The sequence below is a fragment of the Loxodonta africana genome, chromosome 10, assembly GCF_030014295.1.
Source record: "Loxodonta africana isolate mLoxAfr1 chromosome 10, mLoxAfr1.hap2, whole genome shotgun sequence".
NCBI lineage: Eukaryota > Metazoa > Chordata > Mammalia > Proboscidea > Elephantidae > Loxodonta > Loxodonta africana.
Genome location: NC_087351.1, coordinates 74,635,662 through 75,046,811, shown reverse-complemented (window position 1 = coordinate 75,046,811; position 411,150 = coordinate 74,635,662). Strand labels below are relative to the sequence as shown.

The 411,150-nt window shown below is 38.2% G+C and overlaps 1 protein-coding gene across 1 annotated transcript; it reads left to right on the top strand.

Annotated features, from left to right (window-relative positions):
* The first annotated feature begins 8,098 nt into the window (after positions 1–8,098).
* Positions 8,099–344,425, top strand: KCNH5 (potassium voltage-gated channel subfamily H member 5). Its single transcript, XM_003408696.4, has 11 exons — positions 8,099–8,382; positions 27,331–27,454; positions 40,686–40,792; positions 48,492–48,620; positions 72,307–72,422; positions 78,419–78,811; positions 106,161–106,587; positions 214,266–214,465; positions 256,576–256,828; positions 271,262–271,458; positions 341,504–344,425. The coding sequence occupies exons 1-11, from the start codon at positions 8,310–8,312 to the stop codon at positions 342,449–342,451; spliced, it is 2,967 nt and encodes a 988-aa protein (XP_003408744.1). The 5' UTR covers positions 8,099–8,309; the 3' UTR covers positions 342,452–344,425.
* Positions 344,426–411,150: the final 66,725 nt, after the last annotated feature.

Genomic DNA, 411,150 nt, shown 5'->3' with positions numbered 1-411,150 from the left:
CTTTCTCTGCTTCCTGGATATATCTTCTGGGAATGAAAGAATCATTCGGTTATGCTCGTGCCCACCAAAAAACAAAAACCAAACCAGTTGCTATCGAGGGGATTCCAACTCATGGTGACCTCATGTGTGTCAGAATAGAACTGTACTATAGAGTTTTCAATGGCTGAGTTTTTGGAAGTAGATCGCCAGGCCTTTCCTTCGAGGTGGACTTGAACCTCCAACCTTTTGGTTAGCAGAGGAGCACACTAACCGTTTGTACCACCCAGGGACTCCCATCAAAGCTTGGGGAATTTCTGTATGCTAATTAAGTTTCCCTCTGTCTGACTAACTGACTCAACCATTTCTTCTCTATGGTCTTGTTGCCTTCTTGAGGTTCTACCCAGAAGATGGGGAAGATCTCTGTTGTCTTCGCTTCCAAACCTATATGGGGTTTCTGTCATTTTTCATGGAGATCCAGTGCTCTTCCTGCATTAGGGCAGGGTATAACACTCTTTGTTGCTTCTCCAACTTATCTCTTGTCACTTAGCACATGGAATTGTTTTTCTGGTCTAGGGTGGAGGTGAGAATATATATATATACGAATATTCACACCAAAGTGGGATAAAGAAAGAATACAAATATCTTCATGTCAATTCAGGTCAGATGTTTCTGGAAAGTGAGTTTTTGACAAATTTATGAAAAAGAAACTTTAGGATTTCAGAGTTTTGTATTTTAGAAGTGTGGATATAAGATTGTGCACCTGTGTTATTTAAGCCTTACATAAACCATATGAGGTAGGCACTATTACTATGCCTTTTTTTTTTTTTTATAGGTAAAGAAAGGCACAGATATGTTAATTAAAATGCCTGAGGTTGTAACCACAGCCAGGATTCAAAACCAGGCAGTCTAAGGTGGAGAATATTTCAAGACTAATGGAGTGGAAACAGGGTCAAATGCCATTGGCAGATAAAATAAAATTAGGAATAAGATTGCCTCACTGGATTTGGCAATTTAAAAATAAATGACCTTTGGGAAGGCAATCGCAGGGAAGTTGTGCGGGTGGCAGCTGATCTGTGGTGGGTTAATTAAGGAGTGAACTGAAGCAAGGAAGTGGAAACACCTACTACAGATCACTCTTCTGAGAAGGTGGATTATGACGGGATGGGAGAGCATTTTTAAAGCATCTTTAAATATTGAAGAGGGGAATTGGGACAGTCAGTAGAGTTTCCTCTAGAGGCACAAGTGAATATGATCCATAGTACTATGAAGAGAGCATGAGGGACATTTCTTCCTTGTCACCTAGAATAAAAATGAAAGGAGGAAAAAGACAGGAAATGTCTAAAGAGTGAAGACATTGCTGGATCTCTGTTCTCCATGAAATCTTCTTCTAAAGGTGAGTGGTTTATATCCAAGGTATGAAGAGAGTGGATGTTATGGATTGAATTGTGTCCCCCCAAAATGTGTGTGGGAGTCTGGAATTTTGGTACATGCTAGTCAGAGGGTGCCTACATGACCAGCCCCCAATGATAACCGCGGGCATACTGAGTCCCTAGTGGGCTTTCCTGAGCAGAAAGGACACACCCACGTTGCTGCATTTTTGTTGCTGGCCTAAGAGTCCCCTGTGTGGCTAGGCTGTCATTCCCAATATTGTGTGATTGACTCCCATTTTGTCATCTGATATGATTTTCTTATGTGTTGTAAATCCTACATCTATGATATTAATGAGGTGGGATTAGCAGTAATGTTAATGGATAGGACTCAATCTACAAGATTAAGTTGTATTTTAAATCAGTCTTTTTTAAGAGAAGTGAGCAGGGAGACAGGGGGTACTTCATCCCACCAAGAAACAAGAGCCTGGAGAATAGCGTGTCCTTTGGACCTGGGGTCCCTGTGTTGAGAAGCTCCTCGACTGGGGAAGATTGATGTCAAGGACCTTCCCCCAGAGCTGACAGAGAGAGAAAGCGTTCTGCTGGAGCTGGCACCCTGAATTCAGACTTCTAGCCTCCTAAATTGTGAGAGAATAAATTTCTCTTTGTGAAAACCATCCGCTTGTGGTATTGCTGTTAAATAAGACAGTGGACAAGCTTTGAAAAAGCTACTGTAGAGAATAAAAGAAACAGCAGGCAGGGGATATATAGGATTGGTGGGCTACATTAAGAGGGTCCAGTGAGTTCGGAGTCCTTGAATTTATGGTGCACCAGTCTTGGAGGTTTTGTGGCTTTCTCCTGAGATGCTCAGCAGGAACAAATATGGAGCAACTCACTTGGGTGGATAAGGGTTGGGTCTTTGTTGGACAGGTATAACCAAAGATCTGATCCTTGGGAGTTGAAGATCTTGGCACACTAAATCCCAGAAGTTTCCACAGAGTGAACATTGCTCTAAAGAAGTGATTCTCAACCTTTTTGCACATTGAAATCACCTGGAGACCTTTAAAAACTACTGATACTTGGATCCCACCCTCAGAGATTTTGATTTGCTTGGTCTGGGCTGTGGTCTGGTCTTTGAGATTTTTATAAACAGGTGATTCTAATGTACAGCTAACGTTGAGAAGTATTGTTCCCCTAATTTCCTATACTTAATGCAAGTTCATAACCTGTACTAGGTTATGTTATGGTTGCAAACCACACCAAAATTTCAGTGTCTTACCATTAGTAAAAACTACTACCTTGTTGTTAGCAGCCGTTGAGTCAATTCTAACTCACAGCAACCCTATGTACAACAGAACGAGACACTGCTTCGTCCTGCGCCATCCTCACTATGCTTGAGGCTGTCGTTGCAGCACTGTGTCAGTCCATCTCGTTGAGGGTCTTCCTCTTCTTCGCTGACCCTTTACCAAGCATGATGTCCTTCTCCATGGACCTATCACTCATGATACCATGTCCAAAGTATGTGAGACAAAGTCTCGCCATCCTTGATTCGAAGGAACACTCCACCTGTCCTTCTGCCAAGACAGATTTGTTTGTTCTTTTGGCAGTTACAACAAATGAAAGTAGAAGGGGATGAAAAGGCTTATATATTCACTTTAAACATATTACATGTACAGTATTATTATAAGGGACTTCAAATAGGAACTCATTTAGTCCTCATAACATCCCTATGAGAGGTATTTTTATATTCCCATTTCATAGAAGGGGAAACTGAGGTTATATAACATGACCTAGTTTTTTTTTTAGGTTATACATAGGAAATAAGTGAGAGAGGTGGGATAAAATCTCAGGCAGCCTGGGTCCAGAGTCCAAGCATTGAACCTGTGGTTTCAAACCCAGTTTGCTTGGGTCTGAACCCCTGCTGAGAATTTGCATTTCTAACAAGCTCCCAGGAGATGCTAATGCTGCTGGTTAGGGACCAATTCTGAGAACCACTCCTAGAGCAGCGGTTCTCAAAATATATATAAGAATCACCCGGGGATCTTGTTAAAATGTAGATTTGATTCAGTATATCTGGGGTCAAAATGCAAACTGGAATGAACTGGTTGGGAGCTCTGGTTGAACCTCTACACTATGCCGTTTTCCTCATCAGCTTTCTCTCAATTTAGATTCTGTGTGTGTGTGTGTGTGTATAGGGGGATAGGTGTGTGTGTAAGTGTGAGACTTTGTGCATGCAAAAGAATGAAGTAATGTTTGGATATTTCACTGCTGGGCTAGAGCTCTAGGGAAGGCACAGAGTGAGGCTTGGTAAGTGGGTTGGGGAGGAGGAAGTGGAATGGACTGATGCTGTTGCTAATGAGTCTAATCCCGAGGCCAGGGTGGAGAGTAACTTCCTGCCCTGCCCTGTCTTCCTTCCTTCTCCCCATTCCTTCACCAGAGCCACTCATTTAACATCCAAATACCGCACCTTGGACCTGGTGAACAGGGATGGGGAGAAAAATCAGTCTCCTACAGAGTATTGGGTGGGCCATTTGCACCTACGGGATTAAACAGTAAGTCAGACAGGACCTATTTCTAAGGCATTTCTGAGAACTTACACACAATTCCAGCTACCATAAAACTATACTTTTTAAAATCTTCGAAGGAGAGGTTCTTGATAAAACAATCCTTCTGTGAGCCAGCAACAATTACAAATCATTACTTTCTAATACATCAGTTTCTAGGTCTTGGCTTTTATGTTGGTTGCTGTTAGTGTGTAATGCACCCGCAATTCAGCTAGATTTCATTCCGCTGTGACTCGGGTCAGCACCGCTGGGGGTTGGAACTCTTGGTTCCAGCAGACTACAGCACTCTAATTACTTTACCACAAGTGACAGAAGAAAAGGACAAATGATTGTGCTTTAAAATGGCATCTCTGCAATAAAACAAGCAAACGTGAAAAACCCTTTTCATGACATTGGGGCTTTTTGATTGCTGTCTCACCGGCTAAATCATCTGGTTTGGTCACAACATATGGACCTGTCTGCAAAACGCTTTTAAAATGCTGTATTGGCACCTTGCTGCAATCTGCCAGCACATTCCTTAGGGCCAGTTAGTCCATACGGTGCTGCTCTATTTTCCTTAACCCTATTTTCAATGGGAGCTGTTTCAAGTTGTGGCTGGAGTCTCTGTTCCCTTCAATGCTGCAAAATCACTGGCAATGGAGATCCCTGGATGTGGCCGTTTGTTACCACATTAACTGAAGATCAGCTTATTTTCTATGATTTACAAGAAGCCCTGATTACAGGGTCAGGAGACCTGATTCTAGTCTCAGTACAGCCTCCAACGCATGATGTCGTCTTGAACAAGTCACTTCATCTTTCTAGGTCTTTTCTTCTTCTGTAAAACGGAAAATCTAGACTAGAAGATTAAGACAAGTGTATAATCCAATGACTTGGCACTTTATAACCACCAAGTTTTTTTTTTTTACAGTAATTTATTATAATCCAAAAGTTAGACTGCTGCATCATTATTAAGGACAAAGAATAAATGTGATTTTAATTGATCTGCAGTTGGAAATAAACAGGGAAGTTTTACCAGTAATTGTGTGACTGTGTCTTAATGGAGACCAAAAGAGTTTCCTCTTTGAGAAGTGTGAGCTAATACACCCACAGAGGAATGACTAGGAAGAGGGACGTGCTGGGAAGCCGAGATTTTGTATCAATACCCAGAGGCGAGATGTGGGCAGCTGATGATGTGCCAAAGAACATATAGATTTGAACTATTCCCTGTTAATGATGATGATGGAATTATATCACATTAGAAGTCTAGGATAGCAATCTATCAATTTTATATATTAAAAAAAAAATTAGCCAGCCTGTTCGCCACGCAGCCAGTGAATGGCTGATTAGGATCATTGTCGGCGTAGTAACCCGGTCTTAATAAACATACATCATACAAAACCGATTAGAGGGGGGAAATTCAATCATATGTTTAAGGCTGGGGTGGGGTGGGGTTTCAAGTTCCACTTCCTGCATACTCCCCGGCCACCACAGGGAGGGAGCTGGAACCTCAGTCACTGACTCCGGCTGGTGATGGGCAAACCGCAGGATCCAGTCTGCGCCTGATACCCTTGTTATTTAACGAAAGACACCCTAATGCAGTTTGAAAGACGTTCTAGCTGTAGGGGGATAAACCAACAGTGTTCAGAAGAGATTAGCCAAGTGTTATTGGATCGAGTCTTAATTTTTTGTAGGAAAAATCTTAGCAGAACGGCTCTTTGCCTTGCCTCAACCTTCTCGGTTTGCTCAGCCGCCTAAACTCTGGGCGGGTGGGTGGAAATTCCAGGGAAGAGAGCAGAGTAATGACCCTAAGCTAAAGCTTGGATCCTAGTTGTGCGTTTAACTCTCTTAGCCACAAGCAACAGCGCTTAATCCAGGTGCTCTGGGGAGACCGTGGTCTAGGGTACTCCAAACAAGGTCAGATGTGGGTCTCCAAGAGCAGATGTTCACTCCAATGGAGTCTGGTGAATCCCTCTGCTTCTGATAGCCTGAAGCCTGACCGTGATCACTTCTAAAAAGCCCTTAGGATACACTGACAGCAGCAAAAGGGGACGTTCCTATGCAACTCTCCTGTCGCCTTCCCCACTCAACGCTTTGCCACGAACCACGGACCCTGCCACAGCGCACTTTTTGTCCCCCCTACCCCTGGCACTTTTCACACCCCTGCCTTTCCGGACTTGCCCAGGTGGAGTCTCTGGAGGAGCACCGTTCGAACAGTGCTTCTCAAACTTGAACGTCTATCCTATTCACCTGGAGGGCTTATTAAAACACCTGTTGGGCCCATGTCCAGAGTTTGATTCAGTAGTAGATCTGGAGTTGTTGGGTGCTATTGCGTGGATTCCGACTCATAGCGACCCTATAGGACATAGTAGAACTGCCTCATAGGGTTTCCAAGGCTGTAAGCTGCATGGAGGAAGCCCTGGTGGTGTAGTGGTTAAGTGCTATGGCTGCTAACCAAAACGTTGGCGGTTCAAATCCACCAGGTGCTCCTTAGAAACTCTATGGGGGCAGTTCTACCCTGTGCTGAGTCGGAATCCACTCGACGGCAACAGGTTTGGTTATCGGTTTTTTAATCTTTGTGGAAGGAGTCCTGGCGGTGCAGGGGTTAAGCCTGGGCTGCTAACCAAAAGCTCGGAATGTCTACGGTTGGGGCCCACCAGCCGCTCCGAGGGAGAAAGACGTGGCAGTCTGTTTCCTTAAAGATTTAGTCTTGGAAACAGCGTGGGGCGGTTCTACTCTGTCCTATAGAGTCGCTCTGAGTTCACATTTGACGGAACGGGCAATGGTTTTGGTTTTGGGTAATCTTTTTGGAAGCGGATTGCCACATTCTTCTCCCCCAGAATGGCTGGTGGGTTCCAACCACCGACCTTTCCATTGGTAGCCGAGCGCTTAATCGCTGTGCCACCAGGGCTTCTTGGTCTGGAGTTTTAAAAAAAAAAAAACCCTTTACCGTGCAATCGATTCTGACTCATCCCGCAGAGCCTGATAATTTGCATTGCTAACAAATTCCCAGGTGATGCTGATGCTGCCAGTTTGGGTCCCTCTGAGAACCACTGCCTTAGACAAAAGAAGGTGCCACGGCTGGCTGGGCGCCTGTTTATTTCCATCTCTCTCCTCACTTAAGCCATTTTCCCCTCTTTGTGGCAGATCCCGACTTGTATACCCTGTTTCTAGCGGTTCCTCTCCGGTCCAGGGTTCCGAGCAGATATAAGGGGTTTAGAGACTATTCCTGCCCCGCCCCAGCCCTGGGCAGCTTCGCCTTCACCACCTTCAATGTTTTTCCATCTCTGTTTTCCACGCGGCTGTTTTTCCTACCGCCGCACTCCCCGTCTCTTGGTTGTGAATTGTTCACCCGCCCTCCCTACTCCTTGCGTCAGGTGCAACCTTCTCCGCAACTTTGCCGCGCTGGCCCGCCCCTCCGCACGCCCACGGCGCTCGGCAGCCTCCGGCTGAGCTCGCTCCTCTGTGCAGCCCGCACGCACCCGGGCGCGCCGGAGCCAGTCCTGGGCGCAGGGGCCCTTCTGGGCGCCCGCTGGGCGCTGCGTCCCTGTGTCGGGTGTTGGGTGGGGCGGGGGTGCTGAGAGCTCATCTGTCCAGGCTCCGGGTGCCGAAGCCCGGAGGGGGGCGGTCGCAGCGTCAGGTGGCTGCTCTGCGTCCCCGGGCGCCGCTCAGTAAGTCCCGGCTCAGCACCTTCGCCCGGGTAGCCGCGTCCGCGGAGCCGCCGGGGCTCGGGACCTCCCTGGCCGCTCATTGCTCTCCCTGCGCCCCTGCCTGCGACTCCGCTGCCTCTCCCGCTCCCCAGCCCCACTGGACAGCGAGCGCTTGCCTCCATCTCTGGAGAAAGAGGAGCGGCCACCGGGCGCACAGCCGGGCCGAAGTTGGGCTTCCCTGGGCAGCTGCGATCCAGCTGCGCGACCGGGGTGGGGTAGGGGCAGGGGGAGAGGAAGGCGCAGTAAAGTGGTCTGCTCTGGACCTAGGGGCGCTGGAAGAAGGCGGGCCTGAGTCCGCTCTTCCCGCTCCCCCGGCCCCGGGGCGCGGGCCAGGGGGAGAAATGCTGAGCCCGCGCCCGGGCGACCGCCGCCGCGGCAGCAGCCTCAGCAGCACCGGCGGGACAGCGACAGCGGGGGCGGCGCAGGCGCACTGTGCCCCGAGGAGCCTGCAGTTCCCGAGCTCCGTGTGCGGCACCGCCACAGTCTGGGCAGCGGCGGCCGGGGGAGCGCTACTACCATGAACTGCCTGGTCCTCTTCCCCAGAGCTGCGCATCCGGGTCGGGCTCGAGACACAGTCAGGGGACGCCGCCGCCGCACCCCCTCTTCTTTCGGCTCGATCTTCTCCTCCACCTCTTCCTCCTTTGCCTCCACCTTCTCTTCGTGCATCCCCCCTCCCCCGCCGCGGAACCTGGCCGCCGCTCTCCAGACCCAGGATGCCGGGGGGCAAGAGAGGGCTGGTGGCACCGCAGAACACATTTCTGGAGAACATCGTCAGGCGCTCCAGCGGTAAGAAGAGTTGCGGCTCGGAGCACCCTCACTTCCATCCCGCCCATGCGTGCCCCCCACCCTCTCCATCCCATCCCAAGGGGGGAGGAAGGCGCAGGCAGCCTTACCTGGTGGCATCAGTTACTAGTCGGACCTGATTTGGGGTGTCGGGTTGGGAAAGAGGTGGTGGTGCGGCAAAGTTAGTTGCATCTCCTCCCCAGAGGTACCCGCCCCCCTCCCACCTGTCTAAAGCTCCAAGGCAAGGAAGCCAAGGGGGTGGGTAGGGTGTAGGTACAGAAGTTTAGCTTTGGTGAGCCCTGTCTTTCTTGTGAATCATTCTCCCACATTTTCGCCCCAAGTGGGCAACGGGGACTACCAAATGATCAGTTAGACTCAGTGGAAGGGTTGCCTTCAAGCTGGGAACGGCTAGGAAAGTGGCTACTTAAAATTTCAGTCTCCAAAAAGGCTTTTGCTCCCCAGTGGGCACTGCTGAAGGGAACCTTGTGCTGGGAGGGTAGTTGGAGCTGAGTTGCTGAATTTGAGAGTCGGTGCTTGATAACAGCAACTACAATGGTCAAATTAAAGTTTCTTTCTTTCGTGTGCGTTAGTCTATATTGGTTTACACGATATATTTGATTTGACTTACACAGGAGAAATGTAGGCATGAAACAGTAGCTACTGCGATATTAAAGCAACCCATTTCCGAGTCCATTCCGAAAGAATTCCAAGAATGTCGTTCTACCTGTGCCACCGATGTTAAGGTTTTCCTGCCTGAAAAGTGTCTTTAAAATAGCATTCAGTTATGTATTTATTTCCTCCAAGATATTTTGGATGGGAATGGTTATTTATTTCACATTTTAAGACCTTATAAACTCTGAATTTTCGGAAATCTACACCTTCCATTTGTTTTAAATTCTTTTATGTAAGTTTCCATTTCATAAGCAAGATATGTTGAAAATTTCAAGGTTTTTCCTTCAGAGGCTGGCTGTTTTATTTTGAGATCTCTTGCTTGGAGAATTATGACAACCATTTCTGCATATTAATTACAGTAGTGCCTGGGACAAAGCAATGAGAATACTGTATACAGTTCCATCATTCAATGTTTGTTTATTCATTCATTGAAACCAGTGCTTACTTGGTGCATGTACACCAGGTACACTGTGGGACTCTTTAGATAAAAAAGTGATTAAGACACTTCCGCTGTCCTCGAGAAGCTCCCTGCCTCTGGGAGATACAGAGGCACAATCAAATGATAAATAATTAAATACGCTATGATTTCTCTGAGTTATTAGATTATACAACTGCTTAGATTAAGATCTCTTCCAAAACCAGGCTTGCAAATATTTTCCCTGACTTTGGGGCTGTGTATTTATCTAAGTGTCCCAAAGTGTTTTGCCTAAATCTCTTACTTGGTATTTGGCTTTAATTTGCAGCTTGACTTTATTTCCTCCACTTTGGCCATGTGTGACACCATACAACTCTAGAGCAGCCCAGTGTTATATTTGGGTGGAAGAAGATAACAAATAGACCTGGTCTAGTATATTTCTTAATATTCATACTTTCAATCTCTACAATTTTTTTTAGTCACTCCAGTGTGACATCATATGTGTTTTCTCTTCTTTAGATAATATAAGATATAAATTCACAATTTATATAGGCAATTTCTATATTTATACAGTAACTTCCTGTATTCATATTCTACATAGACCTGAAATGCAAAGGGAAATTACTGTTAAAACAGTAATTTGGGAGAATTTAAGGTTTATTGGAATCAGCTATTTAAGACATAGGAATCTTATTTGAGTTTTCTCATTCCCTTGGGTTATTTCATCTCCATGCAATTTGGTTTGTGAGAAGACTTTTCAGAGAGGGCCTTAAAAAATAAAACCCGCGGGCTCTTATTGCTCTGCTTGGTGAAGAGGAAGAAAACGAGGATCCTTGGACTGGAGTTTACTAATATAGCATGTTTGGTTGAAACTTCTTGTGCAGACTGGAACTATGGGCCAGCTTTTTGAAAAAAAAGATTATTTTATTTTCGATACTTTGAAAAAAATTTACATAGCTTAGAAATATTTCCTTCTCTTGCCTCTATTTAACATCTACTGTCTTTAAGATCTATTTGGCATCTAAGTTAATGCATATTTGATCATTTTTACACTTCATGCCCATAATTGCTTCATTGGTTGAATGTTTCTTTCCATGGATGACACTAACTGCAAATGAAAATGTATCTGTTTTGGCATAATTAAATGCCACCTCTAACTGCCCGTGGCTAACTTTTAAAACCACTACTCAAGCAGCCGAGATTTGTTTGAAGTATGTTACCTATTTGCCTTGAGTATTTGCACATGTGTATGCAATAAACACTGGACCATTTCGGGCTTCTTAGAGGAAGAACCTAGGAAATTGTGAATTACAATATTAAGTTGGACTATACATTCATGTGGAAGTGCCCAACGGTTGTTGCCGTTTCTATATGATTTGGCATAGAAACAGAAAAATTCATCCTGAGAAATGGCTTAACTGAAGGTAAGAGAGAAAATTCCCTTGAGGATTCTCAAAGATGGACCCGTTTTGTCACAGTGGGGATTTCACTATTCACTAACTTCACAACGTTGACAGTGAAGTGTTGGCAGAGCTTTAGTAGTAAGAGAAAGAAGAGGAGCTGGTGCTCACAACGTATTTAAGAATTGAGGAAACAGAGGCTGGAATTGTCTATTTAGCTTTACCCCACGGAATGCTTCTCTTTCGAATGTTCACAACATCACTTTCTTCTTACGAAAATATCGGATCTTATAGTGAGTTAAGAGACAGACAGATATTGAAACATGTATGAAGAGAAGCACAGGAGCACACAGATAAACACACAGACAGGTGTCCAGCCAGACCAAAGACAGATACAGAGGAAGATACAATGGCTCTCTCTCCCTTTCTCTGTGTTTCTTTCTCTTTCTTTCTGTCTCTCAATACACACACAAGGAGCAAGAGAGGTAGAGACAGAAATACACTCCTTCCCCAGCCCCCTTCAGACAATAGATATTCCACATAAAAGGGAGATGGACATAAAGAGAAAACATCAGGCATTTATTTGTCCACTCATGTCACTAATGAGCTGAAATCTCAGCCAATTCGAAATCCATCAAAGAGCCGCTCGATGATGTAGAGCAAAAGGGCAAGAAGTGTGGCATGTTTGAGTATAGTTTCTAAACCTGAGGCTTTCATAATAAAGTTTGAAACTCCCCCAGTTGCGATTTTGCCGAACAACGCTGGTGTATTCTGTGCCCTAGAGTGGGAAGTATAGTCTGCATGCTGTTATTTCACACCTCTTGAGATTGGATTTTTATTTTTCCTTATTCAGTTGACTCAGTCTGTTATGGGAAAGCATTGTGAGTTCTTACTGGTGATTCAAGTCTATAAAATAAAAAAATGAGGGCCATTGAGTAGGATGGAGACACACATACTTCATAGCCAAATCCCAAGATAATAAAAAACCAAAAAACCTATTGCCGGCAAGTCGATTCGGACTCATAGCGACCCAAAAAAAAATAGTTGTGGATAATTCCTCTTTAGTTTTAAGATAAAATACAAGATCATTTTTTCGACCTAGAAAGGAATTATTATAATTCTTAACATGTGGTTCCAATATATTTAGAGAGCACAGTGTTACTCCAAGAAGTTGTAAAGGTCAAGAGTATAAATAAAATAGGAAAGTTTGGATAAATTCTTGGTTTGTTAGGAAAGGAGAAATTGGGAAGATGAGTTCATTATATCTGATTGATGTCAACTAGAAGGCTCCTGCCCCAAGTATTTGCTGAATGGGTCTGTGTCTGGAACATTCTCAGAGTATCTTGCCTTATTTAAATTTCATTTATTTATGCATGCTGTTCATCAGCATAAATTAGGCTGTAAGCAGCAGTAAACTTGTGGGTCCCTGAAAGAAAGCAATAGCTTTTAGAACTTTTAGGTGGAATTTTAGGTTAAAATTGGATGACACATTTTATTCATTATTTTGTCTTCCATTCTTTAATGAGTAAGCAGAAATGATGATTACTTTGGGTGACAACAAATTAAGGTGTCACTTTGAAAAAATATATGTATGAAGTGTTTTTTTATTAGAAATTATAATTGTTCTTTAATATTTTAAACTCTATTATCAGTTGTTTATAAAAAATTAGAAGTGTTTTTCTCTTTGAAGAAAAAAATGACTCTGAAAGAAGAAATACAGAGAAGGTAGTATTTTAGGAATCACTTAACTTTCAAGAGAAGCTCAATATATTCAATTTTCCATCTTGCATACGACACTGAGGTTGAAGAAGGGCTTTCTTTGCCAATCAGCTTTTATTATTGGAAAATCTAAAGTTATTTTTGTGCTATAATTAAAAACCCATTGCTGTTGTGTGATTCCGACTCGTAGTGACCCTGTAGGACAGAGTAGAACTGCCCCATAGGGTTTCCAAGGCTGTAATCTTTACAGAAGCAGGCTGCCACATCTTTCTTCTGCAGAGTGGCTGGTGGGTTTGAAACGCGGCCTTTTTGGTTAGCAGCTGATGCTTAACCACTGTGTCACCAGGGCTTCTTGTGGTATAACTAGTATGCATAAAGCTGAAATCTTAAAAGAGAACCCATAGGAAAGGAAATAGAGAGCTAGTGATTTAAAATCAAAACAAAAAGGAAATAATAAAGTATTATCCAATTTAATAAAATTTAAACGAAATGGTGGGAGACATTTTTTTCCCCTGTATAAAGGTGTTATTTTTTCTTGAAAGAGTTTCTTCAGCACCTGAGTCACTCTTGAGGAAATATCATGATAAAACCACACAGTATTTTTTAAGCATTGGTTTACTCAGGTCTTGTGATGTACTGCTTTTACTTTTAAAATATCATGGAGGTTGAAATTGTACTGACCACTCCCTGGTTTATATTTACAAATAAACCATAGGATGGCCTCTTGCATTTAAGCCTGCGCAGCATTATAGAAGGACGGCAGTAGACTGCTGACTACAGAACTGCTGATTCCGGGACGCTCCTGCTGCACTAGAAATTGTCCTCCTTGTGTATGTTCTGGTTGGTTCCAGAAATAGGGTGTGTAAGAAATCCATGTAACTAGCCATCTTTTAACTGCCCTACTAAAGTAAAAATAGTTTTTTTACTAAACGAATGCCATTTTTTAAAAATAGAAGGCAGTAGTTATGGTTATTCTAATTGATAGTTGACTGAGTAGATTTCCATAAAGAAATCCTTTGGTTTAGTCAATGTTTATCTTTTACTTTCATTGTTAATAACAGCTGTTTGCTAGCTTGGAGGAACAGTGCTTCCATTCACCAGAGTCTAGCCTAGGAAAAGATTGTATTGTCCACCAAAGCTTTGTAGTTAATATTTACCACAAGAGGTCACTATAGGTTCTGTCGCAGGTGAAATAAGTAGTTAATTTCTCTTTTTCTTTTTTTTTTCCTCCAAACTTGACGGAGGACATAAGAGTCAATGGAGTTAGTTGTTGCTCTTGAAAGAAAATTTCTAAAGTGTGAGACATCCAGGAAAGTGAAATGAAGAAAAGTCTTACTTTTAATTATTAAAATCTTATTTTAGCTTATGGCAACTAAAAATTTATGACCAAATGAATGTGATGTTAATAGAGATGGTTGATGTAAAGAAATATATTTAAATTTATTTTAGATTAATAAAACCTTTACTTTTTGAGATAAACAAGATCATAATTGTAATACTCAATTCCAGTGTGATGTAATGTATGTGAAATATAAAGTTTTGCATAAAACATCATATAGTGTTTCATATTAGAAAGATGACCACGTATTTTCAATTTCAACAAATGGTTTCTTCTATCAGATGGCTCAATACAATTTAGATTAAATTGGTGAAGTAGACGCAGTCCATGGCAGCACTTTTAAATTCATTGAAAGATAGTTCACTGATTTATAGTTACTTTCTTAGGAGGTTATGTGATTCTCATGTTTTGAATTTATCTAAATCTCTTTATAAATAAAATGCAAGGCTAAAACAAATTATCTTCAAAGTTCTCCCAACTTCTTGTTGTTAGTGCTGTGGAGTCAATTCTGACTCACGATGACCCCATGTGTGCAGAATAGAACAGTATTCTGTAGGGTTTTCAAGGTTGTGACCTTTCAGAAGCAGATCACCAGGGCTTTTGGCTAGTAGATGAGCACTTCCTCCAAAAAGCGTATGACTAAGAATATATTACATGAAGAGGTATTGCTTTTTTTCCGTCAGCAAATCTCAATATTGGTTTTAGGGATTTTTTTTCCCCCCTTTTTGGTAGGGTTAGAGACAATATACTGAGAGATGCTTTGAAATGTGCAAAACAGAATTAGTTTTAATGGGAAAAATTAAAATATTACATACAGCACTATCTTAGTTATCTAGTGCTGCCATAACAGAAATACCATAAGGGGGTGGTTTTAACAAACAGAAATTTATTTTTTTCACATTTTAGGAGGGTAGAATTCAGGATGCTGGCTGACTCTAGGGGAAGGCTTTCTCTCTTCATGGGCTCTGGAGGAAGGTCCTTGTCTCTTTTGAGCTTCTGCACCTGGGCAGTCTTCATGAGGCTTGGCATCTCTCTTTCCCTATCTCTCCTTCCTGGCTTGCTTGTTTAATCTCCTTTATATCTCAAAAGAGATTGACTAAAGACACTCTGCATTAATCCTGACTCATTAACATAACAAGGACAACCCATTCCCAAATGGGATTTTAACCACAGGTATATTTTTTTTATAGAGGTTAGGATTTACAATGCGTATTTTTGGGGGACACAATTCAATCCATAACATTCTACTCTTTGGCCTTCCAAAATTCATATCCTTGCTACATGCAAAACATTCACCCCATCATGTCACCCCAAAAGTCTTAAATCAACTCCAAGTCTAAAATTTCATCTTGTGAAGCATCCACATCAAATATGGTTGAGACTTTAGGTGTACTTCATCCTGGGGCAAAATTCCTCTTCATCTGTGAACCTGTGAAATCTATAATACAATTATCTGTTTCCAAAGTACAATGGTGGAACATGCACATGGTAGACATTTCCATTACAAATGGGAGAAATTAGAGGGAAAGAAGCGATGACAGGCACCAAGCAAGTCTAAAACCCAGCAGAACAATTTACATTAGCTCTGAAGACTTGAAAATAATCATCTGTTCTTTGGGGCCATTTGGGCAATGGCCCTGCCCTGCAAATTCTGGGTGGAGGCTCTTGATCCTGGGCTTCAGCTCCACCTTCCAGGCCCTCTGGGACAGCAATTTTGCTCCCTTGGCTTTGGGTGGCCCCATTCTCCTAGTCTATCTGAGTGGCGACCCCACTTCTTCGGCCATGGTTGGCCCCGTTCTTCTGCCCCTTGGGCATGGCAGCCTTTCCCCCTCAGCTTTGGGGGCTGGCCCCATTCCCTGGCTCACCTGAATGCAGCTCCACACTCTGGAACTGAATTGGCAAGGATCTGACTCTTTGAAACCTAGTAGGCTGTGGCCCTACCCTTTGAAACTGAGAAGGCCGTGCTTCCAGTGCTTCTTTCAACAGTTCTGCTGATCTCTAAGCTGCTTCAGGGATGGTCCTTTTATTTTACTGGAGGCTACATGGAGGACAACCTGTAGCTTCTTTGGCCTTATTTCCTGCCTGTAGAATTCCAAGAAGCAGAAAGCGTTCTTTCCTTTCATTCTTTCTCTTTCCCCTTCAGTCTAAGCTGATGGGTTTTCTGCTGCAGTAGTTGGTTAGATCCATCAGTCGCAGGCTTCATCTCTTTAACAAATGATTGTGTAGCCATGTTTTGGTGAACATTCTATGACGTGTGTCCTTAGTTTGTACAACAGAGTTTTCCAAATCTTTGTTTTCATTTTGCACAGTTCATTTTTAAGTCCATCTCTTTCCTCTTGCATTTTACTACGAGCAGCAAGGAGAAACCACGTGGACCCTTTAAGATCTTACTTAGAAATCTCCTCAGCCAGATATCCAAGTTAATCACTTACAAGTTCTACCTTCCACCAAACATTTGAACATAATTCAGACAAGTTCTTTGCCCCTGCATAAAAAGCATCACCCTCCATTGTCCAATAACATGTTCATCATTTTCTTTTAAAGTCTCACCGGCAGCACATTTAATGTCCACATTTCTAGCAATATTCTGGTGCTTGCACCATATGTATTCTCTAATACTAGAGACTGTCTCTGTGGCTCTCCTCACTTTCTTCTGAGCCCTCATCAGAATTGCCTTTGACATCCATAATTCTACCAATAGTCTCTTCAAGACAGTCTAGTCTGTCTATTATGCACCTTAAAACTCTTCCAGCCTCTATCCATTATCCAATTTCAAAACCACTTCCACAATTTAGGTATCCGTTACAGCAGCACTCCCATGTCTTGATACCAAATTGTCTTAGTTATCTAGTGCTGCTATAACAGAAATACCAGAAGTGGGCGGCTTTTACAAACAGCATTTTCTTACAGTTAGGAGGCTAAAAGTTCAAATTCAGGGTGCTGGCTCTAGGGGAATGCTTTCTGTCTCTGTTGGCTCTGGAGGAAGTTCCTTGTCTCTTTTGAGCTTCTGCTCCTGGGTGATCTTCATGTGGCTCAGCATTTCTCTTCCCCTTTCTCTGCTTCCTAACTTGCTTGTTTAATCTCTTTTATATCTCAAAAGAGATTGACTCAAGACATACCCTACACTAATCCTGCCTCATTAACATAACAAAGACAACCCACTCCTAAATGAGATTAAAACCACAGTTATAGAGGTTAGGATTTACAACACTTACTTTTTGGGAATAAAATTCAATCCATAACAAGCACTCTTATAAATAAAAGAGATGTGTCGTGAAATCAAATAAGCATCAATAACAGTCACAATTCAAAACTAGTGACAATGATTATTGTGAAAATTGGGGTCAAAGAAAATAGTCTTGATGTGTTCTAAGAAATGGGCATTTATAAAACATTTGCTTTACCAATAGCAGAGCAGAATTAAAAAAAAAAAAAAAATCCTTAGCATTTTCCGGTAAATATTTTAGCTTAAAAATATATTGCCTGGTGTTTTATCACCTAAGAATAACTAAAAATGATCATTTAAGTATTGCCATTTTATGTAATGTAGAAGTTAATACTGGAAAGGCTGAATCTTGAAAGATATTGGACCAAATGAGGGCAGTGATAATTATTGTCACATAAATCAATGTGTATTTTAAATTAAAATTTTTTTTTTTTAAATCAAAGTGTATTTTACACATGATTTTAGTATTTGGTTATATGTGGATCATATTACCAAATAAGGAGACATACTTTGTGCTGTATTAGATTTTCACATGGAAAAGATAGCATTAATTAAATATAGAGCAAAATCCCTTACATAGGAAGAGTGGTTGAAGAGTTATTTGAATTTTATTGAAAAGGGATTCATTCCCTCTTGTGGTCTGATCCCGTCAGATAAATATAAGTACAAAGTCCTACTGACTTTGAGATATATGCGATTTGAGATCTGAGCTTAGGTACATAATCATAGCAGTTTCTAGGAGTAATGACATGTAACTAGGAAGTAGTGAATATACTGGTGTATGAATTAAGCCCCTTGAGGATATGGCCCATGTCTTAAACATCCTTTTATATCCTTCACTATGCAGACCATATAGGACTAAGTATTAGTTGAATCAATGCTTTTTGATTTTGTCTCTAAATTATCCAAGCCCATAATTGATTTTTTCCAAGACAGTGTTGATTAAATCTATTAAGTACACCTGTATAAGTAATTGCATATCTTACAATATTTAGTTAATCAATGGAAATATCTGAAAAAGAAATCATATTGTGTAGAGCAAGTCAGATGGGGCTCATGAGGGTGAGTGTGTCTTTTAGGTGAACATGTAAGTGACCCCAGTGTTCATCTCCAATTCCAATTTGAGGTGCAGCTGAAATATTTTCTTTCTTTTCTGTTCTAATTTCCCAGGGCTTAAATGATGAACTATTTTATAGAAGAAAGAACTGTTTAAAAAGTTGTAGATTCTAATTAAATGATAAAGAAAAAACTTTGCAGTTAGGGGATATTAATGGTGAGATTTCTCCTTGGGAATGGATTCTTACGGCCTGAGGATCTTCTGGGTGAGCTTTGCCTTGGGGAGCAGCTTACAGTCCTGGGCAGTACCCAGCAGAAAAGGGCAAATGGATTTCGGTTTTTTAGAAACTGCTGGTCCGGCCTCAGATTGCCCAATGTAACTGAAAATTGAACAACTCGCTTGGATCGAGGGGAAACATTCACCTTTGTTCTGACCTTTTTGGTAAGACTTTTCTGCAGCATCAGTTTCATTTGGAGAAAGTTAAAGCACAATGAGTTTATTTTCATATATTTACAGCATTGAGAGAATAGAGGAATTCTAGAGCGGGAGTTAAATAGTCCAAGAATGTCGTTGTTGTTAGTTGCCGTTGAGTCCATTCTGACTCATGGTGACCCCACGTGTGTCAGAATAGAACTGTGATCCCTATGGTTTTCAAGGCTGTGATATTTGAGAAGAAGATTGCCAGGCCTGTCTGCTGAGGTATCTCTGAGTAGGTTCAAACTGCCAGCCTTTCTTCTAGTAGCTAAGTGCTTAACTATTTGCTCCACTCATGGACCCCTAGCCCTAGAATAAAGTCCCCTGAAAGCAGCTCCCCTCATTTTGTTTGATCTTCATGCCCTTTCTCGTAAATTTTTCATTAATGCAATAAAAATTTATTGAGCACCTACTATGTGTTAGGCAGTCTTCTAGCATTGCAGATGTAAAATGGACAAAATGACAAGAATAATTTCTCCTTTGTTTCTGTGATAGGTAATGTGTATATTGGTTAGGAGCTACAGGTTCTTGAGTTCTGCATTTGAGTCTTGTCTCTGATGCATACTAGCTCTGTGACTTACTTAACTTACCTGTAAATTTCCTCATCTGTAAAAGGCAAGTAATCATGGAAACTCTGGTGGCATAGTGGTTAAGTGCTACGGCTGCTAACCAAAAGGCCAGCCAGCAGTTTGAATCCACTAGGTGCTCCTCGGAAACTCTATGGGGCAGTCCTACTCTGCCCTATTTTAAAAAACAAAAAACCCAAACCCATTGCTGTCAAGTCAATTCTGACTCACAGTGACCCTATAGGACAGAGTAGAACTGCCCCATAGGGTTTTCAAGGAGTGCCTGGTGGATTCAAACGGCTGACCCTTTGGTTTGCAGCCATAGCTCTTAACCACTATACCACTATAGTTTCCTATGGAGTTGTAGTGAGGAGTAAATGAGGTAATTTTTGTAAAGTGCTGAGAACAATGCCTTGCATATGATAAGCCTCACATCTTGGCTGTTAGTTATTATTATCATTTAGTTGTTTAAATCTTTGAACGCACATTTTGTAGTTCAAGTCTTTATTCTCAGTCACCATTTCTTTCTGTATCTCCTTTCATCGAGTTCTGTACACACCATAATATTGAAGCTTCCTAGAAGATTACAAGTGAGCATTCCTGTAAATACAAAGGTCTTTTCTTTGTCTATATATTTTTTGGCTTTGCATGATTTGAGACTATGCTCTCCCTACCTTCTCCAGACACATGTTTATCTTTTGGCTTCAGGACTTTGCACTTATCCCTGTGCCTTTTACTAGATTCTCTTTCTATTTTCTCTCTCTTTTTTCCTCTTACCCTGTTTCCCTCCTGAAGAATGCATAGTCCCCTAGGTTCTCGCCTTAGCTCTTTGTCTTACACCATCACCTTCCCTTTCAGAGCAAGCTTGTCTTCTTGTATCATAATTTTGATTGTATTCTCTGGGCTCCAGTCCTGTGTTTCCAGTGGTCTATAGAATTTCTTGCTTGCAGTTGTCATACGTCATCTAAAACTCCATGTGGCCAGAATTTGAACTTATCATTGCTTTTGTCCTCAAATTGACTTCCTTTCTTTGGTATTTCCCCATTTTTGTCACAGGTGTCATTAGTATTCTAGTCTAGAAATATTAGGGTCATCTTTGACTTGCTACTCAGTAAAATTACAGCCTTACTTCTTGACTAGATTGTCAATCCTTGGGGGTAAGCGTTTTGTCATCTACTTCTTTTGTACCTCCTGTAAGTGCTGTGTGCAGAGGGAGTAAATTCATTTCTATTCACTGTGCTTACTCAGCTCAGGGAAGATTTCTGTAACTAACTTTGTATGCAGTTAATGTGTATAAATATAATGAACCCAAGGAAAGAACTAGAGTTTGAAATAAAAGATTTCAGAAGAGTAGCTCAGAAAAAAAAAAAAAATCTCTGAGTGAAGAATGGAACGTGTGATGTGTATCCCTTATTCATTCCTAGAGAATCTCTACTAGAGTAGCCATAGTGATTTACGAGGTAGCTGGTAATCTTTCTGGAATGCTGTGGGGGCATTTCCAAGGCTCAGAGAATAGTATTATCAAAAAAGAGCAAAAGCATCGTGGGCTTGATGACACAGACTCCTGTGTCTGTGCTCTACACCCAATCAGCGATGAAACACTGAGGATCACTATGATAATAGCACCTACCTTGCAGAGGTGCTGGAAAAATTGTGGGAAGCCCCAAATATAGTCTATCTCACACAGTGCCTCATCATGCCAAACCCATTGCTGTTGAGTCAATTCTGACTCATAGCAACCCTATAGGATGGAGTAGAACTGCCCCATAGGATTTCCAAGGACCAGCTGGTGAATTTGAACTGCTGATCTTTTGATTAGCAGCCAAGCTCTTAACCACTACACTGCCTGGGCTCTGCGCCTCATCATAGTAATGGCTTAATAAATATTCACCTTTTCATATTTTCTCTAGATAACACAACAAAGGAAAGACTATTTTATTATAGCCCGGAGAGAACAAAGCTGTAAGTAGTCGATACTTTCCTAACCCATCAGCTGGTGGATCTGAGCATAAAATCATTTGGATTCACTTTCTATCAAGGGCTTAAGACCACACAAACAAAAACAGATCCCGTAACATAAAAAACCTACTACCTAGGGCAAAAGAATCATCAGTTCTCTTTACCTCAGTACCTGGCAGAGAAGCTGGGGAAGAATGTAGAAATGAAAGCCTCTTTTTGTAAGTTGCTTAGTAAATTCTGGCCAAGGCAGAGAAAAGAATTAAATATTAGATCTATATCTTTCTTGTGAACAATTAGGTCCTGTTCCATGGATAGTAGAAATAAAAAAAAAAAAAAATGGGACAGAGCTTTATAAAATTAATTGGATGGTAAATGCGTTCAAAAGAGTTTCCTTTCTGGCTTTTTACCCTGTGTGCAGGTTAGACTAGCCTTTTAATTGAAATTTTTCATTCATTATCTTGCCATTAGTTTGATTGCTTTAAAAGGTTAACTTCAAAGAAAACTGATAATCCCTTCAGAAAAGATGCAGCTTATCTGCAAAAACAAGGCTAGTTTATTTGCAGAATTTAAAAATGATGCTTAAACATTAAATATGTAATACTTTTTTTTCCCCTGATAAACATATCTTGACTAATTTGGCTTTATTCCCCAAGATGATAAAACTAGTGTATGTCTTATGACTACGTATTTTAAGAAAGTTCATTGTAATAAAATTTAGTAAAATTTCATCATTATCTATATATATCAGGGTGAAGGTTTTCTGTTGTGTTATAAACGCTATTAACTACATAGGCCATTATTGCAGTTATATTTTACTTCAAATGGTTCTGACCAGTATGTTTTTTAGAAATCCATCTTCTCATGAACAAAAACACCAACTATTAAAAGTAGAAACTTTGAATTACTGAATATTCTTTGTGTGTCTGTGTCAAAATATCTTCTGTAACAAAATTGCTATTGTTTCTACCATTAGAATTTTAGAAGTATAAGGGTACCTCATGCATTCCAAATCACTTTGGCTAGATGGAAAAGTGATGAAGTTAATGCCATCAAAGAAACACAGAAATTTAAAAATTTACCTTTGATCTTTAAAGAGATGAAAAGTGGAGGCATATTTTTTATTTTTGATGACAGCTGAACAAGTTTGAATAAATTAACAGATAATTTTTGTATATATTTCAAACTCCCACAGTAATGGTCTGTTTAATGTTTCCAATATTACCATATAATAATTAGTCTCATTGTGGAAGGTACAAAGTGTATGTGTCTATGCACATTGATACATATGCTTTCTTGCTATATAGTTTTAGGATAAAGATGTATTTTGTAAGGACATAAAAGAGACCAATCTTACATTCTGTTATTGATATAGAAGAAATGGACACTGTGCCTACCAGAAAGCAACATTATGGACTTGGCATGACCTACAACTTATTTATGCTTTTGTTTGACCATTGGTGCCACAATTTTATTTAACCCCAATAAAATACGCTATACATGCTGAAGGTGTCACCTTGAGGACTAAGGTGTGCCTAACCCAAGTCATGGTATTTTCAATTGCTTCAAATTTATGCTGGACAATGAGTAAGGAAGACAAATGAAGAATTGATGCCTCTGAGTTATGGTGTTGGTGAAGAATATTGAATATACCATGGACTGCCAGAAGAATGAACAAGTCTGTCTTAGAAGAAGTACAGCCAGAATGCTCCTTAGAAGCAAGGATGGCAAGCCTTTGTCTCATGTACTTTGGACATGTTGTCAGGAGGGACCAGTCGCTGGAGAAGGACACTATGCTTGGTAAGGTAGAGGGTCAGTGAAAAAGAGGAAGACCCTCAACGAGATGGATTGACTCAGTGGCTGCGACAATGGGATCAAACATAGCAGTGATTGTGAGGATGGTACAAGACCAGGCAGTGTTGTGTTGCATGTAGGGTCGCTCTAAGTCAGAACTGACTTGATGGCACCTAACAACACAAAAACAACATATATGCTACAGGGAGTGTTCTGCTGATACTGTTCTATGGAATTGAAATATAGAGATATCAGTCACCCAGAAGGCATGGTTAAAAATAATATTTGCTCTGTGATTTTTAAATTCATAAGTTTTCAGATACTATTCAAAGTGAAGGAGCCATGGTGGTGCAATGGTTAAGCACTTGGCTACAAACTACAAGGATGGTGGTTCAAATCCACCCAGCAGCTCCATGGGAGAAAAACCTGGCAATCTGCTCCTGTAAGATAATAGCCAAGAAAACCCTATGGGGCAGTTCTACTCTACTGTCTAGGGTACCTGTAAATTGGAATTAACTTGACTGCAACAGGCTTTTTGGTCAGTGAGCTTTAGGACTGCATTTCAAGACTACCTACTTCTCCATCTAAAGTAAGAAAGAGACAACTCTTTCCCTAGAAGGAGTTTGAGTTTGCAGTATGTCAGCCAAGAATTAGAATTTAGGGAACCTGTGTTCTAATTGCTGCTTCTGACCCCCTGGGGAATCTGGGCTGGATGAGTCCATTCCCTGATGAGTCATCAGTAAAACGGTGATCAGTAAATACTTTACAAGGTTATTTTCTGAGTTAGAAATAATATGTATAACGTCTAGCCTAATGCTTAGCACAGAGTAGGAGCTCTGTTAATGATTGCTTTTTTTTATTAATTGTGTTATTACATAAAGTTCCTGAAGTTCAGGTGAAACAATATATCAACAACAAATGAATAGCGATAGCTGTACCATACTTCACTTTAGTCTTAATTTTCCCATTGTAGAGCTATTGAAAATGGTATGGTGAGGTAGGGTAATATTTTTAATGGCAGATTAACTGGGAACAGTTAGAGCTCCTGATTCAGATTCCAACACATGTCTTGAAAACAAGTCTGTTTATGAGGGAAGAAAGATTGCAAGGCCTTTGGTGGTAGCTTACAGAGTGCTTTCAAAACCCATGAGATGAAACGCTTTAGTGCGCTGTTAGTCTTAATGAGTCTTGACCAGTGCACTAAATGCCGCAATATGGTAGAAAACAGTAGAGTACATCTCACGTAGTGTTGTTCTGTGAACGTTTTCCAGTAGAATGTGTGTGCACATGCATGCACTTGTATATATACTATTGACAAATACGGGTTTCAAGAAAAAAAAAGTGAAAAACACTGGTTTGCTGAATAGTTCCTCTCTCAGCAGGCATTGTAATATTTATGGTCTTCTTTTTTTTTTTTAAGCCTGTAGGATTCTTTCCTGGAATACTGACAATTCCTTCAATCAATAAGCATTATTTTGTAACTCTTATATATAGAATAGACATATAATTTATGATCCTTAGGAATGTATTATCCATTTGAGAAGATAAAAATAGATGAAGTATTGAGAGAGGCCCAAAAAACCCAAACCCACTGCCATAGAGTCTATTCCAACTCATAGCGACCCTATAGGACACAGTGAAATTGCCCTATAGAGTTTCCAAGGAGAACCTGGTGAATTTGAACTGCCAACCTCCTAGTTAGCAGCGGTAGCACTTAACCACTACACCGCTGGGGTTTCCTTTAGAGAGGCATAACATGCTGAATTTTGTGATACCAATTATATAAAGAGATGTCCCTTCAAGAATATATTAATTCATTAATTTATTCATATGGTCAACCAACAAGTAAGTACTGTATACCAGGCACTGTGCTAGGCATCTGGGGATCAAATGCAAGCACCGCTGTTGAGCGGCTGAGCTCTTAACCACTGTAGTGGCATGATATACCTTATAGAGATCTTATCAGAGCTGCAATTTTATAAGATCTTGGAAACCCTATGGGGAAGTTCTGCTCTGTCCTATAGGGTCACTTATGAGTCGAGATCAACTTGGTGGCAATGAGTTTTGGTTTGGTTGGACTTGGGGATGTGACCTAATCATGGCGTGAGGGAAAGCATCTCTTAGATTATGAAAATTGAGTTAAGATCTAAAATAAGGGTAGGTGTCAACCAGGTGAGGAGGGGAAGAATGGTGTCCAGGTAGAAAGAATGGCAAGTGCAAAGGCTCTATGGTGAGAACATAAGAAAAGTCAGTGTGGCTCTAGTGCTCAGAGAAAAGGGCAGAGTGGTGAGAGATGAGGTTGGACAGATGGGCAGGGCCAGACTTTGAGGTTGTGGAATGGGTATGGGGAATCTGAGTGCCATGGTAACTACCGAAGGATGTTGAGTCCCAGCCCTGTAAAACTGATTGAGCTCTATCAGCCCATGCACTCTGAAAACTAGAAAGTGCTCTCAGGAGAATGGATAGTTATGTGAGTATCCCACCTAATATGTTTCCCTCTTTTCAAGAGTTCTTAACTGTCTACTTTCTGGCTGATTTCTGGTGCCTTAAAACACATTATTTTTCAGATTTTGTCCAGCATTTATATTGTGGTAACAGGAGGATTCATCTGATGCACGCTATTCCATTATTATAAGTACCAGCACACTCTCCTAGTGTTTCTTGAACTTCAAATTAGCATTTGTTTTATTGTGCCTTGTAATGGTTGTTAGAATTTTTTTTTCTCAAAAGATGTAAGTTTTTTTTTTTTTTATTGGACTTCAGATGTTTACAGAACAAACTATTTTCTTATCAGTTAGTATACGCACCGTTGCATGACATCGTAACAATGCCACAACATGTCAATACTCTCCCTTCTCAACCCTGGGTTCCCTATTACCAGCTTTCCTGTTCCCTCCTGCCTTCCAGTCCCTGCCCCAGGGCTGGTATGCCCCTTTAGTCTTGTTTTGTTCTGTGGGCCTGTTCAATCTTTGGCTGAAGGGTGAACCTCAGGAGTGACCTCATTACTGAGCTGAAAGGGAGTCCGGGGGCTATACTCTCAGGATTTTTCCAGTCTCTGTCACACCAGCAACTCTGATCTTTCTTTTTGAGTAAGAATTTTATTCTACATTTTTCTCCAGCCCTGTCCAGGACCCTGTATTGTGATCCCTGTCAGAGCAGTCAGTGGTGGTAGCCGGGCACCATCTCCTGTACTGGACTCAGTCTGGTGGAGGCCATGGTAGATGTGGTCCATCAGATCTTTGGACTAATCTTTCCCTTATGAAAAGATATAACTTTTTGAGAGCAAAGTTGTGTTTTGTTAATCTATATTCTATCCCTTTGACCCAGAGCAGTGCTTTTTTTACATTGTAGCTACCTAGTACATGTTGAATAGAATAGTTACTCAATGAAGACCGGCAGTGACTCAGGGCTTAAGTTTTTTTATCCATAAATTCATTTCTCGTTTTAGTACATTACCCTTAATGTGAATTCAAGGAGTTATTTTTAAGATAGATTTTTGAATGTTTTAAAATATAATATTCCTTAAAAAAACTCATTTTTTATTGTTTTGCTCTTTATTTTACTATTTAATATATTTATCATGTGATCTACAAATATGGTAAAGTGTTGCTTAAATCAATTGGATTTTCAGTCAAGTCTGATACCCCAAAATATAATTTTTTATATTAACTTTTAGGCATAAAAGAATCTATTTTTCCATGCGAAATAAAGCAGCGATGTCTCTTTTATTTAGAGTGCTGGTAGTTTCCAAATTCTGTATGTATGTGGTTGGAAATAACAATTTTGGATCATTTTATTGGAAAAAGAAAAGACTCTTTAATACTATTTAAAATCAGACTTCTCAAGATCAGTCTAATGGCAAAAAAATTGTCCCATCATATCAAATTTATATTAATAGACTTTTTCAAGGGGTTATCCAATTTGCCTCTTATCAAGTTCAACATTCTTTTTTTTTTGTGAAGTGACTATAGCCCTACTCTTAATAAATTAATCTGTTTTAAATGTAATTATTTTAGTAGTTAGCTTTTATTCAGTAATAACCATGTTTTGTTTTGATAGCTTAGAGAATACTTGAATGCAAAGGGCTGTCGTAAATTGGCTTCTTCTAAGTGAAGTTTTTAGTTTGTATACAAATCTTGTATTTGTTGCAGGCTTCGTTTGATGATCATACTAAACTGATTATGTCAGTTTCAAAGTAGGCTATGTTATTTGTACCACAACAAACCATAGTTGCATTTGTCCATCTTTATGAATCTGCATTTTTGATTATTTGAAAGAAGTACCTGGTTAAATGAAGCGAAGTAACTTCCTTTCCCCTCCTTTTTTTCCTTAGAATCAAGTTTCTTACTGGGAAACGCCCAGATTGTGGACTGGCCTGTAGTTTATAGTAATGACGGTTTTTGTAAACTCTCTGGCTATCATCGAGCTGACGTCATGCAGAAAAGCAGCACTTGCAGGTAGGTAACAGAAGAGCCCAGAAATCTTTTCTGAAATTTAATTAAATGTTGAATGTGGTTAAAGGGCTAAACATACATAAACTCACACCTAAAAACTGTAGGGTAAAATCATGTTAGAATATTAAGACGATTAAATTGCCAATGGAAATACATAGCTAAGAGTCGTTGATGAGAACCTCTACAAACAAAAAGATTTCTGTGTATCTGTGAGTGCATTCATTCATTCAAAACTTTTTTTTTTTTTTTTTTGAGTGCCTACTATAAGACAGAAACTATTCTTGATGCTAAGTGGTCAGAGAAGTACCCTACATCATGAACCACTGATGGCATCAATACACCTGGAGCAACTAAAATTCTCTTGAATGAAGTACAGGAAACAACCCCCCAACCAAGTGTAACGTGTGGTTCATGTGCATTTAAAGAACAGCAGATGAACTGCTTCCATCCTGTGTGAATTATTCATACTTTGTAATGGTATTGTACCATCACCATTTCCTTTGGTTTGTGTAAAACAGAATCTGACATTTATTTATAACGATTCTTTTAAAAAGATGTCATTTCTGTGAGATTAAAGAGAGTACTAAGAAAAAGGGACCAGAAAAAAGAAACAGAAGTGTATATATATATATATATATATATATATGGAAATAATTTAGAACCTAAAGCTTTTTCACGATATTTTTGTTAGACCAGATGAAAATATTTTCCCCTTATGAGTTAATTTTTCTTTAAACTCTTACATCAGCACTAAAGTCATGCTATTTTAGAACTACAAGCGATCTGATTTTCTTTATTCTAGTCCAAATCCTTTGTGTTACAGAGGAGAAAACTGAGGTAGAGCTATGTTAAGGAACTCGATCAAGGCCATACTGCAATTTATCTTTTTCTACATATTTATTCCAGGAGCATTATATACGTATACACATAGGCTGTTCATAAAAAGCATTTTAAAAGCAATATATGTATGATGATTCTGATTTTTTTTAACTGGTGTATCTGTAGCTTTTCTCTCTTCCTGTGTAAATATATAAAGACTTTTGAATGTGAAAGACACGGAAAGAAAGAGGAAAGAAGAAAATTGTATATATGCATTTATTAATACAGAGCTAGCATCTAAAAGCTATCGTAGTATTTTGGAATCACCGAATTCCAGTTGAATGCGGAGATAAATCATATGACAGAATAGCCTTGTAAAGAATTCAAAGACTGTTACCGATCTTAAAAATGATGAGTTTTAAACAAATGTAAAAGGATAAGCTACAAACCAACAAACTTCAGTTTATATGAAAGAATGCTGTTTATGACACTGTACATGTCCGAAAAAAGAATCATCTTTATTTACGGATGAATTTAAGTCAATAGGTTTTATGTGGCAACTGGGTAAATGATTACATGTCCTAATTTTTAACATATTCAAATGTGAACTGTTTTACAAGAAAATAAGAAAAAAAATCACTAGATTTTTTTTTTTTTTTAATAGCATCAAGGGGCTAAGATTTATTTCCGCTCTTCTCTTTTTCCTTCTTTGTCCCTCTCACCCCTGCCCAGTTTGGTCTAAGTGCACGGAATGAAATTAAACATATTCCTTAGTTTGTCACAGTATTACTGTTGCTCTGGGCAGAGTCTCTTTTTATTTTATATTATTTCTTCTCCCTTTAATCCCATCCCTATACCCCCTACCATAGTTACTCATTCTGGTGTGTTTGTTGTATGTCTTCCTAATCCATCTTCCATTTGTTTATTAAATATGTATATTCTTAAAAACTGTGTAATATTTTTATATGCGTGTTTTCAAAACTAAAAAAAAATTTTTTTTTTTTTTTTTTAGTGTTTTCAAGCCCTATATAATTCGTATTGTTCAGTGAAATTTATGATTTCTTACTCTTTCCACTCAGTGTTTTGATTTTGAGGCATCTACATGAAAATCCATCTCATTACGCCTGACCGTTGCATAGCATTCCCGTGTGGACGCACCCTGCGTTTTATTTATCCATTCTGCTGGTTGTGGAATCCAGGTTCCCATACCTTGAGACCACAAATGATTTGGAGAGAATCATCATCACCCAGAACTTCTTGTGTGAGATGTTTTCTTTGCTCTGTGCCCAGAAGTGGGCTTGCTGGAGAGTAGGATGTGCACCGAGTTTGTAAATAAACTGCTGTCAGATGGTTTCCAAGCTCATCAGCTGTGTGTGAGGCTCTCTGTTTCCCACTTCCTTGCTAAATTATAATGGTATCTAAATTTCTGTTTTTTTAAAAATCAGTTGTGTACTTTGTGGCGTCTCATTTTTGTTTAAGCTAAGATTTCAGAAGGTGTTCTTGTGATACTTCAGGATTCTTAGCAATTTCAAATCTAGTCCATCTTATTGCCTAATAACTGCAATTTCAAGCCTTTGGACTCTTTTGCTATTTATTGGAGGAAACTAAAAATTGTGCATGTTTAGAGGAGCTTATAGGTTTTGGGAGAATGGTATTCAAAACATATGATCTTATTTGATGATGCTAGGCTGCCCTGATAGTCAAGACATATGTTATGTAGGAATCACTTTAGAATTTTACCTTTGTTAACCTGAAGCTTTTAAAAGCCTATCCTGCTAGAATTTTTTTAGGATAGAGGGGTGAGAAGAGCAATCGCGTAGGTAGAGAGAACCGAGGAGTAAATGATGTTCTGAAATTTCATTTTTTTTTTTTTATTCTGGAAAGCCCGTTAATGATCCTTTACATAAGCTATCAAATTAGACAATGAAGCAGAGATACTAAAAGACGCTTTATTGGATGTATTTCACAAGCAGTTTTATTAACGCAGGATTATCTCAGCAGCCATCGAGAGCACATTACTTATGATGGATGTCAATCCGTCTGGTTTCCTTTGGCTGAGGGATCTGCTTCTGTCAGTGGCACTGAGCATCAGTGTGGCAGGGCACAGGTGCCTCAGGGATGTCTGTCTTCAGATGTTAGAGATGTCCAGCGCACTTCTTTGTTTCTCTAAATTGTGTGTCATGGGTCTACCACTTATAACTCTATCTAAATCCTTTTAAGCCCATATAAATTAGTGGATTGTGAAACCTTTTGGTTACTATCCACAGGATAAAGTAATGCTTTTGATTTATTCCAAAATTACCCCTTTCAGATTTTGGAAGCTGTGCTCTTGTTTGTTTGTAATATCTCCTGTTCACACTTTTGAAGGCTTTCTTTTGTTTGATCCCTTGACAGATCTCAGCTCACCCTTGCGTTAACTGTTATAATGATTCTATTGTGCTGATCCTGAGCTGGAGACCACATTTATCAACTACATTAAGTCAGTGTGTGTTGTTGCTTTGATGAGCATTTGCTAGTGTGGAAACTACAGCTTGTACATAATATTGTTCTTTACTAGTAATGATTGAATGTTTGTGGTGTTTTAATCCAGGAACATTGTTGACATTTGGAGATTAAAACAGGTTGGTGGTACTGATGATTTAGGTTTTTTGTTTTTTTCAAAATTTGTAAGATGCCTTTCCCCCTTGGAAGTCAAACAACATTAGAGTCATCCTTACTGTTGGGGATCATCAAGAGACTTGTTTGTGAGATTTTGATGGCAGAACAATCAATCCAAGAATAAATAAATCCTGCTATAAACCAAAACCACCTGGCTTCTAAGGTTTTCTAGGGCTGAAGACACATGAGAAATATACTGCCAAATCTCAGGGAAGCTGGATATGGCCTGGGCCAGCCCCATGGAGGACTTCTCCCTTACTACCAAGACCACAACAGTCAGTTGTGTGAGAAGTGGCTAGATTATCCAGGAGCAGGCTTATGCATCAACCTTATGAACTATGGAGGAAGAAGGAGCACAAAGACATGTATATTTCCTTCTAATACACAGTGATCCTGCCCATTAGCAAGCATAGCCAGTCTGTGTCCTAGAATTGGGGAGAAGCAAGCAATCAAGTCATCTACATCTGTGGAAAGAGATGATGGAAAAGCTCAATATCATCAGTCATGACAAGGCCAGGGGCTGACTGTGGACCAGACCTTCCCATACTCCTGTACAAGTTCGGGTTGAAACTGAAGAAAATTAGAACAAGCCCATGAGAGCCAAAGTGCAACTGTGAGTATATCCCATCTGAATTTAGAGACCATCTCAAGAATAGATTTGACACATTGAACACTAATGACTGAAGAACAGACGAGTTGTGGAATGACATCAAGGACATCATACATGAAGAAAGCAAGAGGTCAGTAAAAAGACAGGAGAGAATGAAAAGACCTAAATGGGTGTCAGAAGAGATTCTGAAACTTGTTCTTGAACACAGACTAGCTAAAGCAAAAGGAAAGAATGATGAAATAAAAGAGCCGAATAGAAGATTTCAAAGGGTGGCTTGAGGAGACACAGTAAAGTACTATGATGACATGCGCAAAGAGCTGGAGATAGAAAACCAAAAGGGAAGAACACCTTCAGAATTTCTCAAGCTAAAAGAACTGAAGAAAAAACTCAAGCTTCGAGTTGCAATACTGAAAGATTCTATGGGGAAAATAGTAAACGATCCAGGAAGCACCAAAAGAAGATGGAAAGAATATACAGAGTCATTATACCAAAAAGAATTAGTTGATGTTCAGCCATTTCAGGAGGTAACATATGATCAGGAACCAACGGTACTGAAGGAAGAAGTCCAAGCTGCTCTGAAGGCACTGGCAAAAAACAAGGCTTCAGGAATTGATGGAATCTCAATTGAGATGTTTCAACAAACAGATGCAGCGCTGGAGGTGCTCACTAATGTATGCCAAGAAATTAGGAAGACAGCTACCTTGCTAACCCACTAGAAGAAATCCATATTTATGCTTACTCCCAAGAAAGGTGATCCAACCGAATGTGGAAATTATCAAACATTATTAATATCACATGCAAGCAAAATTTTGCTGAAGATCGTTCAAAAGCGGCTGCAGCAGTATGTCAACAGGGAATTGCCAGAAATTCAAGCCAGATTTAGAAGAGGATGTGGAACCTGATGTCAGATGAATCCTGGCTGAAAGCAGAGAATACCAGAAAGATTTTTACCTGTGTTTTATTGATTATGCTAAGGCATTCGACTGACTGGATCATATGAAATTATAGATAACATTGTGGAGAATGGGAATTCTGGAACACTTAATTGTGCTCATGAGGAATCTGTACATGGATCAAGAGGCAGTCATTCGAACAGAACAAGGGGATACTGCATGGTTTAAAGTCACAAAAGGTGTGCATCAGAGCATCCTTTCCCCATACCTATTTAATCTGTATGCTGAGCAAATAATCTGAGACTCTGGACTATATGAAGAAGAACGGGGCATCAGGATTGGAGGAAGACTCATTAACAACCTGCATTATGAACATGACATGACATTGCTTGCTGAAAGTGAAGAGGACTTGAAGCACTTACTGGTGAAGATCAAAGACCACAGCCTTCAGTATGGATTACACCTTAATACAAAGAAAACCCAAATCCTCACAACTGGGCCAATAAGCAACATCATGATAAATGGAGAAAAGATTGATGTTGTCAAGGATTTCATTTTACTTGGATCCGCAACCAATACCCATAGAAGCAGCTGTCAAGAAATCAAAAGATGCATTGAATTGGGCAAATCAGCTACAAGAGATCTATTTAAAATGTTCAAAAGCAAAGTTGTCACCTTGAGGACTAAGGTGTGCCTAACCCAAGCCAGGTGTTTTGAATCACGTCATATGCATGCAAAAGCTGGACAGAGAATAAGGAAGACTGAAGAAGAATGGACACCTTTGAATTGTGGTAATGGCGAAGAATATTGAATATACCATGGATTGCCAAAAGAATGAACAAATCTGTCTTGGAAGAAGTACAGCCAGAATGCTCCTTAGAAGCAAAGACGACGAGACTGCGTCTCACATACTTTGGACGTGCTGTCAGGAGGGATAAGTCCCTGGAGAGGGACGTCATGCTTGGTAAAGTAGAGGGTCAGCAAAAAACAGGAAGTCCCTCAAGGAGATGAATTGAAACAGTGGCTGCAGCAATGTGCTCAAGCATAGCAACAATTGTGAGGATGGTGCAGGAATAGGCAGTGTTTGGTTCTGTTGTGCATAGGGTCACTATGAGTCGAAACTGACTGGACAGCACCAAACAACAACAACAAAGGAGTGAAACTGGGGTTGGGGGTCCTTCTTCTAACATCCTTAAGAAGTATTCCAGCAATAATTCAGCAGTTGTACAGCGTGTTATAATTTGCAACTTCCATGTGCATTATCTGTTTAATCTTCCTCATCTTTTGAGGTATGATTAGCATCGTTTTGCTGGGAGGAGACTAAGGCTTAGAGAAGTTATGTGACTTATTTATGAATTATACAGTTTGTGAGTGATCCACCAAGTTCAGTAGTCCTTGATTACGTCATGACTGCCCAATATTATACCAGAATCGGGTCACTTTTGTGAATCCAATTTTATTTGCCTTCAAATAAAATAACAGTGCAGTTGTAGAAGTTATTTACGGAAGGGAGCTTGGTGTTCTGTCTAGGATAACAATATGAAGTTCTATAATATTTATATTGCCATTATATATTCCTTGAGAATATTCAATAAGAGGCACAAACTCTGTAAAATTATTATATTTACAGTTTCCAAACCTGATGATTACTGTTTTTAAAACTTGGCTCCCCTCAAATTCCATTAACTACTCAAAGATTGCATTGACCATCAGCCATCCTGAGTCAGTCTTCAGGAAACCGTGGTAAAGACTTTTGACATTCACATGTAACAAAGCCAAGCAAATAAACAAATTTGCCATACCCATAGAGAGCATGGGGCGATCGATTTAATCAGTGGTTTGGACAACTTGGGATAGAAATATTTCATAGGTAGTTAACCTCCCGAATGCTTGCCTTGTAAGGTACATTTCAGACATTCTTTGTAGTCCATGGATTTGAAATATATTTTATTATTTAACTGCTGCATTTCACCACTTCAGATATATATTCTGTCACTGGAAATATGTGGTATAATAAACTTAAAAGTATGAGTAGGGCATTGTAAGAAATGAAAGACTACTTTTTGAAAGTATTCAGATTGTAATAATCTGGTATTTGTTTTTAAAAATGCCTTATTTTCCTCAGACAGATGATTTTAGCATGGGGAAGGCTAAGCTAACTGGAAATATAGCCTTTTCATAGTTTATTTGAGAAATTACCTGATAGTTTTCATCTTTTCCGTAGAATTTTAGCTGCGTCAGATTTGTATTTCTTTCAATAATATTTTATTGTGTTTTTGGTGAAAGTTTACAGAGCAGCTTAGGTTCCTATTCAACAATTTCTGCACAAAGTATTCAGTGACATTGGTTACATTCTTCACAACGCGTGAACATTCTCATTTCCGTCCTGACTGTCCTGTTTCCATTAATCTAGTTTTCCTTTATTCTTACCTTCTCGTCTTCATTCTAAAATAATTGTTGACCATTTGGCCTCATATAGATAATTTCTTAAAGGAGCACAGTACTCAAGGGTAATATTCTTCATTTTGTGAGACAATCTATTGTTTAGCTAAAGGTGACCTCAGTTTCGATTAAAGGTTTAAAGAGCATCTCAGGGCAATAGTCTCGGGGAGTCCTCTACTTTCAACTGATCCACTAAATGTGGTTTTTTTTTTTTTTTTTTGAGAGTTGGAGGTTTTGTTCCACATTTTTCTTCCATCTATGGTGGCCCTGATCAGAATGGTAGTCAGGCACCATCTAGTTCTTCCAGTCTCAGGGTAGACAAGGCCATGGTTTGTGGAGATTATTAGTCCTGTAAACCACCATATTTTTACACAAGTAACATGCATGTTGTATGATTTTTTTTTTTTTTTACCAGCCACGACCTTCTCCCCTCAGGTATTTTTGTAAGTTCCCTATGCTAATTTTTTACAGGAACGTGTAAAAAAAATTAGTGTAGCTTGCTTAGGAAAATACCTTGCTGAGGGATGGTTCATTTGACAAAAACAAATTCTATGTATATTATATATCTATAACAGGTGTGTTATTAGCATAAAAATATGATAGTTTCTTCTTTGAGTCTTTGGTTTGCTTTTTTTCTCTTTTGCTCCAGATGAGTAGAGACCAATAGTTGTATCTTAGATACCCTCTTGCCAGCTTTTAATACCCTAGACAGTACTCACCAAACTAGGATGTAGAACATAAACTTTGTGAACTATGTTATGCCAATTGATTGAATTGTCCCAGGAGAATATGGTCCTAAGCCTTCAAACTCAGAAAATCAATTCTACAAGGTGTTTGTTTATACAAAAGAAGTATCTGTAACTGTGCCCCCATGTGCTTTAGTATATATATGAATATATGTGCATTTACATACATGTATATGTATCCCTTACAGTATACATACATATGTAGTCACATACACATGCATATATACACGTCTGCCTTGTTGTTCTTGTTAGGTGCTGTTGAGTTGGTTCCAACTCATAGCAACCCTATGTACAACAGAACAAAATACTACCTGGTTCTGTGCCATTCTCATGATTGCTGTTATGCTTGAGCCCATTGTTGCAGCCACTATGCCAGTCCATTTCATTGAGGGTCTTCCTCTTTTTTGCTGACCCTGTACTTTACCAAGCATGATGTCCTTCTCCAGGGACTGATCCCTCCTGATAACATGTTCAATATGTAAGATGAAGTCTTGCCATCCTCGCTTCTAAGGTGCGTTCTGGCTGTACTTCTTCCAAGACAGATTTGTTCTTTCTTTTGGCAGTCCACGGCATATTCAATATTCTTCACCAACACTGTAGTTCAAAGGTGTCACTTCTTCTTTGGTCTTTCTTATACATTGTCCAGCTTTTGCATACATAGGAGGTGATTGAAAACACCGTGGCTTGGGTCAGGAACACTTTAGTCCTCAAGGTGATATCTTTGCCTTTTAACACTTTACAGAGGTCTTTTGCAGCGGATTTGCCCAGTGCAATGTGTCTTTTGATTTCTGGACTGTTGCTTCTATGGGAGTTGATTGTGGATCCAAGTAAAATGAAATCCTTGACAACTTCAATCTTTTCTCCATTTTTATGATGTTGCTTATTGACCCAGTTGTGAGGATTTTTGTTTTCTTTATCTTGAGGTGTAATCCATACTGAAGGCTGTGGTCTTTGATCTTCACCAGTAAGTGCTTCCAGTCCTCTTCACTTTCAGCAAGCAAGTTTGTGTCATCTGCATATCGTGGGTTGTTAATGAGTCTTCCTCCAATCCTGATGCCCCCTTCTTCTTCATATAGTCTAGCTTCTCAGATATTTGCTCAACATACATATTGAATAAGTATGGTGAAAGCATACAACCCTGATGCACACCTTTCCTGATTTTAAGCCATGCAATATCCCCTTGTTCTCTTTGAACGACTGCCTCTTAATCTGTGTACAGGTTCCTCATGAGCACAATTAATTGTTGTAGAATTCCCATTATGTTACCCATAATTTTGTATGATCCACAGAGTCGAATGCCTTTGCATAGTCAATAAAACACAGGTAAACATTGTTCTGGTATTCTCTGCTTTCAGCCAAGATCCATCTGACATTGGCAATGATATTCCTGGTTCCGTGTCCTTTTCTGAATTCTGGGAGTTCCCTGTCGATGTATTGCTGCAACTACTTTTGAATGATCTTCATCAAAATTTTACTTGCATGTGATATTAATGGTATTGTTTGATAATTTCTGCATTCTGTTGGATCACCTTTCTTTGGAATAGGCAGAAGTAATGCATGTCTTCCAGTTGATTGGCCAGGTATCTATCTGTCTTCCAAATTTATTGGCATAGATGAGTGAGCACTTTTAGCCCTGCACTGGTTTGTTGAAATACCTCAACTGGTCTTCCGTCAATTCCTGGAGCCTTGTTTTTCACTAATCTCTTCAGTGCAGCCTGGACTTCTACCTTCAGTACCATTGGTTCTTGATTATATGCTACCGCCTGAAATGATTACTGTCAACCAATTCTTTTTTGTACAGTGACTCTGTATTCCTTGTATCTCCTTTTGATGCTTCCTGTATCCTTCGGTATTTTGCCTATAGAATTCTTCACTTTTGCAATTTGAGGCTTGAATTTCTTCTTCAGTTCTTTCAGCGTGAGAAATGCCAAATGTGTTCTTCCCTTTTGGTTTTCTAACTCTAGATATTTATGCACATCATTATAATACTTTACATTGTCTTCTTGAGCCACCCTTTGAAATCTTTTGTTCAGCTATTTTACTTCATCATTTCTTCTGTTTGCTTTAGCTACCTGATGTTCAAAAGCAAGTTTCAGAGTCTCTTCTGATATCCATTCTGGTCTTTTCTTTCTTTCCTGTCTTTTTAATGATTTTTTGCTGTCTTCATGTATGGTGTCATTCCATAACTTATCTGGTCTTCGGTCATTAGTGTTCAATGCATCAAATCTGTACTTGAAATGGCCTCTAAATTTAGGTGGAATATACTCAAGGTTGTACTTGTCTCTTATGCACTTGTTCTAATTTTCTTCAGCTTCAACTTGAACTCGCATATGAGCAATTGAAGATCTGTTCTGCAGTCAGTCCCTGGCCTTGTTCTGACTGATGATATTGAGCTTTTCCATTATCTCTTTCCACAGATGTAGTCAATTTGATTCATGTCTATTCCATTGGGCGAGGTCCACGTATACGGTTGCTGTTTATGTTGTTGAAATAAGGTATTTGCGATGAAGAAGGCATTGGTCTTGCCAAATTCTATTATATGATCTCTGGCACCGTTTCCATCACCAAGGCTGTATTTTCCAACCACTGATCCTTCTTTGTTTCCAACTTTTGAATTCCAATTTCCAGTAATTCCAGTAATTATCAATGCATTTTATTGCATGTTCCATCAATTTCAGACTGCAGAAGTTGGTATAAATCTTCAATTTCTTCATCTTTGGCCTTAGTTGATGCATAAATTTGAACAATAGTCATATTAACTGGTCTCCCTTGTAGGTGTATGGATATTATCCCACCACTGACAGTGTTGTGCTTTATAATAGACCTTGAAATGTTTTTTTGAAGATGAATGCAACACCATTCCTCTTTAATTTTTCACTCCTAGCATAGTAGACCATGTGATTGTTATATTCAGAATGACCAATACCAGTCCATTTCAGCTCACTAATGCCTAGGATGTCTATGTTTGTGCATTCCATTTCATTTTTGATGATTTTCAATTTTCCTAGATTCATACTTTGTATGTTCCATATTCCTATTATTAACAGATGTTTGTAACTGCCTTTTCTCGGTTTGGGTCATACTGCATCAGCAAATGAAGGTCTCGAAAACCTGACTCCACTCATGTCATTAAGGTCTACTCTACTTTGAGGAGGCAGCTCTTCCTCAGTCATCTTTGGAGTGCCTTCAAACCTGAGGGACTCCTCTTCCAGCACTATATCAGACAATTTTCCACTGCTATTCATAAGGTTTTCACTGCCTAATTTTTTTTCAGAAGTAGACTGCCAGGTTCTTCTTTCTAGTGTGTCTTCATCTGGAGGCTCAGCTGAAACCTGCCTACCATCTGTAACCCTGCCAATATTTGAATATTGATGGCACAGCTTCCAGCATAACAGCAACACACAAGGCCTCACAGTACGACAAACTGACAGATTCATGTGGCACATGTATGCCTACATACATACAAATATATTTGCACATATATTTTTTGGTGGTTGTTGCAAAATTTTATGTGCTATAAGAGTTATTACCAAAAGATTCTTTGTGTGTGTGTGTCTTAGTGACATCATTTATCTTGGTCAAGCTGTGCACACTTCACCCTTGTTCAGTGTTATCTTTCCTATCAACAAATACGACAAGTGTCTACTATCTAGACAGTGAAACCATCTCTCCCCCACCACCCATCTTTGGTAACCACTAATAAACATTTGTTTATGTATATTTACCTATTCATGTCATTTCATAAAAGTGAAAACATACAATGTTTGTTCTTTTGTGATTGACTTGTTTCACTCAACATAATAGCCTCTGGGTTCATCCACATTGTAAGATGTTTCAGGAACTTGTTTTCTTTATTGTTGAGTAGTATTCCGGAGCCCTGGTGGCACAGTGGTTAAGAGCCCCACTGCTTACCAAAATCCACCAGGAGACCCTATGAGGCAGTTGTACTGTGTCCTTGTAGCATTGCTCTGAGTTGGAATTGACTTGATGGCACTGGGTTTGGGTTTGGAGTCGTATTCCATTGTATGCATGTACCACATTTTACTTATCCAGTCATCCGTTGATGGACACTTCAGTTGTTTCCATCCTTTTGCTAATGTGAATAGTGCTGTGATGAACATAGTTATACATATATCTGTTCTTGTCACTTCTATTAGATCCCTAGAGTATATACCTAGGAATGGAATTGCTGGGTCACGTTTTTCACCTGTGACACCATCTCTGGGATATCTTCATCCTCTTCATCACAATCATTTTTCTTATTTATGTTGATAAGCTCACCTTCACTAAGTCCCTTTGGCTGCATATTTAGAGTCTTCCAAATGGCAATAATGCCAACATTTCCATAGTCATCTCTTTCTTATATAACTTCATTTATGTTTGATTTGAATTTCACTTCCAGCATTGTCATTTTTAATTTCTTTGCTGCACTTTCATCTTTGTTGGCTAGTTCTTGCTTTCAGTGATCAGTTTTCATAAAATATCACATGAGTTTGTCACTGTGAGATATGGAAGCAACACAGCTGCCTGCTTTGCTGTCTGTGTATGAACGGAATAACAGATATGCAATGATCAATCACCAACAGACTTGAAAAAAGTGGCGTTACTGGTCAGGATCATGATGAGCATGTTATTGGCTAATGATTTGTGAATAGAAGATTAACCATGAAATTTATATTCTGTGGAATTACTCACAGTTAATATACTGTGGAACTGAAATTTGGACTATGTTGTTGGGAAAGTGGTGTTATTTAAATGAACCACGCTAACTGAAATCCATGCATGTCACAACTGCGTAAAGGGAAGATTGCCTGTCCTTGTGTGTGTATATGTGTATGTATGTATGAAGTAACTATTAATGCAAGTTTTTTGCAAACAGTTCAACAATCATGTGGTACCATGATTAAAATGTGGTTTAAATATTTCAGTTCATTTTGTGGGGACAATATTAATTTTTCTAACCAGATTTGAATACTAAATAAAACAAAGACTACTATGTAATTTTATGTAGCATTTAAAAAGCAACACAAAACTGAAATGGATTGTTTTGGTTTTTTTTCTTCCAGTTTTATGTATGGGGAATTGACTGACAAGAAGACCATTGAGAAAGTCAGGCAGACTTTTGACAATTATGAGTCAAACTGCTTTGAAGTTCTTCTATACAAGAAAAACAGTAGGTATCTAAATTACTAGTAAGATGTGCCAGCTCTTTGTTAATATTATGGTTTAATAAGTGGTAGTTGAACTATAATATAGAGAGAATATGAAACTCTTATTGTTTCTTCTCTTGGCAGAGGTGGGGGATGCTAGCGAAATTAGATAACAAAATTAATAAATAATTCCATCTATAAAAAGCAATCTTTTGAGGAATGGAAGAAAAATATGGTATATTTTAAATGTAACTATCTTTTTGTGTCAGACAGCAAAATATTTTGTAAGTAATACTTATAATAATGTTTCCATTATATGACATCAACTAAAATCATAGAGAAATATTTTTTTCCTACTTGTGATTACAGGAAAAGGTGTTTGCTGTCAGTGGGTATGTGTGGTCATGTTTCTACACGGTAGTAGGTAACATGTGAACATATGGTATCTACTTGAGAGGAATCTTTACCAGTATTGCCTTTTGCTAGATCTCAGACTGTCTCGTGTGGAAGGCTAGTGGAAGTAGTCATTACTTTCAGAATGGGCCGTTACGTCTGGTAACTTTTTATTTATTGCTATGAGCTGTTCTTCAGGATGGGGTTTATGAGTGCATTATATACTCAAATAAGATCTCATGATGTAGACTCTCCATCAAGGTTTGGGGGGTAGGGAAACAAACGACGAAGCTAGTACAGTCATCAGCTAAGTCCACCTTCCTAATTCACTTTCTTCAGTCATCTACTCTTGTCTCTCTTTTCTGCTTCCCCAAATTTTCCTTTCTTTCTTTATTTAAATCAACAGTCGCTTCATAAGATGGATCAATTTATTTGGTATTAATAGTAAATGATACCAGAGCTCACTATTGACTTCAGTGGAAATCGATGGGTACTAAACTCTCCCCAGTTTGCATTCTGACTTCAACAAGAAACATTTACTCCATGATCAATGGCTGCTGGATCTTGTGGAGCAAAATAGCTTCTCCATTTCACTGCAAACATTTGTTTTCTACGGAATGTTAGGAATTGATACTAGGTTTCTCTTTTTACGAATAACCTATCGAAGGGCTAACAGTAACCACAGGCATTGCTCTGGAGTAGTGCACTTGGTAATGAGAACATTTGTCTTTAGTGGTTTTACCTAGGAATGTCTTATTATCTTTCATTTTAGAATCAAGGCCAAAGTGGCATCTCTGTCTGAATTCAGAGCCAAATGTTGGGTTGGCGTGTCACCCAGAAGGCAATTTATTCTAAGTGATCAGCTCTGCCCTCTGCAAGAGAAAAGGCAGGATGTAGGCTCTCTGGGTCTTTTCCATCAGGTCCAAATACACACTGAATACTCATAGTAGACCTATATGCCAAAACCTTTTCATTTTCAGATAAATTTGTTATTCCTTAAAGGATTAGGTATGAACCCCAGACTTAGCAAGCAATTTAAGGATATTCCATATTACCGAATATTACTGAGGCCATTCACCCTGACATTTAGACAGAATAAACAAATCTTTGCCTGATTTTAAAACATCAAACTAAGTCCTTAGTGTCTGAATTTCTTGGAAATACCTTAGAGAAATTTCAGTTTTGTTTATTTCTTTAAACCATGTTAGCAGTAACCTGAATTTTACATTTCCAAAAATCTCCTTGCAGGGTACACATGGGTGGTCAGGTACTTTGCTTAATTTAGTGGCTTGAAATAATTATATTACCTTTGTTTAGGCCTCTCTGGTATTTTCAGGCCCTGGTGACACAGTGGTTAAGTGCTAGGTGGCTAACCTAGTCAATAGGAAATACACCCCATAGCACTATAGATTGAAACTCATATCTCCTTTCTATGTAATATCTACTTTATTTTTTTGCTTTAATGTGAAGCATAGGTATTGTCCATGTACTATAATGGAATTTTATGTTTAAATAAACAAGGAAAACAAACAAACAAACAAAGCCATTGCTATCCAGTCAATTCCGACTCATAGCGACCCTATAGGACAGAGTAGAACTGCCCCATAGAGTTTCCAAGGAGTGTCTGATGGATTCACACTGCTGACCTTTTGGTTAGCAGCTGAGCTCTTAACCACTGTGTCACCAGGGCTCGATTTAAAAATTAGTTCCTTAAAAATTTTGTAAATATTTAGGTGAAAAACTTTTGAACATTAACCGAACCTCCAAAAGTGTATTTTTGTGAATTTTCCCCCCCTGGGAAATTTTATGTATGTATTTTTTTATACACTTAATTTTTTAGAGCAGTTTTAGGTTTACAGAAAAATTATACAGAAAGTTCCCATATAGTTCTCCTCTCTGCACAGATTCTCATATTATTAAATCTTAAATTGGTGTGGTATGTTTGTTATAAGGGTGAACCAATATTGATACAATATTATTAACTAAAGTCCACAGTTTACATTAGGGTTCACTCTTTATGTTGTATAGTTATCGGTTTTGACAAATGCATAATGTCATGTGTGCATCATTACAGTATCATGCTGAATATTGTCACTGCCCTTAAAATGTCCTGTGCTCCACTTATTCATCCCTTCTTCCCTCCCACTAAACCCCTGGCGACCACTGTTATCTTTACTATTTCTATAATTTTGCCTTTTCTAAATGTCATTAAGTTGAAATCCTACAGTATATAAAAAAAAAAAAAAAATTTTTTTTTTTTTTTTTAGCTTTTACATAATATAAAATCCTACAGTATATAGCTTTTACATACTCTGTCCTATAGGGTCGCTGGTTTTTTTTTTTTTTTCTTTCACTCAGCAATATGCATTTAATTTTCCTCCATGTCTTTCTTAACTTGAGAGCTTATTTCTTTTTACCGCTGAATAATGCTCCATTGTATGGATGTATCACAGTTTATCTGTTCACCTATTGAGGGGCACCTTGGTTGTATCTAAGTTTTGGCAATTATGAATAAAGTTGCTATAAATACGTATGGTCAGGCTTTTATGTGGACATAACTTTTCTCATTTGGGTAAATACCCAGGGGAGATATTGTTGGATCAGGTGGTAAACCTATGTTTAGCTTTGCAAGCAACTGCCAGACTGTCTTCCAAAGTGGTTGTACCATTTTGCGTTCATACCAGTAATGAACTAAAGTTTCTTCTGTTCCACATCTTTGTCAGCATTTGGTGGTGTCAATGTTTTGAATTTTAGCCATTCTAGTAGCTCCCTAGTGGTATCTCATTGTTGTTTTAATTTGCAGTTTCCACATAACATAAAATGTTGAGCATCTTTTTATATGCCATTTGGTTATTTTTTTGGTGAGATGCAGATCTTTTGTAACTGGGTTGTTTTCTTACTGTTGAACTTGAACAGTTCTCTACCAGATAAGTGTTTGGTAAATATTTTCTTCCAGTCTGTGATTTGTCTTTTTGCAGAGAAGTTTTTAATTTAATAAAGTCCAACATCAGTTTTTTTCTTTCATGAGTTATGCTTTTGGTGTTGTACCTAAAAAGGCAGTGCTAAGTTCAAGGCTACCTAGATTTTCTCCTATGTTTTCTTCTAGAAGTTGTATAGCTTTGCATCTTACATTTAGGTCTGTGATCCATTTTGAGTAAATTTTTATGAAAGATGTAAGTTCTATGTCTAGATTCAGTTTTTTGCATGTGTTATGTCCAATTGTCCAGTCCCATTTGTTGAAAAGACTATCCTTTCTCCATTGAATTGCCTTTGCTCCTTTGTCAAAGGTCAGTTGACTGTATTTGTGTGGGCACAGTGGTTAAGCGCTCAGCTGCTAGCAAAAAAGATTGGCAGCTTGAATCCTCCAGCCACTCCTTGGAAACCCTGTGGGGGCACTTCTACTCTGTCCTGTAGGGTCGCTATGAGTCGGAATTGACTTGACAGCAACGGGTTTCATTTTGATTTGGTTTATTTCTTTGCTTCCTATTCTGTTCTCGGTCTTTTGCCTTTCCCTATAAACTTTAGGGTCAGGTTGCAATATCCACATAATAATTTGCTGGGATTTTGATTGGGATTATGTTGACGCTGTAGATTGGGTTGTAACTTTTTTTTATGTTACAAAGAAGAAATCATGCCTGTAGAATACAGCCTGGAAATGCCTGAATGCCAAGTCCTCCCAACACTTCCATTAAGTAATTAGGTTAAACACCATTTTACAAATGGGGAAATTGAAGTTCTTATTTCACATGTGCCATGATTGGCATTTCAGTTTGCAGTCTCTATTCTTTAGGTCCAGTGCTCTGACTAGCAGGGGCCTGTTTCTACTGTAGGGAAAGAAATTGTAGCTCTGGGTGATGATTTAAAGTGGCTCATTCTGTCTACACACAGGAAGATCTGTGACTGAGGGAACCACTCGAAGTAATCAATGTCATGGCGCTGCTCTAAGTTTCCAGCAACAGGCCTCTCTGCCTAACCCTCTCAGACTCACTGCCCCCCAAACCTCAAATCCAGAATGGAAAGGATTTTTTTTTTTAAAACCAACCATCTGGTAAATATTCAGCTTACTAGTGGAAGTCTGACCCTGTGCCCCAGCTTGGGAAAAAATCTACCATGGTATCTGAAAGCAATTTTGAAGACAGTGCTCTGGCTGTATGCCAGAATTTTAAAACTTGCTGTTTTCATAGAGAGTCACGAAGTCTAACATCATCTCTTTCTGTGCAGGTTTCTAAAAGACCTTGGAAAACTACTTATTTTTAATGCCCTTTTCTCTTTGTTTGTGACCCTTCTGCCTTCATTGACAAGCTCACTGTGTTGGAACAGCCGTAGGTCATGTATCTGCTAGCGGCTGCATCTGTTGATGTGTAAAATTGTGCCCATCACTCACAGTTCCTGGACACACTGTTTAAAATAAGAAAAAGAAAACCAAGAACAAACCTCTTTGGGAGATGGTACAATTGTTTTCACAGTACCTGTCTCATCCTGCACTCATTATGCAAAGGGCCATATCCTTGGGGTTGCAAAGGACCTGGGTGTCAGAGCTGGATATTCTCACAGAAAATTCTTCTCTCTAATGCTCTGACCTCTTGAGTCCAGCGGTCAAGTATAAATGGCAAATTCTCCTTTGTGGTAGCATTAAACCAGACCAAACCCACTGCCGTCGAGTCAATTCTGACTCGTAACGACTCTGTAACATTAGGTGATTTTTTTTTTTCTTGGTCACAGGTAGGAAGGTGCTGCTTCTTTGGTTTTTAAGAAGCCAGTAAAAGTCTGTTCACTCTCACCTAGAGACTGTTTAATAGCTGCACATTTCACTCCCCAAATCCCAAACCTAGCAAAAACATTTATGTTTTTCAGGTAGAATATTTGAAGGGGCTTCATTGCAGTGTGGCTTGGAGAAAATATGATATTTTACAATGTGGAACTCAAAGTCAGCTTTCTTACATTTCTTTTACAGCCAATAATTCCTCAAAAAAAAAAAAAAAAAATCTGCTTACAACTTCCTTGCTGCCATCTTCATCTAATTCTGAGAAAGGGAGCTTATTTGACATGTCAGTTTCTGACTATCCAAATCTTAAGCCTTGAATTCTTTGAAACCCTGTGTCCTCTGGTGTCTGCAGGAGCCATTATTTGAAGGACGAGATGACAGAGTCCAGCCTCATGCTTTGAGTGAGAGAGATAGGAAGCAGTGGTTTGTGAAAATGCCTGAGACTCTCAAGGACTAGGGACATCTTTTTTTTTTTTTCCTTTAAAGTTGTTTCAGAAGTTTTAGGTAGGGCTCTGTGTACATCAGGCATCAAGTGTTGATGACCTTCTCTTTTCCGTGATGTAGGGGAATGCAGTTGAAGCCATAGAGCCTGCCATCTTACCAGTGATAGAGCCTTGTGATTGAGACAGCATTTCAGATGTTACTCCAAGAGGAATATTTATCAGGGTGTCAGGCAGGCTGTTGCAGTTAATTGGAAACAACTACGTACTCTCAAAATGGTAAGATGAGTGTAGCAGATAAGAGAGGTCATACTTGGGAAGCCTGTCAAAGAGAAAGCTGGTGAGAGCAGCATTTGTCTAGGGACCCAGACCTAAAAGTGATGCTGGAGTTATTCAAGTAGCAAGATTGCCTTTGAGCTCCTGAGTCTCTGCTAGTATTAGCAGCATCCCACTGTGACAGGGCTATTAAGACAACAATAAAAATACTGCTCATAGCTGCCAGTTAGTAAATACTCCCAGTAAGCTGGTTATTATGCTAATTCATTTTAACTAATCCTTATAATGGACTTGTGAGATATGGTACTATTATTATCCCCATTATACAGATGACAAAACTGAGGCTCAGAAAGGTTAAGTAATTTGCCCAGTGTCAGGTCATTAATAAGTAGCAGAGTCAGGATTAGAATCCGTATCTGTCTCATTCCTAAACCTCCTCTATTAACTATTTACTTCTTGAACTGAGAAATATCTATTCAGTCATTGATGAATACGGTATGTAATCAAGAGGTACAATATGTGTCTTAAATGGAATCTTGTTTTGTTCTGTGGTCTCTTTGGTGCTGAAATAAGACCTAAAGCTGCTCTTTCTGTCACCCTTTGGAACTGCTGTCTCTTCACGGCTGTGCCAACTTCTGTTACCCTGAGAACTTTCACTTATCTTGTTGATCCAAGACCTTCTTATATTTCTACATTCAATGCCTTCCCACCTACACAAGTGAGATGTGATGAAAGAAAAAATTCACTCCCTTCCTTACGTGTCTACTTCTATCTTTCCTGCGTCCTTAAGCAAATAACGTGGGCAGCTCTTGGCTCATTTACACAGGAAAGTTTTTCCAAACTTCGCTGTTCTTTTCCCACCATGACACTCCTTCCTTCTCAACATTCAAACTCTTTGGCCTGTCCTCAGTCATTTCCAGCTGAGCTGTTGGAACCTACTTATGACTCTTTATATCTTTCAACCTAATGCCATCAACAATGTGGAAAACAAAGTCAACTTTCCTGCATTTCTTTTATGCCAATAATTCCTTTAAAAGTATCTGCTTACAACCTCCTTGCTGTTCTTCAATTACTTCTGAGAAAGGAAACTTTTTTGCAAGTACCCCTCCCCGACTATGTCTATCATTTCCACCATGTATTTTACCAGGTTCTGTAGAGCTCTTAGGCAAGGCTTATAATTCCCTTGGTGATCTCCCACCTCACTCCTAGCATTTTGTTTAAATGCTGTATCCTGGAGAAAACTTCTGTTCACTTACCAAGACAATGTTTTTCTTCGCCTATGCCTACTTCCAAACTTGCTCCCATGAAACCTAGCATAGCATGGAAGTCAAACTAAATGAAGGATGACAGAAAGTCAAAATAAATCAAGGCATAAGGAGTAAAAAAAAAAAAAAAAAAAGGAAATCCAGAGAAAACCAGATCTTGCTTAATTTTGGATGAGGTGCGGTTTTTTTTTTAAAAAGAAATACTATTTCAACTTAATAACAATGACAACAAATTGGTTATCATTGAATGCAGTAAGTATAAAAAAAAAAAAATTTTTTTTTTTTTTTAACCTTGTTTGCCAGGTACTAGAATAGATTCTGAGTATATAACGCTGAAATGACACCCTGTGCTTTACATTAGAATTTTGATATTTTGACTTGAAATTTATGTTTATCAATTTTTGAACAACCAATAGTTGATACAAAATTAGAGGTTTAAAAATTTTTTGCAGCAATTAAAATACTGTTGTTTTGGTACTAATTATCTGGCATAGCACTTGGCAGCTGAAAGAAAAGACAGAGGCCAAACTATTTCTGAGGCTGTATCACATTCTATTGTCCTTTTTCTTTTTGTCTGTTACAGGAACCCCTGTTTGGTTTTATATGCAAATTGCACCAATAAGAAATGAACATGAAAAGGTGGTCTTGTTCCTGTGCACTTTCAAGGATATTACATTGTTTAAACAGCCAATAGAGGATGATTCAACAAAAGGTAATTTTCAATGGAATTACTCTTAAGCTGGGCCTGCCACATAAAGACGTCGTCATCATTATCATCTTCGTTTTTTAACAAAATTCACCGGTTGAACTGAAAAACATGATTTTACTTTGTGGCCCTTTATTTGCTTCAGATTCATACTAGTAATCACCCAGATCCATTTTATTTCATCACGTTGTTTGAATGAAAGTAGCAAAGATGGAATAAACCAAACCAAACACCAAACCCAATGCCCTGGAGTATATTCCGACTCACAGCGACCCACCCTGTAGGACAGAGCAGATTTGTTTCCAAGGAGTGGCTGCTGGATTCAAACTGCTGACCTTTTGGTTAGCAGCCAGGCTTTTAACCACTGCACCACCAGAGCTCCAAAGATGGAAGAGTAGTTAGGTAATAATATAAGGAGCCCTGGTGGCTCAGTGGTTAAGTGCTTGCTGCTAACAGAGAGGCTGGCAGTTCAAACTCACCAGCCACTCCTCAGCAGAAAGCTGGGATGGTCTGCTTCCATAAAGATTTACAAGCTTGGAAACCCTATGGGGCAGTTCTACTCACAGGGTACCATAGGAATTGACTCCATGACAACAAAAACAATTTAAATATAATAGGGGGAATTAAGATAGGAGAATGAAATTTCATAGAGTGTTGTTAACTTAGAACCAATATAAAGGGAGGTTTCAACACTTTTTGCTGTTTTTGTTAGAAACAAAAAGTATAACAACTTATGGGATAATTTGGGTGAGGTCAGCAGTTGGAACACACCAGCTGCTCCTTGGAAACTCCATGGGGCAGTTCTACTCTGTCCTTTAGGGTCGCTATAAGTAGGAATCGACTTGACAGCAATGGGTTTTGGTCTCTAAGAGAAGAGTTGATTAGAGTTTGATTAGTTGACATTTTCAAGTTACTTTTTGCCCTTTATTTCTTTGACTGTTGTAGGTAGGAAATTATCTTGGGTAGATGATCCTGGATTATGTAAAGGATAATTTTGTTGCTGAGATAGCAGCTGGCAAAATTCAAACATCTTGACTCCAATTTTCTTGACTGTAGTGTACAGGGAGACTGCTACAGAAACCAATAATCAGTGGCACGTACTTTTACCCTTTTTAAAATCTAATTTATTCTTATTTCATTCTCTCCAGTTATGTTTAGATTAGAAACTGATGTCATATTAATAGAGGCTTTCAAATACCCATAGAACTAGTCTTTATGAAATATTTTTAATAATCTCTTAGGAGACTAAAAATGAAATGCCTTCCTCTTTGCATTTGGCAAATGTTGCCTTTTCTTACTTCACAAAAAACCTGGCATAGAAGTTGTAGTCTTTCCAACTGTAATCATAACTATATAAAACATTTCATTAGATTTATTCTTTGCATATGAATTCACATATATAATATGTACTTGCTCAGTTTCTGGTAGCATCAAATTGCAAGAGGAGAAATCTTACAATGTGAAAACCATTTAAAGTATGATGTGGAATAATTTGCTTGCGAATGTTGCTAAAAATGTGATGTGTATTCAGTTATCTTCTGGAAGATAGAATATAGTGTTCACTTTTGGACCCATACTACTTGTCCCTTTGCCTTTTCACAATGAGCATGAAAACGTAGACCCAGTGCTTGGGAAATTTAGGATAAATTTAAAAGCTATTTTTGTTAGTAATATAGTCTTCTGATAGTATTTAGGTTCAATGTTCTTTTGTTTGTTTTAAAATTCATGGTGCTCCATCCAAAGACAGTGAAATACACATTCTCTCAAGTTCATATGACACACTTACCAAGATAAATCGCAACCTAGCCATAAAATATACCTTAACAAATTTTAGAGACTTGAAATCAAACGAAGTATGGTCTCAGACCACAGTGAAATTAAACTAGAAATCACCGACAAAGAGAATACTAGAAGATCCCCCAAATATATGAAAAATTTGTTGGAAATTAAACAACATATTTCTAAATAACTCCTGAGTCAAAGAAGAAGCCTTAATGGAAATTAAATAATGTTGTGAACTAAGTGAAAATGAACATATGACTTATCAAAGTTTGTGAGGTGCCACAAAAACATTTCTTAGAAGGAAATTTATAACATGACATGCATTTATTAGAAAGAAAGAATGTTACAAAATGATACAAGGCAATAATTGAAGCTTCTGCCTTAGGAAAGTAAAAAAGAAGAGCAATCTAAAGCAAGAAGAAGAAAAGAAATAACGATTAGCGCAGAAATCAATGAAATTGAAAACAGGAAAATAGTAGAGAAAATCAGTGAAGCCAAAGGCTAGCTCTTTAAAAGATCAATAAAATTGATAAACCTCTAGCTAGGCTAAGCTAAGCAAGAAGAAAGAGAGAAGATACAAATTACCAATATTAGAAATTAAGGAGAGTTACCGTTATTGATAACCATGAATATTAAAAGTATAAAAAAGGAATATCATAATCAGATAACTTAGATAAAATGGACCAATTCCTTGAAAGATATGCTTTATCAAAACTCACACAAGGAGAAATAGATAATTTGCCTAACCTGAAAAACCATTTATCTATTTAAAAAAATTAAATCAATAATTAATAAACTTCCAAAAAAAGAAAGCACTGGGTCCAGGTGATTTCACCAGTGAATTCTACCAAACATTTATGTAAGAAATAGTACCAATTCTCTACATTCTCTTCAGAATACAGAAGCAAAGGGAACTCATCTAACTCATTCTAAGAGGCCAGCATTATCCTGATACCAAAACCAGGTAAAGATACTATAAGAAATAGAAATAATAATATGTCTCATGAATATAGACACAATAATTCTTAATAAAATCATATCCAGCAATATATAAGGTGAATTCACACCATGACCAAGAAGGATTTATTGCACATATACAAGGCTGGTTCGACACTCAAAACTCATTCATTATAATCCATCATATTAACAGGCTAAGGAAGAAAAATCATATGATCATATTAATTGATGTAGAGAAAGCATTTGACAAAATCCAACTCCCAATCATGATTAACAACAACAAAAAAAAAACTGTCACAGAACTAGAACTGGAGTGGAACTTCCTCAACATGATAAGGAACGTCTAAAAAATCAACAGTTAACATTATACTTAATAGTAGGAGATTGGATGCTTTCCCTCTAAGATCAGGAATAACACAGGAATGTGCTAACCACTCCTATTCGACATCATACTGAAAGTCCTAACTCATGCAATAAGAAAAAGAAAGAAAATATATACAGACTGGAAAGGAAGAAATGAAACTATCTTTATTTGCAGATGACATGATTCTCTATAAAGGAAATCCCAAATAATCTACAAAAATAAAAATCTTAACACTAATAAGTGAGTATAGTAAGGTCATAGAATAGGTCAATAGTTTTCCTATATACCAGCAATGAATGGGAATTTGAAATGAGAAAAATAGTATCATTTATAATAACACCAAGAAAATCATATACTTCGGTATAACTTTAAAATATACACAGGATTCACATATGGAAAATTATAAAACACTAATGAAATAAATCAAAGTTTTAAGTAACTGGAGAAATATACTGAGTTCATGGATTCCAAAAACCAAAACCAAACCCGTTGCCCTTGTTGAGTCGATTCCTAGTCATAGCGACCCTATAGGACAGAGTAGAATTGTCCCATAGGGTTTCCAAGGAGCTCCTGGTGGATTTGAACTGCTGACCTTTTCATTAGCAGCCGTAGCTCTTAAATACTACACCACTAGGGTTTTAGATGACTCAATATTGTTAAAATGTCAATTGTTTGTAACTTGACCAATAGATTCAATAGAATCTCAACCACAGTCTTAAATAGCTATTCTTGAGATATGGACAAACTAATTCTAAAAATTACGTAGAAAGGCAAAAGACCTAGAATAGTCAACACTGCTGAAGAAGAAGAACAAAGTTAGGCTCACATTCCCTGAGTTTAAGATACTACAAAGCTATGTAGTTAAGATGACATGGCATTAGTGAAAGAATAGACACATAGACCAGTGGAACACTACACTGAGCCCAGAAATAGACCGATACAAATATAGTCAGCTATTTTTTTTTTTTAGAGGTACAAATGCAATTTAATGGAGAAAGGATAGTCTTTTCAACGGATAGCACTAGAATAATTGGGTGTCTTTTGCATAGTGTTTAAGAGCTATGGCTGCTAACCAAAAGGTCAGCAGTTCGAATCCACCAGGTGCTCCTTGGAAACCCTATGGGGCAGGTCTACTCTGTCCTTTAGGGTTGCTATGAGTCAGAATTGACTCAACGGCAATGTCTTTTTTTTTTTTTTTTAATTGCAAAAAATTGTACTAGATACATAAAAATTTTTTTATAACACTTTTCACAAAAATGAACTCAAAATGGATCATAGATTTAAATAAAAAATGCAAAACTATAAAACTTAAAAGAAAACATAGGAGAAAATTTGTGTAACCTTAGATTTGGTGTTCTGTTTCTAGATACCTCACAAAAAGCATGATACATGAAAGAAAAGTAGGTAAACTGGACTCTATTAAAATTAAAAACTTCTGAACCCCTGCTCCACAAAAGAGCCTGTTAAGAGAATGGAAATGCAAGCCACAGACTGAGAAAATATTTGCAAAACATGTATCTGATAATGGACTTACATCCAAAATACGCGAAGGATTCTTAAAACTTAACAATGAGAAAACAAACAACTTAATTAAAATTGGACAAAAAATTGGAGGTGTTTCTGAACAGACACTTCACCTCACAGAAGATGTACAAGGCAATTAAGCATATAAAAGGGTGCTCAACATCATTTATTATTTGGGAAATGCAAATTAAGACAACAGTGAGATTATACACCTGTTGGAATGGCTAAAATGATAAAAAACAAAAAACCTGACAATACCAATTGCTGATGGTGATGCAGAACAACAGTAACTGTCATTCACTGGTGGGTGCTGTTACTTTGTTAGGTGCCCTTAAGTCAGTTCCAACTCATAGCAACCCTATGTATAACAGAATGAAACACTGCGCAGTCCTGTGCCATCCTCATAATCGTTGATATGTTTGAACCCATTCTTGCAGCCACTGTGTCAATCCATCTCATTGAAGGTCTTCCTCTTTGGTGTTAAAAAAAGACAAAATTGTATACCTAGTTACTTTGGAATATATTTTGGCAGCTTCTTACAAAGCTAAACATAGGTTTATCATACAATCTAGGACTCATACCCCTAGATAGTTACCAAGCTAACCTGAAAAGTTAGGTCAACACAAAAACCCTTGCACACATGTTTATAGCAACTTTATTCATAATTGCCAAAAATTGGAAGCAACTAATATGTGCTTCAGTAGGTGAATGAATGGATAAACCAGCTGTGGTACTAATAACTATTTAGTGGTAAAAAGGAAGGAGTTATCAAGTCACACAAAGACTGAGGAATCTTAAATGCATATTGCAAAGTGAAAGAAACTAGAGTGAAAGGACTGTATGATTCCATTTGTATGACGTTCTGGACAAGGCAAAACAATAGAGACAATAAACAGATCAATGGTTGCCAGAAATTTGGGGTGGGATAGGGAGGGTTGAGTAGGTGAAGCACAGAGGTATTATTTAAGGCAGAGAAACAGTTCTTTATGATTCAGGAATGGTGCATTTGTTTAAACCCACACAACTTTATAGCACAAAGAGTGAACCTTAACGTATGCAAAAAAAAAAAAGTATATATTTCGGAGGCCAGGGGAATGCAGAGTGTGGCAAAATAACTGTAGTACGAGTATATGAAACAGCTTACTGAAGAGGGTGGGGTTATAAGGTGCTGACCTAAATAACTTTGCAGATGAGTGAAATCTGTAAGACTAAAGGCAAAAGGAAATGTGTATAGCACTGTACTCTAGTTGGAAAAGTTTTTCCCCACTGAGATATGAGTTAACAGTTTTGAATCCACTATACATGTATACTGTAATGGAGCAATTAAGTAAATGGATAGCTGTTGCTGGGAGCCAGGATTCTCACTGATGAAGTGGGAGGTTAGAGATAAATAAGGAGAAGGGGCTAGAATGATCCATATGGTAAAAGATTAGAGTTGGAAACATCAGTATGAATTCATGTTTGGCTTAATATAGATAAAGATGGTTACATACAGAAATATTTATAGAACTGTATATATACATGGGTTAGTACACATACAGTTACTTCCTTGCTTATTCAACAGAGCCAAAGATCAATGGCACCCCTGTAGCAATAAGCACACCTAGCTAGATTTTGGTTTCTTATAATACTGTCTAATTATAAGAACACACATACACAGACAAGATAGGGTATGCCAAAGGGACCATGAGCTGACCGCAAGGGCTCCCAGTGGCCACCAGGGCTCCTCTAAGGGTCTAGGCTGGAAAAATTTGAGCAACAAAGTAAATAAAATAGTATTGTAACTCAAAGTAGAGTGAAACCTGTGAGAGCTGGAACCTGATGAGACTGCCTTGTTTTTCCAGGCCTCACAAGTTTTCCGCCTTTGACAGGGTCCAGTCTTACCACTTCTCTATCATGCTATTAGTAGAAAATATTTGAGTTTTCTTTCTCTGACAGGTTTCTGCCTTACACAGGTTCAGCTTTTGCAGGGGGTTTTACTGTGTAAAATAAATATCCATAAGTCGATAGTGATATAAATAAATGTTGACTAAATAAGCAAATGAGGGAGAATAGACAAATCTCATATGTAGAAGTATTCTAAATAATTTATGTAAACACTCTCCCCTTAAAGAGGTGGAGCATATGCCCCACCCAACTCAAGTGTGGATTGTGCATGGTGACTTCCTTCCTAAGAGTACAGAAGGAAAAGAGGGAAAAAAGAGTAGCTTTGGAGACAAAGAAACCTGGAGAAACCTGATAGATACAACCTCAGTCAGATGATCAAGGTTAACAGCATCCATGAATGATAAGTCATATTAAGAATATATACCCTTGATATAATGAGATAAGAATGGCACTTTACCTCTGTGGTCTTCTTCCCCCCAAACCGATAACTCTAGTCTAATCATGAGAAAAGGTTGAACAAATCCCAAATGAAGAACATTGTATAAAATACCTGACTGATACTCCTCAAAATGGTCAAGGTCATTAAAAACAAGGAAAGTTTGAGAAACTGCCTAAGGAGACCTGACAACTGAATGTGATATAGTATTTTAGATGGGAGCCTAGACTAGAGAAAGGACACTAGGTTAAAAACTAAGGTGATCTGAATAGAGTGTGGACTTTAGTTAATAATAGTGTATCAGTATTGGGTCATTCATTGTGACAAATTTCCCATACTAATGTAAAATGTTAATAATAGGGCCAACTGAGTATTGGGTATGTGGGAACTCTCTACAATCTGAATAATTTTTCTGTAAATCTAAAATTATTCTAATATTTATTTATGACAAATTACTGTTTTTTTCATGCTTAGGAGCATTTTGAGCCTGTTTAGCAAATATTTAGTGCTTATCGTGTGCAAGGCACTGATTAGTATGTTATACTGTATTCTTTATTTATGAATGTCAATGTTTAACCTTGGCAATTTATATATTTATTTTTATCAAAAGGAGGACTATTTTGAGAGTGTTTTTCACTGGAGTCTTGGCACGGTTAAGAATTCCGTTTAAGTCAAGTTCATTTTGGATTTATCTGAAGGGTTTTCTAATTAAGTTTTTGAGAAGAATTTCACCAAAATAACATTATTTCTTAGTAGTGTAACTAACAACCTAGAGTTTTGAGTTTTGGTTCAAAATGGCATATGTCCTGCAGTCTGTCATGCAATCTTTTCTTAATTCTCATTCTTAATATCCAGTTGTTTACAGACAACCATGAAAACTCTTAAGCACGTTAATATGAAAACTAATAGACAAACTAATGCGAAAATCAAGGAGAAATTTATTCCAGTTACAAAGCAGAAGGAGAGAATTGAGGGAAACCTACCGAAGCAACAACATATACATAATATTCTCTCCATGCTCCCAACATACTACTGACGTCCTTCTAGCCACCCGAAACACAAGGCTTGTTCCAAAAATAACCCAGGTAGCCACATACTCTGCAATTTGGGAAGGATCTCTAAGCCATAGTACTATTTCTCTACTTCTGATCCTCGTTCTCTGTTAGGCAGATATTCCTCTGATCATGTAGATACTGAAAATCCCAGAAACACGAGGGAAGAGAGTAGAGGAAGACTAGTGTAATACAATTTTTTTTTGTTTTGTTTTTAAGTGAAATTCCTTGGATTAATGTGCTAAGGAAGTAGGAAAGGGAAAAGGGAAGAAGGAAGGAGTGGATGGAAAGGAAAAACCCAGCTGGCAGTGCATGCTGTGTATTATAATTTTCCATCTATTCCATCAGTCGAACAACTTCGGTTGCTATGCAGTGTTGGTAATAGAAAGCTATAGCTGCGGCAGAGCAGGAATGTACTAGGGAAAACCTCCTAAAAACGGAGAATCTGAAAGGGCGTGGTACCTTTCAATCTTCTATCTATAGATCTGTGAGGAGTATTTATCTACCATTCTCAATGGACAGAGTGGGACCAAAACAGAACCTTCACTTTGCCTTCAACAAACATGGAGTCTGATGAGATTTTGTATTATTGAAGGGTGAGGAGGGAGAACGAGATCCAACATGGGGCCTGTGATGAGCTATTATAGATGCAGAATAAGTGTAAATTCTGGAACACTTAAGGAGAAAACATATCTCTGAAAATCAGTTACTGCAGGATAAAAATTAATGGCAAATTTGGCACACTCAAACGTGCAAGAAGCTGTAGCTTTTAGGAAGCAGGAGCAAATTCTAAGGAGAGAATAGTTTGAAATTAAAAAATAACAACAAGACAAGATGAGATAAAGGAATAATTGAAACTAAGACAAGAGCAATTGAAGAATTAAAATTCTTAACTTTTATTCTTTTAATTAGAGAAAAAATGGAATTTTGCTGATAGTGTGGAAGATTAAGTCAGTTGTGTTAAGGATGTTAAGAACTCAAATCTATCCCCAAAATAGAAGACCAGGTTAAAAGGCTTAAAATGATGAGATAAATTTTGAAGGCAGGGAATGGAGAACCAACATGTAAAGACTAGGACAAGGAGCTACGTGGTAGGAGAAAATTTTTCTATACTGAAGAAAGGCCTGTAAATGAAGATCTATAAGGTTTCCTGTGTTTTAGAGAAAAGCCAATAAAAAGAAACATATGTAGACATATTTTGGCAAAAGTTTTGAACTATATAAGGGTAATTGAAAGCTGTATCTCTGCAAGAAAAACAAGTTGCCTACAAATAATTAGAATTCAGACTGGATTTAGATTTCTGTGCTGCCACACAAAATATCAGGAGATTGTGTGTGTGTGCATATGTGTGTATAAAATTTTGAGGGAAAAACACTGTGACATGAAAGTTTTACCCGCACTGTCTGGTTTTCATTCATCTATGAAGGCCGCAGAAATGCACCTGAAGATATGTTAGCTCATAAAACAAACCAATCATTTATCTTTTCTTTTAAAAGATATAGTCTGCTGAGCTAAGTGATGAAGCAAAATAAATAGCACAAGAGTGGGAAGGTCATGAAATCTCTCATGGCCATTTTCAAAAGACTGGTTGTGAGTGTCAGGGATTGAATTGGGACCCCCAGAGAGAGATGGGAATGCGATGTGATCTTGTTTAGAAATAAGGTCTTTGAAGATGTTATCAGTTAACACGAGGTCATCCTGGAGTAGGGTGGTTCTAAGCCAATGTGAGTGGTACCCTTACAAAAGAGGAGTAGAGTCACCAAGACAGGGACACAGAAAGGATGGCCATGTGACAATGGAGGTGGGTGCTGCTACAAGCCAAGGTTTGTCAGGAGCCGCTAGAAGATAGGAGAGAGGGAGGGAATAGTTTCTCCCTCAGAGCCCTCAGAAGGAATCAACGTAGCTGATACCTGATTTGGACTTCTAGCCTTCAGAATGTGAGACAATAAATTTCTGTTCTTATAAGCCACCCAATTTGTGATATTTTGTTATAGCAGCCCTAGGAGTCTAAGACGGTGAGCAATGATGAGCACTTGAACTAGATTCCTAATTACAGATATCGAAATAATTGTTATAAATCTGGTTATAAAACTGAGTTCAAGAGATAGAACATTCTTTCTTCAACCATAATAATATATTAATTAGAAGTAATTTCATAATAACCATACTTTGGATCAAATCATTTAGATTATGTTAACAAAGATTGAGAAGTGAGGTATTTTGTAAAAAATTTAAATGAGGGCCACTTGAAAGATAAAAATGCCTACTGAATGATTACTGTGTGCCTGGCATGTTCTCAGTACGTTGCATGTATTATGCCATTTACCTCTCCAACCCTATGGGGTAAGTACTATAATCTTTATTTTTCAGTTGAGGAAATTGTTGCTTAGAGAATTTAATCATTCTCCCAAGGTTATATAGTTAGTAGGTGTCGGAACTTGAGCGCGAGCAGTCTTGAGTCTACAGTGTATGAACAGAAAGCAAATGTATTCAAACCATAAAGTAAATGAATAAATAAATAAGCATATGCGTTTGGATTCTGTGATGTCTAATGTTTTTATGATTTTAGAAGAAAGAAGGGAATAAATTACTGTCCAACTCAAGAAATAGAAAAACAAATCAATACACCCAGTACTGCCTCCAGAGATGACACTCTTTTTCTTGACTATATTTGAGCTTAAGAAAGCTTTTGGAAAATTTAAAGGTACTTAATTTTAAAATTTAAAATCGGATAGATATAGCTTCCAGATCACTAAAGCAAGCAGTCTCTGAGGAAAAGCACAAACGTACAAATTTATGGACACACTCAAGTCGTCAAGTAAGCATGATAAGAAGAAAGGCGTAGGACAGCCAGATGCATTATAATGGTACGTATGAAAGCCAAAGTGGCATATTAAAAGACAAAGACTCTGAAGCAATTAAATAACAATTTTAACTATGTGCTTAAAACAAATTCTATACTTCGTCATTTTCCAGAACTCATGAGAATTTTCAAAACTTATCCATATATTAGACCACTAAGAAAATCTCAATATATTAAAAAAAAAAAGAAGGCAGAAATTATAAAGGCCATATTTCTTACTATAATACAGTAAGCTTCGAAATGTATAACAAACAGGCAAAATGAACAGGCAAAAAATTACTAACCGCTTAAAAATTGTAAAGCAGTCCCCGCAGCAGAATGTTACCTAAGTCACTCTTCCCTCAAAGAGAAAATCAACTGCAAATACACACTAATGTAGACGCTTGCGTAGTGTGGAAGCTTTACATGCCGCAGCTCTACTCTGAGGACAGTTTATGCTTTTACGGTGAAAATAAATGTCTACCTTTCATAGAGAAAAGAATATGAGGTGAGGAAATTAAGATGAAATCAAAAGAACATAAGAACAAGCCCATTAGGATTTACTCCAAGAGCTCATTCTTTGAAACGACCAGAAAAGCAGGCAACCTTTGGGAAAGCTACTTAATAAAAAGAGAGAAAAGAAGACGTACACAGTCTTAGAATGACATAACCAACTCAAACTCGCTGTTGAGTTGGTTCCAACTCATAGCGACCCTAGAGGACGGGGTACAGCTGCCCCATAGGGTTTCCAAGGTACAGCTGATGGCTTTGAGCGGGTAACCTTTGGGTTAGCAGCCTGGGCTCTTAACCACTGCGCAACCAGGCCTCCAAGAATGACATAAAGGAAATTAAAATAATAAAGGAATATCCTGTGAAACTTTAGGTAGCAAGTTATAAAATTGAAGAAATGGATGATTTTTTTTTTTGTTAAGTATGAGATACCAAAATTAAACTAAGAAGTTCCACTGAACTAAGAAAAAGTCTATACAGATTAATAAGCATGGATAGAGTGGTGCTTAAATAAAATTACTTCCTGTAAAGCCCTGAGCCCAGGTGAATGTTGTATCTTTAAAGTAACTGCTAATTGCTATGTTATTTAAATTGTTTACAAATATAAAACAAGATGAAAGGTTTCTTAATTATTCCAGCTAACATAGCGTTTGTATCAAAACTTGGCAAAGGTAACACAACAGAATAACAACAATTAGCATTTTAATTAGGCACTTTCAATATATTAATTCTTTTAAGACCCATCTCACTTAGGGATTTAGATTTTAAAATCCTAAGTAAAATATCTGTGTATCAAATCTAGCTCCACATGGCAATACCCATCACCAAATAAATGTTATTTTAAGAAAACAGGACATTTCAAAATTAGGAAATCTTTAAATATAAGCCTGTAGATACTGCAGCTGTATGGGTGTGCAACCTGAGAAGTGAGAAGGTGCCTGCACTTCATGCTCTCATGTTGTTTTCTTGAAATTCTTAATAACTTTTGGACAAGGGGCCCACATTTTCATTTTGCACTGGACCCTGCAAATTATGTAGCTGGTCCCACCTGAGGACGAGAACGGGAGAGCTTTTTTTCCAGAAATTGTAGCAGCTGTCTCCTTGTATCTCATTTCTCTGCTTGGTTCTAGGCTGACATAAGCATGAAACCGCTACCCCTGAGACATGAGGAAAATCAAATGGCTTAATTCAGTCAGAATCTACCCAAACCACAGGGTGAGAAGGAAGGAGAGAGTATTTCTAGTGGAAAATCATGGTGCTGTTCCCAGAGGGGTGGGGTATTAGATGTGTATTAATTTCTTTTGTTTAAGTGATTTCATGGCACAGTTGAAGCAGGAAAAGTACCAGTACCAGTTGCCGTCAAGTCAGTCCTGACTCACGGTGACCCCGTGTGTGTCAGAGTAGAACTGTGTTCCATGGGGGTTTCAGTGGCTGATTTCTGGGAAGTAGATCACCGGGCCTTTCTTCTGAGGTGCCTCTGGGTGGACTCAACCCTCCAACCTTTTGGTTAGCAGCTGAGCAGGGTGTGGTAACCATTTGCACCACCCAGGGACTTCTTTGTTTACAGTTTTGACTTGGTGAACGTTAAAGGTAGTGTTATGAATTACGTATCCTATTTACGAAAATGAAAGTTGGCAGCATTTTACCATGAGGTTGGGTAAAGGGTGCAATTGCTGAAGGGCTGACTTTTATTTCTCAAATTAATGACTCTCCATTTATCTGCCTCTACTTCCGTTTTTCTGCATCCTCAAATCAGAGTCACAGGCTCTTTGTCAGGTACAGGCTCTTTTGAATGCATAATTCATTCTCACAAATAATGATATTTCAATAAGCTGCAGACAACTCAGACCACTTGATTTTTGAATTATGGGTTTGATAGACATGTAAATTAGAATTTATAAGGAAAATCAGACCCCATTGTGAAAAACAGTAGAGTAAAATATCTCTTTCTAGTGCTAGAATTTATAGAGGAAGAGCTTATTTGACATAGATTTGTATTTTGAGAGTATTCTACACCTTCCAAATACATAATAGATTACAGAAAAAGTGTTGTGCAGTGTATCAATGGCGTATATGAGCTATTTTCTATTATTCATGAGAGCTATAAATTTAATATGAAAAATTCAATAGAAATAAAATATTTATGCTGTTAAGTAATCATCCTACTATGCCTACTGTAAGAAAGTATGTTTTGGAACCTTAGTACAATAATATATATTTTGTAACTTTTTAAGTAAAGGGGACAGTGGAGCTCTTGGGAAATAGCTGATGAGATTTCATGATAACACCATGATGTCAAAATGGTTAGTGTCTAGGGCATTGAACCTGGATACAGTAGACTTGCTTTTTATTCAGCCTTCTTTTAGTACCAGAGTTACTTAACATGAGGCTTTTCATGACTCTTATGGAAATATTTTATTCTCCTTGTCTGACATTTATTTATTCTTTTTTTCCATCACAAAGTGCTGATGAGTACACAGGATGGTACAGGCACTGTTCTAGGTCCTGGAGATACAAAGTCCCTTTCCTCACACCCAGTGAATGTGCCTCACTCATAGGATATAAGGAAAGGGACTTAAGTGATTTATAAATATATATATGTATATCTAAATATATAATATATAAAGTATATATGTAAATATATGTGTGTGTACACACACACACCCACACCAACCCATATTTTTGTTTATTTTATTGTACTTTAGATGAAGGTTTATAGAACAAACTAGTTTCTCATTAAACAGTTAGTCCACATATTGTTTTATGACATTGGTTAACAACCCCACAACATGTCAGCACTCTCCCTTCTCAACCTTGAGTTCCCTATTACCAGCTTTCCTGCCTTCTAGTCCCTGCCCAAGGGCTGGTGTGCCCCTTTAGGCTCATTTTATTTTATGGGCCTTTCCAATCCTTGGCTGAAGGGTAGACCTCAGATACCCATATTTTAAAACAAATAATGAGCGCTTTCTACATTTGTTTGCCAACCGCACCCTCTCCCCGTGAAGTATTAAGCATAGCTATGCCAATTTTTTTTTTTTACATGTTGCTGTAAAAAATTAGCATGGCATGCTTACAAACTTGGGGGGAGAGCACAGTTGGCAAAGAAACATAGGAAAAAATATTTGTAGAAGGCGTACGTTATTTGTGTAACATACGGTGTATATGTATATATAATTTTTTTCTGATTGCTTCCATTTTCTCAGTAAAAGAGAAAACATGGTTATACACTGAGAGTGAGCGTGGTGAAGGCCTTGAGGAGGTGCGGAATGTGTGAGCAAGGAGAAGTAGGCATGAAATGCTTATTTAACCCTTTTAAGGCCAAATTATTTTCTCCTTTGAATTACTTGTTGATACTACGCATTTTCACTAATGAAGGCATGTTGGTTAAGGACCACTTCAGAATTTTTGTTATGAGTTATGGATTTTGATACCCATTATCTGGGATCATGTATGTCCCAGTGGCCCCTGGACAACATAAACCATGCTGATATAAGTCAATGATAAAATTTTTTTTTTTTTAATTAAAAAAATTTTATTTCTTGAATGAACAAATCTATCTTGGAAGAAGTACAACCAGACTGCTCCTTAGAAGCAAGGATGGTGAGACTACGTCTTACATACTTTGGACGTGTTGTCAGAAGGGGTCAGTCCCTGGAAAAGGACATCATGCTTGGCAAAGTACAGGGCCAACAGAAAAGAGGAAAACCCTCAATGAGGTGGATTGACATAGTGACTGCAACAGTGAGCTCGAGCATAGTAATGATTGTAAGGATGGCGCAGGACCAGGCAGTGTTTTGTTCTGTTGTGCAAAGGGTCCCTATGAGTCAGAACTGACTCGATAGCACCTAACAACAACAACAACGTTTCCTGAAAATTTGTAAAACATGAGGTAAAACACAAAGGCATCTGGCAATGACTGCATATATTTTTTATTCTAGTCTCCTTCTTCTTGGCCTCTTCATTATTTTTCATGAAACTTTGAAAACATGATACAATATATTCTCCCTTACTGCAAAAACAGTATTTACAGCCCAAATAAATAAAGCCAAGAGATTTTTTTTTTTTTTAATCCCAGGAAAATTACCACTACAATGCATTCTTCATTACTGCAAAAGTAGTACTTAGAAGCCAAATAAATGAAACTGAAGGAATTTGAATCTCAGGAAAATTAACACTACTACTGTATTCTTCATTATAACAAAAGCAGTACTAACAGCTAAGAAGCAGAAACAACTGCCCTCTGGAATCCTGCAGAACTGCTCACAGTGGCGTATTCTACTTGCTACAGTGAAAGCAATGATTGGGCCCCAGGATTGAATGCAGGGTAAGAATAATTTACAGGAGTTCCAGTCTCTTGAAAAGTACCACTGCAATGCATTGCTCCCTATTGAAAAGGCATTTTTTACTGTTCAGAAGCTGGGAAAGAAGGGAGCCAGTAACACCTGGAAACAATTAATGGCATAAAGGAGAAAATGGCCACTGTGTCTGAATGAAGACTGACAATAGCTTATTCTCACAATAATTACATTCTCACAAGAACAGAGTAATTGGGAAACATAGTCAGGAGACTTATCTCACAGAAATAAAGACAAACCTGTCAAAAGTTTAGAAAATTCATACATCTGGGAGGCATCACCTAAGACAGTGCTCAGGCTTAACAAAAATCAGGCTCCCATTCAGGAATTTTGAGTTTCACACATTTCAAAAAGCTTCCACCTTGAGGCCAAACGTGTTAAAATTGGGCTGCTCCTTTCCAAAGAACTCTAGAGGCATAAAAAGGATCTTGAAAACGCTAAGAATGGAGCACTGAGTGGATATGGGAAATAGGAGAAGATTGCTGGGCAGCACTAATGCCTACTTGTGGCTAGTGGTCGTGAGTTTCACTAAGATCTCTGAGTGTGGTTATGTTTGACTCCACTCCAACCGAAGGGGTATAGATGTAAAGGTAGGTAGAGAGTTGGATTTAGCCAGAGTTGGGATTTGATCAGTTGAGTAAGTGAGAAGAATCCAGAAGCTGTAGGTTTTAGAAGATCAGGGAGTATAAGGTGTTTGCAAGTAAGTTGAGGGTGTTTGCCAAATTTTAAAGATATACTTAGAGAATAAAATTTCTGCACAGGATATAAAAAAGTGTCTTAGAATTTCAGAACAGACAAGTGATTTCACACACTGGAAAAACCAGTATGTAATTTAAAAGCAAGGGCTTTTTACTTTCTTAATCTGAGAAGGGGCCAGTGATAGGAGCAAGGATTGAAGACTTCCGAGAATTGGCCAAGATGGGTTAGAAATGACACCAACCGCCTTCTACTTGGGTAGCTATTTTACCAGGAAACTCGGATATAAAGTTGAAAGACTTGAACAAACTGACTAACTCTGTTTTATTTCACAATCCTACTTGGTACAGTGACTTTAACTTATGATGGGAATCAACTAACTTGAGTGCAATTCTTCCACTCAGTGAATTCTATGATCACCAAAATTTTTGCCTTTTAGCTAAATAATACTGGGTGATGTCAACAATACCTTTGAATTATACCATGATGGGTGGTTGCAAAAGACATTGAAGGGGGAGGAAATCAGCTTTGATAGAGTAATTAATATGTGGCAGGAACTTTATATTCATTATTACTCTCTTCCTATAATTCTGAAAATTGGTATTATTACCTCCATTTTACTGTTGAAGATGTTGACACTCAGTCTGACTGATTTCAAATCCCATGTTTTCTTCATTGCCCCATGCTGCCTCATCTTTTCCTATGAAAACTTATTATTGAGGCTTCTGGCCACCTTAATCCCCTGCTCTCCTTTCTCTCTACAAAAACTAAGCACAAGTTGAGAGCCACTCTGATTCTAATAGAATTGAGCTGTTTTGAACCAAAGAAATTTACTGATAATAATTTAAGGGGGTAAGGTGTTCTTGTTATCTTTTGCTCCTAGTATTGACATATTGGAACAGTTGTTCAGATAAACCAGTCAACACTACCTGATACATCATTGGGGAAAAATTACAGCCAAGAAAGCCATTCTGTTGATTATCCACATGTGTCCTGAAAGAGATAGCCCAAATTTGTGCCCATTTATACTGTATAGTATTTTCAAAAGGCTCCAAAACTGCCAAGATATTTACAGTGTGAAATATCCTATACCAAATAGATATGGCGCCTTCATGCCAATAATCGAGGCAAAACAAAAGACAAAAAACCCACAAACCTAGAATGAAAATAACAGCAAAAGTAGCAGCCTTTTCCCTTGTGGGAAGCCCATGGTTTTTCTTTAGAGAAGAAACAGATGAAATATGAGTAATTATACTCTTTAGTCTCTCTAGCCAAGAGTATAATTGTTTATCTAAGCTTTTTTCTTATAGATTAGAATCTTGTATTACAGTCTAGTAGATTGATTTAACTGCCTCTGTGACCTCCTTTTATTCTTAAGATTGGGCAGTCCATGACAAAGAGGCTAATTGCAACCCAATAGAGCTAAACTAATGTTTTATTAAGAAGGAGTTGGTATCCTGAGCTTTTAGGAGAACAAATGTTTTCATAATGCCACAAATAACTTATAGAGCAAGTACGAGGCTCTTCATATTCAGCTGTCTGTTCACGTTACCTTATATCGACCATGTCTAAGTAGCATCAGCGAACTGTGCTGAATAATCAGTCACACCACTCAGGTCTCTGTAAAGGTGAGATCAGTAAATGTATCTCTAGGAAAAATTAGAACTGCTGATGTGTCGTTTTTCTCTGACTGTACAGTGGGGGTTGGCAAGAAAGCAAATGAACTAATTTAGCTAATAAGGTCAATGATTTCAAAGGGATGGGCATAAGGAAATTCATTGTGGCGTTGTTATGATAGTGAAATTCCAGAAACCACTAGGTATTTATCAAAAGAATGTATGTGTGGTCAGGAAGGAGCAAATGCCTATTTCTCTGAGATGATTGAGTTTGAGATAGGAACCAGAGGCCATTGTAGATGGGTCTAGAGGTGGAGGAGAGATAAAGGAAGTTGAAGGTTATGTTCCTGATGACTTTTGTTTTTTCAGTGAAGTGCAAGGCAAGGTAATCTGCTGAAAGTGAGGAGAAGGGTAGTACAGTGGTCTTGAGAAAAATGCTTAGTGTTAGAACCAGGGACTACCAGAAGGCCCTGACAGAGACAAATAAGATTCCTGAGAAGCTCTGAGAGCTCATCTTTGAGTGCTCCAGTTGATTTGAATATGAAATTAAAATTCCTTGGCTTTGCATTGACTCTTCAGCTTCCAGGACATTTTGATATCAAAACTCCTTAATGGTTACTCAACTGGACAATTGCTTTTAGCTTTGCTTTCTCTAGGAAGAAAAAATTCCTTTCCAAATCTTTCTTCCTAAATGTCCCCTCTTCAGGTATTTCTGAGTAAGTTCAATATTTGCCACCACCACTTTTTTTCCTGCTAGCAGTTTTCAAATTTTCCTTCAGTGGACAGAAACACGTCCAACGTTCCCTCCCCAATCTCTGTTATCACACCTCTTCCACCTAAAGCCATTCTTGCATGAAACAGATAAGTTATGCTGCCACTTGCTAACAGCTGAGTGTATTTCTCTCTTTATATTTAAATTTTATCTACATATAATATGAATTCCTGGTCAACATTTTTACTCATTTTATTCATTCATTAAACAAAAACGTATGTAGTGGACACTATGTGCCGGTTGTGGTACTAGACAACCAGGGATAAAAAGAATATGACCTGTCCTCGAATTGTGTAATAAATCCCATTTTCACTTATGTTTAAGGATAGTCTCACTCAGAATATGCTGTGTGAAAATACTTTAAAATTAAGAATTGATATTGCATTTTCTTTCAGTTTCAGTATTTAATGAATGATAATCCTGTATCTTCTCATGGAGAAAAATGCATGTGTTTTATTTTCATTGTTTTTAATTTTTTTCTTCTTTTAGTTACCTAAAATAAGTTAGAGAAAAACAAACAAACAAAAAACCCATTGCCATCAAGTCAATTCTGACTCATAGCAACCCCTTAGGACAGAGTAGAACTGCCCCATAGTTTCCAAGGAGCGCCTGGTGGATTTGAACTGCTGACCTTTTGGTTAACAGCCATAGCGCTTAGCCACTACACCACCAGGGTTTCCAAGTTACAGAAAAGGGAAGAAATATTCCTTGATTAGGCTGACTTTGTGTGTGCAATAAGATACACAAGACATACAGTTGAACAAGCTTTGTTTTTATATGTAAGTCAGGAACTATTGCTTCCTCATTAAGAAACCCAGCAGTGTATTCACAATGCTTCAGATAGAAAATCACAGGCTGACAGGCTTTTGTTGTCATATTTCTAGTTCCTCACATGTGATCCTAGGAAATGAGAGAACACGTGCCATTCGATGATTTGTACTCTTCCAGGTGTCATTCATTGCGTTTATTTCTTCAATATCTCTTGTTACATTTTTCAAAATATTGTCTAGATGAACCTTATTGCACACAGAGGATTAAAATGGGTTTCCCTTTTAATCCAATGCTCAGAATAAATTCAACATTACCGAATTTATAAACATAAGCCTCAGTAAATATAAGACATTTCTAGTAATATTCAATGCAATTAAAATACTCAGTTGATGTAACAAAGGGAAATGACCACCAGGTAACATTCTCAGATACCAGTTGTCAACATAGTTACTGTCATATAAAGATGCCCTCACCACTTTTACCCCAATAAACCAGAACCAAACCCAAACCTAATGATAATGAAACAAAATGGGCTTTATTTTTACTTCTAGTTTTTAAAATTAGAAATTAGTTTTATTTATTTATAGCCTCCTTTGTACCTTTCTTTTTTGTACCAGGCCCTGGGCCAGGTGCTGGATAAGGAGAGTGTCGTGGATTGAATTGTGTCCCTCAAAAATGTGTGCATCGGTTTGGCTGGGCCATGATTTCCAGTATGGTGTGGTTGTCCTCCATTTTGTGATTGTAATTTTATGTTAAAGAGGATTAGGGTGGGATTGTAACACCTTTACCCAGGTCACATTCCTGATCTGATGTAAAGGTAGTTTCCTTGGGGTGTGGCCTCCGCCACTTTTTATCTCTCAAGAGATAAAAAGGAAAGGGAAGCAGAGAGTTAGGGACCTCAAACCACTAAGAAAGAAGCACATGGAGCAGAGCACATCTTTTAGACCCAGGGTTCCTGTATAGAGAAGCTCCTAGTCCAGGAAAAGATTGATGAGAAAGACCTTTCTCCAGAGCCAACAGAGAGAGAAAGCCTTCCCCTGGAGCTGACGCCCTGAATTTGGACTTCTAGCCTACTATACTGTGAGAAAATAAATTTCTTTTTGTTGAAGCTACCTACTTGTGGTATTTCTGCTATAGCAGCACTAGATCACTAAGACAGAGAATTATACAACAGTGAGGGTGATGACATGCTAATCAACTACTGCATCACAGTGGTGTTAATGCCTTGTGAGGTATGTGTCCTATGCTGTGAACGTGCAGAGGAGGATACCTCTCTCTTATAGTTCAATCAGAGAAGCCTCCAGAAGGACTTAATCCTTGAACTGACTCTAAAGGGACCAGTAGGTGTTAGCCAGCCAGACAGGGTAGGAAAATGGCATTGCAGGCAGACAGGATTATATCATGTGAAAACACAGAGGGCATGAAACATCATTGGGTACTCAGAAATTACTAGTAGATTTAATTTTAGTATTGAATTTATTCTTTTAGTTTGCTATTGGTTTTAGTAGGACTGGAATACAAAGAAGTAACAGGAGATGAATATGGTACAAAACCTTGGGGCCAGATATACCAAACTTTGGAGGTTAAGTTAACCTGATTACCTCTGGGAGCTGTTAAAGAGTTTGAAAAGGGAGAAAAGCATGATCAGATTTGTGCTTTCCAAAGAACTTGAGAAGTAATGTGAATTGTTGCTTGGGAATATTTGGTCAGGAAGCAGACAGAGAATGTGGTCTTTAGGAAGCTGCCGCCTAACTCAGGTGAAAGATGTGTTGTCTAACATAGTATGAATGGAGTTAAGAGTTTCAATTTGAGAGCTATTGGTGTTATAATCTATAAGGCTTGGATATGATTAGGTGTGTGTATATATGTGTGTGTGAAGTTAATAGTGAAGAGGGTCAACTTCAATTTTATGTCTTGGACAACTGGAAAAATCATGAGGCCATTCACCAAGATGAGGAATACATGAAAGATATGGGGGCGGGGGGGGGAGAGGGAGGAAGGGGCAGAGGGGAGGAGAAGGGATGGTGATATGATCAATTTTGGGCATGTTGAGTTTCAGATACCTGTGGGACATCTTAGTAAAGATGATCAATAGCCAACTAGATGCATAGGTCTAGCACCGAGAAGAAAAGTCTTGGATGACAATATAGATTGCCTGTTGGTCTTTTATTTTTTTGTCTTTTAAGTGCTTCTAGGGCTGCTGCCATGTCTGGTGCTTGTTTTTTTTTTTTTTTTTCTTTAGCACGTTATACAGGGTTAGGTTCAGGGTTGGACACAATTTTGAAAGCGTAATTTTTTATATTTGTTTTAGTTACTCGGATGGCATTTGTTAATGAATATGAAATAAGGACCTTCTATCAATTGATGCAGTTTGTCTCTTCTCCAGTTCAGTTATTGGGTACAGTAGATGGTGCTGAATCGGTGGGGCAATACAAAGCTCAAATGAAACCAGAATTAGTATTAGTAATAGTCGTAAAGTATGACATCACTTACCTACATGGCATGGTTTGAAAGACCTTAGGCTATTGTCTTCCCAGGATTTCTTCCTTTACCTTCTTTCACACTGTCTGAAATTTCATCATTACCATGAGTGTTATTCTTTTGGACCATCAGGAGTTTTTCATTTTTAAGGGTTGCTGGCAAATACCTTCGTGAAGGGTATTACCATAGAAGTTATCAAATGCTGTTTCTTAATGGAATCTTTAATGGTTTCCGAGTTTTCTAATATGCCTGGAGAAAGGGAAATTGAGACAGGAGAAGAATATGGTAATATTGTTCTACATGTTCACATCTCCTTGACATTTCCTTGAGATAAATGATTTTAATAATGGCAATTTGAAGCCTCAGAAGAGATTTCTTTCCATTAAATTCACATTCTTTTCCCCAGCAAGTTACTGCTATTTCAAAAACTTTATTAAGGATTCTAGATATTCCAAAAAAAATAATTTTTAGATATCACACCAGTTGTTAATATGAGAAAGATAACGTTTTGCTATGTTACTAGGAAGTTGGAGTTGTGTGCTAAGACCCATAATATGTGAGCGGATATAACACACCCAATTTATTAAAATTGGGATTTATTCTTTTAGATATGTGTACATGCATACAAATATATAGTATAACTGTATTTAATTAGGGTTATACTAGATGCTATAACAAATAAACCCCCAGCTTTTAGCAGTTTACTACAATAGAAGCATATTCTTTGCTCAGATAACTGTCTGAAGTACTTGCTCCTGGCTGGCATATGGCATTCTTCCATGCAGTGATTCAGGGATTTTCCCGTCTTCTAGGACCTTGTTGTCATTTGCAACCAGCTGATAGACTGGGAAAAAAAGTTTGGAGAAGTTACACTTGCTTCTTAGGTCTTGGCATGGAAATGATGCGTGTCACTTCCGCTTACATTCTGTCGGTGAGAATTAGTGACATGGGCACACGTAGATGCAAGGAAAGCCAGGAAATGTATTCCCTGGCTGGGCAGCTATTTCCCTGTGACAGACTTATATAATGCAAAGTGGAGCACAGAATTTTGAGACAACTAGCTCTGTTGGGAAACCCTGGTGGCGTAATGGTTAAGTGCTACAGCTGCTAACCAAAAGGTCAGCAGTTCGTATCCACCAGACGCTCCCTGCAAACTCTATGGGGCAGTTCTCTGTCTTACAGCATTGCTATGAGTCGGAATTGACTTGATGGGAGGGGGTTTGGTTTTTGTTATCTGCCTAGGCCAAACCCCGTTGCCGTCGAGTCGATTCTGGCTCATAACGACCCTACAGGGCAGAGTAGAAATGCCCCATAGAGTTTCCAAGGAACACCTGGGGATTCGAACTGCTGACCTTTTGGTTAGCAGCCATAGCACGTAACCACTACGCCACCAGGGTTTCTGCCTTGGCCAAAGGGACTATGTAATAGACATGAGCAAAATACAAAGGTTGTGCATAAAAGTTACTTGTTATTTTGTAGCTACACCTCAAATAGATGATGCTGTTTATGTAGATATCAAATGCTTTAGAATGATGCTTTTCGTTAGTTCTTTGTGTTCTGAAGTTGCTAAGATCCTGTGAACATTAGCAAGAATGTTGAATTCCATATTCATTATATGTGAAAAAACAAGACTTTCTTATTTTTAAGGTTGGACAAAATTTGCCCGATTGACGCGAGCTTTGACAAATAGCCGAAGTGTTTTGCAGCAGCTCACGCCAATGAATAAAACAGAGGTGGTCCACAAACATTCAAGATTAGCCGAAGTAAGTGAGACTAACTTTGCTTCCCAAGATGATGGTGGTACTTTTTTTTTGAAAAAACGATTCAATATAGATATTTCTGACTGTTATTTTATAAATATTTATTTGCTAACTTATTTTTCCCTTGTACAAATTCCAAATATTTCCTTTTATTCTCTCCTACTTTTAAATGAGCAAGTGGTTGATGATATCGTAAGTGATGCCTGTAGAGTGTGAGGTTTCCTTTGAGCAAGTGAGATAGAGAATTCACTAATTTATTCATTTTATGTATGCAGCAATTATTAAGGGTTTACTCTGTGCCTGGCACTCTGCAAAGGATATAAAGTTAAATGAGAAATGGTCTTTGTCATCAAGAATCTACAAATCCAGCAGAGAAAACTGACAATAGAATGTGACAAATTTTATGATGGGTACCATGGGAGCCCATACGGAAGCACTTAGCCACACTTAGAACTCCAGAGACAGCTACCTGCATGATGTGATACCTGAGCTGAGTGAATCTTAAAAGAACCTTTAAGAGTTAGCCAGACAAAGAAGGAATGAAGGTCATTTCTACTAGCGAAGCCAGCATGTGCAAAGGCTTAGAGATGAGAAAGTATGATGACTTTGAGTATGACTTCGGTGTGCCACGAGTCAGGTGAGGAAGGAAAGGCTTAGAATGACATATAGTAAAATGGTAGTGGTTGGTAGGAGCCACATAGGAGCCACATGATAAAGAGTCTCATGTGCTTGGGAAATGACATGATCAATTTGTGATTTAGAAAAAACTCTCACAGAGCTTGGTCCCAGTTAAGGTCCTGGTTGGTTTCCTTTGTTGTCCAATGTTTCTATTGTGTTTATTTAAGAGTATTATTCTGTAAAGGAGTCCACAGATTTCACTAGTACTGCTGAAGGGATTGCTTATACAAAAATGGTTAAGATTTCCTACTTGACCTGGTGGCTGTGGAGGATGAGTAGGTAGGGAACCCAGTTAGGAAGTCCTCACAGCTAGGATGACCATAGCAGAAGTAGGCAGGTACAGAGACACCAAGATGAGAGTCAACACATTTGTTGACAGATTAGAATTGAGTGTGAAACAGGGAGAATGAGTCAAGGACAACTCCTATGTTTTTGGCTTGGACAATTGGGTAGATGGTGATATTGGTTAATAAAATGGTAAATATAAGTAGAAGGAAGAGAAGGTTTGGAGGCAAATGATAATGAGTTCAGTTTTGGACACATTAAGTGTGAAGTTCCTTATGGAAGATTTGAGTGGAGATGCCCAAAAGATAGTGGGATTTAAGGACCTGGCATTCTGGAGAGATATTTGAGTTATAGGCTTGGGTGTCATCCTCACAGATTGATTAATATAGCCATAGGACTAGGTGATGTTACCCAGGGAGTGTATAGAGAGAAAAGAGAAAAGAAATTGATGAACCGTGAGACAGCTAAAAGCTTTATTGTTCACATGTCTTCTGTAATCATCATTTATCTCACCGCTGTGAAAGATGCCAAAAATCCAATTAAACATAAAACCTCTGCTGAGCACTTGGTGGATACTCACAAAATATTCTGAAGGAATTTACCAAAGATAAGAAAAATAAAATTAAATGCATATGTTCATTAATTTGTTCTGCCCAAGAAAAGTGGGTTGAAGCACTCCTGAGTAACTGTGTTAACTGGTTGCAAATATTAAGTCTGGTTTGGAGAGGACTGGGAAGTAAAATATATTCCCTGAATCTTGACAACCCTGGAGTTCTTCTTAGACCACAGCGAACAGAGGGGCTTGTTATGGCTTTGTGCTCCAAATAACATTGTTATCTTGGGGAGAGATTAACACTCTGATGTACAGATGTGTTTTTAAAAACAAAAATAAGACATTAAAATAATTAAATATTAACCATAATGATAATCACTGTACTTTAAAAACTGATGTGCAATCAGCACAAGATCTAAAGCAAATAGTCACAATCTTTTTTCTCAATAATGCTTGTTATCAAGTACTGCATGATTTTAAGTTAGTTTCTCTTCTGCCTTGAGTTGTCTACTTCTTTCTGTAACTCAGGCTGAAGCATTGTGACTCAAGCTGTGATTGATGACTTTTGTAGTCATGAGTCCTTTTGGGTTACATCTATTCAGAGTTTTTCTTTTCTCTGTTACACAGCTAGGCAAGAACGAGAGAAAGGGGGCCATAGAGAAGAAAATCTCTACCTTACCACTCTGAACCCCTCATGATTGCTTTTTCTCCATACCAGGTGGAAAGATTTTTTTTTCTTTACCTTTGACAGCTCTTCATTTTTACTTTTATTGATTTATTTTGAGGATCTTCTATTGTTGTTTCACCTGATTTTTTTTTGCTTTGTCTTTTGATTATTGGTAGTTTCTTCATCAGTCATCCCTTATTCACAAACCCGATTCAGATCAAAACTGCTTCCTCTCAGATCTTTGGCGTGGTTTTAGAGGACCTGTAGAAATAGCAAGGTTTCAACAGAGATTTAGTCTGCACTTATACAGAGTGTGTCCCTAGCACTCCAAAGACTGACCTAAAAGAAATACCACGTTAGCTCAAGAATATTGTTCTTCCTATTAAGTCTTATTATTTGCTCAACTGGGGTGTCTGGTTTTGCTGTGAAATTTTAGGCTGTGTTATTTTTCTCCAAGATACATAGATTTTATCTCAATTCCATCTGGACCTCCAAATTTGAAGCCATTCCCAGTATCAAAGGTTCCAGTTGTTCTGTAAGCATTTCATCAAGTCTCTACATACATTAACATCCTGCTCATTGCCTTCAGGTTTTCACTTTTATACCAGATGAAGATGACTGTACACACCACTGCCACGTCAGTGGTCCTGACTCAGAGTCAATGCTCTTAGATCTTCAGAGAGCAAGAGTATGTCTGTGTCAGTGCAAAAATACATCAGAAAATGTGATTTGGCCCCCCATCCACCTAAGAGTTACGCTTATAAAAGTGCAAATAAAATAACAATGAAAGTGATGAGTTGTTGCTCACTGATTTATGAAAGAGAGCCTCAGAGACAGCTAAAATTAAAATAGTGCCCTGCTAAGTAGAAAGATCAAAGCCTAAATACTTGTATATATGTATTTTGTGGTGGTGGTTGTTTCCATTCTCTTATTCTTGCTCCTCCTGCTCTTCCTCTTCCTTCTCATTGAGGCGTTTTATATAAGCAAGTCATCATCTAAAGAATTAGACCCTGAGTGTCTAAAGAAATATAGAATAAGGAAACGGATCTCCCATTGGGTGGCACGTGATAATCACCTGGGAAGGTTTTAAAAATATAGATTCCCTGAGAACCCACACAAGGCCAATTTAATCAGATTTAGTGGGGTGGGGTTTGGGTATGAGTATAAAAAAAAAAAAAATTTTTTTTTTTTTAAAAACTTTCTCAGTTGATTATAAAGGATAGCCTGATTTAAGAAATGTCGAACTCAAGGGTGATCTTATTACATCTCTAGGGTAAGCGTCTTCCAGTATTCCAGGGTACTGAGCAGGGCACAGGAAAATGTTTTACTTTCTTTCAAGAAGAGAAGGAAAACTTTTAGGTAAAAAATGACTTTAATATATAATAGTAACATATTCATTTTTTACTGATGTAGTCATAAAGTATAACCTTTATTTTTATTATTACTTTTTTAGTGGAGGAAGAGGCCTACAATGGCAAAAATGTCCAGAGACCACAAAAGACATAATGCAGTGTTATGGATTGAATTTTGTCCCCTCAAAATGTGTGTCAACTTGGCTAGATCATGGTTCCCAGTGTTGTGTGACTGTCCACCATTTTGTCATATGATATGATTTTCCTATACGTCATAAATCCTGTCTCTATGATGTTAATGAGGCAGGATTAGAGGCAGTTATGTTAATGAGGCAGGACTCAATCTACAAGATTAGGCTGTGTCTTGAGTCAGTATCTTTTGAGATACAGAAGAGAGAAGTAAGCAGAGAAACAGAAGGACTTCATACCGCCAAGAAAGTAGTGCCAGGAGCAGAGCGTATCCTTTGGACCCGAGATCTCTATGCTGAGAAGCTCCTAGACCAGGGGAGATTGATGACAAGGACCTGCCCTTAATTCAGACTTCTAACCTGCTAGACTGTGAGAGAATAAACTTCTGTTTGTTGAAGCCATCTACTTGTGGTATTTCTGTTATAGCAGCACTAGGTAATTAAGACATTGGTGAGGACTTTATTCTTATTTTCCAAGTCTGAATTCTCTATGCTCAAACAGTATGTAGACATAGATGGTAAAACACTAACGCTGGAAATGAAATTTTCATGTCTAACACAGTGACATTGGAACTGATAGCCAGTGGTTGAGATGTGAGAAGCCATGGTTATATGTATGATTCTGTATACTCAATACTCCTGTACCAACATGAAGCTTACATTCCTGGTAGGGCAATTTGCTGCTAAGCAATTTAAGACCAAGTGGGAAAAATATAGCTAGGGCACTGATATTATGTGTAAATGCATAAAAATCTTCATAAATATTTCTAACAATTATTGAACTAAAAACAATAACTATAATACAGCTAAAGAGAATACCAGTAACATATTAAAAATTTAGTTTTAATTTACTTAGGTTCTTTTTTGAGAGAGTTTTCAGAATAATCCCTTCCCAAGTTTCAAAAGATGCTAATATAATTGCTTTGCTTTGTGATATATGAGACTTATGCTAGAGGCTATTTTTGTTTATATCTATTCCTCCATTCAATTGTTCAATGTATATCTGATTTTATGATTTAGATGTTTTGACTTCTACCTCCTTGATCCCAGTAATCCCTAAGACAATGAGTAATTGGATGCATAAGATGGGCAAAGCTATTGGATAACATTGTTTAATGAATTCTCACTCATTTACCAAACTCCTTAGCCCATAGGTTTACTCAGTCTTAGCTTCACTGATGCCGTAGAATGGTCCTGACACTAGGACTCTGATCTGGGCCTTCGATTCATTTTCACTATTTCTAGTTCCTTCCCTAGGACAGCCTAAGGCTGTCCAAACCTCTACTCTTGTTATGTCACTTGCTTTTTATCTTTGTCTCTGAATTAGACCTAATAAGAATAAATCAAGTTCATATAACGTTGCGCTGAAATTCTTGAATTTGTCAAAAAGGTATAGAGAAGTGAACTGAGTCTTTAGAACTTTTTTTTTCCTAAAGGGGATTCGTAGGAATCTGTGCAGGAAATGCAATATTATTTCAGTTCTGATTTAAGGGAGAAAAGGAAAAGGCAGTGTATAACATTTACAACTTGTTATATCTGTGTGCCAGTCATTAGGCCCCTTGCTGAGTTCCACTCAGCAACCAGATCACCAACAGTGGGGTCCTGTTATTCAGCGAAACTGTCAGAATCAAAGTTATGCTTCCTGAGGTGCTAAGTATGTGTGAGGAATGGGTAAGGGTGAGTGACCCAAATAACTGTTGGACACTCAATGAGAAATATGTGACTGCAGGCAGGCTTGCAATGTGAGTGTGCAGAAGATATTCCAAGCAGTGGATGTCCAGCAGTGCTGTGAATCAATGTTGGCTGCTGGAAGGCAAGCCAGATGGACCACCAGACAGATCAACATGGTAGAACAATTGGACATGGAGAGACTTCCTTTGAAAAAAATTTGGTATAACACAGGAGAAGAGCAAGACAAAGCCATGGAGCAGGACTGGCCTTGAGGCCAAGAGTCACAATAAATGGGCTGTGGTTTGACTGCCAGTAAGTTTGATCTAGGAGTCCCTGGCTGGTGCAGATGGTTAAGTGCTTGACTACTAGCCAAAAGATTGGTGATTTGAATCTACCCAGAGGCACCTCAGAAGATAGGCCTGGTGATCTGCTTCTGAAGGGTCTCAGCCTTGAAAATCCTATGGAGCAGCTCAGTTCAGCACAAATGGGGTCACCATGAGTTGGAATGGGCTAGACTAGCAACTAACAGCAACAACAAGTTTGATCTCATTACTAACTCTGCAGAGATATCCGAGTCATTTGTATATGTATTTTCTCTCTTTTAGGTTCTTCAGCTGGGATCAGATATCCTTCCTCAGTATAAGCAAGAAGCGCCAAAGACACCACCACACATTATTTTACATTATTGTGCTTTTAAAACGACTTGGGATTGGGTGATTTTAATTCTTACCTTCTACACCGCCATTATGGTTCCTTATAATGTTTCTTTCAAGACGAAACAGAATAACATAGCCTGGCTGGTGCTGGACAGTGTGGTGGACGTTATTTTTCTGGTTGACATCGTTTTAAATTTTCATACGACCTTTGTGGGGCCCGGTGGTGAGGTCATTTCTGACCCCAAACTCATAAGGATGAACTATCTGAAAACTTGGTTTGTGATCGACCTGCTGTCTTGTTTACCTTATGACATCATCAATGCCTTTGAAAATGTGGATGAGGTAAGCATTTTTTTTTTTTTGGACTACTGTGGATTGTAAGTTTTGAGAACATTAGGATAAGCGGAGTCTATGGATAAACCAAACTTCTTTTTAGCCACCACTTTCAACCCTCATCCTACTAAACACTTGCCATATATTATTCTCATATTTGATTAATTTATGTCTAGCTCTTCTTGATTTCTGGTGAAAAATGCTAATAACTTGAAAAATGGCCAAAAGAGAAGTGGTGGTTAGAGGAAAAAAAGCAGAAGCAGTCAGATACAGTTCACAAACTAGATAATTGACTAAAGATGATGAAATGAGGCATATTTATTTGAACAACTGCAGAATTTTAAAACTCATTGTGTCCGTGGGCCTTTCAACTTTTCCCCTCCAGATTGATATGGAAGCAGTGCTTGGTTCACATAAAGATAAAGCTTTTGTAGAAGAGCAGTTCTTGAGTTCTTGAATTTTCATTATTTTGGTTTCTTCCTTGTAGTTTTTGTTTTAAATTTTGTCTGAGTACATTTTTGGGCAGAGCTGTATTGGGTGACCTCTGATGTCTGGACTAATTAAAAGTTCTGCTCATTTAAAGATATCTGTGCAACTAGGAATACTTAAAGTATGTATATGCCTTAAAAGACCACTTCATCCAGAACTTCTTAGGCTCTAACTTAATAGTGAATAGTCTTCAGGTTGTTAGACCAAGATAATAACGTGCAACAAATAATCTCAACTAATAATACATAAATGAGCCAATGTAGAAAGAATCTATTATTAAAATGTATTCATAATGATAATATTACAAACTTAATTTCCCTAAAGACTCTACTGTGTTCTTGTAGACTGGCCAGATGGAAAATTCTCCATTACACTGATATTGTTGTTACTCTGTGTATTGAGAGGTAGGTTGAAACTTCCCTTCAGTGTTTTTTTCCCCCATAAAATTTCTACATTCAATCAATTTCAATGATTTTTTTTCTTGCCTTAGTTCTCAAAAAGTGAAGTGTAGACGTTGTGTTTTGATACTGGTTATGTAATTGTTACTTAAAAAATTATGGACAAAAGGAATTACAATAATTTGTTTTCTAATTTTGGATTTCACCTGTATCAAGCTTGTCAAGGCACATTTATTTCTTTCCTATTTACCCTCTGGAGAGGATTGAAAGGAGTTAATATTGAAAATGTTAATCGTATGATAAGTGGACAATAAGCAGTATATTTTACTTATGAGGACAGTGGCCAATCAGCGGTAGAATTCTCATCTTCCACATGAGAGACCTAGATATGATTCCCTGGCAGTGCACCTCATATGCAGCCACCGCTCTCTGTGAGTGGAGACTTGTGTGTTGCTATGATGCTGAACAGGCTTTAGCAGTTTCCTGACTGTCATGGACTAGGAAGAAAGGCCTAGTGGCCTACTTCCAAAAATCAGCCAGTGAAAGCCCATGGATCACAGCAGTCTGATCTGCAACTTGATGACAGTTAATAGCGACATATGTTACTTACTAAACGGACTAATATATTCAGATTTCAGTTATTTAGACTATAGGCATAAAAACTATAATAAAATTAAACAAAAGATTTGCTTAAATCCCAGAAAAGAAAATATATTATGTAATAATAAATACATTAAAAATAATACATAAATATATTAAGAGTCTTACCCTCACTTAAAGTAAATGCAAAATAAAATTATACTGAAATATCATTTTTCAGTTATCACATTTTGATAATAAACCAGGTTGGTGGCTGTGGTGACCAAAGAGGTGCCCTATTGAGATCTCCTTTCAAGAAACCTGCTGTGTGGAGGAGTCAGTGGCACGTGGGAGGCAACTACTAGCTTGAGAAAGCATCTCTTTCAAATTTGGTGCTCAGCATCATCACACCCATAGCTTAAAACTGGCCACAGTGGGAATGTTTATACCATCCAAACCCAAAAACCAAACCCAGTGCCGCTGAGTGGATTCTGACTTATAGTGACCCTATAGGACAGGGTAGAACTGCCCCATAGAGTTCTAAGGAGCGCCTGGTGGATTCGCACTGATGACCCTTTGGTTAGCAGCCATAGCACTTAACCACTGCGCCACCAGGGTTTCCCTATAAATTAAGGATTTTTTTAAAAAACATTTCTGGACAGCCAGTCATCAAACATTTACCAACACAGTTGATCACAGTTGACTAACAACTACTATACCTTCTGATCCATTGCAGTGTGCACCACGAGGCCACACTTCCTCCAGGTTTCTCCACGCCCACGACTGAGAATGGTGGGGATACTATAATTAGTCTACTCCTGCCCAATGCAAGACTCCTCTAGTGAGCAGCGTTTGGTTTAAGATTCCTCATTTACCTGGTCTGGACTTTCTCAGAACTTTGCTGTGGTCTGAGGCCCTCCCTACCCAATTCTTCCTTCCCTTTTGAATTGGGAGTCAGGCCTGCACTCTGGTGTGAAAGCTCTCCCTGTTCCTCTCCTCCCCTTCGTCCTTCTGGGCATTTTATCTCAGTAAAACTCTTGTACATCTAATTCTGACTTGGCATCTGTACCTTAAAGGACCTGAACTGACAAAGTAGAGGTTTGGGGAAAGGCACTCGCATACATGGCTGGGGAAGTATGAATTGGTATCAGCTCTAAACCCCAAACCCAACCTAACCCATTGCAATAGAGTTGATTCCGACTCATTGAGACCCTGTAGAGTAGAACTGCCCCATAGGGTTTCCAAGGATCGGCTGGTGGATTCGAACCACTGATCTTTTGGTTAGCAGCCGAGCTCTTAACCAGTCTGCAAAGAACAATTTGGCAACATCTTATTTTATAAACTCATGGCAGCCCTCTGTGTGCAGAGTAGAACTGCTCTGCGTGGTTTTTAAGGCTGTTTTCTGCCTTTAATAAACTTATCGCCAGGACTTTCTTCCAAAGGCACCTCTGGGTGGTTTCAAACTATGAATTTTTTGGTTAGTAGTCAAGTGCTTAACTGTTTGTGTCACCCAGGGCTGCTCTGAGTTGAATCTACGTGACTGGCAACTGGTATTTTTTTCTGGTTGTTAAAAAGAGGACAAGAACTTTCAAATTGTTTAGATTATTCTGTTATTTGCTTCCATGCCACTAAATAACATGATTCTATATCTACTTCTTGGTTTTACAGTTTTAGGCCTTTGATTTCCCATCACTTTTCCTCTCTAGCCTCACCATTTGTGTGCACCATTCCGATTCTGTCATTCTCACAATACAGTTATATGGTCCTTTTGGTTTGATCAATATTAAGTGTTTACATTATTATGATTACAAATATTCTATTAGCATCCCTTCAGCATGCTAGGATTATTTTTCCTTTCCTGTACTTTATGTTTTTCCAAGAGTTGATAACTGTTTTGTTTTATCATTTGCTTGGTTTTCTGTGTTGTTGTGAGGTGTCGTTGAGTAGGTTCTGACTCATAGCGACCCTGTGTACAACAGAATCAAACACTGCCCTGTCCTGCGCCATCCTCAGAATTGTTGCTGTGCTTGAGCCCACTGTTGCAGCCACTGTGTCAGTCCATCTCCTTGAGGTTCTTCCTCCTCTTCACTGACCCTCTACTTAACAGAGGATGATGTCTTCTCCAGGGACTGGTCCCTCCTGATAACATGTCCAAAGTAAGTGAGATGAAGTCTCGCCATCCTCGCTTCTAAGGAGAATTCTGGCTGTACCTCCTCCAAGACAGATTTGGTCATTCTTCTGGCAGTCCATGATATATTCAGTATTCTTCACCAACACCATAATTCAAAGCCATCAATTCTTCTTTGGTCTTCCTTGTTCATTGTCCAGCTTTCACATGCATATGGGGTGATTGAAAATGGCTTGGGTTAGGTGCACCTTAGTCCTCAATAACTATGGTGAAAAGATACAACCTTGACACACACCTTTCCTGATTTTAAACCACTCAGCATTCCCTTGTTCTGTTCGAATGACAGCCTCTTGGTCTATGAGCACAATTAAGTGTTCTGGAATTTCCATTCTTTGCAATGTTATCCATTAATTTGTTATGATCCACACAGTTGGATGCCTTTATGTAGTCAATAAATTATGGTTTTCTATGTACTTATCACTAATTCAACCACCAAGCTCTCTGCCAGCTGTCTAAATCCCCCTTCATTACATTGACGCAGGCAATATTCTATCAACATAATTTTATTAAATGAATCTCTCTTCACTCTACCCTCATACCTGATTGATGGCTTGACTGACTATAATATTCTAGGTTAGAGACAGTTTTCTTTTAGGAGTTTGGAAGATATAGTGTCATTGTATTCTGCCTTCCAATAATCATGTCAAGAAAATTGAAACCACGTGATTTCTGATCATTTAGTTGTAACCTGTTTTGTCTTTCTAGACATTTGATGTATCTTCTCTGTCCCAGGGTTCAGAAACTTTCTGATGATATGCCTTATGTGGGTCTTCTGTCTTGAATTTTTTCTGGGATGAGTTTCTCCACCCCTCCCCCCTTTTCTTTGTTCTTTCTTTTCTGGAACTCCTTTTATTCAGGCATTATACCTACTAGACTAGATCTCTATTTTCCTTGCCTTTTTCCTCTCTCCTATTTTCCAATTTTTTACTTTTTTTGCTGTACTTTCTGGGAGATTTCTTTAACATTATTTTCTAACTTTTGTCCCTAGTAATGCTTTTGTTTGTTTTGCCTTATATTAACATGGCTGAAGTAGCTATCGTGTGTTTGATATATATATATATATATGTGAAATTTGCTGTCATTCTGGTTTGCTATACCTTAGCTCTATCTTTTATAAATAGTATATATAGATTCTGAAAGTCTCTTTAACTGGTGAGTTTAATCTGTTTACATCTATTGTGCTTAGTTATATTTTCATTTGCTAAGAGCATCTTGTTTTCCATTTTTAATATTTTTTCTTTGCTCTTCTTTTTTGCCATCTTCTCTATAGATTAAATTTTCTTTAATCTCATGGATTCCCTCCACTGGTTTGGAAATTTTTCTTCTAAGTGATTACTCTCATATTTTTAGCATCATTATTTGACTTGATAATTTCTAAAGCTTATTAATATATCAGAGCCCTGGTGGTGCAGTGGTTAAGAATTTGGCTGCTAACCAAAAGGTCAATAGTTTGAATCCACCTTGAAAACCCTGTAGGGCAGTTCTACTCTGTTCTCTAGGGTCACTGTGAGTTGGAATTGACTCGATGGCGACAAGTTTGGTTTATTGATATCTCTACCCTTCTAAATCATTTAAGGACCTCTGATCACCTTCTCATCTTCCAAATTATTATTGTCTTGTATTTTGATTCCTCATTGTTTTTAACTTTTCCTTTTAGTTGTTGTTATTATTGTACTTAATTGTCAATACTTATGTAGACTTATCCACATGTTTACCAGTTTCTTTGCTCACACTATTTTGTGCATTCCTGACCATCTTTCTGGTTTAGTTCTTCTACTTTGGCTCTTTTTCACCTATTACATAACATCAACTTTCTGGAACGAACCTCTTTCCGGAAAGCTTCCTGTATTATTCCCAGGCAGCTCTAATCAATACCTTTACCTTAGTTATCTTCACTTGTATACATACATGCATATTTAAAATGATTTTTCTTTTCTTGCTTTTATCCAAGAGCACTATATCTGTTGTTGGGTGGTCTGGGGTCTTATGCCTTCTATAGAACATGTTTGCTGTGGTACTTTGGTATGGTTATTCTGGTCTCAGTCTCCATACCTGTAAATAAAGGAAAGGAATGCCTGCTTTACCTATATTACAAGGTGGTTATAAGGAATAAATGGGAGAAGAGACATGAATGGATTTTGCTTGCAGAATTCTGCGAGTCTGAGGAGGTATTATTATTTCCTCTGTATGTGTTTGTTTCCTTAACTTGATTATAAGCTCTGTGATGGTGAAGGATGTGTCTTCCATCTTCTTGGTACTCCATCATTGCTCTTCATGCATATTGGTGACTGACTGACCTGAAACAGTGAAGTTTTAACTAGATTTTAATAAATTGTACAATGGCATAAAACAAAAATAAAACTTAGAAATGAGGATGTGAACTAGTGGATATCTTGAGAATGGGAGAGAGTATGAGCCTGAAAATTACGGTTTAATCCTTTAATATGACGTGTGTGCAGAATGACTTAGAGGACTTATTAACACTTTATTTTCAAGATTGTCTCAACAAAAATGCTCTCTGAAGGTGATTTGATCTATGAAAAATTCAGGAACTGGTTATGTGATTCTTTAAGAGAACTATAAGTCCATTAAAGGAAAGCATCCTGTTTGAAAAAAGGAATGCAAATTTCCTAGAAACCATAAACAGTAAAACACGTTCTCAAATAGAGTCTAAGAAATAGGATCAAACTCCTTTGTTGTGTTCATTTGGATACAGTGCTGGGAGGTATAGCGAGCTCGATTTCTGGGAGGTTAGGCGGAGCTGAAAGGAGCCATGGTGGCATAATGGTTAAGCACTCAGCTGCTAACCAAAAGGTTGGTGGTTCAAAGCCACCCAGAGGCTCTGTGAGAGAAAGACCTGGATATCTGCTTCTGTAATGACTGCAACCAAAAAAAAAAAAACCCGATGGGGCAGTTCTACCCTGTCACATGGGTCTGCCGTGAGTCGGAACTGACTTGAGACAGCACCTAACAACAATAGTAGCTGGAGCTGTTGGTCCCTGGGTGGTGCAAATGCTTTGTACTTGACCACTAAACAAAAGGTTGGTGGGTAGAACTCACCCAGTGGTGCTGTGGAAGAAAAGCCTGGCAATCTGCTTCCATAAAGATTGTTGCTGTTGTTGTTAGGTTTGTTTGTTTTTCTGGCAGTCCATGGTATATTCAGTATTCTTCACCAATGCCATAATTCAAAGTCATCAGTTCTTCCTCAGTCTTCATTATTCACTGTCCAGCTTTCACATGCTTATGATACGATTGAAGACACTATGGCCTGGATCAGGTACACCTTAGTTGTCAAAGTGACATCTTTGCTTTTTAACACTTTAAAGAGGTCTTTTGCTGCAGATTTACCCACTGTGATGCATCCTTTGATTTCTTTTTAATTTAACTGTATTTGTTATAAACTTTTGAAGCAGTAGGTGATCTGGGCACTACATTTCCATTCACAAATTTAGCAGAGTTACTTTTTAAACTGCCTTCACAATAGCCTAGGTAGGCATAGAATTTTGCTACTCTAATCAGTACTTGTTCTTTGGAAGACAAGCCCTGTGGATACTTAGGTCCCATTGAGTTGGTTCAGTGTAACAGACTAACTTCTGGAGACCTAGTACATGCAGAGTTGGTAATTACAGGGGATGGAAAGCTGCAAAAGAAGATTCTAGAAGATGAAACTGAAGTTATTTTAACAAAGGGTTTTCTTTTAAACATCAAGGTATATCTGAATACTTCAATGACAAAAAATTTGGCTTACTAAGGAATCCACTTAATAGCTAAACACTTTAGACCGCTGAGTTAACATCGGGTTACGTACACCTTACAGCAGACATTACTTTGATCTGTTAAATAAGCCAGTGTGAAACTAGAAAAAAATTACTAGTTCGCTTTAGTGCCTAAAGTATCACAGGATCACACTTTGATGTAGAAGGAAATCTTATCTTCCCCTTAGTTATTGTCATGCCATACAGATTTTTAAAATGTTAACAAAAATAAAGAAAAAAATCCTTGAAAATATACACATCATTTGATTTCTTAACTGGTGCTTCCATGGGTGTTGATGGTGGATCCAAGTAAAATGAAATCCTTTTAATTCATAAGGATTACAGCCAAGAAAACCATACGGAGCTTGGTTCTACTCTTTAACACAGGGGGTCAGAATTGACTCAATGGCAGTGTGTTTGATTTCTGGTGTTTTATTTGAAGCTAAATTGTATGACATCAGGGAGAGATAAGGCAGCTGCAGAAAACGCACTATTTAGTAGCATAGGAGGCATGATACACAGGAAATTAAGATGACAAGTATATTAGTGAGACGGTAAATGTGATCAACTAGGTCAGAACAGAATGAAATGGGAAAAAAGCTCACATACATAGTTTTCTAGAAGGCAGAATGAATAGACCAGTGACTAAGTGGGAGTATATAAATATTTTAAAGTTTTAGTTAAGCTTATGGAAAGTAATTTTCTAAATTATTTTTTCATGAATTAGGCTTATCAGGCCACCACATGTATTTGATTTTAACATTGCAAATTTTTACATCTGGTCTAGTCATCAAAACAAGAATTGGAAATCAAGTAGATTGATCATGCTTATGGCCTTTAGGGACCTTTATCACCCTTGAATCTCTCTTTGTCTCTTTGTTACAATTTCAGACCCCTAACAATGGACAGAATGTTTGAAATTGCTGTTTAATACAATTAAAAAAAAAAAAACCTGTTGCCATCGAGTTAATTCCGACTCATAGCAACCCTAGAGGACAAAGTAGAACTTCCCCATAGAGTTTCTAAGGAGCGCCTGGTGGATTCAAACTGCCCACCTTTTTGGTTAGCAGCCATAGCTCTTAACCACTACACCACCAGGGTTTCCAATTAGGTTGCCATTATTTTATCACTAAAACTTATAGATAACTTAAAATAATGTTTTTGAGTAGTGTAAGTAGGAATTACATAATTTCTCAGTTTTAGTTTTCCTAGTTTTAATTTTATTAAATTGCAACAACACTACCCAGTCCTTGCATTTCTATTTCTTTTCTGTGTGTTTTCCCAGGTGGTGACAGCATTCTAACATTGAGTCCTAAGCAATTTGCTTTTAATTTAATTCTGCAAAGGTCATGCGACTTATATATGTGATCAAATCTTTGTATGTTATATCTGGGCAATTCTACCTTTATTCAGGACTTGTTAGGTTTCTTAATGGCCTGCTTTAAAGAAATTTACTAGCGATTTTGTTAGTCCAGTATACCTTCCAGTTCTTGTCTGCTTAGAAAAGCATCTAAGCAACTAGAGTGACTCTAATAATAACTCATACATATATTTAATTTTATCGTGCTTTAGGTGAAAAGAGTATAGCACAAGTTAGGTTCTCATTCAAAAATTTATACACAAATTATTTTGTGACATTGGTTGCAATCCCTGCAATGTGTCAGCACTCTCCCTCTTTCCCTTTACACCCTGGGTTCCCCTTGTCCATTAGTGCAGTTTTCCTATCCCGCCCTGCTTTCACGTCTTTGCTTCTGGGCAGGTGCTGCCCATTGGGTCTCATGTACTTGATTGAATTAAGAAACACATTCCTCACCTGTGTTATTGTTTGTTTTATAGGTCTGCCTAATCTTTGACTGAAAAGTGGACTTCAGGAGTGGCTTCAGTTCTGAGTTAGCAAGGGGTCCAGAGGTCATAGTCTCAGGGGTTCTTCCAGTCTCTGTCAGACCAGTAAGTCTGGTCTTTTTTGTAAATTTGAATTTCGTTCTACATTTTTCTCCCATTCTGTCTGAAACCCTCTATTGTGATCCCTGTCAGAGCGGTAGGTGGTAGTAGCCAGGCACCATCTATTTCTTCTGGGCTCAGGCTGGTGGAGGCTCTGGTTCATGTGGTCCGTTAGTCCTTTGGACTCACATTTTCCTTGTGTCTTTAGTTTTCTTCATTCTCCTTTGTTACAGATGGGATGGGACCAGTATATGTATCTTAGATGGCTGTTTGCAAGCTTTTAAGACCCCAGATGCTACTCACCAAATTAGGATGTAAAACGGTTTCTTTATGAACTATGTTATGCTAGTTGACCTAGATGTCCTCTGAGACCATGGTCCCCAGCCCTCAGCCGTAGTAGCTTGGTCCCTCAAGGTGTTTGGATGTGTCTAGGAAGCCTCTATGACTTTACCTTGGTCAAGTTGTGCTGACTTCCCCTATGTTGTGTGTTGTCCTTCCTTTCACCAAGTTAATACTAGTCTACTATCTAGTTAGTGATTTCCCCTCCCCACCCTTTCTCTCACTTGTAACCATCAAAGATTATTTTTTTCTGTGTTTAAATCTTTTCTTGGGTTTTTAGAATAGTGGCCTCATACAGTATTTGTCCTTTTGTGTTTGACATTTCACTCAGCATAATGCCCTTCAAATTCATCCATGTTGTGAGATGTTTCACAGATTCATCATTGCTCTTTTTCGTTGTGTAGTATTCCATTGTGTGTATGTACCACAGTTTGTTTATCCATTCATCTGTTTATGGTCACTTAGTTGTTTTCATCTTTTTGCTATTGTGAATAATGCTGCAATGAACATGGGTGTGCATATGTCTATTCGTGTGATGGCTCTTATTTCTCTAGGATATATTCCTAGGAATGGGATTGCTGGATCGTACGGTATTTCTATTTACAGCTTTTTAAGGAAACACCATTATCATTTTCCATGGTGATTGTACCATTTTGCATTCCCACCAGCAGTGCATAAGAGTTCCAATCTTTCTTGCAACCTCTGCAACATTTGTTATTTAATTCATCTATATTTTTTTATTGAGGATCAGATTAATGGTGTACCTGCACTTGTAGTGTCTCAGGAGAAGGTGTTTGGGAGACTTTAGTTGATATTCTTTACTTATACTTCAAGTTAAGAATTAAAATCCAACAGAGTTCTTTAGCAAATTGACCAAAGGCTGAGCACTGTGTTTGTTTCTGGAAAAATCAAAGGTAGACTGTGTGCTTCCCCAGAGACCCTGGCTTTTTACTGCCTTTTCAAATCATTAGGGATTTGTAGTACGCACCACGATGCTGGACACGTAATTGCAATGCTGTAAATATTTCTGTTGAGTGAGTGAGGCAGTGAGGCTTGTCATGTTTCCCTAATATACTTGCTACTTCTTAATAATGGGAAAGACAGGACCAGAGGGCGATGTTTGTGGTACAACTTTAGCTGCGTTTCTGAACTTCTAATCCTTGTAGCCAATAGGGCATTGTCCTTTGGCACTAGATATATCTCTCCTCTCATAAGTTCCTTTCCACAAATGTTCTTATTCTCTCATACAAACAACCTTCCGGTCAAATCATCCGCCCTGCCAGCTTTCCAGACGTGCTTAGGGATTGCCTTAAGCATTAGGTCTCCAAGCTCAAACCTCCCACTTTGTGTACAAAACATTGTGGAGAAATGGTTATAATGATGAACAAGACAGAGTCACTGAACTGAAAGGCACTTACCTTCTAGTTGAGAAAAAAAATTGCTCAAATTATACAAGGATGTGAATAAAGGAGGGATAAGGGTAAGGAGGAGACTCTGTGTGATGCAAACGGTAAACATGCTGAGCTGCTAACTGAAAGATTAGCAGTTTAAGACCACTGAGAGGTATCTCAGAAGAAAGGCCTGGCAATCTAGTACAACCTTATGCAGCACAGTTGTACTCTGATGCACATGGAGTCGTCATGGGTCAGAATTGACTCAACAACAACTGGGCAACTGGTTAAGGGTGACGGAAGGGGTATGGAAAGGGCTTGGATAATGGGGGCTGGGTAAGACTTGGCCTCAGGTTCCAAATTGAAACTTGCCTCTGCGGTCTGAGCTTTTAAGTTCTGTTCTAGGTGGGGATTGGTGTAGAGAATGTTATCAAGGCTTGGTAATACCCAGATTTAAATATAAACATACCTCTTATATTTAAAAAAAAAATGCTGATGTTCCAGGGATATAGCCTTTTGCATGGATTTTTCACCAAGACAATGCAGTCTTGTCTACCTGAGGGAAGTAGCTCTGGAAAGATAGGAGGTAAGAAGCAATGAGGACAAGCCATGAGGTTCCTCGATTTGATTTTATTGCTTACTTAGAGAGGAATTTTGATCTGTGCTGATCTTCCCTTAAGATGAATCTTCCTATTGTTAAGAATTAGGGAATGATTGTGATATAGAGGCAAAGAAGGTTTAAGTATATCATAATCTGTTTAAAAATTTTTTTAAATTAAAAAAATTTTTTTTTAACCTAAACTAACTATAAATACTTGCATGGAAGCATTTTATTCTGTCATACAAACAATCTTGCAGTCAGATGAGCTGCCCTGTCAACTTTCCAGACATGCTTAGTGTGAATAACAGGGGGATATGGGGTTATGGGTGAGGGGGAGTCTTTGGGCGGTGCAAATGGTTAACGTGCTCCGCTGCCAGCTGAAAGATTGGAGGTAAGCATGTGGCAGTTATCCCCATGCTTGAAAAGACATGATTTCATCACTGTTCTTTGGAGGAAGTTCTCAACTTCCAACCCTGCCCTGTCTGGCCTTTTTATTACTTGATTTTATTCCATAGTTTCATCTCTGCTTTCCCAGAGCATGCACTAACTCATGAGGAACGTGTTTGTCTGTATATTGGAATTTATCATCCTTAGGGTGGTTTGTTTATAAGACACAATGGATAAAGGGTGTACAAAATCCTTTCCCCTCCTGCATGAAAATTTGACCTTTGGTTAACTCTCTTGTGCTGCTCTCCTGGAAGCTAATGAAGGCCATAAAGCAACTATGTTTCTCAGCCACATAACTTATGTTGAAAAAAGAACCCTAAACTCTGAGGAAGTTTTAATGAATTATAAATATCTGATGAGGATAGTTCCTGTAATGAGGCAGTTCCTGATCGTACTCCTTGTGGGACTCTGGGTGTTCTGCCTGTGATGTTGGTACTCAGGTATTGGCTTCTGTGGAGCGTGGGGCTGTCAAAAGCTGGCTCCTCAAGTGAGCTACTTGCATCAGGTGGACACTTGAGACTATGTTGGTATCTCCTGTCTGGAGGGGAGTTGGGAGGGTAGAGGGGTTTAGAAACTGGCAAAACAGTCATGAAAGGAGAGACTGGAAGGAGGGAGCGGGCTGACTCATTAGGGGGAGAGAAAGGGGGAGTATGTAGTAAGGTATATATAAGTTTATATGTGAGAGACTGACTTGGTTTGTAAACTTTCACTTAAAGCACAATAAAAATTATTTTAAAAAAAAAAAAAGCTGGCTCCTCAGACGTTACCAGCACAACCTGTTGATAAAATAAGGCTGAGTTGATTTTAGTACTTGTTACGGGAAGGGAGAATGCTGACTTGCAGAACTCTGCAGTGTCTCAGAAGAGGGAAGGAAAAGTCAGAATTTATTGAGAATTGCAATTTAATTGCAGAAGTCTCTCAGAGTGGGGGGCACAGACAGATTGATTAGGACTGGGTAAGGATCAAGAATCATGATACAAGAGTCGAGGATTGGTGGAAACAGCAAAGTGAAGATTTTGAGGCAAGAGATTCAAAGAATTTAGAGCATAAACTGTCTATTGATGCTTTTCAATGAGTTGATGGGTCCTTGAGAAGTTCCTATAATGAACAATGAAACCATTTGCCTAGGCAGGACACTCCTAGAAAAATAGTCATGCTGATGAAGACAGGAACAGCATAAAGTCATGCTAATGTAGACTGTATGATGTGGTTTTGGTTTACAGTGTCCAGGCCAACTGTGAGGTTAGATGATTTCAATTCTTAAAGCTTTTAAGTCAACATGGCCTTAGTACCTGACAGCTCTTTCATTTTCTCACTTCTGAGTTGTCCCCTGGTGTGGCAAAGAGAATAGCTCCTGTGGGCTGTAACATGGCTACACAGATTGCTATGAGGGCTACTCCCGTGGAAAAGGATGCTTGATGTTGCTCTGTTGGGTATGGTGGTTCTGGCCCTGTATCTTTCTAGATGGAGTGGTGCCAAGTGAGGCCTCTGGTAGTCTTGTGAGTCTGAATGTTCGTAGTCGTTGGTTGGCATTGCAGATGGAAACACGAACTTTTAGGTCAAATGCCTGATGTGTATTCTTCCAGAAGATACTGGTTTTCATTGTGATTTGTTTGTTTCTAAGTTATTCTGTCAGTCAAAATCAGCCATTTTCAATTACACTCACACACGCAGGATTGCACTGAGTTATGAATGATCATGCCCACCAAATTTTTGTTTGAGTTTTTACAAATGTTGCAATTGTCTTTGCTGTAGTAAGTGAAGAGGCCTGGATCACAAGAGCCTGTGCAACATTTATTTTATCATAATTGCAAATTCCTAGGTTAGCCAAATTTTTAATTCAAATATCATCCTGCTATAATTTTAGAACCAATTCTACTTCTTGTGTTCAGTATTGATATCTAACTATAAATTTAATAATGGCACATCTATTTAATGACAATTTCACCTATATTGGCAAAGAAAGCAATCGTTTTTAGGAAATACTATCTCCATGTGCAAAAGCCTGTCAGTGTATGTGACCACTAGCTTATTTGTAGTTCTACTCTTTCAGGTGATTAATATGCTATATATTTAAATTGACTTTGAGATGTGGTGGTACATGCAGTAATATACAGGATGGCACAAGAAGGATTCACTTTTCTCCCAAAGTCATCCTTTAAATGTAAAAATGACTTTGTTGATTTCGTGAATCTACTCACTCAACAAATATTTATTCAGTTACTTTTTTATTCTAAGTATTGAAGTATTAAGGATCTAGCAGTGAGCAAGCATACAGATCTTCCCTTACTTTCACGGAGTTTGTATTCCAGTGGGGGCATACAGATAATAAACATGCATTATTATTATTTTTTTATTTGTATATGTGTATGTATATGTATATACACACACACTCTACATACAGGACAATAGGATAATGAAATAATAACTGGGTTAATCAGAAGTTGAGCTGTGTAGGAAAGCATGTGATTGTTAGGGGGTAGAATTTTTATTTTTTTATTTCAAGGAAAAGAGACTCAACTTACCTCAAGTGATGAGATTTTAATATAAGGATGGATACTTTTAGGAACATAGGAAAAGTAATAATGGAAACTTAGGGCTTAGAATACGGGCCATACATTATGTGGTCCTGGATGAAGGTAGCTCTGGGGACAGTGGCCCAAAGCACAGGTATGTTCTAATATTAGGGAGGTGAGCCTGCCTGTAAGTGGGTGTTGGGCTGAAGAGTGGGGAAAGAGAGGGAAAAGCACATGAAAAAGAGGCCACTCTTTTACAAGTCTCACACTCTTGCTTTCACATTGCTTCCTCCAACATCTTTTTATTATAGTCTTAACAACTATAATGTCACAGATTATCTTTAAAATTGTTGGAAATGTGACATTTTTAGAAAATAATTTTGGAAGACATGGCTGTTCACACTGCTTTTCTAGCTATTTTTCCGGAGTTTATAGATCTTTACTTGAGGGTTCCATCATTAATATGACTGAATTAGTTGTATCTATGGAATTTTCTCTCTTCCTTCCACTGAATCCCTGACTGAATTATGAATTCCTGACTGAATTCTTACTCTCTTCCTTTTCTTTATCTCTTGGCTTCCATTCCTATATTTTCATAACTGCTACTAGTAATGGTCCATCATGGCCACTTCAGCCTTTCTGTGCTTCAATTCTCATTGCCTACTACTCCCTTCCCCCAGCATTTCTTGGGCCAGTTCTTAATACTGTAAAACAAGTGGCCTTAACCTGCTTGAGGGTGGGGATAGTTGGGGAAGGTCTCTTGGAAGTGATGACATTGAAACCGAGACCTGGAAACAGAGTAGGGATTTACCAGGCAAAAAGAGTGGTTGGTGGGTTGAGGAGAATGTTTTAAATAACATGTTCAGAGACCTCCAGGTGAGATGGACTATGGCATTTTTGAGGAATGGAAAGAAGTCCTCTATAGGCGGAGTACAGGGAACAGATGAAAGAGACACACAGGTGGCATTGGAGAAGTAGGCAAGGGCAGGTTGTGTTAAGGAGTTTAAACTACATTCTAGATGCACCAGGAAGTTATTGAAAGATTTAAATGATTCTGAGAATTGGTTTGATATGTATATATAATGGAAACCCTGGTGACGTAGTGGTTAAGAGGTATGGCTGCTAACCAAAAGATTGACAGTTTAAAGCCATCAGGCACTCCTTGGAAACTCTATGGGACAGTTCTACTCTGTCCTATAGGGTTGCTATGAGTCAGAATCGACTTGATGGCAATGGATTTTGGTACATATATCATTATGTTTGAAAAAAAAAAATCAGGACTTTAGGCAATACACCTCTTTTTGGGGTGCTTATTTTTGTCAGGGAGCCTTGCTGGTGCAGTGATTAAGAGCTCAGCTGCTAACCAAAAGGTTGATTGTTTAAATCCACCAGCTACTCCATAGAAGCCCTATGGGCAGTTCTACTCTCTCCTATAGGGTTGCTATGAGTCAGAATCGACTCTATGGTAATGGGTTTTTCCACAACAAGGAGTTACTAATCACCAATCTGACACAAACAGTCCTTGTCTTTTCCCAAGTAAGAATACATGCAAAGGACAAACTTTTTCTTCAGCAAGCTTTATTTTGCTTGAGTCAAGCAAAAGGAGCCAGGAGGGGATTAAGCCTCTCCAAAAGGCTGACTCGAAAAGGGAGGCAAGGCTAGGGCTTATATGGGTTGGGTGGCGACAAGAGAGTAATGAATATTTAGTGGGCTTCTTTCAAGGGGCAGGTACTTCTCAGAATGGCAGTGCATGTTAATTAGGTTGCTTGTGCATCTGGAATCCAAGATGGAACCCGCTGATATTCAAGATGGAGTTCTCTCTGCAGTCCTTGCCATCACTTATTATAGGACATAGCATAAGTTTTTAGTATAAGTGCACTGATCTTTGGCACTACATCGCCATCTTCAGACGGCTAAGGAAGGTTAAACAGCGGTCACACTTTGTTCTGTGCGTGTGGGAGCCTGTAAAGGGGGAAGGGACTAGAAAAACACTAAGAAGGAGATAGTAATTCACAGGTTGTTTCAACCTTATCTCAAGTATCAGGATGTGGTTCCTGTTTACCCAACTTCTAGATGGTAATCTTTTAACAGCTCTTTTCGAGGGCAGTGGGTTTTTTTGGTTGGTGGGTTTGCTCCGCCAGCACAGTTAACCCTATCTGTCTCAAAGGAACATTAAAAAAGTTAGTATGTTATAGATATTCCTGAAAATAGATGCCTAATCTCTATCTACCTACCTACCTGCCTACCTACCTGTCTGTATCTCACTATCTACCATCATCCATCCATCCGTCTGTCAGTTTCACTGTGTTTTAAGGAGGATATAAATTGGCCAAAGTAGGTGTTATGTACAAGTTATTTAAATTCAAACTCTTTGCTGAAGCATGCTAATTAATGCATGGAATAATTGAGATTGTATCCCCGTGGAATTCTGGTAGCATGAGTTGGAAAAATGAGTTCTGAGTAGGAAGGATGCAATAAAATTTGTTATCTGGGTTAGAGGTTCAGATAACAAAGTTAGTTGGCAATTTACTTTAAGTTTTTAAATTATGTTCTACAAAAGGAAATGGAAATGGACTACATAGTCATTCATGTATAAAGTCTATTTAGAATAAAGACCCAATGTTTATGAAACAGCTTATTATTGTTTTGTGGTTTTTATCAAGTCGCCTGATGTGGTGCTTCTTGAGAAACCACACCAGACCCCTTGCCCTCAAGTTGATTCTGACTCATAGTGACCCTATCTGACAGAGTAGAACTTTCCCACAGGATTTCCAAGGAGCAAACTGGTGGATTCGAACTGCTGATCTTTTGGTTAGAAGCCAAGTTCTTAACCACCATGAAGATTAAATAACTATAAGTTATCGATTATGGTATTAGTGGTAGAGGGGTTAGAAATTATCATGAGAGATTTATGTATTGATTAGCTTATTTCTTATCTAATTTACTCATTCTTTTAGTAAATATGTAAGTGCCCACTACATGCCAAGGAGTACTATAGAGTGAGCTAAGCATAAATGAATGAGAAAAAACATGAGTGTCCAATCACAGGGAGACAAATGTCATGAAGGGCCCTTTGAGATTATACAATGAAAGAGCCTGATTTAGACTGAAGAGGGAAGGTTCCCTGAGAAAGTGATGACTGAGTGAGATATGAAGTATAAATAGAGCCAACTAGGGGGAAGTATTGTAGAACTTTTATTTAGAAAGAATAGCAGATGCATAGGCCTTGTGTTCCAGAGAACATGGCATATTCAAAGGAAGTTGGCTGGAGAGTGAGCAGGAGAGTGGCGAAGGAGGAGGCTAAAGTGGAAAGCAGGGACCAGACTATGCAAGTCCGTGTAAGCCAAAGCAGATTTTAGAACCATGGATTCTATCCTATGATTTCAAACTAGGAGTGATCTTGAAAAGATAATTCTTACATAGTGTTGAGATCAGATTGGGTAGGGTCAAATTAATGCTTTGAAATTTATAACTCTTGGAAGTCCAGGAGGGAGATGCCAGGAGCATAGTCTAAGGTAGTGGGAGTGTAGATGGAGAGAAATGGACACAATTGAAAGATATTTGGGAGTTAAAATTAATAGGGTATTAAGATAAATTGTATATTGGGGACGTTAGAAAGAGGTGCAACAAGATATTTCTTGGTTTCCGATTTGCTTAATCAGATGGTTTATGCTTACATTTGCTTAGATGTTAGAAGAGAATGAGGGCAACATTTGGAGTGGGGGGTGAAGATGATTTTGTTATTATTTTTAATGGCAGGGATATGAGATGTTTAAATGTCTTTTGGAAGGCTGCAGTTGAGGAGGGGTGGTTGGAATTTTGAGCAGAGAAAATTTGGAATATAGTGAGTTGTTAAGTTCATAAGAAAAATAGTAAAATTGCTAGGTAGTTGAGCACTGATTTGAGAGGGTAGTTGAGCACTCATTTCATTGGTAATCATGAATTTATGTAGATCTAGTCTGCTGTGTTGGAACCCTGGTGGCGCAGTGGTTAAAAGCAATGAATTGGCAACCAAAAGTTTGGTGGTTTGAAGCCACCGGTGACTCCGTGGGAGAAAGAGGTGGCAGTCTGGTTCCATAGACATTTACAGCCTTGGAAACCCTATAGGGTCACTATGCATTAGAATCAACTCAATGGCAGTGGAGTTAGAGTTTTAATCTGCTCCATGGTGTGGCTTTGTTGAGCAGTTTGTACTCTATGAAGATAGCTGATGATTTAGCCAGGATTTGTTAGAGGGTATGATAAAGAGACAGAGACAGCTAAGGAATGCAGAGTGTTGGTGTTACTTCAAAGCATGGGGCTCAGAACCTACACTGGACATGGAAGGAAGTGGAGAGGGTAATATATTGGGAGAAAGTAGTTTCATCAGTGACTGGAGGTATCAATAAGGTTGAAGTACTATTGCAGTGGATATAATTGGGCCATTGCACTGGATAGAAAAGAGGATATGATCAGATAGCAGAATGGTTCAATTTGAGATTTCAGAACTGGCGAAATTTTCGCATATGACCATGGGAGTGGGTGTCTGAGAAGAAATGGAAAAGATCATTGCAGCTGAAGAGGTTATTGGATGGGTCATCCACGTGGATATTGCAGTTACCTAGGGTGATGGAAAGATTTTAGATAAGGTTGGATTTGAAAAATATTTAGGAGAGATATGAAGTAATCACTTTGAATTCTCTATTCTCATGGAAAATACATTGACATGAATCCATGCAAAGCAAAATAGCAGCACATTTCCCAATTCAAAGGTTGATAACACTTAACAATTGTATATTAAATTTTATTTTATGTAGCCATCTCTTACCTATTTGGGATAATCTATCTTGTTTAAATGAGACTTCTGTATAATCTGCTTACTATCATTAGTGATAATCAACTGAGAGGATTTGTGTTTTAAATGACTCTATCGTTGCAAGATAATATTTTTATGCAGATAACATCCCACATCTCTTTAAAGTAGGGATCCATGCAAATAACTTGAAGAGCTAATAACACAGAGATGTCTCAGGGATATTGTTTCTTAGGCTATTGTGGCCCCAGGGGCTTGTCAATAAGAAAATTGGCTAGAAGGATGGAAGGCTGATTGAAAGCTCTCCATTAACCCTGCTGTGTTCCGTTATGCATTAGATGTGTTTGGTATTCTCTTCCACCTATGGAACCCCAGCTCTTTGTGTACTGAGAGCTCAGAGGTTGGGATAGAGGCAGAAAGCCACTGGAGTACAGAGTAGGGCACAGAAGGATAGAAAGTGAAGATGAAATGAAGCAGAAAATGAATGAACAGGTAAGACTGGTGGAAGGTAAAATTAAGAAACTGTTAAAAAAAAAAGTGAGGAACTACAGAAGAAGGGCATTTTTTGGAGATCAGTGTTATATCAAAGGATCCAGTACTATCATATGGGTGAAATTAAAATGTCCAGCAGTACAATTTTTGGTCCAATCTAAAGGTTATAAGAGTGAGTCATAAGATCTCGGAAAATTTCTCATTTTAGATAGTGTTGAATCTGACATTTTTCCTCCAAAAGTTATATGATGAAGAAAAATTCATTAATATGAAGCATGCACTGTGGTGAAGTGTTCATCTAACAGCACAGCTGTGTTTTCCGTATATTTTTTTGATGTTTAAGTATAACATACTTAAGGATACAGCAGTGTGAATTTTCACAAAGTAAACGTGCCTAGTAATAAGTAGCCAGATCAGGAAACAATATTACCAGAACCCCAAAAGTTCCCTCATGCCCCTCACAGTCACCACGCCTCCCCAACAAAGGCGGCTACTATTCTGACTTTTAACCCCATAGAGTAAAAAAAAAAAAAAAAATTTTTTTTTTTTTTCATAGAGTAGTCCCACTTATTTTTGAACTTCTATTAAATGGAACCATGCAGTGCATACCCTCTTGTATGTGGCTTCCTTTGCTCAACAAGATGTTTTTTAGAGTAATTCTTGTTACTGTGTATAGTTCTAGTCTGTTCATTTTTATATAGTGGTCCACTGACTAAATAAGCTATAATTTGTCCATTGTATTAGAGGTGGACACTTAGGTTGTTTCAAGTTTTAGATAGTCCATAACATTTTAAATTCAAGACATTTTTTTCATGAGTTTTGATTTTAATGATTGCATTAAATTCTCTTTGATACAAAATAATGGAGAATGAGTTAGTTCAAAAACTTTTAAAATAAAGCAAACTTACTAAAATTTGTGTGTAAATCATTTTGATAACAGTTTCTGATTGGGTGAGCACTGAAGGGAAGACCATGGCCAAATTAAAAGCAAAACTTAGGTTATGTTTGGAAGCAAAAAGTTTGGTTTGGCGAGAGTACTGTTGCTATGCAGAAGTATAGTGGGAAATGACCAGGCAGTGTAGATAGTAGATGGGATTGTGAACTTTGAAGACCTGGGAAGAGAAAGTGTTTAAATTAACATTCACCAGAAGCCCCTGGAGGACGTGCTCAGTGTTGTCTTTTGGGATGATTAGTATTTCAGTATTAACAGATATTAATATTGGAGTAATTATATAGAATGGATTGCACAGCAGTTGGTTGTCATGGGAAATGTACTAAGAATCTGAAGGACTAGTTCTGAGTGACACTTCCACTGCTTGCCAGTTGTGGGAATTTGGCTAAGTAGTTTAACGTGCCTGAGAGTCAATGTCCTCATCTGAACAAGGGACATAGCAATCCTGCTATTGTGAGACTGAAATGAGTTGGTCCATGTCTTAGTCACCTAGTGCTGCTATAAAAGAAATACCTTCTCTTCAATGTTCCTCCCTACGAGGAGCTTCTTTACGCAGGGCCCCCGGATCTAAAGGATGCACTCCGCTCCTAGTGCTTCTTTCTTGGTGGTATGAGATCCCCAACTCTCTACTTGCTTTCCTTTCCTTTTATCTCTTCAGAGAGAAAAGGTGGTGTAGGCCACACCCCAGGGAAACCCCTTTTACCTTGGACTGAAGAGGTGACCTGAGTAAGGGTGGTGTTACAATCCCATCCTAATCCTATCAACGTAAAATTACAATCACAAAATGGAGGACAACCACTCAATACTGGGAATCATGGCCTAACCAAGTTGATACACACATTTTTGGGGAACATAATTCAATCCATGATTGTCCGTGTTAGACAATTTCAGACTATATAGAATTCTAGGTGCTCCACATACCCCTATTGTGGATCACTGCCGTGACTGGGCAAAATAAGGGCTCTCATCCTACCCCTGCCCCACCAGAACAGCCAGACTTCCATCTGTTTTATGCAATGGACGTCAAAGAGAGACTTTATGTTAATAAAGAATTTTATAGCTAAAATGAGTTGGGAAAAAGCAATGATCTATGTGATGCTGCCTTATAATCCGTAAACCTCTACCTTGGGTAGCAAAACAATCCATTTTTCATGCCTGATTCTGTTGATTGCTAGTGGTTTCCTTGAAGCATGTCTTGTGGAGGATTTGAGCTCACATTTGGCCTGGCTGCAGAGAGTGCCATACTAATTAAGATGCATGCCATGAGTGAGGGTGTAGGGTTGTGATTCACATAAAACAACAAAAAAAAGCAAACCCAGTGCCGTCGAGTTGATTCCGACTCATAGCGACCCTATAGGACAGAGTAGAACTGCCCCATAGAATTTCCAAGGAGCGCCTGGCGGATTTAAACTGCCGACCTTTTGGTTAGCAGCTGTAGCACTTAACGACTACGGCACCAGGGTTTACATTCCCTGCTCTAGACAAATGTGAGTCCTTGTTATTATTACTTTTGTTATTTTTACAACTATTACCATAGGGATGCAAATAAGTATTCAGAGCTGGAACTAGGCAAGGCAGGTAGAAGGGAGAGGGATAGGTGGTTGGGAGACAGAGTATTGTGAGACTTGACTCAATCTGGAATCTGATTGGGTACTGAATAAAGAGTTCCCTTTGAGGCACTTCACATTTCATATTCAGGAGGATGCCCAAATGAAGATGTCAAGCATACACATAAAAAGGTGTGACTGGTACTAATTTGGGATCCATTCATTGGCATTGAACCAATAGTTAAAGCTATGGTTGTGGTGGAAATCTAGAAGGGGAGAGTACGTATAGGAAGAAGAGCTCTGAAGATGGACTCTTACAGACCACCTAAAAAAAAAACAAAAAAACTAGGGACTGGAAATCCAGAAAGGAGCCAGTGGAAGTAAAGAAGGAGCTGGTCATATGTGCAAAGGCAAACCCAGTGGTGGATTTCTATTGTTATAGAAAAAAAAAATTGTTATAGAAGCTAGTGGAGATATTTTTAAAGTGGGTTGGGCTAGAGTGTCAAAGGCAGGGAGTGGCAAGCTGAGAAGTACTAACTGCTATTTAGGAAGGCTTCATTTTATCACAAGTTGGTGATAGCTACTTTATTATAGACAAGACCCTTATATGTAATTGAGTCTATCTCTAGACTTTGTTTTGTGTGCTAATACCAGACTGTTTTAATTATTATTATTTTATCACATATTTTTATATTTGGTAAAGTTAGTTCCCCTTCTTGGTCTTCTCTTTCAAAGTACTTCAGTATTTTTGCCCATTTGCTGTTGAAGATTGGTGTTTGTTATTATTTTGTCAATTTCCAAGAATAATACCTATGATATTTCTGGGCTATAAATGATGGTGGAACTTCATTCTGTGTTTACCTTTATGTAATTTGAACTTTTTCATACAGTTATCCTTTTATCTGTACCCTGTTTAATTACCAAAGCAGACATATTATCCCCTTTTTGAAAGTAACTTTGCCATTTCTTTTCATAACTGAAATATGAAATAAGGATTCTTCTGCTTAAAATGGTGGCTTAATTATTCTGCATTAGGAGAATCATAGCAAGACAGAACCAGAATGTGAAAACTCATCGTTCTAGAAGAGAAAATTTTTAATTGGCTTTTACCCTTTGAGAGAATGAATTTCCTGTTACAGATGTTTAATCTCTTTTATTCAGTCATGTAGAGAGTGCCAATATTTAAACCAATATTGCAGATACTAATGGGTTTATTTAAATTGCAGAGTATAAAATATAGTAAGTTTTGGATTGAGGCCAGGCTGTGAAGTGGTTAGATGCAAGAGGTCTAGAGCCAAAGTACCTATATTTGAATCTTGGCTCCTCCTTTTACTGTGTAACCTTGGTCAAATTACTTAACTTCTCTGGGCCACATTTTAGTAATGATATCTGCCTGATAGGATTGTTGTGGAGATCAAATTAGTTAATACACATAAAACATACAAAATAGTACTTGGATGTAGTAAGTTTTCAAAATTATTATTACCTTGTCTGTCTTTTCTAAGCAATGATAAATGATCTAGTTTTCTGGTAGACTTATTTTGTGGAAATGTATGAAACTGTCCTGATGAACTCTTTCTTGCATCATTCTACCCCTGTATCTCCAACCATTGATCCGGGTTACCCACATTAGGATGATACAGAATGAACCCAACCCTCATCCATGCACTGTGTATTTGCAGACAGCTTTCATGCCCTGCCCCAATCTACTTTTTTTTCTAGTTCAGTGTTTCCTAATTTGGTATGGTTTTCAGTTATTTATTTATTTTGGTGTTCCTCTTGGGAACTGCAAATAGCTTAGCATGGCAGGAACGTAAAGAGATTGATAGAGATGCTGGCAAGGTAGGAAGGTTCTAGGTTCTAGAGTGCTTTGCATGTCATAGATAATAAGGAGTTAATATTTAATCCTATAGCTAATGAGCAAACATTAAGGGGTTTTCAATAAGATCATGACATGACTGGATAAATGGGCATTTAAAAAATACCACGGTCACCTGTACAGTACCATTTGTGAATCAGAAGTAGGGAGAATAAAGTGGCTAATGGAGAGGCAATTCCTGTAATTCAAATGAGAAAAACAAAAACTGAGATTCTAAGACATGGCCATGGAAATAGAAAAGAAGGGAATTAAGTGAGAGATTTATTAGGTAGATGTATTTTGAGCACTTATGAAGGCATTTTGGGTGGTGGAGTGCTTGGGACTTGGTAACAGGCTAGATGTGGCAGGAAAAGGGAGGGGATGAGCCTCAGCCCCAGGTCTGAGTGACTGGATGGATGGTAGTGCCATTCACTAGAGTAGGAGATGGAGAACTGATACGGGGGAAGTGAAGAATTTCCTTTAGAACCTATTAACTTTTGGATACCTATGGGACATTCAAATGGAAATGTCCAGCAGGCATTTGGATTACATATTGGGAACTCAAGAGGGAGTTTTGTGTTGAGAAGTAGGCTGTGAATCATCCATATGTGGAAGATGGTTGAAGCATGGATATGTATCAGATCAACCAGTCGTCATGAGAATTCTAACCCATAATGGAGGTATGGAGGAAGAGTAACCCTACTAAATGATTTTGAAAGAAATGTCAATTGGGGAGTTGACTAACAACTGGGAGAAACTGGTGTTATAAAACCCATGGCAGGGAGAGTTTATACTACTTTGTAACAATTTGTAATATTTAATTAGTGTTAGATATGGGATAAAATGGGATAGCTATGGAAAATATGTTGCGTGAATAGATGGACTCGCGAGCAGATGCTCCTCAGGGTAGCCTACCTCCGTTAGGTGCCTATGCTGGATTTTGCTCAAAATTCTAGGAGGCCCCAGTTCTTTACGTTCTAGTTTGGAGTTGAGGCTGTTTTTTAGTTTGAATGGGAATGAAGATTTCCTTTCTTTGTTTTTAGTAGAAATGATTTTTCTCAGCAGTATTTAACCAGAAGTCTCACAATTCCTTTAGAAATTTGAGCTAACTAGAGAACTATATGTACAGCAACGCTTTTTATTTTTAAATTTACGTGTTTGAGTTTCTTATGCATTTTGATTATGGGCTTCTTTAGAGCAGAAACAAGGCATATGTAACTTAATGTCCCCAGGGCCCAACTCAGAGCCTGGCATGTAGAGGTGCTCAATAAATACTTGTCTTTGTTTTTCTTGTTCATGATTGCACAGCTCCATTTTTGAAGGCTTCTAAACTTCTTGGATCTTTTTACCTTATAGCATCTCATGTCCCTGAATTATGCCAATTCTTCTGAATTTTACTAATTCTACCCTTTTAGTCCATCCTAGAGTTTAATATATGCTTTTTTCATGTGCTCAAGTGAAATAGGGATTTATCTTAAGGCTACATATATGCCACAGAACTTGAGAGTTGAATTGAAATAGAGCCAGGCCTCAAGGAAACCAAAGTCCAGACAGAAAACTGCCAGGATGGATCCGGCTACTCTCTCACTTCCTTTGGGACCACAGGGTCTTTTGTTTTGATTTCTCTTTGTTCTCTCTTTTAAATTTTTATTATGAAAAAAATTCAAGCATATATAAAAATATAAAGGATAGTAAAACAAACCAAATGGATTATTAGCCTTCTTCACCTTAACAATAGAGAACTTTATGATGCCATAATTAGATTCTTATAAATGGCACATCCTTTCCACTTCACCTACTAATTCTTCTGTGTGGGTCAGAATTGGGCTCAAAGTAAGTTATGCTGGACTCCTTGTCTACCCTCTGGGAGGTAAAGCTAATAGTAATGAAGTCATAGACTCAATAGAATCCTCTGCTTTCACCCAAATGAGACTTGCAGGTGATGACCAGATGAGAGGCTTCCTCAATCACTGCTCTGTCTCTCCTCCCTGATGATTTTGTGCCTATCTCTGTGTCACAAATGTGTTTATGCTGCTCTGCCCCATAGCCTACTGTATGCTTGCAAAAAAGTAACTATTGGTCCTTCTTTGATTGAAGAAAGTCTATGTTTTCATTTAGATAATACTTTATTTGGTATTTTAAACTTCTCAACAAAATATAAATTTTGTTGCTGCTGGTTCCTTTTGATATTCTTTTCTATAACTATCGCCAAAGGATGATAGGCTTTAGTAGGTTATGTACCCATTTTAGGTTCAACTCATTTTACTTTTTCAGTATTCTACAAATTTATTAGTGGTGCGAATGTTTAACAGGCTTGGCTACTAACCAGAAGGTTGGAGGTTTGAATCCACCCAGAGGCACCTTGGAAGTAAGACCTGGTGATCTACTTCCAACAAATGAGACACTGAAAACCCTGTGGAGCACAGTTCTACTCTGATGCACATGGGGTCACCATGAATTGGAATTGACTTGACAGCAACTGGTTGCTTGGTTGGACAAATTTAGTGCTTACCGTGGCATCTGGGACCAACAAAGATATTTGCTCATTCTCTCCACATGCACAGAGGTATTTCCTGTCTGCTTACCAGTGAAATTAAGCTCTCTTTTTCAGAAGTCTTGCTGTTTATAGCTATTATAAAATAAGATATAAAGAGAAAGCCTCTAGAGTAGAGACATTTTATAGGAAGAAGAAATAAAAAGTCTGAATTCACTGCTATTTTTATACTCTGTGTATTGTATCTTAGCAATTTTCTTATTTGGTTTTATTCAGTTTTTCTCTGTGCTATTTGTATTCTATTTAGGAAAATAAATTGTCTTCCTTAGCTAGTAGAACATAGTTTTATATAATAATTCACAAATATCTTACTTCTGAATGAGAAAGAATCTGCATTGAAAAAAGTTTATCATTTTGGCTCTTTTGTTTACTTAAAGTCAGAGATATGTTATGAGTACGCTCTTAGTATGTTAATAGATGGTCAAATTCTTGAAGGTGAGCCATTGCATTGTTGCCCCCGTTTCTTTTCTGAAAGTGTCATGTTGGTTTTTTTTTGTTTTTTTCTTTTCTTTTATTCAGGGAATCAGCAGTCTCTTTAGTTCTTTGAAAGTGGTACGTCTCTTACGACTGGGCCGTGTTGCTAGGAAACTGGACCATTACTTAGAGTACGGAGCAGCAGTCCTCGTGCTCCTGGTATGTGTGTTTGGACTGGTTGCCCACTGGCTGGCCTGCATATGGTACAGCATTGGAGACTACGAGGTCATTGATGAAGTCACGAACACCATCCAAATAGACAGTTGGCTCTACCAGCTGGCATTGAGCATTGGGACTCCATATCGATACAATACCAGTGCAGGGATATGGGAAGGAGGACCCAGCAAGGACTCACTCTACGTGTCTTCTCTCTACTTTACCATGACAAGCCTTACAACCATAGGATTTGGAAACATAGCTCCTACCACTGATGTGGAGAAGATGTTTTCAGTGGCCATGATGATGGTTGGCTGTAAGTATTTTGTTTTTGTTATTCTTATTGCTGTTCGCAGTTTTTCTGGATCAAATCTGTGATAGGATTGAAATGAAACTACTCTGTCAACAGAAAGGTGTTTAATCTGCCTGATGTGCATTGGTTTGATTTTCATTCGGCCTTAAAAAATGAAAATATGGGTTAATATTTTATTTCCTTTAACTGTTTAGAACGTATTAACACAAGAAAACCAGAGTGGATAGAGTGATTAAAAAAATCAGAGTGGGAACTCTGTGGTTTACTTCTGTTCACAGCTTTGTATCTAGCAGAGCTCTCTGGAAGGAACCAGCATCTAGATAGAGGGCATGTGGAACATTCTGTAGGTTTTGTTGGTGATATGTTAAATGTCAAAAAAGCAGACTGAATCTGAAGTGAAATATATAGTTTAGAAAATGTATTAGTTAATAATTGAATTCCTGAATTAAATTTGATATCAGGATACAGTTTTTCTGTAGATTTTTATAATTCAGACTAGAAAAAAGGTGTGTAAATCTAATCTCCATTACAGACACTCTAGGTCAAATATATACTTGTATCACAGAATGAAAAGATAAATAAATATAAGCCCATTCAGCAATTACAGGAGTGTCTAAGATTTAGCATGGATATCTGAGTACTAAGTTTCTGGATAATCTCCTTGGGAATAGAATGCCTTCTAAAGTGAGTCAAAAACTGCATGCTATACTCAGGAAGATTGGATGGTATCAGAGAACCAGAACACTTAGGAAATACCTACCAATGAAGCTGCTTTAAAAGAAGATCTTGAGAAAAATTTCCACCATCCCCACCTTCAAGATGACCGAGGTGATTTGGTTCTGATATCTAGAGTAACCTTAAGATAGTTATACTGGAGTGAGAGGCATGGTTACCATGACTGTGTTAGCACCTCATAAACGTTTGGGCTATGGTCATTGTGTTTGGTCTATGCCTTCCTTTTTGAGATTCTGCATTACAGAAGTCCAGATCTTGAAACTGATAGGAAAGATGTTCGAGTCCAGGGGTTGGCTGATGCATTAAAGGTCAATATCATAAGTCTAAATCAAGTAGTTTTCAGCACCACAGTTAGCAGTTTTCTCTCCTGGCCCTCTAATGCTCCTGTGTGCAGGTACAGAAACAAGAAAACACCGGTTCTGTTTGCCAGTTAAAAGTTATAATCAGAGGGAGAGTGAGAATTCCAAGTGCTGTCCAGAAACTTATAGCAGAAAAATGTTCTCATTCACAGAGATCCTGGTCATCAATTAAACTGATACCTACTTACCAAAAGTGGTAAGATGTATTGGGAAAAAGGTGCTTATAAATTTAGAAGACAATATTTTGCCAGGTGTAGTATTTAGTACTATATTACTTTTGATATTTATATCTTACTTTTTTTGGCTTACACTTGAACATGGTCAGATTTTTAAAAACTTTTTATTTTTGAAATGATTATAGATTCACAGCAAGTTGTAAAGATAGTACAAAGAGGGGCTGTTTACGCTTTACTCAGTTTCCTTTAATGGCTACGTCTTAAGTAACTATAGTACAATATCAAAATTAACATTGGTGTAATATGTGTGTATAGTTCTGTGCTATGGTTTTTATTACAGCTGTAGATTTCTGTAATTCTTCTGCGATCAAGATACAGAACTTTTCCATCACCATAAGGATTGCCTTCATACTCCCCCTTTGTAGTTATACCCATTGCCTCCTCCCAACCATCCCTCACCTTGGCAACCACTGAATCTGTTCTCTAGCTCTATAATTTTGTGATTTTGAGAATTTTATGTAAATATCATCATACATAGCATGATCTTTTGAATTTGGCTTTTTATCTCTAAGCATAATGCCTTTCAGATCCCTGCAAGTCTTTGCATGTCTCAGTAATTTGTTCCTTTGTATTGCTAAGTAATATTCCATGATATAGATATACCACACTTTGTTTAACCACTCACCTATTGCAGGACATTTTGGCTGTTTCCAGTTTTTGAGTATTACACATAAAGCTGCTATGAACGTTCATGTACATGTTTTTGTATGGGGAAGTTTTAATTTTTCTGGAAAAAATGCTGAGGAGTGTGATTGCTGGGTCATATGGTAAGTGTAGGCTTAGTTTTTTAAAGAAACTGCCAATCTATTTTTCAGAGTGGCTATACCAGCACAGTTAGATTTTCATGAGTGTTAATAGAATAAAATTTATGTAGAGTTGAATGATACTATGTTTCATCAGTTCTCAGGCCACCAAATCTGGGAATCACCCTGGAGTCCTCTGTTTTTCTCATATATCACTTCTATCCATAACAAGTCCTTTACCTTTGCCTTCAAAATACCTTTACCTTCAAAACACATTTAATTATTTTTTCCTACTTCCATTGCTTACCACCTGTCTTAGTTACCTAGTGCTGCTATAACAGAAATCCCACAAGTGGATGGCTTTAACAAAGAGAAACTTATTTCTTCACGGTAAAGTAGGCTAAAAGTCCAAATTAGGGGCGTTGGCTCCAGAGGAAGGCTTTCTCTCTGCTGGCCTTCTCATCTATCTTCCCCCAGACTAGAGGCTTCTCTGCACAGGGACCCCGGGTCCAAAGGATGCGCTCTGCTCCTGGTACTGCTTTCTTGGTGGTATGAGGTCCCCCTGTCTCTCTGCTCGTTTCTTTCTTTTATGTCTTGAGAGATTGCCTCAAAACACAATCCAGCCTTGTAGGCTGAGTCCTGTCTCACACAACTGCTGCCAGTCCTCCCTCATTAACATCATAAAGGCAAGATTTACAACATATAGGAAAATCACACAATACCAGGAATCATGGCCCAGCCAAATTGATACAGACATTTTTTGGGGGACAGAAACCCTGGAGGCATAGTGGTTAAGTACTATGGCTGCTAACCAAAGGGTCGGCAGTTCAGATCTGCCAGGTGCTCCTTGGAAACTCTATGGGGCAGTTCTACTTTGTTCCATAGGGTCGCTATGAGTCAGAATCGACTCGATGGCAATAGGTTTGGTGTTTTGTTTGAATTCAAACCATGGCATCACCCAAAACCAAGGTACCACCATCACTGGCATGGATTTTTGCAAAATCTCTTATATGTTCCTTCTGTTTTTACTCTTACCCTGCAATCTCTACCCAGGAGCCAGAGTGGTCCTTTTAAAGTAAATAAGATTATGGCATTTCTCTACTCAAAGCCCTCCAGTAATTTATCTTTTCACAAAAAATAAAATCTGAATTACGTTTCCCATCTTTCAAAGCCTTACTGATGTGGCCCTTGCATGCCTCACCCACTTCATTGTTTACAGTACTACTCTTGCTTAGTCTACTCCATCCATTCTAGCTATCTTGCTTGCCTTGAACAACGTGTTAAGCTTAGTCCTGTCTCATAGTATTCACACTTACTTCTTTCACTGTCTATGACAGTCCTCCCTGACTTATGCCCTGAATTCAGTACGGTCTGTACTCAAATCACGCTCTTCAGAAATTCCTCCCAATGTTACCCTACTAAAAAAATAAAAATCACTCCAATGCCAATCATCCTGGTTTTTAATTTTTTTTCCCTCATTATACCTACCAAGACCTAAAATCCTGTGTACTCTATCTTTATCCTCCTTTAGAATGTAAGCTCCAGAAGGGCAGGGACTTTGGTTGCTTTTACCCTGGTAGTGTAGTGGTTAAGTGCTACAGCTGCTAACCAAAAGGTCGGCAGTTCGAAATCACCAGGCACTCCTTGGAAACTCTGTGGGGCAGTTCTACTCTGTCCTATAGCAGGGACTTGGTTGCTATGAGTCAGAATCGACTTGACGGCAGTGGGTTTTTGGGTTATATCCTGACAAGCTAGAATAATTCTTAAGAGTTCCATGCTCAATCCAAATTTGTTGTATCAATGAATGAAGTTGAGAATGTCTCTGATGGTCATGATTAGGATCTTCTTCCTTGAATCCATCTTAGTTAGGTCTCTGGTGGTGATACGTGCCAGGAAAATGCACACATTTAGAGTTTTGACCCTAATTCCTTTGGGAAACCCTGGTGAGCTCACCTATATTGTCTTTCTTTGGGACTGTTGTAGCTTTTTTAGTTGGATTGCCCTGGTTCTAAGTCTCTCACTAGCATTGTTGATAAATGTTCTTAGAAACTACTCAATGAAAGTACCATTCTCCCATCACTTTTTACCATCTAACTTCTGAATCTACCTACATTGGAAATTTTCACATAGATTCAGTTGGATTCTTTTTTAAATTGTACTTTAGATGAAGATTTACGGAACAAACTAGTTTCTCATTAAACGGTCGGTATACATATTGTTTTATGACATCGGTTAACAATCCCACAACATGTAACCACTCCCCCTTCTCAAACTTGGGTCCCCTATTTACCAGGTTTCCTGTCCCCTCCTGCCTTCTAGTCCTTGCCCCAGGGCTGGTGTGCCCCTCTAGTCTCGTTTTGTTTTATGGGCCTGTCTAATCTTTGGCTGAGGGGTGAGCCTTGGGAGTGACTTCATTACTGAGTTAAAAGGGTTTCTGGGGGCCATACTGTCAGGATTTCTCCAGTCTCTGTCAGGCCAGTAAGTCTGGCCTTTTTTTGTCAGTTAGAATTCTGTTCTGTATTTTTCTCCAGCTCTGTCCGGGACCTTCTATTATGATCCCTGTCAGAGCTGTTGGTGGTGGTAGCCAGGTACCATCTGGCCGTACTGGACTCAGTCTGGTGGAGGCTATGGTAGATGTGATCCATTAGTGCTTTGGACTAATCTTTCCCTTGTATGTTTAGTTTTCTTCATTCTTCCTTGCTCCCGAAGGGGTGAGACCAGTGGAGTACCTTAGATGGTTGCTCACAAGCTTTTAAGACCCTGGACACCACTCACCAAAGTAGAATATAGAACATTTTCTTTATAAATGATGTTATGCCAGTTAAGCAAGCTGTTCCCTGAGACCATGGTCCCCACAGCCCTCAGCTCAGCAATTCAGTCCCTCAGGGAGTTTGAGTGTGTCTGTGGAGCTTCCATGACCTTGTCTTGTACAAGTTGTGCTGGTTTCCCCAGTATTGTGTACTGTCTTATCCCTCACCAAAGTTACCACTTATCTATTGTCTATTTAGTTTTTTTCCATCCCCACTTCTCCCTTCCCTGGTAACCATCAAGGATTGTTTCTTTTTGTGTGTAAACCTTTTCATGACTTTTTACAGTAGTGATCTCATACAATATTTGTCCTTTTGTGACTGAGTTATTTCACTCAGCATAATGCCCTCCAGATTCATCCATGTTATGAGATGCTTCACAGATTCATCATTGTTCTTTATTGTTGCATAATACTCCATTGTGTGTATGTACCATAGTTTTTTTATCCGTTCATCTGTTGATGAGCATCTAGGTTGTTTCTATCTTTTTGCTATTGTGAGCAATGCTGCAATGAATGTGGATGTGCACTTGTCTACTGGTGTGACAATTCTTATTTTTCTAGGATATATTCCTAGGAGTGGGACTGTTGGATCATATGGTATTTCTGTTTCTAGCTTTCTAAGGAAGCACCCTATCGTTTTCCAAAATGGTTGTATCATTTTGCATTCCAGCCAGCAGGGCATAAGAATTCTGATTTCCCTGCAGCCTCTTCAACATTTGTTATTTCCTGCTTTTTGATTCATGCCAGTAATGCCAGGGTAAGATGGTATCTCATGGTTTTGATTTGCGTTTCTCTAATGGCTAGTGATTGCAAACATTTCGTCATGTGTCTGTTGGCCACTTGAATGTCTTCTGTGGTGAAGTGTCTGTTGCTTTCCTTTGCCCATTTTTAAATTGGATTATTTGTCTTTTTGTTGTAGAGGTGTTGGATTTTCCTGTAGATTTTCGAGATTAGAGCTTTGTCTGGTTTGTAGTAGCCAATTTTTTTTCCCCAGTCTAGAGGTTCTCTTTTTACTCTTTTGGTGAAGTCTTTTGATGAGCACAAGTATTTAATTTTTAGAAGATCCCAGTTATCTAGCTTATCCTCTGGAGTTTGTGTGTTGTTGGTTATGGCTTGTATTCTGTTAATGCCATGTATTAGGGCCTATAGCATTGATCCTATTTTTTCTTCTATGAACTTCATAGATTTTGGCTTTATATTTAGGTCTTTGATCCATTTCAAGTTAGTTTTTGTATATGGTGTGAGGTATGGGCCCTGTTTCATTTTTTTGCAGATGGACATCCAGTTTTGCCAGCACCATTTGTTAAAAAGACTGCCTTTTCTCCATTTGATGGACTTTGGGCCCTTGTCAAATATCAGGTGACTGTAGGTGGATGGTTTACATCTGGGTTCTCAATTCTGTTCCATTGGTCAATATATCTGTCATTGTACCGGTACCAGGCTGTTTTGACTACCGTAGCTGTGTAGTAGGTTCTGAGGTCAGGTCATGCGAGTCCTCATACTTTAATTCTTCTTCAATAGTGCTTTTCTTATCCGGGGCTTCTTCCCTTTCTATATAAAGTTAATAATTAGTTTTTTCATCTCTTTAAAGAATGTTGTTGGTATTTGGATCGGGATTGCATTGTATTTGGAAATTGCTTTGGGTAGAATTGTTATTTTCACTGTGTTGAAGCTACCTATCCATTAGGATGGTATGTTTTTCCATTTATGTAAATCTCTTTTGGTTTCTTGCAGTAGCATTTTGTGGTTTTCTTTGTATAGGTCTTTTACATCCCTGGTTAGATTTATTCCTAAGTATTTTTTTTTTTTAGGGGCTATTATAAATGGTATTGTTTTCCTGATTTCCCTTTTCATCATTCTCTTTAGTGGGGTATAGGAATCCAACTGATTTTTGTGTATTTATCTTGTCTTGCTACTCTGCCGAATCTTTCTATTAGTTCCAGTAATTTTCTTGTGGAGTCTTTTGGGTTTTCTATGTATAGTATCATATCATCCGCAAATAGGGACAGTTTTACTTCTTCATTGCCAATTTGAATGCCCTTTATTTCTTTTTTCTTGCCTTATTGCTCTAGTGCTCTAGCTAGAACTTCTAGCAAAATGTTAAGTAGGAGTGGTGATAAAGGGCATCCTTGTCTTGTTCCTGTTCTCAAGGAGAATGTTTCTAGCCTCTCCCCATTAAGAATGATGTTGGCTGTTGATTTTGCATAGATGCCCTTTATTATGTTGAGAAATTTCCCTTCTGTACATATTTTATTGAGAGTTTTTATCAGGAATGGGTGTTGGACCTTGTCAAATGCTTTTTCTGCATTGATTAGATGATCGTGTGATTCTTTTCTTTCATTTTATTTATGTGGTGGATTACGTTGATTAATTTTCTAATGTTGAGCCATCATTGCATACCTGGTATGAATCCTACTTGGTCGTGGTATATTATTTCTTTGATATGATGCTGAATTCTATTGGCTAGAATTTTGTGGAGAATTTTTGCACCTATATTCATGAGAGATACTGGTCTATGATTTTCGTCTTTTTTGTGGTGTCTTTGCCTGGTTTTGGTATCAGGGTTATGCTGGCTTCATAGAACAAATTTGGAAGTATCACTTCCTTTCCTATATTCTGAAATAGCTTGAGCAGTACTGGTGTAAGCTCTTCCGTGAATGTTTGGTAGAATTCTCCAGTGAAGCCACCTGGGCCAGAGCTTTTTTTGTTGGGAATTTTTAAAAATTATCTTTTCAATCTCTTCTCTTGTTACAGGTCTGTTCAGATTTTCAACAGCATTTTGTGTTAGTTTGGGTAGGTAGTGTGTTTCTAGAAATTTGTCCATTACCTCTAGGTTTTCAAATTGGGCAGAGTATAGTTTTTCATAATACTCTGTTATGATCCTTTTTATTTCAGCTGGGTCTGATGTAATGTTCCCTATTTCATTTTTTATTTCAGTTATTTGTGTCCTCTCCTGTTTTTCTTTTGTCAGTTTGGCCAGTGGTTTGTCAATTTCATTGATCCTTTCAAAGAATCAACTTTGGTTTTGTTGATTCTTTCTATGGTTTTTCTATTCTCGATTTCATTTATTTCTGCTCTGATCTTTATTGTGGCTGTGGGCTTTTTTTCACTGTTTTCTTTCTGTTTGTTCAAGTTGTATAGCTAATCCTTTGATTTTGTCCCATCTTTTTCAGTGTGTGCATCTACTGCTGTAAATTGACCTCTGAGCACTGCCTTTGCTGTGTCCCAAAAAGTTTTCGTATGATGTGTTTTCATTCTCGTTTGATTCTAGAAATTTTTTTTATTTCATCTCTGATTTCTTCTATTACCCAGTGGTTTTTAAGCAGGGTGTTATTCAGTTTCCATGTAGTTGATTTTTTTTTTCCTTGCCCTAAACCAAACCCAGTGCCGTTGAGTCGATTCCGACTCATAGCGACCCTATAGGACAGAGTAGAACTGCCCCATAGAGTTTCCAAGGAGCACCTGGTGGATTTGAACTGCTGATCCTTCAGTTAGCAGCCATAGCACTTAACCACTATGCCACCAGGGTTTCCTTCCTTGCTCTACTTGTCATTAATTTCTATCTTGAGGGCATTGTCATCTGAGGAGATAGTTTGTATTATCTCAGTGTTCTGGATTTTGCTGAGAGTTGCTATGTGGCCTATAATGTGGTCTATTCTGGAGAATGTTCTATGTGTGTTGGAGAAGAATGTGTACTTTGCAGCTGTTGGGTGCAGTATTCTATATATGTTTATGAGGCCAAGTTGGCTGATTGTGCTCTTTAGCTCTTCTGTATCTTTGTTGAGTTCCTTTCTGGATGTTCTGTCCTTTACCAAGAATGGTGTGTTGAAGTCTCCTACTGTTATTGTGGAACTGTCGGTTTCTCTTTTCAGTGCTGTTAGAGTTTGATTTATGTATTTTGGAGCCCTGTCATTGGGTACATAGATGTTTATTATGGTTGTGTCTTCATGATGGATTTTCCCTTTAATCTTTATGTAGTGCCCTTCTTTGCCTTTTGTAGTGAATTTTGTTTTAAAGTGTATTTTATCTGAGATTAATATTGCCACTCCTGCTCTTTTTCAGTGGCTGTTTGCTACCAAAAAAGAGCAGGAGTGACAATGTTAATCTTTTTTTTTTTCCATCCCTTGATTTTTAATAAATTTATGTCTTTGTTTCTAAGGTGTGTCTCTTGTAGACAGCATATGGATGAATCCTATTTTTTTTAATACATTCTGTCACTCTCGGTCTCTTTATGGCTGCATTTAGGCCATTTACATTCAGTCTAATTGTTGATAAAAAAATAGGTGTGTTTTTATTGCTGTCATTTTGTAATGCTTTTTTTTTTTTCTGCCGTGCTGACATTTTCTTTGTTCCTCTTACTCTCCTGTGCTGAATTCCTTGTATTTCTGGATTTTTTTTTTTTAATTTCTTTTGTTTTTGTAGATTTTGTTTTTACTGAGACTTTATGTTTTTCTTCTGTATTTTGATAAGTAGGTTTGTTAACTTTTGTTGTGGTTACCTTGAAGTTTACCCTTATCTTTCAGAGTTTGAACCAGTCTGTTATTACTTGGTATCACCTTGCCTTCCTCTCCATTAGAAAGCTCTATACCTACATCATCTATTCCCTTGTTTATTGTTCTTATGTTGTTGTCATTTACAGATTAATTTCTGTTTTAATTCTTTTGGTTTTGGATAGTCCTCGAGAGTTTATTTCCTAGGTTGGTATCTGGCTGGTACGATTGTGCGTCATAGATTCAGGCTATGGTCTGATGTTTTTTGTTTTCAAACCAAAGAACTCCCTTTAATAATTCTTGTAAGTTTGGTTTGGTTTTTACATGTTTCCTTAATTTTTGCTTATCTGGAAATGTCCTAATTTCACCATCATATTTGAACAGGAGCTTTGCAGGATATATTATTCTTGGCTGTCAATTTTTTTCTTTCAAGGTTTTATATGTCATCCCATTGCCTTGTTTCCTACGTGGTTTCTGCCAAATAATCAGAGCTTAGTCTTATTGTTTCCCCTGTGTATGTGACTTTTCGTTTTTCTTGAGCTGCCCTCAGGGTTCTTTCCTTGTCTTTGGTTTTAGCGAGTGTGATTATGATACGACTTGGTGATTTTCTTTTGGGGTGTATCTTATATAGGGTTCATTGAACTTCTTGGATGGTCAGCTTTTCATCTTTCATGATATTAGGGAAGCTTTCTGTCAGCAATTCTTCAGTGATCTTCTCTGTGTTTTCTGTTTTCTCCCCCATTCTGGATCTTCAATCATTTGCAGATTTTTGCTTTAGATTGTATCCTACATAATCCTCAGAGTTTCTTAATTTTTCTTCGTTCTTTTTTTCTGATTTTTCCTCAAAGTTGTATCCAAGTGTTTGTCTTCAATTTTGCTGATCCCCGCTTCCATTGTTTCAAACTTGCTCCTTAGCCCTTCTATAACACTCTCCGTTTCTGAAATCTTGTTGTTTATCTTTTGGATTTCTAATTGTTGGTTTTGTGTGATTTCTAGTTGTGAATTTATTTTTGCATTTTGTTCTTGTGTTATTTTCCTGAATTATTCCATTTTTTTGGTCTGAATTTTCCATGAATTTGTCCATTTTTTCCTCATTTTTGTCTGCTTTTTGCTTCATCTCTTGGACAGCTCTGAATAGGAGATTTGACTTCCCTATCAGGTAGTTCTATTGCCTTTTCTTCTACTAGAAAGTCATCTGATGTTTTATTTTGGATGACTACTGGAACCATCCTGTCCTTTTTTTTTTTTTTTTTTTTTAGCATTGTCTGCTGTCTTTGGGACATTCAGTAGTTATTTTCTTTGTTTGTTGATTGTAGATTTGTTGTTTCATCTTGCTTTTTTGTTTTATTTGGTTATGTCTGAGCAGGGAGGCTGTGTGTTCTTTGTTGTTTGCTAATCTGTGGGCATGATACTTTTCACCTAGTTGTCCAATGGGCAGGAGCACTTACTCAGCTATGCTGCAGCAGGGCAGATCCAGCTGAAATAGTGGGGCTGGGATGGGTTGTTTGTGACACGTACTAGGGCTGACAGGGTGAGCCAGGAATCAGTGCAGGGCAGATTCTGGTAGGCTGTGCCTGTGCTGCTCAGGGGTGTGATGTTCAGTGCATGGTGCAGGTAGGCAGGAAGGAGGGGGCAGGTTTTGATGTGTGGAGGTAAGATGGATATGGCAAAGAAGAGAGAGAGGAGAGAGAAACAGGAACCAGAAACAGACAAAAAAGAACCCAGTCAACAACAACAACAAATAGGGTGCTAAGGGAGCTTGCCCTTGGAGTGGAGAAGCAAGAAGCCAAGAAATGGAGAAAAACAAATAGAAAAAAAAAAATAATAATAAAATAAACAAAAATTAGGAATAAGGAAAAGAAAAGCCACCAGGGAACACACTGGTGTGGCTGCAAGGAGTGGGGAAGTGGCTCCCAGGCTGCACAGTACAGCCTGGCTAGAAGGGGCTCCCAAGCCACAAAAAGAGAAAAGAAACAAACAAAATATAACAAAACAGAAAAGGCCCCGGGGATCCCATCAATGTGGCAGCGCAGTCCGGGGAAGTAGTTCCCCAGCCAAGTGGCGCTTCACAGCCTTTTAAGAAGAAGCGAAGCTGGCACAAGGAGCTACATGAGAAAGGAGGGGGAGGTGGTGAGAGGCAGTGAGGAAATCAAAAAGGCAGAAAAAAGCAACACTAGCAACAAACAAATGGCACTGATGGCACCAGCCAGCATGGGCAGGGCAAATCCAAGTGTCATGGTACCTCCTGGCCAAGAGACTGTGGCTGGCAGGAAGCGGCAGAGGCCCAGTGGAGGAAGAAGTGTAGAGGGTGGGAAGGTGTATGTCGCTGGTTACTGGGTGTTCTGTCTCCTGCTGGGAGCTCTGTGAAGCTGCTTTCCTGTACTCTCTGTCTACTGATCTCTGATGTAGGTGAGGCAAATCCAGGTGGCATGGGCACTGCTCTTCCTGGCCAGCCAAGTGACCGCAGTCAGCTAGGGAGTGGCAGAGGCCAAACAAACAGCAGAGGGGAGAAGCATGGGGGGTAGGAAAACGTGTATCACTGGTTACTTGCTGTTCTGTCTGCTGCTCCCTGTACTCCCTGTCCACCAATCTCCAACAGCAGTCCAAGATGGTGAATCCGTGCTGTGTTAGTTGACAGGGGACCTCTGCACATATCTCTCCTTGCTGTTTTCTGTTAGGCTCTTATTCCATTTGGTGCTTGGCTGAGCTCTTTATCTCTTCGTTTGATGCTTAGGATTACAGGATTGACGTTTGTCTCTGTCAATAGCATGTCTTCATCTTGCTATTAAAGCTGATCCTTTTCTTCCATGAGCTTCTGATTATCTCCTTTCAACACTCAAACAGTAGTTTTCTATTCATGTACTAATTTCTTATGTCTTCTTTGTCTGTTGACTTTGGTCTTTCATTTATGCCTCCAAACAAGTCCAGATTATATAGCTAGATTGTTTCAAAGAGATACCTTTTAATTGCCTTCTTAGTCCTGGATTTTGGTAGTTTCATGGTGTATTTCATCTATAACAATCCAAAAAGATGATAGAAAAATGTCAGCACTCGTGAAGTATTGTGGCAACTTCCCACACTTTCAAAATTTATTACACACACACACACACACGTACACACATATCAACTAAATGTAGACATTGCAGCTATTTGTAATCTTAGCATTCCCCCTGCCCCGAATAATGCCAAGGAAAACAAAACAAACCACCAGTGTTCCTAGAATGTATTCGCAATATGTGTTACCAGCTGGAGATGTAGAGTTAGTGGTGTAGTGGTGGTTGTGGTGGTGGTATGTGTGTGTAGTGGGGAAGGAGGGAAGAAGGCAGAAAACAGAAAGGTTCATGGTTTCAGCTGTGCCAGAATTTTAGTCAGTCTGTGCTGGCTGTCTAAGAAACACTAGCTGTAACCTTATAACTCAACAGCTGAGAAAAATGTTTTATTAAGAAGTTAATGGAGACAGCAGCTGCCTATATTTTGCTTACAAGAATAATCACTACTTATAAATAATAACCTCTTTTTCTAGAAAAAATCATCTGAGATTTTCTTGCCATCCAGCAAAATTTAGATATTTTAAGGGCAGCAATTCCAGTTCCTAGGTCTTTTCTGATCTCTCTGCTTTCCTTAATGGCCTTTCCTCTCTGATTCCTGGGTTCTTGCCACCCTAATGCTGAATTACATGTGGACTCTGTCCAGGGACACACTCTCAAGGCTCTTCTTGTTAATATAGTAGGCAAATCTTCAAACAAAATTCATGACTGTGTACCCTCCCTCCCCCAATCCCAGCACATGATGTTCCCTCCAGATCCCTTCTATGTCAGCAGATCCCAGGGTATTTCCCTTACTTGCTACTCAGGAATTTCTTAGACTGGAAAACATTTGTTCCTACATTTGCCCAAGGTGGAGATCTTTCTGTTTAGATTCCTGAACTGGAAGAATTGTTTGGCTCTTCTCAACATATGTCTTCCCCTCAAATTTGCCTTCTCTCAGTTTTGGCATATTCCATGCCCTGAGTGACCTCTGGTAGCAGCCTTAACTTCCCTAGGATATTTAGGTCCTTCATTCTTGTATATCTGCCCATTCATGAATGAACCTGGTGACTCTGCTGATGTTCATGAAATTCACTACCAAAGGGCTTTTGTGAAAGAGGATATATTTGCAGTTTAATTCTGCACCAATTGTGGAAAATAACAAATTTTTTTTTAGATCAAGATGTGGGTAATCCTTTTGATAATTTGCTCAGTAAATACTTAATGATACCTTCCTGAAATGTTTTCTAATTATTTTCATTTACATAATCATATTATTGAGCCTTTAATAATTTCCATTTTCCAAAGACTACTAGGCTGACTAATTTCGCTGCTATTCAGAAGGTACCTTAATACACTAATGATTTGTTTTGATGTGTATAAAACAAAGGGATAAAGCATGGAATTTGGCTGATATGATCAGCCTTTTGTCTTCTTAATGCATTTGTATAAATTCTCTCCTAAAGATATATCAAAAAAAGCAATTACTTATTTGGGGTTCTTTATTACTAAATTATCACATAAATTGTATTTTAGTTTAATTCATCCATTAAAAACACTTATACACTTGCATCTTTTCATTATAATTTTATAAAAGAAATAAACATATGAAAATATGTGATGGATAACTTTTTGCCATCAATAGTTTATATTCAACCATAAATTTCCCTCTCCATGTAGTATAACATTTTATGTGTACATATTTATAATATTTTAATACATTTTTAAATACATTATTACACATAAAGATCTCCTATTTCTCGTCATTGAGTCGATTCTGACTCATGGTGACCATATGTGTTAGAGAGTAGAACTGAGTTCCATAGGGTTTTCTTGGCTGTAATCTTTATGGAAGCAGATTGGTAGGCCTTTTTTCCATGGTGCTGCTGAGTATGCTTGAACTGCCAACTTTTCAGTTACTAGGTGAGTGCAAACCATTTGTGCCATCCAGGGACAACATGTAGATAGTATATGTCAAAGGGCTGAAAAGTTGGACTTTGGGTATTAATTTTATTTAAAGGCACTATTTGCTCGTTCCATTGTTGTATGTATAGTTGCTAAATTGAGGCAGCCTGACTCACATGGTATATGACAATCAGATCCTGTTCAGCTGGGACGCCATGTAAACTAAATCTTAAAAAACTAAACTAAATGCTACAAATATAAAAATTGCAGAGGTTTATTTGGTAGAGAGGAATCCCAGTCTCATGATGGGAATGGGGAGTTTTCAAATAGGATGTATTTGATGATAGGTCAAACAGTCAATTCTTTCTGTAGCTGAATGATAAGGTTTCTAATGCAGCAGGCAAATGGGTTAGCACATTTAGAAGTACACTGGGACCATCTGCCAGCATGAAGTGTATGAAGGGAAGTTTGAATCTCTATGTGAGTGGTTAAGTGCCACCGGGGAGCATTTAGTTACACACTGGTCACTCAGCATCATGCAGATGAGACTAATGCCACGCGTCATATACTCAGGGTGATGAGCTCATTTAACACCCTCTGTGGGATTCAGGGAACCCTGGTGGCACAGTGGCTAAGCACTTGGCTACTAACTGAATGGCTAGTGGTTCAAACCCACCAGCTGCTCTGTGGGAGAAAGATGTGATAGTTTCCATAAAGACTAACTTGAAAAAAACCTGTTGCCATCGGGTCGATTCCGATTCATAGTGACCCTATAGGACAGAGCAGAACTGCCCCATAGGGTTTCCAATGAGCGGCTGGTGAACTTGAACTGCCGACCTATTCGTTAGCAGCCAAATGCTTAACCACTGTGCTACCACAGCCTGGGAAACCCTATGGGGCAGTTCTACTCTGTTCTATAGAGTTGCTATGAGTCAGAATCGACTCCATGGCAATAGGTTATGTTAGGCAGGTTATGAGTCAGGAGCAATTCAACGGCAATGGGTTTTTTGGGTTTGGGTGGGGTTCAGATAAAAGCCAAGTGGAGATGATAGGCATTGACCTAACTAACCCCTCCGCATAGGAAAAGGAAATAAGTAGAAGATGGTGAGGCCCCAAAACTGGGAATATATAGAAGTTGGGAACAAGGGCCTGTGTGGCCTTGGAGAGTCTTTGGATCTCTCTGCATTTTGGGTTTTTCAATTGTGAAGTACAGGAGCTGAAAGAAATGACATTTAAGGTCTCTTTCTGTGCTAATGTTCTATACACCTAAGAGCCTGTGAGTGCAGCCATGCCACTGCCCATGGAATGGGGCTGGTTATTGGAGATGCACTTAAAATGGAAAAGGAAGAGATGTCCTTTAAAGGTATTTAGGGCTTTTCATGTACACTGCATGCCTTGTTTTAGGGAGAGCAAGGTTTACCTTATACGAAACATACTCAGTGAAGAGTTGAGAGGGCAAACTGTCAGGGAATGTTGTGGAGAAAAGAAAATATGCCTTTGGAAAGAGAAGTGTTTTTCCATATAGAAGCTGGGCAGCAAGGAAGATGGAAAGGCATTTATCTCAGGACATAGGAACCAAACTCAAGGAGAGGTCTGTATCCCATACTGAATAGGGACCCCAAAGGAGCCTGGCCTAGATGGATGACCAGGCAGGTTTAAAAGTAAGTTGTTGCTTTTTTCAGATATTAAGGAAAAAAAAAAAAAAAAAAAAACTTCTAAATATCTTAATTGGAGACTTCAGGTGACTCAGGTATAGTAATATGAAGTTATATGTTAGATTTTTTCTTGCCCTTGCTATTGTGGTGTAGGTAGGAAATGGAGTGTGAACATGCTGATTTTCAGTTCTGGTTTTAGTTCTAGCCAGATGGAGAGAGCTTTAAGCTTAATGTTTATTTTGGAAACTGGGTCAAATCTTTGTGTCTGCTTTACCCCAGCTTGTAAAAATGACTTTTTCTTTTCTGTTTAATGAGCTGAGTATCCCATGAGGAAAAACATTTCATGGAGCCCAAAGTTCAGGGTTATAGGTACCTTTTTTCACGGGTTAGTGGTTTGAGAGGTCTAGTTCAAAAATAGTTCAGGAGTTAGAAAAAAGGCTGTGTGATTTGTGCTTTATTCCCTGATTCTTATGCAAATTAGAACTTGTTTCTTTTGCAGGAATGTCTTCTTATACCCATGATTCTTTTTTTGCCTAATCACATTTTTATAAAGCCTTCCTGATTCTGTAAAGGTTGAGTTTTTACAGAAAACAAGGCAATTTCTCACTGGCCTATTAACTATCTGAATTATTTGCAAGGATCGTGATCTCTGAAACTACCTTGTGTCCTTGTATCACTCAACGTTTATTCAGTATTGTGCTAGATGATCTGCTAGGCATCGGTATTAGGTTGATAAGATACCTCCCTGTCTTCAACAAGCTAGTGGTATGGTAAGTTTATCAAATAAGAAAATCACCCAATTATATCTTGGTATCTCTATCTCTGTCTCTGTCTCTAGCCCTAGCTCGTTGTTGTTAGTTGCCATCGAGCCAATTATGACTCAGGGCAAGCCCGTATGTGCAGAGTAGAACTAGTCCCTAGGGTTTGCAAGGATGTGGCCTTTCAGAAGCAGATCACCGGCCATACTTTTGAGATGTCTCTGGGTGGGTTTGAACTACCAAACTTTTGGTTAGTAGTCCAGTGCTTCTAACCATTTGTGCCACCCAGGAACTATCTACCTTTATACTGTTAGCTAAGACCTAAGACTAGAATAGGGGAATAAAGATATGGGACTGATTTGTAAGGCTTACAAGAACAGGGTCTGAGTCCTGTTCATCATTATATCTAGCACAAGGCATTGTGCATACTTGATAGATGGAATCATTAAATATATGTTAAATGAATGAGTGAATGAATGGAAAAGGCTCACCTAGGCACAGTCTGAGGGATTCCAAGAAGATTTCTAGGAGAAAGGGACTCTTGGGCTTAGAAATAAAAAAACAAGTAGGTCAGTAAGGCAGAGGTTAGGTGCTTTTTAGCATAGAGAACATATGTGAAAAAACAGACATGAAATGTCTTGGCCTTTTTGGGAAACTCCATGTATTTCACTTTTGCTTGAGTGGAAGGTGAATGTGATGAGAGGTAGGAAGGGACTGAGGTGTCAAAGGGCCTTACGTAGCTTGACAAGGAGTTTGTCTTCTATCCCAAAGATTGTGGGATAAATAACAAAGATTTGGGGGAAAATAAAAAGAGAGAGAGAAGAATTTGATTCTAAGGAAGTGACAGCAGTGTGGAAGATGGATTGAAAGAGAAGAAGGCTGCAAGCAGAGAAATTGGTTAGGAGGCTGTTGTAATCCAGGAAGATATAAGTAAGATGGAAGGGATATATGGAGGATTAGAGTTTGCACATTTTTTTTCATGAAAGGTCAGATAGTAACTGTCTTGGACTTTGGAGGACGTATGTTCTCTGTTGAACCTACACAACTCTACTGTTGTAGCACTAAAGCAGTCATGGATGATACATGATCAAATGGGCATGGCTGTGTTCCAACAGAACTTTAAACAAGTGGCAGGCCAGCTTTGGGCCATAGGTTATATTTTTCTTAATAATCCTTACATTGCAGGTTATTTGGGATAGAGAAAAAGAGATTGTATGTAGAAGTCCTGAAACTTATTTTTAAATTGTTATTGGTAAATAAATGAATATGTGAGATAAGGTAGAAGGAAGAGTTAAAACAAGATTTCTGGCTAATTCAACTGAGTGAATGATGAAGCTTTTTTCTAAGACAGAAAAGAAGGAGCAGGTATTACTGAGGGAAAAATAGTAGTTCCTTTATGGGCATGTTTGATATAAGAGGCCTGTAGGTCTCTAAGTTGAGAAGCCCATTAGGCAGTTAGAAGTGTGGTTTTGGGCTCCATAGATGTGAGGTGTTGAGAGATCACTTTGGAAATCACGGTGTATAGAAGTATCAGATGTCAAGGGAGCTCAGGGTAGAATCAGAATGAACTGGCCAAAGGTGGGCACTTAGGGAAGAACCATCAAGGGGACTAAGAAGAGAGGTTAGAGGTGAAGAAAGGAAGCCTGGTTCCAGAAGGAGACTCTGTTGCTAAGAGAGAATTTTGAGGAAGCCAAATGGGACAGCAAGTCAAGAGAGATCTGGCTGGAGTTAGGAGGTCGTTGGTGACCTTCCAGGAGTAGTTTCATTGGGCAGTTGAAGAGAGGGAGACACATCAGAAATTTGTCTTTATGGGACCCAAACCTATTTTTTGTTTCTCAGTATTAAACGAAAATAAATTTATTAGTAGACATTAACTTAATGCAGGCATGTTATGTCTATGCAGTGTCTATCACTGCCCGTGTTTTTCCTTTTTCTGGATCAATTTTAAAATTCAATATAATCTATCGAAATTAGATTATTAGATGCACAAAATACACTTGGAGTTTTCCTTTTGTGTTACAAAATAAAAACATATTGACTTGAAAAGACGTTTTATGACGTCCCACTTTCCAAGAAAATATATTTTAGAGTGGATTTTTATTTACTGGTGACTACAAAATTATTTGGTGACCTTCCAATAAATTTAGTTCTGATTCCTATGGAAGCAGGTTGCCCAGGACAGAACATTACCTGATAGGTTAGATGGTACTCTGTTAGAGAAAAAACAGTGGGGACTTAACATGATTCTAACATACATGACATCAAAGATCAATTGATATGATTTTAATTTTGTTGGAAATAAAATACTTAGAATTTTTTTTTTCATAGGTTGAAAGACTCACAAATCCATAGATGGGTATATTTAGAATTTATTAACATAAATGTCATACCCCAAGGCCTTTATGCTTGGATTTTAGAAGAATTGCTTTGGTATGCTCAGAGGAGGGGTTTCTCTGGGGCATTTTCTAAGCCAGTCCCTAAGTCATTGCTTCTTAGCTACTTATATAATATTTACATATATCGTAATTACCAAGTTAGGTCTCCCTGGGAGGTCAGGTGCCAGGCTTTGGGCTGTGTGTATTAAGATCTTTATGGGAGGAGAACGATATCCAGCTGGCTCTCAGGAAATATTGGAGGTTTCTAAAAATCCTTTCTGAAGCTAGTCTTTTAGATCATATCTTCGTTAAAGTTGAGTTTACATTTTAAAAAAAAACCCCAAAAGTCTTAATCTGTGAAGGGCTACTTTGGGAGTTTCACTGATTTAAAGTGAATGCAAAAGGGAAGACGGTTTAAACTCATGCCTCTGATTAAGCTTTGGCAAGAAAGGCTGGTCTAATATTGACTCCTCTGATGAGACTTTGGGGTGAGAGGCACAGGCCTCTGGAAATTTTCTTATACGGGGCAGCCCTTGAGTCTGTGTTTGACTCACTTCTCCTTAGGAAAAGTCCTCAAAAACCTTTTTAGTGGGCATGTTTCCCCAAATCCCTTTTTCTTATGAAGGCCTGGAGTTTCTGGGTGGTGCAAAGGTGAATGCACTTGGCTGCTAAGTGAAAGGACGGCAGTTCAAGCCCACCCCAAGTTGCCTTGGAAGAAAGGCCTGGTGATTAAAAAAAAATTTTTTTTGAAAATGGTATGGAGCACAGTTCTACTCTGATACTCATGGGTTCACCATGAGTTGGAATTCACTCCATGACAACTGGTATGAGGGCCTAGCCAGAGAACAACAACCCCTGGTCTCCCAGCACACACATCAGTACTCTAGATTCCTTCATCCCTTGTCCTTTTGCTGTACTGTGCCCTAACAACTCCTTATCTGGATCCACCTGCCTCCTTTGTCCCTTTCTGGGATCACCAAACACTAGCTGGAGTAAACTATGCAGTCGTGTGAACAGGTGCTATAAAAATGCAGGATTTACAATCTTAACAGTCTTATTTTAGCTCATCTCTCTCTCATGTTTTGCTGAGCAGTTATTCTAGTGTAGCCCTTACACATTCTCCCCCAACCTGTCCCTAAACTTTATCTCAGCAGGTGGCCTTCTTTTTAATTCTCTGAAAAAGAAGAGGGATCAGCTGATACATCCCTTTTAAGTTCCTGAGCCTCTTCTTACAAAGGCTGGGCTAGGGAAGGGGTGGGGCAAACCATAACAGGGCCTCATAGGCCAAAGTAATGATTTTTATTCTGAGTTGAATGGGAAGACTTTTGAGGGCTTAGAGCCAAAGAATGGCGTGATCTGTCTTGTGTTTTCTGAAGATCACCCTGGCTGCCGTGTGGAAAATAAATCGGGAGGGGTCAGGAAGGGGAGAATGGGGATAGGTTAACACTCAAAGTGAGACATGATTGTGGTGCTGATTAGACTTGGTAGAATTCTGGATATATTTCAGGTTAGGACCAACAAGATATGAGAGAATGAGAGAAAAAGAGGATCAGGAATTACTTTAGGGTTTTTGGCGCAAGCATATTCTAGGCTAAGTTAGGGATGCTCATTTGTCATGTCGAGTGGGCGGTTACACACATATATATGGAGTTCATTGGAGTGGTCCAGGGCGTGGACATAGGTTTGCCTTGTTACTTGAGATTTTCTTCTTCCAATTGTTTCCCCTTCTGTCATCTGTTATCTCTCTCTCTACCTTTCCACTGGCTCTTTCACATCAGCCTGTAACCATGCTCATGTCTCTTCAATACTAAAAAAATACACATATGTGAATGAAACACTTGACCTTGCATTCTCTTCACCTATTATCTCTCTCTCGATTCTTCCCTTTTTAAGCAAGCATGTGTCTTCACTTCCTTGTCTCTGTTTATGCCCTATTGAAAATGGATTTCTTCCCCAGTACCACCTGTCAAAGTACATTTGCTAAATGTCATGGACAATTTTTTGCCCAGATGGAAACATGTCCCTCAGATTCTTTGATATTTCACTTTCCCTGGCTCGCCTTCCACCTTTCTGGTGATTTCTTCTCTGTTTGATTTGCTGAATCATTTTATTCTGTCTCCACTTAAAATGGTGAAAACTGTGGTTTTGGGAACAAATTATCGTAAGATCAAGAGCAACTCTTCTGATAGGCTGAGCAGTGTTTCCTGAGGAGTGATTTAAGGGGTGTCAGCTAACTCTCAGATACAGATACCTCTGTGACCACTTTGCCTGATAATCCCACCATCAAAAATCCTGCTTTCTGTGTCTTTGACTTCAGAAGGCCCTTGTGAAACTTTCGTTTTATTCCCTGAAAGGTGTAAGTCTCTAGTGCCTATTAACATGGATTGTATTTCAAACTAGCTCACCATCACAATGAAGAGAAAAGAGGTGCTGAGAGTTCAGAGAAAGAGGAGAAAATCTTTGAAGCATAGGGTGCTCCAGGCAGGGAAAGGACTCAAGTGATGGTACCAGGAGGATATGAGAATCTTCAAGGAGGCCTCTTTTTTCCATCTAGCCTTATGGTGGAAAATTAATCAGGGATTATTCATGCCATCTTTTCCCTCTGCCATAAGACCTTTCTTCCCCACCCTGTCTAAAGTGTTCCTGTTACTCTATCTCTCATCCCTTGATTGTGGTCTGTAATTATATTCTTTAGTTCTTGTTGCTTATATTGGTTATATTTCTTATATTGTTTCTCCAATGAAAATGGGAGCCATGAAGGCAGGGATCTTGTGTATATCTGGTTCAACTCTATCCTTGTTGTAACAGGAATATGAACCTCATACTATTGCTGGCAAGTCGATTCTGACTCGTAGTGACTGTCTTAGTCATCTAGTGCTGGTGTAACAGAAATACCACAAGTGGATGGCTTTAACAAAGAGAAACTTATTTTCTCACAGCCTAGGAGCCTAGAGATTCAAATTCAGGGTGCCAGCTCCAGGGGAAGCCTTTCTCTCAGTCAGCTCTAGGGAAATGCTCCTGTTATGAATCTTTCCTGGTCAAGGAGCTTCTCAGCACAGGGACCCCGGGTCCAAAGGACATGCTGTTCTCCTGGCTGTTGTTTCTCAGTGGTATGAGGTCCCCATGTCTCTCTGCTCGCTTCTCTTTTTTATATCTCAGAGGAGATTGGTTTAGGGTACAACCTAATCTTGTAGATTGAGTCCTGCCTCATTAACATAACTGCCTCTAATCCTGCCTCATTAACATCATAGAGGTAGGAAAGTCACATCTGATGACAAAATGGTGGACAGTAGCACAATACTGGGAATTATGGACTAGCCAAGTTGACACATATTTTTGGGGGGACACAATTCAATCTGTAACAGTGACCCTATAGGGTTTTCAAGGCTGTAAATCTTTGTAGCAGCAGACTGCCACACCTTTGTTTCAGTGACTGGTGGGTTCAAACTGCCCACCTTTTGGTTAGCAGTGGAGCGCTTAACCACTGTGCTAACAGGACTCCTAACAAGAATATAATGGGTGCTCAAGAAATTCTTTTTGAACACATGAATGGAGTTTAATACTCTTTACTTGAAAAGCTATAAATTCAGAGCAAAGCCACACTACTTCTCCAGACCTAACTATTTTAGTAGTGAGTTTAATTTTTACGCAGAAAAAATAGATGTATGAGCATGTTGCTGACTTCATTTTTCTATAATCGAGCTAACTTAGTTTGTGACCCGCTCCCGTCCCCCAACTCTCTGCTCACTTTGTTCTACCTTTCGAAATGCGCTTTGGCCACTGTGTCTGTTCTATGGTTGTACAGGTCACCTGAGTCTGTCACGTCTCAGAGCTCTGAATGGGAAGCAGAATATACTTCTCTGCTGTTTCTGGATTTACCATCCGCTAGTGGAAACCCGGAAACCCTGGTGGCGTAGTGGTTAAATGCTATGGCTGCTAACCAAGAGGTCGGCAGTTCAAATCCTCCAGGCGCTCCTTGGAAACTCTATGGGGCAGTTCTACTCTGTCCTCTACGGTCGCTATGAGTTGGAATCGACTCGGCAGTGGGTTTCATTTTTGGTTTGGTTAGTGGAAACTCTGGTGGCATAGTGGTTAAGTGCTATGGCTGCTAACCAAGAAGTCAGCAGCAGTTTGGATTGACTCGACGGCAGTGAGTTTGGTTTTTTTTTTTTTTTTATTTGCAGTGGATAAAGTGCTCGTCTGCTAACCAAAAGATTGGTGGTTTGAACCCCCCAGCTGCTCTGCAGGAGAAAAATGTGGCAGTCTGCTTCTGTAAAGACTTACAGCCTTGGAAACCCTATAAAGCTGTTCTACTCCGTCCCGTAGGGTCGCTGAGTCGGTATCTACTCAATGGCAATGGATTAGGGTTTCTAGATATTTTCTTCTATTCTGCCCAACTGTGTTTCACTACCCCTGTCCCCCTAACAATGTTTTCTGGGAAGAGAGCTAAGATATTAACAGTAAAAACAAAACACAAGAAGAAGAACAAAAAAGCCACTTGCTGTCTCAGGGGCCTGGCTCTGGCAAAAGAAATCTGTGCTTTCAAGATTATTGTTTTGGCTATGGGCTTAAAAAAAGTCTAATTTGAAACTCAAAGCTGAGCTGCTTTCTTTGTTCTCAGCTGTATGCATATTCCTCTTGAAAAGTCAGTGCCTCTGTTTCAACGGGAGGACAGCAGAGGGGCCATTAGGAGGAACTAGGAATTACAGGGTCCAAAAATAGTCCTCTGTGTGTGTGTGTGTGTGTGTGTGTGTGTGTGTGAGAGAGAGAGAGAGAGTGAGATCCTCAATCATGACTAAATCTTGGCACAAACGAGTCTGCCATACTTCTGACTTCTTGTCGCTCATTGGCCATAGAAGGGAACCACTTGGGAATTTAAATGGTTCGGCCATAACTCTACCATAGACAGAATTTGATAATTAAATTTGGATATTCTGGTCTATAGAGGGCAAAATAAAGCTAGGACTGTTTCAACTTGGATCAGAAGCACCAATCTTTGTATTTTTATTTATTTATTTTTTGTTGCTTGCTAAATAAACCAAATCATGTGAGTATATTTTGGAGAAATCCACGTATTATAGAAATTGTGACCATTTACCCAAAGGGAAATTTCTGTGGCTTCTGATGTTTGACCAGAGCCTTCCTATGTCTGTGTGGCTCTAATAGCTAATTTAATTCTTAGAGAGGAGTCCTGAAAGAAAAAAGGTGATTGTAATGAGATTTGATTATTATGACAGTACCAGACAAGACAGAGCTGAGATAAACAGGGAAGGACCAAGGGCCCGCAGGGAAATGGAAGGACATACCAAATGTTTTCCAAACCCCTTGTTTTCCTGGCTTCTTTTCATTTAATAAGCATGATAATGCAGATTATCTGCCTATATATGTATTTTTTAATTTAACTTTTATATCAAAATAATACATGCATATAGTTTATAGAGGCAAAAAATGCTAGATAGGTTGTTATGAAAAATAGTGGTTCCCTCTCTCCCATGCCTTTTCACCATTTCCCAAAGGTTATTTTAGGATATTTTCACTTTTTTTTTTTAATGTATTTTTATTTCTAAATAACATGCTTATTGAAGAGAATTTTCAGTTTTAATCATTATCTATTGATTTTCATCTTTGTAAAATAAAAATATAACTCTTTCCTGCTCGCTCTTCCTTAACTTCTACTATATGTGCATATATACATTTTCTGATTATCTTCTAAATATAATTAGATCATAATTTTGATTGAATCAAGTCTGTTTTCATTATCATGACTATGCAAACACTATTCACAACTCAGTCATATGATATGCCCTGATCTTACTTCAATGTTTGGTTTTCCCTAGAGTAATTATTGTCATTAAACTCCCCCCCCTTGGTTTTCTATGTGTTTCTCATTAATCCATTCCAAAATTCCCCACTATGTAACTCTTATCTCAACATGCTCATATCAGGCATTGTCTTAGTTATCTCGTGCTGCTATAACAGAAATACCACAAGTGGATGACTTTAACAAACAAGTTTATTCTCTCACAGTCTAGGAGGCTAGACGTCCAAATTCAGGGCATCAGCTCCAGGAGAAGGCTTTCTCTGTCTCTTTTGGCTCTGGATGAAGGCCCATATCATCAGTCTTCCCCGGCTGAGGAACTCCTCGGTGCAGGGACTCTGGGTCCAAAGAACGCGCTGTTCTCCTGGCTCTTGTTTCTTGGTGGTATGAGGTTCCCATGTCTGTCTGTTCACTTCTTTCTTATATTTCAAAAAAGAGTGGCTTTAAACACAATCTAATCTTGTAGAGTGAGTCCGGCCTCATTAACATAACTGCCAGTAATCCCATCTCATTAACATCATAGAGATAGAATTTACAACACTCAGGAAAATCACATCAGATGACCAAATGGTAGACAATCACACAATACTGGGAATCATGGCCTAGCCAAGTTGACAGATATTTTTTGGGGACACAATTCAATCCATGACACGCAGTTATCAATTTCTTCTATTCTTTGGAGGCATCTCGCTTGGACTTTCTGATGTATTCCAGTCTGGACTAGCTTCTGTGTACATGACCCACAGCTCATGGCCTGATATCTCCTTATATCCATGATCTCCAGGTGTTCCTTTGTCTTTTTCTTTTCTCTACCCTTTATTTCCTAAAAATTCAAAAAAACCAAACCCAGTGCCGTCCAGTCGATTCCGACTCATAGCAACTGTATAGGATAGAGTAGAACTGCCCCATAGAGTTTCCAAGGATCGCCTGGCGGATTCGAACTGCCGACACTTTGGTTAGCAGCCATAGCACTTAACCACTACGCCACCAGGGTTTCCCCTTTATTTCCTACATCTGTATTAAAGAAGCACTATTCATAATAGCTGCTAGAGGAAGGATGTATGAAAAGTGATTTTTTTTTTTCTTTTTAGAATGTGCATGTCTGAATATGTTTTTCAGTTATCTTCACCCTTAATTGTTCATCTGGGTAGTGATTTAAGGGTTAGAAATAATTTCTGAATCAATTTTGAAAGCATTGCTCCTTTTCTGCATTTTCAGTGGAATTCTTCAGAAGACTAATTCCACTTGGATCTTGTTTCTTATAAATAATGTGTTTTTTACCCCCTCCTCTCCCAAACCTTTAGAATCTTCTAATAATATCTGGTATTAGGATATACCATGATGATGTGTTTTGCTGTGGGCCTATTTCCATCCACTTTTCAAAGCTCTTAATGGGCATGTTTTATCATTTGGACATATCTTTTCTTCACTCCTGGGAAATTCTCTTGAGTTATCTTATTGATGAGTTCCTCCTTCTGTATTTTCTTTTTTGGAACTCCTATTATTTGAATGTTGGATCTCCTGGACTGGTTCTCTAATTTTCTTATCGTCTTTCTACAATTTTCTGTCATTTTGTCTTTTTTTTACCGTGTGTCCTAGAAGTTTTCTTCAAGTTTATCTTCTAATCCTCCTGTTGAGTTTTCATTACTGCCAATCTGTTAATTACCAAGATGTCTTGAGTTTTTGCTATGTTCTTTTCTTTTTTTTTAGCATCCTGTTTATGAGTACAAAATCTCTCTCCTAGGATATAAGATAGTTTATGTACAGTTTTCATATCCCCATCTAGTCTCTGTTTCCTTTAAGTTGAATGTTGGTATGTTGGTTTTGGTTTCTGTGCCTCACGTTGCAGGCTTTATTCACATATTTGATAATCCTGACTCTCTATAGCTGTACTGTAGGGGGAAATGATTGAGTTATTTTGTAGAAGATCTGCAACGTTAGCGTTTTTCAGGTCATTTCTGTTAGGCAGACCAAATTCCTCAGATAAAAATCTTCCAATATCCAGCTTGAGGAATATAGCCTTGCTGTAAGCTTTCTGGAAGCAGAATGTAGAATAGGGCTGAAGGTTTGACAGTGTGTAAACTTTCACGTAATATCCCTGATTTTAGTATGGTGCTACTACTCTCTGCTGTTCTTTCAGTATGGAAACCCCCCAGAAAATAAACCTCTAGTCTTCTGTTGGGGTGTGAGAGGTGCAATTGCCTGGCTCTTGGAATTAGGAATAGCATCTGGGGAGGGGAGAGGGGAATGTCCATCTCCTTCTTAGATTTTCAACAAATCCTCCAGTTTCAGCTCCATATTTGTTCCCTCATGTCCAGATACCTGGTAGTAGCAGTTCCTGAGATATTTGGAAGTTCTTTAGTGCAAATTGTGTTGCTTTTTGTTTTTCCCTTCTGCTGGTTTAAGATTCAGCTTTCTAACTCAGTTACTATGTGTCATATTCTTTCTAGCTTCCAAAATTTTGTTGTTGTGTCTTCTCCTGTTCTCTTTTAAGGCCTTATGCCTTAAAAACAAACAAACAAAAAACACTTACTGTTGTTTTACGGGGTTTTGCAAGGGAGCAGAAGTACATAAATTTGTTTAATCTTTCGTCTTTGGCTAGAGCTCTTTGACTTTGCAAGATTCAGTTCTCCCTCTTCCTACTTCTTTTTCATTTGTTTATTATCCAGATTTATACACCTGTCCATCTAAAAGTTCTCATTGCTATTTAACTTTTGTCTCAATCTTCTTGGTCAGTGTGGAATATCCCAACCTTGCTAAACCTATCAGTGTTTGTCTTGGTCATCTAGTGCTGCTGTAACAGAAACACCATAAGCGGATGGCTTAACAAAGAGAAATTTATTCTCTCATAGTCTAAATCTTGGTCATCTAGTGCTGCTGTAACAGAAACACCATAAGCAGATGGCTTAACAAAGAGAAATTTATTCTCTCATAGTCTAGTAGGCTAGAATTCCAAATACAGGGCATCAGTTCCAGGGGAAGGTTTTCTCTCTTTGTCAGCTCTGGAGGAAGGTCATTCTCATCAATCTTCCACTGGACTAGGAGCTTCTCCACATGGGAACCCTGGGTCCAAAGGACATGCTCTGCTCCTAGCACTGTTTTCTTGGTGGTATGAGGTCCTCTGTCTCTCTGCTCACTTCTGTCTTTTATATCTCAACAGAGATTGTCTTAAGACACTATCTAATTGTGTAGATTGAGTCCTGCCTCATCAACACAACTGCCACTAATCCCATCTCATTAACATCATAGAGATAGGATTTACAACACATAGGAAAATCACATCAGATGACAAAATGGTGGACAATCACATAACACCGGGAATCATGGCCAAGCCAAATTGACATGTTTTGGGGGGAAACAATTCAATCCATGACAGCGTTCATTGCTTTATCGTTTATCTACTTAACTTGTAAGTCTACTCCATTGTTTGCATGGCTTCTCAGCTTCTCACCTCTTCTGCACAGTTCTTACTTTTTGAAATTCCTGTTGTTTGCAAGACCTCTGCTCCATCATTCTCCCTGCCATTCTTCCCCTTTGCCTGACACTATATCATTCCTTAAGCCCATCTTCAGCAGAGTGTCATTTCATAAATCTCTCATGGACTAGTACTGTATTTTTATGGAAATAATACACTTGTTCTACGTTTTTTTTTTTTTTTTGGCCAACCTCTCCTCACCCAGGTATTTTTGTAAGTGTGCTGTGCTAATTTTTTTTAACAGCAATTTGTAAAAAATTGACATAGTGCACTTATGAAAATACCTCGTGGGGGAGGGCATGGTTGGGAAACGAATGTAGATCATGTGTGTTATTTGTGTAAAATGTGATATTTTAAAAATAATCAAACAATTGGTATTATTAGCTAGATTGAGTTGGGGATCTAACTTTTTTTAAATAGGTCTATATATATTTATAGTTTAAGGAAGGCATGAAATTTACTAGCAGCATGTGTAACGTGGGATCTAAATACTTTCAACTTCTTAAAGTCAGGATTTTGTTTACACTTTGAAAACTAGAAGTGGTAGGCAATAAAGGAAAAAAGAAAAAAAACACTCTCCGTAGTAAATTTAAAGGGCTAAATTTAAAGCAATCAACCTTTAATAAATAATATTCTGTAGTCCACAGTGAATTCTTTATAGTGATGTTTGGATTTTGTTGGTAAACCTGTTATAGGTGTTTTTGTCAGTTTGTGTTTGGGCCGAAATACTGTTAGCTGGAACACTCTGCTGATGAGCCAGTGTAGGATGGGAACATATGTGCCTTTGATGAAAGCTGCTTTGCAGTTTAAAATCACTGGGATTCCTGTGAAGCTGTATCTTGTGAACATTGTTATGTAAGCACTGCCTTTAAAATCTTTGGCTTGACTCTCAAGCAGATAAGTTGGCAGATTATGGGTCTACTGGCTGAGCAGGGGTGAAAGCAAAATGTATCACCATTGTGGTTCCTGGAATTTTTCTGTTATCAAATAGAACTTTCACTACAGAAATTCAAAGCAAGGGAAGGAAGGCTGATTAATAAAAACCATCACGATTAGTGGTAAAAAGAAAGCTTTAAAAGGATTATGACTGAAGGTTGTGTTCCATTATAAAGTAGACTCGAGCAACCAGGACATCTGAAATAGAGTGAGGGAAGGAGAGAGTGGTATGGAATAAAGTCAGAATGGTAATGGGGGCCCGGTCATTCAGGGCTCTGGAGACTATTTTATTCTATGGATGGGCACTTATGGGGGGTTGGACAGGAAATGACATCTGACATCTGAACAAGGTCACTCTGGTCACTGTGTCAAAAGTAGGCTGAAGGGGACAGGGGAGGAGAACACAATTCAGGGAGACTATTGCAATAATCTAAACGAGAGATATTTATGGGCTAGACCAGGGTTGTAGCAGCAGAGATGGCAGAAAATGGTTAGACTCTAGTTACATTTTGAAGATAAAGCCAACAAGATGTGCCAACAGATTGAATGTGAGTGTTAAATAAATTAAGAGAGATGTCAAGGACTCAGGATTTTTGGTCTATGCATCCTTAGGGATGGAAGAGATTATAGGGGAAGCAGATTTTTTTTTTCAAATTTTGTTTTGAGGGGGGAGATGTGGAGTTAAGGGTTAAATCTTGAAAAATGATGTTAAGTTTGATACGCTTGTTAGACATACAAGTGCAGATGCTGAGTAGGCAATTGGATAGACAAGTTGAAATTTCAGGGGCAAGATCCTGGCTGGAAGCATTTATTTGGGAATTGTTGGTATCGAGCCGATTATTTTGAAGTCATGAGACTGGTTGAACTCTCCACAGGACTGAGTGTGGATAGAAAAGAGGTCTAATAACTAAGCGTTCCATTATTAGTGATCAGTAAAATAAGGAGAAACCAGTAAAGAGTCTGAGAAGGAGCCCTCAATGAGGCAGGAGGAAAACTAGGATGGAGGTATCCTGCAGACTAGGTAAAGAAAATATTTCAAGAAGAAATGAGGCAGCAACCATGGTAAAGCCCTTTTGCTGGGCAAGTAGGACCAGGCCTGGGAATTGACATTGAATTTTTCAGTCTGGAGATCACTGATGACCTTGAGCAGATTTGATGAAGTGGTGGGGACAAAAAATCTCAGTAACCTATTTGTGCCTCTGTTTCCTCATCTATAAAATCATATTACCCACATCATGAGGTTGTTGTGAGAACTAAACAGATTGATTCATATAAAGTACTCAGAACAGTGCCTGGCACATTGAAATGCTAAATAAATCTTTATTTTCCAGAAACCTTTTTCAGGTGGACATTACTTGTCCTTTGGTGAAGTATGCAACCAATGAAGAATTCATCTAACTGAATGAGTATCCAATTCGTATACCTCCCTGACAGGCTATCGGTGAAGACCTTGCCCAGTGCCTCACGGACGTAGAGGCAAGCAATAAATGACATTATCACAATACGACTTCTTCCTCAGGATCACATCCTCCATCTTAGAGATCAAGCTTCTCGTTTCTAGGTGCTCATCCATTCTAAATCTTGACTGGGGACAATGCCTAGCCCACCAGTTTGTTGTTAGAATTCATTGTGTTCTCTTATTCTTATTTGAAACTTACAATTGGGTTCACCTTATTTGTAGTCTTTTGCCAACTTTGTCTTTTTTAGTCATACTTAGCAGTGGCACAGTTATCTCTGCCAGATTCTCTGCAGTATCTTGGGATGAAATCTGATGGGTTCAGAACACATGAACTCATTTAGAGCTATTAATGTTTTACTTTCTTTTTTAGTCAGTTCCTCTCCTGAAGGGTTTATGTCCCTCTCTCAGCAGTGCTCATTTTAATCTATTTTCTAGTCCAGATATCATTCTGCTTGAAATAGAAGACACAGCAGGAATTGACAATGTGTATATCCTCTGTGTCATCCACCAGCATTGACCTGTAGCCCAAAATGAGGGGTGGTTCTTTCTTTCTACTATTTATTGTCTTTAGCATTTTTGTGTATGTGTGTGTTTGTTGGCAAACTTTTGGGACTTAAGATTTCCAAACAGCCTAGCTAACTATCTGCATAGAAAAATCCCCACTTAGGCTCTAAGATATTGGCAGCATCCTTAACTGCATCTAACATAGTGTTTTGGTCTGAAGATTCTCGGAAAGTTTTATGAATTCATCAGAGCAACTATAAAGATGCTCACCTACTTTATCGGGCTCCTTAATGACGAATTACTTCAATTCACCCTAGAGCTGGCGTAAGCCTACTTTTCTTGCCTTCCTTGTATCCTTTCCTTTCCTCCTTCCCCCTTATTTTCCTTCATGTTTTTTACCATCCACTTGCAATGTTTCCTGCCTGAAACATTTTAGAATGTTTACTATATCGTATTTTAGGATGGAGTCCTCGGGTGATGCAAATGGTTAACATGCTTGGCTGCTAACTGAAAGGTCAGCAGTTCAAGTCCACCTAGAGGCACCTCAGAAGAAAGAACTGGCAATCTACTTCCAAAAAATCAGCATTAAAAACCTTTGGAGCACAGTTCTACTCTGACACACATGGAGTCACCCTGAGTCGGAATGGACTCAACGGCAACTGATTTTTTATTTTATGCTACATGAAGCATTCATCCAGTATTGATCAGTATGTAGCCTTTGTCATTCTCAAACTTGTGAAACTCTATTGTGGCAAGAAAAAAAAAAAACTTATCTATTCCTCTGGCCTTTGCATTGCCAAAAAAAAAAATCTAATACCTGCAGGGCCTTTTCTCTGATTGTTTCAGATCTTATTTTTCTGAATGTGAAAATTTCTTCTTTGCTGTTGTGACAGAAAGCACTCAGACATTAAGCCATTATTTGTAGTCTGTTGAAATTCATAACTGGGAGTATGACTTCAGATTCTAGAATTATGTCTACAAGAATTGATCAGAGGTTGCATTGTGGCTACATGATCTAGACTGTGTGTGCCATACCTGTCATACAGGCATTAAAGAGAAGGGCTACTCATTGAGAATTTAAGGGTTTAAAGAAACCAGGAGTATGTGCCAAGAGCAGTGGGAGGGTGTTGGTTAATAATTTAGTTTTTCTGTCTTCTACATGTGAAATGGAAGATGGAAAAATACATATCTATTTGTGTGTGTATGTATATAAGATTATACATTTATATTATATATAAGCATATATTTTAGACTGACAAAAATGATGTTGAAAAATATTTATTATGGTACTCTAGGGGAAAAATAAAACTGTACTTTTGGAGAATTTTCAAAGAGGTCGAGGAAACATTTAAATGAACAATTAAATATGCAGCCTACAGTTACACAAAATAAAGCTCATATGGTTTAATGCCATACATTAGTTTGTTTTAAATTTTTTGTGGTTTATTTTCAATTTAAAATGAATGTGTGTTTTAATTAGCCTTGAAGTGGGTTAAGGAGGCATACGTCTTTTAGTTAAACACGGAGCAATTTACGTGGTGCTCTCTCCCTTCTTCTTGGCAATAGATGTAACTTCTGGTTAACCAGGACGATGGGGTCCACAGAGACCCAGGCTGGCCGGTCCTTAATGCGTCGATAATGTGTTTTAGCTTGTTTCTTACTAATTTTGCTTAACTGAAAGGAAAGAATTTCCAGGTTTTCATTCATCTATTAATTGAACATTTATTTGGCATACTTTATATATGTATGTCTACTATTTAATTTAAATTTATGTGTGTGGATATAAATTTGATGAGTCCCTGGGTGGTGTAAGTGGTTAATGTGCTCGGCTGCTAACCAAAGGTTGGAGGTTCGAGTCCATCCAGAGACTCCTCAAGAGAAAGGCCCGGTGTTCTACTTCTGAATATTCAGCCATCGAAAACCTTGCTGAATGCAGTTCTACTCCGACACATACGGGGTTGCCGTGAATCAAAACTGACTGGACGGCAACTAGAAAAAATATGTAGGCATCGGTGTCCTCAGTGCCTTGATTTATTTCTACCCATCTAGATGTATATAGAAAAGATGTAGCTGTAGAAATAGACACCTAGGTCTAAAGATGCAAAATCAGCTAAAACACTTTTCTCACCCTCAAAAGCTCGGAGACATCAAAGGAAGACTACCTTACACAGTTGAATCTGGAAGTAAAATTTAGATACCAGAATGCACTTACATACGGTGGAACTCAGAATGTCAGGTATGTCTTCTGTAGCATTATATCCTGGAATAAGTCAGAAAAAAAAAGCCCCGGTTATAGAGAGAATCACACTGTCCCACCTATGTCGCAGAGTTGCTGTGGGATCACATGGAAGAGCACATGACAAGGATGTTTAAAGCTTTTAGGCACAAAAGATTATTGCTGGTACTTTCAGAATAGTAAAAATCCAGCCTCTAAGTATCCCTGCCAAAATATGGCAAAATAAAATGTATTTTGTTCATTTTATCTTAGTCCAGCAGACAGGCAGGCGGAACGACCTGCCCTCTTGTATTCTGAAATCGGGTCATATCCAGGCTGGGAGATGAGAGACAGGTCAGTCCTAACTCTCTCAAGGGCTTGAGAACAGCCAGAGGGATGGGTGGAGTGTTTCCATGTGGTTCCCTCACATTGTGCTCCGCCAGCTATTGAATTCTGTGCAGTCATCAGCTCTCCATGTATCCAGAGATGTGGGGCTCTAGAGGGTCATTTATGGTTATGAGAAATCAAGTGGCTTAGTCAAGATTTCCCAGAATGCTGATGACTCAGAACTGATCAGACCAGACTAGTCTCCAAGCCCTTCTCCATCACACTTAATCTTTAGGTGAGAGTGCCAAGTATTTTCTTCCCTTCACTTAATGGTCTATCAGACACTACACATTCAATTAGGGTATTGAGATTCTAGTCACAAAGATGTGAGAAAAACTAATCACGCTTTCCTGCTTTTTAAAGAACAAGCTGAATTTATCTTCCATTCATTTACAGCAGTTGTCAGTTTTTACCATATTTTGGCTTTGGATTAATGACTAGGTTTTTGGTAGCAAGAGAGTGAAAATCAAGCCTTGAGTTCCTGCAACCGTGTTTAATTACTGAAAACACTGAGCCGTGTTTGACCATTTTTTGTTTCTGAACTAATGCTGGCTTCTCCAGTCTGCCACAGAACGTGGTTTGCAGCTCTGCAACAAAGGATAAAAATAAAATAAATGTTGGGGAATGTGTTCGGAGGCAGCTAAAGATAGAGAGCCACACAAAAGCACACAGGCATTGGGAGCAAAGACAAATTAATTGTGCTGCCTTTAAGTGATAAGACAGAGCTATTAATGCATTTAATTGCTTTATTGAAACAAAAAGCTCTTTTGCAGTTTGCATAATTTCTTTATGTAATGAGAAGGATTCCATAAATTTATAAACGGATGCGTGACCTCTGAGTTAGGAAGTTTGGGTAACTTCTTTCTCTCTGTGTGTTTTTTATATATTTTTTCTCAGACAGTGTTTTCTTTCTTAGTCATAAATCCAGATCTGAGTTCCTAAGGAGATAACTTATTGTAAGTAGTTAGGGGAGGAAAGGTAGGTGAATTTCTTCTTTAAAAGTTTAACCACTTTGAATAATTTGTTGGTACTTCAGATGTCATGATTCACTGAATCTTGTTTTCAAAATTGTGATTTTTTTTATTTCTTGGTGGGAACACACCCTAATATAATAGGCTTATTTTGAGGACTTTCTTTTTTCCCCGCCATCTCAGCACAGTATAGAAGTTAGTCCTGTGTCCAGTGGTTTTTAAGTTGTGCTGAAGTGTGTCTTTTGAGGTTCCTCAGAGATGTCTGAGGGTTCACCTTGGAACTGGGGAAGATAAAGAGGGAAGTGAGCAGATAGGGCACCACACTGTAAACTTCAGGAGGGATTTTGCATCTCACTGTGTGGTTAGCGCTAAACACACTCAGTGCGTTGGAAGAAATGAATGAGTAAGCTCATTCCCCTACCCCTTCATTCTTGCTTTACTGTAAGAGGTTCTGCTTTTCCCATTTTGTCTTTTACACTCAGAGTAAGTTTTCCAAAGTTCACCAGAAGAGATCCAGAGATGATGTAACGTTGTCTCTGAGGCCACTGACCTGGGGCTGCTCCTTACACAAATCAGTATCCTGGCTCCTCTCTCCCCATCATTGGCTTTCTCGTCTCCATTTCTCTCCATCTTTCTTCCTAGGCCTCTGGCTCCCCTGTACCGTTTGCCCCATTGGGAATTAGTGTCCTAAAGTGCTGGCCAAGCAGCACTCCCCATTCCCTATTGGAATGGCACAGTGATCCAAAGGATTGCCGATCCATCACAGACATGGGCACGTGCCCTGGAAACCGTTGCTCACTTTATAAATGCAAGACATTAGTAGTAGTTTTATTATAGGAGTTTATTGATTTGTCAAAGTAATTGATATCACCTTGCCAGCATTGGACACCCTTTGATAGTCTGAGATTTGGCTGTCTGGTTTGCTTTCCTAAGGCTTCATTGACCGCTTTTTCTCCCCTTGGTTTCGAGATGCTATATTTAAATGTGACCATGTTCAATAGACCATTTGACCCTCCATACACTGAGGCAGAGAAAATGATTTGTCCTCTCACTGTGTCCTTAGGTGACACAAGATGACTAGGTAGATAAGAACAATAGGAATCCTTTATTCTACTTCCATGCTGTGCCAGGCTGATAAAATACACTATCTCGTTTTATAATGAACAGCTGACTCTCTTTAGGGGGTGTCAGGTATGAATCTAAGGGTTTTACATGCACTGACGCTCTTAATCCTGGTAATAACTCTATGAGGTAAGTGATGTTATTAGCCATATTTTACAGAGGAGAGAAACTTGAGCACAGAGAGGTTAAGTAACTTGCTGAAGGCCACCCAGCTAGTAAGACTGGGAAATGGTTAGGTAGTCTTGCTCCAATCTGGAATGTGAAATGCTCACCATTTAATGATCTCAGCAATGTTGTAATTTCCTTCTATGTTTTTCTTTCATCTCTATTAATCCCAGAATGCTTTTTGAACTTTATAAAACATATAGGAAAAAATCTGGAGCAGTTTTATCATTAGTAAAATATAATCTCTAGGGAAGTAGCTATAATATTTGTTTTCTAATAAAATGAAAATATTTTCATTTTTTTCTGATTATGAAAATAATACACACTTGTAAAGAAAAGTAAAACAGTACAGAAAATATAAAACAGAAATCATGATTAGCAGAAGCCCTACCACCTAGAGGCCTTTGGGTAAATGAACTTCCAGACATTTCTCTATGTGCATGTACATATATGCATATAGCATTTTTATACAGGAGACTATACTATAAATGGTATTTTGTAACCTATTCCTATGCTTACATTGTGCAGGGGGATGTCTTTCAAGGGCAATGAATACAAATATATAACATGTTTATTTTATATTTTCAAATAGACAGTTTACTTTCTTGGATTTTTTTTTTTTAATTGTGCTTTAGGTGAAAGTTGACAGAATAAATTAGCTTCTGTTTAAACAGTTAATACACAAGTTGTTTTGTGACATTGGTTGCCAACCCCTCCAAGTGTCAACAGCCTCCCCTTCTCCACCCCAAGTTCTCTGTTTCCATTCATCTAGTTTTCCCGTCCCTTCCTGCCTTCCCGTCTTTGCTTTTGGGCTGGTGTGCCCATTGGTCTGTATACATGTTTGAACTACGAAGCACATTTCTCGCTTGTGTTATTGTTGGCCTATCTAGTCTTTGGCTGAACGGTGAACCTCAGGAGTGACTTTAGTACAGAGTTAAAAGTGTATCCGGGGGCCATACTCTCGGGGTTTCTCCAGTCTCTGTCAGACCAGCAAGCCTAGTCTTTGTGCGTGTGTGTGAATTTGAATTTTGTTCTACATTTATATCCTGCTCCATTTGGGACCTCTATTGTGATCCCTGCCAGAGCAGCTGGTGGTGATAACCTGGCACTATCTAGTTCTTCTGGGCTCAGTCTGGTGGAGGTTGTGGTAAGTTTTGGCCCATTAGCCCTTTGGACTAATCTTTCCCTTGTGTGTTTGGTTTTCTTCATTCTGCTTTGCTCTAGCTGGGATGGGACCAGTGAATGTATCTTAGATGACCACTCACAGGCTTTTAAGACCCCAGATGCTACTCACCACTGTCGGATGTAGAACATTTTCTTTATGGAATATGCTATGCCAATTGAGCTAGATGTGCCCTGAGAATGTGACCCCCAGCCCAGTACCTTGGTCCCTCAGGGTGTTTGGATGTGTCCGTGAAGCTTCTATGACTTTGCCCTACTCAAGTTGTTCTGACTGCCCCAGTATTGTGTGCTGTCTTACCCTTCACAAAGTTACCACTTATCTCTTGTCTAGTTAGTGTTTTTTCCTCCCCATCTCTCTCCTCCCTCACAACCATCAAAGATTGTTTCTTTCTGTGTGGAAATATTTTCATGTGTTTTTATAATAGTAGTCTCATACAGTATTAGTCTTTTTGTGATTGACTTGTTTCACTCAGCATAATCCCCTCCAGATTCATCCGTGTTGTGAGATGTTTCACAGATTTATCATCGTTCCTTATCTTTTCCTAGTATTCCATTATGTGTATGTACCAGAGTTTGTTTATCTGTTCATTCTTTGATGGGTATTTAGGTTGTTTCCATCTTTTTGCTTTTGCGAGCACTGCTGCCGTGAACATAGGTATACATATGTCTATTTGTGTGATGGCTTGTATTTCTCTAGAATATATTCCTAGGAGTGGGATTATGACTTTTTGAATGACTATATAGTACTTCTTTGTATGACTGTACCATATTTTAATTAAACAATCCTATAAACCAAAACCAAACCCACTGCTGTCAAGTGTATTACGACTCATAGCATCCCTATAGGACAGAGTAGAACTGCCCTGTAGGATTTTCAAGGCTGTGAATCTTTACGGAAGCAGACTGCCACATCTTTCTCCTACTGAGCAGATGGTGGTTCGAACTGCCGACTTTTTGGTTAGCAGCTGAGTGCTTTAACCACTGTTCCACCGGGACTCCTTAAGCAATCCCATATTGAGAAGCATTTAAATTGCCCTCAATAATTCACGCTATAACCAATGTTATAATAAACATGATTTCTACATACCTTTCCATACATTCCCCTATTTGGGGGCAAACTCCTAGAAGTCACGCATATTTTTTATTTGGGTTCAGAGTGCCAAACCTGAAAGGCTGTAACATCTTAACATGCCACCAACTTTTTTTTTTATTATGGTAAAAATATATATAACAAAGCATTTGCCAGTGTGACATTTTTTACACACACAATTCAGTAGCATTGATTATGTTCATTATGTTGTGCAAATATCACTGCTCTCTGCTTCCAAAGTTTTTCGTCACCATTAACAGAAACTCAGTGACCCCTCAGCAAGACCTTCTCTCCCCCTTCTGCGAGCCCACTGTTGTTGCTAGCTGCTGTTGAGTTGGCTTTAATTCAAGGTGACCTTATGGACAACATAACAATGCCCAGTCCTTAAATGTCTTTGTCATCATTGACGTGTTTCATTTCACTGTTGCAGCCATTGAGCCTTCTAACTTAGGCGACCCCTGGTAACCACTTACAAACTTTGGTCTCTATACATTTGCCTGTTCTAGATATGTAAGTAGGAGCATGCAATATTTGGCCTTTTTTAATTGACTTCACTCAGCATAATGTTTTCAGAGTTCATCCATACCATAGCATGTGTCAGGACTTCATTTCTCTTTATGGCCAAGTACCCCAAAGTAACACATTGTATATGTGTATACATTGTATATGTGTACCACATTTTGTTTATCCATTCGTCTGTCCACCAACTTTTTTTGAGTGTGCCCATTTTCTCATTGTTCTCCAATTTTGATTTTGTTAATTTTAAAATACCTTTTTCTGATGTGGAATTTTTTTTTATTTATAATACTTCAGTGATTAGTGATGTTGAATATTTATTATGTCTATTGACCATTTGTATATTTTCAAATTGCCTATTAATGGCCGGTGTCCATTATTTTTATTATGTGCTGTTTCTTTTTAATAGATTATTTACTTATTTATTTAATATATCAGGGATATAAGCCTTTTGTTTATCTTATATGTTGCAAATAGTTTTTCCAGATAGTGGCTACTTCTTCAGCCTTTAAAAAAAAACTATAATTAATTAATTGCCATACAAGAGTTTTACATTTTTGTCTGATCAAATAAATCTTTTCCTTTATGGTTTCTGACTTTTGAGTCATTCTTAATAAAGCCCCCTTTACCCCAACATTATAGAAATGACTTCTTAATAGGACTCAGAACCAGGGCACATAACATCACGTATGTGTCAATGACTTTATGGTTCAATAAGAGCTGTCAGAAGCACTGTCTTATTTAATTCAATCAATAATTTAACATTATTATATTAACATTCCTTGGATGAGGAAACCAAAGCTAACAGGATAAATAAGCTACCCCAAATCATAGATCTAATGAGGATTAGAATGTAGGTTAGTTTGATGCCAAAGCAATGTTTTTGGCTATGACACTACACTGTAGCCCTGATACAGCAGAGGAATAGGGAGGTTAAATGGCAAGCCCAATGCTGAAGAGTAGTCCCCTCTTTTGATAGAAAGATTAGAAATGAGTCCTTCACTGTGAATATGATGTTTCTTAGAGTGATCGGATTTCAATTCAGTCTTGTGAGAGGAATTTTGGTGGAAAATCAATTAGACATTAAAAGAAAAGAGCCATAGAAATGTTAAGGTATTAAGAGTAATGTGGGTTATGCTTTGGATTTTAAGAATTAAGAGGATGATGTCCAAGTAGGTAAATGAATTTGTGCAAATGGGTCAATGAAAAAGCACCAAATCAGAATGCTTGCTCCATTTTCAGGCGGGATAGCGAGCAAATTCTTCTCTCTTCTCATTTCCAATGAATACTCACAGCCAGTATTAAGCAGGATTTTACATGTACAATTAGAAAGGATTTTATGCTTGGTATTATACTGGATTTTGGTGCTGATAAATTTCTCATTCACAGAACATTTTCAGTCTTCAGGTCAGATTTCACTTTTGGAATAAAGAGGTCTACAGATTTCCGCTGCTAGCCCATCATTAATTATCACCACTTTGTGTGGATATGCTGATATTTTCAGCAAGCACTGTGTTTAAGAAATGCAAAAACTAAGATATTTTCTGCCCTCTTTTGTCCCTAGGGATAAATTTGAGTAGGGAGCAGTCAGCACATGCTTCTTGGTCTTGGAATGAGAGGAACAGAGCTCAGTCTTATCAAAAGAATGAGAAAATTAAACGCAGAACAAAAGATGTTATATTACAATATAAAGTTACAAAACAAGAGTAAAGCAAATCTTACACTGACTATGGCAAAACAGAGTGTCATTGTTTTTTTCATAGATGCTCTTTCATGACAGTTATACATTTTTTTTAAACTGTAAAATAAGCTACAATTTTTATATATTTAGTTTGTATTCCTATTTCACCAGTGTGGTTCTGCAAACCTTAACCTAATTTCTGGCATTTCTAGAAAATGAACCTCTTTATCTCCCACATGAATTGCTTCTGGAGCTTTGAGGACTCTTCTCAGTAATCAAGCTGATGGAAAATTGCCTAGCTACGCAATGTACGGTTCGCTAATTTTAACTCCGTCTGGACCTCTCCCTTATAGTTGAATTAGATCAGTCACTGTTGGGATTGAGAGCAATAAAGGATGAGAGGACTGTTTTTGGAGTCTCAGTGTTTATTTGCACCTGGGCCACACTGAAAGCATACTGACATGACCCTCTATTGAGTTATGCTTCTCTCCTCTTGCCTTCCACTCAAATCAAACCTTTCAATCCTAGAACTTCCCGTATTCTGAATTCACATTAGTACTGTTTTCAGGCTAAGGGGGATTTCAGAATGGAATTCAGGGTTCATATGGCAGTGGGGAAAGGTTTTTTTCTCATCAGAAAAGTGCCTCAGTGGTACAGCAAACTAATTGTTTTACTGTTCTAATAAAAAAGCTTCTCAGGACCGTGGGCTTTCCTCTGGAGTTAATTGCTTCTCACAGCAGGTTTGTTTTTTTTCTGATAAAATAAAGCAGTGACCCCGTAGAAGAAGCTGATTGTTTGACAGGGTTATGAAGAATGATAGTAAGGAATTTGGGTGCCCAAGAAATTTATTGTCCTTTTTGGCTGAGTCTTCCTGTTTGGTAGTCTTCCTCTACGCAGCCACTTATACTGGGTATGGCTGTGGTTAAGAACATGCATATAAGCCACGCTTGGCTTCAGAGCCTGACTTTGCCGCTTACTACGTGGGCGAAGAACTGTCCCATAGGGTTTCCAAGGCTGTAAATCTTTTCAGAAGCAGGCTGCCACATCTTTCTCCCAAGGAGCAGTTGGTGGGTTCAAACTGCCGACCATTTGGTTAGCGGCCAAGTGCTTTAACCATCGCACCACCAGGCCTGTGAGTCGGAATTGATTCAATGGCAGGGAGTTTGTTTTTTTTTTGGTATGTGAGTGACAAGTTGCTTATTTCTAAACCACACTTTTCTCATTTATCAAGTGTAAGTAATACCTATCTCATATTAAAGTTGTAATAAAGATTAAATGAGATAGCATACTTTCATAGTACCTGGCATCAAATAAGTATTCAATAAAAATAAGTCATTACTGGCACAGTTTGTTGCCAAACTGTTTATGCTTCCACAAACAACTTGTCATTATAAATGCTCTTTGGAATAACATTTTTTTCTAGTGAGGATCTGTCACATGTTGAACATTGCGATCCAAAGATGAATAATGTATGAGTTTTCTTTTAAAGGAGCCCAGGAGATAAACCCCTTTACTTCTACTGCCTTTGCCTATTTAAATACAGTGGCATCTGGGAGAGCTGGAACTCCACGGGACTGCCTTGTTTTTCCAGGTCTCTCAAGTTTTCTGCCTTGGCAGGCTGCATGCAGTCTTACCATTTTTCTATTGCTCATTTTAGTGGAAAATACTTAAGTTTCCCTTCTCTGACAGGTTTCTGCCTTACACAGGTTCTGGCTTTTACAGATTTTACTGTATTACACATGCATTTTCAAGGTACTTGTAATTTTAAGAAACCCTGGTGGTGCAGTGGTTAAGAGCTCAGCTGCTAACCAAAAGGTGGGCAGTTGGAATCCACCAGCCACTCCTTGGAAACCCTATGGGGCAGTTCTATTCTATCCTATAGGGTTGCTATGATTTGGAATTGATTTGATGGCAACAAGTTTACTGTAATCTTAAAACAAATTTGCTGTGAAAGAATGTAAGTATATTACCCACGAGATTCGTATTTCTTGCTCAGGTATTTAGTCATCAGATTTCTGCTAAAATGACAGTTCTTTTGGAAGTTTTTTTTTTTTTTTTTTCTGCCACAGGGTCAATTCCAGCTCCTAACCCTACAGGACAGAGTAGAACTGCCCCATGGCGTTTCCAAGGAGCGGCTGGTAGATCCGAACTGCAAACCTTTTTGATTAGCAGCCAAACTCTTAATCACTACACTACAAACCTTAGGAATCTTAAATATTCTTTTCAATGTGTACTCCAAAATGCTCTCAGAAAATAGAGAGGGAAGGTCTTAAAAGATGATCCAAATATATATAATGATATTCAAAGGAGAGAAAATCCACAATTAGATCTATACAAATAATTGTTAGGAACCTCACATGATTTTTGGGTATTTATAAAGTTTGCTGAGTCAATCAGGCACAAAGATTGTTAAGTGTCACACATTGCTTAATTAAAATGAGGGTAGTCTTTGCTTGAGACCTGTGGTGCAGTGCTCTGATTCCGTAAACATTTATTTTCTGACCTGTGTGGGGTGCTAGCTCAGCTCAGGAAACACAAAGGTGAATAAGGCAAAGGCTCTGTACTGAAAAAACATGAAATCCAATGAGAATTCTCTTAATAATTTACGTTTTAGAATTCACTTCCAACCTATTCTCACTGCTCTTAGTGGCAAGGTATACACATCTGAAATGTGAATATTCTCAGGAGTATCTTATCACACGTGCTCTGTCTTTGTAACTTCTTGCATGGCAGTGTTGTGTAGAGCCAGTTGCCGGGTTATCAGTGACCTGATATGTTTCTACATATATACATGACTATGATTAGCAATAGTGTATTTAATAAAGTAGCTGAATGTTCAAATATAACTTTAAATTATTCTTAATTTTTTTTTTAAAGTAGAAGGAAGCAGGAAAAAAAAATCAAAGAAACTGGCTTCGTGATAATTTCTAATAAATATTTTAGTGCTCCCTTAGGAAATCTACATCAAGAATATCTTCAAGCTCAAGCTGAAAAATGATACAAATAATGCATGGTTGCGTAAAAATATAGCACTGATATCTGGACTACCAAACTTGAAAACTGTTATTTTATGTCAGTTTCTAGACGAGTACCCACAGGCTGAAATAAGAATATAAGGGATTATTCTTCTAAAGAAGAATTAAGGTAACTGGGTATGTGTAGAAGCCTACAATTCTTCCACTTCACCTTCTTAAAAGTGCTGGTGCTGGTAGATGAACTATTGTTCTTTTCCTTCATAGCTTATTTTATGAAAATTAGAACTGTTGGTAATAAGTAATGGTTACAATCTGCTCTTTCTCCTTCATCTCTCCCCTGTGTTTGTTGAGCACCTGCTGAATGAATACAAGGTACTGTGCTAGTGGAGAAAATGAAGCATGCATAGAATTTTGGGTCTATAGTAATAAGTGTTTAATAGTGTAGGTGACCTAGTAATATGCAGTACTAATTTTGCTTCTGCAGTTCCCAGTTGAGTCACTTTGGACCAGTTCTTGAACTTGCTAAGGTATCATTTTCTTGTCTTAAATGACAGCACCTGTCTTATAGGAGGTTGTGAGGGTTAGAGACACGCATTCACTCATTCATTCATTCATTTGATTTTTATCGAGCATCTACTATGTGTCAGATGCTGCTGTGCACTCTTGGAATATAATAGTGAACTAAACAAAGATTCGTGCAGTTGTGGAGCTTACACTCTAGAAAGGGAAGATGGGCAATGAGAAATAAGCCAACAAAACAAAACAAATCCATTGCCCTTGAGTCAATTCTGACTCATAGTGACCCTATAGGATGGAGTTGGAACTTCCTCCATAACATTTCCAAGGCTGTAAATCTTTGCAGGTGCAGAGTGCCACATCTTTCTCCTGTGGAGCGGCTGGTGGGTTTGAACCACCAGCCTGTCGGTTAGTAGCCAAGCACTTAACCACTGTAGTAAATAAGAGGATTATATAATATATTAGCCATAATAATAAGTGCTCTTGAAAAAGGTTAAGTAGAGCCAGATATAGATATTTCAGTGAGCAGGGGTTGGGAGTGAGTGGGGTATGCTCATGGAGAAGTTGATGTTTGAGGAAGGGCTTGAAGGTGGTGAGAGAGTTACCCTGTGGCTATCTGGTGGAAGAGCCTTCCAGACCGAGGGATGAACTAGTGCAAAGCCCTTTGGTGGGAGTGTGCTTGTTGTGTTTATACCTGAGGAATAGTGAGGAGGAGGCCATGTGGTTACAGCAATGTAAGGAGAATGAGGGAAAAGTATATATATGTAACGTACCCCATGCAGGTCTTACCCATAGATAGATAACTGCCGTCAAGATGACTCCAACACATTATAACCTTATGTACAACAGGACGAAACCTCGCCCTTGCTGGCTCTCTGCTTCACCAAACACGGTGTCCTTTTCAAGCAATTGATCCAGCTTGATGAGCTGTCCAAAGCAACTGAGTCTTAGAGTGTCCTACCAAGAGTACCCACTATTCAATTATATTATTATTAAGATCATCCAGAAAAGGGGCTGAATGGGGTGAGGTAGGCATAAAACTGTCTTGAGATGTACCTTAAGGGACACATATAATGTGAACAGAGGCTGCTAGTTACACTAAATCTTGTTATTTAGTCCTTGAACTAAAAAATGGCTAGGACTTCACCCCAAACTGTTTAGTCATCACAGCAACGTGATCCAGCCAAGCCTATTGTTTCCTTGCCAAAGGTCTGCCATTGTAGGGTCCTTCTCCTGTTGGTATGCTGCATGTTCCTTATGGATCTTCAAAGAACGTGTATTTAATAGATGTAAATGTGAGAAGAACAAGAGAAATGAAGAGATTCCTTTCTCTTCCAGTGGAAAATTCCTAGGATATGAGCAGTGCTGGTCCCTTATAGAGTCACATTGTACCCTGACTTTTTTTGTGAATTTTTATTTGAGATCATGATTTTAATTATCTGCTTTCAACTTTTTTTTTTTATAGGCCCATTTTAATTAATTTATTCAGCCACCAGAGTTCTGTGGTGATACAGAATCTCTGCAATATTCTCTACTTCTTTCCCCTTATTGGATTTCATTCAATTTAAAGGAATAGCTTGGGGTTCTCCAGAAAATATAAACATGAGCAAGACTATCTCAGACCACATTAGGTCAACATAAATGATGACTCACTATGAGTAACTCAATTGCAATGGTTATTAATGATTTCTATTTTTGTAGAAGGAATATGGTTAACATCTGAGAGCAGTTTATATATCATTAGCAAATTACATTTTTTATAATAACATTTGATATATTTTTCAATTTCAAGAAAACACATTACTCTGGTATTCATCTATGACTGACATTCAGCCTTTAATTTACTCTGCTTACATCTATTACCAGGATTTCTGTGAATGTGTTTCCTTATTGATACTCTCAGGCTTGAAGATAAAGTGAGAATTAATTCTTGATTGTATACAAGCTGTGAGAGGTTTTAGTCGAGGAGGTTCGAGGCTAAAACTGTTGTTCCTCTCTTTAAGAGCATATTATGGGAAGAAAGCCGTTTTTTCCCCCTTTATCTCAGGATATATTACTGCTCTATAGTTGCAACGGAAGATGAATAAAATTCTTTGACAAACTGTTATTTTAGGTAATGATTGTGAGCCATTAAGAAGCCAAAGCTTTTTCAGTTTATACTAAAAAAGCATTTTACCTTGGATTCGTTGTGTTCTCACTCTTTAGTGTCTCCTGAGCACTGTGATTATTTTCGGTGGGTATATAAGTTGAATTTAGAAAAAGTTCCTACTAATTAGACAAACCATTGTTATATTACCTAAAATTCTGAATCGGTTGCCTACTCTTGCTATGCTAATATGCTGCTGTTGTGTGCTGTCAAGCTGATTGTGACTCCTAGCGACCCTATATGACAGAGTAGAACTGCCCCATAGGATTTCCCAGGCTGTGATCGTTATGGGAACAGATCTCCAGGTCTTTCTTCCCAAGGAGGTGCTGGTGGGTTTGAACCACAGACCTTTCGATTAGCCACTGAGTGCAAATTTATTTGAAAATAAAATCTGTTCTTGATTTATGTCACTATTGATTATTCATGGCTTATTTCATAACCCAGACCAAGAAAATACATTAGATTTCTCTTGTGGCTTCATTCATCTTAGCAAATCACTGCCTTACTCTCCAGTTTGAAAAGCACGAGGGATAATCGAAAGTTGATCGTAGTGCTGCCTTCAGATATATTTTTACTCCTTGGGAAGAAAATTTTAACTAGCACCAATTTAGAAGTAATTCTCAGATAGATGTTAGTAGAAAATATAGATAGACTTGTTAGGCAATTCCACACAGTTTAAGGAAAGAAAAACTTATCAGTTTATGTTCTCTGTAGCAATTTATATTCCCAGCAGGGGTTTAGTCTTAAGTAGACAGATATACCAACCTGTGAAAATTGAAGGAAAACAGTTGAAACTTTCTATTCCCTCTTGTTTTCACACACAAAATGTTTTATAACAACTTTTAATCTTATATTTAGCTATGTTGTATGTGTGTGGAAAATTGCCTTTAGAGCCAATTATTCAAACAAATCAAACTACTCTAAGAGAAACTAAAAGATAATAAAGGTAAGGGAAAGTAGAAGTCAAAATTTTGACTTAATTCAACAAACATTCTAAGGACTAAGAAATAAAGAAGAATATGGTTTGATTGCTTTCTCAATTTAGTGTTATATATTGTGAACTAATTATGAATATTAAATATAATGAGCATTTATGATGGGAGGGGCATTTTAACACATTTCAAAGTACTTTTTTTTACATGAACCATCTCATCTAGTCCTCACGTCAATCCTGCAGCAGATAGGCTTAGGTAAAAATTATCTTTAGTCATATTTGTAAGTAGTGTAACAGAACTGTGTTTAATGCTCTTTACAGTTTTTTTTTTTTTAATTACGCTTTTCTCCACTAATCTTAAATGCTGATTTTTCTCATATAAAAACTTTTTACATGTAATGGGTCTACTTCTATTCTATTGATCAAGTTGTTTATTTCTGCACCAGTGCCATTCTTTAATAATTTATACATCTTTTGATGTGTTTGATATCTTTTCCCAGTGCCAGATATCTAGTAGAGTACAATTGCAGGCTTTGGATATTCATGAGCACTCCCTCTTCATGTGAATTTTAGAAGTATCTGGTCAAGTTCCATGAAAACCTTCTATTGGATTCTTGAATGAGATTGCATTGAATTTATAGATTAGCTCGAGTTCATTGGTATAGTTATACTATCAATATTCCCCCTCCATGCACATGGTATATCCCCATATGGTCAGGTATTGTTGTATATGCTTCACTCAACAAATACACTAGGAGCACATACTATTTTTTGTGTGTCATCATTTTTTTTTATTGTGCTTTAAAGCTTACAAATCAAGTCAGTCTCTCATACAAAAATTTATATACACCTTGTTATGTACTCCTAGTCGCTCTCCCCCTAATGAGACAGCACATTCCTCTTCTCCACCCTATATTCCCCATGTTCATTCAACCAGCTCCTGTCCCCTTCTGCCTTCTCATCTCACCTCTAGACAGGAGCTGCCCACGTAGTCTCATGTGAGCACATACTATTTGTAGCACATTGTTACAGGTGTTGGGGATACAGCATTGATTAAAATACCCCTACTCCTAAGGAACTTATATTCTAGCTGAGAAAGAGAAAAAAATGAGCAAATATGATACAAATACATATGTTAGGTTGTAATAAGTTCCCAGAAGAAAAATAAATCAGGGTATAGGGACAAAGAACAATAGGTGTGCATATATGTGTGAGTATGTAAATCTCTGTGGAAGCAGACTGCCACATCTTTCGCCCGCAGGGCTGCTGGGAGTTTCGAACCACAGATCCTTCTGTTAGCAGTAGATCACTTTAACTGCTGCATCACCAGGGCTGCTGCTTTTTTTTTTTAAAATGTATACTTGCACATGCATACTCTCGTTTGGTTAGGGAAGTCTTCTTTAATAAAATAACATTTCAACTGACTTGAATTGGGGGAGGAAGTGAGCCATGTGTGTATCTTGAGGAAAAGCTGTTTTCCAGAGGAAACAGCAGATGCAAAACTCTGAGGTGGGAGACCGCCTGCTGTGTTCAGAAAACAGCACAGTGGTAAGTGTAGTTGGAGTTGTGTGAGAAAGAGAGGAAAGAATTTTTCTTGTTAGATCTATTCCTAGGTATTTTAAATATCTTTAAATTTTTCCTTTCCGTAATTAGACTTTCCTCATTGATTTTTGCTGGTCTATTGGAGAATTAATGATTTTGGTATATTGACATTATATCCTGTACATTACTGAATTTAGTCCTAGTGTTTTAACCACTGATTCTTTTTGGTTTTCTATTAAGTGACAGTGCTAATAACTGTTGTCACCTCCATTCTATTCTATATCTTTTATTTCTTTTTTTTCCTTGACTTATTACATCTTTAGGATGCTCAGCAAAATGTGTAGTAGTAGTAGCTCTGAAAGTGAGCGTCGTTTTTTCTTATCTCAAATTTCATCAAATGTGCTTCTAATTTCACAGTAGATAGATGGGTAGCTGCCATTGAGTTGCCTCAGACTCATGGCAGCCTTATGTACAGTAGGACAAAACTGTCCCAGTCCTGTGTCATCCTCATGATCACCAGCATGTTCGAACCTACTGTTGTGGTTATTGTGCCACGTAGTCCATCTCACCTAGGGCCTCCCTCACCTTTGCTGGCCCCCTACTTCACCAAACATGATGTTCTGCTCTAGTGATTTGCTTTGGACATGCCACCTGATGACATGTCCAAAGCAAATGAGTTGGGCAGTGTTCTGTTGTGATCCGTAAGATTTTTATTGGTGAATTTTTGGAAGTAGTTTGCTGGGCCTTTCTTCCTAGCCTGTCTTAGTCTGAAAGCTTTGCTGAAACCTCTCCACCCTGAGTGACCCTCCTGGTATTTGAAATATCAGTGACATAGCTTTCAGCATTACAGCAACACACAAGCCACCGCAGTACAACAAACTGACAGATGGATGATAGAATTTCACCATAAGTCGTGATGTTTGCTGTCTTTTTATTTAGTGAAAAAAAGGGTTTTTTCTTCTCTTTCTGATTGATAAAAAAAAAAAAATTTAAATAACTTTTCATATCTGTTAAAGGAGATTGTGTGGTTTTGTGTGTATGTGTGTGTGTTGGTGTAATTTGTTAATATAATGAATTGCATTGATAGCTTTCCTAATTTAGAACTATTTTTCAATTCCTGATTATTTATTGATTAAAAATATTAAGTATTTACAGGTTAAGGAACTGTTTTAGGCACTTGAGTTATATCAATGAACAAAACACCCACAGATTCCTGAGATCATGGAGCTTACATGCTAATGATGGAAGGAAGAAAAAGAAATATAACAAATGAGAAAATTGTATTTTACTTTAGGAGGTATATATACAATGGAAAACAGAGAAAGTAGAGGTGGTAAGGCATTGTGGAGGGGGTTGTACTCTGAGTGAAGTGGGCGTTGCATGGTTCTGAGTAGAGGAGTAACAATGCCTTGTGTCTTCATGGGCTCACTCTCCTCTAACAGACCGGATGTGGGTGATGAGCAAGGCAAGAAGAAGGAGACATGTTAAGAGCTTATTATAGTAATACAAGAGGGAGATGATGGAGACAGTCCTCATGAATGCAGTGGAGGTGATGAGAATCTACCTCTCTTTTGAAGTAGAACTAGTGGGTCTTCTGACCAATTGCATATAAACCCGACTCGTTGCCGTCAGGTCATTTCCAACTCATAGTGACCCTATAGGACAGAGTAGAACTGCCACATGGGGTTTCCAAGGAGCGCCTGGTGGATTCGAACTGCTGGCCTTTTGGTTAGCAGCTGTAGCTCTTAACCGCTATGCCACCAGGGTTTCCAATTGCATACACAGTGTGAGAAAAAGAGAGGGGTTAAGGTTTTTGGTCTGAAAAACCAGATCATGATATTTCTTTCTTTATAAACTACTAGATTTCATTTCCTCATAATTTATTTAGGACTTTTGTAATGATATTCATGATTAAAATTGTACTAGAATTTATTTTTAACCATAAGCTATGGCTAGTTATTTTAGCCTTTTAAAACACATAATGTAGCTTTTTCTGTTTTGGGTAGCAGCTTATATAAAATGAATTTTCTTTTACTTAAAAGCTTGGTCAAGTTTGTACAAAAAATTATTTGGACTTGTTCCTTTTGGTTAGCTGGGGGAAGTGTTAGGAGTCACCAGGACTACCCCAGGCACGGCGATTCACTGGGAGGATTCACAGGACTCAGCGTGTGGTCATACTCATAGCTAGGATGTATCAGAGCAAAAGGATACAAAGAAAAGTCGGCAAAGGGCAATGGTACATAGACCAAAGTCTAAAGGAAACCAGGTGCAGGCTTCCAAGAATCACACAGAACGTGCTTCAATCCTCCAGCAATAAGTTGAGCACATGCAAAATGTTGTCTACCAGGGATGCTAGTAGGGACTCAGAACTCAGATTGTATTTTGGGGGGTTTGTTCACATAGGCACCTTCTGCCTACCATGCACCAAAATTCCAGACTCCCAGAAAAAAAGCAGGTGTTTAGCATAAACCATGTTGTTTATACAAACAGTTAAGGCAGAGCAAGTTATGTATTTAGAGAAGGTTTATATTAGAGACATTTAAGTATAGCAGTGTAGGGAACTGTTTACCAGTCAAATTCCCAGACTCTAACCAACAGCCAACCTTGTAAGCAGGTGTTTCTAAGGATAAGAGTCTCAGGGCTGCTGTGTTAACTCTTTCTTGTACAGAGGCGTCGGGCCATACAGAGATGGGAGGTAGACCATATTGATTACTCTTTCAGTTTCTTTTGTATTACTGGCCTATTCAGGGTTTTAACTTCTTCGTGAGTTAATTTGGGCAATTTTTTTTTTTTCTGGAAAATTGTTCATTTGGGCTAGGTTTTCAAATTTATTGATAATAGCTCATAACATCATTTTATAAATTTAATATTATTTTCCAGGCTTTGTTTTCTTTTTTATTTCTAAAATTTGTGTCTTTTCTCATTTTAAAATTATACATGCCAAAAGTTTGTCCCTTTCATTTTTTTTTTAAATTGAGATAATTATTGATTCACATGAAGTTATGAGAAATAATACAAAGAGATTCCATTTCCTCCTTACTCAGTTTCCTCTATGGTAATATTTTGCAAAACAATGGTATAATATCACAACCAACATATTGACATTGATGCAAGCAGTCTTACTGAGGTTTCCCCAGTTTTACTTGTGCTCATTTGTATGTGTGTGTGCCCGCGCACACTTGCGTACTTAGTTCTTTACAATTTTGTCACGTGTTATGGTTTGTGTATCCACCACCACAGTCGATACTGAACAGTTCTGTCACCAAAAAATTCTGTCCTGTTGCGTTTTTATAACCACATCCACCTCCCCCGACACACCCCTTCCCCACCCCTGACCCCTGGCAACCACTCTTCTCCATTTCTAAAATTCTCTCATTTAAAAAAAAAAAAAAAGTTATATAAATGGCATCATCTGCCATATAGACTTTTGGCATTGGCATTTTTTTTACTCAGCGTAATTCCCTGGATATTCATCCAAGCCGTTGTATGGATCAGTAATCTGTCCCTTTTAATTGCTGAGCAGTACCCACAGAATATATGTCAGTAGACTTCTGGGCTGTTTTTAGTTTGGGGCCATTCTGAATAAAGCTGCTATGAAATTAAAAGTGTTCAGGTTTTTGCGTGACTATTGCGTTACTCTGGGGTAAATGCCCGAGAGTGCTGTTGCTGGGTCAAATGGTAACTGCATAGTTAGCTTTATAAGAAATGGCTTTGATTTTTTTTTTTTCTTTGTTTCCCTTCTTGCAGGAGTTTCTCGTACTTTCCTGACTCTGAGGTTTGCTGAGAGCTCCTCTTCTAATTTTTAACAAGCTATTTTGTAATGTCTAGGAATTTGTGGTGGGAAAGAGACACCACAGCATGTGCTAAAACCACAATCTTGACCAAGAACTCAAGAGGCACTTTTCATGTTTTTCAAGTCTGTGTGTGAACAGGAGGCTGCAGGTGTTTGGAGGCCAGTTTTCCTGTCACATCTCTGCTCACCTGACTTTGAGCTTTGGTTCGCTAATTTGAAAAAAACGAAGATTGTAACAACCTTGTAAGGATGTAATTAAAGAATGAATTAACAATAATAAGAAGAATATTTAAAAAATTAATGCCTCTTATCTACTACATTTTTTTTATTGTACTTTAGATGTAGGTTTACAGAGCAAATTAGTTTCTCAATAAACAATTAATACACATATTGTTTTGTGACATTGGTTGCCAACCCCACAACATGTCAACACTCTCCCCTTCTCAACCTTGGGTTCCCCATTACCAGCTCTCCTGTCCCCTCCTGCCTTCTCATCCTTGGCCCTGGGCTGGTGTGCCCATTTAGGCTTATTTTGTTTTATGGGCCTGTCTAATCTTTGGCTGAAGGGTGAAGCCCAGGAGTGACTTCAGTACTGAGTTAAAAGGGTGTTGGGAGCCATACTCTCAGGGTTTCTCCAGTCTCTGTCAGAATAATAAGTCTGGTCTTTTTTCGAGTTAGAATTTTGTTCTACTTTTTTCTTCAGCTCTGTGTGGGACTCTCTATTGCCATCCCTGTCAGAGCAGTTGTTGGTGGTAGCCGGGCACCATCTACTTTTGCTGGACTCAGTCTGGTAAAGGCTGTGTTACCTGTAATCCATTGGACTAATCTTTCCCTTGTGTCTGTGGTTTTCTTCATTCTCCCTTGCTCCCTGGGGTGGGACCTGTGTAGTATCTTACATGGCTGCTCATAAGCTTTTAAGACCCCAGATGCTACTCACCAAAGTAGGATGTAGAACATTTTCCTTATAAATTATGTTATGCCAGTTGAGCTAGATGTCCTCCAAGACCATGGTCCCCAGCCCTCAGCTCAGTAATTTGGTCCCTCAGGGAACTTGGATGTGTCTATGACGCTTCCATGACTTTTCCTTGGTCGAGTTGTGCTGGCTTCCTCAGTATTGTATGCTGTCTTACGCTTCATCACAGTTACCACTTACCTATTCTCTAGTTGGTGTTTTTCCCTCCCTGCCCTTCCCCTCCCTCGTAACCATCAAAGATTGTTTCTTTTTGTGTGTAAACCTTTTCATAAGTTTCATAATAGAGGCCTGATACAATATTTGTCCTTTTGTGATTGACTTACCTCACTCAGCATAATGCCCTACAGATTCATCCATGCTGTGAGCTGTTTCACAGATTCATCACTGTTCTTTATTGTTACATAGTATTCCATTGTATGTATGTACCATAGTTTGTTTATCCATTTATCTGTTGATGGGTACTTAGATTGTTTCCATCTTTTTTCCATTGTGAACAATGCTGCAGTGAACATGGGTGTGCATATGTCTATTTGTGTGATGGCTCTCATTTCTTTAACATATATTTCTAGGAGTGGGATTGCTGGATTATAGGGTATTTCTATCTCTAGCTTTTTAAGGAAGTGCCATATTGTTTTCCAAAATGGTTGTGCATTTTGCATTCCCACCAGCAGTGCATATGAGTTCCAGTCTCCCTGCAGCCTCTCCAACATTCATTATTTTCTGTTTTTTTTGTTTTTTGTACCAGTAATGTTGGAGTGAGATAGTATCTCGTTGTGGTTTTGATTAGCATTTCGCTAATGACTAGTGATCTAGAGCATTTCCTCATGTGTCTGTTAGCTGCCTCATTACCTACCACGTATTTGATGCTTAATATATATATTGGTTTCTTTTCTTTTCAAGGAGTTCTGGTAGCACAGTGATTAAGAGCTAACCAAAAAGTTAGTGGATTGAACCCACCGGTTGCTTCTCAGGAGAAGGATGTGGCACTCTGCTTCTGTAAAGATTACAGCCTTGGAAACCCTATGAGGCAGTTCTTCTCTGTCCTGTAGGGTTGCTTATGATTTGGATGTGGCTTGATGGCAAGTTTTTTCTCTTTTCAGGTCAAAAAAATGAAATAAGGAACCTTTATAGAAACTGAGTCATAAACATATTGAATCCATTACCCCCAAGAGTTTGTTTAGTCTTATACATAAATATATTTGAAAATAGTTTAATTAATAAGGTTTTGGGTGCTAGATTCATAATGGAGTATTGAGGAGACTCTTGGCATGTCTGGGAATATGTCCCTAATCTTTTGAGGACAACATTGTGGCGGAAGATGGCCTTCATTTTGCACGGTACGATCGTGTGAGCCTCAACAGCAGGAAGCAATAACTATTAGTTGATACGCTGAGGTTTTTACTATGTTGTTATGTAGAACAGGGGTCCAGAGCAAGTGTTGAATGCTGGTCTACTTTGTGCCTGTCACTTGCCACTCCAGCCGAGGGTCAAGCTTGAGAACTGCTTCCTGCTTGATAGAAAGTATATGAATGAACAGGGAATGACAAAAAAAAAAAAAAAAAGTATGACTTAAAGATTCTACTTGCTCTTAGTTTCTAATACTTGTTGCTCAGATCCCATCCCTGGGTAATCAACACTCAGTTTCTAAACCCTTCAGGCATTTCTGGATTGTAGCTACTTGATTTCCTGTCCTGGATACTGATCTCCCTGAATTTAAAGCCCCTTGTTATACACTAAGGAGCCCTTGTGGCACAGTGATTAAAGTGCTTGACTGCTAACCAAAAGGTCAGCGGTTCCAACCCACCAGCCACTTCACAGGAGAAAGATGTGGCTGGCTGTTTCCATAAAGATTTACAGCCTCGGAAACCTGTGGGACAGCTCTACTCTGTCCTATAGGGTCACTATGAGTCGGAACCCACTGGATGGCTGTGGTTTGACTTCATTGTATACTAGAGTTCAGGGGTGATGCAAATGTTTAAGTGCTTGACTACTAACTGAAAGGTTGGCAGTTGAAACCCACTTAGGCACCTCCTAAGAAAGTCCTCGTGATCTTCTGAAAGATCACAGTCTTGCGACCTTTGGAGTACAGTTCTCTACATACATGAGGTCTCCATGAGTTGGAATCAACTGGACAGCAGCTTGTTTAGTTTTAGTTTTTTGTTTGTTTATTATATATTAAGCTTGGTGGTTGCCCTTTCCTTCAAAACTTGTATGAAGTTGTCAGTGAGACCATCATCTGTGAGAGAATAAAAATGCACAATAAAGCAAGAAAGAGCGTGGCACTGTGAAGGCAAATCATGGCAGATTTATTGCGTTTTCTTCTCTGATAGAGTGACAGGCCTCATAAATTAGGGGGAGTAATGGACAAAATCTGTCTTGCTTGCCTGTAATCACTCCTGTAACACTCCAGGTATGACTGGGCCATATTTTATGTTTCTATATAGATGAGAAACACAGGATCTTTGTCTCTGAGCCTGATTATTCTGTCTAGTTTCCCTGTGATTCTACACCTGAGCCAACATCTGGATAAGTTGTGCTAAGAAAAATAAGGGCAACAGAATTAAATCAAGAATTAGGGAATTTTTTTTTTTTTTTATGCTAGGAAAGGAGCCCTGGTAGTGCAGTGGTTAAGCGCTTGGCTGCTAACTGAAAAGCTGGCCATTTGAACGCACCAGTTGCTCCAAGGAAGAAAGATGTGGGAATCTACTTCCATGATAATTTACAGCCTTGGAAACCCTGTGGGATGGTTCTCTGTCGTATAGGGTCGTTATGAGTTGGAATTGACTCAACGGCATCTGTTTATTTTTATTTTTGTTAATCTGTGTTAGAAGACCAGGAGAGGCTACTTATATGTGGGAAACTATAGTCAGAATTACAGGAAGAGGTTGGGATGGTAAGGCTAAGGAAAAACACTAAAGGGGCGTGAAGATACAAGCTGTAGCGTAACTAACAATCCAGAAATAGTTGAAATGGTATTTTAAGTTGTTCAGCGCAGGACAAAATTTTCTTTCTCTCTTTTTCTTTTTTTGTAACACCTTAGGTAAGGTACTTGGGGTTGCTTTGAGTGGTTTGGGTTCTGACTTCCTTTTGAAACCCAGTGTACCATCTTTACAAATATATAACCTTTCATGAGGAAAGTGGAATGAGAAGAAATATAGATGTCACTATAAAATGAGATGGGGGGACCCTCTTGTTACTCCAAAAATGCCAAAACAAAACAAAAAAAATCTACCCAAAACTCTCCAAATTTGTATTCTACTCAGGATGAGTCAGTGGTATTACTTTTATATATGAAGGGCAGTCAGTTAATTTAATCTTTATGAATTTAACAGTTTCGATTGGAAAGTAAATATAAAAAATCCCAGCTGAGTCCTGTTTGTTATTCAACAGAGATATGAATGGATTTTATATTTTCTGTATCCGACCCCCCCCTTTTTTAAGATGCACTGGGTTTTTCTCATTCTTAATGGAAACTGTGAACAGTGTTGACAAAAGTGAAATACAGATTTGTGTAAAAGAGAAGAAAGGGATTTTGTTAGAAAATGAACTTCTGTGTTTCCTTTACATCTCATCTCAGCCACTGTTTATTAGGGAAGTCATCTCTGACCACTCGGACCGAGTTGGCTGGGCCTTTTATGAACTCTACGGCATCAAATGTGTGTTTACACATATATTTGTGACTCTTTTGTTTAATCTTCCCAACTAGATAGTCTGTACGCTCTACTAAACACAGAATGTGCAGACTTCGGCTTACTGTTTTCTAACCAGAGCCTAGCACAACATCTGACACCTATTAGACTCTCAGTAAATGAATTAGTTGGTGAACGAATGAATACAGTCAAGTATTAGAATATTGGAAAACATACTGGTGGGTGGAGGGGGGGAGACAAGAGACAAACAACTATGAGGTTGAATAAAATTATAGTCACTACCCACAAAAGGAGTTTTCATTTAAAAGCTTTGAATTAGGTGTGTTTCCTTTCTGATTAAGGGAGGCAGCTTTCCAAACATACGGAAGAGGCAGTGTGGTGGGAAGGAGGTGGTGCTCTGAGGTTCTGGGTGGGTGATGGATGGATGTGACTTGGGCTGTGGGCCTGGTTCCAGCCTCAGTCTCAGCTCAATTGCAGTACCTGTTCCTGGGCACGTTGCCCTTTTATTGTACCATTGGAAGCTTATTTAAAGCACTCTGTGGGTTCTTTTGATATAGCAAGTGAGAGTGCTCAAAGCCCAGAGAGAAGTAGACATCAGTGGCTCACTCTGGAAGGCTAGCTTTGGTAAGGCATCTCCCCTCCATTGACAGTTGGTTCACTGAGCAGGGAGCTGGGGTTCATTTACTGGAGAGCCGAGAAGGCAGCAGGAATTTCCACAGCAATTGAACAGATTTATCACAGTCATTTTATATTCTTTGGGGACTTGATTATTTCATGATTTCCTCTTTGATGGGAAAGTTTAGGACTCTTACCCATCCTCCTGTCATTTTTTTTCCCCCTCAAAGTGAAGGAGAACAAAAAAGGAGACCTTTGCAAGGAAGGAGGAAAAAAAAAAAAAAAAAGGGTGAAAAGAATCCAAACTTGCATCTCGTAGTCACTATGGAATTAAGTCCAGGATGACGTTGATGTTCACGGCAGCTATGCATAGTTGTCATCTTCTATACCCCTATTCTCTGGGCTACACTGTTTTCTGCATTCATTAATAATTATCAGTACTAGGGCTATTATGAAAATGATTACCAGGTGTTCTCCCTTTATTTTGAAGCCAAAACAATACAGAACTATCTTAACTGTGTACAAAGGATCTGTTGAGCTGCTGTGCTCTTGAGATTTGGAGAAAGCCAAAGAAGGGAAGTTTTGGCTACTTTTTTGGACCTTATTAGAAAGGAGACGAATTTCCTTTTTTTAGCCTAGTATGGATTAAAAAAAAAAAAAAAAAAAATTTTTTTTTTTTTTTATGGATACAGTCTCACCTGAACTCAGAGTAACTGGCTTGATGACCTTTCAGCAACCCCTTCAGCCCTTTGATTCTGCGGACAATGCTAAAGAAATAAAAAAACAACAACAAAAACCCTGATACTTGGAAATGCATCTAGATCAGTGAATGGAAAAAATCTGAATTTTATAAATGATCTTTACTTTGTAATCTGTTCAGTTAGCTCCATTTATTTTTGAATTTCCTTTTTATCTTCAAAGCTAATCTTGAACATGTGAGCTAATAATTACTATTGGTGGTAGGGTTTGTGGAAGTTGAACCTAATCAAGTTTTAGATGCAAGACCTACATTTGACTTGTGCTGGGAAAAAGGAGTTGAGAAGTATGTCCTAAATTGGAATTCAGCACTTTTTATTTTATTGGTTAAATCCAGACTAGTCATCGTTGTTAGCTGCCACATAAACTCTGTAAAAAATATGAAAAACAATAAACATATCTAATATAAAAATGTTCTTTCTACCATTGATGATAGCTTAATTGCTGGTGTGTGTGTGTTGGGGTGTGGGGATGACCCAAAGCAGTTTCCCCATATCAGAGAAACACCAAACTTGTACCCTGTTGCCATCAAGTCAATTCCATCTTGTAGCAACCCTATATGATACAGTAAAACTGCCCCATATGGTTTCCAGGGAGTGCCTGGTGGATTTGAACTGTCGACCTTTTTGGTTAACAGCCAGAGCTCTTAACCACTACGCCACCAGGGTTTCCTATCAGAGAAAGGTGTGGCTTCATTGTTTGAAGACCACTGGGGAATGGCAAGAGAACTGGGTGGGAGTAGGTAGGCTAGAGGAGACTGCTGAATTTGAGAGGATCCTTTTTGGTTTGATGAGAAAAATCAAACACAATACCTCTTCTAGTGTAATTCTCTAGTCTGATTCTTACTAAGTTTCATCAGCTTTTGCTTCTGTGGTAGTAACAAACAAGTGAGATAATATGGCTGAATTCAGTGTAGAGTTTGCTTATGTAAAATTACAGATTTATGCCAAATTTCAGATTTATGCTTGTAAATCAGAAACATGTATAATGATTAAGAGAAAATATTCTGGTTATTTCTTTGTCTTCATATATCAAAAATTTAAACTAAAAAGATTTATATACCAGTATGGGAACAATTACTTTTTTTATTTTTTGCATTCTTAATAAAGATGTGATTTTTTTCTTTTTTTTTGAGGGTTTGCTTTTGTGAAAAGTTTATCGGAGGGTACTCTTGGAATATTTTTAGAGGAATGCCATGACTTCTGACTTGTTGCAAAACCATACTCCCTTAATTGCACATAAATGCTACAGGTCATTAAGAAATTCATGTAAGAATGATATTTTTAAGTTAAGGACATAGTCTTTTATCTCACAATCAATATTTTCTGAAAATTAAAAATATGATTTATAATATAATGAAATTACATATGACATTAGATCAAATTTTTAGTATTAAAATGATTTATAATAGCATCAGTGATTGTCAGGATTCTCCAGGGAAACAGGACCCGTGCTCTCTCTCTCTGTATATATATAGGGGCTGGCAAGTTCAAAATCCATAGGTCAGGTAACAGGCTGGAGACTCCTGCAGGCTTGAATCCCCAAATTCCGTAGGTCAGGTGACGGCGACAGTGGGGTCAGTGGTCTGTCAAAATATCTATTTATAGTCTGGAGGCAGAATACATGCTAAGAAAACTCCCTTTGTGCTCTTAAGGCCTTCAGCTGATCAATTGATTACATTACATTAGATTACTTTATGGAAGATAATTATATTACATGACATTACATTAACCAAAAAAACCCAAACGAGTTGCCATCCAGTTGATTCCCGCTCATGGTGATCCCATGTGTTGCAGAGTAGAACTGTGCTTGATAGTGTTTTTCAAGGCTGTGGACTTTCAGGAGCAGATTGCCAGGCATTTCTTCTGAGGTGCCTCTTGGTGGGTTCAAGCCACCAAAGCTTCAGTTAGTAGTTGAGCACTTAACAATTTGTCCACCCAGGGACTCCTTTACATCACATTAGTTGTAAGGTAACCTTACATTGAGATTAAATTATGTAATCTGCTTTACTTAAGGTCAACTGATTTAATCATATATAACAGCTTCATAACAGCAACTAGACTAGTGTTTGACCAAACAGCTGGGAACCAGAGCCTAACCAAGTTGACACATAAAATTAGCCAACACAGTAATCATACATTCTGTATGTATGATTGATATATACATATCAACATTGATAGCCCCTAGAATTGAGCCAACTACCCATTCATTATTTCTCCTTATAGCTACCTCTTTGGACTGTACAGAAGTTATGCAATACAGTTTCATCTTTGTCATTGTAGAGCAGTGTTCTTATTTACTTACCGTTGACCCCATGGCACACTCTCTGTTCCTTGTAGATTATTTTTCCTGTACTCCCCATCACTGTCATCATTTGACTGGGGCTAATAGAATTCTAGAACTAAAAATCATCTTCCACGTTATCTGGCAGACTCTTTTAATAAATAAAGTAATATTAGTGACACTGAGACTCCTACTTCTATTGTTGTTAGGTGCCATCCACTCGGTTCTGACTCATAATGACTCTATGTACAACAGAATGAAACACTGCACAGTCCTACGCCATCCTCACAATCATTGTTATGCTTGAGCCCATTGTTGAAGGCACTGTGTCAATCCATCTCGCTGAGGGTCTTCCTCTTTTTCACTGACCCTCTACTTTACCAAGCCTGATGTCGTTCTCCAGTGACTGATCCCTGCTGATAACATACCCAAAGTATGTGAGACATAGTCTTGCCATCCTTGCTTCTAAGGAACATTCTGGCTGTATTTCTTCCAAGACCCACTTCTATATTCACTTTAATCTTTCCAGCTATCATTTTTCACTCCAATACCAGAAAAGGCCTGTCCCTCTTCCTTCCTAAAGTGACATTCCTCCCTTCTTCCCAAGGGACCTAATTTACATAACGGAAGCAATGAGTTTTCATTCTGAGATTTTTGGCACAATGGAAACCAGGAACGGACTGAGTGAGTACAAGAGTGAGTGTACGTGTGTTGGAGAGCTGGTTGTGGTTTGAGGATGACGTCTTTTGACTGGAAAATGAGTTATGAGTGAAAAAAGCCTTTTCTTTCATTTGGTAACAATTATCAAAGAGCTAAGGAGCCTTGGTGGCACAATGGTTAAGCGGTTGGCTGCTAATTGAAAGGTTGGCGGTTCAAATCCACCCAGCAACTCCGCAGGTCAAAGACCTGGTAATCTACATCTGTAAAGATTACAGCCAAGAAAACACTGTTCTACTCTCACATGGGTTCTCTTTAAGTTGGAATGGACTCAAAGCATCCAACTACATCAAAAGGCCTCTGTCCTCTGCTCTTACATGCAACTGTTTATTATGCCCTAATGATGGGCTTGGCACTATTTCAGTATTTACAACAGTCTTATGAAATAGATATTATTGTCCATATTTTTCAGATGAAAAAAACTGAGGCAAAAAAAAAAAAAATTAAGTACTTTGTCCAAAGTTATACAGCTAACTACTGGCAGAGCCAAAATTTAAGCCAGGTATTTTTGCCTACAAAATTAGGCTGTTAAGAAGCATACCATACTGGTTCTGTCAGGCCCAAGGCATGCTGGTATTAGAAAGGTGATTAAGTCATAGTGCCCAGAGGTATCTAGTAGGGGAGATAAATATGCAAGTAAAAAAAGTGTAATGCATTTTGATAAAGGCAGGAATTCTAAGTCTTCTTTACATTTGTTAAAATTGTGTTTATTGTGAAATATCATTCATCTAAAAAGAGGGTTAAAAATATATATACAGTATAAAAGTAGTAAAATGTGCCTACCACTCAGCTTAAGAAACAAAACAATACCAATGCTTTAGATGTCTCTATGGCCCCTTTCTAAGGTGCCATGGTAGCACAGTGGTTAAGTGCTCAGCTGCTAGCTAAAAGGTTAGGGCTTCACTCTGCAAAAGAAAGGTGTGGCAGTCTGCTTCCATAAAGATTTATAGCCTTGGAAACCCTATAGGGCAGTTCTACTCTGTCCTATAGGTTCGCTATGAGTCGAATTCAACTCGATGGCGATGGATTTGGCTTTGGTTTATGGCTCCTTTCTAATCACAATGTTCTTTGCTCCATCTTAGAGGAAACCACTATGGCTTTGTTTCCATACTGATGAATGTATCTCCAGGCAATACATTGTTTATTCAGTTTTGCCTGTTTTTGTAATTTTTATGAATATATTGTATGTATTCTTCTGTGACTTGCTTTTTGGCTCAATATTACATTTTTTAGATTCATTTATGTTGAGACATAAGGCTGTGATTTGTTCTTTTTTTCAGCTGAATAGTGTTTATTTATTTATTTATTGTTGTTGGGTACCGTTGAGTTGGTTCTGCCCCATAAATATATATATATATAGTAAGCATCAGAAGAGCAGAAAATTATTTTATTTATTATGTTTTTTAGCATATATTCCCAGCACACAGATAAGTATTTGGTACATAACAGAAACTTAAATATTTGTTAAATTAATGATTTATAATATTATACTTTAAAAATGCTTAACTATTTATGACTGTTGATAGGAAAGCAATTGACGTTTATTTATTAAACTTACAGCTAATCATAATGATAAACTTATCATTTATAATAATTTATATTTTATATGTAGTTGATCACCATATATGCGTGTTTTTTTTTTTAATTTCCTTCTTTGTACTTTTAATTAATTTTCCTATCTTTTTGGAACTGGCTGTAGTCCATAGTACAGTGATAAGCAGAAAATAATGAAAGTGAACATTCTTATTTCCGATTTCAAAAGAATTTTTCTGTTTTACCATCAAATGAGTTGTTTGCTGTAGTTTTTTTTTCTATGCCCTTTATCATGTTAAGGAAATTTCCTTCTATTGTCTCTTGCTAATTTTGTAATAAACAGTATCAAATTTTATTTAACACTTTCATTCATCTATTAAGAAGATCATATATATATTTTTCTCTTTTAATTTATTAACGTGGCAAATTAAAAAACAATAACAACAAACTGTTGCTATAGAGTTGGTTCCAACTCATAATAAGGTATTTTCTAATGCTGAATTGTTGTTTGGTCATCATGTATAATTTTTTAGAGATTGTTGGATTAATTTTGCTAATATCTTGTTGAGAATTTTGCTTCTATATTCCTGAGTGGGATTGTCAGTATTTTTTTTTGTTTTCATATTGACTTTGTATAGTTTAGGAGCCCGGGGTCCCACTGCATGTGTTAGTTTGTCGTATTGTGGTGGCTTGTGTGTTGCTGTTATGCTGGAAGCTATGCCACTGGTATTTCAAATACCAGCAGGGTCACACATGGTGGACAGGTTTCAGTGGAGCTTTCAGACTAAGACAGACTAGGAAGAAGGACCTGGCAGCCTACTTCTAAAAATATGGCCAGTGAAAACCTTATGAATAACAGCAGAACATTGTCTGGTATAATGCCAGAAGATGTGCCTCTCAGGTTGGAAAGCAATCAAAATATAACTGGGGAAGAGCTTCCTCCTCAAAGTAAAGTAGACCTTAATGATGTGGTTGGAGCAAAGGCTTCAGGACCTTCCTTCGCTGAGGTGGTACAACTCCAAATGAGAAGAAACAGCTGAAAATATCCACCAACAATCAGAATAAGGCATGTATGAAGTATGAATCTAGGAAAACTGAAATTCTTCAAAAATGAAATGGACCACATGAAGATTGATGCCTTAGGCATTAATGAGCTGAAATGAATTGGCCATTTTGAATCAGACAATCCTGTGATCTACTATGCTGATAAATTGAAGAGGAATGGTGTTGCTTTCCTGGTCAAAAAAGAACATTTCAGGATGTATCCTGAAGTGCAACGCTGTCCTTGAAAAGACAGGAAAGGAAGAAAAGACCAAAATGGACGTCAGAAGAGACTCTGAAACTTGCTCTTGAATGTAGGGTACTTAAAACGAATGGAAGAAATGATGATGTAAAAGAGCCGAATGGAAGATTTCAAAGGGTGGCTCGAGAAGACAAAGTGAAGTATTATGATGACATGTGTAAAGATCTGGAGTTAGAAAACCAAAAGGGAAGAACACACGTGATGTTTGTCAAGCTGAAACAACTGAAAAGAAAATTCAAGCCTTGAGTTGTAATATGGAAGGATTCTATGGGGAAAACTATTGAATGATGCAGGAAGCAACAAAAGAAGATTGAAGTGATACACAGGGTCACTGTACCAAAAAAAATTGGTCGACATCAACTCTTTCAGGAGGTAGCATATAATCAAGAACCGTTGGTACTGAAGTCCAAGCTGTATTGAAGGCATTGGTGCAAAACAAGGCTTCAGGAATTGGTGGAATACCAACTGAGATGTTTCAACAAATGGATGCAGTGCTGGAGGTGCTCACTCATCTATGCCAAGAAATTTGGAAGATAGCTTCCTGGCCAACTGACTGGAAGAGGTCCATATTTGTGCCCATTCCAAAGAAAGGTGATCCAACAGAGTGCAGAAATTATCCAACCATATTGTTAACATCACACACGAGTAAAATCATTCAAAAGTGGTTGCAGTAGTACATCTACAGGGAGATATTTGAAGTTCAAGCTGGATTCAGAAGAGGACATGGAATGTGGGATATCATTGATGATGTCAGACTAATGTTAGCTAAAAGGAGAGAATACCAGAAAGATGTTTGCATGTGTTTAATTGGCTGTGCAAAGGCATTCGACTGTGTGGATCATAACAAATTATGAATAACATTACAAAGAATGGGAATTCCAGAGCACTTAATTTTGCTCATGTGGAATCTGTACATAGGTCAGGAGGCAGTCATTTGAAAAGAACAAGGGGATACCCACATGGTTTAAAGTCAGAAAAGGCATGCATCAGGGCTATATCCTTTCACCATGCATATTTAGTCTGTATGCTGAGCAAATAATCAGAGAAGCTGGACTATATTTAGAAGAACATGGCATCAGGATTGAAGGAAAATGCATTAACAACCTGTGATATGCAGACGATACAACCTTGCTTGCTGAAATTGAAGAGGACTTGAAGCACTTACTGATGAAGATCAAAGACTACAGCGTTCAGTATGGATCGCACCTCAATATAAAGAAAACAAAAATTCTCACAATTGGATCAATAAGCAACATTATGATAAATGGAGAAAAGATTGAAGTTGTCGAGAATTTTTTTTTTAACTTGGGTTCACAATAAACGTCTATGGTAACAGCAGTCAAGAAATCAGACGATGTATTGCATTGGGAAAATCTGCTGCAAAAGACCTCTTTAAAGCGGTGAAAAGCAAGTATGTCACTTTCAGGACTAAGATGTGCCTGACCCAAGTCATGGTATTTTCAGTGGCCTCATAGGCATGTAAAAACCGGACAGTGAGTAAGGAAGGTGGAAGAAGAATTGATGCCTTTGAATTATGGTGTTGGTAAAAAAAAAAATATTGAATATACCGTGGACTGCCAGAAGAACAAACAAATCTACCTTGGAAGAAGTGCAGCCAGAATGCTTCTTAGAAGCAAGGATGGCAAGACTTTGTCATGTACTTTGGATGTGTTATCAAGAGGGACCAGTCCCTGAGAATGACATCAAGCTTGGTGAAGTGGGGGATCAGTGAAAAAGAGGAAGACCCTCAAGGAGATGGTTTGACACACTGGCTGCAACAATGAGCTCAAGCGTAGCAAAGATTGTGAGGATGGTGCAGGATCAGGTAGTGTTTCATTTTGTTGTACATAGGGTCGCTATGAGTCAGAAGTGACTTAACGGCACCTAACAACATGTGGCACCACAGTTCCCTGACTCTAAGGTACCGTCTAGTATAAGATATACCATTATTTTATACATTGCTCAGAAAGAAAAATGATGTAATTATAAGATAATGCTTTCTTGTAAGTTACAATTTAATTTTATACTTATCAAATGATACTTTAAACTCTTTAAAACATAGTATTTTGTCATATATTACTTTTGTGGATACAGATGAAGAAAATACAAAATAAGCTTGTTGAGATATTTCTTGAAATTCCTCACATACAGATTCTGACTCTTCTGAATCATTTATTGATTCACAGTCAGACTTTTGTATTTTTTCCATATTATACCATCATCTGTGCTATCAAGAGCACTTCTTAAAGACTGCTTCGCTATTTTCCCTAGTTTTTCTTCCAAACTACTGACAGCCATTCTGTGAGTTGCTGCTTCTGCTTTCTTGATCTTAACCCAAAATATGTCACCAAATATCAACAAACATGATTTGTATTTCTTCTTCAAATAGTCCTTAAATGTTTTGCATTCTGAAACATGGAGGCGATACAATTTTCTTGTCAAGCCACCATTTTGTTCAGGTAATGGCAGTTATGTCACCTGACCAACAATAATTGAAAGTCACCATTGATTATAAAACACAGTATCCAAATGAAGAAGTAAGAAGCACATTGACTATAAAATGTTTCAGAAGTGTTAAAATGTGAAAAAAAAATGTGTGCTTTAGATTAGATAAAATATAGTGTTTAGTTCTAAGTATTTTCTAATTTGATTTCTTCTTTGAACCATAGGCTATTTAAAAGCTTATTGTAACATTCCTAAAGGCATGAGTTTTTTTGTTTTATTTTTATTATCAGTTCTAACAATTGTGTCTTTAATTAGAAAATGTGTTCTGTATTTTACCAGTGTTTTTGAAATGTGTCAAGACTTTCTTTATAACCTTGACTGTGGTCAGTTATTTTTTGTGAATATTTTATGCATGCTTGAAAGGATTGAATTCTCCAATTTATGTAACTTGTGGATAATGTTGTTCAGTATTCTTAATAAATATTTTGTCTGCCTGATAAATCAGTTTTTAAAGAGAGGTATGTTAAAATCTGCAGTTACCTTTGAATTTAACTCTCTATCACATGTTACTTTATATTCTCTAGTCCCTAAATTCTTGTAATATATTCATGATCCCTAAATTCTTGTAAGCTCCAAACCACCAGGTATCCAGTCTTATTTATTTTTCATCAATCTGTGTTTCCTGGAGCAATGCCATATACTTAGCAGGTGCTTAATAAATATTTGCGGGGTTATCGACTCAGCATCCAAGTACATTTATGAGTTTTCATTAAATGGCAATTTTAACATCCAAATTAAAACACTTAAGAGTTTTGTGGGTGTTTTTCCTCTGTGGTTTATATTGGGTGGCTATGCTCCATTTCCATGGTATTGATTCAACTGGAAGTTTCAATTGCCAGTTTGGTGTGGGAAATCGTGAGTGGGAAGAGATACAGAGAAACAATGGGGAACTAAAAAAAAAAAAAGCACTAATGTATTTTGAAACTACTTGAAAAACAGTAAACCTCATATGGTTCCATTTTTCCTTTGCTGATCTGTTTACCTCTTCTCTATTTTACTTATTGACATCTATGAGTTCTCATGATATTTCCACTAGGAAGAGGTAGTCATAGATCTTATTCTTTTGGTCTTGTTCTAGGTCAAACAAGGCCACTGTATATCCAAAATAAAGTTTGTGTCTCTTTTCTTTTTATTCATGCTGCTCTATTCCAGTGTTTCAGGATCTTCCAGATAAAAAACCTCTTTCTTCAGTATGTGTTGAACACCCTTCTTAATTTTTCATTCTTATCTTTTCCACTTGGTTCATCTAGAGAAATGTTTCTTTCTCACTAACGAAAACACTTTTCTTGCTTACAGTATCTGACCCAAAAGTAGCTTAAAAATAAATCGAACCTTCACTTAAGATAATGTAATAAAAGGACCCCAGATGAAACATCTGTTACTCATTATTTATAACCTATGGCTAAATGTAAGGAGTTATTACTATTTATTTGTTCGGACTCCTTGACTCAAAAGACTTGTGCATTGTCTTTGATAATTTTCAATTTGCTTTCGATGCCAGTAAAGCATAAGTAAAATCCGAAACACTAGTTGTTAATGGGGGAGAGGGGGCAGCGCCATAAAGCGTGTTGGTGATCAAAATTTGGCGGTTATAACCGCTGCCTCACAGTAACCATTTGTTACCTTACTCGGTTGTTGAAGAATAATTTGAAATTCTTAACCTTCAATACATGTTTTCCTCTAGAGAGAGGCAGGGTGCTTATTATGCATATTCGTCATATCCTGTGCGATACTATTTACACAATATTTTACAATTAAAAAAAACTCTTCCAAGGAGATTTTCTATTTTGTTAAGTTACATATAGTTGCTAGGCCCCAAAAGACTCAAAAGGGAGATTCCTATGACCTCATGAAGATCTTTGTTTCTGAAATCTTTAAATTCTGACCAGAATGCCTGTGGAGAGGAAGGGAATTCAGTTCTTTGTAAGTGAATTAACAGTTTATTGTGCAAGTTGTATTGATGGATGTGGAACATATGCTATATTAGTCATAAAATTGAACTCTGAATCTACCTCAAAAGACCTTTGCAAACATATGGATCCATCTCCTTTTTACCTTTCCATATTAATGATACTCCTTATCAGGTAGAAGGATGAGGAGGTGGTTCCTTCACAATTCCAAATCTTCATTAGCAATGTGGAACAATTCAACCTTCCATCCTCCAAAGCACTTTTTTTCTCAGTTATTTGGAATTTGCTGACAAGAGTGAATCAAATTGTTCCACAGGGTTCATATAGAAGTCTTCATGCTGTCAAAAAGAAAGTAAATCTGGTTGATTCATAGCTTATAGCAGCAGGGGACCCACTGACATTTCATATAAAGAAGGATTTGCTTGGGGCAACTGACACCCATTCATCGGGGGTTCAGTGGTAGAATTCTTGACTTTCACCTGGGAGACCTGGGTTAGATTCCTGGTCAACGCACCGCATTTGCAGTTACCACCCATCTATCAATGGAAGTTTGAATGTTGCTATGGTGCTAAACAGATTTCGGTGGAGCTTCCAGACTAAGGTGAACTTGGAAGAAAGACCTGGAGATCTACTTTGGAAAATCAGCCAATGAAATCATATGATCACAACTGTTCATTGTTCATGGGTTCACCATAGTCTGGAGCTGGCAGCTAACAACAACAAAAACAGCTGATACTCATTACTTCTGCCCTTCTCTTCCTAGTCTAAGAATATTGCCATCAGAGAAAGCAATATGCTTGGGACTATTGCTGTAGGTTCCCTGCGTCTGGGCATACTTATGGACTATTGGATTGAAGACACAACAGAGATTTCCATTATTGTTTTTGCCTCTTTGTGAAAATTATTGTTTAAAAACAATTTCTTCTATTCTCCCACCCTTTATCATTAGTATCCCAGATCAAGGGATAAATTCTTTACCTGAGTAGATTTAGGATTATACCTGCTACAGGGGTTTAGAGAAGGGAGGGTTCAATGTAGGCTATCCATGCCTACACTGGATAAGATATATCCTTGCAGTATAAGTTCTACCATTGTATTATTACGAGAAAAAGGCATAACTATTCTAGTTGTCTTTGTTTTAAATGTTTTCTTGTCATACTGCTGAACTAAGAAGACTATGGGTATAGATAGTGCCTATGGGATGCATTTCCTCGGAAACCCTATGGGGCAGCTCTACTCTGTTCTATAGGGTCGCTATGAGTCAGAATTGACCTGACAGCAATGAGTTTGGGTTTGGTTTTTATGATGCATTTAGATTGGTTCTTTGTGCCCATACTGACCCAGAAAATAATTTACTTAAAGTTACGATGATGGCCAATGGGTTTCTAAATATGTTATTGATATCACAGAGATTAAATTTTAGGGGTAATAAGTTATAAGAATCTTCAAAGTTTTCCACGAGTCTGAATAAAATAAAATTAAAAGTATGTTTATAATTAATAGTAACATGCTAACATGAAATTGATGTAGAAAGTAGCCCTCGCATCTTACATATCTAAAGCTTTAAGGCTTAAGAGTTACTTAAGCATATGGGACTTATATATTATTTGCAATTTTATTAACCAAGTCTAAAACCAAAGAAGGGCTGAATGTCAAGTTCTATTTCATTATTAGCTTCAGTATTGTGAGTTTAAGGTCTTTTTCTCTGTTTCTGAATTATCATTAGAGCAGATTATAGGGTTGGTTATCTGTAGATTCCCAGCTGTAGAAGAGAGAGGAGTATATTCAGGGGAATACATTCATTCAGAGTTTTAGAAATTAAGAGAATTTTCTTTTTGAAATAGCTGAGGAGTTTATTAAGCCTTAGTGAGCATTTATTAAGCCTTTCAGAGCATTTAGTGGAAATCAAAGGTGGATTCATTTAGTTAAGGCCATCAGATGGAGGCAGTGTTCTTATGTGAAGTTACCTAAAGAGTGGAGAATGACTTACAATTAACGTCCTGTTTCTAATTTAGCAAATGGTCAGACAAAAGCTATCTAGAATTGGTTAATACAGTGGAAATCATTGGCAGCCTTGACTTCCAGGTATTCTAGGTGGTGGAGTTTGAATATTCAATTTGAATAGGTTAATAAAAATGAGTATACAGTAATTTGCTGGGAATAAGAAACTTGGGTTAATCCAGTGGTGCTGCTACTCAGGATAGAGAAATTCTACGTAACAGATTCAAAACACACACACACACACACAGACACACAACAGGATCTTGAAAGGAATCTTTTGATTGATGGCAACTTTTATTACTTGTCTATCTGAACTCTTCCCTTCTGACTCCCACAGGTTGTGGACACCTCCTTTCTAATGCTTAGATTACATGTGTATGTTTTGGTGTGTGTGTGCGTGTGTTGAGGAGTATGGGGTAATAAGATCAGGGGCATGATGTTTAGTTTCAAGTCTTGGGGACTTACCCTGATTTGATAACTGGCTGATCCATGACATTTTTTATGACCTTCAACTTGTAATTTTTTCTGCTTAGCCATTGAATGCCTTTCTATGCAACCAACTTAGCTCCCATAGATAACTATCTTATCTCCTATGTAGTTCTACCAAAAACCAAACCCAACCCAGTGCTGTCCAGTCAATTCCGACTCAGAGCAACAGTCAGGTGTAGTGCTATAGCCAACTGAAATACATTGGTAATATACACGATGATTTATTGCCTTACAGAATTGTTATTGTGAAGAAGTTGGTACTTTGAGAGTCCGTTTATCCTCATATGCAAAATGTATTGAAATTATCTGAGTATCAGACCTACACTGGCCCCTTGCCTTGGGAAGCATTTATTCTCTTAAGAATGAGAGAGATAGAGTAAGGGGAACTGAGCCAGCATCTAAAATTCCGGCCCTGTCCTATCAGTTAATGTTCTCATTGGCTGCTCTGTAGACTACTGCATCATCTGCACCTCTGTTTCTGTGTATCTATCTCTTAATTCTTAGCTTTGTCCTTGCTTCCTGTCAGCTGGGTGTGATAGTCCTGATATTCTTCTCCCCTGCAATTGAGCTACTTGCATTTCAGTCTTCCTCTTTCCTAGCTGGTTACCTGCATACGCTCTACCACAGTATAAGCTCCATGAGAGGAGGGCTTTTCTTTGTTTTGTTCAGTGCTATGCTTTATACGACTAGAGCTATACCTGGCATGTGGCAGGCACTCAATAAATATTTGTTGGATGGAATTCTCTGACTTTAGTCTCATTTTATTTTCCTCTCTCATTACGTGTATGTATAGCTTGCTGAGATTGAGTTACCTTGAGGGTGATACAGGAACTCTAGACAAAGTCTCCTATTTCTCAGAGCTCACACACACCCACCACTTTTAGCCCATGACTGCCCCCTGTATGATATGCCCCAAAGGACTTTAATATCATAAGGTGCTCTTACCTATTAGAGTACATAGCCGCTGGCACCTAAAGACAAACTAGCGTCTCCAAGTGACTTCAGACTCTCCCGAACTAGATATTTTCATGACTAAGAGGCTGCTGGGTTTTATCTGAGAGTGATTTCAGGAAGTTAGTAGATAAATGGAATTATTTCTATATACTCTGTAATCAACTTGTGGTCAGTGACCTTTTGTGTGGCATAAAAAATAATTTTGGGGGACAGGAACAAGATCCAAATGGGTGATAGGTACTCTGAGATCTTAGAAATGCTACAAGTAAGAATGATATTATATGAGTCAATATGTACACAGACACCTGCTTCTAATATCTAATGAAACTACTTCTGCCACTGAGAATTAATTTGATAATGTTCTCTGAGGAGAATCTTAAAATTTGTTAAGACTGAGTCTATAGAAATATAGATGAAATTGTTTTCCAACTTAAAAAACACTGAAATATTCAGATGCCTGCCTACAGGCAGGTAAGGTGTGATTTGAATTTTATACAAGGCATTCATGTAAGACCCAAACAGTTGAATGACTTTCCTGTCAAGCAAAGCTAAATTTATTTCTTATAATTTCTATTTAAATTTTCCTTTTGTAGTAGGCTTAAGCATAACAACGATTGTGAGGATGGCGCAGGATCGGACAGTGTTTCATTCTGTTGTACGTAGGGTTGCTAGGAGTCAGAACCAACTCAACAGCACTTAACAACAATAGTAGGCTTGCATAATAATCTGTGAATTCATAAGTACGTCTTCTTATAGTATAAGCAGGACTTTCAATCTTTGTAGTTTAGCTTAAAGGGATTTGAAGATAAAAGCAAAGTTTGTTCCCCTTCTACAGGGCAGAGTATTTGTGTTCTTGGTAAGGAAAGCACGATGAACCTAATAAAATACAGTAGGCTCCAAAAGTCATCTGCAGAGCCTTAGACTCTTGGTTGAGAATCAGCCTTCCAATGTTTTTCTTTCTTCGTAGGTAAAGAAAATTTAAAATGCTATTAGAAACACATTCATTTGTATTAGTAGAAAGATTTATAAATTTTGAGAGATAGCTGAGACTGAAAAATCAGCTCATCCACCCTTCTGAACCAGGCCCTAAGAAGTGATGAGGTTCCAGGAGTTTCATGCTAGACTGCTCAATGGCAAAGCTGATATAGAAACTTTTGTTTTGATCCCGAGGCCAAAGCATTTCTCATTCTAATAAAGTGAGTCCCCTTCTCTAAATGCTATATTTTATATCAGGGTCAGCATTCTTTTATCAAATGTGTTCAGCACTATGGTTTAAGTTGAGACTTTATTCCCACACGACTTTTTTTGAATACCCAAATGATTGCAGCGTTGATGAGCCAGACTTTGTCTTGCTCATTTCTTATACTTCTGTATTTTATCTTTCTACTTCTGGAAATATAAATATTCACAATATAGTCTGAAATGGAATCGCAAGTGCCACACTACTTCTGATCTTAAATCTTGGGCAATTCTGATTTGTCATGATCGTCTGTTACACCACCAGGATATCTAATGCTGGCCTGCTGCCGTCTCAGCAAAGGTAGTTGCCAAAAAGATTTCCTACCATTGCCAAAAAGGTCACACAGCTGAGTTGTGTAATTCTGAAGTCTATCTGAAGTCCAGGCTAGCACATGATAAAAAAAAAAAAAAAAATTTTTTTTTTGTTTTTTCAGTCAGTGTAGTGATAATAGTAAAACATGTATTTTATTTAAATAAGATAGCAAATAATAGTTTATTTAAGAGAAATTAGGGGCAAGGGGAGTAACTAGGTATTCTTCCTTGAAATTCGTTGTCAAAGATAGAGGATTAGGTAAATCAATGTGGCATTGCATTTAGAATTTTCTTATGTCTTATATTATTTTAATGTTACTGACAAGTACGTCTTCACTTACCGTTACCCCCACTACCAGTTTTACTTGCATCTGCATATTACATTATCCAACTGCATCATCTAACAGTCTTCACTGTTATGATATCAGTTCCTCTTTTTTTTAGTACAGAGATGCAGTAATTTAATATTTTGTGCCTTCATAAATGCAAAACCATTTTGCAGCAGAGCCAAGTTCAGAACGAAATGTGCATCCAAGCATATATATATGTTAGTATGATGCTTGTGTCGACAGGAACCATATTTTCCCTGAAAAGCGTGATTGATGAAGCCAGTTTTGCAGACAAAGAGCTCATGACCAGTTTTTTTCAAGCTCCAATTCAAGTTTGACAACATGAAGAATTTCATGTAATAAATGGGAAATACATGTGTGTGTGTATGTATGTATATTCAACTGGTATTACAATCAGTGTGAGCATCCAACCACACATACACTCCAATCCTTGTTAAAGCCATAGAAATCCCTGCTGTGGCAGAGCGTTGGGCCAACACAGCCATTAAAGAGAGCATGTGCTGCTTGTGTTCTTGAAACATGCACTTCACAGGATTCTGTTTTCTGTTTGTTTTAAGTGCAGACCACATGGTACAATACAGAAATCAAAGCGCAGATTTTTATGTGCTACAAGCTATTGCAGTGGCTGGCCCGACTGCATTATGACTGACCGTTACCTTTTGGACTTACGGGTTCCAGAAGAAGCCAGTCGTGCAATTAGAGCACATCAGTACCAACGTTGTAGCTTGAACAGTTATATTCTTACGTGTTGCGTCTGCAGGTGCTCAATTTTCAAGGAGAGAAGTGTTCAGCATGAGTAAACATGACTAATAATGATGAGGTGTTTAAGTGCAAACAGACAAATGTTGGCGACACAGACTCCAAAACAGAAATTATTGCATTAGAGAAGTGTTATGGGATGTGGGGCTTCGTATTTTCCTTATAGACCGACCTCTTTCTCCTCACATTCTTTCTTTGGAATGCCAACATTTTATTTATTTATAAAACAATGAATACTATAGCATACAATTTCTCTAAATTTGTATTTTAGTAGTGTTTCTCCCATCTACTATCTGATGATGAGTAATGACACTGAGGCACAGGATGCTTAGGCAATGATCTTCACCATCTGCTCAACAAACTTCTCTCCTTAAGCCCATACGAATTTAAAGTATTCTTCAACTGTCTGCTACCTCTACTGGAACGTAATCTCCTTAAGGCATCGACCCTGCCATCTTGTCTTTGTTTCTCCACTGTCTGACACGGTGCTCAGCAAATAGGTGCTTGGTAAATATCTAAAATAAAATAAAATCTAATCAATGGATTATTATATTATTTTCAGTATTTGTTAAATATATTTTTGTATGTTAAATATTTAAAGCTTTGCTCTTTATGTGTGGTATGTAGGATAGTTTTCCATTAGCCAATTCTCACTTGGTCCAATCATGTCAAAAACAGGTTTTTTTTTTAATAAGCTGTAGTATGTTGCACTCTGAGTTCTTTAATGATTATTTATGAGCTGGATCAATAGTGAAAATAGATCATCTTAATTACAAGCCTTTATTTTTTCATCATAGTTCTAGAAAATGTATAAGCTTTTTCCTTTTACATTTTTCTATAATATCCACCACCTGTCTGTCAGTTAGTCGTACTGTGGTGGCTTGCATTTTGCTATGATGCTGGAAGCTGTTGTTATTGTTGTTAGGTGCTATAGAGCATTGCTGACTCCTAGCAACTCTGTGTACAACAGAATGAAACACTGCCCAGTCCTGCGCCATCCTCACAATCGTTGTTATGCTTAAGCCCATTGTTGCAGCCACCGTGTCAATCCATCTCCTTGAGGGTCTTCCTCTTTTTTGCTGACTCTCTACCTTAGCAAGCATGATGTCCTCCTTTTCCAGGGACTGGTCCCCCATAATAACATGTCCAAAGTACTTGAGACAAAGTCCTGCCATCCTTGCTTCCAAGGAGCACTCTGGTTGAATTTCTTCCAAGACAGATTTGTTTCTTCTTCTGGCAGTTCATAGTATATTCGTTATTCTTCATAAATACCATAATTCAAAGTCATCAATTCTCTTCTGTTTTCTTTATTTGTTGTCCAGCCTTCTCATGACTGTGAGGCTTGGGTCAGGCGCATCTTAATCCTCAAAGTGACATCTTTGATTTTTAACACTTGAAAGCGGTCTTTTGCTGCAAATTTGCCCAATGCAATAAGTAATTTCCTGACTGCTGCTTCCATGGGTGTTGATTGTGGATCCAAGTAAAATGAAATCCTTAACAACTTCAGTCTTTCTCTGTTGATCATGATGTTGCTTATTTGTCCAGTTTTGAGGATTTTTGTTTTCTTTATGTTGAGGTATAATCCATGTGGAAGGGTTTGGTCATTGATCTTCATCAGTAATTGCTTCAAATCGTCTTCACTTTCCACTAGTAAGGTTGTGTTATCTTCACACAGCAGATTGTTAATGAATCTTCCACCAATCCTGATGCCACATTCTTCTTCATATAGCCCAGCTTCTTGGATTATTTGCTCAGCATACAGCTTAAATAAGTATGGTGAAAGAATACAACCCTGACGACCACCTTTCTTGATTTTAAACCATGCAGTATCCCCTTGTTGTGTTCAAATGACTGTCTCTTTGTCTGTGTACAGGCTCTCCATGAGCACAATTAGGTGTTCTGGAATTCCCATTCTTTACTATATTACCCATAGTTTGTTATGATCCACACAGTTGAATGCCTTTGCATAGTCAATAAAATAGGCAAGCATCTTTCTGATATTCTCTGCTTTCATCCAAGATCCATCTGACATCAGCAATGTTATCCCTTGTTCCAAGTCTTTTTCTGAATCTGGCTTGAATTTCTGATAGTTCCCTGTCAATGTACTACTGCAACCATTTTTGAATGATCTTCAGCAAAATATTACTTGTGTGATATTAATGATATTGCTCAATAGTTTCCACATTCTGTTGGATCACCTTTCTTTGGAATGGGTACTAATATGGGTCTCTTCCAGTCAGTTGGCCAGGTAACTGTCTTCCAATTTTCTTGACATAGATGGGTGAGCACCTCCAGTGCTATATTTCTTTGTTGAAAGCTATGCCAATGGTATTTCAAATACCTCAGGGTCACCTATAGTGGACAGGTTTCAGCAGAGCCTGCACAATAAGACAGAGTAGGAAGAAATGCCTGACAATCTATGTCTGAAAATTAGCCAGTGAAAACCTTATGGATCACAATAGAATATTGTCCAACTTGCTTGCTTTGGACAAGTCATTGGGAAAGGCCAATCACTGTAGAAGGACACTGTGTTAGGTGAAGAAGAGGGCCACCTAGGGCAAGGAGACCCTTTGGTGGGATGGATTGGCACAACAGCCACTATGATGGACTCGAACATGCTGGCAATTGTGAGGATAATGCAGGCCCGAGCAGCATTTTGTTCTGTAAATTCTTTGTAAATTAGACTCAACTCGATGTCAACTAACAACAACAACATAACATAAGGTAAGGTACTTATTATATTTTCAGAATATGGGATATAATAACAGTAATTACTAATATAATTGTCTTAAAGTGAAAAGAACTTTAAATTTCAAATAATAATCCAAAGGGCAAGTATTTGAATTAAGGTTCAGAGATGTGATGACTTTTATATTGTTGTATTGGTAGGTTTTAGTTTTCAGTTGTGGTTTGTTTGGTTATATTAAAAAAATTGGCATATATTAAGAATTTTTCCTGTGTACTAAGATCAAGCATGGAAATACTATAATCATCATCATTATCCAATTCTTCCTTCAAGAACTGGGTTTTACTTTCATTCAATAAAGTAAATACTTCCTTTTTAGATCCCTGGAATTTGAGGTCATATATATATATATATATTATATCATGGCACCCTAGAACATTATATAAATAATTCACAAATTGATTATGTGTTTTTTTTCAATGCTTTATTTAAAGCATTTGGTTTGTGTCCAAATTTAGTTGCTTCATGCTAGAAGTGATATAATTTAGTGTTCTACAATTCAAATAAAAATCTTCTGGGACTTGAATTGGTACTAACTCAAAAGTTAAGATTTTTAATGTTTTAATCATCAATATTTTCCAGTCATAGTAACTTATCATTTAGACTTCTATTTCTTTGTGCTTGTCATTTGCCTTTTTTCTTTTGTTTTTTGACAGCTGGCGTATTTATGATATCCCCCACATACATATACTTCAAAGCTGTGAAAATAACAAGCCTAGCATTGTAATTTATATTTGTTGGAATGCAGATCACACAAACTCAGAGAAATCATATTTTAACTTCTGGCTAGATGAATATTGTTAGTTGTATTCTATTATGGGTATGTTAAGGGTTAAATGGATTTTGTGATTTATTGCCCAGTTTTATTATAATTCAAATAAGAAAATGTATTTCTAATTCCAACTTAGCACTCAAAGAAAACTTTTCCTTTCCGCAGTACTGGTGGTTCCTTAAGCAAGAAAAGGGGGTGTGGCTCTCAGGCTTAGATACTTCTGGCACTAGACTTGTTAGAGCTCTGTGTCAGAATGTGAGAAGGCAGCTGGCTCTGTTTCTATATCCAGATGCTCTAAATTGGGAGTGATGGGCATTTGCCTCCATGGCTTAAAGATTCTTAACTCACACTCCTTCAGCTTTACTCTTCTCACCATTGTTGCTGTTGTTGTTGTTGTGTGCCATCGAGCTGATTAAGACTCATAGCAAGCTCATGTGACAGAGTAGAACTTCCCCATAGGGCTTTCTGGGCTGTAGATCTCCAGGTTTTTCTCCCTCAGAGCCACTGGGTGGGTTTGAACCGCCAGCCTTTCGGTTAGCAGCTGAGCACTTAATCATTAGGGACTATTTATCACTATTATTGTTGTTGTTAATACATTTCATGGTGTAAAAAAGGACAACAGAGTATAAAGTGAAAGTTAAAGTTTCCTTCCATTCTGACTATGCCCTCATTCCACACCACAGAGATAACTTGTATTAATAGCTTTTTAAATAGCTTTTGGTGTATTCTAGCAGAAATTTTACGTAGCTACAAACACATAGTTCGTTTAGTCTATCTCGATCCCAGTTGTTTTCTCTGTATATGACATTTACAAATCTAGTGTTAATGACACCTGCATTGCCGGCCTCCCAGTTCTGTAGTGTTCTGGTATTTTGAAATTCTTAATTTACATTCCAACAGCAGCAGTGGCAGAAGCAGCAGATTTATCATTGTCCTGAACCTAGAAAGTAGTCTCTAATTGATCATAATTACCTCACACAGAGAAAAGACTTTTTTAATTTTTTTAAATCAAGTGAAATCATCATATTTCCTGGTTACCTAAGGGACTAACTCATTTACTAAGTTTCCAAACTGTGCAGCTAATTTTTCTTAGACACATCCTAGGTAATCGAAATCTCCTGAATTTGGAATTATATCTAAATCTTACTCAAAGAAATTTTCCTGATTGGATCAAATACTTAAACGGATAATAAGGTTATAGGAAAAGAGCCATACTTCAGACAGCAGAGAGAAAGCACATGCTGTTTATCTCCCAGGTGGATGAGTAAGCCCTATTGGAAGAATGAGTACTAATTAACTAGTAGTTCCCAGTGTGATCCCTCAATGTAATTTTAGGCTAAACTGAAGTTTGAGAGACTTAAAACCTAATTGCAGAAGCTTGTCACTTTAAGCTATTATGAAAATACTGAGTGGCATTAGAAAACTTTATTAGGCATTAGAAAACTTTATTAGGCCATATAATAGAAAGGAAGTGATGTAAAACTAAAGGCTCTTATTGTATAGAAGGTACTTCAAAAAATTAGCTTTGTTTCGTGAATGCTAATTAAATTGATAAATTGACCAATACGAGCTACAATTGCATGTTTTCTTAATAAGAGCATTGATCGCTTGTGAGTATGTGTTGTGTCTAATTTTGAAAAGTTATACTGCTCAATTAAAATATCTACTCAGGATGTATGTTCAGCATGTATTCTAATGGTAAAACAAATTTAGTAAACTGCGTTAAACAAGAAAATGAGCTGTCCAAGCTCTGCTGCATAAAGTAAGTAGTGTGTGGATCAGTGTGCTGATGCTGTTACTTCAGGGCACATATTACACTATAGATTAGAACCACAAAGGCATGCAGACTGTAGAGTCCGCTGTAGAAACCTCAGCATTGTGTACACTGTTCAGCCGTAAGTGCCACCGATTAGGCATGAGCCTAATTATCTAAGGAGCCCTGGTGGCACAGTGGTTAAGAGCTTGGCTGCTCACCTAAAGGTCAGCAGTTCAAATCCACCAGCTGCTCCTTGGAAACCCTGTGCGGGCAGTTCTACTCTGCCCCATAGGTTCGCTATGAGTCAGCATTGACTTAGCGGCAATGTGTTTGGTTTTTTTGGAATTGTCTAAAGATCCATGATTGTGCATGTAAAAGAACATAGAAATTATTCGTGTAGCTCAATACCAATTCTGTAATTCACATTCCCTCTACTTAGAGGGAATTATTATTTTTCTGCAAAAGATTTTTAACCTTTGGTTCTTCCCAGATGACCAGGAAGAGAATAACATTGAAGAACTTCCAGTGGATTACAGGAAGTCCCCTAAAAGATGATTAAATATTTTAAAATAAAAGATTTCTGAGGGTGATAGAAATATAGTGGACTATCAAAGTTATTGTACGAGACAGGATATCAGTCTAATAAAGTAGTCTGAGATTTAAACCCAGGTTTCCCACATAGCAGTGTGACCTTGGGAAATTATTTAGTCCGCTGAATATTTTTCACCTGGATCTGCAAACTATGGACACTTACATCAGCTCACAGGGTATTCTAAATGAAAAAAACCAAGCCTGGTGCCCCTGAGTCAATTCCGACTCATAGTGACTCTACAGGACACAGTAGATCTGTACCATAGAGTTTCCAAGGAGAGGCTTGTGGATTCGAACTGTTGATCACTTGGTTAGTAGCTGAGCTCTTAACCACTATGTTACAAGGGCTCCCACAGAGTATTATCATGATATAAGATGCTCATTAGCAAATCACACCTATTACTAATAAAATGAATAATGCTAATATTTTCCATTTCTTACAGCATGGGGGATTTCAGTGAGAAGTGAGACTTTCTTGTCATGAGGAGTTATAAATGTTGGAACTAATGGAATCTTCCAGGAAAATCTTTAAACAAGTGTTGTGCGTTCAATTTCGTTTTTTCCTTACATACATCGATGTTGCTTATTTTTGAATCTAAGCTTCTGGAGGCTAGGTACAATGTCAGGGTATCACTGACTAACTCCAATGCCAGATATGTGTAGGAATATGTGGTCTGTAGTGTGGGCTAAGCAGCTCCTATTGCATAATCAATTTATTGAAGACTTAAGGTGTTTCTTCACAATGCCACGTTTACAACTGATTAAAAAGTGACAAATTCACGTAAATTCACCTCTTAGAAAATGGCTGCAGTTTTGCAGCATTTTTCCCCTACGACGTCAATGAAAGGAATAACTGAGCCATATATCAGTGGCTGGCTGACACTGTATGTGGAACCTTTGTTATTTCCAAGTTCAGCTTGGCAACAAATACATCTAGGATTTATTTTATTTGTTTTTCATCTTCCCCTACTACGCTGTGAAAGGATTTTTAAGCTCAGTTTTGAGTTTTCTTCTTTGAAAAATACTCTCATATTTTCTTTTGAGATTTCTCTTTCCTTTAGTTTTGGGGATTTGGAGTGGTACGTGTGAATGTGTGAGTACGCATGCATGCAGAAGTGTGCATGTTTTTAAAAGGATGGGATTTATAGCTCAGATATATACTTGTACTACTAACGAATTATTTTTTACATGCAACAGCCTGTTGTTCCATATAAAATACAATTACATGTAGAATGATGTCCTAACAAAACAACTGTAGCAATGCCCTTGATGGTGAAAGCATCATTAGGAATTGAGATAAAGTATTTATTGCAATACTTTTCACATATTAAGCACCAGCAGGAACTTTACTGAATATTACCAGAGATATCATTAAGGTCGACTCTGAAGAGGCAGCTCTTCCCCACTCATCTTGTGAGTACCTTCCAACGTGAGAGACTCATCTTCTGGCACTATATCAGACAGTGTTCTACTGCTATTCATAAGGTTTTCACAGGCTAATTCTTTTCAGAAGTAGACTGCTGGGTCCTTCTTCCTAGTCTGTCTTAGTCTGGAAGCTCCGCTGAAACCTGTGTGCCATGAGTGACCCTGCTGGTATTTGAATACCAGCAGCTCAAGAAGACAAAATAAAGTATTATAATGACATGTGCAAAGACCTGGAGATAGAAAACCAAAAGGGAGGAATATGCTCCACATTTCTCAGGCTGAAAGAACTGAAGAGAAAATTCAAGCCTCAAGCTGCAATATCAAAGGATTCTATGGGGGAAGTATTAAACACACACAGAAAGCATCAAAAGAAGATGGAAGTAATACACAGAGTCACTGTACCAAAAAGAATTGGTTGACATTCAAACATTTCAGGAGGCAGCATATGATCAAGAACCCATGGTACTGAAGGAAGAAGTCCAAGCTGCCCTGAAGGCATTGGCAAAAAACAAGGCTTCAGAAATTGATGGAATATCAATTGAGATGTTTCAACAGATAGATGCCGTGCTGGAAGTGCTCACTCATCTGTGCCAAGAAATTTAGAAGACAGCTACATGGCCAACCAACTGCAAGAGACATGTTTATGCCTATTCCCAAGAACGGTGATCCAACCAAATGTGGAAATTATCAAACAACATCATTAATATCACACACAAGTAAAATTTTGCTGAAGATCTTTCAAAAGCAGCTGTAGCAGTATATCGACAGGGAACTGCTGGAAATTCAAGCCAGATTCAGAAGAGGATGTGGAACCAGGGATATCATTGCTGATGTCAGATGGACCCTGACTGAAAACAGAGAATACCAGAAGGATGTTTACCTATGTTTTATTGGCTATGCAAAAGCATTCGACTGTGTGGATCATAGCAAATTATGGATAACACTGAGAAAAATGGGAATTCTGGAGCACTTAATTGTGCTTATGAGGAATCTGCACATGGATCAAGAGGCAGTAATTCAAACAGAACAAGGGGATACTGTGTGGTTTAAAGTCAGGAAAGGTGTGACATCAGGATTAAAGGAAGACTCATTAACAATTTGAGTTATGCAGATGACACAACCTTGCTATCTGAAACTTAAGAGGACTTAAAGCACTTACTAATGAAGATCAAAGACCACAGCCTTCAGTATGGATTACACAACATGAAGAAAACAAAAATCCTCACAACTGGGCCAATAAGCAACATCATGATAAATGGAGAATAGATTGAAGTTGTCAAAGATTTCATTTACTTGGATTCACAACACCCATGGAAGCAGCAGTCAAGAAATCAAAAGATGCATTGCATTGGGAAAATCTGCTGCAAAGGACCTCTTTGCAGTGTTAAAAAGCAAATATGTCACAGGTTAAGGTGTGCCTCACCCAAGCCATTGTGTTTTCAATTGCTTTGTATGCCTGTGAAAGCTGGACAGTGAATAAGAAAGACTGAAGAATTGACACCTTTGAATTGCGGTGTTGGGGAAGAATAGTGAATTACCATGGACTGCCAAAAGAGCGAAGAAATCTGTCTTGGAAGTATGGCCAGAATGCTCCTTAGAAGCAAAGATGGCGAGACTAAGTCTCATACTTTGGACATGTTATCAGGAGGGACTATTCCCTGGAGGACATCATGCTTGGTAAACTGGAGGATCAGTGAAAAATAGGAAGAGCCTCAATGAGATGGATTGACACAGTAGCTGCCACAATGGGCTCAAGCATAAAAATAATTGTGAGGATGGTGCAGGACTGGGCAGTGTTTTGTTCTGTTGTACGTGGAGAAGTTATGAGTGGGAACTGACTTGATGGCACCCAACAACAACAAACCAGAGATATGGTTGAAGATTTACCTTTAAGTTCGGAATAAACTAAATGTTTAGTAATAATGGACTGTTTAGAGAAATTAATTCAATCAATAAAAAGATTCTTGTGTACTTATTAGATGCCAGACATTTGGATGACATGTACATGATTTATTACTTACTACAGATTGTAATTAGAGTGTGATTCTGAAGATGGCATATGAATGGAAGAGACAGTTATAGTAAGTAAGTAGTATACTTTCACGTGGCGATCAATATGTGCTGAGAGAAAAATAAAGCAGATGGAGGAAGATTCATCTTCAGTGTGATGATCCTGTTGTTCCACCTTCGTATATTGAAGACTGTCTTTTCTCCATTTTATTATCTTAGTAACTTCCTGGGAAATGAATTGTGGAATTCTGTTTCTGGACTCTTCATTCTTGAATCAACTGTCATAGCCCATGGAAGCATCAGGGAAGAAATCTAAAGATGTATTGGGCAAAAGGCCTCTTTAAAGTGTTAAAAACAAAGATGTCGTTTTGATGACTAAGGTGTGCCTGCCCAAAGCCATGGTATTTTCAGTCTCCTCATATGCATGCGAAAGCTGGACAATGAAAAAGCAAGACGGAAGAAGAATTGATACCATCAAATTGTGGTCTTGGTGGAGAATATTGAATATACCGTGGACCTCCAGAAAAGGGAACAAATCTGTCTTTCAGGAAGTACAACCAGAATTCTCCTTAGAAGCAAGGGTGGCAAAACTTTGTCTTACTTTGGACACGTCATCAGGAGGGACCAATCACTGACGAAAGACGTCATGCTTGGTAAACCAGAGGGTCAGCGAAATAGAGGGAGACCCTCAATGAGATGGACCAACACAGTGGCTATAACAATGGGCTCAAACACAGCAACGATTGTGAGAATAGCACAGGACCAGGCAACAATTTGTTCTGTTATACATAAGGTCACTGTGAGTTGGAGCCAACACGAGGGCACCTAGCAACAACTCTAATTCTGTTCCATTAATCTGCATACCTACACTATGGCAAAGCCATACTCTTGTACTAGCTTAACCCCACTTCTAAGACATGATTCTTCTGTGTTTTCTAGTAAATGTCCCACATATTCAGTGAGGCCTCTTCACTCTGGCTTTTTGGAAGGCAAGTCTTTATTAGATCTTTATGAGATCTAGGTTCAATTATCAGGTTTACAAGCTACTTCTTGCTTGGTCTCTTGGAATTTCACTCTGTTCATGCCCAGCTTAATATTCCAACCGATTCAATGGGCCCCTTTGCAGATTTCTGGAATTTTTTTCTCTGTCTAACATATTAATTTCTGATACTGTGCCACTAGTATTTTAGCTTCCTCAGCCTTTCTGAGTTCTGATCTCAGTATCATAACTCAGCCAGGTCACCTTGCTCAACTTGTAATCTCCCTCTCTATTCCGCTGTCTCTAGGCAGATATCCACCACAATCGTTGGGCTTATGTTGTTTATTTCCTTTCCCTCAGGGAATTTCAGCCCCGTCTGCTGTTGCCCAGTTTGTGAAAATGGTTGCTTCATTTATTTTATTAAGTTTTCTAGATGTTTATAAGTAGAGGGGATGTCTGTTACCAGTTACTACATCATGGATGGAAGAAGTCCAAATTTCATATTGAAGAAGACACTTCATGTTCCCTTAAACCTATGTACCATAATTTTAAGTTGTTCAGAGATGAACTGAATGGAAACCAGAATAATAATAAAAAAAAATAAACCTTTGTGGTCTAAATTATCCATCTTGATCTTTCATCTAGTGATGATTTAGAAAGTACATTTGATACTTGGTCATTTTATGATTATTTGCTAAATAACAATATTTTTAAAAATAGCCTGCTATTTTAATAACAGTGTATAAGAAAACCAAAATACATCCAAGATAGCAAAGAATGATATGTTGTTAATATCTTGGAATTTGAGATTTGGCTGATCACCTGCAATCATGTTCTTTTCATGAAAATGCTTAGGAAATACAGTTCTGACTTTCAAAACCTTTATGTAAGGCAATATGAGATAGAAGTCAAATTTTTCCCATATAACAATATATGGCCAGCAGACAAAATTTCACTGTTTTTTATCTTAGAACTATAACATTTATTGACTGCTTCGCACATGCCAGCCAATGTGCTTACCATTTTATATTCATCCTCTCATTCAATTCTCCCCAAAATTCATATGAGCGAAGTAGTAGTATTATTGCAGTGACAGCCGGAACTTGATGGGACTGCCTTATTTTTCTGGGTTTTGCAAGTTTTCCACCTTTGACAGGGTGCAGCCTTACCACATTTTTTTTTTTTTTCTCGTTTTAGTGGAAATTAGTTTTCCTTCTCTGACAGGTTCCCACCTTACACAGTTTCCGGCTTTCACAGATTTTACTGTATTACTATTATTATTGACATTTTTAGATGAGGAAACAGAAACTCAGAAAAGTTAAAAAAAAAAAAAAACTTTTCCAAAATTATATCTATGAGTGTATGTGAAGCTTCTGGGATTTGAATTCAGATTCACCAGTTCCAGAAAGCCTATGTGCTTCATTTTACCAGTTATTTAAAGAAAGAAACATACCTTTATAGATAAGGTGTTTGGTTGCTTTTACTATGAGTTTCTTTGTAAAGATTTAAATGTATTGTGGTAACAAACATACAAGGTCTACAGCAGAAACCTAACTTCAAAAATCAAATTCCGGGAGGCAAGCTGTATCACAGTGACCCATGATGCAGGTTTTTCTTACCTAATACTGGGGCGTTCTATTTATTTCCTCTCCATTCCCCAAAATCATTATTAATACAGCTAATTTGTGATGGAGTCAGGTCTAAAACCTAAAATTGCAGCCCAACTCTATTAGACAAATCTTTAAATGAAGCCCTAAATGGGAACTATCCTTATTTTCAAGGAGAGTTTTATCATCTCATATCATTGGAGTAGCAGTTGAGCTGTCGGTCAGTTGACATAGTTTGGTTCAAGTTTTTATGTTTTGTCATATTAGAGCTACACAATATCAAAAAACTTTAGAAAATGCTTAAAAATTGTCCCTCTGGGAAGTTTTTTTTTGAGTTTCCAAGACTAGGTTAGGTGCTACTCCAGTGGGTTCTTGTAGCACTGTGTAGTAGTTGTGGCACTGAACAGAAATGGTTTATCTGGCTGTATTAGACTATATGTTCTTGGGGATGGTCGCAGTATTATACCCCATGATATCTCAACATCTAAAAATAAGTCTGATACATAGAAGATGATTTATATTGAATAATATCTAATGAAGTCAAAGAGTCTGAGGACAAGGACTTGAAATAGTTTAACTGTTCATATTTATCACCAATGAATGTTCAATTGCAGTAGATTTACTGATATGTTATTTAAAGATTTAGAGCCTATTTTAAGATCTTATATGTAATGCAAAAAAATTTATTTTTTATTTATTGAGAGGCAGTTTTAGACAATGGTTCAAGACACAAGCTCTGAGGTCAAACTACCTGGATTTGGATTTGAATCCTGACTTACTAACTGAGTGGCTTTGGGCAAGCAACTTAACTTCTCTGTCTTTAATTTCATCATTTCAAAGAGGGAAATTATAAAAAGGAGGTGATAAAAGTGAACAGTACATAATAATGACTATATGTTTGTTATTATCATTATTATTTAATTGTGAGCATAATAAGTTTACTAAGTCATTTTTTGGAATACTTTGTATTCAGCTGTGCTATATAATTTCCAAGTAAATAAATGTTTGCATGTTATGTAAAAAAAATTCTTCCCTTTATCTTATATCTGAGATCTAGAAAAAGAACTAGACTTACAAAGTAAGGTCAAGTATTGAAACTAAAAAAATATTCTTATATGTGGGACCTATCATAGGCCAGAGGTCTTGACTTTGTCTCTGTCCCACACCACTGGGTGACTATTCTGGACACATGAACTAACAATTTAATGATTTATAACTGTACACTCTTAAATGTGAAGGGCTTGACCCTTCAGATGGAGAAGTTGAGTACATTTATATTGAAGTTAAAATAGTGGTTTTTGGAAGGAATTATTTATGTGCAATTTTCCTAAGGAGTCAAATACAAAATCACTCTTTGAAACACATGAGAGTATTTGCTGAAGTGTTCCCATGTAGATATTTCAAAGATGTCTATGAAAGCTAATTTTTAGATGACTTGCTCTAAGCAAATGTGTCACTTGGTATTTGTTTAATTTGACCAAAATGCTAAGTATGCTGAAAATATTATAAGAAAAATAAATGTACTCTAAGTCCTGAATTTCTACGACAAAAGGTTTATTTCATGGCAGCTATGTCATAAAGTTCTGTGGTAGATTCTCGCCTTGCATGCAGGAGACTCTGCTTCGATTTCTAGCCAATGCAGTCACTGCTCCTCTGTCAGCGGTGGTTTGCGTGTTGCTATGAAGCTGACAGGTTACAGTGGAGCCCCTAGACTAAGATGGTCTAGGAAGAAAAGCCTCGCGGTCTTCTTCCAAAAACTGGCCAATGAAAACTCTATGGATCACAATGGCATAATCTGCAACTGATCATGGAGATGACGCAGGACTGGGCAGCTTTTCATTCCACTGTGTATGGGGTCGGTGTGAGTCAGGGGCAGCTTTTCATTCCATTGTGTATGGGGTCAGTGTGAGTCAGGGGCAGTTTTTCATTCCATTGTGTATGGTGTCAGTGTGAGTTAGGGGCCAGGTCAACATCAGCTAACAACAACATGGTATAAAATAGAAGTAGTCAAAGACCTAAAAACCGGAAATGCTGGGTTTCATTCTTTACCTTGTTACTTACTAGCCATTTGGCATTTATTGTCTTTGAGGATTTATGCATTAATGTGAACTTGTTGAATGCCTACTACATGTGAGGCTCTGTTCTAAAGATTCGGGTAACAGTGGAGGAATCACAGTGGGCCTGGGGGGACCTTATTGGATAGAATGTGGAGGGCGTTAGCAAATTCTCAGCTAAAGCTTGAAGATAGAGCATCCACCAAGTAACTTTGGAGAAAGTGCCTTGTAGGCAGAGAGGATCAGGATTCAGTCACTCACCCACTCATTCATTTACTCACACTCACTCAAGCTTGAGTAGCAGGCACCGTTTTAAGCTCTGGGGATATTACAGTGAACCTGAGAGCTAAAATGCTGGATCTCATGAAGCTTACGTTCTAGAGAGGGTGTCAGATAATAGATAAGAAACAGATTCCCAATACAGCGTCAGGTAGATAAGGATGTTGTAAAGAAAAGTAAAGCAGATTAAGGCTATGGAGGTGTGGGATCCCTATTTTAGATTGGGAACCCTCTCTGGTCAGGTGATATTTAAGAGATCTGAATGAAGTCAGGGTAGGAACCATCCAAGTGTGTACAGCCCCTAAGGCAGAGGGATGCTGAGTAGGTGTGGGCATCAGTAGGGCCAGTGCGCTGTAAGGTAGGGGAGAGAAGTAGGAGATGAATTTGGAGTGGAAGAAAGGGCCTGGATTGTGCAGTCTTTGGGTTTTATTCTACATGTAATGGGAACTCCCAGAAGCTTTTTAGCAGGACAGTGATATGATCTGATCTTATTTTAAAGAAAAACACTGGCTGCTATGTGGAAGATATACTGTAAGAGGCAAGGAGGGATATAAGATCAATTAGGAGGCCATTACAGAAGTTCAGGCAAAAGATATGGGGCTCGGCCAAGGATGGTAATTGTGGATCTGATTGGAGATGGCCATAGGTGTTATGTTTTTGAAAATGTGAACAAATATTTTAAAAATGGCATAGTATTCAGGGAGCCAGCAGTTCAGAGTTGGAGGCTCTTGAATTTTGAAGTGTGGAGTATCAGGAGACGAAGCTGAAGGTCAGACAGGGGCCAGCTTATGCTGAGTCATATGTAATCTTCTGTAGAGTTTGTGTTTCTCCTGTAACCACTAGGGAGCCATTGTAGGCAATAAATCCGGGGAGTGGCATGAGCAGATTTGTATTATTCTGGCTCCAGCGAATGTTGGTGTGACGGAGGATGTTTTCACTTACCAAATATCTAGGTGTCCCTCTCCATTTCCCAGCCTCCTTTGTGGTTGGGCTAGGGCCATGTGTCTGGGCTCTGCCAATGGAAGGTGGAAGGGAGTGGTAGGAGCTACTTATAGGTCTGCTGTTTATAGGTCCTCTACTCCTCTTTTCTTTGGTGGTGACCATGAGAGCACGTATTGCGATGACAGAGTCAAAGGTAGAAGCAAGCTGGAGCTCAGTGTCTCCACTTGGAACATTACTGCTCTCGAGGGTGGTGTGGTTCACATCCACCCTGGGATGTGAACTTCAAGTAAAAATTGGCTGTTTTACACTGATTTTCTAGGCTGTGTGTTTTTTTTTTTTTTTTTTTTTTTAATTTGCTTCCCTAGCATAGCCTAATGTTTCTCAACTCTTACAGTCAGAACATGACCAGTGGCAAGGATACGGATTAGGAGGCAGTTACAGTAATCAGGCTAAGAGATGATGGGTGCCTACAGCAGGGTAATGGTAGTTTGGGTAGGGAGGGGAGGGATTTCTCACCTATAAATGAGGAATAATGCACAGTCCCCAAGTTTATCAGAAGGATTACATGGGGATGAGAAAGCATGTATAAATTGTGAATGCTGTTAACTCTTAGGTGGCATATTTCTGCTTCTTCACAGTATTAATGACAGCTGTCAGCCGCAGTCACCCAACCTCTTCATGTAAATGTTCAGGCTTAACCTACTGTCAGGTTCTATACTACCTGACAGGAGCCCTAAAGATCTTTTTCATGACATGCTTATTACAGTTGACATTCTGTCACAGTGATGTGCTCAGTAGAATGAATTCGACATGACTTTATTCCATATGTGTCAGACCTTAGCAGTAATAATTTATTGAAAAGGTGAGCATTTAGTATCTAGTATTACTAGAGAAGAATGAGACCTAGTAATATGGTAGATGGTGGAATAATACAAGTGATACTAATTTTTTAAGAGAAGAATTTCAGTAATAAATCATGCAGTGTTTCATGGGAAACAGTCTGGCAAATTGGAAAGGTGGGGGTAGTTTTATCAAATCAGGACTCACAACCTTCAAAACTTATTACACTAATGTTATTCCTGTTGACCTAATAGGTTTGTATTGGCTCTATTCATCATAAACTATTAATTAAAAACCAGAAAAACCAAACCCAGTGCCATTGAGTTGATTCCGACTCATAATGACCCTATAGGACAGAGTAGAACTGCCCCATAGAATTTCCAAGGAGTGCCTGGTGGATTTGAACTGCTGACCCTTTGGTTAGCAGCCGTAGCACTTAACCACTATGCACCAGGTTTTCCTAAACTATTAATTAAGCTTCACTTTTTGGCCTGCTTATGATGAATAGGCTAAGGGTGAAAAGCTTTCTGTAGTCAGAATAGTCAGAATTTCTCCAAATTATAAGTCCTGGGAAATAGGACAGAGCAGAACTGTCCCATAGGGTTTCCAAGGAATAGCTGGTGGATTTGAACTGCTGACATTTTGGTTAGCAGCCGTAGCTCTTAACCAGCACGCCACCAGGGCTCAGTAGAGACAATATGCAGAGTGCCAAGAGTGGCAGACCCTTCCCAGGCCCTTCAAGTCTACAAGAATAAAACTATGCTAGAGTTATCTGACTTAAATTTAGGCAATCGGTCCAATAACTCTGCATGTATTTTGATTTGTTGCTTTCTCTTTACATCAGCCAATCTGTTGTATTCCAGGTCTTCATGGTCTTAGTCTTCATAGAGCTTTTAACCAATCTGGTAGCTTGTTTGCCTGTCTCTAGTTTCTTTCCTACTCCAGGCCAACTTGTTTAAAACCATAAGAAGAAGCTTTTCAAATAGTATTTTATCCTTCAGCTACTAATTTAAGGAATTAAAAAAAAAAAAAGCTGTTGTGTTGATTCCAACTCACAGCAACCCATAGGACAGAGTAGAGTTTCCAAGGCTGTAATCTTTAGGAAAGCAGACTGCCACATCTTTCTCCCACGGAGCGGCTGGTGGGTTCAAACCGCCAACCTTTTGGTTAGCAGCCAAGCACTTAACCATTGCACCATCAGGGATCCATAATTTAAGGAATTAGGAAATGATGTTTTAAGACCCACAGGCCACAGAGCCTGGGTAAGGCAGAGAGCCTGTGCCTAGAAACCCAACAAGCTATAGCCAGAGAAAACAACAAGCCCTGCTGCCTTACCTAAAATGTCCGTTACCTTGCTTTCTGCCACTGCCTATGTTATTTTAGGGTCAAATTCAACTTTAGCCTCACTGCTTAGCACTCCTACTCTTGCTCTCCCTGCAGGTATGAATTACCTTTCATGAATAGTTCCTTTTCTACATAAGTCTGCTGCATTGTTTGATGTAGCAACCACCAGTTTTTTAAACTTATTAAAAGGGGTTCCTCATTGGCTACGCCAGCATCCAGGATTGTGGCAACAGTCTCTTATGTGCCCCAGTACCTGCATCTGCTCCCTACCTCCTGCTACAGTGATTGCAGAATGGTTTTCCATGGAGATCACCGAAATGTTCGTAGGTTTCCTATGAGCAAAAAGGACTCCAAGAAGAAACAAGTATGAAAAATGGTGTCTTTACTGCAAGGCTTCTCAGAGCTTTAGATATGCTTATGTACATTGTGAGACGCTAATATGAACTGGGACTCTTCAAGAGAGAGAACTAATGTGCAACATTAATGAAACTTATTTGATCCAGAAACTTTTTTTAATAGAAACATCTGTTAATGTCACAGAAAATTACAGTGTTCCAACAGAATACCAAAAAACAAAAACAAACAAACAAAAAACCCCATTGCTGTTGACTCTGACTCATAGTGACACAATAGGACAGAGTAGAACTACTCCATAGGGTTTCCAAGGAGCGCCTGGTAGATTCGAACTGCTGACCTCTTGGTTAGCAGCTGTGGCTCTTAACCACTACACCACCAGGGTTTCCGAGTACAGTTTGCAAATTTTGGGCTGCTCTGTTAAAACAGATTCCTATGCCTTTACCAACTCATTTTGCCTTTTCCAGACATAACTCTTCTGATCTCTCTCATGTATGTTTCAAAATTCACTGCCCATTTTAAACGCTCAGGTTCAGCTAAATTAGTCTGCATACAGTCTCAGGCATAAAGAACATAGTAGTTTTAGCTTCCAGAGCTTTGGTTTTGTAATTATTCTTACTCAGATGAATGTAAAAGGGAATTTGGGGAAGGGTGATATTCTGGGCTATGAGAAAAGGGCATGACTCCTTTTAGGCAATTCAGCAGGCAGTTTGGGAAATACGTTCATCCAGGTCAAGTGATTCTGTAGCACTGTGTACATGCGATGGTAGGGCATGAACTCCAGAGAGTGATCTGACTCCCTTAGAGTAAACTCTGATGTAAGTGATTGATCAGAAGCCCATAGACCTCATCTCTTGAGATGGGGCACAGGGCCCGGGATTGCCAGAGAAAGAGGAATTGGGATAAGGGTAGAGTGACCCAAAGTGTCCTTGGTTTGCCTGGGACAGCCCTGTTTACTCCTGTTGTCCCAGCATAACTATCAAGAGTGCCCTATTTTACGCTCAAAATGGCCCCAGTTTGGATGATTAATTATAAGGGAACTTAGATAAGAGAGGATAAGAGCCTGTTGAGGTGCAGTTGTTCTAGAAGTAAAGGAGAAAACACTTTTTAAAAGGAAAAGAGTAATGAAAGTTGTCAATGGCAACATTAAATTAGCAATGATGAGGCTACCCCAAGATTTCAGCGTGAAACAGTTTCTGTAGGAAAGTAAGGTTGGCCTGTTTACCTTTCACTTTATTGACCCTTTTAGAGCATTTTTTTCAAATGTATTATTATTTTATGATCATGTTTCTTATCGTGTTGATAATTTGTCCAGTTTTGGATATAATTGGTTTATGACATTTTTAGAGTATGGGAAAATTCATAATCATTCCGGAGTGTAGAATTTTACAGCAACCCAATTGCTTCAAGTGAAAGTTAAAAATAAAAATATCTGTACGAAACTGTATAGCTATATATCTCTCATAGTGCTTAGCACTGTGTTTGCACGCAGCAAGCACTCAATAAATGTGTGTTCAACACACTAATGAATATTCTGTGTATTGTCCGGTCTAAAATGGCCTAATTATAGTTATAAAACCACTAAAATACCACGCTTAAACATCTTTCAAATGTGAACACAATTTAATACATCTTCTATGTCCACACAAGCTAGTCTTATCATTTCATCAAACAACAGACAGAATCCAGTGCAGTGGTTTTAGCTTTTTCATGCTAGTTGACAACTTTGTGAATATTCCACTTGGTTGACGAACATTCTAGTTGTTCATGGGGATTACTAGGGAAATAGACGATATTGCTCCTGCCTTAAAGAGCTTAAAGTAAACATTTATTCAAGGATCACGTTGCCTTTTGTTTGATGAATTGGTTGCTATGTATTACATGAGCTTATAATAGGTAGTCAGATAATTCATACACCGCATCAGGCAGCTGGAGACATACAGTCATGTTAATACTCTGAAAAATCTCTACTCTCCTTTATTTATAGACAGGCTAAATTAACATTCATTTATCTGTTCATGGGGCAAAACCCTGACTTCGTAGGAAAAGACATAGTTAAGTACATAGTTTCTTCCTTTCAGGGGCTTACAGTCTAGGTAGGGAGGTGATAAATTAACTTATTTAAAAAATATTTACATAATACTGTAGCTGGCACTTGGTTGAAATTCAGGGCTTCCTCCTTTGTCCCATTTTATTGATCCTGTATGTGAACCACAGTCAACACCCATGGAAACAGCAGTCAAGAAATCAAGAGATATTGCATTAGGCATATCTGCTGCAAAAGACCTCTTTAAATTGTTAAAAAGCAAAGAGTCACTTTGAAGACTCAGGGACACCTGAGTCAAGCCATGGTGTCTTTAGTTGCCTCATATGCTTGCTAAAGTTGAACGATGAATAAGGAAGACCAAAGAAGAATTGACACCTTTGAATTGTGGTGCTGGTGAAGAATATTGAGTATACCATGGACTGCCAAAAGAACAAACAAATCTGTCTTGGAAGAAATATAACCAGAATGCTCCTTAGAAGCAGGGATGGTGAGACTGTGTCTCGCATACTTTGGACATGTAATCAGGAGGCACCAGTCCCTGGAGAAGGAGATCATGCTTGTTAAAGTAGAGGGCCAGCGAAAAAGAGGAAAACCCTCAGCAAGATGGATTGACACAGTGACTTCAACCATGGGCTGAAACATGACAATGATTATGAGGATGGCACAAGATTGGGCAGTGTTTTGTTCTGTTGTATGTAGGGTCGCTATGAGTCGAAACTGACTCGACGGTACCTAACAACAACAATATATGTTTGCTTAGAGTGCTTTTGTCTTAGGGTCTATGAGGAGACACTAAACATTTTTAAGAGGAGAAATTAAATACCAAAAATCAATATTTTAGGAAATTTTTCCTGGGGGCCACGTGCACACAAAAAGAGACTGAAGATAGGGAGACCTGTTGGAGAACAGTTGTGATAAACTAGTCTGGGATGTTAACAGAAAGGAGGCCATAAGAGGTATGCTAAAAGAAGAATTAAAAAAAAAAAATCTTAGTAGATGATTTCATAAAGAGGATCTTAGAGAAAGATATGCCAACAATGGTCCATGATGGTCAGTAGTGCTCTTGACCAAAAAGTTTGCCTGAAAAGATTATTTAGTTTCACCTCTGAAAATCTGCAACTTTGTCCGCATCTCCACCATTTAAAGGGTCTATAGATTGTATACCCCATGGGTCAGTTTATCGTACTGTGGAGGCTTGCGTGTTGCTGTGTTTCCTTTCTAGTCAGTAACATTAAGTGGCAATTTTTGTGATGGGACAACCGTATCAGGTGTAAGGGCTCCTTGTGTGTATCCAGTTAGGCATATCCCAGCCTAGTGGTAGGTACAGAACATCTCTCGTTACATACTATTTAAGGAGTGCATACTGTTTCCACTTGAATTATATTTTGGATCTTGGGAATACCTAATTATTTGAGATCTTCTCTTCATATTTAACTACTTTGTTCAGATCAGTAATCACTGAGCCACTGACATTGGCAACAAGAGGCCTGCAGAATGACTTTATTTGCAGTATCAATCTTAAAGCTGTTAAGAGTGTTAGGTTGTGTAGTTGTTGAGATCAAGTTGTCTGGTCTGACTTTGGGCAAATTCATTTCCTGAATTTGTTTCCTTGTATTTACGATGAGGATAAAATAGTAATTTAGGATGATTGTATGGTCTTGATGAGGTAATGTATATATGGTTCATAATGAGCACTAAGGAAAGGTTTGCTGTAATTTATTAGTACCTCAGGTCTCTTAATGACCTTCCTTGATATATCATCTGGGAATTTACTTTATTGCCCTTTGACTTCTGCCTGTCTAAAAGATACAAATATCTTATTATTTTTATAAAAATGATGTTTGTTTACTGTAAAAATTCAAGTAATACAGAAAAGTTTAAAGAAAAACATAAAAATTACCATGGATCTCATTGCCCAAAGAAAACAATTGTTAACATTTTGTAAACATCCTTCTCGACATGTGACAATGTATACCCATAATTCACTCTCACATACCCATTCACAGATTTAAAAAAAAGTTACAAATACAAAAAAAAAATAGAATTAAGTAACTTTATTTTCCAAACAAAAATATGAAATTAATCATTTTAGATCTGTGACCACACATCCTCATCATCATTTTAATGGATGCCTAGTTTAAATTGTATTGTGCCATAATTTGTATCACAAAATCTTTATTTTCAAACATTTTCCCCATATGATAAATGATACTTCAGTGGGCATTTTTGTGTATTCCTTTTTTATAATGACCATACAATGAATTCTGAGAAATGGAATATTTGGGCTCAATGATAGACCCATTTACATTTTTAATGCATACTTGGAACAATTATCTCTTATTGATTAATTTGTGATAAAATATTTTTTTTATGATTTTTGTTGTGCTTTAAGTGAAAGTTTACAAATCAAGTCAGTCTCTCACACAAAAACTTATATACACCTTGCTACATACTCCCAATAACTCTCCCCCTAATAAGACAGCCCACTCTCTCTCTCCTTTCTCTCTTTTCGAGTCCATTTCACCAGCTTCTAACCCCCTCTACCCTCTCATCTCTCCTCCAGGCAGAGATGCCAACATAGTCTCAAGTGTCCACCTGATCCAAGAAGCTCACTCCTCACCAGCATCCCTCTTCAACCCATTGTCCAGTCCAATCCCTGTCTGAAGAGTTGGCTTTGGGAATGGTTCCTGTCCTGGGCCAACAGAAGGTCTGGGGGCCATGACCACCGGGGTCGTTCTAGTCTCAGTCGGGCCATTAAGTCTGGTCTTTTTATGAGAATTTGGGGTCTGCATCCCACTGCTCTCCTGCTCCCTCAGGGGTTCTCTGTTGTGTTCCCTGTCATCTGTTGTAGCCGGGCACCATCTAGTTCTTCTGGTCTCAGGATGATGTAGTCTCTTGTTTGTGTGGCCCTTTCTGTCTCTTGGGCTCATAATTACCTTGTGTCCTTGGTGTTCTTCATTCTCCTTTGGTCCAGGTGGGTTGTGACCAATTGATGCATTTTAGATGGCTGCTTGCTAGCATTTAAGACCCCAGATGCCACTCTTCAAAGTGGGATGCAGAATGTTTTCTTAATAGATTTTACTATGCCAATTGACTTAGATGTCCCCTGAAACCATGGCCCCCAAACCCCTGCCCCTGCTACACTGGCCTTTGAAGCATTCAGTTCATTCAGGAAACTTCTTTGCTTTTGGTTCAGTCCAGTTGTGCTGACCTCCCCTGTATTGTGTGTTTTTCCCTTCACCTAAAAAAAAAAAAAAAAGTAGTTCTTATCTACTACCTAATTAGTGAATACTCTCCCACTCTCCCTCCCTCCCCCCTCTTGTAACCACAAAAGAATATTTTCTTCTCAGTTTAAACTATTTCTCAAGTTCTTATAATAGTGGTCTTATATAATATTTGTCCTTTTGCAACTGACTAATTTCACTCAGTATAATGCCTTCCAGGTTCCTCCATGTTATGAAATGTTTCACAGAATTCCTCACTGTTCTTTATCGGTGTGTAGTATTCCATTGTGTGAATATACCATAATTTATTTATCCATTCATCCAATGATGGGCAGTTTGGTTGCTTCCATCTTTTTGCTATTGTAAACAGTGCTGCAGGAAACATGGCTATGCATATATCTGTTCGTGTAAAGGCTCTTATTTCTCTAGGATATATTCCAAGGGGTGGGATTGCTGGATTGTATGGCAGTTTTATTTCTAGCTTTTTAAGGAAGCGCCAAATGGATTTCCAAAGTGGTTGTACCATTTGACATTCCCACCAGCAGTGTATAAGTGTTCCAATCTCTCCACAGCCTCTCCAACATTTATTATTATTTTGTGTTTTTTGGATTAGTGCCAGCCTTGTTGGAGTGAGGTGAAATCTCATTGTTGAAATATTTCTTGAAAGTATTACAGGGTGACTTTTTAACATATTTATTTTTCATAAGCTGCTAAATATCAACAATTGACATCCCCAGGTTTTAATATTCTTGGAATTAATTAGCAAGTAAGTTTCTCCTTTACCAAGGGCTTTGAATCAGTTCTTCCTTGTTCAATCACAGCCAAGGAAGTGACACTGGAACAGACCCAATTTTTATAATTTGGGTGAACCAGAACCATAACCATAACAGGAAAACATACAGGTTGAAGCCCTGCCAGAAACTTAATCTCCTTCTCAGAAAACAAGGGCAGCGTAGTGTTGCACAGGAATCAAATCTCTTGCCCATCGGATTTTGAGCTTAGTTTTTTTGGAAACAGTGGTGCCCTACTCAAAGATGGTGGCCAACTGCCTTTGCATGTGTGTCACTCTTCTCAGCCCTGGTAATAATCTAATCTCACTTATCAGGCTCCTGAAAAGGCTCACTACGTTTCTTCCAAGTCTGCCATTCTAGGACTTTGATCCCTAATTTTTTCCATTCCGGTTATGATTCTGGATCACCCAAATTTTAAAAATTCAAGTCTGTTCCAGTTTTGCTTTGTTAGCCATGACTGAACTGGTTCTAAGCGGTTTGAAGCCCTGCCTTTACTATAGCATTTGTAGATTTTACACTTTTTAATGGTCTCTCTTTCTGTCTTCCATCTCCACAGATTGGCAAATCAGACAGAACACTTTGAAAGTATTGCCAGCCAGATTTGAACAAGGGTGTTGTTTCTTCTGTACTTCCTGTTCACTTTACTATGTAGGGAGGACATTTACATTTAATTCAGCTCCCATTTTTTATGTGCTCAGAACTTATGGGTTCAGAACTATGCTGTCAACAAAGAGATGAAAAGAAGTTAAAAGGTACTTGCTTTCAAGAACTTCATTATATTTACAAGACACTTTAACATATATAAAGGAATTAAAAGAAATAGAAAGGAGAGTATATAATTACTGTCCTAAGTAGTGATATATTGGTAGGTTCTGTAGAAAAACAGGAGAAATTTCTGTGACCTGGAATAATCAGAGACGGCTTTATGAAGGAAATATTAGGCCCCGAAGAGTGGCTGGGATTTAGGCAAGATGGAGGAGAAGGGAGGGCGTTCAGTGTGGAGAGACATAGTATTTATCATGACTCAGAAAACCTAGTGATCTAAAACCACAATGATTCATTATTTCTCATGATCCTGTGGATTGACTGAGCAAGTGGTTCTTCTAATGATCTTTCTTGGGCTCACTCAGGAAGTCGGATTTAACTGGCACATTGGCTGTAAGCTAGGTTCAGCTGGGACCATTGGGATAACTAGGTGTCTCTATCCTTGCTGGCTTGTAGTCCCTCAGCACAACTCAGGCTTCTTCAGCTTTGGTGGTCTGAAGGCAGAATTCCAAGAGAGTGAAAGCAAAGACTATACATCCTCCAAGATCTAGTCTTGGGAGTTGCATAATATCACCTCTGCCACATTGTATTGGTCAGAGGAAGTCACAAAGCCAACCTAGGTTCAAAGAAATAACTAGCATTTTGGTGGGAGTAGCAGTTAAATCTCAATGCAAAGTGATGTGCATACCTTGATGAGAGAAGTTTGTGGTTATGTTTTGCAACCCACCACAAAGATTTGGAAGCAATAATGAGTTGTTTTGTGAGTCAGCAAGAAGCTAGGTCATGGCACTTATTTCTTGAGGATATGAGAATCTCATGGCTGTTCCGTAGGTGCCAATCTCAGGACCTCCAGCAATTCATGTCAGGTGTTGACAGTGCCGTTTTACTCTTGGATCAATAAAACTTGTGTTTTGGCAAAGAGTTATTTCAATATTATCTCAAATATTGTATTTAATGTTTTTGTATGTAAAATAAGCATAATATAACACCCATTTTTATAGATATATGGTACAAGTGATTTAATTTTATTCTCTCTTGCATCTTTTCATAATCTATTGCTAAAGATTAGGGAAATGGCTCGAGTGTATCATTACTGAAAAGCTAAAACTTCTGGGAAATTCAAAGGTGTGTCTAGTACAAAATAAACAGAGATCATCCAAAAATAAAAGAAATTCAGTCTTTCACCACAGTGAAACCATTCTGGACTCACTGTATTTTCTGATTTTTTTTTTTTCTGTAGCTGATAAAGCCAGGCTCAATAAATAGGTGAGACAAATAGCTCTTAGCATTTTATAATTTAAAGGACATGGATACAACTTATGCTATTATCATCTAATCATTAAATTAGATCTTAACTGCAAGGTATATATGTGTGTATATGTGTGCAAGTGTGTGTGTGTGTGTGTGTGTGAATGGAGGTGGTGGTGGAAGAAATTTGTTTTCTCCAAACTAATCAAAGAAAAAGAAATATGTTGGGAACAAAATAGAAGTGCCAAAAGCCAATGTCATCAGCTACATAACTTGTGAAATATAAGTTATACTTTCAAATGTTTCTTGAAACTATAAAAAGAGTCATTTTTAGAGATAGAAAATAAAAACAAACAAGAAGTCCACAATTGCAAAAAAAATGTCAAATGTGCTCTCTCGTCCAAGTTGGTGTTCTACTCCTTGGAACATAATGTTGTTTGTTTGTCCTGACCTTAGCCCAGCTTTGCATCACTTGGTACAAACATATATTACTTTCTGCTAGTCATTCGTCTTCATCCTGTGCTTTAATCTTTTTTAGTAACTATAATTTTAAAAACTAATGTCAAAATAAAGTATCCCTTTTTCCCCCTGGATATGTCTGAGTGACTAGCTTCTCCAAGAAACTCAGTCAAGGTGCCTTTTTATTTCTCAATTCCCTCACTTTTCTCCTTCCTCTGTTTTTTCTAGGCTGAGGTTAGAATTGCTGAGAAACATGAAGAAGAGTAACCAGTGTCCCAAACCAAAAAAAAAAAAAAAAAAAAAAACAAACCCACTGCCTCGAGTCAATTCCGACTCATAGCGACCCTAGGTTAGCATAAATAGCAGTGTCCTCACTTGAGACTGTAGTTCAGCACCTAACACAGCTCCCCTCCGAAATGTTTTTTAGTGACTTAGTTAGCCTTTGTGTCAGCCAGCTGGGCAACTGCCGTAACGAAAGAGGGTGTGATGTTCTAGACAGTGAGGTAGGTTCCCTGAGAAAGGGATTGGGAATGGCTATAGCTATACTAGAGGTAGGGAAGACATGGGCTCAAGATGGAGATGAGGGTCTTGAAAACAACCTGTAATTTTAATCTCTGGTTACCTCTGGAAATTGATACATTTTGGGAACTGGTGTTTGACCCATAATAAATAAAGGAGGCTGGAATGATGAGCTCAGCTTTCACCTATTATTATTGTTCCTCTACTTTCGGAGACATTGCCCTATGTTGCCCAGCTAGCCTCTTGTCAAAATTATAAAAATTTCTACAGCTATGTAAGCCAGGTGAGTGCACTAATATTATGAGAAGTCTAAATAATTGCTGGATTAAAGAGAAAATGGATTATGTAGTAAAAAAAGAAAAAAATTATCATACAAGGATGAAGTAGATCTGAAGATATCTTGATCCTTTGATTCTTTGTTTTTACTTTTACTTCAGTTTCTTAGAATTATTTTTTCTCTGTATACTGCCCCCTTTTTATTCTACCTTCAATGTTACGTTAGTAATTGATTAACCAAAAACCAAACTAAACCCACTGCCTTCAAATCAATTCCAACTCATAGCAACCCTATAGGACAAAGTAGAACTTCCTCATAGAGTTTCCAAGGCTGGAAATCTTTATGGAAGCAGATTGCCACATCTTTCTCCCACGGAGTAGTTGGTGGGTTTGAACTGCTGACGTTTCAGTTAACAGCTGAGTGCTCAACCATTGAGCCACCAGGGCTTCTAACTGATTAACATAGGTTTATAATTCACTCCCTAAAATTAGATGACTTTTTAAGATATGTAGAAAATAATGCCAGTTAAAACCAAAAACCAAACCCATTGCCTTTGAGTCGATTCCGACTCATAGCGACCCTGTAGGACAGAGTAAAACTGCCCCATAGAGTTTCCAAGGAGCGCCTGGAGGATTCAAACTGCTGATGTCTTGGTTAGCAGCCTTAGAACTTAACCACTACGCCACCAGGGTTTCCACCAATAACATCACCATGTAATTATTGAGATTATTTTGATGAAGTTAGTTGCTATGGTAATTAACCAACTAGTTGGTACCTGTTCAATATTATGATATAATTTCATAAGTTCTAAAAGTGGCCTCTTCTTATCCTAGTGAGTTCAAATAATTACTCATTATATTTAATTTACTCATTTTATGATGTGGAATTCCTCTTTCAAAATTCCAATATTCCTGAGAGAGATAGTGTATTAAATAATTTTCAGTATTTAAGACTTAACATAAAGTAATTAATGAGATTATAACAGCCTAATTGGCATAGTTCAGTATTAGATGGGATGGGGCATAAATTAAGTGAAGAATGGAAAACTGAAAATATCTAGCTCATAAATGGATACCTAGAGGGTGCCTGCATATTTGGGTCACTGCACAAGGGAACCCAGAGAAACAAGAAGCCATTATGAGAGAGCTGGAAGGAAAATAAGGCGCAGAAACTGGAGGGGGGAGATTGTTGAAGATCAGCTCTTTCACGTTATCCTAAGGTCAGCTGGAGCCATTTCAAATGTTTTAACAAGCCTTTTGCTACACATGCAATCACAGATTGATGGAATGTTTCCTTTCTGCATCTTAAATATCATTATTAAAGGTGGACTTTATGGTATGTAAATAGAGAAGGAAATGATGATTGAGCCACCTACGTGGCGTTAATGGTTACCAGAACTGCATTCTCATATCAATATTTTAAATTGCTCAGCCTAAGGCTAATGCTCACTTGCCAGGATTTATAAAAGGAAGATAATTAGGAACAGTAAATGTGATGTCATCAAGAACAGTCCAAAAAATCTGAAAAATAAAGATCATTAATACAGAGACGACTGGATGCCGCTTGACCTAAGGAGCAAACAAAATGATGTGACTGGGGAAGACAATTTCTCCTGAGATAAGGATATCATGATATTATCTGTTATCATGAGCAACTCATAAAAGTTAATTAGCTGAACCTGAATTTTTTTTTTTTTTTTAACTCTGTAACTTGTTTAACACTGACAGATAAATTAAATTTCATTTATATACTTGGAATTTGTTGTTGTTAGGTGCCATTTAGTCAGTTCCGACTCCTAGCAACCTTACGTACAACAAAACGAAACGCTGCCCAATCCTGTGTCATCCTCACAATTGTTGCTATGTTTGATCCCAATGTTGCAGCCACTGTGTCAGTTCATCTTGTTGAGGATGTTCCTCTTTTTCGCTGACCCTCTACTTTACTAAGCATGATGTTCTTCTCCAGGGACTGGTCTCTCCTGATAACACGTTCAAAGTACTTAAGATGAAGTCTCATCATCCTAGCTTCCAAGGAGCATTCTGGCTGTACTTCTTCCAAGACAGACTTGTTTGTTCTGGCAGTCCATAGTATATTCAATATTCTTCACCAACACCATAATTCAAAGGCATCAATTCTACTTGGAATGGCTAGAAGTTTACGTGTGTGTATGTATGTGTATTTAACTATGAAAAAGGAAAGATCATTAGCAAGCCTTCAAAGATTGTGATTTGGGACAATTAAAAACAATTACAATTCTATAGGGAGCAGTGGATACTACTTGAGATTAGGAAACATGTCTGTCTTTCAAGGATGCTCACTCCCTATTGGACTCTTTTAACTGTTTCATGTGGGTTTTCTCATTTAACACAACCCCTTTGTGAAGACTACGGTGTAACTCTCAAGTTACAAGTGAGGAAATAGAGGCCTACAGAGGTTAAGTAACTTGCCCAAAGACACACAAGTGGCAAAGCATATATTCTTTAAAGACTATGCAAGGATGCTCACAGAAGTAGTGGGAAGTGATTGAATTGAAGCTATGTTTTGAAGACAAAGCCAACAGAAATGTGAAGGATTAGTTGTAGGAGATGAATTAAAGAGGGAATTCAAGGATGACTTTAGTTTTTTTGGTCTGAGCAACCAGATGAATGGCTTTACCATTTACTGAGATGAAAGTGCATTTGATTGTTGGGGAGAGGGTGTTATAAATTAAGTTATTTTTTGAAAGATGCAAATGCCTACTAGAAATTCAAGAAGACATATGTGTCTGTAATTTAGGGGATAGGTCAGACCAGAGGTATTATTTTGAGAGTTAGCAGCATATAGATGATTTCTGTTGGTATTAGTTTCCCTAATTGTAAGACATGTCCTAGTGGCTCCCTCATTAAAGACATGCCCACTTATCCGGAGAACAAGCCTCTGGTGGGCAGCAGTATCATTGCTTGACATGGAGTATGATATTAGCTGTATCTTTTAAAAATGTGTTCCAGTGTTAAATGTTGAAAATATTTTTAAGAAGAGGTTTCTGTTTTTTAAAATATATACATATTATTTGAATCTATACATGTGACGTGGGGGCAGTGTTGATTCAGTGGTAGAATTCTCACCTTCCATGCAGGAGATGGAAACCCTGGTGGCGTAGTGGTTAAGTGCTGCAGCTGCTAACCAAAAGGTCAGCAGTTTGAATCCACCAGGTGCTCCTTGGAAACTCTATGGAGCAGTTCTACTCTGTCCTATAGGGTCGCTATGAGTCGGAATTGACTTGACGGCAGTGGGTTTGGTTTTTTGGGTTCAATCCCCAGCCAATGTACCTCATGTATAGCAACCATCTGTCTGTCAGTGGTGGCTTCTGTGTTTTTGTGATACTGAATAGGTTTCAGTAAAGCTTCCAGACTAAGATGGACTAGGAAGAAAGGCCTGGCAATCTACTTCCAAAAATCAGCCAATGAAAACCCTGTGGATCACTGTGGTCTAGTTTGCAACTGATCGTGGGGCTGGTGTAGTTCTGGGCAGCATCTTGTTCTGTTGTGCATGGAATTGAGGGCCGACTGAATGGCAGCTAACAACAATAACGGTAAACCCAAACCCACTACCGTCGAGTCGATTCCGACTCATAGCAACCCTATAGGACAGAGTAGAACTGCCCCATAGAGTTTCCAAGGAGCTCCTGGCGGATTTGAACTGCTGACCTCTTGATTAGCAGCCATATTACACCACCGGGGTTTCCATAACAACAGTACATGTGACAAAATTTCGTAGACTTATACGACAACAAAAAAAAAAGAGAGAGAAAAGAACGTATTTAAAACAGTATAGTCTACAACATTCACGTGAAAATGGAAGGGAGAAGTGTCTTTGTAATATGCTAAACTTAATGAGATGTTGATTGCATCCTTCATTCATTAGTGCTACAAACTCTTAATACATTGAAAATTTTCCTCATATTTTAGCACTTAAACTTTCATATGAGTGGAATGTATTTTTCTGTGCATATTTAATGTAACTTAGAAGATGATATATGTGGTAATTTGTTAAACTAAAAGGCACTTTGGCAAATGTAGCATATTGCAAGCATTTTAGGAAGCCAAACAAGTTAAACTTGTCAAAATAATAGGTAGTCCTGTGATATTTATTGACAATGTATAATAGCTGAGCACTATTAAAAATCCTGATTGCAGCATCATTTTATTAACCACTAAAACACTTACTACTTTGAAAACATAATTTCTGCTTATTTCTCTTTTCTGAAAATGTGAAAATCCTTGTTATATGGTTTTTCTATCATTAATTTGTTCACATTATTTTCTGTTTGTCTTGCTTAATACTAACGGTGATGGAATAGAGATGTAGTCTGTGATTACCTCTTTTTTTTTTAAATATAAATATTCAAAGATTTAAAGACCCAGTTGAGAAATGTCAGCACTATATTCCTCCTACTCAGTTTTAACAGAATATCATATATCTTAAAAATTATCCTTCACTGGCATAAAAATCCCTAAATGACAGTAAAAAAAAACCTGACTAAATGCTTATTAGACAATAGCTTTCTGTTGTAAAATTATAATTTGTACTCAGAGACAAATAACTGTTGAAGAAACAAATAATTTTCTATAAAAGGTATTTTAAGGATTTTAAGTTGCTTCACTAGCTTGATTTTATACCACTTCTGTCAAATGGGATTTGGTCGACATAAGTGGAAGAGTCATTTTTCAAATGCTTGGAGAGTGTAGGATGGAAGTGAGCCTGATATCCCACTTATTTGTGACATGCTCTTGGAATGCCTGTAAACATTGTGTTTACGGAATACTAAGGGGAAGAAACCACTGTCCTTTCCAGAAGAGCATACTGTTAATGAGGGAGTGAAACCATGGGGTGGAGGTAGTGATGGTGATGGTGTGTAATTACAAGTGTGTTCGATTTGGGCTGACCTCAAAAAATTTGAAAGCTTTTGCAGAATCAGGTCAACATTAGTGGCCTGACCAGATCTAGAGAGAGAAAAAAAAAAAAAAAAAAAAATTTTTTTTTTTTTGAGAGAAGAGTTGGTAAATTGTACATGGGGAGAGTGGAGCAGAAGTCGCAGGCATTTTAAAACCCTATCCCAAACACAGGTCCCTTATAGATGAATAACAATGGTCAGCAAGTTGACTTTATTCTTAATTAAAATGACAAAATCAAGAAACTTACAATCATTGGGAGACAGGCATGAGTTTAGTAATTGGAATTCTCAGGCATTCCCAAAGCTTTATTTTAGCTGTTAATTTCAATCCTGTTTATCTCCAGAACCTTCTGAAAATGGAACACTTTGTGTTCCCTTTCCTCTATTTCGGAGGTTCTGTCAAAAATGTTTATAAGCTGGGAAATAGTCCCACAACTGGAAGGAGTGATAAGGGGTATACATTTCTAAACTGGATCATCAATCTCGGGAAAATTTAAATTGATTAGGCTTCGTTAGAGAGAACAAGGCTGGAGGACAACTTTAATCCTAAGGTTAGGATTCGGAGAAAGTGTCACTGCGGGTCATGTAATTCTTCATGAACTGTATGAACCACTTCCGTGTTTTACCACACTGACTAGAGTGAAGCATGCTCATGAAATCATGTTTATCCTACTGAAGCTAACATTTACTGAGCAATTACCAGGTGCCAGGCACTCTTTTAAGAGTATGGCATGTATTAAACTCACTGGTTTATCAAGAGATTTATGTCAAATTATTTGTTGAGTTGGCCAATATGTTATTTTCTTTCCTCCTGGGATATTTGTTTTATTTTAATCATTTCTTCTCTTTCAGCTCTTCTTTATGCAACTATTTTTGGAAATGTAACCACAATTTTCCAGCAAATGTATGCCAACACCAACCGATACCATGAGATGCTGAATAATGTACGGGACTTTCTGAAACTCTATCAGGTCCCAAAAGGCCTTAGCGAGCGAGTCATGGATTATATTGTCTCGACATGGTCCATGTCAAAAGGCATTGACACAGAGAAGGTATGAGTTGTTTTTTATTTATTTCTGTTTCAACAGGATAAATGTAGATTTCCCACTCACATATGTTTGTGTAATTGCTTCATAAGTGTTACTCTGTAGTTCTTAAGTGACATATCTATCAATCATTTATTGAATGCTTAGAAGGTGCAAAGCACTCAACCACTAATCATCAGTTGGTATTAGTTATCACACTCAATTTAGAAAATGCAGTTCCCGAAAACAGCTAATTACTCCATTTTCCTAAAATATCCTCAACCACTCACAGTCCTTCACTGTATGCCTGTAAATCTCAGAGAGTGCTGCCATTTCTCATGATGGATTTCATTCTTTGACTGTTTTTCCATTTTGAATTAAAATAAAATCTTCTTTTCTATAAATTAAAAAAAAAAAAAACTTTTACGCTATCCTCCACTTAAATTTCTCCCTTCTCTGTTTCATGTTCCATAAAGCAACCTATAGTTCTTTATTTTCCCCTTTGCCTTACACAAATGTACAAAGTGGATACCTCCCTGCTTGTTCATCTGACATCTCTAAATTTTTTTCCTTGTCTTTTCATGAAAACTTTCAAAATTTTTCCCATATATCTCACATTTGGGGCGAAGAAGGACCCAAAGTCCTCCTCACAATAAACAAAACTAAAAAAAAAAAACTCACTTTCTACACTGAGCTGATTCGCATCAAATATAAAAATAGGGGATGACAAATAGTGCTTGCACACAGAGTCTCAGAAGAAGCTGACCTTGAGCTGTATTACTTTATAAGCAACAGCGACGAATGTTATTTTTAGGTACTGACTTTTGACATCTGATAACCAAACAGCACATTATCTTCCTAGCCATTTTACTCTTACGATGCGGACTTGTGGCTTTTCTTTAAGAGCTGCTCAACAGGCGTATTTCAAAGTCAAACAGATGTGCAAAGTAGATGTTTGATTGCAGGAACTTCATGAAAAAAGAACTGAGTAGCTTGAAGCCAGAACAGGTGGAGTTAAGAGCTGGTGGTTGAGGGGAGATGCAGGAAATGGACATGAAGTATAAGAGCTATGGGAGAAGAGTTTTCAAAGGAAATGCAAGTGAAATTCTTGGGGACATATAAGTGAAGGAATTGTAAAAGGGGATAAGATTTGTACATCTTTCAACATATTTATAAGATACAGTATGAATCTTCTGGTTAAATGACCATTTAAAATGGAATGCACGACCACAGAGGGAAAAAGAACAAATTACATTTCCATGGAATTTGATTAAGACATACCTGGGCCAATATGGGAAACCCTGGCATAGTGGTTAAGTGCTACGGCTGCTAACCAAGAGGTCAGCAGTTCAAATCTGCCAGGCGCTCCTTGGAAACTCTATGGGGCAGTTCTACTCTGTCCTATAGGGTCACTATGAGTCAGAATCGACTCGACAGCAGTGGGTTTGGTTTTTTGGGTTTGGGCCAAGGTGTGGTTAATAGGGAAGGGATCCAAAGAAGGAACAAAATCTTCCTTGGCATGAAGATGAGAGTAACCATTTAAATCTTCAATTGCAGCATGTCCTTTGAAGTCCACATTAAATAAAACTGAGATGAAGAGGCAATCATCTCCTGTGGCAATTACTATCTCAGGTAGATCATTTCCTTCCAGAAAATGCAATGAGGTACACTGTAGCTAGGTGACAGAAAACATCAGTAAAATAATGGAACAATGACCTTCAACATATTAGCAAACAGCCTGACCCAGGGTCTATGCCACAGATCCAGTAAGTGGCAGATTTTTTATTATGTCTGGTATATATTCTTAGATAATGGGTTTGTTCAAAAGTGCAGCTAACTAGATTTTCTTCAAGCCTCCTCTTGAACACCTGCTGAACTGCCTGATTCATGATGTAGTTAGGGTAATGCCCTCGTGTGGAGTCTGTCTACAAGTGCATACATCATGAGCAGGGAGTAATTTCTGGGTCCCTACTATTTACCATAAAATTATTTTTTTTTGTTTCCTTGTTCATTATTTGTGATCTCAGAAATGTACTTTTGATTACTAGAGTGCCCAGGGAAAATGGAGTAATGGGGGAGGGAGGGAAGGCTAATATTGAAGGTAAACTGAAAATTTAATCCAAATGAGAAGATTAAAAAATATTTTAAAATATTAAATTGGCATTTGAATAAGAAAAGAACATGGATATACCCCTTAACTAGTGGGGAATCCTTGGTGTTAGTTGTTGACTAATAGGAAAAAAAAAAATTTTTTTTTTTATACTTGTGGAAAATATGGAAGCTGTGTTGTATGTCCATGTTGTATGTGTATAAAACATATTTGAAAGTTCTAATTTAATATGGTAGCAACTACCCATGCCTGCATTGATTTCTCCCAGCCTCTTAAGAAAAGCCCCACACAAATTTGTAAGAACTAGTAGCAGCAATACTGTAAGAGAGAAAAAGACATATGCCAAAATCTGGGCCTGGAAAGGAGCTGTGGGAGATTCTCTCTAATGGCATCATCAGTGAAGATGAATTTAAAAGTACGTTCTAGACTTTTTTTTTTCTAGACTACACACCATATGCTATGCTGAACAAGAAGAAAAAAAAAAATTGCAGTCTATTTCTGGGATTTAATAGAGAGCCTGACAACCTGAGCTGAACACCACCTGCCTTACGAATTCATTCGTCTAAATAAATAGCATTCATAACATAAGTTTAAAACACAGTAAAAAAGAGGTATGGACACAAAAATTAGCAACCAAAGCAAAGAAGGGAATAGGTGTCTGAGAAGCAGACTTCAATACACATAAGAACTTAATATAAGCTAAAGGACAATCATAAAGATGTAACTGTTACATTATTTAATTATAAAATGAATTAAAAATTTAGGAAAGTAAGCATTGAGAGAGTCTCATTGCATTGTCTAACAAAAATATTAGAAGGGCTGAAACTTAAATGTAAAAAATAAGAAACCATAAACTATTCCAAGAAGATATGTGAATATGTTTAATTTCACTTTGCACGTATTGAATGGAATAAATAACAAACTGATTAAAGATTTAACTAAAAAATGTAAAAGCTCTCACACCAAAAAAACATAAAAAATAAAAATGAGATAAAGCATTTGCAATAAACATTACAAGGAACTGTTAATTACCTTGATGCACAAAATGATTTTAAATTAATAAGAAACATTAGGATACTTAAGAGAAAAATGAGTAAAACAGAAAATTTCTAGAAGACAAAATACAAATTACTAATAAACATACAAAAAAGCTTATTTTCACTGGTAACAAACTTCAAAATTGAAACAAAAAATTATTTTAATATGTCAAATGGACAAAGATGATGTCCAATCTTCGCAAAGGCTATAGAATGACTGGCAGTATTGTATAATTCTAGTAGGTGCATAAATTGATAGGGAATGTCTTAGGCTGGGTTCTCTAGAGAAGCAAAACCATAAAGCATATAAATATATATAGAAGGATTTATATCAAAGAAACAGCTCACTCGATTGTACAGGCTGGAACGTCCTACATCTGTGGATTATAATAGAGGCTTCTCCTGATTCACGTAGCTGCAAGGGCTGGTGAACTCAGCTCGGCAGGTCAGAGAGGAGGTCTCCACTCATACGCTGTGAAGACCAACGAATCCCAAGATCAGCAGATAAGCTGGTAGCTCAAGTCCCAAGAAATGGAGGTCAGAGGAACAGGAGGCAGCCATGGGACCCAGAGTGCACAAAAACCCAGAAAGTCTGCTTATATTTAAATACAGGCTACACCCCCAAGGAAACTCTCTTTCAACTGATCTGATACTCATAGCAGATCCCATCATGGGAGTGATCACATGTAAACACTGAGAATTATGGCCCAGCCAAGTTGACACACAATCTTAACCATCACAGGGCATTTCTGGAGAGCAATTTGACCTTGATCACATTCTAAATGTTGGGGTATCTTGGAGCTCAGTCTTTACACCTCTTGCCTTCTGTCTGTATTCATTCACTCCTTCAGTGAAATCATCCAATCTCGTGGCTTTAAAAATATATGCTAACACCACCCACATGTACATACTCATTTTTGGCCCATTCGCTGAACTAAACACACTCCTACCTGTCTACCCATCTCCAAAGAAGTTGTCCAAAACTGAACTTCTGGTCGTCTTCCGTAACCCCTCTTCCACCAACAATCTTCCCCAGTGCAACTAGTAGGAATTCCACCCTTCAGTTGCTCAGTTTAAAAACTCTCACTTTTAAACTTCCAGCAAATCATGTTGGCTCTGCCTCCACTTCTCCATAACCATTGTTATTATCTGGTCCAAATCACCATTGTCTCCTACCTGAGTTATTGTAATAACCAACTGACTCGTTTCATACTATGCTTCCATTCTTGTCCCTCTATAGCCTCTATCAGCACAGCAGACAATAAATGTATTGCTTTTAAGATAAAATCAGTCTATCTATCTATCTATCTATCTATCTATCTATCTATCTATCTATCTATCTATCTATCTATCTATCTATCTATCTATCTATCTATCTATCTATCTATCATCTACCTATCAATCAACCTGTCAATCAACCAATCTCTCTATGAATCTCTCTACCTCTCTCTCTCTCATCTCTCTCTCATCTCTCTCTCTCATCTCTCTCTCTAGCATCTCTCTCTCTAGCATCTCTCTGTTATCTCTCTATCATCTCTCTCTCCATCACCTATCATCTATCTACCTACCTACCTATCATCTCACTATCTCTCTATCTAATTATGTATTCACCTGTGCTGCAGGCTTTTAGAAAATAAGACTCAAATTGATTGAGTCTATTACAAGTGTAGAGAAAGAAAATGAAATTTCGATGACAGTAATCATATAAAATTGTACTTACAGCATTAGAAATATTAAAACCCATTGCTGTTGAGTGACCCTATAGGACAGTGTAAAACTGATCGATAGAGTTTCCAAGGAGTGCGTGGTGGATTCAAACTGCCAACCTTTTAGTTAGAAATATAGAACCTATCGAATTGATTAAACACTGCCTTGAATTTATATTTTATCCATCATTAGTGAAGATCATCTGAATTTTAACAATTATCCCATGTTTAATATCAGAGACCTCTAATAGACCTCCTGTTCCTCAATATGCCAAATACTTTCTCTTACTGTGTGTTTTTCATCATTCTAAAATATTTGTTCAAATATTTTAAAATGACAGTCATTAGCAGATTTTAACTGTGATTACATGCTGGACAGACATTGGAATATAATGTATGAAGCCAAATGTGTTTGTGCTAGTGCATCTCTTCTCTCATTAGTTCTAAACAGCTATATTTTTTTCAGTTGCTAATTAGAGAAAATCCTTCACCCCAGTTACTGAGATTTTTTTCTATCGTTTCCACATATTTAGTTTTATAGATTTTTAAATTCAGCTTTAACCCACAAACAAATTAATCACTATGATTTAATTCAGTCTTAACTTGCCTTATGTGAATAATACTTTCTCTAATACAAACTGTGGCATTAAAATCTGTACTGATGTTGTGATCATAGCATTCCCATCCTGAGGGGTTGCCTAAGGCAATAGCTTTTATATAGAACTGTACCTAGATTAATTTTATTTATATTTTATTGACTCCTAATTACTACAGTTGCTTTAGCTTCTTTTTACATCTAATGATAAAAATCCTCCTCTGGGCTTTGCTACTTGCTAATGTTCTGTGCTCCTAAAGGACTGAGAAATGGGGGGAATGAATGAGGATTTAAAAGGGGGAAGAGGAGATTACACACACACACACACAAAAAAAAAAAAATAGAAGGGATGATGGTTACAGCTCAGAAAATTTATCCTGCAGTTTGAAATGACTTTCCTGGGAAATAATTCAAATGAAACACATGTCTGGGAGCTTCACGTTCAGCGTTTGGGACCTTATAAAAAATCTACAATCTTTATAGTATTGTGTAGACCACATATTTGCCATTAGGCTGGAATTTTTTTCCAGCTTCTTTTAGAGAGAGAAACTTAAAACTCTTTTTTTCTTTTTTTTTTTGCCACTGTATTACTTCTTTTTTAACATATAGATTGAAGAAAAAAATCAGAGAAATCTCTAGTCTTCATATCTTGTTTATATGTTTTGTAATAAGCATAAAGTATATAGGTAGGGAGATGGTATTATGTGAAATGTTCTGGCAGAATTATGGAAAACATTCAGGCAGAATTATACCTTTAGAATGTAAACAAATTGAGGTTTTCAAAATTTTAAAACCTTGGATTATTTTTCAACCAAATCTATCACAGAAGTACTCTACTTATTCCAAATACAGTAAGCAGTATGTTTCTTCTACAACTCTGCTTTTATAGGTTTTTTTTTTTATGGCAAAGCATATCAAAATATTTCTTTGTATTCCTAAATGTGAAAAACAGAGGTAATATTCTCATGCGTGGCATTATATTCTTGATTCAGTATTTAAATACTGCAAAAGATTCCTCTAGGGATGTGTTGCTAAAACCAAGAGGGAAGGCACCTATCTTCCAAGAAGAGCTCCAGGCAAATGTACTGTGTTACATATACGATGTAAATATAGACACGTGAATATAATAAATAAAACAATACAATATAATTTAAAAAATTGGACTGGTTTTAAGATGCATTAAAAGCACTCTTGTCTTTGGATCAAGGGAGGTAATAACCATCCCAATACTGTGTTAAGCAGATCATAGATAAAATATTGTGTCCATCTTCCAGCTGGATATTTTAAAAGGCATATTACCCAGTGGAAACACAATGAGTAGATGATAAATGCGATGGTATAAGGTTCTGGGAATCTAGTTATATGAGGAATTGTTAAAGGAAATAGGAAATATTTAGTGTGGGTAAGAGAAGACTTAGGGAGAGTTACGACATTTGGCTGGAAGTATTTGCAGGACTGATATACATAAGAAGTACTCTGTTTATTTAGACAGAGGGTGAAACTAAGTGACATAAGTGACACAGTAGAAGTTAAATGAAAATGGATTTTAGAACACTGTAAGGAGGAACTTCCTAACAAGTAAAACTTGTTAAAAATGGAATAGGCTATCTGTTCTAGGAGGATATTAAGTCCCTGGTCAGTAAAGGATTCAAGCAAATAGATAGAAGGTAGTGCCAGATGAACTTACAGGTTCTGATATTACAGTTACATGATAATATAATTATCTAATTATCATGTAATTGGAGTGCTATTAAATATCACATCTCATTTGTAATTTAGGCACATATATTTAAGCAATCATATATAAAAAGAGGAGGCTCTGAGTGGTGCAAATGGTTGATGCACTCAGCTGCTAACTAAAAGGTTGGAGGTTTGAGTCCACTCCCTGATGATCTACTTCTGAAAAATCAACCATGGAAAACCCTGTGAAGCACAGTTCTACTCTGACATACATGGGGTCACCATGAGTTGGAGTCAATTCGATGACAGCTGGTGGTGGTATAAAAATGATTATATAACAGAATTCTATAATTGATATTTATTTCCCAACAACTTTATATTAATATACCTAAGTACTGTAGTTTTACAGATAAAACTAAATGGTTTTCCAATGAAAAACAAACACTGGCTTAAAAAAAAATGATGAGAACTCAGAATCCATGATGGGGCTAAGCTAGGCCCATGAGACAACTGGGATGCTTGTTCTATGGCCTTTAAAGTAACTGCTTGTTGAGCAAGAGAGACTGTGCCTTGCCTATTGTCATGGATTGAATTTTGTACCCCCAAAATATGTGTCAGCTTGGTTAGGCCATGTGTAGTTGTCCTCTTTTCCTATGTGTTATAAATCATAATCTCTGCCTGTGGTTAAAAGGGTTACTTAGGTCACTTCCCTGATCCAAAAGGGAGTTTCCCTGGGGTGTGGCCCATACCAAGTTTTATCTTTGAAGAGATGAAAGGAAAGGGAAGGAAGCAGAGAGTTGGGGACCTCATACCACTAAGAGGACAGCACCAGGAGCAGAGCGCATCCTTTGGACATGGGGTCCCTTTGCCTGAGACGCTCCTCGACCAGGGGAAGTTTGAGGACAAGGAATCTTCCTCTAGAGCTGACAGAGAGAGAAAGAGCCTTCCCCTGAAGCTGACACCCTGAATTTGGACTCTTAGCCTACTTTACTGTGAGAAAATAAATTTCTCTTTGTTGAAGCCATCCACTTGTGGTATTTCTGTTATGTCAGCACTAAGATAGAATTCGGTACTGAGAGAGTGGGGTGCTGCTCTAACAAATACCTAAAATGTGGAAGTGGTTTTGAAACTGTGAATGAATAGAGTTGCAACAGTGGCAGAGGACCAGCACAGAAGAGAACCTGTATTGGCAAAGAAGCAACAACAGCAGAGAACCAAGAGCAGCAGAACCAGGAGACCAGCGCGAGACGGTGCTAGAGCCAACCCATGGAGTGAGAGAGCTGAGTGCCTGTGCACAGGAGGCTTCCTGGTGGAGTGGGGTGCCTCCAGGCACTTACTGGTGAGCTACGGAGCTTTAGAACACTTGCCCCAGCAGGGCAGATGCAGGCATGAGGCCAGAGGAGCCAAGAGGCCAAGAAACCAGGAAGCAGAAACTGAAGAGACAGCACAAGAAGCCCAGCTTCCTCAGTCTCAAAAGGTATGGCCATGACCTTAGGGGTTTCAAAGGGTGGAGCCATGGCCTCTGGTGTTTCTAAGGTAGAGTTGCCACTCAGATGGACAAGAAGAATGGTGTGCCTCAAGCTGAGGGAACAGAGTTGCTGTCCCAGTGGGCCTGGAAGGTGGAGGTGAAGCCCAGTGCCAAGGGACCTCCACTCAGAATCTGAAGAATGTGGCCAATACCTAGAGGCTGCAGGGCAGGGTTATTGTGTAAATTGTCTCAGAGAACAGGGGATTATTTTCAAATCTTTGAGGGCTAATGTAATGCATTCTGCTGACTTGCTTGGTGCCTGTTATGCCTCTTTCCTTTCAGTTTCTCCCATTCGTGATGGTAATGTTTAGCTTGTGCCTGTTCTGCCATTGTACCCTTGGAAGCAGATGACTTGTATTCTAGATTTCACGGATGAAGAAGAATTTTTTGATTTTGGACTTAGAGTTAAGACTTTTGTTATAATATGACGGGGTAAATATGTTTTGCATGTTACAAGGATGTGATTTTTTGAGGGCCAAAGGGTGGAGTGTCATGGTTTGAATTGTGTCCCCCCAAAATATGTCTCAGCTTGGTTAGGCCATGTGTAGTTATCCTCCATTTTGTGATTTTCCTGTGTTATAAATCATAATCTCTGCCTGTGGTTAAAAGGATTACTCAGGTCACCTCCCTGATCCAAAGGGAAGTTTCCATGGGGTGTGGCCTGCACCACCTTTTATCTCCCAAGACATAAAAGGAAGGGGAAGCAAGCAGAGAGCTGGGGGCCTCATACCACCAAGAGGGCAGCACCGGAAGCAGAGCTTGGATATGGGGTTCCTGTGCCTCAGAAGCTCCTCGACCAGGGGAAGTTTGAAGACAAGAAATCTTCCTCCTGAGCTGACAAAGAGAGAAAGCCTTCCCCTAGAGCTGATGCCCTGAATTTGGACTTGTAACCTACCAGACTGTGAGGAAATAAATCCCTCTTTGTTGAAGCTATCCACTTGAGGTATTTCTGTTATGGCAGCACTAGAAGACTAAGACACCTATCATTATGAAAAACTGTTACTCAGCCTGCTGGCTGAAAGCCTTACACTCCAAATATCTGAAAACTAACTTCTCCATCTTTATCTGAACATGGTAGGGGAACTTAACTTATCATGTCCACGTGTGCCCCTTAGTTGTTACCTACTGAAATACTATGAGGGAAGCATCTGGAGTTTTATTGACATTTTTCTACATGATGTGTAGACCATATCTTAGAATGCATATTTTGTCCAAAACCTCAATTTTTTTTCAAATAGAAGTTAAATAAAATAATGTTCAATAAATTAGTAGAAACATCACAAGTAGACTAGAATTTTAAATAATACTTCTATAATAGTATTTTGGAACATTCAAGTGTATGCATTAGTTTGTCATGGCTTTTGGCATAGTTTAATAGTGCAAGCTTTGTATTATAGTTAGACATACACTTTTTGTATGTCAGATATTAGGCAGTATTATCTTTCTCTATAATATGGAAACCCTAGTGGCATAGTGGTTAGGTGCTGCGGCTGATAACCAAAGGGTCGGCAGTTCGAATCCACTAGGCACTCCTTGGAAACTCTATGGGGCAGTTCAACTCTGTCCTATGGGGTCACTATGAGTCAGAGTCGACTTGGTGGCACTGGGTTTGTTTTGGTTTGGGTGACTAATGATAGGGAAGCATTGCCTAACTAAGTTAAATCCTGAATGCCCCAAACCTCTCTTTAGGAATGATATTAAGTGAATCCTTTTCATTTACAAATTTGAAAATACTTTTGTGCAGTACTGTGTGCTAGTTCATATTTCATGTTCTTATCATTCTGTCACTAGTCTCTGAGGATGGACCTAAGGAATTATTTGATAGGCATAGTCCAGAAATTAGAAAAAGGAGTTGTCAACATAGGGCCATGGATGATGTGCACAGTTGCCTACCTTTGTGTAGACAGTGAGGATGGGGTTCCAGACTTGCATGCTTCCATGAAGAGATCAGTAATGGAGATACCACCATTACTTAATTGGCTGGAGGATGAAAAGTGCCATAGAGTGCCTCCATGGGTAGGCAATAATATGTTAACAAATTATTAGCCCATTGTGTTTATAATTCATTTATACCTTTACCAGGCATAAACTAAAATAGCCAGGTCGTGCCTGGTATCATTTTTAGCCTTAGTCTTTGCTTAGTTTGATGACTAAAATACATCTGATACAAGCCATGGTCTTTTAAATTACCTCATATGCATATGAATATTGGATAGTGAAAGGGAAGTCAGAAGAATTGAGGCATTCAAACTGTGATGTTGGCAAAAAGAATGAACAAATGAGTCTTAGAAAAAGTACAACCATAATGTTCCTTAGAAATGAGGTTGGTGAGACTTCAGCTTGCTTATTATGGGCATGTCAACAGGAAAGAACAATCACTAGAAAAGGACATCATGTTTAGTAAAGTAAATGGGCAACAAAAATGACGGAAACCCTCAATGAGATGGGTCAATGTTGTACCCACAACAGTGGACCCAAATTTAACCAAGATCATGGTTATGGCACAGGATTAGGCAACATTTTGTTCTGTTATACATGATGTCACTCTGCATCAGAGCTGACTCAGTGGCAACTGACAATAACAAGTTTGCTTAGTATTCAGGGGGCACTGTTGTCTTTAAATGTAAGTAGATATATAACATCATTTGGAAATTAATTTGGTTGAACAGAATATTTTTATATATCAGGGCTTTGAACTGGCTCAGTCTGATTCAAACCCCTGCCAAGAATTTGCATTTCTAAGAAGTTCCCAGGAAGTTATAGGTTAAATCACTTGTGGATCTTGTTAAAAATAAAGATTCTGATTCAGTATATCTGGGGTGGAAATGCAAATTCTCAGCAGGGAACTTGTTGGAAATACAAATTATCAGCAGGGGTTTGAACTAGAATGAACTGGTTCGAAGCCCTGCTATATACGTTGAAAACAAATGCACAGATATATTTTGGTCTTTGAGGAAAAATTAAATCATGAATGAATCTGTGCGCTGCCAACAGTATTATAGTATAAGTAGGTGTTTGTATTCAAGCTAGTATTTTCTTCTGAGCTGCCTTGATTTATCTCTTTCAAACTCCCACTACAGTAAAACTGCAGCAACGGCTATTGAAATACCTATTTTTGAATGAAATCATAGTACTTCCAACAACTATTGCAGATTACTAGATGAAGGTAGAATTACGCGGATGGTTGGATTTTATAAACTTAAAAAAAAAATGGTTTCATTTCTGTGATTGCTGTTGTTATTTGGCTATATTTGCTAATTTTTATTTTTCTTCCAAGACTTTGTGGCTTTCAGCATTTCATCTGCCTCTCTACACCCCTCATCTCTTTGCAAGGTTTTATGATAGTACCTAAAAAAAACCTGTCCTTTGGCTGTGACTGATTGCTTTTGAGTTTGGATTCATTTATAGTCTATGAAGTACTGAAGAGCCACTTTTAGCTCTTTTGCTAGTAATGCCAAATAACCATAGGGATCCCTGTCTAGCACAACAAAAGACAGCAAGAGATTGGAGAAAAATAGAGTGAATGGATTAAGAGAAAAGGAAACCTTGCTATATAGGAAAGAAATTCCTCTAGTTACTGCCAATTGTCTGAAATGCCACTCCATGTGCCTTTCTGGGCATGATCCTCAAGTCAAAGTGAGGGCCACATGGCTGTGCACCTTGACAGCTTTCTCTTGACTTCACTTTTTATGAGTCTGCCTGTGTTGAGATCTCCGGATATTTTTCTTTTCTCTCATTAACATTCCTTCTCATTTCTTTATACCTCAGATTTTCTTGAGGAAGTCTTCACTTCCCTGTATTTCTGCTGGGACTTCTCTAAAAGAAGATTCTTCTTAAGGAAGAATCTTTAAAATGGTGGTGGTGTTTGCTGTTGAGTTGGCTCCAACTCATAGTGACCTTATGTATAACAGAACAAAACATTGCTTAGTCCTGTGCCATCTTCATGATCATTGGTATAACCTTTAGAAAGGTCTTATGTAGCAGATAGTCCAATGCAATATGTTTGATTTCTTGACTCCACTGATAAAAAAAAAAAACAAAAAACCCACTGCTGTCAATTCCGACTCATAACAACCCTATAGGACAGAGTAGAACTGCCCCATAGAGTTTCCAAGGAGCGCCTGGCGGATTTGAACTGCTGACCTGTTGGTTAGCAGCCATAGCACTTAACCACTGCGCCACCAGTAGTTTCTGACTCCGCTGGTAGGATTATATAAATAGGAAAATAGCTATTCTATAAAATTTGCATCCTTATCAAAGGGAGCAGTATTGTAGTCATTGCTATAGAGTGGTAAATAACTTCATTTTGACAATAAATGAGGCATTAGTAGGAAATTGCCCACCTGGGGGAAACTAGCCACAGTCAGAAGAGAAACAACCCAGCCCAATCATCCTGCTGTTCCAATGGCACAATGTGAAATGTCGGTACATCTAAAAAGACTTACGCTGTTTAACCTGATAGTTAAGGCTTCAGAGTGCCTTTTAAAGTAGCAAACTCAATGGTCACATGATTTTAGCATGTTTTTAATGATTCATATTCTTTGATAAAGCACAAAGCATAGTAGTTCATTTATTCAACCATCTTAACACAGCTGACTACCATCCTTTCGTATAGTAAGGAAGCAAAATCCAAAGCTCCAAACTGAAAATATTCTTTAGTGTAAAGTTAACAATTATCGCTTAAATTTTCTATTAGAAGTATTTTGATTTAATAATGGCGTATTAAGTTTATAAAAAAATACTGTATGTTTAGAGGAAAATTGGAAAATTCTTCTTAAAGAGAGATAACTTTCTATGTACTGTAGGTTGATGCCTGACAGTAAGGATAGCCAAGAATTCATAAATATTTAGGTAGACATTGATCCATAGGTTGTTATTTACTTCAGAGATGTATTTTCTTTTCCAGTGTTCAGTAGTAAATATTAATTATGCCCTTATTTACATTTAAGACATCGTTCTAGTTTCCACAATGACAGCAGTGAATATGAGACAGTCTCTGCCACGCAGGGCTCATAGCCTAGAGGATTGATCAAATAAAGATTTTTCTGTTCTGTGACTTACCAGTACTGTTTATGACTTGGCGGCCAGGCATGGAGCAACTGGAATGTTCTGGACCAAGGATCAGAGGGAAAGGGACCCCACATTTAGTGAATGTGCTTGTGTCCTGAGCACTGTTCTTGATGTGATATATTCCTCAGCTCATCTGATTCTCACAGATACTCTGTGTGGTAGGCAATGTAGTCCTCATTTTTAAAATGAAGAGAATAAGATTTATAGAGAATAATTTTTTTTTAGACAGCAAAGAATGGCAGAGCTAAAGTTTGATTCTGATTGCTAGGGTTCTGACTCCAACGTCTATGCGGTTTGTTCTGCATCACTCACTTATTCCACACCTACAATGCTCCAGGCTCTGTTTTGTGTACTGGGGATGCACCCATGAGCAAGATAGACAGGGTCCCTACTATTAGGAAACTATTGACAGTCTAGTGGGAAAGACAAAGAAGAACAATTACATAAATTATTAATATTTTCTAATTCCCTTTAATAAAAATGTAAGTGATAAATGAAGTGGTGGCATGCAAGATATAAGAGGAGATTAAAAACAAAAAACACACAAAGAAAACCCTTTGGTTTTCTTCCTTAAATAGAAAAAGATGGTTCTCATCTGCATTGAAAATAGTGGAGAAAATACATTATTCCTAAATATACTATGCTCTGTGATACGCTGAAGTATATGAATCCTTAGAAACATCCTGTAATTATGTGCTCACTGATTGCTACCTTGTAACTACTTTGAAGCCAAATAATAGCTATGTCGTGGTAATTTGTGTTTCCGATTTTATTAATTAACCAAAATTGCCAATAAGACATATGTGATGTTACCAAACTAAATCGGTATAATTACAACCAAGAACTATGAATATGGGTGAATATTAATAAATGTTAGGGTTTTATAATATTGAAAAGCCATTTAAAATATATACCAATTATACTTTTTAAAGTTCCCTTAAGAACTTAATATTTTAATAAGCAAATTTCAGACAGCCACGGGATCTGACTTAAGCCAACAATAATACAGTACCACTATAAGAAAGTTCCTAATGAATTTGGTAGTAGTCCTGGCAGCAGGAGGCAACATATATACAAGCAACAATTGTACAAACAGCCCAGGTTCTGTAATTTAAATTTGGTGGAATACTTAGGCTAATTTTTTAAATTTCTCTTTAAATGGTTTTTAAAATGGGCTTGTAATGAAATCTTCCTACAATCCCACAAAAGATGTTTCCTTATTTGGCTTTTTGAGGGCTAGTGTGAAAGTTTCAAATGCAGAGGAAAAAAAAAAAAAACCAACAAAAGAACAAAATAAGCAAGCAAGCAAATACCCCAACAGTCTAACTTCTCTTTCTTGACACTTTATTTTTTAGATATTTTATAGGAGATCAGAAGAGCTGATAGAAAACCCAAATCTGAATATTATGATCTTCACTTTCTAACTAATAAAAGGTAGAATCTTATATTGTCATTTAATCTTAATACAGCCCCTTTCTCTATCAGCGATTGTACATATGAACATTAGTGTCAAGGCATGAGTTACTGCACAGAAGAAAATTCTCCAGTTAACTGAAGCTTGCACTTTCATGCACAGCTTTTAAAGAAGAAGCTTCAGATAAGTCTTTCCAATGGTATTATATATTTTACTTAAAATATATGAAGAATATTATATATTACATATATTAGGGAAATAGTTTTATTACTAAGGAACAATGTGTCTTCTCATGTAATTCAACATGTATTTGTTTAATCCCAGAATCCTAAAGCCCGTAACACAGAAAGAAGGTTGGGCATTGCAATTTTAAGGATATCCTCTTAAAATAGCAGACTAAACATAATTTGACTTTTCATTGTTTTTATAGACTTTTACACAAAATTAGAGGCTGCTTATAAAATTAAATTCAGTATAAAACACACATTTTATGTATATGTTAAATATACATAAAGGCTGAAACATATACAATAGGTAAAGGATTAAAAGCAATAGAGGTTTCCAGCTACCTGGAGTGTCATTATTACTGAATTTGGTCATTAAATTGAGCCTTTGAATTTTGGGGCAACTGAATTAAAAAGAGAAATGCTTTTAATTATATAGCCTGCATTGTCTATTAAGTGAAGCAAACATGTTTGTCTAAAGGGTTATATATATATTTTTCTGGCACTGAATCCAAAGAGAACTTTGCCGTGTGGGGCTTTTTGTTTGGAAGCAGTAAAGAATATAAGATCTGAGGTCAGCAAAATTTTTCTATGAAAGGTCAGATAGTAACTGTTTTAGATTGTGCATACTATATTGGTCTCTGTCTCAACTACTCAACTCTGTCATTTAGCATGAAATGAGTTATAGACAATATGTAAATAATTGAACATTGCTGTATTACAGTAAAACTGTTTTTATAGATACAGTATTTGGAATTTCATATAACTTTAAGTGGCATAAAATATTACTCTGCTTTTTATTTTTTCAACCATTTAAAAATGTGAAAAAAACATTCTTTGCTTGCTAGCCCTGTAAACACAGGTGGCTGGCCAGATTTGGCCCACAGGCCATAGTTTGCCAACCTGGCTAAGATTACTAGATCTCTAGTCAGACTGCCAGATTTCTATTTTATTTAAAGTTACAGAATCTCCACTCTCACAGTCCTTATGTACTTCTCCTGCTTTAGTTTCTTCCACAAAACTTATTACAACTTGATCTACTTGTATATATATTTCAATTGTTTGGGAGTGGTGCCTCTTATAAATATATGTTCAATGAGGATAAGGATTTTTGTCTCTTTTGTTCACTGTTGAATAATTAACACCTAAAATAGTGCCTGATGTATGGTAGGTGCTCAAAAAATATTTATTTTATCTATGGAGTTCAGAAGGGCATATACATTTAGAAACCATTAATATATAGAAGACCGTGAAGTCTAAGAGACCAGCTGCAATCATCCCTAAAGGGAGTATGGTAGGAAAGAGAAGAGAGCTCAAGATCAAGCTTTGAGGTACTCATATATTTAGATGTCAGGTACATGAAAAGGGGCAACCAAAGAAAACTGAGGAGTGGCTGATTATATCAGATGAAAAGCAAAATGATATGATCAAACTGACATGTAGATGATCAAACATATGAATGACATGATCAAACATATGAATGACATAGGGATGATGAAACTAACGTATAGAGCAAGATAGTCCAAAATAAGCCCCAAACATATGTGGATATTGAATATATGACAGATATAGACAGATGTAGATCACTGAAAAAGGAGGGACTATTTGATAACTGTTACTGGAATTAATTATTATCCATATGGGAAAAGTTCATTTTGACCTCTTCTTTATACCATACAATCAATTCTGGACTTAAAGACTTAAATATTAAAAACAAAGCATTAGAAACAAATATAGAACATCTTTATGATTATATATGTTTTTAATTTATTAAACATGACACAACTTGGCTAATCAATAAAATATTGAACTATATTAAAATCAATGATTTTTTTCCATCAAAATTTATCACAAGAAAAGTGAAAGAATAATCTAAACGCTGGGAGAAGATATAGAAACACCTATAATCAACAAAGTACTAATGTCTAGAGCATACAGAGAATTCCTGAAAATCAGTCAGAAAAGTAAAAGTAACCTAAGAGAAAAATAAACAAAAGACACAAACAGGCATTTCTCATAAAAGAAACATGAAAGATCAGTGAACACATGAACATGTTCAACATTGCTAGTAATAGGGAAATGTACATTTAAAACCCAATTCTGACCTCTGGATTCCCATAGGATAATGATGGCAGCCTAAATTTGCACTCAAGTCTTCCCCCCAGATCTATAGATTAATCAGGAGAACAAACAAAATCACCCTCAGTGCATGCCTGCAGCATAGGTAGGAGATATAGAATACTAAAAAATTTTATATTGAATTGATGTGCACATAAAACATGTCCAAACCAACAAAGTAGGCTCCAGGGCCCACAACAAAGCAGAGTCACAAGGATATTACACTGTAGAGGAAAATGCATGTTATTAGTCGTGGTGTAGTACAGACAATAGCTACCAGGGTTCACTGGCAGAGAGAATAATTTTGAGAATGGATTTTAATGGGATGGAAAATGCTGAAAACAGTACTGAGACCTTGTGGAGAAAAGTACAGACTACTGGGAAGCAAAAGAACTTGGAAAGTCCTTAAGATGAGAGGAAACAGTTTTGGGAAGGCCACACATAAAAAGAATGAGCCAGCCAAGACATTATCAAGATAACATTGGTGAAAAGATGTTTCTCTTAGAACCTTGGTGGTAAAGGTAAAGAAGGATGTGGCAGAAGATAAGGGGCCTTCTGAACTAGATATTACAAGTCAGACTCAGAGAAGTATTGCTTATTGAAGAAACTGAACTTAACTATAGTAACAGAAGTGGATGTCCTTGAACCAAGGAATTCAATAAGATATGGAAAAACTCTTCTCACATATACCTTCCCCCTCTCCCACACACAGAAGATCACCTATTATTGTTGGCTAAGGAAGATACAATATTAATAACTGTAAACCAATATATATATAAAGATACTGTAAAAATAAATTAGAAAATTAGAATCAAACCTTTCAGCCTGAAAGCATACCCTCCAAAAAACTGTGATGTAAAAGAAAAGTAATACAACACTCCAACTTAAACGTGGTGAAACTAGCAATTTCATATATGAATGAACTTTATGAGCCAAAAATTCAAAAAGTCAGTATAGGAATAGATTATAGGGAGCTGATCAAATTCAGAAAATACATAAAAGAAAAAAGTAAAATAATTTTATAAATGAGGACCAATTATCAGATGTCCAAATTCTATCCTCTATTATACATTAAAATGTATAAGAAGGAATATAGAGGATTAAAATTTTAAGAAGCAAAAAATAAGTGAAACTGAAATAAGAAAGAGGTATGAAGGGTGCAGACCTGCAATAGACAAGGCAGGCAAAAAGATCCAATATGTGTATAATTGGTAACTACCAATAAATGAAATCAAACAACAACAACAAAAAACTGAATGAATATGTAAGCTATAATTTAGGAAAGTGCTCCTGAAACAAAAAAACTTAAATCTACATATCCACCCAACTGTATTCCTGGGAAAATGAATCTGTTTTAATTAACTCCAAGACATAGCCTGGAAAAAAATTTTTTTTTATTTTAAAATATCATAAAAATTCTTTTGGCCTCCAGACGAAAGACTTGGCTACTTACAAAGGAAAAAAAAAAAAAAATCGAGTTGACATCAGATTTCTTGATAGCAATATACAATACAAACAATAGTAGAGTAACATTTTCTGGAAACTCAGAGAAAAAAGTCTGAATCAAGGATTTTATATTTAACCAAGCTGTCCCTCAAGTATAAAGGCTATAGAAAATAGATTAAAGTATTTGCAATCTAAGGAAATATACTTACAAACTCCTCCTAAAGATCCTACTATAACAGTGTTTCTCAAATTTTAATATGCATGTGACTTACCTGGAGGATTTTATTAAAATGCAGATACTAATCTAGTAGTCAGAGGTGAGACACCCAAAATCTTTTCATTTCTAACAAGTTTTCCAAGGTGATGCCAAATTCACTGGACCCACAAACCATACTTTGGGTGGCATACTAAAAAGAATGAGCCAGCCAAGATATTATCGAGATAACACTGGTAAAGGGATTGGTTGGTAAACACTGAATATATTTGTTTGCAAATCTAAGTAATAATAAAAAGAAGTCAAGAGGTGAAGATATATATAAATGTTCTGACAAAGTGTATACAACAAAGCTACCAAAATAGTGGGAAATGGAAGATAGGCTACCACATAAATACCTGTTGCTGTCGAATTGGTTCTGACTCATAGCAACCCTATAGGACAGAGTAGAACTGCCCCATAGAGTTTCCAAGGAGCACCTGGTGGGTTCGAACTGCCGACATTTGGTTAGCAGCTGTAGCTCTTAACCACTACACCACCAGGGTTTCTACATAAATATGACATGGAAATAAAAGGATTTTTTTTTTTTTTTCACTTGACCAACCAAATAGCAAGCCTTAGAAAGGAAAAAAAAGATTAAATATTTTGTGTATTGACAAAGAGCTGAAAAAAAGATACAAAAGGTTTTAAATACCAAAATAAATAAATTACAAGACAAATCATTCTTAAACAAAAGACACAATAAACAAAGACCACATTGTAAAAGAGATATGTATATATACTCACACATAGTAAATATATGATAAAAGCATATGATAGAGCTTTGACCAAACATACAAGTTGAGCTTAACTCTATTGTAATTCTGTGTATTAAAAGAAAAATATTTTCAGGTTGACTTACAAAAGAAAATCCAAATAAATGCTTGTATAAAAAGACACTAGAACAATAACAAACTGAACATGAAGAGATGGGTAAAATTACAGCAGGCAAGTGAAATAAAGAAAGAATTTTGGCAAAATGCATTTAAACAGATTTAAAAAAATCACACTTCATAAAGATAATATAGAATGCAACCTTTTTTCCAAAAGTATACGGAAAATTTACAAAAATTAACTATATATTAGGTTATAAAGACAATCTCAATACATTTCATAAGACAGAAAAAAAAAAAAAGTAGCATGTTCTGTGACCACAGGAGAAAAGAGAAAATGGAAAGAAGGAAGGAAGGAACGGGAGAAGGGACAAAGAGAGGAAGGGAGACGGGGAGAAAGGAAAGAAGACAAAGCAAAAGGAAATAAAGAAAAGAAAAGCAACATTGAACAAAGAAGTCTTTCCACCTGGAAATGTACATACTTTCTACTGAAAACACAACTCCACTATGTGTAGCACCTATGGATCTGTTTCTATTGTCTATTTTTTCTCTTGGTTTGCCTGCTACCTTTTTATTAAATGCTAAATATTGTTTATGAAAAATTGCAGAGACTATGAGGTTAACATCTTCCAGAGAGATTTTTCTTTGCTTTCTGGAAGGGAGTTAGAGTTAGAATAGGAGTGGATCAGGTTAATGTAATCAGAGATTGAGATGATTTGAGACTTGTTTTAAAATTTTTGAAGTACTGAACTATCCCAATTTGGTCTTACTCCTGTGATGTAGTCTTTCAAGAATCTCAGCTGAATTTTTGTTTTCTAATGTTCTTACTCCTTTTACCCTGAACTCCAAATTTTATCTTCTCAGCATAGTCAGATTTCTATAAACTCTGATTTGTTTCTGCATTTCTATGGAGGAAAAGTGAAATAGAATTTTGGGCTAATCTTTATGAGTTTCCATCCTCTTTGGGATTCCTCAAGTGCCAAAGCCTTGCTATCCCTTCTATGCTTTCAGATGCCTATTTTGTTTGTCTGTTTGTTTTTGTATTTTATCAAGCATTTATACTTGTACTCAGTGGAAAGATTGGTCTGCTGCAAGGTAGCTCATCATAAAGCTGGAAGAAATTCAACTTCTGTTGTTTTTAAACAACACATGGAATTAAGTCATTATCTGAGATATGAGAGTTAATTGGGGTGCAAGGCTGGGGAGAGAGGAGAATGCATGTGAAATAGTCATATTGACAAGTGGGAATATATAAATGCTAGGGAAATATAACTTATGTATTGATGAATGCCGATATTAGATTTGTATTTATTAGTTTAAAATGAAACCATTCAGCATAATTTTGTGATATTATCTGGCCAAAGAGTAATGACTCAAGGATAGAGTTTTTTTAGATAATATGAAGGGAAGGAGTTATTTTTCTTTTCTTTGATAATTCTTCCTCAGTCTGTTACATAAAATTTGCAAACCTACTATAAATAAAAAATTCATTAAAGGAAAAAATAACAATAAAAAGATTTTGTTCAAGTATAAAACATCACCAAAGGCCAAGCAATACTCTTTGTCTAAATGAAAACTTCAATACAGTTTCCAAGTGCCCTGGACAGTTAAGAAGATGAAACTGGAATCTTTTATAGAAGACTGTATTGCAGATTGCAGTGTTGCAAGCTGGTTTCCCAGAGCAGAGTTTTTTGGGCCAAAGCTTTTGGCTTTGTGCTAGAGGCTAATGCTTCAGGTCAGAAATTTGGCATTTGGTCTCCTATGGAGCAGAGAAAAAATTGAAGCTGTCCCTGGTGATATTAAGCTAATTTTTCTGCCAAGCTGGCACATTTGAACCCAGAGCATATGGACAGTTCTATTGAGAGATCTTTTCAAGGGTTCCAGGCTTTTTGAAAAATAACTGGTAAACCAGTTGTCACGGAGTTGATTGTGACTCATGGTGATCCCATGTATATTGGAATGTAACTATGCTCTATGAGGTTTCCAGTGGTTGATTTTCCAGAAGTAGATCACCAGGTCTTACTTTCAAGGTGCCTCTAGGTGAGCTTGAACCTCTAATCTTTTAGTTAGCATCCTGAGCATGTTAACTGTTTTGTATCACCCAGGGTCTCCTTTTGCAAAGTAACACTTAATAAAAGTATATTGATGGCACCTAATGTAATGCCCGTTTTCTGGGTTTAATGTAATGTCCTACTATTAGTTGACATTCCAGGGACTCTGATTCTTTGGAAGGCTATTTGCCTCTCCCTCAAAAGGTCCCAAAATGTAAAACTCTTTAGCCTTTTTTTTTTACTTTTTATTTTGAGAAAATTGTTAATTCATATGCAGTTGTAAGAAATAATACAGAGACTCAGTGTAACCTCATCTGTTTTCCCCCAGTGGTAACATCTTGTGTAACTAGTACAATATTACAACCAGGAACGTGGCATTGATACACATCATCAGCTTTACTCAGATTTCACCAGTTTTACATGCATTCATTTCTGTGTGTGAATTTAGTTCTTTGCAGCGTTATCATGAGTGTAGATTCTTGTGACGACTCTTATCATCAGGATATAAAATAGTCCCATTACACAGAACCCTTATGCTACTCTTTTACGGTCATAGCCACCTCTCTCCCTTCCCCATTTCCTGAATCCTGGTGAACTGACCACCAATCTGTTCTCCATCTCTTCTATTTTGTCATTTCAAGAATGCTGTATAAATGGACTGTCCCCTGTCTGTCAGTTTGTTGTACTGTGGTGGCTTGCATGCTTCTGTGATGCTGTGAGCTATGTTACCAGTATTTCAAATACCAGCCAGGTTATTCATGCAGACAGGATTCAGTGGAGATTCTAGACTAAGACAGGCTAGGAAGAATGGCCTTGCAACCTACTTCTGAAAATTAGCCAGTAAAAACCCTATGAATCACAACAGGATATTGTCTGATATAGTGCTGGAAGAGATCCCCCTGTGTTGCAAGGCTCTCAGAATACACAGTGGCTGCAACAGTGGGACACCTAATGATCAGGAAGATGGTGAAGGACCAGGCAACATTTTGTTTTGTTATATATGGGGTTGCCATGAATTGGAGCTGACTTGAGGGCAACTAACAACAACAACAACAACAAATAGAATCGTGTAAACTTTTGAGTTTTTCACTGAGCATAACTCCGGTGAGATCCACCCAAGTTGTATCAATAGTTTGTTCCTTTTTATTGCTGAGTAGCATTCAATTGTATACATGTACCACAGTTGGTTTCACCATTCACTCATTAAAAGAAATTTGTGTTGTTTCCAGTTTTGGGCTATTACAAGTAAAGCTGTTATAAACATTCATGCACAGGTTTTTGTGTAAACATAAATACTCATTTCTCTGGGATAAATGCCCAAGAGTTCAATTGCTGGATCGTATGGTAAGCACTTGTTTAGTTTGTTAAGAAACTGCTACACTATTTTCCAAACGAGCTGTGCCATTTTACACGCTCACTAACAATATGAGTGATCCAGTTGCTCTGCATCTTCACTGGCATTTGGTATTGTTGCTGTTTTTATTTTAGTTATTCTGATAGGAGTGTAATGATATCTTCTTGTGGCTTTAATCTGCATTTCCCTAATGGCTAATGATGTTGAACATTTTCACATGTGCCTATTTGCCATCTGTATATACTCCTTGGAAACTCTATGGGGCAGTTCTACTCTATCCTATAGGGTCAAAATACCCTTTTTTTTCATGTCTTTTTACAATTTTATAATTAGTTTTTTTTTTTATTATTGAGTTTTGAGAGTTCTATATTTTAGGTAGTAGTCCTTTGTTAGAGATATGGTTTGCAACTATTTTCTCCCAATCTGTAATTTGTCTTTACATTCTATTGACAGGGTCTTTTGCAGACCAAAAGTTTCAAATTTTGATGAGGTATATTTTATCAAATTTCCTTTTTGTAGATTGTACTTTTGGCGTCAAGTCTAGGAACTCCTTGCCTATCCCTAGGTCCTGAAGATTTTCTCCTATTTTTTTTCTTTCCAAATAGTTTTACGGTTTTACCTTTTACACTTAAGTCAGTGATCCGTTCTGAGTTAATTTTTGTAAAATAGTGAGGTTTAGGTCAAGGTTCATTTTTATTTATTTTTGCCAATGAGTGTTCACTTTCTCCAACACCATTTATTGAAAAGGCTTCCACTCAGTTGATTTTATATACCTTTGTCAAAAGTCACCCACCACCACCACCCACCCATTGGCATTGAGTCAATTCTGACTCATAGTGACCCTATAGGTCAGAGTAGAATTGCCCTATAGAGTTTCCAGGAGCACCTGGTGGATTCGAACTGCCAACCTTTTGGTTAGCACCCATAGCACTTAACCACTATGCCACCAGTGCTTAGCTGGACATATTTCTTTTGGTCTATTTCCATGTTCTCTATTCGAGTTTATTGATCTATGTATCTATCCCTCTGCCAATACCACAGTCTTGAATCTTATAGCTATTCTAGTGTGCCATAAAGTCAGGTAGAATGAGTCCTACATTTTTTTTTTTTTAAAGTGGCTTTAGCTATTCTAGGCCCTGTGCTTTGCCATATAAATTTTAGAATAAGCTTATCTGGTGTAAAAAGCATTGCTAGGGCTTTGATAGAAATTACATTAAACCTGTAGATCAGTTTAGGCAGAATTGACATCTTTACTATGTTCAGCTCTCCAATTCATGAGCTCAGTATGTCATTTTCATTTGTTAAAGTGTAGTTTGACCTAAATCATTATTTTGTAATTTTCAGGATACAAATGCTCTCCATGTTTGGTTTGATTTATATCTACATATTTCATTTTCTTTGGAAAAAAAAACCCAGTGCCGTTGAGCCATTGTAAATGATACTGTGTTTTTAATTTCAGTTTTCGTGTGTTCGTCATTACTTTTTAACTTTTTAAATATTTCTTTGTCATTCAGTTCTCTTCTGTTTCTTTCCTTGACAGTCAGCGCGCATACCTCTGCAATTGTGTCTATCAGTCTGTAGTCATTAATCTGCTGTGAAAGGAAATGATATCATTGTGTTTGCTGAATCTGTAACTCCAGTAGAAATCCTGGAGTTTTTGAAAAAGGTCTGAGGGGCTACTTGTAAACCTTACATGCTCTGTGACAGCTTTTTCTTCTGCTAATGGATATTTTTACTTACTCTGGGGCTCAAACGTATTTACTGGATGGAGCAAATCTACAAGTTTGATCTCTGAATAAGAAGTGTTACTGAAATATCTAGTTTTGCAGTTATGAAGATTTTGGTGACAAATATCAATATAAATAACAAAAAAGCTAAAACTCAAGTCAGGCCTTATTTTCTGAAAGTCCCTTTGCATATGACAGCATAATATGCCATACAAAAAAGATGATAATTAGTTTCCAGGATGCTGTTGATTACTAATAAATTTTAAAGGTATTTCTTAAACTTAATGTATATGTATATTTCCTTTATCCTGCTAAATGTTGTTGATGTTGTTAGGTACCATTGAGTTGGTTCTGACTCATAGCGACCCCTATATACCACAGAATGAAACACTGCCCGATCCTGCACCATCTTCAAAATTGTCGTTATGCTTGAACCCATTGTTGCAGCCACTGTGTCAATCCATCTCATTGAGGGTTTTCCTCTTTTTTGATGACCCTTTACCAAGCATGATATCCTTCTCCAGGGACCAGTCCCTCCTGATAACATGTTCAAAGTGTGTGAGATGAAGTCTTGCCATCCTTGCTTCTAAGGAGCATTCTGGTTGTACTTCTACCAAGACAGATTTATTCATTCTTCTGGTGGTCTGTGATATCTTCTGTATTCTTTGCTAACACCGTAATTCAAAGGCATCAGTTCTCCTTCATTCTTCTTTATTCATTGTCCAGCTTTTGCATGCATAATGAGGTGATTGCAAACACCATGGCTTGAGTCAAGTGCACCTTAGTCCTCAAAGTGACATGTTTGCTTTTTAACACTTCAAAGAGGTCTTTTGCAGCAGTTTCCCCAATACAATGTGTCATTTGATTTCTTGACTGCTGCTTCCGTGGGCATTGATTGCGGATTGGATCCAGGTAAAATGAAATCCTTGACAACTTCAATCTTTTCTCTGTTTATCATGCTGTTGGTTATTGGTCCAGTTGTGAGGATTTTTGTTTTCTTTATGTTGAGGTGCAATCCATAATGAAGGCTGTAGAATTGATCTTCATCAAGAAATGCTTCAAGTCCTCTTCACTTTCAGCAAGCAGGGTTGTGCATTTGCATATCACAGGTTGTTAATGAGTCTTCCTCCAATCCTGATGCCATGTTCTCTTCATATAGTCCAGCTTCTTGGGTTGTTTGCTCAGAATACAGATTGAGTAACTGCGATGAAAGGATATAACCCTGATGCATACCTTTCCTGATTTGAAACGAGGCAATATTCCCTTGTTCTATTTGGATGACTACCTCTTGGTCTACGTACAGGTTCCTCATAAGCACAATTAAGTGTTCTGGAATTCCCATTCTTCGTAATGTTATTCATAATTTATTATGATCCACAGAGTCGAATACCTTTGCATAGTCAATAAAATGCAAGTAAACATCTTCCTGGTATTCTCTGCTTTCAGCCAAGATTCGTCTGACATCATCAGTGATATCCCTCATTTCACACTGTCTTCTGAATCAGGCTTGAATTTTTAGCAGTTCCCTGTCGATGTACTGCTGCAACTGCTTTTGAGTGATCTTCAGCAAAATTTTACTTGCGTGTGATAGTAACAGTATTGTTCAATAAGCTGCACATTCTGTTGGATTACCTTTCTTTGGAATGGGCACAAATATGGATCTGTTCCAGTTGGTTGGCCAGGTAGCTGTCTTTCAAATTTTTTGGCATAGACAAGTGAGCACTTCCAGTGCTGCATCCATTTGTTGAAACATCTCAGCTGGTATTCTGTCAATTCCTGGAGCTTTGTTTTTCTCCAATGCCTTCAGTGCAGCTTGGACTTCTTCCTTCAGTACCATCGTTTTTTGATCATATGCCACCTCCTGAAATGTTTGAATGTCAACCAATTCTTTTTGGTACAGCGACTGTGCAATTCCTCTATCTTCTTTTGATGCTTCCTACTTTGTTTAGTATTTTCCCTGTAGAAACCTACAGTATGGCAACTCGAGGCTTCAATTTTCTATTCAGTTCTTTCAGCTTGAAAATGCCTAGCATGTTCTTTCCTTTTTGTTTTCTGATTTTAGGTCTTTGCACATTTCATTTTAATACTTTGCCTTCTCACGCTGCTCTTTGAAACCTTCTGCTCAGCTCTTTTACTTCATCATTTCTTGCTTTTGCTTTAGCTAGTCTGTGTTCAAGAACAAGTTTCAGAGTCTTCTGACGTCCATTTTGGTCTTTTCTTTCTTTCCTGTCTTTTTAATGACCTCTTACTTTCTTCACGTATGATGTCCTTAATGTCATTCTACAACTTGCTGGTCTTCAGTGTTTAGTATTTAATGAGTCAAATCTATTCTTGAAATGGCTTCTAAATTCAGGTGGAATATACTGAAGGTCATACTGTGACTCTTGTGGACTTACTATAACTTTCTTCAGCTTCACCTTGAACTTGCATATGAGCAATTGATGGTCTGTTCTGCAGTTGGCCCTTGGCCTTGTTTTGATTGATGATATTGAGCTTTTCCATCATCTCTTTCCACAGATGTAGTCGATTTGATTCCTGTGTGTTCCATCTAATGGGGTCCATGTGTAGAGTTGCCGTTTATGTTGGTGAAAGAAGGTATTTGCAATGAATAAGTCATTGGTCTTGCAAAATTCTATAATGTGATCTCTGGCATTGTTTCTATCACCAAGGCCATATTTTCCAACTATTCTTCCTTCTTCTTTGTTTCTAGCTTTTGCATTCCAATCATCAGTAATTATCAATGCATCTTGATTGCATGTTCGATCAATTTCAGACTGCAGAAGTTGGTAAAAATCTTCCATTTATGGTTGGTGCATAAATTTGAATAACAGCTTATTAACCTTGTAGGAGTGTGGATATTAACCTATCACTGGCAGCATTGTACATCAGGATAGATCTTGAAATGTTCTTTTTGATGATGAATGCAGTGCCATTCCTCTTCAACTTGTTGTCTTTGGCATAGTAGACCATATAATTGTGTGATTTGAATTAGCCAATACCAGTTCATTTCAGCTTACTAATGCCTAGGATATTGATGTGTATGTGTTCCATCTCATTTTTGCTGACTTCCAATTTTCCTAGATTCATACTTCATACATTCCACATTTTGATTTTTAATGGATATTTGCAGCTGTTACTTCCCATTTTGTGTTATGACCCATCAGCAAATGAAGGTCCCAATAGCTTGACTCCATTCACGTCATTAAGGTCCACTCTACTTTGAGGAGGCACCTCTTCTTCTCCAGTCACCTTTTGAATGCCTTCCAACCTGAGGGGCTCGGCTTCTGGCACTATATCAGATAATGTGCCACTGTTAGTCATAGGTTATCACTGGCTAATTTTTTCAGAAGTAGATTGCCAGGTCCTTCTTCCAGGCCTGTCTTTGTCTGGAAGCTCAGCTGAAACCTGTCCACCATGGGTGACCCTCCTGGTACTGGAAATACTGTTGGAATAGCTTCAAGCATCACGACAACAGGCAAGTCACCACAGTACGACAAACTGACACACATGTGGGGGTACTGGTGAACACAATCATGCAAATAAGAAAAGTTCGCTTATTTTTTGTCCTAACAAAATTCTACCACTTTAGTTATTATGTGAACACGTATACTATTAAGGAAACAAGTAACTAGTATTTGTTCACTGTCTTGTTCTCAGTTCTTATCAATGGCATTGAGAGAAACCTTATTAAAATGGAAAACACTGCATTTACTGATGAAAATTCACTTTGATGATACCAATTATTTAAGAAAAACTATTACCACAACATGAAGTGAAAATAGAGGTTTTACAGTCATAAAGTTGATAAATTATTGTAAAATGACCAAATTTTTTTTTTTGCTTTGGCCTCTATAGACCGGCTCACTGCTCCTCAGACATTCCTTGCTTATTCCTCTCTGAGCTGCTGCTTATTATTTCTCCTGAAACTGCCTTCCTATAACAACCTACTAGCCTTTTCCTGTAACTTTGACTAACTAATGAATTTCTCTTGTCTCTCTGGTGAGATGATCAAGCATCTGCATGCAGAAACTATTTGGAGCTACTCTTTATGCTACCTCCTGTACTATGCCTCCTGTACATGTAGTAGTGGCATATGGTGACTACTATATGAAGTCACTCTATATCTGTACTATATAATTACAGAAAGAAATTAGGTAGTCACAGCTGCTGAGATGTTCTGTTCTATAGAACGTGCAGCTGAATTTTGGCCAAATTTGTCTACTGCCAATATTTTTAGTGGTTGGAGCATGGTGACAATAATGATACTCCCATATGGTATTTTATCATAGAAAATATATATACACACATAAAATGAATTAGTCATAGGCATAAACCAAAACCAAACCTGTTGCTGTTGAGTCGAATCCAACTCATAGCGACCCTATAGGACAGAGTAAGAAGTGGCTAGTGGACTCGAACAGCTGACCTTTTGAATTGCAGCTGAATGCTTAACCACTGCACTACCAGGGCTCCAATCATAGGCATGCAGATCAATAAATATTTATACATTATATCTTTCTTAACTACCACTAAGATCAAAAATGAAAAAAGAAAAACACTTTTATGATCCTGAAAGGCTCCCTATATCCTTCTTTGTCAGTTACTCTCCTTCCCCCCAAAATAACCACATTAAAAAAAAATGAGATATAACTAATTTATCATGAAGTTTATAATTTTAAAATGTATGATTGAATGTTTTTTAGTATAGTCACAAGAATAGGCGATCATCACTACTATCAAATTCTAGAACGTTTTCATCAACCCAAAGAGAAACCCAATACCTGTTAGCAGCCCTTCTCTGTTACCGTTGTCCATGACAACTACTAACTTACTTTCTGACTATATGGATTTGCCTATTGTGAAAACTTTATATAAATGGAATTATAAAATATGTGGCCTTTAGTATCTGACTTTATTCACTTCATTTTTAAGGTTCATCCATCATGACACAGTATAACATTGCTTTTTATGGTTGAATAATATTCCATTGTATGGATATGCTACATTTAGTTTATTTATTCATCAGTTGACGGACATTTGGGTTGTTTTCTATAACCACTGTTTTGATCCTGAACTTCTTATAAGCAGAACCAGACAGTGTGTACTCTCTTATAACTGGTTTCTTTTACTTGTTTTTGTGTCTGTAAATTTTATCCGTGTTGTAATATATAGCAGTTCTTTACTCCTTTTTTTACTTTGTTATATTCCATTGTATGAATATATCAAAGGTTATTTATTCATCCTATGCCTCATAGACATTAAGATTGGTTCTAAGTTTTGGCCATTATGAACAAAGATGTTATAAAATTGTTTTATATGTCTTTTGGTGACTATACCCACTCATTTCTCTCTAGCGTGTATACCTAGAAGCAGAATTGATGGGTTATAATGTTGGTAGCTGTTTAGTTTTATTGGAATCTGCAAGAGATTGTAGTTGTGGTCCATTAGTCTTTTGGACTAATCTTTTCCTTGTGTCTTTTATTTTCTTCATTCTCCCTTGCTCCTGAAGGGGTGAGACCAGAAGAGTATCTTGCAAGGCCACTCAAAGGCTTTTAAGACCTCAGATACTACTTACCAAAGTAGAATGTAGACATTTTTTTTTTTTATAAACTGTGTTATGCCAGTTGAGCTAGATGTTTCCCGAGTCCATGTTCCCCACAGCTCTCAGCCCAGTAATTCAGTCCCTCAGGGAGTTTGGATGTGTCTGTGGAGCTTCCACAACCTTGTCTTGTACAAGTTGTGCTGGCTTCCCCAGGATTGTGTATTGTCTTACCCTTCACAAAAGTTACCACTTAGCTATTGTTTATTTAGTGTTTTTCCATCTCCACCCCCCCAGCCATAACCAACAAAGATTGTTTCTTTTTATGTGTAAACCTTTTCATGAGTTTTTATAGTAGTGGTCTCATAAACAATGTATCTTAAACTGCATAAATAATTTGGAGATACACGTGTTTAGGAATTTTAGTTTTCTCTCTCTATTGGATGGCTAGTAGGTTTAGACAAAAGTTCTCAACTCCAATTATTCTAGAAATAACTGTTACCATTTATTTGGCAACTCCAATTTCTGTTTTATTTATTTATGATAGATAGTACCTGTTATGAGGTAATGTGGTTTTAAGGTAAACTTTTTAGTTAAAACATAACATACATACTTACGAAGTGGTCAATTTATATTATCAATGAACTGCCTGACAACATTTTCTCAAAGTAAACATACTTGTGTAGCCAGTACCCAAAGAAATCACTTACTAGAACCCCAGAAACTCCTCTCATGTCCCCTCCAGACATTATCTAATTCTGCCCCACAAGATTTCCTCTTTCTTGACATCCAGGACCATAGATTGTTTTTTCCAGTTTTTGAACTTTATGTAAATGGAATTATGTAGAATATACAGTTTTGTATCAGGTTTTTATTCAGTCAACATTATGTCATTGAGATTCACCCATGTTATGTCTAGCTGTTACTTCTTTTCATTCTCAATGCTGAATAACATATTGTATGACTATACCACAATATATTTCTCTTTTATAATGTTGATCAATTTTTGGGTAATTTTCATTTTGGGGCTATTTTAAGAAGTGTTGCCGTGAATACTCTTGGTCTTCCATTTTGGTGCATGTACATAGACGTTTCTGTTGGACAGATACTTAGAAGCAAAATTATTGAGTGGTTCAGTGTTTAGTGGTTCAATGCTCAGCTGCTAACTGAAAGGCGGACAGTTTGAACCCCCTAGCTATTCCATGGGAGAAAGATATGGCAGTTTGCTTCTGTAGAGATAACAGCCTTGGAAAACCTGTGGGGCAGTTCTACTTTGACTTAGAGGGTCATTATGCATTGGAATCGACAGCAATAGCATTTTATGGGAGGGTTTGCATATGTTCAATTTCTGTCAGTAGAGCCAAGCGATGTTCCAAAGCAGTGGTACCAGTTCATTCCTACCCACAGGTTATGAGAAGAATTCATGCATTTAAAGAAGTTGGGACATCATTGTTGTTAGGTGCCGTTGAGTCGGTTCAGACTCAAAGCTACCATATGTACAACAGAATGAAACACTGCTCGATCCTGTGCCATCCTTTCAATCATTATGCTTGAGCTCATTGTTGCATCTACTGTGTCAGTCCATCTTGCTGAGGGTTGTGCTCTTTTTTGATGATCCTCTACTCTATCAAGCATGATGTCCTTTTCCAGGGACTGGTCTCTCCTGATAACATGTCCAAAGTCTCACTATCCTTGCTTCTCAGAAGCATTTTGGCTGTACGTATTCCAAGAAAGATTTGTTTGTTCATCATTTGTCATAGGTAACTTTAAAAAGATCATGGCCAGTAGGAAGAATGTTGCTTTAAAATTTCTTTAATTATCTGGAGTTTTTTTTTTTTTTTCTCCTTTGCTATGTTATTCACTGACATTTATGTTAAAAGGAACTTTCCTTATCATCATGATCACCAAAAAACAAAACCAAACCCACTGCCAATTCTGACTCATAGCAACCCTGTAGGATAGAGTAGAAATGCCCCGTAGGGTTTCCAAGTTTGTAGTCTTTACAGAAGCAGACTGCCACATCTTTCTCCACATCTTTTGGATGAACAGCTGAGAGCTTTAACCACTGCAGTACCAGGGGTCCTATCATGATCGCAGTCTTCAAAAATTATTTTCTTGTTTATCACTTAATAGCAAGGACAGTTTATATAAACAAATCTTGTAGACAGGAATATTCAGTTGATTTGCTATGTCCAAAGGTAAACATAGTCTATTATTTAACAAAATTTGGTATGATATTAGAAAATACAATAAATCCTTAAATACGCATGCATAGATATCTGTTAATTTTGTAAAAAAAATAAAGTACAAAAAAATATATGGCTAGAAAGTTCAAAAACAAAGTAAAAAATGAAATGAAAAAATAGAAAAAGCACTTGCAATTTTCTTTAAAACTCTGCAAAAGATATTGATTACCGTGAAGCAACGGGTTCTCCAAGAAGGAACCACTGCTTATTCTGCTGTCTTAAAACCATGAAGCATACAACCATTTCAGATCTGCTTTATTTCCTTAATAACACATTTTAATATTTTCCTTTTTTCATTACATACTGTTTTACAGCACTGTTTTTAATGACTGTGAAAATACAATTATAGAGCCATAGTATAATACTTAACAATTATTATTTTGGGGTTGGAAACTGCTTATATTCTTGAATACTTTTTAAGGAAGAAATAAATCACTTTTAGGTGAGAAAATTGTTTTGTGGTCCAATACTTAGCCCAGCGAGGACTCAAAAAATAACTTGATCAGTTGTTTTACCTCTTACTGTGCTATTTGATTTCTAATTAGACCCAGCTTCTCCAATACCTTTGTCAAACCTCAGTGCATTGCAGTATAACTCTATGAGTTGTTTCCACTCTTCAGGGTAATTAGGCAAATATATTTAAAAATGTATTTCTAATTTTAGAAGATATTTTCATATGTGTAGAAAGGTGTTCTTAGTCAAATGTCTGCACGTAAATGAAATTAAGAGCAGAGCACAATACCACAAACTCTAAATTTCATCAGATCCCTAACTTTGGAAAGTTATTGACCCAAAACAATGGCAGCTTCAACATGTTAAAAATGTTAACAGTTGCTCTTTGTTTATTTTCACTATTCATTTTTACTGCAAAACCAAGGTTGTGGAAAACCTGATCAGAATTGGTTCTTCTCTCATTTTTAAACAAAAACCTTTAAGTCACATTCTTGTATATAAAGTTTAGTTACAGGAAATTTATCTCTAAAGTGAAGCCCATGAATTTTTACCTACAATCTCTCACTGGTTATAGTAGACTTCTGTTGTTAAATATAACCTTTTACTTTTAAATAATAGAAGTTAATTTGCTTTGGTTTTCTTTTATCACTTTGTTCCTGAGATAATTCCTTGGAGACCTTGACAACTCTGGAGATTTTGATACCCTTAGAGGAATGACATCCAGACAGGAACTCTCTCTTGGTCCACATGGCTATGTGGTTACACTTTTTTAGATAATGGTAAACCTTCTCATCTTCCCATCAAAAGAATGAGAATTGAGTTCCTGTACAGAATTTTATTTCACTCTACAGCATGTTGGCCATCTTAGAGCTGCTCATCCCCAAGAAGGATTGTAAAAATGTTCCCTGTGCAAATGTCACTTGCCTGATTCTTTCCACTGATTTTCACTAGCTTAATACCAATGCAATTGGATTCCCAAGGAGAGATTGATTAGCAGCGCATAATTTAATTGCATCAAAAGAAGCAGGAATTTTGAAGAATGTGAGAGGTAGCTTCAATGCCTACCAAAATGTTATTAATGCTTTTATTCCTTTATCCCAAGAAACAAAATAGGAGGATCTTCTTCACTTACAATTAATTAGCTGACACTGCATTACTCCTGATGGAGCCCTGGTGGCACAGTGGTTAAGAGTTTGACTGCTAACCAAAAGGTCAACAGTTCGAATGTACCAGCTGTACCTTGGAAACCATATGGGGCAGTTCTACTCTGTCCTATAGAGTCCCTATGAATTGGAATCAACTGGATAGAGGATTTAATCGATAAAATCATTGATTTTTGAGCAGTAAAGACCTCAAGAGATAGCCTTGTTTAGCTCACTACCTTCAGGTAGAATTATTTCCGTTGTCCTCAGTTGCATACTAGAAGTTTGTTATAGATTGATTAAAGTGTTCAGTTTGTGATCACCAAGCTTAGGTAGCAGTAGTAACAGACTAACTTTATTAAGAGTGAAGCTCTCCAGCTTTCGGTCTCTCTTTCATTTCAGGTGAAACTACCTTTTCTCTTCAAGCACATATGAAAGATTTAAGAGACAGGTATTAAGGAAGTGTAAGAAGATACTGTCATATGCAGCTGTTTAGAGCGTAAATTGATACACCCTTTCTGGGAAGCAATTTGTAAAAAACAATAAAAAAAATTTTTTTTTTAATTTAACCCTTTCTAAAAACCTGACTTTAGGCAATCTAATATAGGTGCAAGAGTATTTGTTGTAATTTGATATTATGAAAGAGAAAACTGGAAATCTCAATATCCAAAGATAATGTAATGGTTAAATTAATTGAGTTATAGCTATATGATGGTCTAGTATGCAATGATTGAAATTGTTTCTGAAATCATTATTTCACAACATAGGATATGATTATAATTTGAGAGCTGAGAACAAAAGTTTAGATATCCAGGTTTTATGAACATGGTATATACATGTATAAAAATTTATATGGATAATTTTTATTGTTTTCCTTATTCATTTTATATTTCCAAGATTCTGTACAATGAATATTAAAATGCATTTTTAAATATGTACAAAGGATGCATAAGAAAGAGGATAAAACCTTCTTCTTCTGGCTATCTCTAGGCAACCATTTCCTTGGTTTAGGTCCTTGGTTTCTGTGTTAATTTTTGTATTTAAATTCACTTTATTCTAAGCCTTTGTGACATTGTTGCTAGTTGTCTTTGAGTCAATTCCGACACTTGGTGACCCCATAAGTACAGAGTAGAACTGTTCCACAGGGTTTTGAAGGCTGTGGCCATTCTGAAGCAGATTGCTAGGACTGTCTTTAAAGGTGCCTCTAAGTAGGTTGAAACTGCAAACCTTTCAGCCAGTAGTTGAGCACTTAACCATTTGCACTACCCATATTACTCATACCATAGTGGATGAAAGTGATGGGGAAGGGACCCAGAAGGAAAATAACATTTATTGAATGCTCACTTTACCAATCTCTAACTCAGTTCCTTTTAACACATACAATAAAATGTGTATTTCAAAGAAAATGTGTTCCCCATGGCACATAGTAGTGGGATAAACAAATAACTGCGAATGCATCCTAGTGTCTTTACCAACAAACTCATGCATACAGTATATTTATTGGAGCTGAAATTAAATTGTTTAGGATGGAAAGAAATTTGCAATATAGCCTAGGCTGTTTGTGGTCCAGGGGTCAGGCTTTAGTGGTTTCCTAATAAAATAAACTATTGATTTGATTAATTGGAACTTAAATAGATTTTCAGAAATTAGCATCTGTATCTTTGCAGTACATAAAGAGCCAGAAGCATCTGAAGTTTCCAAGAGTTATCTTTTATTTGCTTTAGCTTCACTCAGGAGCATGGCTTAATAGCTGAAACTCAAGAGTCCTGGGCTCCGATGGGAGCATTTTTCAGTAATTTGTTGATAGGCCTTGTCATAGATTGAATTGTGTCCCTCCAAAATATCTGTCAACTTGACTAGGTCATGATTCCCTTGTATGATTGTATGCTCGTCTACCATTTTATCTTCTGATGTGATTTCCTTATGTGTTGTAAATCCTACCACTATGATGTAGTAAGATGGGTTAGTGGCAATTATATTGAGGTCTACAAGATTAGGTAGTGTCTTAAGCCAATCTCTTTTGAGATATAAAAGAGAGAAGCAAGCAGAGTTAGGGGACCTCATACCACAAAGAAATCAGCACCGGGAGCAGAGCACATCATTTGGACCTGAGGTTCCTGTGCTGAGATCCTCCCAGACCAAGAGAAGACTGATGACAAGGACCTTCCTCCAGAACCGACAGTGAAAGTCTTCCCCTAGAGCTGATGCCCTGAAATTGGACTTGTAGCCTATTCGACTGTGAGAGAATAAACCTCTCTTTGCTGAAGCCGTCCACTTGTGGTATTTCTGTTATAGCAGTACTAGATGACTAAGACAGAATTTGGTATCAGGAGTGGGGTGCTGCTCTAAGAGATACCTAAAATGTGGAAGCAGTTTTGAAACTGTGAATGGATAGAGGAGTGACAGCGACAGAGGACCAGTGCAGCAGAGAACCGGCAGTGGCAGAGATGTGGCAACAGCAGAGAGCTGGCAGAAGCAGAACTAGGAGACCAGTTTGAGACGACCCACGGAGCGATAGAGCTGAGTGCTTGGCACAGGAGGCTTCCTGGCAGAGTGGGGTGCCTCCAGACACATCAGTGGAGCTACAGAGATTTGGAACACTTGCCCCATCAAGGCAGATGCCCAGGAGCCAACAGCCCAAGAAGCTGAAGAGACAAGAAACACAAGAAGTCGAGCTGCCTCAGTTTCAAAAGGTATGGCTGTGATCTCTGGGGTTTCAAAGGGTGAAGTTGCCACTCGGATAGATTAGGCAAATGATGCACCTAAAGCTGAGGGAACAGAGTTGTTTCCCTAGTGGGCCTGGAAGGTGGAGCTGAAGCTCAGAGCAGCCAAGGGGCCTCCACTCAGAATCTAGAGAGTGTGGCCAATACCTAGAGTCTGGAGGGCATGACCATTGTGTAAATTGTCTCAGAGAACAGAGGATTATTTTAACAGCTTTGAGGATTAATGTAATGTGTTCTGCTAACTTGCTTGGTGCCTCTTATGCCTTTTTTCTCTCCAATTTCTCCCATTTGTAATGGAAATGTCTAGCTCGTGCTTGTTCTGCCATTGTACTTTAGAAGCAGATAACTTGTATTCTGGATTTCACAGATGAAGAGGAGTTTTTGGATTTTGGACTTGGAATTGAATTAAGACTTGCTATGATTTAATGGTATGATTTGTTGGAGTGAATATGTTTTACATGTGGCAAGGACATGAATTTTGGGGGGCCAAAGGGTGGAATGTCGTGGACTGAATTGTGTCCGCCCAAAATATCTGTCAGCTTGACCAGGTCATGAATTCCTTGTATGATTGTCTACCATTTTATCTTCTAATGTGATTTCCTTATATGTTGTAAATCTTATCACTATGATGTAATAGATGGATTAATGACAATTATACTGATGAGGTCTATAAGATTAGATAGTGTCTTAAGCCAATCTCTTTTGAGATATAAAAGAGAGAAGCAAGCAGAGAGACAGGGGGACCTCATACCACCAAGAAAGCAGCACCAGGAGAAAAGTGCATCCTTTGGACCTGAGGTTCCCACACTGAGATGCTCCCAGACCAAGAGAAGACTGATGACAAAGACCCCAGAACTGACAAAGAGAGAGGCCTTCCCCTGGAGCTGATGCCCTGAATTTGGACTTTTCGACTACTTGACTGTGAGAGAATAAACTTCTCTTTGTTAAAGCCACCCACTTGTGGCATTTCTGTTATAGAAGCACTAGATGACTAAGACAGGCCTTAAGCAAATCAAATAACTCTTTGGAATACATTCTCTTATCTGTAAAATAAGGCATTGGGCTAGGCACAGTGATTTTTCAAACTGCCTGGTTGGAAACTCTAGGGAGGCAAGTACCATGAGAGTTTTTGTTTATGGATCTGAAGGACCAACACGGTGCGGGGAGCATAATTAGCACATAACTAGCACTTGATAAATATGAGTTGAATGAATGACTGACTGGGCCCTGCCTCCTTGCCTGGGAGTCTGTCTCCCCACCATAGCTTCACCCAAAATAATTCTGCTTGTATGTATTTTATACATAGGGCTGCAGGTAAGATTTCATTAAAAAAAAAAAGGATATTGCTACTGAAAATAAAAGTTTGAAATCTCTGGGCTAAATAATCTTAAAGATCCTTTCAAGTTTATAATTCTATGTTACTAATTTCTGCTATTGTTTTAAAAAAGATACAGATCACAACCCCTTTTACTCTCATTTTCTTCTGCTATACATTCCTGAGGAGGCCTGGTAGCACAATGGTTAAGAGCTTGGCTGCTAACTAACAGGTCGGCAGTTCGAGACTACGACCTATCAATCCTTGGACACCTTATGGGGCAGTTCTACTCTGTCCTATAGGGTGGCTATCAGTCGGAATCAACTTGATGGCAATGGGTTTGTTTTTTGTTGTCGTTATACATTACTAATTTCTGTGATAGAGCTGTGTGTAAATTGTATTTATGACTGAGAGAGGGAATGGCCTGTGTTTTGACAGATGAGTCAGAGATATAGGCAGAGAAGGAAATGAAGGGATATGCCAGTCACTTTGTGACATGTGGATATTAGTATATACCATCAATCAAAATAATAAATGAGTTGGTGTCATACGTGAAATAAAGCAAAACGGGAAATATACACTTAAAAATGTAATAAAATCCTCTTTTGATATGCCATTAAACTAGAATATTGCAGATATTAGAAGATTTCATTTGCAGCATGAATCCTAAAGGAAATAATTAAAATAAAATGACAGTTACCAAAATGACTCTGAAATTATTCAAAAACCCTGCAATGTAAGTGGATGGGAGTAGAACTATCCATTTTTCTATTAAATTATTCAATGTAATGTTTGTGTGTGTGTATTTTTAAATTATTATTATTTTGCTTTTGTAGTGCTAATTTCATTTTCAACTTGGAAAAATATTAACCTTAGCTAATGAGTGGAATATTCTGAAATACTTTTTTCATTCTGTCTGATGCCTCATCAAACAGACAAAATACAGAATTCAAAGAGAAGTAGGAAGTGAAAAACGTAAATTACTTTTGTAGAGAGTTAGACCAACAATAAACTGTAGGGATGGTCATGTTCAATAGGGATAACAGTTGCTGTTGTTAGGTGCTGTCGAGTCCGTTCCGACTCATAGCAACCCTATGTACAACAGAATAAAACTACTGCCCAGTCCTGCACCATCCTCCCAATTGTTGCTGTTTGAGTCCATTGTTGTAGCCACTGTGTCAATCCATTTGGTTGAGGGTCTTCATCTTTTTTGGTGACCCTCTACCTTACCAAGCATGATGTCCTCCAGGGACTGGTCCCTCCTGATAACATGTTCAAAGAACATGAGATGAAGTCTCACCATCCTTACCTCCAAGGATCACCCTAGTTGTACTTCTTCCAAGACAGACTTGTTATTTCTTCTGGCAGTCCATGGTATATTCAATATTCTTCACCAACATCATAATTCAAAGATATCAATAGGGATAATACAAATTCTTATTTCTTAAGCCTTTGCTATGTGCCAAGCCAAACTGGGACAAATTGCCACTCCCTCACTTAATTCCTACAATAAGCTTATGAAATAAGCACTATTTTTATTCCCATTTCACAGATGAGGTTTGTTATTGCTAGTTGCTGTGGAGCCAGCTCCAACTCATGGCGATCTCTTGTATAACAGAATGAAGTGGTGCCCAGTTTTGTGCTGTCTTCACAATTGTTGGTATGCTTGAGCCCATCCTTGTAGTTATTATGCTATACCAAGGTCATAAGAAGTAACCCCCCTAGCAGCCCTGGTCGCACAGTGGTTAAGAGCTCGGCTGCTAACCAAAAGATCAGCAGTACAAATCCACTAGCCACTCCTTGGAACCCTGTGGGTCAGGTCTACTCTGTCCTTTAGGGTTACTGTGAGTCGGAACCGACCTGATGGCACTTAACAACAACAACAGGCAGCATGAGCTCCCATGTCACCCTGGCCATCCCCCTATTGTGGCACTTTCTCATTGTATTATAATTATTTTTACCCACCTACCTCCCCCTACTTAATGGAGAACTCCTTCAAGGCAAAGGCAGTGTCGTGTTTATTCTTGTAGTTCCAGGGATTTAACACGGTGACATGACCCATAGTAGGAGCTCAGTAAGTGCCTGTTAAATTACTAAGATTGCCAGAAGTCACTAACATAAATATATTAAAGGAAACGCTACAGGATTATAGAAAAAAACTGATGTGAACACAAAGTGCCAATTGCTTTTAAGACTGTTAGGCACTCCCTTCCTCAAAAAAATGAGACTTTTCAGAAAGAGGGAATATGAAAAACAAGCCCAAAGAGATGATTGATGTGACATAATGTGTCCAATATTAGGAAAGGTTAAGGGAAGGGATATGAAAGCGTAATTTAATTAATGATCTTTACATTTATGGTGAGCTCATCTCCTCCACAGAGAGGCAACCAGAGTTTCATCAATAGTGAGCCCCAATAAGAGGAATAGTCAGGGAATATTTTAAGCCTTAGGTAATTTTCAAAAGCTTGGTATGTGATTATCATAGGGAAAAAAAAATTTATATTAAAACAGTATGCAGTATAACTTAATGGGGGGAAAATCAACTTGGACTTCAGCTTGAGGGCTTGAAGTCCTATCAAAGAAAAACATTTTTGATTATAAGGAATAGTTTACTAAAAGAGGCGGGGGAGGATTCTAAGTGATTTCGTGCATGAGTCTTTGAAGTGGGTGGTACTAATTTCTGTAATCCCATCCACCTCAATGATGCTTTGATTAAATGTGATGATACTGTCCATTTTAATATGGTCTTTAATTGCCCTTTCTGAAAGCTTCAGGCAATAAAAATTCACTACCCATAGGTCTCTTAACATCTTTCTACCATTTGCTCCTTCTTCTAAAGGATGTCTAGGCCTTGAATTCTGCCATGGCTTTTAGGAGTCAAAGTGGTTTTTAGGAGTCAAAGATCAGAATGAGCAAGGGCTGCAGTGCAAAATGGTATGCCTATCTTGCAGACATTTTCAGCTGCCTAAGTGCTACATGAGGCTGGTGAATACCCTTTTCACTCTCTGGACATGAATTCACTTATAAAAAGAAAAATTTCAGAATGAAAAGAGCATAGAGTAGAGTTTTATTAGCCAGTGCCAGCATGTCAAGTTAGATGGGTACTTATGTTGATTTTGTTTTCTCATAACTGGTTCATAGGAATCCGCCTCCAATGTGGAGTCAAGTCCATAATCCTGAATTTTGATTTAGTGAAGAAAAATTTCTGTAACACCACCTAAAACAAAATGAATGTTAATTCCACATTTTGGTTGGCTCTTTGATGAAATACTAACTTTTTTCTGGAACTCTTTTTCTGACCACCTCAAGACTGTGCTCTTCCAATAGGAGGAGAGCCAGACTAGTCTACAAGCATTTATGATGCAGTGCTGTATTGTCCATATGCTCATCAGCCCTTCTCACTAGATCGTTAGAACCTTGAGAACAGAGCTGCGTCTTGTTAACTTTGCCTTCTCGTATCTAGTACAGTGTGTAGCAGACATAGTCACAGTCAAGAAATATTTGTTGGATGGCACTTTCTGAAATAGCCCCTTTCTCTTTCTTTCTCACTTATTCATTTCTCACTTTCTTTAGGTCCTCTCCATTTGTCCCAAGGACATGAGAGCTGATATCTGTGTTCATCTAAACCGGAAAGTTTTTAATGAACATCCTGCTTTTCGATTGGCCAGCGATGGGTGTCTGCGCGCCTTGGCAGTAGAATTCCAGACCATTCACTGTGCTCCTGGGGACCTCATTTACCATGCTGGAGAAAGTGTGGATGCCCTCTGCTTTGTGGTGTCGGGATCCTTGGAAGTCATCCAGGATGATGAGGTGGTGGCTATTTTAGGTACTGTGAACTTTCCTAATGTAGTAGCAAACGTGTAACAGTTTTAGAGATTTTTGCTTCTCAGGTTTCTTATGAGAAATTTCCTTTGTCTGGTGGCTTTAAAAAGTGGGTCACTAATGAGATGATGAATCTTAATGAAAACTAGTAATGCTGTTTCAGCAAAGAACATTAGTACCGGTCACAGCCCAATGGGCTGCATGAAGGTTTAATTAAAATGTTTTTGGAAACGGTAGAGAGTATCTTTTAGACTAGAGCTGATCATGACCTAAGGTGCCTTGTACCTCCATGTTGGTAAGTGTGAAAAAAGTTTGTGGAGTGATTGTCAGATTACCGATATGGAGTGTTAGTCTCAGAGGGGCAATAGAACCTAATTCAACCCTTTCCTTTGGAGGTTAGCAAAGTGAGGCCCAGAGAAGTTTAGTGACTTTCCCAGCTAGTCAGTAAATGAATTAGGTCTTGAGTATAGGTCATCTTACTGCCTCCTCATAGTGGACCTACGTAGTAAGCTCAAAGTAATGAAGAGGTAAATGAGCCTGACTTATTATACTGGAATGATCACCATGCAAGTAAATGAACCTTATGTTTTTAAATCTGGTTCTACCCATCTGTATTCATAAGCCAGGAAAAGTATTTGGCTAATAATAAATTCATTCCAAAATCCATGTATTTTGAATATCTGTAGATAGGTGTTCTAACAAAAGGAAAGACAGTGACAGTGCATGTAAGTGACAAAATACAACATTTTACATGTTTGGGGACAGTGTAAGATATAATTTTTGGTGAAAAAAAATTGCTAAATGACCTTTTAGATCATTTTCTGCTCAAATGTCTATAAGCAGGTTCATGACACCCACATAGATATAAAAAGGAAGCAATAATGAGGTCAGAGGAGAATCATTCCTTGTTTTTTTCTCAAGTAAAATCAGTTAGAAGTGCAACTCCATTTTGATCACATTTTTTATGGCTTGTGTCTCATGAAAAGTGAACTCGATTTTTAAACTATTGGATTCTTAGCTACCGAGGTCAACGTACCGTAGCTTGAATGCCACTCATTCTCGTAAGTAAAAGATTGACTGATGTATTTTAGAACCAGCAAAAGCAAAATCCAGCACAAAAATGATTTCAATTTTCAATTATTTGAAAAAGACAGAATGGAGAAGACATGACCCTTCATAGGAAAACAGTGTCTGTAAAACTTGTAAGAATTATAGAAATTGGTTCAGGGTTGCAAATGGCTGAATGACATTGTTTGTGAAACTTTGTTTAACTGTTTAGAAATAATATTATGGTTATGGTTAAGTTTCTTCTAGGAACTATTTTGATTTTTGTTTTATTGCAAGAAAAGCCACACAGCACTTTCGAGTCAGCACTCTGGATATGCTTAATGCTTCTTAGTGCTTGTCTGATTTATTTACTGAAGCATAAAGGGGTTGTATAGAAATCCTTTATAAAAAGTATACATTTCACTAGAACAACCCCTTGTGATTAAATAGAGTATATACACACTACAACCATTCCTATTTGCTTAAAGAAGAGGCTAAAACACAAGCCCTGAAGAGGTATATTTTTCTTTTCCTGCATGTTTGTGTCAATGGTGGGTGGGAGAACAGACATCACATATATTACAGTAAAGTGAGTACCATCATGATAAATTTCCTCAGCTGTTGACTCACTGTCGTTTGCTTTGCTCCATTTTCTTCATTACAGCTTCACCTTGGTAACTCCTTTTCTAAAAGAAGGTTGGAGAAAGCCTTGAGTTCATTGCCTCTGGGCTGGGTCGGCTAAGCTGAAATCACTTGCTCCATGAGACAGACAAAATGCATTTTCTTTTCATTTTAAAATAAAATGGTAGCTGGTTTTGCACAATGACACAGTAAAAATGAACACAGCCGCCCCCCCCCCCCGGTATTGGACCCGTTTCATCATATATCTGTCACATTTTATTTCTTTGAGTGTGTGCTTTTAGTTTGCTCTCCTCAAAAAATCTTGGGATTCAGAAGCTTTTAATCTCTCTGCTTAATAAGTAAAATTAGATAGACATCTCTCTGGCAGCCTGTTTTTCCCCATTTCCAAGGGCCTCTACCAAAGATTAATTTAACCAGAAACCAGATTAGGGGCTTTGTTTAACACCTAGGATGCCTTGACATTATTTTAGGAAAAAAGGGGGAGGAAAATAGTGACTTACCAGCATCAGACCTAGTCTTCTTTTCTTGTGCTTTTTTTTTTTTCCCTACTTTTCTCATTTGTGGTAACATAATTTTTGAAATCATTACAAACTTAAAAAAACTGCAAAAATTATCAGGGTGCAAAGCTTGATATATTTCCTTAATTTCTACTTTATTGAGTAAGTTAATTAGGTCTTCTATATCCTTACTTTTTTTTCTTTGTCTACTTGGCCTGTCGTGTACTGATGGTGGCGTGTTAAGTATTTTTATTATTGATGTGTTTTATTACATCTTCTGTAGTTTGTGCTTTATCAAAGTTGTTGTGTTATTTGGTGCAGAGATATTCATAACTGTTATACCTATGTTGTGAATTGTGGCTTTTAACATTGAAATGTGTCCTTTTCATGTTTAATGATTTTTGGCTTGAGCCTTGCAAGGGTTGGATAGAACGGCATCCCTTCAGTCCTCATATCTGAGGACACCTTGGGAAAATGGGGATTTATCCAAGATGATCTTACAGGAGAAATAAGCAGGCCTTGTTAGCCTGTGCACGGATTCATTTGCCAGTTGGAAGGTAGAGAAGGGAGGTCATTTTAAAATTAATTAAAATCTCTAAATCCAAAAATAGGTGCAGTTTCATTCCTTTGGATCTTTGCCTCTGAACAGTCTCTTGGTAGGTACGTAATTCTTTGTGTGTCAGAAGTGCTAGGGAGTTTAATGAATAACTTCTGAAGCATAACTAATTAATGGAAAGATAAAAAAAAATGTAGACAACAAAAACCCCTTTTTAACATCGAAAGATGGCTTCAAGATGTTTTCCTAAATAGGGCATATGAATATAATTGCAGTTCATGTCTTCTTCCAATTTGAAATTCTTTCAGTTCTTATACCTCCACCATTTTTGACCTTCCCACTTTTTATGAAACACAAAGAATTCCAAATTAAGTTCATGATGCATACATAATATTTTCTATTCTTTAATGTCTTCTTACTATTTAGCTCCTACCCTATAATTACTTAATGTGAACAGATTTGTTGGAATGGCTGAAATAGCTAACTTACTTCTAAATGCCTTGGCAATTATATTGTTCTTTTTGTTGTTATTGTTGTTAACTAAAAAATTGTTGTTAGGTGCCCGCAAATCAATTCCAACTCATAGTGACCCTATGTACAACAGAACGAAACACTACCAGGTCCTGCTTCATTCTTACAATCGTTGCTATGTTTGAGCCTATTGTTGTAGCCACTGTGTCAATCCATCTTATTGAGGGCCTTCCTCTTTTTCACCGACCCTCTACGTTACCAAGCATGATCTCCTTCTGCAGGGACTGGTCCCTCCTGATAACATGTCCAGAGTACGTGAGATGAGGTTTCGCCATCCTCGCTTCTAAGGAGTATTCTGGCTGTACTTCTTCCGAGACAGATTAGTTCATTCTTCTGGAATTCTGGGGTATCTTCAATACTCTTCACCAACACCAATTCAAATACACCTATTCTTCTTTGGTCGTCCTTAATCATTGTCCAACTTTCACATGCATATGAGGTGACTGAAAATACCATGGCTTGGGTCAGGTGCACCTTGGTCTTCAAAGTGACATCTTTGCTTTTTCACACTTTAAAGGTCTTTTGCAGTAGATTTACCCAATGCAATATGTCGTTTGATTTCTTGACTGCTACTTCCATGGGCATTGATTGTGGATCCAAGTAAAATGAAATTCTTGACAATTTCAGTATTTTCTCCACTTATTGTGATGTTGCTTATTGGTCCAGTTGTGAGGATTTTTGTTGTCTTTATATTGAGGTATAATTTGTACTGAGACTATAGTCTTTGATCTTCATTAGTAAGTGCTTCAAGTCCTCTTCATTTTGAGCAAACAAGATTGTATCATCTGTACATTGCAGGTTGTTAATGAGTCTTCCTTCAGTCCTGATGTTCTTTTCCAGCCCTCCAGTTCTTCATATAGTCCAGCTTCTCAGATTATTTGCCCAGCATGCATTGAATAAGTATAGTGAAGGGATTCAACTCTGGCACACACCTTTCCTGGTTTTAAACCATGCAGTATCCTCTCATTTTATTCAAACAAGTGCCTCTTGGTCGAGGTACTGATTCCACACGACCACAATTGTTCTGAAATTCCCATTCTTCGAAACGTTATCCATAATTTGTTATGATCTACACAACTGAATGCCTTTGCATGGTCAATAAAACACCGGTAAACATCTTTCTGGTATTCTGTGCTTTCAGCCAGGATCCGTCTGACATCAGCAATGATATCTTTCATTGTACATCTTCTTCTGAATTATGCTTGAATTTCTGGCAGTATCGTACCGTTTAGAGAATATAAAATGGTCTTTCTTCCTGACAGTAGATCTGGCTCCTAAAACATATGTTTAGCTGCATTTACATTTTGTCTTTTCTCTTCTGTGTTTATTGATTTTTAGAATCACAGGGTAGGAGTTATTAATCTAGGACCATCTCTTTGTAAGTCATTAAAATTTTACTTCATATCCCCCCACCCTCCCAAATTTTTATATTTGTGAGTGAAGGATTTGGAAGGAAGGTTTACAGATTGTTATGGAATTGGCAGAGGGATATAAAAGAGGAAAGGAAAGTCAATTAAATGAAATTATATAAGAAAGATAATTTTTAGTACTTGGGTTAAGATTTCATTTTAATTAGAATCATTTATTTAGAATCTATCTCATTAATATTTGTATATTTTCAGAGAAAGCTTATAAATTATGATTCTCAAAATTCAAAATCCCTTTCTTATTCCAAAAAGAAAAATATCTGAGATAGGAATGAATAATATTTTGCTATTTTGAGAATCTGTGAAAATGTGACTTTTAGGCTGTGATTAAGATTTCTTCCTGTATACTTGCTATTACAAGTCAAGTGCTTCACACTTTAAATCCTTAAAAGGGCTTTTCCCAAGCTCCACATGATTATTTTTCTTTTGTGTCCATGTTTCTGTTTTCAGATGCTAACTTATGAAACATGTAGGTTTGCTTTACATATTACAATGCTGAACTTAGTAGTTAATTTGGACTGGTAAGCCAGTTGTTTATTGTTTTTCTTTTTTAATTGATGTTTGTCTTGTTTTAAACTTTCCAAGCAGTGATTATAATCATTTGTCTATAGGTCAAATTATACACTTCTAGATTTCCTCAGCCTGTAGGTTTTTTGTAATATATGAGTCTTTACAAGCATGTAAGTTAGCTTAAATTCAACCTCAGACCCCCTCCCCACTATATAACGGTTGTTGTTAGGTGTCATTAGTCAATTTCAACTTAAAGCAACCCCGTGTAACATAGTAGAACTGCACCATAGGATTTTCTAGGTTGTTATCTTTATGGGGAGTCCTGGTGGCGCAGTGGTTAAGAGCCCAATTGCTCTTGCAGTTTGAATCTACCAGCCACTCCTTGGAAACCCCATGGGGCAGTTCTACTTTGTCTTATAGAGTCGCTATCAGTCGGAATCAACTCGATGGCAAGGGGTTTGGTTTTGGTTGGTAATCTTTGTGGGAGCAGATTGCTAGGTCTTTCTCCCACAGAACCACTGGGTGGGTTCAAATCACCAACCTCTCCTTAGCAGCTGAGACTTGATAGCTCTTCATTCTATTCTTTATCTCCCATCTCATGATTAGTGCTCTTAAAATTTTGGCCCTGACTGGCTGCCATCTAAAAGGCCTAACTGCCCCCAATCTGTTATCACCTTCAACCTCCAATTCTATGTTACATTACCATCAGAGGAATATTTCTAAAATATAGCTATTATGGATTGAATAATGTTTCCCAAAAATATGTGTTATAAACCTAACCCCTATATCTGTGGACATATCCCCATTTAGGAATAGAATTTTCTTTGTTATGTCAATGAGGCCATCTCAGTATAAGAGTGTGTCTTAAACCAATCACTTCTGAGATATAAATGAGCAGATTAGGTACAGAAGAAGGCAGACACGGGGGGGAAGATAGGCACTATCTGAAAAGGACAGAGGCAGACCCAGAAAAGCCAAGTGATGCTGGCTAGAGAAGCTGAGGCAAAGATTTTTCTCCAGAGCCAACAGTAAGGGAGCCTTCCCCTAGAGCCAGTGCCCTGAATTTGGACTCCTAACCTCCTAAACTGTGAGAACACAAATTTCTGTTTGTTAAAGTCACCCACTTGTGGTATTTCTATTATAGCAGCAGTAAGAAACTAAGAATCCTAATAAACTCATCATTAGGATTCCTGCCATGACTTTTCAGCACTTTGAGGATAAAACATAACTCCCAGCATGGCCTTTAGGTTCTGGTACCTGCCCTCCTTTCAAGCCTGACTTGGGCTATATTAAATCCTAAGGATTTTCCTGAGTACCACCAAGTTCTCTTTCCGTCAAGTTTTTGCATATACTGTTGCCGTTGTTAGTTGCTGTTGAATCGGCTCTAACTCATGGCAACCTTATGTATAACACAACAAATCATTACTCAGTCTTGTGCCATCTTAATGATCTTTGATATGTGTGAGTCCATTGTAGCTTTTCATCAGTCCATCTCATTGAAGGTTTTCTCTTGTTTTCACTGACCCTCTACTTTACTAGACATGATGTCCTTTTCTAGCAATTGGTCTTTGCTGATGACGTGTCTCAAATAAGCAAGATGAAGTTTCACCATCCTTGCTACTAATGAGTCTTCCAGCTTTTATTTCTTTTAAGACCGATTTGTTGGTTCTTCTGGAAGTTCATGGTATATTCAATATTCTTCTCCAACATCACAATTCAAATGCATCCATTCTTCTTCTGTATTCTGCTTTTATTGTCCAGCTGTTGCATGCACATGAGGTAATTGGAAAGACTATGGCTTGGGTCAAGCATACCTGAGTCATCAAAGTGACACCTTTGATGATTAAAACCTTAAAGATAGCATATACTGTTACTTTGTCTAGAATGCCTTTTCTCTCCTTTTTGATTGTCTTTTATCTTGCTTCCTCGTTCTCTTTTATTGCTTTTCTTATTGACCTACTCTGCGTTAGGTGCCCCTTTTCTGGGCTTCCATCGTGCGTGCCTATACAAGGTTCTTAGTACCTCCTATTTTTTTCTTTCCCTGTTTATCCTTCCATTTATGCTGTGAGTACTTGAGATGTCCTGCTCATTTTTGTTGCTCTGTCATCTGTGATAAACCAAAAACCAAACTCATTGCCATTGCATAGATTCCCACTCATAGTGACCCTATAGGACAGAGTAGAACTGCTCCATAGGGTTTCCAAGGAGCGCCTGGTGGATTTCAACTGCTGACCTTTTGTTTAGCAGCTGTAGCTCTTAACCACTACACCATCGGGGTTTCCGTCATCTGTGATACCAAAAAAAAAAAAAAAAAACAAATATCCTGCCATCGAGTTGATTCCGACTCATAGCAACACTATAGGACAGAGTAGAACTGCCCCATAGAGTTTCCAAGGAGCATCTGGAGGATTTGAACTGCCGACCTGTTGGTTAGCAGCCATAGCACTTAGCCACTTCGCCACCAGGGCTTCTGTCATTTGTGACAGAACCCCTTAAATAGGTTCTCAGTAAAGGTGTGTCCACTGAGCCAAATTATCTAGGACTTTATTTTGTGATTGAAATGTTCTCATATTTGTTTTAGTTTTGGGTACTCGTGAAAAATGTCTTGTTTTCACATGCTCTATTCTGTTGGTACAATTTCCGTTTCTTCTATGTATTATTTTAAGATACTGACTACTCTTTCTTTCTTTTATCCAGATTTTATAGTAAAATGTAGAGAAGCCCTGTAAAGGAGCCCTGTTGGCACAGTGGTTATAGTGCTTGGCCACTAATCAAAATGTCAGGAGTTCGAATCCACCAGCTGCTCCCTGGGGGAAAGATGTGGCAGTCTGCTTCTGTAAAGATTTCCAGCCTTGGAAACCCTATCGAGCAGTGCTACTCTGTCCTCTGGGGTCACTCACTATGAGCTGGAATTGACTTTATGCCAGGGTTTTTTTTTTTTTTTTCAGTAAAGTGCATTTCCCTCAGCCTCCAGCTTTAGCATAGATCTGTTGTGGACTGAGCAAACATTTTCCTCCTGTTAACTGGGCACCTTGAACAGGGAGAGTAAGAAGGACTAAAGTAAGTTAAGTAACTCAGATCACATATAATTCTTTAACAAATCACTTTTTTGTTGTTCTCCATCAGGCACCCCCAGTATCCAGAAAGAATCTATATTCTGTTCGCCGATCATGGTAGGAAGACTAAATTACATCCAGTAAAGAAGATTTAGTTTTAACTCCTAACAGTGGCATAGATTGTACCATCAACTGCAATAAATGATTCTATAAATCAGAGTTCATTTTATTAGGCAAGTAACACTTAAGAGTTAAAAGGGCTTAAAGAAAGAGAAACCCGATTTGTGGGTTTTTAAATGAGCAGGAATTATCACCATACTTAATTACAGTTTAAAGTAAATGGTACATTTTGATTTTTTAACATTTCCTATCAAAAATTTAAAGTACATTTCTAAAGAATACAGTTGAGGCCCCTATGAAAGTATGATTTAAAGTATCAACAGTTAGCATTTATTGAGCACTCATTAACTAAACCCATGCGGTTGCCAAGGCTATAATTTTTATGGAAGCAGACTATCACGTCTTTATCCTGTGAAGATGCTGGGTGGGTTTGAACCTCTGACCTTTCCGTTAGCAATTGAACACTTAACCGCTGCACCTATAGACCCTTTAAATGGTCTGTAGATGCAGACAAAGTATTATGATAATAATCTTTCAGCTGAAGAAACTGAGTCTCTACAATGCAGTTGATTCACCCCAGGTCCCAGCTAGTAAGGGGGAGGCATAGGATTTGAACCCAGGTCTGCCTGACTCTATATGCATGTTCTCAGCTATCACATTATAAAAACCGTGCTTTGTTTAACAGGAATATTAAAATAAAAATTTAAAATATACTACTATTTGGTTTAATCTTACTAGCAAATAGAATGCCTCTACTAACTTTATCAGTTTGTTTCCTTTAACAAAAAAGTTTTCTTGGTGGACAAAATTAGGGGAAATGTGTGTGTACACACACAAATAAAATTTATCATCAGTTCATACAGTTGTATTCAATTGAAATTGGCTTTTTTTAAACCACTTCTATATTATGTCTTCAACTACTGTTTTCCACATTGGGGTTGCCAAAAAACAAAACGAAACCCATTGCTGTTCATTTGGTTCTGACTCATAGTGGCCCTAAAAGACAGAGTAGAACTGCCCCACAGGGTTTCCAAGGCTATAAATCTTTATTGAAGCAGACTGCCACATCTTTCTCTCGCTGAGCAACTGGTGGGTTTGAACCAACAACCTTTCGGTTAGTAGCCGAGTGTTTAGCCACTGCTCCACCAGGGCTCCTGAGAATGCTAAGGGTGGTAGAATTAAGATATCCCATGGTTTCTCATTTACTTTATGCCACATTATAAATATAACAACCTTAGAATAACAATAGTAATACCAGTACCCCCACCACCACCAATATAATTACTGACAAGATGCCAAAGGATTTTTGTATATAATTCTCCTGTACCATTATTTTTAATAGTTGTACATTATTTACATTGTCACATGCTATACTCTCTCCCTTTTAACCTCCATTTTTTTTTAGTCTTAGTTCGACAAGTAATTATAAAGTTAGCGCTACTACCAGTCTTTATGTCAATGTCTCCCTATGCATTTTGACTGTCTGAAGCATGTTCTCTGATAAATTCCTTACAAAGGATCTGTGGGAACAGTGTTTCCTGAGTTCTTTTATGATGATGATGTAGTTTGTGCCCTTTATATTTGAAAGTCAGTTTTGTTGGATATAAAATCTTTGGTTCACTTTAATTACCTAGAGTATCTTAAATCCGCTACTCCCTCTACCCCACTCAAATCAATAGGCAAATCATAGAACTTTTGTTTTCTACCATCACCTCTGTTGTAGCTTTCTCTCACCTTTACCCTTGTCAATGCCTGGACTCGTGATTAGGTGGTTGTGAGGCTGGATAAAATCACATGTTTGTAATCCATGAAGTATTACACTATTTTCACAGTGATGCTAAATAGTCTTCCAATAGTACTTCCTTGGCCACCCTTCACAGTCATCCATTCTGTTAAAGTGCTGAACGTGTCATGGTTCTTTATTTGAAACACTAGGAAGAATCTAGTCTTAAAAGTAGGATTAAGCAAACCCTATTGCATAGAATTCAAGGTTCTCTCTCTCAGGTTCTATCTCCGTTTCACCATACTTTGCCCTCTGTCTATGTGCTCAAGTATGTTTGGCCGATTCTGCTCATCATTCCCTGGATCCCACTATTCTTTCAGCCTTAAATACTGCCTTTTTCCTTCAAGGTTCAGCTACAATTAAACAACACTCAAACACTTCCTTCTTACCGAGATCTTCCCTAACAAAATAAACTCCAAATCTATTGCCACCAGGTTGATTCTGACTCATGACGACACCTAAGTACCCTCTAATTCAAAAAAATTTTTTTTTCTTGTGTGCTTTGCCTACCTTGGTCCTATAGCACTTATTTTTCATTCCTATTGTGCAATTAGTTTTTTTTTTTTTTTTTTTTAATAGTTAAAGGCTTCTAGATAGCAGGATTTGTATTTCCTGCATCTTTCTATCCCCCATGGTGTGAATCATAGGTTTCAACTTAAGGGTAGAGTTAGGGTTACGATGCTGGTGCATTAAGTAAGTGAATGAGGTGTGTAGGGCAGCCACAATTTCTCACAATTTTGACAGATATGAAAGTTATATGACTTAACAGTGAGAATATGTACATCATTACAGGCTTCAACTCTAAATGCTTTCTTAGAAAAAGAAAACAGAAAAACTTCAAGATGTAATGACTTTTCAATTTAGTCTTATGCCTGTATTTCTTTTTTTATGACATGTTACTAGCTTACTTGATTTTGGTTTTAATATATAACCAATTCATTCATAACACTAATAGTGCCAAACTCAGAATTATCATTCTGTTTATAACTATTTCTTCCACTTCGCTAATGGTATCTACCATCGCCTATTACTGGTATTTGGATACTCTCTACTTTTTTACATCTACCTGATAGGGGCTCTTTGGCTCATTCTTTGTGTGAGTAAATAAAAATCTACAAGCTAAACCAATGAAGGCAGCTAGGAGTCACAAACAGTTAAGTGCTCGACTAACCCTAACCAGAAATGGTTGGTTAGAAGCCACCCAGAGATGCCTCAGAAGACAGGCCTGGCAATCTGCTTCTGAAAGGTTACAGCCTTGAAAACTCTAGGAAGTAGTTCTACTCTGCACACACGGGGTAGCCATGCATCGGAATCAACTCACAGCAACTAACAACAGTGTGAATCAATGAATTTTTTAATAGTTGAGGATTATTCTTGCCTACTCTAAAAATGCTTTCAAATTGTATCCATTATAATTTTTCAGCAGAATGAATTTAGACATCAGTCACTGGAGATTGGCAAACATAATTTCTAAGTGTTTTAAAAGATTTGAATACATCTATATCATTTCTTAATGTTAATACTCATTGTCTTGTTCTTTCTGGTCTTCTCTTTTAAAACATGACTTTATGCAAATTACTCTCTGTAAATAGTCAAAGTCCATTTAAAATCATGTAATTTAAAAACTCATGGTGTTGTTCGTTTATTAACAAATGTTTTTATGCATATGTACTCATAATGAAGTTTTTGAGCCAGCTGGAATAATCAATTATAGGGAAAGGCTGACTAATAAATAAAAGTGCATTCGTAGATTAAAGACCAGACTGTAGAAGAGTCATCAAACAGAACCTCATCAGGAAAACTACCTAAGTCAAATTCAAATGCTGTATTTTTAGGGATCCATTGGATGCATTAGCTATTCTATCTGATGAGCTACTGGGATACTTTTCATGCATTTATTTTATCCATGTCATTAGTTCACCACATAATGTGTTTCACATATATATATATATATATTTTAAACTCCGGGTGTTAAACTACAACCTAAGGAGACCATTGTCCCCAAGCATGCCATGATCTGTATAGTCCTGTAATTGTGCTGTAACTCTTTTTTTTTTCATGAAGTTTCCCACTATCTGAATCTTTAAAACCACTGTTTCCTGTGGTTTAGCAGTGAAATACTTCATAAAACTTGATGCAGAGAACTGAGAAAATATAAATAGGCCAAACAACAACTTTTATGTTGAGTGTGAGCTTTTCTACTAATTTTAGGACTTTCGGGGAAGGTTAGTTCTCTCAAGCTCTAAAATGTTTATAGCTGAGACTACTTGTGCCCAGTGGGAGGTGACCTAAAAACCAGCATCAAATGTTCTATAGTTGTAAAGATGAACAGGAGTTCCCAGCCCTGAAAGTGTGCAGAATCTTTGTGATAAAGAAAGGAATGCCTTCTTCTTTGGATATTCCATGCATAATCTGGCGTCTCCACATATCTGTGATTTCTGCAGATTACTCAACATAAACATGCATAACATGCCTTGAAGAAGGACTTTAGCGAGTTCTGCTAACGTCTGCTAAACTAATTGATTTTCAAGACAACCATCTTCCCAGAAGTGCCGTAACAGTTTGTTGTGAATTGAGTGCCTGTTAACCAAAAACCAAACCAAACCCATTGCTGTCGAGTGGTTTCTAACTCATAGCGACCCTATAGGACAGGGTAGAACTCCCCCATATGGTTTCCAAGGAGTGGCTGGTGGATTCGAACTGCCGACCTTTTTGTTAGCAGCCTGAGCTCTTAACCACTGCATCACCAGTGTCTGTTAGGTGATATTAAGTTCCTGAATTTTTAATAATTTTAATTACTAAAAAGTTAAATAATTTAAAAGGAAAAATTTCAGGGAGGTGTATATTAAGAATTTTAACTACATTAGTTAAGTATAATAAAATATGTAATAGACATGCCTTCACAATTAAAAATGGTCTATACTGGTAAGGGGAAACAATATATTGATTGTCTCTTACCTACTGATGATGCCCTTATCAGCTGTCTTAATCAGGGTCCCCTAGAGAAATAGAACCAGTTTTCTAAAGATTTACTAACTGCCCATATGGGCAAAGAATCTATGTTCTCTCTCTCTCTTCCCCTTCTGACTACGTACTATCTTTTCTGTCCTGTGTATCTGGCTTGAAATGTTATATCTTTTTTTTTTTTTTTCTTGTTTTTTCCTGTCAGTTCTGGCTTTAATCTGCATAATGAGAACAGGTATTTGCTCATCTCTGTGGTTACAGTGCAGAAAGAATAGGGCTTTGGCAGAGTGCCTCCAGGAAGGTTTTTTGCACCTGGATATTGTCCCTCTGTCTTTTCCACATGAAAACGTTCCCCTTCTCACAGCAGTCACACAAAGAATGCAGGTGATAACATTTCAGAAGCCAGGGGCTTTTGTGGAAATGTCTCAGCAGAAAGGCCTTTTGGTACTTTTAACCTTTGACGCTTCCTCCGCCCCTTTGTTCACGCAACGCAACTGCGTATTCATGACTTGGAATGACGACCATTTGAGAACAGGTTGCTAGTACACAGAGCTCTAAACGACTAGGTGATTTCCATGTGGTTTTTATAACGTTAAAAATATCTCCACATTTGACTATAGTGCAGCACCCTTTATGCAAATGTTTATGAGCTAAAAAATCTGGCTTTCCACATTTCTACTTCTTTGGCTTTGGAATTATGGATGGGGCTCTTGGGCAGGCTCTGACGATCTGCTTAAGGTTTGGTGGTAGGTGACGAGGGAGGGATGGGATCCTTGGGGAACTAAGTCCTGGCAATTTTTGGTTGGTTGGGGCACAGGACATAGTCACCGAATAACACCTGCTTAATACATGTCGAATCCATTCCAGATTTATAAAGGCTGTAAGACCAGATCCTTGTATATTGCATTTTATTGTCATCTCCTTTTTTTTTTTTTTTTTTCCACCAGAAGGGGCAGAAGCAATGGTGAAACTAATAAGTCACCTTTGCTCTTTCCAGTCACAATGGGAAAAGTTACAGTGGCAGAAAATAATAAAACAATTTGTTAAAACGAGTTTTCTGGCTTCTCTGTTGGATTTTGTTTATGCATGCCACTCCAGATTTCCATCAAGAACTGAATATAGGGTGATGTTACTTCACACATTATATGAAAGCATTGTACACTGTTATATGTGTACTGATGAGGTTGTACCTTCAGGCTCTAAATTATGCTAGAAGATCAACACTGTATATGAAACTAAGCAAGAATGTGGTTCGGATAAGAACAGTTGTAGATCCTTTAATATGTGTCTATACTGTTTTGCAGGGAAAGGTGATGTGTTCGGAGACATCTTCTGGAAGGAAACCACCCTTGCTCATGCTTGTGCCAATGTCCGGGCACTGACATACTGTGATCTGCACATCATCAAGCGGGAAGCCTTGCTCAAAGTCCTGGACTTTTATACAGCTTTTGCAAACTCATTCTCGAGGAATCTCACTCTCACCTGCAATCTAAGGAAACGGGTATGTTGTCTGGATTCACTCTCCCTTGCTCATATTCAGTAGGTTAATATCCTATGCAATATTAGCTGAAGGATAAAAAACATTTCATTTTGCAGCAGTATATTTCCATCAAGTTAAACTTATACAATTTTCTTTTCCTTTCCTTATATTTTAATACTTAAAAAAAAAAAAAAAAAACCCTGGCTAGATGGGTAAGGACTTTAAGCTTTATCATTTAAGATGAAAAATGAAAGCAGACTTGAGAAGAAACAAACATGAACTTATGATATAGTTCGCTTTTGGGATTTATAATACTGCTATAAATTAATACCAGCGTATCTTAACGTTGTTAATTTTTTTTTAACCTCATAAGACTAATCAAGTTGGTTGCCTATTTTGTATTCTTGACTTTCTTCAAACCCTCCTTCTAATTTAATAATCAATTCACAAAGCTTACTCCCCATTAATTCTTTCAAAGAGCACTCTGTCTCAAAAAATTAATTAACCCCACTGACCTATCCTACAAATAGGTATAGGAATCCTTTTCTTTGCATGCTGCTGCAAATTTAATCTTCATTGCCATTTTCTCTTTTATTGATGAGTGTGATACAAATTTAATTTGCATGAAGAAATCTCCTAGCTCGGATTTATAGGTCATTGGTCATTACCTAGGGCTCTTTTATTGCCAAGAATGAAATACACATTTGGATAACTGCACTTAAGGAATTTCATCTCAAATGATTGCCTGTCTTCAGTGAAGTATTTTGAAATAACAACCCTTTCCTTCCACTACCCCCTTAAATAGAACCTTCACTGTAGTTAACATGCAGGGAAAAATTAAAGTCATAAGACCAATTAACACCTATACTATAAAAAAAACATAGAAATGAACATGATCAAATGAATGTACTTCCCTGCTCAGGGTTCCGGCAAAGGAAAAGACTAGCAGTAAAAGTATTCACACTAGCCACATTACTGCATTTGATCTACATTTGAATGGCACTTACAGTTTGTAATTCTATTGGCATCAACAAATATTTATTGAGCATCTACAACCTGCAAGACACAATGCAGATAGCTGTGGAGAACACAAAGACTAAATGCAGAGCCCCCATGGTCAGGGAACTTACAGTCAGGTGTGAATACTATGTGACGTAACTGAAAGCTCAGATAGTGATGAATGTCGAAGGGGGTGCTAAGCATGAATTAAATATAGAACTTTCTTGCTTTAGGCTCTAAACTCCATAGGGAGCTCAGAGTCTCTATTAGCACGAAGCAGGACTATGTCTCCTTACCCTTTGGTCTATGCTCTACCTCTTCAACGGCAAATTCCTTCTCTCCAAGGCAGCCTGTTAGATATCTGAAACTCATATTCGTATTAAGTCTCATTAAATGTCAGCTTTTTAAATCTTCCCCTATACTGCAAGATTGCCGAAACCTGTGATTGTCATTGTTACATTCCTCAAGATATATATTATTTGCCATTGTTCTCCTCAAAACATATTGTTTAAGCAGCATCACATTTTATATTTATAATATGCTTGTGAAATAAAATGGACAGTTATTTTCCACTTAAAATGTATGACAAAATTTAGGCTTAGAGGGATTAACATCTAATAACTAATTGATACACTTGAAATATAAGATTTCGAAGAAGGATAATTAAGACAAATTATTCCTGGGTGGCGCAAACAGTGAAGCACTTGACTACTAACTGAAAGGTTGGCAGTTGGAACCCACCCAGAGGCATCTCAGAAGACAGGCCTGGCAATCAGCTCCTGAAAGATCACAACCTTGAAAACCCTGTGGAACAAGGAACGTGTGGAGTTGCTGCCATGAGCAGGAAATGACTTGAGGGCAACTAACAACAACAACCAGTAGAAAATTTTGATTCTTCAAAATGAGTTCATCGCAAGGCTGTGTTACCTCTTTTTCTCTTTCACATGTGTGCGTATAACACACATACATACTCCACACATTTGGTTTATTGATCATGAAGATTAGAGCACACAGCAGTGTGGCTATCTCTGATAGGACGAGAAGCAAGGGACAGAAGACTTATATTGACTTTTTAATGGCATCTGAGAATAGTGCACCTGCCTCTTTGCACAGGCAGGTGCACTGAGTTATATCAAATGGCTTCTTCCCTTTATAGCCTGTTCTCTGTGTCAGTTGTTTTTATAAATCCAGCCCTTTTGTTCCTGATGCGTGTCTCTCAAGACCTTGGCAAAATGTGGGAACAGGGTGTTCTGCAGTTATTCTCAGGAAAAAAAAAAATAAACCTACGCAACACACACAAAAAAAATCTCCGGTGATCGGTAATAATAACTATCATTTTGAGAGCCTATTATATAGCCAGGCACTTTAGTACATTTTACATATAATAATTCTTAAGACCTCTCCACAACCCACAAATGAGACAGTATGATCTCCATTTCACTGATGAAACATCCAAATTATGACCATTGTATGCTATTGATATCTCATAGCTATCATAACCTTTAATTACAATACAGTACCTAAAAGTAAGGAGCCCTAGTGGCACAATGTTTAAGTGCTGAGCTGCTAAGCAAAAGGTTGATAGTTTGAACCCATCGGCAGGTCCACAGGGGAAAAAAAAGACCTGGTGATCTGCTTCTTTAAAGATTACAGCCTAGGAAGCCCTATGGGGAAGTTCTGCTCTGTCCTATAGGGTAACTACGAGTTGGAATCGATACGATGGCACATAACACCAACAACCTAGTAAGTGGAGAAGACGGACCATTAACACAGCTTCTCTGCCATTATGAATTACAGCTCTGGCCACATAAGCACATGCAGTGGCTCAGTAGATCAGTTTGTATAGTGTGCAGTTTTCATTGGCTGCAATGGGGAGCATTGGGAAAGTTCTTAGTCCATCTCTATCAAGGAAAAATGGGAGGCTTGAGGTACAAATTAGCTACCCCTAACCATTCTTAAAGGAGCCCTGGTGTCATAGTAGTTAAGCACTCAGCTGCAAACTGAAAGGTCGGTGGTTCAATCCCACCATTGGCTCTGTGGGGAGGAGAAATGTGGCAGTCTGTTTCCATTGAGATTACAGGCTTGCAAACTCATGGAAGCTCATAGACACATCCAAACACCCTGAGGGATCGAATTACTGGGTTGAGGGCTGTGGGGACCATGGCCTCAGGGAACATCTAGCTCACCTGGCATAACTTAGTTTATAAGGAAAATATTCTACGTTCTACTTTGGTGAGTAGCTACTGGGGTCTAAAGGCTTGTGAGCAACCATCTCAGATAGTCCACTGGTAATACCCCATCTGGAGCAAGGGAGAATAAGAAAACCAAAGACACAAGGGAAAGATTAGTCCAAAGAGCTAATGGACCACAACTACCACAGCCTCTACCAGACGGAATCCAGCACAACTAGATGGTGCCCAGCTACCACCACCGACTGCTTTGACAGGGATCACAACAGAGGGTCCTGGACAAAGCTGGAGAAAAGTGTAGAACAAAATTCTAGAAAAAAAAAAAAAAGACCAGACTTACTGGTCTGACAGAAACTGGAGAAACCCCAAGAGTATGGCCCCCAGACACCCTTTTAGCTCAGTATTGAAGTCATTCCTGAGGTTCACCTTTCAGCCAAAGATTAGACCTGCCTGTAAAACAAAATAATACTAAATGGTACACCAGCGCAAGGATAGAAGGGGACAGGAAAGCTGGTAATGGGGAACCTAAAGTTGAGAAGGGGAGAGTGTCGACAAGTCGTGCGGTTGGCAACCAATGTCACAAAGCAATATGTGTATTAATTGTTTAATGAGAAGCTAGTTTGCTCTGTACACCTTCATCTAAAATCCAATTAAAAAAATGTCAAAAAAAAAATGAGTACAGCCTTGGAAATCCTATGGGGCACTTCTACTCTGTCCTGTAGGGTCACCATGAGTCGTAAGCGACTCGACGGCAATGTGTTTTAACGAGTTTTAACCACTCCAGACCCCTCTATATAAATATTCTAGTGCTATAACTGGTAATTTCACCCAACAACTGGACAAGGGTTAGTAAACTTTTTCTGTAAAGGACCAGATAGTATTTTAGGGTTTGTGAGCCATATGGTCTCTGTCACAATTACTCAACTGTCATTGTAGTGTGAAAGCAGCCATAGAAAATACATAAATAAATGAACATGTTTGTGTTTCAATAAAACTGTATATACAAAGCAGGTGGTTGCACATGAGCCTTAGAATAACAACCTCAGAAATAGAGGACTGGATATTAGATGGGGATAGCACTAGGTATGCAAATAGAATTCTCTCTCCCTTTATTATAGAGTAAGTCTCCAGTTGTTACCCAGCCAGAGGGTTATCATGAAATGAAAAACACCATATATTAAAGATGGAAAATTCAGGTGCCTTCAGGGGGCGGGTAGATGACATATATGATTGAGGCAAGAGTTATAGTAGCCTTTACAAACACACGTTATTTGTAAAGGGGGCAGCTGCTACTCAATCTGGCAGCATTTGCCTTGCTGGAATGCCAGCCCAGTACTACTTGGTCTTCATATTTTTTTTCCAGAAGAGCCAGGAGCATACTTTTTTTTTTTTTAATGTGAAATCTCATTATTTTAGAAAATCATTTGATTAAAAAAAATACTGCTTTGGTCAAACTAAATAAGTCTGCTTGCTATTGGCTTAACAGTTTGTGACTTCTGCAGATGAATGATTTAACAAACTCCCTGATCTTATAATACTAGAGATGGAGGTTTTACCTGGGGACGGTAAATTTGCATAAAAAACTACATCTTATTTTCCCTAATTTCTAACTGAACTTTGGGATTTCCTTCAATTACGAAGATAGGTGACAAACCCAGTATTTTTAAAAGTACCTGTCATGTGGCACCAAAAGAAAGTATAGATATTGTCATATCACATTACAGTTGTTGAAGATATCTTGAAATATTATTTGTTCATCACTATTTCAAAACTACTACAGTTATTAGACCCACTGTTAGATAATGTTTATTGCATTAGTAAAGAAGCACATAGATTACTACATTGTGAATTATGTTTTAATATTTAGAAAGCTGAATTTCAATATAACGTCTTTTTTGGAATCCTATGTATTTTATTTTGTGGATTTAAAGCCACTGTGAGTCAGAATCTGCTCAATAGCAATGGGGTTGATTTGATTTTTATTCTGAGAAGAGTTTCGTAGGCTTCACCTTGCTGCTAGAAGATCCCCACTATGAGACTAAAAATCTAAATTGGGTTGAGCAAAAGGACTGGTTGGTATATTTTTCCTTTTTTTTTTTTAATATAAAAAGAACACAGTTCCACAGCTCCCAATTGATTTAAACATATTCAGAAAAGGCCTGGGGAAAGCAGCAGGGAAAAAAGTTGACTGACTTGATTTATGTATTTATTTATTTAGCCAATTCAGGATGCCATTTCCTGGATGACAAAATGATGTTGATTAAATTGAGGACCAGCCCTTAGGTTTGGGTCAAGGGGGGCAAGCAACATGCTCAGAACAGGCAATAACTAAATTTTAAAGGATTCTAATTAGAATTTAAAAGGAGTGGTTATATTTAATGCTTATTCTGTCTAGTTGTTATGTAATGATATTTGCCATTTTTACAGAAAAGAGTTAACAGATTGGCCTGACTTCAGGCCTTTGAAAGAACTGCTTACAGGTTGGCCCGTGCTGACATCAGGGAATTTGAATTTAAAGAGGGTTCCTACCACCCTAACCCATAAGCATTGGTCACTCTGCTTAAACTGTTTATGCAAACAGTGTGGTTTATGGTGTTTCCTTCTATGTGTCTGGAATTTGGGGATATGTCAGGCAGAAGGTGCTTATGTGACTAGCCCCAATAAAAACCCTGGGAATTGAGTCTTTAATGAGCTTCCCTGGTAGGCAGCATCATGCATGTGTTGTCACTACTCGCTGCTAAGAGAATTAAATGCTACGAGTTGGAATCGACTCGACAACAATGGGTTTGGTTTGTTTTTGTGTCACTCCATTGGGACAGGACCCTTAGAAGCTTGTGCCTGGTTTTACCCAGATTTTGCTAGATGTACCTTTTCTCTTTGCTAATTTTGCTTTGTATCTTTTCACCTCAACATAAAGAAGAAGAAAAAAAAAATCCTCACAACTGGACCAATAAGCAACATTACGATAAATGGAGTAAATATTGAAGTTGTCAAGGATTTCATTTTACTTGGATCCACAATCAATGACCATAGAAGCAGCAGTCAAGAAATCAAACAATGTATTGCATTGAGCAGGTCTGCTACAAAAAACCTCTTTAAAGTGTTAAAAAGCAAAGATGTCACTTTGAGGACTAAGGTGCATGTGACCCAAGCCATGGTATTTTCGGTTGCCCCATAAAAAAAAAATTTTTTTTCATATGCATATGAAAGCTGGACAATGAATAAGGAAGACTGAATAAGAAATGATTCCTTTGAATTATGGTGTTGGTGAAGAAAATTGAATATACCATGGACTACCAGAAGAATAAACGAATCTCAGAAGATGCACAGCCAGAATGATCCTTAGAAGCGAGGATGGCGAGACTTCATCTCACATACTTTGGATATGTTATCAGGAAGTACCAGTCCCTTGGTAAAGTAGAGGGCTGGTGAAAAACAGGAAGGCCCTTGGTGAGGTGCATTGACACAGTGGCTATAACAATGGGCTCAAACATAGCAACAATTGTGAGGATGGTACAGGACCAGGCAGTGTTTTGTTCTATCGTACATAGGGTCACTATGAGTCAGAGCCAACTCAACGGCACCTACCAACAATAACAACATCCCTTTCACTGCAATAAATCATAGCTGTGATTATGGTTAAATGCTGAGTCCTGTGAGGACTCCTAGCAAATCATCAAACCTGGGAGTGGTCTCAAGAACCTTGACACCATTTTTACAAGAAATATATATTCTCAGAGGTCCTGAAATCGGCAGTTTGACAGTGACCTTTTTTTCCATAATGGATACTGAAATCTATGGACATTATGTTTTATGAGTTCAAGAGAATAAACCATTTTTCAGCTGGTTGGTATATTTGTCCACGAGGCTGTCAGGAGAATTCCATTTCCTTGAAGCCTAAAATAAATACTACATTAGCACTTATGGCTACATTAAGCATGGTTGAGATTTTGAATTATTTCTGAATATTTCCTTCACTTTCAAGATAGCAAGAACATATTTTCCTCCAGATTGACTATTTAAATAGGGTAAGTGAGGATTCGATTTGCTGTTTTCTGTTCTTTTTTTTTTTTTTTGGATGAAGCACTTTGTTAAAATGTGGCATAGAAAATATTGGCTGACTTAGTTCGGTATGCATCATCCATTATGCTCCTACTACAAAACTGTGGGATCAAGGAGATAAAAAGCTCAGTGCTTGCTATCTAGGAACCTACAGTCTACTGAGAGAGTCAGACGAAACAATTATAATAAAGTCAGGAAAGTGCTATGAGAAGGTTATGTACAGGTACTAAGGGGACACAAAGGAAAGGAAGCCAGCTCATTGGTGGGGAGGGCGGCAGAGAAAGTTTCCAGGAGGTGATGGTGCCCTTAGAGTTAGAATTGCAGGTCGTTTCAAACTGAGAAATATTCTAGAGAAAGGATGGCTCTTATAGATTATCTAGTCCAACATATTTTCTTTAAAGGTGGAAAAACAGACCCAGAGATTTAAGTGGCTTGCTCAAGTTTACTTAACTAATTAGTGGCAGGGGTAGGACTGGAACCCAAGTCCCTTGAATCCCAGGCTGACAGTATTTCTACTCTTTAATCTAGATTAAAAACCTTCTGTAGAAGATTCTGAGCAAAAATGAATACTTAGGTCAAGTAGAACAATCTGGCATTCCACATGAATATTCATTTAACCCTGTTTTTGTTTGTTTGCTTGTGTTTTTTAAATTAAACATGAAGAAGTAACTTAAAGAAATATTCTAAAGTCAAAGTTTGCAGCTAAACTGAGTCTGCATTACTGGGGGAGTTTTCCTAAGTCCCAGGGAATGCATTATGATTGATACTAGCAAAGCATCCTCGTACCCCTACAGTGATTTAAGAAACGACACCAATTTAAACTTAGAAAAACATCCCCCGGTTGAATGGACACAGGGAACCTAGGGTGGAAAGGTGGAGTGTGCTGTCATATTGTGGGGATTGCAAGTAATGTCACAAAACAATAGGTGTATAAATTTTTATATGAGAAACTAACTTGAGCTGGAAACATCCATCTAAAGCACAATTAAAAAAGGGAAAACATCCCCCCAAGAATGACCAATACAAATTGTAAATGACGAAAATAAAACACCGAGGTGCTTGTAGGATCCCTTTCAGCCCATAAAGGCAGGGTCCAATGGAAAGAACCTGGAGCCACATTGCCCGCTGGCAATGATATGAATTAGCCTAGCACCCATCCTGAATGTTGATGGTCCAGTTGTAAGAAATAGTGGTTTCACTTTGTGGTTCGGACTGACTCTTGTATTAGCACAGGCTCAGCTGTCAGTAACTGCTTTTCTTTCCAGAAAGCATTCTCATTCTGGTGAATTCAGCAGCGTAGAATATCTTTTTTTCTGTGAGCGATGAAGCATCTTAGCAGAAATTACTTTTTGTGGAGAAATAAATACTGGAGCTGGATATCAGACAGGCATGGAGCACTTGTTGGGTCAACGTGTGTGTGTTGCAGATGGCACGTATTTCGGTAATCTGTACCAGCGGTTTTGAAGAAAAGGTGTAGGAATGCGCATTGGGAGTTCCACCTTCACGCTAAACAAAATATGGGGCCACATTCATTCCACAAATTTGTCATTTATTGGTCCTATGAAAAAGGCATAACTGAAACATTATCTTCACTTGGAGCCAAAGATAATATGGTCTCCGTAAAATGCTGAAAAATTCCCTGGTATCTGTGCATATTTTTTTCGTAGAACTGATTACTTCAGCTTTCTGTTTACTTTTTGTCTCTTTGACTAAATGATAAGCTCCTGGAGGTAGGCATTGTCTGTGATCGTTATTGCCAACGAGTTGGTTCTGACTCATGATGACCGCTGGTGCAGAGCAGAACCGTGCTCCATCTAGTTTTCAAGGCTGTGACCTTTCAGAAGCAGATCACCAGGCCTTTCTTCTGAGGTGCCTCTGGGTGGGTTCAAACCACCAACCTTTCAGTTAGTAGTCATGCACTTAACCATTTGCACCCCCCAGGGACTCCTAATGACTAAAATAGTGGGTGCTGTATAATTGAATGAATGAATCTACTGAATGAATGAAACGTGAATTAGGCGTGCCTCACAGCACCATTTTTATCATCACTGACTAGATTAATTGCTGTCATCTAGAAAAACACATGGAACTTTTGACAACCTTGGCAAAAAGTCTTAGGAAATACAATTGTGAAAATGACCATTACTAATCATTGTTAAATCACGATGAAGTTAACGTCCAGCTGCTATTTCTCATCATTCATGCGGGCCGTGCATCCTGCAGCAGCTTGCCCAGTGCCTTCAGGATAGTCCAGCAGTTTTGAGCATCACTGTTGCATGAATTAAGATCACCTGATCCCAGGGAATGTCATTGCCGGGATAGTTTCTTAATCTCATTCTGAAGGGTTTTGAAGAGCCAACTTTTTCTTAGCAGTTTCCTCTGAAGAATCTGCACACCACATTTGAATCTGAGCAGAGTGTGATTATCACCCTCACTGCCTCAGTTCATCATCTGGATTGTGAATTCCCTGTGCACTTCCGACCCTGCTTTCACATTACAGCTTTTAGGACTTTGACCTCCAAACTGACGGAACTCACTGCCTTGCAGCTTATATACACCATGTGCGTTTCCTCATTTGAGCTTCCAATCAGCATTGTTAAGGGATGTGGGTGCACAGAGGCTAAGTGACTGGTAGTTGCTCTATGACTCCAACCTTGGTTTTCTAACTCCAAGCTGGCTCTCATTGCACTGATTGTGGTAAAAAGGGGTGCACCTCCAATTGTGGAAGTTCATCATGTACATGTAGACGAAGAAAAACACCTAATTGTGGAGTCTTTCGAGTCCTTAATCTGCTTCTATTTAGGGCTCTCTGTTGGTCTGTTTCTAGACAGGATAAAAATCTTTCCACGTTTATTTACCAAGACATTGGTTCACAGATCCCAAGCTCTTCAAAATGCCTCCAAAATTGTCATTTAAGAACAGAGTTTTCCAAGTTTCAAAATGGGGACTGATCCAATAATTTACCAACAATCCTTGACAGTACATTTATACTGTCTGTTGTTTTCCACTTCTGCTTCTAAAACTAGAGACTATTCTTGTTGCAAGAAAAACGTGTATTCTAATGTCAAATAAGAAGGAAATAAATCTTTAGCAAGTGGAAGAGTAACACAATATAAAAGGTTGACATATAAATTATTTTTCTTGGGAATTCTCAGGATGTCCAATAATCTACTTGAAACATTTGTTTTTGTGTATTTTTGTTTTTAGGTCTGAATCTTACCTTAGAATAATGCCTTTCTTTTTCATGGGAAGTGTAGAAGTCCCTGGGTGGTACAAACAGTTAAGCACTTGACTACTAGCCAAAAGGTTGGTGGTTCAAACCCACCCAGCGGCACCTTGGAAGACAGGCCTGGCAATCTGCGTCCGAAAGATCACAGCCTTGGAAATCCAATGGAGCAGTTCTACACTGCGTACATGGAGTCGCTGTGCGTCGGAATTGACTCCAGGGCGACTAACAATAACAACAGCAGGTGAAGCATAGCTGGACACCAGACTGTTCATTTCCTTTATGTCTATCACTTCTTTATTCTCAACAATTAATATTTGATGAGGGACCACTGGAAGCATCGTGCTATATCATTCCTTTTGAATGTCAAAGCAAGAATTTTTATTAATGCTGAGATTGGAATGTGTGCCTTATTTTCTTCCCTAATGCCTTTGGATATTATTTTGAATCTGGAATACATGTGATTTTTTCTGTCATGACTTCTTATGACTCTTTTCCACTTTCTCGTCCAGAAAAAAAGTCAATGGACATTCTTTAGTTGAATCAACGATCTTAAGTTTGAGTGTTTTTATGAACCTATTTTTAATATATTTTTAGGTAAAATTGTTTTGTGGGTTCCTCTCTTCGCAAGCCCCAGCATAATATCTAAATTCAATCATGTGGCTTGTCATTGGACTTTCTTTCCTTCCTTTTTGAGCTGACTCCACTGACTCAGCTTTTTCTATCCTCTGTGGCATCTAAAAGAATACAGAGTTCAACAGACATGTAAGTGAAAGGTTTCCATGCAGATTCTGATGAGTAGCTTTATAAAGCTTTACACCGAGGGGGCGTATTTTGAGATACGTTGAGTTATTCAAAGGAGGGATTTCAAAATGCTTACAGTAAATTCAGTCGAACTGCTGCCCCCAAAAAGTAAAATAAATATTCCAATAACACATGTCCGTTTCTATAGAATAAAAAGGACTTTAATGCATTATGTACATTTTGTAAATGAGAAAATAGAGAGCATATCTGTGGTTAGATCTAATTCCTAGTAGTTGATGAATATCCTGACCAAAATAACTTCTGCCTTCCTGGAATGTCCTTTTTTTTACCCCCCCAGCTGGGAGGTGCATTTTGTAGATTTTGACATTCCAGCCAAGTGATCTTTTCCCCAAAGGAATCAAATAAGTGATTCTTTAAAAAAAAAAAAAAAAAATTTTTTTTTTTATTTTTATTGAATAGCCAGAGATGCTCAGATGACCCAGTGAGGCTACAGTAATTTCTCCTAGAGAAAGTTATTCATTTTTTCCATCCTCTTTCTGAATCAGGTTGTACTTGATTCACCCACCATACTTTTAGAAGTTGACTTCACTGGGGTTTGTTATGTGTCCATAGTTTTATCCTCTAGAGAATGGTGTCATCTGTTGAAATTCAGTAGAAGAGTAGTCCCTTAGGAAACTCACAATCTGGAATGGAAACTGCAGAGCAAAAACTGCAGCTGCTCATTCTTAGGAAAAGCCAATTTCCCCTAACGGGAGCACACAGAGGTGGTGTGGGGCACTGGGCCCTGTCCAGGAGGTTATTTCCATCTTTTAGCAGGTATATTAGCAACTACTTTAGATATGGTCTGTGGACTGCATCGTAATTCAGGCATATTTATAGGGTAATAGGTTAGTAATAAAGATTCCTTGAAGCTTAGTTTCACATGACAAAAAGATACATATTCCCCTCTTGAGTGAGAAAATAGTGTTTCCTAATGTTCCAAAATTCAGAAACCAGGATGCCAAATGGCCTACTTAGCCATTGGACAGTGAGCTGCTATTATGCAGGGAAAGGGCTGTTGTGCCTGCAAAAAGCAAACGTAAGAGATCAGATCCAGTCTGCTGAATTTATGACTCCATAAAACGAGGCTGACTGCAAGGCTTGCTAATAGCAACATTTCCACACCTGAGAGTCACCAAGTGGCTTGTTACTGAGATCACACACTAGAAGGATTTCCTCCACAGGCTATTAGGAGTGCAGGTAGGAGAGGGGGAGAGCAAAGAAATGTGCCTTATGGAGAATCATCCCTTCATTGTGATATGGCTGACTTCCCCCAAGGTGTTTGCGAGGAAGCTCTGAATGTGGACGTTTGCTATGGCAGAAAAATTATGAAAACAGACTTGGATTTGGTAGTTTTGCAAAGCTGCAAAATCTTAGTTGTTGCGTACCTAAGGATTCTAATTGGGACGTTCCCTTAGATAAGTGTTTTTAATTTTGAACCAGCAATTCTATGGGGTTTGGTAACATTAATGAAGCTTAAATGTTGGGAGAGAGAGAGAGAGAGGATGCAAGAGAACTATAACAACTTACTCAGGACGTGCCTGTCACCAGAAAAGACTTGCAAAAAATCTAATTATATAAAAATGTACCCGGTGCTTGAAAGGTAAGCCAGCTTTACTTACTATGCCAAATTGAATATAAAAGATACGAATTTTTAGCTTTTGAGCAAACTTTATCAAACAAACACATCACTCGCCTTCTGGAAACATAGGTATCTCTGTATTTTCCATGGTCAAATATCCATCTTCTAGAAACCCTTTATCATTGATTCCACAGAAATTGATTATCCAAGCATTTCCTCATTTTGTTCAAAGCATCTTCAGAACAAAATATGCCGACTTTAGAAAACTGAGACTCCATCTGTATTTCAGAGAGTGGAACTATAGTCATCTGGGGCTAGCTTGACAAAAACACAACTGATTAATTTTGATTAAAGATCAGAAATGCATTTAATTTCTCACCAAAATAATGTCAAATTAATATGAGTGACCAGGGCTAAAATAAAGGCAGAGTATAACCATTTAGGAGCTCTGGTGGCCCAGTGGTTAAGCACTTGGCTGCTAACCAAAATGTTGACGGTTAGAAACCACCAGCAGCTCTGCATGAGAAAAAACCTGGAAATTTGAAACCCTGGTGGTGTAGTGGTTAAGTGCTACGGCTGCTAACCAAAAGGCTGGCAGTTCGATTCCACCAGGTGTTCCTTGGGAACTCTATGGGGCAGTCCTACTCTGTCCAGTAGGGTCACTATGAGTCTGAACCGACTCAACCATTTTGGTTTTGGAAACCCTGGTGGCATAGTGGTTAAGAGCTACAACTGCTAACCAAAGGTCAGCAGTTCGAATCCACTAGGTGCTCCTTGGAAACCCTATGGGACAGCTCTACTCTGTCCTATAGGGCCGCTATGAGTTGGAATCTACTCGACGACAATGGGTTTGGTTTTCCCAAATGGTCTGGTGGTTAGAATTTGGTGCTCTCACCGCCACAGCCTGCGTTTCTTTCCTGGTAAGGGAGACACATATTTGGAAACCCTGGTGGCATAGTGGTTAAGAGCTATGGCTGCTAACTAAAAGGTGAGCAGTTCAACTCCACCAGGTGCTCCTTGGAAACCCTATGGGGCAGTTCCACCCTGTCCTATAGGGTTGCTATGTGTCGGAAATGACAGCAATGAGTTTGGTCTTTTTTTTTTTTTTTTGGTTTATAACCATTTAGATAGCAACAAAAGCAATTGTTTCAAATGGAGAAATGGGCAAAGAAATTTCTTTTTTGAGTTATAAAAAGACTTGTTTTCAAAACTAAAAATTTGAGATCACAGCTTTAAAATATAGGAGAGTAAGGCCATCAAGATTTAGACCAATAGAAGAGAACTTTGGAAAAGGACGTATTACAAGGAAAAAGGGATGTTGTTGTTCAATTGTAATTAGAGAAAAGAAACCGGTCACCTTCTCCTGTGACTCCAGCTCCCTCCTCAGGGAACAGCTCTGGCTCTTCCTCCTCCATCCCACCTAGGTTCTGTGCTCTAGCTCCACATGACCTCCCCTTTCTCGGTGCTTCTGTAGCACCCACCTCTGAATCATGTGACTGGTATTTACTGTGTGTTGTTTTGTAGAATTGTGTGTGTTGAACAGATGCTCTGCCTGTTAAGCTCTAAAAATAAACATCTATTACCCCGTAAGTCCAACTGCTCTTTGCAACCTAGAACTCCAGCAATATTTGTTAATGGAGTCACTGCATAATATTGCAATATTTATTCATTTAAAGGGATGTGTGTGCTGCTTCCCTTTTTGGTAGTACATACAACACAGTACCCGTGGGGGAAGTGAGTACTGAGAGGAGAATAGCAAGAAAAGAAGAAAAAGAGAAGTCGGATTTTTAGTTTCAGCTCTGAAAATTACTGGGATCGTTTTGAATGTATCTTTAAAAAGAGTTTACAGAAACTACATCCTTGAGGAGTTTGAAAGATTCTTTGGGAATTTAAACATTAAAAAAAATGTAGACTTCCCATTGGATTAGTACAAGGAAATCTATTTCAGGTGACTAAAACTGGTCACAGAATGGTAAGAGTAATGGCGTTATTTAGGATTCTCCAGGACAGCACCTAACAACAAAGGAGGCACGTGAATTCTTTAAAGCATTAGGCATTAAATTTAGAACAAATCATTAGTTTATTTTTGGTCAAAGAGAAAGAGGGGAGGGTGTTCCAAACACACAGCTCTTCTCTCTTAAGCAACTATAGGCAAAAGTGGACATTGTCTTTCTACTCAATTCAGAAAGAAAGAAAGAAAAAGTCCTGTTTACACCTACAGTCATGGAACATTTATATTCTGCCCAAGGGAGTTTGCTAAAAGCTCCCTTTGTAAGGGCTAAGGTGACCCCTTTGGGTTCAGGTTTACAATCTTGGCAATTAGTTTACTTGGACAAATTAGTTTACTTGCCATGACTCATTTAATACACCTGTAAAATGAGAATATAATAATAAATATACATAGAGTGCCTCTCAAGTGGCAAGCATTTTCTAGACACAGAGTACATGTTGTTGTTGTTGTTTTTAGGTGCTGTCGAGTTGGTTCCAGCTCATAATGACCCTGTGTACAACAGAATGAAAAACTACAGAACAATGCCTGCACCATTCTCACAATTGCTGTTATGCTTGAGCCCATTGTTGCAGTCACCGTGTCAGTCTATCTCATTGAGGGCTTCCTCTTTTTCACTGACCCTCTACTTTAACAAGCATAATGTCCTTCTCCAGGGACTGATGCCTCCTAATTACATGTCCAAAGTATGTGAGATATAGCCTCTCCATCTTTGCTTCTAAGGAACATCCTGGCTGTATTTCTTCCAGGATGGGTTTGTTCATTCCTTTGGCAGTCCACGGTATATTCAATATTCTTTGCCAACACCACAATTCCAAGGCATCTGTTCTTCTTTGGTCTTCCTTATTCATCGTCTAGCTTTTGCACGCATATGAGGTGAATGAAAACACCATGGCCTGGGTCAGGCGCACCTTAGTCTTCAAGGGGATGTCTTTGCTTTTTAACACTTTAAAGAGGTCTTTTGGAGCAGATCTGCTCAATGCAATAAGTCGATTGATTTCCTGACTGCTGCTTCCATGGCATTGATTGTGGATCCAAGTAAAATGAAATCCTTGACAACTTCAACATTTTTTCCATTTGTCATGATGTTGCTTATTGGTCCATTGTGAGGATTTGTGTTTTCTTTATGTTGAGGTATAATCCATACTGAAGGCTGTAGTCTTTGTTCTTCATCAGCAAGTGCTTTAAGTCCTCTTCACTTTCAGCAAGCAAGGTTGTATTATCTGCATAATGCAGGTTACTAATGAGTCTTCCTCCAATTCTGATGCCCTGTTCTTCATATAGTCTAGCTTCTCAGATTATTTGTTCAGCGTATAGATTGAATAAGTATAGTGAAATGATACAACCCTGACGCACACTTTTCCTGACTCTAAACCACACAGTGTCCCCTTGTTCTGTTCGCACAACTGCCTCTTGGTCTATATACAGGTTCTGCATGAGCACAATTAAGTGTTCTGTAATTCCCATTCTTCACAGTGTTATCCATAATTTGTTATGATCCACACAGTCAAATGCCTTTGCATAGCCAATAAAACACAGGTAAACATCTTTCTGGTATTCTCTGCTTTCAACCAGGATCCATCTGACATCAGCAACGATATCCCTGGTTTCATGTCCTCTTCTGAATCTGGCTTGAATTTTTGGCAGTTCCTGGTTGATGTACTGCTGCAACCACTTTTGAATGCTCTTCAGCAAAAAATTTACTTAACTGTGATATTAATGATATTGTTGGATAATTTCCGTATTCTGTTGGATCATCTTTCTTTGTAATGGGTAAAAATATGGGTTTCTTCCAATCGATTGGCCAGGTAGCTATCTTCCAAATTCTTGGCATAGATGAGTGAGCACTTCCAGTGCTGCATCCATTTGTTGAAACATCTCATCTAGTATTTTGTTCGTTCCTGGAGACTTGCTTTTCACCAGTGCCTTCAGTTCAGCTTGAACCTCTTTCTTCAGTACCATCGATTCCTGATCATATGCTGGCTCCTGAAATGGTTGAATGTCAACCAATTCTTTTTGGTATGTTGACTCTGTGTATTCCTTCCATCTTCTTGGATGCTTCCTGCATTGTTCAATATTTTCACCATAGAATCCCTCAATGTTGCAACTCAAGGCTTGAATTTTTCTTCATTTCTTTCCACTCGAGAAATGCCATACATGTTCTTCCATTTTGGTTTTAACTCTAGGTCTTTTCGCATTTCATTATAATACTTTACTTTGTCTTCTCTAGGTGCCCTTTGAAATCTTCTATTCAGCTCTTTTACTTCATCATTTCTTGCTTTTGCTTTAGGTACTCTATGTTCAAGAGAAAGTTTTAAGTTTTAGAGTCTCTTCTGACAACCATTTTGGTCTTTCCTTTCTTTCCTGTCTTTTTAATGACCTCTTGGTCTCTTCATATATGATGTCCTTGATGTCATTTCACAATTTGTCTGGTCTTCCATCATTAGTGTTTGAAGCATCAAATCTATTCTTGAGATGGTCTCTAAATTCAGGTGGGATATACTGAAGATTGTACTTTGGCTGTCATGGACTTGTTCTAATTTTCTTCAACTTCAACTCGAACTTGTATATGAGCAATTGATGCTCTGTTCCGCAGTTCACCCCTGGCCTTGTTCTGACTGATGATATTGAGCCTTTCTGTCGTCTCTTTCCACAGATGTAGTCAATTTGATTTCTGTTGTATTCCATCTAGGGAGGGCCATGTGTATTGTTGTTGTTTATGTTGTTGAAAAAAGGTATTTGCAGTGAAGAAGTCATTGGTCTTGCAAAATTCTATCATGGGATCTCTGTCACCAAGGCAGTATTTTCCAACTACTCACCCTTCTTCTTTGTGTCCAACTTTCACATTCCAATCACCAGTAATTATCAATGCATCCTGATTACATGTTTGGTAAAAATCTTTCATTTCTTCATCTTTGGCCTTAGTGGTTGGTGCATAAATTTGAAGTGCTGTGTTAACTGGTCTTCCTTGTACACATATGGATATTATCCTACCACTGTCAGTGCTGTACTTCAGGATAGATCTTGAAATGTTCTTTTTGATGATGAATGCAACACCATTCCTCTTCCGGTTGTCATTCCCGGCATAGTAGACCATATGATTGTCCAGTACAAAATGGCCAATACCAGTCAATTTTGGCTCACTGATGCCTAAGATATCAATATTTATGCATTCCATTTCATTTTAGTCTGTTTCCAATTTTCCTAGATTCCTACTTCATAAATTCCACGTTCCTTTTATTAATGGATGTTTACAGCTGTTTATTCTCATTTTCAGTAGTGCCACATCAGCAGATGAAGGTCCTGAAAGCTTGACTCTATCCATGTCATTAAAGTTGATTCTAAGGAGGCAGCTCTTCCCCAGTCATCTTCTGAGTTCCTTCCAACCCGAGGGGCTCCTCTTCCAGCACTATATCAGACAGTGTTCCTCTTCTGTCAGTAAGGTTTTCACTGACTAATTCTTTTCAGAAGTAGGCTGCTGGGCCTTTTTCCTAGTCTGTCTTAGTCTACAAGCTCAGCTGGAACCTGTCCACCATGGATGACCCTGCTAATATTTGAATACCAGTGGCATAGCTTCCAGCATCACAGCAACACTCAAGCCCCCACAGTGTGACAAACTGACAGATGCATGGGGGACAGAATATGTAGAGGTGCACAAAGCAGACATGTTTTCTCCCCACATGGGGTTTAGAGTCTAGCACCTACCTCACAGAATCACTGTGAATATTACATACGTAGAAACCACCCCATGAAAGATAATACTGAATATTACCAGTGTTGATGGCAATGATGATGATGATGATAAGGATGATGATGTGTGTCACAAACTGTTGCTCCAGGGCCTTTCCTAAATTTCCAATCGGAAGAAAAGGTCAGGCTGTGGACTTAGTATTACTGGGGTCTGCCAATCACTGAGGTTAAGAAAGTAAGGTATATGTTACCAAGTTACCTGCGTCTGATCTTTAGAAGATAGAAGCTCCTTCTTATGAGTTAAATGTAATGTGTAGTGACAAGGAATCTCATATGCAGTAATGGAATATGCCGGGAGTTGTAGAAATAAACAGTTCTGCACTTGCCCAACATAATGTTGAGGTTTCCCAAAGAAATACCTACTGTCTTATGTTAACACAAAGTAACATCTACCTCCACCTCTTTCCAGATTCCACACAATCAGCAGAACTCTACTAGGGGTAAAAATCTCAACTGCAGTCCCTGACATTCCATGAAATGACTTGGCTTATGATAAGTCTTAAGAGAACAGACAGGGTTTGTAATGCCAAGTCTAGTTCTTGTAACTTTTAACTCTCTGTTCTGTTAATGAGCAAACCTTCTTGCTCTGTTTTGCTGCGTGTGCTACCATTAGTATTACACAATTTAACTTGGCCTAAAACCTGCACCTTAACTATGGATTATAAACTCATCCTGGATTATGAGTTCAGTCCAACTTTGGCTATCTGAGTAGTCTGCTATCTGATGAAATACTGTCCTCATAACCATACCCCTGTGACTGTAGAAACAGTTACTACGTAAATATCTTCCTTTTAATGGGAGACACTCAGAGGACACATTAGGACAAATGCAAAGACCTTTTGCAGCCAGTGCTTAGTATTAACCCAATAGTTTTGTAAACCAAGAGCCAATTTCACTCTTTTATTTAGGATGTCAAGCTAAATTTGAATTGCAGTTTTAGAGCTAAAAGGCAGCCACATTTGCTTTCATAAAAATTTTAATTTCACCTGTTCTTAATGTTGCTGCATCTTTGAAGGTCCCATTTTTTAAATACTATTTGCATCCATTGTGAAAGAAAATAATAAAGACAGGCCACTGGTATGGGAAGAAAGAGAAATATTGTATCAACAAGCTCACTCCACTAGTCAAATTTGTCAAAGAAAAGGTGAACTAATATCTTTCCTTTTTATAATATTCTCTGCAAGAAAAAAGTTGCTCATTTTATTCATGTTTGACATTTCATAGTAAAGGTAAAATTCATTTTTAATGAAAAATATTCTACAGGGTTATTAATTAAAAGAAATACAGAAAGAGAGAACTGTCATTTTAAAAGAGCAACTCATGAATTAGAGAAAGTCTGCAGGCAAAAATACAGCTCAGTGAAGCTCTCTCCAAGCTTGGTGGCCAGCTGCCAGTGGAAAGCAACCCTCACCCTGCATCCTGATGGCACCATGTCGTGTGCCATGAGATGCTTTTGCACCAAAGCTTTGGTAAACTTAAAAGTAGCTACTTGAGCTTTGTACTTGAACCTTATCCTTCTCATTTTTGGTCCACTGTTCTTGCAAATTGTAAACTCCTTGAGAGCAAATATCTGGCTTTATGTGAATAATGCAATCATAGCATTTAGAATAGAATTTTGTACTATAAAGTTCAAAAAGTGTTTGACAACTGGGTGACTCAACATGTGAGTGCCTTCTATTTGCAAGAGGACTGAATATCATTATTACATGGATTTATATTCCTCTAGCGTAAATACACATTTTCCCTTTGATGAGTTCATATTTCCTTCCCATCTCCTAGAACTTCTTGTTTTGCCTCTATCCCTACTCACCACACTTTATTTTCCATGTAGCTCTTCGGTGCTTAGAAACACCCACGCCCCATGATCCTATCTAACATTTATCTTGTAGGTTATTGTAAGGCTTTGAAGAGTCCAAGAAATAGAATCCCCATGTCTATCCCATATTTGGAACCAACTGAAAGATCAAAATATGACTGTTATTACTGATAAAGCTGATTGGAAGATATAGCTTTAGGGCTGTATCAAGTGAACTTTCTAATACTTTAACCCTCAATTAAGCACACTTACTCTTTTTTTTTTTTTTTTTACTCTTCAGGCACTGGTCTGGCTGGGTAACTACAACTCCTCTCTATGGAGGTAGAGATTACCTTGTTAAATTCACTACGCAGGAGATAACAGTCCAAAATACATCCTATATTCAGGCAAGATGGCTTCAAAAGGGGAGAGGAAGTGACTAGGTTCAGTTTTTTCTTGTAACCTCACCACAGAGGTCACTCTTTCCCTGGAGAGAAAGAATTGAAAGGTGCAGGATAATGTTAAGAACATTGTCCTTGCAGAAGTCCCTTCATATGGATACATGAAGAGGGGAGAGTAAGTATTCTCCTCTAATGAGTGCAGATGGAATCATAGTACTTATGGATAATATATAATATACAGGTATAACATACATATGCATAAAATGTATGACTTTATAATATATACAACATATATATACATGTGTTTATGCATATAAACATGTATAACATTTATAATAAGTGCTTATGTATAAATATAACACATACATATGTATGTATATGACACATATCATTTAGTGTAAATAAGTGCATGAGATATATCGCATACATGTATTTATACTTTAAAAGAGTATGCTATCTCTAGTAGTGGGATTTCAGGGAAAGTGATTATGACAAGAAGGATTTCAGGCAACTTCAAGGAGATACCACTAGACCATGAATATCTTTGCGCTGATGACTTAGGTCAGACCATAGAGAAAAGTGAGGAACACGGACTACCTAAACTTGAGATGCTCGTCAAGTTGAAGATTTCGGGGCCCCACTGCAGAGGTAGTATAGTTATCCAGTATGAGGGTAAGGGTAAAGATTCACTCCAAGTAATTTATGTGCACATGATTGGGAAACCACTGCCAAAGACGCAACTGCCTGCCCTTAAAGTAGTGCAGAGGATTGTGACCAACTTTTGTCCTGGTCACAGGATGGAGAAATGGAGAAAATGGAGATGGAGACCATGGCTCCATCCACAGATGGAGAAAATGGCTCAATTACAAGATGAGTCACTTATATTATGAATGAAGACTTCCTGACAATGAGGGTGACCAGGGAAATGGCTGCTGTGTACAAGAATTGTCCTAAGTGTGCAGCATTTCCCATCCAGAGGTTCCTGGCACTTACACCCATGCTGGAATATGTAGTCCATGAGGGAAGTAGGGTGCCTACTATTACCCAGTCAATCTGTATTCTTCTGGGTCTCTGTGATGAACAGTCTAGCCCCTTACCCGCGTCCCCATACAACCTTTATATCAAGAGCCTTCCTGGCTCCTGGTCTCTAACCAAAGTCCTTCTTCCAAGGATTTATTAAATTAAAACGAATACAATATATGTGATTTGTTCTTTTGTTTATCCTCTATGAACACTTTAGAACATTTTATGCCACATATTTTGTAGCTGTTGAACTTATAGCTGTTTAGAGAGTTGGTGAACTTGGTGCTTTTGAACACTTCATAAAATGTTAAGTAATCTGAGGAAATACTAACACAGAAGGCGCATATGGACTCGGAAAGTCAGACTCAACATAAATTTAGGTTAAGCCTGCCTTTTCTATGATGACGACCTGCTCTAAGTGTGAGGACGGCATGTGATTCTTCAGAAGTGCTGTGGCTGTTGCTCTGTCTGGGTAAACACAGGTTTGAAGGTGGGGGATGGATGACTTTTTGAGGCTTTCTGCCTCATAAGCTTGTGATTTATACAGACAAACTGAGTAATCAGCCCCTGAATTGGTTTGCCACACAAGGTAACTCTTGTGCGTTAAAAGCCTGGAGACTGACCTTTACTCTTGCTGGCAATTTGTGCAATGTTAGTGTCCTATAGGGAAAAAAGTGGTAAAGAATTCCCTGCGTTAGACTCCAGGTCAAAACAAAATGTGGAGGGCAAAGTCTAAATTGAAGAAGTCCACTGACTTTTCCTTAGACAAATGTACCCTTTATAGTCTCCTTGGTTACTTATCCTAACTTCATGCCTTCTCTCTTCATTACTCTTCCTTCTGAACAGTCTTTTGGATTAAAAAGTGTTCTAAAAGCTATGATATTTTGCTTTTTTTAAGGACTATCATTCTTTAGCCCTTGGTAATAGGCATGTTGTTATTGGGTACCGTTGAATCGATTCTAACTCATAGTGACCCCATATGATAGAGTAGAACTGTCCCATAGGTTTTTTTTTTTTGGCTGTAATCTTTTTGGAGGCAGGTTGCCAGGTCTTTTTCCCTCAGAGCTTCTGGATGGGTTCGAACCACCAACCTTTTGGTTAGCAGCTGAGTGTTTAACTATTATGCCACCATGGTAATAGGCATATGGTATAGGAAAAAGGTCCTTGCTGTTTTTGCCATTTCAAATCACAGGAGGTTTTCCCAGAGACCTCTGAATGATTGACTTGATGAAAAGAGTGACCAATTAATGGTTTCTGACCTTAGTGAAAAGTTTGGTGCCAGCTGCTAAGAGACTCAGATTTCATTTTATTTTCTACTTGTTATTTAAGAATATATAAGATTACTTTGTTATATTTCCTTTCCCAAAGACATGATCAAGATATGAAAAGTTCCTTTTGTCATTGTGTGATATCCTAGACCATCATAGGGGTTCAATAATTTCTTCTTACTTGATTTGATGTCAGATAATTCATTGGGAAGTATTTTGAGACTATTTGTGCTATTATGGAAATTACTGATGTAGGCAACATAGCAAATATGGGTGCTAATGGCCTGTTGTGGCCTTGGCAATGGGACCCAGCTGGAGGTTTGCATATAAAGGCAAGTACATGTTTTGACGTTTTCTAACCTTTTACACTGAGAGATGAAACTGAGAATCTTGGAGTGTTTTAAAGTGGTAATTTTCCACCCTGGATGCACTTTAGAAACACCTGGAAGCTAAAAAGAAAAAAAATAATGGTATTCTAATTTAAATTGGTTTGGAAACAGGTGTAGATATCTTTTTTTTTTTTTTTTTTATTCTCAGTGATTATAATATGAAGGTACTGTTGAAAACAACTCTTGTAGATCATTTATTCTAAAATTGGATATAAAAATCATCTTGGGGGTATTAGTTGAAATTTGATTCCTGGGGCCTATCCCCAAAGAATATAATTGGGTAGCTCTGAAGTGTGACCCAGGAATATACCCTAAGTGATTATGATTTGGGGATGTCCTTTGGAACACACTTTGAGAAACACCACTTATACACTTCAAATGTTTGTAATCTGATTGGCTGTTTTATAGAAACAAGATTAGATATGGCAGTTCACTAAAAATGTGTATCTACGCTCAATATTCTCAGACAGATGTTGTAGTTGCTAGTTGCCATGAATTGATTCTGACTCCTGGCGATCAAACAATGTAGCAATTTCTTCCTTCAATTTACCTGTGTCTTGTCTTTTCCCTCTCATCTATAAAATTAAACGTTTGCAGTGTAGGAGAAGACATTTTTGGACAGAGACTCAGTCTATAAAACCTTTAAGAGGCCCCATTTTCAGTTTTTATGATAACTTAATTAAATTTTTTATTCACTGTTTATTTAGGTTTTATGTTTATTTAAGTTTTTTGGTGTATCTTAATTAAAATCTGATAATAAAACCTAAAAATATAGAAAGATCTCTCAAAAATTTAAGTAAGTGTAATTCCTGCTGCAGGGAACCTTCTTTTGTCACTTTTGACACTAGCTATCCTAAACCTATAAGGTATGTTCGTACTTTCTTCATGCCTTCAGTTTCCAGATGTTATTTTATTTAGTACCAGCAGACTTTGGAGAAGATATTACTGCTCCATTTCATAGTCCAGGAAACTGAGATTCACAGAGCTGAATGGATCCCCAAGGTTGTAACCTCAATAAGCAGCAGAGATGGAATTTAAGCCCAGGGTCTAATTTCAAGGCTAGTCATCGTTTACTCATAACAACCCTATAGGACAGAGTAAAACTGCCCCATAGGGTTTCTAAGGGGTGCCTGGTGGATTACACTACCATTAGATATAGGAATATCACTGTTTTGCAGAACTAACAATTATACAGCGCTTTTCATTTTAAAGCACAAACCTGCCTTAAAACATGAGTGTAGAAACTATTGTAAAATTAAAACAGAAAACAAAACTATTTCTGTATATTATTGGGGAAGAAGGATTAGATAGGTAAAAAGATTCATAGGAAATAATATCCACTTCTTTTTTTTTGTTTGCCAGAAGTTTCTCTTTCGCTCTGTCTTCCTCTATCTATGTCAATACATTAGCAGGAAAAAACTTCTTAATAAGCTACAAGTCATGTGGGTTGATACTCCTTTCCATGCCTTACTCTATCATTAGGAGGTGGGGCGGAGGTATGATAAAATCACCGAAAGTCAGGTACTACAAGATACCAAAAGAGATGCAAATGCTTTTATAATCTAAAATCTGGGTAACCCCCCCTTGATTTTAACTGATAGTTGGTTTGATATGGCTAGTTCATTAGAAGGGTGAGCCATGGTGTGCTAGTAGATGGCTATCACACAGGCAGCCTGTATTACAGCATTGGAAAGGTCACTGCAACTACACTATCATGAACTTCCCCTGGACACGGGTTCTCTCCTCCTCATCTAGCCTATTGATAGAGACGGCCCTTATTTTATTAATCATCATCTCATCTGAAAGTATAATACAGCCCTTCTCTCCTACATCTAAAGCATCAAGAACCTTAGGAAAGTTCTTAAGTAAGTGGTGCAATTCCTTTCATCTGTCAGCACACTTGCTGGAAAAACCCCATCATGAGCCTTCTTCAAATAGCAATCAATATGGTTTAAGATTGTAAGGCTTGCCCTTAGAAATCTTAGAGGATTTTTTCTTTAACCTTTATAAAGATTTTCCTTTTTTTTTTTTTTTGAACTCAGAAAAAAATCAAGGCATATGTTTAAGTGACTCCTAGTTAAAAATAAGATATGTTTGGAAATTAGCAGATTTAGTTAAGTAAGTAATAGAAGCCAGACATGAGACTATTAAACGCTTCCCATGAGTTCTTTGTTTTAAATTGCTGCACAGATCTAATCAGTTTATATTACTCTAAAGAGACAAGGGGAAAGCTTTATATGTTCATGGATATTAATTTCATCCTTACTAAGTATTATTCAAAAGTGGTTCCTTGACAATGAACAATCAGATGTACGATGTAGAGTTTAATAAACGTCAATTCCACCTTCACGTTAAATATCTTTTATTTCATGTAGACCTTGTCAAAAAATATATGAATGGCAAGATAAGCTTAATAGAAAACAAACAAGGGGAGGAAATCAAAATGAAGTTAAAACATAGGGAAGTTATCCTTTTGTGATTACATCTCTCATGTTCTTCTCTGAATTAGCTTCACAGTCCAGGAAGACTTTTTCAGGGTACTGTGAAAGCAAGAGGCAAGGTTAGGTATAATGGTAGATAAGCTTCAGATGGGGAACAAAACAAGCTGGGTGACTGGTGGATAGGAGGGGAATAATGCACTAAATAGTAGCTAGAACAGGACACCTCTTTGACAGCGCAGAGCTGTAATGGTCATTATTATAGGGCTTTTGAGTTTAAATAAGACAAATGCACACACACATCAACAAGGATGGACAAGGAAAGGTGAAGGAGAAGAGTGACCAGAGATGTATTTTTCTATAGTCAAATATACACAGATGTTCATACATGCACCTTCTGTATATTCTGGCTACCTGGAGCTTTAACAAACATGCACTGATATTTTAGTCCTTCATGTCTTGAATTTGTTGCCGTTTGGCCCCTACTTGATCTACTTTCTTTTCCCATTGGTTTAACTGGATCTGAATTGTTTAAATGTGTGATCTCTTGGAATATAAAACAGGTTAAAAATTTATATGGTCTCTAAGTCTGCTAAGAGAAGGGATTCCTAACAGTGCTGATTCAGATGTTAACAAAATTTCTACCCCCATACCACTCCCAATCCCCGTTCACTTCTTTTTTTTTTTTTTAATTTTTATTGTGCTTTAAGTGAAAGTTTACAAATCAAGTCAGTATCACACACAAAAACTTATATACACCTTGCTACATGCTCCCAATTGCTCTTTCCCTAATGAGACACCAGGTTCCCTCCCTCCACTCTCTCCTTTCCTGTCCATTTCGTCAGCTTCTAACCCCCTCTACCCTCTCATCTCCCCTCCAGGCAGGAGATGCCAACATAGTCTCAAGTGTCCACCTGATCCAAGAAGCTCACTCCTCACCAGCATCCCTCTCCAACCCGTTGTCCAGTCCAATCCCTGTCTGAAGAGTTGGCTTTGGCAATGGTTCCTGTCCTGGGCCAACAGAAGGTCTGGGGGCCATGACCACCGGGGTCCTTCTAGTCTCAGTCAGACCATTAAGTCTGGTCTTTTTACAAGAATTTGGGGTCTGCATCCCACTGCACTCCCTCTCCCTCAGGGGTTCTCTGTTGTGTTCCCTGTCAGGGCAGTCATTGGTTGTAGCTGGGCACCATCTAGTTCTTCTGGTCTCAGGCTGATGTAGTCTCTTGTTGGTGTGGCCCTTCCTGTCTCTTGGGCTCATAATTACCTTGTGTCCTCAGTGTTCTTCATTCTCCTTTGCTCCAGGTGGGTTGAGACCAATTGATGCATCTTAGATGGCTGATTGCTAGCTTTTAAGGCCCCAGACGCTGCTCTCCAAAGTGGGATGCAGAATGTTTTCTTAACAGATTTTAGTATGCCAATTGACATAGATGTCCCCTGAAACCAAGCTCCTCAACCCCCAACCCCTGCTATGCTGGCCTTCGAAGCATTCAGTTTATTCAGGAAACTTCTTTGCTTTTGGTTTAGTCCAGTTGTGCTGACCTCACCTGTATTGTGTGTTATCTTTCCCTTCACCTGAAGTACTTCTTATCTATTATCTAATCAGTGAATACCCCTCCCCCGCCACCCCTTCCTCCCTCCTCTTGTAACCATCAAAGAATATTTTCTTCTCTGTTTAAACTGTTTCTGGAGTTCTTACAATACTGGTCTTACACAATATTTGTCCTTTTGCAACTGACTAATTTCACTCAGCATAATGCCTTCCAGATTTCTCCGTGTTATGAAATGTTTCATGGGTTCATCACTGTTCTTTATCAATGCGTAGTATTCCATTGTGTGAATATACTATAATTTCTTTATCCATTCATCCATTGATGGGCACCTTGGTTGCTTCCATCTTTTTGCTATTGTAAACAGTGATGCAGTGAACATGGGTATGCATATATCCATGTGAAGGCTCTTATTTCTCTAGGATATATTCCAAGGAGTAGGATTGCTGGATCATATTGTAGTTCTATTTCTAGCTTTTTAAGGAAGTGCCAAATCAATTTCCAAAGTGGTTGTACCATTTGACATTCCCACCAGCAGTGTGTAAGTGTTCCAGTCTCTCTACAACCTCTCCAACATTTATTTTGTGTTTTTTGGATTAATGCCAGCCTTGTTGGAGTGAGATGGAATCTCATTGTAGTTTTAATTTGCATCTCTCTAATGGCTCGTGAACATTTCCTCAAGTATCTGTTAGCTACCTGAATGTCTTCTTTAGTGAAGTGTCTATTCATATCATTTGCCCATCTTTTAATTGGGTTGTCTTTTTGTAGCTGAGTTTTTGCAGTAACCATGTAGATTTTAGAGATCAGGTGCTGACTGGAAATGTCATAGCTAAAAACTTTTTCCCAGTCTGTAGGTAATCTTTTTACTCTTTTGGTGAACTCTTTGGATGAGCATAGGTGTTTGATTTTTAGGAGCTCCCAGTTATCTAGTTTTTCTTCTGCATTGTTAGTCATGTTTTGTATACTGTTTATGCCGTGTATTAGGGCTCCTAACATTGTCCCTATTTTTTGTTCCATGATCTTTATCATTTTTGGTTTTATATTTAGGTCTTTGATCCATTTTGAGCTCCTTTTTGTGCATGGTGTGAGGTATGGTTCTTGTTTCATTGTTTTGCAGATGTATATCCAGTTATGCCAGCACCATTTGTTAAAAAGACTGTCTTTTCCCCATTTAACTGTTTTGGGGCCCTTGTCAAATATCAACTGCTCATATGTGAATGGATTTATGTCTGGATTCTCAGTTCTGTTCTATTGGTCTATGTATCTGTTGTTGTACCAGTACCAGGCTGTTTTGACTACTGTAGTGGTATAATAGGTTCTAAAATCAAGTAAAGTAAGGCCTCCCACTTTGTTCTTTTTTTTCAGTAATGCTTTACTTATCCTGGGGTTCTTTCCCTTCCATATGAAATTGGTGATTTGTTTCTCCATCTCATTAAAGAATGTCATTGGAATTTGGATCAGAATTGCATTAAATGTATAGATTGCTTTTGGTAGAATAGACATTTTTATAATGTTAAATCTTCCTATCTATGAGCAAGGTATGTTTTTCCAGTTATGTAGGTCTCTTGGTTTCTTGAAAAGGTGTTTTGTAGTTTTCTTTGTATAAGTCTTTTACATCTCTGGTAAGATTTATTCCTTAGTATTTTATCTTTTATGGGGCTATTGATTTGGTGATTTCCCCTTCAATGTTCTTTTTGTTGGTGTAGAGGAATCCAACTGAGTTTTGTATGTTTATCTTGTATCCCAGTGCACTGCTGAACTCTTCTATTAGTTTCAGGAGTTTTCTGGAGGATTCCTTAGGGTTTTCTGTGTATAAGATCACATCATCTGCACATAGAGATACTTCTTCCTTACCAAACTGGATGGCCTGTATTTCTTTATCTATCCTAATTGCTCTGGCTAGGACCTCCAACACAATGCTGAATAAGAGCCGTGATAAAGGGCATCCTTGTCTCATTCCTGATCTCAAGGGGAATGCTTTTAGGCTCTCTCCATTTAGGAAGATGTTGGCTGTTGGCTTTGTATAAATGCTGTTTATTATGTTGAGGAATTTTCCTTCAATTCCTATTTTGCTGAGAGTTTTTATCATGAATGGGTGTTGAACTTTGCAAATACCTTTTCTGCATCAATTGATAAAATCATGTTATTCTTTTGTTTTATTTATGTGGTGGATTACATTAATTGTTTTTCTAATGTTGAACCATCCCTGCATACCCAGTATGAATCCCACTTGGTCATGGTAAATTATTTTTTTGATATGTTGTTGAATTCTATTGGCTAGAATTTTTTTGAGGATTTTTGCATCTAAGTCAATGAGGGATACAGGTTTGTAATTTTCTTTTTTGTGTGTTGTCTTTACCTGGTTTTGGTATCAGGGATGTGCTGGATTCATAGAGTATAGTTTGGGAGTATTCCGTCCTTTTCTATGCTCTGAAGTACCTTTAGTAGTAGTGGTGTTAACTCTTCTCTGAAAGTTTGGTAGAACTCTGCAGTGAAGCCATCCAGGCCAGGGCTTTTTTTTTTAGAGGTGGGAGGGGGGGAGTCTTTTGATTACCTTTTCAATCTCTTCTTTTGTTATGGGTCTATTTAGTTGTTCTACCTCTGTTTGTGTTAGTTTAGGCAGGTAGTGCGTTTCTAGGAATTCATCCATTTCTTCTAGGTTTTCAAATTTGTTACAGTACAATTCTTTTAATTTCGGTTGAGTCTGTTGTAATATCACCCATCTCATTTCTCATTTGGGTTATTTGCTTCTCTCCTGTTTTTCTTTTGTTGGTTTGGCCAATGGTTTATCAATTTTGTTGATTTTTTTCAGAGAAGCACCTTTTGGTCTTGTTAATTCTTTCAGTTGTTTTTCTGTTTTCTATTTCATTTAGTTCTGCTCTAATTTTATTATTTGTTTTCTTCTGGTTCCTGAGGGTTTCTTTTGTTGCTGCCTTTCTATTTGTTCAAGTTGTAGGGATAATTCTTTGATTTTGACCCTTTCTTCTTTTCTGTGTGTGCATTTATTGATGTAAATTGACCTCTGAGCACTGCTTTCGCTGTGTTCCAAAGGTTCTGATAGGAAGTGTTTTCATTCTCATTGGATTCTGTGAATTTCTTTATTCCATCCGTAATGTCTTCTATAATCCAGTCTTTTATGAGCAGGGTATTGTTCAGTTTCCAAGTATTTGATTTCTTTTCCCTGCTTTCTTTGTTATTGATTTCCACTTTTATGGCCTTATGATCAGAGAAGATGCTTTGTCATATTTTTATGTTTTGGATTCTGCTAAGGCTTGTTTTATGACCTAATATGTGGTCTGTTCTAGAGAATGTTCCATGTGCACTAGAAAAGGAAGTATACTTGGCTGCTGTTGGGTGGAGTGTTCTGTATATGTCTTTGAGGTCAAGTTGGTTTATTGTGACATTTAGACCTTCCGTGTCTTTATTGAGTGTTTTTCTGGATGTTCTGTCCTTCACCGAAAGTGGTGTGTTGAAATCTCCTACTATTATTGTGGAGCTGTCTATCTCACTTTTCAGTGCTAATAGAGTTTGTTTTATGTATCTTGTAGCCCTGTCATTGGGTGTATAAATATTTAATATGGTTATATCTTCTTGGTATATTGTCCCTTTAATCATTATATAGTGTCCTTCCTTATCCTTTATGCTGGATTTAACTTTCAAGTCTATTTTGTCAGAAATTAATATTGCCACTCCTGCTCTTTTTTGATTGTTTGCTTGATATATTTTTTCCATCCTTTGAGTTTTTGTTTGTTTGTGTCTCTAAGTCTAAGGTGTGTCTCTTGTAGGCAGCATATAGACAGATGGTGTTTTTTAATCCATTCTGCCACTCTCTGTTTCTTTATCGGTGTATTTAGTCCATTTACATTCAGCGTAATTATGGATAGGTATGAATGTAGTGCTGTCATTTTGATGTCTTTTTTCATGTGTTATTGATAGTGTCTTTTTCCACTTAATTTTATGTGCTGAGTAGATTATATATTGTCCTTTCTTCGTTTTGTTGTTGTTGATTTTGTTTCTGCCGAGTCTCCATTTTTTCTTGTATTTTATTTTTATGTGTAGGATAGTTTGTCTCCTTTGTGGTTACCTTATTATTTACCCCTGTTTTTCTAAATTTAAACCTAAGTTTTATTTCTTTGTATCTCCTTGTCTTCCTCTCCATATGGAAGATCTATGACTACATTTTTTTAGTCCCTTTTCATTGTTTTAATGTTGTCTTCTTTTACGTAATTACGTCATTGTTTCCCTGTTTTGAACGTTTTTTTATCTTTATTTTTGGATTTCCCTGTCTGGATTGACTTTGGATTTCTCTGCCCAGTGTTCTAGTCTTGGCTCGATACCTGATATTATTGATTTTCTAACCAAAGAACTCCCTTTAGTATTTCTTATAGTTTTGGTTTGGTTCTTACAAATTCCCTAAACTTCTGTTTATCTGGAAATGTCCGAATTTCACCTTCATATTTGAGAGACAGTTTTGCTGGATATGTGAGTCTTGGCTGGCAATTTTTTTCCTTCAATTTTTTATATAAGTCATCTCACTGCCTTCTTGCCTGCATGGTTTCTGCTGAGTAGCCTGAGCTTATTCTTACTGACTCTCCTTTGTAGGTGACTTTTTATTTATCTGTAGCTGCTCTTAAAATTCTCCCTTTATCTTTGGTTTTGGCAAGTTTGGTTATAATATGTCTTGGTGACTTTCTTTTAACATCTACCTCATGTGGATTTCGGTGAGCATCTTGGATAGATATCTTCTCATCTTTCACGAGATCAGGAAAGTTTTCTGCCAATAAATCTTCAACAATTCTCTCTGTATTTTCTGTTATCCCTCCCTGCTCTGGTACTCCAAACTCTCGTAGGTTATTTCTCTTGGTAGAGTCCCACATGATTCTTAAGGTTTCTTCATTTTTTAAAATTCTTTTATCTGATTTTTCTTCAAATATATTAGTGCCAAGTGCTTTATCTTTGAGTTCAGAAATTATGCCTTCTGTTTGCTCAATTCTGCTCCTCTGACTTTCTATTAAGTTGTCTACTTCTGCAATTATATTGTTCATCTTCTGAATTTCCGATTGTTGTCTGTCTATGGATTTTTCCAGCTTATTTAATTTTTCATTATGTTCCTGAATAATCTTTTTAATTTATTCAATTGCTTTACCTGTGTGTTCCTTGGTTTGTTCTGTGTATTGCCTCATTTCCTTCCCAATGCCTTGAAGTGTTTTTTATATTAATCTTTCATATTCTGCCTCTGGTAATTCCAGGAAGGCACTTTCATCTGGAAGATCCTTGGATTCTTTTTTTTTTGAGAGCTTGTTGAGGTGATCATGGTCTGTTTCATTATGTGACTTGATATTGATTGATGTCTCCGAGCCATGTATAAGTTATTGTATTAGTTTATTTTATGTTTGCTTATTCATTTTTTTTTATTTACCATGTCATAGCTTCTTGCTTTGTTTTGTTTTGCTATGCCCAAATGGGTTGCTTGAGTGAGCTAGCTTGATTATTTTTGCCTTTGGAGCTCTGACGTCCTGTCCCCAGGTGGCTAGAGCTGTTATCAGGTATATCAGTCTAGAAATCCATTCACTTTTCTTGTATGACTTCAGCTCAGGTGTCCAGGTAGGTGATCATTAAGTGTGTGGTACAGGCTCTGTCCTACAGTCTTAGAGGGCCAAGGGTGATTGGTGTAGGTACCGCTATCTGATTGCAGCAGGAGTTCACACTCTGAACAAGGCAGGGGGTGAGAATCATCCCCCATGTGTCTTTGAAGAAATCATGTCCCTGTTCCCTAGAGTGTACAGGTGGATGGGTTCTGCAGATGGACCACAGGCACCCAGTGTTTTTGCTTGTAAGGACTGGGAGGTACCAATTATCCTTACCCCTGTCGCAGGTGGCTGGGTGTCCTGAGTGGAGCCATCAGTCCTTAGGCCCTGGATGTGTGTAGGTGAGGGCCCTGTTTAATAGACAAAGCAAGGTCAAACATCAAACACCCACCTCTCCTGAAATAGGCTCACACAGGTCCATGCATAGGGGAAAGGTACTCAGAGTCTGCAGACTGTTTATGCCTGGACAGGAGCCGCTTCTATCCTGAGCTCCCCTGGATAGTGGAGGTGGCAAATTATCTTTTCCCCCAACTGCAAATTTATTCCTTCTCCACATCCAGGAGGATGGCTCTAGGCACTCAACAGGGCCTATCTGAGTCCCAGGGAAATCAGGGAAATGTAAGCTGGCTTGCGAGTGGGTGGGTACACTGTAAAATATACGCAAATACTTAGCTTTTACCAAGAGCGCCGTTTTTCTCTGGTTCCGGAGGTGTGAGTAGGCTGTGCGGCTGGCTGCTTCTCCCTGAGTAAACTGTGGCCAAATGCCAGTACCAGCCCACTGCTGCCGCTCCAGGAATGGTGCCTGAGGGCTCCCTGTGATTCAGGTCTGGTAACTCCTCTCTGCTTCTGAACCATCTCTTTGTCCCCCTGCCCCTCAGTTCATTTTCTAAGCTTGCCTTTGATGCTCAGAGCTCCTAGCTTGTCATAAATATACTCGTTTCACTTGTTTTTTCGGGCCTTTGTTGTAAGAGGGCTTGCCAGAAGCGTCTGTCTGTTCTACCATCTTGGCTCTGCCTCCACCATTTATTTCTTTATGGTATCCATAAAATTGCATTAAACTGATGCTATAAATAAAAAATAATGTTTTACTGGAAGTCTTTGAGATGCACCAAACTTTCCCTTCAATTCCTCAAGCTCCCTACATGTTTATATGACAGAGGAACTCTGCAAATCGCGTGCCCTGGATCTCTAGAAATATAAATATTTGTCCATTTGTAATGTTTGTACAATACTTTCTCATATAAGTATTTCAGCCTGCACAAGAGTACCATGATTGAGGCTGGGAAGCCTTTGGGATTTGTAGTTTCAGTCAGTCACTGAACTCCCTAAAAAAGGTATTCTGTATATTCATTACTAAAATGGCAAATGGTGATGTTCAATCGGTATCTTAGACGTTCTCTAGCACATTGACAAACACTTTCTTATTTTTCAATTGATTTAAATATTATTTTAGCACTACCCTGAAAACTTCCCCTTTAAAATTCATTGCCTTTGAGTTGATTCCAACACACAGCAACCCTGTAGGACAGAGCAGAACTGCCCCTATGGCTTTCAAGGCTGTAAATCTTTAATGGAAGCAGACTGTCACATCTTTCTCCATTGGAGCAGCTGGTGGGTCTGAAGCTGACTTTCCAGTTAGCAGCCAAGCACTTTAACCACCATGTTGCCACTTCCCCTTTTCTGTTGCCATTGAGGCAATTCTGACTCATAGTGACCCTATAGGCCAGAGTAGAACTGCCCCATAGGGTTTCCAAGGAGCATCTGGTGGAATGAAACTGCCAACGTTTTGGTTAGGAGCTGTAGCTGTTAACCACTATGTCACCAGGGTTTCCAGTTCCACTTTAAGAAGCCCTAGATGTTAAGAACCCCTAAATGTTGACACAAAAAAGAAAAAAAAATGACCCATACAAATATTCTATAGTCTTGCCATTTTAACTAGAGGTTCTTAGATTGAGATCCAAATGTAAGCTTCAAGGAAATCTACTAAACTTTGAAATCACACTCCAAGTTTTTCATGTCTTGGTCAGTGTATATTCTTGAGGGAAGTTTTGTAAGTTTAATCAGATTCCCAAAAAGTATATGAACCCAGAAGACATTGAACCCTTCTGATTTAGTAAATAAGGTCATATGTCATTGTTGGAAGGAATGTGTTTACTAGAGGTAATGTTTGCCATTGATGTTGTTAATTTCAAAATAATAGAGATGACCTCTAAATATCTACATTGTCCCTTAATACCTGCTTACAGATAAAGTAATCACAAATCTAACTTCTTGAATCTTTTTACCACTCCTTGATGGGATTTCTCTTTCTGCCTGACATGGCCTTTCATCCACATCATAACCCCACTTCTCTATCTACTGAGTTATTTTAAGACCCAGCTAAAATAGCATTGTCTCTAAAAACTCTTCCAGATCATCTCATTTATCCTTCTGTCCTCTATAACGCCATATTACATTGTGTGCATTCCTTTTATTAAAGGGTCTCTCAAGTCTGATTTGCATTGAGATGCTACATGGCTATATCTTAACTAGTCTGCAAACTACTCCAAGGAAAGAGCATATTTCAGCATTGCACCCTCCACCAGGTACAGTACCTGACCCTTAATAGATTTTTTTTTTAAAGAAGAAATAGAAATTTATTACTTTATTAGGTGGGCAAAAAGGAAAAGCAAGAAACAGCATCAGTGGTCTGTCTTATATTCCTCTTTCTCCTGACTTTAGGGCAGAAGACACTGATGGACTGGGACCTATTTTCCACATGGAGGTTCCTTATCCATAGTTAATGGCTCTTACTGGATTAAGGTTCAGAACTTGGGTCTCCCGTCTCCTTAATAGATTATTAAGGAGAACCTGTTTAACTCTTTCGTGAAGGTTAATTAATACTAGATGTCCTAAGTGTAATTGTAGGATTTGATAAACATAGGGAGATGAGTGCAAACTGTACATTGTCCATAAAATACTTATTCGTCAGGGAAATACTAGCATGTGTAAATCATAGTGGACAAAGCAAATTAAAAAAAAAAAAAACTATAGTATGATATTTTTACGTATTTTATATTCCTGTTTTTATGAAGCGTTACACTTTCAGGAAATAATGTTGAATCTTATTTACTCATAATAAGCTCTTTTTGACACCAAGAAAGCTTAAATATCTCGCACTCTTTTAAGTATTTTGGTATGTTGTTGTTGTTAGGTGTTGTCAGATTGCTTCTGATTCATAGCAGACCCTATGGACAGCAAAACGAAACACTGCCTGGTCATGCGCCATCCTCAGAATTGTAGCTATATTTGAGTCCATCGTTGCACCCATTGTGTCAATTCTTCTCGTTGAGGAGCTTGCTCTTTTTCGCTGACCCTCTTTTTTACCAAGCATGATGTCCTTCTCCAGGGACTGGCCCCTCCTGATAACATGTCCAAGGTACATGAGATGAAATCTCACCATCCTCACTTCTAAGGAGCATTCTGGCTGAAAACTTTTCCCCAGTAAAATGAAACAGCTTGACAACTTCAATATTTTCTCTATCATGACATTGCTTATTGGTCCATTTGTTGGGATTTTTGTTTTATTTATGTTAAGGCTTAATCCATACAGAAGGCTGTAGTCTTTGATCTTCATCAATAAGTGCTTTAAGTCCTCTTGTCTTTCAGCAAGCAAGGTTGGGTCATCTGTATATTGCAGGTTGTTAATGAGTCTTCCTCCAATCCTGATGCCACCTTCTTCTTCATATAGTCAAGCTTCTCAGATGATTTGCTCAGCATTGAATAAGTATGGTGAAAGGATACAACCCTGACACACACCTTCCCTGATTTTAAACCAGGCTGTGTTTGAACAACTGCCTGTTTGTCTATGTACAGGCTCCATATGAGCACAATTAAGTATTCTGGAATTCCCAATCTTCAAAATGCTATCAATAATTTGCTACGATCCACACAGTTGACTGCCTTTGCATGGTCAATGAAATACATCTTTCTAATATTCTCTGTTTTCGGCCAAGATCCATCTGACATCAGCAATGATATCCCTTGTTCCACATCCTCTTCTGAATCTGGCTTGAATTTCTGGCAGTTCCTGACAATGTAATGCTGCAAACATTTTCCAGTTATCCTCTACATAATTTTACTTGTCCTTGATATTAACGATAAAAGAAAAAAACCCAAACCTATTATTGTCGAGTCGATTCTGACAGCGTAGAACCACCCCATAAGGTTTCCAGGGAAGGACTGATGAATTTGAACTGCAGACCTTTTGGTTAGCAGCCATAGCTCTTAATCACTGCACCACCAGGGGTATTAATGATATTGCCTGATAATTTTCATTTTCCATTGAATCACCTTTCTTTGAAATAGGCACACATATGGACCTCTTCCAGTCAATTGGCCAGGTAGCTGTCTTCCATATTTCTTGGCATAGACAAGTGAGTGCTTCCAGGGTTGTATCCGTTTGTTGAAGCATCTCGGGTGGTATTCCATCAATTCCTGGAGGCTTGTTTTTCACCAATGCCTTCAGTGTAGCTTTGACTTCTTCCTTCAGTACCATTGGTTCTTGATCATATGCTATCTCCTGAAATGGTTGAACGTTGACCAATTCTTTTTGGTATATTGACTGTGTATTCCTTCCATCTTCTTTTGATGATTCCTGTGTTTTTCAGTATTTTGCATCTTGAGGCTTGAATTATTTCTTCAGTTCATTCAGCTTGAGAAATGCCAGGCATGTTCTTCCCTTTTGATTTTTTAATTCCAGCTCTTTACACATTTCATTATAATACTTTACTTTGTCTTCTCCAGCCGCCCTTTGAAATCTTCTGTTCAGCTCTTTTACTTCATTATTTCTTCCTTTCACGTTAGCTACTCTACATTTAAGAGCCAGTTTCAGAGTCTCCTCTAACATCCATTTGGGTCTTTTTTTTTTTCTTCTGTCTTTTTAATGAGCTTTTGCTTGCTTTATGTGTGTTGCCCTTGATGTCATCGCACAACTCATTTGGTCTTTCTTCAGTCATTAGTGTTCAGTGCATCAAATCTATTCTTAAGATGATCTCTAAATTCGGGTGGGATATACTCAAGGTTCTCTTGGACTTGGCTCTCTTGGACTTGTTTTAATTTTTTTCAACATCAGCTTGAACTTGTGTATGAGCAATTGATGATCTGCTCCATAGTCTGCCCTGGACTTGTTTTGACTGATGATGTTGAGCTTCTCCATAGTCTCTTTCCACAGATGTAGTCGATTTGATTCTTATGTGTTCCATCCAGTGAGGTCCACATGTGTAAGCCTTTTTATGTTGTTGAAAAAAGATATTTCCAGTGAATAAGTCCTTGGTCTCGCAAAATTCTGTCATGCAATCTCCCAAGTCATTTCTATAACCAGTGCCATCTTTTCCAACTACTAATCCTTCTCCTTTGTTTCCAACTTTCACATTCCAATCACCAGTGATTATCAGTGCATCCTGATTACATGTTTGATCAATTTCAGGCTGAAGAAGTTGGTAAAAATCTTCAATTTCTTCATGTTTTGCATTAATGTTCAGTGCATAAATTCAAATAATAATCATATTAACTTGTCTTCCTTGTAGTTATATGGATGTTATCCTATCACTGACAATCCTTGTATTTCAGAAAAGACCTTGAAATTTTTTTTTGATGACAAATGTGATGCCATTCCTCTTCATAGCATAGTAGACCATAGGACTATCTGATTCCTGGCATAGTAGACCATAGGATTGTCTGATTCAAAATACCAGTCCATTTCAGCTCATTAATGCCTAGGACATTGATCTTCAAGTGTTCGATTTCATTTTTGACAACTTTCAGTTTTCCTTGATTCATACTTCGTATGTTTACTAATGAATATTTGCAGCCATTTCTTCCCATTTTGAGCTATGCCACATCAACAAATGAAGGTCCCGAAAGTTTGACTCCGTGTACGTCATTGAAGTTGACTCTACTTTGAGGAGGCAGCTCTTCCCTAGTCATATTTTGAGTGCCGTCCAACCTGAGAGGCTTATCTTCTGGCAGTGTATCAGACAATGATCCACTATTATACATAAGATCGGAAATCCTGGTGTCATAGTGGTTAAGAGCTGTGGCTGCCAACCAGAAAGTCGGCAGTTCGAGTTCACCAGGTGCTTCTTGGAAGCTCTATGAGGCAGTTCTACTCTATCCTATAGGGTTGCTGTGAGTCAGAATCAACTCGACAGTAGTGGGTTTTGGGTATACATAAAGTTTTCACTGGCCAGTTTTTTCAGAAGTAGATTGTCAGGTCCTTCTTCCCAGTCTATCTTAGTCTAGAAGCTCTGATAAAATCTGTCCACCATGCTTAACCCTGCTGGTATTCGAAATACTGGTGGTATAACTTCCAGTATCACAGCAACATGCAAGCCACTACAGTATAACAAACTCACAGATGAGCAATCTGTATTTTGCTGTATATTCCAGTATGTTCAGTAACACTTAGCAAATAATTACTGTTAATAATGAACACTGCATTTTGCTACTGCTTATTTTATCTTTAAGTGATGCTTGACAGGGATTCCTTTTCCTTTCTCTTTTTTAAAACCTATTCTCAGGAAGCTTGACTTCTGAGCAATTAAGAATGTCATTTTTATTACTTAGCTCTTAATATACAGAATCGCTTTCATTCTATAAAACTCTGAATAGATTTATTTAATAATAGCTCATATTTATATAGCACTGTACAGATTACAAAGCACTTTTATATGCATCATCCAAGTCGAGCCTCAACCTAACATTGTGAGGGAGGCAAAATGGGTTTTTGTTCTCTCTATTTTAATAGAAGAAAAAACATACTTAGGGGCTTCTTATCCAAGGCCACTTAATCCAGGCCACTTACCCCTGCTAAGTAATTGAGTGGGGTATCCATCTCAGATATTCTGACTCCAATGGCAGTACTCATTCTACTACTTTATGCTGACTGAAATGTACAAGAGATAACCTATTTATTCACTCAACAGATAATGTCTTATGCATATTTTTATATGACAGATTCTATTAGTTTTAGACGGTCAAGGTACAGTATTGAACAAAACAACCAAAAATCAAGTCCTGTTAAGATTAAAATCATTTTGGGGAAAACAACAAATAAAATACATAAATAAATAAACAAAATCAGTAAATAAAAATATATAGTGTGTTAGATGGTGTTGATGATTAGATGATGCTATAGATTGAATTTTGTCCCCCCAAAATATGTGCTGTAAATCCTAACCTCTATGCAAGTGATTCTAATCCCATTTGAGACTGTGCTGTCTTGGTTATGTTAATGAGACAGGATAATTGTAGGGTATATCTTGAGTCAATGTCTTTTGAGATATAAAAGAGATTAAAGAAGTAAGCAGAGGAGAGATGGGGTAAGATAGATACCAAGACACATGGAGGTCTCTAAGGAATCAGGAAGCTGAAGCTGAAGAGAGAAGGACCTTCCTCCAGAGCTGACAGAGAGAGCTCTAGAGCCAGCACTCTGAATTCGAACTTCTAGCCTCCTAAACTGTGAGAAAATAAATTTCTGTTTGTTAAAGTCATTCACTTGTGTTATTTCTGTTTTAGCAGCACTAGCTAACTAAACCCTGGTGCCATAGTGGTTAAGTGCTATGGCTGCTAACCAAGAGGTCAGCAGTTCAAATCCACCTAGCGCTCCTTGGAAACTCTATGGGGCATTTCTACTCTATCCTGTAGGGTCACTATGAGTTGGAAAAGACTCGAAGGCAGTGCATATTGCATTAGCTAACTAAGACAGATAGTGATCAGTATTACAGAGTAGAATAAATAGGTAAGGGGGATAGAGCATTTACAAAATTACAATTGTATATAGGGTAATTACTGTTGTTGTTAGGTGCCACTGAGTCAATTCTGACTCATAGTGACTCCATGTGACAGAGTAGGACTGCCTCATAAGGTTTTCTAGGCTCTAACCTTTATGAGAGCAGGTCGCCAGGTCTTTTCTCCTGCAGAGCTGCTGAGTAGGTTAGAACTGCTGACCTTTGGGTTACCAGCTGAGTGCTCAACCATCATACCACCAGGCCTCCTTTTAGGGTAATTAAACCAAATCAAACCCTTTGGTATCAAGTCCATTCCAACTCATAGTGAGGAGTGAGGTTTAAAGATATCTGAAGGGTAAAAGCTCTGCTTGTTTAAACAAGTGCAAAGCCCCTGAGGCAGAAGTATTCCTGGCATATCTGAGGAATAGGAAGGAGGCCAGTGAGGACCATAGTGAACAAGGGAAAGAGTAGTGAGAGCTAACATCAAATGGTATAGAGTCTTGACGTCTACTATAACGACTTGGGTTTCTTCTCTGAATAAGATGGGAAGCCACTGGAGGATTTTAAAAGGATCACTCTTGCTTCCATCTTATATGTTAAGGAAAGATTTTGCAACAAGCAGCCTCTCTACCCATGGCCATCGAGTTGACTTTTGATTTATAGAGATACTATAGGACAGAGTAGACTTCCCCATAGGGTTTCAAAGCCTTTAAATTTTTATGGAAGCGGACTGCCTCATCTTTCTGCCACAGAGCCACTGGTAGTTTAGAACCACTGACTTTTCATTTGACAGCCAAGTTCTTTAACCACTATACACTCAGGGCTCCAACAAGCATTTTATATGTTGAGAAAAGATACTGCAACAAGCCAAGAGTTGGTGTCTTAGGCCAGAGTGGTAACAGTAGAAATAGTGAGAAATGGCTAGATTCTGGATGTATTTTGAACATAAAAAGGAAAAAACGTTGCCGTTGAGTTGATTTCGACTCATAGCAGCCCTATAGGCCAGAGTAGAACTGCCTCATATGGTTTCCAAGGAGTACCTGGTGGGTTTGAACTGCTGACCTTTTGGTTAGCAGCCATGGCTCTTAACCACTACACCACCAGGGTTTCCATTTTGAACATAGAGCCAACAATATTTACTGACTAATTAGCTAATATTTACATAATGTAAAGCATTACCAGGCATCTGTGAGTTTGTCATACTGTGGTGGCTAATGTGTTGCTGTGATACTGGAAGCTTTGTCATTGGTATTTCAAATACCGGCAGGGTTACCCTTGGTAGACAGGTTTCAGTGGAGCTTCTAGACTAAGACAGACTGGGAAGAAGGACCTGGCAGTCTACTTCTGAAAAAATTGGCCAGTGAAAACCTTAGGAATAGCAGCAGAACATTGTCTGATATAGCCCCAGAAGATGAGCCCCTCAGGTTGGAAGACAATCAAAATAACACCAGGGAAGAGCTGCCTCCTCAAAGTAGAGATGACCTTAATAACATGCATGAAGTCAAGCTTTCAGGGAATTCATTTGCTGATGGCATAAGATTCAAAATGAGAAGAAACAGCTACAAACGTCTATTAATAGTTAGAAACTGGAATGTATGAAGTGTGAATCTAGGAAAATTGAAAATCATCCAAAATGAAATGGAACACATAAACATTGATATTTCTAGGCATTAATAAGCTGAAATGGACTGGTATTGGCCATTTTAAATCAGACAATCATATGGTCTACTATGCCGAGAATGACAAATTGAAGAGGAATGGCATGTCCTTTATCTTCAAAAAGAACATTTCAAGATCTATCCTAAAGTACAACACTGTCAGTGATAGGATAATATCCATACACATACAAGGAAGACTAGTTAATATGACTATTATTCAAAATTGAGCATCAACTACTAGGGTCAAAGATGAGGAAAGTGAAGATTTTTACCAACTTCTGCAGTGTACAATTGATCAAACATGCAATCAAGAGACAGTGATAATTACTGGTGATTGGAATATGAAAACTGGAAACAAAAAAGAAATGCTGATAGTTGGAAAATACGACTTTGGTGATAGAAACAATGCTGGAGATCACATGATAGAATTTTGCAAGAACAATGAGTTCTTCATTGTAAATACCTTTTTTCAACAACAAAAATGACAAATATACACATGGACCTTGCCAGAGGAAATACACAGGAATCAAATCAACTACATCTATAGGAAAGAGATGACAGAAAAGCTCAATATCATCAGTCACAACAAGGCCAGGGGCCGACCGCAGAACAGACCATCAATTGCTCATATGCAAGTTCAAGTTGAAGCTGAAGAAAATTAAAACAAGCCCACTCGAGCCAAAATATGACCTTGAGTATATCCCCCCAGAATTTAGGAATAGATTTGCTGCATTAAACACTAATAATCGAAGACCAGACGAGTTACTGGATGACATCGAGGACATCATATATGAAGAAAGCAAAAGATCATTAAAAAGATGGGAAAGAAAGAAAACACCAAAATGGATGTCAAAAGAGACTCTGAAACTTGCTGTTGAACGTAGAGTAGCTTAAGCAAAAGGAAAAAAATGAAGTAAAATAGCTGAATAGATTGCAACGGGTGGCGTGAGAAGACAAAGTAAAATATTATAATGAAATGTACAAAGACCTGGAGTTAGAAAACTAAAAGGGAAGAACATGCTAAATATTTCTCAAGCTGAAAGAACTGAAGAAAAGAAGCCTCGAGTTACAATTTTGAAAGCTTCTGCTACAAAAGACTTCTTTAAAATGTTGAAAATCAAAGATATTACTTCAAGGATTAAGGTATTTTGTTTTCAGTTGCCTTATATGCGTGCAAAAGCTGGACGATGAATAAGAAAGACCAAAGAAGAAGAATTGATGCCTTTGAATTATGGTATTAGTGAAGAATATTGAATATACCACGGACTGGTAGGAGAACAAACAAATCTGTCTTGGAAGAAGTACAGCCAAAATGCTCCTTAGAAGCAAGAATGGCAAGACTTCATCCCACATACTTTGGGCATATCATCAGGAGGGACCGGTTCTTGGGGAAGGACATCATGCTTGCTTAAGTAGACTGTCAATGAAAAAGAGGAAGACCTCCAATGAGATGGATTGACACAGTGGCTGGCTGCAACAATGGACTCAAGCATAACAATGATTGTGAGGATGGCACAGGACCAGGCAGTGTTTCATTCCGTTGTACATGGGGTCAGTATGAGTCAGAACCGACTCGAAGGCATCTGACAACAACAACAATGGAAACATTAAAAGGAGGAACTTGGATAATAAAGACTGTGGTTCTCACTCTCTTTCCTCCCATGTATCTCCTTTTAGTGCTTCTTATTGACCAAACCAAACTGGAATCAAGAGAGCAAGTAAGCCCACTGATGTGATTCACAGAGGCCAGCCTCCTAGGGCACAGAGCAGGGTACAGAATAATGGAGAGTATATCTGGATGGGTCAACGAAATATATTCCCATACAAAAATAGTTTAAGTAGAGAAGGAAAAGGATAATATAGTAGTTAAAGTGATTGCAAGGTCAAAGGAAGGAATTGAGTTTTGTGAAGATTGCCCATCCCACAAGATAGGGACAAGAGCTAATAAGCTGAGGTAAAAAGATTCAATATAGAAATTGAACCTGTTGGATAACTGATGAAGAAAAATCCGGGAGAGTTCAGGGTGATCAGATAAAGAGCCAAAGCAAAGGTATTGGCTTTAAACAAAAGGAAGAATATTTCATTCTCTCAGATCAGGAGGACGGAGAAGCAGAAGTATAGTTATGTTCAATCTAGAGGTGGTAAGGGGAAGAACAGAAGGGCAAGAAATTGAGAGGACTGGTAACTTTGCTTCAATTTCTCCAGTAAAGTTGTTGTTATTGCTAGTTGCTGTTGATTCAATTCCATGTCGTGGGGACCCCAGTGTGCACAGTAGAACCTAGAACTGCTCTATAAGGTTGTGACCCTTCAGAAGCAGATCACCAGGCCGTACATCCAGGCACCTAGAGGTGGGTTTTAACTGGTAACCTTTCAGTTAGTAGTCCAGCACTTAACCATTTGCGGGACCCAGGTACCTCCCAGTGGTGTAGAACGCATGATCATCTGCTGACACTGAGTTTGTGGGATCTGGGTGGAGTCTGAGGAGAGAGATGATTATTTGAAGCAGTCACTCAGAAAAGATGTTAGCCAAGAACAGGAAAAGTCCACTGAAAAGCTAGCTGAAGGGATGATTCAGGGTCAGGGCTTTACCGTATTAGTTGAGTGGTAGGGCAGAACCCAAAGAAAGTAAGGCCATCGGAGATCATACCTCAAAATCTTATACATCGAAGATCATTTTCCCCCTCTTCTTTTGGGTGCCATCTTTAAAGAAAGTGCATCTGCAACATACTTGAACCTGGTGGCATTCATCTAATTATTTCCTAAAGTTTAGATAACAAAGCTTCTAGAAGCATTACGGTTGTCATTTTCATGTGTTCTGTACAACAAATTTCTTCTGAAAATTAAAGCAAGTGTCATGTAAGGCAGATGAATACAGTTAAGATTCAAATTTTAGTAAGAAAACGTACTTCTTCATATACCTATATTTCATCAAGAAATCATCCAAATCTATTTGCTGAATCTCTGTAACTGATGACTGACGAATTAGTGCTGTATTTTAAAAGCAGGGAGCCACATTGAATTAGTTCAATGGCATTTCCCTTCATTTTCTTTGCTTTTTCCATCAATGTGGTTAGTATTTTTTAAAACAGTCACAATATTTTTTTTTCATAATTTGACTAATATTATTATTTACAAATAAAGTCTATGAAAACAAGGTATCGTTAGAAAAATAGTCATATGCTCTAGCAAATCAAAACACTCTATATTCATGTTTTAGGTTAAGACTAAATAGGACTCAGCTGGAAATTGTCCCTTTGCAGTTTTACTCTATCACCTCTTTACATATATGGCCTTCAATGGGGAATGAAATCCACCCATCAGTAAAGACAGACTTTAGTTGTATATAATGCCATCCCAGTGGAAATGGAGATTTCTGTGAGTCTATTATGTTCTCAGATTTATTTAACACGTAAACACACCCATGTTGTTCTCGATTAGATGTGAAAAGAGGTTTCTTGCTTCTGCTAATATTAAACGAGATAAAACAATTTGGAGAGTTTTCTCTTTCCATACAGTGAAATGTAACAGAAGGAAAATAAAGAGGAAGGATGTGAGTCATATAAATAGATTAGTATGTCACTGATTATAGTAATTGATCCATGGTGAACATTACTGCTGTACAGTTATTGATTTTGCTCTCTTGCAACCATTTTCCCCATAACTGTCAAAGTCGGTAAGATAAATTGTGTCTACAAGAATCACTAATTCTAAGGGAATGCTTGAAATTAAATAACTCTACTTTAATAGCTACTTGATTTTGGCTTTTCTAGAGTATAAAAAGATATTTTATCCACTTGTCTCTTGTCTCTGAATATATTCATTAAGTTCTAAAGCTTCATTTTTATTTCAAAATGCAGTACCTGAAATACAGTAAAACCTGAGAAATCCAGAACCTACGTAAGGCAGAAACCTCTCAGAGAAGGAAAACTCACTGGGCATTTTGAGGTGAGATTCTTAATAGAGAGCAATGGAATAGTGGCAAGCACCCTGTTAAAGGCGGAAAACTTGAGAGACCCGGAAAAACAAGGCAGTCCTGTTGAGTTCTGGCTGTCACATATTTCACTGCATAGAAGTAAACGTCTGGAGTAATAAGGCATCCTTCTAAAATCTGCAAAGAAAAAAAAAAAAAGACCTGGTTTACATGCGAAGTGTAGGTGATATTAACTTACTCTTTGACTTCAATAAAAAACTTACGTGACAGTGAGACTAAAGCAATGTGAAAATTCACAGAAAATCCATCAGTTTCTTTGCAGAAGAGTCCATTACTGAAAACCAAAGAACTCCCAAATTTCAATGTCTTAACTCCATAAAATTTAATTTTCATTCTTGTAACAGTCCAAAACAAGTGTTTGGTGAGTAGTCTTTGATGGGGTGATTCAGGGAACCAGGCTTCTTCCATCTTTTGCCCCATAATTTCCTAATTTCACTGGTCCTTCTCTTCCAACTGACAGCAAAAGAGTAGGTTCTGCAGGGAGATCATACTGGGCTAGGCCTGGGCATGGCGCACATCATTTCTGTTCTTATCCCCTTACCTAGAGCTCAGTCACATGGCGACTCCTACCTCCTTAGAGACATGCCATACAGCCTTATGTTGAGAAGAAATGGAAACAAATTCGGTGATCGGTTAGTAGTAGTCTCTGGCATAGAGACTGATGTATGTCTTTCCATTCTTCCCACACCTAGAACACAATATAAACAATGCAAGTCCCATCCAGACACTGCATCTAGCTCCAAGTCCAGAATCACCAAGCAATGTGTAGTCCTCCCTCTCAGATCTAGAAAGTCACGTTTGTTTGGAGACATGTTAAGGTCGAGATACCTATAGGCTATCTAAGTGGAAGGAACCCTCGTGGCACAATGGTTAAGCACTTGGCTGCTAACTGAAAGGTCAGTGATTCGAACTCACCAGTGGCTCTGAGGGAGAAAGGACCTGGCAATCAGCTCTTGTAAAGATTTCAACCTAGGAAATCCTATGGACTTGTTCTACTCTGTCCTATAGGGTCACTATGAGTTGAAATCAACTTTATGGCACACAACAACAACTAAGTGGAAATGTTGAGTAGATGGTTGAATATACATAGTGTTCACATGTCTTGGTTTGCCCAGGAACATCCTGATTTATGCACATTGCCCTGGGATAATTATTAACAGCATGCTTTGTCTCAAAAATGTGTTTCTGTTTGATGATACATTATACGGATACAAGAGTTTGGAGTTCAGGAGACAAATTATGTTGTTGTGTGTCGTTGAGTCAATTCGAGTTCTAGCAACCCTGTAGGACAGAGTAGAACTGCCGCATAGGGTTTCCTAGGCTGTAATCTTTATGAAGCAGATTGCCACATCCGCCTCCTGCAGAGTGGCTTGTGAATTTGAACCACCAACCTTTCTGTTAGCAGCCAAGTGCTTAACCACTGCACCACCAGGACAAGTTATAGCTAGATAGTAAAAAAAAAAAAAAAAAGTGTGATCCTTATGGATATAGCTGTTATTTAAAAAGGTGGAACCCTCAGGTACTCCAACATTCAGAGGTCAGGAAGAGGAGGAGGATCCAGACGAGGCAACTGAGACTGGTCACTGACCAATGACAGAAGGTGAACCAGGACAGTGTGGGCTCACATAAACCAGGAAAAAAAAAAAAAGACCTGGTGACTGCCCTCATGGGACTCACAGTCTTTTGAGGAAGAATGAGAATTATCAAAAGTAAATTAAAAATTACATTTCCTGTTTAATCTTCCATCTTTTAGTCTCAAGGACCTGTGACTCCACAAATATGGAACAACTCAAGATTCATTAAACACACCCCCAAGGATTCTTGGTTTTATGGGAATAGACCCTCTCATAAGCATGTTATTTAATGGAATAATTCGATTTATTGTAATTCATCAAAGATTTCTTGTTATCGTTAGGTGTTGTGGAGTCAGTTTCTACTAATAACAACCCTATAGGACAGAGTAGCGCTGCCCCATAGGGTTTCAAAAGAGCAGCTGGTGGATTTGAACTGCCAAGCTTTTGGTTAGCAGCTGAGCTCTTAACCACTACGCCACCAGGACTCCAAAGACTTCTAGGAGTCCCTATTACATGCAGGGTAGGAAGATGTTAGTGAGGTTATCATACAGTCTAATGCTATCTAGTACTTGATAAAATTTTCACAGTTTGTGCCCCAGGAAGGCCCAGCGGAGATCTCAGGCTTTCCAATGATGAAAGCTCAAACCTCCCTCCGCAAGGCCTCTCTGCTTGGCGGTGTGTATGAGTGCATAAATGTTGACAGGCAGTGCACTGGCATATCTCAGTTACTTATATAGGCTCTGCTCCTTTAAACTCATAGCCTCCCACTTCTGGCAATCTTAAACACCAGAGAAACAGCCAGCATGGCCTCTCATGCTCTTTTTTGATGGGAATAACTAATTACAGTTCAACACTTGTTGAAGTTATTAGCTAGTTCTCAGCTTTAAATACTGCATTTCAGTTGCTGGCCAGCAGTGTTGAGAAGCACAAACCTGGATAATTAGCAGCACATTTTCATCTTCTCCCAACACGGCTGGTGAAGAGTTGCCTTCAAAAGAAGCAGACTCAAAACACAAACAAAAGCAGAACATGTATCCTATGTCTGTAATTATTAGAGGGTCATGAAAGCCTTGCAGGTTTGGTGCAAGGAATTTTTTGCACCTGAAAAATGGGGAAGTGTGTGATTTTCTTACAAAAAGTTATATTAGGAACAGGAATGTTAGGAATAATTTAAAGAGCAGAAAGTGGATTGTATCTATCTTATTTCCAAAAGATTTTCTTTTTTTTGACCTTTAACTTCATATATTCAAAGAAATTCAGGGCTGAAAATAACTAAGTTTTGCCCCATAATTTTATAATTTGTAAAATAAAGTTCAGGAAGTGTATGGGACTTGTACATGGTCTCATAGTTAGAGCTCTGGCTGGGTCTAGAACTCCAATCCCCAGATGACCCATCATTGCTCTGTCTGCTGGAGCCTTTAAATATCAAGTCTATAGCAAAGGGAGTTTTCAAATTGGATGTGCAACTCGTTACTAGTGTTTCTTTTAGTGGCCTGTTATGAAATGAATAATAAAATAGTTCCAACCTATAAAGAGCAAGGACAGCCGTCTCCTTTGGATTATCAAAATGCACTGAATAAATTCTCCAAGTGGAATAGGATAGAGATTGGTTGAAGGGGCAGGGTAAATTCACTTGCAAGTCTAGTTTTCTTCTGTAGAAGGTTAAAAAATCCAGAAGTTTCTACACCAGAATTTGGTGATTTTGCAATCAAATATTTAGAGACCTTTCTCTTACTTTTAGATCTGGGTTAACACATGCTATATGTATGTCAGTCAACAGACTCCACATAAGCAGTTATTTTACATGCAATAGCAACGCCATCCCAATAAAACAGAGAGTTGTTTACCTGAAATGGATCTTTTTAATGTTCAGAAAAGCTAAGTGGCTTGGATAAGTTCATACAGATAGTGTCAGAGATGGTACACAAACTCTCAGAGAAGCTTTTTAAAAGTTGTTTCCACCTTAACTCACTATTTTAATCCAGAAAGTACACACATCCCATGGGGAAGTGCAGAGTGGACTTAGAAACTAGGAAAAGCAAGATGTTGGTTGAATTCTGTTAATGACTGGCTGTATATCCACGCGCCTAATCACTTTAACTCCTTTGTGTTCAGCTATTAAATTCCACAAAATTAAAAAAAAAAATCATAACCCAAGAAATATCCCATTTATGTAAATTTAATTCCAGCAGTAAAACATTGAAACAGTAATATATCACCTAGAATAGATAAACATTTCTAATTTTTTTTTATAGAAAATAGTAATGTTCCAATAGAGAAAAAATATTTACCTAGCTCAGCTTGTATTTCCCAACGATGAAGAATTTGTGTGATATCAAGTAAAAGTGACATTATTTTAGAACTCAACAGCAAAAATTAATATTGGAATAAATATGCTAGAGTTTATTTTTGAAACAGAAGCTGTAGAAGGTTTCTTTGATTATGAAAAACTATCTTTAAAGGTACTGTAACTACCTTACCTCAGTAATTGTTCTCCCTGAGGCACAATGATTATCTTCCAAGGCCAAAGCTAAAACCGTACATTAGGCGTGATCCTCAGGACAGAGGAATAGGATCAAATGAGATCTACTAGAGTAATATATGTGAAAGTGCTTTGAGAACTATAAACAAAATTATACATAGCACTAAGAGTGTCAGCATGGAATAGTAGAAGAGACACTGGAGCTGGCACGAGGAAATGAATTTCAGTTTCAGCCTGGCCATTTGTTAGTTGGGTGAGTTTAGGCAAGCTACATAACTTCTCTGAGCCTCATCTGTCAAATGGGGTTATAACTGCCTTGCCAGATTTACGAAATTGCAAGGAGGAAATGAAGTAACGTATTGCTCTCCTCAAATGTCAAATAATATTATTTTCTACGCATTTCATAATACTGAAGAGTCCCGTTGTAGATTCATATGTATACGTCACCTTTGGTATGTTAAACTTCCAGGGCAGAGCCATGATTTTAGTGTTTGCCATTTTAAAATTGATTCAACGTCCTCCATCATTCACTTTGCTTCTTTCCAGGCTAGTTAAACGTCCTTTGCATCTCTCTTAAATTTAATTCAGGAATTCTTGAAACAGTTCAAATATGAATCTGAGTAGCCTACTCTCCAGTAGGCCTAAGTTAGGAACCCTGTTTTGTCATTCATTAGCTCTGTGGACTCAGAAGATTTTAAATCTTTCTAAGCCTCAGTTTTTGCATCTATAAAATGGATTATTGTGGAAATTAAATGAGCTAATAATCTGTGTAAAGTACTTAGCACAAGTCTCCTAAGCCTGGTATTTTTGTTTTAGTGATCCCAAGATGAAAATATGTGGAAGCAACCTCTATTAGGACCGGAATAATTATATCCTTAAAAGAAAACATGGTCTGATGGTTCCTTTGTGGGACTCAGGCAAAGACTGGGGCTGTATTCTTATATTTTCAGCAGAGTATAATGGTGATGGTTTTGTTTTATCAATTTTGTTCCTTTTAACATGGATGTCCTAAAAATTCTTTGCTAAGAACTTAGAATAAAATGATATTTTATTCTTCTGAATTTTCAAATGTTAACAGATAGATGACAACTGTAGCACTACGGAGCACTAGCTTAAATTGATACCAACTTGGGTGGTACAAACCTGTGCTTGACTACTAACCCAAAGGCTGGTTCAAACCCACTCAGTGGCACTGCAGAAGAAAGGCCTGGTTATCTGCTTTTGTAAAGACTATAGCCAAGAAAACCCTATTGAATAGTTCTAATCTGTAACACATAGGGTCGTGTGAGTCAGGGGCCGACTTGATGGCAGCTAACACCACCCTTTAATATAAAATATGTGGCATTGACTTAGCAGGAGTGGGAGGAAATTGATACTGGAGGTTTGGAAATATGGAGACAAATATTTTTCAGTAACAAAACATTTGGTAAAGCCGCTGCCTGTGATTGCCTTCCAATTCTGTAGCTCTACTGGACCGAAAAACAAAAAACCCAAGCCCATTGCTGTCGAGTTGATTCTGACTCATAGTGACCCAAGAGAACAGAGTAGAACTGCCTCATAGGATCTCCAAGGCTATAAATCTTTTTGGATGCAGACTGTCACATTGTTCTACCTGTGGAACAGCTAGTGGGTTTGAACTACTGACATTCTAGTCTGCAACCAAGTGCTTCAACCACTGTGCTACCAGGGCTCTCTGCTCTATTGGAAAAGGTTAGGTAATAGAATGTTAGTAGTGTGTGTGGATCGTGACTGGTTACATTTAGCAAAGCATTAGAAGAAAGAAATGGCCTCAGACAAGTAGTGGCTCACTTCTAAGCATATATGGAGAAGAAGAAAGCAAGCTTGGTTTCAAAAAGCCTTTTATTATTTGAACCTTAAAACGCATCTTGAGTCCCCAAATTTGCACAGGCAGGAAGTGGCTAAGGAAGCTCTACGGCCCTGAGATAGGAAAAACTTACCAATACCCATAGCAGATCTGACTAAAAAGGATTATGGACAAAGAAAACTGTCCAAGAAGATGGAATCAGTAGCCACGGAGTGCAATGGATGAGAGCGTTTATTTCAGATAACAGATTAAGAGACTAATCAAGTAATTTATCCCACTGCCTGGGCAGAAGGCCCTTCCAAGGGCAGCCTGGCAGATTTCATCATTACTGTGGACCAGCGTCTGCTGAGTCTCTCATCCAGTATCTCCCACTCTTGTTAGTGTGAGTGTTTAGTCAGTTATCCTGTTTCTGCTCTGTTTTATATAGTGTGCACATGGGTATACATGCATGTGCGTGTGTGTGTGTGTGTAGGGGGGCAGTAACTTATCTTTCTAATTTATAGGCCACCAAATATGCCTCCATCCCAGGGTCCCCAACCTCAGAAAATGGCACTACCAATTATCCTTTTGCTTGGACTAAAGATAGTCTTTTTATAAACTTCTCTTTCTCTCTCCTGTTGTTCATCCAGGCCATCAGCAAAGCTTGTCAGCTCTTCTGGCAAAATGAATCCAAAATCTGACCGCTTCTCACTACCTCCGTTTCTGCCTCTGTGGTATGAGTCACCTTGAGATCTCTCACCTGGACCACTCAAAAAGGCTCTTAACTGCTCTCCCTGCTTTCATCCTTTCCACCCTACAATTTGTCTCACAGCAGCAAGGGCAGTCCTTTTAATGTGGAAGTGAAATCATGTCACTGCACTGCTGCACACTTTGCTGTGGCTTCCCCCAACACTTAAAATCTGAAGTCCGCTGACCTTTACCAAAACCAAACCAAACCAACCAAATTCATTGCTGTCGAGTCGGTTTTGACTCCTGACAACTGCATGTGTTACAGAGTAGAACTGCTCCATAAAGCTCTCTAATCTTTATGGAAGCAAATTGCCAGGCCTTTCTTCAACAGCACTGCTGTGTGGGTTTAAACTAACAACCTTTCGGTTAGCAGCTGAATGCAAACCTTTTGTGCCACCCAAAGTCCTACAGCTGCCTTTACGGCCTGGTACGGTCCATTCCCTGGCCTCCTCGCCAACCTTCTCTCCAATAACTCTCCCTTTTTACTAAGTGCCACCCACTTTGGCCTCCTTGCTGTTCCTCAAACCTGCAAATCAATCTCAGGGATCCTCCTCCCCTCCCCTCCCCCAGCCCAGGGACACTCTCCCCTCTCCCCATGGCTATCCTCCTGACCTACTACTTCTTAATTCCTGGAAGACCTCTGCTCAAATATCACTTCCTCATACAGACCCAACCACTCCACCATTCACTATGTCCTTACCCTCTTCAATTGTTTTTGTAGCCCCATTACTCTCTAGGATATCTAAGATACCTTGTTTTGTATTCATAACTCCAAAAAAGAACCCACGACATAGTAATTTTTTTTAAGTATAAAGTGAATAAAAATCTTGTTTATTGCTACATCCCACCACTTAGCAGATCACTTGGCACAAAGTAAGTGCTGTCGGATCCAGTTCTGCCTCAGGATTTAAGTGAAGACCTCATAGCTGGGCTGCCTTTGTGGGCATTCAACCTGGCAGACACACAGGGTTGTGCACGTAGAAGGGCTTTGCTTTTAGTTTAATGCTGTCCTGTTGCCAGCAGGAAATTCGCAATAATTTCGACCAAAGGACCCTGCGTTTTTCTTTATTGAGATATGATTTTTCTACTATATGATTCATCAGTGCTTTTTAGTATATTCACTCAGTTCTGTCACCATCACCATTATCTAATTCTGGAACGTTTTCATCATCCCAAAAGAAACCTCTGCCCACTTCTCATTCTCTCTTTCCCCCGCCCTGCCAAACACTAATCTGCTCTCTGGCTCTATGAATTTGCCTATTCTGGACAGTTCACGTGAATGGAATCATACAACATGTGGCCTTTTGTACCTGGCTTCTTTCACTCAGTGTAATGCTTTTAAGATTCATTCATGTTTTGGCATGACCAGTACTTTGTTCCTTTTTGCAGCTGAATAATATTCCATTGTATGGATGTACTACATTTTGCTTGTGCGTTCATCACCTGATGGAAATTTCAGATGTTTCCACTTTTTGGCTATTATGAATAATGTTACTATGAACGTTTGTGTACAAATTTTTGTGTGTTTTCAGTTCTCAAGGTTATATATCTATTAGTGGAATTACTGGGTTATTTAATTACTGTCTTAGTTTCCCAAGTCTGCTGTAACGAAATACTACGAAGTGGATGACTTTAAAGAACAGAAGTTTGTTTTCTCACAGTTTTGGGGGCTAGAAGTCCAAAGCAGGGTATTGGCCATGCTGATTCCTTTGGAGGGCTTTGAGAGAGGAGCTGTTCCATGTCTCTCTCCTAGTTTCTGGTGGCTGCTGCCAGAAATCCTTGATGTTCCCTGCTGCTTATAGATTCACCGGCTTTCGTTATCACATGGCGTCTGTCTTCCCCATTTGTGCCCCTGTTTCTATGTTTGTTTTACCCTTTTATAAAGCACCACTTAGAAGCGATTAGAATTAGGACCACCCCACTTCAACATGACCTTATTTAACTTAACCAATAATGAAAGAAAAACCCAATTTCCTAACAAGGTCACGTTCACAGGTACAGGAGTTAGGACTTTACCATATTTTGGGGAGTATACAGTTCAATCTATAACAGTTACTCTACTTGTGACTCCCTGAGAAACTGTCAAGCACTTTTCCACAGAGGCTGCACTGCTTTATTTTCCCACCAGCAGTGTGTAAGGGTTGTAATGTCTCTAGATCTTCTCCTCAACACTTGTTATTGTCCATCTTTCTCATCACGGCCATTCTAGTGAACATGAAGTAATGTTTCATTGTGGTTCTGATTTGCATTTCTCTATTGGAGCCCTGGTGGCATAGTGGTTAAGAGCTTGGTTGCTAACCAAAAGGTCAGCAGTTTGAATCCACCAGCTGCTCCTTCGAAATCCTACAGGGCAGTTCTACCCTGTCCTATGGGGTCACTATGAGTTGGAATCAACTCAACAGCAGTGGGTATTGGTTTATTGTTGATTTGTATATCTTTTTTGAGGGAATGTCTATTCAAATCCTCTGCCAATTTCTTAAATTGAGTTATCTGTCTTCATTGTTGAGTCAACGTATGTCTTTATATATTTGGATACTAGACACTTATCAGATGTATGATTAAAGATGTATTTCCCCCACCCTGTGATTTGTCTTTTCGTTTTCTTGCTGGTGTTCTTTGATGCACAAAATGTTTTAATTTTGACAAAGTCCAATGTATCTATTTTTTCTTTGATTGCATGAGATTTAGGTGTCGTAGGTAGGAAACTGTTGCCTAATCCATGGTCTTGAAGACTTGTATCAATATTTTGGTGTTTTAGCTCTTAAATTTAGATTTTTGATTCATTTGAGTTAGCTTTTGTATATGGTGTGAGGTAGAGGTTGAAATTCATTCTCTTGACTATGGATCTCTAGTTGTTCTAACACCATTTGTTGAAAAGACTATTCTTTCACCGAACTGTCTTGGCACCTTTGTCAAATAGCAGTTGACCATAGATGTATGGGTTTATTTCTGGACTCTCAATTCTATGCCATTGATCTATATGTCTTTCCCTATGCCAGTACCACACTATCTTGACTAGTATAACTTTGTAGATAGTTTTGGCATCAGGAAGTTTGAGTCTTCCAACTTTGTTCTTTTTTATGATTGCTTATACTATTCTGTGTCCCTTGCATTTCCATCTGAATTATACAGTCATCTTATCAATTTCTGCAAATACATAGTTAGAATTCTGCCAGGGATTGTATAAAATCTATAGATAAATTTGAGGAGTATTGACACCTTAACAGTATTAAGTCCTCCAATCCATGACCACAGGGTGTCTTTCCATTTATTTAGGTCATCTTTAATTTATTTCAGCAGTGTTTTGTAGTTTTCAGTGTATAAGTCTTACACTTCTTTTGTGAAATGTATTCTATTGTTTTCTTTAATGCTATTGTAAAAGGAATTGCTTTTCAGATTGTTGGTTTTTAGTGTATAGAAATTCACTAATTTTTATATATTGATGTTGGATGCTGCGTCCTTGCTAATTAGGTCTAATAGTTTTTTTTTTGTGTGTGTGTGTGTGTGTGTGGCACCCTTGTAATTGTTGTTGATAGGTACCATTGAGTTGGTCCCAATTCATAGTGACCCCACACACAACAGAAGGAAACACTGCCCAGTCCTGCACCATCCTCACAGTCTTTGCTAAGTTTGAGACCATTGTTGCAGCCATTGTGTTAATCCATCTTGTTGAGGGTCTTCCTCTTTTCCACTGACCCTCTACTTTACCAAGCATGACTTCCTTCTCAAGGGACTGGTCTCTCCTGATAACATGTCCAAGTTAAATGAGACAAAGTCTCACTATCCTTGCTTCTGAGGAGCATTCTAGCTATACTTCTTCCAAGACAGATTTGTTCGTTCTTCTGGAAGTCCATGGTATATTCAATATTCTTCACCAACACTGTAATTCAAAGGCATCGATTCTTCTTTGGTCTTCCTTATTCATTGTCCAGCTTTCACATGCATATGAGCGATTAAAAATACCATGGCTTAGGTCAGGTGTACCTTAGTCCTTAAGGTGGCATATTTGCTTTTCAACACCTTAAAGATGTCTTTTGCAGCAGATTTGCCCAATGCAATATGGCATTTGATTTGTTGACTGCTGCTTCTGTGGGTGTTAATTGTGGATCCAAGTAAAACGAAATCCTTGACAACTTCAGCATTTTCTTCACTTATGATGTTGCTTATTGATCCAGTTGTGAGGATTTTTGGTTTCTTTTCTTTTTTTATGTTAAGGTGTAATTCATACTGAAGACTATAGTTTTTGATCTTCATCAGTAAGTGCTTCAAGTTCTCTTCACTTTCAGCAAGCAAGGTTATGTCATCTGCATATTGCAGGTTGTTGATGAGTCTTCTTCCAACCCTGATGCCCAGTTCTTCTTCACATAGTGCAGCTTCTCGGATTATTTGCTCAGCATATAGATTAAGTATGGTGAAAGGATATGACCCTGTTGCACACCTTTCCTGATTTTAAACCATGCAGCATCCCCTTGTTCTGTTCAGATGACTGCCTCTTGGTCTATGTACAAGTTCCGCATGAGCACAATTAAGCGTCCTAAAATTCCCAATATTTGCGGTGTTATCCATAACTCGTTTTGATCCACACAGTCAAATAAATGCCTTTGCATAATTAAGAAAACATAGGTAAACCTCTTTCTGGTATTCTCTGCTTTCAACCTGGACTCATCTGACATCAGCAATGATATCCCTTGTTCTACGTCCTCTTCTGAATCCAGCTAGAATTTTCAACACCGTCAGGATTTTCTACTACAAGATTATGTCATCTCCAAAAGGAGATACTTCTACTTCTTCCTTTCCAATCTGAATGTTTATTTCATTTTTTTGTCAAGTATTTTGGCTCGTACTTCTAATACAATGTTGAGTATAAGTAGTGAAATCACATATCCTTGTGTTTTTTCTGATCTTCATGGAAAACATCCAGTCTTTCTTCATTGTTATGGATTAAAATGTGTCCCTCCAAAATATCTGTCAACTTGGCTTGCCCTTTATTCCCAGTGTTGTGTGACTGTCCACCTTTTTGTCATCTGATGTGATTTTACTACGTGTTGTAAATCGTCTCTATGATGTTAATGAGGCAAGATTAGTGGCAGTTATGTTAATGAGGTACAACTCAATCTACAAAATTAGGTTGTGCCTTAATCAATCTTTTTTGAGATATAAAAGAGAGAAGAAAGCAGAGAGACATGGAAACCCCATACCACCAAGAAACAAGAGCCAGGAGAATAATGTGTCCTGTGGACCTGTGTTCCTTGCCCTGAGGAGCTCTTCTACTGAGGAAGACTGATGACAAGGATCACACCTCTGGAGCTGACAGAGAAAAACGCCTTCTCCTAGAGCTGGCACTCTGAATCTGGACTTCTAGCCTCCTAGACTGTGAGAGAATAAATTTCTCTTTGTTAAAGCCATCTACTTGTGGTATTTCTATTATAGCACCACTAGGCAACTAAGACAAACATTATTATGTAAGTGCTCTAAATTTTTATCTTTTTCTGGGCTCTGCAAATTACGTAGCTGGCCTGCCTCATAAAGAATACAGTTGAGCTAAGTCTTAAAGAGTAAGTATGAATTCCCCATGCAGATGAAGAGAAAGAAAGAAAATGGTATATGTAATGTCACAAAGAAATTCTCGTACTCAAGTGGGTCACTGTAGCTGGTGTGTGGAAGCAAAGTGGGGAGTGAAGGCAACTGAGGCTAGAGGGGCATGTGGGGCCACAGCAGGCCTTGCTGACTTTATTAATGAGTTTGTATTTTATTCTGTGATTTTTTAGCATAGGACATTGTCATATTTGATGGTGAGCACTGGAGCTATATAGCAAAGAATGGAATGAAGGGAGATGAAACTAGAATGTGAGGCAGAGAGAGAAAGTCATGGCTTACTGTAATATTTCAGGCAGGAGGGATGGACAGGAGGGGCAAAAGTGAGAGTACATTGAAACCTTGCCAGCTGGTAGCTACATTCTTGCTTTAGAAGACTTTGTCTTTTTATTTTTCTGAAATAAAAAACATTTAGCAAGTACAATATATTTATTGAAAATCTGTATATTAGAGCTGTGTGAGCCTTAGTACAGGAGTCTACAATTTCTGTTTTTGTTTCTTAAGGATAATATGTTTTCGTAATTATGATAACCTAGGGAATTGAGATTAATGGTCTTTTACATAATCAAGAAAAATGGGGCCTAGAACATCTCATTAAGTAATTCAGCAGTTGTGTCATAATTATAGACTGTTCTATATTCACACAACACAGTGGCTGCAAAATGGACTCAAACACAGCAATGATTGTGAGGATGGCACAAGACTGGGCAGTGTTTCATTCTGTTGTACACAGAATCACTATGAGTGGGAACTGACTCGACAGCACCTAACAACAACAGCTGCACCCATCCTTTACTAACCACCCCCATCCATATTGGCATTACACTATCCGCTAACAAAGCTGAAAGATTTTCTTTTACTCTGTCCTTCCTTCCCTTCCCCCTTTTCTTCTTCCTCTCTTCTCACCTCCTTTTCTTCCCTTTTCGCTAGCATTAATTAATTAGTTAATTTATAAGTTCGCCAAAATTTATTTAGTACCTAAGAAGGTGAACTAGATCCATGGCACATTCCTTGTCCTTGAAGAGTGGCCAAAGTAAAGCAAGGCAGCTATATCTCAGGACAGAATGTGAGGCATTATGGCTCCCCTTCTTTCACACCTTTAGATTTGTGGAATGGCCATCTGCCACAGCCCCATCCCTGTGGCCTTTGTTAAGAGTATACACCCTCTGGACTGTATATGGTAGTGTTTAATAAACATCACTTTGTTGGATTAGTTCAGGTTGGAATGAATTGGGAGGACTAATGTTAGAATTAGTGATTAAGTTTACAGAAAGAGTAAAAAGAACAAAACCAGCTAGACTGCATGAGAGGCAGATGAACCTGAACTACTGACTGGTCACATATAAATACAAATTCCTAGCCAATACCCTAGATTCACATATCTGCAAAGTGTTGGGCCATTTGAGGGAAAACACCTCTAAATTCTTCAGATTATATAACCCAAAATCCATGTCATTTAACAAATGTTTCTAACCCTTTTTTGCTTGCCTTTATTGCATTTCAAAGTTCAGTACACATTCAGATTATTCAATTGTGATATCTCTTTTCTGATCAAATGTCCTACTTTTGAAATAGCTCAGTTGGCCATGTTCCCTGTTAAGTTTAAGAAGCTTTTATCATTTAAATAAATTAAACCTTCAGAATGGGCTCCGCAGAACATAATGAAGCACAGAGAATAAAAGCTTAAATGAAATAAACCTCTTTGCTGATAGAAATGGTGCTGGCTATTGTACACTCTACCAATAACTGTGTGCCTGGAACCAGAGCCTGATTCCTTTTTTTTTTTTTTTTTTAATTTTCTCCCTTTTTTTTTTTGTTGTGGTGTTCATAATGATTTCATTTGCCATTGGGTAAAACACAGGTTTAAGAGTAAATCTAGTGCAAGGTTTCTGGGATTCTTTTATCAATACTGATAAAATAAAACAAATACTAGATTTTCGTTAATGCCAATTTCTTTTATTACCATCATGTGTATACACTCTTTTATGTGGTTTAATTCATATAAGTTGATCTTTTATGAGCTTTACTCAGATCCTTCAAGCATTTTCTAGAATAATTTTTGTGGCGTGGAGGTTGGGTTTTTGAATGTTTATTTTCTGGAGAAAAATCATTTCCACATAGTAATTAGAAAAATTAATCTGTATGATTGAGGTAATAAATTAGCAGGAGACTTTTTACTTTCTATATAATATATTCCCCATGAAAGATTGAATTGGGTGATGAAAATCTTCTTCTTTGAAGATTCTTTCAAATCCCAAAGAGCAGCATGCAGAATTTTTTTTTTTTTAGTTTAAATAAAAAGAAGCACACTAATTTTTAAAGGACCTTATTAACTAAATAAAATTTATCAGTCTTTCCATTGTGTTATGGAGTTGACCCATTTTGTTATGTACATGATAAAAAGCTAAAGATAAAAAAAGTCCCTCTTAAAAGGAAAGATTCAACAGGATTTATTTGAGAATGCTCCTAACGCTAATGTAGAATAATTACTATGTTATTTTTATGGTGAAATGTAGTCTCTTTAGTAATAAAAACACACTGTTATTCAAACTTGGAGTTTAGGATCATAAAATTATCTCGAAAACTATGAGGACTTATAGTGAGGCCCCACTGCATCTAGTGTTTTGAAATACAGTGAGTTACTAACCTTAGGTTTCCCGGCTGTTTTATTTTCTTGTTTGTTGTGTAATCTACTCTCCCTAACCTAAGATGAAACAAAAATCTCTTGTACTTTGCATATAAGAGCTCGGTCAACTGACAGTGGCACCTCAGTGCATTATTAGTCTTTAAGCCTCATACATGTGATCAAACCTCTTCATTTTTTATTTGCAATTTCAGTACTGTGTCTCTTGCCTTGCACTAGGAAAGCTTTGCATTGTCATGAGCCGGAAAATGAGTTCTTAATGGGTGTTACTGCGTTCTTACAATGGAGTTTAATGAAAGTTCTGATTTAAGATCTCTCAAAGACGGATTTGTGAACGGAAGATTTGAACCTGATGCAAATCAGCAAAGATTTGTGAACTATCTACTTGGTCTGGCAGTGGGCTGGGTGCTGGGGAGGATGTCAGGAAGTAGACCATATGGCAGCTGATTAAAAATGAGGGCATGGAAGCAGACATTAATAATAAATAATAATAAAACAGATAAAAATGATTCATTTTTTGCTGTTGTTTGTTAGTTGCTGTCAAGTCGGCCCCGACTCATGGCGATCTTATGTATGACAAAGCAAAAAATATTCCCAGTTCTGAAAGAATTAGACAATCGTCACATTTGTAGTATTTTTTTATTCATAGACTCATCACAAACATGCATTTGCTAAGTGTTTGAAAAGGTCATTGCATTAATTAATAAAATTTATTTATTGAGAATTTTCAGTGTGCCAGGTCCTATTATAGGAGCTGGAGATACAGCATTAAACATAATAGACAAAAATATCTGTCCTCATAAACAAATGAATCTGAGTGTGAGTGGGAGTAAGGCTGGTGTCAGAGTCCAAGGAAAATCACATCCTTTGGCCCTCTCTGCCAACTGTTTTCGTCTGTGAAATAAATTTAATATGTTTAGAAGCAAGTTAAAAAAAAAAAAGTAGTCTTGAAAGGAACAAGAAGCTACACAATGGTGGTATGTATCTTGAGGGAGATGGACTAAAGGAAGCCAACTGACTTCGCCTTTGAGAATGAGGAGAGGTTAGAGATTGCCTCCCTGAAAGCTCTACCCACCTGTTAGAGAAGGCCACCGTATTACCTAGTGAGCCCAAAGCATCAATCATTTTTTCAGTTCACTGTCTTCAAGGATGGTTCTCCATGGCAAATGCTCTGCTGGGTGTGAAACCACTGTATCACTCCCTACTTCACCCACTGAATATCTGTGTTTTCACAGGGTCTAGGGTGAAGTATCAAAGTTACTTTGAGGAGAAGTAGAGTGTAATGGTTAAGATTATTTGGAATCATGACAGTGGATGACACTTGGAGAACAGGTAGAAAAAGATTATCAAGTCTTCCCTGGGTCCTTCTCCAGTCAAATACTGACAACAGTGTTTATATGATGACTTACAGTTCACTCAGCTCATTCACATGTATTATTCTGTTTCATATGGGTCAGTTGAGTACACTGAATGCTTTTCAAACTAACCGAAAACCAGACTTTCAAGTATATTTCTAATTGTGTAAGTATCCTTTTCCAGAAGACAATATTATTTTCTATATACTATTTGAGATTTCACATCATAATGGCTTACAAAAACAAGAAGCATGGATTTTTTTTCCTGTTATTGAAACTACTTAAACAAATATTAAAAAGAAAACCATGTGTTAAAAAGAAAACAAATTAATGTATTCCAACAACAAAAAAAATTGGAATCAGACTTCTTGAATTTATATCCTAGACACTCATTAGTTGCCTGATGTAAGGCAAATCACTTAAGCCTTTTTGCATCATTTTTCTCCCCTGTAACATGAGAATCACAGTACCTATCTTGGAGAGTAGGTATGGCAGTTAAACAAGATAATGTGTGTGTAGAAATCCCCACTTGCCTATATGTAAACATTTTATAACTGTTTTTCAATGTCATAATTTCCTGTAAATAGTCAAAACCATACATTTCATGTAAGTCAATAAACTCTAAGTTACCTTTGGCTTAAAAGCCTGATTTCTGGTAAGTAGTGAACAAATCCAAGTGTTATTGTTTCCAGTCAGGTTCCAGTTCCAAGTCTCCATGAAATCTCATGACCTTCTCTTCCCATCCTCCCTCTGTACCCACTTCTACTTTCCCTAAGTCGACACTGTCGGTGGGCCCGCTGCTAACGGAAGCAGGAGTCCACTTCAGTACCACAGGCTCCTCTGTGAGAGCTGGAGAGCTGTGGTCACTCCTCAGACAGCTGGCCATGCCCAACCCCTGGCTCTGTGGCTTATGTGGCACATGGAATGGTCTGAAATTCCTTGCTATCCGGTGTTCTACTGGGTGCAGTCACTTCTCCCACCTCAAGGTGTACCTTCGCCTTATCTGGCTTTTGTACAGCTGAAATCACAAATGACTAGTTTCTGTGGCTTCCAGGTGGGCCCACAGGACTACTAACCATGCCCATCTGGGCTACACAGAAAGTGAGAGGCTAGGAACCCAGAAGAGGACCTTTGTCCTCTATAGGTCATGTATTATCTCCATTGTGCCTTGCTGAATCCAGATAGTGAATCTGCAGGCCCTGCTGCTCTGCAAACTCCGTATGAGAAGCCAGGGTCATTTTCAATATTCATACATATTCCTAAGCCTCAGAGGAACTAAGATTAATATCCCTCAAACCCTTTCTCCCTGGGGTCGGGCGATGGAGAGAAAGAACAATGTGCAGCACTCTTAGGCTTTGTCGTCTAATATCCAAAACCTTTATTATTTCTCTTTCCCAGTTCTTTTATATCTTCTTGTAGCAAAATATGCCAGTCCAATTCTGTCTCATGTGTCCCCTAAGGCAGACTGGGAACCTGACCGTGTGATAAGATAGGACTCCCTTTATACTTGCTTGCTGTTTTCTAATTGTAATTTGGAATCTTTGTTCTCAATGTACTAGTAGCAGTTCAAACATTTTGTTCTTCGTTGGGGAAAAGCAGTCAGCTCCTGGTCAGGGAAGCTGGAAAAGCCTTCTTTTATTGGTATTTTACATGGGCATATTATATTTTTAAATCACGAAGCATCCCGAACTTGGTAATCGCTTGGTAGCCATTACATTGAAAATGACAAAAATAAAGGCTCTGGCCTAAGATGCCCACAGAGCCTCAGTCATCAGGGAGACAGAATCTTTCGTTATAATTTCTAAAAGTTGTGACGTTCACATGGCAGGGCACGTGGACGTTACTGAGATAGCAATGTCCTTATATTACATAGCAATAGAGTTGCCACATTTTGCAAAGGAGCGCCCAGTGTTACAGTCTGGGACTCATGGACCCCAAAAAGTAAGTCCTTGTCTTGCCCACAAGAAAAGAATTACTCGGGGAGACCTGACTGACTTTTAAAAGGAAAGCCTTTATTAGAAAATGAAAGTACCGTGCAGTGGGACAGCAGCCGAGCGTATAGCACTCTAGCAGGCTACTCCCTCGCGCCAGTCTTTGTCTTGAGTTTTTATTGTTAGCTAAGATACGGAAGTGGGGTAATAGCCAACCAGCAGCTAGGATTTCAGGTAATTCCTTTTTTGGTCTAAGTAGTTCAATGTGCTTCTTTAGTTGCTTATCTGCCCGTACAGTCTGCCGGCAAGATGGAGTCCGTGACGAAGGCTTCTGGGAAGGTGGCAGCACTTATGGGGTGTCGCGCCTGTGCAGCCCCTCCTGTGGTGCAGGTTCAATTCCTGTCTCGGGTACTTGCATCAGGCAGAAGTCAACCATCGGTCATCTTGGTCACCTCGCGGATGGATGTCTGCACATGCTCCAGGGACTAGGTCGGATGGGTCCTTTGAAAAACACCTTATAAGGGAGTACCTTGTTCTTTCCTTATCGTACGTTCCAGGATGGGGGTTTTAAGTTATTAGCCAAACACATAGTATTGTAAGTAAGTTGCAAGTTGCAGGGCTCCTTGCCTAGGGGCTCAGTCCCTGTTTCTTCCCTATCTCAACAGGACACCCAGTTAAATTTAAATTTCGGATAAACGATAAACACGTTTTTAGTATGAGTATGCCCCATTAAGATGACCAACAAATAATTCCGTTGTTATAAGTATGTCCCAAAGATTGCATAAAACTCTGTTGTATCTGATATCCTTATGCGCCAAGCATCCTACAATGCTCCTACAATGGTACTTTGAAGGAGATCCTTTGTCCCGAATGTGAAGACTACTCTCAGTGACTGTGTTGGACCAAGGCTATGTAGATCCAAGACTACGGATCTACTTAAAAAAAAAAAAAAGTCAGAGATAGGTGGGGAGGGGAATGTGGCCAATCATTTACATTAGGCCTTCGTTTCAATCCGTAGAACTAAACTGAGTGTCTTTTCAGTGAAATTGGATAACATAGGAACATAGTATCTGTTTCTGTGTGTGGGTCTGGCACGGTCCGAGAGAGTGCAGATATTTTGAAGGCTTAGTGCAAAATCTATTTACTTAGGAAGTACAAGCAATATGCAACCCTTTAAAAGACTTCTAATTAAATTGCCGGAGCTTTGATGTCAGATTTCGAGATGAGTATTACGTCTTTAAAAAAGATCCAATTTCATATGTCGCTAGAAAGGGAAAAATATTCAGGGCTGAACAGAGAGTTAATGAATTTAGAGCATATTTATTTTATAATATGAGTCATTACCACTTTATAAGCTGTATTTAGCACAGCAATCTCAATTTAGAAAACGTGCCTTTACCCGGATTGAAGATTACTCTCTCCCTGACTTTTTGGTTAACAATGACCATCATTAGTGTTGTTTTCTAGTATAAAATCAATGCTTGTACGTCACTCCTGGAAGCTGCTGAATCTTCAAGAGGTGATGAAAATGGTTTTGAATAGAAAGTATTTTACAAGGCTTCAAGGGGAGAGAACCAACATATTTTGAGTGTCTATTACATATAGGGGAAACCCTGGTGGCGTAGTGGTTAAGTGCTACAGCTGTTAACCAAGAGGTTGGCAGTTCAAATCCGCCAAGTGCTCCTTGGAAACGCTATGGTGCAGTTCTGCTCTGGTGCAGTTCTGCTCTGTCCTACAGGGTCGCTATGAGTTGGAATCGACTCGACAGCAGTGGGTTTTTGGGTTTATTACATATAGGGTCTGAGTTGGAATCAACTTGACAGCACTGGGTTTGGTTTTGGTTTTATTACATGCCAGGGACTATGTATTTCACGTATATTTCTAATTTAAACAACAACTTAATGAAAGAGATTGATGCAGGTAAGTAATTTTGCCAGAATCATGAAATTGATTCTGAAAGTGTTTTGACATAACTCTTTGAATTTTCTTTACAATATTCACACAGTAGTTAGTTTGTTTTTCAGAAGGACTCTGAGCAAATGTTTCACACTTAACATATACCTCTGATAATATAAAGGGCAATTTCTTATATAGCCAACATTTTTAATTTCCCTTGACGAAGCTGTAATAAATTACTCTGATATTTTCAAAGCACATTTCTAATAAAATTAGGCTTATTTGTTTGTGGATACCCATCTAACCTCATAAAAAACCTCATATGTACTATATATTTAAAATTTAAAGAATCTTGAGTGATAATTATATACAAAAGGAAAAAATGTCCAAAAAAAAATTGTGATGTATTACAAGGAAATTTAATACACACATGTAAATACACACATATGTATATACATTTATTTACCCACATATATCTACATTTATATGTTTACATATTTCCTATGAAATGGTAACATAAAATAGGAAGCAAAATCCCTCTATCAGTTTTGTCTTAACTACGTTTCCCCTCTGATACGTAAGGGAGTAGAACTAAACTTAGGAGCTCTGGCTGGTGCAGGTGGTTAAGCACTACTACTTTTGGCTGCTAACCAAAAGATTGGCAGATTGAATCCACCCACAGGTACCTTGGAAGAAAGCACTAATGATCCACTTCTGAAAGATCACAGCCTTGAAAACCCTATGAAGTGTAGTTCTACTCGGAAACACATGGGGTCTCTGTGAGTCAGAATCAACTGAGTTTGAGCGCGTTGTTGTAGCCACTGTGTCAGTCCATTTCCTTGAGGCTCTTCCTCTTTTTTGCTGATCATCTACTTTACCAAGCATGATGGCCTTCTCCAGGGAACTGGTCCCTCCTGATAACACGTCCAAAGTACATCAAAGTCTCACTATGCTTGCTTCTAAGAAGCATTCTGGCTGTACTTCTTCCAAGACCGATTGGTTTGTCCTTCTGCAAGTCCATGGTATAGTCAATATTCTTAGCCAACACCATAATTCAAATACATCAATTCTTCTTTGGTCTTCCTTAATCGTTGTCCAACTTACATACGCATATGAGGCGATTGAAAATACCATGGCTTGGGTCAGGTGCACCTCAGTCCTCAGGTGATATATTCGCTTTTCAACACTTTAAAGAGGTCTTTTGCAGCAGATTTGCCCAATGCGATATGTTGTTTGATTTCTTGACTGCTGCTTCCAGGGATATTGATTGTGGATCCAAGTAAAAAGAAATACCTGACAACTTATTTTCTTCGTTTATCATGATATTGCTTATTGATCCAGTTGTGAGGATTTTTGTTTTCTTTACGTTGAGGTGCAATCAATACTGAAGGCTGTGGTCTTTGATCTTCATCAGTAAGTGCCTCAAGTCCTCTTCACTTTTAGCAAACAAGGTTGTGTCATCTGATATCGCAGCTTGTTAATGAGTCTTCCTGTAATTCTGATGCCATGTTTTTTTTCATATAGTCTGGCTTCTCGGATTATTTGTTCAGCATACAGACTAAGCATGGTAAAAGGATACAACCCTGACCCACACCTTTCCTGATTTTAAACCATGCAGTATCCGCTTGTTCTGTTCAAAAGACTGCTTCTTCATCTATGTACAGGTTCCACATGAGCACAATTAAGTGTTGGAATTCTCAATCTTTGCAGTGTTATCTATAATTTGTTACGATCTACACAGACAAATGCCTTTGCATAGTCAGCAAAACACAGGTAAACATCTTTCTGGTATTCCCTGCTTTCAGCTAGAATCCATCTGATATCAGCAATGATATCCCTTGTTCCACATTTTCTTCTAATCTAGCTTGAATTTCTGGAAGTTCCATGTTGATGTACTGCTGCAACCATTTTTGAATTATCTCAGCATAATTTTACTTGCATGTAATATTAATGACATTTTTTGATAATTTTTGTATTCTGTTGGATCACCTTTCTTTGGAATAGGCACTATATGGATCTCTTCCTGTCATTTGGCCAGATAGCTGTCTTCCAAATCTCTTGGCATAAATGAGTGAACACTTCTGTGATTGCATCTGTTTGTTGAAACATCTCGATTGATATGCTGTCAATTCCAAGAGCCTTGTTTGTCCCCAGTGCCTTCAGTGTAGCTTGGACTTCTTCCTTCAGCACCCCTGGTTCTTTATCATATGCTACCTCTTGAAATGGTTGAACGTCGACCAATCCTTTTTGGTATAGTGACACTGTGTATTCTTTCCAGTTGCTTTTGATGCTTCCTGTGTTGTTCAGTTTTTTGCCCATAGAATCCTTCAGTATTGCAACTGAAGGCTTAAATTTTCCTTCAGTCTTTCAGCTTGAGAAATGCCAAGCGTGTTCTTCCCTTTTTGTTTTCTAACTCCAGTCTTTGCACATTTCATTATAATACTATACCTTATCTTCTCAAGCCACCCTTTGAAATCTCTTCTGTTCAGCTCTTTTACTTCATCACTTCTAACATTCACTTTAGCCTATTCTACATTCAAGAGTAAGTTTCAGAGTCTCTTCTGACATCCATTTTGGTCTTTTTTTTTTTTCTGACTTTTTAATGACCTTATGCTTTTTTCATACATGATGTCCTTGATATAATCCCACAACTTGCCTGGTCTTCACTTATTAGTGTTCAGTGCATCAGATCTATTCATGAGATGGTCTCTAAATTCAGGTGGGATATATTCAAGGTCGTACTTTGGCTCTCATCAACTTGGTCTAATTTTCTTCAGCTTCAACTTGAACTTACATATGAGTGATTGATGGTCTGTTCCACAGTTGGTCCCTGGCCTTATTCTGACATGATATTGAGCTTCTCCATTGTCTCTTTCCAGAGATTTAGCCAATTTGATTCCTGTGTATTCCATCTGGCAAGGTCCATGTGTATAGTCACCGTTTATGTTGTTGAAAAAGGTGTTTGCAACGAATAAGTCATTGGTATTGCAAAATTCTATCATGCAATCTCCGGCATCATTTCTATCACCAAGCCCATATTTTCTAACTATGGATCCTTCTTCTTTGTTTCCAACTTTCACATCCCAATCGCCTGTAATTATTAATGCATCTTGATTGCATGTTTGATCAATTTCAGACTGCAGAAGTTGGTAAAAACCTTCGATTTCTTCATCTTTGGCATTAGTGTTTGGTGTGTAAATTTGAATAATAGTTTTATTAACTGTTCTCTCTTGTAGGTGTATATATATTATCCTATCACTGACAGCTTTAGATCTTGAAATGTTCTCTTTGATGATGTGTGCAATGCCGTTCCTCTTCAATTTGTCATTCCTGGCATAGTAGACCATATGATTGTACAATTTAAAATGGCCAATACCAGTCCATTTCAGTTCACTAATGCCTAGAATTTCGATCTGCAAGCATTCTATTTCATTTTTGACAACTTCCAATTTACTTGAGTCATACTTCTTAGGTTCAGTATAGGATCACACAATTATAAAATGATCTGTTTGTAATATTTCATTTTGAATCTCCCTTCTCCTTCACAGATCATTTTCCGTAAGATCAGTGATGTGAAGAAGGAGGAGGAGGAACGGCTCAGGCAGAAGAATGAAGTAACCCTCAGTATCCCTGTGGACCACCCAGTCAGAAAGCTCTTCCAGAAGTTCAAGCAGCAAAAGGAGCTACGGAATCAGGGATCAACGCAGAGTGATCCCGAGAGGAACCAACTCCAGGTAGAAAGCCGCTCTTTACAGAACGGAGCCTCCATCACTGGCACCAGTGTGGTGACCGTGTCGCAGATCACACCCATCCAGACATCTCTGGCTTATGTGAAAACCAGTGAATCCCTCAAGCAAAACAACCGCGATGCCATGGAACTCAAGCCCAATGGCGGTGCTGACCAAAAATGTCTCAAAGTCAACAGCCCAATAAGAATGAAAAACGGAAATGGAAAGGGGTGGCTGAGACTCAAGAATAATATGGGAGCCCATGAGGAGAAAAAGGAAGACTGGAATAATGTCACCAAAGCTGAGTCCATGGGTCTATTGTCAGAGGACCCCAAGGGTAGTGATTCAGAAAACAGTGTGACCAAAAACCCATTAAGGAAAACAGATTCTTGTGACAGTGGAATTACAAAAAGTGACCTTCGTTTGGATAATGCTGGTGAGGCACGAAGTCCATTAGAGCACAGTCCCATTCAGGCTGATGCCAAGCACCCGTTTTATCCCATCCCTGAACAGGCCTTACAAACCACACTGCAGGAAGTCAAACATGAACTCAAAGAGGACATTCAGCTGCTAAGCTGCAGAATGACTGCCCTGGAAAAGCAAGTGGCAGAAATTTTAAAAATACTCTCAGAAAAAAGTGTGCCCCAGACCTCTTCTCCCAAATCTCAAATGCCACTCCAAGTACCTCCCCAAATACCGTGTCAGGATATTTTTAGTGTTTCAAGGCCCGAGTCACCTGAGTCTGACAAAGATGAAATCCACTTTTAATATATACATATATATTTGTTAATATATTTAAACAGTATATACATCTATATACATACACGTGTATATACAGTATATACATATATATATATATTTTCACTTGCTTTCAATATGATGAACACAGTATGGATTTTGATATGTAAATATTGCATGTCCAGCTGGATTCTGGCCTGCCAAAGAAGATGATTATTAAAATCATAGATATTGCTTGTATATTGTGCAGTTGACTGCATGCACACTTGACATTTATTTATAATCTCTATAATAAAAAAGGATGATTTTTGTTATCCAAGGCAATGTACTATTTGAAGAATCAGGGTCCAACCTGCCAATGTTGCCATGACAAATTTGATCTCAGGCTGAGTATATCAAACTGTCATTTTCCCGCTGTTCTGTTAAGTTTAAATTATTGATTAATGCCAATGAAGAGTTTGACGTTTTAAACTGTTAGTACAATTTTATGATCTCTTTCCGTAGGATATTTTTCTGAAACTTAGTGTTAGATTATTTCCCCCTACAGACAGTGTTTGCTCCATTTAAAGGATCTATTTTTTTGCCTAAGCCAGATAGCAATGTGGGATATTGAGAATTTATTGCTATGGGTTTTGTGCATGAGCTGCTTTTTCTCTCAGCTATACCTCTCCTTTTTTAACATTATACTTAGATAGTAATCATTAACTCTTACATAAGGAAATCCCTACTCCCTCCGTCTTGGAGAACAGCTGCCATCTTGTAAGCTGACTTTATCACTACCATGAACACTAAACTATTAATATAGTGTATATTATTATAGAAATACTGCACCACAGGGTAGTAGGGCCTTTTAATAATTCATGTTAGAGATGCTGATTTTCCAAAGGCGATGATTGTTCTAATTTTGTGTTTCCAAAACTTGTTCAAGGGTGAGGTCGAAAGGCTCTTAGCAAAGAAACAAAAAATTTAAGTAATCCTGTGAAAGATTTAACTATGATGGTATAAATACAAAAGAATGTAAACAGCTGAACAAGTATTTCTAGCATAACTGTAACTTGGAAAGAGTGAAACACAGGTATGGAATTGTTTCACATGATCCTTACTGTTAGTAAAGAGAATACATGAATGGTGATTAAAAACAGACAAACAAAACAACACAAGCAGGTGTTAAGTTGCTCAACTCAAATAAGTGCTTTTCTATAATTTTATCCTGGTTACAATTTTCTAAAGCTTTTTTGCACACAGTTCTACTGCTGGACTTCTGCTGAGTTGATACAATAGACTACTGTAGCTCAGGCAGATCCACTTATAAAAGTGGAATACTAAAGACTGAATTTCATAGTCTTTTGGGTCACAAATCCTCTTCATAGAAAGTGCCTATTATCAGCTAAAAAAAATTGTTACAAAAAGTTGCAAATAGCTGGTCCCTTAAGTGATATGCGTTCAGAACAAAATACATCTTCATTTGAAAGAGCCCAGAAGAATCCATTCTTTTCTTTTGACTAAAGTATCTTTTATGAATTTAGTCAGAGAGGCATTTTTAATTGGTACATGCATGACCTTTATTAGTGGGAGCAGTGAAGTTAGTGTTTTCATCAAGTTGAAAATGCATACCAGTAATTTGTACATTATTTGATCATCTGTACATATATGTTAATAATATATAAAAAAGAAAGTAAAATTAAAGGAGGTATTCTCGTCTATTTCACCCATTTTATGAGCTTTTGTAAATATCTCCCAACATTCCCGACAGAAACTACCAGAACTGAAAGACAAGCTATTATGATCACACTGAAGAAAGACAAAGCAATTTATAGAACAGCTCCTATTTTAGAATTTCTATTGGAACTTCTTCCTCACATGCCCATAGGATGTGACTCTTTCAACTCAGATTCTTAGAACGTACGTAACGTGGCATGGATTCCATTTTCCCTTCTTTGTGCATATAACTTCCGTGAACAATAACGGAAGTTTTCAGGGGAGCATGTCTCCATGCTGTGCTGTCTCCACGCTGTGCTGTCTCCACATCGTCTCCCTGCCATAGGCACAAGACAATGAAGCAATTATTGTGCAAAGAGTCAGACTTGAAATTGGGATTTTGTTGCTTTCATGGTGAGGGTGGCACCTTTTTCTTGATCTCTAACATTTATGGAATTCCAGGGTATTTTTCTACTGTTTAACCATGTACAAGTTTGGCTAAACTTTTAAAGGTGAAGGATTGGTCCAATTAATCTGAGTACAGAAATTGTCAGTTTAACTTTAGCCACATGCTTAGCCCATACCTGTTGACATAAAGCTGTATGAGAATGATTATGAAACACCAGGGTATTTTTAAGTCGCAATCCATGCCTTTGCATATTAGTGGTACAAATACGCATCGTGTTCTGATGTTGACTAAAAGTTTCACCCAATCGACCTACGATATTTACTTTTCATATCTGTAGGAAAGAAGCATACTGGCTTTGAACTACTCCAGGTTGTCAAGAAGGAGAAAAAAGTATCAATTGCTTATTAATGGTGCAGTCATCTCAGTATTCTTTTCCAGCCACCTCTGTTCTCTGTGTGCATGACATGACGTGGTGCTGAATGCACTCTGCCGTTTCAGCAGGAGACCATGTGTTCAGCAAACATTGTATATAGAGTAGTCTTTTAGGTTCCCAGATTCTGCACTTCTTACCAGTTGAACTCACTCAGATTTGGATGAAGGGTGAATGCTTGCAATATGTGCAATGATGATACAGTCGTGCTCTGTGTTGCCTCAATCAGCACACAGACCATAGACTCTCTTTTGGGGACCAGACAACTGCATGTTTTATTCTTACACTGTATAGATGCTTTTGGTGCATCCAGAAAAAAAATTTTCTATTCTATTTCTGAACAATGTACTAATAGGAGTAATAAGATATGTATTTAAAATCTGAACATTTTCCAAAGCAACTTACACACCTTCAATAGTTTTCTATGATAATATATGACCTAATTAGAGGCTGTAACCTGGGCAGGTGGTTGTAACTTAATAGTGAAAGTCAAACAAGAATGGAAATGTGATATGTACATCATAACAGCAAGCTTTATCAGTCTTTACTAGGATATTGTTGCTGTAAATGTGATCTAGTCGACGGGGGAGTATTGACAATAAAAGGCAAATAGGCACACAAAAGGTAGATGACAATACCGAGGCTACCAGTGCCCCACGTTGACGTCAGTAGTACTTAGAATGATTCCAGGCACAATGATTGAATAGAGACACATGCTTCCTTGTTAAAATGGTTTCATGACACTGGTTTCATCCCACATTCAATCTATTAGTACAATGTCCTAACAGTTCAGGTTTTTAAGTTTTTTTTTTTTTTAACTTTATGGAGATCAGAACAAGTAGAATTAAAAAAAAAACAAACAAACTAGGCTTTGAAATGCCTCATAGAACAAATCGTTACTCCTGGCGCACCCAACGCTTTAATAGAAATATTAATGATGACCACTAATTAAAGTCTCATTTTGTAAATTAACCTTATTGGAGCCCAAATGCAAGTAATAGCTTTCTTTCAGGAAGTTTTGTTCACCTGTGATATCTGGACCATTTGATTTCTATTTTAAATAATTAAATTATTTTAGAAAACTTTTAGTCTTCAGAGCAGTGACTGATTTTGAAGTGTCCAGTGGCTGGTACTGGTGAAATTATTTGTTATATTCCTAATGATTTCCAAAACCTTGTATAATTTTTACCTTCTAAGCTTTTTGCTCTGAGTTCTTTTTCACGATTTCATGTAGGCAACGAGAAAATTTATCTAGAAAGTGCATATCATGTATGAGTAACTTAAAGATACAAATATGTTAGAATTAGGCGAATGTTGTGTTTTAATACTCCTTTGTTATGTGTAAGAGTATTGCTCTTGTGACTTTTGATGGAAATAAGGGAGAAGAAAGAACAAAATAGTCTTTCAAAAGCAACACCGGATGAGTACCTGGGCTGTGTCTGGGATTTGGAATCTGGCTTTGCCTCAATCTAGCGGTGTAACTTTAGGCAAGTTAACTGTTTTTTTTTTTGTTTTGTTTTCTGCTTGTTTTTTGGTGTGTCAAAGCTTCCATTTTTTCACCAATAAATACTAAATGTAGATAAGAGCTGCTCCCTTCTTATATCAAGATGAAATTAGGTACTGGAACATTATCTTTCTCTGGGGTGAAAACCACAGTAAGACAAATTATCATTTATTTTTCTCCTGTGGTAGATTAGCTGAGATGGGCTCTCAGATTATTCTTTCAAGGTTTAACAGGGATTTTTCTGGTCAGAGTTTGGCGGGGAGAAGCATAGGTTGCTAAACAATTAGTCCACAGCATGTGAGCATAAGGCTTGAAAATGACCTGGGCATTTAGAACTACCAATAAAATAAACATAGGAGAACGAGGGTCTTTTGAGGGCAGGAAGAGAGAGAGAAAAAACAGATAGGTACATTTTATGATTTTTCTTCTAATTCATCATATTGCTCAGTGGAAATTCTCAATTGGGGAGGAAAAGTCAACTTATTGGTGAATATTCAAGGTATAGAGTAGTTCGTCTTTCAGGTTTTTACTTAAAAATAAGCGTTACTTCCTCAAGATGTATATGTCCGCATGAGCAGATCTTTTTATAACAAGAATCCTTCATTTTGAAGAATCGTTTCCAGTAGCAATAGATTTTTCAATGCATATCTTGAATTGGAAAAAAGAAAAATGTTTTTTAAAAAGGAAACTATTTGACATTGAATAAACCACTTATGTTATTTTGTCCTAAGTGACAGTATTTTAATTTAAAAAGTTACGAAATGTGATTAGTAAAATTCGCAGTTCAAGGAAGATGTGTTATTCAAATTTAGCCATGAGCGGCAATTAAACATACGAAACAAGTTTTGAAAAAAAAAAGCTTCATTTTGATAATATTTGTTTATTCTGCAAAGATAATCTCATATGTTAAAGGATACACTCAAACCGGCGGTCACTACATTTGCCATGACTGGGTAAAGACTATAAGAGGAGCACATGGAAAAAAAGGGGAAATTTTCTGTGCTAGAAGAAATATTCAAATGTTTTCTTGGGTTTTGCTAATCTTATTGTCAAGCTAGAATTTAAAAACTGATATTTTGAGTTTGAAATCAGGCATTATTTTGGAAGCAGACGTAATTTACCAAATTAAAGAACCATTAATCCTTAATGCCTTATATTTTTGAGAAAGAGTTAAAGACTGTTTCAGGCTATCATCCCTGACAATGACTTTTTACTCTCCACTGTAGTCCTTTCTATTTATTTGCTGAATGTGGGTAACATTTATATTTTTATTCACCATGCTAGACCTGTGGCATTCCAGCTCACAGTCTCATTACATATGTACTCTACACATATGTAAACAAATATTTTCAATTAACTTGTTCTCAGTGTAAACTTTGTACTTACAGCCTAAATGTCTGTTAGCAGTTTATATAACAAAAACTCTTATGACAGAGACATCCAAAACAAAACAAAAAAAAAAAAACAAAGCAAACCCAGTGCCATCGGGTCGATTCCGACTCAGAGCGACCCTATAGGACAGAGTAGAACTGCCCCATAGAGTTTCCAAGAGCTCCTGGCGGATTTGAATTGCCGACCCTTTGGTTAGCAGCCGTAGCACTTAACCACTACACCACCAATACCATTTATTATTTTTTAAAGGGTCAATACAGATCAATTTGGCATTGAAGAAATAACCATCTTATCTTGGCCTTGAGAAGACGAACCAAGAGATGAGGTACATGGGACTACACAATTAGAACAGAAACAAAGATCGGGTTTATATAGGTTAGTGGTGCCTCCAGGCTGTGTGCAATTATGAGAGTCCAAATTAGGATTTGCGGTGTCTTGGGTTGTACACCTGAAACAAACCTACAAAGAGGAGCACAGCAGAAGTCACAATTTAGACTCATATAGATCTAAGCATAAGGGGAGCCCTGGTGGTGCAACAGTGCAGCACTCAGCTGCTAACTGAAAGATTGGCCATTTGAACCCATCCAGTGTTCCCATGAGAGAAAGACCTGGCAATCTGCTCTGGTAAAGATTAAAAAAAAGATTACAACCTAGAAAACCCTATGGGGCAGTTCTACCCTTGTCACATTGGGCCACTATGAGTTGAAAGTATGCTGATATTATTTTACTCTAGCTTTACTGGTGGTGTACGTTGTTTTGTACTAGTTTTACTGACTGCTCTGATGTATGCAGCTTTCTCAACGAGAAGGATTGGCTAAGTCTGGAAACGCTGATAGTCTAGTGGTTAAGAGTTCTGCTGCTAACTAAAAGGTCAGAAGTTTGAATCCACCAGGCCCTCCTTGGAAACTCTATGAGGCAGTTCTACTCTGTCCTCTGAGGTCGCTGTGAGTCGGAATCGACTCGACGGCACTGGGTTTTTTTTTTTTTTTTTTCATTCTGTCTTATGCTAAGAACTTTACAAGATTATCTCATTTGACTGTTACAACAACTGTACGAATATTAAGGAACTTGTCCAGGATAACATAGATATTAAGTGGTGAAGTTGAGATTCTAACACAGGCCATCAGACCCTAGAGAGAAAACTTAACCCTAGAGAATACAGATATTACAAAGACTATTTAGTCCAACCACATATTTCAAGGTTTTCAAGACATGTACGTTTAGAGATACCATACATTAAAATAATCTTTTAAAATTGCCCTCTATAATCTAATATTTGGTTTTTACAGAAGGTCGTAAATGACAAAAATTGGAATCATGACTGTTAAAAGCAAAACATTCCCCCATCTCAAAAATGTAATTTTCTTTCACTTCCTTTAACAGTTGAAGGGCATCTGTGAAAATAAATTGCAAAACGTGGTTATAAGTAAGAGGCAAGTCTGACGTGTGGTCACATGAATCCACATTTCCTTTTCCAGTTGAATTTTAACTCAAGTTGTGATGCATGATAGTTAAGGAAAGCAGGAGACATTCAAGATTTCTTGATATTTCTCTTTATGTTTAATATTGGAATTTAGATGAAACTCCAGAAAGACATTTATTTTTAAAATTTATTTTTTACGCACTGAGTTTTAAGTATATTATTATTCATTGCACTGAGGTTTGCTTCTTGGCCAAACCACTATTTAATGCATTATCCAAATGAACTCTTTCTATGTAGAATGTCAACTTGTGTTCTTATTTCCAAGTTTAATGAGCCCTTTTTTTTTTTTTGTACACTTTTGAGGGTTTAAATAATTTTCCCTAATGAAAAAAATGTTAATTTTCTGAATGTGATTTATTTCTTCTGCCCTTTGAGATTTTTAATTCAAATGTCTTGAGATGAGGAGAAAAAAACAAGGTATTGTATTTCACTCTGGGGTACTCAGCCAGAATCATCTTATTATCACTTGGATAATAACGTAGCCAGAGATAACCATGGAAAGGACTATCCTACTTTTTTCCTAGTGACTGAAGAGGACCCCATTGATACTATCCAAAGCTTTTATAGTTAGCTCACTTCTATCCCTGCCTTTTAAATTATGACTTCATTATTATTTAAATCAGGCCATGACTTGTACTCTGTCTAAAGGCACTTGGTCAAAGAACAATTGACCAAATGGTACAGCTTTTGGCCAGAGTTACAACTGAGAAAAAAACGGAGAGAAAGAAAGGGGTACCAGCTGCTTCCTCTGAATGAGCTCTCTGAGTATGGTGCCTTTTAAAAAGTATTTTTATTTTTTAAGGTTAATACATTGTCTTAAGAAACCTTAAGATTATAAAGAAATATTAGGAAGCATTTAGAAAATTTGTCAAAGTTATACATGAGTGCTGCTTCACCAACCAATGAGCTTAGAGTCTCTGGCACTTCTGCCCTGTCCTACCAGGGAGTCGGAATCGACTCAACGGCAACCGGTTCTTCTAGGTTTTGATCTAGAAGCCCCTAAGCCCTTGTCTGGCCAGGGTGCACCTTGATGGGGCAAAACCAAAATGATCTCACCACTCAGTCTTTCATGCGGAATCACTGGACTGTTGAATGACCAGACCGGTCAAGGCCAAAATGTCCACCTTGCTGTCTGACTAATCCAGATTGGTTATTCATAATAACTAATTTAAGTGATTTGTCATGAAGTGTTTTATTCTCATTCTCTGCTGAATCGTTCTTGATAACCTGAAGTTTAGCCTTTTCCTTCTATGGTCAGACTTTCCACTGAGTTGTGGACATTGAACTTTGTGAATAAAACAACATAAAGATCATCTGCAATCATAGAGCTGTTAGTATCATTTGCACATAAGTTTTTCCCAACCAGAGTGTGATGGACAAGGTTCCTGATGATGCCGAGATTGAGCCAGGAGGAAGAAGAGCTCACAAACTATGCCAAATCACCACGGAGAAAGATTCATTTTGAATTCCATGGCAAAGAAAGTTTGATTTTTCTAAACTGAGAGGCTCAGCTCTGTAGCCTGAATCCCTTAATGTTGGCTCATTGAGATTCCAAGGTCATGTATTGTCAGCTTATAGAGAATTTAACGAAAACTCTTCCAAATTCCAAATGCACTTTCATAGAAAATCAGGATTAGCATATCCTATGTTTAGAAAAATAGTGGTGAGGATTGTTTGCTAATCTCTGAGGGGATGTTTTCACGTTTGGAGTCTCATCCTTTTTCAGAGACTGAGTTAGTGTTTGCTTACATCTCCTTGTGCTTGGTAGCACTGGCATTTACATCAAGCAGCTTCCCCCTTAGACCGCTTCACAGGTGACAAAGATGGGACATGCCTTTTATAATAGGAACAAGTTCCTTAAATATTTATTTCATAAAATTGGAACCATATCTATTGTGAAACATTGTAGTTTGTCGAGAAAGCAATGACTTCTAGAAATGCTTGTACACAGACAACACAAAGTGTGCACATTTATGATATATTGAAAATTATAGTTTTTTTAAAATTCTGTGTTCTAGTGACTTTGTTTATACCAGTTGCTACATTTTATATACTATAATGCAAATACCTGACTATAACACTCATGTTACTATGAGGATTTATCTTTTGCAATTTCTGTAAAATTTTGCCACTGCAACCATATTTGTGGGAATTTGGGGTATTAAAAATGCCTCTGCCTTTAAGGATAAATTCACTGGAAGCAATTGATTCATATGTTGATCAAGAAAATGATGGAGTAACTTCATGTGAGATGTTTTTAATACCATTATGCTAAGCAGTAATTGTCAGCTCTTCTCAAAATCTGATTCGATTCATGCTAAGCAGATTGTTTTTCTACTTAAACCAAGGTATTGCAGTGTGTAACATAGACGTTTTGCGTGTACTGTGGACCTATCACTACCTGATTGCTGAGAAGGTGTGTGAAAATATTTTAACTCTGTGACTTAAGGGTCAATTCCTGAATTTTGTGATTGAAGTCCAATTGCTTCTGAGAAGTTTGTGATGACTATCACTTTATTTAAATTTGTTTCAAGAACGGTCATTTTTAAAAGTGAATTGGCAGGTGAAAGTTTCTAACCCAAAAGAACTCTGGGTTTCAGCACAATAAACTGTACTTCATCAGGGAGGATTAACTTTGATTTTTTTCACACTTTATTTAAATGTGAATATTTTTTCATGATACAGAATAAAATGTGCATTTTATGGAACTTGTTTGAATTGAGTCTTTGTTGGAAATCATTATTTTGAATTTGGTTTAATAAATGAAAAACGTCTGGTAAAATAACACCAAGTAATGGATTCAGAGAGAAAGTCTCTTGGTATATTCGTTTTGCTACTGTTATTTTAAGCTTTTACAATACTTCCCTTCTGATAAATTATTTTGTTGTAAGTGATAAAATTAGTTGTGTCACCTCAGCAAAAAAAAAAAAAATGTTTAAATTAGAAGATTTCACTGTTCTTTGAAAGATATATAATGCTCAAATCTATGTAGAAGCTTGGAGACATTTATAAATTTTAAAATGGAATTGATTTAATGTTTCATAATTCTATAAATCTATCAAAAATTCAGTTTTCTTGACATTATGGCTTTATGCCAGGCTGTGAAATTTGAAGGTGTAAAGGGCAGGATATACATGGGAGAATAGAGAATAAAGTTCTCTCATTCGGAAAAAAGTCAGAAATGGTTTTGCCACTAGAAGCATTAGAAGACAAGAGCTGAATGAGCAATAAATGAAGACATATGGGAACTCCAGATCTTTTCTAATTTAAGAAACACAAGTTTAAGGGATGCTTTGTTGCACATCATTAAAGAGTACCTATTGCTTTTCTGTGGAAAATAACGTATTACTCAAAGGACAACTAAATAAAGTTTTGTCTCTGTTGTGGGTGTATTTGGGTATAAGAGAATCCTAGAGATGGCTCTCAATTATACAAGAGTCAAGGGCATGAGGATCCCACCTAACTAAATGGATCATCACAGTCAAAGGATTTCTACACAAATTATCAGTAATTATTGTTCCTTCCCACTTTTTCTCTTTTCTTTCTTTCCTTATATATCCAAACACACACAAGCACACTCACCACAAACAGCAGTAAATTGCCATCTTGTAAGTTCTATGGTAATAGTTCAATTAAGAAAGAATAATTTTCAAAACATGATATTATAGATTTATGCGAATTAAAATCAAGCGACAAACACCAATACAGTGTTACCGAAAAGACAGTTTTGTGGCAAACTATTCTATTTACACAAAGGTGCAGGTGTCCTTTATTTCAGTTCTCTTAAATTTTAAAAAGAAAAGTGTCACAAAAAGTATACTCTCTCACTTTGACATGGTTTGTTATTCAGTATCCTACACTTGCAATACTCTGTATCAGCTAAGAGTTTTAGCAGCAGAACTGAACAGAGCACCATTTGAATATCTGACTAAGTCTACACACTTGAGTTAGAGCTCAACAAGACTGACAAAAGATTGGCTGGGTGCTGACTAACCCAGCTTACTGTGTGAGGAGTAACTGAAACTTCTTTACCTCTTCTCTTCTGTGAGTCCAACCGACTGCATGAAACATTTCACCTGATTCTACTGTTCTCTGATGCCCAAACTTAAGTCTCTAGCTGTGTGTGTGTGTGTCTTTATTTGGGGATGACATCTTCCTAGGTTCTTAAAATTCACTGAGATTATTCTGGAACAAATCTGTCTTAGAAGAAGTATAGCTAGAATACTACTTAGAAGGGAGGATGGTGAGACTTCATCTCTTGTACTTTGGACATATTATCAGGTGCGACGCTTCCCTGGAGGTGGACATCACACTTGGTGAAGTAGGGGATCAGTAAAAAAGAGGAAGACTGTTAACAAGATGGATTGGCACAGTAGCTTCAAAATGGGCTCAAGCATAGTAACGATTGTGAGGGTGGTATAGGACCAGGCAGTGTTTCATTCTGTTGTACGTAGGGTTGCTATGAGTTGGAACCAACTCAAGGACACCTAACAGCAACAACAACAACATTCCCATGAAAAAGGAAAACGTATATCTATGACTAGAAACCCTGGTGGCATAGCATTAAGAGCTACAGCTGCTAACCAAAATGTTGGCAGTTCAAATCCACCAGGCACCCCTTGGAAATCCTATGGGGCAGCTCTACTCTGTCCTATACGGTTGCTATGAGTCGGAATCGACTAGACGGCAACAAGTTTGGTTCTTTTTGGTTTTATATCTATGACAATGGCTTATAAATAATATTGGCCACCTGGATCATTCAACCTATCAACAAACATTATTTCCATGTATGGTACTGTTCTAGACACTGTTTGACCAAATACAGCTTGGACTTTAGGGTGTCTTCCACAACCTTGAATATCCTGTTTTAAGCCCAACAGCAGGACTTTGTTAAAATTCTTCATGTTGATGACCTTCAAGCTCTTCAATTTACTGATCAGCAGGAATACCAGGAACAATACCTGGGTTCTAGAAAGAGGGAAGAATTTGAACTTCTCATGCCTTCTTTAAATTTCCACATTCTCCACTCTTTTTTCCCTTCCCCTCAAATCGTACCCACTCAGGAAAGGAGAGAAGGGAGCAGATTTTCACAAACCCAATTCATTCACGGATGCATGTACACCCTATGTTCCGTTCCTCTGCTATAGGCAGAGGAGGGAGCAGAAACCCTCTACATATGACCTTGAGCTGGTGGCTGCAGCTCCCCGCCTGCTTCAGGAGAAAAGGGAGGATGAAAGCAAGATATCCAACAATCACCAGTAAGCCCTCTGAAAAGCTGAGCCTGAAGTGGAGGGAGGGCAGGGCGGGTCTTGCCTTTCAGGACGTTAGCAGGAACTAAGACAGTTTTGTGCTGGTGGAGTTACCAGGAGCCTCTCTCCTCTCCTTTCCTCTGCTAGTGAGTACTTTGTTCTTTGTGCAGCCTAAAGTAGGTTGGGGACAGATCAAATGAGATAAGAGCAGTGAAAGTGCTTTGAAAATATAATGGACTACAGGAAACTTGAGGTTCTCTCTACTTGCCATTGATTTTCCCAGTAGTCAAGGGTAGATTTCAGAACTTATTGAAAAGGAGCCATAAATATTAATAACATACATTGACACTCAGTTCCTAGTGAAGTTTTAGGTATTTTTCACTTCTATAGACACAGATCAAAGTTTGTTCAGACATGGCTAGCAGCTGGAGTGCTTTTACTTCCTTCTCAACTATAAAGGCTAGCATAAGCATCAAACCCAACCACCAAACCAAAACCAAACCCACTGCCATCAAGCAGAATCCAACTCATAGTAACCCTACAGGACAGAGGAGAACTGCCCCATAGGGTTTCCAAGGCTCTAAATCTTCATGACAGCAGACTGCTACATCTTTTGCCTGCTGAGCCGCTGGTGGGCTCGAACTACTGACCTTTTGGTTAACAGCCAAAGGGTGTAACCACTGCACCACCAGCGCTCCTCCACACAACCTCCACAGACATGCACTGCAGGAAATAAAAGAGTTTTTTAAAAAATTATTAACATATGGGCTATATCATAAATATAGCCCTAGTTTTATTAACCTGAAATACTCAAGAGCGCAGTACTATTTGACATTTTCATTTTTAGAGTTTGTTATCAATATCTTATGGGACCTTCGGTGCACAGATTAGAAATTAAATACAGTTTCAGAGTTCTCTCCTGATTTGTGATTCAGAGCTATGAGATAAATTCTCAAAATTAACACTAAAACAGTAAAGAGGTCACTAGATATTAAATTAGTTTAGAACTCTAGCCAACTCATTTAGATACAAGTGAAGATGTAATGCTGGAATTGACAATTTAGGAGTGTTTATACCTAACATGACAGAGTGACCAAATTTCAATACCAACAATTCTCTCCTGCCCACCTGGCTTCCCTTCCACACTGGGCCAGATATCTGTAAGTTTTACAAAGCCAGTGGTGTCACTAGGGTTGATACCACCCAGTGTGGTAACTCATTGTAATTACCACAAACTCCAGAAAATTTGACAAAACCACTGGCTATAAAAACCCCCAGCAACAAAAGCAAGAGCCAATGCTTGTGGCGCATGCAGATAAAACCATGTGATTCGAAGCCTCACTGTAACTGGGTAATAATGACAGCTCGGACTGGAGCGCATTAGAAGGTTCAAACAGTAAATTAGCGTAGAGTTTTAGCCTTGTAGGTATACTGAAACATGTAAGCTGGGCTTAAGAAAAATTTTTGTTGTTTTTATAACTAAAAAATAATAAATTTCTGCTGAAACACCACACAAAGATTTTATAGATGGTCCATTTGTTGTCACCGCCTCTGACAGTGTCAGCCAGTGGGGTCTGCACCCCCCACCCCTTTAGCGATGGCACCGTTCAGATGTGCACCTGCTGCGGGTTTTCTGCTGTTACTGTTGTTGTTTTTCTTGAATTAACTTTGATATAGAATGAATACTCTTACTATTTCATAGCTGTATATGGATTGCTGGCTGGATGGATAAATTTATAAATATAAAAACATAGTTATCAGTTATTTGTTAGAGAAGATGTTAGATACTTTCATATATAATGCTCACAATAATCCTAAATACTAAATATTATCATCCCCATTAGTGAAACAAGGCCATAGGCTCTGGAGGACTAAGAAACTTTTCCAACCACATAAATAGAAAAGTATAGAAATAGTTTTCAAACCCAGATCTCTGATTCCAATTGAAGTTTTTATTTTTTTATTTTCCTCAAAGTGACTCTGAGGCCTACATTTGATATCTGGTTTTCACATCAAAACTTGTAGAAATAAAATAAATGTTCAAATTATGTTTCGGAGGACTCTTTAGTGGCTCAGAGTTTTCCAGAGAAAGTTATCATCTGATAACTGAATTTCAGGGTTGGGTCTTGTGCTGGAGCTTTTACGGCAGAATGCTAAGGTTTACCTTCATGCGTGGTCTGCTTACTCACAACTATGGAGTATTACAATCCATGGCATCATCTTAGCTTCTCCCTTGTGCAATAATGTATGTGGAAAAGCCATTCAAGAGCATTGAGTTCAGGGTAAGGTGCTCACGTGAGAAAAACACAAGCTTCTTAAAGGAAAAGACTGTGTTTTCTTGTTCCTTTCTACTATGCACTGTCTTCAGTACAGTTACTACAATTAAAAGTCTTGAAAGAATGCCTGGAGTAGTTCAGGTCTATTCCCTTTAGCCTAACTTCTATTTTTGAAAAGCTTCAATGCAACTGAACTTATGGAGGAAGGATACACCTACTACTTGGTGTTCTCTTTGCCTTCCAGATGAGTGAGGCGTCATGAAACATTTCCAGCTGTCTAGCAATGTTAATTCACTTTATTGAAGAGAATTTTAACATACATCAACGAATACTGCTTATCAAAAGTTACCAGATTATGCATCTTCACCTTAATGGTTTAATTAAATGATGATTTTTGTATATTGTGGGGCTTTGTACTCCAACGGGTAATAACATTTACTTGTGTATAAATTTTGGCTTTGTACTTTGACATGTTGCTAAGACTTGCTAATAAAGGCAATTTGTTTACTGTAGACAGGCGTCATGCATGTAGTAAAAGTCAGTCTCTTTGTATCCAGTTTGAATGTCCGCTTAGAACAGGCTCATTTTCTTCATTCACTGTTCTTGATTCTGGAGTCTGTGAATGCAGTAAAGCTAGAGAAATGTCATTACCCTCCTTGCAAATGTCTTCACTTTTCAAGACACTCACTTTTTATTTCTAGATATTAACAGATTTACAATTATCTGAACAATACAACAATAAGGGAAATTATACTTTTTCAAAGATCCTACACAATCTTTTAAGTGCTCCAAAGATTTTGAACTAATCATTTAGACCAGTAGCTCTCAACTGGGGAAAACATTATTCCCAGGAGACATTTGACAATTTCTGGGGAGATTTTTGGTTGTCTAACTTGGGCAGGGAACCCTGGTGGCTCAGTGGTTAAGAGCTCAGCTGCTAGCCAAAAGTTCAGCAGTTCGAATCCACCAGCTGCCCCTTGGAAGCCCTACAGGGCAGTTCTATGCTGTCCTATAGAGTTGCTAAGAGTCAGAATCGACTCAACAGCAAAGGGTTTGGTTTTGGTTTTTCAACTTGGACTGGGAGTCCCTGGGTGGCTCAAACAGTTAAGTGTTTGACTACTAATCAAAAAGTTGGCAATTCGGACCCACCTAGAGATGCCTCAGAAGAAAGGCCTGACAATCTGCTTCTGAAAGGTCACAGCCTTGAAAACCCTATGGAGCACAGTTCTATTCTGCCATATATGGAGTTTCCATAATTTGAAATCAACTCAATGGCAACTTTTTTTTTTTTTTTTTAAAGGACAGGAGTGCTACTGGCATCTAGTGGGTAGAGATCAGGAATGCTACTAAATATCCTGCAATGCACAGGACAGAGAATTCCTCATAACAGTGAATTATCCAGTCCAAAATGGCCATAGTGCTGAGGCTGAGAAACCCTGGTTTGTATCATATAGCATGCTGCTTGCTCCTTTCAAACTGTAAGAGCCATCATGTGGATGACTTGCTCCACAATGTGGTTAGAAGTCAACTTATTCAGAAAGAAGAGCCTTCCTAGAAATAGTCCTAAGCACTACAATAGAGACTGGGGGCGGGGATATTGCGGGTCCAAAGTTCTCATCCCTCCCAATCTCTGTATAATCTCTAGACCACATGACCTGTCCCCACCTGTCTGAACAGAGCAGAGTCATATTCTCCTATGAGGTGACAACATTTCCGAGTCCAATGCTATAACTTTCAGCTCAGTATGGCCTTTACAGAATATTAGTTTCTTTCTCCTTTGATATTTAAATTTTCATATATTTATACCAGCTTCTTTCACTAAAAATTTGTAAATTGAAAAAAAAAAATGAATCCCTAACTTTCATTTTAAAAGAAGAATTTGCTCAATAGTCAAAGAACGTTTCGAAGTGTCCCTCAAATTACAAATCAGCCTGACTTTTTGACAGTGCCCAGTACATTACAACTTAAATTAGAGGAGATCTAATAAATGTTAGCAAAAATATCTTCTCTGTGATCATTATGACTGCTTGAAAAGGGACACTGTATAGTTTAATTCTGGTCAAATTCCTGCCCTTCTTCAGTCTCTTGCCTTTCTAGTTATACGCTGGCTTCATCAGTCTTTGAAGGTAGAGACTCTGGGCTAAGAGGCAGGGATATGGCTTGCCTGTGCAAATCAGTATAACTCCTCATTGAGAATTCTGGCCACATTTGTATTTCCATTACTGTACTACTACTGCAAAGTCTGACTGAATGCGATGGCCCCTACATAATGACCACATTGTACATCTCATTCATGTTAGTGAAAGGAGCTTAGGAAAGAATCACTAATCTTACCTGAACAGCCACCATTGTCATTCCTCCTTGAAAGAGGTAATTCCTAGACATCTTTCTTGACTCCAGCAGTCTTACCTCGCATAGTTCAGCTCATGATCCAGTTTGTTTACAAATGAATTATATGTTGTTCTTGGAACATTGACGTCAGATGCAGATCTATTGTAAAAGCTTTTATTGTAAAAGCTTTATTACCTTTTTACAAACAGCTTTATTGAAATATAATTTAAATAGCACAAAATTCACCCACCATAAGCATATCGTTCAATGACTTTTAGTAAATTTATGTAAATGTACAACCATCACCATGATTCAGTTCTAGAACATTTCCATTATCCAAAATGTTCCCTCATGTACAATTGCAGTCAATCCTCACTCCCACTCCGAGCTTCAGGCAATCACTGATCCGCTTTCTGTTTCTTTAGATTTTCCTTTCGTTGTAGATTGAATTGTGTCCCCTAAAAAGTTTATGTTGTAAATCCTCACCCTTACACCTGTGGAAGGTGTCCTGGTGGAGCAGTGGTTTTATGGTGAGCTATGGTGAGCTACAGCTGCTAACCAAAAGGCTGGCCGTTCAAATCCACCAGCTACTCCTTGGAAACCGTATGGGATAGTTGTATGTACTCTGCCCTATAGGGTCGCTATGAGTCAGAATTGACTCAATGGCAACACCTTGGTTTTTTTTTTTTGGTGGGGGGAATGTTGTAATGTTGATGAGGTCATATCAGCAAAGGGTGTGTTTTAAGCCAATCACTTTTGAAATATAAAAGAGCAGATCAGGCACAGAATAAAGGAAACACAAATGGAGAGGACTGATCCCACTTGGAAATCACCAAGGAACCGAGGAAGAGAAGCTGAGTCCAGGATTTCCCCACAGTGCGACAGAGAAAAAAAACCTTCCTCTAGAGCCAGCACCTGGAATTCAGACTTCTGGCCTCCTAAACTGTGAGAAAATAAATTTCTCTTCATTTAAGCCACCCACTTGTAGTATTAACAGCACTAAGAAACTTAAGACACGTTTACTAGAAATTTCACAGCAAGTGTATATTTAATATTTTAAGAAGCCGTTTTCTGGTGTGACTGTACCATTTTATATTCCCAGCAGCCGTGTGTGAGAGATGCAGTTTCTCCACGTCCTTGCCAGCATTTGGTCTAGTCACTATTTTTCCCTTCAGCTGTTCTAACAGGTAAGTACTGGTATCTCATGGTGGTCCTCATTTCTCTAATGGAGTGCTGGTGGCGCAGTGGTTAAGAACTTAGGCTACTAACAAAAGGTTTGTGGTTTGAATCTATCAACTGCTCCTTGGAAACCCTATGGGGCAGCTCCGCTCTACCCTAAAGGATCACTTTAAGTCAGAACCGACTTGACAGCAAGGGTTTTGTTTTTGGTTTTTTAATGACTAGCAATGTGAAACATTTTTTTCATGTGCTTATTTACCATTAGTATATCATTTTTAGTGAAACATCACCTTATGTGCTTGCCATTTTATGAATGAATTGTTTGCGTTTTTACTGGTAAGCTTTGAGAGTTCCTTATGTATACTAAATATGAATTTGTCAGCTACGTGGTTAGCAAATATTTTCTTTTAGTCCATAGCTGGGTATCTTCAGCCTTTTAACAGAATCTTCTGCAGAACAATTGTTTTTGATTTTGATTAAATCTAATTTGTAGTTTTTTTTTTTAATATTATGTTTTTGGGATTACATCTAGGAAGACTTTTCTAAGTCTAGATTCTGAAGATTTTCTCCTATGTCATCTTTTTCATCTTTTAAAATATTTTAGATTTTTACAGTTAAGTCTATGGTCCATTTTGAGTTAGTTTTTGTAAAAGGTGAGGGATTTAGGTTGAGGTCATTTTTTTTTTTCCTGTGTTGTTGTTGTTGTTAGGTGCCGTCGAGCCAGTTCCAACTCACAGTGACCCTATGCACAACAGAACGAAACACTGCCCGGTCCTGTGCCATCCTTACAATTGTTGTTACGTTTGAGCTCATTGTTGCAGCCACTGTGTCAATCCACCTAGTTGAGGGTCTTCCTCTTTTTCCACTGACCCTGTTCTCTGCCAAGCATGACTTCCTTCTCCAGGGACTGATTCCTCCTGACAACATGTCCAAAGTATGTAAGACGTAGTCTCACCATCCTTGCCTCTAAGGAGCATTCTGCCCGCATTTCTTCCAAGACAGATTTGTTAGTTCTTCTGGCAGTCCATGGTATAGTCAATATTCTTTACCAACACCACAATTCAAAGGCATCAACTCTTCTTTGGTCTTCCTTATTCATTGTCCAGCTTTCACATGCATACGATGTGATCGAAAATATCATGGCTTGGGTCAGGCGCATCTTAGTCTTCAGGGTGACATCTGTGTTATTCAACACTTTGAAGAGGTCCTTTGCAGCAGATTTGCCCAATGCAATGTGTCCTTTGATTTCTTGACTGCTGCTTCCATGGCTGTTGATTGTGTATCCAAGTAAAATGAAATCCTTGACAACTTCAATATTTTATCCCTTTATCATGATGTTGCTCATTGGTCCAGTTGTGAGGATTTTTGTTTTCTTTATGTTGAGGTGTAATCCATACTGAAGGCTGTGGTCTTTGATCTTCATTAGTAAGTGGTTCAAGTCCTCTTCACTTTCAGCAAGCAAGGTTGTGTCATCTGCATAACGCAGGTTGTTAATGAGTCTTCTTGCTCCAATTCTGATGCCCCGTTCTTCTTCATATAGTCCACCTTCTTGTATTATTTGCTCAGCATACAGATAGAATAGGTATGGTGAAAGAATACAACCCTGATGCACACCTTTCCTGACTTTAAACCAATCAATATCCCCTTGTTCTGTCTGAACAACTGCCTCTTGATCTATGTAAAGGTTCCTCATGAGCACAGTGTTCTGGAATTCCCATTCTTCACAGCGTTGTCCATAGTTTGTTGTGATCCACACAGTCAAATGCCTTTTCATAGTCAATAAAACACAGGTAAACATCCTTCTGGTATTCTCTGCTTTCAGCCAGGATCCCTCTGACATCAGCAATGACATCCCTGGTTCCACATCCTCTTCTGAAATCGGCCTGAATTTTTGCCAGTTCCCTGTCGATATACTGCTGCAGCCGTTTTTGAATGATCTTCAGCAAAATTTTGCTTGCCTGTGATATTAATGATATTGTTCTATAATTTCCACATTCGGTTGGATCACCTTTCTTGGGAATAGGCATAAATATGGGTCTCTTCCAGTCAGTTGGCCAGAAAACTGTCGCCATATTTCTTGGCATATATGAGTGAGCACCTCCAGCACTGCATCTGTTTGTTAATACATCTCAATTGATATTCCATCAATTCCTGAACCCTTGTTTTTCTCCAATGCCTTCAGAGCAGCTTGGACTTCTTCCTTCAGTACCATAGATTCCTGATCATATGCCACCTCTTGAAATGGTTAAACATCAACTAATTCTTTTTGGTATAATGACTGTGTGTGTTCCTTCCATCTTCTTATGATGCTTCCTGCATCGTTTAATATTTTCCCCATGGAATCCTTCACTATTGCAACTCGAGGCTTGAATTTTTTCTTCAGTTCTTTCGGCTTGAGAAACACCAAGCATGTTCTTCCCTTTTGGTTTTCCATCTCAAGCTCTTTACACATGTCATTATACTTTGTCTTCTCAAGAGGCCCTTTGAAATCTTCAGTTCTTTTACTTCATCAATTCTTCCTTTTACTTTAACTGCTCGAAGCTCAAGAGCAAGTTTCAGAGTCTCCTCTGACATCCATCTTGGTCTTTTCTTTCTTTCCTGTCCTTTCAGTGATCTCTTGCTTTCTTCATGGATGATGTCCTTGATGTCATTCCACAACTCATCTGGTCTTCGGTCACTAATGTTCAATGTGTCAACTCTGTTCTTCAGATGGTCTCTAAATTCAGGTAGGATATACTCAAGGTCATATTTTAGCACTCGTGGACTTGCTCTGATTTTCTTCAGTTTCAGCTTGAACTTGCATATGAGCGATTGATGGTCTGTTCCACAGTCAGCCCCTGGCCTTGTTCTGACTGATGATATTGAGCTTTTCCATTGTCTCTTTCCACAGAGGTAGTCAATTTGATTTCTGTGTGTTCCATCTGATGAGGTCCATGTGTATAGTCGCCGTTTATGTTGGTGAAAGAAGGATTTGCAATGAAGGTCGTTGGTCTTGCAAAAATCTATCATTCGATATCCGGCATTGTTTCTATCACCAAGGCCGTATTTTCCAACTACTGATCCTTCTTCTTCATTTCCAACTTTCACATTCCAACCACCAGTAATTATCAATGCATCTTGATTGCATGTTCCATCAATTTTGGACTGCAACAGCTGATAAATATCTTCTATTTCTTCATCTTTGGCCCTAGTGGTTGGTAGGCAAATTTGAATAATAGTAGTATTAACTGGTCTTCCTTGTAGGCATATGGATATTATCCTACCACTGACAGTGTTGCACTTCAGGATAGATTTTTGCCTGTATATGTTCAATTATTCCTGAACTGTTTGTCGTAAAGATTATCCCTCCTCCATGGAATTGCTTTTGCACCTTTGTCAAAACTCAGCTGGTGTTACTAACCTGTGCCATTTACCTATGCGTCTATCCTTCTGCTGGTACCATATAATCTTGATTACCGAAGCTTTATAATAGGTTTTGAAACTAGAATAATTCCTCCAAATTTATTCTTTTTCAAAATTGTTTATTCTAGTTTCTTTGCCCTCTCATATACATTTTAGAATAATCTTTTCTATATCTATAGAAGATCTTGTTGGGATTTTGATAGGAATTATGGTAAACCTGCATATCACTTTAGGGAGAAGTGACATCTTTACTAAGTTGAATCTTCCAATTCATAAATATGGTATATCTCTATATTTTTTAGAGCTATTTAAAAATCTATTTTATCTGAATTTTGATTTTTTTTTAGCATACAAGTCCTTTACATGTTTTTTTGGATTTACGCCTAAAAATCTCTAATTTTTTTTTTGTTTGTTTTGTTATTGTAAATGGTATTATCTTCATTTTGGTTTCCACGTGTTCCTTGCTGGTATATAGAAATATTATTGATTTTTGTAAATCAAGTCTTGAGCTGGTCTCTAAATTCAGGTGTAATAACTCAAGGTCATACTTTGCCTCTCGTGGACTTGTTCTAATTTTCTTTAGCTTCAACATGAATTTGTATATGAGCAATTGATGGTCTGTTCTGCAGTAGGCCTGTGGCCTTGTTCTGACTTATGGTGTTGAGCTTTCCTATCATCTATTTCCACAGACATAGTCAATTTGATTCCTGTGTATTTCATCCGCTGAGGTCCACGTGTATAGTCACTATTTATATTGGTGAAAAAAGGTATTTGCAATGAAGAAGTCACTGGTCTTGCACAATCCTATCATGTGATCTCCAGTGTTGTTTCTATCACCAAGGCTATATTTTCCAACTATTGCTCCCCCTTCTTTGTTTTCAGCTTTCGGATTCCAATCACCAATAATTACCAATTACGACGGTTACGATTGTGTCTCAACTTGGCTGGGCCGTGATTCTCAGTGGTTTGATAGTTGTATGATGTTGTGATCACTTCCATGATGAGATTTGATATTACGTGATCACCTCCATGATGGGATCTGCTGTGAGTAGCCAATCAGTTGAAAGGGAGTTTCCTTGGGTATGTGGCCTGCGTTGAATGTAAGCGGACATTGTGGGCTTTTGCTCCTCTGGACCCTGCAGCTGGCTCCTGTTCATCTGACCTCTGGTTCTTGGAACTTGAGCTAGCAGCTTACCTGTCATCTTGCCTGCTGACCTTGGGATTTATCAGTCTTCACAGCCTGTGAGCAAGAGCCCTACTCTCCCACTTGCCTATTTTGGGTTCGTCAGTCTCTGTGGCTATGTGAATCAGGAGAAGCCTGTATTTTGACCCATGAACTTGGGACGTTCCAGCTCTACAACCTTGTGAGCCATTTCCTTGATATAAATCTCTCTCTATCTATCTATTTATATGTTTTACTGGTTTTGCTTCTCTAGAGAACTTTGCCTAAGACATCAATGCATCTTGCCTGTTTGATCAATTTCAGCCTGCAGAAGTTGGTAAAAGTCTTCAATTTCTTCACCTTTGGCATTAGTGGTTGATGTGTAAATTTGAATAACAGTTGTATCAACCAGTCTTCCTTGTAGGCATATGGATATTATCCTATCACTGACAGTGTTGTACTTTAGAATAGATCTTCAGTGTTCTTTTTGATGATGAAAGCAATGCTATTCTTCTTCAATTTGTCATTCCCAGCATAGTAGACCATATGATTGTCTGATTCAAAGTGGCCATCACCAGTCCATTTCAGCTCATTAATGCCTAGGATTTTGATCTTTATGCATTCCTTTTCATTTTTGATGATTTCCAATTTTCCTAGACCCATACTTTGTACATTCCATGTTGCAATTTTAATGAATGCCTGCAACTGTGTCTTCTCATTTTGAATCATGCCACCTCAGCAAATGAAGGTTCTGAAAGCTTGACTGCTCCCACATCGTTGAGGTCAACTCTACTTGAGAAGGAGGCTCTTCTCCAAATGTATTTTGAGTGCCTTCCAACTTGAGAGGCACTCAGCACTGTATCAGACAATGTTCCACTGCTATTTATAAGGTTTTCACTGGCTAATTTTTTCAGGAGTAGACCACTAGGTCCTTCTTCCTAGTCTGTCTTAATCTGGAAACTCCCCCTGAAACCTGTCCACCATGGATGACTCTGCTGGTATTTGAAATCGTTTTGGTATAGCTTTCATCATTACAATAACATGCAAGCCACCACAGTACGACAAACTGACAGACGTGTGGGGAATATTACGTGTCATGACCTAAATACTGGGACTTCTCCTTTTCCTATAAAATGAGTGTGACTAGTTCTATAAATCCTTTACCTAATTTCACATTAAATATGTACATAGACCAGAAACCCCTCAAAACAAAACAAGATACACAATATCAGGAATTGAGACTGAGCATCTAAATTTACTTTGCTGAGAACTTTAGGTAATGTCAAATACTCAAGGCTTAAAAAAAAAGTGAAAATTCAAGTTGAGTTACGCAGAATATTGTCTGAATGTTTCATTTTGCTTTGAAGACTGTGTTATATTCTCAGTCCACCCCTTGTCAATACTTTAGTATAAAATCATTTTAGTTAACTTTAAATTTTAGAAATCTTTATATCTAGTGACAATCGTTTAATACAGATCGGTTTATCTACATTTGTTGAACAAAAATAATTATAATGCACTGCACCATGTCCTGCAGATTTTAGGAGGAGAAGAATATAGGGCCATTCTCTAGAAACAAGGCAGTGAGTTGGTTATTGGGATGGGGAATATAATGTGCATTCTCTTGAGAATAGTCTGTGTCTTAAGCTGGGTTCTCCTGAAAGCAGACTCTGAGACAAGGCTTTGAAGACAAGTAGGTAATGGGAGATGTTCCCAGGATGCACTGGTTGGGAAGCTAGGTCTATGTTTTTTTCAGGGCTGCATTGTTACTCAGGACACAGGGCATTCACTTTTAAAACCCATGAAGTCCAGAGTTGGTAAAGCTGTGAGAGAATAAATCAGGAAGGGAAAGAAGAAATTGCAGGGAGTGTTAATAAGCAGGGCACTGCTACAAATAACTCAATCTCAGTGCTGCCAGAGACTCTGGGAGACAGAATGTAGAACAGTGGTCAGTAAACTTTTTCTGTAAAGGGTCAGATAATATTTTAAGCTTTGTGGGCCATACATTCTCAGTTACAACTACTCAGCTCTGCTGTTGTAACACAAAAGAAGCCATAGACAAAAATTGTGAATGGAGATGTTGTATTACAATCAATCTTCATTTACAAAAGCAGGCACAGGTTGACACCAGAGTGTACAATACATTTCAGAGTTGTCCCAAACAAGGAAGCAAGAAAACTGGAGTATTGATTCACCAACTCCTATTTACCACTGGCCAAGGCTGCTTTCAGGGACTTTAGCCCCCTGGTACTTTCAGTCAGCCCTGTGCAAAAGGGATGAATACGTCCCTGTGACTGGAGAAAAACTTCAGGCAGAAACATAGAAGCCATCAGCATGTACAAGAGCAGCGAATGTTGAATTACCATGGGGGGAACAGTGTCTTAGTCTATTGCTGGTATAACAGATATACCACAAGTGGATGGTTTCAAAAAACAAATTTATTTTCCCATAGTTTGGGAGGCTAGATGTCTGAATTCACGGTGTTGGCTCTAAGGGAAGGCTCTCTCTCTGTTGGCTCTAGGGGAAGATCCTTGTCTGTTTCAGCTTCTATAGCCCCAGCATTCCTCGATCTCTTGGCAAACCTTACATGGCACCTGTCTTCCCCATTTTGTGCTTGCTTCTGTGTCTGATCAGCTCTCTTTATAACCTAGAAATGATTAGGTTTAGGACACACTCTACCCTGATAAGGATTCCTTGGGTGGCACAAACAGCTAAGCACTGAACTACTTACTGAAATGTTGGTGGTTTGAACCTTCCCACAGGCACCTCAGAAGACAGGCCTGGAAATCTGCTTTCAAAAAGTTGCAGCCTTAAAAATGCTATGGAATGCAGTTCTACTCTGCAACACATGGGGTCACCATGAGTCAGAATCAGCTCTACAGCAAATGTTTTTTTGTTTGTTTGCTTGTTTTGTTTTGCTTTCTACCTTGATGTGGCCTCATTGACATAACAGAAAAAACTCTATTCCCAAACTGGGTCTTATCCAACATGTATTTTATAGGGGCACAATTCAATCCATAATCTACTACAAAATGGCAAAAATAAAAGCCAACAGTATTTGAGAAGGAGGAAAGCATATATGTAGTTAGGGAATTCACAAGATTCATTGAGAAGCTCATGCTGGAGGTAGTCTTGAATGAAATATTGAATAAAAAATAGAATTTTGACAGAGATGAAAGAAGGCCGTCTTCAAGGAGTAATGACTTTAGCATGGAAGGAGCAAAGTGTATGGATAGGTATCAAACTCTTACATCAAATCTAGATGCAAGTGGAAGGGGGTACTGAAAAGATAGTTTACAGTCATAGTGGGAACGACCTCCAAAAGCTAAAGTAAGGGGTAAGCATTTAATTAAGAAGAACATTAAGAAAGTAACATGACAGATTGGGCGGGAAAGCTAAAACTAGACCTTTTCGTAGTTATGTTACTTTTTCCCCAACTTGGAAAATACCAACCATATTTCCCATTTGGAAATTTCTGAGAATTTTATTTCCATGTTAAAGTCTAGACTCTAAAATTTTAAAACACTCAAATAGCAGAAAGCTTTCTTTCTTTTTCTGCTGATTTTCAAGTTTTTTTTTTTTTTTCAGGAAAATAGATTATGCCATGTTATTTAAAATTATTGTTTTCATCTTTTCAGTTTTTTTTTAATCTTTGTTAAATAATAAATCTATACTTTCTTACTTATTCTCCTTGCCCAGAGTTAGCAAAATATTCCTTTATAGGGAAAACTATTAGAGGGTGTTTGAAGAAGAAGATTCTTCAGACCAAATTGTGGATAAAAGATCAAGTAAAATATCTCTAAATAACTTATAAAGACTGACAAATTTTAGTAACCCCCTTTCTCACTCACTGTAAATAGCAATTGGCTCAGGAAAGCCACAAATAACTGCTAATCTTAGCATATTTATTACAGGGCTACGTAGGGCGGAAATTTTGTTAGGTGTTAGAAAGAAAAAAGCAAATAATAGGCAAGAGGAAAAACAAGGTTGTAGTGGGTGGCTGAAGCATCTTCCTGGTAACTCATGTCATGAATGCTTCCTTCATGTTCAGACTTGCATCATTTCTTAGGGGATTTTTGTTGTCATAACAACAAGTTTCACAAGAGCATTTTCAGCTTCCATAGTTTAAATTAGAATTACACAAAAAGAGTTTGATACAATGAACACAGGTGAGCTTAAGCTGTTACATCTGGATAATAGCCCCCAGCTTTATCACAGTCATATCTTTGAAAAAATTTAAAGTATGACATTTCTTTCCTTGCAAAAAAAAAAAAAAGGGAGGTCATTTTATTATAAGGCTGTTTTTTCCTAAGAAAATGAATTTTAAATGCTCTCAATTTTTCTCAGCTTATGTACTATTAGATAGAAGGGTAATTTATTATAAGTAAGTTATGATAGCATCTACTACATGAAAGGGCTTTAAAATTATATTCTGTTTCTTGTAGAGATGAATTTTATTACTAAATTTAGTAAGCTAAATATAGTTGAAAGTATAGGTAAAACATGAAAATACTATTAAGAGTTGCTGGCAATGTGCATTGGGCATATTCTTTTATCTTACTTGAAAATCTCATTAATGTAAAAAATCTTTCTCATCTTGTTTATCTTATGCAAAAAGCTTCAAGATAAATGAAAACTTTTCCTTAGTTTTAATGCAAATACATACCCATTGCTGTCATGTCAATTCAGACTCATAGCAACCCTACAAGACAGAGTAGAACCGCCCCATAGAGTTTCCAAGGAGCACCTGGTGGATTTGAACTGCTGACCTTTTGGTTAGCAGCTGTGGCGTTTAACTACTACACCACCAGGATTTCCTGCAAATATGTACACCTCTAATTTTGTTTTCTAGTGGTCCCTTTACAGATATCTTCAAGATAATTGACATAACAAATAAAATTCTTCCTTGGAATGTTGACGACCTCCTTACTTCTAAATAGAAAGGTAAGATGTGACAAGTCAATATTTGTGTGCTTTCAAAAAACATTTTTAATATTCATAACTTCTTCAAAAATTAAAAATTATTATTAGAGCAAAAAATATCACTTTATCATAGCAGCTTAACTGAACCCAAATTTTAGTGTTTTTTTTCCTTCTTTTCTATGTCACCTTAAGAATTTTTTCCCCTGAAGTAAGACCCCATTCTATCTTATTAACAATACTAAATGATATATTCATTTTTATATGATTAACCTATGCTATCAATTAGAATATTATATACAATATATAACAAATTGTAGCTAGAATTTGAGGGGGCTACATTTTTTTTACATAGAATAGTGACCAAGAACGCTAACTCTGGAGTAAAATCCCTTGGTTATGGCCTCATATCTATCACTTACTAAGCTCTAACCTTAGGTAACTGTTTTCATCGGAATGTATCTTGGTTCCTCATATCAAAAATGGGGATAATAAAATAGCCTACCCCCTGGCACTGCTATGAGAATTAAAGTATTTAGTATTTGTTCAGTGTTTAGAACAGAACCTGGCACATAGTAATTGCTATATAACTGTTTTTAAAAAACAAATTTTTAAACAAATGAAGACTAGGATCTATCAGTTTCGTCTATGATTTCCTTAAGAGGTCACAGAGCTCTTAGGGTACATTGCATGAACAACAACAACAACAAAAAAAAGCCCTTTTGCTATCTGAGAATTGAGGAAACTCAAATCATTCACATAGAAAGTATTTATTTACATTAAGTCTTCATGGAACTTGGGCCTGTGTTCTACTGCATGTGGGAGAACATGCCAAAATGTCAGTTACTTAACCACACGTGTTTTCAGTCTTTAGGTAAAAAATTCAAAAGTAAGTGTTTCAGGGCTAATAGAGTCAGAATCAACTCAATGGTGGCAACAGATTTTTTTTTTTTTTTTTTTTTTTAGTGGTTGTTCTATGGCCTTCAGGGATTCATGCTTCCTCTAATTTTCTCACCATTACAAGGTGGGACTCTCATTCTCATTGTCAAAGATGCCCACTGGATCCCCAACTATCTCATCCACATTCCAAGAAACAAGTCTAGAAGAAATAAGGAAAAAAAGAGACTACATGCCTTTTTAGGAAAGCTTCAGGGAAGCAGTACACAATATTTCAGCTTACATTTCATTGGTTGAAACTTAGTTACTTGACTCTGTCTAACTTTAAGAGTGAATGAGGCATGGTTGCACAAATATGGCTGGTTACTTTTGAAAAGGAGAAACAGCAAAATGGATTTTGGGAGACAATTAGCAGTTCCCAACCCAGCTTCCTAGTAAATGTTTATGATGCTTCTTTACACTTAAGATTTTAAACTAATATGTAAAAGAACTGAATTCATCAATTAGGAAACAGTTTGGCAAAACCAACCTTTTCCTCAGTGTGTGAAGACATATATCTAATTCAACTAATGCGTTTATGGAGCTGTGTTAAAGAAAAGAAGTTCTTCACTAAATTAGCCATTAATCTGCAATAAATATTTTGCCAACCCCCCTTTAAATCTATCTCTAAACCTCAAAAATATGTTATTGGTAAAATACCAAGCATGCTTCTACTAGGGCTTCAAAAATGAGTGAGATACAATAACCACCTTTTTGGGGGGAGAGGAACAGTTAAAATAAGTAACCATTCTTTATGACAACATAAGGTGATATAAAGGACCTATAATGTACATTTGGGGTTCAAGGGAAAGACAATTGGCCCAGAATTGGATGGATAAAATTCAAACACATAAGGTGTTGAAGGGTAGACCTGGGGAAAAATGCAGATAGACAATGTAGCGTAAGCAAAGGTCCAAAAGTGGGGAATGATGCCATGAATTTTGGAAAATCTCTTGAAACATCACATAAATATTAGAGATGAAGACATAAAGCTTAGAGAGGCTAGATTAAGAAGGGCCTTTGACCCAGGACAGGAAACATCCCCGAAGCCAACTCTTCAGACAGGTATTGGACTGGACAATGGGTTGGAGAGGGATGCTGGTAAGGAGTGAGCTTCTTGGATCAGGTGGACACTTGAGACTATGTTGGTATCTCCTACCTGGACGGGAGATGAGAGGGTAGAGGGAGTTAGAAGCTGATGAAATGGATACGAAAAGAGAGAGTGGATGGAGGGAGTGTGCTGTATTATTAAAAAAAAAAAAAATCTTTAAGGGGAGACTAATTGGGGGTATGTAGCAAGGTGTATGTAAGTTTTTTTGTGAGAGACTGACTTAATTTGTAAACTTTCATTTAAAGCACAATAAAAATTATTTAAAAAAAAAAAGAAGAAGGGCCTTTGATGTCTTACTGAACTTCGAGCTATTAAAGTTGAAAGCAAAGGGGTGTCATGACAGCCCCACCTCCTCGTTTTTCAGTGATGTCTCCAAACTCCTGTTCTTTGGGCATGGCAGCCCTGTCGCCTCAGCTTTGAGTGATGGCCCTGTCCTCTTGGCTCACCTGAGTCGAAACCCCACACTCTGGAACTGAGGTGGTGGAGATCTGACTTCTTGAAATCTAGGAGACAGTTTTTTCACCATTTGAAATGGAGGTGGTGGTTCCACCCTTTGAAACAGAGGCAGCCCTGCCCTTGCATGGTCACTCCAACCACTCTGCTGACCTCCAAACTTTTTCCAGGTTGGTGCCTTCCTTTTCTCAGAGGACAACAGATGTTTGAAACCAACTAGCTCCATTGGCCCGTATCCTGCCTGTATAAAGCCAGGAAGCAGGCAACTTTCCTTCATTTTGTACTGTCTCTGTCTCTTTCTGCTGCAGTGGTTAAATAGATTCAGCAGTCACAGACTTAATCTCTTGAAAAAAATATTGAATACCCATGCCCTTGATGAAAAATTTTTCAGGACATGTTTACTTAGTTTGTACAACAGAAATTTCCAAGTCTTTAAGTTCTGGATTCATTTTTAATCCGCTTTCATCCTTCTTTTTACTATAAACGGCAAGGAGAAAACCACAGTGCCCATTTAAGATCTTGCTTATAAATCTCCTCAGACAAATATCTGAGTTCATTACTTGTAAGTTCTGCCTTCCACCAAATATTCTAACATAATTCAGACAAGTTCTTTGCCACTTTATAAAAAGCACCACCTTTCCTCCATTGTTAAATCACAGTTCATGATTTCCTTTTAAAACATCACTAGATGCATATTTAATGTCCACATTTCTATCAACATTCTGTTCGATGATAGGTTTCATCACAGCTCTCAATATTTTCTGAGCCCTCATTGGAATTCCCCTTAATGTCTGTAATTATATCAACTGTCTCTTCAAGGCAATCTAGGGCCTTACTATAAAAGCACATTAAAATTCTCCAGATTCTACCCATTACCCAATTTCAAAACCACTTCTACATTTTAGGTATTTGTTAGAATAGCACCCTGCTCCTGGTACCAAATTCTGTTTTAGTTTCTTAGTGCTGTCGTACCAGAAATGCCACAATTCCGATGGCAGTTAATTGTGTATGTCAATATAGCTAGGTTTGGTACCTAGTTGTTTGGTTAAATACAGTCTATATGTTGTGATGAAGGTATTTACATATTACTAGCATTTAAGCCAGTTGACCTTAGGTAAGTAGATTACCCTTCATGACATAGGTGGGATTCAAAAAAAATCAGTTGAAAGTCTCAAGAGCATGAAATGAAGTTTCCTGAGGAAGAAACGTTCTATTTCAAGACTGTTAATAGACAAGACTGCTGGAGTTTCCAGTTTGTGCCTGACATATGGATTTTGGACTTGCCAGCCGCCAAAATCACATGAGCCAATTTCTGAAAATAAGTCTCTATCTCTTCTCTTTTCTGTCTTCTCTCTCTCTCTGTCTCTCTCTCTATATATATATAATATACACACACATAACCAAAAACCAAACCAAACACATTCCCCTCAAGTTGCTATATCTCTATCTCTGTCAACACCTATATCCATACTTACATCAATACCTGTATCCATATCTATAGCTATCTATCTATCTATCTATAGCTATATATCTTAGTGACTTTGTTTCTCTAGAGAACACTAAGATATATTTTGATACATAGCATGGGGTAGGTCCTAATTCTTCCTGTGTGGTATCTTACAAGAACAGAGAACAGACACAGAGACATACACAGGGGGAAGATACCATGTGAATATTTACCTGCAAGCTAAGGAATGCCAAGGATTGCTGACAACCACTAGAAGCTAGGGGTGAGGAATAGTTTCTTTCTCAAAACTCTCAGCAGGAATCAACATGGACGATATCCTGATTTGGACTTCCAGACTCCAGAACTGTGAGAAAATAAATTTCTGTTCTTTGAAGTCACCTACTTTGTGGTATTTTTGTTATAGCAGCCCTAGGAGGGTGTGACAGTCCCCTACTCTGTGTAAGCAATGCTGGGTGCAGTGAGAAACACAAAGAAATACAATGAAATCTATGAGAGCCAGAACTTGATGGGACTGCCTTGTTTTTCCAGATCTTGCAAGTTTTCCATTTTTGACGGAGTGCAGCTTGCCACTTTTGTGTCACTCTCTATTAATGGAAAATACTTGCGTTTTCCTTTTCTGACAGGTTTCCACCTTACATGGTTTTGGCTTTAGCAGATTTTACTGTAAAAGATTTCTCTTCTCCTTTTGTGCATAAGACAGTTGGATAATTTAAGCATACTTTCTAAAAAGGTGGTGAGACATACCTATGTTAAAAAAAAAAGCCTATTTTGTTTTGTTGTTTACTTTTTTTGGTAGGAAACACATAGGGTCGCCATGAGTCAGAGTCGGCTTGATAGCAAATGGTTTGTTTCTTTTCTCGTGTTTGACTTAAAGATTTAAATTGTTTCAGTGACGCTTTGCATTTTCATCTGAATAATTTACTCTAAAATTTCTTTAGGATGCTACATACACGGCTACAACCGATGACTGCCCTGACAGGGAACACAGCAGAGAACCCCTGAGGGAGCAGGAGAGCAGTGGGTTGCAGACCCCAAATTCTTGTAAAAAGACCAGACTTAATGGTCTGACTGAGACTAGAAGGACCCCAGTGGTCATGATCCCCAAACCTTCTGTTGGCCCAGGACAGGAACCATTCCCAAAGCCAACTCTTCAGACAGGGATTGGACTGGAAAACTGGATAGAAAAAGATGCTGGCGAGGAATGAGCTTCTTGGATCAAGTAGACACCTGAGACTATGCTGGCATCTCCTATCTGGAGGAGAGATGAGAGGGCAGAGAGGGTCAGAAGCTGGCGGAATAGACACAAAAAGAGAGAGTGGAGGGAAGGAGCGGGCCGCCTCATTTGGGGGAGAACAATTAGGAGTATATAGCAAGGTGTTTATAAATTTTTGTATGAGAGACTGACCTGATTTGTAAACTTACACTTAAAGCACAATAAAAAAAAAAAAAAAGAGTGCTACATACATTTCAGTAGTGTGACTTGTTTGGAAAATAGACTATCAGAATTATGAAATATTTTAAAACTATATTCTGTTATCACATAACTATCAAAATTGCAATTAACTGTTATTCTAAATAACATGGGACTCCATTTTAAAAATGTGACTTCTTTATAATACTTACTATTTACCTATATATAGTTCAAAGCCAAATTACAGAGCTACAAATATGGATTTACATGCAGAGCAGAAATGCTGTGGTCCTTCTTTGTAGTTATGACTGATGGTAATTATCATCTGTGGATGGGGCTGTGGCTGAGATCGATCCCAAGTGGCAGGCCTCACCACACTGCAACCATGTGGCATTGATTTTTGATTTGTGGCTGAAACCATTGCCCACTATGATTTTGCAGCAGATAAATTGCATACGCACTTTTCTGATTGCTAGTTACCGATACCTTTTATGCAGAGTTTGTATTCTCAATATTTACACTGAAGAAAGCAAATAAAAACCAAATAATTTGTTGCTGAATATTCCTCACACCTGGATCAATTAGGAAGTATGGGGGTGGAGGCTTTATTGGAAACATAACTGCTTAACATCACAATTCCTAAAAGCCTATTCCAGGCCAAAAACTAAGCCAGACTCCACCTAGCTGCCTGCTCAGCTGGCTACCTACTTAGACTCATGACCAGACCTGAGCCCAGATACAACTGCTAAGTAATCAAAGTGTGTCTTCGGTTAATCCAGAAGCTCCCCCTCTTCTCTATAGCTCCTCTGTCATTCTAACCTTAGCCGTAGCCTTGTTGCTGTTGTGTGCTGTTGAGTAGATTCCAACTCATAGCAACCCTATAGGACAGAGTAGAACTGCCCTATAGGTTTCCTGGGCTGTAATCTTTATGGGAACAGATCATAAGATCTTTCCACCTACAGAGATGCTGGTAGGTTCGAACTGGTGACCTTTCGGTTAGCAGCTGAGTGCTTAACAATTGTGCCACCAGGGCTCCTTGCCAAAGGCTTAGTTTCCATGAAACAATTCATGTCACGATACATAGATATATGCCTTCTTAACAGAATGTCTGTCATCGTCCTTCTGAAAATCAAACCAAACTACATTTACTTTGAACACTCTGTAGTTTTCCCCAGCCGTATGCTGGTCCCTATGTCTTGGTAAAGGCTTCCTGGTGGCACAATGGTTAAGAGCTCAGCTGCCAACAGAAAGGTCAGTGATTCAAACGTACCAGCTGTTCCATGGGAGAAAAGACCTGGCAATCTGCTCCAATAAAGATTACAGCCTAGGAAATCTTATGGGGCAGTTCTACTCTCTCATATAGGGTCGCTATGATCCAAAAATGACAAAACAACACACAGCATTTCTGGGTAACGTATATAAATTATTATATTTCTTTTTTACATTGAAAAATCCAACTTCAATTTACCAAACTTCTGTGCATCAGTATATAGCCAACTCGACAGGCTTCTGAATATCAGTATATAGACATTTGAGTATCTTCTTATCCCTTTCTCAGCTACTTTATTTTGTGAATTTCTGAGTACTTTCTCCATCGTTGGCCTCTCCTTGTAATTCCTAGTATGCTTCAAAGTAGTATTTAAAAAAAATGTGACTGATAATTTCCGTTTCTCTTTCTTCATTTTCATTGGAAACCCTCTACACTGGATCATCACAATGTGTGGGAATATTTCCTTTTTCATCAAGTCACCCAATTATTCTCCAGGGCTGTAAGGTGGCAAACTTTCTCTTATTTTCTGGACTCTCCTTTTTTTCTTTCTGCTTTAGTTGAACCTCTACATTATTATAATCACTACCTGGTGTCTGGGACACATCTTGGCTTTTAGCAAGAGAGATTTGCAAACTTCTAGTCTAATATCCTGGAAGACAACCACAGGATACCTGTGATGCCTCCCTGACCTTGTATCCTAGTTCTAATTCCCAGACCAGGACCAGCATTGTTTCGACTTTTTCATTCTTCAAAGCTGCATGTGGACTTGGCTTCCTACCTATATCCCTGCCCTGCTCTTTGCATTTTCCTCCTAACCATGTATGCCTGCCCTCAAGCTCCAGACTGCTGCCTATGGTCCTGTGATCTGCTGAAAGATTTTCCAGTGTCCCATTTCCCAGCGTTATGGATTGAATTGTGTCCCCAGAAAAATATGTTGAAGTCCTGAATCCTGTAAATATGATCCTTTTTAGAAATAGGGATTTTCCTTTGTTATGTTAATGAAGTCATACCAGAGTAGTGTGCTACCTAAATCTAATCACTTTTGAGTGGTGACTTATAAAAAGAGCAGAATAGACACAGAGACACACAAGTGGGAAAACAGATGTCAAGGAATGCCTAGGAATGCCAAGAAATACCACAGACCGCTAGGCCTACCAACAGGAATGATCCTAGCTTAGACAACATGCCCTAATTTAGACTTCTAGCCTTCCAAACTGAGAAAATAAATTCCTGTTTGTTTGTTTTTAAACTACCCACTTACGGTACGTCTGATCCAAGCCATGGTATTTTCAATCGCATCATATGTGTGTGAAAGCTGGACAATGAATAAGGAAGACCAAAGAAGAATTAACACCTTTGAATCGTGATGTTGGCAAAGAGTATTGAATATACCATGGACTGCCAAAAGAACAAACAAATCTGTCTTGGAAGAAATACAACCAGAATATTCCTTAGAAGCAAGGATGGTGAAGCTGTATCTTACATATTTTGGACATGTTGTCAGGAGGGATCAGTCCCTGGAAAAGGATATCATGCTTGGTAAAGTACAGGGTCAGCGGAAAAGAGGAAGACCCTCAACAAGATGGATTGACAAGGTGGCTGCAACAATGGGCTCAAGCATAACAATGATTGTGAGCATGGTGCAGAACTGGGCAGTTTCATTCTGTGGTGCAAAGAGTCTCTATGGGTCGGAATCGACTCGACAGCACCTAACAACAGCAACATCACCCACTTACGATATATGTGCCACAGCAGCACTAGGTAACTGTAACACTCATGTCTCAAAGCTATCCCTAGCCTGATCCCATAACTGCCACTTTGATTCAATGTCCTATTATTTCCTGTATGAATTATTACAGTAGCTACCCAATTGGTCTTCTTAGCTGTGATGTTCTCTTACTCCAGTTGTTCTGGGTCCATTCTTTGAAAATTTCCACGATCTTTACTGAAAGAAGTAATGACTTTTCTTGTGCTATTTACTATCTAGGAGCCCTGGTGGCACAGTGAGTAAGCACTAGGTTGCTAACTGCAAAGCTGGTGGTTCAAACGCACTAGCTGCTCTGCAGGAGGAACATGTGACAGTCTGCCTCTGTAAAGATTCACAGCCTTGAAAACCCTATGGGGCAGCTCTACTCTGTCTTATGGGGTCGCTATGAGTTGGAATTGACTCAATGGCAGTGGGTTTGGGTTTTGGGTATTCACTATCACATAATACCTCTATGAGAGCAAGACACATGCTGTATCAAAGTAGTATATGTATATATACCTGGTACTATCCTAAGTGCTTTACAATATGAACTAATTATGCCTACAAGGAAGCCCTGGTGGAGCAGTTGCTAAGAAATATGGCTGCTAACCAAAAGGTTGACAGTTCAAATCTACCAGCTGCTCCTTGGAAACCCTGTGGGGCACTTCTTCTCAGTGTTGTAGGGTCATTATGAGTTGGAATCAACTTGATGGCAACAGGTTTGGTTTTTTAGGGGGTTATGCTTACAAAAACCCTACTATCCTAATTTTATAGGTGAGAAAGCTGAGGCATAGAGATGTTAAGTAACGTATCCAATGGCACCTAGCTATACACAGAGTCATAATTTTACCCAGGCAGTCTGACTTCTGCGTCCTTATGTAACCTCTCTAATTAAGATCAACTGTTCCTCTTTAGAGAGAGTCATACATATTCAACAAATTGTACATAAGGTGGTAAAAATAATCTGGGTCTATTTCTTATTTAAAGAAATTTTCTAATTTCTATTTTTAGTACTAAGTATTGTTTGGACAGATTTGTCTACTCTGCTTTTGTAGAGATGAAATGAAATATCTCTGAGTATTAGTAATATTCATGATTGTTGTATCCCATTTCTGTAAGTTATTAAAATCTAAAGAGTCTTCAAGAAGGAGAAAAGAGGGCTAAAAATATTAAAGGCAGGTGGGACTGGAAAATAAACACTACACTTTCTATGTAGATCCTACAAGGAAAGCAGGCAGAAGGTACGAGAGGAGATGAAAGAAAAGAGGGAAAAGAAGGAGTGCAGATCACTTCAGCCTGCTCAGAGGAAAGCATGGATAGTAAACTTTGAACTCTGTGTGTCCTTTGGCACTGCCACTATTTGGACGCTAGCATTGAATAAGGAATTACATGCAGTTTAGTAGGAAAAATCTCCTCGAGTTGGCTTAATGTCAAGAGAGGGAGAAAAACTGAGAGACACACAAGAAAATATACAAAGTAAAACATTTTTAAGGGAAAAAAATTAACCTCAAATTTTCTCTCATAATTATCACTCATGTGATGATTGACTGTGACAAAGCTAAAACTTGAACACAGTTGCAGTTGAATTATTTATCCAAATTTAGTATAAAGGCAGTTTCATACATCAAACTCTTTATTGTCACCAAGAGAGGGACATTAACCTAAAAATAGTGTCTATTAAAAAATGTGCTATACTGTGGGGAGAGTGTCATTGCCCTTGCTGTGTTTTTAATATCTGTAAATGTCATCTCTGTGGCATATTATACAGCAGGACTATCCTATTTCACCTTTGGTGGCTTACTTCTTTACCTCCTATTGCTTTGTTTGATTAGTAAAAAAAAGAAGGCTGTATTTGGCATTTGCTGGAAAAAAAAAAATAGGTCAATAGCCGGGACTTGAGACCCTTTCCAAACCTTGGATGAGATATGAGGAAAGAAGGCCTTTACAATCTTTCTGCTTCCCCTACACTTTGAAAGAGCATGGATCCTAAAAAAGCAGAAGATCAAAGAAAGAACAAAAGAAATCAAGGTTTCAAGCTACTCAAATATGGCCATGCCTTCCACTTGAATTTTGTGGTTACCTAGTATATCACACACTCCCACACACAAATATACATGTAAAATATAAAATGAGATGTTTTTATATTATCCTGGTAGCCATACTCGTTCATGAGGTAACCAAAGCTGCTTATATTTACAGGGTTCCTACTGCTAAATACAGTAAAAACAAACAAACAAACAAATGAGGAAAAAAAACTCCTGAATCCTTTATTTGCTCTAGTTATATATACATTTTTGTGGCAGGCATGCTGTCTTAGGCTGGGTTCTTGAGAGAGAGAGATTTATATCAAGGAAATGGCTCATGCAGTTTTAGGGTCTGGAAAGTCTTAAATTCGTGAGTCAGTCCGAAGGCTTCTGACTCACATAGCTGCAAGGGCTGGTGAACCCAAGATTGGCAGGTAAGACAGCGGGCTATTGGCTCACAGGCTGAGGAGGCTGATGAATTCCAAGATCAGTAGGTAAGATGGCAGGCTGCTGGCTCACAGGCTGTGAAGGGTGACAGATCCCAAGATAAGCAGGTAAGGTCCTAGCTCAAGTCCCAAGAACCAGAAGTCAGGTACAGGATCCAGAGTAAGCAAATCCATCGAGATTTGCCAGAACATCCATATATATTGGGTGCAAGCCACACCCCCAAGGAAAATTTCAACTGATGGGTTGTTCATAGCAGATCTCATCATGGAGGTGATTATATTACATTAGAACTCATTATGGAGGTGATTACATCATTACATAGCTGCCAAACTACATAACTGCCGAACCGCAGAGAATCATGGCCCAGCCAAGTTGACACACAACCTTAAATGTCACACATGCCTAAGATTTTTATATCCCTATTGAAGGCTGATAATTAATTTTTAGCCAAAGAAAACAGTTGTTTTTCAGAGATTAGTTTTTTGTTTCTTTAATTTTATTGTGCTTTAGGTGAAAGTTTATAGTTCAAGTTAATTTATCATTCAAAAATTTGTACACATATTGTTTTGTGACATTAGCTGCAATCCCTACAATGTGACAGCACACTTCCTATTTCACCCCTGGTTCCCTGTGTCCATTTGTCTGGTTCCTGTCCCTCCCTGCCTTCTCGTCTTGCTTTTGGACAGGAGTTGTCTGTTTGGTCTCATATATTTGATTGAACTGAGAAGCACATGCATTATTTTTTGTTTTATGGGTCTGTCTGATCTTTGCCTGAAAAGCAGACTTCAGTTCTGAGTTAGCAGAATTCTGGGGGCCATAGTCTCAGAGGTTCCTCCAGTTTCTGTGGGATCTTTTTTTGTGAATTTAAATTCTATTCTACATTTTTCTCCTGTTCCGTCTTGGACTTTCTGTTGGTGATCCCCGTCAGAGTGGTTGTTGGTAGTAGCTGGGCACCATCTAGCTCTTCCGGTCTCAGGCTGGTGGAGTCTTTGGCTCTTGTGGTCCTTTAGCCCTTTGGACTAATATTTTCCTTGTGTCTTTGGTTTTCTCATCCTCCATTGCTCCAGACAGGATAGGACTAATAAATGTACCCTACATGGCTGCTCTCAAGCTTTTAAGACCCCAGATGCCACTCACTAAGGTGAGACATAGAATATTTTCTTTATGAAGTATGTTATGCCAGTTGACCTAGATGTCCCACAAGACTATAGTCCTCAGGCCCCAGCCCCAGCTACTCCTTCCCTCAAAGTGTTTGGATGTGTCTAGGTAACTTCTATGTTTTTGCTTTGGTCAAGTTGTGCTGACTTCCCCTATATTGTGTGTTATCCTTCCCTTCACTGATTTTGACACCTGTCTACTATCTATTCAGTGATTCCCCCCTGCCCCCGACCCTCGTAACCATCAAAGATTGTCTTTTGCTTTTTCTTTTCCTCTGTATAAGCCTTTTCTCTAGTTATTATAATCATGGTCTCATTCAATATTTGTCCTTTTGTGACTGTCTTATTTCACTCAGTATAATGCCCTTCAGATTCATCCATGTTGTGAAATGTTTCACGGATTCATCATTGTTCTTTATCGTTGTATAGTATTCCACCGTGTGTATGTACCATGATTTGTTCATCTATTCATCTGTTGATGGGCATTTAGGTAGTTTCCATCTTTTTGCTTTTGTGAATAGTGCTGCAAAGAACATGGGTTTGCATATGGCTATTTGTGTGGTGGTTCTTACTTCTCTAAGGTAAATTCCTAGGAGTGGGATTGCTGGATCATGTGGTATTTCTATTTCTAGCTTTTCAAGGAAGCACTATATCCTTTTCCAAAGTGGTTGTGCCAGTTTGCATTCCCACCAGCAGTGCATAAGAGTTCCACTCTCCCCACAACCTCTCCAACATTTGTTATTTTGTGTTTTTTGGATTACTGCCAGTATTGTTGGGGTGAGATGGTATCTCCTTGTAGTTTTAATTTGCATTTATCTAATGACAAATAATCACAAGCATTTCTCCGTGTGTCTCTTGGCAACCTGAACGCCTTCTTTGGTGAATTGTCTGTTCATATCCTTTGCCCATTTCAATTGGGTTATTTGTCATTTTGTTACTGAGGTGTTGAAGTGTTTTGTGTATTTTAGAGATTAGACCCTTGTCAGATACATCATAGCTAAAAAGTTTTTCCCAGTCTGTAGGTTCTCTTTTTTACTCTTTTGATGAAGTCTTTTGATTAGCGTAAATGTTTGATTTTTACAAGCTCCCAGTTATCTAGTTTCTTTTCTGGTGTTTGTACATGGTTAGTCATGGTTTGTGTACTATTTATGCCGTGTATTACAGCCCCTCGTGTTGTCCTTTTTCTTCCGTGATCTTTATCATTTTAGATTTTATGTTTAGGTATTTGATCCATTTTGAGCTAGTTTTTGGGTATGGTGTGAGGTATGGATCTTGTTTTCATTTTTTTAGAGATGAACATTCAGTTATGCCAACGCTATTTGTAAAAGAGACTGTCTTTTCCCCATTTAATGGCCTTTGGCCCTTTGTCAAATATCAACTACTCATAGATGGATGGATTTACGTCTTGGTTGTCAATTTACGTCTTCGTTATCAATTCTATTTTTGTGTCTGTTATTGTACCGATATCAGGTTGTTTTGACTACCATGGCTGTATAACAGGTTGTAAAGTCAGGTAGTGTGAGGCCTCCCACTTTGTTCTTCTTCAGTAATGCTTTACTTCTCCGGGGCCTCTTCCTTTTCCGTATAAAGTTGATTTGTTTCTCCATCTCATTAAAGAATGCTGTGGGAATTTGGATTGGAATTGAACTGTATCTGTTGATCACTTTGGGTAGAATTGACATTTCACAACGTTGAGTCTTGCTATCCATGCGTGTGGTGTGTTTTTCCACTTATGTAGGTCTCATTTGGTTTCTTGCAATAGTGTTTTCAGTTTTCTTTGCATAGGTCTTTTACATCCCTGTTAGAGTCATTCTTAAGTACTTTATCTTCTTGGGGGTTATTGTAAATGGTATTGATTTGGTGATTTCCTTTTCCAAGTTCTCTTTGTTGGTGTAGAGGAAACCAACTGATTTTTTTTTTTTTATTAACTTTTACTGAGCTTCAAGTGAACGTTTACAAATCAAGTCGGACTGTCACATATAAGTTTATATATACCTTACTCCATACTCCCACTTGCTCTCCCCCTAATGAGTCAGCCCTTCCAGTCTCTCCTTTCGTGACAATTTTGCCAGCTTCCAACTCTCTCTATCCTCCCGTCACCCCTCCAGACAGGAGATGTCAACACAGTCTCAAGTGTCCACCTGATATAATTAGCTCACTCTTCATCAGCATCTCTCTCCTACCCACTGTCCAGTCCCTTCCATGTCTGATGAGTTGTCTTCGGGAATGATTCCTGGCCTGGGCCAACAGAAGGTTTGGGGACCATGACCGCCGGGATTCCTCTAGTCTCAGTCAGACCATTAAGTCTGGTCTTTTTGTGAGAATTTGGTGTCTGCATCCCACTGATCTCCTGCTCCCTCAGGGGTCCTCTGCTGTGCTCCCTGTCAGGGCAGTCATCGATTGTGGCCGGGCACCAACTAGTTCTTCTGGTCTCAGGATGATGTAGGTCTCTGGTTCATGTGGCCCTTTCTGTCTCTTGGACTCAGTTATCGTGTGACCTTCAATCTCCTTTGCTCCAGATGGGTTGAGACCAATTGATGCATCTTAGATGGCCGCTTGTTAGCATTTAAGACCCCAGACGCCACATTTCAAAGTGGGATGCAGAATGTTTTCTTAATAGAATTATTTTGCCAATTGACTTAGAAGTCCCCTTAAACCATGGTCCACAAACCCCCGCCCTTGCACCGCTGACCTTTGAAGCATTCATTTTATCCCGGAAACTTCTTTGCTTTTGGTCCAGTCCAGTTGAGCTGACCTTCCATGTATTGAGTATTGTCCTTCCCTTCACCTAAAGCAGTTCTTATCTACTAATTAATCAGTAAAAAACCCTCTCCCACCCTCCCCCCCCGTAACCACAAAAGTATGTGTTCTTCTCAATTTATACTATTTCTCAAGATCTTATAATAGTGGTCTTATACAATATTTGTCCTTTTGCCTCTGACTGATTTCGCTCAACATAATGCCTTCCAGGTTCCTCCATGTTATTAAATGTTTCACAGATTCATCACTGTTCTTTACGGATGCGTAGTATTCCATTGTGTGGATATACCACAATTTATTTAATCATTCATCCGTTGATGGACACCTTGGTTGCTTCCAGCTTTTTGCTATTGTAAACACAGCTGCAATAAACATGGGTGTGCATATATCTGTTCGTGTGAAGGCTCTTATTTCTCTAGGGTATATTCCGAGGAGTGGGATTTCTGGGTTGTATGGTAGTTCTATTTCTAACTGTTTAAGATAACGCCAGATGGATTTCCAAAGTGGTTGTACCATTTTACACTCCCACCAGCAGTGTATAAGAGTTCCAATCTCTCTGCAGCCTCTCCAACATTTATTATTTTGTGTTTTTTGGATTAATGCCAGCCTTGTTGGAGTGAGATGGAATCTCATCGTAGTTTTAATTTGCATTTCTCTAATGGCTACTGATCGAGAGCATTTTCTCATGTATCTGTTAGCTGTCTGAATATCTTCTTTAGTGAAGTGTGTGTTCATATCCTTTCCCCACTTCTTGATTGGGTTGTTTGTCTTTTTGTGGTTGAGTTTTGACAGAATCATATAGATTTTAGAGATCAGGCGCTGGTCGGAGATGTCATAGCTGAAAATTCTCTCCCAGTCTGTAGGTGGTCTTTTTACTCTTTTGGTGAAGTCTTTAGATGAGCATAGGTGTTTGATTTTTAGGAGCTCCCAGTTATCTGGTTTCTCTTTGTCATTTTTGGTAATGTTTTGTATTCTGTTTATGCTTTGTATTAGGGGTCCTAACGTTGTCCCTATTTTTTCTTCCATGATCTTTATCGTTTTAGTCTTTATGTTTAGGTCTTTGATCCACTTGGAGTTAGTTTTTGTGCTTGGTGTGAGGTATGGGTCCTGTTTCATTTTTTTGCAAATGGATATCCACTTATGCCAGCACCATTTGTTAAAAAAGACTATCTTTTCCCCAATGAACTGGCACTGGGCCTTTGTCAAATATCAGCTGCTCATGTGTGGATGGATTTATATCTGGGTTCTCAATTCTGTTCCACTGGTCTATGTGTCTGTTGTTGTACCAGTACCAGGCTGTTTTGACTACTGTGGCTGTATAATAGGTTCTGAAATCAGGAAGAGTGAGGCCTCCCACTTTCTTCTTCTTTTTCAGTAATGCTTTGCTTATCCGAGGCTTCTTTCCCTTCCATATGAAGTTGGTGATTTGTCTATCCCATTAAAAAATGACATTGGAATTTGGATCGGAAGTGCATTGTATGTATAGATGGCTTTTGGTAGAACAGACATTTTTACTATGTTAAGTCTTCCTATCCATGAGCAAGGTATGTTTTTCCACTTAAGTATGTCCTTTTTAATTTCTTGTAGTAGTGCTTTGTAGTTTTCTTTGTATAGGTCTTTTACATCTTTGTTAAGATTTATTCCTAAGTATTTTATCTTCTTGGGGGCTACTGTGAATGGTATTGATTTGGTTATTTCCTCTTCGATGTTCTTTTTGTTGATGTAGAGGAATCCAAGTGATTGTATGGAAACCAACTGATTTTTGTATGTTAATCTCTTAGCCTTCTACTTAGCTGAAATCCTCTATTAGTTCCAATAGCTTTTTTGTTGATTCTTTGGGGTTTTCTCCATATAAGACCATATCAGCTGTGAATAGGGATAGTTTTACCTCTTCCTTACTAATTTGGATGCCCTGTATTTCTTTTTCTTGCCTTATTTCTCTAGGTGGGACTTTCAGCACAGTATTGAATAAGAATGGTGATAAAGGACACCCTTGTCTGGTTCCTGTTCTCAAGAGGCATGTTTTCACCCTCTCTTCATTTAGAATGATATTGGCTGTTGATTTTGTGTAAATGCCCTTTATTATATCGAGGAATTTTCCTTGTCTTCTTATTTTGCTAAGAGTTTTTATCAGGAATGGGTGTTCAACTTTATCAAATGCTTTTTCTGCAACAATTACAAGATCATGTGGTTCTTTTGTTTTATTTATGTGGTGGATTACATTGATTGATTTTCTAATGTTGAACTATCCCTGCATACTTGGTATGAATCCTACTTGATCATGATGTATTTTTTTTTTTTTTTATATGCATTTGAAATTCTGTTTGCTAGAATTTTGCATTTATATTCATGAGGGATATTGGTCTGTAGTGTTCTTTTTGTGTGTGTGTATGATGTCTTTGCCTGGCTTTGGTGTTAGGGTTATGCTGGCTTCATAGAATGAGTTTGGGATTATACCTTCCTTTTCTAAGCTCAGGAATAGCTTGAATGGTATTCGTGTTAGCTTTTCTCTGAAAGTTTGATACAATTCTCTTGTGAAGCCATCCAGGCCAGGGTTGTTTTTTTGTTGTTGTTGTTGTTGGGAGTCTTTTTTTATTATCTCTTCAATCTCTTCTTTTGTTATCTATCTGCTTAGTTTTTCTACCTCAGTTCGTGTTAGTTTAGGTAGGTAGTGTATTTCTAGAAATTTGTCCATTTCCTCCAGGTTTTCAAGTTTTTGGGGTTACATTTTTTCATAGTGTTCTGTTATGATCCTTTTTATTTCAGTAGGCTCTGTTGTGATAGCACCTGTCTCATTTCTTATTCAGGTTATTTGCTTCCTCTCCTGTTTTTCATTTGTCAGTTTGGCCATTGGTTTGTCGATTTTTTCAAAGAACCAACTTTTTGTCTTTTGATTCTTTTGATTATTTTTCTATTCTCTATTTCATTTATTTCTCCTGTAATCTTTATAATTACCTTTCTTCTGATGTAGTCTCGGATTACTGTCTGATATTGTTGATTCTTTAACAAGAGAACTCCCTTTAATACTTTTTATAATTTTAGTCTGGTTTTTACAAATTCCATCATTTCCGTGTATCTGAAAATGACATAATTTTGCCATTGTATTTGAGAGACAATTTTGCTGGACATATAATTCTTGGCTGACAATTTTTTTTTTTTAATTCAAGGCTTTATATATGTCATCCCATTGCCTTCTTGCCTGCATGGTTTCTGCTAAGTAGTTAAAATTTAGTCTTATTGTTTCTTCTTAGTACGTGACTTTTCGTTTATCCCCAGCTGCTCTTAGGATTCTTTCTTTGTGTTTGGTTTGGGCAAGTTTGATTATGATATGTCTTGGTGAATTTCCTTTGTGGTTTATCCTGTATGGAATTCATTGAACTTCTTGGATAGATATCTTCTCATCTTTCGTGATAATAGGAAAGTTTCTGCCAGGAAATCTTTAACAGTTCTATCTGTGTTTTCTTATCTCCCCCTCCCCTTTTCTGGTACTCCAGTCACTGATAGGTTTTTCCCCCTTGATAGTATCCCACATAATTCTTAGGCTTTCTTCATTTTTCATCATTCTTTTTTTCTGATATTTGCTCAAACAAATTGATGTCAAGGAATTTATCTTTAGTCTCAGTAATTCTGACTTCCATTGTCTCAATTCTGCTCCTTTAACCTTCTATTGAGTTTTCTAATTCTGAAACTTTATTGTTAATCTTTTGTATCTCTGGTTGCTGTCTTTATATGATTTCTAGCAGCCTGTTTATTCTGTCACTTTACTCTTGTATTGTTTTCCTGAGTTCTTCTTTTGCCTTGTCTGTGTGTTCCTTGGTTTGGTCTGTGTTTTGTCTGATCTCTTTCTTGATCTCTTGGAGAGCTCTGTATATTAGTCTTTTGAATGCTTTATCAGGTAGTTCCATTGCCTTATCTTTCTCCAGAGGTTTTCTGGTTCTTTATTTTGGATGCTTGCTGGAACCATCTTGTCCTGCTTCTTTACAAGACTTGATATTGGCTGTTATTGCTGAGGCATCAGTAAGTTATTATATTTATTTATTTTATTTTTGTTTACTGTGTCCTGAATTTTTGTTTTGTTTTTGTATGTCCAAGTAGGTTGTTCATATGTGCTACTCTGATCACTGGTGTCATTGAAGCTCTCATCTCCTGTCTCCAGGTAGTCAGAGCATCTGTTAGGTGTGTAAGTCCAGGAGTTTGTGCACTGTTTTTGTAGGGGTGCTGAAAGTATAGGTAAAGTTTTTGGTGAGGTGATGCATCTGTCCTGCTGGTCACCTGGCCATGGGTACAGGTGCTGTTCTCCCTGGTTGTTGGGTTGAGTGTTGTGTGTGTGCTCCACCATTTACTAGATTGTAAGGGCACAGGGGCCTGGGTTGTCAGTCATTGAATGTGTGGTGTGGTGATTCTCACCTACAGTCCTGTGTGGGCAGGTCTGTGTGGGAATGTTCAGAACAGGCACAGCTCTCTGGTTGCAGTGCAGGGCAAGGCAGGGGGCTGTCAGCTGCCCCTGAGTGCCCAGATGGATGGCATGCCCCTGTTCACTAGATCATGTAGTAGGACAGAGGGTAGTGCAGCCAGTCCTGGGGCACCCAGTGCCATTGGCTAGAGGGATTGGGGACCACTAATTCTCAGGCCCCTGTGGTGGGTGGCTAGATTGAACGGATGGTACTGCCAGCCCTCAGGTCCTCACTGTGGGTGGGTTAGCCCCTTCTTTGGGGGTGGAGCTATGTCAAATGTCATTAACTTCAGGTCCACTTGGGTGCTGCAGGTGAAAGTGGGCTTCGGGTAGATGCCCTGCCTGTTTTGTCCTAATGAGGTTGTTCTGTGTCCAGTTGGCCTGCAAGGCACTGGTGTGGTTGATTGGCAGGGTTAAGGGTGCTGCAAGTCTGTGGACCTCCCCCTATGCCAGTGGCTGGGTGAAGAACGGGTGCCTCTGAACCCAGCCACGAGTTCCCAGCTTAGGGGGTGTGGCAGTGTTGAATGCCACCAGACTGGTATCAGAGAGTGGAGAGGGATGGATAAGGAGAAATGAGTGCTCCTTGGTGTAGAGCCCTGGTGGGGAATGAGTTACGATGCACACACTGTGGTTTGGGAGCTTGCATTGAACTTTCACAGGCCTGGTATCACTCCCGTTTGGTTCTGGAAGTGTGTGCAGATTCACTGCTGCTTGGCTGCAGCAGATGGAGTGGGTTTCAGCTTGGGAGGTTGCTGCTTGCCTCAACCTGTGTGCAGATTCAGCTAACAGAATGCTGGTGATCCGGCAATCTGTAATTCCTTGTTCCCACTGTTTTTGAATCATCTCTCCTTCCACCCATCACTCAATCCAATTCTTCAGCTTTGTCTTTGATGATTAGGGTTCCTAGATTGTCATATATATCCGATTCACTTGTTTTTTTTGAGTCTTTGTTGTAAGAGGCATGACACGAAATATCCAACTATTCCACCATCCTGGCCCTGCCTCCCAGAGATTAGTTCTTATTAGTTATTAAATACATATTCTGCTCCAAGGAAAACATTAAAGTACATCAAGCTGTAGGTGAAGATGGAAGGAACTTCAGAAATGTCACAAGTGGCATGGAACATTTGGATTCCTTGGGACCACTAAGCCAGCATTCAAGCAAGAGTTTAGGTAAGCAGGCATCTCTCCATATCTTTTTCCTGGCTTCAGAGTGTCTTTGGGAAACACTGGGTGGCCTCACAAAGCAGCCATGAAAACGGCTCTCACTCTAGAATACAAGGCAGAGGTTCTGGGAGTGACAGAGTGCTCCCTTACATTGGAATGTGATGAACGAAGAGCACTACTGTTAGAAATCTTCTTATTTCAATCTTTTTATTTTAAAATGTTTATTTCAAAACTGTTTAAATGAAAAAAGATGTAGTACCAAAAGGAGTCAGAGATATAAGCGTCTGAACTCTAATGGACCTTATACTTGAAATGAATGCATGTAGATGAGTTGAATATACCAGTGGGTAGGTTGTTTAACTGGGGGTTCTCTGAATAAACTTCCCTATACAATATAATTCTTATTAAAAGACAAGTAGTAAAAGTGTGCTAATTTGATGCTTATATATATATAATTATCAAAACTTCACAATAACTGTTTACATCTTTGACCAACAGAATATTTTTTTGAGACGACTGTTTTATCATTGACATTGTTAAGAATTGCCAACTCCTGATGCTAATAAAAATTAGACACACTTTTAATTGGTTTTATTTACTGTTTTTTCAATTTTGTTCATGCCCTAATCTATTGTTGCACCAGGATATATTTCTCCTACCACCTGCGCTTGGTACAACTCTGTAGAGATTCCCGACAGCTCATATTAGCATCTCCTATGCCCTTCCACATAATTAGAAGCACTTTAGGTTGAATGAGAATTTTTTAGTGCACAGCAGCAAAAGTCAGTTTTCCTCCCCCTGCTATGTCCTCGTCAAATGGCAATATAAACGATCTGCATGGGATCAGAATTTTTCCCATATACTTTTCTTTCTGAACTAGAGTTTGCCCCGATCTAACAGCAAGCCTGAGGATACTCCTGGCCACGATATGAGTTATCCTCAAGTTTTCTCTCTAAATCAGCTTAGCCCAATTCTGCATTGTGCACTATGCTTCAGGGCTGAGAACACTAGGAATTTATCTCCGCTCACAGCTTACCTAGAGGAGAGGTTTTCTAGTCCAGATTGAATGCACTAAAATTATGCATAGATATAGTTCAATGATCTAATATTCATTTTAAAGCTGTTACATCCAGTGAAGAGGAACAGAAAATAGAATATCTAAAGAAAGGAACATGCATGAATATCATGTTAATAGCTTTCTTGCTGCTTAGGACACAGTAAGCAAATAAAAGTAAGTAATAATTCATAAAGACAGAGTATTAAAATGAATTGTTACTTAAAGGGAACCTAAGTCAATACTGCTGAAATAGATTTCTTTTGTGAACTTTATTATGTCTTAGCAACTGGAATTTTTATTGGCTGAGTCTTGAAGGTCTGCATTAACAGAAATTGTTATTGTTAAGCAAAAAAAAAAAAAAAAGCAAGGTATATAATAATTCAAAAAGCCAGAAATCTGCTATTACTACATCCTTTTAAAACTCTTCCTTACTGGCCATAAGTGACGGTAGCAGTAACAATAGCAGTGTGACAGCCCTCTGGTACTTATTCAAAGGATGCATATCTACAAGTGTGTGGGTTGGTACAGGGGCAGGTGGGGAGAGCGTGGCAGCAGCAGGATACACATTTGTATATTCAAGTGACTATAACAAAATTAGCTTTGAAACTCTATGATGTGAATTCCAGAAGTATAAGAGCCCCAATGTCAAGTTTGATTAGTGTCATTGTTTATATATATGTGGCCAAAAAATAAATAAATAAATAAGTTCAGGAAATTCTGTTAATCACTGAACAGAGTTTGATCTAATAGCTCCTTTATATTGAACTCCACCAAATGTAATGCTTATGAAATAAGAAGCCGACATAGATTCTTTAGTTATTGTTGTTGTTGTTAGGTGCTATCAAGTCGGTTCCAACTCATATTGACCCTATGCACAACAGAACGAAACACTGCCCAGTCCTGCGTCGTCCTCACAATTGTTCCTATGCTTGAGCCCGTTGTTGCAGCCACTGTGTCAGTCTATCTTGTTGAAGGTCTTTCTCTTATTTGCTGACAGTCTATTTTACCAAGCATGATGTCCTTTTCCAGGGACTGATCCTTCCTGACATGTCCAAACTATGTGAGACACAGTCTCGCCATACTTGCTTCCAAGGATCATTCTGGTTGTACTTCTTCCAAGACAGATTTATTTGTTCTTTTGGCAGTCCATGGTATATTCAATATTCTTCACCAACACCGCAACTCAAAGGTGTCAGTTTTTCTTTGGTCTTCCTTATTCATTGTCCAGCTTTCACACGTGTATGAGGCAATTGAAAACACCATGGCTTGGGTAGGTGCACCTTAGTCCTCATAGTGACACCTTTGCTTTTTAACACTTTGAAGAGATCTCTTGCAGCCAATTTGCCCAATGAAATGTATCTTTTGATTTCTTGAATGCTGCTTCCCTGGGTGTTGATTGTGGATACAAATAAAATGAAATTCTTGACAACCTCAATCTTTTCTCTGTTTATCTTGATGTTGCTTATTGGTCTAGTTGTGATGATTCTGTTTTCTTTATGTTGAGGTGTAATCCATACTGAAGACTGTGGTCTTTGATTTTCATCACTAAGTACTTCAAGTCCTCTTCACCTTCAGCAAGCAAGATTGTGTCATCTGTATATAAAGCAGGTTGTTAATGAGTCTTCCTCCAAACCTGACGTCCTGTTCTTCTTCATATAATCCTGCTTCTTGGATTATTTGCTTAGCATTTAGAAGGAATAGCCAGCCTGTGTGTGAGAATAATTAAATATGCTATATACGTCATATATACAAATATTGCATATATGTTTTTGTTAGCTACCTTTGAGTTGACTTTGATTCATGGTGACCTTATGTACAACAGAATGAAATTTTTCCCAGTCCTGTGTCATCTTCACAATTGTCAGCATGAGCAAGTCCATCTTTGTGGCTATTGTGCCAATCCTTCTCACTGCAGGCTTCCCATGCACCTCATTGGCCTTCTGCTTCACCAAACATGATGTACTCCTCTCATAACTGATCCCTCTGGATAACACAACCAAAGTAAGCAAGTCGGACAATGTTCTGTTGTGATCCATAAGGTTTTCATTGACTAATTTTCAGCAGTAGATTACCAAACCTCTCTTCCTACTCCATCTTAGTCTGGAAGCTCCAGTGAAACTTGTCCATCATGGGTGCCTCTGCTGGTGTTTGAAATACTGGTGGCATAGATTCCAGCATTACAGCAACACACAAAACACTATAGATAACAAACTGACAGAGGGATGGATAATTATGTATATGGATCACGTATACGAAAACTCAAGTAAGTCCCATAATAACTACCCGTTTTGAGTTTTAGGATATAGTTATAGTTTATACACCTATTCACGTACAGATTATTTTTCAAGCCTCACAATTTTTCTCTCCTTCTGGTCTCTGCTTCTTCTCACAGCAGGAATCACTTGAACTCACTGTACATCACAGATGGGACCAACCTTGCCCTCTGGCAAGACCAACAGAAGCTCAAGTCCAATGTTCTGTGGTTCAACATTGGTCACCTTGATTTGCATCTAACATGGCTCATAGTTTGAGTCCTGATGACTGCCTTGATCTTCATCTTGCTCCTTAAGCCTAAATCTCAAAATCAGAGATGGGCTTAGATAAGGCTCCACTTAGAATGGTGTTTGCCTTAACAAAAGTCCTGTTCTCGAGAAAGAAAAGGGCTTTCCCTGAACCTGTGTTCCTGAACATTTTTCCTGCTCCTTCAGTCCCTGACATACAATTTTCATATATGAATTTCTGTTTTTCTCTTTGCTCTGTCCTTTGAATTACACAGCATCCAAACTTACCTTGTACATAGTAGATGCTCATAAAGTGTTTGATCTCCTGGTTTCCAAAATTTTAAATCTTTTGCCTTGGTTTGTCCTTCAGATTTGGTGTCTTTTTATTTTTTTCTGGATCATTACTTGCTCAGTCTTCACTCCTCCTCTTCATTGTGAAAGTTTGTCCGCCTAGCAAATCTTCCTGAGAATTTTTGGTACTCAAAGTCTGAGAACTTTTTTCTAGACCTTTAATTTTCTCTTGGCTACCTCCTTCTCAGCTCTGCCCTAGTCTATTTTTCGGTCCTTTATTATTTTTTTTTATTGTGATTTAAGTGAAAGTTTAGAGTTTACACCATTTTTTCATACAAAAACTTATACACACTTGATTTTGTGACCCCAGTTGCACTTCCTATAAAGTGACAGCACATTCCTCCTCTCTATCCTGTATTTTCTGTGTCCATTCAACCAGCTCCTGGCCCCCTTTTCCTTCTCATCTTGCCTCGGGACAGGAGCTGCCTCTTAATCTCATGTCTCTACTTCAGCTAAGAAGCACACTCCTCACCAGGATCATTTTATGTCTTATAGTCCAGTCTAATCTTTGTTTGAAGGGTTGGCTTTGGGAATGGTTTTAGTTTTGGCCTAACAGAGATTCTGGGGGCCATATCCTCTGGGGTCCCTCCAGTCTCAATCAGACCATTAAGTCTGGTCTTTTTTACTGGAACTGGGTTACCCCACTTTTCTCCTGTTCCATCAGGGACTCTCTGTTGTGTTCCCTGTCAAGGCAGCCATTGGTGGTAGCTGGGCACCATCTAGTTCTTCCAGTCTCAGACCGGTGGAGTCTCTGGTATATGTGGCCCTTTCCGTCTCTTCGGCTCATATTTTCCTTGTGTGTTTAGTGTTCTTCATTCTCCTTTCTGGCCTAGTCTATTAAACGTTTATTTCCTACCCTACTCCTCCAGCCTGACTCTGAATTCTTCACCTAGTCACTGACATTTCTAGAATATATGTTTAATGTGTTTTGACTGGGAAGAAAGCACCTTCATCAAGCTATGTGACACAAAATAAAGGACATAGGGCTTGAATTCTGGCCCTATAAATCCTTGGGACTTTAGGCATTTATCTAGTTTTTCTCTTCTAATTTACATTATTAGAAAAAATGAAGATTTTATGAGGACTAAATTGGACAATGTATAGCAATGTGCCTATGACAGGCCCTGACATACCACCTGTGTCAGTCAGGGTTTGATCAGAGAAGGAGAAACATCAAGAATGAGACAGAGTATGGGACTTACTATAGGACTTAAACTTGTGCAATTATGGAAACTAAAACAGTTTCTGTATAGCTGTTGTTTTTGCATATGGTGCTGAAGCAAGAATGGCGAGACTATGCCTTACATACTTTGGACGTATTATCAGGAAGGATCAGTCCCTGGAGAAGGACATCAAGCTTGGTAAGGTAGAAGGTCAGCAAAAAAGAGGAAGACCCTCAACGAGATGGATTTTCACAGTGGCTGCAACAATGGGCTCAAGCATAGTAACATTTGTGAGGATGGTGCAGGTCTGGGCAGTGTTGGAATGGCAGAAGCAAGAACAAACTAGAATCCACAAGGATAAACTGGAATCCAGAAGGATAAAGTAGAAACTGAATTGATGTGGCACCACCTAACCTAAACCCAACCCAACCCAACCCATTGCCGTCGAGTCAATTCTGACTCATAATGACCCTATAGGACAGAGTAGAACTGCCCCATAGAATTTCCGGGGAGTACCTGCTGGATTCAAGCTGCCGACCTTTTGGTTAGCAGCCATAGCTCTCAACCACTACGCTGCCAGGGTTTCCCTGGCACCACCTACAAGCCTTCCAAATTCAGTGAGGCAGGCAACCAACCGGCACACTCTTCCAAGTCCTAAAAATTCACCTGGCCCAGCAATTGGAGAAGCTCAAGGAGTAGATAGGGCAGGGACCAACATGATGAACCAGCAAATCTGTGACAACAAATGAGACCTGCATAGCATCTGACCCTACAGTAACCTGCCAGACATAAACAAACAAACAAAAAACCTGCCGATCAATGTTTGAAGTCCATTTCTCTCACTAGTTTCTGTGTTTAACCCTAATCTAGAATCATACAGGGAAGAGAATTCCAGAAAACATAGTTCAAGATTAGCTAAAATAACATAGTACAGAGACAACAGAGTGCTTTGTTTATGGTTTTTCCCATCTGTGGTAAAGGCTATGGTTAACAGGGCATGTTGAAAATTATAAATAAATTTACTAGGTCTCCTTCAAATTATGTATAGACTAGGTAATCTGTAATTCAATCAAAGGGGTCAATTTACTCCACTTATTAGTAAATTGGACATCTGGTCAACTCTGTTTTACTGTGTTCTTTGAGCAGGATCTAGTTACTTCACTTCTCTCTGACAGTTATTGTGTGTCTAGGATTTAACACTACCATTAAGGTTATGGCTGCAGTAGCTCTGTGCCTGCTTTCAAGCATCATGGGAAGATAATTGGTTTATGGCATATGAAGCCCTTTTAAGCTTGTTGAGTGGGGTGAGGGAACCACACCACTGACATTCACAAAGCTGTTCACTTAATTGTTTTACTCACCCGGGCTTACTGCTGACAATCCGCATGTGAACACAGCACATAGTTCTTCCAAGGGCAGAGTTATTTTGGTTTGAGAAAGGTTTCCAAAGCTTTTTAAACCTGTTTGAGCTCGGAGGGCCTGGAAGAGCAATGTGTTTTTCACCATGTTAAATAATACATTCAAGTGTAAGTGGCTTTCAAAGTGAGGGACTAAAGAAAAGGCCACCAGTTGAAGCAGCTCTTGCTGTGTCTCCAAGGTGACTGTTTATCATGTGGCAATAGGCCTGCCCCCTGACAAGGCTGCAAATGGTGGCCCTGATGGAGAAGGTCTGTAGGATCAATATAGCCCCCTTCAAAGCTGTCTCTTAATAGACTCTTGTTGTTGTTAGTTGCTGTCGAGTCGATTCTGACTCATGTGTGCAGAGTAGAACGGACTTAATTCCTCAAAACGTTGACCTCGGGTTTTGGGAGAAACAATTCGATTCAGTGACAGAAAAGGAAACAGCTCACTGCTTATATCTATCTCCAGGCTTAAAATCAAGGGTGATGTATTCATTTTCTGAAGACGAATCTCTTAAGAACTGAGATTTACCACATTTGTAAGTGCTCATCCTTGACCAAGCTCTAAGCATCAGAAGGCTGAGATTCTGGCATCCTACTTCAGCCTCTTGCATATCTCAGTATCCTTTTCCACAGTAAAAAAAAAATATATATATATATACATATTACTGTTTCTTAATACCTTAAATGTCTAATTAATTTATCTGTCAGTCCTATGAGTGTTGAACCCAAGTCTAAACACCACATGAAAATGATTCCAACTGCTGATTTTTTTCCAGTTTCTAAATTAACAATTTTTAAATCTTCTAGCAGCAAGTCTATAACATGTCTGCTAATCATTTATTAAAGGAAGAATATTTTATCAGTGATTGATTGTGGTCAACGTGAGCCCAATTGAGACAGCCAGTAATAGCCCAGAGAGAAGTGGGAAGTGTGGCAATGGGGCAAGAGGGAGGCAAAGAGGTTGAGATTTTCTGAGAACCAGTTTGGAGGTTTCTAGCTTGGATCACTCATTAATGGTAATGCAGTTATCTGAGAAAGAAACTACAGGAAGAGGCGCAGGTGGGAGATGAGATCAGTTTTGTAAATAACATCTGGGACAACTGTTGCATCACTGGGCACATTTGTGGCAGGTTCTGACTGTCTTTTTCATCAGTATCCACCCTTCTGAGCGCTGACAAAATCACTCCAACTTCTCACCAAGTGCATTTAGTGAGGGGAGTTGCAGCTGCTTCCCAGTCCCCACGGCGGGAAAACCCTGTGATGCTGTCAGCATTTCTGAGTGGTTGGTTGGTACCGGTTCGATTTGTGGGAGGATTCAATTGTTGATAATAGGTGTGTTGGCTGTTTCCAAGGCTGGTGATTTGCCCACTATTTGGTATAAACCAAAAAACCCAGTGCCGTCGAGTTGATTCCAACTCATAGCGACCCTATAGGACAGAGTAGAACTGCCCCATAGAGTTTCCAAGGAGCGCCTGGCAGATTCGAACTGCCGACCCTCTGGTTAGCAGCTGTAGCACTTAACCACTACGCCACCAGGGTTTCCTACTATTTGGTATATGAAGCAAAATTGCTGAAATCAGGGCATGTGGAGGGGGTGCATCTTAAATCATGTCCGTTTAAAATGGTAACTAATGAACTCCAGTTTGATGCTTTACCAGAGCTTTTGGGACTGTGGGTAATAAAAACTAAAAATGTGAGGCTGATGTGCTGGAGGCAATGATAAACTTTGCTTTTTATGCACCTTTAGAAAATGCATAAATGTTCCAGGCACAGTAGCTGTCATAATGTGTTGGCATCTTGTCACTCTTACGCTTTATCCTCTGCGTAGGCTTGTGTTTGTTCAGACTCTGAATTGCATTCAGCTTCTCCTTATTAGAATAAAATATACTCAGTTCCATAAATACTGAACTAAATTCACTGGGGTGTTTTAAGATAGGTTTTTACTCCAGACTCTTGCTTTTTATGGCCAATCTGAATAAACTAAGATGCATTAAATTACAATTGAGTTGTTCTTTATGTTCTTATGTAATGAATATAAAATGCGGTTTTATGAATATTGACTTATTGTGTGGGTGTGTTATAACGTAATATAAAGTTTTTTTTTTTTTTCCTGCCTACCCAGTACCCAGTATAACTTTGAAGAGAGTGGCCCTATTTTTGCATGTGTCGAACCCAAACCAGTTGCCGTTTAGTTGATTCTGACTCACAGCAACCCTATGGGACAGAGCAGAACTGCCCCATAAGGTTTCCAAGGCTGTAAATATTTACAGAGAAGCAGATGGCCACATCTTTCTCCCTTCGAGCGATTGGTGTGTTTGAACCACCGACCTTTCAGTTAGCAGCCAAGTGCTTAACTACTGCGCCACCAGGGCCCCTTTTTGCATATATATCTTTGAATTGTTCAGAATACTTACCTGCATACAGTATACAAGGAGTCCTGGGGCACGCAGTGGTTAAAGCGCTCGGCTGCTAACTGAAAGGCCAGTGGTTCAAACCCAACAGTCGCTCGAAGAGAGAAAGGTGTGGCGGTCTGCTTCTCTGCAAAGATTTATAGCCTTGGAAACCCTATGGGCACTTCTACTCTGTCCTACAGGATCACTATGAGTCAGAATTGGCTCAACAGCAATGGGTTTACTTATATAGCATGCACTCAGAATATCAGTTATAGATGTGCTCATCCGTTTCAGGAAAAATAAAGTGAAAAAGAAAATAAACCTGTTGCTGTCCAGTCAATTCTGATGCATAGCAACCCTACAGGCTCTGTTAAACTTGAATCTGGAAAGTTAAATGGAATGACACCTTTAAAAATATATGAGCATGTCATCTTTAAAAAAAAACTGAAATCGACTCCCCAGTTTGTTTTTGGCCAAAACTATTTTATTATAAATAAAATTTTGATTTATTTCTCTTTAATATTCTCTTTACTTTAGTGGAATGAGCATTCCTTTACTTCACCCCAGGCAGTCACTGTGTCACTTAATTCTGGCTTCAGGTGCTGTGTCTAATCCAGCCATTCCTTTCACAACCACCGTACCACTTAGGTCTGTATCACATCATTTCTAGGTCTATAGTGAAGGCTTTTTAACAGGACTTCCTACTATTAGTCCATTCACTTTTCATCATTTTATACCAGAACAATCTTCCTTAAAGTCCACTCCTTCACATTATTGCTCTTTTCAGACACCATCAATGCCTTCCACTTTCCTACTTTCCAGATATGAAATCGAACCCTTTAGTACCTGAGACATTTCAGTGTCCAGACTACCTTCCTAACTTAATGCTTTTATCACTAACCCATTCTTCTTGTAAACTCTTTTTATTATTCAGTGAAGATATCTTCTCTTTTCCTTTCCCATCGCTTTCCTCCCCTAAAGTGCTTCCCTAACTCCCCTGCTTATCCGACTGTAGTCACCCTTCAATGTCCTGCTGCCAGACCCCCCTTCTGATACTCCTTTTGAACATTCTGTGAAACAATCATCTCTGCCATGCAGTTTAGCACCTCATTAAATGCTATTTTAATATGTAGCGCTTAGACGCAGAAATAAACTTTCACTCTTTAAAAACTTTAAATTGTGGAAAAGCATGTCAGCATATGCAAAAGTAGACAATTTAGCGTAATGAACACCCGTGTATCTATCACTTAGCTTCCACAGCTATCAACTCATGGCTAATCCTGCTCGTTCTATGCCTCACCTATTTCACCTCCATAATATTTCCAAGCAAATGTCAAGCATCGTGTCATTTCATTTGTAAATATACATAACATGAAATAAGCTTTATGACAACACTACCTAGGCACCTGAATCCATCTTGAAACAGTCATGAGGTACTTACCTTGTCTAAACATCTACCTCTACTTCTACCTGTATCACTTCCTTTATCTGTACCTGTCTTTATTCATAACTACACCCATAACCGGAAACTCTGGTAGTATAGTGGTTAAGTGCTATGGCTGCTAACCAAAACGTCAGCAGTTCGAATTCACCAGGCGTTCCTTGGAAACTCTATGGGGCAGTTCTATTCTGTCTTATAGGGTTTCTATGAGTCGGAATTGGCTTGACGCCAATGGGTTTTTTTTTTTTTTTGGTTATATCCATAACCATATCTCTATCTAATTTCTCTGCATCTATAACTATATCTCTTTAAAATGTCAGGGTTATATCTATGTATCCATATTGTATCTGTATCTATCCGCATATCTAGAGAGGTTCACAACCAAAAGATTTGTTAAAAAGCTGAAGCTTTATTATGGAATGAGAAAACTTCACATTTTACTATTAATTTAGCACAAATGTAATTAGATAGTATAAACGATATATTTTCCACAATTGGTTTCTCATATTAGTTTGCTTATTCATTAAGAGATTGGTGAAAACCTTTAACCAAGAGTCTAGCCTGGGTCTGGCAGTGTCTGGCTTCCATTATTCTTACATTGTATAAACGCTTTTACTTTTTTTTTGTATAAACTCTACAGATCCTCCCTGAGTATCCAGTGCTGTATTTGCCCCACATAAACCTGCACAGGGATGCTCAGTCATTTTATTAGGGCCCTTGCTAGGAATTTGAACTGATGCATTAGCATATAATCCAAGTTTTATACACCCTAAATCAACCATAATACAAAGAAGCCTTTGGGTCCCTCTCGATTGTCCTGCAGCATACCTTCCACAGATTACTTACTCCTTTGGGAATGACTGCTCTGCGAGTGCCTCAGTGCAGCTTTGCCTGCATCTGCCCAGGTTGATCTGAACTTTCTCTGAGTTCCCTAGACAGCTGCTTCATTGTTTCACCATTCTGTTTCCTGCAACTGTATTTCTCTTTTACTTGGGAGGTAAGAGATGCTCTTTACAGCCATTGAGTAACTTCCTGATTATTTTCTCAAATAAGAACCATTCTCCCCATTTATCTACAGCTAGAAATACAAGGCCCTGAAGCCACCTGTACAGTGCCATGGAACATCCCTTTTCTTGTTCCAAGGTAGTTTCAGCTCAGGGTATTCCTACCCTGATATTTAGACATCCTCTAGAGGAATCTACCATGTATCTGTCAGTTTGTCACACTGTGGTGGCTTTCATGTTGCTATGAAACTGGAAGGTTTGCCACAGGTATTTCAAATACCAGTAGGGTCACCCCTTAGTGGACAGGTTTCAGCTGAGATTTCAGAGTAAAACAGACTAGGAAGAAGGACCTAGCAGTCTACTTCTGAAAAAATTGGCTAGTGAAAACTTTACGAATAGCAACAGAACATTGTCTGATATAGTGCCGGAAGATGAGCCCCTCGGGTTGGCAGGCACTCAAAATATGACCAGAGAAGAGCTACTTCCTCAAAGTAGAGCTGATCTTAATGATGTGGATGGAGTCAAGCTTTTGGGACCTTCATCTGTTGATGTGACATGACTTAAAATGAGAAGAAACAGCTGCAAATATCTATTAATAATTAGAACATGGAGTGTATGAGGTATGAAACTAGGAAAATTAGAAGTCGTCAAAATGAAATGGAACGCATAAACACAGATATCCTAGGCATTAGTGAGCTGAACTTACCTGGTATTGGCCATTTTGAATCATGTGGTCTGCTATTCCAGGAACGACAAACTGAAAAGGCATGGCATTTCATTCATTGTCAAAAAGAACTTTTCAAGATCTACCTAGAAGTACAACATTGTCAGTGATAGAATAATATCCATATGACTACAAGGAAGACCAGTTAATAGACTATTATTCAAATTTCCCCACCAACCACTAGGGCCAAAGATGAAGAAACTGAAAATTTTTTACTAACTATTGCAGTCCGAAATTGATCAAACGTGAATCAACATGCGTTGATAATTACTGGTGACTGGAATGCAAAAGTTGAAAACAAAGAAGGACTGGTAGTTGGAAAATATGGCATTGGTAATAGAAATGACACCAGAGATCACGTTAGAATTCTGTTAAGACCAGTGACTTCTTCACTGTAAATACCTTTTTTCAGCAACATAAACAGTAACTATACACATGGGCCTCACCAGATGGAATACATAGGAATCAAATTGACTACATCTGTGGAAAGAGGCAATGGAAAAGCTAAATATTAACAGTCAGAACAAGGCCAGGGACCAACTGAGGAACAAACCATCAATTGCTCTTATGCAAGTTGAAGTTGTACAAAATTAGAGCAAGTCCACGAGAGCCAAAGTACCACCTTGAGTATGTCCTACCTGAATTTAGAGACCATCTCAAGAATAGATCTGATGCATTGAACACTAATGACCGAAGACTAGATGAGTTGTGGAAAGACTTCAAGGACATCATACATGAAGAAAGCAAGAGGTCATTAAAAACACAGGAAAGAAAGAAAAGACCAAAATGGTTATCAGAAGAGACTGTGAAAGTTGATTTTGAGAGCAGAGTAGCTAAAGCGAAAGGAAGAAATAAAGAAGTAAAACAGCTGATCAAAAGATTTCAAAGGGCTGCTCAAGAAGACAAAGTAAAGTATTATAACGAAATATGCGAAGACCTGGGGACAGAATACCAAAGGAGAAAAACACGCTTGGCATTGCTCAAGCTGAAAGAACTGAAGAAAAAATTCAGGCCTCAAGTTGCAATATTGAAGGATACTACAGGGAAAATATTAAATGACTCAGACAGCATCCAAAGAAGATGGGAGAAATACACAGAGTTACCATACCACAAAGAATTGGTCGACATTAGCCATTTCAGGAGTTAGCATATGGTCAAGAACCAATGGTACTGAAGGAAGAGGTCCAAGCTGCACGGAAGACATTGGCGACAAGGCTCAGAGAATTGACATACTACCAGTTGAGATGTTTCAACAAACAGATGCAGTGTTGAAAGCGCTCACTCGCGTATGCTAAGAAATTTGGAAGACAGCTATCTGGCCAACCAACTGGAAGAGACCCATATTTGTACCCATTTCAAAGAAAGGTGATCCATTAGAATGTAAAAATTATTGAACAATATCGTTAATATCACACATAAGTAAAATTTTGCTGAAGATCATTCAAAAGCAGTTACAGCAGTACATTAGCAGGAAACTATCAGAAATTCAAGCTGGATTCAGAAGAGGACGTGGAACAAGTGATATCATTGCTGATGTCAGATGGATCCTGGCTGAAACATGGAATACCAGGAAGATGTTCCCTCTGTCTTATTGACTATGCAAAGGCATTAGACTTTGCGGATCATAACATATTATGGATAACATTTTGAAGAATGGGAATTCCAGAACACTTAACTGTGCTCATGTGGAACCTGTGCATAGGCCTAAAGGCAGCCATTCAAACAAAACGAGGGCATACTGCATGGTTTAAAATCAGGAAAGATGTGCTCGGGGCTGTATCTTTTCACCATACTTATTGAATGTCTATGCTGAGCAAATGATCTGAGAAGCTGGACTATATGAAGAAGAACAGGGCTTCAGGATCAGAAGAAGACTCATTAACGACCTGCGACATGCAGATAACACAACATTGCTTGCTGAAAATGGAGAGGACTTGAAGCACTTACTGATGAAAATCAAAGGCCACAGCCTTCAGCATGGATTTCACCTCAACATAAAGAAAACAAAAATTTTCACAACTGAACCAATAAGCAACTTCATAATAAATGGAGAAAAGATTGAAGTTGTCAAGCATTTTGTTTTACTTGGACCCACAATCAATGCCCATGGAAGCAGCAGTAAAGAAATCAAATGAGGCTTTGCATCAGGCAAATCTGTTGCAAAAGACTTCTCTAAAATGCTAAAAAGCAAAGATGTCATTTTAAAGACTAAGGGGCGCCTGACTCAAACCATGGTGTTTTCAGTAGCCTCATTTTCATGTGAAAGCTGGACAACGAATAAGGAAAATGGAAGAATAACTGATTCCTTTGTATTATGATGTTGGCAAAGAATATTGAATATACAGTGGACTACCAGAAGAACCAACAAATCTTTCTTGGCAGAAATACAGCCAGAATGCTCATTAGAATCAAGGATGGCGAGACTTCATCTCACATACTTTGGATATATAATTAGGAGGGACCAGTCCCTGGAGAAGGACATCATGCTTGGTAAAATAGAGGGTCAGTGAAGAAGAGGAGGACCCTCAAGGACATGGATTGACCCAGTGTCTGCAAAGATGGGCTCATCATAGCAATGATTGTGAAGATGGAGCGGGTCAGGACCAGGAAGTGTTTCGTTCTTTTGTCTTAGGGTCACTATGAGTCGGAATCGACTCAAGGGCACCTAGCAATGACAACAAATAGAAGAATATTTTGAATGGCATTATTCTATCACCAACTCCTTTTCTGGAAACAAACATGGTTAATACTTCAGTTTAAAGAACGTTTCTGAGTACCTACTATGTGCCAGATATCATATGAGATGCTGAGTGGCTTGGGTTTTTATAAAGCACTGCCTCTGTCATTGAAGGGCTTATAGATACTGAATAAAACTTCAGGTTGTTATGGTATTGACCATGCCCCTATTCTTCAATCTCTCTCCATCCTCTCATTCTGGGTTGCCACTGTACCCCAGTTCCGCTAGCCTCCATGATCAGTCCTACTCCCTTCCTGCTGCAGGTTCTTCTCTTTCTGTCAATCCCTCAAGTGTTGGTGTGTTCCAACATTCTATAATTTGTCCTCTTCTCTTTTTATTGTCCATATTCTCCCAGAGTGATCTCATGTCCTCCGTTCTGGTGATTCATAATGATATCTCTAACTTAAAAATTCTATCTATCAAAGGCATATATATCCAAGCATAAAGGACATCCTTTTTTTTTTTTTTTAAGCAAATCTTTTAATCCTTTTCCATTGGTAGCCGGGGCCTCCACCAAAGCCTGGCTTTTATGCCAGCATCCTCCTATACTCTCCTGTCCTCGCCCCCTACATGCAGCTAGCAGTAAACCGTGCTAATTTTTTCTTTATCATTTCACAAATCCTTCTACTTTCCATAAATACTCAACACCACTAGGTTTGGCTCTCTTCTCTTCCCTGGGTCACTACCAAAATTCATCTGGTCTTTTTGCCCCCCATCTTGCCTTCTTCAATCCATTCTTTACACCTCAGTGACCATCATATTATACTCCATAAAACATAAAGCACAAAAGTAAAATATAATATTCCTATGATTAAAAACTTTCAATGATTCTCTATTGCCTGTATGATAAATTCTAATTCCCTATTTAAGATAGGCTCTCCAAATTTTGGCTCTGTCTACTTCTCTGGTCTCATTACGTGATTCCCCCTGTCTTCACTCCCAACTTCCTCTATCACACACACATTCATACATTTCCAAGTTATGCAACCATTTCTGTGTCTCTTCTCATTCCTAAGGATTCCTTCTTCTGATCACCCTAATTTAAGGAAAAACACTTTCTCATCTTATGAAACTCAGTTCAATATTATTTTTTACCTGAAGTCTTCCTTCCTGCTTAGATAGATGTGACCTCCCATATATTTGCCTCCACTGTGCCTTGTACATAATTTCATAAACCACCCAAGACACTCAATTGTCTATTACTACCCTAATTTTGACTTCTAGCCTCCTAAACTGTAAGAAAATAAATTCTTGTTTTATTTATAAATTTATTTATAAATACGTGTAGTATTTCTGTTATAGTATCACTTTATAACTAAGACACCAGCTAATTCACATTTAGGCTTTTCTAGATCTAAACTTGGCCAACAAGATCAAAATTCTCCTGGCATTTTATGTCAGAAGTAACATGAAAATCTTTGACAGTGGAATGTATTCGTTTGTACAGCTTCCACATCCATTTCCGTGGGTGGGTAGCTCCATCCATGCTTGTTTCCTTTCCAATGGCACAGGAAACAGTGTCCTCTTACAACAGGTCCTGTATCATGACGTCAGCCGTAGCCCTGGCCCCTTCCTGGCATTCTTTGTTCTGCTCATTTTCCAAGCCTGGTTCCCTACCCTTCTGTTTTAGTTTCCTTGGGCTTCCGTAACAAAGTGGCACAACCTGGGCAGTGTAAAACAACAACAACAAAAAAATGTATTCTTTCAAAGTTCTGAAGGCTAGAAGTCCAAAATCAAAGTGTGAGCAAAGTTGGTTCTTACTAGTGGGCTCTGAGGGAGAATGAGCTTCTTGCTTTTCTCCCAGCTTCCCCTCACTCCTTGGCATTCCTTGGCTTTTGGATACATCACTACGATCTCTGCCTCCACCTTCACATGGCTATCTTTCCTCTGTGCATCCCGTCCCTGTGTCTCTTCTCCTCTTAGAAGGACAGTAATCACGTTTGCATTAGGCCCTACTGTAGTAAGACCTCATGTTAATTAATTACGCCTGCAAAGTTGCTATTTCTTAATAAGGTCACATTTGCAGGTACCAGGGGTTAGTATTTGAACCTATCTTTCTGAGGGAAACAAATCAACCCATAACATCTTCTGAGGAGATTCCTGATTTTACCTCAATCTTTTTGAGAGAACCCTTTTAGCTTCAGTTGACTAGAATCAGTTTCTGTTGCATTTAGCTGAGAGCTTTGACAAATACAATTGATGACGTTTACTACCTCAAAGATTTTTAAGTGGAGGGTTATGCGCTAGTATGCCTAACTTAAAAATGGATGTATTTAATTCACTAAATGCATTGGGCATAGCTACCCCAAATAATGAATACAGGAGCAAAGTGTTCTTCTAACACAACACCAGGGAGCAGACTTTGTGGGGAAATGACATAAGTTATTTAGGGACAATAACAATTGGTTGGCATTTAGATATTTCTTTATCTCTTTTGCATGCCTTTCGCCAGGTGCTATCTGAAAGGGAAATAGTAGGCAGCTAATGAAGGTGTTCTCAGTGGTATTATAGGCAGTTTTGGAAATAAGGAATGAAGCAATTGTCTGCAATCATAACCAGATGTTGCAAAGCTCTGTAAGCCTTAATGGCTGTTGTTTCAATACAGCTTTTTCAGAGGGAAAAAACTCAATAAGACTAAAATAAATTATCTATGGGAAGCATTTATTGACCATTTTTTCATGAGTAAATCACTGTACAGGGGCTTAATTGTGCTCTTTGGACATAGTCTAAAAGTTTAAAAGCTAAAGAATTGTGTTTGTACATTGCATGTTTAGCTTTTGTGAGAAGTTTTATGAGTTATCATTGGGACATATATACTGAAAAACCATGCATGCTGCTGGAGCTTTAAGCAACTTAAAATGATATGAAAGAAAAACTGCATCTCATTTCATATCATTAAAATGATATGAAGGAAAAAACTGAAAATGTGCAGTACTAAATGGAACAGATGTGGGGTCTCAAGATCGGAATGTATTAAAACTGTGGATTCTTCCCTGCCTCTTAAAATGGGTCTCTGGTGGCAACAGCAATAGTGAGAAATCTGTGCATTGAAGCCATCCAGATATTTTTCCTACTACTCAGATACCAGATTCATGGACAGGGCAGACTGTAAATTAATGAGGGCATACTGGTATCTGAGTCATGTTTCGGGAGCTTATGCTCTCTGACAATCTTTCTCAAAGATGACCCTTAGATTATGTGTGTCAGAATCATTTGGGATGCTTACTAAAATCGTTATGCTTTGGTCAAAACCTCTGAGGATGTAGCCTGTGCATCCACCTATGATGCAATCTGGGTGATTGTCTTCGTCATCTAGTGCTGCTATAACAGAAATACCACAAGTGGATGGCTTTAACAAACAAATTTATTCTCTCACAGTCTAGGAGATTGGAAGACAGAATTCAGGGTGCCGGCTACAGGGGAAGGCTTTCTCTCGCTGTTGGCTCTGGGGGAAGGTCCTTGTCCTCAATCTTCACCTGGTCTTGGAGCTTCTCAGTGCAGGGATCCTGGGTCAGGACACACGCTGCTCCTGAAGCTTCTTTCTTGGTGGTATAAGGTCCCTCTTCTCTCTGCTTGATTTTCTCTTTTATATCTCAAAAGAAATTGACTCAAGGTACAACCTAATCCTATAGATTGATTCATGCCTCATTAACATAACTGCTCTAATCCTGCCTCAATAACATTGCCATAGAGTGGTTGCCATAGAGTCGATCCTGACTCATAGCAACCCTATAGGACAGAGTAGAACTGCCCCATAGGGTTTCCAAGGAGCACCTATTAGATTCGAACTGCCGACCTTTTGGTTAGCAGCTGTGGTTCTTAACCACTATGTCACCAGAGTTTCCTTATAAACATCATAGAGGTTAGGATTTACAACACACAGGATAAATACGGGGTCCTGGTGGCGTAGTGGTTAAAGAGCTCGGCTGCTAACCAAAAGGTTGGCAGTTCGAATCCACCAGCTGCTCCTGGGAAACCCTGTGGGACAGTGCAGTTCTACTATCTTCTGTATGGTTGCTATGAGTTGGAATTGACTAGATGGGAAGGATAAATACAACAGATCACAAAATGGAGGACAACCACAATACTGGGAATCGTGGCCTAGCCAAGTTGACATGTATTCTTGGGGGAGACAATTCAATCCGTAACAGTTATCGATACATTTTCTAGGTGATAATAATATCTCTCTGTCTTATGCATCCTTCTTAGGACCAGAGTTAATGCTAGTTAAGACGTGAAGAAGTACAGCTTTATATGCAAAGATACATCACTGTCCTGCAACATTGTCCTTCACTCCTCTCAATTTATTTGGCAAACATTTCCTCTCCCCAACCCTTTCTACATAATCCGTTATTTGGTATCCTGCTCTCTCATTGCTATCTCCTAATGCCCTCTGCTCTCTGTTACCCTAGGTGCTCAGGGTTTGACCATTATTTTCCTCAAACCCTGTAGTTCCATTAAAACAACGCTCCAGGATTTTATCCCCAATGCCAATTATTTAAGACAACAATGAACTATTGACAAGCTATTCTGTGACTAATATGAGCAGGCTGGAGAAAAGTCTCAGAATGAGCCTTCCTTCTTAAGAGATATTCAGGCATTTAACAGAATCCCCCTGTGCAAAATTTCTGGTTGGCATCTCTTCCAAGGGAGTAAATAAAAAAAGATTTTGGAGCTAGTAAACTTTTAATAAAGATTTTTTAAAAGAACAATGGGAATTTTGGCCCAGGTTATAAGGGACAATAACATAATAGTAGGCTTATGAGAGAAATAAAGCTCCCAGCTCAGGAATGGGGACCCAAGAAGACTAAGTGGTGGGTAGATGATGAAATAGAACTGAACTTGGAATACAGTGAGTGCCCCCAAAAGTCATTAGCTAGGTCATGGTTAAACATTAGAAAGATACCTACTGAGAGGAGGGGTATAGTGTGAGTGTTGTGTGTGAGGTGTAGCAGGACAAGGTGATTTTTAAGTAAATCTTAAAGGAACTTAGGGCTTCAACAGACCAGCCAGGAGGAATTCTTTATGAAAGAAATAGCATGAGCAAAGACAGAAATGGGAAGGCCTTGAACTTGGATATCTAGAAATCTAAACTGGACATGGGAAGGAGGAGTTGACATTGGAATCATTGAAGAAGAATCTAAAGAGAATTGACTATGAAACGTATGTGGGCATGTGGGAGAGAGGAAGCTTTCTTAGCTTTGAAGACCAGATGATACTAAAAATGATGATAGTTTGAGTATGATAATAAGGCTCATCCTTCAATAAATATTAAAACTGTTTCTTTGAAGTCCTGCCTGTGTAGAGTTTGCCCCCTTATCTTATCTTGTAGCTCCCATGCATTAGTGAAAATGCAGCAACTATTTTCCATCATTCAATTATTTGATGAAAGCACCCGTGTAACGATTGTCTTATTACTGGAACTGCCCAAGTAAGGTTTTCAGGAAACAGAGAATCGGTGTTTGAAAAATGAAGTTGCCTTTTCTTTTGAAATGTGAAGCATGACTTTCTTGGTGACACTAGAAACCACAGGTCCTTAATTTAATTTTTTTGCACCACAGATAAGAAGCATATCATCATTTTTTTTTATTGTTATTGTTTAGTGAAGGGAAAAACATTACTCATAAGCAAGAACTTATAGGAGAAAAAAGTAAGAGAAACATTATAGTTATTTCACAAATAAAGAAACGTGGAAGGTATATTACATTTGGGAGGCTCCTCCCTTATCCAGGGAGTGTTTTGTGTTAAAGTGGTGTCTTTCTCTCCATCAATTCATTTGGTATTTCCTATATTTTCAAGACTCAGATTTTGAAAAAAATTATCTGCAAGCATATTCTTTATATATATTGAATTTGCTTTTTTATCCCTGAGAAATTTTCTCATATCTATTTCGATTTAGTGACATTTCTTTCAGGACTAGATTCTTCTTCCTAAAGAGTTTGGACCAAACCAATCACAGGAAGATATCCTGGTGAATTCTCCATATCACTTACCTGGCTTTTGTACTTTCTTTGCCAGATTTATTGTCTGGCTATTTCTCCACCTCTGCATGAAAATATTTTATTGTAGAGACTGGATTGTCACTAAGTATACATGTTTTTAGGTCTTAAGTTACA

What these genes read in the sequence shown, in the direction of transcription:
- KCNH5 (XM_003408696.4), top strand. Translation starts at nt 8,310, where the DNA reads ATGCCGGGGGGCAAGAGAGGGCTGGTGGCACCGCAGAACACATTTCTG. An exon ending in CATCGTCAGGCGCTCCAGCG is followed by an intron (nt 8,383 to 27,330) that starts GTAAGAAGAGTT and finishes TTTTTTCCTTAG; the next exon opens with AATCAAGTTTCTTACTGGGA. An exon ending in TCTTCTATACAAGAAAAACA is followed by an intron (nt 40,793 to 48,491) that starts GTAGGTATCTAA and finishes TGTCTGTTACAG; the next exon opens with GAACCCCTGTTTGGTTTTAT.